The following is a 576,716-nucleotide window of genomic DNA, read 5'->3' as shown; positions in this document are numbered from 1 at the left end:
AAAAAAAGACATTGCAGTGCTGGCGAAAGTCTAGAGAAGAGCGCCTAGGCTAAGAAGGTAGGTGATGTGAGGCGAGACTGAAGCCTTTCTGGGTCCACAGTGTGTGTCACACATACAGGTGCTGATCATAAAATTAGAATATCATGACAAAGTTGATTTATTTCAGTAATTCCATTCAAAAAGTGAAACTTGTAAATTAGATTCATTCATTACACACAGACTGATGTATTTCAAATGTTTATTTCTTTTAATGTTGATGATTATAACTGACAACTAATGAAAGTCCCAAATTCAGTATCTCGGAAAATTTGAATATTGTGAAAAGGTTCAATATTGAAGACCCCTGGTGCCACACTCTAATCAGCTAATTAACTCAAAACACCAGCAAAAGCCTTTAAATGGTCTCTCAGTCAAGTTCTGTAGGCTACGCAATCATGGGGAGGACTGCTGAATTGACAGTTGTCCAAAAGACGACCATTGACACCTTGCACAAGGAGGGCAAGACACAAAAGGTCATTGCTAAAGAGGCTGGCTGTTCACAGAGCTCTGTGTCCAAGCACATTAATAGAGAGGCGAAGGGAAGGACAAGATGTGGTAGAAAAAAGTGGACAAGCAACAGGGATAACCGCACCCTGGAGAGGATTGTGAAACTAAACCCATTCAAAAATGTGGGGGAGATTCACAAGGAGTGGACTGCAGCTGGAGTCAGTGCTTCAAGAACCACCACACACAGACGTATGCAAGACATGGGTTTCAGCTGTCGCATTCCTTGTGTCAAGCCACTCTTGAACAAGAGACAGCATCAGAAGCGTCTCGCCTGCTGAGTGGTCCAAAGTTATGTTCTCTTATGAAAGTAAATTTTGCATTTCCTTTGGAAATCAAGGTCCCAGAGTCTGGTGGAAGAGAGGAGAGGCACAGAATCCACGTTGCTTGAGGTCCAGTGTAAAGTTTCCACAGTCAGTAATGGTTTGGGTGCCATGTCATCTGCTGGTGTTGGTCCATTGTGTTTTCTGAGGTCCAAGGTCAACGCAGCCATCTACCAGGAAGTTTTAGAGCACTTCATCCTTCCTGCTGCTGACGAACTTTATGGAGATGCAGATTTCATTTTCCAACAGGACCTGGCACCTGCACACAGTGCCAAAGCTACCAGTACCTGGTTTAAGGACCATGGTATCCCTGTTCTTGATTGGCCAGCAAACTCGCCTGACCTTAACCCCATAGAAAATCTATGGGGTACTGTGAAGAGGAAGATGCAATACGCCAGACCCAACAATTCAGAAGAGCTGAAGGCCACTATCAGAGCAACATGGGCTCTCATAACACCTGAGCAGTGCCACAGACTGATGGACTCCATGCCACGCCGCATTGCTGCAGTAATCCAGGCCAAAGGAGCCCCAGCTAAATATTGAGTGCTCTACATGCTCATACTTTTCATGTTCATACCTTTCAGTTGGCCAACATTTCTAAAAATCCTTTTTTTTTCATTGGTGTAAATTGATATTCTAATTTTCCGAGATACTGAATTTGGGACTTTCATTAGTTGTCAGTTATAATCATCAACATTAAAAGAAATAAACATTTGAAATACATCAGTCTGTGTGTAATGAATGAATCTAATATACAAGTTTCACTTTTTGAATGGAATTACTGAAATAAATCAGCTTTGTCATGATATTCTAATTTTATGACCAGCACCTATAGTAGTGGAATTGTTGCTTATGTATCAATTGTGAATTTGTTACATATTTTGCATTCGTTTCATGTATCCTGTATATTTATAGTGTGCCATTTGTTGTACTCATTACCTGTTTTTGCTATTGTGCAAATGTCACTATCTGGTGGATTACATGCCATTAATACTTCACTGTACTGTAGACAGATGACACTAAGCTTGAGCCCAAAGCTGACATCAGATTAGCTAACAACTCTCCAATGGCACACTGTCATGGACTGGCAGCCCCGGGGGTCTTTGCTTGTTCCTGCCTTTATATCTGGTGCTTTTTTAAACAGGGTGCAGCTACCTGCAAAGCTACAACAGAAAATGTAAGCCGTGATAATGAATGGATGTCTTTCAAGTATCTTCATGTGTAAAGTATTCCGGATTTTAACTACAGGCCCTTTATGCATCATTACTGAGGGATCTAATTGCTGCAGACCCTTCTTGTGTGGACTCTGTCGAAGCAGGCTCTCCCTAAGAGGCGGTGATGTCATTTACTGCGGATGCCTTGGTGTTTTTCTATGCTTTGTTTTTAGCATTTCCTTCATTCCAAATTGCCAAATTCCCGACAAATTGAATATTTATGAAAACAGTTTCTCACAGAAAATGCAAATGAGTGATTGAACGAATCCCCTCATAAAATAGGTGCAGCTATTTGTGTAAAATATACACTTCATTATAATGTGGCTGTCTTCCGTTTTGTATTTCAATCTTGATATCTGGTGTGAAAAATAAATAAACAAGTCAGATTTTTCACCACCCAAGGCGGAGGAAAGGGCACATTTCTTGATATATTTGAGAATGAATCATATAAACCAAAGATGCAACATCTCATGCTTAAATCATATCACAGAATAAAAGAGATGCAAAATTACTTAAATTGGGCTTCTTGATGTCTTGCTTTGTGAATTCTGAGGATTTAACGTTCACGGCTTATTGAAGATGTTCCACTTGCCTGTTGATTTCTCCAGATGATACTATTTTGTTGGTGTGTGTGCTCATAAAAACGATTTTCTAACATCTGCGTACATCCTACACATCTTAATAAAGGAACTAAAGTCTGATATACAGTGGGATTCATTTAATTCAACACTTTTTATATTTCACTCTCTTCTTGTTACAATATACAGTGGCTTCAGAAGGTACTCGGACCCCTTCTCTTTCTGTACACTTTGTTGCGTTGCAGATTTAATTTTAAATGAGTACATTTGACATTCTTGCCCATCAGTCTACACTCGATAACCCATAATGATAAAGTGAGAACATGTTTTCAGAAAGGTCTGCAATTATTACAAATCAAGAACAGAAATCTTTCATTCATAGAGGAATTCAGACCCTTTGGTGTGGCCTTCCAAATTGAGACTCAGCTGTCTCGTGTTTGCTTTAATTCTCCATCAGATGTGTCCAGAACTTGACTGGCAAATTTAACTGATTGGACGTCAGACTAAAAGAAGCGGAAGTTCAGGGTGTGGTGTGTAGTTGGGTGCAGAATTGGCTCAGATACGGAAGTAGAGGTTGGTGGTGTGAGGAACCTGGCTGATGGTAAGAGTGTTGTCTAGCAGGGGTCAGTGCTGGGGCCGCTGCTATTTTTAAAATATATATATATATAAACGACTAGCTGTCCCCTGTGGTTCCACCCACATGGTACTGAAACAGGACAAACTTTAAAAATAAGCTAAAAAATTAAAAAAATATATAATACTAGCAAAATACCCGCGCTTCGCAGCGGCGAAATACTGCCTTAAAATTGTTATTAAGAAGAAAAGTAAACATTTTTAAACTGAGGGAAAATATACAAATAATTATTTGTTAAGGATCTCTTTGTATACCACGTTGTCAGTTCAGTCCTCCGGTTGTAATATGACCAAGCTGTGCTCTGAGCTTACTCTTGAGCATGCAACGTATAGTTGGCCATGTGAAAAGCAATCTTGCCTCAAATCAATCCCAACCTTTTGTAGGGTTTGTCCCTGAGACTTATTAATTGTCATTGTGAAGCAGAGCCTTACTGGAAATTGGAGGCGTTTGAATTGAAATGGGAGATCAGAGGGTATAACGGGGATGCGAGGAATAAAAACTCTCTCCCCTGAGCCACTGCCAGTAAAAATAGTTGCCTCAATTAGGTTCTTTTGCAGACACGTGACCTGAAGTCTCAAGTCCGTTACAAAGTTTTGGTGGCTGTACGCAAATCCACAATCGGCTTTTTTGAGCCAAACCTGTTGTTTTCATATGAGCCGCTTTTTATTATTGGGATTGTACCTAGAAACAGCTTTATTAACTTGTAGATTTGCGTGCGAATATTTAGCGGCAGCATCTCTATTAACTTGTGGATTTGCCTGAGAGTATTTAGCGACAGCGTGTCTATGAACTTGTTTCCGTCTAGCTGCATCAGAAAATGTACCACGACGTCTGACATGCCTCCTTTTTACTGTTTTCTCACAGCTTGGATTGCTGCTGTCATAATCGGTTTGAGTTTCATGGTTTGTTTCAATTATGTTAGTATTTGCAGGACTTGTTGTGTTGAAGTGACATTCAGCATCTGTCAAGTGTTGTAAGCATACAACCAGCTTCATTGATAACTTCGCATCCAGCTTTTGAGAGTTGAAACATTCACAAACATCAAAGTGTTCACTACTCAAATCGTCACCTGTGAATCTAAGATGTTTAAGAGGCATTGGCTGTTCTCCAAACGTGTAAAATAGACAGGCAGCCAAATACGTGGGAGGCCGGGGTACGCAGGACGCAACCCCGCCTCACACGGTGACCAAGCTGCAGGCTATGGACGTCTATATGTACGTAAGTAGGATTCAGTTATGACCGTTACGTGTAGAATTTCGAAATGAAACCAGCTTAATTTTTGTAAGTAAGCTGTAAGGAATGAGCCTGCCAAATTTCAGCCTTCTACCTACACGGGAAGTTGGAGAATTAGTGATGAGTGAGTCAGTGAGTGAGGGCTTTGCCTTTTATTAGTATAGATTTTGTGTTGGGAAGAATTTATATTGATAACTTTGTATCCGAGGGCCTCTTGATATAAAATATTTTTGATTTTGTTATCAGGGATGTGAATGTAGCTGTGATTTCTTTGCCAAAAATGTAAAAAGTTGGCAAGGTATCTCTGGCCAAGTAGAAGGTCGGTACGCTCCAATGTCAAATGCTGTCACTGTATCTGATCATGTTCAGCTCTGACAGGAGAGCGCCCCCGCGTGGGGCACGTGGCCGTGATATCTCTGCCAATGAGCAGCTACCCTCCAAAACACACATACTGTAGATCTGATCTCTCTCTCAAAAAAGTCAAATATTACTCTTTAAAAATCTCTAGATTATAATGTCTGCTGAACAAACAGGTATCGCTAGCTAAGCGGAGGCAAGGTACGCTCGAACATGTGGCGAGAGGTAGAACGACTCGAATGGAGGCTGACGCGTGAGTGAGGAGGGCCCTGCCTGGCTTCCTACTCCTGAGGTCCTGCCTCTTCCTCCCCTCGGCCCGCAGCCTGTCTCTCGGATTCACGTGAATACATCAAACTGTAATACTTAGAGCGACGAGAGAAGTCGCAAAATCAACCAGAATGTTCAAGCAAATTATATAAAAAAATCTAAATCCGTTAAGTAGTTCTCTTGTGAAAAGCGGGCAGACATACATACAGACAGACCGACAGACAGACAATGGATTTTATATAGAGAGAGATTTAATATACATGTTCTGGCCAAAACCCGAAGTTCAGCCAATTCCCGAATTGGCCGGCCGTTTCGCATGTTGGCTGCGAGGTGTGGCCAAAGTCCGAATTACTAGAAATGACCAGCATATATGCTACTTTGGTCGGCCATTTCGCGAAGTGGCGAGAACTCCATGGCCAAAATTCCATGTGCTAATATAAGACTGTCCGCTCAAGGTGTGCAGATGCTTAACAACTTTCAGATGCAGATTCAGAAGTGAGTTTTCCATTCTGCATAAGAAACTGCTCAAGGCGAGTCTTGTTCAGAAAGCGGACGCCACTTTAGATGGCCTTCCCCTCACCCAAACACTAACCTTAAGGTCAATAAAATAGGTCCCTGATATTAAGTCACTATTTTAGGGCTATAATGATAACAGAAATGTGAAACCTGCTTATATACCTAATTTTAATTATTGTGCAACAACCAAGTGGCGTCTGCTTTCTGAACAAGAGCCACCAAGGCTACACTCGATGCGATTGCACTACTAAGTGTGCAACAAATCGCAGCTTATGCCTTTTTTCTTCCGACTTTGGCCGATCGCCCCATGCCATTTCACAAACTGGCTGGCCAAATCCTGAAATTGAAGAAAAGATCGGACATTGGCCGGTCAATTTACAGCGACATTGGCCATTTCCCGATTTGGCCGGCCACTTCCTGCTTTGGCCAATTTCGGGTTTTGTCCGTAACATATACAAATGATTGGGGATTGTGGAAGAGAGGTGGAAAAAGAGAGTGCAGGCAGGGTGGAATGGGTAGAGAAGAGTGTCAGGAGTAATTTGTGACAAACGGGTATCAGCAAGAGTGAAAGGGAAGGTCTACAGGATGGTAGTGAGACCAGCTTTATTATACGAGTTGGAGACAGTGGCACTGAGGTGAGATTGCATTGGTTTGGACATGTGCAGAGGAGAGATGCTGGGTATTTTGAGAGAAGGGTGCTAAGGATAGAGCTGCCAGGCAAGAGGAAAAGAGGAAGGCCTAAGAGGAGGTTTATGAATGTGGTGAGAGAGGACATGCAGGTGATGGGAGTAATAGAGGAAGATGAAGAGGAAAGGAAGATATGGAAAAAGATGATCCGCTGTGGCAACCCCTAATGGGAGCAGTCGAAAGAAGAAGAAGAGTTAAATGATTTGGGTAGGAGGAGAAGTAACAAGCTGGTTAATTTTACAGATGATACCAAGCTCAGTGGATTGTCAGATAATCTGGAATCCGTTGAATTGTTGCAGGGGAACATGGACAGATCTGTGTCAGATTAAATTTACTGTCAGTTACACGTGGGAAGTGAAAATATAAGGTCTGAATACACAATGGAAGGTCTGAAAATTGAAAGTCCACCTTATGAGAAGGATTTAGGAGTCGTAGTGAACTCATCTCTATCAGCTGCCAGACAGTGTTCACAAGCCATTAAGAAGGCTAACAAAATGTCAGGTTATATAGCGCCTTGATGTGTGAAGTACAAGTCCAAGGAGGTTCTGCTCAAGTTTTATAACACACTGGTGAGGCCTTATCTGGAGGCCTGTGTGCAGTTGTGGTCGACAAAAAGGACATAGCAGCACTAGAAAAAGTCCAGAGAAGAGCGATGAAGCTGATTTCAGTTATGAGGAAAGAATAAAGAGCCGAACCAAAAGAAGATTAAGAGGAGACACGATTAGTAAATCAGAAATATCCAGAGATGTTGGTGTCAACACCTTTTTTGTGTTCTTCTGTTTTAATTTAAGAAACTCGTCCTCTGAAACTTTTTATCTCAAACAGGAAGAAACACACAGACCCTGCTATGGTCTTTCAGCTTCAGCAGGGGCTTCTGAAGTCACTCCATATTCCAGACAACACCTTCTTCTCATTTATCCTACCTTTCTCCCAAGTGAGTGACCAGTAAATTTCATACGAAATTGCTCAAAAAAAAAAAGAAGGAAAGAAAATGTGGCCCCACATTTGGACAAACATTGATTTTTCACATTTCAGCTTTGTCTTTGCCCACCACAGGAGTATGAGAAGAGAGCCCAGGAGCAGCTTTGTAGCACAAGCTGTAAAACACACAATGTCAGTTGAAAATATCGATTTATAAAAATGTTTATTTTGCTTCTGTTTGCTCCTGCTCTCTGGGAATACCGCTGTTCAAACAACATCTGAACTTTATTAAAGGTGTTCCAATAAGACGTTTCTTCTCTTTCATGGCGCCCTCCCCATTTCTTCTTCTTGCTCGTTGCTCTGTCTGTGCCCTCCTGTGACCTGTTGTCAGCCTGGCACCATCTTTCACTGACCTTGTATAAACAACAATGACATCCTGGTGAGATGAATTTTGATAACACTGGACAGCTGCTCTTCTTGTTTTGTTTCCTTGTTGGGTCCTCCAGGGGATTACATCTGGAATTGATCACGGCTTCCGGGAAAAATGCATTCATGTGAAAAAGTAAGTAAACCCATGAAACGTTTTTCATTTTTAACATATGTGGACATATCTTTATCAGATTTGATCTTCATTTAAACAGTATGTATAGATAAACATGATATATTATATAGCAAACATCATGCCACATTTACATTTTGCAGTCCATTGAATAAGTTAAATAAAGTAAAGATAAATGCAAATTTCACAAATGAAAAATGCAAGTCCAATCTTAGATTTTAGAACATTAGAACAATCGAGATGAGAACAGGCCATTCAGCCCAACAAAGCTCGCCAGTTCTATCCACTTATTTCTTCCAAAAAAACATCAAGTCAAGTTTTGAAAGTCCCTAAAGTCTTACTGTCCACCATGCTACTTGGTCACTTATTCCAAGTGTCTATCGTTCTTTGTGTAAAGAAAAACTTCCTAATGTTTGTGTGAAATTTACCCTTCACAAGTTTCCTACCGTGTCCCCGTGTTCTTGATGAACTCATTTTAAAATAACCGTCTCGATCCACTAGACTAATTCCCTTCATAATTTTAAACACTTCAATCATGTCACCTCTTAATCCTCTTTTGCTTCAATTCTAAAGGCTCAGCTCTTTTATTCATTGCTCATAACTCATCCCCTGTAGCCCTGGAATCAGCCTCGTTGCACTTCTCTGGACCTTCTCTAGTGCTGCTATGTCCTTTTTGTAGACCCAAACTGCCCCCAGTACTCCAGATGAGGCCTCACCAGTGAGTTATAAAGATTGAGCAGAACCCCCTTGAACTTGTACTCCACACTTCAAGGCACTATATAACCTGACATTATGTTAGCCTTCTTAGTGGACACTGTTTGGAAGTCGATAACTCAGAGTCCACTACAACTCCTAAATCCTTCTCATAAGGTGGACTCTCGATTTATCGCTACCTCAAATACTTGGCGTTAAGTTGATTTTCTTCACTGTGGGTTATGGACTCCATCAAGGTTGTGTGTTGCCACCGCTCCCTTTTTTGAGGGTTCCATGGACATGATATCAAGGTACAGGTAAGGTTGTGAGGGTGTCCAGGTGAGGAGGCCAAGGGTAACTCCATTGCTTTATACAGATGATATTGTCTTCTTTGTCTCCTCTCATTGTGACCTTTGGCAAACACTTCAGCAATTCACTGCTGAGTGGGGGGAAGCGACTTGAGGGTCAGCACTTCTAACTCTGTGGTCGTGGTCCTCTATGGGAAAGGGTGATAGTGGAACAGCTGCCCTTAAGGAAGGAGTTCAAGTATCTTGGGATTTTGTTCATGAGTGACGTGAAAAGGAAATGTGAGTATGACAAGTGGATGGGAGTGTCTGCAGCTGTTCTGTTGGCTTTGTACCAGTGTGTTGTAGTGAAGCAGTAGCCGAGTCTAAAGACAAAACCCTACCTCCCTGACCTCACCTACGGCCATAAGTTGTGGGTAATGCTTAAAAGAATGAGATTGTGAATGCAAATGGCAGAAATAAGGTTTCTTTGCATGGTGGCTGGGTTGACACTCTTTGACAGAGTGAGAAACTCAGTGATTCAGGAGAGCCTCAGAGTAGCGTCGCTGCTCTTCCAGATCGAGAGGAGCCAGCTAAGGAGGTTTGTGTCTGTTTCAAAGATTCCCCCCTGATGGTTTTCCCCTAGAGCTGCACTGGGCACATCCCACTGAGGGAAGACCCTGTGGAAAACTCAGGATATGCTGGAGGGATTAAATTTCTCATTTGGCTTGGGAATATCTGTGAATTCCCCAGGCAGAGCTGGAATCTATAGTTGGGGACAGGAAAGTATGGGCTGACCTGCTTGGTTTGCTGCCACCATGACCCTCACATGGAAAAGCAGTTTTAGAAAATGAGATGAGATAGGATAGAAACAGGTGCACTAGATCAGGTATGAATGGTTAGAGGATCATGAGAGAGGATCTTGTGTGAACCTGCCTAATTTAACATAAAATAAGATAACGTAGACATTTAGTTTCTATTTGCTCTTTGTTGTTTTATCATCATATCTTGATCGAAGAGGTCTCAGAGGCCTTCACAAAGAAGCTTAGAGATGCCTATGAGGCTGGGAATTTTGGATTTTAAAAGATCTCCAAACTGGAAATTAACCATTTTACTGATCATCTAGAAGTAGAGAAGATTTCAAATAACTCCCAACTTGTGCAGGTCAGACCAACCCAGTAAATGAGAAGAAGACAAGATGCTTTGAAGCAATCGTGACATCAAGCGAGAGATTACTTCGTCGATGAGGTGCATGGTGCTTAAAGTGTGATGCAGTGTGATGTACGACACTCCATCTTTAATGATAACTCTCCAAAGTCTAAACTACTAACAGATTTGTAAATTGGCGCCAGTGCTTGTGGTCAACCAGTCAGTATAATTCATTGGCTAAGCTCCACGCATGATGGTTTCTGGTTGAACGAAAAGCATTCACCCCAGAGATGGAGCTAAAAAAAAGTACTGGGAATCTACAAATGGCACAAGTTCCTGTAGTGGGAATTATATGGGGCAGAGTAGTAGCTCTGAGGCTAAGTATCTGTGCTGGCATCTGGAAGGTTGCCGGTTCAAATCCTGTTACTGCAAGCAGGCATCTTACTCCATTGGGCCTTTTAGGAAAGTCTCTTAGTGTTTCACAATTTCTCTATGAGCTGCCTTTGCCTGCACATTTTTACCAGCAACCCTAATTCTCATAGCTCACTTGGAGTCAGTGGCAACTGAATCTTCCACACTTTTCTCCCACTCCATGAACCCAAAATTCTACCATCCACATACTCAGGCCAATAAGCCTTAGTAGATGGAGAAGCGGTGGTGGAGCTGTCTTCCCCCCAAAAACACCACTCCATATTATGGATATGAGACTTGAGACTCTCCAGCAACTCCTCTGAAGAGCCAAGTAGGTCCGTGTTAGGTCTCCGAGACACTAGGTGCTCTGCTAAGTCAGACTGCAGGTCTTCTCATCCCATTTCTGACACCAACATAGCATCGCAATGGGTGGATTCTCTGCTCTTTATATGGCTCTTTCAGGTGGCTCACTATCCTTAAAAGGACTGCTCACCTTTTGCCATGCTAGTTGGAAAAACATGTCTTTGCCGGCTGCTTTATATAGGCACCCCTATTACTTTTGAAAACCCTTTGAAATGATAGCGTGGTCTTCTCTCTCTCACTTCAGTCATACATCTGTGCTTTAATTTACTGTAATTTAAATTATTGAAAACATTATAGAAGATGGTATGTGTAGAAGATGCCAGTGTCCAGTTTGGGATAGACAGGTTATGTGTTTTCACTGGTGAGGTGTGCAAAATTCTTCATTCCACGTGGGAGATGCTCGGCCTCAACACTGTTAGGACAGGCTTGTGCAGATGAAGTGGTTATATGGCGCCTTGACAGAGGTAACCTTTTCTCTTTTTATTTGAGCTCACATGAGTGAAGAGGCCCTTTGTTTGTTTGTTTTCCGGCCACAGTGTTCATAAGCTTCATGTACAGGCCTGCAACGGGTGTGTGGGGCTGTGTGAGTGCTTGTGGGCCCATACACTGCTTAATTATTCATTTTGTTCAAGGCTGTGACTCACTGCTGAATTTGCAAATGTTACAAACGTTTTGGATTAATGTATATGATATACCACTGAAATCGTTAACTTTGAAAAAATTTGTAATCAATAATTGTTAACTACCAGTAATGGCGTATTGCACGATAACGTGCAATGAATACACTTGACTTTCTTCCTCTGTACGTTTATCATTCGTTTGCTCAGAGGTTGATGCGCTTGCCGCTTCCTGAGCAACTCTTCTTTTCTCCACCCTAGTGTCCCGCATCTTCTCTTCTTCTGTCAGCATCTTTTCGCATTAAAACTGATTAAGTCAGTGTTTGTGTTGCAATTTCTTAGTACGTTTTCCTTAATTTTTCACGTAAGCTGGCACTCAAGTCTTCAATCTGCCTCAAGAATGATTTTAGAGGTAGAGGAAGTGACAGTGAAGGTGGTAGGGAATGAAAATGTTGCCCGTGCAGCGCATGGCTGCTACCAAGAGTTGATTCTGCAAAAAAATGAAATAAAAATAAAAAAGAGTAATAATTCCAAAACTCTTGCAGAGTTTCAGCGTAGCATATCTGTACCAAATTTCAGGCTACAGGTTATTTGATTTTTGACCTTGACCTTCCTGGGTTGACCTTTGACGTTGGAGGTCAATCATCACCCCCAAAAGCAGACAGTAGACGTCACGTAGTATATGTGTACCAAATTTCAGGTCAACAGGTCATACGGTTTGTGAGCTACAGGTGATTTAAAACCCTGGACAGACAAATGGACAGCCATGGTAGCGTATTATTATAAGAAGACTAGGTAGTTGTGCCCGTCAAGGACGGGCTGCAGGCGACTTTTATCAGTGTTGCAGGGTAAAAGTCATTAAGTGCAAAATTATTTGTACCATGATTAAATTTAGTAATAAAATGTTTTTTGTTATTTGTGCCACACGACGAATCGGGATTCGAACCGAGGTGAACAGTAGGTGGTGTTAGGTCCTAACTTTGTTCCGGCATCCGCGTTCTTGTTCTCTTCTCTCAACAATTTCAACTTGAGTTGCGTTTAACCGACTTTCTTGTTGTCATTGCCGTTCATGTTCACGTGTTTCAGCAACTTCAATTTCAGTGGCAGTAGAACGTTTTTGTTGTAATCGCAGACGCTCAATTTCGTGAACCAATTGTGGTTGTTCTTCCGTGCGGTTGCTTCTGTAAGCTGCAACTGGTTGGCGTTCATTTTGTCTGTGCTGCGAGATTTAAACACTCTTTGCTGCTTGTCGTACTGCACGTCGCTGTTTATTCCACAGTTTTTGTTCGTGAGTAAAAATTCTTTTTGGTTTCTTCGTTTTTGGCAATTCTTGAGGTGTAGTTTGAGCACTTGAAATATCCAAAATCTTATTTCTTTTTGCATTTTCGTCTTCTTCAGTCGAGTGACTTCCTTCAGCTTTTCTTTTAATCTGATTGGTCACTAGCTTCCCAGTGCTTCGTTCAGCCAATCAAAACACTGATGTAAACGTACCAACCAACCAACAGACAGACATGCTGAAATATATATATAGATATTTAAGTTCTTATACAGTATGTTGGTACTGTATAGTAGTGGTTTCCCATTATGTAGATAAGTGAATTTAGTTTGAATAGTTTTGTAAGTTTTAAGAAGGGATAAAATCAACACAAACCTTTATTGTTATCATCATTATTGTTGTTGTTATTGTTCTTTCTAATTTAAGTTCATTTGTATTCTCTGCCTTGTCATCAGTGTGTCTGGTTTAAAATGTACAAATGTAGATAAATGTGAAAGTAACTACATAGTTATTCACTAAGAAAATTAACGACAGGAGAGGATCATTTTAGATTTGAAATAAATCAGCTAAATGCAGGAGAAGAAACCCAGGGCCCTTTCCCAGAATACCCTGAGGCATCAATAACAAGGCGCTTAGGAGGGAAGTGGTGTTCTAAAGCAAAATCAGAAAATGGATGGGGCGCTTATGTGTATCTCTTCATTTCTGTGAAAAGTTCTTGAGTTGATGATAAATAATAATAATACTTCTTTACATTTACACCGTGCTTACCCCACTACCCACAAGCACTTTACATACCACCAGTAATGTGTAGCACTCACCTGGATGATGCCATGGGAGCCATTTTTGTGCCAGTACACTCACCACACATTAGGTGTAGGGTGGTGAAGTGGTGAGAGATATTAGAGACAGGAGATGATTAGGGGGCCAGAATGACCAAGCCATGGTGGGCAAGTTAGCCAGGACCCCCTACTCCTTACGAAGGATGCCAAGGGACCTTTAATGACCACAGAGAGTCAGGACCTCAATTTTACGTCTCATCCGAAGTACGCCGCCATTATGACAGCACAGTGTCTCCATCACTTCACAGGGGCTTTGGGATAAACATTCAATCCACAGGGTAAGCACCCCCTGTTGGCCTCACCGACACCTCTTCCAGCACCAACCTAAGCTTTTTCCTGGTTGGTCTCCCATCGAAGTCCTGGCTGGGCTTGCACATGCTTAGCTTCAGGCGGATGACCTCTTCGGAAGTACGTGTGCTTTGGCTGATGAAAACGCTCTAAAGAGACCGTCAACAACCATTGTGACCCTTCACAAATTATCGTTAGCACGTTCAAATATGAACCAAAAACCTTTGCATTGATAACCGTTTCATATTCTTGCGACATTAATGACACTGTAAAGCAGCACCTGAAAAAACAATATATCATAGCAATCTCTTTTCTGCATTGATTAGTTCTCGGCACAGAAACGTTCATTGTAGGCAGAAGAACTGGGACCTGAAGTCTTATTATTATTAATTTTTTTTTATCCCATCCATCTCTTTTTCCAAAAGTGCCCAAATTGGATGTTTTCACTGAGTAAAATGTGAACGCATCTATTGAAAGGGAAAGAAGACTAAGGTCATTAGGCTTCCAACCTTGATGTGTGATTTATTCTATTTCACTTTAACCCTTGTTTTTTTCCACTCCTTCAATGAACAGCATATTAACTTTTTCTTAAACTTAAAAAGCTTACAGTTTTCCACTACTATCAAAGAGTTTCCTCTAATTGTTGTAATTTCACAAATGTGTCCTATATAAGTCATTTCCATTACCGTACGGCATATTTATCGTTCTATAATTCTCCATGTGACTTCATCTCATCGCTTCAAACTTCTAAACTTTTGGAAATTGTAACTTTATACTCTTTTCAGCACCTCGCTCTGGCACATTTTTTTTACCAATTAAATATTAGCTCTTTAGTCTCAAGACTCAAAAACCAAATGAATGACCTTAGGAGGCTGGAAAAAAAAAAACTCAACGAGAAACACTGAAAACGTCCACGAGAAGGCACGTCAAACTTGGCTCGGCGATGTGAGTGATCCCCCTGCAAATCAACTGCGAGATGGATGTGCTTTTGTTACACCGCCGCCGTAACTTGTGTTTCAGAGCAGAGCAGCCCAAGCTTCCTCTCATAATACCTGAAATGATCCTTCAAGTCATGGCGTTCCGAAAATAACAATTATATTTTTGACAATTCCACTTACATTGATTGATATTTTTGTGAGATCCTTGTTACACGTATTGATATTTTTTTGGATGTCCTGAGGCATCTTGTCAACAGCCTAAGAGAGAAATCCGAGGGATCAGAATCCAGCAATAGAACACATTTTGATGCCTGTATTTCACGTGACATAACTTAGATTAAAAGTGAATTTACACAAGCTTTTGAGGCCACACAGCTTTCTCCATCAGGCGTGAAATGACAAGTGGAGCAAGGTTAGTTGCCACTTTTGCAGAAGCCTGTCAAGCGTGAGAAATTTGACATTCTGTCCTTTTAAACTATTTTTGTTTAAGAGAGGAGGATTATTGAAGTAAGCATTCCATCTATCTTGGATGTAACTGCTTGCTTAAAAAACACTTCTCTTATTTAAACAGATAGAGTAAAAAAGTGTTATTCATAACCTTTAAACAATACACTGCTATTTTGTATATAATATATTCAATATACTTACTGTATGTTAAAATATGTAAGTGGTTTCGAGAATGTTGTACAATGACATCGACCAATACAGATCAGCATAAGTGTTTACAGAACCTTTTAAAAGTATTTATCTACAGAAGTTGCACATTTTTTTGTTATACAGCATTGAATTGCAGTCGATTTAATTTGGCTTTTTGGACACTGAACAACAGAAAAAGACTTTAATGCCAAAGTGGAAATGGATCTCTGCAATGTGGTCTAAATTAGGTCAGAGTAGATAAGCTTTATTAATCTCAAAGGGAAATTGAGATGCATAAAGCAGCAAAAGCATGTAAAACAAGGATACAGACTCAAAGGACAAATAATACAGGCAATCGGTTAATTTAATCAATCAATCAGTCAATCAATACAGCAGCAGAAACACAACAACAAAGACACGGACTCGCATAACAAATAATACAATCGATCAATCAATACAGAAACAAAACAACAAAGATACAGGCACACAGGACAAATAATACAATCAATTAATGTAACCAATTAATCAATTAATCAATCAATCAATACAACAGCAGAAACACAATAACAAAGGTACAGGCTAACATAACAAATGATACAATCAATCAACCTGCCTATCAATCAATACAGCAGCAGAAACACAACAATAAAGACATGGACTCACATAACAAATAATATAATCAATCAATCAATCAATCATTCAATACAGAAGCAGAAACAAAAGAACAAAGATACAGACTCACAGGACAAATAATACAGGCAATCGGTTAATTTAATCAATCAATCAGTCAATCAATACAGCAGCAGAAACATAAAGTCACAGGTACAGGCTAACATAAGAAATAATACAATCAATTAATTTAATCAAATAATCAAGCAATTAATCCATCAGTACAGTGGTAGAAACACAAAAACAAAGATACAGGCAAACATAACAAATAATACTATCAATCGATCAATACAGAAGCAGAAACAAAAGAACATACACCCTCACAGGACAAATAATACAATCGATTAATTTAACCAATCAATGATAGATAGATAGATAGATAGATAGATAGATAGATAGATAGATAGATAGATAGATAGATAGATAGATCTGAAAGGCACTATATAATAGATAGATAGAAGGCATTGTATAAGAGATAGATAGATAGATCTGAAAGGCACTATATAATAGATAGATAGATAGATAGATAGATAGATAGATAGATAGATAGATAGATAGATAGATAGATAGATAGATAGATAGATAGATCTGAAAGGCACTATATAATAGATAGATAGATCTGAAAGGCACTATATAATAGATAGATAGAAATACATTGATCCCAGAAGCTAATCCACTGTAACTAAGCTGGCACCTTTCCAGCTAACGTTTGTGCTGCCAGTCCCACCTTGTTATTTTGTGCAGTGGGTGGGCTCTTGTCAGGCACCAGACACCTCTGTGGTCCCACATATGTTAAACAGTGACTCTCGCCCAGTGATCAGAGATAATTTCGACCTCATGTTTAAAGTGATGCCTCATTCTGGGTAATTTTCCATGGCAGCGTCCTCTAAGAGATCCAAGCCTTTACCTTTCATCTCCATGTACCTTGTTGTCTTTCTGAGTAGGGTGTGCAGGTTTATGCTGAGCCATTTCAAAATAGATATATAGTGCCTTTCATATCTATCTATCTATCTATCTATCTATCTATCTATCTATCTATCTATCTATCTATCTATCTATCTATCTATCTATCTATCTATCTATCTATCTATCTATCTATCTATCTATCTATCTATCTAATAGATAGATAGATAGATAGATAATTTATTAATCCCAAGGGGAAATTCACATACTCTAGCAGCAGCATACTGTTAAAGAAACAATATTAAATTAAAGAGTGATAAAAAATGCAGGTAAAAACAGACAATAACTTTGAATAATGTTAACGTTTAAACCCCCAAACCGAGTGGAATTGAAGAGTCACGTAGTGTGGTGGAGGAACGATCTCCTCAGTCTGTCAGTGGAGCAGGACGGTGACAGCAGTCTGTCGCTGAAGCTGCTCCTCTGTCTGGAGATGATCCTGTTTAGTGGATGCAGTGGAGTCTCCATGATTGACAGGAGTCTGCTCAGCGCCCGTCGCTCCGCCACGGATGTCAAACTGTCCAGCTCCGTGCCTACAATAGAGCCTGCCTTCCTCACCAGTTTGTCCAGGCGTGAGGCGTCCTTCTTCTTTATGTTAAATGAAATACTTAACTGGCCCCAATCTTAAGAAAATCTTTTATTTAAATTGTGCCAGGATTGAAATATTTATTTTGAACAACTGAATTAATTATAAACATTTTTTCACGGTTTATGTCACATTTTAAATAAATGGCTCATTGAAACAGAGTAGAGTACATTGCACAAATAGGAAAGTTTTCTTTACTTCAATAAAGAACAAAAGGTAGCCTGAGGAGGCGGCACGGTGGCACAGTGGGTAGCGCTGGTGCCTCGCAGTTGGGAGATCTGGGGACCTGGGTTCGATTCCCGGGTCCTCCCTGCGTGGAGTTTGCATGTTCTCCCCATGTCTGCGTGGGTTTCCTCCGGGCGCTCCGGTTTCCTCCCACATTCCAAAGACATGCAGGTTAGGTGGATTGGCGATTCTAAATTGACCCTAGTGTGTGCTTGGTGTGTGGGTGTGTTTGTGTGTGTCCTGCGGTGGGTTGGCACCCTGCCCAGGATTGTTTCCTGCCTTGTGCCCTGTGTTGGCTGGGATTGGCTCCAGCAGACCCCCGTGACCCTGTGTTTGGATTCAGCGGGTTGGAAGATGGATGGATGGATGGAGGTAGCCTGAGGTCAGTATCACAATTTAATAATACAAAAAAAAAAACAATGTTGTGAGCCAGCTGCATTTGTTTCACATGATGCACTTCGGGCGGCTTTGTTCTATGAGAAGCACTATATAAAGTCATTGTCTTTATGAGGAGAATATTATAAATAGCTTTGTCAGCTGGCTCCAGAATTCATTTAGAATGGTTGCCCCAGCATCAAACAAAAATCTCTCCTTGCTCTTGGACAATTAATGCCCTTTCATATAAATTCATAGTGAGTATTCCTGCTAAATTCGAGACAGGCAGCATAATGCTGTCTCTGGAATAGCCAGGGGCTAAAGTCTGAACCTCGCTGCACACTGGAGCCTTGCAGGCAGACTAACAACTCGGGCTCATTATGTGGTTGGCTGACAAGATTTGGGTCATTATCTTTTCAGTTGAAACCAATCCCTTTATTTAGTGTGGATAACATGACAGAGATGGCCATTAATTCTCCCATTAAGGAAGACTTAAAAGTGCTACCTTTCCAAGTGTTAACAGAAAAAACCCACCGTGTCTACTTACCACCTCTGAGCCAGTCAGTCTGTTTCTTAGGAAGCGTTTCATTTACATGCACTCACCTGATGCTACACAACATCTGCTGGTTTGTGGCACCCCGATGGACATTTTCATACCTTCTAGTAAGAGTTTAATGATATTCTCAAACCCAGTTAATCCAAATCAGCTGGTCATGGATGAGGGGGGTCTATCCTAGCAGCACTTGGCACAAGGCAGGGCATCAGTCCATCTTAAGGTCATCCACAGCCACGCTCACTGTGACCAATTTGAAGCCAACTTAACATGCCTTAACAGTCTTTTGGAACCTAGGAGGAAAACTACAGAACCTGAGGGGAAATCCACATACGCACGGGGAGAATGTGCAAGCTCTAAAAAGACATCCACCCAGTGAAGATTTCATAATTTATTATTGTCAGCTTTTCTGAGGAGGCATGCAGTAAGAAATGACAATCAATGTGACTTGATTTGAGAGAGTGAGTGTCACAAGGATCACAAGGATTAAGAGCACGGCCATGGGATTATTTTAAGCCAAATTCAATTTACAGATATCTCAAAGAGATTTCCTGATATCTTGAAATGACGCCCTGTACATTCTGAGATATCTCAAATGCAATTCAAGATATCCTGATGTACATTCCTGCGCATTTTGAGATATTGCAAAAAAATTATGAGAGATCTCCAAATCGCTTCCTGTAAAATGTCCTATTCTTTCAATGGAACTGCTTGCCTATTTTAGGATATTTCAAAATTAATTTCAGATGTCTTGTAATGCATAGGAAGGTAATTCGAGATATCTTGATATGCATTTCAGATAACTAAAAATGGACAGGAAGTTGTATTAAGACATCCGGAAAGGCATTGGAGATGTCATAAAATGCATAGGAACACGGCAAGCCAAATTAACATCTCAAAAGGCTTTTAAAGATATCTGGAAATGCTTAAGAGCTCTCAAAAAGAATTACAGATATTTGAAGATACATCTATTTCAAGATGTCTGAAATGCATTTTAAAAAATTTCGAGATCTCTTGAAATGTTACGCTGTACGTTTTAAAAATATCCATCCATCCATTTTCCAACCCGCTGAATCCGAACACAGGGTCACGGGGGTCTGCTGGAGCCAATCCAAGCCAACACAGGGCACAAGGCAGGAACCAATCCCGGGCAGGGTGCCAACCCACCGCAGGACACACACAAACACACACCAAGGCCAATTTAGAATCGTCAATCCACCTAACCTGCATGTCTTTGGAATGTGGGAGGAAACCCGAGCGCCCGGAGGAAACCCACGCAGACACGAGGAGAACATGCAAACTCCACGCAGGGAGGACCCGGGAATCGAACCCAGGTCCCCAGGTCTCCCAACTGCGAGGCAGCAGCGCTACCCACTGCGCCACCCTTTTAAAAATATATAAAATGCATTTGAAGATGCAATTCAAGGTAATTTGAAATGTGTTCTACATTTTCTGTTCTCTTAAAGTAGCTTCCCATGCATATCTTGAAATGACTTCCTGTAAAATTTGTATTTTTCCAATGGGACTTCTTGACAATTTTAAGATATCTTGAAATGAATTTGAAAAAATTAAAAATGTGAAACTAGTTATTTCGGAATATCTGAAAATGAATTCAAGATTAACAACAACAACATTTATTTATGTAGCAAATGGTGTAGCTCCTAGTGCTCTACAAGATGAAAAAAGAACAGTTTAAATGAAAAAAAAATAAGATTAGGCAATACTAAATAACAAAGAATACAGTAATCGGGAGGACAGAAAAAACAAACACAAGAAAAACTCCAGATGGGCTGCAGAAAAAAAAAAAAACAAAATCTGCACGGGTCCCAATGCCACGAGACCACCCAGACCCCACTGGGCATTCTACCTTACATCAATGATCTCAATCAGTCCTCATGGTTTTCAGGCTTCATGTGAAAGAATTTGAAGTTGATGGTCATGTGGACTTCTGGCCTTCGATTGATTAATGTAGCGACTGCATGGTGCCCTGATCAGGAGGTGGTGGCACAGACTACCACCACAGAAAATACAGAAAAAAGAACAGCAGAGGAAAGTAGGGGTTAGAATGGATTGCGGCGCCATGAATAAAAAAAGAAAAGTCTATGCATATACAGAAAATCAGGGTTACACTAACATGTAGCTATGAGAAAGCCATGTTAAGATAACGTGTTTTTAGCGATAGATAGATAGATAGATAGATAGATAGATAGATAGATAGATAGATAGATAGATAGATAGATAGATAGAGATAGATAGATAGATAGATAGATAGATAGATAGATAGATAGACTAGATAGATAGATAGATAGAAAGATAGATAGATAGATAGATAGATAGATAGATAGATAGATAGATAGATAGATAGATAGATAGATAGATAGATAGATAGATAGATAGATAGATGAAAGGCACTATATAATAGATAAATAGATAAATTTGAAAGGCACTATATAATAGATAGATAGATGGATAGATAGATAGATGAAAGGCACTATATACTAGATAGATAGCAGTGGGTATAGAAAAGAATCAGCCCCTTCAAAATATTCCCAATTTTTTGCTTTACAGCTTTAAATGGAAACACACAAACCAATATTTCTTCTCAGCTTTACTTACTCTTATTTAAGATATCTAACACACATATTTATCTATCTCAACTTCACCTCAAGATATCTCAAAATGGGTGTCTGCTCCATTTCAGATATCTCCAAATGCCTTTTAAAGATATCTTTAATTCTATTTCAAGTTACCGCAAATACTTTTCAATATTTCTTTAAAAAGACAGGAAAATGATTTCAAGATGTCAAAATATTATTTTACAATATCTACAGTGCGATTTAATATATCTGAAATGCCCTTCCTGTTATCTCCAAACAGCTTCCTGTCCATTTTTAGATATCTGAAACACATTTCAAGATTTTTCTAAGTAACTTCCTGCTCATTTCAAGATATCTCAAAGATATTTCAATATAAGACAGGAGGTCCCATTGAAAGAATTTTACAGTAAGGTCAATCTGAAATATCTCAATGTGTATTTAAGATATTTTGAAATGGACACACAATTATTTTGAGATATCTTGGATATAAATGAACATTGTTTGGAAAACATACAGGATTAAGTCACTTAGAGATTTGTACATAGATAACATCTTTACATCCTATGAACAATTGCACTCCAAATTTAGTTTCCCATCAACACAATTTTTCCACTTACAAATACTTTGCACAAGGGTGCCACATACCCACTGCGCGGCACTGCATAAGTACAGGCTGCTGTGAATAAAACATTTTTTGACAAACACTTATTTATTCAGAAAATATTACGCACATCTTAGTTATTAAATTTAAGTTAAAATTTTAATGGGATGGATGCATCTGCCTTGCCTTAACCATTTGCATTGAGTGGGCAATTTCACCACTTAAAAACACAAAAAATGTAAAATATGTTGTTTGTTGATTATCTGTATCCACCTTTAGCTCTCTTATTTGCTTCTAAAATATACAAAAACTGTTCACGAGTGTTTTGATTCCACGAAATAATCGATTATTTTTGATTATGATAAAAATAATAAGGGCTGGTTTGTGCCGAGTGATAACGGTGTGAAAACAATGCGGTGGCAGCAAATAACAGAACTGCAGATTAGTGGTTGGGTCTAGGTGGTGGGGGTAACGACGGAGCTCAGTCACTTACTTCCCCTCAGATGGTAAAGGTTAATAATTATAAAAGTATAAATATGTAATCATTTTCTCACATAGTTTGAGAACCGCTGCTTTAGAGGTTTAGTTTGTTTGCCACATCAACGCATATCATAATAACGGCTCAGTGATATGAATTATTGTAGCTGGTTTGGCTGCATTTCCCGTCTTGACCAAAGGTGTCACCATTCCCCAGTTTCCCCAAAATGTTGCGTATGGATGGGTCAGAGTGACTATAATTATACTCAAGTTCTTTTGTCAAGTTTTCTTTTATAAATCCCAACTTTTGCGTGGAAAGTTGCGTATGCACATTTTGGGACTCTTTTTGTGTGGACGCAAGTTTTATAAGATCTGAAACCAGAACTGCATGTAGTATTCCAGAAGCGGCCTCACTAGTGCATTATATATTCAGAGCATAACATCTCTTGATTTACATCCAATAGTTTATATGACAGAACCTAACATTTTATGTGCTTTTTTAATTGCTTTGCACATGGCTTAGATAATGAAAATGATGTGTCAACATCAACCCCTAAATCCTTTTCAGAGATTGTATGCTGTAGGTCAGTGTCTCCCATCTGGTATTTATAACTGATGTTCCTTCAGTCCATAACAATAGTGTACATACATATAACCTTTTATTTTTTGGCCACAGCTACATGTAACATTTTGTTTCGTATCAGCGCCTTAAATACTACTGTAACATAATGAATGCACAATAAACTACCTGCTTATGTCAAGACCAAAGATGTTATGCCTAATATGAATCTGAAATTAGCACCACACCTGTAAAAAGTCACCGTTGAATTAAATAACCATCCACATCTATAAGGTCTCATTTTAAAAAAACTTTTCACCACCTTTGAGACATTGGTCTTGTTAAAAAAAAAAAAAAAAGCATTTTGATACAAAGTGGAAAATATAATTGGTGATTTTTTAAAAACAAATTTGAAATCAATTTTTAAGATGCTTTTTAGGAGACAAAAGATGGGTTTAGTGCCGCTATAACAACCTCGAAGCATACAACACTTCAAAGCCTGATTAAAAAAAAAAAGAAAAAAAAAAATCAATGTCATCTATGGTCCGCCAAAAGCCTGACATGAAGTCAATTGAAAATCTTCAGGACTCTTTGGGAAGAGCCGAAGAAATTAATTTCCCAAGTGTAGAATGACATCCCATCTGATTTCATTAAAAACCTTGTAGAGTCAATGTCATGCCATCATTTTAGGGGGGAAAAGACCTATGGGTGGCCTTTTGAAAGTCTTGAAAATTGCACAAACATTGCATTATAGCTGTTTTTTAACAAGTCTCTGAAAAGTAGCTGTAGCTGTTCATTTCACGATGGAACATTTGATCCGCTTAAGTTAGGCATAATTTTTCTTTAAAAATAACAAAGCACTGCCCACATTCACTAATAACGTGACTTGCTTTTCTTTTCTTTTTTTTTCGTATGATGTCATTGTGATTTCGGCCCACCTGGCTAGCATTATAACCTGAAACAGAACTACAGTAGTAGTAGACTGGTATCAGTGGCAGGGACAGCTCTCAGGACTAATACCCGCCAGGTCTGCCTAAGTACCCGAGTGCCTCGCCTCTGCCTACATTTTGTCTGGTGAGTTCTCTTTATCCCTAATCCTGTACCTGCCTAGTTAGTTCTTTTCACAAAATTTGGTTGTGACGCATCAACGGGTAAATCTACTTCTTGTTAGTTAGCTAGCACTGGATCGTGTCTATTCCACTTCCCTACTTTCACTCCCAATGCTCAATTTATTCGTAGTAATTTCTGGGTATTCTGTTTCATAACATTGACAATTTCTCCCAGAAAAAAGAAACATTAAGAAGTTTAAAAAGGGATAATTGTCTGTTGGTGTGGACATAGTATGGTGAAACTCCATGTTAACTCAAGCTTCTCAGGTGCTGTGGTTATTAGAGCTGCAAGGTCCATAAAAGACACCTATCTGCATATTCTCCTTGTTATGCTATTAGTAAGCTGTCGCTTTTTGCTGTTTTTAGACTTTGGAATTATTCCGAAATTTCTCATCTCTCTTGAGGTATTTAGTTTGTAATATTGGTGCTCATCCTCAATGAGACATTCAATTATATTGTCTCTTAGAGACATTTATGTTCCGTTATGATTGGCATTTTATTTCATTTTTTCTGGGTTTTCCTGTTGCTCAAAAAAAATCGTCTCTTCATATTTTCTGTAAATTTTTTTTGTTATTAGAAAATCCATTTCTAATTTTTGTGGTTTTTTTTTTCAAATCTTCTTAAACATCCTTTTGTTTAGTGATACATTTCAAATTTTTATTCTGTTACCATTGACAATATGTAGGTTACCTAATATCGCACTCTGTTGAAATTCCTATAAACTAAAGTTCAGCTTCTCTGCCGGTTCTCTTTAATTTAGTGATAATAGACACCCTGATGAAGAGACCGAGTCTCAAATCACATTGGTGGCCATTTTTTCATTCAGTCTCCTACCATAACACAGCAGTAGCTACTCCAAGTTCTACCTTCTACTACAGTCTGAACAACTTTGATCAAAGTTTTCTACTTTGATTTTGAGACTACCTCGGTGCTACATACTTTTTTTCTCCCCATTTGTGCTATAAATCTGGACTGAAACTCTGCTTTTTGGTTACTTTTTTTTTGTACTTACTAGTTTTTAGTGAGTCAAAATACCTAATGAAGCAGGGGCACAAATCCATTGTAATTATTACACATTCTGTTAAATTACAGAGAATTCAGAATGTATTCTGACCGCTTTACTTTCTGCAAACTTTATTGTGTTGGCCTGAATGGGATGGTCTCATTTGGACTACTTAAAACAAATACGGGACCAAGCTTACTACTATTACTTTCATTTGATTGGAACGCATTAGTTTTGTACCAGGTGTCACCCACGTGTACATGGGAGGCAGCTGAGGGGCTTCAATAATTGTAATTGCAGTCCAGACCAGGGGGTGGCACTGTCCACTAATACCTTCTTTCTTTCCTCTGCAGACCAACAGAAGGAAGTCCCGCCTGACTGTTCTGACCTCACTTCCTGTTCCTGTTCCCATAATCTCACTTCTGGTCAACCCACTATATTAACGGCATCTTAACTCAATGTATTCAGTTCTGTTCTGAACTCCAATTGTAAAGACTGTTTTTTTTGCTTCAATTCATCACTTATTTTAACTATACAAGGTGGCTTCCCCAAACCTTTACCTCTGTTTCTTGTGTTTATTCCTCATGGGGTAAAGTGAAGACAAACAAGATTTCAGAAAGTAGCCAGGCTCTTTCACTTACTGCTGTCACAAGAATGAGTCGGAGACATCATAAAGAGTTGGGGCAGCCACCCGTATAATATGCTCGGCTGCAAAATTGCTTCGTTAGATACAAATTGTTGATAGGTTGGAGTCCAGAACAGAACTGCCTGTACTGAGGCAAGATGGCCATTTTAAAGGCCTAGAAAGGAAATGACATCAATGGGCAGGAACTGGGAGTGTCTTCCTCAGGCTCGGAAGTGACGTCATCCTTGGGGCTGGCAAGAGGCGGGATTTCCTGGGAAAGGTCTGCAAGGGACTGAGAGAGATACTCAGTACACTCCGCCGCCCCCTGGCCTGGTGTAGAATTACTAGTGAGTAAGCCCTTCAGCTGTTTCCCATGCGCACGTGTGTGACACTGCACATTTTATTGCATTGTAGATTTAATTTTAAATGGATAAAGTTGTCATATTTGCCCATACATCTTCTCTCAATAACCCATAATGACAACATGAAAATGTTTTCAGAAAAGGTTTTCAGATTTATTAAAAGACAAAACTTGAAATCTCTCATTCATGTAATCTTAATTCAGTACTTTGTAGAAGCTCCTTTGACAGCAGTTCCAGCTGTGTAGGTCTACAGTGAGCTCCTTGGACTTCATGGCTTGGTTTTTGTAGTATGAATGGTGAGACCTCACGTAAACCTGTGTGTGCGCCTTTAAATGAGATGTCCAATCAATTCAGTTTGTCACAGGTGCACTCCAATCATCTTCTAGAAACATCTCAAGGAGAATTCAAGTAAACAGGATGAACCCGACCACAGTTTGGAATGCCGCAGCAAAGGGTCTGAATACTTACAGAAGTGAGCCATTTCAGTTTTGGATTTTTAATAAATTTTCAAATCTTTCTGAACACATGTTTTTGCTTTGTTATTATGGCTTATAGAATGTTGATTGAGAGGCACAAATGGTAAAGGTATCCTTTTAAAATTAAATCAACAACACAACAATAAAGTGTGCAGAAAGTGTTGGTAAGGCTCTCCTGGTGGCAGTTTAGAACACGGCTTTACACATGTAGCTACTTATGATGTTGTAACACAAAGAACCTTTACTAAAGACTTGCTACACAGTAGTAACTGACTAACAGATGGATACAGGTAGACCCTCTTCGGTGTACTCATTGGTGCTTTGTCCGAAGCAAAATAAAGCTTTCATTAAGATGTGGTTACATAGCAATAACTAACAAATACCTTTACTACATCCAGGGGGGTCCAGAGTGTGCCCTATAAATGAGCCTGCCCTTTTAATTAGCTTGTTGGTTCAGTGGGCATCTCTTGAAGTGATGTTGCCATACATACTCTAGATAGATAGATAGATAGATAGATAGATAGATAGATAGATAGATAGATAGATAGATAGATAGATAGATAGATAGATAGATAGATAGATAGATAGATAGATAGATAGATAGATAGATAGATAGATAGATAGATAGTGTCACGATTGGGTCACAGATTTGCACAGAAACACAGGAGGTTGTAGAGACAGGAACTTTATTCAAACACTGCAAACAAACATTTGTCTCTTTTTCAAAAGTTTAAACGTGCTCCTTGACAAGACGGAGATGACAGTTCCGTCTCACAATTAAAAGAATGCAAACATATCTTCGTCTTCAAAGGAGTTCGTGACAGGAGCAGGGAAGGACAGAGAGAGAGAAAGACAAACAGTCAATCAAAAACTGACAGGAGCTATTCGGACTTTTAAGTCTGCGAAGTACCGCACGGATCGCATGATAGATCAGCTGTAAGTTAGCCCAGCAAGCAATGGAGCAATGTGAAGGTAGTCTTTCAGCGTCTTTTTTTTTTAACCTGTAGGGTTGTGATCAGCCCCCCAGCTTACAATAGATAGATAGATAGATAGATATGATAGGCACTATAAGAAAGATAGATAGATATGAAAGGCATTATACGATAGATAGATAGATAGGCTGGTTTTAAGAGCACTAAATGGGCTGGCCTGAGTTTGTTTGAAAGCTTGGTGGGCGTAGTAGTGATGGCGGACCCCTAGAGCAGAGTGGAGGTTAGGACTCAGCATCTGCATGGCTGACTTTTGGCATAATCTCTGGATGAATGAGTAATAAAATAATAAGTGGTTTCCATTCAGATAGATAGATAGATAGTGTCACACACATACACATGGGAGGCAGCTAAATGGCTCGATAATTTCTCACAGGACCAGGGGATGGCAGAGTGCACTGATCCTTTCTCTTTTTCCCCTCCAGACTGAACATGGGAAATTCCACCTGGGCTCGATGATGTCACTTCCGGTCCCTGCCCAGATGATATCATTTCACCTGCCCAGCATTAAAACCGCCATGTTTTGTCTGCCTACCAGTTCTGCTTATCAGACTAAAGTCTGTTAAGACCTTTGTTTTGAACAGCCCTTCTTTTGGCAGTCTACTTCAAATATACTGGTGGCTGCTTCCAAACCTTTTTTCCTGTATTGTTTGAATCATTTCACGATAGATAGATAGATAGATAGATAGATAGATAGATAGATAGATAGATAGATAGATAGATAGATAGATAGATAGATAGATAGATAGATAGATAGATAGGAAGATAGATAGATAGATAGATAGATAGATAGATAGATAGGAAAGGCACTATATAATAGATTGTTGTAACTTAATTTGTCGACAAGGGAAATTTAGCTTTTTATGTAAGCTCTTTAAATAAATAAACACATAAACAGATAAATAAATACACACACTAAGATGTGAACACACATCATAATGACTTAAAGGGAAGAACAATGTAAAGTGAAAGTAACGAAAATGTCTGACTTGACAGTCCCATTTCCAGTGAGGCACTATACAGACATGTTGTGGTTGTGCTTCTTCACAAACTTCTGCTGAATGATTCATTGGCTGAAAGTCCTCAGTGTTAGTGTGTCACAGAGACGATGTGCAGCGTTGTTCATAATGTAAAGGATGTCACTTCCCATATTAAAATAGCGCAATCTCTTAAGAAAAAAGAGCCTGCTTTGTACAGTTCCTCTGTGTTGCAAAAGCAGTCCAACCTGTCATTAATTTGGACCCCCAGACACTTGTAGGAGTGGACCACCTCTACATCCACTCCCTAAATAGCGAGGCTCTTTGATGTGGTGAAAGTCAATTAGCAGCTCCGTGGTTTTGCTGATGTTAAGTTGCAGACAATTCTCTCTGCACCAAGAAAGAAACTTCTCCACCTGACTCATCTGCTCTGTACCACCCCCATCATCGATACACCCCATAAGTGCAAAATCATCTGAGAATTTCTTCAAATGACATGGCCTGGTGTTGTATTTATAGTCAGAAGTGTACAGAGTGAAGAGAAAAGCAGACTGGACTGTTGCTTGTGTTGCTCATACACAGTTCTCGAGCATCACAAACTGCGGTCTACCAGACTGAGAGTCCATTACCCAGGACACCACAGCCTCATCCACCTGCAAATCTGGCTGGATGGTCCTGAAGGTGCTGGAGAAGTCAAAACACATCATCCTCACAGTGCAGCCGGCTTTGTCCAGCCTTGTGGAGCAGATAGATAACTGCATCCTTCACGCCAATCTTTGTTTGACGGGCAAACTGCAGTGGGTCCAGGTGGTCTACCACAGGAGGACTCATTTAGTCCAAAACCAGCCTCTCAAAGGTCTACATGATTTAAGACGTGAAGTGCCCCATATAATGGTATTGCTATAAAGCAGCCCTATTAAAGTACAGGTTAATATCCGCTGTAATGCAGATGGCGTTGTACATTTTCTTAAGATAAAATAAAGCACATGGTAAGGTTTGACTAAAAAGCAGTAGATGCCCATCTTTTGAAGGTTTGTATACTTTTTTTCCTTTTTAAAGAATTGTGACCCATATGGTTTATAATTACGTATATATAAAATGCTTTAAATAATATCTCAGTAGCACTCGAAAAGAAGTCCTTAGTCATTTTGGTTATTCTTTCATCCTCAAAGTCATAACTACACACATTTTTTAAAAAGAGTAATTACTCACTAAAAATTTGAAGAAAATCCATTATTTCCCATTACCTGAAAATGGCTAAATGGATTTGTGTGACATTTTCCTGAGTGACTATTCAATCGGTAATAGCGTGCCTGGTGAACAGAAAAGGTGATCAAATCAAAGTAAACTGACTGATTGTCATCCATGACTTTTATTTATTTTTCAGCCAAGTGCAAAGGTGATTTTTGTATGTTAATTCTGGGACTTGCTTGATTGTAGGCTTGGTGTGTGGTGAATTGTGGCTGCAGGCCAGCAGAGGGAGCTGTGAGTTTCTTATTTTTTTCCTGATAGTTGCGCTGCTTGTTTGAGAAGGTGATGGAGGTTACACATTCCACCGGTCAGACCTCACTTTGAATACTGGGATACTACTGGATTTGTATCGGGTCGTAAAGAGGGCAGCGAAGCTAATGCTCAGATTAGTATGGCTAGCTGGTACAAGTAAGTCTATTTAGCCTTAGAAGAAAGAAACTGAATACTCTCAACCTTAAAATTCCTAAAGGGTAGAAGTGAGATAAACAATGTCTTCTTTCAAGAAACAGGAGACACTCAACATGGAATCGGAGATGGGTGTTTTTTTTGGGGGGGGGGGGATTTGGGGGGGGGGGGTACGGAGGCTGCAAATGGGAGGGCAGCCCTGATTAACAAGCACAGGTCTCACAACGTTGGACTGAATAGACAAAGACTGCTATGAGATCCAAGTGCCGGTCTGAGGATCGCAGCCATACGCATCTCTGCACAATATGAGATATGGGGCGTCGGTGTAACAAGTTCTGAGGGTGAACACGTGCAACACTATCAGCCCCAAACCCACCAGGCTACCTAGTAACACCAACACAGGATCAACATCTGTCGATGGCTGTTCAAAAATATAAAACATAAATGATCACAAATATTGACTTTGCACTTTTCAGTAATATACCGTAGTTGAACTCAGGTATATGGAGAATGCTATATTTATTATACAGTATAGTGCTTACCTAGGGTGGCAAGGTGGTGCAGTGGTAATGCTGCTGCTTCAGAGTAAGGAGACCTGGGTTTGTATCCTGGTCCTCCCTGTATGTTTCCCCATGTCTGTGTGGCTTTCCTTCTTCAGTTTCCACCCACAGTCCAGACATGTAGAATTAGCAACGCTACATTGGCTGGAGTGTGTGGAACGGGTTTGATCCTGCCTTGAGCCCTGTGCTAGCTGGGATAGTATCTATCTATCTATCTATCTATCTATCTATCTATCTATCTATCTATCTATCTATCTATCTATCTATCTATCTATCTATCTATCTATCTATCTATCTATCTATCTATCTATCTATCTATCTATCTATCGTGAAATGATTCAAGCAATACAGGAAAAAAGGTTTGGAAGCAGCCACAAGTATATATGAAGTAGACTGCCAAAAGAAGGGCTGTTCAAAACAAAGGTCTTAACAGACTTTAGTCTGGTAAGCAGAACTGGTAGGCAGACAAAACATGGCGGTTTTAATGGTGGGCAGGTGAAATGATATCATCTGGGCAGGGACCGGAAGTGACATCATCGAGCCCAGGTGGAATTTCCCATGTTCAGTCTGGAGGGGAAAAAGAGAAAGGATCAGTGCGCTCTGCCATCCCCTGGTCCTGTGAGAAATTATCAAGCCATTTAGCTGCCTCCCATGTGTATGTGTGTGACACTATCTATCTATCTATCTATCTATCTATCTATCTATCTATCTATCTATCTATCTATCTATCTATCTATCTATCTATCTATCTATCTATCTATCTATCTATCTATCTATCTATCTATCTATCTATCTATCTATCTATCTATCTATCAGGAAGCTCTTAATTTGAGTAGGCTGATTGATCCAGCATGATCTCTAGATGGATGGAATGATAGAGAAATCCTGAGTTTCCCTTATAGCCTGAATTCATGCCAGTCTGATGCCTTTTTTGACACACATTTTGGGCCAGTGGGATGTTGTAATGTAAGGCCCAGTCCCCTCTCATGTTCAGGGATCTAACTATCTATTGTGAAGGAACACATGTATGGATGGGATTGGCACCATTCCTATAACTCAGTGTCAGAAATATAGGCCTCCCCTAACTGCTAGATGGCAGCATCCCTGGGCTTCAAGACCTATTCCCATAACTGCAAGGCATCATGGGATTTGCAGTGTAATGAAACAACCCTCCTGAGGTCCATTGGTGCCACCAGAGGGCAGGACATGGAGTTACGATCTTTGCTTTAGGGAACTTCTCAGTAACTGGGAAGTACTTCCATCAGGCAATATCCTGGCACCAGTGCTCCCGGGTGAAAGATAAAACTCACAGAGAGTATTAAGTGTTCATGATTCTTTCTTTCCCTATGAAAAGTTATTTGGAAAAATAAAAGATCTTTTATTTGAACCTATAACTGTGTTTGTATCAGTTGTGCCTGGGGTTTGGGGCTCTGTGGAGCCCCCTAGCTCCCACAATATCTATCTATCTATCTATCTATCTATCTATCTATCTATCTATCTATCTATCTATCTATCTATCTATCTATCTATCTATCTATCTATCTATCTATCTATCTATCTATCTATCTATCTATCTATCTGTATCATATAGCTCCTTCACTTTCTCTCTATCGACTGCAGGGTTGGCTTTGCTTCCTCTCATGCTGCTGTGAGTATGTAAATCACTCTCTTGTCTGTGAAGGGCGCAAGCATCTTAAAGCACTCAGGCGCTTGTGATTTATTTATTTACACAAGCTGCAGTTTTTGACTTTGAAGTATTTTATGATTTATGGCTATTTAGCTGGTAGCCCTGGGCTTAACGCTAATCTTTTTGCTTTATTTCTATTTAACTTTATTATTAAACTTTAAAGCCTATGCTTGTAGGTCACCACCGTCTCAGCTTAGAGTTGCGGCCGCTGCTATTTTACTGTCATTTCTTTTTAGGTGTTGTTCATTACATGGTGACCTGCTGGGCTGACCTTTAAAATGTATTTTTAACCCGGCGTCTGACAGATTTTAGACCCTCTTGTTAGTGTGGTAAATAGCAGATCACATTAGGTCAGACAAACACTGATGGAGAGCTTAGACATCTGAACAGATTTGTCAGAAAACCTTCTGAAGGCAGTACCTGCCACTCTGACAAATCTTCGATCATTACAGGATATGAACTAAGTTTCATTCCTTAGAAAACAAAGCATCCATAGTTAAGGTCAGCCTGAGGTATCCTTACGGGGACATCAGTCAGGTTCTTTAACATTAGGGATGGCGCTAGAATGGCACTGGTTAAGAGAAGAGTGAAAGGTGCTTGAGAATGTGTGCTTCAAATATAACTGGTCAAGACATGTCCTCTTATAGCTATATATGTTACATTTATATCTCTCTATTATAAAGAAAATCTTGGGACAAGACTATTGCCAATAGATTTTTTTCAAGTCCCGTCCTCCTCTCAACCATTTATGGTTAACGGCCCAATCCCACGGTCCTCTCACCTCTCATTCGTGTGAATGCTTTTGTCAGACACAGTTACTTGCACTCTTGGCTCTTATATAAATTTTATGTTTTCCTCACTTTAATTTCCCAATAAAAGAAGACTTATTATGTTCAAATCTTATTGAAGAATTTCATCCTGAAGGGTTATCAACAGAAGAAATGAGTAAACGGGCAATCCTAGCACCGAGAAACGATTAAGTCATATGAATTAATGCGAAAATTGTCAATTGGTTACACAGCAAATTGGTTAAATGCATATCGATAAACTCTGCTGAAATAGTTGGTGGTGATGGTGCAGAAAATAAAAACATCAACTTGCAATATCCCATAGAATATCTACAACCGTTAACACTGTCCGGTCTGTTGAAAGAAGGATGTATTGTAATGTTATTGCATAATTTATGTCTGAGTGATGGGCTATGCAATAGGACAACATTAGTTGTATTCAAAATTGGTCGAACAATTCTGACATGTAAAATTTTAACAGGCGACAAGAAAGGTACATCTTCCACGGATAATATTAGACACCAAAGGAGATCTTGATATGCCATTCGTTATAAAAAGTTTACAGTTTCCCGTTAGAATAGCTTTTGCTATGACAATTAACAAATCACAGGAACAAACAATCGAAAAAGTCGGTTTATTTATTAGAGAGTAAGAAATGATATTCACTCATGGGCAGTTATATGTTGCATTGTCACGATGTAAGTCCAAACATGGAATCAAAATTCAAAGCGATATTGATGAAAAGTTAATTCAAAAATTAATTTTTAATGAAGTTTTACAGTAAAGCGTAAGTTTAAAAAGTATTTGCGTGTTAACTTCAAAGTGAAACAGAACAAAAACATATAATGCAACGAATACCTCTAACGCAACATGAAACATAATTTTCTTTCAATTTATTACGTGTTACTATTTTTTACTATGGGTGATTAGTCACTGTAATGTAAAATAGTTAGTTCTGTTATGAATATGTAACAATTCCTATGAAAATAACAATCTGATTAAATTGTACATCTGCTTCCCCAAATGTGAGCAGAAGACCTGAGAAGTGGCTAGCGCATAGCACCCGTCCAGGGGTTTGCGAGCGAAGTGAGCAGGGGGCAGAGCCCCCTAGTATTACATTAAATAAATATGCAAATGTACATGTTGTCACACGTGTGCATCTGAGGGCATCACATTCCAGGCTCACTCATGGTATGAATTACCATCACGGGATGACAGATGGTGCTGCTGCTAATGGCATCATCTCTTTCTTTTCCCACAGCTTAAAGAGGACACCTAATGAGGGCAATTGACTCTGCCCCTATAATTTTGAGGGTATACCGAAAATAGCATGTCACTTGGACATAAGCCAGACCTGACCAATTGATGAAGAAGGCACTACAGCCTTGTGTTTAGTTTGTTTTGTGCCACCAAGCGCCTTTCATGTTCTAATTGGCACTTTTATCAAACGGGCCGATCCGGCTAGCATCCTAACATTTATTTTGGATCCTGTGTCGTACCTCATAATGAATTTGAAAATGATTTTATAAGATCTTATTGTGGTTATAAAAAGTATTCAGCCCCTTGCAAGTTCTCACATTTTCGTTGTTACACAGAATTGAATCTAATTTGGATTTTTCCACACTGATCAACACAAAATGATTCTTTAATGTCAAGGTATAAACAGATCTCTATAATTAATTTACAAATACAAAACACAAAATAAATGATTGCTCGAGTATTCAAGTCAGTATTTAGCCGATGGCAGCCTTGCCAGCCTTGAGTCGGCGTGCTCAGGTCTTTACACTGACGTTTTTCACTATTCTTCTTTGCACAAGTGCACAGCTCTGTTAGGTTGCATGGAGATTTTGATCATAATGTGGTAAATCTAAATCATCACTACTGCAATTTGTTCAATATTCATTCATTCATTAATCCTTTCAAACAACTGTTCTGCAGATTTTGATAAATCAGAGCCAATGTGATGAAGCAACTTATAGAGTCTCATGGCGGTATATTTATATCCATCCATCCATCCATTTTCCAACCCGCTGAATCCGAACACAGGGTCACGGGGGTCTGCTGGAGCCAATCCCAGCCAACACAGGGCACAAGGCAGGGAACCAATCCCAGGCAGGGTGCCAACCCACCGCAGGACACACACAAACACACCCACACACCAAGCACACACTAGGGCCAATTTAGAATCGCCAATCCACCTAACCTGCATGTCTTTGGAATGTGGGAGGAAACCGGAGCGCCCGGAGGAAACCCACGCAGACACGGGGAGAACATGCAAACTCCACGCAGGGAGGACCCGGGAATCGAACCCAGGTCCCCAGATCTCCCAACTGCGAGGCAGCAGTGCTACCCACTGTGCCACCGTGCCGCGGTATATTTATATGACACCCGTAAATCAACACTGGTGTCAATCATCATTGGTTCAATGCAGATCACCTGTCTGGGGTCTCACTTAATGGTAGCATAAATGCAACTGAATGCGTAAAGGGAGAGCTTGTGGCGAGTCAGTATGGTGGCCTGAAAGACTTGTTAATGTCACAGTGACAGCAGATCTCTGCAAAATGGTTGACATGAATTACAAATATATAACAGAAAAGAATTGATCACGTAAGTGTTCACCCGTGACCGGAAATAAGCGCACAGGAAAAAAAAGCACAGCAAATATCCGCATGGAAAAAAGCGCACAGTCATATAAGCGCACGGGAAATAACCGCGCATGGTAAAATGCACGGACGGAAAAAAACGCACGTGGATAAATGTGCACATGGAAAAATGCGCATACGGCAAAGGCGTATATGCAAAGAAGAAAAAAAAAGATTGAATAAGGGAGATGGAGTTTTCGACCAGTCAGAAAGGCAAGCAAATTCTCGGTTACAAGGGATTTGAATATCTGTGTTTTCGCACAACAAATGGAATAGATACTTGGAGGTGCTGTGAGAATCGATCAACAAAGTGCCATTCCTTAATGAAAACGAAGAACGGAGACATTGTAGAAGAGCCAACCAGTCATGAATAGCTAATTTACAATAATACTGTTAATTAGGGTGTGTTAATCTTTTATATTTTATTATAATAAAACATGTCTAGCAGTAGGGGAGAGTGGGGTAAGTTGAGCCAGTGGGTAAGTTGACCCACCCCCTGTATCTGGGCAATAGTGCAGATTTGTTGTCATGTGACCATAAATTTTGAAAGCACCCTCCATTTTGCTGCCCCTGTGATTGAAAGAAGCTTGTGGTAGTGTGGTAAGTATGCTCTATTCACAAAAACCTGTTTTTGCCTTGTCAAAGTAAATTTATTGCATTTCAGTTATTTTGACTGTAACATGAAAGCTAATTTATCCAGGCCTTAAAATTAATACCATACATGTTGATGATTTACTAGCATATTAAACCATGTGAACCATTTAGCTAAAGGTTAGCTTGAATTGCTAAGCTAGGTAACTTTTTCCAAAGTGGTGGTTGTGGGGTAAAGTGAGCCAGATGCCTTGGAGTAAGTTGAACCACTGGCTCAACTTACCCCACCTTGAAGCTCAAGTAATATCCATCCATCCATCCATTTTCCAACCCGCTGAATCCAAACACTGGGTCACGGGGGTCTGCTGGAGCCAATCCCAGCCAACACAGGGCACAAGGCAGGAAACAATCCTGGGCAGGGTGCCAACCCACCGCAGGACACACACAAACACACCCACACACCAAGCACACACTAGGGCCAATTTAGAATCGCCAATCCACCTAACCTGCATGTCTTTTGGAATGTGGGAGGAAACCGGAGCGCCCGGAGGAAACCCACGCAGACACGGGGAGAACATGCAAACTCCACGCAGGGAGGACCCAGGAATCGAACCCAGGTCCCCAGATCTCCCAACTGCGAGGCAGCAGCGCTACCCACTGCGCCACCATGCCGCCAGCTCAAGTAATATTATGTTTAAAATGTCAAAAAATATTTTATTGTGGTATTACATAGCTGTTTTCCCCCTAATGTTTTACTGCCGATGAGCCAACCACAGCAGATAATCCATCCACTACTTCAACCTCCATTACTTCTATGCTGCCTTCATCAATCTCCCCACAAGGATGTGCATTACCAGGTGACACAGATGTGTGTCTCAGCCACCAGGCCCGGTCTTAGGTATTATGGGGCCCTAGGTGAAAGGGGGGTCCAGGGCCCCCCTGGAAGCTCTGTGAAATGCTTGAAAATTAGACCAAGGAGTCGATCCGGGGCCCCCCGGACGCCGGGGCCCTAGGTGGTCGCCTACTTCACCTATGCCTAAGGCCGGGCCTGATTGGGACAAATAATGCTGTAGTATATTTAAGTATATATGACAATTGCTCACTCGGACAATTTGTTTTGGGGGCCCCCAAGAAGGTGGGGGCCCTAAGCTATAGCTTGTGTAGCTTATACGTAAATCCTGCACTGTCAGCCACACTGCATATGTGTCTGCAGATGAAATTCTGCCCTTACCCAAAAGTTCACATCCCAGAGCACAAACAAAGCGAAAGCGTGTAAAAACAAGGATCCTAACCAATACACCTGAAAAGCAGGCAATTGAAAGGGCTTACAACAACAACAACAACAACAACATTTATTTATATAGCACATTTTCATACAAAAAGTAGCTCAAAGTGCTTTACATAATGAAGAAAAGAAAAATAAAAGACAAAATACAAAATTAAAATAAGACAACATTAGTTAACATAGAAAAGGAGTAAGGTCCGATGGCCAGGGTAGACAGAAAAAACAAAAAAAAACTCCAGATGGCTGGAGAAAAAAAATAAAATCTGTAGGGGTTCCAGGCCACGAGACCACCCAGTCCCCTCTGGGCATTCTACCTAACATAAATGAAATAGTCCTCTTTGTAGTTAGGGTTCTCACAGAGTCACTTGATGCTGATGGTCATACAGACTTCTGGCTTTTAATCCATCCATCATTGTTGGAACATCATGGAGCTTTGGGTAGATGGTGGTGGCGCAAGCCACCACCAAAAGGACACCAGAAAAGGAAACAGAAAAGAGAGTAGGGGTTAGTACAGATTTTGAATGAATAGTTATTATAATGAATTGGATATACAGAGTATCAGGATGAAGGCCATGTTAAAATAATGTGTTTTCAGTAGTTTTTTAAAGTGCTCCACTGTATTAGCCTGGCGAATTCCTACTTGCAGGCTATTCCAGATTTTAGGTGCATAACAGCAGAAGGCCGCCTCACCACTTCTTTTAAGTTTTGCTCTTGGAATTCTAAGGAGACACTCAGTTGAGGATCTGAGGTTACGATTTGGAATATAAGGTGTCAGACATTCCGATATATAAGATGGAGTGAGATTATTTAAGGCTTTATAAACCATAAGCAGAATTTTAAAGTCAATTCTGAATGATATAGGTAACCAGTGTAGTGACATCAAAACTGGAGAAATGTGTTCGGATTTTCTTTTCCTGGTAAGGATTCTAGCAGCTGCATTCTGCACTAGTTGCAAACGATTGATGTCTTTTTTGGGTAGACCTGAGAGGAGTGCGTTACAGTAATCTAGCCGACTGAAAACAAATGCGTGAACTAATTTCTCTGCATCTTTCGATGATATAAGAGGTCTAACTTTTGCTATGTTTCTTAAGTGAAAAAATGCTGTCTTAGTGATCTGATTAATATGTGATTTAAAATTCAGATTACAGTCAATGGTTACCCCTAAGCTTTTTACCTCCGTTTTGACTTTTAATCCTAATGCATCCAGTTTATTTCTAATAGCCTCATTGTATCCATTATTGCCAATCACTAAGATTTCAGTTTTCTCTTTATTTAATTTGAGAAAGTTACTATTCATCCATTCTGAGATACAGGTTAGACATTGTGTTAGCGAATCAAGAGATTCGGGGTCATCGGGTGCTATTGATAAATACAGCTGTGTGCCATCAGCATAGCTGTGGTAGCTCACGTTATGTCCCGAGATAATCTGACTTAATGGAAGCATGTAGATTGAGAAGAGCAGCGGACCCAGGATAGAGCCTTGTGGAACACCATATAGGATATCATGTGTCTTTGAGTTATAATTACCACAACTAACAAAGAATTTTCTCCCTGCCAGGTAGGATTCAAACCAATTTAAGACGCTGCCAGAGAGGCCCACCATTGACTAAGGCGATTCTTAAGAATATTATGATCAATGGTGTCAAATGCGGCACTCAGATCTAAGAGGATGAGATCAGATAAATGGCCTCTGTCTTCATTTACCCGCAAGTCATTTACTACTTTAACGAGTGCAGTTTCTGTGCTGTGATTTGTTCTAAAACCTGACTGATATTTATCAAGAATAGCATGTTTATTGAGGTGCTCATTTAACTGCATAATGACTGCCTTCTCTAGAATTTTACTTAAGAAAGGCAGGTTAGAGATGGGTCTATAATTTTCAAGAGCAGAGGGGTCGAGATTATTTTTCTTAAGTAGGGGTTTAACTACCGCAGTCTTAAGACAGTCTGGGAAGACCCCCGTATCTAATGACGAATTTACTATGTCAAGAACATTATCACTAAGCACACCCAATACTTCTTTGAAAAAAATTGTTGGTATTGGGTCAAGGGGACAGGTGGAGGGTTTCATTTGAGAAATTATTTTATGTAAATCAGGTAAATCTATCCTAGTGAAAGAATTTAATTTGTTTATTACGGAATACTGGGAGAGAGCAAAGAAACTGCAGGGGAAAAAGCAAAGTAACATAAAAGAAAAAGGAAAGCTGAAGAAGAAACAAACCAGGAAGAAAATCATAGTGAGCAGTAGCTCTGAGAGTGATGTTCCCATCCCACTCGAAGACACATCTGAGGATGACGCAACAGAGGATGAGAGAAGTGAACTAGAAAGCACAGACCTGTTAGTTGGTGACTTTGTTATAGTTAACTTTGCAACCAAACACAGGAGCTACCATTACATTGGCTTGGTTGAGAATCTTGAGGGTAAAGAAGTAACTGCAAGATTTCTCCGAAGAATCCGAGGGAGCACAGCTACAGGGAAACCAACTTTTGTTTTCAAGGAGGATGACGTGGCACTTTTCCGGCAAAGTGAAGTGGTAAAGAAGCTGCCTTAACCTCAAAAGGCTGGAGGAACTGCACGGGGAGAGCAGCAATTCATATTTCCCTGCAACTTTGAGGGGTGGAATGTGGAGTAGATAGTTAAGGAAAACCACAGTATTCTTTCCTTTAGGATAATTCAAAATGACAATCAGGTTTAAACTGGAAAAAGTCTATTGGTCAGTTTACACACAGGTGGCTCAATTTACCCCCTGGCTTGGCTCAACGTACCCCTAAGCTGGGGCAAGTTGAGCCACAAGACCACTTTTTTTCAAGAGGTCACATTTTCTTTTTCATATGTTATGTATGCATTCTTAGCATTTCCACTGACGGGAAACATCCTGAAAAAGATGTAGACATTTTGGTTTTATTTACATATTACTTTCCCTTGTCTAGAGGACAGCCTAAGTAAAAAATGGCTGAGCTTACCCCACTCTCCCCTATAGGTGGTATATATTTTATATTTGTAATAGTTATATGTCGCCACCGTGTGCTTTTTTTCACATGTGTGCTTTACCGTATGCGTATTCTTCCACATGCGTTTTTTTTCCGTGCGCACATTTTTACCGTGTGCGGTTATTTCCCGTGCGCTTATATGACTGTGCGCTTTTTTCTATGCAGATATTTCCTGTGCTTTTTTTTTCCCTGTGCGCGTCTTTCCGGAATTCGTGTTCACCATCTACAACTCGGTGTTTAGTAGATGCACCTTTGGCAGCCATGATTATGTGTGCTCAGATCTCTATCAGCGTTGCACGCCTCCACCCCTTCTTCTTCTTCTTCTTTCCAAAACTGCTCAACTCTGTCAGGTTGCCTGTTGATGGTGAGTGAACAGCCTCTGTTAAGTCCTGACACGAATTCTCTGGACTCTGACTCGGCTGCTCCACAACCTTATGATAATGCCACCTGCATGCTTCACGGGGTGGTTGGTGGTATGTTTTTGATAAAGTCCATGGAATTCAGTCTGATGGCCAAAAAGCTCAATTTTGATCTCATCAGACCACATAACCTTTTCCCAGATAACTTCAGAGTCTCCCGTGTGTTTTCTGTCAAACTTTTTTCTCTTTGCAGGTCAGGTCTGGTTGGGGAGCATGCACTGGTACAGCGTGTTGTCGCACCCACCACACGACGAAACAGCTTGAGATCTCGGTTGGCAAACCCCCAGGCAGACATGTGGTCCAGTCCCACCCTCCATAAATGACCATCTATCTGCCACAGCCAGATGTTACGTGGGCATCCCCTTGGCCTGGTCCAGCCACTCAAGTCCTCAACTATGAGGATTCTGTGAGTCGGATCACCCTTGGGGAATCGTGCCACTTGGCTGTAGTGTCATAACTTATGCTCCCTCACAATACAGGACTCTTTTTGCCACTTGCCCATAAAGCTGTAACTGGTGAAGCACCTGAGTAACAGTTGTCATCTACACAGTCTCTCCAGTCTCAGCCTCTGTAGCCTGTGACTCCTTCACAGTTCTCTTGTTGGTCTCCCTCACTCGTCTTCTGTTGGATGATCAGCTCAGTTTTTGTGGATGGCCTTCCATACTTTTTCTTGTCTTCATGATGGATTTATCGGGATATTCAGTGACCTCGATATTTTCTTGTCTCCATCCCCTGACGTTTCTATCATTTTTTCATTGAGCTCCTTATAGTGTTCCTTTGTTTTCATTGTGGAAGCCAGGCCACTATACTGACTCAACACAAGTTGGACCTTCCACATTCAGGTGTATTTATACTGCATATGTATCCATGGCGTTAATTCTGATGTGAATGTCCTGGTGTGGCCAAGTCTGAGTTCAGATCTCAATCAAAATGAGAATTTGTGGCTGAACTTGGCAAAGATGGTTCAGTAACAATCAACATGTAACCTGACAGAGCTTGAGCAGAAGAATGGAGAATCAATAACAGTGTGGAGATGTGCAAAGCTGAAAGAGAAGGACCTTAGCATACAAACTCAAGGCTGGGATGGCTGCCATCTATGAAACACGGACTGTACAGTAAGTGGGTGAATACCTGTGCCATTAATTATGTTGTGTTTTATATTTACTGTATAATTAATTTAAACTACTTTGCTGAAACCTGACCTTAATCAAAGAGCAGTGTCAAAAATGTCAAACTTCCAAGGGGGGGTATTAATTTTTAAAGTCACCGTATGGAGGCACTTGTGAGGTCTTATGTTGCTTCTCACCCACTCTGGTCTGCCTCTGAACAGCATTGGGGGGTATCAAATCTCAATCGGGAACTCCTTTCATGTGTCACTTCTAGTTGGTGGAACAACCCACCTCCATCTCAACTGCTGACTACCTTAATGTGTTTGAAGACTATGTTGCTCTGTGAATATCTTTCTGATTGATAATGGCTTTGGTAGGTTCTTAGTAGTTGAGATAAGAGGAACTAGTCTTGTGTTGTTCTGTTCACTTGTGATATCACTTTTGTAACCTTGTCCTGTAAGCACTTGTTTCAAAAACAATCCGCAGAATGGTGTTTACTCAATTATGTTGACCTCCTACATAGTTGCTTTGGATTCAAGCATCTGTTAAATGAGAAAATGTAAATGTAAAGTTAGATAGATAGATAATGAAATGAACAATATAATAGATAGATATGAACAACAGTATATAAAAAATCATTACAAACAACACTACATAATCAATAGATAGTGCGGTTGAGTGAGGAATGACAAGTCTTTTGTAAATGTCTTTCATAAATGTTGCGGCACTATCTCGGTCATCCCTGTTTACTACAAACAAAAAAGCAATGACAGTACATGCACTCAGTGGTGCACAAGCAATGAAAGAGGTGAAAACAAAAGGAAGCCAAACAAATGCGGGTTTCATGACCAACATCTTTCAGGAAGGTCAGTTGCATAGGAACTCCATCCTGTGCCATGCTCTGTCCACAGAGTGATGCCTCCTTCCGTCAACACTGTGACTTATAGGTACAGTGGAAGGGGTGGAGTCAGGTGCCCTCCCTGGGTGTCTTCTCAGTCCTGTGGACTTGAGGACATGATTAGTGACAGTGCCCTCTTTCGCTTGAAGTGGTAATACATACTTTAGAGTAGTCCTGAAGGTGATCCACAGATGTACATGTGTGACAATAGATAGATAGATAGATAGATAGATAGATAGATAGATAGATAGATAGATAGATAGATAGATAGATAGATAGATAGATAGATAGATAGATAGATAGATAGATAGATAGATAGATAGATAGATAGATAGATATGAAAGGCACTATATGATAGATAGATAGATAGATAGATAGATAGATAGATAGATAGATAGATAGATAGATAGATAGATAGATAGATAGATAGATAGATAGATAGATAGATAGATATGAAAGGCATTATACGATAGATAGATAGATAGATAGATAGATAGATAGATAGATAGATAGATAGATAGATAGATAGATAGATAGATAGATAGATGTGAAAGGCACTATATGATTGATAGATATGAAAGGCACTATATGATAGATAGATAGAAGATATGAAAGGCATTATACGATAGATAGATAGATAGATGTGAAAGGCACTATATAACAGATAGATAGATAGATGTGAAAGGCACTATATAACAGATAGATAGATAGATAGATGTGAAAGGCACTATATAACAGATAGATAGATAGATAGATAGATAGATAGATAGATAGATAGATAGATAGATAGATAGATAGATAGATAGATAGATAGATAGATAGATAGATAGATAGATAGATAGATAGATAGATAGATAAGAAAGGCATTGTGTTACTTATCCACTGGGCTGCTGTCTTTGGGTACATGAGTGGGTCACTTTATATGTTTTTATCTACTTAGTTAGTGACCTGCCTTTCCGTAGGTAAGGCATGGAAAGCACACATTTTCAAACCATGCCTTAACGTGCTGAGTTGTATGTGCGGAGCCGTAAATTTAGAATGAACTGAATGTGAAGTAAAGCATAGTGAAATAATTCATCATTTAGTATAGAAACAATTGAAGTTTAACAAAAAGCAACATTTTTCTTTTTTTTTGCCTTTTATTCTATGTGTGTAACAACTCTTGTCTATTCTTGTGTGGACTGTTTGCTTGAGTTTTCACTAAACCTTTTTTAAAACAAACCTTTTTGGACTGAGAGATTTCTTTCGGCACACGTCAGACCCATGCTTGATCCTGCTTTACTTACCAGCAGCTACAGGCCCTGCTGGTTGTAATTCCACACCCATGCACAGGGTGGCGCCTCTTCTTTTCCTCTTTTTGCAGACAGGATGATTGACAACATTACCACCTCTGACATCACTTCCGGTGTCCGTCCACCTAGACCTGCCTCTTCCAGCCTGGCTTGTATTTCATCGGAAGTGTTGCCATCAGTTTTCTACAGAGACATTTCTTTGCTGAAAATCACTTTATTTTTTTTTTGTATTTACAATATATGGGGTCCAGTGGTGTAGCTAAGAGTTTGTGCCGCTCGGGGTGGGGCGGTGCTTCAATTTGCCACCCTCCAACATATATGAATATGTTAGCCTATTTAAATACAAAATTAAAATGACATATAGAGAAAAATTAAAATAAATTTTGCATATATTTATTCATATATAGAGAAACAGCAATCGTTTTTCACATATAAGTATTTATAAGGATCAACTAGACAAGAATATAGTATAAGCCGTGTTCTAATTCTTAGTTTAATATAATTACATTACCAAAACCAGAACCAATGTAGTGCACAAGTGATAGGTGGGAATGTTTTCTGCGCAGAGCAAGAATGCATTCGGATTGATAACGAAACGAAATTATAGATTAGTAGATTATCCATCCATCCATCCATCCATTTTCCAACCCGCTGAATCTGAACACAGGGTCACGGGGGTCTGCTGGAGCCAATCCCAGCCAACACAGGGCACAAGGAAGGAACCAATCCCGGGCAGGGTGCCAACCTACCGCAGTAGTAGATTATCTTCCTAGAAATTATTATTGGTGTAATGTTTATTAGTTATTGCTATTGCCTCATACATTTCTGATTTCTGTATGATGCCGTCACAGCAGGACAATTTGAAAATTATTTTTGAAGCATTTGTGGATACAAATCAGGGAATTGTACTTTTTTCATCCATGAGTGATATTTTTCCGAACCCTGCTGCTTACAAACAAGTTGTACTGAGCCTTTTGGCCAATAATGCCACCCCCAAAAATGTGCCACCCGGGGCGGACCGCCCCCTCCGCCCGCCCCTAACTACCCCACTGACGGGAATCATGGTGTCACCCCAAACTTTTTTTTATCCATCTTTGTCCTCTTTTACAACAGATATTAATTGCTGTCTCTGACCAGTGCCTGGCAGATCATCTAAGGTTCCTTTCACTGCAGTTGGTCCATTGCTTGAGACTCAGAGTGCCGCATCTAAGATAATGAAATTGAAGTTGTGTAGAGTTTTACAGGACTGTGCAGAAGGATCCCGATGTCACTTAGAGTTTTAATAACACCAAATTTCAGTGGAAGGGCGCCTCAGAAACCTAATGAAAAGCGTGTTGTATTACACTCATCGCTGTCTTTGTGAGCTCCCTCTTTTTTTTTCTCTCTCCCTGTCGTAGCAGCACAAATCACACAGCCACACAGGTATCAATAAATCACTTGGTTTTGTCAGGAAAAAGCATTGCTGTTCACTCTATTGAAGAAGTAGAGGAGATTCGAGCCAATAAAACATCCTTGTTGTGACCTTGACACAATGCACTCTCGTGTCACCCGACGGTGACCCGTAACTGGTGACATTTATCACGCAGGCAAACTGTATTCGTGTTTGCCATAGACCTGTCAGCAGATAACTATGACGGATAGAAGTTTTGCACATCTTGCAGAACGAGAGCTTTTTCTTTAATACGCCGCAGCCAAGTCTGCTGAATGTGTTTACAGGGGCTTGAGTCCTGAGCACAGAATGAAAACCTGCTTCTATTATTTACACAAAAGCTCAATTACGGCGGCCGGCCTGTGTTACCGTTCAAATTAAAATTCAGAAGGAAGTCCGCTTTTTCTCGATCATTCAAACGCACATATTTCCTTCCAGTAACAAAACAAAAAAAGAGAAAGAAATAGGCCGGCTTACTGAGAGGTTGAAACAGAAACCTTTGTTTGCCCTTGACATTCAGTAATTAACTCACTGAGGCCATTACCTTATTTGCATAGAGAGCAATCCCGAAGATAAATTAATATTGTTTTGTAAGTCGCTGGGCTGTAACCGTGTTTTATTTAATAGATGAATGCTGTTTATTTTAAATATCTGAAAGCGCTTGTTTGTTTGCTCCTGTTACACATGCAAACAGGCCATGCCATAAATTTACAAAGCACTCCGAGAGGCAGGCGATGCGCATACAGACGGGCTCAAGGTGGCCAGGCGGATGTGCTCTTGGACTGTAAAGCACAAGGACCCGCGTTCACTGCCTACCACTGGCTTGCTGGGATGTAACACATCTGAGAATTATGAAAGTCTGACATGATAAAAGTTGAACACCTTTCTTTCATAAACGCACTGAAATGAGGTTAGATGAACACCATATTGAGAGTGTCTTGATTTTCACAAACACTGGGAATCTCTGTTGTGTAACGTCGGTGTTATGATATTGTGACGCATGGCAGGGCTGGGATAAGAACCCGTACCCTTACCTGGCAGGGAGACCAATGTAGTGGATGGACAGGTCCTGCGAGTACATGCTCCCTAGCAGGGCCAGATTTATATGAAAAGAGGCCCTAGGCTATTCCACTTATGAGGCCCTTTCACCTTCCATTTTTAAGTTTGTAAATTACATGAGAGATAATAAAATACATCATTACTGTGATATATGTTAAATGAAACATGTTGTGATTGGTACTAACCTGTGTGGAAAATTAACGCGTTGATCTTAACCAATGCATTTTTTTGTTTGTTTATTAGTCATATGCGTAGAATTTCTCCTTATTTTCGGTTCAGTGTTTTAGTGTTCACTGTTTTTAGAATAGGTGAGGGTAGGAACATAGATCGACTGGTAAATTGAGAGCTTCGCCTTGCGGCTCAGCTCCTTTTTCACCACGACAGACCGATGCAACAAGGCGAAGCTCTCAATTTACCAGTCGATCTATGTTCCTACCCTCACCTATGGTCATGAGCTATGGGTAGTGACCGAAAGAACGAGATCGCGAATACAAGCGGCTGAAATGAGTTTCCTCCGCAGGGTGTCTGGGCTCTCCCTTAAAGACAGGGTGAGAAGCTCAGTCATCCGGGAGGGGCTCAGAGTACAGCCGCTGCTCCTCCGCATCGAGAGGAGTCAGATGAGGTGGCTCGGGCATCTGATCAGGATGCCTCCTGGATGCCTCCCTGGTGAGGTGTTCCGGGCACGTCTAACCGGGAGGAGGCCCCGGGGAAGACCCAGGACACGTTGGAGGGACTATGTCTCTCGGCTGGCCTGGGAACCCCTTGGGATTCTCTCAGAAGAGCTAGAAGAAGTGGCCGGGGAGAGGGAAGTCTGGCATCTCTGCTCAAGCTGCTGCCCCCGCGACCCGACCTCGGATAAGCGGGAGACAATGGATGGATGGATGGATGTTTTTAGAATAGTGTAATTTTAATTTTGCTAACAATTTGAATGTAGGCCCCTCTTGATCTTGAGGCCCTAGGCTGAAGCCTAGTTAGCCTATAGGAAAATCCGGCCCTGCTCCCTAGACACGCTGGATGGTAGCATTCCCGGGCCAGTGTGCCCATTCATGTACTTGTAGGGCATGTTGGGAGTTGCGGTCCTGTTGTGGTGTGAAATTTTGTATATAAGTTGATAAATATTTTGTATGTCTTTATTTGTAACTTAGACAAAGCAATGCAATATTGTATTAGTGTTATATCCTTGATAAGAGCAGCAATGGTTTGATGCCCCCCCTCCTTAAGGACTGAGTCTTTGTAATTTTATGACAGGGACAGGGGATGTTCTTAAAACCAGTTTGGCAAGTGATTTTCTGCTGGACTCTCTCAATCAACCCCTACAGGGAAGACAGACTACCTTTAACAAATGGTTTTGGGGGGCAGGTGTGAAACCATTGGTGTCACCCCAGAATTCTATTGGTCTAAAGTTGCCTGTTTGGTTTTAAATCAGAAGCCATTAAGTACCACAACACCCTATAGGCTGTTGGGTTTGGACCGAGAGTCTGTAAATTTGCTTGCTTTACTCCTCCTTCTCTTTCTTACACCAGCATCATGAAGGAGCCTCTCACACACACCATGGACTGAAAAGGACAACTAATGAAGAGCTCTGCAGCCATATTGAGACAGGCACGTGGTCTCTCCTGAAGATAGTGGCTTAACTAGAGACATTTAAAGTAACAAACAAGTCTGTGTGCCGCCTGAACCTACACATCAGCATTTATCAGGTTGTATGGTTGCCAGTATTCACTTGTACTTTGCTTATTGCTATTATTTATGACTATTATTAATAATACATTATATACAGTGTAACTTAACTCCTGCTTGTCTTTTACTGCACCTAATTGCCTGAGTTTATAAATCTAGAAGGGAAGGTAGGGAGAAGTTATATACTACAATACCTTATAGACAGTGGTGCGTCTGTAAGATTTGAGGCATTCTGACAAAGGCTACACATTAGTAATACAAAAGGGGAAAGTCGAGTAATAGAGAACTCTACCAAGACAAAACAGGTCCTGTAGTCGGAGCTCTGATGGGTTCCCTGGGCACCGAAAGAGGGAAGCTGCTGGGGTGGGATTCTGCCTGATCCGGGAGTGTTTCATCCTTGACACCCTACATATTCCTGGGTCTGGCATAAAAGGGGCCAGAGTCAGGAGGTGGTGGATGGCACTGCATGGGAAGAGTAGAAGGTAGAAACTTACTGCTTGTTGTGCAGTCCAGAAAGAAGGAAACTGAAACCCGGTAGAGGAAATAAATGCCTTGTATTTGAACCCAGGACTATGTTGTGCAGTTATGTCCAGGGGTTTGGGGCTTGCAATGCCCCCTACAGGTCATAAAATGTTCAACTTGATTAATCTTTAAGTAACTTTTAATGGAGGTTTTGAAAAATGTATTTGTTATAACTTACATGTATTTAAATTTTTTTTGTGTCGTTCCGGAGGTGTTATCTGAAAAAAAAATATGCATATAGGTAGTTATTTTTTTTAACCTAAGGACTCTGAATTTGACACTCTGCCCCGCAAAGGTCATGCGAAAAGACATTTAATGAAGTGTACCAAATACCAAACTAAAAAAGCACTTCACATCGAGAAAGTGTTGTTAAAATGTGAATTATTTTGTCTGCTTTTACATGACACCATTTTATTGGTTATGGGCACCGGCATTTTATGGAGAAGTTATCGGCATGTTGCTAGGTAAATGACCCGGAAGTGAATGGCTGTGACATCACGGGGTTGGAGGATATAAAGATAATGATGAATGCTTCCTAATCATCTGAGTTTGTAGAGCAGAACAATGAGTTTAACGGGTGTGTATTTTTGTGAGAGTTTTCTTGTTTGACGATTCTAGCAAAATGGCTACAATTTATTGTTCTATTTTTAAAGATAAAGTATTTTTAAAATCAAAGTTATTTATTTGCTAACACATGAAACTGTGTTCTAAAGTTAAGTGTTTTCTTAAACTGTTTAAAAATCCATAACATGTCCTGGCATTTTATAATGGAAGCCATGGGGCATGGGGCACCACGGGGTAACGAAAGCTTAAACATTTACTAAATATATCCATTTTTCAAGCCAAGACAGTTATCAACATTGATACTTTTCTTTTGATAACACAAACATTGTAAAATAGCTTATACGTGTCATTTTCAAACAAGCACCAAAATTATGAGATTCAGCCATTTTTAAATGAAGACCTGCTGTAGTAGTGCACCTCAGTTCTTGCCTTCCTCCACAACAACCTTTCACACCCAGAATGCGGTTTCTTCTCAGAAGACTAAATATCACTGAACTGTTTCTATCATGTTGATTTAATTCCACATTTATGTGAGCAAAAAATACAAATTCCAGAAAAGCACAGGATTAACACTATAGAAACTCACCCCACCGCATGCGCATTCAATGAACCGCAAAGGACTGTAGGTTATCTTCAGCTTATATAAGGCTGATGGTAGTGCCTTGACAGTGATTGGCAGGTGGCTTCACCCATAAAACACATGGCACATAAAATAAGATACATGTATATATACAAAGATATACATATAGAAACAAAATTTTCATTAATGTTAACATGATAAAAGGAACAAATTAGGTATAAATGAAAAATTTGACCCTCAGCTTTTTATACTCAAATTGAAAACTAATGGACACTAATTTGTCAAGAATATTCAATTCAATTCAATTTTATTGACCCAATTATGAAAATTGGTTTGTCAGGAGACCTTTAATTGTCACTTCATGCAGTTTACTATCCACACTACTATAAATGCCCCATTTCTGAGATGGTCATCCATTTGACAGGTTCTCCCATCTCAGCAGAGGACTTTGGAGGCTCTGTTACAGTCACCACTGGGTTGTTGGTGACCTTTCTGACCAAGGCTCTTTTTGCCTGGTTATACAGGTTGGCCGGACGACCTACGCTAGGACGAATCCTAGTCATTGCAAACTTCTTCCATTTCACAATCATTTGAGGCCTCTCTGCTCCTGGGATCACATAAAGCTTTAGAAATTATTATATCCCCTTGCCCTGGTCTATGCCTCACATCAATCTGATCATGGAGGTCTACAGAGAGTTCCTTGGACTTGCACAGGACCTTATTTGCCAGCGGCGTCCAATTCCTAGAGGGCTACAGTGGCTGTTGGTTTTCCTTCCTGCCTCAGTCTTAATCAGTGACCAATTTCTGCTGCTATTTAACTTTTGCCTTATTTTTAATTGACTTGCTATTTCAGATTCCTTATTTTTTTTCCTTAATTCCAATTCCAATCTAATGGGGTTTGAGAGGATCTGCCAGGAAGACTGGCATAAACTGCCCAAATCCAAGTGTGTAAAGCTTATAGAAATCTTATCCATGAAGACTCAAAGCTGGAATTGTTGCCAAAGGGGGCTTCTACAAAGAATTGAATGAAGGGTCTGAATACTTCTATGAATAAGAAATGTTCAGCTCTTTGATTTTTAATACATTTGCACACCTTTCTGAAAACATGTTCTCACTTTGTCATTATGGGTAATTGAGTGTAGACTGATGGACAAAAATGTATCTATTTAAAGCAAAATCCATAGTACGGTAAAGTGTGTGGAAAGTAAAGAAGTCTGAATACATTCTGCATCCACTATAAATATCTGCATATACTGTATATTGTTTCTCTGTTTGTGTTTCTCATTACATTTACATTTATTTGCTAGGCAGACATTATTATCCAAAGCAATTTACAAAAGAGGTAAACATAATCGAGTAACATTAGGCTGGGGCCTGTTTGTTCAGCAAATGTAGTGGGCAGGTAACAAAAGTTGACTTTCACAAGTAAAAACTAACTAATACATTTACAATCAAAGATTAAAAATCGATAAAGCAATTAAAGTTAATAGATAGATAGATAGATAGATAGATAGATAGATAGATAGATAGATAGATAGATAGATAGATAGATAGATAGATAGATAGATAGATAGATAGATAGATACTTTATTAATCCCCAATGGGAAATTCACATTCTTCAGCAGCAGCATACTGATACAATAATAATATTAAATTAAAGAATGATAACAATGCAGGTGAAAAACAGAAAAACAGACAATAACTATGTATAATGTTGAATGTTAACGTTTACCCCTCTGGGTGGAATTAAAGAGTCGCATAGTTTGGAGGAGAAACGATCTCCTCAATCTGTCAGTGGAGCAGGACAAATCAACCAACAATATGAAAAATCACAAAGCACAGTGTTTTTTTCAATCAATTAGACAGATATTCAAAGAACAAATGGGTTTTCAGTAGGTTTTATGTCTGTACTTTTTTTTTCTGCAAATTTTTGTTTGCAGTGCTGACCTGAACTGAAGCAAATGCACTGGACTTGTGTTTCAGAAGACAGTCATAGTAGACTGAATACATTCTGCATCTACTGTGAATATCTGCATATATTGCATGCTGTTTCTCTGTTTGTGTTTCTCATTTGATTTTAAAGTCTGCATTACGCTTCTATTCTTTTTTGCCACATTTATAATTTTGTTTGGGGTGCTGACCTGAACTGAAATAGACGGAATGAACCAGCAGTCTTGTGTTTCAGAAGACAGTCACAGTAGTCTGAATATATTGTGCATCCACTGTATATAGTTGGATTTATTGTATGCTGTTTCTCTGTTTTGGTTTCTCATTTGGTTTTACACCTGTATTTCATTGCTGTACTTTTCATGTCACATTTACAATATTGTTTGGGGTGCTGACCTGAACTAAAGCAGATAAATTGAACCGCCAGTCTTGTGTTTCAGAAGACAATCATAGTAGTCTGAGTATGTTCTGTATCCACTGTATATATTTGTATATATTGCATGCTGTTTCTCTGTTTTGGTTTCTCATTTGGTTTTACACCTATATTTCATTGCTGTTCTTTTCATGCCACATTTACAATATTGTTTGGGGGTGCTGACCTGAACTAAAGCAGATGAATTGAACCGCCAGTCTTGTGTTTCAGAAGACAATCATATTAGTCTGAGTATGTTCTGTATCCACTGTATATATTTGTATATATTGCATGCTGTTCCTCTGTTTTACATCTGTATTATGCTTCTGTTCTTTTCAAGCCATCATTTATAATTTGTATTCGGGGTGCTGACCTGAACTGAAGCAGATGCAGTGGACTGCCAGTTTTGTGTTTCAGAAGACAGTCACAGTAGTCTGAATACATTCTGCATCCACTGTATATATTTACATATATTGCATGCTGTTTCTCTGTTTGTGTTTTTCAATTGGTTTAACATCTGTATTATGCTGCTGTTCTTTTCAAGACCACATTTATCATTTGTATTTGGGGTGCTGACCTGACCTGAAGCAGATGGACTTAACCACCAGTCTTGTGTTTCAGAAGACCATCAGTAGTCTGAATATGTTCTGCATTCACCATATATATTTCATGTTGTTTCTCTGTTTGTGTTTCTCATTTGGTTTTACATCTGTATTATGCTGCTGTTCATTTTTGCCACATTTGTATTTGGGGTGCTGACCTGACCTGAAGCAGATGGACTGAACCGCCAGTCTTGTGTTTCAGAAGACAATCATACTAGATGAGGTCGGAGTAAAGTACGTAGAGGAAAAGATGTGCCAATTTTAAAGACAACGTTAGATTGGTTGATTTTTACCTAATAAAATTAGAAAATCCCACAACACTGAACTAGACTAACCGGGTTTGAAAACAGATGGATGGCTTAAAGGATGAGTTAAAGGTTAACTGTCCAGCAAGGGAAACAAACTCGCTTTTGGAAGCATTAGCTGAATAGAAATGAACAAGCTGTGCTTGGGTCAAGGGCTTCTTAATCTCCATCTTATTAAACCTGGTTGGGCTTGATGAACATTTCTTAAATCCTAAAGGATAACTTTTGTTATAATCACTTGCCCTATAAATAGAAAGGCAATGATGGAATGGGAGGCAAAACATCTGAGTAAGTAAGAAGTAAAGCACACTGCTGTAGCCGCAGACAGAGATCGACTTGCTCGTGGGAAATTGGCTGATTTATAGCGACTCAAAGTGCAGGTTCAAGTTGCCGATCTGTCTCATTTCAGGCTCCAACAGAATGTGTTTTATTATTTTTTTTAATCTAATTTTTATTCACTTGAAAGTAATTGTGTCATCATACCTTTGCATTAGCCGATAAGCCCGTGCTGTGCGGGGGCCTTTCAGAGATTCAATCAGGCAAATGCACAAAGTGGCCTCCATCCAGTCTGGAGGCCTGGCCCTCCTGAACTCTTTGGCCACAAACTCCTGATAGAAGCCTCTTGGCAAGAACCCTGGCGCTTCTCGTCTTGTGAATCTCCGGCCAAGTTCAATATGCTGCTGTCGGCAGTTTCTGGCAATAGCTTTAACTGTTTTCAATTCCCTGACCTCAGAAGATGACACATGGAATGGGGATAAGCAGAGGGGATGGAGCAGAATGCTGTTCGTCAGCCATCACACACTTGACGTTAGGTAGGCACATTAGGGGGAAGAGGCCCATCCATTTTAGTTGCAGGACAGCAGTTTTCTACTTTTTTGACTCGTGGACTGGCAGAGAACTTAGAAAATCTTCATGGACAGTAGAAGTTTAAAATATTTATTGTTTGACTCTTTACTGCAATCTGTCAATCAGAGCCTAAAGTGGAAACACACTAATGCTTTCTTAATACAGCGGAGTCCAGATTTACTAAATTTGGTCGGTGAGCGGGGATCCCCACTGGAAGTTTCAAGAGTCCAGATTTACTAACATTAGATTAGACCCCCTCTGAGTTTCAAGCATCAAGATTTACTAATAAAATATCAGAGATGCGGACGCCCCTTAGGGTTTTAACCATCCAGATTTATAAAAAAATTGCATCGACCGGTGACAGCATTCGTGGAGTTTAGAACTTCCAGATTTCATACAATTCTAATGGAGAGTGGGTTTGATGTGTCCCCCTTTGCATAAGCCTCCATAATTTGGGGTGTTCGAAAGAAAAGTAACGATTTACTTTATGATGGTAAGAGTGCATAATAAACAAGAACAGTTGCATCATATGTTTGAAATATTTAAATTGTGCTTCAATTAAAATGTTTATATCTAAATATTTTCGATTGTAGTAGAAATTTGTAATTTTACCCTCGGATAGAGGTCCATAGAGGGCTAGATCCCTAATAAAAGATCGGACATCAAAAAATATCCAAGAACAAATCTCTACCTGAGAATCAGTCTAACGATTCTTATTCATTTGATTCACAAATGAGTCGCTACCAGAGAATCGACCTAACAATTCTCGTTCATCTGATTCAACAAACAAGTCACTACCAGAGAATGAGTCTAATGATTCGCATTCATTTGATTCAGGAATGAACCACTACCCGAGAATCAGTCAAGAGATTATAGTTCATTTAATTCACAAACAAATCACTACCCGAGAATCAGTGCAACGATTCCTGTTCGTTTGATTTTCAAACAAATCGCTACCCAGAGAATCAGTCTAAAGTACTCATTCATTTAATTCGCGAAAGAATAACTACCCAAAAATCAGTTTCAAACGAGTCACTACCAGAGAATCAGTCTAATGATTCTTGTTCATTTGACTTGTGAATCAATCATTACGAGCTGCACATTTTCATTCACTTGTGAATCTGCATGAAATGTATTTTAATTATGCATTTTAAATGTGTTATTATGCTTTGTATATAGAAACAGGAAAAGGGCATATGAATTAAAATTTTAAGTACAGAAACCATGGATTCTGGCACTTCAATCAATCAGTCTCATTGGTTGTGTATTAGTGGCTCCCTTGTCAATTTTGTTTGCCGACGTGCTTGCCTCCTTTGTCTATCAGCAGCTAAGCAAGTTTTTCTCTCCTCGGAGGTTTCATTTTGCCAATGTGCTCACCTCACTTGTGTATTAGTGCCTCTGGTTTCACTTTGGCATCAGAGTTGCTGTCTTTGAGCTTCATTCTGAGCCGGACAGACAGACACACACACTTCCACACGGTGAACATTTATATATAAGATATATAGTGTGTGTATATATATATATGGTTTGAAATAGTTTTACTGTCAAATAATGCAAAGAGTACGTGACACAGATGTTAGCCGACTTGCTGACCAACCACAAGCGTTACCTGGTAGGTAAACCACCCATACAATCAGATTGTGATTCAGACTACGAATGCCATGAATGTAATTACCCAATCTACATGCTGTCAAATGAACAAACCACACGCCGTAGCGCAGTGTTTAGGGGCTTCGCCTCTGGTGCTGACGTCCAAGGTTCGAGTCCCGAGAGGGGATGCAGTGAGTGTGTACGCCTGATGAGCCCAGAATGAGGGCGAAACACGTGGTCGCGTACTCTTTGCATTATTTGACAGTAAAACTATTTCAAACCATTCTATGATCTGCTTCTCGCAACTGAAAGAGGGCATCGTGGCGGATGTTAGCCGACTTGCTGACCAACCACAAGCGTTACCTGGTAGGTAACCACCCATACAATCAGATTGTGATTCAGACTACGAATGCCATGAATATATATAATATATATACAGTAAATATATATACATCCATCCATCCATTTTCCAACCCGCTGAATCCGAACACAGGGTCACGGGGGTCTGCTGGAGCCAATCCCAGCCAACACAGGGCACAAGGCAGGAACCAATCCTGGGCAGGGGTGCCAACCCACCGCAGGGACACACACAAACACACCCCACACACCAAGCACACACTAGGGGCCAATTTAGAATCACCAATCCACCTAACATGCATGTTTTTGGACTGTGGGAGGACATCCGGAGCACTCAGAGGAAACCCACACAGACACGGGGGAGAACATGCAAACTCCACACAGGGAGGAGCTGGGAAGCGAACCCAGGTCCCCAGGGTCTCCCAACTGCGATAATATATATATTGTCACACACATGTGAGTAGGAGGCAGCTAAAGGGCTTAAGTAATGGTTAATCTGACCAGGGGGTGGCAGAGTGCACTGACTGTCTTTCTCAGTTCCCTGCAGACCTTTCCCGAGATATCCTGCCAAGTTCCAATGCCTCAGAAGACCTCATTTCTGGCTCCGGGTCCTTCGATGTCATCACTTACAGTCCAGATGACGTCACTTCTGGTTCCGGCCCCTTCAATGACGTCACTTCCTATATGGGCCTTTAATGCCGCCATCTCACCACCAAGGAATCAGTTCTGTTTTGGACTCAGTCTTGTGAACATCTATGTTATTTTCAAAAGCCTTTTGCAGGCCAGAGATATTATACGGGTAGCAGCCCCAAACCTTTTCATAATGTCTGGTCTGTGTTTCTATCGCAATATATATCCATCCATCCATCCATTTTCCAACCCGCTGAATCCGAACACAGGGTCACGGGGGTCTGCTGGAGCCAATCCCAACCAACACAGGGCACAAGGCAGGGAACCAATCCCGGGTAGGGTGCCAACCCACCACAGGACACACACAAACACACCCACACCACCAAGCACACACTAGGGGCCAATTTAGAATCGCCAATCCACCTAACCTGCCATGTCTTTGGACTGTGGGAGGAAACCCACGCGGACACGGGGAGAACATGCAAACTCCACGCAGGGGAGGACCCGGGAAGCGAACCCGGGTCCCCTAACTGCGAGGCAGCAGCGCTACCACTGCGCCACCGTGCCGCCCGCAATATATATATATATATATATATATATATATAAAATATAAAATTAATAATTAAAGACATTATTTATATACACGGATACAAACAAAGTATTAAAAAAATGTTCAAAGTATTAAATTTTTGATGTGATCAGAGGGCAACTCACCATCTCCTCCAGACATCCCTTATATGCGAGAGTCGAAATGAATCAAATGAATCAAGAGAGTTGATTCACTTAAATGGGTAGATTGAAAGAATCAGATCAGTAAAGAATCGAAATGCTTATCACCATTACATTTTTATAATAGTAGAGAAGCGAATCCATGGGAAAGGAAATCTGCAGATAGCGCGGATTTAGTGTACTTAGACATAATGATTCTTGTGGCACCCAGGGGCATTGCACCTCTCCACAAGCATACCCTCACGCTACTCACAATGGGCCCGTCTGCTCCCAATCCAAATACTAGGATCCCACTTTCAGATTTGAAACATGCACAAGCACCCACTGCCAGGAGTTTCCTTTTTGTCTCTCTCAGGGTGCTGTCCCCTCTCTATTTTTTTTTTCTTGTTTCTGGATTTGTCCTGCGATGATGGTGCCCTGTACACCCTCAGACATGACCCCTTTAAATTTTGCACCATTCACCGACTGCCCCCTAAACTCTAACAGCACAGGGCAGTGAGGATCTGGCAGCAGGAGGCTGGCGCACTGCTCGGCTCCTTTGACTTTTCTGACCTGCATGCGAGGCTACAAGCTGCAGTCTGTGCTCTCTCACGTCAACAGCAGATGGCACATTCTTTACACCGTTTTAGCGGAGTGGACAGAGTGAAGCCGAGCTCTCCTATCAAGAATGTGAAGCCGTGCTCAGTGACAGGTTATTTTTCTGCCTTGCACTCCACCGGTTGTAACTGATGGAACAAAAATCAATAGAAAATAATGAGAAGACTTTGTATAATTCGGCGTAGATTGCAGCAAAGCACCAAGCTGATCTCGGTGATCCCTTTTACAGATTACATTTTCAAAACATTGCTTTTACAAATGAACTTTTTTTTTTTTTTTTTTTCTTTTTGGGAAGTTTTCTTTGCAGTTCCCTTTGTAGCTTCTCTTTTTATCGAAATGTTTGGCTCTGGTGAAGAATACCTGGAGGCATCAGGTTTGATCACTCATGTATTTTGAAGATAAAATAAGAGCACCCTGCCCCATGCTAACCACTGTTACAATGATCTTGTTATCTTGGATTGCTTTGTAAAGCACCTTAGAATACTGCCTGCTGCCAAAGACACTATATGAAATATAGACGGTGGCAGAAGGAAATGTTACGTGTGATACTAATCTATTTAATCCACAACCTTTACGCCTTTTGATTGTGGCTGGAGCAGACTTAGCATTTACACTTCCGGCTCTTTCCTCCAAAATAAAGTTTGTTGGGCTGTGAGGCATAAGTGGCTGGCTCTATCCTCACGTCTAGACCTCCTTTTATGAGCCTGAGCAGATCACTCGACCTGCCTGTGTTTGAGACGTGTGCCGACGTGAAAGCAACACGTGTGATAACATCACAAGCTTCCTACATTAATCCTCACTCCATTTGTGAGTCTGAGCACAGCACTTAACCTGTTTAGTTACAGAGTGCTGAAACATGGGAATGGCAGAAATGAGGCTTGGGATAGGGCTCACTTGGAAAGGCGCTATATAAAATCACAAGCTTCCTACTTTAATAATCACACCCCTTGTGAGGCTGAGCAATGCACTTAACCAGGAAAGGTACAGAGTGTTGAAGCAAGAGAGTAGTGGTAATGAGGCACACTTGGAAAGGCGCTATATAACATCACAAGCTTCCTACTTTAATAATCACTCTGCTTGTAGGTCTGAGCAATGCACTTAACCAGGTAAGGTACAGAGTGCTGAAACATGGGAATACTTGTTATAGGGCTCACTTGGAAAGGTGCTATATAAAATCACAAGTTCCTACTTTAATAATTACTCTGCTTGTAGGTCTGAGTATGGCACTTAACCTGTTAGGCTCAGAGTGTTGAGGCAAGAAAGAAGTGGTAACGAAGCTTAGGATAGGGCACACTTGGAAAGGCACTATATAACATCACAAGCTTCCTACTTTAATAATTACTCCCCTTGTGAAGCTGAGCATGGCATTTAATCTGTTAGGTACTGAGTGCTGAAAAGTGGGAATAGCAGAAATGTGGTTTGGGAAAGGGCCATGTAGAAAGGTGCTATATAACATCACAAGATTCCTATTTTAATAATCACTCCCCTTGTGAGGCTGAGCAAAGCACTTAATCTGTTAGGTACAGAATGTTGAAGCAAGAGAGAAGTGGTAATGAGTCTTGAGATAAGGCACACTTGGAAAGGCGTTATATAAAATCACAAGCTTCCTACTTTAATAATCACTCCCCTTGTGGGTCTGAGCAATGCAATTAGCCAGGTAAGGTACAGAGGTATTGAAACATGGGAATAGTAGAAATGTGGCTTGAGATAGGGCTCATTTAGAAAGGTGCTATATAACATCACAAGCTTCCTACTTTAATGATTACTCCCCTTGTGAGGCTGAGCAATGCACTTAGCCAGGTAAGGTACAGAGTGTTGAGGCAAAAGAGTAGTGGTAATGAGGCTTGGGATAGTGCACACTTGGAAAGGCGCTATATAACATCATAAGCTTCCTACTTTAATAATCACTCCACTTATAGGTCTGAGCATGGCACTTAACCTGTTAGGTACAGAGTGCTGAAACATGGGAATAGCACAAATGTGGCTTGGGATAGGGCTTAGTTGGAAGGCGCTATATATAAAATCACAAGTTCCTACTTTATTAATTACTCCGCTTGTAGGTCTGAGCATGGCACTTAACCTGTTAGGTACAGAGTGCTGAAACATGGGAATAGCACAAATGTGGCTTGGGATAGGGCTTAGTTGGAAGGCGCTATATATAAAATCACAAGTTCCTACTTTATTAATTACTCCGCTTGTAGGTCTGAGCATGGCACTTAACCTGTTAGGCTCAGAGTGTTGAGGCAAGAGAGAAGTGGTAATGAAGCTTGAGATAGGGCACACTTGGAACGGCACTATATAATATCACAAGTTTCCTACTTTAATAATTACTCCCCTTGTGAGGCTGAGCATGGCATTTAATCTGTTAGGTACTGAGTGCTGAAAAATGGGAATAGCAGAAATGTGGCTTGGGATAGGGCCATGTAGAAAGGTGCTATATACCATCACATGCTTCCAACTTTAATAATCACTCCCCTTGTGAGGCTGAGCATAGCACTTAATCTGTTAGGTACAGAATGTTGAAGCAAGAGAGTAGTGGTAATGAGGCTTGGGATAGTGCACACTTGGAATGGCGTTATATAACATCACAAGCTTCCTACTTTAATAATCACTCCGCTTGTAGGTCTGAGCACAGCACTTAACCTGTTAGGTACAGAGTGCTGAAACATGGAAATAGCACAAATGTGGCTTGGGATAGGGCTCACTTGGAAAGGCGCTATATATAAAATCACAAGCTTCCTAGTTTAGTCCTCTTGTAAGCCTGAGGAAATCTTTTAACCCGCTAATGTTAACACTGTCAAAACATGGCAATGGCCGTCATGTGCTTGTAAAGAAACTTGGGATGGGGGTCATCTAGAAAGACGCTATAATAAAATTGCAAGTTTGCTGCTTTAGTCCTCCCTCTCCTTGTGAACATGAGCAGATCACTTAACCTTCTAAGGTTCAGAGTGTTGAAAAATGTGAAAGGTTACAAAGCAGCTTGAAATAGGGCTCAATAGCCTGGAAAGGCACTCTATATCAAATCACAAGCTTGACGCTTTCATCTTCACTCTCCTTGTGATTTTCAGCAAATCAGTTAACCTGCCATTGTAGAAATGTAAGGATGGGGGATAGCCTGCTGATGAAGAAGCTTGGGATAGGCGCTATATAAAATCACAAGGTTACTGCTTTAACACTGACTCTGTCTGTGCATTTGGCCAAATCACTTAACCTGTTAAAGTTCTGAGTGTTAAAAAATGTTAATTGGTTGAAACCAAACTTGAGAAAGGGCTCAAATGGAAAGGCACTATGTAAAATCACAAAACTGCAGCTTGTGATAGCTAATGTGTGGGGAACATATAAGGGCAGTAACGGCTGCCATCGCGTCATCCAGGTGGGTGCTACACGCTGGCGGTGGTTGACGTGGCTCCCCTCTGTCTATCTAAAGAGAGAAAAGTGCTACGTAAATCATCCTCTGTCAAGGTTTTTATAAATCGGCTTAATATCTGCTCATTTTCTTCCACCTTTCACAGGTATGATGGGATTGTGGGGGATGTTTTAATTGGTTGTTTTACTAATCCGTTTCTTTATGATTGTATTGTATTTATTTTAATGCTTCCTTGTACAGCACTTTGGTGCAACTTCTGTTGTTTTAAATATCCATCCATCCATTTTCCAACCCGCTGATGCTTTTATAAAATAATCTAATCTAATTCATTAATTATTATTTTTGGTTTTGCTCACATTAAGGGTGGGTTGCTGCCCTGGCACCACTTTGTCAGCCGACAGACGTCTTCTCAGTAAGCTGTCTCATCATTGTTGGCGATCACTCGTGTGATGGTGTATAATGAAGTTTAATGATGGAAATGGAGCCGAGTCTGGTCGTATTGTCAGAGGTGAGAAAGGAGTACAGAAGAGGGCTCAGCACACTACCCTGTGGAGTGCCGGTGCAGAGGGTCAGCGCGGAAGATGTGAAGCTGCCATTTCGCACTTGTTGTGGTCTGTTGGTTCCGAAATCCATAATCCAATGGCAGAGTTTGGCCCTAAGCCCAGAATTGAGGAGTCTGGTGTACAGCTTTAATAGAACAACAGGGTTAACGCTGAACCATAGTGTACTGTACAAACTGGACTCTGGAGTAACTGGTCTGTGGGTATACCAGGATGGATGAACGGCTTCTAATTAACTGAACAGTGTGCATTGACAAAATACAATACAATACAATTTATTTTTGTATAACCCAAAATTACACAAGGAGTGCCACAATTGGCTTTAACAGGCCCTGTTTTTTGACAGCACCCCAGCCTTGGCTCTCTAAGAAGACAAGGTAAAAAATTCCCCAAAAAAACCTAGTAGGGAAAAAATGGAAGAATCCTTAGGAATGGCAGTTCAAAGAGAGACCCCTTTCCAGGTAGGTTGGGCGTGCAATGGCTGTCAAAAAAGGGGCAAATACAATACAATACAATACACAGAACAGAACACAAGTAAATCCTCAATACAATATAATAGTGCAACAGAAAAATTACAAGGACAGAGCAGAATTCAACAGTAGATGATATCACATAATACAATTTGGATTTGTTCAGAGTCCCGGAGACCTCAGCCATCAAGCTGCCTCCCCCTATTGGCCGTTCCACAGCTGAGTCAGCGCTGGGCCAGCCAATCCGATGAAAGGTCCCCTCTGCCCAACGATTCCTGCAAAAAACAGGTGTTCATATTGTTTGAAAGAAAAACACGCACTCAAATGTTTATCAACGGGGTAAAAGAAGGGACTCTGGATTAATTGTAGTTTCAAACTGAAGTGAGGAGAAAACACCAGTAAACAGAACAGCAGCACAAAAGCCAAAAGTGAGACGTCAGCAGGGGGGGGACTGCTTAAAACAGATAACATCAAAGGTGCCATTTGTTGACATATTAAAGACTTTCCTAACTGTAGACTGACAGCTTCATTAAATATTTTAATAATGGGGGGGGCGACTTATTTTAAAGATTGTGCACGGCCACTAATGGCTGTCACCAATTAGTCAAATCCTGAAGAAAAAAATAAAAAGCACGTCAGTGGTCACAGCAGTGGGAACGTTTTGAGCAGCAAAGGATAAATTGTCATTTTAAGGGTATAGAGGGCGGACTGACGACACAAATATTGATTTTTTTTTTTAAGACGGACTGCATGTCATCATTTACAAAAGTTGTGTGTGTCTATATATCTCTATATATAAAAAAAAAATCAAACGTCTGTCTGTATGTCTGTCCACTTTCTCATGAGAGAACTACTTCACGGATTTAGATCGGGTTTTTTTCTATAATTTGCTTGCACATTCTGGTTGACTTTGCGACTTCTCTCATCGTGCTAAGTATCATAGTTCACTTGCTGTACTGATTTATACACGCAAATCCGAGAGAGAGGCTGCAGCCTCCATTCGTGTCACTCTACCTCTCGCCACGTGTTGGAGTGCACCTTGCCTCCACTTAGCTAGCGATGCCTGTTTGTTCAGCAGACATTATCGTCTAGAGATTGTTAAGGAGTAACGTTTGACGTTTTTGAGAGCGAGAGATCACAGGTATGTGTGTTTTAAAGGGTAGCTGCTGATTGCCAGAGATATCACGGCTACGTGCTTTTCTCCCCACATGGGGGACGCTCTCCCATCAGAGCTGAACACAATCAGATATAGTGCCAATATTTGGCGTTAGAGCGTACCTACCTTCCACTTGGCCAGGGATACCTTCCTAACTTTTTACATTTTTGGCAAAGAGATCACAAATACGTTCTCACCCCTGATAGCAAAACCAAAAATATCGTATATCAAGAGGCCCTCGGATACGAAAGCTATCAATATAAATTCAATACAAATTATTACACTTATTCGTTTCCCGGGTCACACATTTTTAAAACCAACATTATACAAAATTTGTAAATCTGGTCCTTGTCAGTTAGGATTCAAGAAGGAACGTTCCACAGAGACGGCTCTACTTACTGTTGTCAACACTTTACGGCAGGCCAGAGCTACTGACATGTCCTCTTGTAGCTCATCCTGCCACAACCCCAATTCCAGAACGAGTGATGATGTTCCACAGTGGCGAATACTTGACAGTCCCAGCTTTTTTAGAGTGTGTTGCAGTCATCAGATGGGACGTGAGTTTATATATTCAAAACAAAACAATTACTATTCACAAGGTTAAACATCAAATAGCGTGTTGTTGGAGTATTTTCAGTGTAATGCAGGGTGAAGAGAATTCATAAATCCCTACTTTGTGTTTTGAAGAAATTTAGGGGAACAAATGTTAAAAACCATGTCAATTGAAATGAAAGGAAAAGGAGTTAATTAGTAGTAAAAACGGGTCACTAATTAAGATAAGGGTTAGGATGAAAACCTGCAGCCACTGCGGCCCTTCAGGATTGGAGTTGGGGACCCCTGCCCTAGTTGGTCATTATATAGTCAAGGCTCACTGTCTGCAGAAGCCATGAGTGATTAGAACAGAGGAAGGTAATATTTGGGCACAGTCCAGAAACAATGTAGACGGCTCAGATGGCAGTTGCCCATACCTGGCAAGATTCATAACAAATTCTATGAGTACACAAATATTTAGGTATTTATACTGATGAGGGTCATTCACGAAGCAAGAAGCAGACCAATACTGCCCCCCACCCTGCCAGGCTGGACTCATATACAGTGATCCCCTGCTGTATTGTGGTTCGGCTATCGCGCCCCCGCTATATCGCGGAAAAATTCAATAAGTACATCATACCTGTAGTGTACTTTGCATCCAATTCATAACAAAGCATATGCTTTCCAGCAGTCACTACGGCAGACAAAGAGTTTTGCGTTACAGTACTCAGATGATTTCTTACAAGGCCCGTTATTGGCTGAAAGAGGAGACTCAACCAATCAGAAAGGGATTTTCATTCTCTTGAGCTCTGATTGGCTGCTGCCAACGTGGTGTAATCTCGCAATGACAGCGAGAGTGGGTCCCGACACATGTCAGTTCTCTGTGTATCACGTACCTTGCTTGTGGTCCGACTGTTGTGAGTGAACTTTTTGTTTTGTTTAAAGCCCTACGATGTCTCCTAAGCATCCTGCATCTTCTAAGAAGGGAAGGAAAGTGTTACACAGACATCGCTCACCATTACGGCTTGAATGAATCGATGGTACGCTACATTATTATTATTATTATTATTATTATTATTATTAGATAGATAGATAGATAGATAGATAGATAGATAGATAGATAGATAGATAGATAGATAGATAGATAGATAGATAGATAGATAGATAGATAGATAGATAGATAGATAGATAGATAGGGGCGGCACGGTGGGGCAGTGGGTAGCGCTGTTGCCTCGCAGTTGGGAGACCTGGGGACCCGGGCTCCTCCCACAGTCCAAAGACATGCAGGTTAGGTGCATTGGTGATTCTAAATTGGCCCTAGTGTGTGCTTGGTGTGTGGGTGTGTTTGTGTGTGTCCTGCGGTGGGTTGGCACCCTACCCGGGATCGGTTCCTGCCTTGTGCCCTGTGTTTGGCTGGGATTGGCTCAGCGGACCCCCGTGACCCTGTGTTCGGATTCAGCGGGTTGGAAAAATGGATGGATAGATAGATAGATAGATAGATAGATAGAGAGATAGATAGATAGATAGATAGATAGATAGATAGATAGATAGATAGATAGAGTAGATAGATAGATTGATACTTTATTAATGCCCAAGGGGAAAATCACATACTCCAGCAGCAGCATACTGATACAAAAAACAATATTAAATTAAAGAGTGATAACAATGCAGGTATACAGACAGACAATAACTTTGAATAATTTTAACGCTTACCCCCCCGGGTGGAATTGAAGAGTCGCATAGTGAGGGGGGAGGAACGATCTCCTCAGTCTGTCAGTGGAGCAGGACATTGATATATAATATAATAATAAAATTATAATATTATTATCCATCCATCCATCCATTATCCAACCCCGCTATATCCTAACTACTGGGTCACGGGAGTCTGCTGGAGCCAATCCCAGCCAACACAGGGCGCAAGGCAGGAAACAAATCCCGGGCAGGGCGCCAGCCCACCGCAGGGCAATTATATTCTTATTCTTATTATTATTATTATTATTATTATTATTATTATTATGTTACTCATATCCTTAGCCCGACATCCACATATCATATATGTTTACAAAGTGTGTTTTAATGTTTACATGTGTTTAAAGCATGTGAGAGGGTATTTTAAGGCTTACACTATAAAAAAATGTTTATTTATATGGTCTTTCTATATCGTGGATTTTCACCCATCGCTGATGGGTCTGGAACGTAACTTCCGCGATAGGCGGGGGATCACTGTAGCTGTCAGCGTTCCCCATTGAAGAACTGAATGACGACTGTATGTTCCATTGGCTTCTCTCCGGCCTGGATATGTAAGTATAAATGATTATACAATATATATGGGGCGGGTGAAGCTACACTTTAAAGCAAGTTAAATACATATATCTCTTTATGTACCATATTGCTTACTAAAGGGAAGTGTATGGCTCGAGTCTGTTCTGCATCAATAAAGAGCAAGCACCCCTGCTGGTGACAGTGGGCCACTTCTAACAATATGAGAGCATTTCTTTTACATTCTTTCATCTATGTCTCTATGAAGACCACCACTTAGCCAAGTTACCTCAGTAATATGATTAATGTCAAGTTCCATTTTTTAATTTTAAAAAACAAAAGAATGTGTTGCCAAAATAGACAAATTCTGCTGGTTTAAGACTCCACTTAGGTGATGAGCCCAGTTCAAGTGCTTCTAAAAGGGGAAAGTGGGAATGTGGTCAGAAGCAGAATGGAATCTGGGAGGAAGTGGGTGGGAATTTTATTGGGATAATACTGTGATGGGAGTGGGACTGAAAAATCTTGACTCTGTTATAAAGTGCCAAAGTTGAAATTTCTAACATACGTACAATCATTTGAATATGCAGCACCCTTGTGTGTGTGTGTATGCGTTATTTATGTTTGCATTGTCTTAGGTGAAAGAAAATATTCTCCAAAGATGGATGGATTCTTCTTCTTTTTAGTTCTACTTATTTATTCAATTTCTCTGTAATCTATGTCCACCAAATACGCTGATAGAAAGAAAAAAAAATCCACTACCATCCAGCAGGAGCTGGCCTCTGATAGACTTTCCCTTTAATCCGATTATCTGCTACCGTCCTCGTTTCCACCAATTTCTGTAAGCAGTTACTGTATTACACTAGAAGCTGTTGATTTTATCCACAGCGGCATTACTCAGTGACCAAAGAAAAAGAATATAATGCTGAGCTCCGAGAGGCTGAGGCAACCAGAACACCCAGGAAGTCTGCCGTTCACCTCATAAAGCCGCCATTCAGGGGATTAGGAATTCTTGATACTTTAACTGCTTTACAGACAAACATCAGTCATTTTGTTCCACTCTTCAATGAATTTATTGGGAGCAATGACTACACAACCTTGAGCATAAGCATAGGCAGTGGCGGGAGATGTTCAGGTTTGAACTCCCCATGAAATATATGTGAAGAGAGTTGCAACTGATCGATCACAGATGGAATATGATTCACATGCTTTCTAAACTCCCTCTGACCTTGAGCACATCTTATGCTGTTTGTGATTCTTTTGGGGCTTCCTTCATTAGGTTTTTTTTTTAGTCCATAATGTTAGGCAGCGGAGTTAAAAAGGGAAGTTTGACAAAAGTAATCTCTAGTGCAGGGGTGTCGAACTCCAGGCCTGGAGGGCCGCTGTGGCTGCAGGTTTTCATTCTGACCCTTTTCCTAATCAGTGACCAGTTTTCACTGCTAATTAACTCCTTTCCCTTCATTTTAATTGCCCTGTTTTGAAGGATTCACTCCTCTGAATTGATTTCTTTCTTCATTAAATGGCAGCCAAACAGAAATGAGACATGAAACAAGCCAACAGAAGAGCAGCTGAACTGGGATTTCAAACTCCAACCAATTTCACTCCAACCAATCTCTTAACGAGAAAACAAATCTTGCTGTTAGCTAAACCCGTTATTTAATTCCATGGCTCTCATTCTGCCACAGCAGACATTTACAACACTGCTGATTTTTCTGTTCTTTCTAAGAACACCGTCAAGATGTTTCGGTGGCCTGAGAGATCAGCCTTACTGAGACCATGTGTGATGAGCACAGATGAGCTGGTCATGTGGCGGCTTGTTTTGTATCTCATTATTGTTTGGCTGCTAATTAAGAAAAAAGAAACAACTAAGAGGTCTGAGTCAAGTTAATTAAAAATAAGGCAAAAAAAGTTAATTAGCAGCAAAAACTGGTCACTAATGAAGAAGATGGTTAGAATGAAAACCTGCAGCCACTGTGGCCCACCAGCACCAAAGTTCAACACCTGTGATCTAGTGACTTTGAATTTTGGGGATTTCTACCCAACATTCACTATGCTCCTTAACTAACTGTAGCTCTCTCCATCCCACCAGCCCAGCCCATGATGGATACAGTACTCCCCTAACAAAAATAGAAAGACAAGACGCTACAGATAAATAAGACACTATAAGACAGATAGATAGATAGATAGATAGATAGATAGATAGATAGATAGATAGATAGATAGATAGATAGATAGATAGATAGATAGATAGATAGATAGATAGATAGATAGATAGATAGATATGAAAGGCATTATATGATAGCCTTATGTATCGTTGTGAATGTATTTTATGTTTTATTGTCCTTTTCATAATTTTGAGTTATTATTTTTCATGTTATTGTGTTATTTCTGCAGGTTTCGATTCGGTTCCTTTAAATGTGCTAATGTTCCTTGCGCTTTGCGGGGCCTCTTGACATCACACAAACAATCACATAGGCAAATACAGAGACTAACATCTAAGAGTGACCTGCATACACCAACAAGTTTTGTCCAGTACACACGTTTTATTTCACGTGGGACAGCATTTTTTATTCACTCCCCACTACAGAGCACAGTACACAAAGCACCAAAACCAAAACACAGTTTTTTCTTCCTTCTCTCTTTCTCTGCTGCCTCCACTCCTGTTCCATCAAGGCTTCGTCCACCTCCTCCCAACTCTGGCTCCTCGAATGGAGTGAGGCGGCCCCCCTTTTCAGTGCTCCAGGTGCTCCCAGATCTTCTTCCTACAGCACTTCCGGGTGTGGTGGAAGTGCTGCAACCCAGGGTTCAGAAACTGTCCAGGCACCCCATGGCACTGGGCGAAAGGCCCCAGCAGGGTTGAGCTTCTAAGCTGTCCTCTCATGTTCTGGGAGAGGAGAAGTATTGCCCTGAATATGCCCTCTACCCCGGCCCTTCCATTACAGGGCCATACAGGCCAGGCGAGGGCCGTCCACCACACACAGCAACTGAGTATGTGGCCTACTGCAATTTGATATTGACAACAAGTGTTGTTTGCAATTTGCTGGGCTCACCAGTGATCGTTTTGCTTAGGTATCATTTCTAGCCACAAAAATCAGTCCATCATAGTTGGCAGATGCATCTGTAGCCCTTGGGGACACTTATAAGACCACTGCACTATTTTTATCCATTCAAAACAAGCTCAGTTTCTCCTTCCCGAATGGCTTCAATGCATTTCGCTGTGTTCACTGAAATTCCCAAACATTTCCACAGTTATAACAAATTCAAAGTGAATCAAATTAAGTGGCATTCACTCCTCAGAGCTGATAAGGTGAAGAAGAACTGATGGACTGGAAAGGAAAAACAACCAATCAGAATCCTCTATTGGCATCATAGCATAAAAGCAGAGTAGCATCATTACATACCAGACTTGCAAAAATGGCTTACTAGAGTTTGTCGAACAAACACGGTTATCCATACTGTAGTTGGGACAACTATTTTTAAGAACATATCAACCAAATGAATCTTTGGTTTTCACTACTGCACACAATTTTCGTGTCAGCTTAACATGCAATACAGAAGCTTATTGAATTTTAATTAATGTCCTTAGATTGTGCGTCATAAGTAGAATAAAATCAAGCGTATTCCATTTCGGTAAGAGGCTGCTCCGAGTTTGCTGCATTTTAATACAAGACCACACATTAATTATGGTGAAACTGAACATAATCAAAAAATGGGGCAAAGGGTTTCAAATGTTGGGGTTTTAATTACGACTGTGTTCACCCTAAAGATGGGGAATAGGGAGTTGATAAGGCAAGGGATTCACCGTTTCATTGAACAGGTGCAAAAACGTGATGAAATTTTTGAAATGGTTGCTAGTAATAGAAACAGTAACAGAGGAAGAACTTCCAACTGCTACAGTAACATCCTTAGAATGTATGTAAGAGCTAATGTCCCGAAGAGCTGCAGCATACAATTATGGAGATCATTAACTGGGGTGTTTGTATACCAAAATTCCACTAAATATGGTTTGGAATTACCTACAGGTGGGGATGATAGTACCGGCAATTGCTTAAATTTTGACGTAGGCCAAGACTATCAGAAGAAAAATGGAACAATGTGATATAAGGCAGTCACACCACATGATTTAAACAACAAAAGGGTCAATGTTTTAGTGAGACCTAAAACATACTTTTTACAATTTCGGTTAATCACTCTACATCGACGAAATTTATACATGCCACTACCAAACATAAATGGTTAAGTAGAACGTCTCTCACCCCAGCCGTTGACACCCCTTGTCCTTCCTTTTTGATGCTGACTGATCATTTGATTACATTCAGTTTTGTTGTGATTAATTTGTGGGGTTGAATCAAAATGCAATGCAAGCATCCCCGGGTTATGAACAAGATCCATTCCAAAGTCTTTTTTGAGTCGATTTTGTAGGTGTCGAAACAGGCACATACAGCTCTTATTTAGCGTCAGTTACTATATACTGTCCTGCCAAGAAATGGACAGGTGATTTATTTACTAAGCTAAACTGGGAGAAGCCTGTAGAAGATAAAACCAAAACAAATAAAAATAAACCTAGCTACTAAATCTTAACGAGAAACAAGAATCAAAGTCGAAAAAACAGGCAAAGAGGTCAAACCAAACAAAACTCGCAAGAAGCGCAATAACATTTTTATTTATTTAGGAGGTTTGTATCTGCAGAGTGGATAACGAAAGGAACTCCCAACTGACCTTGTATCCGGTCACACCAATTATATGCGGGTCATGACCTTACAGGCCACACCCCTTGCAATACAGGAAGTGGCGCCAACGACAACTCTCAAAACAGCGATGATAGAAGGACCTAAAAAAATAGAGTTGAAGGTGTAGAAAATATCACATGAAACCTAATCATAACATATATATTTTACCCTTTTATGCATATAAAACACTTAAGAAGCACTTAAATATCTTAAACATAATATGGGAATACATAATAATATTAATAATAATACAGTAATAATAAAAGTAACTACCGGGAGAGAATCTTTATCCTTTAAAAATGTTCCGAGCGTTGATCGACTATAGGCTAATGCTTTTCCAATGACCGATGCCATTTCACCTCTTTCCGATCGCTTTATTATTACCAATTTTTATTTTTTTTACAATTGTAATTGTTTTACATCACCGGTTTTTGAAGCATAGTTACGAGGGTAAATAAGAGAAATTTGAAGCCAAATGCAAAGTTACACGCTCAACTCAGCGTTAACAACAACGTGATCTGACTTCCTTCCTCAAGCCAACGAGTCGCCGAAGCCGTAAGCCATACAATGTTTTGAGGAGCGTTGTAAAGAACGATAGTGCAAATGTTCATTATTACAAACCATTGTATTTAATTTAAAATTTGAATATATTGCAGTCCGTTGTTAAGTGTGTGTTGGACGTTCTTAACCCGGAGATTACCTGTACAATCAGAGCAGCTACTAAGTGAAATGCAACACGTTTGCTTTGCTTTTAGTATACGATCTATGGACATGGATTAAAATGTAATACGCTTTCAGATTGCATTGTCAGCTGAATTGTGAAAATTGTGCGTCGTAGTGAAAACCAATCGATCATGTGGTTGATACGTTCTTAATTATGACCAAATAAAACCAAAATGAAATGCCGAAATGAAATGCACCACATGCATATGCAGAGTCATTGCAGTGTAGTTAACACATTGGATTGCATTTCATTTTGGCACGAATGATCATCCGTAGTGGTCCACCTCAGGGCACGCTCTCCAAATCAGGTCTAAATGAATGGAAAACGAACGTAAAAAGGAAAGTCATTGCACAGCAGAAAAAGCCCTTGGCCCTTCACTAAAATGTCTGACATTCAGAGGTGCTAATCAAATTCTGGTCTATTAAAAATACACTGAATAAATTTGTTTTTCCAATGATAATCAACCAAGGCATTATTGATTTTTAATAGACCCAGTTTAGCTGACTCCACTTTACCCTGGGACACCAAATTACCCATCAAGTGAATATTTATAAGAAAAGCAGTGGGGAAGCGAAAAAAAAAAAAATAATCAAAGTTCAATCAATAAATGGGTGGACTTCAAAATGACAAGAGTAATAGCCAGTTAAATTCAGTCGTATGTATTGTAATTAATGGAGCAGTGATTGAGCACTTTTATATAGCAGCATTCCAATTAGTGCTCAGTTAGCTTAGTCTGGAGACCTAACAATAATGGGCGAAAAATGAGCTGATTGAACATCAGAGGAAAGAAAAGAGGAACAGAGGCAGATCTTTTGGAATTTTAATCTCAGCCATAAATTACAAAGCTAAAATAGAAAACAAACGTGAAGGATGTCTGGAATGGTCTGGGCCTAATTACTGGACTCGAGCAATTGAGGGCCCATGTGCTTGAAGGCGATGTGGACAAAGCTGAAGGCAATGTTTTAATAGACCAAGCCCCACCCCCGGGAACCAATGACCAGTCTCCCTGTACCATTCCCACTACTTCAACAACTCCTACTATGTCCACAATTATTGGTGTCAATCAACCCAGGGTTCAGGTGCTTGAAGGGATTGTGGACAAAGCTGAAGGCAATGTTTTAATAGACCAAGCCCCACCCCCCACCCCCGGGAACCAATGACCAGTCTCCCTGTACCATTCCCACTACTTCAACAACTCCTACTATGTCCACAATTATTGGTGTCAATCAACCCAGGGTTCAGGTGCTTGGAGGGATTGTGGACAAAGCTAATGCCCTGAGCTAATGTTTTAATAGATCTTCTATCCCAGTGCCACCTTCTTCCAATGACCGGTCTCCCTATAGCCATCCCTACTACATCAACAACTCCTACTGCATCAACTGGAATGGCCAGTGACAAGTCACCCTCTCACCATCATTGGGGACTGTCCATAACTGAAGACCAAATAAGAAGACAACTGAGGAGGCTACATACAGGAAAAGCTGCAGGACCAGATGGAGTCAGTCCTCGAGTTCTTAAAGCCTGTGGTGACCAACATTGTGGTGTCCTCTGTCACCTGTTAGTCTGTCCCTAAGGCTTCAGAAAGTGCTGCTTTTGTGGAAAAAATATCCTTTATTGTTGGTGTTCCAAAGAAAATGGGCACCTCTTCACCTAATGACTACACACCAGTGGCACTTACATCACATATCATGAGGACCTTTGAGATACTGGTCCTGGACTACATGAGTCCTCTTGTGGTAGACCACCTGGACCCACTACAGTCTGCCTATCGGACAAAGATTGGAGTGAAGAATGCAATCATATGTCTGCTTAGGAAGGGTTACTATCATGTGGACAAAGCTGGCAGCACTGTGAGGATGATGTGTTTTGATTTCTCCGGTGCCTTCAATACAAACCAGCCAGCTCTGTTAAGGGGTAAACTCAGGTATATGCAGGTGTCCTGGATAATGGACTATCTGTTCAGATTGTGAAGGTCAAGGACTGTGTCTCTGATAGGGATGTGAGCAGCAATGGAGCACCACAAGGGACAGTCCTGTCTCCTGTTATCTTCACGCTGTACACCGATGACTATAAATACAACAGCAGGTTATGTCACTTGCAGATATTCTCAGATGATTCTGAACTTATGGGGTGTATTAATAAAAGGGACGAGACACTGAGGAATGGAGTTATGGGGAGAACTTTGTTCTTTGGTGCAAAGAAAATTGTCTGCAACTTAACATCAGCAAAACCAAGCAACTAGTTATTCATTTTGACCACACCAAATAGTCTCCATATCCAGTCACTATTCAGGGAGTAGAAGCAGACGTGGTCTACTCCTAGAAATACTTGAGGGCTCACATTAAAGACAGGTTGGACTGGAAGTATATACGAAAGGACAGAGCAGACTCTTCTTCCTTAGGAGACACAGTTTCTTTAATCTGGGAAGTGACATCTTTACATTTTTGACATCTCTGTGATGGCCAGTGTGATTTTCTACTATGTGGTGTTCTGGGCTGGTAACATCATTTCAAGAGAGGCCCATCAAATCAATAAGCTAATTAAAAGGGCAGGCTCAGTTATTGCAGACACTCTGGACCCGCTGGAGGTCACAACAAAGGAGGGGATGAAAACAAAACTCAGTGCCATTATGAACAAAGCTGCACATCATCTCCTTGACATGCTAATACTGAGGATGAAACATTAAGAAGAAGAGTGTCAGGAAACACTATGGAGATCCTTTACATGAACAGCAATATGCCTGCATAATCCCTCACTGGGAATGGGACTGCCAAGTCCATCTATCTATCTATCTATCTATCTATCTATCTATCTATCTATCTATCTATCTATCTATCTATCTATCTATCTATCTATCTATCTATCTATCTATCTATCTATCTATCTATCTATCTATCTATCTATCTATCTATCTATCTATCTATCTATGAACCATCAGCTTCTTCATTTTAATCTCATTTCATCAAACTCCATCCTCAAGTACATATCTAAGCACAGCAGATGTTTACTTACAGGTTTTCCTTAGGTGTATTGTCACTATATTGTGGTGGAGCCATGTCAAGAAGAGCCTACAGGATGTAGGCAAAACATGTGATACAGAGACCAGTGTTGTATAGTAACAAAGTACAAATACTGGGGGTCCCGAGGTGTCATTTATGGCTTCACCTAGGGCATCAAAAATGTTAAAATGGGCCTGGCATATAGGACTGCCCCAAGGATAACTTGCAGGGTCAAGCAGTCCATATAACATAACATGGCATAATTTGTTCAGTCCTATTCAGATTCGCAGGGGGCCACATCAAGCATAATGTTTAAAATGGCCATAGAAGCAGTGTGAGTCCATCATAAGGCATAAACACAGACTTACAGACCCACATTGTTAACCTAACCAGGAGAAAAAACACCCACACAGACACAAGGAGAACATGGACATTTCACCCAGTCAAGGACTGGGATTCATCTTACCAGCACAGCATTGCAGTGTACCAGGCAGAAGCTGGGGGGCTGACTTGTGCCATATGCTGATGACTGAAATTATTCAGATTGTTCCTTTTCTAGTTCACTGCAGAATTGAGGAACAATTCATGAAGAGCACTTACCATGTATGTTTCTAAAATTTTTTATCAGTCATCTTCAAGTTAATTATGGCTGTAAATAAAACCTTTCTCTATCAGCACCCTTCGCCTCATACTTTAAACAGTTCCTTCATATTGATTTCAAAAGACTTTTAATAACAGCTCAAGGTGACTCCAAATTTCACTGTCTTTTACCTCCTTTTGATGAATGATGATCTTTTGATCAGCCATCTGAAAAAAAAGCATGTTTTATTACTATCCACCTCTTGTGATGGCCCAGCCTTCATTAAGGTGGTGTTTGCTGCAAGAGAAAAAAAATATACATGTGTGTATATATACATAATAAATGGCCTACACCTTAAGGCCGATAAAGGAGAAATTGGAAATTTACATGAAAATGAAGAACAAGACTGGCAGCTCTTTGTGTAACTAAACTTTTATTCATTTCTCACTGAGGTGTTTCATTTTATGCTGCTCAAGGTCCAATACCGTGCCTCAATTTATTAAGAAGAATACAATTTCTTTCCCAAAAATACATTTATAATACACCAGAAATTTAAGATGAGTAATCACATCCTTTCACGTACATGGAAATGCACCTTTATTTTCACTATCAAAAATGTATGGCGATTTCTACAGCTATGTGTGTAGTCCACTTACTGTTGTAACTCTTCATTAAATACTTCACCATCTTTCATTTTTTCTTCTTCATGCATCCCACGTTCACTGTTAGTCAACCAAATAAGCACAAGCATTCAAACAGGACAAGAAGCAAAATTAGTTTTGAAGTTGCATGCCCGATCTACCAAACTATATTGAAACTGCTGGAGCCATGAATGTTTGTTCCCAGCCGGTGAAGCAGGAACAAAATGCATTTATTTTAAATAATAACATAGCTCTGGACGGCTGCATCTGATTTATTTGGGGCTGTGTAAAAGGCAAAAGACAAATAATAGCCTAAAATGGTGTGTAGACGTCGGGGCCGGCATCAAAGTGAAGACATTCAGCAGCAAGTCTCTATCTATCTATCTATCTATCTATCTATCTATCTATCTATCTATCTATCTATCTATCTATCTATCTATCTATCTATCTATCTATCTATCTATCTAGTTAGTGTTTTTATATACTGTATGCATCTTGCTTAAGATTTATACATTATCTTTCATCTATCTTTCAGCCTTATATATTTAGAAATTGCTTTTGATATTTGAATACTTTATTATAAAAAGCATTTCACAATCTATCTGTTAATATTTATATATCACCTTTCATAGGTCCATCCTTCCAAATCATTGTGTAGCACTTTTCATATCTATCTATCTATCTATCTATCTATCTATCTATCTATCTATCTATCTATCTATCTATCTATCTATCTATCTATCTATCTATCTACACTGTACAAAATGTAGCACTAATTTTAAAATAAATTTGCTTCCATTGTTTAAAGCAAAACATTGTTGTGGTTTGTTTTATTAAAAACAATTTCACCCTAACAAACAGTGAATTCAACACCATATAAAGAACATATTTAGTTGAGTCCAATTAAGAATTTAAGTTGGCATTACAGTGAATACAATAATGGACAAAATTTTAATTTGAGTTCATCCATCCATTATCCAACCCGCTATATCCTAACTACAGGGTCACGGGGGGTCTGCTGGAGCCAATCCCAGCCAACACAGGGCACAAGGCAGGAACCAATCCTGGGCAGGGTGCCAACCCACCGCAGGACATCTATCTATCTATTCATATTTATATACTGCCTTTCATATAACCATCTTTCTAAATCTTTATATGCTACCTTTCATCCAACTATCTATTTTATACATTTATAAATTGTATTTTTTATATTGGTATTATTTATTACTGTCTTTCACATCTATCTATCTATTATATAGTGCCTTTCAATCTATCTATCTATCTATCTATCTATCTATCTATCTATCTATCTATCTATCTATCTATCTATCTATCTATCTATCTATCTATCTATCCCATTCTACCTTATGTTTTATGTTATGCTATGGTTAAGTTACATTATTTGTGGTTGCCTTTTATTAGGTTATATTGTAACATGGTGTGTTAGGTCGATTGGTGATTCTAAATTGGCCCTAGTGTGTGTTTGGTGTGTGTGTGTGTGTGTGTCCTGCGGTGGGTTGGCGCCCTACCCGGGATTGGTTCCTGCCTTGTGCCCTGTGTTGCCTGGGATTGGCTCCAGCAGACCCCCGTGACCCTGTGTTCGGATTCAGCGGGTTGGAAAATGGATGGATGGATGGTGTGTTATGTTACACTATGATGATCATGTGTTGTGTTATGCTACATTATGGAACAATTCATATGATGCTATGTTACGTAATGTTATTTTGTATTGTGTTGTGTTATATTATGTTATTTTATTCGGTGGAATATTATAGTATGTTGATATATTTTTGGTTATGTTGCTTTATGTCATGTCATGTCCTGTTGTTGAGTTAGGTCAGTAGAACAATTTGGACAAGAACAGGCCATTCAGCCCAACAAAGCTCGCCAGTCCTGTCCACTTAATTCTTCCAAAAAAACATCAAGTTGAGTTTTGAAAGTCCCTAAAGTTCTACTGTCTACCACACTACTTGGCAGTAGGATTTGATATGTTACAGTATGGTATGTTTAGTGTTATGTTACGTTGTGTTGTGTATTGTCATGTTATAGTATGGTGTGGTATGTTACATGATTATGTTTTCAGTTAGTGCCACGTCACGTCCTGTTGTGTTGTCATGTGTCCAGCCATGTCATGTTGTGTTACACTGTAACAGAGACGGAGGCGAAAGATGAGGCCAAATGAACCCGCTGAACACATTAGTGTGTCTGTTTGTTTTGTAATAAACACAAGAAGGTGATTAACGCGATGACCCCGCGCAGGCGCACATCTGAGGCAGCGCGGTCTTTGTGATGTGCGGCGTGTAAAACCAGGCGGCCGCAGCTCAAGCGGATATCCCCGCACGTCCAACGCGACCGTAGCCTCCGCTCTCCCAATCCACGTCATTCGTACGAACAGCAGCTGCCGATAATGCAGATGAGACGGCGCTGCTTCAATCCCACAGCCCACCGTACGTCCCCCATGCCACTGGCTTCATTTTTCTCCCGTTTGGAACTTCAAAGAGTGCGAGGCGCTTATGCCGCTCCTTTGAATCCCCCCGCCGCCTCCATCCGCACGCACTCGCTCGCTGATTTGTTTCCCAACAACGTGGCTTCTTATTTACTTTAAAGTCGGCAAAGTTCACTAATGCGCGGAAGCGCTGACTTCATACATATTCCTCCTTTAAAAAAATGATAATAATACAATTTCTTTTTGCAGTGCTTTGGTCAAATCTAAATAACGTCGGAAACGGGCGGATGAATGACTTTGTGTTTGTAGTTGGAGGATGAAGAACGAATGGACCTTCGAAAGTGAGCCGAAAATGTAAAGCAAACCAAAACTCAATCAAAGATGGGGGTTCATGAAGGCGGGGTGGACGTACTTCTCACAGGCTGAAGTGATGAAATTTTTCATTGACCCCGAACAGGAGCTAAAAGAATTCCATCGCTCTTCTCAACGGCATAACCCTGGACAAGGCTGGAGGGGCCACAGGATGTTGTGTATGGGTTGCAGAGCCCACTTGTACACACTCACATGGCCAAATAGCATCCATTTTAGGGACACTTTAAAACCCGGAACAAATACTCTACACATGGTCACAGGGAGAATGTGCAGATTCCACACGTGGAATTTGAACCCGAGCCGCTGATCTATGATGCAATATACACTTAACCAGATAGGCCTATCAAAGCAGCATTGAGAGGCAGGCAGGGACTATCCGTAGATTGGTGTGTGACATTCTGCACCAGTGGTGGTTACGGGGACGGCAGATGCTTAAGCCCCTGAACTTTTCAATCATTTTTTATGTAATAATTTGTAATTATCCAACCAATTCTATGTTTTATATGCATATCTGCTCCAAATGTCTGCCCTGAATAATAATAAAAACAGTAATAATAATTCTTTACATTTATATAGCGCTTTTCTCCCTACTCAAAGTGCTTTAGTAAGTAGGGAGCCACTTCAACAACAACAACAACAACATTTATTTATATAGCACATTTTCATACAAAAAGTAGCTCAAAGTGCTTTACATAATGAAGAGAAGAAAAATAAGAAATTAAAATAAGACAACATTAGTTAACATAGAAAGGAGTAAGGTCCGATGGCCAGGGTGGACAGAAAAAACAAAAAAAAAACTCCAGAAGGCTGAAGAAAAAAATAAAATCTGTAGGGGTTCCAGGCCACGAGACCGCCCAGTCCCCTTTGGGCATTCTACCTAACATAAATGAAATAGTCCTCTTTGTAGTTCGGGTTTTTCACGGAGTCACTTGATGCTGATGGTCATACAGACTTCTGGCTTTTAATCCATCCATCATTGTTGGAACATCATGGTGCTTTGGGTAGATGGTGGTGGCGCACGCCACCACCAACAGGACACCGGAAAAGGAAACAGAAGAGAGAGTAGGGGTTAGTACAGTTTTTGAATGAATAGTTATTATAATGAATTGGATATACAGAGTATCAGGATTAAATTACAGTGAAGTTATGAGAAGGCCATGTTAAAGTAATGTGTTTTCAGCAGTTTTTTAAAGTGCTCCACTGTATCAGCCTGGCGAATTCCTACTGGCAGGCTATTCCAGATTTTAGGTGCATAACGGCAGAAGGCCCCCCGCCTCACCACTTCTTTTAAGTTTTGCTCTTGGAATTCTAAGGAGACACTCAGTTGAGGATCTGAGGTTACGATTTGGAATATAAGGTGTCAGACATTCCGATATATAAGCCGGGACGAGATTATTTAAAACTTTATAAACCATAAGCAGAATTTTAAAGTCAATTCTGAATGACACAGGTAACCAGTGTAGTGACATCAAAACTGGAGAAATGTGTTTGGATTTTCTTTTCCTGGTAAGGATTCTAGCAGCTGCATTCTGCACTAACTGCAAACGATTGATGTCTTTTTTGGGTAGACCTGAGAGGAGTGCGTTACAGTAATCTAGCCGACTGAAAAGAAACGCATGAACTAATTTCTCTGCATCTTTTGATGATATAAGAGGTCTAACTTTTGCTATGTTTCTTAGGTGAAAAAATGCTGTCCTAGTGATCTGATTAATATGCGATTTAAAATTCAGATTACAATCAACGGTTACCCCTAAGCTTTTTACCTCCGATTTGACTTTTAATCCTAATGCATCCAGTTTATTTCTAATAGCCTCATTGTATCCATTATTGCCAATCACTAAGATTTCGTTTTTTTTTATTTAATTTGAGAAAGTTACTATTCATCCATTCTGAGATACAAGGTAGACATTGTGTTAGCGAATCAAGAGATTTAGGGGTCATCAGGTGCTATTGATACATACAGCTGTGTGTCATCAGCATAGCTGTGGTAGCTCACGTTGTGCCCTGAGATAATCTGACCTAATGGAAGCATGTAGATTGAGAAGAGCAGTGGACCCAGGATAGAGACTTCAACCACCACTAATGTGCTGCACCCACCTGGATGATGTGACGTCAGCCATTTTTGTGCCAGTGAACTCACCCCACATTAGCTGTTAGATGGTGAAGTGGTGAGATAGTTAGCCAATTAGAGACAGGGGATGATTAGGAGGCCAGAATGACTAGGCCGTGGTGGGCAATTTAGCCTGGACATCGGGATACATGTTACTCATTATGAGGAATGTCCAGGGATTTTTAATGACCACAGAGAGTCAGGACCTCAGTTTTATGTCTCATCAGAATGACAGCGCCATCTTTTACGGCACAGTGTTACCATCACTGCACTGGGGCGTTGGTAACCCACATTCAGACCACAGGATAAGCGCTCCCTGCAGGCCTCACCAACATCTCTTCCAGCAGCAACCCAAGCTTTTCCAAGATGGTCTCCCATCCAAGTACTGGCCAGGCCTGAACATGCTAAGCTTGATGGATGGTAGATGACCTCTTCTGATGTGCATGAAGTGCACCCCTGCACTCTCTGATTTTATATTACTATATGAACATGCTCGAAACTCCTTACTTTTATTCTATGTTAATTAGTGTTTCATAATTTTAATTATTTATTTTGTCTTTTTTCTCTGTCTTCATCATGTAAAGCACTTTGAGCTACATTATCCATCCATCCCTCCATTATCCAACCCGCTATATCCTAACTACAGGGTCACGGGGGTCTGCTGGAGCCAATCCCAGCCAGCACAGGGGCGCAAGGCAGGAAACAATGCCCGGGCAGTGCGCCAGCCCACCGCAGGGCACACACACACCAAGCACAATTTAGAATCGCCAATGCACCTAACCAGCATGTCTCTGGACTGTGGGAGGAAACTGGAGTACCTGGAGGAAACCCACACAGACATGGGGAGAACATGCAAAATACACGCAGGGAGGACCTGGGAAGTGAACCCGGGTCTCCTAACTGCGAGGCAGCAGCGCTACCCACTGCACCACCATGCCACCCCCTGAGCTACATTATTTGTAGGAAAATGTGCTATATAAATAAATGTTGTTGTTGTTAAGGGGGGACCCCCTTGCTCTTAGATGTTTAATATGTATATATCAACATGCTCAACACCCATAAAGGAGGCTAAGACCCTTACACCTTCCCACTTCCATCCATCTCTTTGTCCAGGGCAGTGGCACGGGGCAGCTCAAGCCTATCCTAGCAATCATAATAGGGCGCAAGGAAGGAAGAATCCTTCCCATATGGACAACTTAAAACTGCCAGTTCATTTATCAAACATGTCTTACGGAGAAAGACTGCTGTAACTGGAGAAAAATGCACAATGACAAAGGGAGAACGTGCAAACTCAACTTGGACAACATCCACATTTGAACCCAGGCCTCTGGAGCTGGCTATAATGCACCATATATACATTGTATTGATCACATGACATGGCATTCTCAGACACGGTCCAGTTTTGGGCTGTTTGGGGCTCTCCTAGCAGCATAAGATGCAAAGCAGGAAACAACTCTGGGTGGGATGTGTAAAGGATACATGATACTTCAGCAGGGCTTGAATCGCAGCGTTTGCGTGACTTTTATTTTGATAAGTTATTGAGTGTCCTGGTTTGCATAATTAATTGCGCAGTTTGCCGGGAATAGGAAAGGAAAATGGCGACATATGGAGTTAACAAACAAGCACCTCGCTGAAAAGTGAACAAGGTATTAATTTCTCTGTTATATGTAAAACAAATGTTACGAATGTTTATGTTAAGTTATTTATATGCCTTTTATTTGTACTTTGCCTTTTATAGCTCTTACGGTGTGTTTATGAAACAAGGTTACGGAAACAATAATAAACATTCATAAACCATCAATCTGAGAGATGACCATCATTCAGCCGGGGTCGCTACAGGATGTACTCATGTATGCATTCACAAGGGACTATTTAGGAATAGTAATTAAACTAACACACTTGTCTGGGAAGAAAACTGGGGTACCTGGAGAAAAACCCATACAGACATGTGGAAGACATGCAAACTCCGCAAAGACAGCAGCCATGGGCGGCATTTGAACCAGGAACTCTGGAAAATGCAGCAGCAATGCTGCCATATCTTCAGGATATTCACCTCTTATCTTAAAGTTGGCAGACCAATCTACTCCTGTTTAAGGTGATGTGGGGTTAGAGCCAATCCCAGTAACATGGGCTGCAAGGCATGAACTGATGCAGTGGATAAAGTGCCGGTCCATCACAGGACCCCTCAATGCACACACTCACAGAGGGCCACTTTGTAATCACCATTTGACCCAACACCGCTGTCTTATAGATTGTCAGGTTTGAGGGGAAAATGACCGTACTTAAAAAAAAAAAAAAAACCCACATGGACATGCGGAGAACATGCTAAGTCCATACAGACTGTCTGGGCACTCAATATGACCCAAAGACTCTGAAGCTTGGAGATAGCAGTGCTAACTAATGTGTCACTATGCTACAAAATATTCAGTATACAGTGTATAGTGAATTCAGAATGTTTTCAGAACCCTTTCGTTTCTCCACATTGTAGATTAAATTTTAAATGAATAAATTAGCAATTTTTGACCATCAATCTACACTCCAAAACCCACAATGACAAAATGTGCAGAATTGTCTGCAAATGTATTAAAAATCAAAAACTGAAATCTCGCATTCATAGAAGTATTCAGACTCTTAACTCATCACTCTGTTTAAGCCCCTTTAGGCAGCAAATACAGTTTTGAGGTTTCATGATTAAGTCTCTACAAGCTTTGCACACCTGGATTTGGGCAGTGTATCCCCTTTTCCCTAGCAGATCCTCTCAAGCTCCTCTAAATTGGATGCGCAGTGTCAGTAAACTTCCATCTTCCAGACCCTCCACAGATGTTCTAGAGGGTTTAAGTCGGGGCTTTGCTGGGACACTCAAGGATACTCAGAGACTTGTCCTAAAGCCACTCCAGAGGTGTCTTGACTGTATATTTTGGGTCATTGTAGTCGCCACAGTCTGAGGTTGTGTGCACTCCAAAGCAGAGTTTCTTCAAACAGTTATCTGTATTTGGCTGCATTCATCCTTCCCTCATTTCTGAATAGTTTCCCTGTCTCTGCTACTGAGAAGCATCCCCATGCCTCACTGGAGGGATGGTATTAGGTAGGCGATGAGCAGTGCCTTGTAGGTTTTATTCAAGGGACCTCTCTGTATTTGGCTGCAATTTTTTTTGTTCTTTATTTCGCCTTATACAATTTCTTGTATTAGGAATTTTTAAGTTTCCGAATACCCCTTGGGGTCAGAGCGCAGGGTCAGCCATTGTACAGCGCCCTTGGAGCAATTACAGGCTAAGGGCCTTGCTCAAAGGCCCAGCAGAGTAGGATCTCTTTTGGCAGTGACAGGGATCCGAACCGGCAACCTTTGGGATACCAGCGCAGATCCTTAGCCTCAGAGCCACCACTCCCCCCGACCTCCAATTCTGACCTGTCTGCTTATCCCTGCACTCCCAGAGCATGATGCTGCCACCATCCTGCTTCACCGCAGGGATGGTATTTGCCAGGTGAAGAGCAGTGCCTGGTCTTCACTAGACATAGTGCTTGGAGTTCCACCCAACGTGTTGAATGTGTCCCATCAGACTAGAAAATCTTTTTCTTCCTCATGCTCTCAGAGTCCTTTAAGCTCTTAAGAGTGGCTTCTGTCTAGACACTCTACCATATAAACATCTGGTTGATGGAGTGCTCCTGAGATGGTCATCCTTCCTGTGGGTTCTCCCATCTCAGAAGAGAAGCTCTGTTAGAGTGACCTCCCTGACCAAAGCAGTTCTTGCTCAGTTACTCAGTTTGGCCAACTCTAGGAAGAGTCCTGGTGGTTCCAAACATTTTCTATTTCACAATTATTGTGGCAACAGTGCTTCTGGGAACACTCATAATTTTAGAAATGGTTGTATCCCCATTTCTTGGTCTTTGAATCACCACAGTTTGTTCATGGAAGTCTACAGAAAGTTCCTTGGACTTCATGGCTTGATTTTTGTCTTGACATGTGGTGTGAATTGTAGGACCTTCTATACACAGGTACACATGTGCCCTTCTAGATCATGTCTAGTCAGTTTAATTTGCCACAGGTTAGGGTTAGGGTGTGCTAACCCAAACCCTAAACCAAACCAGTTCAAAGCCAACCAGAAAAAGGCAGAAAACATTGTCACACACGTGAGTATGGCTGGCAGCAGGAGGGTTTAATTAAAGCTGAAACTCCAGTCATGTTTAGAACCTTAGAACAATCTAGATGTACACTAATGCCTCTTCTTCGTCCTTACAGGAACAAGTAAGGCCTAGTCCACTTCCTCTTCCGGCTCCAGACCACACCCTCCAATGACATCACTTCCGCCTTTTACCTCCAGATGACCCGCCTCTTCCTTCCCCTCAAGTACAAAAACCCACCAGCTCTGCTCTGCAGTTCAATCCTGTTTTGAGACTCAGTCTTTCATGAATACTCGGCAGAATATTACATGTCTTTTCCCTTGCAGCGACTCTGCAATATACGGGGTGGACCCCCAAAACTTTTTCAGTGTTCTTTGCTTTCTTTATAACATCCACAGTCTGTATCAAAGGCCCTACTACCCCATTTCTGTAGACATCTCAGTGCTACATCCATTTTAATTTTGACATTTTGACTCTCGAAACGCAATTTCAATTTTAATCTTGACATTTAAAATTTATTCAGAAAATTACCTACAAGATTAAAATCAAAATGACAAAATTAAAGGAGAAACTTCATGTTTAATCTCCAATGCACTTTTTAATACACTATTTAGGTGCCTTAATGCGTTTCAATATGGAAAACCAGAACCGCACAATTAACAAAATATGATCTCAGATAAATCGTTAAATTTGTATATAGATATTGTCACAAAATCAATAAAATAGCCACTGAATGGTTTGGGGCAGCCACCAGTATATTATTTCCCGGCTGCAAATGGAGTAAATAGTAGTATAGCTCAGAGTCCAGAACAGAACTGACTTGCAGCTACCAAGATGGCTCTTTTAAGGCAGAGTGGAGGAAGTGAAGTCATCTCTGGGGGCCGGAACCAGAACCGGAAGCAATGTCATTAAGGTTGGAACCGGAAGTGACATCATCAGGGCCATGTGGAACTTCCTGTAACTGGTCTGCAGAGAAGTGAGAGAAAGAGTTAGCGCACTCTGCCTTCCCCTGGCTTGGCATGGAATTACTCTCATTCAGGCCCTTTAGCTGCCTCCCATGCGCACGTGTGTGTGGCACTATGTAACTACAGTTCTATGTAGTCTAACGAAGCTGGAGAGGATCTGCCAGGAATAATGGAATAAATTGGCCAAATCCAGTTGTGCAAAGCTTGTAGAGACTCACCCAAGAAGTTGGAATTGCTGACCAACTTTGTGGCACAATTATTGGTGTCAATCAACCCAGGGTTCAGGTGCTTGAAGGGATTGTGGACAAGCTAATGCCCTGAGCCAATGTTTTAATAGATCTTCTATCTCAGTGCCACCTTCTTCCAATGACCGGTCTCCCTATAGCCATCCCTACTACATTGACAACTCCTACTGCATCAACTGGAATGGCCAGTGATGAGTCCACCTCTGACCGTCAGTATGGGTTGTCCATAATTGAAGACCAAGTAAGGAGACAACTGTGGAGGCTACGTGCATGAAAAGCTGCAGGACCAGATGGAGTCAGTCCTTGAGTTCTTAAGGCCTGTTATGACCAACTTTATGGTGTCCTCTGTCATCTGTTCAGTTTGTCCCTAAGGCTCCAGAAAGTGCAACAGCTGTGGAAAACATCCTGTGTTGTCTGTTCCAAAGAAGCCAGGTGCCTCTTCACCTCATGACTACAGGCAAGTGGCACTTACATGTCACATCATGAAGACCTTTGAGAGGCTGGTCCTGGACTACATGAGTCCTCTTGTAATAGAACACCTGGACCCACTGCACTATGCCTACAGGACAAAGATTGGAGTGGAGGATGCAATCATCAGTCTGCTGTACAAGGCTGGACAAACCTGGCAGCAGCACTGTGAGGGTGATGATTTTCAATTTCTCCAGTGCCTTCAGTACCAGCCATCCTTGTTAAGGAGTCACCTCAGAGATATGCAGGTGGGTGAGCCTGAGGTGTCCTGGGTAATGGACTATCTGTCAGGCAGACCGCAGTTTGTGAGACTCAAGGATTGTGTTTCTGATATGGATGTGAGCAGCACTGGAGCACCATAAGAAACAGTCCTGTCTCCTTTTCTCTTCACCGTGTACACCTCTGACTATAAATACACCAGCAGATCATGTCACTTGCAGAAATTCTGAGATGATTCTGCACTTACTGTATGGTGTTTATTGATTGGGGGATAAGACAGAGACGAGTCAAGGGGAGACTGCAAAAAGAATGATCTCCATCTTAATTAAGGCAAAACCAAGGAACTAATTGTTGACTATCGCTGGGCCAATATGTCCGGTCGCTATTCAGTGGCTGTAGATGTGATCCACTCCTATGAGTACTTAGGGGTCCACATCAATGACTGGTTGTACTGCTCTCGCAACAGAGATGAACTATAGAAGAAAGGACAGAGAAAACTCTTTTCCTTAGAAAACTGCGTTCCTTTAATGTGGAGGGTTCCCCCTTCGTAATTTTGCTGTTTGCATGAGGGGAGGAATTGTGCAGTGGTTGGTGTCACTCACCCAGAATGCCCTGACGGTTGATCCATCCATGTGATTAACCAGTGGTGCTATAACTGAGTCCCATTGACAAAACACAACTAGATACAATATTACCCACATCCCTTTTCTAGGCATCGAATTAATGATATGGGTCATTGTACTACTTTGTGGGATCCCCTCAAAGTTGCTGTATATCATGGCCGGCCTGTACTCTGGTCCTGTGAAATGGAGGCAGAACCTCAGTGTTTTTTCCAGTTGTTTCTGATTTTCGTCAGCGGTGTGTTCTGCTCCTACTCTGTTCAATGCTTGCATGGACTGGGTGTTGGGCAGAGTTGTGGGGTCCAGCGGCTGTGTGGCATCTGTTGGTGAAAAGAGATTCTCTAATCTTGACTTTGCTGAAGATGCTGTGATCTTCGTGGAGTCAATGGAGGCTCTGAATGGGGCTCTCGAGAAACTGAGTGAGGGGTCGGAGTGTCTGGGCTTGCGAGTGTTCTGATAGAAACCAAAGATCCAGGTCTTCAGTGACCTCCTGGGCACAGCCATCTGCAGTGTGTCTGTGTGCGGAGAGAGTGTCGACCTTGTCAAGAGGTTTACTTACCTTGGCAGTGACATTCATGTTAGTAGATGGATTGGGAGTAGATGAGGGGTCATGAGGTCGCTGGAAAGGGGTGTGTGGCGCTCCTGATATCTTTGCAAAAGGGTGAAAGTACAAGTCTTTAGAGTCCTGGTGCTTCCTGTCTTGCTATATGGTTGTGAGACATGGACGCTATCCAGTGACCTGAGATGAAGACTGGACTCCTTCAGTGCTGTGTCTCTTTGGAGAATACTTGATTTGGCTCTGTGTTGCTCATTGAGTCCCGAATGAGGCACGTTACCTGCATTGTAAGGTTGCGCCAGTTACAGCACTACGGCAAAGTGGCATGATTACCCAAGTGTGATCACAGGATCCTCATTGTTGAGGACCTAAAAGTGGCTGGACAAGAGGACACCCATGTAACACCTGACTGTGGCAGATAGAGGGTCATTTCTGAAGGGTGGGACTGGACCGCGTATCTGACTGGAGGGTTGCTAACTTGGATCCTGAGCTGTTTTGTTGTGTGATGGGTGCGGCAATGCGCCGTTCCAGTTTATGCTCTCCAACCTGACCTGACCTGACCTGTTACGATGTTTGTATGCCCTGAGCCGGAGATGAAATGACAAGTGACCACCTGTTGGTGCCCTGCTCAATGTGGAAATGTGTGAAATGCATTGGAGAGCCAACAAAATGCAAAGGGACAGACTCTGATGCATGGCATCATTCCATCCAGAAGCTGCAACTCAAGATGGGTAAACAATAAATATGAAGATCTCAATTCTTGTTGCTCACTCGAGTTCAGCGAAAAAAATAAACCCGTTGCACTAAAGAAATCATTTCTCCTACCTCGTCAGTGAAGTGACGACATACACCGAATCTTTAGTGGTCGGCCGCTTTGGAGTTTAAATTCTGATCAGTGTTGCATAAATGGAAAGCTTTCAGACTGAAAAAAAAATATTGCTCACTCTGTCAAGGAAGAAAAATGGGAGTCTTTTAATCAGCATATTATAATTTAGTGAGGGTAAGTAATGACTAATACCATTATGCCTTTAGTCAGAGGCTGGGCTGGCTACCGAGGTTCTAAGTAACCGGTGGAGGTTTTGATCAAGCTGATAAAATTCATCAAAGACAATAAATTATTTTCACAGAGATAATAATATTAAAAGCCCAGATGTAAAATGCAGGCCATCGGAGAGTTTGTAAATGAAGAATGCAATAAAAATTTGGAAACAAATTAATATCGAACATTCAAGCTCAAGTAGGCCATGCGTTTCTCATTCGGTTGGATGTTGATCAATTGTGTGTTTTTTTTTTTTTTTAAATGATGGAATAAACTGATCTATGGTCCCATGGGAAGGGCCCACAGCCGCTTTCTGATCAAACTGCCCTAAATCTTTCTAGCTCCGTCTAATTAATATTCTGGGAAAATCAATATGAACATGACCTGAAAGATTTTCAGCTCTCTTGTCTAGGAAACTATTACGGCTTCGCAATAAACTAGGTCTCAGCAGAACATAGCTCATGCTTAGGCTAATACATTAGGCCAGGTTTACAGAAAATGTGCTTAACCCTTTAACAACAAGGAAGTCACTTCTTCAGACAATTCACACGAAGGCTTGGACACGGCTCACTTCAAGGACAAAGCAATGGCAAATGTTAGAGTAGTGAAGGCCATTTGCCCTTCGTTCTAAAGACCAAATTTGTGGATCAAGCGACTTGTCTGAGACCACCACCTGTTGTAAAGGACAGCGCAGTAATTACTGCTGCTTTACCGTTCACAGTCCTGGACTTAAATCCCACATCTGGTCAATGGCTGAACTGATATGCATGTTCTCCTACTGCAGACAGCATACTGGCATTACCCATTTTACTTTACTTTGTCATACACTCCTTAACCTACGAAGCAGCTGCCAGACCCTCTTTAAATGGCATTTAACTTCCACCTCAAGTGCTGGTTCTCCTCACAGATCCTCCCTTTTCCATGCAGCTTCTGGTTCTCATCTGATAAGACGAATCATTCACAGGCAAAATGAAATCCAGAGATGTGGAAGAAGGGTTAGAAACAAATCATTGCCATCTTGCACTGAAAAAATGAGAAACATCTGACTTTTAATTGAAACAAGTCCATTCAAAGAAAAACTAAACCCTCATCAAGATATAAATATTTTTAACAAAAATACATGTGCCACAATTGTTGGCACACCTGCATTTAACCTGCTGCGAAATCACTTCAAACCGCTTCCAGCCTGAATGCAGCTGAGGTGGCGTATGTATCCCGCCAATGCCAGTTGATGCGTATTCGATACGTACCAAGGATCGTATTGGAAGCACTGGTCATGCCATCTGGCAGTTGTGGTGGAAACTACATCTTCCTGATGGCATGGCCGTGCACGTGGATTTTGGCTACTAATTTGTCCAAATTTGAGGTCAGTTGTGGTAAGATAAAAATACGTACCAGCTTATTGTTTGCTTGTGTACTATATTCAAATTAACAATCTCCACTTAATTTTAACAGAGTGTAATTGCAGACCGCAGTACCTATGAGGTCAGTCATGTAATTCCCCAACATCACGAAACACCCATCTCATTAGACTATGGTTAACTTTAGGGCCCCGTTACACTGTGGTTAAGATTAGGGTCGTAGGAGGGTTATCTGAGTCAAAGGGCGTTTTGTGACTGACGTTGTGGGCATTACCTGATCTATGTCATAGGTATTGCAGCCTGCGGCTAGACCCTTCTCCTTAATTTAGCATCTGTGTGACAGAGAAACACAAATAATTTCTTTTTTTATATAATTGTAAATAAATTTAGGCAACACAGGGTTAAAACTTTGTACAACCTCCCTTTGCCAATATAACAGCACAGAGTCTTCTCTTGTAACCTTTTATAAGGTTGGATAATACAGAGCATGGCATCTGAGACCACCATTCTTTACATAATCTCTCCAGATCATTCAGGGTCCTGGGTCTTCTCCTCTTCAGCTCACTCCACAGGTTTTCAATAGAGTTCAGGTCAGGGGACTGAGATGGTCATGGCAAAACTTTGATTTTGTGGTCAGTTAACCATTGCAGGGTTGATTTGGACATGTGTTTCGGATCATTATCCTACTAGAAGATCCAATGATGAACCAGTTTTAGTTTCCTGGCAGAGGCAGTCAGGTTTTGATTTAAAATCTCCTGATATGTCATGGGATCCATGATGCCACCATGTTTCCAGGGCCTTTGGAGCATAAACAGCCCCACAACATCACAGAACCTCTACCATAATTCACATGTGGGAGAAGTTTCTTTTTTTAATTATAGCCATCCTTCTTTATACAGCAAGTCCACTTTGCATGTTTATTGCTACAAAGGTTCATTTTTGTTTCATCAGACCATAGAACACGGTGCAAGATAAAGTTGTAGTAACGCTTTACAAACTCCAGGTGCTCACGTTTGTGAATAACTGACAGAAAAGGCTTCTTTCTGACATACCTTCCAAGTAATCTGTTGGCATGGAGATGCCGTCTGAGGGTGGCATTGGAGACTCGATAACCCCAGGATTTTACTTTTTCTTGCAACAGTGATCCTTGGAGATATTATTGCCTCTCTTACAATCCTTTTCACTGTATGTCTGGATAAAATAAGCTTGGGTCCTCTTCCAGGCAAGTTTGTCACAGTTCCATATGATGACCACTTATTTATTATTGCCCTAACTGTAGAAATGGGCATTTTCAGGCGAATAGCTATTTTATTATAACCATTCCCTGAGTTATGAAAATCAACACACTTCTCCCTCATTTGAATTGAATGTTCTCTTTTCTTTGCCATGATGATGGTTAGCTAAGGAAATCTGGTTCTGTGTCTTGTCACATTTGAATCCCAGATAATCAGGAAGTCATTGATTTCAGCTGGAAAGTTCCCATACACTCCAATCAACTTAACAATGTCAAATCTAAATGGGAAACATGCTTCAGTTACATTGTTTAACATTCATTTCCAAAGGTGCCAACAATTATGGCACATGTGTTTTTGTTAAAAGTATTTAATTCTTGATGAGGGCATTGTTTTTCTTTGAATGGACTTGTTTCAATTTAAAGTCAGATGTTTCTAATTTTTTCAGTGCAAGATGACGGTTCTTCAGCAAACAGGGATTTGTTTCTAACCCTTCTTACTAGATTTACAAGGGGTGCCAATAATAGTGGAGGGCACTCTATCTATCTATCTATCTATCTATCTATCTATCTATCTATCTATCTATCTATCTATCTATCTATCTATCTATCTATCTATCTATCTATCTATCTATCTATCTATCTATCTATCTATCTATCTATCTATCTATCTATCTATCTATCTATCTATCTATCTATCTATCTATCTATCTATTATACAGTGCCTTCCATATCTATTTACCTACGTGGATTCAATGTTGCATTCTGAACCTTTTGCTATGCAGACGACATGCTCGTAAGCAACAAAAGAATAACAGACATTCTAATAAATTAAAGCAACGTCAGGTTTTCAACTTTGTTGTGCCTTTTTAAACATCACAGCAGATTGCTTTAGGTGCCTTTTTCAATTCACAGTGCATAGTTGGCCTCCTCCTGCCTCACTCCACTGCTCAATTAAATGGAAGGTGTTAGACTGCTGACTTTTCATTGGCAGATCTATCTGTTCACAACGGTATAAATGGTGCTTATTTATTTATTTATTATTTTGTTTCTGATTGAACAAGCACAGATACAAATTCCAATATACTGAACTTGAAATGTCATGTAATTGGCCTCAGAACACACTAAAGCCAAATAATATGCCGCTTTTGGAGAAGAGTTCTATCCATCATCAAACAATTAAATTCAATCAATTGGCTCGCAGACCCTATGAGGCACTGGTTAAAAACACCCCAGATGGGACACCAGTCCATCCCAGGGCTTATTCATGCAGGGCTGGTGGGCAGTCCTGTTGGGGTCCTTGAATGCTACTAGGGGGAACTGCTGGAGGTACTGCCGGACCCAGAAGTGCTTCCTGGATGTAACGTGATAGCACCAGAAGTGTGGCCATGTCCGGTATAATAGAGGTTGCCTTACTTCACCTTGGGAGTCAGAGTTGGGAGTTGACCTGGGAGGAGTTGTAGAGTGTGTATAAGGTATTTGTGACAATAAATCAATTTATAGGCATACTAGGGGGCTTACGTCGTGCGTGCTTGCTTCGCTGGCCAAGCCACTCCCCCCCCCCCCCCCCCCATCTCTGCTGCTCATGTTGTGAAGAGGAGACTGAACACACCCAAAGGAGACACAGTCGCTCCTCCAAAACCCCCTCTTAAATGGTGATACAATGGGAAACAAATACAGTTATTTTTTTTACCTCCTCTTTGCTCGATCAGCTGCTGGCTTGCTGCTGCTGCAGCCGTTCCACGTGATCTGCATCTCATGCGGCGCTTCAAACATTTAAAAGCCTGTACAGCAGCTGTCCTACTCTTGTCTTTTATTTCCGACCCCGGGTGTGGTTACATCTCTTGGCACAAAGTCTTGTCTCGCAGGACGTGAGTGTTTGATATTTTTTAGTTTATAATTTAAAAACGGAATAAAAATCTGAAAATCTAACATCATATTAAAGTTCGATAAATTCTAAAAAGAATGATACCAAACATATATATGTATGGTTTTACAATAAGCCTGATTTAAAGCATGACAAAAAACATGACATTAAAACGTCACATAAACTTGTTGCACTTTTAGGCTTAGGATTTTATATATCGAGTGTAGATATATATATATATATATATATATATATATATATATATATATATATATATATATATATATACATTTTATATATTGACCGTAGATATATATATACATTTTATATATCGAGCGTAGATATATATATATACATTTTATATATCGAGCATAGATATATATATATATATATATATATACAGTATATATATATATATATATATATACATAGTCATGCATGCATGTCAGATATTCGTCCCAGGTATGTAGTTTCACCCTGGAGCGAGAGGGGGCGTTGCTGCTAACCGTCTTGTCTTCCTTTTCCTCCACAATACTGAGAAACCACCCAGTGAGGGGATCTGCCTTCACTCCTTCTGGTCCCTGGGCCATAAAAGCACAACTGCCTGGAAGGAGGCCTCATTTTATGACCAAGCAACCAGAGAGAAGGAGCTCCTCTATATCCAGAAATAACATTCAGAATTGGTCAGCTCATATTATTGGGTGGCTATTGTTTTGTTCTGTTTTGACGCCATTAAAGCATTTATTTTTGTTTTCCTTTAAACAGGGACGGCTGGGTTGCAGCCCCCTAAATGTACTTTAGTCAAGCCTGTCATTCCCTCAGATGACCACAATATATACAAACAGATGTTTTGAGGTAACTCAGTTATGCTCACAAATCATGGCACCAGAGAGTCGCATATAAAGCAACATAGAACCCGGTCAAGACTGAGGCACGTCGTATAAGAAAGCAGTCAGGCCCTAAGAGGTCCATGTAGACTGGCTACACACCAGCAAGCTCAACTTTTACCGTAGATTTCGAAAAGAGAACGTAAAGGAATGATGGCATGTGATTCTCACTTCCATTCTTACAAATCCATTCTTTTAACTGTTGGGGAGTCGATGTGAATGTCCTTGAAAATTCTTTTGAATTGTTAGTCCTGCTTCTGTACTTACTGCTAATCTGCCTCAGTAAGTAAGTGAGAATGATCACAAGCAGAAAAGAAAAGGACCTTCAGCAGACCTCACTGTAATTCATGAGGCTTTGGCCACAGTAACGTGGAATCCTAATGTTTTTTCCATGAAGTTCCACAAATGAAGCTGTGATGACTCATGAAACTTAAGACAAAATCACACATCGCTATAATGTCTTTCCCATCACTTTTTCTTACAAAGAACACGGTAATGACTCTTGAAGCTTTGAGCAGATTTACGTGGCATTCTAATGTCTTTTCCATAAAATCTTACAAATGATACCATAATTATTAACGACACTTTGGAAACATTTACACGCTGTTAGCACGATTTTTCTTAAAAGCCTAACAAGGATAACTAATGCAACGTTGGGCAACATTTCACGGTTTTAATGTGCAATTTTCTGTAAAACTCAATGAAGAAAACATCATAATAATAAAACTTTGTCAAACCGAAATTGGATTAAACAGGTTTGAGAGTGTTAAGCAATAGCATCCTAAAACCTGTTTAAACCAGTTCAGGGTCAGAAGGGGCCAGAGTCTGTCATAGCAGGGGGGGATATGGCCTTGGGTGGGACCACTTAACGCACACTCGCAAGGGGCCAGTTTGGAATTGTTAGTTAACCCACAATGCACGGCTTTGGCAGGACAATTTCTTAATGAGTTGTCGAAAGGAAGTACACGGCACTGATGGTGTGGTTTTCAGTAGGAGTCTTAATACATTTTGTGTGATTGTGAGTCTCTTTGGAAAGATAAATAGGTGAGAATTGTCGTGGTAGGAAAGAAAAACGTTTGGTGAAGTGAAGGCTTCATACTATTGTTTTTTATAGAATTTTAACTTGCATTTAGCAATATAGTGTACAGTAGATTAATGAGGAAGGAATAAATGTTCATTTTTTGATGATTATCAAAGAAGATGCACAGCTGTATTCATAGGAATAATTGGATGATGTAACAAATCCGTAACAGAACACAACATAGTATGGCGTGCAAACATCACACAGACTGCGGCAGAGTGTGGGATCGAACCCACGACACTGAATCTATGTGGCAATTCCTATCTTACACAGGAAACATATATTTTATTATAAGTCATTTTATACCAATGTAAGTAAATTTTATATATCACTAGCTGTATTCTGTGGCTGCACCCACATAGTAATGAAACAGTACAAACTTTAAAAATCAATAGACGTTGGCACTGTATCTGATCGTGTTCAGCTCTGACGGGAGAGCGTTCACCGCGTGGGGAGAAAATCTCTGGCAATCAGCAGCTACCCTCTAAAACGCACATAACTCTGATCTCTCTCTCAAAAACGTCAAACGTTACTCCTTAACAATCTCTACATGATAATGTCTGTTGAACAAACAGGTATCACTAGCTAAGTGGAGGCAAGGTGCACTCCAACACTTGGTGAGACGTAGACCAACACGAAACAGAGGCTGGCATGTGAATGAGGAAGGCCCCGCCCCCCCTGCTCTCGGCCCACAGCCACTCTCTTGGATTTGCATAAATACACCGCTACCACAAGCGGACTACGGTACTTAGAGCGATGAGAGAAGTCACAAAATCAACCGGAAAGTTCAAGCAAATTATAGAAAACAAGCAGATCTAAATCTGTTAAGTAATTCTCTTGTGAAAAAGCGGACAGGCAGACAGAACACGCTTGGACCATGAAATTTTTCAAACCGTTTCTTAGCGAGCACCTATGGGCCAAGGGTAACCTACATTCCAAATTTCAAGTCCCAAGTCCTCATGTTTCAGGAGATTTCGTGATGAGTGAGTCAGTGGTATTTGGCTTTTATATCTACATGCTGTCAAATAAACGAACCACACGCCGTGGCGCAACGTTAGGGGCATCGCCGCTGACGTCCGAGGTTCGATTCCCGAGAGGGAGTGCAGTGGAGTGTGTACACCTGATGAGCCCAGAATGAGGGCGAAACACGTGTCGTGTACTCTTTGCATTTATTTGACAATAAACTATTTCAACCATATATATATATATATATATATATATATATATATATATATATAAAGAAATAAATAAGCAAACGTTAGGCTTGCAGATCATACTGATACATAAATTAATAACTACTACAAAGGCAAAAGATTCAGAATATGGAACCTCTATTACAAAAATCACCACGGGGTGTACCATACTAAAGTGTTTTACAATCCAATGGATTCTCTACTGTTTAAATCACTCTTTTACAATTTCTCACTCTCCTTTGAAGGACCTCTCACTGGAGTTGGAATTCATATGCGACTCTGGCAGGCTTGCCATATTTTTTGCTGGGCTCCCCTTCAGCTGGCTCTGAAGCTGCTTGTTAAATTATAACATTATATAACATGACATTACATAACACAACCTAACAAGACATAACATTACACAACACGACATAAAATTACGTTCAGTCTCATGGTCGGCCCAGTTCTCATCCGGATAATAACACGTTTTAAATTTGGCCGTCACAGAATACACTCATGAAAAACCCACAAGGAGCAACTTTAGCATCACCAATTAATCAAAAACTAACCTGTCTGGGTATGGTAGAAGAACTAGAGTACTCAGAGGGAACAAAACACACTGACACAGACAGGACATGTAAATGTCACAACAGCTTGGATGGAGGATTGAACTTATAACACTGGATCTGTGTGACAACAACTCTCCTAGTAAGGAATCAGATATTTTAATGTTTTATTAATTTGTTCGCCGCTGCAATTTTTTTGAGAGTTTAACTACTTCTAAAAAAATAATAACATGAGGAACAAGTTTGCCCGAGCATAAATCTCTCAAATATGAACAGCTTTACTGTTGCATTAGATGAATTACTGCCCTGTGAGGATGCAGCATGTTCAAACTGTTAACAATTTTTAGTATTAGACACAAAACATCTGCCTCGTGCACGCATGTGATAAGGTAAGTCCTCTCGCTGGCTGATTCCCACATGTTAGGCTTGCAGGGAGATTTAAATTTGACGAGGGCACCTCTAGCTCTGTTTTGATTTCTAATGTGGCCCTTATGAAGATCACTTCTAAGGATGTATAGTGCAGTATATATCAGTTTATAGAAGCTCTTCATATAAATCATCAATATTAAAAATCTATATCTATTCAGTGTCCCTAAATCCATTCAAAGTGACACTTGAGATAAAGGCATCTATATTAAAAACGCTCTGAAATGATTTATTATTGCCCATTAATAATGCATTAGTAAGATATCCGTTTTACTTATTGATGGTTTATTGAATTCCATATAAAGGTGTTATGGAGCTTCTATTTATAACATTGTTATCACAAAGAAGGGCATTCTCTCTGTTTGCTGAATGCACCGTGACTACCTTTTATCCAATCTTTAAGTCTTTTGCTGATAGTAAATCATTTATATCTGTTATGTTCTTCATATCGCAGATGGCCAGGTTGGGATTTGAACTCAGATGAGTTGTGTATGTATATATATATATATATATATATATATATATATATATATATATATATATATATATATATATATATATATATATAGTTTATCTCAACTGCATTTGGAAGGAGAGTCATTCTTGTCAGAGATAAAGACTGTTTGCCTCTGTATGTAGGGGAGCAAGAAATGAAAATAATCACTGATCCTCCACTGTCAGTCACACTGATGACTAGTGAGTGCGAATGTCTGTGTAGCATAAGAGCATCTCAAGGCGTCACTGGAGACTGCCAGGAAACAAAACAGCAAAGATGATGAAGGAGATGAATTCTTCAAGAAATATTAGCTTAGCACAAATAGTGGAAAAATAGTAAAGAGTAGAATTCAGAGCGGAGAGATGAGACCAGTGAAGGCCTGGCCTAAATTCAAGTTTTCAGCTATTTATTCACGTAATTGATGATTGTTACACAGTTTTATCAGTGTGTGTTTTTAGGTGTGAAGGTTATGAATGATTCACGTTTTTAATGCTGGGCAAAAACTGCATTGATAATTTAAACATCAATGAAATCAGAGGGGGCGGCACGGTGGCGCAGTGGTAGCGCTGCTGCCTCGCAGTAAGATGACCTGGGTTTGCTTCCTGGGTCCTCCCTGCGTGGAGTTTTCATGTTCTCCCCATGTCTGCGTGGGTTTCCTCCGGGTGCTCCGGTTTCCTCCCACAGTTCAAAGATATGCAGGTTAGGTGCATTGGGAATCCTAAATTGTCCCTAGTGTGTGCTTGGTGTATGGGTGTGGGTGCACTGCGGTGGGCTGGCGCCCTGCCCGGGATTGGTTTCCTGCTTTGCACCCTGTGTTGGCTGGGATTGGCTCCAGCAGACCCCTGTGACCCTGTAGTCAGGTTATAGCTGGTTGGGTAATGGATGGATGAAATCACAGGTGTCTTTCCAAAGCATGCTGGACTTTTTTTTTTTCTTCTTCTCCTTCACTGACTGATAGTTTTCTGTCTGCAAACTGGTAGGTAAATGTTTTGAGCAAAAATGGGGAGATATGTGTAAAAAAAAATTACACCGAAGCCCAATACGAGAAACAATAATCGTGGCAGAGAGAACAAGAGGATCAAAAAGCTGAAAGTGAATGCAAGAAAAGAGCACAAACTTTGAATATCTCAGGGTTGTGGTATCTGCAGGTCGGATAAGAATTTGCACTCATAGCCGTCCTTAAATCCCATCAGATCGGTTACAAATGGGTCTCAACCACAGAAGCCACACACCCCCACACCCCACACACCCCCGTTCCACCCCCCAGCAATGCTAACGACTGAAATAAACACTGGCGGCATTTGTGGACCCAAAATTGCATGTTTTGAAATATAATTTTTTTTTATTCTTGTCAGCAAGAAAAGCAAAATTGAGCAGATTGCAGGACACACAATATGTGAGCGCTCCCTCAGCAGAGACAGAATGACAAAGCAAATGTAATACTAGATTTTGCATCAGGAGGCATGTTTTACTTTATTGATAAAAACAGTGGTGCTTTTTATGTTTACTTACCAACTCCCCCAAGTCTTTAGGACTGACTTAGGATGTAAAAATTATGGCAGGAAGGGATGGAGAATCCGACCAGCTTGACAAGGGTGACTGTGCTTGGACTTACAGTATATGAGCCTATAAGCCATCACAAACTGCCTAGCCTGCAGGAACTGAACTAAACAACTGGGGGATGAGTTGTACTTGAGCACTTTCATTGCTGAATGGCCCAGAAAAGGACAGGTAGACTAATTCTTTTGGTCTAAGTTATGGCCCTTTATGATTGGTTTTGAACCAGAGGCCATTTTATACCACAATGCCCCAATGGTTCATGGTTTGGATGGGAATGGTGTAAGTTGATCCTCCCGCCTTTACCTCTATCTCTCTCACCATCTGGCCATGTAGAGACAACCACCACCTTCTCTCTCGCAATGTCTCCATGATGAAGACAACTCTGTCTTGGCTGCCATATCGAGACATGTGACTAGCCTGTTTCAATACTCCATTCAAAGGCCAAAGCTAGAGTGAAGATAAGCCGAGAGTGCCTACGGCCGAAAGATGCAATGCTGCCCCGGCTGTAATGTTACATTTGTTAACTTTGTTTTAATTTTGCTTATTATTTTGGCCATTTTATTTATAATAAATTAATTAATTTAACGTGTAACTCCCTCCTGCTTGTTTTTTCACTCCATCTAATTTCCTGAGGTTATAGATAAAGAAGGGAAGGATGGAGGAAGTGGTAAAGTAGCTGACCTCAGAGTGTTAAGTGAATGGGACATTTTATTAAGGTCTATGTAATAAAGAGTATAAAGGGGGAAAATAGGGTCACCACAGGACCCTACAAGACAAAACAACACCAAATTCATCAGGTAAGCTTAGATAGGGATGCTTGGGGGGCTTTTGCAGTGAATGTCTCACCAGTTGGACTTAATATGTTGGGTTATGTTGTACAAATCCCTGAATGATTTAGTTATATATACTAGCTGTCCCTTGTGGCTCTGCCCCCATAGCAGTGAAACTGGACAGTGCGGAGGGCCCTCCTGACATCACGCTTCCCCCTCCCCTCTGCCCGCAACCTCTGTCTCGGATTAGCACGAATATATCGTTCCTTTAAGCAAACTATGATACTCAGCGTGATGAGAGAAGTCGCAAAATCATCCGGAATGTTCAAGCAAATTATAGAAAAAAAAAAAAAAAACCCGATCTGAATCCATTAAGTAGTTCTCTTGTTCGCTAGCTAAGTGAATGTAAGGTATGCCCTGAGGCTGGCGCATGAGTGAGGAGGGCCCCACCACCTCCCCACTGCGTGTCTCTCGGATTTGCGCAAATAAATCCGTACCACAAGCGAACTATGATACATAGCACAATGAGAGAAGACACATAAAATCAACCGGAATGTTCAGGCAAATTATAGTGTCACACACATACACATGGGATGTAGCTAAAGGACCTGAATAATGATAGTTCCACGCCAGACCAGGGGGTGATGAGGTGCAGTGACTTTCTCTCTCGGTCCTCTGCAGACCATTCACAGGAAATCCCACATGGTTCTGGAGCCCATGATGATGCCACTTCCGGTTTCCTGTGCCCATGATGACATCACTTCCAGTTCCCGGCACAAACCACAATGTCACTCCTGGTTTCCGGCACCCACGACGATGGCACTTCTGGTTCCGGCATCCACAATGATTTCACTTCCGGTTCTGGCACAAAACAGCGCCACCACTTCCGGTTCCGGCGCCCATGATGACATCACTTCCAGTCCTGATGATGTCACTTCCTGTCTTGACCTTTAAAGCCACCATCTTTACACACCTAAATCAGTTCTGTTTTGCACGTGAACCTGAGCACAACTCAGGAAATAATACCCATTTTGCAGCCAGGGTATAATATACGGGTGGCTACCCCAAACCTTTTTTGATGTCTTGTATCAATCCTTGTCCCAATAGAAAAAAACCCAATCTAAATCCGTTAAGTAGTTCTCTTGTGAAAAGCAAACAGACATACAGACAGACATTGGATATTATATATGTAGAGATAATAATAAAGAGAATGGGTGACCAAGACTACTTCCTTACTGACCTCAGACAGTACAGATTATACCACACAGACTGTAAGTACAAAATAAAAGTTAGATGTGTATACAGTGCCCTCCATAATGTTTGGGACACGGACGCATTTCTTTATGATTACCCCCTCTGCTCTACAGTTTATAATTACAAATCAAACAATTCTGACGTGATTAAAGTGCACATTGCAGACTTTCATTTGAGGAGATTTGCATACATTTTGATCACACCATGTAGAAACGACAACACTTTTTTTCCAGATGGGCTCCTCATTTCAGGGCACCATGACATTTGGGACAATTGGTGTAATAGTGCCTGTGATTCCTCAGGTGGGTTTAACAAGATACTTCGGTGTGCTTCTGCCTTTTAGAGTCTGTAGTCGCCGTTGTTCAACATAAGGACAAGAGCTGTGCCAATGAAAGTACAAGAAGGCATAATGAGGCTGAACCCCAAGACTAGAACCATTCCACACATCAGTAAAACCTTTTAGGATGACCTAAATCAACTGTCTGGAATATCATGAAGAAGAAAAAAACACACTGGTGAGCTCAGTAATCGCAAAGAGTCTGGTAGGCCAAGGAAGGCCTCCATGGCTGATGACAGAAGTATCCTCACTATGGTAAAGAAAAAGCCCCAACCATCAGTCTTCAGGAGGCAGATGTGGATGTGTCAGAGATGGTGGTGAGCAGATGACTTCATGAACAGAAATACAGAGGCCACACTGCAAGATGCAAACGTTAGTTAGCCGCAAAAAAAAGGATGGCCAGATTACAATTTGGGAAAAAGGAGTTAAAAGGAAAAAGGTCTTGTGGACAGACGAGACAAAGAGGAATCTGCATCAGAGTGATGGCAAGAGCAAAGTGTGAAGAACAATAGGAACTGCCCGAGATCCAAAGCAGACCACCTCATCTCTTAAACGTGGAGGTGGGATTGTTATGACTTGGGCATGTATGGCTGACACGGTCCTGCGGTGGGTTGGCACCCTGCCCGGGATTGGTTCCTGCCTTGTGCCCTGTGTTGGCTGGGATTTGCTCCAGCAGACCCCCGGGACCCTGTGTTCGTATTCAGCGGGTTGGAAAATGGATGGATGGATAATGATCCTAAACATACTGCTAAGGCAACAAAGGAGCATTTCAGAGCTAAAAAACTGAAAATTCATCAATGGCCAAGCCAGTCACCTGATTTAAATCCAATTGAGCAGGCCTTCTATAAGCTGAAGAGAAAACGTAATGGAATAAGCCCCTGAAACAAGCAGCAGCTCAAGATGGCTGCATTAAAGGCTTGGCAGAGCATCACCAGAGACGATCCTCTCATGGAGGATCACCTGATGATGTCTGTCCCTGTCATTACATGCAAGGGATATGTGACAAAGTCCTAAATATCACTGCTTTAATAGACCCTGTGTCCCAGACAGTATGGTGCACTGAAATGGGGCAAGTGGCCGAAATGCATGCAAATCCCCTTAAGTAAAAGTCTTCAATGTGAACTTTAATCACGTCTGATTTGTTGATTTGTAATTTTAAAGTGGAGCAGAGTGCTAAATTAAAGAAAAAAGGGTCTTTGTCCCAAACATTATGGAGGGCACTGTATTTGAACTGAAAGAATGAAAATTAAGTCGCACACATTATAACAAACGCACGTCAAGCAATGCTCTCTCCCAACGCCTACCAACCACAAAAGTATAAAACAAGTCCTCAGAAAACCAAAATGACTGAAAATCCAATTATATGGAATAGCTGAGGAGTCTCTACTGATGGATGGTATTTGCATACTCCACAGGTGTCGAACTCTGGTCCTGGAGGGCCGCAGTGACTGCAGGTTTTCATTCTGACCATCTTCTTCATTAGTGACCAGTTTTGGCTGCTAATTAACTTCTTTTGCTTTAGTTTTAATTGACGTGACTCAGGCCCCTTAGTTGTCTCTTTTTCCTTAATTAGCAGCCAAACAATAATGAGACCCAAAACAAGCTGCCACATGACCAGCTCACCTGTGCCTGTCACACAATATCTAAAAATAAAGAAAGGTGAAGGTCTCAGTAAAGTTGATCTCACGGGTCACTAAAACATTTTGACGGTGTTCTTAGAAAAAAACAGAAAAATCAACATTTTTGGAAATGTCTGCTGTGGCAGAATGAGAACAACAACAGGCCATGGAATTAAATAACGGGTTTAATTAACAGCAAGAATCGGCTTCACATTAAGAGACTGGTTGGAGTGAAACTGGAGTTTGAAATCCCAGTTCAGCTGCTTATCTGTTGGCTCATTTATCATCTCATTTCTGTTTGGCTGCCATTTAATGAAGAACAGAGGACTCAGAGGACTGAATCCTTAAAAACAGGTTTATTAAAATGAAGGGAAAAGGAGTTAATTAGCAGTGAAAACTGGTCACTGATTAGGAAAAGGGTCAGAATGAAAACCTGCAGCCCTCCAGACCCGGAGTTTGACACCGCTGGTCTAGACAACAAAAAATTGAAAAACAGTTTGCCCTTTCGGTAGGGTTTACCAAGGCCTACAAGTTTTTTGTCATCAGAAGAACTTGCAAACTCCAGCTAAACAATAACTAGACATGGGTTTCAAATTTCGTACTATTAATCCATAGACCCTAAAGAGTGGTGGCTTGAAAGCTAGGGATCTGCACCCACAATTGGAAGGTTGCCGGTACAAATCTTGTAAACACTAGAAGTGATTCCACTCTGTTGGGCCCTTGAGCAAGGCCCTTAACCTGTGATTGCTCCATCCTGGGTATGATGTTAATCCGCATCCAGCCCTGCAAGCAGGTCCTCCAATTTATAGGAAAAACTTGGAGGTTGGTGGCAGGATTGGCACTCCAGCCACCGTACAAAACCTCACACTATTCATTGTGGTGCTGAGGTGTCACCCACTGCACTTGGGTCCCACTCCAGGTGGTTCGGCGTATGGTAGGAGCGGCAATGTTCTATTAGTGCATGGTTCCCAACCTCTCTCTGAAGAGTCTGAACACTTGTGTCATTTGGATATACTGTAATAGGTTTTTTTTTATTATTTTTAATAAATTTGAAAAAAAAAATGTAAAATCTTGATTTGCTTCGTCATTCTGGGAAACTGCGTGTCACATCATGAGGAGAAAAAATGAATTTAGCAGCAACAGAGCAAAATGACTAAAAAAGTGATGGGGTCTGAACACTTTCAGAAGGCCCCGCACAGAACAAATCAGAGGATTTCATTAAATTATCGCCTTCCTCAGACAATTGCAGGGCTTTTTTGGAAATGAGGCTTAAATCACAGTGTTTGCCTGACACAGGGCATCCTGAGAAGCTCCGGGCCCCAACAGTTGAATGGAGGATTTGTTTTCTTTTTCTTCTTCAAGCAGAGGAAAACAAACCACCAATTTAACAGAGAGGCCTGGGAGCTCCACTGAGGAATCGAGAAAGTGAATAAAATACGACATTCGAGTGTGTGAAGTGCACTTCAAGTTAAAATTTAAAAAGCCGAGCAATTTAAGGCAAAGCACTTTAAGAGCACTTCACAGCTGGCTAGTTTCTCCTGGCAGATTACCAACAAAGCATGCAATATTCATTGTGTGCCTTGACTTAACATAATTCAGCACAATATTTGATTTAATAGTACAAAGATGACCGCTGAAATGGCACTTTAAAGAGGAGTGAAGAGCCCTCCTGAAGAATTCTTAGGCCATTTTTCAAAGCGGGGCTGACAGGCACCTTCTGGTGGGCTGAACTGGTCTGCATGCCACCTCTAATGCCTCAAATCATTCGACGCCGTCGCATTTCGAAGGTTACCGCTGCTTAGGAGATGAAGTCGATCCTCTTTAGTAAACAACTCCTCGGGGATCACTTGAGCTGCTTCTCGGTAGCCGGGGCTTGTATTACGGAGGTCTTCAGCGCTTCTTGATTGAAATATGAACAGGCCTTCCTCTGAAGCACTCCATCGAGTTCCTATCAACAAGGTATTAATAGTATCCGTTAGTATAAACAGAGATTTAATTGTAAAGCGATTACTTGGTAAACAGGTGCTTAGTGCTATTAATCTGTTCTTTTAATCCTCTGACCTTCCGAGTCCCTCAAGATTAAGTCATCAATCCGGAGCATCTGACTTCAGGAGAGTAATACATACCTACCATAATGGCTGCTTTATGGACTTTTATTCTTAGGCTTTGGCCATCAGCATTTTCTCTAATAATCATTTTGTCAATAGTGTCAGGTCATATAAATACAACGGTAACGGTTGCTGCTGGCTCTGTAATGGCTTATCCAATAGCAATGGCGTAGATGCACTTCATAATTCTGAGTGCGAGACCAAGGAGTAGGAACACAGACAGGTGGTTCAAGAACAAAAAGAAAGCCGGTGAAGGCAACCATGAGTCTGTTCATCAAGAAGAAAAGTCGAGAACTGCACGATAGATAGATAGATAGATAGATAGATAGATAGATAGATAGATAGATAGATAGATAGATAGATAGATAGATAGATAGATAGATAGATAGATAGATAGATAGATAGATAGATAGATAGATAGATAGATAGATAGATAGATAGATACTTTATTAATCCCAAGGGGAAATTCACATACAATGACCATCACATCTGTATGAGCAGGTTGGACATTCCATTCCAAAAGTAAAGGTAAAGGTTAAAGGTAGTACTATGGAGAGTCTCTACTCTTTTGGGAAGGCTTTCCACAAGATTTTGGTGAATATTTCTGGGAATTTGTGCCCATTCAACCAAAAAGAGCATTTGTGAGGTCAGGAAGTGTGGTGTTCTAGTTCATCATAAAAGTGTCCCATAGGGTTGAGTTCAGAGCTTTGTGAAGGCCACTCAGGTTTCTCCATGTCTTTATGGACCTAGCTTTATACACAGGGACATAGAGGCCACTTATCTGTTCTCATCCTCTTAGATCTGAGTGCCGCATTTGATACCATTGATCACAATATTCTTAGAAATCGCCTTAGTCAATGGGTGGGCCTCTCTAGCAGGGTTTTAAATTGTTTTGAATCCTACCTGGCAGGTAGAAAATTCTTTGTTAGTTGTAATAATTATACTTCAAAGACACATGATATTCTATATGGTGTTCCACACGGCTCTATCCTGGGTCCGCTGCTGTTTTCGATTTACATGCTTCCGTTAGGTCAGATTATCTCAGGGCATAACGTGAGCTACCACAGCTATGCTGACGACACACGATTGTATTTATCAATAGCACCTGATGATCCCGACTCTCTTGATTCACTGACACAATGTCTTACTTGTGTTTCTGAATGGATGAGTAGTAATTTTCTCAAACTAAATAAAGAGAAAACAGAAATTTTAGTGATTGGCAAAAACAGATATAATGAAGTTATTAGAAATAAACTTGGTGCATTAGGATTAAAAATCAAGACGGAGGTAAAGAATTTAGGGTTAACGTTTGACTTTGACCTGAATTTTAAATCACATATTAATCAGATTACTAGGACAGCATTTTTTCACTTAAGAAATATAGCAAAAGTTAGACCTCTTATAACATTGTAAGATGCTGAAAAATGAGTTCACGCTTTTGTTTTCAGTCGACTAGATTACTGTAATGCACTCCTCTCAGGACTACCCAAAAAAGATATACATCGATTGCAACGAGTGCAGAATGCAGCTACTAGAATCTTAACTAGGAAAAGAAAACCCAAGCAAATTTCTCCAGTTTTGATGTCACTACACTGGTTACCTGTGCCATTTAGAATTGACTTTAAAATCCTGCTTATGGTCTACAAAGCCTTAAATAATCTCGCTCCATCTTAAATTTCGGAATGTCTTACACCTTACACTCCAAATCGTAACCTTAGATCCTCAAATGAGTATCTGCTTAGAATTTCAAGAGCTAAATTTAAAAGAAGTGGTGAGGCGGCCTTCTGCTGTTATGCACCTAAAATCTGGAATAGCTTGGTAATAGGAATTTGCCAGGCTGATACAGTGGAGCACTTTAAAACACTGCTGAAAACACATTACTTTAACATGGCTTTCTCATAGCTTTATTTTAGTTTAATCCTGATGCGCTGTATATTCAATCAATTATCATTATTATTCATGATAGCTTCAAAATCCATACTAACCCCTACTTTCTCTTCTGTTCTTTTTCTGGTTTTCTGCGGTGGTGATCTGCGCAGCCACCACCACCTAATCAAAGCACCTTGATGTTCCTACATTGATGGATTGAAGGCCAGAAGTCCACATGACCGTCATCATCAAGTTCTTCCATGAGAACCCTGAATATAATGAGGACTGATTGAGGTCATTGATGTTAGGTAGAATACCTAGAGGGGGCTGGGTGGTCTCATGGCTTGGAACCCCTGCAGATTTTATTTTTTTTCTCCAGCCGTCTGGAGTTTTTTTGTTTTTTCTGTCCTCCCTGGCCATTGGACCTTACTTTTATTCTATGTTAATTAGTGTTCCCTTATTTTAATTCTTACTTATTTTGTCTTTTTTTCTCTTTCTTCATCATGTAAAGCACTTTGAGCTGCATCATTTGAATGAAAATGTGCTATAGAAATAAATGTTGTTGTTGTTGTAAAACAGAAATGGGCCTTCCACAAAAACGTTGGAAGCTCACAACTGTCTAAAATGTCCATGAATGCTGCGGCATTAAAGGTACCCTTCACTGGATCCTAGCATCCCAGCGCAAACCCTGAAACACAGCACCAGAACATTACTTTTCTGCTTTAACACTCAGGAGTATGTGATGCGTGACATCATAGGGCACACTACATTTTGTAGCATCTGATATTAGGATTCCTGTGTGGTGTGCTTTGCTTTATTCTGATCTTTCATTTTGCTAGTTTTCAAAACTTAGATTTTTGGTTTATGTTTAAAACATGACATTTGATCAACTGTTTTTCCTGGTTACAACCCTTGCCCATTTTTTTTTTGACTACAAAATTCCACATATTTATCAAAACATGGAGGACAGCCATCAACCCCCAACTTGTGCATAAAACGGGAAACAAAGTATCGCTACAAATTGCCTTTTGACAAAAGGCAAAAAATGCTCAACAGAACATAAAAAAGGCAAAAGCGGTGGCCTAAAAGGCAATTCATAGCGAAAACTGTATGTCCAAACACACTATCCAGGATCCAAGAAAAACTGGCATGAATTTCCCAGAAAATAAAACAGTATATCCAAATCCAATCCCAAAGCTCCACAATGAACAAAATAGTTTGCTGTTTCTGAGCCTTTTCTGCAGACTTAAGTAGCCAGGGGGAGGGGCCAGGAGTGGTGATGTAGGTCTGGCCCCGCCTCTTGTGGCTCCACCTACAAGGAACAAGTTACAGAGGAACATTTGACGGAAAATATGTAAAAATATGATACATAATAAATCAAAAACAATAAATAATAAAAAGTAAAACACATAAACACAAATTAATACATAACACCTAGCAGTAAATAGAAAACAATATTGTGGAAGAGGCTCTGCCATTAATCCTGAGATGCTAAAAAGATTTTCATATGCTGAGATCAGAAAAGCATTCCTCACCTCTCAGGCCCTATTAAGATTAGAGAAAGCTTCTAGCATTAACATTCTCCTTTGAGCCCTGTTGCAAAAACATGCAGACAACATAAAAAAGCTTGATTTAAAACAACTTCACAAAAGCTTAGAATGAGCATCTCTAAGATGGCTTGTACCAATCCATAAATGTCAGCAAATCACATGGGCAATATCTTTGGCTTTTGCAATGTCACATGCCAGACAATGTATCCAGATCACAACCTAGGTTTTGTGTTACACCCATTTTCTGTTGTTTCTGTTATTCTTGAATTATTATTTGTCATATTTTAATCTTATTTCTGTTAAGTTTGTTTAAGATTTAGCCCATGTATACATGGGGTTTTCAGGAAACACTATTACATAGCTCGGGTCTTTAGTGACCCAATATATATATAGCATAGTAAGGAGATGATACAAGGTGAGACCAAAAATAATTGAGGAGCCAGCTGGGCAAAACCCTGTTTAATTCATTGCCACAAAAAATACAGTAAATCTTTATCATGTAAATATACTCTCGGTGGCGTTGTAAAGACTGGTAAGTTGCTGTCATTTGTAAACATGTGAGGTATCTGTGAGACCTTCCTCGTGGCTTGTCAGGGTCAATTTGAGGTGCCACTTCATGGGAGTGTCTCTCCCATATACTGGCTGGAGTGGAAGGGGTGGGACTTCTTTGGCTACGTTGTACTCAAGGGGCGGTTTTTCGATTATAAAATTTTCACAGAGAAACTAAACAGGTCACAAAACACCAGTTGATTTCAATGCTCCTTCAACTGAGTTGACTTTTCCGTACATAGGAGGGCAGCCTGGCAATAGGGCAATGACTGAGATGAAAAACAGAATAGAACAGTAGTAAGGACTTAAATAGGATTTAAATATATTTCTGTACAAATGATTAACAAACAAAATTGCAGTATGCACAGCTAACCAGAAGCTCTAGTCAGGGTATGCCAGGCTAAAGTGGTGAGTCTTCAGCCTGCATTTTAAAGTTGAGACTGAAGGGGCATCTCTTATATTAGAAGGCAAATCATACCATAGCTTCAGGGTCGTGAAACTAAAAGCTTGGACTCCTGTTATTTTATGAATCCTTGGAATTTTAAGTAGGCCAGCATCTTGAGAGCTCAGTGTACATTCTGGATATAATAATATTATTTTGTAATTACCTTGTATGCACCATACACGTGTTTAGTTTTCCATAACATTTGTACATTGTTTTAAACAAATCCATCTGTATTTTTACATCTATTATTTGTGAATTCATTTTGGTGTGGTGTTTTTCATTTATGGGGTGCAGGGTGCCAGGGTGAACCCTGCCTAGAGCTCCATCTGGACTTTGCCCAGCACTGATGATTCATGTAACTGACTGGACAAATCAAGGAACACTTGCTATGTGCATTTGTGCAAATTAAGAATCTTAAACCCGTGAATGCACACTCTGATGAACGAGAGGTCTTCAGAACAGGTCCTCCACCTGAACTTGGATGGGAGATTAACTAGGAAAATCTTGGGTTGCTGCTAGAAGAGGGGTTGGCAGGGCCAGCAGGGGGCACTTACACTGAGGTCTGAACGTGGATTCCAAATCCCCCAGTGCAGTGACTGGGACCCTGTGCTGTTAAAATGATCCTGAGATATACTGTAAAATTGAAGTTCTGACTCTCTGTGGTCATAAAAGATTCTTGGGTGTCCTTCGTAAAGAGTAGGGTGTATCCCAAAGTCCTGGCTAAATTGCCCATCACAGCCCTACCCATTCTGACCCCCTAATCATCCCCTGTCTCTAATTGGCTATTCCTCTCATTCCTTCACCACCTAACAGCTAATGTGTGATGAGTGTACTGGCACAGAAAATGGCTGCTGTTGCATCATCTAAGTCAGTGGTTCCCAACCTTTTTTTTGGCCATGCCCCATCTAGGCCTTTTTAAAATCATGATGTCCCCCACTGTAACATATACCTTATTCTTATTATTACCTATTCAAAAAGTGAACTCCTACTCACGTGGAGGAAGCCCATAATGTCATTAATTTGGTCTAAACAAGCTTCCAAAGAACATGGAAACAAAAGAGGGAAAGGATAGTTGAAGTACTGACAAAGAAATCACTAAGAAATTGTTAAAAAAATAATATAATATGAAGTAATATGAAAATACAGCAAATACAGTTTTGAAAACATATAAGAGATGTGATATTCATAAATATAAAATAACTTTAATGACAGCTTTTTCTGTAATATTTTAATCATTTTATATTTTTGTTATATTGCAAAATTTTATAATCATTGTACATCCATCCATCCATTTTCCAACCCGCTGAATCCGAACACAGGGTCACGGGGGTCAGCTGGAGCCAATCCCAGCCAACACAGGGCACAAGGCAGGAACCAATCCCGGGTAGGGTGCCAACCCACCGCAGGGCACACACACACACACACACACACCCACACACCAAGCACACACTAGGGCCAATTTAGAATTGCCAATCCACCTAACCTGCATGTCTTTGGACTGTGGGAGGAAACCCACCCAGACACGGGGAGAACATGCAAACTCCACGCAAGGAGGACCCGGGAAGCGAACCCGGGTCTCTTAACTGCGAGGCATAATCATTGTTACAATTCATATTATTTTAATGGTAAAAACGATTTCTAAGTAGAATAACCCAAGCCAGTTTTAAAATAATAAATTAAAGGGTTCTTCACCATCCCTTTTATGTTTATATAAATTTTGTAGCGAGCGGCTGGGGATAGTACCCAGCCGGGACGCCCAGAAGGACTGGTGGAGGGATTACGCCTCCTCCAGACCACGAGGGGGCGACTGCCCTGATGGCTATGGGGACCACGGGAAAGGAGCATGGAAGCTCAACCCTATAGGGGCCCGTGGTCACCACCAGGGGGCGCCCCGATGCCTGAAGAGCCCTGACCACACCCGGAAGTGCTGGAGGAAAGAACACCAGGGACACCCGGAGTGCTTCCGGGTGCACAGCTGGCACTTCCGCCACACCAGGGAGTGCCGGCAGGAGCTTGTTGGGAGGCACCTGGAGCACATCCGGGTGGGTATAAAAGGGGCAGCCTCCCTCTGTTCGATGGCTGGAGTCGGGAGGAAGAAAGACGGAGCTTGGGAGGAGAGGAGTGGAGGCGGACCTGAAGAGAGGCATTGGTAAGAAGCCTGGACTTTGGGGGTGAAAGTGGGTTGTGTGCTGTGTTTCACTGTAAAATGTATAATAAACGTATGTTGGGTGTTCAACCCTGCGGTGGGTTGGCACCCTGCCCGGGATTGGTTCCTGCCTTATGGCCTGTGTTGGCTGGGATTGGCTCCTGCAGACCCCCGTGACCCTGTGTTCGGATTCAGCTGGTTGGAAAATGGATGGATGGGTGTTCAACCTATGGTGTCCATCTGTCTGTGTCAGGGCCGTATCCCACAATATATAAATGTCTCTGTAAAAAATAAAAATTATATCATTTTTAACAGTGAATTTCTGTTTTTTCATTTTATAAATTGTTTAACGTACCTAAATTCTCAAATTGCCCCCCTAAAAAATCAAATTGCCCCACGTTGGGAATCACCGATCTAGGTGGATGCTGCATGTTGGTGGTGGTTGAAGTAGCTCTCCACTCTAGTGCCTTGAATAGTGGGAAAAGTGCTATATAAATATAAAGAATTGTTATTATTATGTCTTTCCTGTCTTTGTGGGAGAAACATGGAGAGAAGGTGCAATCTGACATGACATCTCAAGGCAGCATCCCGGATCTGTGAGGCAGAAACGCTAACCTCTGCACTGCCACCCACAAGTTGGTTAGCTGCTATTCCATACCACACATACACTTTATAATTATTTCATATTTCTGAAACAGACATTGAGCAAAAATAAGTAAATATTTAAAGGCCGGTGTCATATTTATGAAGGATATCATGAAGCACTCGCTTAGGTGGTTTCATGAGGCTGCCAAGTGACTGATTTCAGGGCTCACTTATGGCCATCAAGTATCACATGGATATGGAGGTGTAGGAGACCTGATAATTGGTTGAATACCAATAATGAAAAAGAAGGACAACCAGGATAGAAAATGGATAAATGGTAGAAAGAAAGAAAGAAAGAAAGAAAGAAAGAAAGAAAGAAAGAAAGAAAGAAAGAAAGAAAGAAAGAAAGAACCTTACTCTGCCAAATCACAGTCCAGAATTGATGCCCTCCAGTGTTTCTTTTCTACTGCACTCCCCCTACAAACCTATTTGGTACGATTTGTCCCCAAAAATCTGTGATAACCTGATTTCATTTTCATCTCTGGATTTTTATTTCGAAGCAGGTACATTCAGCCTGTCCTTTTTTCTTTGTCTTCTGCCTTCCATCATCTCACAAAGCCCATAAATATTCTTCTTATATTCTTTTTTTTTTACAGTTCATGTGTTGAGGCGTAGTGTTTGATTAAAAGCATTGCAAACTAAAGCAAAGGGAAGAAAAAAAAATTAAGTCCTGGGAATAAGTTTGTCTTATTAAAATGCACAGCGAGTCCATTCTTACTAGGCAACTGACAGATAAAAAATCTAAACCCCTTTAAATATAAAATATAGCATTCCTCGCAATTCTCTTCATTCTTGGTTGCAGGCTTCATATTCCCTAACCAGTAATAAGAAACAAATTTGCAATGTTTTTACTACAAGAAAGATGGCATTCATAAACATGGGAGGTAGTATATCAATCATGATGGAATATACATTAAAAGAGGATACCAAAAGCACAAGTGTCTGACTTTATGAAAATATGAACCTAAAGCATATTAAACGCACTGAGCGAGATCCAGAATTTGTGATTGCTGTAGAAACAAACTCTGCTTCAGCGGCGCACCCGACACTCAGGCCTAGTGTTCAGGCCTCAGATTTCAATTTGCTTTCAAGAGGAATAAAATAAGCAAGCAAATCATGTAAAGGAAAAATGGAAGACAACTGTAAATTAACCAGCAAAGTCGAGCGAAGTGTTGTCCAAATGTGAACAATTTTTTGTTTCCCATTCTGATCTTTCTCATTATTTTAGAAAGAAAGAGAGAATTTATTTTAAATTAAATTAAGGTCCCCGACCAGGGATGCCAGTACGAACATGGTGGTTACCTACTGTATGTACATGCATTCTGACACTCGCTTACTCCAGGAGGATGGAGACAAATCTGGCAGCACTAGGCGGGAAGCAGGAAACAGCCGTCAACAGAAAGCCAGTCTATCAAAGGCCCACTCGAGCAAGTGGGCACCTTGGAATCACCAATCGATCTCTGTGTGCATCTCCGGGATGTAGAAGAAAATGTAAACTAGCTGGAGGAAAGCTCCCATATGTGTAATTCTACATGGACAACAGCCAGGTTTGGCTCTGGCCAAACTAAAGTAAGTTTTGAAATATCACCTTATGTTATATCACCTTTCTTTAGTACGGTAGCGTTTATCCAATTACAGTACAGTACAATACAGAATTTTAGATAGGATAGTATAGCATAGTATGGCATAGCATAGCATAGCATAGTATAGTATAGTGTAGTGTAGTGTAGTGTCATGTAGAGTAATGTGATATAATATAGAGTGGTGAAGTATAGTAAAGTACAGTGTGATATAGTGATATAGGAACGGTGATATAACACAGTGGTAAACATGCCCCTGTCCCAGCTTTTTTGGAACGTGTCGCATGCATCAAATTCAAAATGAGTGAAGATTTGCAAAACAACAATAAAGTTTATCAGTTTGAACATTCGATATCTTGTCTTTGTAGTGTATTCAATTGAATATACTGTAGGTTGAAAAGGATTTGCAAATCATTGTATTCTGTTTTTATTTACATTTTACACAACATCCCAACTTCATTGGAATTGGGGTTGTAATATAGTATTGGCAAGTGTGTTGAAGTGTAGTATGGTATATAGGGTTGTGTGGTATACGCATGCTATAGAACAGTATAGTATAGTACATGTATGGTATAGTATAGTGTAGTGCAGTGCAGAGTAATGTGATATAATATAGAGTGGTGAAGTATAGTATAGTACAGTACAGTGTGGTATAGTGTGTGTAGTATGAGCATGTTGTGCTACAAAGTAGTATAGTGTGGTGTGGTATAATTCAAGGCTGCATAGTATAGGATAGAATAGTATAGTATACTTTAGTATAGTATAAGTATGTAAGCATGCTGCAGTGTGTGTGTATATATATATATATATATATATATATATATATATATATATATATATATATATATATATATATAATGTACTGTGGTATAATATAGGTTAGTGTAGTATAAGCTTGCTGTACAATATATCATGGTATGGTATAGAGTAGTGTAATATAGTATAGGGAAGTGCTTTGAAGTGTATTATGGTATAATATAGGGTTGTGTAGTAAATGCATAGTATAGTATAGTATAGTATAGTATAGTATAGTATAGTATAGTATAGTATAGTGTACTGTGGTATAATATAGGTTAGTGATAGTATAAGCATACTGCACTGTATTATATCATGGTATGGTATGGAGTAGTGTAATATAGTATAGGGAAGTGTGTTGAAGTGTAGTATGGTATAATATAGGGTTGTGTAGTAAACACACACTATAGTATAGTATAGTATATGTATGGTATAGTATAGTATTGTATAGTAAAGTATAGTATAGTGTACAGTATAAGCATGCTGCACTATAATATATCATAGTATAGTATAGAGCAGTGTAATATAGTATAGGGAAGTGTGTGGAAGTGTTGTATAGTATAATATAAGATTGTGAAGTATACCCACGCTATAGTATAGTATAGTATAGTATAGTATAGTATAGTATAGTATAGTATAGTATAGTATAGTATAGTATAGTATAGTGTACTGCGGTATAATATAGGTTAGTGTAGTATAAGCATGCTGCACTATAATATATCATAATATAATATAGAGCAGTGTAATACAGTATAGGGATGTGTGTTGAAGTGTGGTATAGTATAGTATATAGGGTTTTGTAATATAAACATACTGTTAATTTTCACACATTCGGGTTTGATTAGAGCCCACCTGTGTTTCCCTTAAATTGGCCACTGCAGGCTTAACACAATGATCACATCTGTCACATGCTATACCAATTGATTTTTTGTAATTACATTTTTTAAAATTGAACAAATGCAACAAATGGGCTTTTAAAAGTGACTTTGAGAAAAGGTACATAAAGCAAAGTAACATTCACCCACCCCTAAGAGAATGATGTTGAGAAAAGGATAAATATGTGCAAGAATCTTGAGACCCCCCCCCACCCCCCCACCCCCCCAACCCAAACTGGCCACTGGCCACTCAGCTTTAAATCACCCAAGGTGGCAAATGTCCATTCATTAATGCAAAAGCCAAACAAATCATTAAGAGTGCTCAAGATGTACCATGTTGTAAAAAGAAGACTTCCAAAAACTGGCAGAAAAAAAGTCAGAAACATTCAAGCATAAAACCAGTGCCAATTCACCAGCAATGGTGCCAAAGGGAAAGATCCTCCACTGTGTACAATTAAGAGCGATCGGTGTAGAGAACACATCCAATTACTGGTATTTCTTACAGTGTGGGGCACTAATTGGTTCAACCAGCCTGGTCGCAGTGGGCCAGTAAATGACCGTGGGGAAATGAGCCAGCCACCTTGTGGTATAAAATAAAATGACACGATAGCTTTGACAAAGAACATTTTATTGTTTACCAAGCAGGCACAACACAATGTATTTGGAGGTTAGTTTGAGTTTTCCTTATTCACACTAAAAGTTAATGTTGTTTGAAAAGCAAACTTTGTCTCATCTGCTTCAATGTTATTTCAGCTGTGATGCATGTGTCAGAATTGTGCCATTCATTCAGGACTTTGAATGCTAAGACTCATTCACCACCTGCTTACTGAATATAAGAAGTTTAACAAATGAGCAGAGACCACCTGAAGATAACTTTTTAAATTTTCTAAGACTTCTGGTTTAGCTACACAATTTATTAGTTTGTACAGATTTGCACAATTTTTTGTGTGAAGCTCCAGTAATGTAGTCATAGGACTGTGTGGAGACGGAGCCCATCTGAGCATCATCGGGTACAAAGCGAGAACCAGACCTAGCCCATCATAAGGCACACACAGGGTTACCAGACGTCTGGCAAAAGGAGGACATGTCCTCCTTTTCAGCGTTGTGTCCTCTGTCTGGCAGGCTTTGTCAAAAAAGGTGACAGTGTCCAGCTTTTGTCAATCACTGACTTGAGTGTGTTATTGGCTGAAATCGCACGCTGTCATCTCTGTTTTATCGAAAACCAAACACGGCTACACACCTACGTCCACTTCACCATAAAAATGTCATCCAAAAGTAACACTAACAAGAGGAAATGCAAATTCTCTGAACACATGAGAACAAAGAGTGCGTGCTTAGGTGAAGGATGCACTAATTTTTCTCATTTTTCATATCTGTTTGCTTTTTATCATTATAAATATCTATACAAATTTGAATCATATATCTGTAATTATAATCATAGTTTACTTTACTAAGGTACCGAAGTTGATAGGATTCCTTATTTTTGATATAAAGCCGGTGTACAAAATCTCATTCACCTACGTCAAAGCGTTTTCGAGTTATCATGTTTACACACAGGAACACAGACATACATAATTTCAAAAATAGTATTTTCGGACGCAGGAAGGTCTGAAATGTCAACATTCATCAAAATCTTGAGGTCGAATTTTTTCACGATTCCTATACTTTCTCTAAACTATGTAAATGAGAAAGTGAAAAAAGGTATGGACAATCTGGTACTGTAGAAGAAGAAATTGCATAAGATAGAGAAGAGTTTTTCTGACTGAATGAGAATTGGCAGTTTGAAGATTACTTTTGGTTACAGAGCAGAGAGTTATGGAAGAACATGGCCACCAATGTCCTGTTTGGATATGGTACCTAGAATAGAATAGGATAGAATCTTTTATAGAGGAAAGCTATGACGAAATGAGGATCCACACCCTCACACGCAAAATAAGCTGTTATGGGAAATGATTCCACAATAATGCACAATAATGATGTTACTGACTGAATCTGTCATAATTACAGACAATTAACCAAAACAAAATGGCAGCTGTCATATAATCAAAAGTGGAATCGGTAGTGATGATTTAATGTGTGAAATTTGTTTTGTTCTACTGAGATTTGTAGCATCCACACAAAAAGAAAGGCATTTTGTTCCTGTCTGGAAGTGTTTATATGCAATAATTCTGCATGTGCCTGTCTTGTCATTTCCTACTTAAATAACATCTCTTGTCAAAAAATAGAAATCATTATGCTAGGGAACGACAGGGTGGAGTTTGGTAGTCACAGCTTTCGATGCACTGGGTTTTATTGCAGAGAAAACTCGGCAATGTGCACGATGGTGAGTTTTTGTTGTGCCATCCCTGTGGAAAACATGTAACATGTCGTATTTTTTTCTAATAAAATGATCTGCATAAATAGAATTGATTTTACTGGTGTGGTATGGATTACATGTGTTACTCAGTTATAGAGGAATACACAGGTAAACACAGGAGTGTGAACGAGGCTTTAGGAAGCAGTACTTCTTATCTCTTGTAAAAAACCTCCAAACAACGTTTTTTAGTGAATTTCAGATTTGAGATGGCTGAATTGCCTGCAAAACCAATTTTAGGGTCCGTTTTTCAAAGCTGTATATGCGAATTGTCACTGTTTTGATCATCACTACAAAGCAACATTTCATAATTTGGCACAAAGTCTGTTTGTGCCCATTGACTCGGCAGCCTTCATTTCAGTTTTGGGATTAAAAGGCATTCTGTTTACTATGGCTCTCTGCTTATGATTTTATTGATTTAAAGTTATGTTCAACTAAGGTAAATCGCAATTGCATCTTTTCCTAACTATTGACACTTGTTAGAGCTTCTTCCTCTTTTTCTTCCTCTTCATAATTTTTCCTACTTCTGCATGGAGTTGACGTGCTCGATCAGCCTTCTCCAAACAGCTTGATCCTCCACCTCCTCCTCAGTAAGACCCCTTTCCTTCAGATCTTCATTTACTTTATCCATCCGCTTTAGCCTTCCTTGCTTTCTCTTCTCCTGTACTCCCACCTACCCCTTGTCTGTCCTCATCACATGTTCATACTACATCAAGCTACTTTCTTGCACTTTCACACCTTTGCTTTACCTCTCATGGTCTCATTTCTTATTCTGAATAGTTTTGTAACTTCACACATCCAACTCAACCTTCTCATTTCTGCCACATCTAACTTCTTCTCTAACCCTAACCCATCCATCTACTATCCAACCCGCTATATCGTAACACAGGGTCACAGGGGTCTGCTGGAGCCAGTCCTTTACTGCCAAAGTCTCAGCTCCATACATCGTTTATAGTCTTATCATGGTCTTAAAAACCTTACCTCAAACCTTCATCTTAATTCTTTGATCACACAATACTTCTCATTGCTTCTTTTAATTGTTCCATCCCCACTGCCCTCCGTGGGTTATCTCTGCATCCTGTTCTTCATCTTGGGCTACCACTGAACCTCGATATCTAAACTCATCAATTCTTTTCAAAACCTCTTCTTGTAGGCTAAGTTTTTGACATTTGCTAGACCACCATCCTCTAAAGAGCTAAAGACCACCACCTTTGCCTTGGATAAATGTGTCTGCTTAACTAAATAATAAAGAAGAAATGAATTATTCAGTTACTGAGGCAAACAACCATTCGTCACTCCTTGTTCAGAGTAACACGGGAGCTGCTTGGCTTTGGGGCTCTTTACATTGCATACAAGTTTCAAACTGGCTTAATCCAGCTCACACAAGGGCACAAGATAGGAACCAACCCCAGATGTGAGGCTGGTCTTCTGCAGAAGCTACTTACACACACACATCCACACACACACTGGGCCGATTTTCGAGATATTACAAATGTCATGGCTCTTCAATTGCCATCAATATTTAAATACTTCATGCCATCTTTACAATGCACATTTCACTGATTGCATTCCTCAAGAAGGAAAGGCCACCCAAAAAGAAGAAAAAGAAAAAAGAAACAAAACAACCTACGCTGTGTGGAAAATTTGTGGCAGCTGCAATTTCTATCTTTGAAATGAAAAATTAAACTGAATCAGGCATAGATTTCTTTTTAATGATTCAGTGAGATGTGAACCTGCTATCACAATAAGCGAAAAGGTGAAATTAGATGCCTGACAAGCTGAACGATTTTTCAGTCAATAATTAGGCTGGCACCAGAGACAAGAAGGGAGCGGGGGTGTGGTTACAAATAACCAAATGGCCACTGTTAACTTCTTAAGGGGCTGTTGTGAGGGTCTTCAGACTGCTACATGACTTGAAATAAAACATACAGTCACTTTAAAAAGTCCTCATACCCTGGGATGTTCTCGCATTTTATTGTTATACAACATTGAATCACTGTGGACTTTTTTGTCACAGAAAAAGACTCTTTAATAACGGTGTGAAAATCTCTGCAGAGTGGTCTAAATTCATTCCAAATATAAAACACAAAATCTTTGACTGCTTAAGTATTCATTGCCTCTCAAGTAAGTATGTTGAAGATACAAATTTTGCAGCCATGACAGCTTTGAGTCTGTCTGTACAGGTCTCATTAGCTTTACACATCTCCACATTGCCATTTTGTCCCATTCTTCTTTTACAAAACTGCTCAGGCTCTGAGTGAACAGCCTTTTCCAAGTCCAGCCACAAATTCTCAATTCTGTTGGGAGCGGGACTGTACCCATGGAAAAATCATCTGAAATACTTGGGAGGTTTGGAACCATCAGATGGAAAGATTTTGTCTTCAGTTGGACGGCCGAACACAGACTCTACCATACCACCTGCACAGAAGAGGTCGTCCATCTGAAGCTAAACATATTTAGGCCCGGCCAATACTTGGATGGGAGACCACCTAGGAAAAGCCTGGGTTGCTACTGTAAGAACTGATGGTGAGGCCAGAAGGGGCACTTATGCTGTGGTCTGAATGGGGATCCCAATACCACAGTTCAGCGATGGGGACACTGAGCTGTTAAAATGGCACCACCCTTCAAATGATACATAAAATCAAGTTCCTGACTCTCTGTGCTCATTAAAGATCACTTGTAAAGAATAGGGTGTATCCTGATGTCCAAGCTAAATTGCTCACCACAGCCTAGTCATTCTGGGCCTCTAATCATCCCCTGTCACACCACTTCACCATCTAACTGCTACTAATGTGTGATGACAGAACTGCACAAAAATGGCTGCCATCACATCATCCAGGAGGATGGCATACATTAGTGGTAGCTGAAGCGGCTCCCCACTCAATATGAAAAGTGCTTTGAGTAGTGAGAAAAGTGCTATATAAATGAAAATTATTATTATTATTACTATCTATATATATAATTCACTAAGCCGACAGAACAAGCAAGACAACCATGGGATACGCACGGCATAGCCACACCCGCCAACTCACCAATGCTAAGACCATGGGATACGATGACAACTCACAGAGCCATGCCAGCCGACAACACAGAGCCCCACCCACCAACAATTCACTAAGCAGCCAACCATGGCACATGCACGACAGAGCCACGCCCGACAACAATTTACTAAGCAGCCGACGATGGCACACGCACGACAGAGCCACGCCCGACAACAATTCGAGCAAGAGCGAAAGCATTTGCCAAGAATGTTTTCATTAATCAGATAGATAGATAGATAGATACTTTATTATCTATCTATCTATCTGATTAATGAAAACATTCTTGGCAAGAACGAAAGTCGGAGGTTCGAATACGATCAGATACCATCGTATTTCCGCCCATAAACGATGCCGACAGGTGATCCAGCGGCGTCATTCCCATGACCCGCCGGGCGGCCAACTGGGTAACCAAAGTCTTTGGGTTCTGGGGGGGAGTATGATTGTAAAGCTGAAATTTAAAGGAATTGACAGAAGGGTAAGCCTTTCGCTTAATTTGACTCAACACGGGAAACCTCACCCGGCCCAGACACGGAGAGGATTGACAGATTGATAGCTCTTTCTCGATTCTGTGGGTGGTGGTGCATGGCCATTCTTAGTTGGTAGAGCGATTTGTCTGGTTAATTCAGAAAACGAACGAGACTCCCGCCTGCTAAATAGTTACGCAACCCAAGAGCAGTCAGCGTCCAACTTCTTAGAGGGCCACGTGAGATTGAGCATTAACAGGTCTGTGATGCCCTGGATGTCTGGTACTGCACGCATGAATGGATCAACGTGTGTCTACCCGGCGCCGAGAGACGTGGGTAAGCTGTTGAACCCCATTTGTGATGGAGACCGGGGCTTGCAATTGTTCCCCACGAATTCTCAGTAAGTGCGGGTCATACGCTCGCAATGATTATGTCCCTGCCCTTTGTACACAACACACCCCCCCGCCCCACTACTATCATGGTTGGGTGACTTGGTGGATTATATATAGAAAAGCAGCCGGAACCGCAAAGAACAATGAAAAGTCAACGTGGCTCAGAGGTGCATGTAGACTGTAGCAGAGACAAAAGCGACTGAGGCGGTGTTTGGAAAATGAACAGTCAACGTGACTCACAGGTGCATGTGGACTGTACACAGACGAAAACGACTCAGGTGAGGAGTTGGGGGCGGGCACATGAGCAGGCAGTGCATACTGAACGATGACTAAGAAATGACTAAGAAATCAGCAGACTAGAATGGCGGAGGGGGCGGAATAGGCGTCCTTCCCCTCTCCCCTCTTCTGCCCTCCACGCCCGAGTGCCGTCCAGCCCCGTCCCTCGCTCTGGGAGGTGGAGGCGCGACGGCGATCCTCCTGTTTTCAGTCACGGACAATTGTATGTTGGTTCGTAGCGTGCATTGTTGCAATGTTACTTTTCTTGGTGGATTATTAAATTACGGATTTTTCAAATGTTAATTTTTTTCCCTGTGCTTAAAAATCATTAAAAAAGCGGAGTGATTATGCGGCGTATGCTACGCCGCAGGTTGGCTAGTTATTATTATTATTGTAGAATACCCAGAAGGAGGTGGGTGACTAGTTAGTGTTCTGATTTGAGGCCCCCAAAGCAAAGAGTGAACAGCCTTTTTCACGTCCAGCCACACATTCTCAATTGATTATTATTATTATTATTATTATTATTGTAGAATGCCCGGGAAGAGGTGGGTGACTAGTTTGTGTGTTCTGAATTAAGGGTCCCAAAGCAGAGAGTGAACAGCTTTTTTCAAGTCCAGCCAAAAATCCTCAATTGATTATTATTATTATTATTATTATTATTGTGGAATGCCCAAGAGGAGGTAGGTGGCTAGTTGGTATGTTCTGACTTGAAGGTCCCAAAGCAGAGAGTGAACAATCTTTTTCAAGTCCAGCCACAAATTCTCAATTGGACTCTGGTATCTTGTTGTGTCTCTATTGCCAAGCTGTTCTCCTACCCATGGAAAAACCATCTGAGATACTGGAAGCCCTAGAATCTTCGGATGAGAGGATTCTGTCATCAGATCGGACAGCCCAATGCAGACTCTACCATAGAATACCCAGGAGGTGGATGGTTTTCTAGTTGGTGTTCTGACTTGAGGGTCCCAAAGCACAAGGGAGTCTGAAAAATTTGCTTTAAAAAGAAAAAACACTTCACATAAAGCCTACTTGGGAGTATTTGCCCTCAAACCCTGGATAGATGTACTGTAAGTGGTCCTGTATAAAATAAATGATTTAATAATAAATAATTGCAAAAGGCAACCAAAGAATGGTTAGACAACAAAGCAAGAAAAGGTCAAGAATCCAGAAAAATCACCAAAATCACCAAAGCACAGTAGATATATAAATAAGAACACTCACCAACTCCCTAACGCAGTGTTCCCCAACCTTTTTTTCTGTGGTGGTACACTATTTGTAACCAAAAACATCCCAATGCACTCCACTCTTCTACTAACCTCAAACACATTATATCTCACACACGGGCTCAACTGTCCGAAGGGGTGGAGTCCATTCAGTCCATCAAGCTTGTTTGTTTAGCTAACAGCTAAGCTGTTTCAATATCTCATCCCAATCCTTCTCAAAGGTTCTTGAGGTTTCTGCTTCAACTCCATGTCTTGGTAGTTTGTTCCAGATTCCCATGACTCTTTGCATGAAGAAGTGCTTCCTGGTTTCAGTCCTCAATGCACTTCCCCTTAATTTTCACCGGTGTCCTTGAGTATGGGAGTCACCAATAAGTAGAAAGAATTCTGCTGGATCTACTTGATCAATACCTCTGCATTTTGAAGGCCTGGATTACGTCCCCACCAACAGGTATAATTCTGAGATAATTGGACATTTAATGGGGTTTCCCTTTGGAGCACAACCCCATTATCTGTTTTGTTGTGCTTCATTTACAGATGCCACATATGTGGGTACCCATCTTCCATTCAATAGAATCTGCCTTTTGTATCCAGACCAGAGTCTCTGAAAACTGCGTCCTCACACACATCTTCACAAAGATCAAACCTAAAAATAAACCTAACCCGACCCCCTAAATGTTGTGAATCTAAAAACACAGAAGACAACTTAGAGGAGAATAACAAAGCTGATTAGAAATGACTTTTTTCTATTTCCGGCCATTCCAGATGCCCTAAACCATTCATGGTGATCATTGTCTCTTATCCTTTTTTTTCTCCCATCTAAGTCATTTGTCAAAGTTGCTCTTTTAAGTTTCTCTATTGTCTCGGTGTGATTGTTAACAAAGATCATCATGAAAAGCCTCTCTGTCTTTGGCGTCAGTTTCCGCCTTTTGATCTGAAGGCACATGCACTCTTTTTTTTTTTTCCTTGCTGATGTGGGGAGGGGAGGCTGTGATTTATGAATTTGGATGGAATTAACTGTGACCTCGCTCTCTAGCACAAAGCTAGACCACTTTTTGCCAAATAACTTCATCCTACACTTCAAAAGAATTAAACGAATAAGTAAAAGTGACTTGGAACATCATTGAACTTTGACGAAGCTGGGAGGAAACAAATTGAATAATTCATCCTTGGGTAAGGAAATAATGATCATCCTGCAGATTTGGTTAGCGAAATGGTTCATCAGGCCATCCCGGTGCGCCAGGGTGAAAAACACATGCCTCGCTGAGAGAGCTGATGGATTGCTGCGTTTATTGCCAATGAAGGAGATTTAGAATTATCTCTCTGCTATTGGATTAAGGTTCTGTGCTGGGACCTCGGATGCATTTTGATAAATCCTTCAGAGCACAGCCCATTTCCCTTTAGGGTACAGCGCTGCACAAAGAAAAGCCCCCCAACATGCTGCTTGAAATGACAAAGCTGGCAACCACATGTTTCATGCTGACAGTTGATGAAGGACACGTGGGGTTGGCATTGCATCTTAAAATCCACCATGATATGTTAGTAATGGGAAAGAAACACAGGTGGGATGGCTTCACGTGCTGGATACCCAAATAAAGTTTCCCACTACATTCTTATAATGGGGGCTTCTTTGAAGACAGATTGACAACATTATACAGCAAGCACCAGAGGGTCCAGGGCAGAAGGCCACACTGCACCTTATACGGGGTCGGACTCAGATAGATAGATAGATAGATAGATAGATAGATAGATAGATAGATAGATAGATAGATAGATAGATAGATAGATAGATAGATAGATAGATAGATAGATAGATAGATAGATAGATCTTTATTTATAATAATAATAATATTTTATTTATTTAGCACCTTTTAGATAGATGAGAAAGGCACTTTAAGATAGATAGATAGATAGATAGATAGATAGATAGATAGATAGATAGATAGATAGATAGATAGATAGATAGATAGATAGATAGATAGATAGATAGATCTTTATTTATAATAATAATAATATTTTATTTATTTAGCACCTTTTAGATAGATGAGAAAGGCACTTTAAGATAGATAGATAGATAGATAGATAGATAGATAGATAGATAGATAGATAGATAGATAGATAGATAGATAGATAGATAGATAGATAGACAGATCTTTATTTATAATAATAATAATATTTTATTTATTTAGCACCTTTTAGATAGATGAGAAAGGCACTTTAAGATAGATAGATAGATAGATAGATAGATAGATAGATAGATAGATAGATAGATAGATAGATAGAATGTTATTTATTATAATAATAATAATAATAATAATGGTACATTTTATTTATATAGCACCTTATAGATAGATGGGAAAGGTGCTCTAAGATAGATAGATAGATAGATAGATAGATAGATAGATAGATAGATAGATAGATAGATAGATAGATAGAATGTTATTTATTATAATAATAATAATAATAATAATAATAATAATAATAATGGTACATTTTATTTATATAGCACCTTATAGATAGATAGATAGATAGATAGATAGATAGATAGATAGATAGATAGATAGATAGATAGAACTTTATTTATAATAATAATAATATTTTATTTATTTAGCACCTTTTAGATAGATGAGAAAGGCACTTTAAGATAGATAGATAGATAGATAGATAGATAGATAGATAGATAGATAGATAGATAGATAGATAGATAGATAGATAGATAGATAGATAGATAGATCTTTATTTATAATAATAATAATATTTTATTTATTTAGCACCTTTTAGATAGATGAGAAAGGCACTTTAAGATAGATAGATAGATAGATAGATAGATAGATAGATAGATAGATAGATAGATAGATAGATAGATAGATAGATAGAATGTTATTTATTATAATAATAATAATAATAATGGTACATTTTATTTATATAGCACCTTATAGATAGATGGGAAAGGTGCTCTAAGATAGATAGATAGATAGATAGATAGATAGATAGATAGATAGATAGATAGATAGATAGATAGATAGATAGATAGATAGATAGATAGATAGATAGAATGTTATTTATAATAATAATAATAATAATAATAATAATGGTACATTTTATTTATATAGCACCTTATAGATAGATAGATAGATAGATAGATAGATAGATAGATAGATAGATAGATAGATAGATAGATAGATAGATAGATAGAACTTTATTTATAATAATAATAATATTTTATTTATTTAGCACCTTATAGATAGATGAGAAAGGCACTTTAAGATAGATAGATAGATAGATAGATAGATAGATAGATAGATAGATAGATAGATAGATAGATAGATAGATAGATAGATAGATAGATAGATAGATAGATAGATAGATAGATCTGCAATGCACTATATGATACACAGATACTCCTATTGTGTTTGAGCAATCCTTGCTCACAAATGCTGACCCCAAATTATATTGCATTGTTAGATTCCTCCTACCTAAGTAGCCAGCCCATCTGTACTGACCTGCTCAAACCTTCCCCTCTATCTAGGGACGTATCCAGCTTTATTCCAAATGTTGCCGGCATCTGCTCGCTATATCCATCCATTTAGTTAACTTCTTTTACACTTATGAGGGTCTTGGTGCAAAAAAGCAAATTCAGGAAGGGGATGGATGAATCCCGTGGTGTTCCTTAATCTTTTACCATATTCCTCATGGTATATATCTGAGACATCTACATTGCATTTGTCTTTCCAACAGATGGCACATCACGAACATTTGTAGTTATGCATTTTATTGCTACAAATGTTTGTAATGTGCCATCTGTTTGAATGACAAATGCAATGCATTTTATTACAACATGCATTACAAAATACTTTCCGTTAGATAGTCTTGATTGATTACTTAGATTTAAACCCACCCCAGATGGGTAGCACAGCTAATAATATTTATAAAGGCCCACAACCTTCTTATAATGTGTTCTATGGTGCTATCAAGGTTGATTATTAACTTTCTGGAAGAAGTGTTACTGAACCCACCCTGGGTTTTACCCTGTGGTCTGTGTGTGGACTCCAAAGTCCCAGTGCTGTGATGGGGACACTGTGCTGTTACAACTTTGTAAATTGATGAGACGTAAAACCGAGGTGTTGACTCTCTGGGTATCCTTTGAAAAGACTAGGGTGTACCCTCATCTCCTGACTAAACTGCCCATCATGCTTTTGTCCATTCTGTTCTCCTAATCATCCCCTATATTTAACTGACTAACTATCTCTCTCATCCTATCACCACCTAATAGCTAATATGTGGTATCCACAAAAATGGCTGTTGTTGCATCAACCAGATGGACGCTGTATGTTGGTGGTTGTTGAGTGGCTTCCATCTATCTAAGCAAAGTGCTTTGAGTCTCTAGAAAAGCACTGTATAAATGTATCTCGCTGACTATCTATTATAACATTTTCTGATGTGTTATGAATTTGGCTAATTTTGTCTTTCTTCTTAACATGACATCAAAATGAAGGGGGTGCACATAAAGAAGACGGGAGAATCCAGAGGCCTTTTGGGGTCAGCTGGTTCAGTTTCAAAAAGATGAAGTCCAGTATGGCACGTGGTTGCCCACAGCTCACAAGGGTCCTAGAAAGGCAAAATTAACCCAAAGAAACTGACCTTGGGGTTAAAGTACTTGGTTAGCTTCCACAACTCATTTGGTTTAATTTTCATGAGGGGTACCCTCTGATTTTTGGACCCCAGCAGGGATCCATGTAAGTAAATAATGCAGATCAGATCAGAATAATGGCTGCAAAGAACTGCAATGTGCAAACAAGTTTATTCAACTTTTCTTGGCTCCATCTTGCAGCAGGTTCTCACAAATCTCTTGCCAATGGGACTTTTTTCCTGAAGGTACCCCCTGAACGTTGGGCTTGGGGTCCTCAGTCCAACAGGCACTCTCAGGGAACCAAGTATGCAAATAGCGCAGCCGGTCAGGCCACAAAAAGCAGCCACACTGTGCACTTTAAATTTGTAACAGTGTTAGGAAAATAAAGAACTTCATTGTGGAGGCGAGTCTGTTCAACTTTTCTTGGCTCCATCTTACAGCAGATTGCCACAAGTCTCATCTCAATGGGATTTTCCTTCATTATTTTTCCCATTGTCTCTCTTCTTCAGTCCAGCACCACATCAGCCATCTTTCACTGGTTTTAAGCCCTGTGACCTTCCCAGGGAATGAATTGCATCTCCTCAGTTTGGAGTGAACTCTGGAGATCATTTTCTTTGTCTCAGAGTTGGTTATTCTGCTGCTGTTCATCTTGCTTGCCCTGAAGCACTGTCCGTAACTTTTAAGCTCCAAAGATCCATAAGCTTGTGCGAGGATGTCATACTCACTTATCATTGCAGTGTCATCTGCGGAATATTAATATGGGATGCTGCACAACTTTCAAACAATACCTTTACGTTCTCTCACAGGCTCTACAGTGGATTCAGAAATAGAACATAAAGCTTCTGCTTAGGATATCATTCAACAATTCAGCAGTTATGGAGACAAGGGATGAGCCGAGGAGACCCCGTTCATGTTCATCTGCCTGGTCCCAAAGCAATTCCTAAAGACATCAGAAAAGGCAACGGAGTTTGTGCTGTATTTGAAATTAATTACAACTTAATTTTTATTTGATAGCTTTTCCAGTGGTGGGCAGTGGTTCTGTGGATTATTGAGCAGTATGTGTAGATAGATAGATAGATAGATAGATAGATAGATAGATAGATAGATAGATAGATAGATAGATAGATAGATAGATAGATAGATAGATAGATAGATAGATAGTGTCACAAAAACGACCATACAACGTTGAGAAGGTTTGGCGCAGCCACCCGTATAATTGTTCCTGGCTGCAAAACTGATTTTTAAACAAAGACATGTTCATTCAACTGAGTCCAAAACAGAACTGATTCTCTTGAGAGAAGATGGCGGCTTTTAAGGCCAGCGAAGGAAGTGATGTCATCCATAGCGGAACCGGAAGTGACGTCATTGGCTGCCCCAGAGCCAGGCGGGATTTCCCTAGAATGGTCTGCAAAAGAGCGAGAGGGAAAATTAGTGCACTTCACCACCCCCTGGTCTGGCATGGAATCACATGTATTTAAGCCCTTTAGTTGTCTCCTAAACACACGTGTGTGACAATAGATAGATAGATAGATAGATAGATAGATAGATAGATAGATAGATAGATAGATAGATAGATAGATAGATAGATAGATAGATAGATAGATAGATAGATAGATAGATAGATAGATAGATAGATAGATAGATAGAAATGAAAGGCACTATATGATAGATAGATAGATAGATAGATAGATAGATAGATAGATAGATAGATAGATAGATAGATAGATAGATAGATAGATAGATAGATAGATAGATAGATAGATAGATAGATAGATAAGAAAGGCACTATATGATAGATAGATAGATAGATAGATAGATAGATAGATAGATAGATAGATAGATAGATAGATAGATAGATAAGAAAGGCACTATATGATAGATAGATAGATAGATAGATAGATAGATAGATAGATAGATAGATAGATAGATAGATAGATAGATAGATAGATAGACATGAAAGGTATTATATGATAGATAGATAGATAGATAGATAGATAGATAGATAGATAGATAGATAGATAGATAGATAGATAGATAGATAGATAGATAGATAGATAGATAGATAGATAGATAGATAGATAGATATGCAAGGCACTATACAGGAACTTGCCAGGAAGGGATGCTGAAGTGGAAGGACAGCAATGGACTGGCGTCCTGACAAAGTTGGGAATTGATGTAAGGATTGGGGGAATTAGCCTGTTTGGAGCATATACTCCTCTGACACACTAGAGGGCAGCATCTATGTGTCACTGCTTCCATTTTCCAGGCTGAGAATTGCAGTCCTTTGGAACAGCACTGCTGGGTGTTGTTAATGACGCTGGGGAAGCTACAGGGAGCAACCATCCCTGCTTTATGACACTTCTGCCTAATCTGGAAGTGCCTCCTCTGACTTTAAAGGAGCCCTAACATCTCACCTCAGTGAGTTAGAGTCAGGAGGCAGAGGACAACACTTGCATGGAGGAAGATGGGTTGGGAGGAAAATAACAAAGACAAAGGATTCACCATCCTGTTATCCAGTATACAGTGCCATGTAAGGTGTTTGAATGAAATAAAAACTGTTATAATTAAATCTGTGATTTGTTCAGGGGTTAGGGCTCAGTGACGCCCCCTGTCTTTCATGATAGACATCTATCTATTGCAAAGCACTATATAATAAATAGATAGTGTGAAGAACAAAAGAGAGATGAACACAAAAAGAAGAGTTGGGGGAATTCCCCGTATAATGTTGGTGGTCCAATTCAGAAAAAGGATTGTTGCTATGGTGAAAACGGAAAATACACATTTGACAATGAGCAGATACATCATTCGAAAGTGTTTCTTTAGACAAAGGACCAACACCGATAATTTTGCACACAATAATTACTTTCATTTCTTGTTTCTGTTCATTCTCTTTCTCTCTCCTTCTCCCTCTCCCTCTGTCCCGCTCAGGCAGCCTCCACCAACCTCCTTATTACAAAAAAAGATATAGCAGCACTAGAGAAAGTGTAATCCAGTGTATTCTCTTTTTTTTTTTTTTTGTTTTCTTTTGTATGGTGCAAATCTGGGAATGACATTGTGCATATGTGTACACACCATAAATTATTAACGCAGACACAAAGCAGACCGAGCAACAGCGTAAAGTGTGAGGTGGAGTGTGCTTGCTGTACTCATACACGAAAAGTTCTGCGCATCAGTGATGCACATCGAGCAGGTAGCGCAGATTGGGTAGTGACGTGACGTCCCCAGCCAACATTTCCATGATCTGAATTTTGCCAATCAATGCTATCATTAGTGTATCAGATAATCTAAGTGCTGCGTCTGCCAATGAGTCCATGAGGTGTGACTCAAGATGCCCGGTCAAAATGTTAACTTATTTGACGTAGTGTGGCCATGCCTAAACCTTGACTGCTCTTTTAGGGCTGGTGTAAGGACAAGAGGACACAATAAGAAGATTTGGGGCACCTGTGGGCAAACCCTGATTAACTGATTTCTCAAGAAATAAACAAAATATAAGAATTTGGGAGTCGGACAACAAATTAATTCAAAGAGGGCAGAGTCTCTGGCTTATGTTGCGTCCAGAAGGCGTCATTACGCAGTGCTAACCCCTGGAGTGGCGTAGAAAACCCCATTACTAGAGCCCTTAAACTGTCCCCTAGGTGCACACATGTGACACTGGACAAGCAGAACAGTTCCAAGAAAACGAGGCAGTCCTGTTATTCCAGGATTGAAGTTACTCCATTGTGTTGAATAATTTGAGGTGAGATTGCTTGATTAAAGGAAAATTAATGATGTCTGGCTTTCATATAAACTCCGGGCCTCAGTTTCTGAAGAGATTTGTCACAGGTGTGCCAGCTGAGACCACTGCATGTGAATTGGCTGGCAGGCAGACTTAGCAGTGGGCATTAAAATAAAAGCCACCTAAACTTTTTTGTTCCCCTTTGATCATGAGCACCTTTAAGGAAGTTGATCCAAGATGTTTTAAACATAACCTGTTCAATTATTCAAAAGCTGTAAGAGCCAAATATCTTGGCGTAACGTGACGGTCACTCATAAACAATAAACCCTCAATAAAAAAAAAAGGTTAGTCTCGTTAGAGCTCCACATTATATAAGATTTTCATTATCCAAAAATATCCATTGTTTGTACTTTGGTTGCTTTTCTGCAAAAGTGTAAATGTCAAGATTTTTTTTAGAGGGGCATTTTTAAACATTTTTGATCTAAGCACCCACCAATCTAAATGAATGTTTTTTTATGTATCAGAGCTCTTCACATGAATGTAATAAAACTCAATAAATGTCACAAATGTGTTTATTTTGCTTTTTTAATATTGAGTGCTATTTTGAGAGTGATTCCCAGTCTTGTGTCAACACAATGCTTCAAAAACATCACCTCGAGAAATTTGTTTCGCCGCTTTTGTCTTCTCTAATATAACAGCACCATAGCTGTGGGCAGCACAGTGGCACAGCGGTTAGTGCTGCTGCCTGGGCTCAAATACTGGTGTTGGCACTGCCAGCACACAGCACGATCATTCTCTCCGTATCTCTAAATGTGTGTGTTCACACAGGTGTCTGTGTATTTTTGAATGTGTGTTATTCACATGGTTGACCAGCGTGCTTACTCACATCTCCAAGGAATTACCTCCAGGCGTAGTCTTATTGTGGGTGGATTACACGTGTGTTAACTGCTATGTTGCAAGGACCTTTGCGTTAAAATAATTAATGTCTTTAAACATTTGAACCTGGCAGACTGGTTTTTGGGTCCCTTTGCATAGCAGTATATACCTAAAAGGCCAGTATAATGGCCCACCTATAATAATAATAATAATAATAATAATAATAATTGATATGTCTTTAAATTTATAATGCTTTTTTTCATCCATCCATCCATTTTCCAACCTGCTGAATCCGAACACAGGTTCATGGGGGTCTGCTGGCCCCAGCCAACTCAGGGCACAAGGCAGGAACCAATCCCGGGCAGGGTGCCAACCCACCACAGGACACACACAAACACACCCACACACCAAGCACACACTAGGGCCAATTTAGAATCGCCAGTCCACCTAACCTGCATGTCTTTGGACTGTGGGAGGAAACCGGAGCGCCCGGAGGAAACCCACGCTTTTTCACTAATCAAACTGCTTTCCTTAGTAAGTGGGGAGCCACTTCCACCAACAGTAATGTGTAGTACCCTCCTGGATGAACCAGCTGTAGCCATTTTTTGTCCCAGTATGCTCACCACACATTAGCAATTAGGTGGTGAAGGGGTGAGCAAGATTGCCAGTTAAGGACAAGGGATGATTAGGGGGCCAGAATGATTAGGCCATGGTGGACAATTTATTCAGGACATCAGGATACACTCTACTCTTTACAAAGGATGCCCAGAGATCTTTTATGGCCGCAGAGAGTCAGGACCTTTGTTTTACGTCTAATCTGAAGGACAGCACTATTTTTACAGCTCAGTGTCCCCATCACTGCACTGGGGCATTGGGATCCACATTCAGACCACAGGGTATGCACCCTCTGCTGACCTCACCAACATCTCTTCCAGCAGCAACCCAAGGTTGGTCTCCAATTCAAGTACTGGCCGGGCCCAGACAGGCTTAGCTTCAGGTGATGAAGGGCAGAAGGAATGGCCGCTGGCCTGTTACCTATAGTCATAACACTGAATAATGGCTTGTGTATATCTGTTACACCTCTCTATTCTGTAACTTTTGCTGCCATAGACACATATAAAGTATCTATCTATCTATCTATCTATCTATCTATCTATCTATCTATCTATCTATCTATCTATCTATCTATCTATCTATCTATCTATCTATCTATCTATCTATCTATCTATCTATCTATCTATTTCCGAAAGACCACGACACCTCTCTGCCATCATAACCGGCCTTTGCTATATTAGACTACGCACATAATAGCCCACCGTCTAATTATGCTGTTATGCTACTTACACAAGTTACACTTCAGGTAAATTTAATTTTTCTAGTTGTAAATTTCAAGGACAGAACGGAAAGAATTTCAGTTGTACTTTAGCATGGAAACATCTCAAAACAATTGACACATTGTGTTCACAGAGAGGAACAAGCAAGCAAAGAGAGCTTTTGCCCTTCTGCTCCACGGGAGATTTCTTTCCTCTCCGAGTTCGCCTTAGGACATCTGCATTACAGTGTGACAGGTGTACCACCCCAGTCAAACTCCCCACCTGCCACTGTCCCCAGAGCAGGTTGCACAACAGGTGCTTGATGCCAGAAGTGAGAACCCTGTAGAGAACAGTAAGTGCAGTGCGATTGATCGGAAGATTGAATGAAAATCACACAACGTGTTCTTGTTCACTGCTTCCGGCACTAAAAATTCTTTTGAAGAAAATCACTCCAAAGTGCAGCTTTGGCAGTAGGTTCTTACAATGGATGGTAGAAAATGATGCAAACTGTAAGACTGGAAGTGATGTGGCTTGTTCTGTAGTATCAATTTATCAACATATAATACAATTTTACTTTTATACAACAAAATTTTTGGTTTTCCAAAGAGATGAAAATTGCCTGGGGAGGCTAGGGTTATAGCGGCGAAACGCCAGGGAGGGTGGTGTTCAAAGGGTTAAGCCGGCCAAAGGTTAGTGTGTACCTAAGTAGATCCTGTGATATTACAGGCATAGGTTGACATGTAACCCTAAACTTATTATTTTTTTTTCTAAAACATTACAACAGTTTAGACGAGAAGCCATTCAACCCAACGTAGCGTGTCAGTCCTGTCCACTTAATTCTTCCAAAATAACATCAAGTCGAGTTTTGGAAGTTCCTAAAGTCCTGCTGTCCACCACATTACTTGGTCACTTATTCCAGGGGTCTGTGGTTCTCTGTGTGAAGAAAAAACTTGAGAATGTTAATGCAAAATTTACCTTTAAAAAGTTTCCAACTGTGTCCCCGTGTTCTCATTTTAAAGTGACAGTCTTGATCCACTGGACTAATTCTCTTCATAATTTTAAACACTTCAGCCAGGTCTCCTTCTTAATCTCCCTTTGCTTAAACTGAAGGCTCAACTCTTTTAACCCCTTAACCGCCCTCTGCCGGATATATCCGGCACCGTTGTTTTATTGCTAACGCCATACTGCCAGAATTATCCGGCACATTTGCCCGTGGTTATATGAATGCCTGGCAAGTAGTATAACTGACAGTTTGGCGTGGGTATTATTACTACGTTGTATTTCGACAAGTCTGTGGTTGTTTTGGCAGGTCATGTGACGTGATTCGCATGTAACAGCTGTGAATATGGCGAAACGTAAACTGACTTCAAGTGAGGCTTTGCAGGCGATTTTGGACAGTTCTGATCATGATTGTAGCAGTTCTGAAGAAGATTTTAGCGACAGTGATGAGCAGCAACGTGCGCTGCATGATACTGTGAATGAAGACGCATCGGATGACGGCGCTGAGTGGGTGTATCCCCAGCATCTCAGCTGGGCTGCTGCCCGTGGTGAACTACCTTTTCTGCATTCGTTTGAGGGAACGTGTGGCTTTATTGTTGATGTAAACAATTACACTGCTGAGCAGTTTTATGAGCTGTTTGTGTCACCTGATTTGATCAGACATTTTGTTCATCAGACAAATCTGTATGCAGCACAGTTTATTGAGAAAAATCCCAATTTACCTCCACATTCCCGTGTTCGTGCTTGGTTTGACACTGATGAAAACGAAATGAAAAAATTCATTGGGATTTTGATGTTGATGGGAATAATCAGAAAACCAGATATTGAGATGTACTGGTCTACAGATCCTATGTATGCAACACCTATTTTTGCAGCTGTCATGACACGTAACCGATTCTCTTTGCTGCTGAAATTCTTTCATTTGAATGACAACAGAAACGAGCCAGATAAGAAAGATCCAAACCGCGACCGCTTGTTCAAGCTACGTCCTTTGATTGATCATTTATTTGAAGCATTTCAGTTGCCCTACATGCCAGGACCGTCAGTTGCAGTTGATGAAAGTTTATTGTCGTGGAAGGGCCGCTTACAGTTTCGACAGTATCTACCATTGAAAAGGGCACGGTTTGGTATCAAGATGTTTTGCTTAGCTGAGAATTCAGGTTACATTTATAGATTTCGTGTATACACTGGCAACTTGCACAACATTTAGTGGTCAATACTGCTTGAATAAATGTAAAAAATGTAAAAAAAATGTAAAAAAGTAAAAAAACGAAAATTGTTCAGATTTCGCCTGGCGTGGGGAATATTTAGGGAGTTGGCGTTTAAAGGGTTAATGTTTCCTCATAACTCATCCCCTATAGCCCTCTAATCAGCCTCGTCGCTCTTCTCTGGGCTTTTTCCAGCACTGCTATGTCCTTTTTGTAACCTGGAGACCAAACCATCAGCTTAATAATACATAAAATGAAATTGGAAGAGAGAAACAAACATTGTAGGTAGCCAAACATTTAGATGTAGGGACCCTCAGCTTGGGGATTATGTGGATGGCATGGCTGCCACAAATGAGCCATGATAGGCCAAAAGCCTGCACCTTGTAGAAACTGGACCCTGATATGAATATAACAGCAGGGCATGTCACCTGAAGAAATTCTCAGATGATTCACTGATCTATGGTCAGAACTTCCCGAGGGTAGTCCTGTCTTAGGGGAAGACACAGAGTTAACTCTCTGTTTAAGTCGGCAAGCAATTTATGGATGTACATTGTCTTGTCTGTTCTCAACATTGACTTTATCCTGTTCGAATAACAAATATGCAAATTAGACCTTCCGAAACTATGACAATTTACAGGCTTTCTAATGACACGAAAACTATGACTGACAGAATCATGCCAAAGGAGAGGAGACCATTCAGTCCATCAATTCAGTTTGTTGGCCGAATATCTCAGCTGTTCCAATATCTCATTCAGATTCTTCTTAAAGCTTCTCAAGGTTTCTGCTTCAACTCCATGTCTCAGGAGTTTGTTCCAGAGTCCCACAACTCTTTACATAAAGAAGTGCTTCCTAGCTTCAGTCCTAAATGCTCTTCCCCTTCATTTCCAGTGTTTTTTTTTTTTTTTGGCTTGTAGCTTAGAGATGATGGGTATTTCTTCAGTCGGAGGTGTGGGCAGGTTAGTTTTTTCAGAAAAAGACCATGTTCCTGATGGTTCTCTGGAATGTATGGGGGACCTGGAGGGAAGTGGGAGGCACTGGCCTTCCAACATCAGAGTCACTGTCCATTTACTTGCTTGAAAGAAAAAAACTTACTGTTTTTGAAGGGGAGTAGAAGGAGTTGCCAGCACTGCATTTGGTTTCCTAGTAGCTACTGAAAAGAGCATCTCTTGGTTATTTAGGCCTGAACATTCGACCCCCACCATGGGATGGTGGATGCTGTGGCAAGGTAAAACGTTCTGGCTTATTAGATCAATTTGTACCTTAGATGGACTGATCAAGGTGCATCATCTTCATGAGGGTTTCTCACAAGGTCTTATATTTTATTTGACGTAAGATCCACAAATGACCTTAACGGTTTTATATGCCAAAAAATCCCACAGAAGAATGTAGCATTTAAATCTCTGTCTTGTTAGTCCTTCTGGATATGATATAGCCAGGGCCGTCTTAATGTATAAGCTCAATGGGCACTGGTCAGGGGCCCCAGGAGCATGGGGGGTCCACTGTGTTCCTGATACCTATATATGTTTCTGTTTTGCTATCAAATCAGAGGCCCCAGCACACAACTTTGCACTGGGGGCCTATGATGCTGGTAAGACGGCCCTGCCGAATGGTGTAATTATAGGGGCAAGGGGGTGATTATGGCAAACAAGCAGAGCCATCTTATTAAATGGGAACAATGGGCACTGGCTGGGGGCCCTAGGAGCATAGGGGGCCCACAATGCTTCTGATGCCTATGTATGTTTCTGTTTTGCTATCAAATCAGGGTCCCCAGCACACAACTTTGCACCGGGGGCCATCTTTTCAAATGAGAACAATGGGCACTGGCCGGGGGCCCCAGGAGCATAGGGGGCCCACAATGCTTCTGATGCCTATGTATGTTTCTGTTTTGCCATCAAAAAAGGGGCCCCAGTGCACTACTTTGTCCGGGGGCCTATGATGCTGGTAAGACGGCCCTGCCGAATGATGTAATTATAGGGGCAAGGGGGTGATTATGGCAAACAATCAGAGCCATCTTATCAAATGGGAACAATGGGCACTGGCCGGGGGCCCCAGGAGCATAGGGGGCCCACAATGCTTCTGATGCCTATGTATGTTTCTGTTTTTCTATCAAAACAGGGTCCCTGGTGTACCGGGGCTTATGATGCTGGTAAGACGGCCCTGATATAGCACCTTATACAATGGTATTGGTGAAATAAATCGATACTTTGCAAAAATACTTTCAGCAGGATAGAAAGTACATGAGAGAAGAGCGTAAAAAGCCAGATGTCTACAAGAACAAACCCTGTTCCCCTTTATAAATCATCGCCGCTTCTGTAAGCATTTTTATTGGTTTCTTAAAAATTAACAGAACAGAAATTAAAAAACACCCCATAAGAATCTCTCAAATTTACGAGTAAGTTCATTTTCCCGTTTCGCTCAACCAAACGTCATTAGCCACTGAAGGCGGCCATAAACATAAAACGAAAACTGGTCAATTGTTGTTCTTTCTTGCCATATGTTGAGTATTTAGTTTCAGAAATAAAGTTTATAACTGTGTTAGGCTGCATAGTAAATGTGGCTAATAGCTGGAACAATGACATTTCCTTGTGAATAAACTACTAGAATTTGTGACGGTAACTGCATTTTGTGCAAGGGACTGCGGCAAACGCGGCACTAATTGGATTTGTTAAATAGAGTTTTGAGTTATTGAGAAGAAAATAATTGATTATCGACGTGGAGCATGTGCTCCACATCAATTATGGAGTTTAATTTTCACATTCAAATGCCAAGTTTCTTGTTATACAGTGTCTGCCTAAAAAAACGCGCCGTAATTAAGGAACGCCATTCTAAAACCTTTCAACTTGTGCCATGTTTATGCCTTCAATTTGCAAAAAAAAAAAAGCTTGAGATCAGAACAAACGGACTGTAACGCTGTTATGAACTGAGCATAAAAGATAAAATTATGAGGGTGAAAGAAGCAGAGCGGTTTCCTCAGTTGAAACTGTTCATCTGTATTTATGAATTCATTGTATACATTTGCATGATCGATATTAAATTGGATCAATGTGCAATACTGGAGATTTACTTTCCAATATGATCTCTTTTGTCACTTGAATGACAGTGATGCCCGCCAAGGTTATCCGTGTGACTTTTTTTTTTGATGGCTGAGGAGTTCCAATCTGGGATAAATGACCTATGTGACCCCTTGACTGCTCTAGAAGCCCCAGACTACCCGAAGAAGTCAGTATTTCAGAACTTCAGTCCAGAAATGCTTTGAACAGCCCTGTCCTCATGTCACATATCCTGGGACAGTGGAGGCAGGAGATTCCATTTACAAGTGGTTTCCTCAAATCTGGTTTCTCCTGCCACAAGAAGGGTGGTGAAATACTAATTAATGACTCACGCAGCACAATCGAGGAGTGTCCCACCTAATGATCTTACACGTGGGCGAAAGGAACCTCAATGATAAATACAAGATGGAAGGCACAGTCATAGAGGGAGCGACCTCTGAAATGGATTTAGCGTTTTCTGTTGACACTTTAATCAACTAATTATTGAGCGGAAGCAATTAAAAAGGCAAATAAAATGTTAGGTTATATCATAAAAACTAGATTTTAAGTCAAGGGACGTTATACTCCAACTATATGATGCACTCGTAAAGCCACATCTGGAGTATTGTGTGCAGTTCTGGTCACCACGCTACAAAAAAGACATAGCAGCACTTGAAGCTGTACAGAGGAGAGCCACCAAGTGCATCATGGGACTTGAGGACGAGTCCTACTGTGGCAGACTCAGAGAATTAAACCTGTTTAGTCTCCAGCAGAGGAGAGCATCCAAGTGCATCATGGGACTTGAGGAGATGTCCTACTGTGACAGACTCAGAGAATTAAACCTGTTTAGTCTCCAGCAGAGGAGAGCATCCAAGTGCATCATGGGACTTGAGGATATGTCCTACTGCAACAGACTAAGAGAATTAAACCTGTTTAGTCTCCAGCAGAGGAGAGCATCCCAAGTGCATCATGGGACTTGAGGATGAGTCCTACTGTGACAGACTCAGAGAATTAAACCTGTTTAGTCTCGAGCAGAGGAGAGCATCGAAGTGCATCATGGGACTTGAGGATATGTCCTACTGCGACAGACTAAGAGAATTAAACCTGTTTAGTCTCCAGCAGAGGAGAGCATCCCAAGTGCATCATGGGACTTGAGGATGAGTCCTACTGTGACAGACTCAGAGAATTAAACCTGTTTAGTCTCCAGCAGAGGAGAGCATCCAAGTGCATCATGGGACTTGAGGATATGTCCTACTGCGACAGACTAAGAGAATTAAACCTGTTTAGTCTCGAGCAGAGGAGAGCATCCCAAGTGCATCATGGGACTTGAGGATGAGTCCTACTGTGACAGACTCAGAGAATTAAACCTGTTTAGTCTCCAGCAGAGGAGAGCATCCAAGTGCATCATGGGACGTGAGGATATGTCCTACTGCGACAGACTAAGAGAATTAAACCTGTTTAGTCTCCAGCAGAGGAGAGCATCCCAAGTGCATCATGGGACTTGAGGACGAGTCCTACTGTGACAGACTAAGAGAATTAAACCTGTTTAGTCTCGAGCAGAGGAGAGCATCCAAGTGCATCATGGGACTTGAGGAGATGTCCTACTGTGACAGACTCAGAGAATTAAACCTGTTTAGTCTCCAGCAGAGGAGAGCATCCAAGTGCATCATGGGACTTGAGGATGTGTCCTACTGCAACAGACTAAGAGAATTAAACCTGTTTAGTCTCCAGCAGAGGACAGCATCCCAAGTGCATCATGGGACTTGAGGATGAGTCCTACTGTGACAGACTCAGAGAATTAAACCTGTTTAGTCTCCAGCAGAGGAGAGCATCCAAGTGCATCATGGGACTTGAGGATATGTCCTACTGCAACAGACTAAGAGAATTAAACCTGTTTAGTCTCGAGCAGAGGAGAGCATCCCAAGTGCATCATGGGACTTGAGGATGAGTCCTACTGCGACAGACTCAGAGAATTAAACCTGTTTAGTCTCGAGCAGAGGAAAGCATCCAAGTGCATCATGGGACTTGAGGATATGTCCTACTGCGACAGACTAAGAGAATTAAACCTGTTTAGTCTCCAGCAGAGGAGAGCATCCCAAGTGCATCATGGGACTTGAGGACGAGTCCTACTGTGACAGACTAAGAGAATTAAACCTGTTTAGTCTCCAGCAGAGGAGAGCATCCCAAGTGCATCATGGGACTTGAGGACGAGTCCTACTGTGACAGACTAAGAGAATTAAACCTGTTTAGTCTCGAGCAGAGGAGAGCATCCAAGTGCATCATGGGACTTGAGGATATGTCCTACTGCGACAGACTAAGAGAATTAAACCTGTTTAGTCTCGAGCAGAGGAAAGCATCCAAGTGCATCATGGGACTTGAGGATATGTCCTACTGCGACAGACTAAGAGAATTAAACCTGTTTAGTCTCGAGCAGAGGAAAGCATCCAAGTGCATCATGGGACTTGAGGATATGTCCTACTGCGACAGACTAAGAGAATTAAACCTGTTTAGTCTCCAGCAGAGGAGAGCATCCCAAGTGCATCATGGGACTTGAGGACGAGTCCTACTGCGACAGACTAAGAGAATTAAACCTGTTTAGTCTTCAGCAGAGTAGAGCATCCAAGTGCATCATGGGACTTGAGGATGTGTCCTACTGCAACAGACTCAGAGAATTAAACTTGTTTAGTCTCGAGCAGAGGAGAGCATCCCAAGTGCATCATGGGACTTGAGGACGAGTCCTACTGTGACAGACTCAGAGAATTAAACCTGTTTAGTCTCAAGCGGAGGAGAGCATCCAAGTGCATCATGGGACTTGAGGATATGTCCTACTGCGACAGACTAAGAGAATTAAACCTGTTTAGTCTCCCGCAGAGGAGAGCATCCCAAGAGCATAATGGGACTTGAGGATATGTCCTACTGCGACAGACTAAGAGAATTAAACCTGTTTAGTCTCCAGCAGAGCAGAGCATCCCAAGAGCATCATGGGACTTGAGGATGAGTCGTACTGTGACAGACTAAGAGAATTAAACTTGTTTAGTCTCGAGCAGAGGAGAGCATCCCAAGTGCATCATGGGACTTCAGGACGAGTCCTACTGTGACAGACTCAGAGAATTAAACCTGTTTAGTCTCGAGCAGAGGAGAGCATCGAAGTGCATCATGGGACTTGAGGATATGTCCTACTGCGACAGACTAAGAGAATTAAACCTGTTTAGTCTCCAGCAGAGGAGAGCATCCCAAGTGCATCATGGGACTTGAGGATATGTCCTACTGTGACAGACTAAGAGAGTCTGTCACAGTAAAAAGTATCATTAAAGGCCCCAAACATACCTTTTCATTGACTCATATGCAATTTGCTGATTAAGTGGATTCACTCCGAAGAGTTGCAAAGTTCACTGAAACAAAACTGACGGTTTTGGAAAATGGGTCCCTCTGAATCTGTGCTAAGGAGCTATATAACTTCTGAGGATTTTTCTTTCTATACATTTATTTATTTTTTTGTGTCACACATCGGATTTGACATTCAGCGTTGCTCTGTTTCCAATCCAAGCTTGTCGTGCCCACAAACATCCCGCTTTCTTCCCGCGGCTGACAGCGAGGTGCTGCGCTAACCAGGCGTGTGCGACAAAAGCCTGGCGGAGACGGCCGAGTCTGACGGCTAAAACGGCTCTCCCCGGAGCGTCTGCGTACCGTTTTATTTTGACTTGATGTGCAGCACGTTAGTTATCAGCATGTCTCGTGACGAAAAAAATAATAATAATAATACCCTTTTCAGAATATATTGAAACATATGACAGCTGGTAATAATGCCTGTTTGGAGTTCTGACAGCTTTTTCTTGCCTTTGCTTGCCAGTGACTAACCCAGGAAGACGGTGTCAGGTCTCATTCCACTCGCCGTCTCACTTTCTGCCGGTAAAGAGACTGCTGGTCTGTGGATGTGTGCGCGTGTGTATGTGTGTGTGTGTGAGCTATGGCTTTAGGAAGGTTAACTACACGCTTCGGGATCTCGATTGCTGTCAGCAATGACTTGGCCCCTCAATGAGCCCCGCACCTTTTTCTTATTTTTGGCTGGCAGAGCCCGACGGCAGTTATGATTGGCACCCGCGACTCTATTATCCTAAGTGTATCTCGAGAACGAAATAAGAAACACGCATTTAACATTTAGCAGTGCAGCCCCATAAACACATGCTCGTACCGAACATCCATTCATTTCTTTCAAAATGTCATTTAAGCCATACACTGACATTTTCAAAGAAGGCAAGAAACATTCTCTTTATTTTAATATATGAAGGGGGATTTAACCATTTCTTAATGTGACCGCGCAGATTAATAACGAGCCTATTTTCTGCATTGATTTGGCATAGCAGCGGGGCTGTTTTTAAATGCTCTTTGATTCTTCTTTGGAAATAGTCAATAATTTCCATATAGTTTTATTTTTAAAGTAAAAGATTGTAATGAATTTTATGAGTTATGCCGTCCATTAAACAGCGCCCGTTTAAATTTAATGGCAGGCTTTCTCCATTTTATGTAATATTTGAGTGTGTGTATCCATTAAAATATTAGCACTTTAATGACAATAAATAGGACTCGTCTATTAAAAGTACCATAATGATCCACACTTTTAGAAATAAATGTGCCAAAGTGGTTCATATTAGAGCAATGCCATAGCAGAATCATTTTTGGTTATCAAAACAACCATCCACATGGAGGAACCAGCAAGAACCGTTATTTATTTAAATCCATGCCAGGTTCTATTAAAAAAAAAGGCTAAAAGTGTAAGATGGACGCATAATTGTCTAAAACACAGAGAGTTATAGAGCAAAGTGGGGGGAGCCTGAAAACAATAGGGTGGGCAAGCCATAAGCCGTTTTTAAACTCCAAAACTTTTTGTGGTCTGGACGCAAATTCTACTAAAGTCTCGAGTGGCTCAATTCCTTGGCGATCGATCAATCGATGTTGAAGATTTGCACTGCTCGATTTATTCAAGGGGCGGCACGGTGAAAGGTGAAAACATTTTATAGATAGATAGATAGATAGATAGATAGATAGATAGATAGATAGATAGATAGATAGATAGATAGATAGATAGATAGATAGATAGATAGATAGATACTTTATTAATCCCAATGGGAAATTATAAGCACTGTTAACATATTGAATGATATGATATACAGAGGGCGGCACGGTGGCGCAGTGGGTAGCGCTGCTGCCTCGCAGTTGGGAAACCTGGGGTCGCTTCCCGGGTCCTCCCTGCGTGGAGTTTGCATGTTCTCCCCGTGTCTGCGTGGGTTTCCTCCGGGCGCTCCGGTTTCCTCCCACAGTCCAAAGACATGCCGGTTAGGTGGATTGGTGATTCTAAATTGGCCGTAGTGTATGCTTGGTGTTTGTGTGTGTCCTGCGGTGGGTTGGCACCCTGCCCAAGACTGGTTCCTGTGTTGGCTGGGATTGGCTCCAGCATACCCCGTGACCCTGTGTTCGGATTCAGCGAGTTGGAAAATGGATGGATGGATGGATGGATTTATTCAAGTGTGGCTGGGAGAAGGAAGTGCAAGTCGCTACTGGAAACGGTAGTCCCCGTTTAATTCCAACCAAAATATTTTCTTTAGAACAAACAAAAATTAGGGATGGTATGCGCGCCAACAGAAAGCTACTACAAAAGATTGTCCGTGAAGACTATGTAATAACAAAGTTCCTCAGGAAGGAACTCTGTCCTGTCTCGGGTTCGATGCAAAACTGAACTCCTTCTGCCGTCATATAGCTTGGGAACCAGAAGGGGCGGACTCAGTTGCTCTCACTTGACGTCTTCTCTGCGCTACTGTGGAAACAAAAGAGGAAACTGTTAGCAGCAGCGCCCCCTCCCGACCCGAAGCTGTACTACATACCTGTGATGAGCCCAGAGAGTGGTCCACAGACACACAGATTAATGTAAGATTCGGATGGGCTTTCCCCTTAGTAGTGAGTGGTTCAAATGATTGACAATTGATGATCAATATTAATCAAATAGAAGCATTTGGAGAGGGACTGGCTTCTGAATACAGGGGTTCTTCAGCTGGAACCCCAACCCCTTTTTTGGGTTGAGGGAGAACATTTTTGTTCACCCAAAGAACCACAGAAACATGGAATAAATTACCAAGTAGTGTGGTGGAGCATGGGATTTTAGGGACCTTCAAAGGTGACTTGATGTTACTCTGGACAATCCAGGTGAACAGGATGGATGAGCTTGTTGGGCTTATCAGCCTGCTCTGATATTCTAAATACCCAAAGGGAAACCCAGCCAAGCCCAGGAAGAGGCTCCAAAGTGCATACAAACGACAGCTGGGCTCTGTGTCTGTGGAGTAGCACTGCAAAGATCACCGTTCCACCCAGGTGGTCTTCCATATTTATACTGACCTTTACTTATTTGGTCGACGCCTTTATCCCAGGTGACTTACAACATTTGAGACACAATTGGTTACATTCATTTGTGTTTCTAATTGGTGCACAGGCAGATGAAGTGACTTGCACAAGGTCACAGAGTGTGTCAGAACCCACAAACGCAGCCTTAACCCCTGCACCACATAACGTACACCACGTATGACGCCTATATTGGCAAGTCTAACCAGCAGTACAAATTGACTTTGAGACACCACATACAGCCTGACCATCGAGGCGTAGTGTAGAGTAGTGGTCAGTCAGTGCCAGTGTCTAACACACTCCATGAGATCCAAGGATTCACAGTGCACAGATCTACCACCACATTGCCCACTTCTTTATTTAGGATTTTTGAGTATTGATCAGCACTAACATCTTGACAAGTAAAATGGTTTAGGTCTTTCTAAAAAAATTGATTCATTTTTATTGACACTATAAACCCTGAAGGAGTCTGCAGAAGTTTTATAGAATAAAACAAATTCAATTCAGAATGCTAATTTGCCAAAAGCTGATGAAGGCCTCACCTGCTGGATTATCATGAAGGCGCTCTGCATGGCCGGGGCCCGAGGGGGCAGAAGAGCAACCAGCCGTGCGAGAGCAAAAAACTGAAGAAAGGTCACCCGGCTGAGTAAGTGATGGCTGCCGGGGTTAGTGGGAGGAAGAAAAACAAGTGTCAGTGGAGAGCTGATTGATATTCTTTTCCTATTGCTTTTTATTGAAATGCCTCGTAATTACAACAATTTATTTCAGTGACACACTGCTATTCCATCTTTCACTGCTTCACTGTTTACACATGATGCCATTTTATCAGAGCAATAAAGCATTCAGTGGACACGAGATTCTACATAAATGAATTAGCTTTGTAAGGTTTAAGTGGCGTCTGTTGCTCAGACACATCATATACACCCCCCCCCGGCCCAAGTTGGGGCAGCTTCTCCTCAAACTGCTTGTTTTAGTCAGGGATCATGAAGAACCCAACGTGGATGAGAGGCCAAAGACTCATGCACATGGCCATTAATTCACATGATGGGTTAAGCAGGGGGTGACCTTGGTATGGGGGACTGGCTGGGGGGTCTCAGAAGGCAGAAGAAGAGAGACGGGTGTTAGTTAAGCAGCTGAGCTGCAGTCTCTCCAGTTTGTATCCGTGTGTCATACAGCACCTTTCATGCATGTTTATCTACTATATAGTGCCTTTTGTATTCATCTATCTATACAGTGTCTTTCTTGTCTCTCTCTATCTACCCATCTGTTATATAGTGCTTGTCACGTCTGTTTATCCATTACATTGTGTCATTCATAGCTATCTATAATATAGTGCATTTTCCATCCACATATCAATATATTATATAGTGCCTTTCATATTTATCTCTTATATAGTGCCTTTCATGTTTGTCTATTAATCTGTTATATAGTGTAATTCATAGCTATCTATCTACAATATAGTGCTATTCCGATCTACATATCTATTTATTTTGTGTGTGTGTGTCTCGCGCGCGCACCTGTGTGCTGTAAGTGAATGAAAAGATGGAACTCTGGAGAGAGCAACATACAATTGTCCGTGACTGAAAACTGGTTTTGGCAGATACAGGCATATCTTTTTGAAAGTTTGTCCCTGCGCCTTATTAATTGTCATTGCAAAGGCCAATCTAACAGGAAACTGTCTGCGTATAAAAGTAAAAGGCAAATTTGAATCTGATGGGGTCAGGGAAATCCGGGGAATAAGGACAGTTTGTGAGGTAGGAGCTGCGATTGTTTTACACCCCAGTACATTGCGGTGAATGCTGAGAACAGTCCGTCTAGTGCCTTTACAGAGACTTCTTGCTGGCATGAGGTTTCTGAGAAACATAACGACTGAACCAATTTTAAGTTTGACTTTATGCGGAGGCATGCCAGTGAGAGTAATGGCTGCCCGGCAGATCATGGGAATAACGCCGCCGGATCGCCAGTCGGCATCATTTATGGTCGGAACTACAACGGTATGTGATCTTCTTCGAACCTCCGACTTTCGTTCTTGATTAATGAAAACATTCTTGGCGAATGCTTTCGCTCTCGCGCGAATTGTTGTCTCTGTAGTGCGTATGCCATGATTGGCTGCTTAGTGAATTGTTGGTGGGCGGGGCTCGGTCTTGCGTGCGTCTTGCTTGCCATGGACTTAGTGAATTATATATATAGATTGCCTTTCATATCTATCTAGTATATAGTTTCTTTCTGATCTACCTATTATATACTATCTATCTATCTATCTTATAGTGCTTTTCATGTTTATAATCTATGCATGTCTATCTGTGTATTATACATGTCCTTTCAATCTTTCTGAAAATGAGCGCATTTTATATCTGTTTACTAGTTGATTACCCAGTGGCTTCGCTCACTGAGTGCAAGGGAAAAAAAATAAAATGTAGTCTATAAGTTATTAAACAGTAAAACATTAACATTTAAGAAGTAAAGATACATTGAGCACTACTGGAGTGGTTTCGGGTAAACTACATTTTAAAGGCGCTATAACACAATAGGTGAGTAGTAGATCCCTTGTGAAAGGCGCTACACGACTGCTGTGGTATAGAAATTACATTTTCTATGTGATCATCCAAATATTTGCCTGACAACCTTGCACTACGTGCCTGTGATTTACTTGTTAAAATAATTAATCACAAAAGCAACCTTGAATGTTTTGGGGTTTTAGTGACCCAAACTCATCTTAAGGGACAGTAAGTAGTCGTGCAGGGTAATTTACAAACAGAGTCCTGCTTCGATGGCGCCGATTACACTCATTCGCAAAGATTTCCACTCTCCCAGGAGCCGACAGGGCACTTGAAGTGTCACAAACAGTGTGAGAAGAGAGGACGCTGCCCGAAACTGCGAAGCTCTCGACTCGGCAGAGCAGCCCGACATTCCGCGCTTCCCAGCGTCCACTTTGTTCTCACGACCCCTCGCCACTGAAGGCGGTCTCGTCTTCACATTGTTTACAGCTCAGCGCAGTTAAAAAGTAGAAAGATGCAAAGCTGTTTTCCTAATCTCTTCTACTATCAACTACTGCCAACTAAAAAAAGTTACAATGTGGCAGTTTCAGTGACAGTCACTTGGATGAATAAATAAAACTTCTCTGTCAGAATACGCCTGGCTAGTTCCTTTATTATAGTATGTTCTGTGGTCATAGGTAATTTCCATATCACGTGGTCATACGTAATTTCCGTTTCAAACGCAAAAATAATTATATATATATATATAGATTACATAGTACCCTTATTGTCCATACCAATTATATACTACTTTTCAGATCTATCTGTCTATTATATAGAACCTTTCATATTTATCTAGTATATAGTGCCTTTCATGTTTATCTATCTTTGCATTATATAGTACCATTCGTATCTACTGTATCTGTCTATTGTCACAAGAATGGACAGGAGACATAAAAAGATTTGGGGCAGCCACCCGAGTATTATGTCCTGGCTGCAATAGGGTTAATTTTTGTGGCGTCATGTCTGGTTCAATGTCCAAAACAGAACTGATGACTTGTGGCAAAGATTGGAGCTTTAAAGGTCTGACATGGAAGTGATGTCATCATGGGCACTGGAAGCGGACGTCATCTGGGCAGGGAGTGACATCATCACGGGTGCCGGAACCCTGTGGAATTGCTGAGGATGGAGAGAAAAAGTCAGTGCACCTCACCACCCCCTGGTCAGACATGGAATTGTCACTATTCAAGTCCTTTTGCTGCTTCCCATGCACACATATGTGACACTATCTATCTATCTATCTATCTATCTATCTATCTATCTATCTATCTATCTATCTATCTATCTATCTATCTATCTATCTATCTATCTATCTAATCCTGCCAACTGCACTATCTATCTATCTATCTATCTATCTATCTATCTATCTATCTATCTATCTATCTATCTATCTATCTATCTATCTATCTATCTATCTATCTATCTATCTAATCCTGCCAACTACGCTATCTATCTATCTATCTATCTATCTATCTATCTATCTATCTATCTATCTATCTATCTATCTATCTATCTATCTATCACATAGTGCCTTTAACGTCTATCGATCTATCTATTATATAGTGCCATTCATATGTAACTGTTATATAGTGCCTTTCATGTCCATCAGGCAATATATTATATAGCATCTTTTATATCTATCCATTTTTTATGTAGTACCTTTCATACCTATCTCTGTGTCTGTTGTACAGTGCCTTTCATATTCATCTATCATCCTATTGATGTTCCCGTCATCTTTATGACAGACTCTTATGACTCTTATGACTCTGCCCAAAGTAAAGGTCAGTAGCAAATGGCTGTGTAGAAATTCTCACTGTAATTTGACCTGAAGTTTGAGAGGGGGGCCGTGTCCCCTCGGCTGTAATTACTCAAGGCTTATGTCATCTATGGTGTGTTTTTTTCTTTATCAAACTTTGCCTGCATTCTCATGAAAATGTGTGTGTCTCCCTATAACCAAACCCCCCCCCCACACACACACCACCCAAACAATCATCTGTTACCTGAGCGTCTGCACTTTGCTTGATCTCTGCAGTAATTCTCTTTTCTCTATTCAAATCCACTCCCGCTAATTTCGGTATACTTCATACTCGAGGGTGCCCAATGGCAGATTAATTTTTTCCTTTGAAATGGTTTTCTCTCCAAGTGCTTCATTGCAGGTAATTTGTGGTCACCAAGCTGATTTCGAGAAATTGAGTGCTCCTGATATCAGGGAGTCTGTCGCCTGGTGGCTAACACATTGTCTCTGTGCTGGGAGGTGCGCGGACCTCACTGACGAGAACAGCTCACTCACTTAATCGTTTTCTTTGTGGTGCCACCAGCAGTAATGATTTGTGAATTCTTGTACACTCCACCAAGTCTACAGCTAATTAGCAGGCCGGGAAACTCGGATTGTTTTCCTTAAGTAACACCAGCCAGATATTTCACTTGATTTGGAGAAAATTAAACCTCACACTGCCATGAATTAGCGGGTCTGGCTGGCACGGCTAATTTCATTCTGAGCACAAATGGTTCATCGTACTGCTTTAAGTGTGCCATTCCTGTCCCTTATAGAGAGGAAGCTGGCAGCTTGTGAAACGTGTATATACAGCAGAAATTGTAATTAACTAGAAGTGACGATGCTACATTGTATTTTTTTTTTCTAGTGACAAAGCTGTGTGACTGCAACCTAACATTTAGAAGGAGTGAATGCATAAATCTATAAATTCATTTCCTAACATACCTCCGGGTTATATGAGGCATTAAAGGAAAACTCCAGCCAAAAATACTTTTTTTATATATTACTTAGCCCGGGTGGCATGGTGGCGCAGTGGTAGCGCTGCTGCCTCATAGTAAGGAGACCCAAGTTCGCTTCCCGGGTCCTCCCTGCATGGAGTTTGCATGTTCTCCCCGTGTCTACATGGGTTTCCTCCCACAGTCCAAAGACATGCAGGTTAGGTGCATTGGCGATCCTAAATTGTCCCTAGTGTGTGTGTGTGTGTGTGTGTGTGCCCTGCGGTGGGCTGGCGCCCTGCCCGGGGTTTGTTCCTGCCTTGTGCCCTGTGCTGGTTGGGATTGGCTCCAGCAGACCCCCATGACCCTGTGTTAGGATATAGCGGGTTGGATGATGACTGGCTGATTACACTGGTTTATAAAAAAACATTTTTTGTTTGCTACTGGGAACATCAGAGCATCTCTTTATTAAGTTTTTTCCACTGATTTCATATATGAAATCGGAATTAAGCTAGCACGTCAGGTTTTTAAAATACACATCATTGACGTTTTGAATATCAATATTATATATCAACACAATATCTGGAGTTTTGGACTATGTCCCACCAAAATTATTTTGATGTGTTTATTCTGAAAACAAACCAGAAGATGATACCAGAGACACGTTAAAGCATATTTATGTCAATTTACCTCAATATAAAAGCAAGGTCAGTGTGCTCAGAATGGTCTGAGGCACTCGCTTTTGCACTTGTACTGCACATCCGTCTCTCCTTCCTTAATTTTGGCTTCACTTTTCTCGAGACCAAACTTATTTCTTAAATGCTGAAATGCATCGCCTTTACTGTCCAGTAACTGTAATTGTTCAAGACCTGGAACATTATAACTAAAAAATGGGACGTGCTGGACAAAAACGGTTTTCAGATTAGGAGTCAGCAAGTGAAATTTGTTAACGTACAGATGAAAGAATCCCAGCAGCAAAATGTTTGTTGACCAGTGTTACTTAACCCATGTGGTTTGTAGTGATGACCGAGAAAAAAAATTTAATCTTATGTTTTCATGGAGAAGACATAAAAAGGTTTATAACAGAAGCAAATGATGCTGTACAACAGCAAATGATGTGAAAACCATGGATAAAAGAATAAAAATCTTGCGTTGCTAGTGTCGTATAGTGTAATCCACACAGCGGTTATCCAGTCATTTGCCCACAATGTGTGAGACATATGCATTTTTTGCTAAAATATTGATAAACTAGCTGTTGAAATCTAAGTAATCAACACACACCGCAGTGTAAACCTTTGCACTGCACTGTCAATTGGAATGTATCTTGTAATGCATGTAGTAATAAACTGCATTGCATTTAGATAGATAGATAGATAGATAGATAGATAGATAGATAGATAGATAGATAGATAGATAGATAGATAGATAGATAGATAGATAGATAGATAGATAGATATGAAAGGCACTATATAATAGATAGATAGATAGATAGATAGATAGATAGATAGATAGATAGATAGATAGATAGATAGATAGATAGATAGATAGATAGATAGAGTGCATCTGGAAAGTATTCACAGCACATCACTTTTTCCACATTTTGTTATGTTACAGCCTTATTCCAAAATGGATTAAATTCATTTTTTTCCTCAGAATTCTACACACAACACCCCATAATGACAATGTGAAAAAAGTTTACTTGTGATTTTTGCAGATTTATTACAAATAAAAAAAACTGAGAAAGCACATGTACATAAGTATTCACAGCCTTTGCCATGAAGCTCAAAATTGAGCTCAGGTGCATCCTGTTTCCCCTGATCATCCTTGAGATGTTTCTGCAGCTTCATTGGAGTCCACCTGTGGTAAATTCAGTTGGTTGGACATGATTTGGAAAGGCACACACCTGTCTATATAAGGTCTCACAGTTGACAGTTCATATCAGAGCACAAACCAAGCATGAAGTCAAAGGAATTGTCTGTAGACCTCCGAGACAGGATTGTCTTGAGGCACAAATCTGGGGAAGGTTACAGAAAAATTTCTGCTGCTTTGAAGGTCCCAATGAGCACAGTGACCTCCATCATCCGTAAGTGGAAGAAGTTCGAAACCACCAGGACTCTTCCTAGAGCTGGCCGGCCATCTAAACTGAGCGATCGGAGGAGAAGGGCCTTAGTCAGGGAGGTGACCAAGAACCCGATGGTCACTCTGTCAGAGCTCCAGAGGTCCTCTGTGGAGAGAGGAGAATCTTCCAGAAGGACAACCATCTCTGCAGCAATTCATCAATCAGGCCTGTATGGTAGAGTGGCCAGACGGAAGCCACTCCTTAGTAAAAGGCACATGGCAGCCCGCCTGGAGTTTGCCAAAAGGCACCTGAAGGACTCTCAGACTATGAGAAAGAAAATTCTCTGGTTTGATGAGACAAAGATTGAACACTTTGGTGTGAATGCCAGGCGTCACGTTTGGAGGAAACCAGGCACCGCTCATCACCAGGCCAATACCATCCCTACAGTGAAGCATGGTGGTGGCAGCATCATGCTGTGGGGATGTTTTTCAGTGGCAGGGACTGGGAGACTAGTCAGGATAAAGAGAAAGATGACTGCAGCAATGTACAGAGACATCCTGGATGAAAACCTGCTCCAGAGCGCTCTTGACCTCAGACTGGGGAGACGGTTCATCTTTCAGCAGGACAACGACCCTAAGCACACAGCCAAGATATCAAAGGAGTGGCTTCAGGACAACTCTGTGAATGTCCTTGAGTGGCCCAGCCAGAGCCCAGACTTGAATCCGATTGAATATCTCTGGCGAGATCTTAAAATGGCTGTGCACCGACGCTTCCCATCCAACCTGATGGAGCTTGAGAGGTGCTGCAAAGAGGAATGGGCGAAACTGGCCAAGGATAGGTGTGCCAAGCTTGTGGCATCATATTCAACAAGACTTGAGGCTGGAATTGCTACCAAAGGTGCATCGACAAAGAATTGAGCAAAGGCTGTGAATACTTATGTACATGGGATTTCTCAGTTTTTTATTTTTAATAAATTTGCAAAAACCTCAAGTAAACTTTTTTCACGTTGTCATTATGGGGTGTTGTGTGTAGAATTCTGAGGAAAAAAATGAATTTAATCAATTTTGGAATAAGGCTGTAACATAACAAAATGTGGGAAAAGTGATGTGCTGTGAATACTTTCCGGATGCACTGTATATAGATAGATAGATAGATAGATAGATAGATAGATAGATAGATAGATAGATAGATAGATAGATAGATAGATAGATAGATAGATAGATAGATAGATAGATAGATAGATAGATACTTTATTAATCCCAAGGGGAAATTCACATACTCCAGACGGCAGCATACTGATAAAGGCAATATTAAATTAAAGAGTGATAACAATGCAGGTATACAGACAGACAATATCTTTGTATAATGTTAACGTTTACCCCCCCGGGTGGAATTGAAGAGTCCCATAGTGTGGGGGAGGAACAATCTCCTCAGTCTGTCAGTGGAGCAGGAAAGTGACAGCAGTCTGTCGCTGAAGCTGCTCCTCTGTCTGGAGATGACACTGTCATTCCAATTTGTCATTCCAACAGATGGCGCATCACAAACATTGATCGTAATAAAACACGTTACTTCCGTGTCATTTTTGCCACGCTGACTATGGATACAAGGCACTGTGTCTGCTTCACTGCAACAAAAGCATATGCCTCTGTGTCTGATGTCATTTTCATGGCGTTGACTTTAGATACAAGGCGCCATGTCTGTTTCGTCTCATTCTGTATGCAGCACGTAGGGACGAGCCTCTGTGTCATTTTCACCGATGACACATCAAGTGTACACCTGACCTGACATAACCTACTCAAAGCTAACCTAACCTAATATTATCATAATTATCATGTCATGTCATTATCATATCATCACATAAATTAATACTAATTATTACAATACGGTAATAGTAAGACATTAATCCAAATATTATAATAGAACCGTTTACAACAGTGTATCAATACTTTGTTGTTAAAGTGCAACGTCACTAGTTGGGACTTTGTTAACCAAGTCACACCTGTAAGTTAGTCCTCCGTAATTTGGGGAGAAAATGAGGGGACAACTGTGTCTTTATTTATTGAGTGACGCACAACCCATGTGTCCTTTCCGAATGTGGGGAACGATTGTTTGTCGATCTTCAGATGTTTGGGAGGGTTGTAGTAAATGGCAAACCTTTCAAAAGTGTGCAAACTCCTATCAGTGATTGCAAGGGTTTCATTTTCATTCCAGTAACACACTTACAGTCAAGGTTTCCATTAAAAACTAATAAGACTATGAAGGCCCTTGGAAGCAACAAATATGCATTCCCAATGTGGCTCCTCCAGTAAGACAAGCCATAATTTTCATCAGATTCCAAAGTGGTGCGGATTAGCCACTTTACTTTGACATGACTCCCTTATCAGCACCAGAAATGTTTGCAGACAGATTCAGAATGGGAAGTGGCAGAAATGCTGCCAGAGGTCGAGAAGGCCTGTTCTTGTTCTTGGTAAAAAGAAAAAAAAAATACAGGTCAGTCGGTTAATGCGACTTCCAGAAGACAAGCGTAACGCCCCTGGAGCGCGTCTCCTTGAGGCACTGGTGTCTTAGACTGTGACGGGGGCAGTGGAGATATGAACAGAGCTGCGGTCACCTTATAATTGTTTTTGTAACGCTGGCCGCCTCGTCCTTCCCAAGGCTGAGCAGAGATAGGCATAGGCATCCTATGGAAAAACACACAAGCTCAGCTCAGCTCAGTGTGCCAGCTCTGACGGGAAGCCGGAGGGATGCCAGTTCAATATTCTCAAGATACAGAGGATTCAGAACGTAGTCAGAAGCAACCACACTCTCTGCACACTTTATTGGGTTGTAGTTTTCATTTTAAATGGATACAATTTGCTATTCTTGCCCATCAATCTGCACTCAGTAATTCTTGAAGACCAAGTGATAACATGCTTAATTTATTCCAATTGAAAGCTCTCCTTTAAGGTGACTTTTCATAGGCCAGCACTGACTGCAGTGTGGTGTCCAAGTATGTGGATATTTGAAAAACGAATTAAACAGTCTGTTGCCCTGGCTTACGTTTACATTGCTTTGTTGTGTCATCTTCATTCATTTTCATAATGTTCATTATTTTCCATTAGTTCCTATAATATTGTTCTGTTCATTTATTATTGGTCTAATTATGTATTATCTGTTTGTTTTATTTTGTTTAGCTGTTATGTAGCATCTACTGTACGTGTGAATGCAGTTGCTTTGTAGCACTCTTAGGTTCCTTATATTTTGTGGGTGGAGCTCAAGGAGGTGTGGCCACCCATCCATCACCATTAAGGGACTGCCCTCATTTCTAAAAAGACAGGATGAGAATAAAAGTCCAGGACAGTTCATTTTAAATGCGCTCTGTTGGATACTGGTAGACTTTGTGAGCATCATATATTGTTTTTAATATTAGTTTCTGCCTCTCATTTATTTTTTACTTCTGTTACTTGGATTTTAAATGGATATTTTGCAGTTCTTGCCCATCAATCCACGCTCAATAATTCATGAAAACCAAGTGATAACATGCTTAATTTATTCAAATTTAAAGCTCACTTTTCATAAGCCAGCACTGACTGCAGTGTGGTGTCCAAGTATGTGGATATTTGAAGAAACGAATTAAACAGTCTGCTGCCCTGGCTTACGTTTAAATTGCTTTTTTGTGTCTTCTTCATTCATTTTCATAATGTTCATTATTTTCCATTAGTTCCTATAATATTGTTCTGTTCATTTATTATTGGTCTAATTATGTATTATCTGTTTGTTTTATTTTGTTTAGCTGTTATGTAGCATCTACTGTACGTGTGAATGCAGTTGCTTTGTAGCACTCTTAGGTTCCTTATATTTTGTGGGTGGAGCTCAAGGAGGTGTGGCCACCCATCCATCACCATTAAGGGACCGCCCTCATTTCTAAAAAGACAGGATGAGAATAAAAGTCCAGGACAGTTCATTTTAAATGCGCTCTGTTGGATATTGGTGGACTTTGTGAGCGTCATATATTGTTTTTAATATTAGTTTCTGCTTCTCATTTATGTTTTCCTTCTGTTAATTAGATTTTCTTGCTGATTTCGTATGGGACTCATTTACTTTGGATTGCCTACCAGGCAAGTCCTTTTTGCTTATATTTGCTCCTGTACAACAACTATTTTGTTGTATTTTTTTCTATTTTTGTAATAAATGCTTTTTTTATATAAAGTTTCTTTATTGGCTTGTTCTGTTCAAGCCTGGGGTTTATTGTGATGCCATCCCTAGCAGGCGTTTTGAGTGTTTTTTGGGAGTTTTTTTTTTTTTTTTGTATATTTTGTTATATTTGATTTTGAAGCACATTTTGGCCTGGTGTAGGCCAGCACCAGCCACTCTAATTGTAGTAATAATATTTTTTCCATTTAAATAACCCTTTTCTTATTATTCAAAATGCATTTCATATTGATTGGGGAGTCTTCAACCACCACCAAAGTGAAGCATCCACATGGATGAAGCGATGGCAGCCATTTTCCACCAGTATACTTACCATAAGTCAGTGGTTCTCAGACTGTGGGGCGGGTCCCCCTAAGTGGGCGTGAAGTAACAAAAAGGAGGGCGCGAAGATGTGAAAAAAAGAAAACAAGAATCGAAAATATGAAAAATACATCTACTGAAACCAAAACAAATTAACTTAAACTACATTCTGATACTAGAAAAATAAATATAGAGTTAGATAAATGGCAATAAAAGTTAAGTAGGTATAATAAAATATGCATCTATGATATATCATTAATTAAAAAAGAAGAAATTGGTATTAGTGGGCTCCTTTCAAAAAAAACGTTAGGGAGGCTCGATTAAAACTGTTATGAAAACTCGGGTCGCAAATACTTAAAGGTTGAGAAACGCTGCCATAGGTGGTGAAGGGGTGAGGCATAGTTATGCCAATTAGAGACAGTGGGATGATTAAGGGGTCATGATGGGCAATTTAGCCAGAATATCAGGATACTCTTTACGAAGGATACCCATTGATCTTTTATGATCACAGACTACGTCGCAAAAAGACGGAATGATTTTGTCACTTGGTTGTTTTACTTTTTGCCTTTCTATTTTTTGAAACCCATCCTACCTGCTTCTTTCTTGCTCGACTACTTTGGGTCCCAAAATGTTGACCCTGGGGGTCACCGTGTTTTTTTTTTTTTTTTTTTTTTCCCCTTGTGTGCTACAGTTTAAACACCAGTGCCACCTGCTGGCTTAAAGCAAGGCAGCATCCAAGCAGACCGACGCCAGACTAGCAGACAAAATGAGCAGAGCTTAACATTACTTACCAGGGCAACGCCGCCTGCTGCTTCTGTTTACTGTAATATACAAAGAGAGTGCCCGGTGCTTCTGCAGTGGGTGTTGGGTGAAGCCTGAAAGAGGGTGGAAGTGCAGCGTAACACAAAGAAGAATCAAAAGGTTGTCATTTAACTGCTGCTTTGTCTGCTTTTCCTCCCAACTTAAGCATAACGAACTGCAAACCTTGAACTACTGTAAGAGGACTAGTCAGACATGGCAGCATTCATGTCTCCAGTACGGTAACTCCAGCAATCTGGGAATCGAATCGAACCCCAAAAGGAACAAACTCTCATCTTAGAAGGGCAGAGACACTGACAGAGCGGCAGTGTGGATGACAGATGGGACAGCTAGCAATAACAATAGGGTTACCATTTAAAAAACACTTTCTGCCCTTAACCCATTTTACAAATATATGTCGGGGTTCAATGGCTAGTATTCATATAAAAGGCAGGAGAACGACATTTGAAAAACATATAATAGTAATGCGCCCTAATTCAACCATTTTCAGGTTTATCTAGAATTTCTCATATCAACTTCTTTAGTTTATTTGTAAGCATGCAATATCTGTAATATTGATTTAATGTTTATTATTATTTTACAAATTAAAAAATAAATGAAATCATAGTAGTATTTCTCTTTTTTGCTGCTACACAGTCTGTTACACTTTTACATTAATGATACACGTAAAGGATCCAGATGTTTTTTAATTGTTTTATTATGTAAATTATTTTCATCCTTTTAAACCACAAACGTTGTCATTTGTTATCAGGTCAGCAGCATGGCTACAGCTTAGAGACTGAAACGAGTCACTCAGATGTGTCTGTTTGGGTGCGTACTGTACATGCGGCACATCTTCATTAAAAGCTGTTATTAAGAATAGCAAATATTTATTCACTTGATTACCGTCATAGGCGGGTGACTTCCAAGAATTCTTTCAGATCAGCTTTTGAGTGGCTGTAGATTAATTAGCTGTGAAATTGGGAAGCTTACAATAAAATACCAGTAAGTATTGCTTTACCTTGATTACGTGTAGAATTAATATAAAAGGATTCTTTCTTAAATGCCATCTTTTTGCGTTTCTCTTGTGTATTCTTTTCTTCATATGTTTCAATAAAGTTTGATTCTCACTTCTACACAAATGTTCATTCTTTTTTAAATTAATGCAAATTTCTAACAGTGCCACTCTTTCTCTGGAGTTCTTTTAGCCCTAGTGGTCACGCCACTGACCCCACAATCGCCACTCCATTAGTCGTTGTACTTGGTCGAGCTTTTCAATTGAAGACTCGACTCTCCCTTCATTTGTTAATCATGACAGTTATGTTCATATTGAGATTTTTCAATAGCAGTTGAAATGAACCTTCTGCTTGTGGAAACACCTCAGATACCGAACGCACAAATACGAGGCATACTGAAAATGTTTTCACTCACTTTCCTTCAAGTTTCAGTCTCTAATTGTACACCCCTCTCAGAACACATACGAAGGGTCTAAGGGTTCCTCTTTCCCTTTGGTGCCTTTGAGACTTTTTGAGAGCTTGAGAAGATTCGCTAGATGGAGCCCTCCCTGTAGCATGGGAGTGCCCTGAAGAACAGCAGGGAATCATAGACAATGGAGTTTTTATTCCCGACCCTGCTGGACACCGTGGGGCCCACCAGAGGACGCTGCAGGGAGGCTCAAGGACTTATACGTGCCCTATAACCCGGAAGTGCGTCTTGATCACATGACCAGAAGGAACGACGTGCTTCCGGGATGAAGAAAAGGACTTTTAATCTGACCCGGAAGTGATAGCGAATCATGGACTGCAGAGTTGGAATCACTTCCGGGTCAGGGGATATAAAAAGACTGTGGGATAGCCCAGACACTGAGCTGAGCTGGGAGGAAGGGTGGCTAAGTGTCTGGGAGTGGAGGAATTGTGATTATTGATTGTTTATTGAGGGTGGAGGGTGCTTTGTGCACTTTGTTATTATAAAAATAAAAAGTCTTGGACTTTTACCTGGTGTTTGGCGTGGTACCTGAGGGTTCAAGGGAGCACTAGCGCCCCCTACTGTTACAATAGATAGATAGATAGATAGATTGATAGATTAAAGAAGAAAATGACAGGTGTATTGCTAACCCTAATTCATTGGCTGAAAGTCTTCAGTGTTTGTGTGTCACAGAGGGGATGTGCAGCATTGTTCACAATGACACTCAGTTTTGTCTTCATTCTCTACTCCTCTACTACTTCCACGGTGGTCCAGAGTGCATCATATAACTAAGCTTGCCCTTTTAATCAGTTTGTTGATTCGGTGGGCCTCTCTTGAAGTGACCAGCCCAGAACACCACAGCATAGAAAATCACATTGGCCATCATAGAGTTGTAGAAGATGTGATGGATGTCACTACCCATATTAGAAGAGCCTGCTCTGGCCTTTCTTCTATAGTTTCTCTGTGCTCCAAGGCCAGTTCAGCCTGTCATTGAAGTGGACCCCCAAGTACTTGTAGGAGTGGACAACCTTTACCTCCACCCCCCTGAATGGTGACCAGATATGAAGGTTCTTTGGTGTGGTGAATGTTAATAAGTATTTCCTGAGTTTTGCTGATGTTAGGCTGCACACAATTCTCTTCACATCAAGAAACAGGACTCCTCTCCCCTGTCTCACCCCCTTTATTAGTACACTCCATAAGTGCAGAATCATCTGAGAATTTCTTCAAGTGACATGACCTGCTGTTATATTCTTATTTAGGTTCAGTTTCATTTTAAGATTCACACCATCAGCTCTACAAGGCGCAGGCTTTTGGCCTATCATGGCTCACTTGTGGCAGCCATGCCACCCACATCACTCCCAAGTTGAGGGTCCCTAAATGCTCAGCTGCCTGCAGTATTTCTTCCTCTCCTCCAACATCATTTTCCATATTCAGCTGATGGTTTGGTCTCCAGGCTACAAAAAGGACATAACAGCACTGGAGAAGGTCCAGAGAAGAGTGACAAGGCTGATTAGAGGGCTACAGGGGATGACTTATGAGGAAAGATTAAAAGAGCTGAGTCTTCAGTTTAAGCAAAGGGAGATTAAGAGGAGACCTGACTGAAGTGTTCAAAATTATGAAGGGAATGAGTCCAGTGGAGCGAGACTGTGACTATAAAACGAGTTTATCAAGAACACGGGGACGCAGTAGGAAACTTGTTAAGGGTACATTTCACACAAACATTAGGAAGTTTTTCATCACACAGAGAACCACAGACCCCTGGAATAAGTGACCAAGTACTGAGGTGGACAATAGGACTTTAGTGACTTGCAAAACTCGACTTGATGTTTTTTTTAGAAGAATTAGGTGGACAGGACTGGCAAGCTTTGTTGAACTGAATGGCCTGTTCTCATCCAGATTGTTCTAATCGTCTAATGTCTGTTGGAATCATTCGAGTACAAGCTGGCCTCATACTCTACATACAGTACATCACAGAGAAGATATTGTTAAAGTTTAATCCAGAACGGAGTATTTAGTACAGCCCTGGCATTAACCTGCGACAGTCCAGCTGCAAAAAAATAAAATAAATAAGAAAGCTTGTAAATCCAAATGCTCTGATATTTTAAAGGGGGAAGAAAAAATGCATAAAGGATGCACCTAGAGATTCTCCAGTGCCAAGCTACAAGTAGACTTCCATTGCCTCGCATGCCTTGGTAATTTTAAATTACAATTAATAATAAATGAAGACATTACCTGAGCACCCAGAACTATTCAAATGATTTACTAATCCGCATCAGCTAGCTTTAATTTGGGATAAAGTCATTCTAAGGCTGATCTGATAGCAACGCCATTATTTCACACAGTTTAGTTCATTTACACTGGCTGATTATTGTTGGTGCATTCAACATCATTATCTGCACAACCAGCCGATCGGCCTTGACAGAAGCAATATACTATTTAATACAGTGTCTTAATTCAGCAGCAAGCTGTCTGTGATAAAGGTTTTGTTTATAAGCAATAATGGGGGGAGGAAAGTAATTTGGAGGCTAGGCTGATAACACTGATGAGAATGCTTTTAAAGCGCCCTCTCTACCCACCCATTTATTTGTCTGTTTTAACAGCATTATTATCCCCTACAGGCACCGTGCTCTACCTCTTGCCATTTTCTCATTACCGTCGCACCCCATGGTATTGATGTTTACTGTCCATTTTTTTTTCTTTCCTTCTGCCGGTAGAAGCAGCCCCTTTCTCATATTCATGTTCAAGAAAATTGCCTTTCTGAGAGGCTTACTGTGTAATTTCCTCTAGATTAGTGACCCACCGAATAAGCCATTATTTTATTTTAGAACAGGAGCACTTGGCACTCAGTTCCTGCTGTGCAACACAAGCATAGAGTTACACACACACACACACACACACACACACATTCTGGGTTAAATCACAGTAGAAATGTATTAAAAATGATTAGCCTATTACCGCACACAGACTTACAATCTTATAATCACTGTAGTCCTATTTGCTGCCCACATCTGTTTACACCTAAAATACGCTGCAGTATCATGGAGCTAGCAGCTGCCTGTCGTACTTGTGCGAATGACGGAATTATTTATTTAAAAGTGGCGAGAGGCTTTAAATGGGAAATCCAAAGGAACATTTATAAAATAATGAAAATTCACAGAGGCGGCATCTAACCGAGAGGGTACACAGGGATCATGAAGACGAGCAGTAAACAAAAACGGATTTAAAGCAACTGAGGAAATCTTGAAAGGGCATGTGGTTTGTCAGCAGCCATACCACATGATCTTCTCGTAGCCAAATTTTATTCCTCTACTCTTTGCAGTTCCTGGCATTCATTGGGGTGAGATGTCTTCTTTTCATATCATCTCACGCTATGCCTTCCTTATCTTGAGCCAGCAGCCATAACACATGCACTTCAGAAGAGGTCATCCACCTGAAGCTAAGCCTGTTCAGGCCCAGCCAGTACTTGGAAGGGAGACCATCTCCCTTGGGATTAATAATCTATCTATCTATCTATCTATCTATCTATCTATCTATCTATCTATCTATCTATCTATCTATCTATCTATCTAGGAAAAGGCTTGGGTTGCTGCTGGATGACGTGTTGGTGAGGCCAGCATGGGGCACCCACCCTGTGGTCTGAATGTGAATCCCAATGCCCCAGTGCAGCGATGGGGACACACTGAGCTGTAAAAGTTGCGCCGTCCTTCAGATGAGACGTAAAGTCATTGTGGCCCCCTAATCATCCCCCTTTTACTAACTGGCTAACTATCTCTCTCTCTCTCTCCTTCACCACCTAACAGCTCACGTGTGGTGAGCATACTGACGTAAAAATGGCTGCCGTTGCAATCATCCAGTTGGGTGGTGGTCACTATGTAAAGTGCTTTGAATAGTGGGAAAAAGCTCAATTTAAATGTAAAGAATTATTATTAAGACGCAACTCTTCTTGGGCCAATGCGCCAAAAGAAGAAAATTACAGGTGTATCGCTAACCCTAATAATTCATTGTCTGAAAGTCCTCAGTGTTGGTGTGTCATGGAGAGGATGTGCAGCATTGTTCATAATGACACTCTGTTTTGTCTTCACTTTCTCCTCCTCTACTACCTCCAAGGTGGTCCGGAGTGTGTCCTATAACTGAGCTTGCCCTTTAAGTCAGTTTGTCGATTCGGTGGGCCTATCTTGAAGTGAGGCTACCAGCTCAGCACACCATTAGGGTAGAAAATCACACTGGCCACACAGAGTTGCAGAAGATGGGACAGATGTCACTACCCGTACTAAAAGAGCACAGTCTCCTAAGTAAGAAGAGCCTACTCTGGCCTTTCTTCTGTAGTTCCTCTGTGCTCCAAGACCAGTCCAACCCGTCACTGATGTGGACCCCCAAGTACTTATAAGAGTGCACCACCTCTACCTCCATTCTCTGAAGAGTGACTGGACATGGAGGCTCTTTCGTGTGGTGAAAGTCGATAAGCAGTTCCTTGGTTTTGCTGATGTTAAGCTGCAGACAATTCTCTTTGCACCAAGAAGCAAACTTCTCCACCTGACTCCTCTCCTCTGTCTCATCCCCTTTATCGATAGACCCCATAAGTGCAGAATAGTCTGAGAATTTCTTCAAGTGACATGACCTGCTGTTATGTTCTTATTAGGGTTCAGTTTCATTTTAAGATTCATGCCACCAGCTCCACAAGGCAGGCTTTTGGCCTATCATGGCTCACTTGTGGCAGCCATGCCACCCACATCACCCCCAAGTTGAGGGTCCCTATATGTAAATGCTCAGCTGCCTGCAGTATTTGTTTGTCTCCTCCAAGTTCATTTTCCATACATTCAGCTGATGGTTTGTTCTCCAGGTTACAAAATGGACATTAAAAGCACTAAAAAATGTCCAGAGAAGAGCGATGAGGCTGATTAGAGGGCTACAGGGGATGAGTTAGGAGGAAAGATTAAAAGAGCTGAGCTTTCAGTTTAAGACAGCGTTTCTCAACCTTTAAGTATTTGTGACCCGAGTTTTCATAAAAGTTTTAATCGCGCCCCCCTAATGTGTTTTTGAAAGGAGCCCACTAATACCAATTTGTTCTTTTTTAATTAATGATATATCATAGATGCATATTTTATTATACCTACTTAACTTTTATCGACATTTATCTAACTCTATATTTATTTTTCTAGTATCAGAATGTAGTTTAAGTTAATTTGTTTTGGTTTCAATAGATGTATTTTTCATATTTTTGATTCTTGTTTTCTTTCTATCACATCTTCGCGCCCCCCTTTTTGTTACTTCGCGCCCCCCTAGGGGGCCCCGCCCCGCGGTTTGAGAACCACTGGTTTAAGCAAAGGGAGATTAAAAAGTAGACATGATTGACTAACTATCTCTTTCCCCTTCACCACATAAGAGCTCATGTGTGGTTAGCATACTGCCACAAAAATGGCTGTCATTGCATCATCCAATTGGGTGCTGTGTATGGATAGTGATTGAAGTGGCTCGCTACTCACTATGTAAAGTGCTTTGAATAGTGGGAAAAAGTGCTATTTAAATGTAAAGAATTATTATTAAGAAGCAACTCTTCTATACTCGGCTCCTGGGTGCTAGCAAATTGCACTGGGAAACGACTACAGCCGGTTGCGCCGTTCAATGAATGTACATTGCCTAATATACTCAGTTCCGGCGTGCTGGAAAATTGCACTGGAAATCTGACTGTAGCCGGTTGTGGCGGTTTAAGGGTTAATGTTTAAAGATTTATTGAACAATTTCAAAAAGGCAAAAAAAGAGCAAAAGGGCAAACCCTTTAGCAAAAAAAGAAAAAAATTACAAATCAGAAGAAAGTACCTTTTAAGTGACACAGGGGTCCAACGCGTAAATCCAAAACTCATAAGCCCCAAAATGAGAAAAAGGAATCGGACACAAAAACAGAGTGTCAGCGGGGCTTTGAGAAGAATCAGGTGGTCCCGCCTCCTGGGGCTCCACATACAGGGGACAGGACAGAAAATAAAAAAACTCTATACATCATATGCTTTACATAACATAAAATAGCAGAATATGTAATAAATATAACATCTACAGAAATTGGTTAATTTTGACTGTGAAAATGTATTGTTACAGCATAAGAGTTCAAATTAAAAATAGTTAATGGATAAATATGTGTACAAATCTTTTATCATGTAGAAAATTGTGATGACTTTCCAGGGGACTGAAACATTTTGCACACTGCTGTATTAAGTTCCATATTTTCCTATTGGAAATATACAGTGCATCCAGAAAGTATTCACAGCGCATCACTTTTTCCACATTTTGTTATTTTACAGCCATATTCCAAAATGGATTAAATTCATTTTTTTCCTCAGAATTCTACACACAACACCCCATAATGACAACGTGAAAAAAGTTTACTTGAGGTTTTTGCAAATTTATTAAAAATCAAAAAACTGAGAAATCCCATGTACATAAGTATTCACAGCCTTTGCTCAATACTTTGTCGATGCACCTTTGGCAGCAATTACAGCCTCAAGTCTTTTTGAATATGATGCCACAAGCTTGGCACACCTATCCTTGGCCAGTTTCGCCCATTCCTCTTTGCAGCACCTCTCAAGCTCCATCAGGTTGGATGGGAAGCGTCGATGCACAGCCATTTTAAGATCTCTCCAGAGATGTTCAATCCGATTCAAGTCTGGGCTCTGGCTGGGCCACTCAAGGACATTCACAGAGTTGTCCTGAAGCCACTCCTTTGATATCTTGGCTGTGTGCTTAGGGTCTTTGTCCTGCTGAAAGATGAACCGTCACCCCAGTCTGAGGTCAAGAGTGCTCTGGAGCAGGTTTTCATCCAGGATGTCTCTGTACATTACTGCAGTCATCTTTCCCTTTATCCTGACTAGTCTCCCAGTTCCTGCCGCTGAACAACATCCCCACAGCATAATGCTGCCACCACCATGCTTCACTGTAGGGATGGTATTGGCCTGGTGATAAGCGGTGCCTGGTTTCCTCCAAACGTGACGCCTGGCATTCACACCAAAGAGTTCAATCTTTGTCTCATCAGACCAGAGAATTTTCTCTCATGGTCTGAGAGTCCTTCAGGTGCCTTTTGGCAAACTCCAGGCGGGCTGTCATGTGCCTTTTACTAAGGAGTGGCTTCCGTCTGGCCACTTTACCATACAGGCCTGATTGGTGGATTGCTGCAGAGATGGTTGTCCTTCTGGAAGGTTCTCCTCTCTCCACAGAGGACCTCTGGAGCTCTGACAGAGTGACCATCAGGTTCTTGGTTACCTCCCTAACTAAGGCCCTTCTCCCCCGATCGCTCAGTTTAGATAACCGGCTAGCTCTAGGAAGAGTCCTGGTGGTTTCGAACTTCTTCCACTTACGGATGATGGAGGCCACTGTGCTCATTGGGACCTTCAAAGCAGCAGAAATGTTTCTGTAACCTTCCCCAGATTTGTGCCTCGAGACAATCCTGTCTCGGAGGTCTACAGACAATTCCTTTGACTTCATGCTTGGTTTGTGCTCTGACATGAACTGTCAACTGTGGGACCTTCTATAGACAGGTGTGTGCCTTTCCAAATCATGTCCAACCAACTGAATTTACCACAGGTGGACTCCAATTAAGCTGCAGAAACATCTCAAGGATGATCAGGGGAAACAGGATGCACCTGAGCTCAATTTTGAGCTTCATGGCAAAGGCTGCGAATACTTATGTACATGTGCTTTCTCAATTTTTTTATTTTTAATAAATTGCAAAAATCTCAAGTAAACTTTTTTCACGTTGTCATTATGGGGTGTTGTGTGTAGAATTCTGAGGAAAAAATTAATTTAATCCATTTTGGAATAAGGCTGTAACATAACAAAATGTGGAAAAAGTGATGCGCTGTGAATACTTTCCGGATTCACTGTATTCTAGGGTGTTATGGTTTGAATATTATTATTTATTAAGCCTGTGTTTATACTGCCTGAGAACAAGACAGAGTATTTTTTTTAAACAACAGGATCACAAGATCGGAACATAGCTGGGAGTTCATGCGAGGATTTTTGCCAAAGGATATAATTCAATCGATCATCAAGTTCAAAATGCAAGACAAAAATCAACATGTCAAGTGTAATAAAGAGACACAAAGTCGCATAAAGGTTTGGGGTTTTCCGGCCCCGTATAATGTACAATTTTGCAAAAACAAATACAGTAATGCGGTCAGTGATATGACTTGTCACCATTACAACAGACAGAGTGCATATGTTGGAGGGACCATTTATGGGGTGGGACCGGAAACTGGTGAATGGAATGTTGGGAAGGAACCGAGGTGCTGTATGGGAGCCATGACTTGATCAGGAGGGGACCAGAGGAAGGGATGGAATGCGGAAGTGGTACCGCGTGGTTTAGGGAATCCGGGTAAATGTAATGGTGGCGTTGTTTCTGTCTTTCTGTGAAAATAAAGGAAAGAAAGGTTAGTACCCCACCTTTGTCCCCTGGCACGATATTTTACGTTGCTCGTCGGGCTCCCTATGCACACATGCGTGACACAAGGAAACAAAATAATTTGAATACCGGGAAGATCTTTTAAAAATAATTGTTCACGCAATAATACTATTTTTATTCAAAATTCAAATATGAAAGGGAAGTGTGTGAATCTCTTTGTATGTTCTTTCTGGTGACGACATGCATTGTGCATTCCCAGGTAGTTCTGGGATAGATCTCAATGGCAATATTCATCCTAATCGCTCCAAAACTGATAGCACCCATAATAAAACAAACATGGAGCCGCAGCAAAATGGTAAATATTTTCTACATTATTTATTACACCATAACATTTTTAAAAAGCGGATGTTATAATTAGATTCTTTGAAGCTCACAACACCTAACTGGACGCATACTTACTGAACATCTGTCCAGGATAAGCTACAAAAAATATATAAAGACTACTGATCACAGCAGAATTATGATTGAGTTAGTGTATTCCTTATTTAGTTGTGTGCCCTGTCACCTCAAGATAGAGTATGAAGGGGCAGGGCCACCATGACAATCAGCTGGAGGACCACCCTCTGCCTATTTGTTCGAGTCAGAAAGTCAGACCCGCCGGAATGACGTTGTGAGTCGTGGACTTCACATTATTTGTGAGTATTGTTGGATTTTCTGGTTTCTGATTTGTATTTTGCTTTTCGTGTGTCAAGAGTTGGATTACAGACTGGAATTTGCTTGGTTTGGGTTTTCTTTTTAGACCAACCATTCTTGAATAGTTGTTATTGTTTGACTAACCTTTGAAAGATGAAGGAATTGAGTGTCATTTTTGTCCTAAAGGTTAGGGCTTTACGACCATTTTCTCCTTTACAGGGTATTTTTAGATGGATTGTGAGATTTTTTAACTTTAAAAGGCTAGCCCTATTTTGGGCTTGTGCAGGCCAAAGCCTGGTATTTGAGTTGGGTGCTATGCTGCCTGCGGTGATTCCTGAACTTTTGGGTTCCAGATCAGGGGAGTTCTGGTTTGGTTTTAGATATTTTGAGGATTTCACCCTTTTAATTGAGGTTTGTGAAGAACTTCATTACTCTAAAGTGAATTACTGGCCAAAATACTACTTCTGGGGGCATTTAGTAGGTTGTAGACCACTGGTATAAGAGTATTGAGGGACAGGGAGAATATATTAAGAAATGTAAGCTACTCAAAGTCACTTGCAACCTTTGTAATTGCAGGGCGGCAGAAGTGTTTTTCAGTAACAAATAGTCCCTTGGATGTTGCTGTGTGAGGATATCAAATTTTTCCCATTTAATTGAGATTTTTCCTTTACTTTTGCTATTGATTAAAACCAAAAAGCTGTAATGTCAAATCATATTTCCACAGATAATGTAAATTGTTTTAAGCATGAAAATATCTGACCTTTCTTTCCTTGAGGCTAAACACATCATCTCCACTGTGAAGCATGGTGGTGACATTATGAAGTTAGGGGTTCAATTGTCTGGAAGTGTGGAGACCAAATGGATGTGGAAAAGCACAGAGAAACCCATCAAGAAAACCTGCTGAAGTCAACATGAAACCCAGGACTTTGGAGACAATTCATCATCCAGCTGAACAATGGCCGGACACAGACAGCCAAAGGCACATCAGAGTCGCTTCAAAACAAAAACGTCAAAGGAAACACACGAAAAGAGAAGGTCTCTGTCATTTAATCAACCTGTCTTTATGTATTATTTGGATTACATTTAGATCAATTAATACAGAAACACAAATCATTTGAAAAGGTTCAGTATGTGTTTATTTCACACCTGTCATATTCCAGTCTGGGTTCCTCTACTGGTTAGGGTTCAAATGCTTGTTTCTTTATTGTACATTTTTGCTGTTTCATTTGTCTGTAATTGTTAGCATTATTTATGTTTTATGTATCTAAGCCCACATTGTGTTCCATGTGTTTTGTGGTTGGTTCCCCCGAGACCTTCAATTGCTCCATCCTCGGTATGATGTTAATCCGCATCCAGCCCTGCAAGCAGGGAAAACCTGGGGGCTGGTGGCAGGTTTGGCACTCCAGCCACTGTAAAAAGCCTCGCACTATTAAGTGTGGTGCTGAGGTGTCACCCGTTGCACGGCTGCACTCAGATCTCAATCCGGGTGGCTCGTCGTGTCGTGGGTGCGGCAACGCGCTGTAATCAGCACATGCTCCCAACTTCCTCCTCCTCCTCCTCCCCCAAGAGGCGGAACCATCTGCCAATCACGCCTGGAACCTGCCTGAGGGCCTTCCATAATTCCAGGGGGTTTCATTGTGAATGCATTCTGGAGTTGGTGGGTTCTTGTGCCTTCTTCTGCGCTTTTTGTGAACTATTACATTTTCTACCTGTTTGCTCTGTTTTTGACTTTGCCTTGGATTTCTGTACTGGAACTCACTCAGTGTTTGACTTTTTCTTCAGGAACATCCATGTGTCTATTGTGCTCTATGGAATTCACTTCTCTAAACTGAGCACAGTGTTAAGAATACATCTTTTATTTTATAAAGATACTGCATTTGCTGTTATTACTAGCCTGGGGTTAGAATGTGATATCCCCCTCTAGTGGGCATTTTTGAAAGTGCTTATTGACACTTACTGTATGTGCTGTGGGACTTCCAGTTCATGACAGCACCAGGACATATAAAGGAACATCAACATGCAGACAAAGAGGCAAGCTTTGGAAATGAGAGATGTGGTAACTGTTGACCTCAGTCAGAAAAGGGTAGAACATTTCACTGGCATTAAAAATTGCAGTCAATCACGGTCATGTGAGAAAGTATTTGTCCCCTACCTGATTTCCTCTGTTAGTACAAACTATCTGTCAGAGACAGTGTCATGCATGCGCATCTGTGGATCACGTTGCCGACTCTGATCAGGTATGCAGTACCATCCCAGGGTTCGAAGGAGCACTATCACTAAATCACTCGTTTCTTCACTTCACAGCACAGAGAAGGCAACCCAGGAAGCCAACTGACCACTCCCCCATCACTTCCTCAAGCACTGCCCCTTTCTGATCTGAAACATATCAGAAGAACCCTTTCCCAGGAGGTGACATGTCATTTCGACCTGACCTTGCAGCATAATGGAGCCCTCATTTAGACAAAGCAGACCAATGTTTTGTGTTCTAGTGACCCCCGCATCCCCCCAAACACCCCATCCACCTGTTTATTTAACTGCAGCTTTTTGATTTGCAGAAAATATTAAACGAGGTTGGCACCCTTACCTATTTTTGGTCTCTGCAATTTCATTCATTCACCACAAAAGGTAATAGAATAAATCAGAATATCAGAATCAGAATATCTTTATTGTCATTGTAACAAAAGCAACGAAATTAGGTGCAGTCCCTGTGGTGTCAAAATATAAATAAATATAATTACAAAAGGATAAGTAAGTAAGTTTGTAAATGTAAAAATATTTGATATCTTTTGCCTTATGTGCACTCTCAACATTCATCCTGCGCCTTTTTTTGGTATTCTCATGTGCCTCAACTTATTTTCGCCTGCACTTTCTATCTCAATCAAGACAGGAAGCGCTGGGTAAGTGAGGTAGACATACATGAGGATACCAAGGAAAGGGGTAGGAGGAGCCCTGAGAGTCACCTTCACACAGGAGAAATATTTGCAAGAATGTGAATGGTAAATGGGGGCGCATTTACCATTTCTGGGAGTCAAAAAGTGCAAGGGGCAAAGTGCCTTGAAATGACAGAGTCTGAGAATCAGGCTGTAGAGGAAATGAGACAAGAAGACATGGAGTCAGTCGCCCTTAGTGGGTGTCTTCTTAGAGCTGTGGAGGCAGAAACAGGTGACAAGATTACCACTTTGAGGTGGTACTACATATACTGTATATATATATATATATATATATATATATATATATATATATATATATATATATATATATGGTTGAAATAGTTTACTGTCAAATAAATGCAAAGAGTACGCGACACGTGTTTCGCCCTCATTCTGGGCTCATCAGGTGTACACACTCCACTGCACTCCCTTTCAGGAATCGAACCTCGGACGTCAGCGCCAGAGGCGATGCCCCTAACGTTGCGCCACGGCGTGTGGTTCGTTTATTTGACAGCATGTAGATAGAGATAATTACATTCACGGCATTCGTAGTCTGTGTCACAATCTGATTGTATGGGTGGTTACCTACCAGGTAACGCTTGTGGTTGGCCAGCAATCTGCTAACATCCGCCACGGTGCCCTCAGTTTGTGAGGAGCAGATCATAGAATGGTTGAAATAGTTTACTGTCAAATAAATGCAAAGAGTACACGACACGTGTTTCGCCCTCATTCTGGGCTCATCAGGTGTACACACTCCACTGCACTCCCTTTCGGGAATCGAACCTCTATATATATGGTTGAAAATAGTTTTACTGTCAAATAATGCAAAGAGTACGCGACACGTGTTTCGCCCTAATTCTGGGCTCATCAGGCGTACACACTCACTGCACTCCCTCTCGGGAATCGAACCTCGGACGTCAACGCTAGAGGCATAGCCCCTAACGTTGCACCACGGCGTGTGGTTCGTTCATTTGACAGCATGTAGATCGGGGTAATTACATTCATGGCATTCGTAGTCTGAATCACAATCTGACTGTATGGGTGGTTACCTACCAGGTAATGCTTGTGGTTGGTCAGCAAGTTGGCTAACATCCGCCAAGGTGCCCTCTTTCAGTTGCGAGAAGCAGATCATAGAATGGTTGAAAATAGTTTAGAGGGAGTGCAGTGAGTGTGTACGCCTGATGAGCCCAGAATTAGGGCGAAACACGTGTCGCATACTCTTTTCATTATTTGACAGTAAAACTATTTTCAACCATTCTATGATCTGCTTCTCGCAACTGAAAGAGGGCACCGTTAGCCGACTTGCTGACCAACCACAAGCGTTACCTGGTAGGTAACCACCCATACAATCAGATTGTGATTCAGACTACGAATGCCATGAATATATATATATATATATACTGTATATATATACAGTCATATGAAAAAGTTTGGGAACCCCTCTCAGCCTGCATAATACTTTACTTCCAACAAAAAAGATAACAGTGGTGTGTCTTTCATTTCCTAGGAACATCTGAGTACTGCGGTGTTTTCCGAACAAAGATTTTTAGTGACGCAGTATTTAGTTGCATGAATTAAATCAAATGTGAAAAACTGGCTGTGCACAAATGTGGGTCCCCTTGTAATTATGCTGATTTGAATGCCTGTCACTGCTCAATGCTGATTACTTGTAACACCAAATTGGTTAGATGAGCTCATTAAGCCTTGAACTTCATAGACAGGTGTGTCCAATCATGAGATATAAAGGTATTTAAGGTGGTCAATTACAAGTTGTGCTTCCCTTTGACTCTCCTCTGAAGAGTGACAGCATGGGATCCTCAAAGCAACTCTCAAAAGATCTGAAAACAAAGATTGTTGAGTCTCCTGGTTTAGGTGAAGGCTACAAAAAGCCATCTCAGAGGTTTAAACTGTCAGTTTCAACTGTAAGGAATGGAATCAGGAAATGGAAGGCCACAGGCACAGTTGCTGTTAAACCCAGCAGGTCTGACAGGCCAAGAAAAATACAGGAGCGGCATATGAGCAGGATTGTGAGAATGGTTACAGACAACCCACAGATCACCTCCAAAGACCTACAAGAACATCTGGCTGCAGATGGTGTATCTGTGCATCGTTCTACAATTCAGCTCAATTTGCACAAAGAACATCTGTATGGCAGGGTGATGAGAAAGAAGCCCTTTCTGCACTCACGTCACAAAAAGAGTTGCTTGTTGTATGCAAATGCTCATTTAGACAAGCCAGATTCATTTTGGAACAAAGTGCTTTGGACTGATGAGACAAAAATTGAGTTATTTGGTCAAACAAAAAGTGCTTTGCATGGTGGAAGAAGAACACCACATTCCACGAAAAATACCTGCTACCTACTGTCAAATTTGGTGGAGGTTCCATCATGCTGTGGGGCTGTGTGGCTAGTTCAGGGGCCTTGTTAAAGTCGAGGGTCGGATGAATTCAACCCAATATCAACAAATTCTTCAGGATAATGTTCAAGCATCAGTCACAAAGTTGAAGTTACGCAGGCAGGGGTTGGACTTTCCAACAAGACAATGACCCAAAACACAGTTGGAAATCTACAAAGGCATTCATGCAGAGGGAGAAGTACAATGTTCTGGAATGGCCATCACAGTTCCCTGACTTGAATATCATCTATGGGATGATAAAATCTATGGGATGATTTGAAGCAGGCTGTCCATGCTTGGCAGCCATCAAATTTAACTGAACTGGAGAGATTTTGTATGGAAGAATGGTCACAAATACCTCCATCCAGAATCCAGACACTCATCAAAGGCTATAGGAGGACAGCGTCTAGAGACCAAAAGGAGGCTCAACTAAGTATTGATGTCATATCTCTGTTTGGGTGCCCACATTTATGCACCTGTCTAATTTTGTTATGATGCATATTGCATATTTTCTGTTAATCCAATAAACTTAATGTCACTGCTGTAATCCTACTGTTTCCATAAGGCATGTCATATATTAAAAGGAAGTTCAGCCAATGAGAAACAAAAATCTAAAGAATTAAGAGGGGTTCCTAAACTTTTTCATATGACTGTATGATACAGTACCTGCAAAATAATGCAAAGTGTACACGACACATGTTTCAGCCTATCTGGGGCTCATCAGGTGTGTGCACTTTTTGCTTCCACTGGTGGGAATCGAACCTCAGATGTTGCTCCACAGCAGCTGGGTGTAGATCAGAGTACTAAATGCATAGGTCTGATCACAGTCTGATATTTGGGTGGTTACCTACCAGGTAACACTTATGGTTGGCCATATACAGTTGTATATACACACTTATAGAGAAATTGTTAGGACCACCTGTACACATGCTTATTTATCCAAGTATGTAATCGGCCGATCGCGTGGTCACAGGGAGACCATGCAAACTCCACATTGACAATGCCAGGGCATGCAATTTAAACCCAGCATGGTGCATCCATTAGCCACCACCACCCTTGAGATTAAAATGGCATATACCATGAAGCCTAAAATGTCATCTACTGTTAAGTAACACATTTCACCTTTGTGTTCTTGCTGTTGATTCACACAAATTCACGCAATCAGCAGTCACATTAACTTGGGATTGTGGGACGAAAGACCACCAGGTCACAGGGAGACCATGCCAACTCCACACTGACAATGCCAGGACATGCAATTCAAACTGAGGACAGTGATTCCATTAGACACCACCAGTACCACTACCACCCATGACATGAAGGCATCTACCATGAGGATGAAAATGGCCTCAACAATTAAGTAACAGGCTTCACCTTTGTATTCTTGATGATGATTAAGAAGCTCATGAAGTAAGCGCTGAATAATTACCACCAATTCGCGGTTTTCCTGTCAAAAAATTCAAACAAAAAGAACAAACGAGAAAAGATCACAACGTATTGCGTCCAATTAAGAAAGAAATCAAGCCCATTTCTATTTAATGACGATGAAAGGGAAAAACAAAGCATGACGGGTCCGCTTTTAGGTTTCTGCAGGAGACCTCATCTGATAAACATGTTATCGGCCGTCTCTCTCTCTCTCTCATTATATAAGCAAGTCATATTTCGGCGGCTGGTCACATCAGCTGTGTCCAGATATCTTCTAATACTATCTCCAAGGACTTTGGAGGACAGCATGCAATTCCACGAAGGCCCTTTCATCCCTCCTTTAAATTCCATGTGTGTGTGCCCTACAAGCAAAGGAAGAAAAAAATTAAACAATAGTCAAAGTGTGTTTTATAGACTTTAATTACTGCCGACATCCCCTTCTGTATCATTGAAAGACGAGAGGTACTTTCTCCTTTTTTTATTTTTTACAAAGTCAAATTAAGGTTTTTTGTGCATTATTTATACTATGTAAAGGCGTAGCAGATTACATGGGAAATATTACACTCCCATGCAAATGATTTCTTTGAATAGAAATTGCTGATTGAGATGCCACTAGGGGTTTGTTTTGTCAAAATTCATGTAGTATTTACCAAGGTAATCATTGCTCAATTGTTAAGCACAGCAAGTGTAAAATTACCATAATGGGGAAGCAAAAAAAAAGGAACAATAGGCCTAACACCATTTGTTAGATTATTAATGACCGCCCCCCCGCCAAAAAAAAATAACGAGTCCTAACCTTGTTCAATGCAAATGTGGGGCAGAACCACACTTCGCTTTTAATCTCCCACTTTGTTAATTTCACATGTACTTTCCTACGTTGTTATTAATTTCTGCAGGATAAGCTCCTAACTTGGCACAAAACAAGCCTCATGCTTGCTGATGCATGTTGTAAATGACAGCCGTTAGACAGGTGAAAGCCAGAGGAAGCTTAATACTGGGCAAAATGTTAACTGTTATGGCTCTTGTTCCCGTTCCCCTGGCAGAAGTGAGCACACACGCCCGTGTGCGTAGGGTGATTAAATGTCAAATTGGCTGGCTTCGTTTCGTCGGCATCCGAGTAATAAATGCGACTCCCCTGGCTTGACGCAAGTCACCCGCACCTTTTTTTTCTGCATAGTAAGCTCATCCTGGAAGTGGTGGGTGCTATATATTTATGCAAATCACAAGCAATTAATTTTCCAAGAGAGATCATTTCCCCCCGGTGTGTGTTAGATCCTTGAGCTCATTATATGGAATGCCACTAGAATGGGATGGAGGGGGGAAAAGGATGGCAAACATGCTACACCTTGCATGCTAGTTATAAATCATTATGCTGACATTGATTAGAAAATCTATTATATTAAGTTTACACAGCAGGTTTTTTTTTTCTGCATATTTTGCATATTTTGTGAACTTAATATTTAATGTATGAGTATACCGCTGGGGCAGGGTCCAAATTATGAGATGGCATTTAGAGGGGCTGACCCCTAACCAATTTGTGTGTGGTGGCATGAAATTAAAAAAAAAAAATGAAGAAGGCTATTGAGGAGTATGTGCCCCCTGTTTGTCAAAGCTTGATCTATGTTTACTTGTTATTATACCGTCGTGTGATAAAAGTTAGCACACCCCCTGGAAACTGTCGACGTTTTCAGCATATTAGAATTGCAGGCAAACTGAGCCTACAGCTAAAGGTGACGTACTTGAACAAATGACACATTAAAAATGGCACCACGTATTCATTCACATAATCGACGTGAACAAAAATGTCACACAGAAAAAGCAAGTCCACCCTTTGACGGTGCGGGTTGGCTCCTTGTTCCCTCTTGAAGCCGAGACTGTCGATGGTCATGACCGGAATAAGCGTGGCCTATGAGGACAAAACACACCAAGCAAGGGGATGGTGATTATTAAAATAAATCCACAAAACAAGTGTCCCAAATACAGTGCTCCAAAATGTCAATATATAAATAATCCATAAAAAAAAAAGTGTTGACGTTGGAGTTTAAAAATCAATAAATGAAGAAATCTTTCAAAACGAGGTTAAAACAGCACAGTGCAGGAAACTACAAGCCCTGATGCCTTGCTTTAAAATGGACATCTCTCCGGGTTATCCAATTCAGACCTCACAGCCTGGAGAGACGTCAACCAGCAGGTGCAGACACTCATCTCTTTCAGCCCGTGTCCCCATCATCAATCCCATGATGTCTGTGGGGGCAACCACCTAGTCCTGCTCCGCCCGAGCCGCCTCCAATCCAGGCTCCACCCTGCACAGGAAGTCTGCACTTCCACCACTGCCATTGGCTCCACCCGGCGAAAGCATGATGGTCGCTCCTGATCCTAAAATGCTCAACAGGAGCGACCCACAGCCCCCTCCTGAGCGAGGGCCACTCGCTCCTCCTTGGTGCTCTATTCCCGTCCACCTGCTTCCATTCTGTTCACCAGCTTGTTTCCTCTCTCTTACTCCTTCCTGCTTCTTCTCCCGTCTTTTAACCTCTGCTCTTTTCTTGACTCTCTTTTCTTTTCTTATATTTGTGCCCCCCTTTATAGGTTGGGGAGCTATTGCAGGTGCGGTCCCCTGATTGGCTGATAATAAGGCAAATCAGACTGCCTACATGTGCCGGCTAGGCAACACACGGACAGCTGACCGCTTCGCACCAACCCGGAGACGGGGCGTCTTCCCAGCAGATCGATTGCACCTGCTCCCAGTCCCCAGCACGAGTGTGTTCATTATTTATTTATTTATTTAAATGCCCACCCTTTGAGCCGCAGACCCGCTATACAACACACCCCTCCATTTATTACCACTTTAAATTCAACAAATTAGAATCAGGTGCTCCAGATGAGGTAGGTGCCAATGACTAGAACCTCCTTATTTATTCCATAAGCATTGAGTGTTTCTGGTGTCCTCTTTCGCCATTGATTTGTGTGGGGATCATCATGTCAAGAACAAAAGAGCCCTCTAAGACCCTCAGAAATACAGTTGTGGATACCCATCAGTCTGGTAAGGAATTTCAAAAGATCTGCAAATTATTTGAAATCAAGCATTTCACCGTACAGGATGTCACCTACAAGTGGCACAGATTTTCATTGTCTGCTAATTTGTCCAGCAAATGCAGTCTAAGAGCTGACTGTTTGATATAAAAGGACATCTCCAAGAGCACCAAAGTTTCATCGTGGGATCTGTAGGTAACTCTTGCTAATACTCAGCTCAAAGTCCATGCATCTACAATCTACAATGTGACCTATATGTGAGATGTTCCAGGAAAAAGACTTGGCTGTCCAACAGGAGCAGAGCAAGAATACACTCTGCTATTGAACATCTGGGCACAGACCAGGCCTTCTGGAACAATGTGCTCTGGATGGATGAATCAAAATGCTTTTTGGCCATTGTCACAGTATACATGTTTGGCACAAGCAAAGAATCTCATACCACCTGTGAAGAATGGTGGTGGTGGAAATGTTCTGGTTTGGGATTGCTTTGCTGGCTCAGGGCCTGGGCAGCTTGCAGTCATTGCTATGAATTCTGCATCGTATCAAAGTGTGCTTGAGAAGAATGCGAGGCCATCTGTCCAAAAGCAGAACTGGAAATGGACCCTTGAACACAATAATGATATAAAGTACACTAACAAATCCACCAAGGCATAGTTCAAAAAGAAGAAATGGAGAGTTATGGACTGGCCTAGTCAAAGCCCTGATCAGAATGCCCTTTGAAATGTTATGGGGGGATTTGAAACGTGTAGCACATGCATGAATACCCATGAACATCTTGCAACTGAAGGATATTGCATGGAGGAATGGTCAAAAATGTCATTGAGTCGATGTCAGAAACTGGTGGGAAGTTATATAAAATGCCTACAAGAAGTCATTTCTGTGCTTTATAACTTAATAGCTAAGGTGTGTTGAGCATGCTGGCACAAAAATGGCTGCCATCGCATCATCCTGGTGGATGCTGCCCACATTACTTAATTTGTTCATTTCATTCAATTTCCTGTTTACTTTACTCTGCATTTATTTGTGCTGTCATGAACATGAGCACCAGGTGTCTCTCATGAGTTTGGGTCTAACTGAAAATATGGGGAAGGGTTTGGATGTGACACAGCCATTAATGTAATTTCTATATTCTTTAGAATGGAGGAGAACTTCTAGAAGATAACTGACATCACATTCTGCTAGAAGATGGACATCTCCACCTCTTCCACTTCCTGCACTTTTTATATTTTAGCCACAGGAAGTCCATTGTCATTCAGCTTGGCTTCCGACCGAGACAGAGGTCAAAAAATTAAAATGACCTAAAGATGCCAAAACCAAAATGGGGTATAGGTCAAAACTGGGAATCGGAAGGAACCTTTCATCAGAGCCCAAAAGACAATCAAAATTCAGAATCAAGAAACGAGCGGAGATTCAAGACCAGGAATTCAGAAGAAAAGATTTAGTTGGTCACCAACTAAAGGCTTACTATCCATCAAGCTTGAATACCACAAAATTAATGGGATTGAACTTTATACCAGCGCTCGTTTGATATCACTAACGAGTGCATCCTGGGGGAATTCCAAGATGGAGTTCCATGGAATTGGCCAGCAGAATGCTTGGCACCTGTGGTGAAAACAAAAATGGAATCATGGTAGAACGTAAGCAAAAATTCAGTTTTTTTATGACACAAAAACAGACCTCAGAACACGTATAAATATCAGAGATCATAAAAATTATAAACTCAATTCAGAATTGCTTTAAATTTTTGTTTCTGGGAATTTAAAGGGGTAACCTGCAGTGTCCCAAACCTTTTCTGTTTTGTTCTCTGTCTTTGACAACATACATGATGAATATTATACAAATTAATGTACTTGATTCTATAAGATTGTACAGTAAAGTGTAATTTACAGAACAAAGGAGTTCTGCGTGGACCACTCCACACTGATGCTTTGCTCTATTTAATCACTAGCCTAGTGAAATGCCCATTTATTAAAATAGGCTTAATGGTACAATGGTAAGTCCATCCATTTTGATTGTCTCATGCATTTACAAGCGTCTGTTTACCGGATATGCCTTACATCCCTCTTTCTTTATACGTCTTGCTGCCTTTTTGTCACAGGACTTTCTAGCTTACATAATTTTCTCTTTGGACTTTGTGTTGCCTTTCTTCATCACACATTCAATCCCTGTAGTCGACGCCGGACAACGTCACACACGGACATATATCACATGGTTTAATATCTTACATCAACCCTTTTCTCTTTGTTTATCATACATTCCCACTCTCTTGTGAATCCCAGATGAAATTACACCAAGGCGAGGGCAGAAACACCAGATGGACAGACATACATCATATAGTTTTATATATTGTGAAGAAATCACAAACAAAACAAAGAAGGTTTGGGATTGTTACCCCGTATGCTTGCAAAACTATCGAGAGATGAAGTAAAAATAATGTCTTTTCAGACTGAGCTCAATACAGAACTGACCTGAAGTATACAAAATGGTGTTTATATAGGGTCAGAGGAAGAAGTGAGGTCAGTAGAACTGGGACAGGAACTGAGGTCAGGATAGCCGGGACAGGAAGTGAAGTCATCAGGTGGGACTTCCTTCTGATGGTCTGCAGAGGAGGAAAGAGAGAAAGAGTTATCTGACAACGTCAACCCCTGGTCTGGTGGATAATCACACTTTTCGGGCCCGTAAACTGTCTCCTAATTGCAACTGTGTGACTATATATACACTAGCCATCCCCCACGGCTCCGCCTGTGTAGTAGTGAAACAGGACAGCCCTAAAAAATCAATAAACAAACAGGTATCACTAGCTAAGTGGAGGCAAGGCACACTCCAAAATGCAAAGGTACACTGACTCAAACAGAGGCTGGCATGTGAATAAGGAGGGCACTGCCCAGCACCCCACTCCTGACGTCACGCTTCCCATCCCCTCGGGCTGCAGCCTCTGTTTCGGATTACCATGAATATATCTCTCCTGCAAACGAACTATGATACATAGGGCGATGAGAGAAGTCACAAAATCAACTGGAAAGTTCAAGCAAATTATAGAAAAAAATCCAGATCTATAAATAAAATGGCAGCCAGCCTAGGCTCCTACCCAGCCGGGACTCCTGTTTAATAGAAGGACCAGTGGAGAGAACACATACAGGGCATTCTCTCCCCTGGAGCTGCAGGGACTGTGGAGCCCATCTTTGTAACTATGCTGCATTTGGTGGGAAATATTTGGTAAGCGTTTCTCACAGGAAAATAAAAAACATGTGTTTCTGAACTTGTGTCCTGTCTGTGTTGGGTTTGGGTAGCTGAGGGCCGCCTGCAGGTCACAATGTATATATGAATCTATATATATATATATATATATATATATATATATATATATATATATATATATATATATATATATATAGTGCATCTGGTACGTATTCACAGCGCATCACTTTTTCCACATTTTGTTATGTTACAGCCTTATTCCAAAATGGATTAAATTAATTTTTTCCTCAGAATTCTACACACAACACCCCATAATGACAACGTGAAAAAAGTTTACTTGGGGTTTTTGCAAATTTATTAAAAATAAAAAAACTGAGAAATCCCATGTACATAAGTATTCACAGCCTTTGCTCAATACTTTGTCGATGCACCTTTGGCAGCAATTACAGCCTCAAGTCTTTTTGAATATGATGCTACAAGCTTGGCACACCTATCCTTGGCCAGTTTCGCCCATTCCTCTTTGCAGCACCTCTCAAGCTCCATCAGGTTGGATGGGGAGCGTCGGTGCACAGCCATTTTAAGATCTCTCCAGAGTTGTTCAATCAGATTAAAGTCTGGGCTCTGGTTGGGCCACTCAAGGACATTCACAGAGTTGTCCTGAAGCCACTCCTTTGATATCTTGGCTGTGTGCTTAGGGTCGTTGTCCTGCTGAAAGATGAACCGTCGCCCCAGTCTGAGGTCAAGAGCGCTCTGGAGCAGGTTTTCATCCAGGATGTCTCTGTACATTGCTGCAGTCATCTTTCCCTTTATCCTGACTAGTCTCCCAGTTCCTGCCACTGAAAAACATCCCCACAGCATGATGCTGCCGCCACCATGCTTCACTGTAGGGATGGTGCCAGGTTTCCTCCAAATGTGATGCCTGGCATTCACACCAAAGAGTTCAATCTTTGTCTCGTCAGACCAGAGAATTTTTTTTCTCATAGTCTGAGAGTCCTTCAGGTGCCTTTTGGCAAACTCCAGGTGGGCTGCCATGTGCCTTTTACTAAGGAGTGGCTTCCGTCTGGTCACTCTACCATACAGGCCTGATTGGTGGATTGCTGCAGAGATGGTTGTCCTTCTGGAAGGTTCTCCTCTCTCCACAGAGGACCTTTGGAGCTCCAACAGAGTGACCATCAGGTTCTTGGTCACCTCCCTGACTAAGGCCCTTCTCCTCCGATCGCTCAGTTTAGATGGCCGGCCAGCTCTAGGAAGAGTCCTAGTGGTTTCAAACTTCTTCCACTTACGGATGATGGAGGCCACTGTGCTCATTGGGACTTTCAAAGCAGCAGAAATTTTTCTGTTACCTTCCCCAGATTTGTGCCTCGATACAATCCTGTCTCGGAGGCCTACAGACAATTCCTTTGACTTCATGCTTGGTTTGTGCTCTGACATGAACTGTCAACTGTGGGACCTTATATAGACAGGTGTGTGCCTTTCCAAATCATGTCCAGTCAACTGAATTTACCACAGGTGGACTCCAATGAAGCTGCAGAAACATCTCAAGGATGATCAGGGGAAACAGGATGCACCTGAGCTCAATTTTGAGCTTCACAGCAAAGGCTGTGAATACTTATGTACATGTGCTTTCTCAATTTTTGTATTTTTGATAAATTTGCAAAAACCTCAAGTAAACTTTTTTCACGTTGTCTTTATGGGGTGTTGTGTGTAGAATTCTGAGGAAAAAAATGAATTTAATCCATTTTGGAATAAGGCTGTAACATAACAAAATGTGGAAAAAGTGATGTGCTGTGAATACCGGTACTTTCCGGATGCACTATATATATATATATATATATATATATATATATATATATATATATATATATATATATATATATAATAATAAATAATAATTCATTACATTTATATAGCGCTTTTCTCAGTACTCAAAGCGCTATCCACACAGGGAGGAACCAGGAAGCGAACCCACAATCTTCCGCAGTCTCCTTACTGCACAGCAGCAGCACTACCACTGCACCACCTGTGAATAACAGCTGTCCCCTGTGGCTGCGCCCATATAGTAGTGAGTCAGGACAAACTTTAAAAATCAATAGACATTGGCACTGTACCTGATCGTGTTCAGCTCTGACGGGATAGCGTCCCCCACTTGGGTAGAAAAGCATGTGGCCGTGATATCTCTGGCAATCAGCAGTTACCCTCTAAAACACATGTAGCTCTGATCTCTCACTCTCAAAGATCAAACATTACTCCTTAACAATCTGTAGATGATAATGTTTGTTGAACAAATAGGTATTGCTAGCTAAGCAGAGGCAAGGTATGCTGCAACACGTGGCAAGAGGTAGAGTGACGCAAACAGAGGCTGGTGCTTGAGTGTGGAGGGCTCTGCCCCCCTCCCCTTGGCCCGCAGCCACTTTCTTGGATTTTCGCAAATAAATTGGTACCACAAGCGAACTATGCTTGGTGCGATGAGAGTAGTCGCAAAATCAACCGAAATGTTCATGCAAATTATAGGAAAAAAACCCGTTCTAAATCCGTTAAGTCGTTCTCTCATGAAAAGCGGACAGACAGACAGACAGACAGACAGACAGACATTGGATTTTTTATATATATTTATAAACAAATAGATTTTTGAATATCCTGTCGTGATGTCATTGGCAAACATTAAAGGCATACCATAACATTCTCAAAGCCATTTAACCCTATTCAGGGTCATTTTGAAGCCAAAGTCTACCCTAGCAGCATCAGGTATAATGCAGGATCCCATCATGCTGATCCTGCCCACCCAAGTTCTGCTGGTCCGGAATCATTAATTAGCCCAATGCACACAATTTTAGAGTAACAACCTTGAAGAAAACTAAGACAGACAATGGGAGAACATACAGACTCCACATTGGCAATGACATCCATGAGGTAACAGTGCTAACCACTAGACCACCAATAAAAAAGCATTACAACTTTTAAATAAAATTAAAAGCAAAAGTGCTGCCATTTCCCATGTTGATATCTCAAATGTTCCGTGTTAGGTTTTTATTGCTTGATTGCTAACAGAAAAATCAGAGGTAATAGGCTCGCCAGAGCAACTGGGTGATTAGATTTTGCTCTTTCTGAACAAAGGTCAGTTCGTTAAGTGGGAATGTGAGTCACAATGACCAAAAAAAAAAAAAAACGGAGCCTTAATTAGATGTATTAGACGCCCTTAGCAAAGCTCACCACCACCTAAAAACAAGTTAGGCGGAGAAGAAATTAAACCCCGAGCCACAAGAATTGGCCAGGAGCTCCGGGAGTCACCTTGCGCTCTAAGAACTAGCAAATATAGAGAATGTAAAGTAAGTCATTATCTTGCTTTGTGTTTAATAGCAGCAGAATGTAAAAGAATTCAAATTAATTTGCTCCCTGGAGACCTCCAGCAGTGTGTCTTCGACAAAACATTTCTGCAATTATACATCACGCGTACTGTATACACTTTTCAAGTTTTTTTTTTGTTCATGTCTTTAATTAACTCAGTAGATCCTTTCGCTTCTTTTCTGTTTACAATTTCTTTCGCTACACGGCAGTCAGTGTCTTCCATTGATCAGGAATTTGTTTTGCATAAATGCTGAAATGATTTCACGCCACTGTGACATTTTCATTGGTGGGCCGACTCGCTCTGCTCCTCGCTGTGTTCTGTTGCTTCTCATGCCAGCTTTAAATGAACCATTTGGCCAAGCAGAGCCACATGCCCTTCTGGACACAGGACTATGTCCCTGTTCTGTTGCCACCCTGTATGTGGACACTTCACTTGCCAGTGCTCTGAAATAAGGAACCACTTAGCATGGTGGTTACTACGAGCGGTGCTGCCCCCTAGTGGTTAAGCCACTGGAGTGTAAACAATGATGTTGCTAACCAAGTCTACATGGCTAATCCTTCAAGTCACCATAAGGGATTCAGTACTGCTGCTGTTATGAATGGCTCAGTGTTTTTGTGAATTTAATATTTTATTATCATTTTTGCACTATTATTTTTTTAATATTTTAGTGTTATTTTTGCTTGTCATGTAATTTTCTAACCCGTTTAGTCCTAAACAGGGATGCCTGCAAGTGTAGGGCACAGGGCAGGAACAAACCTTAGACAGCGCGCCAGTCCATCGCAGGGCAAACACACTCATAAACCAGGGCCAATTTACTGACACCAATCCACCTAAACTGCATATATTTGGACTGAGAGAGGAAACCACAGTACCCGGAGGACACCCACTCAGACACGTGGAGAACATGCAAACTCCAGGCAGAGAACCCGGGACATGAACCATGGTCTCCCTACTGTGAGGCAATAGCATTACCACTGTGCCACCGTGCCACCCTATTTGTGCATATGTTGTTTATAATCTGATAATTATATCCTTTGACTTTAGATACACCTTCTTTTTCACACTTTCTGGGTGAATCCCTAGGGTGCGGGGCCACCCCGTCATCACCATTCCTGAGCTAATTAGGCGAGAGCAGAGAAGGCTCAGAATCACTCCTAGGAATTGCACTCAAAGTCTGACAAGGATAATGTTGTGATGTGAGATTTTACATATAACTTGATAAATATTTTGTATGTCTTTATTTGTAATTTAGGCAAAGCAATGTAATTTAGTGTTTACCCCCCCCCCCCCCCCCCCTTAGGAATGGGTCTGTTTGAATTTTATGACAGGATTTGGGGGATGTGTCTTAAACCAGTTTGCTGAGTGTTTCTTTGCTAAAGTCATTTCTACCCCAACCCGCAAGTAGGCTAAGGTGTACTTTAACATATGGTTTGGGGGCAGGTGTTAAGATGTTCTATTCCCCCATTGGTCTGAGGTATGGCTATTTGGAAATGGCTTGTCTCAGAGGCCTTTAAGCACCATAATGTCCTATTGGCTCTAGAGGTTGGACAGAACATCTATAAATGTTTGTGTTTAACCTCACAATCTCTCTCTTACTAACCTGTGATGATGTAGAAGTATCTGTCTCTTACTAACCAACATCTGAAAGAAGCATCTCTCTTGCTAACCTGTGATGATGAAGACAACACAATGAAGTGCACAGCTCAGCAGCCATTTTGAACAGACATGTGGCTGAAAGCTGAGCACCAATGATGCCTTAACTAGAGACATTTAAGTAACTACAAGTCTGTGTGCCGCCTGAACTACATATCACCATTTAATCAGGTTGTATGGTTGCCAATGTTCAAATATACTTTGCATTTTGTTATTATTTATGAATATTATCAATAATACATTATCTTACGTGTAACTTAACTTCTGCTTGTCTTTTTACTACATCTAATTACCTGAGGTTATAGATATAGAAGGGAAGGTGGGGATAAGTTATATACAATAATATAACTTGTATATAAACAGTGATAAGTCTGTGAGATTAGTCATTCTAAGGCTACATATTAATAATACAATAGGGGAAAGTAGAGCAATATATATTACTCTACCAAGACAAAACAGATAAGAATTTGAATGGTTTTTGTTAATGCTAATTTAAATCTACTTAGAAATGATGAAGATAAATTGATTCCCTACCTTTTGACGATACGTAAGGCATACCAGTTTCGGGCACTTCTGTTTGTTTCCTTTCATAAATAAGACCTAAAACAGCTGTTTGTTAAGACATTGTTCACGTTTTCCTCCAACAAGACCAAGCCCAACAGTAAGCTCTTGTGATGTCAATTTGAAAACTGGTTTGTTCTTTTTTGAGCAACTCTTTCCAGTGAATCATACAAATCAATTCAGTGGAGCTCACCTGGATAGCAAACCTAACCTAACCTAACCTTCATGTCTTTGGAGGGTGGGAGGAAACCCTCACTGCCAATATCAGATTTGGGCACTTCAGTTTGTTTCTTTTTGCAAATAAGACCTAAAACAGCTGTTTCTTGATACATTGTTCATGTTTTTTCTCCAAGACCAAGCCCAACAGTAAGTTCTAGTGATGGGCAGTTTGCAAACTATTGGAACTGACACGGAGAGAACTTGCAAACTCTAAGAAGGGAGGAGCTGGGACTGGGAACCCTGGCCTAATTACTGCAAGGTAGCCGGGCTACCACTGGGCCATCACACCGCCTCCACTTTTCCATATATGAGCTTTCCAAATACTTTTTAAAGAGTTAAATCAACTCTTCTAATGGTAAAGTTGGCACTGGTGATTTGCTGTGTAGGTTTTTAGTCAGTCAGTCATTTTCTAACCCACTTTGTACAGAATAGGGTTGCTGGGGGTGCTGGAGCCTATTACAGCTAGCATTGGGAGCAAGGCAGGAACAAACCTTGGACAGAGCGCCAGTCCATTGCAGTGTGAACTCACACACACACACACACACACACATATAACCCCAACCACACAAGTGATATTATAATCAACAGAGATGTGTATTAAAATACATGAATGAATGAAGTGTAGGCTAATTTCCATTTGAAGAAAAAGAAATTTAAAAACATAAGCCAGAGCAGTGGTTCTCAATCCGTGGGGCAGGACACCTAGGGGGGGGGGGGGGGGGGGCAAAGTAACAAAAAGGGGGTGCAAAGATGTGAAAAAAAGAAAACAAGAATCAAAAATATGAAAATTACTTCTATTGAAACCAAAACAAATTAACTTAAACTACATTCTGATACTACAAAAATAAATATAGAGTTAGATAAATGTCGATAAAAGTTAAGTAAGTGTAATAAAATATGCATCTATGATATATCATTAATTAAAAAAGAACAAATTGGTATTAGTGGGCTCCTTTCAAAAAAACGTTAGGGGGGGCACGATTAAAACTGTTATGAAAACTCGGGTCGCAAATACTTGAAGGTTGAGAAACGCTGAGCTAGAGGGTGGGCCAATGAGGACAGTGGGCGGACCCAATACTAGCCCCGCCCCTGTGTGTGACCATAAGCGAGTCACTTCACCTGCATGTGCTCCAACTGAAAAAACAAAAAGAAATATTTGGATAAAGGCATCAGCCAAATAAGTAACTGTCTATGTTAGATCCAGCACTCCCATAACCCAAAATGGTGGAAAGGTCTGTCTGCAAACATGCAAGGGCCTGGCATGGTGGTTAAGTGGCTGGACTCACAACTGCAGTGTTGCCCGTTTAACTCTTTTAGGGCTAATTATTTTTTCTTCCTTTTGTCCCAGGGCTGAATATTTTTCCAAAAATCTGTTTTCTAAAAAGCACATAAAGCAATGGTTTCACACATAAATCAACATAAAATACTTACTTATGACAAATGTCACTCTGTTTTATGTTCCAGGAGCCCCTAAAGTAGGCATATTCACATACTTATTACATACGTTATATGTCGACTCTTCAATTCCATCCGGGGGGGGGTAAACGTTAACATTTAACATTATACAAAGTTATTGTCTGTTTTTTACCTGCATTATTATCAATCTTTAATTTAATATTGTTTATTGTATCAGTATGCTGCTGCTGGAGAATGTGAATTTCCCCTTGGGATTAATAAAGTATCTATCTATCTATCTATCTATCTATCTATCTATCTATCTATCTATCTATCTATCTATCTATCTATCTATCTATCTATCTATCTATCTATCTACATGCTTGTCCCATCACTCATAAGCTGAAAGGCACTTTCTGGTAAAAGACGGCTTGAAGTAGTCGAGGGGATGCTAATCCATTGTGTCCACCAGCAGGCCGTGTTGTTTGGTGAAGTCCAGTTGCCAGCTTGTCTCTCAAAGATCGATGTCTGTGTAGTATTCCCAGGGTGAATGTTTTCATTGGCGCGTCAGCTGCATGAGCGTGTCCAGCACTACGATCAGCTGGCAACCGGTCAGCTGATGCAGGCATCTGACTTTCATTTTCGATCTCCAAATCACTTGTATCAAACTTGGAGTTGGATAAGTCAGAGTCCGATTCACCAACAATACACAAAAAATAAAGAAACAAATAATATGCACAGAGTATTTTTGCTTTGTGCATTTGCTTTGCTCTCTCACCCAGTGTCGATGCTATTCTAGATGTTGCTTACTCTACGCTACTCACACACACGCAGGGTTTCAACATCAAGTCAATGAATCTAACAGTCCTCCGAGCAAAGAGGGTCTACCTATAATGTAATGGTGAGTTTTATCAGCATGTACAGCTTTCTTTTGCACTCTGCCCCTGATATCCATCCTCAGCCTCTTGTGTCAACGAAAGTCGACATCCGCCCTAAAAGAGTTAATTCTTACTTTCAACTCATTGGAGCAAGTCATTTGAGCTACGACTATAAAATATATATATATATATATATATATATATATATATATATATATATATATATATATATATATAATAAATATGCAAGTAATTGTGACAAATTTAGGTAACTGCCTGAAGAAGGGGCCTTGGTTGCCTCGAAAATGTACATACTATAATTGATTCAGTTAGCCAATAAAAGGTGTCATTTTGCTTGACTTCTCATTGTAAAGGAAGTTGAAATATATTATAATATATTTATAGTATAGTATAGTATAGTATAGTATAGTATAGTATAGTATAGTATAGTATAGTATAGTAATAGTAATAATAATAAAAATAATAATACTTAAATTGTGTATTTTTGTATACCTGTGCAGAGGCCACATAGAGCGTCCTGTGTGACTGACTCCTGCACCTTTGTGCTTTACAAGTTTCAATTGTTGATACAAAAGAAATCTAACAGCAAAGAATTCAAATCTATAATCCTTGACTCGAGATTCTCCAAATGAGATTTTATTTATACACAATGGCTCTTTGCCGCACAGCACAGCTATTAGCTTGCTGGAGCAGAATTAATCGATTTAAGAGAATTGTTTGTATGAGCAACCTTAGTGTATGCATTTTAAATAAAAACCCAACCCCTTAATTAACTGCCTGCATTAATCACTGTCAGGAGTTTCAGCCGTTTTTTTTTTTTTTCTTTGTAGCTCTAAAAATAAATTGTTTGAAAATATTGCCAACGCTACAAAACCGAAGCATCACACAGAGCAGAGATGGAGTGGCTTCGTTTTTAACTTTAGTAGTGCGGGTAATACAAGCATTGTTTATGTGTCACTGCGTCAGTTCATCAAAGCTGGAATTGAGCTAGAAGATGAGTCACCTTTGAGGAGTCAGATGTCTGTATTATCAGTTGAAGAAGAAGAAAACGTTCTGTGTTTCTTTGGACAGCCCTCAATTGTGGTGTCCAGCCATAAGATGGACCTTCCAGATACAGTGCATTGACACTACAATCAGCTGAAACCCCCAGATAGGTGAGCTCCATTGAACTAACATGGAGTTACTTGCCACATTCTTTTCTCTTCATTGTGTTGGGTAGGCCACATTACTAACTCACCACAAGTTGGACCATCCATCCATCCATCCATTATCCATCCCGCTATATCCTAACTACAGGGTCACTGGACCTTCAGGTGCATTTAGACTACAACGAATTGAAACCCCTGACAGGTGATCTCCATAGAGCTAACATGGAATTGCTTAGTGTGCTCTGTTGTCTTCATTGTGTAGGGTGGGTCACCATTATGACTTACTACAAGTCGGACCTTCCAGATACAGTGCATTGACACTACAATCAGCTGAAACTCCCAGATAGGTGAGCTCCATTGAACTAACATGTAGTTACTTGCCACATTCTTTTCTCTTCATTGTGTTGGGTAGGCCACATTACTAACTCAGCACAAGTTGGACCATCCATCCATTCATTATCCATCCCAATATATCCTAACTACAAGGTCACTGGACCTTCAGGTGCATTTAGACTACAACGAATTGAAACCCCTGACAGGTGATCTCCATAGAGCTAACATGGAATTGCTTAGTGTGCTCTGTTGTCTTCATTGTGTAGGGTGGGCCACCATACTGACTTACCACAAGTCAGACCTTCCAGATATGGTGCATTGACACTACAATCACCTGAAACTCCCAGATAGGTGATCTCCATTGAACTAACATGGAGTTACTTGCCACATTCTTTTCTCTTCATTGTGCTGGGTAGGCCACATTACTAACTCACCACAAATTGGACCTTCAGGTGCATTTAGACTACAACGAATTGAAATAGAAATAGAGCTAACATGGAATTGCTTAGTGTGCTCTGTTGTCTTCATTGTGTAGGGTGGGTCACCATACTGACTTTCTACAAGTCGGACCTTCCAGATATGGTGCATTGACACTACAATCAATTGAAACCCCAAACACGTGATCTCCAGGTAATAATTTAGGGATGTCAAATTCAAGGAAGGAAGCCAGCATTGTGGTGCCGTGGTAGCGATGCTGCCTTGCATTAAGGAGACCCGAGTTCACGTCCTGGGTCCTCCCTGTGTTAGTTTGCATGTTCTCTCCACATCTGCATGGGTTTCCTCTAGGTGCTCAGGTTTCCTCCCACTGTCTGAAGACATGAAGGTTAGGTGGATTGGCGATGATAAATTGGCAGCTGTGTGTTTGTTCTCCCTGCAGTGGGCTGGTGCTCTGTCCAAAGTTTGTTCATGCCTTGCACTCTGTGTTAACTCAGATAGCCTCCAGCGGACCCCCACAATTATGGTCTTCATTAAGCAGGTTACAAAATAACATAATATATTCAAGGAGGCAAATTCTTATGCAATCAGTTGTTTAGTGTTTTATATTTGTAATTAATTTAGACCACTTTGCAGAGGTCTGTTTTCACTTTGACATTAAAGAGTCATTTTCAGGTGATCAATGTCAAAAAGCCAAATTCAACCTGTTGCGACTCAATGTTGTATAAAAATAAAATACGAAAACTACCAAGGGGGTGAATAGTTTTACAGGCACAGCGTGTCAATACCCGCCGGCCACACATCTTACTTCTTCAGTGTTCCTGACTTGTGAAGGAGCAAATCAAATGGAAAATGGGGTCCTCAGCCAGCAGTAAGGAGCCCAGCACCTCTAGCTTTGTGAAAATAAAAAAACAGATACAATTAAACTGTAGTACTGAATGCTATTGGTTATTATCAGTGATGAGCGAAACAGCGGAGTTTCTCAACACATATAGTTTTGGAAAACTCATGCTAAAGTTCAGTTTGATTGTTTATCATTGGAACACTCACTAAAAAAGTGCCTTTTGGGTTTTTTAAAGTTCTTTTTTGGATGGGAAACAATCAATATTGCTCCCTGAAGCCTCAGCGTTTTTTCTGCTGCTGAATAATGTGGGTAATCGGCACCATGCCAGTTAAATCACCCTCTCCTGCTTCTTGATCCCTGCAGAATAGGATATGCATGCTGTCAGCTCCATGGAGCAATCCGCTGATTACAGTAGTCTTTCTGTCTCCAATGCATCTTTAGGATTGGGATCACCAAAGTTGTTATATTAATTGGCAAAGCAAGCATTGTACTACCAGAACAACCTAAATCTAAATCTAAACACAAATCGAAAGGCAGATTCGTGCAGAATTAGTACAGGAAAGCACTTCCAAACAGGGACTGAATGTTCTTCTTAATGTATCAGTGGCATGAATTTAACTGGTTGCAGAACACCACTTAATTGTGAAATTCACCTTGGCTAAAAATTCAATTTTACGGATCATCACTAATTATCCATCCATCCATCCTCTTCCGCTTATCTGAGATTGGGTCGCGGGGGCAGCAGCTTGAGCAAAGATGTCCAGACTTCCCTCTCCCCGGCCACTTCTTCTAGCTCTTCCGGGAGAATCCCGAGGCATTCCCAGGCCAGCCGTGAGACATAGTCCCTCCAGTGTGTCCTGGGTCTTCCCCGGGGCCTCCTCGCGGTTAGACATGCCCAGAACACCTCACCAGGGAGGCGTCCAGGAGGCATCCTGATCAGATGCCCGAGCCACCTCATCTGACTCCTCTCGATGCGGAGGAGCAGCGGCACTACTCTGAGCCCCTCCAGGATGACTGAGCTTCTCACCCTATCTTTAAGGGAGAGCCCAGACACCCTGCGGAGGAAACTCATTTCAGCCGCTTGTATTCGCGATCTCGTTCTTTCGCTCACTACCCATAGCTAATGACCATAGGTGAGGGTAGGAACATATATTGACTGGTAAATTGAGAGCTTTGCCTTACGGCTCAGCTCCATTTTCACCACGACAGACCGATGCAGAGCCCGCATCACTGTGGACGCCGCACCGATCCGCCTGTCGATCTCACGCTCCATTCTTCCCTCACAATTGTGAACAAGACCGCGAGATACTTGAACTCCTCCACTTGGGGCAGGATCTCGCTCCCAACCCTGAGAGGGCACTCCACCCTTTTCCGGCTGAGGACCATGGTCTCGGATTTGGAGGTGCTGATTCCCATCCCAGCCGCTTCACACTCAGCTGCGAACCAATCCAGAGAGAGCTGAAGATCATGGCCTGATGAAGCAAACAGGACAACATCATCTGCAAAAAGCAGTGACCTGAGCCCACCAAACTGGACCTCCTCAACGCCTTGGCTGCGCCTAGAAATTCTGTCCATAAAAGTTATGAACAGAATCGGTGACAAAGGGCAGCCCTGGCGGAGTCCAACTCTCACTGGAAACGGGTTCGACTTACTGCCGGTAATGCGGACCAAGCTCTGACACCGGTTGTACAGGGATCACTAATTATTATTATTATTATTATTGTGGAGATTAATAATAACAAAGACACACTTACAAGTAAGTATGGATAGGTAGATAAGGAGACTGAAGGTAAGGGATAGATAGATAGATAGATAGATAGATAGATAGATAGATAGATAGATAGATAGATAGATAGATAGATAGATAGATAGATAGATAGATAGATAGATAGATAGATAGATGTTCTAGACAAGAAGGTGATGGCTGAGTGAGAGATGGAGGAATTGCTCCTCTTGCAGTGCTTACAGGCAATCCCTGCAGGCACAAGTAGATGAGTTCCCCTAGTGCTCATTGCAAAAAGGAGCTGCCTCTGAAAGTCCTTGTAAACCAGATGTTGCAGACCACAGGCAGTTGCCAAAGTGCAAATGTCTAGATTGTGGCGGACTGTGGTGTGATTCCACAACAAAATATTTGGCATAGTCTGAACGATTTGCACTGTAGATGAGTGGTGTCTATTTTCTGAGTCCACACAAGCACACATCCAAATGCCACTCAGTGCTTACCTCCCAAAGATGTGATGGTCTGTTTTTTGGATTGGACTAAGCAAAATGGGATCAACAGGATAAAGAGGTGCAGCCTGTCACAGACTGAGATAAGACAAAATAAATTCGCTTTATTCATGCATCCATCCTTTCTGTAAATTTTTTTTATAGTTCATGGTCTGAAAGAGCTGGTGCCTAATCTCAGTATCGCTGGGTGTAAACCCAGATGTCACAGGCCACAGGCAGTTACAATGGTGCAAATTTCTACTTATGAACAGATTGTGGTGTGATTCCACACTTGGTGTAGTCAGCAGGATTTGCACTGTGGACAGCATAGATAGATATTTATTTAGCACCTTATAGATAGATGAGAAAGGCACTTTAAGATAGATAGATAGATAGATAGATAGATAGATAGATAGATAGATAGATAGATAGATAGATAGATAGATAGATAGATAGATAGATAGATAGATAGATAGATAGATAGATATGTTTTTTCCCCTATTTCTTCTTTGTAACGCTGAGAGACTCTATGCTGATCACTAAGTGAGATGGTGGTGGCCACTTTGGCTTTTACAGTACAGCCTCTTGGCCCTGGGGGTCCACAGCAAACACTTTCACACAGCATTTACAGGTAGAGTTCAGATCAGGTGTATTCCTATTTTTGCATATTATGGCATTTGCAGATTAAATGATATGCTTTAGGTGACACAGTCACCTTGCTCTTACATTTCCAACACCTATGATGAGCCATCCTCCTGTTTAGAGTGCCATATTCATTGAGAAGATTTCGGAGCTAGGCTGATAGATAAGTGAAGATGGTGCACTGTACTGTACATCTACATTCTGCACACTATGCCAATCCAGACACAGCCAGAAAAAAGGGAGTAAAAATAAACTTTCCAGATTGAAGTTTTTCTTTTCCGTTAGATAGTTCCCAAAGGTGTGGTTTGATCTACATAGATTGCATGTTTCTGATTTAATGAAATGGGACTCGTTAATATGTAATAAAGAATTCCACCATGCTCTGGATTAGTAGAATGTGAATTGCTGTTGCTATTAATGCTGATCATAAAAAGTACATGGGAATGGAAGCCGCGTGACTGGGCGATATGTCTTTCCTGAAATAACACGGCAAACACAGAGCCACAGAGCATGTCAATGAGAGCGTATCTTGCTGGATTTCCAAGTGCAGATTGAGCCGATAACATCTGCCTCTGGTGGCAGGAAAACCTTAACAGTATTTATCATTATTGCAAGGTAGAAATATAAATGTAAAAAAAGAGAGAGAGAGAGAAACCATCTTCAGGAAGTCTATGAAATTGTGATTCCCATTAATGCAGCACATTGTGCCATATTCCTCTCAGATAACTTTTTAATATACTGTTAAAAAAAAAGGCTAGCCAAGGCTTAACATACATCCGGCAGCTTTCCTGGAATTCATATCTTGATTTTGACAGTAAGCCAGCAAGGGTCCCTTTCTTTAAAAATAGTAGACAACGCAAATAACGGGATGTCTAGAAGAAATATTAAAGATTAGAGAAGGTACAGTCAAGGCTGGGGATGACAAGAAAACCATTAGCTATGCCGGCATATGGCATACTTATGAGTCTATGGGACATTGCAACTATATGTGGAGTTTATGGAGAATATAAAAGGTTAATATATTCTGCATTATGTGGTTTACCTTTACTGACACATCTGTTACAATATCAACTATTAAAATAGCGGATTTAGAAAAACGCCTGTTGTTTTCTTGTAACGATTTGATAAAAGAGAAGCTTTCCAATGTCATTTTTGAGAAGCTATCACCCTTGTGCAGCCTTGCGTCTTCATATACTGTATGTGTGAACATAACATGGAGTCATATTCTCCATCCTGCTTAATCCAATTCAGACACATGGAGGGGCCGGAGTATTTCTGGGCAGCATTCCTAGATGGGACATCCATCTATTGGAGAGCCCACACATCCATACCCTATTCATTCATCTTCTCTATAGAATAAACGCTGGCCGACACTTTCTAGTTTGGCCAAGCAAAGTGAAGCCACGCTGTAAAGAAGGAGGGCCTGTCAAGAACACAGAACAGATGAAACGACAGTGTTCGCTCCATGCGGAGTGACCAACTTATACCACTTCAATTGCAAATACAAGACCAATGGGTTCATCCAGTCCTGTTTCAGACACAATCCAATTGCAGTGACCAATAGAATAAATCTGCTTGTCCCTTCCCGGGCCATTCAACTCCCATTCCCAGTTCAGCTACTGTGCAGTAAGTTTGTACAATACAATACAGTTTTTGGTTTTGTATAGCTCAAAATCACACAAGAAGCAGGCCCTGCTTCTTGACAGCCCCCCCAACTTTGACTCTCTAAGAAGACAAGGAAAATCTCCCAAAAAAATCCCTTGTAGGGTGAAAAAATGGAAGAAACCTTGGGAAAGGCAGTTCAAAGAGAGACCCCTTTCCAGGTAGGCTGGGTGTGCAGTGGGAGTCAAAAAAAGGGGGTCAATACAATACAATACATAGAACAGAACACAAGTAATCCTCAATACAATATAATAGTACAATAGAAATATTACAAGGACAGAACAGAATTCAACAGTAGATAATATTATATAACATGATGTGAATTTGTTCAGAGTCCTGGATACCTCGGCCATCAAGCTGCCTCCCCCTATTGGCCATTCCACAGCTGAGTCAGTGCTGGGCCAGCCAATCCGATGAAAGGACCCCTCTACCCAATGATTCCTGTAATCCTCCATCAGAGATGACTTTACCTTAGGCAGGCAAAACAACTTGGCAGGTGGGCCGTGGCACCATGTGCCATATTTGAGTACTGAGAAGGGAAACAGAATAGGTGAGGGTTAGTAACAAATTATAACTAACTTATTACCTATGTTTTAGTGCTAATAACTAACAACAGATACAGTCAGCAGCTCTAGTCAGGGTATGCTAAACTGAAGTAGTGAAATTTGAAAGCTGAGACCAAAGGGGTATCTCTTATAGTAGCAGACAGACCACTCCACAGTTTAGGGGTCCTGTAACTAAAAGCTCGACCTCCTACTGTTATTTTATTAATCCTTGGAATCATAAGCAGACCGCCATCTTGAGATCTTAATGTATGTTCTGGTTTGTAAGTCATGATAAGTTCAGACAAGTAAGCCGGACCTTAAGGCTTTATATGTTAAAAGGAGGATTTTGAAATCTGCCCTAAACTTAACCGGGAGCCAGTGTAAAGATTTAAGAATTCACATTCACTAATGAAGACGCTATCACAAACTCACCCCCCTTAGTCTGGCATTTCCTGTACTTCCAAGCAAACAGAAAAGAAAGAAAACAATTAAACCATAAACCTGGCCCAGATGGCGCTTCATCAGTGAAACTCTGGGGGTAAAAAACTGGTTCTTCTGGGTTCCTGACATATTATAAATAAAGAGACGCAAAGCAGTTACTAACTTACATGCTAGATATCACTCATTTTACAGTCCATTAGACCGACTAACTTTGGACTCCTTCCCTTTATCTTCCCTAATGGCATCTTTTCCTCACCTCCTCTCAGCTTTTCTCATTGGATTTGCTCCCTCCTATCTATGTTACCAGCTCTTTAAAATTAAATTGCAACAAATCTGACCTCCTGCAAATTGTGACTAAAGTGTAACTTAATAAAATAAAGCTCTTTCCCAGTCCATCTTGGCGGTGATCTCATCAGACCTGCCTCTACTGGAAAGAATCTTGGTGTCATTTTTGATTCCTCCCTTTCTTATTCCGCCCACATAAATCACATTAAGAAACTTTCTTACTTTCACCTCCGTAACTTATCCCGTGTTCGCTCCTTCCTCTCATTTTCTAACGTTGAGAAACTTGTTCATGCTTTTATCACATCCCACATCGATTATTGTAATTCCCTACTGGCAGGTGCCCCTTCTAATCTTATATCTCAGCTCCAGTTGACTCAAAACTCTGCTGCAAGAGTCCTTACTTGAACCAGCAGCAGCGAGCACATCACACCCATCCTGTTCCGTCTTCACTGGCTCCCTGTGTCTTACAGAATCGAATGTAAAATCCTACTAATAACCTACAAATCCTTAAACAACCCTGCGCCAAACTACATCAGTGACCTTCTCCCTCACTATGTGCCTGTCCACCCACTAAGGTCCTCTGATTCTGGAAATCTTGTTGTGCCCCACACTAATCTACACTCCATGGGTGACAGGGCCTTCAGCGCCCAGACTCTGCAATGACCTACCGAATTTAATTAGATCAGCTGACTCCATGAATTCTGCAAGGCTTTTAGCTCTACTTGACTTTATTACCTTTCTCTCAGTTTACTTCTCTGTCAAGATGCTAATGTAACCTGTATGTGTGTGCTAGACCATCAATTATGTTGTCTGTTTTTTTTTTCAGAATTTACTGTCTTAATCGTCTTTATTTATTTATCTGGTTTGTACAATGTTATATACTGTATATTCTGCTGTTCTCTATTATATTCTGTAAGTGCCTTGAGCATGGGAAAGGCGCTATATAAATAAAATGTATTATTATTATTACATGTAATAAGTACTGTACGTAAATAATTAATTATGGTTACTCACCAACAATGACACGACGACTTGTCTGATAACGATGAGTTTAATTTTACTGCACAACAAAGGAGAGCGTTACAGCTCTTCTAAAGGAGCCTCTTCAGGCGACTGTTTAGCACCGCCGTTGTTCTTCTTCCATCACTCTTCAATCCAAATCCCTAGAGCAGATTCCATCCAGACTACTGCCTTATCACGTCCACTTGCAACTCATTTTGCGCCCTGGTTAAAAGACACTGTGGCCGTAGATCTTATATGCTTTTCCTCCTTGTTAAATAAAAAGAATCGTGGACTCATCGTGTAGCTGTTTCCTTCCTTCAACACATCCAAAACTTTTACCTTTTCTGCAATCATTTGCATCTTCTGTTGGCGCTTGTGCACGTTAATGTTGAATGAGTGAGATTACACTTCCTGGTTAATGCAACACTCCGTCGCTGAGCCAATCAGGAACTTAACCGCGTGCTCTGATTGGGTAGCTTCTCAGCCATCCGTCAATAGCGTCCCTTGTTTCAATTCAAATGGGCAAATCAACTGAGGAAGCACACGTACTGTAGACCGCAGACATCCGCGAAGCAGTGAAAAATCCGCGATATATATTCACATATGCTTACATTTAAAATCCGCGATGGAGTGAAGCCGCGAAAGACGAAGCACGATATAGCGAGGGATCACTGTATTTCATTTATGTCAGATAGAATGCCCAGAGGGGACTGGGTGGTCTCGTGGCCTGGAACCCCTACAGATTTAATTTTTTTCTCCAGCTTTCTGGAGTTTTTTTTTGTTTTTTCTGTCCACCCTGGCCATCGGACCTTACTCCTTTTCTATGTTAACTATTCATCCATCCATCCATTTTCCAACCCGCTGAATCCGAACACAGGGTCACGGGGGTGTGCTGGAGCCAATCCCAGCCAACACAGGGCACAAGACAGGAACCAATCCCAGGCAGGGTGCCAACCCACCGCAGTATGTTAACTAATGTTGTCTTATTTTAATTTCTTATTTTGTCTTTTATTTTTCTTTTCTTCATTATGTAAAGCACTTTGAGCTACTTTTTGTATGAAAATGTGCTATATAAATAATCGTTGTTGTTGTTGTTGTATGTCAAGATGCTCATATAACCTGTATGTGTGTGTGCTATGCCATCAATTATGGTGTCTGTTACGCTTTTTCTATGAGTTTACTGTCTTAATCTTTTTTATTTATTTTATTTATTTTTTTTATGCTATATACTGTATACCATGCCGTTCTTTCTTAATTCTGTTGAAGTGCCTTGAGCATGGGAAAGGTGCTATATATATATAATGTATTATTATTATTTATTATTTTTCATTTTCATTAGCACACCTGATGACAGGCACAATATTACATCTTTAACCTTCTTTTCTTTTCAGTATAAATCTAAGCTTTAATCGTTAATCGTTTTTTTTTTCCCGTTAACTTAAAATGGCCATCTCTGGGAGGAGTACCCGGAAAAAAGCCAGTGCAGACACAGGGAGAAAAGCCAACTCCATGTAGACCGTGACTGGGCCGGCACGCTAACGAGCAGAGTTATTAACTAGGCCTTTCCATCTAGGATTTCTTCCAGTCGCCTTTTGCAGTCCCTTAATTTCATGCCATGCTGCCTTTGGGGGTCCGTTGCTTAACAAAGACATCACTGCCCTTGAGTGAAGCAAATGGCTGGCAGCAAGTAGAAGAGACATGAGGGTTCAAAAGATGACTGGACGCCACTATTTAAGAACACAGGGTCCTCACTTGAGGGCAGAGCCAGCGCAATCTCCGGAACGCTTGTCACATCCTGCAATGCAAAAAATCCCAGGAAGTCATTTACAGGCAAGTGCACAAACCACCCAGAAATCCTGCCATAAAAATTGAAATGGAAAACAGTGCTGAAATCTGCATTTTGCTTCCAACTGCAAACTTAACATATTTTACATAATCTATCCAATTCCGCCTCATTATGCAAACCCTGCACACTTTGCAGGCGGTAATAAATGGAGATGCCATCTGCTGATCAGAAGTCAGCTTTAAGCAGCTCTGGGCAGTAGGTCTCCTGCAGCTAATCCAGTCCAGCCATTCCCAGGAGAATCACAAGAAGGAAAATGATGATTGTGGGGGAAAAAGAAAAAAAAAATCTTCAATTAGTCTGCCGTCCGGGGCCTGAGCGTGCAGAATGTGATCAAATCTCACCTTTGGTCCTGTCGCACGCGCTGCCTGTTTCTTTAATTCTCTCATAATTCTGTTCCATGATTTACAAGGCTGTCTGAGGCGCCACAATCAGATGCCTGTAACTAAAGCTCGTGCTTAACAGCATTAAATTACACACTTGTTTCTTTATGTTCAAATTAAATATGGCCAGGTCTGTAATGGGACAAATTGAATATTCATACAATGGGGAAGCAAATTTAATGAGCTCTCCCCCAGCCTTTTAAAAGCAGACAAATCTGTTTTGTAAAAAAAAAAATGAATGGAATTTGATTAGACACGCATAGCTGACCCCACCTTTACAATAAAACGAGGAGACGCCATGGCTGACATCACTGACAACAAGAACTGGGGGAAGACTTGGGTCCTCAACTGAGGACGTGTGTGTATATCGGGGACAGAAACCAACCCTGATGAAGATATGGTGCCTGCGGAGAAATTAGGCATCTTTAATTGCATCTCGTGCCTTCTGCACATGAAAAATGGCTTCATTTTATATAATCTGGTCCAAAAGAGAAATAATCCTCATTTATTGTATTAAGTGACTTCTGAGAAAGAAGCAGCAAATCACATATTATTTCATGGACATTTTCAAAAGCGAAACCAAAAACATCATTGATTATGTGCAATGATTTCCGAAAGAGAAACAAACCTCCTTTATTGTATATAGTGCCTTTCTGAGGAAGGAGGAACAAATCCCATGATTTGTATAGTGCCTTTCCAGAGGGAAACAAAAAAACTCCTTTTTTTGTTTAGAGTTCCTTCTGGAAGAGAAAATAGCCATTCTTCATCATATATAGCGCTTTTCAAGATTGAAGCACAGATCCTTTATTATATAAAGTGCCTTCTGAGAACGAAGCAACAAATCCCGCATTTTATATGGCACCTTCCAAAAGACAAACAGAATATCCTTTATCATTTATAGTGACTTTTTAAAGAGAGAAAACAACCATTCTTTATTTCATATAGTGCCTTTGAAAAGAGAGACAGACCTCATTTATTGTATAAAGTGCCTCCTGAGAAAGAAGTAATAATTCCCATATCTTATATATAGTACCTTCCAAAAGACAAACAGAAGATCCTTTATTATTTATAGTGACTTCTTCAAAACAAAATAGCCATTCTTTATTTTATATAGTGCCTTTCAAGAGAGAGAGAGAGAGAGAGACAAACCTCCTTTTTGTATTCAGTAAGTTCTGAGATACAAGCAACAAATCCCTTATTTTACAGAGTGTCTTCCAAGAACAAAACAAAACAGCTTTTATTATTTAAAGTGCCTTCTGCAAGAAAAAGCCATATGTAGTGCCTTCCAGAAGGGAAACAAACCTCATTTATTGTACAAAGTGACTTCTGAGAAAGAAGCAACAAACCCCTTTTCTTAAACAAAATCTATATATATAATTCACTAAGTTCATGGCAAGCATGACGCACGCAAGACAGCCACGCCTGCCAACTCACAGAGCCCCGCCCACCAACAATTCACTAAGCAGCCGACCACGGCACACGCACGTCAGAGCCCCGCCCACCAACAATTTGCGCGAGAGTGAAAGCATTTGCCAACAATATTTTCATTAATCAAGAACAAAAGTCGGAGGTTCGAAGACGATCACATACCGCCGTAGTTCCGACCATAAACGATGCCGACTGGTGATCTGGCAGCATTATTCTCATGATCCGCTGGGCAACCAAAGTCTTTGGGTTCCGGGGGGAGTATGGTTGCAAAGCTGAAACTTAAAGGAATTGACGGAAGGGCACCACCAGGTGTGGAGCCTTTGGTTTAATTACATTCAACACGGGAAACTTCACCCGGCTCGGACAAACAGAACAATGAAAAGTCAACGTGGCTCAGGGGTGCATGTGGACTGTAGCAGATGCGAAACGGACTGAGACGGTGTTTGGAAAATGAACAGTCAACGTGACTCACAAGTGCATGTGGACTGTACACAGACGAAAGTAATTCAGGTGAGGAGTTGGGGGCGAGAACATGAGCAGGCAGTGCGTACTGAACGATGACTAAGATATGACTGTTCACCCATCAATACAGCGTCCTCACTGGGCGTCCTTCCCCTCACACCCCGCTCCGCCCTCCGCACGCGACTGCCGTTCAGCCCCGTCCCTCGCTCTGGGAGGTGGGGGCAGGGCGGCGGTCCTCCAGTTTTCAGTCACGGACAATTGTATGTTGCTCTCTCCAGAGTTCCCTTACAGTCGTATCCTCAAACCCACCGCATAAGAAGAAGCATGTTTGTCGCGGATGTGAATCGCTGTATGCAGCATGTAAAACAGTTTGTTTGTCGTGGATGTGAATCGCTGTATGCGGCGTGTAAAACAGTTTGCGAGGGGTATACCACGGTCTTACAGTTGGTGGGCGGGTCTCTGTTAATTTCTCTTGCGAGCGGGCACATGACCAGGCAGTGTGTATGCTTCGAGAGCGAGGGTGGACGCGACAGGACCATCTAAGATGAATCATATTTGTCGCGGATGTGAACCGCTGTATGCAGCATGTAAAACAATTTGTTTGTCGCGGATGTGAATCGCTGTATGCAGCGTGTAAAACAGTTTGAGAGGGGTATCCCATGGTCTTAGCAGTGTCTATGCTTCGATGTGAATCGCTGTATGCAGCGTGTAAAACGCTGTATTGTATGTTGCCCTCCCCAGAGTTCCATCTTTTCATTCACCAACAGTCGTATCCTCACAACCAACCCCATTTGTACAACTGTGTCTTTCAGGAAGTGTTCACCCATCAATACATAATTATGCGGCATATGATACACCGCGGGTTGACTAGCAAAATAAAATAAAGTAAAATCCCTTCTTAAATGAATTTTAAAATTCTTAAATAAAAATACGGTGCCTCCCAAAAAAGAAACTAAATGTTATGTATTATTTACAGTGCAATCTGAAAGAGAAAAGAACGACATTCTTTGCAGTATATAGAGCCTTCCAAGAGAGAAACAAAACCTCCTTTAGTGTATATAGTGCCTTCTGAGAAAGGCACAACAAATCCATGATTTTATATTCAGTAGCACCTTCCCAGAAAGAAACAAAAAAACAATTTTATTATTACAGTACCTTCTGAAAATGGAAACAACCATTCTTTACCAAATATAGTGCCTTTTACGAGAGAAACAAACCTGCTTTATTGTATACCGTGCAAGTAGCAACAATCGATTTATTTTGTATCGTGTGTCACACATGCGCATCCGAGGGTGTCCTTGCTGGCTCACTCAAGGTGTATGTGACAACCCACCGGCGCTAAAGGGGGTGCTGCCGCTAACCGTGTCTTCTTCTTTTCTGCCCACAGCTCTGAGAAACCACCCAATGAGGGCACTTAGCTCTGCTTCTTCCGGTCCTCACAAGATAAGAAGCCCAGGCTTCTGGAATGATGAGCTACCTTTCGAGACTGAGACCTGACCGGTCGAGAGCTCCTTGGGAAACCAATTCTCTTGTTTTTATTGTTTCTCTTCATTTTAGTGTAACCCTGATATTCTGTATATGCATTTAATTATCATTATTATCATGACTCTGCAATCTGTCCTAACCCCTACTTACTCTGATGTTTTCTTTTCCTGTTTTCTGTGGTGGTGATCAGCACTACACCACCTCCTGATCAGGGCACCATGTAGTCCCTACATTGATGGATGGAAGGCCAGATGTCCCCATGACCATCATCATCTTCAAATTCTTCCACGTGAAGCCTGAAAACCATGAGGACTGATTGAGATCATTGATGTTAGGTAGAATATCCAGTGGGGTCTGGGTGGTCTCCGGGCCTCAGAACCCCTACAGATTTTGTGGGGTTTTTTTCCAGCCTTCTGGGAGTATTTTTTTTTTTTGTTTTGTTTTTTCTGTCCTCTTGATCATTGGGCCTTACTTTATTCTTTGTTGTTTTGTTTTACCTCATCTTATTTTTATATTTTTCTTTTTTCTTTCTTCATCTTGTAAAGCACTTTGAGCTACATCATTTGTATGAAAACATGCTATAGAAATTAATGTTGTTGTTGTTGTTAAACGTTTGGCAGAAGGGAGCCTCGTGTTTGTGTTTATTGTTCTGCCATTGGGGTTTTAATTGTTATGTCGCCAGAAGGTGTTGATTTTGAGTTAGAAGAAAAAAAAAAGAAAGAACATTTAACAGGACAACCCGGTTGGCGTCCCAACTGTTGTTCTGTTGTCACATTCCATCCTTCCTACCAAGCCCGACCACAAGTGCCTTTCGAGAGAGAACCACAATTTCTTGCATTGAATATGGCTCCTTAAAAGGGAGAAACAAAATCTATTAAATTGTATACAAGGCCTTGAGTGAGAGATGTAAAACATTCCTATTTTTATGAGGTCTCCTCAGACAAAACAAAGTACCCTTTATTGCATAAAGCCCCTTCTACGGGAAACAATGTGTTTAATTTAATACAGTAAGAGAAAGAGAGAAACAGCGAGCCTCTTAATTTATAGAATGTCTTCAGAGATAGAAACCAAACCTCCTTGATTGTATATGGTGCTGTCTGAGAGCGGAGCACACTACGCTTTATTGTATGAGGTTCAATTCTTAGTAGATGCCGAGTGTTACAGAACCATTCTATGCCACACTGAGGTGTAACTTTATATGGGGGGAGTCCTGGGGGTCCAAGTGCCGGGCACTTGGCTCCCACCTTTGTTAGCTGTGTTGTATTGTGTTCTATATGACGTCTCACTATTGTAACACCCCACTCTCCCACTTCTTCTAGCATACAACTTATACGGCTGCCCCATGTATCCACATCTTGGGCTAATGTGGAGTTTTCATGTTCTCCCCAGGTCTGTTGGAGTCTCTCACTGGGGACTCCAGCTTTCCTCCCACATTGCTTTGGTGAGATGTTGATTCCGCATCGGCCCTGTGTGTGAGTGGGACTGTCTAGGCCTGGTTCCTTGCCTTGTAGCCAATTCTGCTAGTATAAGCTGTTTCATCTCATGCCCCTGAATTAGATTAGAACAATGAAATCCGTTTTATTATATGAAACATCTGGTGTTCCAGACATGGCCTAGTGAGAGGGTTCGTTGTAAATATGGAATGACGGTGATAAAATGTAATCCACTCTGCTGATCTCATAGTCATTTAAGATAAGCCCAGGTGGGGTACGTGACTTAGTCAGAGTGCCATAGTGACCAGTGCTAATGACTTTGTGTGACAATAAAGTGTGGGACGCAAAATGATACCAGGATTACTCGATTTCTTTTCATGGTGAATAGCATCTCAGGGTAGCTCACCAAAGAAACAAGGCTGAAAAACAAAACGATGGAGGAGATTAGAGATGTGGAAATGGTAAGAAAATAGACAAAAAAGAAAAGAACAGAAACTAAAAGAGCAATGAAAAGAAAACTGGATTATGGGTTAGAAGATGGATGGATGGATGAATATGTGAAAGATGGATGGATGGAGGATACATTAATAAACAAATTTATGAATTAATATGGAAGTGGATGGATGGATGGATGAATGGGGGAATAAATTAAATGATGAATGGACGGCAAATTATTCAAATGCCATGAAATGTTCAGTGGAAATATCAAGTGAGCTTCTGCTTGTACCCAAGACCGGCCTTCCACTAAAAGCTCCACTCAAGCACCATGATCTGAGAAGAGTCGGCCTCCAGAGTCAACCGAAGAGGTGAGCTGCTGTGTAAGCGTTCAATCCTACATACAGCTATGCCACTTCCCTTCACTGTTCATCAAGCGCACTCACTGAGTAGAGCAACGTGCCAGGATGTTCATGCCAGGATTATGGTCACCAGCCGGTCGCTGTCATGTCTGGTCAGAATCCTGTAAAATTAACAGGCAGGCTTCGTGGTCCACAGCTGTAGGAGCTGGCATGGTAGCCACAAAGTCACACATTGACTTGTTGGGTGATCTGGCTGGCCAAAGTTCAAGGCTGCCCATGTTTCTCCTTGCCATCAACAATGGAGAGCATGTCTGTGCATTTCTGTATTCTTTTCAGGTATTTTATGGAGAAAATAAGGACCCCGTTTTGGAGTTTGGTATCTTTATAGGCAAAAGAAAAATGGTGACATTGGGCCTTTTCTTGATCAGCTCTAATCCCTGTACCCATTCATGCCTAATTACAGTGGCACCTGCCCACAGTTAACTGCACACCTTGTTTCTTCTCTCACCTTCAATTCAAACTTGAAAATTAGCATCTCCTCAAGGAGCTTTGTGGAGGGGCTGCAGATGAAATTAAAACCGAAAATAGAAACAGCAAAATGGAGGATGAAGTGGATTTTGATAAAACGTAACCTAACATTCTCAAAACCTCACTGTCTAATTTATGGTGATCCTTGTAGCATCAAAGATGCAAGGCAGGAACCACACCTGGCAAGGACACAAATCCATCCCAGAGATAATCAGATTATTTATGGACCAGTGTTACACCCAGTTCTTGAACCCAACCATCCCGTCATTTGTTTTCCAAACTGCTTTGGGTCCAATTCTGCATCGACAATTTCAACGAATACCTGCCTGTCTTGGGGGATATGAGAGGAAAACCACCACTGACACAGGGAGAAGGGGCCAACTCCTCACAGTCGGACATCTCAGTAGCGTAACGTACCGTACAGTACATATGAAGTAGCACACATGCACTGTTTAGGCCCTCCAAAACCTACAAGCTCATTTTAATGAACAGCACATTGTAATGACGTACTGGCCTAACACATTGTGCCAGGTTGTGCTGGGCATCAGACCTCTTCACTTTTTTCCCAGTTTGTTATGTTGCCACCTTATGCTAAAATCATATAAATTCTTTCATCAAACAACTCTCAATACCCCAGAATGACAGAGAAAACAGACTTTAGAAATTTTTGCAAATGTATTGAAAACAAAAAACTGAAATATTACACTGACAAAAGAACTTAGACTCTTTGTTATGACCCTTGACATTTGGTTCAGGTGCCTCCCATTCTATTGATCATCGTTGAGATGTTTCTACACCTTGTTTGAAGTCCAACTATGGTCATTTCAATTGATTGGACTGATTAAGAAAGGCACACTCCTGTTTATAGTTGAGGAAAAAAATCAAACCATGAAGTTGAAGGAAATGTCTGCAGAGCTTGGAGAGCAGTATTGTGTTGAGGCACAGATCTGAGGAAGGCTACAAAAAAACCTGCAGTGTTGAAGATCCCCAAGAGCACAGTGGCCTCCATAATTCTTAAATGAAATAAGTTTAGAACAACGACGACTCTTCCTTCCCAAACTGAGCATTCGGTGGAGAACAGGGCCTTTGTGAAAGAGATGATCAAGAACCCAATGGTCTCTCCGGCAGACCTGTTTGGACATAAGGGATACATTTCCAGAAGGATAACACTTCACTGATCTGGGCTTTATGGAAGAGTTGCCAGGTGACATGCAAAAAGTCAATCTGGAGTTAGCAAAAAGGCAACCAAAGGACTTTTAGACTTTGCGTAATAAGATTCCCTGGTTTAATGAAACCAGGATTTGGCCTCAGTTCTAAGCATTACTTACATCTGCAGGAAATCAGGTCCTGTTCATCACCTGTGCTATACCATTCCAATTGTGAAGTGTAGTGGTCTGCAGTGGGCTGGCGCCCTGCCCGGGGTTTGTTTCCTGCCTTGTGCCCTGTGTTGGCTAGGATTGGCTCCAGCAGACCCCCGTGACCCTGTAGTTAGGATATAGTGGGCTGGGTAATGGATGGATGAAGTGTAGTGGTGGTAGCATAATGGTGTGGGGTTTGTTTTCAGTAGCAGGGACTGAAAGACTAGTCAGAGTTGAGAGAAAAATGACCAGAGGCAAATACAGAGATATCCTGTACTAGAGATTCTACTGCAGAGCACTCTGGACCTCAGACTGGGCCAGAGGTTCACCTTCCAACAGGATTTTGACTTAGGGTGAACTACTGTATGTGAATGTTCTGGAGTTGCCTTACCTGAACCCAGACTTGAAGTCATTTGAACATCTCTGATCAGGTCAGGTAAGATTGGTGAGCACGCGCTGACACTGCGCGTTGCCGCACCCACCACACAATGAAACAACTTGGGATCCCAGCTGGTAATCCAAACAGGCAGACACGCGGTCCAGTCCCACCCTCCGGAAATGACCATCTATCTGCCACAGCCAGGTGTTACGTGGGCATCCCCTTGGCCTGGTCCATCCACTTGTGTCCTCAACAATGAGGATACTGCAAGCCAGATAACCCTCTGGGAATCGCACCACATGGCCGTAGTGTCATAACTGACGCTCCCTCACAATGCAGGCAATGTGCCTCATTCAGGAAGATCCAAGGGCAACTGCTCATTTAACACAAAGTCAAACCAGCGGTACCCAAGGATTATCCTAAGAGACATAACACAGAAGGATTCCAGTCTTCGTCTCAGGTCACTGGATAGCGTCCATGTCTCACAACCATATAGCAAGTCAGGAAGCACCAGGACTCTAAAGAATTGGACCTTCATCCTTTTGCATTGATGTCAGGAGCACCACACATCCCTTTTCAATGACCTCATGACCCCCCCATGCTCTCCCAATCCGTCAACTGAAGAGTCACCAGATACATGAATGTCGCTACCGACACTCTCTCTGCAGACAGATACACTGCTGATGGCTGTGCCCAAGAGGCCATTAAAGGCCTGGACATTGGTTTTTATCAGGACACTCGCAAGCCCAGATACTCAGACTCCTTGCTCGAGACCCCAGATCAGAGCCTCCATTGACTCCGCGAAGATCACTGCATCTTCAGCAAAGTCAAGATCAGTGAATCTCTCTTCACCAACAGATGCCTCACAGCTGCTGTACCCCATGACCCTGCCCAACACCCAGTCCATGAAAGCATTGATCAGAGACCTGGATATAGCTGTCCACTGATGGTCTCCATACAACCTGACTGACCGTGAGAGGATCTGCAGAGAAGAAGCTAATAGACTCAAGGCTATAATCACTGCCAAAGGGGTTTCGATGAAGTACCAGGCAAAGGGTCTGAATACTTTTGTTAATGGGAAATTTCATTTTTTTAATAAATTTGTAAAAATTTCTAAAATCTTGTTTTCACTTTCTCATTCTAGGCTATTCAGTGTTGCTTGACATGGGAAAATAAACATTTAAAATATTTGAGTGTAAAGCTGCAACATAACAAAAGGTGAAGAAAGTGAAGGCATCTTAATATTTTCTGAAGGCACTGTATAAGTACAAAGCAGGTGGAGAATTATCGACAAAAGGAGAATCCATTGTGGAAGACAGCCCGGACACAGACAGGCAGACATTGTTTTAAGCACCACCACACATTTATTTACAAGTCAACTATATACAAATGTGCACACAAACCCCCAAAACTCCCCCAAAGTCCAGGCCTCACAATGCCTCTTTCACTCTTCAGGCCGCCTCCACTCCTCTCCACCAAGACCTTGTCCTCTGTGCTCCCGACTCCAGCCCTCAAACGGAGGAGGCGGCCCCCTTAATCCCCACCCGGATGTGCTCCAGGTGCCTCCCGACTATCTTCTGCCAGCACTCCCCAGTGTGGCGGAAGTACCGGATGCACACCCGGAAGCACTCTGGGTGTCCCTGGTCTTCTTCCCCCCTGCACTTCCGGGTGTGGCGGAAGTGCTGAGGGCCAGGGCTCCAAAGGCATTGGAGCGCCCCCTGGCTGTGACCACGGGCACCTATAGGGTTGATCTTCCAAGCTCAGTTCCCGTGGTCCCGAAAGCCACCAGGGTGGTCGTTCTCACGTGGTCTGGGGGAGGCGTAAGCCCTCCTCCGGTTCTCCGGGACGTCCCGGCTGAGTACCACCCCCAGCCACCTGTGACACCATCTTTAATGTGATTAGATGGGTCCTGTCTCGAGGCAACAACCACGTAACACATACCTTGTGCTGAAAAAGTGTAAGCAAGTTAGCCAGGGACCATTGAGAGTCTGGTTCAGATGGTCAATTTGTGGCTCATGGTCTCTAAACAAATCCAAATCATATTATGTGATATCATCTACTGTTAAATTCTGCTCCGTACTTCTAAAATTTGTATTTTTATACTATAGTGAGGATCTGTTCTGTTCTGTGTATTGTATTGTATTGACCCCCTTCTTTTTGACACCCACTGCACGCCCAATCTACCTGGAAAGGGGTCTCTTTTTGAACTGCATTTTCCAAGGTTTCTTCCATTTTTTCCCTATAAGGTGTTTTTCCTTGTCTTCTTAGAGAGTTAAGGCTGGGGGGCTGTCAAGAGGCAGGGCCTGTTAAAGCCCATTGCGGCACTTCTTGTGTGATTTTGGGCTATACAAAAATAAATTGTATTGTATTGTATTGTAAGTCACTTAGATGGAAGATGAGGCTGATCAAATCCTGGATGTCTTACATATTAACTGGGTAGTGCAATGTGACAGTGGAGGATGGCTGAGTTAATACCCTACATGAGTCCATAAGGGTGGGTTATATTCACAATCAGAAGATGACAGCAATGAGTGTGAAGTGAAATGGAAATGAGGATCAATAGAGGGAACAGGGGTTTCAGGGCTGCTTAATTCTTATTGAAGTTGCTACATGAATCATGCATCTTTACACTGTCCATCCATCCATCCATTTTTAGACACTTCATTAATCCAAATTCACTTGCATAGTGAGCCCCTTTTTGATACCCCTGGGATCCTTGTAGCAGGGTGTGTGTGAACTCAAGACTGCCAGAGGTGAAACAACAGCCATCCTGTGATATTTTTAGCAATTTTGGTGCCTTCTGTTCCACGGGATGGCATCAGCAGTGTTTCGTTATGCAGTTCAGTTCAGCGGTGCTGGGTAAAAATCAAGAGGAGTCACATGGTGTATGCTGCATCAAAATCCTCATCAGTGCGGCAAAGTCTCATTATCACAATTTTTTTGTAGAGCCAAATCAAAAAGGCTCGCTGAAATTGTTTTTCCTTTCGACTTTGGATTACAGTGCCTGACAATGCAGTCTAATTACCCAGGGCTCTCGCGTCTCTTTATTCATCCACTAATAATTTAGGCCTTTCCGTTTGATTCTTTGGAAATTAGCAGGGGTAAAACACACTCAATCTAATATCTCCTTTTTCTTGACTCTTCTATTAAACACTTTCATTTTCCATTGTTATCTGTAGCTGTTTCAATCGCAAATATTGAATTTATAATAATAATTAAGCCACCTTTCCACTGGGGAGACAACTCTACCTTGATGGTGCAACAGCAATTTCAGAACACAGACCTTTGGTGTTTTGGAGTTGGTTTAATGATCGAAAAATAAACAGAGCTTTGAGAAAATCAAACAAGTCATATCTGTTGGCAGAGGCATGCCAGGGGGCCAGAGACTGGGGCCATATGTAAAGAAATCTTATATCTTTGGGAGAAAAGCTGGGCAGGAGTCAGGACTTGACTAACACCAGGGGGCAGTATTTGTTATGAATTCCAGAAAACAGTGGCAAATATGGCTTAACAGGGGTATAAAGATAGATAGATAGATAGATAGATAGATAGATAGATAGATAGATAGATAGATAGATAGATAGATAGATAGATAGATAGATAGATAGATAGATAGATAGATAGATAGATAGATAGATAGATAGATAGTGTGGCACCCGGCTGGGGTTCATGCCCGGACGGGATGCCCAGGAGGACCGGAGGAGGGCTTGTGCCTGGTTGTCCCTGGTTGCTGTGGGGGCCATGGGTACAGAGCTTGGAAGCTCTACCCTGTAGGGGCCCGTGGTCACCGCCAGGGGGCGCCCCGATGCCTTGGGAGCCCTGGACCTCAGTACTTCCGCCACATCCGGAAGTGCTGGGGGGGAAGAGGATTGTGGACATCCGGAGGACTTCTGGATGTACCGCCAGAGCTTCCGCCACACAGGGGTGTGGCTACGGAAACCCTCAGGATGCACCTGGAGTCCTTCCGAGGTGAATAAAAGGGGCCGCCTCCCTCCAGTCATTGGCAAGAGTCGGGAGGAGTAGGACGAAGCTTGGTGGAGAGGAGTGGAGGCGGACCTGAGAGACTGAAGGCATTGTGTTGTGTGGCCAAGGACTAAGGGGTGATTGGTGCTGTGGCACCGGGTTGTGCTCACGAGAAGTATAAATAATAGTGTACAATAAACGTGTGGTGGACTTTAAAATGCTCTCCGTCTGTCTGTGTCCGGGTCATCTTCCACAATTGATAGATAGATAGATAGATAGATAGATAGATAGATAGATAGATAGATAGATAGATAGATAGATAGATAGATAGATAGATAGATAGATAGATAGATAGATAGATACTTTATTAATATATAAAAAAGCTCCAGAAACTGGTCTCACCCCAGGCAGCCTGACCCAAAACTCAACAGACACGATTCAAAGACCTCTCATGCCCAAAATGCGGCACCTGATTTACGTTAAAAAATTTTCAGAAATACACAAAAAGCCTCTTCAAGGGAGAAAGTAAACTGTAAAACCACTGGCTTGACAAGACAAGACAAAAGACGGATCTTTGAAAAGGAAGAAGTTACTCGTAAAAAGTCTGAATTAACGTAAACTACCCTAATTTGAGTTGTTTATAAGAAATGTAATGATTTACTTCATTAGGTAGAAGTACATGACAAAAATAGTTGTGTGAAATGTTTGAAATATTAAAATAAGTGATTCAATTTGCCTCCTTATGGCCTAAATTTTCTCCCTTATTAGAGGTCCATAGTGGGCCAGATCCCTAATAAAAAGGATGAAAAGTTACAAATAGCCTCATATTCATTTTCACAGACCTTGAAATAGTCTAAAGCGATACTCCACATGCTTATGTTTTGAAATTTGTCATTTTTACCCTTCTGTGAGTGGTTCTTAGAGGGCTAAATATTATTGTTTTTATGATCAGCAACCTTGAAATACCATAAAACGCCACTCCACATGCCTATATTGCTGTTCACCATTCTTTTGAAGTTATGATAAAATGAGTAACCTTGACCCCTTGTATCCCACAAAGAGGTGAAGCTCTGGGGTGAGTTGATGTGGCCTGCACAACTTCAAGTCCTTCTAATCGTTTTGCTGAGGACACCTATTGGCTGAAGGGTGTAACTACCCTGCACAAAATATGATCCAAAAACTACATACAAATGAGTGTTTTTCAGGTGAAGAGAGTGAAAAATTGGGGAGGACCCCCAAAAAGACTAAATGTTATTCATAACTAGGCATCGAGACGTATCAAATGATATATCACATGTCGAGGTTTTCACATACAGGTAAGTCAGGAGGTGCCGAGCAATAAAACTGAAGTGATTCAAAGTGTTCATAAGCAATTCTTAAAAACACAACAAACAAAAGCACAAAATAGCAAAACAGGAAAAAAACAACAGAAAAGGCAAACCAAGGACAACAACTCCAGTCTATCATCAAGAAATCAGAAGCCAGAAATCAAGTAAAAATCCACAATGAACCATAAAATCAAATACAATACTCACAGACAAGTTCGCACCAACAAGTCTCACTGAATCTCTGCCGAACTTAGCCCTTCTGCCAGCCGTTTGCTAAAAAGTCTGGCTCAGGTACATCACATTTTTATTGATCACTATTGAGATGTTTCTGCCTCATCTGTGGTCAATTCAATGACTGGACATGATTAGAAAAGCCACACACACCTGTCTATAAAAGGTCAAAAACCAAGTCATGAGGTCAAAGAAACTGTCTGCAGAGATTAGAGACGGGATTGTGTAAAGACACAGATCTGGGGATGGACAGAAAAAAATTCTTCAACACTGAAGGTTCCCAAGAGCACCGTGGCCTTCATAAGCCTTGAATGGAATAAGTTTGGAACAGCCATAACTCTTCATAGAACTGGCTTCTTGACCAAACTGTGCAATCAGGAGAGAAGAGTCTCGGTTAGAGAGGTGACTAAGAATCAGGTGGTCACTATGGCTGAGCTCCAGAGAACCTGAGTGGAGACAGGAGAAATTTCCAGAAAGTGAGCAACCCCTGAAATACTCTACTAATCTGGGCTTTAAGGTAGAGTGGCCAGACAACCAGTGCTGTGCATGAACAAATTCAAAAGAGCGCATTCATTAAACAAGCTCATTTATCTAAGAAAGGTGAACTTAATGTAACGTATTTGCAAGTGAAGAACTTGAACGTGAGCTTGTTCAGTTTTATGTGACATTCTGGATCTGGTTTAGGTCCAGATTAAATGTTTTGCCTCACCCTGTAATGTAGGGGTGGATCCAAATCTGAATACGGTATTCAGATAAGCACAAATAGTGGATTTTTAGGAATATTTATTTCGTACGAATGTTTAGCCATTTACAGTCATATGAAAAAGTTTGGGAACCTCAGCTGGCATAATAATTGACTCTCCTTTCAACAAAAAAGATAACAGTGGTATGTCTTTCATTTCCTAGAATATCTGATTACTGCGGTGTTTTCTGAACAAAGATTTTTAGTGACGCAGTATTTAGTTGTATGAAATTCAATCAAATGTGAAAAACTGGCTGTACACAAATGTGGGTCCCCTTGTCATTGTGTTGATTTCAATGCCTGTCACTGCTCAATGCTGATTACTTACAACACCAAATTGGTTGGATGAGCTCGTTAAGCCTTGAACTTCCTAGACAGGTGTGTCCCATCATGAGATATAAAGGTATTTAAGTTGGTCAATTACAAGTTGTGCTTCCTTCCCTTTGACTCTCCTCTGAAGAGCGACAGCATGGGATCCTCAAAGCAACTCTCAAAAGATCTGAAAACAAAGATTGTTGAGTCTCCTGGTTTAGGGGAAGGCTACACAAAGCCATCTCAGAGGTTTAAACTGTCAGTTTCAACGTTAAGGAATGGAATCAGGAAATGGAAGGCCACAGGCACAGTTGCTGTTAAACCCAGCAGGTCTGGCAGGCCAAGAAAAATACAGGAGCGGCATATGAGCAGGATTGTGAGAATGGTTACAGACAACCCACAGATCACCTCCAAAGACCTGCAAGAACATCTTGCTGCAGATGGTGTATCTGTACATCGTTCTACAATTCAACTCAATATGCACAAAGAACATCTGTATGGCAGGGTGATGAGAAAGAAGCCCTTTCTGCACTCACGCCACAAACAGAGTCGCTTGTTGTATGCCAATGCTCATTTAGACAAGCCAGATTCATTTTGAAACAAAGTGCTTTGGACTGATGAGACAAAAAATTGAGTTATTTGGTCAGAACAAAAAGTGCTTTGTATGGCAGAAGAAGAACACCGCATTCCAAGAAAAACACCTGCTACCTACTGTCACATTTGGTGGAGGTTCCATCATGCTGTGGGGCTGTGTGGCTAGTTCAGGGACTGGGGCCCTTGTTAAAGTCGAGGGTCGGATGAATTCAACCCAATATCAACAAATTATTCAGGATAATGTTCAGGCATCAGTCACAGAGCTGAAGTTACGCAGGCAGGGGTTGAATATTCCAACAAGGCAATGACCCAAAACACAGTTGGAAATCTACAAAGGCATTCATGCAGAGGGAGAAGTACAATGTTCTGGAATGGCCGTCACAGTCCGCTGACTTGAATATCATCGAAAATCTATGGGATGATTTGAAACAGGCTGTCCATCAAATGTAACTGAACTGGAGAGATTTTGTGTGAAGAATGGCCAACAATACCTCCATCCAGAATCCAGACACTCATCAGAGGCTATATGAGGACAGCGTCTAGAGGCCAAAAGGAGGCTCAACTTAAGTATTGATGTCATATCTCTGTTGGGGTGCCCACATTTATGCACCTGTCTAATTTTGTTATGGTGCATATTGCATATTTTCTGTTAATCCAATAAACTTAATGTCACTGCTGAAATACTACTGTTTTCATAAGGCATGTCATATATTAAAAGGAAGTTGCTACTTTGAAAGCTCAGCCAATGAGAAACAAACATATAAAGAATTAAGTGAGGTTCCCAAACTTTTTCATATGACTGTATTTGTATTTGGAAAAAATAATGTTAAATCAAATCGGCACTGTCTGTGTCTGCCTGCTTGTGCTTAAGCTGCACCCCCGCTAACACGAGCACTTGGTGAAGCTCCACTTTTGCTTTTAGGAAAACGTTGTGCTTCGCAAGTCCACTTTATATTTTTCCCCGTTGCACATGCAATATGTAACCCGAATTTTGTCCAGCAGCGTAATAAGTTAGTTCATCTACACGCTGGCTCCACAGTCACCATTTGTGTCACACGGTTGGAAATAGAGCGGTAATTTATATGTATACATATATCTATTTAATTTCTTTTTTGACTGGGAGGATATTAACATATATGGTTATACGTGTTTGTTTCTGGGTATAACTCAATAAAGTGTATTTAAATAAAAAAAGTCTTCATATTTATTGTATTTTATTCAAGAACACTGTAATAGCCTAATATAAGGCATGCAAATTTATGGTTCATTTATTTTGAAATGGTGAACTATGAACATGACTGCATTAATTTTAATCTGTGTGAACTGAACTTTGAGCTAGTTCTTATGAGGTGTGAACTGCACTGTAGACAACACATGAAGATCCTGCTTGGAGTTTGAAAAAGTCCACCTAAAGGACTCTCAGACTACAAGAAAAAAGATTCTCTGGTTTGATGAAACCAAGATTGAACTGTTTGGTCTCAAATGTGGGCATCACGTTTGAAGAAAGGCAGGCACCACTCATCACCTGTTAAATACGATTCAAGCTCTGGGGATGTTTCTCAGTGGCAGGGATTGGGAGACTAGTCAGGGTTTAGGGAAAGCTGAACAGAGAAATGTACAGGGATATTCTTAATGAAAACCTGTGCCAGAGCATGCTGGACCTGCTCCAGACTGGGCCAGAAATTCACCTTCCAACAGGACAATGACCATGAGCAAACAACAAAGAAAACATGGGAGTAACTCCGTGAAAGTTCTTGAGTGGCCCGGCCAGAGCCCTGGCTGAGCTTTAATTGAACATCGCCGGAGAGACCTGACAATAGCTTTCCAATGATGGTCTCCATCCAACCTGACAGAGCCTGAGAGGAAAAATGGCAGAAAATATTCAAATTCAGGTGTGTTGTGTTAGAAACTAGGAAGACTACAGGACATAATCATAGTCAAAGGCATTTATATGAAGTAGTGAGTAAAGGGTCTTAATACTTGTGTCAAAGAGATATTTTTGTTTGTTTTTTTTTTAATAAATTTGCAAAAATGTCTAAAATCCTGTTCTGTTTGTCATTATGGAATATTGAGTGTTACTTGATAAGAAAAAAAAATTTAGCATGAGGCCACAACATAACAAAATGTTTAAAAGTTGATATAAAATATATATGTAAAAATAATGGAAGGTGGCTTAAGATAATAAAAATTGTGGTGGATTGCCGGCATTTTACTCCGGCCCTCACCCCCAGGCCGCCAGGAGGAGCTCTCCGGACAGCATAAACGTGTCCCAAGTTCCAGCAGGGCCTCATGGACTTTGTAGTTTCTACACATAGCCCTGCTGGATACCTTGGGGGCCACCAGGCGTCGCTGTAGGAGGACTCGTGGGCTCTTATGTGCCCTATAACCCGGGAGTACGTCATGGTCACGTGACAGGAAGAAACGACGTGCTCCCGGGTTGAAGATAAGGACTGTTTACCCTGACCCGGAAGGAATAAGGAACTGTGGACTGTTGGACAGGAACACCTCCGGGTCAGGGTGTATAAAAGGACTCTGGGAAGCCCAGTACATTGAGCTGAGCTGGGAGGTAGGAGGGCGAAGTGTCTGGGCGAGGAGGATTGTATTGTTGAGAGTTTGATTAAGTAGTGTAGAGTGGAGGGTGCTTTGTGCACGTGATAACTGTAAAATAAATAGTTATTGTACTTTCATCTGGTGTCTGGAGTGGTACCTGAGGGTCCAAGAGGTGGATCAAGGGCATATCTGCTACAAAATATACACAAGCTTGGCTAGCTATGGATAAGAAATCCTGCTCAGTCTCTTCTCTAAATGCACCCGTCACTACTAATTATCGTCAATTAGCCAGTAATCTAGGGTTCATCGCTCTCCCAAAATATGGTACCAGTGTAGGAGACACCTTAAGACCAAGAGGTTACTGTTGATTGCTCCCGTGCGCGATAATCATCTATTACAGCATCCTTAACCTATCTAGTATTTAACTCATGGACGGAAGCTGATATCAAGAAATCCAAAATTCATCTCTTTGTTTCAAAGTGTCTATCGCTAGAAAACCTAAAGCTGTGCTACAAATGGGAAATTTTAATTAGAATTCCAGATAATGAGTGGAAGGTAACTATTGACAAGATACATTCTTCATCAATTTATGAAAACCTCTGACATTATTGCTTTTAACTGATACATTGCTTATGTTCATTTGTAATTGTTTTGATTTTTTGAATTATTCTTCTGTGCCAGCAAGACTGCACAAAAGAATTTTAGGTAAAGAAATTCAGGTTTGACTCATTTTATTTCTTTTGTGACTTTGATTCTGCTTTAGTCCTTTAACATTCCATGTACTGACTGTGCTAATTCCCCTGACACTTCTCCTGCTCGCTCTCTAGTGCTTGTAAATATGTATTCCCAAGGACTTCCAGCCTGTTCCACTGAACATGTTAAATGCATTATGCCTCCTGTTTCAACTAAGACCATCAAAATGTGTCTGGGATGAGGCCCAAAGTCTGAACTTATCTTCAAGTGTCTCTGTCACTAGATCATACATTCAGGGATTGTACCACACTCAGATCATATTGAGAAAAATAATTATGAAAACACCACGTGGATTCTTGTAGCTGCAAAGGAGATGCCTTGTAACTCAAAAACATAGTATTAAATGAAACCTTTTGTAAACTGTCAGTCAGTCAGTCAGTCAGTCATTATCCAACCTGCTATATCCTAACACTGGGTCATGGGGGTCTGCTGGAGCCAATCCCAGCCAACACAGGTTGCAAGGCAGGTACAAATCACCGGGCAGGGTGCTAGCCCACCGCAGCCTTTGTAAACATGAAACCCTGAAATGCGTAACTTGTCTCGACGAACACGGGTACTTTGAATAGCTGTTAACTGCATACACAGTTATGATTGTACTCTTCTTTCATTTCTAGTCAACTTTTCTATAGGAATTATGGTGTTCTGAGGGTCCTTTCTGGGGTTTTCAAACCCAAAGAATCCATTTCTACAGTCTGTTTTTTACACCAAGGCTTTACTAAGAAGTTCAAAATTATGTTATCTTTTAACAACATTTTTTGTTTAAATTTTAGACATGTGCCACTACTTTATGGATTTTGCAAATAATTGCAAAATTTACAGGTCTGACATTGTGGTCAGCAACACAGGAGCGCCGCAGGGGACTGTACTTTCTCCAATCCTGTTCAGCCTATATACATCGGACTTCCAATACAACTCGGAGTCCTGCCACGTGCAAACGTTCGCTGATGACACTGCTATTGTGGGCTGCATCAGGAGTGGGCAGGAGGAGGAGTATAGGAACCTCATCAAGGACTTTGTTAAATGGTGCGACTCAAACTACCTACACCTGAACACCAGCAAAACCAAGGAGCTGGTGGTGGATTTTAGGAGGCCCAGGCCCCTCCTGGACCCCGTGATCATCAGAGGTTACTGTGTGTAGAGGGTACAGACCTATAAATACCTGGGAGTGCAGCTGGAAGATAAATTGGACTGGATTGCCAATACTGATTCTCTGTGCAAGAGAGGACAGAGCCGGCTATACTTCCTTAGAAGACTGGCGTCCTTCAACATCTGCAATAAGATGCTGCAGATGTTCAATCAGACAGTTGTGGCGAGCGCCCTCTTCTACGCGGTGGTGTACTGGGAAGGCAGCATAAAGAAGAAGGACGCCTCACGCCTGGACAAACTGGTGAGGAAGGCAGGATCTATTGTAAGCATGGAGCTGGACAGTTTGACATCCATGGCAGAGCGACGGGCGCTGAGCAGGCTCCTATCAATTATGGAGAATCCACTGCATACACTAAACAGGATCATCTCCAGACAGAGGAGCAGCTTCAGCGACAGACTGCTGTCACCGTCCTGCTCCACTGACAGACTGAGGAGATCGTTCCTCCCCCACAATATGCAACTCTTCAGTTCCACCCGGGGGGGTAAACGTTAAATTTATACAAAGTTATTGAATGTTATACCTGCTTTTTTATCACTCTTTAATGTATTGTTTTTATCAATTTGCTGCTGCTGGAGTATGTGAATTTCCCCATGGGATTAATAAAGTATCTATCTATCTATCTATCTATCTATCTATCTATCTATCTATCTATCTATCTATCTATCTATCTATCTATCTATCTATCTATCTATCTATCTATCTATCTATCTATCTATCTATCTATCTATCTATCTATCTATCTATCTATCTATCTAATTCATTACTTAAGTAATGTTTCCCACAATTTTCCGGGACAGAGCAACAATGACGTCATTAACGCCTCTTTTAAAGGATTTCATTTATCTGAGACCTAGAAACCCATGAAATATTTGTTGATCGTTCCTTTGAATTTTCTGGCTTTAAAAGACCACTTTCTCTCTAACTTTTGACTACAATTTTTGTTTTGTCCTTTTTCTTTTGGATCACCTTCTGATTAACAAACGTTTCATATCTATAACTACATTTTCTCTTCCGTTCCTTATCATAAATTCTTGTGTCTAACTTAGGCAGAACAGTGTCATCCACCAGAGGGCTTATCTGTTTATCCTACCCAGACCCAAGTACCATCGCTAAAGCCGGAGAAGGACACCTTGAGCAAGTCTGTTGGTGGAGCCAATGCAGAGAGTATTTTAGCTCTGTACGTAAACTGACGTGGATGTGGTGTTCACAATGGGAAGGTGTCTTTTTTATTGAATATATTAAAAAACAGGTAACATTCCATAAAAACAAGTCAAACTTAAATCTAAATTCAGTTCAACCCCTACCACATAGATAGAGAGGAAGGCCAACAGAGTAAAACTTTAAGAGTAGAAAAGAGGGAACAGAATCCTTTTCCCCAATATAAAAGTTCATTCTATAATGTTGTTGATTAGATCCTGCCAGATTTTTAGAAAGTTTTGTACAGATCCTCTAAGTGAGAGTTTGATTTGTTCCAATTTCAAATAGTATATAACATCAGTTACCTATTGACTTAAAAGAGGAGAGTTAGGATTCTCCCAATTTAGCAAGACAAGTCTTTTTGCTAATAGTGAAGTAAAGGCTATTCCAGTTTGTTTAGCCTTCTCCACTTTAAGCCCATCTGGGGGTCCACCAAACACAGCTGTTAAAGGGTTAGGAGTCACTGATAAGAGAAAGAATGAATGTAAAAGATTTTAGCATAAGGCCACAGCATAACAAAATGTATAAAAAAATGATATAAAATATGTACGTAAGAATTATGGAAGGTGATATAAGATAATAAAGCAACACTAGCTTGGCTAGCTATGGAAAAGAAATCCTGCTCAGTATCTTCTGCAAATTCAGCTGTCACTACTAATTATTGTCAATTAGCCAGTAATCTAGGGTTCATCGCTCTCCCAGAATATGGTACCAGTGTTGGAGACACTTTAAGACCTAGAGGTTACTGTCAATTGCTCCCGTGCGTGATAATCATCTATTACAGCATCCTTAATCTATCCACTATTTAACTCATGGAAGGAAGTTGATATCAAGAAATCCAGAAGTCATCTGTTTGTTTCAAAGTGTTTACCACTATAAACCTAAGGCTGTTGCTACAAATGGGAGAGAGAATCCTTCTCCCCAATATAAATGTTTATTCAAAAATCTTATTGATTAGATCCTGCCAGGTTTTTAAAAAGTTTTGACCAGATCCTCTAAGTGAGAATTTGATTTTTTTCCAATTTCAAATAGTATAGACAATCAGTTACCCACTGACTTAATTGAGGTGGGCTGTCTGATATGCATTTAAAGATTTTGGTCCAAAATGATGTTAACTTGGTGCACGTGGCCCAGTGAGGCTGGAGCTTGATTACAACGTTTGTAGATTGGAGCGTGCCCTGGAAACATTTTGGACAATTTTAAATGAGATTTTTTGCTCCCAATGCTGCAAAGATTGTGTGCATAATGTGAACCAATAGAATAAGGAGCCAAGTGATACGTCATCTGGGGAACGATCATGGACGTAAGCCACAAAAGTAATAATGATAAAATATCATCTTGCATATTCAACAGCAGTTTCGATGTCACTGATAACCCCGTTTGCATTTTGCTCATTTCATTTTGACCATCTTTATACCTCACAACTCGGCTCATCTCTGAATATTTTGAAGCCTGTTTACCCAGACGTGAGCATTTCTGTTCATGGCCAAGTCTTAGTGGAGTTTGCCGCACATCACTAATGAGACGCAGCTCTATTATTTTATGTTTTTTAAATAAATCACATGTACGACCATGAGAGCCTGAAGTGGGACACAATCTCTGAATTCCTGTTCTGATGGTGCACGTTTGAAAAATTCATTTGTGTGGCTTCTTTGGGGCTGATCAGCTGCCTGAAACTTTTGAGCTCTTAATTGCAAGAGCAATCAAATGAAGGCTTGGATATTTTCAAGAAAACAGTATTGTAGCGCCAAAGATGAATGAGTGCCTGTAATGACGAGTGATCATAATGGGAAATAACCTCACCATTAACACACAATTAAACACACAATTAAGAAGTATTTTATTTTCCCAGGAGCACGGATGGGGATTTGATTATCCATTAACTATTATTATAAGGAGACTGCAGGGTCCAGTGGTTTGAAATATAAACGAATGCCAGGAGAAATCAAAAAAAAAAAATTATAATTAAAACTTCCTCCCTGACTTCAATCTTTCAGTTGAAAAAAATTCAAAAGCACACATGTGCAAGCACACAAAGAAAAGCATGGCGGGCATGACTGAGAGGAAAAGTTAAAGAGGACAATTGCATTAGAAAAAAACGTGAAGGGTGGTGTAGAGGGAGACAGTGCTGCCTCCTGGACCCAGCCTCCTGCTCTTGGTTACTGCCAATGGATGGTGTGCGTATAATTCAGGTGGGGGTCATTTCTTGTGGCTTTTGTTTCACCCGCTTGGTTGAGATATTTTGTCCTCAGGTTTATGAGAACAATTCACACAGTAACTCCTCATAAATTCCATTAGTTTTGATGCAGTTGTCCTCACAGGTCAAGCATCCTGGTTTTCAATCCCTTCAGGTGGAGTTTCCATGTTCTACTCATGTCTGTGTTTATTCAAATTTTACTGTCTGTGAGAGGACGCATTACAGAGAGAGCCATTTCCCATATAGTCTGTGACAGTTAACTGTTGTGGCCATGTGTAACAATTAGAGGAGGACATATAATGATTTGGGGCGCCAACTGGGTTGTCCCGTTTAATCTCAATGCAAAATAAGTAAAAATGACTCCTGTCAATGTGGGAAAAAACTAGCCCCGGCAAAAAAATTTAGGCAGTTGCTAACAGAGGTCCGTCTAGTGGTAGCTTCCTTCAATCAGTGATGCTTCCTGGCTTTATTCTCATGGGCCTGGAAGGGGCAGAGTCAGGTACCCTAAATTGAGTGGTTTCTCAATGCTGCGTAGAGAGAGATGGAGAAAACAGTATTAACTGTGGTGCCATCTCCTGGTTTGGTGTGTCATTACATACAATATAATACAATACAATACAATTTATTTTTGTATAGTCCAAAATCACACAAGAAGTGCCACAATGCGCTTTAACAGGCCCTGCCGCTTGACAGCCCCCCAGCCTTGACTCTCTAAGATGACAAGGAAAAACTCCCAAAAAACCCTTGTAGTTAAAGATGCTAAGATTTGCACTGGGTGTGACAAGGATGGACAGGATTAGAAATGAGGACATTAGAGGGGCAGCTCAAGTTGGACGCTTTGGAGACAAAGTCAGAGAGGCAAGATTGTGTTGGTTTGAACATGTGCAGAGGAGAGATGCTGAGTATAATGAGAGAAGGGTGCTAAGGATAGAGCTGATTGGCAAGGGGAGGAGAAGAAGTCCTAAGAGGAGGTTTATGGATGTGGTGAGTGAGGACATGCAGGTGATGGGGGTGACAGAGCAAGATGCAGAGGACAGGAAGATATGGAACAAGATGATGTGCTGTGGTAACCCCTAACAGGCCAAAAGAAGAAGAAGTTCCTCATCAACTTCATTGTTGTTGCTCCTCTCCTGAATTTTACAGATTTTCTAAATTCATTTCTTTTAGGTTGTAATCCTCCTTGCTCTTTGAAACACCTTGTGATGTTAATTATTGTGAAAGGTGCTGTGTAAATTAAACACAGTTTTTTCAAATACGTTCTGTCCAGATATTCTCAGGGTAAATTCTTTCTGTCACAATGTAATATTTTTTACTCTTTAAAGCATGCCATATTAGTTCCAGTTGTGAAAGGTGCTCTATAATCTTTCAGTTGCATAGCCTTTATGTAGCTCCCCACATCCAGATGTTCCTAGATCTGTTCATTTAATTTACTTTCAATTGTAACCTTCTGCTCATTTCGTGAAGATGCGTGTGATGGTGCCTAATAAGATTGGTACTATATAAAGACTCCTTATTGTTCCCAGATGTCCCCGGGCATGTTTGTTTCAATTATTTTCAATTTACAATTGTAACCTTATGCATATTCTGAGAAGAACTTTGTGACGGTGTCTAATAGGAATGGCAATATATAAAGACTGCTTAATGTTCCCAGATGTTCCCAGTCATGTTCATTTCAATTATTTACAATTGGAACCTTACGCTTATTCTGTGAAGAACTTTGTGATGGTGCCTAATAAGACTGTCGATATATAAAGACTGCTTAATGTTCCCAGATGTTCCCAGGCATGTTCATTTCAATTATTAACAATTGTAACCACATGCCTATCCTCTGAGGAATTTTGTGATGGTGTTTAATAAGAACGAATCACCACTGTGACCCTCCATGAATCACCATCTTTTCATGGTGGAGGGATTTGTGCATCCCAATGATTCTAGGAGCTCTGTTGTCTGGGGCAGTTAGACCTGATAGGGTCACCCAAAGTAAATTGGTCCTTAGAGAGGAATCAGACTCCATGGAATTTACATGACCTTTATGAGAAGAATTTTTAAGGACCCAGCAACCTTACCCAGAAAAAGGAAACCACAGCCCCCACCCTGGAGCTAGCACTGCAGTGCTGGCACATCAACGATCAACTGGTGGTCAGAACTGTGGTGCCCAGACAGGCACGGCCCAAATTAACAATATGGGACCATCCTACAGTGGGTCCACCACCTTCAAAAGGCACCTCAAGTGTCTGATGTGTAGTGATTTGGGTGGCAGCTAAAGGCAGGTGCCTTGGTGAACTGATCCCCGGATACTGGCACTGACTCTGAGGAGACCTTGGGGAAAACCTAGGACAAACTGGATGGATTATATCTTCTAGCTGGTTTGGTATCCCACCCCACGCACTCCCAGAGTTGTTGCTGAAGGTGACAAGGGAAATGTATGTCTGGGCATCTTTGCTTAGACCGCTGTCCCCAAAATCTAGACTAGATAATCAATAAAAAATCTCTGGATTAATAGCTCTATATAAAGACTACTTGATCGAGTGCCCCTGTTCAGATGAACCCCCCTAACATGTCATTTCTGGTCTCTGAGGGGTCCTCTTAGTTGAAACTCAAGTCTGCCTGTAGCAGAACAGTTCAGCAGTCAGAAGGGAGCAAACAGGAGATCTCCTTTAACATGACTGACTTTCCACACACCTCCTGGGATGTTGACATCAGTTGACATCCCAAGAGGCCCCTGGAGGTAACTTGTGACGTGAGTGCCGCCTGTGCATTTCCACGTGGCTGTGCTGCGAGATCTGTTAATTAACACATTTTTAAAAGCTCCTTGGGCTGCTTGGATGGACCTAAAGAGAACTACGGCTGATCCCAGCCACAGAATTCAGTGATCCAGTGTCAGAAGTGCTGAAGCTTGGTGGCTTTTCCTTCGGGAGGGTAACGGAGGACTTTGAAGGCTCTCAGCTTGTTTGCTTGATTTCAGCATAAAGAAACAATGAGCTTTATAAATAAGCCCACAAGCAGCACCATAATGAGCTCCTAAGTGGATATTCATCAGGAGGTTTGAAGCTCATTAACAAATTATCATGTGCTTTATGCTAAAATGAGTTTTCGACACTCAGACCCTAATGTGTGTGCGGGTGCTCGTAATTGGTTTTGTCAAATATTTCTAATTTAGAGCCAGACCTCAGAACATCATGTCAATGGACTTACCCATGAAATCCCAGCGCAGTCCAATTGGCTCATGATGGCTGCTGCCACCATTTCATTATACCTCCTACAGGTACTACAGAGCTTTTTCTTTGTAGGACGGGTTTGTTAATATGACCCCAGGATTCAGACACAAATACTCATTTGGTTCTCATTAGCCCCTTCATTATATCCATTAAAGTGAAGAAAGTGCTTTTGGAAGGTGTCTGCTGCAAATGAATGGCATACGGGTGCATCACTTTGGCAAGTGGAATACAGTGGAACCTCAGTTTGCAAGCATAATTCGTTCCAGAAATGTGCTCGTAGTCCAAAGCACTCGTATATCAAAGTGAATTTCCCCATAAGAAATAATGGAAACTCAGATGATTTGTTCCACAACCCAAAACTATTCAAATAAAAATGATTAGTACAAAATATAAAGTAAAAATACATAAAACAAATTAACCTGCACTTTACCTTTGAAAAGAATCATGGCTGGTGTGAGTGAGTTTCTAAACTCTTGTTTGATTCCACCCAACGGGACGAGACGTGGAAGAGCGTCCCAAAGCAATCGCAGTCTCCCATCTCTGTAACAGTTCGCTGTAAAAGCAAATCTGAAAAGATCGCGGACATGCTATAAGCGCCTGCCGTCGATGGGTGATACAAGGAACAAGGAACATTATAAATGCGCAGGGCCCTGCCTGGCTGCTGTGTCTGTGTATAGGAGAGCGGCAGATCCCGCTACAATAAATAACCATGCTGTTGCTGTTTCAAGCTGAATAAAGCTGGTGTTGCTAAAGTACTGAGACTCAGCTTTGTGTTTTAGGGTGCAAGACAGGGACTCGCACGTCAAAGCACACACACGCTCTCGAGCACACACCACATACACACGCGCGTGCGAGCACACACAGTCACAATGCTAATGCTGTAGTAAACAGTATTGTACGGATGTTGACTATATGAGTGAGGCATGCCGACTCAGACGGAGAATAGGAGATGATTGCCCACAATCCCGCAGCAAGAGAGAGGGAAGAACCATCAGCTCAATTGTGATCACATGACGCTCAGCAGACAAAGCGTATACATACTACTCGTACTGCAAGACCTCACTCGTTTATCAAGTCAAAATTTATTAAAAATTTTTGCTTGTCTTGCAAAACACTCGTAAACCAAGTTACTCACAAACCGAGGTTCCACTGTATACTGCTTCTTTTATTTTATTTTCCATTAATTCAGTTGTATGTGTTGTCACACACGTGCGCGTGGGAGGCAGCTAAAGGGCTTGAATGAGGGCAATTCCAAGTCAGACCGGGATGTGGCAGAGTGCACTGATTCTTTTTCTTGCTTTCCTGCGGACCATCCACGGGAGATTCCATCAGGCCCTGTTGATATCACTTCCAGGTCCGAGCCTATGGAGGAAGACCTTATCAGCTCCGGCCCCTTTGATGTCATGTCTGGGCTCGAGCCTATGGCTGAAGACCCTTATGAACCCAACCCCTCTGACCTCACTTCCTGTCTTGCCCTTTAAAAGCCTCCATCTTTTCCTTATTCCCTCAGTTCTGTTTTGGACTCGGTTTTGTGCACATCAGTGCTGTATAACATTTTGTGACTTTGCAGGCAGGATACCAAATATACGGGTGGCTACCCCAAACCTTGCTATGACTCTGTGTGGAGTTTCTGGCAGTGTGCATATTGATTCAGCCAAAGTCATAAGGATAAAACGTGAGATCTGGGCATAGTGGCAAGGAAGGAGAGTTATGGGCTAGAGTTTCATCCTGGTTGCGTTGCTTTCCTTATCTGGAAATTTTTTACTGTTTTGTTGAGTGACAAAAATAGAAAATAGAGCAGGTTGATAAGCATTTTGCTTCACTTTACTGAATTGATTCTATTGAATTACCCGTTTAGTAAATCGATGCATTTGATTTGTGTGATTCACTTTTAGGATTCGATGCTGGTGCATACATAAAATCCCGATCGCATCACAAATATACAATTTATTAATTCACAGATATATGTAAATACAGTGGTGTGAAAAACTATTTGCCCCCTTCCTGATTTCTTATTCTTTTGCATGTTTGTCACACAAAATGTTTCTGATCATAAAACACATTTAACCATTAGTCAAATATAACACAAGTAAACACAAAATGCAGTTTTTAAATGATGGTTTTTATTATTTAGGGAGAAAAAATCCAAACCTACATGGCCCTGTGTGAAAAAAGTAATTGCCCCCTTGTTAAAAAATAACCTAACTGTGGTGTATCACACCTGAGTTCAATTTCCGTAGCCACCCCCAGGCCTGATTACTGCCACACCTGTTTCAATCAAGAAATCACTTAAATAGGAGCTGCCTGACACAGAGAAGTAGACCAAAAGCACCTCAAAAGCTAGACATCATGCCAAGATCCAAAGAAATTCAGGAACAAATGAGAACAGAAGTAATTGAGATCTATCAGTCTGGTAAAGGTTATAAAGCCATTTCTAAAGCTTTGGGACTCCAGTGAACCACAGTGAGAGCCATTATCCACAAATGGCAAAAACATGGAACAGTGGTGAACCTTCCCAGGAGTGGCCGGCCGACCAAAATTACCCCAAGAGCGCAGAGACGACTCATCCGAGAGGTCACAAAAGACCCCAGGACAACGTCTAAAGAACTGCAGGCCTCACTTGCCTCAATTAAGGTCAGTGTTCACGACTCCACCATAAGAAAGAGACTGGGCAAAAACGGCCTGCATGGCAGATTTCCAAGACGCAAACCACTGTTAAGCAAAAAGAACATTAGGGCTCGTCTCAATTTTGCTAAGAAACATCTCAATGATTGCCAAGACTTTTGGGAAAATACCTTGTGGACTGATGAGACAAAAGTTGAACTTTTTGGAAGGCAAATGTCCCGTTACATCTGGCGTAAAAGGAACACAGCATTTCAGAAAAAGAACATCATACCAACAGTAAAATATGGTGGTGGTAGTTTGATGGTCTGGGGTTGTTTTGCTGCTTCAGGACCTGGAAGGCTTGCTGTGATAGATGGAACCATGAATTCTACTGTCTACCAAAAAATCCTGAAGGAGAATGTCCGGCCATCTGTTCGTCAACTCAAGCTGAAGCGATCTTGAGTGCTGCAACAGGACAATGACCCAAAACACACCAGCAAATCCACCTCTGAATGGCTGAAGAAAAACAAAATGAAGACTTTGGAGTGGCCTAGTCAAAGTCCTGACCTGAATCCAATTGAGATGCTATGGCATGACCTTAAAAAGGCGGTTCATGCTAGAAAACCCTCAAATAAAGCTGAATTACAACAATTTTGCAAAGATGAGTGGGCCAAAATTCCTCCAGAGCGCTGTAAGACTCATTACAAGTTATCGCAAACGCTTGATTGTAGTTATTGCTGCTAAGGGTGGCCCAACCAGTTATTAGGTTCAGGGGGCAATTACTTTTTCACACAGGGCCATGTAGGTTTGGATTTTTTTTTCTCCCTAAATAATAAAAACCACCATTTACAAACTGCATTTTGTGTTTACTTGTGTTATATTTGACTAATGGTTAAATGTGTTTGATGATCAGAAACATTTTGTGTGACAAACATGCAAAAGAATAAGAAATCAGGAAGGGGGCAAATAGTTTTTCACACCACTGTATATATCTGTATACATATATTAACCCAGCCACAGGGGAAGCACAAACCAGTGTGTTTCTTGGCGCCGGTCCCAAGCTCGGATAAATGGGGAGGGTTACATCAGGAAGGGCATCCGGTGTAAAATTTTGCCAAATCAATATGCAGCCAACAATACAAATTTCCATGTCGGATCGGTCGATCCCCGGGTTAACAACGACCGCCACCAGTAATGTTAGCCAACAGGGTGCTGGTGGAAATTGGGCTACTGTTGGCCGAAGAAGGAGAAGGAGAAGAAGAGGGGGAGACGTGTCCGGAGGCAGGAGGAGAGGAGGAAAGTAAAAAGAGTGGAACTGAGGGTAGGAACTTTGAATGTTGGCAGTATGACTGGTAAGAGGAGAGAGTTAGCAGATATGATGGAGAGAAGGAAGGTTGATATATTGTGCGTGCAGAAGACTAAATGGAAGGGGAGTAAGGCCAGGTGGATTGGAGGTGGATTTAAATTGTTCTATCATGGTGTGGATGGGAGGAGAAATGGGGTAGGAGTTACTCTGAAGAAGCAGTATGTCAAGAGTGTTTTGGAGATGAAAAGAGTGTCAGACAGAGCAATGATTATGAAGCTGGAAATTGGAGGTGTGATGATGAATGTTGTTAGTGCACCGCAAGTTGGGTGTGCAATGGGTGAGAAAGAAGATTTTTGGAAAGAGTAGTGGAAGCTAGGTTAAGAAGTGAGGTGATGATTAGTGAACAGCAGTATGGTTTCATGCCAAGAAAGCCACCACAGATGCAAGGTTTGCTCTGAGGATGTTGATGGAGAAGTTTAGAGAAGGCCAGAAGGAGTTGCATTGCATCTTTGTGGACCTGGAGAAAGCATATGACAGGGTGCCTCAAAAGGAGCTGTGGTATTGTATGAGGAAGTCGGGAGTGGCAGAGAAGTATGTAAGAGTTGTACAGGATATGTACGAGGGAAGTGTGACAGTGCTGAGGTCTGTGCTAGGAGGGACAGAGGTGGAATTACATCAGGGATCGGCTCTGAGCCCCTTTCTTATTTTCAATGGTGATGGACAGGTTGACAGACGAGATTAGAAAGGAGTCCCCGTGGACTATGATGTTTGCTGATGACATTGTGATCTGTAGTGATAGTAGGGAGCAGGTTGAGGAGACCCTGGAGAGGTGGAGATATGCTCTAGAGGAGAGGAATGAAGGTCAGTAGGAACAAGACTGAATACATGTGTGTGAATGAAAGGGAGGTCAGTGGAATAGTGAGGATGAGGGAGTAGAGTTGGTGAAAATGGATGAGTTTAAATACTTGGGATCAACAGTACAGAGTAATGGGGATTGTGAAAGAGAGTTGAAAAAGAGAGTGCAGGCAGGGTGGAATGGGTGGAGAAGAGTGTCAGGAGTAATCTGTGTAAGACGGGTATCAGAAAGAGTGAAAGGGAAGGTCTACAGGATGGTAGTGAGACCAGCTATGTTATATGGGTTGGAGATGGTGGCACTGACCAGAAAGCAGGAGACAGAGCTGGAAGTGGCAGAGTTAAAGATACTAAGATTTGCACTGGGTGTGACAAGGATGGATAGGATTAGAAATGAGGACATTAGAGGGTCAGCTCAAGTTGGAAGGTTGGGAGACAAAGTCAGAGAGGCGAGATTGTGTTGGTTTGGACATGTGCAGAGGAGAGATGCTGAGTATAAATGAGAGAAGGATGCTAAGGATAGAGCTGCCAGGGAAGAGGAAAAGATGAAGGCCTAAGCGAAGGTTTGTGGATGTGGTTAGAGAGGACATGCAGGTGATGGGTGTAACAGAGCAAGATGTAGAAGACAGGAAAATATGGAAGAAGATGATCCACTGTGGCAACCCCTAACGGGAGCAGCCGAAAGAAGAAGAAGATATCTGTATACATATATTTATAAATTGTGGTAAATAAACAAGCCTTGACACAACAAAAAAGCTTTGGGGCAGCCTCCCGTATAATTTTTAGTGGCTACAAATGGAAAAGATGAGAAAAATGGAAAAACAGAACTGAACAGGTTAGGAAACATGGTGGACATAGAGTTGAAAAACAGGAAGAGGAGGGATCTTGGGACCGGAACTGGAAATGAAGTCATCATGCTGTGACTTCTTGGGATGTAGAAATGACGTCATTAGGAGGTAGGCTCTTCTGCTGGTCTGGAAGTGACGTCTTCTGGGTTGGATCCGGAAGTGATGTCTTGGGAGTCGGGTGGAATTTCATGTATTTGGTCTGCGGGGAGATAAGAGAACGGATTAGTGCACTCTGCCACCCCCTGGTCTGACCGGGAATTACCTTCTTTTGAGCTCTTTACCTGCCTCCCTTGTGCACGTGTGTGACATGGCAACCCCAACCCCCTCAGCCCAGGCCCATTGGGATGGGTGTTCCTGACTGAGAGGTCATGAACCCAAGGGAGAGTATCGGCATTGGCTTGGAGAGAACCCCAGAAATAAATGACTGAAAACTTGTACGGCTGTAGGTCTAAAATCCATCTTGTGACCTGTGGGTTTGACTCCTAGTGTAGGGCCATCCACTGTAAAGGTGCATGATCCGTAACCAGGGTGAACTCGCAACCCAAGAGGTAAGGTGCCAACAGACAAGATTCCAACCCTGCTGCCTTGTTTCTCCAGACTGAAGTGGGCTCTACTCAGCGAAAAGATGACAACATCGTCCACCTCTCTGTAGTCCTGAAACCGTCAAGTGGATGTTCTTACCAGGAGTTGCAAGTGAGTCAGTAATTCCTCTGGGAGGGTGATCTCGATCAGTGTTAAGTCAAAGGCGGCAGTAAAAAGTCGTTCCCCCCTCAATCTTAGTGTGTCTGCGCCGCTGCAGAATGGACTTCATTCCAATGAGTCAGGCATTACTCCCCAGTATTGACTTTTATGGTTTGTGTGTGTTGAATTGGAGACATGATTAAACTTTGCATGAGGAATACTCCAAGAGAAGCATCAGAAAGATTATGTAGATGACACACTGCAGTGATTCACCGAACAGCAGCAATGCAGAACAGAATGATGAAGATTATTAAAAAGATATATCACTAGTGCACTCAGATTTAATGGTAAAAGTGATTCATTGCGACATAAAAGTTTTGTTCAAAATTTTATTACTGCATATTATTGCCCACAAAAAAAAAAAAAATAAAAATCATCAGCCGGGTATAAGTTGGATAAGTTCAAGGGAGTGGATTGAGCAAACAGTGATTGCAAATTTTTTTTTTCCTTGTTTTTCTCTTTTCTTTCCCCCTCCTGCGCTTCAGGACAGAGAGGTAATCGTGTAAGAGAGCCTCCTTATCAAATTCCCCATCCTTGAGGCAGACAGACTTTCACATTGTGCTGGGAGTTTATAATGATAAAATTAACAATGTTGTATTTACCAATGAAGTCCGCAGTAGTACACAGGATCCTGCCATTAATCATCAGAGCCAGCTTTCATAATGGAGCCGCTTTCGGGCCCTCAGGCACCTGCTCTGTTCCCAAAGCAATTCCAATCTGCAGCTCTAACATATCACAGAAGCCAAGGATCAAGATTAAAAAAAAAAAAAAAAAAAAAAAAAAAGAGGAGAATAATGCGGAAGCTCTGTGTTCTCCCACTCCCCGAGAAGAGAAGGGCCAACAGCCTGCCTGCCTGCCTCATGGCGGGGACTAGCGGGGCTCCTCCACAGCCCTTTTTACTTGGTCTACGAGCAACACGACACGCTCAAAAAGCCCTTAACCCGAGCGAGCACATGCATCTAAATAGCTTCATTAAATGTTAAAAAGCTTTATGATAGGCGATCTGAAACTCATTAGGAGGGATGTCACCTCAATGGAGGACATCTGTCAGGCACAAGTGACAGGCCTCACCACAAACACACTTTCCACACAGTCTACTGCATTACATTCCAGCAACGCCATTCTGATGTGCCAAACTACCGTGGATGGCAAAAAGACTTCGGCTGATCGTTTATTATCTGAGCGAGGTGGGGATCACGAGCCTGACTTGACAGGCGGCACTTGTTCCTTTGATAAACATTGAAAGGTGCCGTGTAGCAGGCAAACTGTGGATTGCAGCAATCGACGCGCCGCTTCTTCATTTCAGCCAAAGCAAAATACGTACATCAGTCCGCCCATCCATCCATCTGTCCCAGCTGCATACGCATTCACCTGCACTTTACATGGGGACTTTTTCCACAAGTTGCTCCAGGGCACAGACTTGGGTTCTACGGTAATTCAAAGCTGTTGCCTTATTCAGTCGAAACAAAGGAGAACTCAGGGGCTTTGGACAGCAAGGGTCTCGTTTTACGGCAGGGAGGCTCTGTCAGTCTGTCTGTAGATTATGTAGGGTCTTTTGTATCTGTCTATCAGTCCATTATATAGTGCCCTTAATTTATATCTTTTATACAATGCCTTTAATAACTATGTAGTGCATCTATTTAAAGTACACAGTGTATCTATTACACTTTATGGAATCTATTTTCATATCTATCTATTATTTAGAACATTTAATTTTCTTGGGTGGGGGCTGAACTCTTGTTTGTTAAGTTTGACTTGATTGTATGTAATGTTGTTTTCTTTGTTGTATAAGTTAGACTGTTATTTTCTACAAATAAAATCAATAAAATAATAAGGAACAATTAATTACTATCCATCCATCCATCCATCCATCCATCCATCCATCCATCCATCCATTTTCCAACCCTCTGAATCCGAACACAGGGTCACGGGGGTCTGCAGGAGCCAATCCCAGCCAACACACGGCACAAGGCAGGAACCAATCCTGGGCAGGGTGCCAACCCACCGCAGAATTAATTACTATGTATCTCATAAAGTACTTTTTAGAGCTATTTATCTATCCATCTATCAATAAAATTGAGCCTTTCATTTCTTTGTATTATATAGTGACTTTGCTCTCTCTCTCTCTCTCCCTGCCTCTTTCTGTATCTGCCACTCAGTCTATCTATTAATCTATCAAACATATAGTGCCCTTAATTACTATTACACAGTGTAATTCAGATCTATAATATAGTGCCTTTCAGAGCCAGCTATCTATCTATCTGTCTATCTATTAATAAGGTAATGTCCTATCTATCTATCTATCTATCTATCTATCTATCTATCTATCTATCTATCTATCTATCTATCTATCTATCTATCTATCTATCTATCTATCTATCTATCTATCTATCTATCTATCTATTATAGAGTGCTTTTCAAAGCACTAATTCTGTCTATCCATTAAGTAATGCTTTTCATTCCTCTACATTATATAGTGCCATTCCTCTCTATCTCCTTCATGCTGTCTATGCTACGCAAATGAATGAAACAACCAAACGTGACTATTCAGTGTTGTATGGTTTCTCAGTACTCTCAAGCCCTGGCCCAGTCATCTTCTGTAATTCTGCCATTGTCCAAGCAGGTTTTCACTGACACTTTGACGTTTTGTCTGACACTGGAGTTTCCTCCCATACCCCAAAGCTTTGCATTTAATGGTTTTTGTGGTGTGTGTGGATGTCAGCCCTGAGATGGGCTGTCTCTAACTCCTAGTTTGCACTCAGTGCTCCAAGGATAGGCCCTGAACACCCCCTCTATCTATCTATTGTGACAGATTAAGGTCTCCATGACCCCTTGAACCCTCAGACTACACGTCAGACACCAGATAAAAGTCCAAATAATGGTTTATTATAATAATATATGTGCACAAAGCACCACTACTCCACACTACTCCAATAAACAATAATCAATACAATAAACAATACTCAATCCTCCACTCCCAGATGCTTAGCCACCCTTCCTCCCAACTCAGCTCAGCGTCTGGGCTTTCCCACAGTCCTTTTATATTCCCTGACCCGGAAGTGGTTCCAATCCTACAGTCCATGATTCCTTATCACTTCCGGGTCAGATTAAAAGTCCTTTTCTTCAACCCGAAAGCACGTCGTTCCTTCCGGTCATGTGATTATGACGCACTTCCGGGTTATAGGGCACATAGCACTCTGTAAGCCTCCCTACAGTGGCTCCTGGTGGCCCCCATGGTATCCAGCAGGGTTGTTTATAAAAACTACACCGTCCATAATGCCCTGCTGGAATTTGGGGACCTTCCATGCTGCTGGGAGGACTCCATCTAGCAGCCTGGAGGTGTGGACCGGAATATTCGGCCGGCCATCCCTCACACTATCTATCTATCTATCTATCTATCTATCTATCTATCTATCTATCTATCTATCTATCTATCTATCTATCTATCTATCTATCTATCTATCTATCTATCTATCTATCTATCTATTATATAGTGCCTTTCAAAGCACTAATTCTGTCTATCCATTAAGTAATGCTTTTCATTCCTCTCCATTATATAGTGTAATTCCTCGCTATTTCCTTCATTCTCTCTATGCTACACAAATGAATGAAACAACCAAACGTGACTATTCAGTGTTGTGTGGTTTCTCAGTGCCCTCAAGCCACAGCCCAGTCATCTTCTGTAATTCTGCCATTGTCCAAGCAGGTTTTCTCTGACACTTTGCATGTAATGGTTTTTGTGGTGTTTGTGGATGTCAGCCCTGAGATGGGCTGTCTCTGACTCCCACTTTGCACTCAGTTCTCCAAGGATAGGCCGTGAACACCCCCCTCCACTCCCCCCCCCCCCCCCCACCCCCCACCCCATATCAGACAGTTCACACAATGAATGAATATTTATCCAAAATGCCATAACCAAGTAGATTCCAGATGGTGTTCCTCCTTCCTTCTGGAATTGTATCCCCTCAACGGAGATGCCTAGGGCGTTGTCTTTAAACTAATTTTCTTTTTGATTAAGCTGTCATTTGCAGGATCTGCTTGTGAGGATCAGCACTACTCCTTAATGAATTAGAAAAAAAAGAAATAAAGTAAAATCTCAGTGAACAGTTAAATAAGGAGCAGCACGACTAACGTATGTGATGGAATGGTTTTTACAGTCAAGAGTTCACTTTATATTTTATGATTATTTACTTGGTTTTGGGGATTGAGGGAGACTTAAATTTACAGTATAGTGCCTGGTGGTGCCCCAACAAGACTAGCTAGTGTGTCCCCTTCCCAGCCGTCATTTGAGTCATTTCATCCCTTTTCCTTAGTAGTGTGGCCTTGAAATGTGGGCTGTAAGCCATACTGCTCCCAGTTCAGCACCATTACTGACTCACTGAGTGATCATTGAAATATGAAGCTAATCACACTCTGCTTTTGAAATCTGTAAGATGGGATGTAGAAGGAGACAGAAAAACAGATACAGGAAGAACATGCAAACCTCCAGACAGAAAACAATCAGGGTTGGGATTCGGAGTCAGAGTAGTGGAGCCGTGAGGCCACAGTAATAACCACCGTGCCACCAGCATACAAATGAGATATCCTCAAACGTAATACTTAGTATTTCCTAACTTATTATTCCCAAGCCAAACCCCAGCTACCTAAGAAGGATAACCAGACTTATTCTGAGGACCAATGCTGGGTAGGTGGGCACCAGCTGGCAAGGTTAGGGACTGTTGTTTATTTAAGTGGGTGGGCTCAGATGTTGCTGATCAGGCGGTTTGGTTCATAATGATTCCTACTCAGCCCAAGCAGCCTGTGACTCCCTCCAAACCTTTTTGTCTTTAGATGTAGGGGCGGAGTTTATGGGTGCGTGAGAGCTGTCAGCCAATGAGTGCTCATCTGGAAGTAGAAAGCATAGAAGGCATCCATCCATCCATCTATCCATTATCCAACCCACTATATCCTAACTACAGGGTCATGGGGGTCTGCTGGAGCCAATCCAAGCCAACACAGGGCACAAGGCAGGAAACAAACCCCGGGAAAGGCGCCAGCCCACCACAGGCATAGAAGGCAGCGACGAGGAATAAGGAACGCAGGTTTTTGGACCTCACAAACAGAAGAGAGGCTCATCTGTCTGATGTTGTATATTTTAAATACCACGAGAGCATGGAAAAAGAAATAAAAAAAGGGCAGAGATTGCAGCTGAAGTCGCCATACCTGGAAAGCATTCGTTCAACGCCAGCTCTGTCAGGCAGCATGTTATTGGCTATCAGAAAATTGGGCAAGTTTGCAAGAATCTGGAAAGTCTACTTTGTTATCCTGTATGTTTTCTCATTAAACAAATCTGATATCCTTAGGCCATAAGTTAAGGCTGAGTTGTCAAATTTGGCATCCCCTCTGACTAGACGTCGAGTAATGTGTCAGAAGCTTTTTCTGAAATGTACGTTCGTCGCCCAAGTCAGGGGTTCTTAACCTGAGGTCTGCGTACCCCTAGGCAGCGCTTCCTAATAGGGGTGCGAGCAACTGTTGCTGGGAGTGCCAGAATCCATCGAGGAAGAAAAATGAAAAACATTATTTGTACAAAATCTTAATTTATCTATCCATTCCTAAATAATTAAATGGGCAGGCCATTTCGCATCAGTGCAAGTGCTGCTTGTTAAAACGGATGACTTCCACTCTTACGCGCACTTAGTGCTGCGTGGGTATTATATAAATTTCCTTTATAAAGAACATCGTTTCGGGTGGCACGGTGGAGCAGTGGGTAGTGCTGCTGCCTCGCATTTAGGAGACCTGGGTTCACTTCCCAGGTCCACCCTGCGTGGAGTTTGCATGTTCTCCCCCGTGTCTGTGTGGATTTCCTCTGCGTACTCCGGTCTCCTCCCACAGTCCAAAGACATGCAGATTAGGTGCATTGCCATTTCTAAATTGTCCCGTGTGGTGTGTGCCCTGCGGTGGGCTGGCGCCCTGCCTGGGGTTTGTTTCCTGTGTTGGCTGGGATTGGTTCCAGCAGACCCCCGTGACCATGTAGTTAGGATATAGCAGGTTGGATAATGGAAAACATTGTTTCATACTTGTATTTTGTGTGGTTGAGGTGTAGAAAGCTGCTTTTTCCACCCTTTTGTTAGCTGTGAATAAAGTATCCATTATTCATCCATCCATCCATCCATTATCCAACCCGCTGAATCTGAACACAGGGTCACGGGGGTCTGCTGGAGACAATCCCAGCCAACACAGGGCACAAGGCAGGGAACCAATCCTGGGCAGGGTGCCAACCCACCGCAGATCCATTATTCATAAAGCTTCAATTGGTGATCTGTTTTTCTGCATTAACCTCATATTTTTTCATACTTCTTCTCAAACCAAGGGGGTGCGAAATTGGCCTCGTCCGTCACAGGGGGTGCGAGGGTAAAATGAATCGGGAAGTGCTGCCCTATTGGGTCCATGGATGGGTTTCAGGGGGTCCGTGAGGGTCAGGTAAAAATTTAAATTTATATTCACTATACAGCCCGGCACTGTTGATTTAGAGTAGCAGTAGTAGTAATGGTAGTAGAAAACATAGTAGTAGTACTGTTTAAATTTGCACGAAAGGATTGCATTTTATAATTAGAATGAGTGGCCATTGCTTTTTGCATAAAAAAGGAGTGTTTTTTATATTAATAATACTTTGTGTATGTTATATATGTATGAGACAATCAAATCTCAATAATTAAAGTACATTATATTCATTGCATGCAAAGTTGTTTTTATGTGAATATTTCTGGGGAATGAGGTCCATACGTTTCATCAGATTCTTAAAGGGGTCTGTGAATCACTGCCCTAGGAGATCTAGTCTATTTGGATTTCCTTTCACACAGTCGCAGATGGATCCATCAGGGAATGTTTCCTTTGTCACCATAAAAGACACGTTTTTGTGGATTACTGGTTAATTGTATTCTCGTATGGGTTGAGCCCTCAAATTGTCCCTTGGCTTAGGTGATAATTTTAGCATGCAGGCGCTCTCTGGTGCTTTCAGGCCATGTAAATAGTCCATAAGGCCTGATTCTGAAGTAAGATAACTTAAAGGAACATTCTGAAACCTGTTACCTGTGTCCTTAGCCTTTGTTTTAGGGGACTCACCAGAGCAGAAGCGTCGCCTCAAGCTTCAGTGTGACCACAGAGAGGAACAGTAGAACATTGATAGATGGATGGATAGACTAATGACCAATGAGATATACGTAAACGGCAATAACCATATTATAGACCATTAGAAAGCTTTTAAGGACCTTCTGCTTGCTTGGCAGTGGCGTCTGCAGCGTTTTATTATTTTTATTTATTTATTTTTTTATTCCAACATCAAGTCCCATTTTGTACCTCTTGGTTGTTATGTTCAAAATTTGCTCAGGATTTAATTTGGTTTCTAATCGCATTTGAATTCCTGCCACTGAAAGAGTTACTCGAATAAAGCAATCCCACGCTGCACCTCCTGAACAAACAGGCTGAACGACTGCCAGAGCTTTGATCCCGGTATCTATCACGGCGTCTTAACAGAGGAGTTCAGCTGTTAACAGTGTGGTGCTTTTCCACAGAGCCCGGTCCTCTTGGGCAGCCCGCCGGAGCCCTGCAAGCGAGGAGAACCAACAGAAACAGCTGCTGGCTTGTAGTAAATGAGCTCAGCAGAAAGGACATATGTTAAAAAGATAGCGCGGGCCTAGGAGTGGCACTTGGGGTTTCTAACGACATAACACCTTATTACCAGAAGCCAAGCAAATTTACAAAATCACAACAGCTTGACTTCTGACTGCGGGAATCACTAAGAGACCAGCAAAGTCAATTAAAGGTAGCGCTATGACAATGATCAGTTGTCCTCATTTTACGGCACACGTGAAAGCTTTACGAGAGCTTCAGCAACGGGCACTTGCTGGGAGGCATTGCAAGTAATCAGCATTCCAAATACTTGGCAGCCACCATCGGACATACAGTAGGGGACCAGCAGGATATAAATGACATGTTCATTCTTCCACATACACACGCACTTACGCTTTCTAGAGCCCTAAGCTTAAATAATGTTGCTTTGTGTGGATCGCACTGTTGAGAAGCCTTTAGTGGGTCACCATTGTGAAGATTCCATCCATCCATCCATTATCCAACCCGCTATATCCTAACTACAGGGTCATATTGTGAAGATTCTCCTGTCCTTAATAGCACACTTTGAGCTACTTATCATTACTATTTACAATAATTAGCTCAGTCCTTGTTCCTTTCGGCCGCCTCCACTCCTTTCTCGCAAGCTCTGTCCTCTTCCACCCGACTCCGGCTCCCCGAATGGAGTGAGGCGGCCCCTTTTATCTTGCCCCAGAGGTGCTCCAGGTGCACGATGACAAACTTCCGGCAGCACACCCCAGCGTGGTGGAAGTGCTGCCCTTGCACCCAGAAGCACTCCGGGCGTATAACATTCCTGGTCTGGCAGCACTTCCTGGTGTACCAGAAGCACTGTCCTCCAGGGTTCAAGGACCATCCAGGCACCCATGGAAGAATAGTGCTGCTCTCCCAGTCCATCCTTCCTCCAGGCATCCCAGCTGGGCAGGGTTCTTGGCCATCTATTACACTGTTTAATCTAAAGACATGTATCAATGCTTGGTAACTGTCTTGGCTTGAAAGATGGAGGTATTTAGTAAATGTTTAAGCTTTTGTTTCCCCGCGGTGCCCCATGTCCCATGGCTTCTGATATAAAACGCAAGGGCATACTATGTATTTTTAAAAAGTTTTAGAAAATGCTTAACTTTAGAAGACAGTTTCATGTGGTGAATGCATATGCTAGTGAAGAAATAACTTTGATTTGAAAAATACCTTAATCTTTAAAAATAGAACACTAAATTGTAGTCATAAGTAATTTTGCTGGAATTGTCAAACAAGAAAACTCTTGCAAAAATATACACTTGCTAAAATCTTTGTTCTGCTCCATAAACTCAGATGATTAGGAAATGTTCATCATTATCTTTATATCCCCCAACCCTGTGATGTCACAAGCGTTCACTTCCGGGTCATTTACCTTACAACATGGCAATCACTCCTCCATAAAATGCCGGCGCCCATAATCAATAAAATGGTGTCATGGAAAAGCAGGCAAAATAATTCAAATTTTTAACAACACTTTCTGGATGTGAATTATTTTTTTTGGTATTTGGTACACTATCTATCTATATATCTATTTTATCCTGCATACTAAAATCTATCAATCTATTGTCACAAACCCCACAAAGAGCCATAGCAAGGTTTGGGGCAGCCACCTGTATATCTATATTACTAAACCACAGTTTAATTTTTGCACGGACGGCGGACGCACCGCATGTGCACTGCGCCTCAGAGTCAAACCCATAGGCTTCCCAGAGTCAGTAGGTGGTGCCCAAACAACACAACCTGTGAACTAAACCTGCTCTAATCCACTGTGCCGGCGGTCTGTGTGGCATATTTGAATCACATAACGGAAAGAGCTCAACGTTTTGTAATACAAAACCGAGCCCGTAGTTCCCAGAGTCAGTGCGTGGCGCCCAAACACCACAACCTGTAAACTACACCTGCTGTAATCCATTGTGCCAGCAGTCAGTGTGTGTAAGTCGGAGTATGCTTCCTTACAGTAAACGAGTTCTACCTAACAACACAGCCACAGAACAACAAAGACGAGACCGCATGGATAAAAACAATACAAGGAGGCTCCTACGACGCACTTCAGACACACCAGAAGCAAAGACGTCACGGCTCCACAATGAAACAGCTCAACTAACGAAATCGGATGGAACAGAAAGTGATTGACATTCTTGGATTTGCGATTCTTTCAAGAATCGCAGGCTTGCTGGTTGGTTTCCTAGCTGCAAAGTTGCAAATAAATGACAGCACTGATGTGCACAAAATGGAGTCCAAAACAGAACTGAGGGAATAGGGGAAAGGTGGAGGCTTTTAAAGGTCAGGACAGGAAGTGACATCAAAGGGGCTGGGATCGGAAGGTTCTTCTTCCATAGGCTCGGACCCGGAAGTGACGTCAACAGGGTCCAGGTGGAATCTCCCGTGAATGGTCTGCAGGAAAGCGAGAAAAAGAATCAGTGCACTCCGCCACATCCCGGTCTGATTCAGAATTGCCCTTACTCAAGGTCTTTAGCTGACTCCCATGCGCATGTGTGTGACACTATCAACCAATGGAAATGAAGAGAAGCTGTAGGCGGAGTTTGCTGGGCTACTTGTAACCAATGGGGCATCTATCTATCTATCTATCTATCTATCTATCTATCTATCTATCTATCTATCTATCTATCTATCTATCTATCTATCTATCTATCTATCTATGCTCAAAAATTGTTTCATTTTATTCAATTTTATTTGCTTGACTATTTTATTTGCTATATTATGTTACTTTCTTGAGATAAAATTTATTTAAAAAAAAAAAAACGATTCCTTGGTGCTGTTAATCAGCTATCTGAAATCGTGTTACTTAACATGAGCAGGTTTAAGGCTTTGCGTATCCAGTTCTCGTACAACTGACCTAAATGTCTTGGGTGTCCCAATAAAGGGTATAATTTACTTTGAAACACTATGAATGGATTTCACTGCTTTGGTTAAACACACCACTCACAAAAATCAATTCTAGAGTATATTGTCATTACCCAATTACCTTAGTTTGCCTTATGAATTTGCATTAAGGGACCACCCTTTTTGAACAGACACAGAAGAAGATCTGTGTGGTGATGAAGGTGGCTTTGGGTGCGTTTGCCTCCATCTCATGAGCAGACTTGATTTCTCTTGGTGACGGCGGGAGGCTTTGTAATATGTTAATTACTTTGGTGTATTTGCTGACTTGGAAATGTTATTTAGTAATGATGAGGTTGTGGTTAGTGATCTGATGACTTGGCAGTTTAATTAAAATAGGAATATAAAATGACTACAATCAAACGTTTGCTGTTAAGATTTATTAATTGATAGAATGTTATCATGTAATGCCAGATTGAGCAATCAACATATTTAAACTTTGTTATGTTAACATTCAGTAATTTGTTTTTATCTGTTAAAATAAGTCTGGGTCCCTCTAATGGAGGTATGTTCACCTAATTCCTTTAATTGAGGTTAAAGTAACCCGTTTGAACGGAATTTGAATTACTCGATTCATTTATGCAGAGTTTTTGTACATGATTTAATGAAGTTCCTCCATGAGTCGTTTTTTTGTGTTGATCAATTGATCTCTCAATTTGTGTTAACTATAGGGCATATGAGACCAATGGTGAAAAAAGATATTAGGAAGGCCAAAAGACGGTTGGAGAGAAATATTACGGAAAAGGTGAAAGATGACCCAAAGATTTTCCTTCAATATTTTAGTAGTTAAAGAACAGTCAAAGAGGAGGTGAAGTGCATCAGGAAAAGTAAAGGGAAATTAAAACATACAGAGAGTGAAATAGCAAATGCTCCAATTTTGCACTTTGTTGAAGACATAAAAAGAACTACTAAGAAGGTACTTAGGAAATTGAAGAGGTAGAAGTGCAGCTTGGATCAAATACGCTGAAATCAAACAAATCACCAGGACCAGATAACATGTATCCTCGAGTTCTTACTGTAAGGAGTTTAGCAAGTACAGATTTAAGCAAGTGGAAAATACTTTTTTGCCAAATGTAGGGGACATTCCTAAAGACTGGAGGCTATCAAATATTATTCTCTTATATAAGAAGAGTGATTGGACTGATTTAAGCAACTATAAGCCAGTAAGCTTAACATCCACCACAGGTAAAGGAATGGAAGTAATGATGAAGGAGAAGATCGAGCAGCACACGTCTAGAACCTGGCTGTTAGCAAATACTCAGCATGGGTTTAGGACAAGGAAGGAAGGAAGGAAGGAAGGAAGGAAGGAAGGAAGGAAGGAAGGAAGGAAGGAAGGAAGGAAGGAAGGAAGGAAGGAAGGAAGGAAACCTGTAGCCACTGTGGCCCTCCAGGAATGACTTTGCCCACCCCGGTATAGTAAATTGCAGTTGTTACGTTGTACTTTAAGATAAATTCTGCAAGAAGAGCGTAGAGACACGGTTGAAACCTTGTAGATTTTGTGCAATTGTTAGAAGGTTTTTCCTCACACAGAGAACCTTAGACACGTGGAATAAATTACCAAGTAGTGTGGTGTAGGGAAGGACATTATGGACCTTCACATCTCAACTTGAGGTGAATAGGATGGACAAGCTTGTTGGGCTGTATGGCCATTTATCAAATTCTTCTAATGTTTTATCATATAGTGTCATTCATATTTATCTACAATATCTATGCTACATAAATGCATGAGATTATTATGCCGTGTTTCTGTAGTAGAGTGGCTTGATGCCCTCAAGCCCAGTCCCACTGTGTGAAATCTATTGTTCTACCATTGCCCATATCTTCTCAGACACTTTGGCATTTCTTCAGGCACTGCAGTTTCCTCCAGCATCCCTAAGATGTACATGTAAAGTTGATGACGTCACCGCAATGTTGGTGTGGGCAGGTGTTAGCCCCTGATAGTCCACACAGTGAATGAATATTTGTTTAAAATGCCATCACCATGAAGCAGTGTACCCTAGGGCATGGTCTTTTAACTAATTTCTTTGTGATTAAGCTGTCATTTGTAAGATCTGTTGGTGTGGATCCATCATTGACTCATCCAATTTTTTATCTCTATCTGTTATTTCATTTCAATATGAGCTACAATCTGGTATTCCTCCCTTCAGGTTTGTCATGCATGTGTGCATGGGAGGCAGCTAAAACAACAACAACAATATTTATTTCTGTAGCACATTTTCATACAAATAATGTAGCTCAAAGTGCTTTACATGATGAAGAAAGAGAAAAAAGACAAAGTAAGAATTAAAATAAGAGAACACTAATTAACATAGAATAAAAGTAAGATCCGATGGCCAGGGAGGACAGAAAAAAACAAAAAAACTCCAGACAGCTGGAGAAAATATAAAATCTGCAGGGGTTCCAGGCCATGAGACCGCCCAGCCCCTTCCAGGCATTCTACCTAACATAAATGATCAGTCATTGTATTCAGGGTTTTCATGGAAGGACTTGATGATGGGGCGGCACGGTGGCGCAGTGGGTAGCGCTGCTGCCTCGCAGTTGTGAGACCTGGAGACCTGGGTTGGCTTCCCGGGTCCTCCCTGCGTGGAGTTTGCATGTTCTCCCCGTGTCTGCGTGGGTTTCCTCCGGGCGCTACAGTTTCCTCCCACAGTCCAAAGACATGCAGGTTAGGTGGACTGGCAATTCTAAATTGGCCCTAATGTGCGCTTGGTTTGTGGGTGTGTTTGTGTGTGTCCTGCGGTGGGTTGGCACCCTGCCTGGGATTGGTTCCTGCCTTGTGCCCTGTGTTCGGATTCAGCGGGTTGGAAAATGGATGGATGGATGGACTTGATGATGACAGTCACATGGACCTCTGGCCTTTAATCCATCAATGTAGGGACATCACGGTGCTTTGCTTAGGTGGTGGTGGTGCAGGTAGCCACCACAGAAAACTGCAAAAAGAACAGAAGAGAAAGTAGGGGTTAGTACGGATTTTGGAGCCACCATGAATAGTAATGATAATTAATTGAATATGCAGAGCATCAGGATTAAATTAAAATGAAGTTATGAGAAAGCCATGTTAAAGTAATGTGTTTTCAGCAGTGTTTTAAAGTGATCCACCGTATCAGCCTGGCGAATTTCTATTGGCAGGCTATTCCAGATTTTAGGTGCATAACAGCAGAAGGTCGCCTCACCACTTCTTTTAAGTTTTGCTCTTGGAATTCTAAGCAGACCCTCATTTGAAGATCTAAGGTTACGATTTGGAATATAAGATGTCAGACATTCCGATATATAAGATGGAGCGAGATTAGTTAATGCTTTATAAACCATAAGCAGTATTTTAAAGTCAATTCTGAATGACACAGGTAACCAATGTAGAGACATCAAAACTGGAGAAATGTGCTCAGATTTTCTTTTCCGAGTTAAGATTCTAGCAGCTGCATTTTGCACTTGTTGCAATCGATTGATGTCTTTTTTGGGTGGCCCTGAGAGGAGTGCGTTACAGTAATCTAGTTGACTGAAAACAAAAGCGTGAACTAATTTCTCAGCATCTTTCAATGTTATAAGAGATCTAACTTTTGCTATATTTCTTAAGTGAAAAAATGCTGTCCTAGTGATCTGATAAATATGTGATTTAAAATTCATTCAGTCAACAGTTACCCCTAAATTCTTTACCTCCGTCTTGGCTTTTAATCCTAATGCATCAAGTATATTTCTAATAACCTCATTATATCCATTATTGCCTAGCACTAAAATTTCAGTTTTCTCTTTATTTAGCTTGAGAAAATTACTACTCATCCACTCAGAAACATAAGTAAGACATTATGTTAGTGAAACAACAGAGTCGGGGTCATCAGGCGCTATTGATAAATACAGCTGCGTATCATCAGCATAGCTGTGGTAATTCATGTTATGCCCCGAGATAATCTGACCTAACAGAAGCATGTAAATCGAAAAGAGTAGCGGACCCAGGATAGAGCCTTGTGGAACACCATATAGAATATCATGTGTCTCTGACGTATAATTACCACAACTAACAAAGAATTTTCTACCTGTCAGGTAGGATTCAAACCAATTTAAGACACTGCCGGAGAGGTCCACCCATTGACTAAGGCGATTTCTAAGAATATTGTGATCAATGGTATCAAATGCGGCACTCAGGTCTAAGAGGATGAGAACAGATAAATGGCCTCTGTCTGCATTTACCCTCAAGTCATTTACTACTTTAACGAGTGCAGTTTCTGTACTGTGATTTGTTCTAAAACCCGACTGAAACTTATCAAGAATAGCATGTTTATTGAGGTGGTCATTTACAGTTAGGTTCATAAATATTTGGACAGAGACAACTTTTTTCTCATTTTGGTTCTGTACATTACCACAATGAATTTTAAATGAAACAACTCAGATGCAGTTGAAGTTCAGACTTTCAGCTTTAATTCAGTGGGGTGAACAAAACGATTGCATAAAAATGTGAAGCAACTAAAGCATTTTTTTTAACACAATCCCTTCATTTCAGGGGCTCAAAAGTAATTGGACAAATTGACTCAAAGGCTATTTCATGGGCAGGTGTGGGCAAGTCCGTCGTTATGTCATTACCAATTAAGTAGATAAAAGGCCTGGAGTTGATTTGAGGTGTGGTGCTTGCATGTGGAAGATTTTGCTGTGAACAGACAACATGGGGTCAAAGGAGCTCTCCATGCAGGTGAAAGAAGTCTTCCTTAAGCTGCGAAAACAGAAAAAACCCATCTGAGAAATTGTTACAATATTACGAGTGGCAAAATCTACAGTTTGGTACATCCTGAGAAAGAAAGCAAGCACTGGTGAACTCAGCAACGCAAAAAGACCTGGACATCCACGGAAGACAACAGTGGTGGATGATCGCAGAATCATTTCCATGGTGAAGAGAAACCCCTTCACAACAGCCAACCAAGTGAACAACACTCTCCAGGGGGTAGGCGTATCGATATCCAAGTGTACCATAAAGAGAAGACTGCATGAAAGTAAATACAGAGGGTGCACTGCAAGGTGCAAGCCACTCAGAAGCCTCAAGAATAGAAAGGCTAGATTGGACTTTGCTAAAGAACATCTAAAAAAGCCAGCACCGTTCTGGAAAAACATTCTTTGGACAGATGAAACCAAGATCAAAGGAGGAGTCAAGATTATTTTTCTTGAGTAGGAGTTTAACTACAGCAGTCTTAAGACAGTCTGGGAAGACCCCCGTATCTAATGACGAGTTTACTATCTCAAGAATAGATAGATAGATAGATAGATAGATAGATAGATAGATAGATAGATAGATAGATAGATAGATAGATAGATAGATAGATAGATAGATAGATAGATAGATAGATAGATAGATAGATAGATAGATAGATAGATAGATACTTTATTAATCCCAAGGGGAAATTCACAAACTCCAGCAGCAGCATACTGATAGGAACGATCTCCTCAGTCTGTCAGTGGAGCAGGACGGTGACAGCAGTCTGTCACTGAAGCTGCTCCTCTGTCTGGAGACGACACTGTTTAGTGGATGCAGTGGATTCTCCATGATTGACAGAAGCCTGCTGAGCGCCCGTCGCTCCGCCACAGATGTTAAACTGTCCAGCTCTGTGCCTACAACAGAGCCTGCCTTCCTCACCAGTTTATCCAGGCGTGAGGCGTCCTTCTTCTTAATGCTGCCTCCCCAACACACCACCACGTAGAAGAGGGCGCTCGCCACAACCGTCTGATAGAACATCTGCAGCATCTTATTGCAGATGTTGAAGGACGCCAGCCTTCTAAGGAAGTATAGCCAGCTCTGTCCTCTCTTGCACAGAGAATCAGTATTGGCAGTCCAGTCCAATTTATCATCCAGCTGCACTCCCAGGTATTTATAGGTCTGCACCCTCTGTACACAGTCACCTCTGATGATCACGGGGTCCATGAGGGGCCTGGGCCCTTGGTTTTGCTGGTGTTCAGGTGTAGGTGGTTTGAGTCGCACCATTTAACAAAGTCCTTGATGAGGTTCCTATACTCCTCCTCCTGCCCACTCCTGATGCAGCCCACGAATACTATCAATTAGCACGCCGATACTTCTTTGAAAAAAAGGACCGAAAGACAGCAATTCCACGCCAAGCCAGGGGGTGGCGGGGTGCAGTAAACCTCTTTCTTTTATTCCTGCAGACCAAGCACAGCTCTGATGACGACACTTCATGTTCCAGCCCTGATGACATTGCTTCCTGTTCCAGCCCCGATGATGTCACTTCCTTTTCCCGCCCCAATGACATCACTTCCGCTAACCTGCCTTAAATACCAGTCATCTTCCTCTTGTGAATTCAGTTCTGTTTTGGACTCAATTGTACTACCAGTTTTCAATTCTTTACGCCCTTATTCATGTATATGGGTGGCTGCCCTGTGTCAAGGCGTTTCCTTTCACAAGGTATTGGGCAGCTTGGAGGTGAGGTGTTTAGCTCTTCTGTCTCCTGGATCCATCATCCTGTCTTTTTCCTTCAGGCCTTTATACTTTTCCTCCCAACTTCCCAGTGATGTGCAGATTTGGTTACCTGGACCTGTGCGTTTGCCAAGGTGTGTGTAGGTGGGGGGGTGGGGTGGTGGGGAGTGGGGGTTCTTCAATGTACTGATGCCCCATCCAGGGTTAGTCTCTGCCTTGTGCCCAGGGTGCTCGAAATGTCTCCTCCACCACTAAACCCTACCCTGGATAAAGCGTATTTGAAAATGTTATGCTAAGTAACTTTTCAGGCATCTTCTCACCTCTTTTCTAATTTATTTTAAATAAAAAAAAATGACAGCCACAGGGAAAAGACGGCACCAGGCACAACAATTTCCTAGGCGCGCTGCCATTGAATATTCATGTGAGTTTTCTGTTTTTTTTTTTTTTTTTCACATCCCGGAGAGAGAGACGTAATAAACACTGATCTCAAAAATGAAAGACTTATGTTGCAGGAGCCTTTGAGGCTCCTCAAGTTCAATTATGCTTTACCGTGAAGAATCAGTCCTCTAGACCTCTAATTGAAAAATGAGCCCATTTCTGCCTATATACTTTTCAACATATCTTGACAGATAAAACTTACAACCTACTTAAAGTTCTCTACCCTGTCTTTGAAATTGATTTGTAGGCTTTATGGCTGCTTTAAAGGGCAGAGCGAGTGTTTTTCCACCCCAAGGCCTGACCATTATAAGCAAGTTATCGACGGTTATTGTTGTTCTGTACCTTCAGTCGAGTTTAGTTATTTTAAAATTGAAATATTAAACGGACTTGAGCTGAGTGTGTCACCGACAAATAATGAAGCCTGACCGAAATCCAGATTTTCTCTTTATTCAGTTCCTCGCACATGATGGCCTGCTAGTATGAATCTTGCATTGTGTCTTACAATTCAGCAGAACTTGGGGGGTTAAGCCTGCTTTTCCCCCTTTTCAGTGTGTGCTTCACTGCTGTGTTTGAGCTCGGCCTGAGCACTTGCTGGAGGCAGAGCCATGAAATCAATGGAGGGATCTGCTGACAACACGACAAGGCATGCTGGGATAGCAAGTCTTCGCTTCGTGCATGTTGACAATGCTGGCGTGTGGTTATCAGTTTTTTCTGAACTCTAATCTAATTTTTATTTAACAGATTCGAGATTATCTGCCAATCCACCTATCTTGGTATCACCTGCAAACTTAACCAGCTTGTTCTTTATATTCCTATCTAAATCATTTATATTTATTAAAAATAGCAGCGGCCCCAGCACTGACCCCTGCTGGACGCCACTCTTAACGTCAGCCAATTCTGATAAGGATCCCTCTGCTTGCTGTGTCTGAGCCAATTCTGCACCCATCTACACGCCACACCCTGAACTCTCACCTCTCATGTGGCACCTTATCAAATGCTTTCTCAAAGTCTATCCATCCATCCATCCTCTTCCGCTTATCCAAGATCGGGTCATAGGGGCAGCAGCTTGAGCAGAGACGCCCAGACTTCCCTCTCCCTGGCCACTTCTACTAGCTCTTCCAGGGGAATTCTGAGGCGTTCCCAGACCAGCCGAGAGACATGGTCCCTCCAGCGTGTCCTGGGGCCTCCTCACGGTTAGATGTGCCCAGAACACCTCACCAGGGAGGCGTCCAGGAGGCATCCTGATCAGATGCCTGAGCCATCTCATCTGACTCCTCTCGATGTGGAGGAGCAGCGGCTCTACTCTGAGCTTCTCCAGGATGACCGAGCTTCTCACTCTATCTTTAATGAAAAGCCCAGACACCCTGCGGAGGAAACTCATTTCAGCCGCTTGTATACGCGATCTCGTTCTTTCGGTCACTACCCATAGCTCATGACCATAGGTGAGGGTAAGAACATAGATCGACTGATAAATTGAGAGCTTTGCCTTTCAGTTCAGCTCCTTTTACACAACAACGAGAGACCGATGCAGAGCCCGCATCACTGCAGATGCCACACCGATCCGCCTGTCGATCTCCCGTTCTATTCTTCCCTCACTTGTGAACAAGATATTTGAACTCCTCCACTTGGGGCAGGATCTCGCTCCCAATCCTGAGAGGGCACTCCACCCTTTTCCGGCTGAGGACCATGGTCTCGGATTTGGAGGTGCTGATTCCCATCCCAGCCATTTCATACTCAGCTGCGAACCGATCCAGAGAGACCTGAAGATCACGGCCTGATGAAGCAAACAGGACAACATTATCTGCAAAAAGAAGCGACCCAATCCTTTCTCAAAGACAAGATAAATAATATCATTTGCTCCATTTTGATTATATCCTTTTGTTGCTTCTTCATAGAATTCCAGCATGTTAGTGAAACACATAGAGCTTGAAGTCAAGACTTTGTTGGCGTATCATTCTGGGTGAGAAAGGGCATCCCATACTACCTTGCAGTTCCTTCCATCCAGACCTGGGCAGATCTACAATGAAACTAATGAAGCTTAAGTGTCAGGGACCCTAATCCTGGAAGGGCTCCCGAAATGACTTTAGTCCACATTGCTTAAACATTTCTAGTATCAAGGGAAGCTTATGGCAAGGAATGCTGGGATACAAGTCCTCTCGTCGTGCATGTTGAAAATGCTGCCGTGTGGTTATCATTTTTTTCTGAACTCATACAGAATTTTCAGCTGAAACCCAATGCAGGGACTCAGTCTGGAGGAGATGGCATTCTAGCGCAGTTCAATTTATCTAAAATTGCATTACATGCACAACAATCGACATTTGAAAACATACAATGGGGACGTTGGTGTTAAAATGCAGTCAGGGGGAGTACGATGGCATTAAACATCTGATAACTGATTAGACAGCCAGTCAGTCGGCCATTTTCTAACCTGTTGGGTCATGGTAACTTAAGGTGCAAGGCAGGAACAAACCCTGGACAGGGAGCCAGTCCATCACAGGACAAACACACACACACACACAAGGACCAATTTAGCATTCCAGGCAGTCAGTCAGTTAGTCAGTCATTGTCCAACCTGCTATATCCTAACACAGGGTCACAGGGGTCCGCTGGAGCCAATTCCAGCCAGCACAGGGCAAAAGGCAGGAACACACCCCGGGCAGGGCGCCAGCCCACCATAGGGCACACACACACACACACACTAGGGACAATTTAGGATTGCCAATGCACCTAACCCACATGTCTTTGGACTGTGGGAGGAAACCCATGCAGACACGGGGAGAACATGCAAACTCCACGCAGGGAGGGCCCAGGAAGCGAACCCAGGTCTCCTTACTGCGAGGCAGCGGCGCTACCAATGCACCACCGTGCCGCCCATTTAGCATTCCACAATCCCCCTAATCTGCATGTCTTTGGACTGTGGGAGGAAACTGGAGCACCCGGAGTAGACATGGGGAGAACATGTAAACTCCACACAGGGAGGACCTACGATGCAAACCCTGGTCTACTTACCTACCACTGTGCCACCATGCCAGCCCTGATTAGGCAGCTCTTTTCTAATATCTATGGTGAAAAAAAGGCACTTTAGAGTCATCCCAAAACCCTATGTATAGTTAGTTAGCCAGGCTTCCGTCATCTTTGATGTTGTGTCCCTGCCTGTTATAAAGCTTCCTCCATTTCTCTCTATCCTGTGCCACTTCCTCCAGGATTCTTCATCTTGCTCCTCTGTCTCCTGTTTCCTCTGTCATCATATCTTTCCGCCTCTTTCTTGGCCTTCCTGCTCTTCTCCTGTTACTGGAAACCATCTTTCCACTCTTCTTGCTATCCTTGAGTTCTCCATGCACCATACGTGTCCTGCCCATCTGATCATTCTCGATACATCTGTTTCACTCAGTTCCTTTTCACCAGTCTTGTCTCTTTCAAATCTTCATTACTAATTGTTTTTTGGCCATCTCATTCCCAAAATCCATCTCAAGCATCTTTAGTCAAACATGTCCAATCTTCTCTTAATTGCTTGGCTAAATGTCCAGTTTTCAGCTCCATACAAGGCTACAGGTACTACTAATGCATGGTAGACTCCTAATTTTGTCCACAGTTTAATGTCTCTGCTCCTCCAAAGTCCTCTTTCTAACTTAACAAATAAAGTTAAACCTAGTCTCTTCATCACGGCCATCTCACAGCCATACAGTAGCATGTTTTTCTAGTCTTACTAAGCTAAAGTGGTTCTTCCTAACTCCTGGCCTCCCTCTTCCTCAACAGATTGGCTTCCACTTCGTCCCCAGACTCACAGCCCATCTGGCTGACTTTATAAAGCACGTCCAGGTCACCCCTGCTGCCACACAGACTCTGCCAAATGGCACAGTTCTCAGAAGTCTCTGCTGCCCACTAGTGGCCTCTGCTTCCATAGAGCTTGAACCTTAGAACATTAGGACACTCTAGACCAGTGTTTCCCAAACTCGGTCCTGGGGACCCCCTGTGGCTGCAGGTTTTTGTTCCAACCAGATTCCTAATCAGTGACAACACCTGATAGCACTGATCTCATTAATAAGCTGCTATTATTTTTCTTTTATTCTTCATTCAGAAAAGCCCAGCAGCATGATTTTTACATTTATAAGACATTTAGAAATATTTCTGCTTTTGCTCTAGATTCAAATGCTTAACTCTCTTTTGTTGATTTCATTATATTTTGCCCTTTCTCTGTGCAGTTTTTCCCCCTTCGTTGTATCTTAATAATGACAATTTAAAACGAGCAGATCAGACACCCAGGCAAAAAACACTGAATGATCAAAGGCTGCAACTACTTTAGTGTCAGACCCACTAATTAGTAAATAATGGATTAATTAAACAATTAGAACACCTGGAAAAGTAGAATGAAAATCAAGATGAAAATACTGTTAAAAAGAAAAAAAAATACATTAGTCCTATATAACTGCTTGGTACATTTTAATATTATTTTTTAGCAAACTTAGTTTTCTAATTTCTATATTGTTCCCTAAACACAGAACTTGGGAAATATCAGTTCACTTAATTAGCCCAGGAGTTCAATTAAAAACAGAAACTGGTTGGAACAAAAACCTGCAGCCATAGGGGTTCCCCAGGATGAGAGCAGGCCATTCAGCCCAACAAAGCTCGCCAGTCCTCTCCGCATAATTCAATAAAAAACAACATCAAGTTGAGTTTTGAAAATCTCTAAAGTCCTACTGTCCACCACACTACTTGGCCATTTTTCCCAAGTGTGTGTGTTTCTCTGTGTATAGAAAAACTTCCTATTGTTTGTGTGAAATTTACCCTTAGCAAGTTTCCAACTCTGTCCCTGTGTTCTTGATGAACTCATTTTAAAATAACATTCTCGATCTAATGGACTAATTCCCTTCATAATTTTAAACACTTCAGTTATGTCACCTCTTAATCTTCTTTTGCTTAAACTCTAATGGCTCAGCTCTTTTATTCTTTCCTCATAACTCATCCCCTGTAGCCCTGAATCAGCCTCATTGCTCTTCTCCGGACCTTTTCTAGATAGATAGATAGATAGATAGATAGATAGATAGATAGATAGATAGATAGATAGATAGATAGATAGATAGATAGATAGATAGATAGATAGATAGATAGATAGATAGATAGATAGATAGATAGATAGATAGATACTTTATTAATCCCAAGGGGAAATTCACATACTCCAGCAGCAGCATACTGATACAAAAAATATTAAATTAGAGATTGATAACAATGCAGGAAAAAACAGACAATAACTTTGTATAATGTTAAATGTTTACATTTACCAAAGGGTGGAATTGAAGAGTCGCATAGTTTGGGGGAGGAACGATCTCCTCAGTCTGTCAGTGGAGCAGGACGGTGACAGCAGTCTGTCGCTGAAGCTGCTCCTCTGTCTGGAGATGACACTGTTTAGTGGATGCAGTGGATTCTCCATGATTGATAGGAGCCTGCTGAGCGCCCGTCGCTCTGCCACAGATGTCAAACTGTCCAGCTCCATGCCAACAATAGAGACTGCCTTCCTCACCAGTTTGTCCAGGCGTGAGGCGTCCTTCTTCTTAATGCTGCCTCCCCAGCACACCACCGCGTAGAAGAGGGCGCTCGCCACAACCGTCTGATAGAACATCTGCAGCATCTTATTGCAGATGTTGAAGGACGCCAGCCTTCTACATTTTCACACGTAGACATTTTTTCTAGTGCTGCTATGTCCTTTTTGGAGACCAAAACTGCCCCCAGTACTCCAGATGAGGCCTCACCAGTATGTTATAAGGCTTGAGCAGAACCTCCTTGGACTTGTACTCCACACATCAAGGCGCTATATAACCCGACATTCTGTCAGCCTTCTTAATGGCTTCTCAACACTATTTGGCAGTTGATAGTGTCAAGTCCACTACGACTCCTAAATCCTCATATGGTGGAATTTCGATTTTCCGACTGCCCATTGTGTATTCACACCTCACATTTTTACTTCCTATGTGTAACACTTTACATTTACTGACATTAAGTTTCATCTGCGACAGATCTGCCCAAGCCTGTACGCTGTCCAAGTTCTTCTATAATGATTTAACAAATTCCAGATTATCTGCCAATCCCCCTATTTTGGTATCATCTGCAAACTTAACCATCTTGTTACTTCTATTCTTATCCAAATCATTTATGCATATTAAAAAGAGAGGCGGCCCCAGTACTGACCCCCTGCTGGACGCCACTCTTGACATCAGCCAATTCTGATTGGGCTCCTCGCATCATCACCCTCTGCTTCCTGTATCTGAGCCAATTCTGCACCCATCTACACGTCACCCCCTGAACTCCCACTTCTTTTAGTTTGACGCCCAACCTCTCATATGGCACCTTATCAAACTCTTTCTCAAAGTCCAGGTAAATAATCTCATCTGCTCCACTTTGATCGTATCCTTTTATTGCTTCCTCATAGAATTCCAGCATGCTAGTAAAACACAGAGAGCTTGAAGTAAAGACTTTGTTGGCATATCATTCCGGGTGAGAAAGGACATCCCATACTACCTTGCAATTCCCTCCATCCAGAACTGGGCGGATCTACTAATGAAGCTTAAGTGTCAGGGACCCTAATCTCAGAGGAGCCCCAGAACTGACTTTAGTCCACATTGCTTAAATATTTCTGGTATCTACTGCATGAGAAGGGCTTTTCAGAAAATAAAAATATTAATAAATAGTTGTGTAAGCCATGCTGTAAAAAGCCCGGGGTCTTAGAAACTATTGAAATCATCAGAAAAAAAAACTGAAATGTAGAAATGTCAGGTAATTGAAAGGAACTACTCAGGGCGTCTCTCTCCTAGGAGGATTTGTTTTGTCGATGTGCTTGCTACACTTGTGTATTAGCGACGGGAGGAAAAGTAAAAGGGATACCGTTTTACCGATGTTAGCAGCTAAGCAACTTTGTGTTTCTTTGGAGGTTTCGTTTTGTGGACGTGTTGGCCTCGCTTGTGTTATTAGCGGATAAGCGAGTTTTCTGTTTCCTCTGAGGTGGAGCCTTCACCCCGATTCCACCTCTCACTTCCGGGCCGGACAAACAGACAGACACACTTCCACACGTAGATATTTATATATACATCCATCCATCCATTATCCAACCCGCTATATCCTAACTACAGGGTCACGGGGGTCTATTGGAGCCAATCTCAGCCAACACAGAGCGCAAGGCAGGAAACAAACCCCAGCCCACCGCAGGACATTTATATATAAGATATATATATATATATATATATATATATATATATATATATATATATATATATATATATATATATATATATATAAGTCTGTGCTGTAAAAAGCCTGGTGTCCTGGAAACTATTGAAATCGTCAGAAAAAAAATTCAAGTGTATGAGATTTCAGGTAATTGAAAGGAACTACTCTGGGCGTCTCTCTGTCCTAGGAGGTTTCATTTTGCTAACATACTCACATCACTTGTGTTATTAGCGGCTAAGCGACTTTGTCTTTCTTTGGAGGTTTTGTTTTGCTGACGTGTTGGCCTCGCCTGTGTTATTAGTGGCTAAGCGAGTTTTCTGTTTCCTCGGAGGCAAAGCCCTTACCCCAACTCCACCTCTCACTTCCGGGCCAGACAGACACACACACTTCCACACGTATCACTGAAACAAATGGCATGTCAGATTAAAATAAAAAGAATATGTACAGCGGTTGCACATACTGTAATAAAATTGTTTTTATCAAAAATAATTTAATTATGCTTAATACACTAAATTATTATATTCTGAAACAACATGATATTTTTATATAAAATGAATTAAACTTTTTCATTCTCTGTTAAATTCATAATGTTAAATAAACATGGCTCATGTCAACAAAACAACTCCAAACAGAAAGCGAACCCGGGTCTCCAGACTGCAGCGTTACCGCTGCGCCACTGTGCCGCACAATTCATACTCATTCAATACAAATGAAACTATAGAGAGGTGTACAAAAAAAAACAACGGATTTTAATTTAAATATTTAGTTGTTTTTAAAAAGCTTTTAATTCTGATGCTTTAATAAAACATTAAAAGAGAATGCAAAAAATGCAAAACGGAGTAACGTTAGTCTGTGTGATTAAGTATTTTAAATGAATATCTGAATATTTCTCTTTGGGTGTGTGTGTTTTTATTTTTTTTTACTTTTTTTTCACTAACCTTTTGCTCTTAACCAGCGACAATAACTCACACCCACAACCTGTTGCGTCTTTGAAAGTCACGTGACCTTGACGCCACTTTATCCTACCTCCGCTGACAGTGAATCCGCTTGGTGCGTATTAATTTCCGATGAGGACTATTTTGACTTCTACCTAAATGACTGAAATTAGTATACAGTAATCCCTCGCTACTTCGCGGTTCACTTTTCGCGGATTCACGACTTCGCGGATTTTATATGTAAGCATATCTAAATATATAACGCGGATTTTCCGCTGCTTCGCGGGTTTCTGCGGACAATGGGTCTTTTTACTTCTGGTATTTGCTTCCTCAGTTGGTTTGCCCAGTTGATTTCATACAAGAGATGCTATTGGCGGATGGCTGAGAAGCTGCCCAATTAGAGCACGCAGTTAAGTTCCTGTGTGCTGCTGATTGGCTCAGCAACGGAGTGCTGCATTAACCAGGAAGTCTCATCTCACTCATTCAGCATTAACGTGCTTTTGCTACTACATTCAGGGGATTATCACCTTCATCGTCATCATTTTTACTGCGCAGCATATTCATCACCATCATCACGTCATATATAGCTACGTGTACTTCGCTATGCAGTAAGTGTAAACTTATCTATATTTTCATATTGCTTAGCAGTTGTCCCTGTTATTAATAGAGTAAAGGGTGGGTTGTAAACAATACAGGAAGAGTTTAAAAACGTCCAAATACACGTTAAATAATTAAATAAATATGGTGTCCCTACTTCGCGGAAATTCAGTTATCGCGGTCGGCCTTGGAACCTATCTCCCGCGATAAGTTAGGGATTACTGTATTGCACATCCCACAAGATTCCATAAATTAAACATGATCGAGTTATGTTCAAAAGTGGAACATAAACAATGCATGCAATATAAAGTAAATACATTCTTGTAAATGTAACAACCTGCCATTTCTCTTTTTATCAGTGTAGACGTTTATATATAAAATATGTCATAATTCAGTAGAGCAACTTTAATCAAGGGTGGCACAATGCTGCCTCACAGTAAGGAGACCAGGAGTGTCACCCTGGGCCCTCCCTTTTGTGGAGTCTGCATGTTCTCCACGTGTCTGCGTGGCTTTCCTCCCACCAGGGGCGGCTCTAGGTTAGTGGCGGCCCTGGGCAGAGAAAGAATCGGTGGCCCCTTCGCCCGCCAATGTCAATATGGTATCTTATGCACGGCGGATGGCCACGTCCGTTGCGGACACTGCATAGTCGCCCCGTGCTCATGACACAAGCGTTTAACTTTTGCCGAAATTTGCTGCTGAGTTTTGCCAGCTTTCGTGTACTCTAAATTTCTTAACTTTGCTTAGAATGGGTATGCGAATGTCTTGTGTCCCCTATCTGACCAGATATTCACTATGACTATTGCGCTAACACTAATACTTTATTAAAACTAGGTGAAACATTAACTTGTAAGACGACTCGTCCATTTGCACTAGCTTTGCTTCTATATGCGCTTGTCCGTAACTTGAAAACCAAGTGGCGGCCCATGATATTCTCATTATGGCAGAACTTTATTCTACTATATATAGCTTACTGCTCCGACTCTAGCGACATTAGTAAATACAGCATACTAATTAACAAGCAACACAATGTTTTTCGGCCACGTTGCCATCAGCTGCATCGTTATTTTCTCTTTCTGTTTTATATTCAATATATATTGCCCTGGCGGCCCCTGGGATTTGGCGGCCCTGTGCAGGTGCACAGTTTGCACATGCCTAAGGCCGCCCCTGCTCCCACAGTCCAAAAACATGAAGGTTAAGTGGGTTGGTGATACTAAATTGTCCCTAGTGTGTGTGTCTGTGTGAGTGTGTGTGTGTGTGTGTGTGTGTTCACACTTAGATGGACTGGCACCCTGTCTGGAGTTTGTTCTTGCCTTGCGCCTCTTTTCAAGCTGGGATAGGCTCCAGCACCTCCTGTCACCCTGTTCAAGACTAATAGAGTTAGACAATGACAATTTTAATCGCCATCTGGGCAATCCTCCGAATACCGGTCCCAAATTATTTAACAACTCTTTTCCTATCGAGTGGACAATATTTAGGAGTGGGAGCAATAAGGTTAGTTATAACCAGCTTACTTATTTAAAAATATAGGTTGCATCATGACGTCATCACATACGTCATGACAGTGTGGCATAGTTTACACTGCAATTTTTAAAAGTAAATTATCAACGTCGAAATGGCCGGTAGACCTGCTGCACCGAGAGAAATAAGTCCCGTTGTGATGACGGCAGTGCAACTGACAGGTGTTGACGTTACACCGAGAGAGTTGTACGGAGTCATGCGAGACAAGTACGAGTGGCTTCAGTGGCTAGCCAGACACCGCTTGATCAAGAACAACGTCGATTGCGGTGTCTGTAGACGTCCAATGGCTTTGGTTAGTCGTGCTGAGTGCAGTGATGGCTATTCTTGGCGTTGTCGTCAGTGCTCCACTAGATGTAGCGTTCGCACAGGATCTTTCTTCGCCAACTGTGAACTGACATCTGACAAGATAATAATGATGATGTACTTCTGGCTGTATAACGTGAAGTCGAAGCATGTCATGTTGTTTGAGGGTCTTGCAATAAATGTTTTTTCGCGGCTTTCAGTGTAGTGTTGTCCACTCGATAGGAAAAGAGTTGTTAAATAATTTGGGACCGGTATTCGGAGGATTGCCAAAATCTGAGACACAGTGGTACAATTAAAAAAAAAAAAAACATTTGTGGTGGTCTGTCACGAAATAACCCCACTGAAGACGATTAACAGTGGCGACCCGGACTTCGTTGGTGATTGCAAAAGTGGCCCCATATAACAGTTCAGGGCCCTAAAAACGTTGGTCCACCACAGCATCCACCTGCTCCCCCTTACACACTCTTACATTTTTTGTCTAATTTAAACAATCTTGTTTAAAACTTTTTAACTCATAACTTCGTGCGTGTGGGATTTTTTTTTTTTCCCGAAGCAAAGGCAAGCTTTGTTTTTCTCTTCAACTTTGTCTCCTCAGGACGATTTTAGCAGCCACCTCCTTGGCTGCGAAGGCTGATCTATATCTTTTGTATTTTTAATTATTCATCCTCTACCAAATGACTCCTCTGCCAAAGCTCCGCTCTCTCTCTCTCGCTTTTCACTTCTTTCCTTGCCGCATTCTTTTTGAGAAAGATAAAGATTTCGTTTTCCTATATATATATTTTTTTTTAATACGATGTTGTTGCCGACGCACATTTCACTCAAAGCCTGGGCAGTGATTAAGTTAGAACGTGTGATCTCCTGACATTTATTAAGATGAAATTAATGCCAGCGAGCATGCAGAAATCCCCCAGTCTGAAAAGACCGAGCCCGAGCTGGAGCAGTTGTGTCTCTACGCTCCGCGAATCTCGGTCACATGCCGGAGAAGGCTGTTTGTTATGGATGTCATAACAGTTTCCACATTTGCCTATGGGTATGTCTGAGTGCCGCACATATGCAATCCATTGTGTAGTAACAGAAGTGATAAGCCGCCTTGGCTTTAAAGAAAAGGAGAGAGAGAGAAAAAAAAAACAAGATGATTCTTAATGTCACCGTCTAAAGGAAAGCATGGGAGAAAATCCTAGCGATCCGCTTTTGGCTACAAGAAAATGTTGTTGTCTTGGAAACTGGGGTATTTTTAAATACATCAGGTTCGCCCGTTCTTCTTATTTTATTTCAGAAGAAAAAAAAAATCCACAAAGTAATAAAAACTGTGCCCTGTTCATGTTATGCCTCGGAGTGTATAAAGATGTGTTATTTGATTTTGATGAATTTCAGCAACAAATAATTTTCATTTCGCTCACTGTTAGGATTTGAGGAGTTCTTGCGGAAAACTGCGCAACAAAAGCTTCATCTTTCTGGTTACAGTGCCTTGGCTATCTTTGCATCAGGTAATTATTAAACCTACGGTGCGTCTCTTGTAAATTTTATCTTCCTGTGCTGAAGCCAAAGAGGAAAAAATAAAATAAAATAAAAAAAAGTGTTTCCATCCCAGTCAGGCTCGCTTTTTCTCCATTTTCAGATGTTTTAACAGCACAAATGGACCGCGTTTCTTTGGGGATGATTACAAGTTGTCATGGAAAATGTAAAACATCCCCACATAATATTGAATTCAATATGTATATTTACAGCACATTTTAATGCCAAAGTGTTGTAAAAGAAAAATTACAGAAATGAATATTAAGGTGGTAAGGGAACAGAGATTGAGGTACAGTATGTGGAATCACACCTGAACTCAGGTAGTTTGTAGGTCTCTAATGGTTATAATTGGCAAAAGTGTCTGGTATTCCATAACATATTATGGTGAAGATGGACAATGAGGAGAGGAAAATAAAAAAACAGCCTTTGTGGAGGAATAAACCCCTCTGGGACCTTAAGGCCAAAAGACCACTCAGACCTACCTGGGCGTTCCATGGCATTGCTGTATGCTGAAAAGTCCTAGAAGATTCAGTGCTGCGGGTATCATGATTAGCAGCAGCAACCTTAATAATAATAATAAAATAATAATAATAATAAATTCTTTACATTTATATAGTGCCTTTTCTCACTACTTGTAGCACTTTACACAGTGATTGGAGAGTCACTTCAACCACCACTAATGTGGTGGTACCCACCTGGGTGATGTGATGGCAGCCATTTTTGCACCAGTGCGCTCACTGTTGGATTATTTAATCAGGCAGTTAAACAGGCAGACCAGACAGCAAGGAAGAAGGAAAGTTCGGGGCTGTTAAGTCAACTCAGGAGTTGTAGGAGTGACTTTATGTAACACCTGTTATTTACAATAAGTTTGATATAAATTCACAAATGAGAAATTATTCCGACTGGTTATTGGATCATTACACTCACCACACATGAGCTGTTAGGTGGTGAAGTGCTGAGATAGTTAGCTAATTAGAGGCAGGAGGGGCAGAATAACTAGGCTGTTGGGCAATTTAGCCTGGACATCAGGATACAGCCTACTCTACTATTAGACTGGACTGCCAATACTGATGCTCTGTGTAAGAAAGGACAGAGCCGGCAATACTTCCTTAGAAGGCTGGCGTCTTTCAACTTCTGCAGTAAGATGCTGTAGATGTGCTATCAGACGGTTGTGGCGAGCGCCCTCTTCTACGCGGTGGTGTGCTGGGGAGGCAGCATTAAGAAGAAGGACGCCTCACGCCTGGACAAACTGGTGAGGAAGGCAAGCTCTATTGTTGGCATGGAGCTGGACAGTTTGCCATCTGTGGCAGAGTGACGGGCGCTCAGCAGACTCCTATCAATTATGGAGAATCCACTGCATCCACTAAACAGGATCATCTCCAGACAGAGGAGCAGCTTCAGTGACAGACTGCTGTTACCATCCTGCTCCACTGACAGACTGAGGAGATCGTTCCTCCCCCAAATTATGTGACTCTTCAGTTCCACCTGGGGGGGTAAACGTTAACATTATAAAAAGTTATTGTCTGTTTTTACCTGCATTATTATCAATCTTTAATTTAATATTGTTTTTTTTTTTTGTATCAGTATGCTGCTGCTGGAGAATGTGAATTTCCCCTTGGGATTAATAAAGTATCTATCTATCTATCTATCTATCTATCTATCTATCTATCTATCTATCTATCTATCTATCTATCTATCTATCTATCTATCTATCTATCTATCTATCTATCTATCTATCTATGTGATTATATTAGGCGTCTTTAAAAAAAGTAGAGTTTTAAACAATTACTCATTAAACTTAATTTAGGGACAGGTGAATTTATATGTAAGTTCAAAACATAACAACACGAGTCTGCTGGATGTCTTATCCTGTAAAAAAGTGAATGTGTCTCTCTGAGTCAGCAAAACGGTGAATGCCATACCACTGCTTGATTGTAAGGGTTTCAATCTGTTTCCTCAATTAGAGGGTCTCCTCTCTGAGAGACATGTCTTCATCAAGTGCTGGGTCGACAACTACTATATCTGGAGCTGAAGCGTAGCCATGGTCCTTGAGAGTTTTATCCTCCTCCTTCTCACCTGGCATGTCATCCTCCATTGGTCGCTTTCTCCTCTCCCATATCCCCGTCTTGAAAGTGGATAAATTATTCCACTCTAACAACACAGGAACATCTCCCTTCTTCAACAGTCGCCACCCTGTCTGAAACCCTGGCTCGCAAAAATCCTCTTTTTTAAAATGCCAGCTACAAACTTGGGCATGGGGACTAACCGTAAAGTGCTCTCTCCGGATAGCGACGATCCATTTAGATTGGGGTTCTGCATCGGAGGGAAACATATGAAAACTAACTACCTTGTTGTACTTACTGGAAGCTCGATGTAAAGGTACACAACAATAGTCAGCTGTAGAGCTATCTGTACGCTGAAACATAAACTTCGTTTTCTTGGATATTCTCGCCACTAATCAAAACTCACAACTGCAGTTTGGATAACGGAAATAATTAAGCGTGCTGAGATTTCACCAGAAGTATGCCAGCAGTACCGTGTGTATTTAGCCTATTAAATGGTCACAACTCATGCAAAAATATAATTTTGGGGTGGGAATATTCCTTTAATGGTGGACAAATTTAAGGCTGAACAATTTTACAGTCGCCCTGAGCTGGGTCTCTATGTGATACTTTAGTAGTATTAAGATACAACTAAGCTATTTATAATTTAACTAAGCTATTTATAATTTTAAATGTTCATCTTTATCTATTGTTATTCCATTACTTACATTTAAGCAGTTTAAATCAGAAATATATTAATATGATTTATCACCTGCGCTGTGTCTTTGGGGATTTTTTAGTTGGCCTGTTGGTATTTAGCAGATGACACCTGATTTAATTTCTGCTCATAAAATAAATTAGCTAACTTTGGTCCATGAGCACTGCTCTATATATCTTATTTTCAGAATGCTTTATGAAACTGGGTTAAGCTGTGCAGTTCCTTTGAAGTTGCAGGAGTGTTGGCGGCAATTTCAAATCTTTTTCTTCTTTTTTCACCATAATCAAATCTAAACAATTTAAATTGCTGAAATATTAGGAAGACATGTCATGTTGCATGTCTATGTGACTCTGACAAGACCTTGAACCCTGGAACATCTAGTAGTTCAAGAACTGAGAGCAGTGGTGGAGAGGAACGAGACAAAAAAGATATAAGTGAAAAAAACAGTGAGTCTTAACTTACAGTGAATAAACAGAAATGAAATCAAAAATCGTAGATTTGTCAACTGAATTACACCGTCCAGATGGCACGCAAAATAGCATAAAAAATACCAAAAAGAAACACATTTACAAACAAACAAATACTGTCTTCCCCCAATTATCCAGATACTGTATATAATATAGTAATATGTCCATTATTTATGTATGTGTGTATATAAACATGAGGGCTGACTAAAAACTAATGAGGCTGTCCCTGTTTCTCTTTCATGGAGGCAGACATCAATGTGTGTAGACCTGCAATTGGTCCACCGTATAATTCAGCTTTTTGTCACAGCATGCGGAAAGCCTTTGCGTGTGTCGTCATAGTGGATAGAAATGACGTTCTTGTGAGAGTACAGCAGAGGTGTGCGATTGAATTCGGAGTTCGGAAAGGCGGTAATGAAACAACAAATGAAAAAAACACAGAGACACGGGAAGAAGTTCTCCTCAGTTGATGAAGTGAAAAACACCATGTTCGCAGAGCTAAAAGTGATGTTGCAAAACGGACACTACTTCGAAAATGAAAAATGCTTTGAGCCCATGGAGTCACCAATTCTGAATAAAAAAATCTAGGTCATCTGTGACATTGTATATAAATAATATCGTTGTTTAGTTAATAATAATAATAATAATAATAATGTCTCTCTCTCTTTCTCTCTCTCTCTTTCTCACCATATACTGTATATAAAATATCTTATATATAAACGTCTACGCGTGGCAGTGTGTGTGTCTGTCCAGCCCGGAAGTGAGAGGTGAAGTAAGGGTAAGGGCTCATCCTCCGAGGATATGCAAGCGAGGCCAGAACGTTGGCAAAACGAAATTTCTGAAAAAAGAGTCACTCGCTTAGTGGCTAATACAGAAGCAAGACAAGCACATCGGCAAAATGGTTATCTCTTTTACTTTCCCGCCACTAATACACAAGCAAGGTGAGCACGCGGGTAAAAGGAATCATCCGAAGAAAGACTGTTGCTTAGCCACTAATGCACAAACGAGGTGAGCGAGTTGTTCCTTTCAATTAACTGACATCACTACATTTCAGTTTTTTTTCTGATGATCTCAATAGTTTCTAGAACCCAGGGCTTACACAGCTAGTATATATACATATATATTGTAACAGATAAGCCCTTTGTCCACCTCTTGAACCCTCACGTACCACTCCAGACACGTTGTAAAATCACAAGACTTATTTATTTTCTTGTCTTCAGGTGCACAAAGCACTCTCCACACTACACTCATATAACAATACACTACTCAATAAACAAACCAAATCTTCCTTGCCCAGACACTTCGCCCTCCTACCTCCCAGCTCAGCTCAGTGTCTGGGCTTTCTCATAGTCCTTTTATATCCCCTGACCCGGAAGTGGTTCCTGGCCAAACCCACAAGTCCGTTTCCTTCCGGGTCAGGGTAAACAATCCTCTTCATCACCCCGGGAGCACGTCGTTTCTTCAGGACACGTGATATTGACGCATTCCCGGGTTATAGGGCACACAAGAGCCCACTAGCCCCCCTACAGCGACTCCCGGTGGACCCCAAGGTATCCAGCAGGGCTGTGTATAGAAACTACAAAGTCCATGCGGCCCTGCTGGAACTCGGGGCACCCTCATGCGGTCCGGAGGGCTCCTCCTAGCGGACTGGGGGTGGCGACCGGAGTCTGTAGCTGGTTGTCCATCACAATATATATATATATATATATATATATATATATATATATATATATATATATATATATATATATATAGTGGACCCTTGATATACAAACTCAATTTGTTCGCAAGGGCTGGGTGTAACTCAAGTTGGTTGTAAGTCAAGACTATTTTTCCCATAAGAAATAATGGAAATGTCCTTAATGCGTTCCGAACCTCCCACAGCAACACTTACTTAACTTTTTTTAATAGAAAAGGGTTGTATCATGTGCATAATTTACCAAAAACACCAATACTTTTTCTAATGTACTAACCAAAAAGTTATAAAAAGTGCCTAGCCTACCAGAAACAACAATTTCATACTGTACTCACCATTTGCAGTATATATATTTGCAGCTAGAGATCCACAAAGGGAGAAAATGAATCACATATCATAAAGTACTTTTTATTTCTGAGCTTTCAGCCCCTACCAGGGGCCTTCATCAGAGGATAACGCTTAGATTTACAAGAATCAAAGGCAATATATAGCAAAAATGATGTAGTGTGTGGGAGGGGTGCTAAGTCAGTGTGAACGGGTGGGGGGTTATTGGTTGTAAAGATTTTTATTTATTATGAACATGTTCTTTTTAAGTTTGCATATGCTGGATTTATGTTCAAATGTCTGTTGATGGCGTTCACATTTGACAGCCAAGATTCGGCCAGCTCTCTAGCACTTTTGGGACTGGCCTTAAATCCTACTTGTACATTGTCCCAGTTAAATGTATGTCCTGTTGATTTAGTATGTGTATAGATCAGTGATCATGAGTCCTTTCTTCTGACAGCGTTACGATGTTTATGTATTCGTGTTGCGATTCTTTTTGATGTTTGTCCTATGTATACCGCTGGGCAAGAACTGCATGGAATGCTATAAACTGTGTTTTGTGTTTCTGCTGTCGATTTCTTGTTTTTAGCATTAAAGAGGACCGTGCGCAGATTGTTCGTGGGTTTGTGTGCTATTCTGATGCCTGACTTGGCCAGGATGCGTGCTGCACCCCCAGACACCTTGTGGTGATAAGGAAGTGAGTAGCAGCTGGGGTGGGGTGGGGGTTCAAGTCTATTGTTTGCTGAGTTTTTTGGAGTCTTCTGTGTAAGCTTTGATTAATGAATATATATATATATATATATATATATATATATATATATATATATATATATATATATATATATATATATATATATATATATATATATATATATATATATAATATCCAACGTCTGTCTTTATATCTATCCGCTTTTCACGAGAGAACTACTTAATGGATTTAGATCTGTTTTTTTTCTATAATTTGCTTGAACATTCCGGTGGATTTTGCGACTTCTCTCATTTCGCTATGTATTATAGTTCATTTGTAGTATCGATTTATTGGCGCGAATCTGACAGAGACGGAGTGGGCCAAGGGGAGGGGGGAGACAGGACCTCAGGAGTGGGGAGCAGAGTGGAGCCCTCTTCACTTACTCACCAGTTTCCGTTCGAGTCACTCTTGCCACGTGTTGGTACAGATCTTGCCTCAACTTAGCTAGTGATACCTGTTTGTTCAGCAGACATTATCATCATCTACAGATTGTTAAAGAGTAACGTTTGACATTTTTGAGAGAGAGATTAGAGCTACGTGTGTTTTAAAGGGTAACTGCTCATTGGCAGAGATATCATGGTCACGTGCTTTTCTCCCCACGTAGGGGACGTTCTCCCGTCAGAGGTGAACACGATCAGATACAGTGGCAACGTTTGACGTTAGAGGGTACCTACTTTCCAGTTTGCCAGAATTTTTTTTTATTGATTTTTAAAGTTTGTCCTGTTTCACTACTACATGGGCAGAGCTGTGGGGGACAGCTGGTATAATGATATATACCATATGGGTAGGAGTCCCTTGGAGTTGTGAATGGACACATTGCTGTTATAAATAAGGATACACATGCATTAACTACCAGTACTGCTAAGGTAAGAACGGGGAAATACTGTTATGGAGTACTGGTGTGTACCTTTCCACTTCATATACTGACTTTACCCCAACTCCTGATGTAAACTAATCCCATCCTATTTGGGCTTAAGTGTAACATCCCCGGAGTTATACTTAACAGTTTTTACAATACAAGCAATCATTTTATTTGCCATTGTAATTCCGTAGAAGAGGACAATATTAAGTCATCATAAACCCATACATTTTTTTCAGAGATCACTACGTGTAAGACAGCGTCTCCAACCTTATATTTATAATTAATGTTCCTGCATGAAGCATTTTACACTTTTATACCATATGCTGTATTTTCAATTTTTGTGATAAAATTTTTATTAACTTGAAAACAAAAGAAAAGGCGGTATAAGAATAAACATCCAAAGAGTGAAACAATTCAGACCACCTAATCCCAGCCGGAGCCAGGAGGTAAATATATTGGGTTAACCCAATCTCCCGAAAAGAGAAGTGTAAAAGGATCAGGATGAGCCCACGCCAGCAAGGTGAAAAGGAGCATCCATTAACAGAAAACAGAGATGAACCGAAATTGGGGTGTGGGGTAATTCGGGTAGCACAAAGTTCAATTGAATTGTATGGAGGCACCATTAATCTGTGATGAAGATAGTTCAAGGTGGATTCACTTATAGATGGGAGACTGGCAGTTGTCCACAGTAAAAGGATGTGGTGCCTTCCACTGGGAGGCAAGAATGAATTTTGCTATTAGAGCACTAAGATGGAATATTTTATATTGAAAGGTTTAAGTGGCAGAATAGTGAAGTCCAAAAAAATGGAAGATTTGAGTCTAATAAAAAGACAATCATAAAGAGTTGGGGGCACCAGCCAGTGATCCCCATGAAACTGTTGACAAAGTAACAAAATGATTGTTATGATGTGATATTTTGCATACAAGTTGATAAATATTTTGTATGTCTTTATTTGTAACTTGGGCAAAACTAAGTCAGGAAAGTGAATTTTACGACAGAGTTGGAGCAAAGTGGCTTAAACAAGTTTGGCTAATGTTTCTCTGAAGTCTCTCAATCAACTCCCATAGGAAAGTCAGGCTGCCTAACTGGCAAACTTTAGCTCAACAAATGGTTTTGCGGGATGGCAGGTGTGAAGGTGTTCTATTCCCCCACTGGTCTGAAGTATGGCTGTTTGGAACTGGCTTGTATTAGAAGCCTTTAAGTACTATGACACCCTGTTGGCTCTAGGGGTTAGACAGAGAATCTATAAATTTGATCACTCCCTCACTCTCTCCCTCTTACCAAACTGATGCATGAACTGAAAAGGACAACACAATGAAGAGCACAGCTCGGCAGCCATATTGAGACAGGCATGCAGCTTGTTCTGAAGAAAGCTGACCACCAGTGAGGACTTAACTACAGACATTTTAAGTAACTAACAAGTCTGTGTGCCGCCTGAAACTACACATCACCATTTATCAGGTTGTATGATTGCCAATATTCAAATGTACAGTGGAACCTCGGTTCACAAACATCTCAGTACCCGTACAAATCAGTTTACGACCAAAAAGTTTTTCAAACTTTTGCCTCAGTTCACGACCACACACTCGGAATACAAACAAGCCAGTTTCCCTTTCGGTTTATGCGTGCCTATGATTTCCGCACATGTTGCATTGTTCTTGGTCAGACGTGCGTGCTTGCATGTGCGTGCGTGCTTTCACTGTGAACTCTTTGTGCTCTATTTCATTTCCATTACGGTTCGTACGCGTCGATTACTGTATTCAAGCACGTGTTCAGCCTCTCCCTGTTCATTGTTCTCAGTCAGACGTGCGTGCTTTACCTGTGAACTCTTTGTGCTCTACAGTATTTTGTGTGCTTTTGCAGTTAACCATGGCTTCTAAGCACTGTAACCTCCTCTCCACCCAGTTCCTCCTCACTTCATGCCAGAACTCGACTCATGCAAGGGTAGTTTTCTTGGTGGTTTATGGTTAGTTTTTGTATTACGGATTTTTCAAATGTTCATTTTTCGGTTCGTAGCGTGAATTGTTGCAATGTTACTTTTCTTGGTTGTTTATTAAGTTACGGATTTTTCAAATGTTCATTTTTTTTCCCTGCGATCAGGTTGTAAGACTATAGCGCAAACTGTTGCAATGTTACTTTCTTGGTTGCTTGTGGTTGGTTTTTAAATAAAGTTTGGATTTGTTCAAATGTTCTTTTTTTTCCGCTGTGCTTAAAACTCATTAAAAAAAATTGTTTATACAGCGATTGGGTCATAAGGCTATAGTGTGAACTCTTGCAATGTTAGCTTTCTCTGTTGTTCAAGGTTTTCTCAGTGTTATTCAATGTTTTTGCATTTAGTTTACTATTACGATGTGCATTCTATGGTGTAATTAACTATATTTGTGCTTAAAAATCTTTAAAAAAATATATTTACATACATTAATCCGTCTGGAACGGATTAATTGTATTTACATACATGACCAAATCGGGTTACGACCAGAGTTTTGGAACGAATTATGGTCGTGAACCGAGGTTCCACTGTACTTTGCATATTGTTATTATTTACGAATATTATCAATAATACATTATTTAAATTGTAACTTAACTCCTGATTGTCTTTTACTACACCTAATTGCCTGAGGTTATAGATGTAGAAGGGAAGGTGGGGAGAAGTTATAAAGTACAGTACCTTAGAAACAGTGGTACGTCTGGGAGATATGAGGCATTCTGACAAAGGCTACACATTAATAATACAAAAGAGGAAAGTAGAGCAATATATTTCTCTACCAAGACAAAACAATGATCAACAGCAAACACAATAACATCTTTTCCTTTGTGAGTCCAAGACTGGCCTGAAGTAAGCTGGGGGTGGTAATCAGCAGGATGACAGGAAGAGGTGGGCTCAGGAGACCACAAACAGGAAGTGACATCATCAGACATATCGGCACCATCCACCCTCAGGTCTGTCGATGGAGGAAGAGAATGTGTGTGACAAGAAGAATACTTAAAGTATATTCCATCCAATAATAATATCTTTTAATGTATTACTTACCCCACTACAGTTTGCAGTGATGGCTGAGAAGAAATATTTAATCTCATGTTTTGAACCAAACAAAGACTGTAAAGTCGATGATATATTTTGGGGTCTATAGTGACTAGTACAACATTAAAAAGTCCATGAAAAAAAATGTCACATTTTGAAAATGTTCTGTTTTCATTTGTGAGAGTTTCTACCAAAGGTGCTTATTTAACAATATTTTAGTAAATACTTGTTGTGATTGCATGAAAGGAAGCCAAAAGAAATATTTGTGGTACCTACATAATAAATAAGACAAAAATCTACTCTGGGTACCAAAATAAAGCCAGCTTCAAACAGCCTCACAACAGACAAATGTGTAGCACCAACAGGAGCTTTGTCCATGATGACTGCTTGGTCAAAATGTGATGCCACCTCCCAGGGACTGAACCTTTTTATGGCATCCAGGCCAGAAGGGGAGGAGCCATCTCAGGGCATTGTGGGCGGGGCTAGGCATCCTGCTTGGGTATCTCCTCAGAGCTACAGGAGAAAGAGAAGATTCAGTTAGTGTAAGCAGCCCCTTCTCATCCCAGAGTGGTATCGCTTACCTCATCCGTGCCCGGAGGGTGGTCATGACAAGATGTTTTTAAAATATTGTGAGCAAATGACTGGATGATCTGACTTGTGAATTATGTGAAATAAGTAACAACAAGTGCTTTTCATTGACATTTTTGTTACTGTTTGCTCTTGTCCAGCATTGGTCACCATAGATGCCTATCTTTTGACATTCCCATTGTACATGAAAACATGAGACTAAAAATTTTTCTTGGCAGGCCCTACAAAATATATAGCATAAGTAATGTAGAATCAATCTAATTTTTGCATGGAGTCTTGTTTTAAAGAAAGACAGGAAAAACTTTACTGTATTTCAACATAATTGTTGAATTCTGAACTATTTTGCCATCTCCTTAGTAGCTGCCATTCTTTCATTTGTGGTGATTTGGGAATTTGACACATTTGCAAAATGTAGCAGAATGTACTGTACAGCATCAAAGTAAAAGAAAAAGAGAAGTGGTTCAGATAGATAGATAGATAGATAGATAGATAGATAGATAGATAGATAGATAGATAGATAGATAGATAGATAGATAGATAGATAGATAGATAGATACTTTATTAATCCCAAGGGGAAGACCTTGGAAAGACATCACTGAGGACCTCACCTCATGTGGAGCGTTTACTGCATTCGTTGTCTTCAGCGTCTCAGATTAGATATTTCTGATGACATCGGCTTCTATCTTCAGATTTAATCAGCGTGGACCAGCATTTAAGGGGAAGCTTTATGAAAGTTTATGTAAATTAGGTTGTATGAAGGGGAAGGAGCCTGAGCTAGTGCGCGAAGATGAGAGGTTCCGGCTAGATATAGTCGGACTCACCTCGACGCACAGCTTGGACTCTGGAATCCAATCTCCTTGAGAGGGGCTGGACTCTGTACCACTCTGGAGTTGCCCCTGGTGAGAGGCGCCGAGCGGGTGTGGGTATACTTATTGCCCCCCGACTTGGAGCCTGTACATTGGGGTTTACCCCAGTGGACGAGAGGGTAGCCTCCCTTCGCCTTCGGGTGGGGGGACGGGTCCTAACTGTTGCTTGTGCGTTCGGAGTACCCACCCTTTTTGGAGTCCCTGGAGGGGGTGCTAGAGGGCATACCTTCTGGGGACTCCCTCGTTCTGCTGGGAGACTTCAATGCTCACATGAACAATGACAGTGAGACCTGGAAGGGCGTGATTGGAAGGAATGGCCCCCCCGATCTGAACCCGAGTGGTGTTTTGTTATTGGACTTCTGTGCTCATCACGGATTGTCCATAACGAACACCATGTTCAAGCATAGGGGTGTTCATATGTGCACTTGGCACCAGGACACCCTAGGCCTCAGTTCGATGATCGACTTTGTGGTCATGTCATCGGACTTGCGGCCACATGTCTTGGACACTCGGGTGAAGAGAGGGGCGGAGCTGTCAACTGATCACCACCTGGTGGTGAGTTGGCTTCGATGGTGGGGGAGGATGCCGGTCAGGTGTGGTAGGCCCAAACGTGTTGTGAGGGTCTGCTGGGAACGTCTGGCAGAGCCCCCTGTCAGAAGTAGCTTCAACTCCCACCTCCGGCAGAACTTCGACCACGTCCCGAGGGAGGTGGGGGACATTGAGTCCGAATGGGCCATGTTCCGTGCCTCTATTGTTGAGGCAACTGACCGGAGCTGTGGCCGTAAGGTGGTCGGTGCCTGTCGTGGCAGCAATCCCCGAACCCGTTGGTGGACACCGGCGGTGAAGGATGCCATCAAGCTGAAGAAGGAGTCCTACAGGACCCTTTTGTCCTGTGGGACCCTGAAGGCAGCTGATAGGTACCGGCAGGCCAAGCGGAATGCGGCTTTGGTGGTTGCTGAGGCAAAAACTCGGGCATGGGAGGAGTTTGGGGAGGCCATGGAGAACGACTTTCGGACGGCTTCAAGGAGATTCTGGTCCACCGTCCGGCGTCTCAGGAAGGGGAAGCAGTGCAGTGTCAACACTGTATATGGTGGTGATGGTGCGCTGCTGACCTCGACTCGGGACATTGTGGGTCGGTGGGGGGAGTACTTCGAAGACCTCCTCAATCCCATTAACATGCCTTCCAATGAGGAAGCAGAGCCTGGGGACTCAGAGGTGGGCTCCCCCATCTCTGAGACTGAGGTCACCGAGGTGGTCAAAAAACTCCTTGGTGGCAGGGCCCCGGGGGTGGATGAGATACGCCCAGAGTTCCTCAAGGCTCTGGATGTTGTAGGACTGTCTTGGTTGACACGCCTCTGCAACATCGCATGGACTTCAGGGACAGTGCCTCTGGATTGGCAGACCGGGGTGGTGGTCCCCCTCTTTAAGAAGGGGGATCGGAGGGTGTGTTCCAACTACAGAGGGATCACACTCCTCAGCCTCCCTGGAAAAGTCTATTCAGGGGTCCTGAAAAGGAGGGTCCGTCGGATAGTCAAGCCTCGGATTCAGGAGGAACAGTGTGGTTTTCGTCCTGGTCGCGGAACAGTGGACCAGCTCTACACCCTTAGCAGGGTCCTGGAGGGTGCATGGGAGTTTGCCCAACCAGTCTACATGTGTTTTATGGACTTGGAAAAGGCATTCGACCGTGTCCCTCGGGGAATCTTGTGGGGGGTACTCCGAGAGTATGGGGTACCGGCCCCCCTGATAAGGGCTGTTCGGTCCCTGTACGATCGGTGCCAGAGCTTGGTCCGCATTGCCGGCAGTAAGTCGAACTCGTTTTCCGCCAGGGCTGCCCTTTGTCACCGATTCTGTTCATAACTTTTATGGACAGAATTTCTAGGCGCAGCCAGGGCGTTGAGGAGGTCCGGTTTGGTGGGCTAAGGATTGGGTCACTGCTTTTTGCAGATGATGTTGTCCTGTTTGCTTCATCAGGCCGTGACCTTCAGCTCTCTCTGGATCGGTTCGCAGCCGAGTGTGAAGCGGCTGGGATGAGAATCAGCACCTCCAAATCCGAGACCATGGTCCTCAGCCGGAAAAGGGTGGAGTGCCCTCTCAGGGTTGGTAGCGAGATCCTGCCCCAAGTGGAGGAGTTCAAGTATCTCAGGGTCTTGTTCACGAGTGAGGGAAGAATGGAGCGTGAGATCGAGAGGCGGATCGGTGCGGCATCCGCAGTAATGCGGGCTCTGCATCGGTCTGTCGTGGTGAAAAAGGAGCTGAGCCGCAAGGCGAAGCTCTCAGTTTACCAGTCGATCTGTGTTCCTACCCTCACCTATGGTCATGAGCTATGGGTAGTGACCGAAAGAACGAGATTGCGAATACAAGCGGCTGAAATGAGTTTCCTCCACAGGGTGTCTGGGCTTTCCCTTAAAGATAGGGTCAGAAGCTCAGTCATCTGGGAGGGGCTCAGAGTAGAGCCGCTGCTCCTCCGCATCGAGAGGAGTCAGATGAGGTGGCTCGGGCATCTGATCAGGATGCCTCCTGGACGCCTCCCTGGTGAGGTGTTCCGGGCACGTCTAACCGGGAAGAGGCCCCGGGGAAGACCAAGGACACGTTGGAGGGACTATGTCTCTCAGCTGGCCTGGGAACGCCTTGGGATTCTCCCGGAAGAGCTAGAAGAAGTGGCCGGGGAGAGGGAAGTCTGGGCATGTCTGCTCAAGCTGCTGCCCCCGCGACCTGACCTCGGATAAGCGGGAGACAATGGATGGATGGATGAATGGATGGATGGATTATATGAAGTATTATTTTGAAATGCTCTCTGTGTGCGTGATCCAATGTGTTCTACTTTTTTATTTTTTAATTTTAATTTTTGGATATGCTTGTAGCGGTCCTACTAAATAAGAACTGCATCTCCCAGCAGTCCTTTCTGGGGCTGCTGGGGTCAAAGGTGGCCAAAGGTAGTTAAAAGGAGGACAGAGGGCAAAAGAGAAAAAAGTTTGTTTTGTTTGGTGCGTTGTGTGTTGCGTTTATCTGTCGTGCTGCCTGCTATTGTTGGAACTTTAATTAATCATTGTGTCCTGGACTGTATTCGTTTGTTGGAGTCTGGATCACTGTCTACCTGTGCACTGAGGACTGCGTTTGGATTCATTGGTTTTCCGGAAGAGTGGAGCGCTCCTGAATCATCCATCCGATTTCATCCTTTCAGTAACTACAGGTAGGACTGTGTTTTCTTTCATCCTTTCAACATACAGATCGCTGGACTTAACTTCGTCACTTCTCATTTCATCCGGTTTGGTTTCATGGACTTTGCTGTGTGGTGTTTGTGTGTATATATGTTAAATGTAATATCGCAGAAGGGGTCAGGGGTGGTATTACTGTTTTCATTTAGTTAATTGTGTGTCATTATACTCTTAATTGTTTGCCTTTCCCAGTGTGCTTTATTGGTCTCTGTCGTGAGTGTGTGTGGGTCGATCCAAGGCTGGGGACGTTCCTGGGATCTCTTGTATTAAAATAAATAAATCACCGTCTGCCTGGACGGTGTGAATCTTAGTGGCCCCTGACCGCTACATACTTTGTTAATCACCAATCTTTTTGCATGACCTTTGCAGGTCAGAGTTCAGGGTCAGCCATTGAACAGCATCCCTGGCACAATTGTCAGGTTAAGGGTCTTGCTCAAGGGCCCAACGGAGTAGGATCCTTTCTGGCAGTAATGGGGTCTGAACGGGCACCTTTCCAGAAAGCAAGCGCAGATCTGGCTGACATACAAAGATATGTGCATGTGCCAAAGGGGGAGGGGGAATCCATCAGAAAAACCCTGGACACAAACAAAACCTCTAACATCAAATCCAAAATACCACATTTAAAAAATATCCAAAATAGTATCACCAAAAGATAACCAAAGTTAAAAAGTGGATCCTAGCTCTTTCCTCAACAAGGAAACAGGAACATTTCGCACAAACATTATAACTTCACACTGTGGACCACCAGGTGGGCACCCCCACCCCAACCCGACACAGACGGGCGTGGGACACAAGTTCAAGGCACACAAGTGTTTTTATTTTTATTTTTTTTCCCTTGTGGGAAATGTCTTCCCCGTTCCCCACAAGCATAACACAGTCCCCAAGCACACAGGTACAACCCTAATTCTTTCCTTCTCTACTCCTCCCGACAAGCTTCATCCCCCTTCTACCAACTCTTGCCCACGGAGAAGAGTCAGCTGGCCCCTTTTATAAGGCACCTGGAAGTGCTGCAGGTGTATCAGAGGGTAGCTGCTGATGGCTGAGGTGAAAAATCACAGCAAGGAGAGAACGTACAGACCACCATCGGCATACAAGCGATCTCAGTGGAAGGAACGCACCTCCTTTCTTTTTGTGCTGCCATCCGTGGGACATAAAGAGTCTGGTATCCGCACCGCTAGACATTGTGGTGAGTGCATAAGAATGAGAGAATGAAGGGCACACGTCTTACTCTTTCTTATCCCATTGTTCATTGCAGTGAGCATGAGAGAATGAGAGTATGGAAGAGATGTGCCCCACCACATACGGCAGTGAGAAACAGCGCCATAACAGGAAGGTCGTTCTTGCGGTATTTCAATTTTTGCCCTCATCTTTCATGTCCCTGCGCATCTGCTGAGAGTTAAATTTGCTTAAGATGAAGCTCGATTGTGTGGCACTCATTTTGGGGAGGATCAGATTTGAATCTTTACAACAGCAGGAGAAGACTGAAGCTTGGTGTCACCAATTGTACCAAGGTCACTGGCTCAGTGACTAAGAAGCATGCCAGCCCTGTGGCAAATGAAGCACCCTTCATCGAGACAGACCCTTATGTTGTTTTTATTTCATTCTGCTTACTGCTGCTCTTGTCTACAACATATTGCGCTCAACGGCAGAAATAAATATTCAGCAGAATTAACTGAACAGGTGTCATTCTTAATAATGCTGTCATGCCTCAAGATGAAAAAAAGTTGAATAAATAAGATTTGTAAAAAGACTGTTTATTTTTTTTTACTTCTCATTTCAAAAAACTGAGCTGCTTCATTAAATTCATAAACATAAACCAAAAGAGATATCAAGTGTTATGTTCTTTTACACGGTTTGGTGAAGGATCCAGATGTTTAAATGCACATTGAGATGAGATCAAGAGTCCCAGTGATGTGCATAATGGCTAATTTACAATACACATGATGACTGTTATGGGATCGGTTTTATTTACTTATGATAAAGAAATACAACATACTGTAACAGCATCCTGTGATTAACAGGCTTGGAAATTTGGAGGAGAAGAAGGAAGCATTGTGTCGGGAGGCTGATTAACATGCAGTACACGGTCAGGGTTTGGACTTCGGTTTAGGGTGGCATCCACTGCTGGGTCACAGTGGACTGATGGCAATGGGACTCACATACACACCGGCCCAAGGCCACACGGGGTCATTGTCGTGAAGTCAGCTCAAGAAACAGTAAGGAATGGGGAAGAAGCTGATGGGGCATCCACAGAAACAGAAGGACGAGATTCAAATCACCGGCAAGCTGAGAGAAACATCAGAGTTGGAGGTGGTGATACTACCCACTGCACTGCCATGAATATTTGAGTTACCAATCAATAATTTAGTGGACCACTCTCCATTTTTTAGAGGACACACCATTGCTTTGCAAGGAAACAATACAAGATAAAGCAGATAAAGTGCAAGCAACTTTACAGGTCGGCGCAGAGTGTGAGAAAGCTCAAAGAAATGACGGTACAAGAGAGGAACCCAATCTGTATTATAAAAACTTACAACTATTCCTCTTTAATCTTCTTCAGAGTACTCGCCTTGAGATGCAACACCCTTGCCCCACAGCGCTTTTCTCATTCCTGTTAATTCAGTTCATCCCGTCATTAACATGTCTGTTTTTGTTTTCCTGCATTTCTTCCATGGAGATCAGATTTCCTCCCCGTCAATCTTAATTTTAATTTTGGGAGCAATAAGGGGACACAGGGAGTGAGAGCTGGCAAATATAAGGGGGATGCAAAGCTACAAGCACATTGTGTTTAATCAAAATCTCTTTGACTGACAATGCAGTGTGTGCTGTAGTGGTGCACCACTTCACCGGACATTTTTATACCTGGTGCATTCCCGTAAACGCCTCAGCAGTTCAATGTGATGTCCCTGGTTAAAAGTCTGTCCATTGGGAACAGACTGTTAATTAACAAGTCCATCAATGTTGAAACAAATGTGATCATCATTGGCTTTTGAAATTCTGACGTGTGTGAAACTTGACCCGGACACAGACAGGCAGACACGTTAGTATTACCCCACACACCTTTATTTCGGTACTCCATAATACAATCAATCACTCACAGACCCCAATACCCCTCAGTCCAGGCCAACACAATGCCTTCTCTCTCTCTGTCTTCAGACTGCCTCCTTCTCTCCTCCAGAAACCTTGTCCTTCTTCCACCCGACTCAAGTCCATCTCTGAAGGGAGGCGGCCCCTTTAAATAAGCACCCGGATGTGCTCCAGGTGTGTTCCCGGCAATCTCCCACTGAAACGCCCCAGTGTGGCGGAATTGCTGGCTGTCTCCCCAGAAGCACTCCGGGTGTCCCTGTTCCTCTTCCCCCCAGCACTTCCTGGTGTGACGGAAGTGCTGAGGTCTAGGGTCCTCCAGGTATTGGGGTCCCCCTGGCGGTGACCACGGGCCCCTTCAGGGTCGAGCTTCCCAGCTCTGTACCCGCGGCCTCGAGTGCGGTCGCCCCCTTGAGGTCTGGAGGAGGCACAAGCCCTCCTCCGCTCTTCTCGGGCGTCCCGGCTGGGTACCACCCCCATCCGGGAACCACACATGGTAGCTTGGAGAAAAAAATCACTGAAGTCACGTGCAGGATTTTAGAATAAACACCAGAAATATGCACTCAATCAAATCGGCACAATGACACTTGGAGGACTGATTAACCAGATTTGTGGGCACACGTATTCGGGAACTACACCCTACTCCTGTGCTATTGGTAAATTCTAGGAATTTCCAATAGAGTCCAACTGCAGAAGAAGAGACAGCCTGACACCTCGGACAGATTCAGTGACTTGGGACATTCTGAGGCCTGTAAGCTGACGCCCCTATCAGCATCATCTCTTTTGATCCCGCCCACTTCCCAGGAGTCTCTTCCCTGTTTCGCCAGAGCACTCATGAATGTATTATAAGAACCTATTAGCTCCTGCTCTCAAACCAGTTTACTCGATAGTTTTGAGGCCTGTTTATCTCCGCATCTATTACAGTTCTAAAATATCAAGGTCTCTCATCCAAAGCAAAACCACAGAATGTATGTGTCTTTTGTTATTGGTTTTATATATATATATATATCTATAATAATAAAAGGCAAAGCCCTCACTGACTGACTGACTCACTCACTCACTCACTGACTGACTCACTCATCACTAATTCTCCAACTTCCCGTGTAGGTGGAAGGCTGAAATTTGGCAGGCTCATTCCTTACAGCTTACTTACAAAAGTTAGGCAGGTTTCATTTCGAAATTCAAAGCGTAATGGTCATAACTGGAACATATTTTTTGTCCATACACTGTAATGGAGGAGGCGGAGTCACGTATCGCGTCATCACGCCTCCTACGTAATCACGTGAACTAAAAACAAGGAAGACATTTACAGCACGAGTCACACGCGGGAACGAAGGTAAATGACGTTAATTTTTGACTGTCTTTTAATACTGTGTAAGCATACATATTAACACATGTGCAATTAAACGTGTGCATTTACGGGGTGATTTCTCAGGCTTAAAAGCTCACCTTTTATCAAACGCGGGAAGAAAGGTAACTGACGTTGTTCACTGTCTTTTAATACTGTGTAACCATACATATTAACACATGTCCAATTAAACGTGTGCATTTACGGGGTGATTTCTCAGGCTTAAAAGCTCACCTTTTATCAAACGCGGGAAGAAAGGTAACTGACGTTGTTCACTGTCTTTTAATACTGTGTAACCATACATATTAACACATGTCCAATTAAACGTGTGCATTTACGGGGTGATTTCTCAGGCTTAAAAGCTCGCCTTTTACTAAAAAGGTAAATGCAAAACTATTTTCAATCAGTTTATTGAAACGCTCCCGTTAAGGATTGCAATAACATATTCGCGAGATAAAAGAACGAAGTAGGGGGAAATGGAGGAACAGCCGCAAACAGCGAAGAGCAAAAAATTAATTAAACAATTGAGAACGGAGCGAGTTAAGCATACAAGCATGTTCATAAGGGAAACAAAGCACGGTGTAAAACGTAAGTTTAAATTAAGTTTATAGAAACGCTCCCGCTGCAGATTGCAATAACATATTCGCGAGATAAAAGTTTAATGAGAAGACACGAGGTATAAACGAACCACACGCCGTGGCGCAACGTTAGGGGCAACAGTTTCAACCATTCTATGATCTGCTTCTCGCAACTGAAAGACGGCACATGGCGGATGTTAGCCGACTTGCTGACCGCAACGTTAGGGGCTTCAACTATGGCGCTGACGCCACATCTCAGTGCCAACACTTTGCAGACTCTACTTAAAAGACACGCCCTCCTCACTGGACAGTTAAAAACACCAATCAAACTAACGATGACATCAAGTATTACCCAATCAAAAGTAGGAAAGGAGGCATCTTCATAAAATGCATGTGGGATGATTTGCATGAGACGCTGCTTTAAAAAAAAAATGATAAAAAAAATACGGGATAAATCCCGTCCAGTATTGATTCAAAATGGGACGCGCAATTTCATTCTCAAACGCGGCACGATTCCGTATTTTAAAGGACGGGTGGCAACCCTACAGTGCCAGGTAACCACCCATACAATCAGATTGTGATTCACACTACGAATGCAATGAATGTAATTACCCCGATCTACATACAAGGCGAAAGTCTTGCAACATTCAAAGATGATGGTTTGGGATAAGTACACCATACAACATAAAAGAGCTTATGAAGCCTTGAACCGAAAAAAGCAAGATCTCAGAGATCGTAAAAAAAAAAATCGGAGGTAATGTCGTTTTACTCACTGTAGATTTTAGTCAAACATTACCAGTTATTCCACGAGGGAGACCAGCAGATGAACTCAACGCGTGTTTAAAATCCATGCTTCTCCTACGCTCGGTTATATGTCGCGTGTTCTCGGGTAGGTGCACCAAAAAATATATACATTTAAGCATGTAATGGGCAAACAAAAAATTAGGTATACCCGAAGGCACTGCAGTAGTACTTAATGTAACTTTACTTCTTAAATGTTAATGTTTTACTGTTTAATAATTTATACGCTTCTTATATGTTGTTCAAATTCTTTTATCAAAATACCACTGACAGCGCAATGCACGATAACATGGAGTGAATACACCATACGCATCCGCCCACGGCCGCCCTGGTGTGCGCAGATAGGAGTTGATTCTACAATAAAATAAAATAAAATAAAGATAAAAAGAGTAAAACAATCATCACCCATAAAGCGTGTGTGTGTGTATATATGTGTATATATATATGTTGATATGTGGATGTGTATATGTATATATATATATATATATATATATATATATATATATATATATATATATATATATATATATATATATATATGTAGATATGTGTATATATATGTGTATATGTATATGTATATATATGTTTATGTGTGTGTGTATTTTATATATATAAAACACAGCAACACTCATAACAATGACAACACAATTACATTGACAATCATGTTACGTTATTTTTAAAATGTTTCCTTTTTTTTTCATAACCTCTTTAACACACTACTTCTCCGCTGCGAAGCGCGGGTATTTTGCTAGTATATATATATATATATATATATATATATATATATATATATATATATATATATATATATATATTTATGTATATGATGTTTCACAGACTGTAGCATTTAATCTACTGTGCGAAAAGTATAGAAAATAGCACCACTATGTAGCCTGAGAATGCCCGTAATGATGACCGCACATTAATCATCTGTGGTGGAAGTAAGATAGGGCACCGCCACACTACACCGTACCAAACATTCACACAACACTGGATCGGCTGACGTGGGCCTGTGGAATGGTCAGCTCGGTCTTCTGATTTGACCCCGCCAGACTTTTTCCTGTGGGGTTACGTAAAAGACAAGGTGTATCAACATGTACCTATCACAGAAGAGCTTCAGAGGATACCAATACAGATGTACCAAGCCACCTGTGACAACGTTGCTCTTTGTCTTCAGGCGTGTATCGATATGGATGGCGCATTGGTGGACACGCCATGGAGAACAGGGGAAGAAGAAACATTTAAGGTTCTTAATATTCATGTTCCATGACATCATTTGATAATAACATTGGTACTTTCCTGACATTAATGCCTTTTTAATCATATACATAAATATGGGACACCCTGTATATGTATATGTGTGTGTGTGTTTTCAGAAGTCAGCTTTTTTGTGTGAAAAAATAAAATGATTCAGTTTTCTAGGTAAAGCACCACATAGCATAAATAGTGTCCACTGAATCCAGTTAGTAAATGATTTAATTTCACAGTTACACAAGAGGCAAAAAATAAACATCACCGTGTTTCTCACATGAATACAAAAAGGTTCTGGGCCTCATAGTTTCTGAAGTGCTTGGATCTGTCAGAGGCCTAAAACTGTCTTGACGGCAGCTGGATACTTCTCAGAATTGTTGGGATCATCTCATATACTTCATAAGGTTATAGGGGGTAAAACAGAAAAGAGCTTGTGACAGCATACTGTAAGGCTGTAATATTGCCTCACATCTTTTACATTTTTCTTAACATTGCTCATTTTTTTCCTGCTTTTGTTTTGTTTTACAATATATGTGTGGTTCCTCCCTAATCCCCTTACCCTAAATTGTATCTAGTTTTTGCAGCAGTCATGACACCAGTTTTAGGCCATGGTAGGCCTAGGCCCACCCATTTTACTCATTTTACTCATCCTGTTTTGTAGCTTTTTAGTTTGTAAATACATACTATATATATATATATATATATATATATATATATATATATATATATATATATATATATATATATATATTTCTTTTTTTGCATTTTAATATGATTTAATACGAACGTCTCGGTACACGTACAAATCGGTTTACGACCAAAAAGTTCGCCAAACTTTTGCCTCGGTTCTCGACCACACACTCGGTATACGAACAAGCCAGTTTCCCTTTCGGTTTGTACGCAATAAAGTCAGGCGCGCTTTGCAGCGGCGAAGTTCTGCTTTTAAATTTTTATTAAGAAGAAAAGAAAATCTTTTTAAACTGAGGGAAAATATCCATTCATCCATCCATTTTCCAACCCGCTGAATCCGAACACAGGGTCACGGAGGTCTGCTGGAGCCAATCCCAGCCAACACAGGGCACAAGGCATGGAACCAATCCTGGGCAGGGTGCCAACCCACCGCAGGACACACACAAACACACTCACACACCAAGCACACACTAGGGCCAATTTAGAATCACCAATCCACCTAACCTGCATGTCTTTGGACTGTGGGAGGAAACCGGAGCGCCCGGAGGAAACCCACGCAGACACGGGGAGAACATGCAAACTCCACGCAGGGTGGACCCGGGAAGCGAACCCGGGTCTCCTAACTGCGAGGCAGCAGTGCTACCACTGCGCCACCGTGCCGCCCGAGGGAAAATATACCAATAACAATTTGTTAAGAATCTGTTTTTTTGTGAAGCTGTCTTTACACAGCTTCTCCGCTGTTTGTCAATTGTGTAATGAATGTTGTGTAATGAATGAATGCTCTTTGTGGCTGTTCCTTGTTTTCAGTTCACGTGATTACGTAGGAGGCGTGATGATGCAATACGCGACTCCGCCTCCCACGGTCATCGACCTGCACTCCATTACAGTATATGGACTAAAAAGAGGTTCCAGTTATGACCATTACGTGTACAATTTCGAAATGAAACCTGCCTAACTTTTGTAAGTACGCTGTAAGGAATGAGCCTGCCAAATTTCAGCCTTCCACCTACACAACTGAAGTTGGAGAATTAGTGATGAGTGAGTGAGTCAGTGAGGGCTTTGCCTTTTATTAGTATATATATATATATATATATATATATATATATATATATATATATATATATATATATATATATATATATATATATATACATATATATATATATATATATATATATATATATATATATATATAGTTAACCACTAGGGGGCACAGGAGAGCCCCAAACTCCAGACAGAACTTCGCAAACACAACTCCCATTTAAATAAAACTGATTTATTTGCACAGTTACCTTACACTAAGGTTCAAAAGCACAGTCACCACAACTTTCCTCAGTTTCTCTCTTTCTTCTTTCTTCTACTCCTCGACATCCAACAGGTGAGCTTTGTCCACTTCCACCCGACTGGATGAGGGCAGCAAGTCCTTTTATATTGGCTATCCCGGAAGTGCTTCTGCTCTTCAGCCCACACGGTCTGCAAGCACTTCCGGGTTAGGTGGAAATCCCATGCCATATGACTCTTTCATTTTCACAACGGCGGCACCCATGGTTCTCCACAGGGCTGATACAAAGAACTCCAAGTCCCATAGTGTGCTGTGGGAACCCGAGACACCACTGCAATCAGAGGAAGCTGCAATGTTTCAAATCCATTGCTCTCCCTAGTCCTACCATTATACGGGCCTCCCGGCTTGGTATTGTTCCTGAATTTAACTAACCCACGTATTCCTCCTGGCACTGACATCTTCTGCCTCTATTCTGGGCAAGGAAGAGTTTTCTTTGTCCCGTTTCTCAGAGCGACATAGGGCTGACATCCTGTCCGGCTAAGGTACCACCCTCCTTCCAGGCCGGGACCCCTGCCTCTGCATATCATCCATCACAATATATATTTGTTAAGTTTATATATCACAATGTGGCCAAGTTCAAGTCATGGTTATCAATGTGATCAGAAGTGGGAAGGGCCCCTTTAAAAAACTCCAACCCTCCATTTAAACATATGGCAGGGATGCAGCGTCTCTGGGTCTCCGGCAGCCCTTGAGGAATGGCTGCATTGCAGAAATGCTCCGCATGCTGCGTACTTTATGTTTACTAGGATTGCTTAAAAGAATGATTTTCTCTGCACACCAGCAAATTGATGTCACACATTGAAACAGAGCACACATAACTAATTGAACATTTATACTGTGGCAATTCAAAAAGCCATAGAAAAAAAAAAGGATGCGTAAATTATTCAACAGAGCAATGAAGTGCGAAGAAAACACCTCATCAACAACGCAGCCATCTTCAATCAACACATTTCGGCTGGAAGAAGGGAAAAGCATCGCCGAGAAAGAGGCTACCAAAGCATTAGCGGTCTAAGGACAACGGCACTCCAGATCTCTGAAAGTTTTCCTGAACGTCCAGCTGCGGCTCTTCCCAGGTAATTTCAGAAAAGTGCTTGGAAATTTCCAGAGGGTAGTAAAAGAAAAAAAAAAAAAAGAACCGGTATGCATTAATGAAATCGTCACACAAAACACATCGTCATTGTCAACATCAATTGAGCCATAGCAAGTGGCAGGTCCCTGTTTGAAGGGTTCACACAACACCTGTCTGGGAACATAAATGAATTATAACCTATCATCCATATGTCAGCTAAGCAAGCAAACTCGGATCCCTGAGGTAAGCATCATATGGACAGATTTCTAACAGCGGCAGCAAACTTTGGCTCTGCAGATACTTCCCAAGGCAGGAAACAAAATCCCCAGGCTTTCAAGTTCTAGGATGGCAAATTCCCCTTATGTAACCTTCATGAATGAAAAACGCATCACACCTTCTGCTTGAAAATCAAAAACAAAAAAAATAAAAAAGTCATATAATTTCCTTCATGGTCGTGGTCGGCTCAAACGTATGTCCTTAAAGAGCAGTCTTTCTGAACGGGCAATCATTCTGCAGTGACTTCTGGCTGCCTAGTGCATGCTAATTAATTCAAACAACTGTTGATTATATTTACACAGTATAGCGCCTTTCAATATTGATCACCATCTCAAAGCACTTGACCAGCACATCACTATATATAATATACTAGCCATCTAAGACAAACTGACATCTAAGTAATCAACACAGACCTTAGTGTTAATGTTTGCATGGCACCATCTGTTGGAATGCATTTTGTAATGCATTGTAATGGACTGGCATCCCGACTGGGATTGTACAAGGATTCTTCACTGGCTGGGGGGCCACTACAATGGAAGGACTTGGGGGGAGATGCGCACTGATAAATATTTTCTTCCCCCATATACTAGTTGGTAGCCTCCTTGGGTGGGTTGCCTCCTTTGGCATGCTGGAATCTGTAGTCCTGTGAGGCAGCCCTGTTGGGTTTCTGTGGGGGCCACCAGGGGGAGCTAAAGGGATTCACAATCCCTACTTTTTGGGACTACCGATCGACCTGGAAGTGCTTCTATCGGGCTATGCCCTAACACCAGAAGTACTTCTTGGTCTGACATTAAAGAAGTTGCTTAACTTCATTCAGGCAAGTTGGGGTCGGGTGGAAGGAGGACAAAGCTTGCCTGAGAGGTGTGGTAGAGAAAGAAGAGAGATGAATTGTGTTGTGGTTGGTTGATGCCTTATTTAAAGCATTTGTGCAAAGTATTTTGTAAAAATAAGTCTTTTATTATAGTGGGACTTGTGTCTGTGAAGTTGTGTCTTGGGTTTGGGGTGCTACAACACCTCCCGGTGGTCACAGCAAGTACTACTAAAATGTGTTGTATTTTTCATTCCAATAGATGGCACATCACAAATCATTTGTAGTAATAAGATGCATAACTACAAATGTTTGTGATGGACCACTGTTTGGAATGACATATTCGATGCATATGACTCTATTGTATGCCATTTGGTATGAAATGTGCCATCTGTTGGAATGACAAATTCAGTGCATACGACTCTTTTATGCTCTTTGGCATGAAATTCATAAAAGCAGTTTTAAAGTTTGTGATGTGACATTTGTTGGAATGGCAGAGACATAACAACCAAACAAACCCACAGATACCCAGACACTTGTCTTTTAATTAACCTTTAATTTAATCGAAGGAGCCTACAGATACCCAGACACTTATCCTTTAATTAAGGTAGACTGTAAAAGGTGCAAAAGGAGGACATTTTAGTCTAGCTTAGGGCTGGGGTACAAGCCAGAATCCCCGTTTAATTGTGAGGAAGAAAAGGCAAAATAAATTACATTTGTGGGAGCAAAACTGTCTTCAAGCCAAAACCGAAAGTTTAAAAGGTAGGAGAAGCAGTCGATGGTCCTAGAATGAACCTCACCTTCCGGTAACTTCTCAGTTTATATATGACCCATCGAGAAGGGGGCGGGGTTACTTGGAGAAGACAGAACTGAGTCACACATTGTTCAGCGAGCGAGCCTCAGACCTACAGTATAATTATAATAATAATTATTATAATAATGATGGGTAACATTCCATGTCCCAAAAGCCAGTTTCGGCAACTGAGGGTCGGAACACCAGAGTTCCCGCCTTCGGCTACCACCCATATCACATTGCACTCGACCCCTATGGCCTCTCGTTCCTACCCTCACCTATGACCACAAACTTTGGTAAGTGACCGAAAGAGCAAGATCGCGGATACAAGTGGCCGAAATGAGTTTTCTCCGCAGGGTGGCTGGACTTTCCCTTAGAGATAGGGTGAGGAGTTACCCGGGAGAGACTCAGAGTAGAGTTGCTGCTCCTCCGCATTGAGAGGAGTCAGTTGAGGTGGTTAGGGGATCTGGTTAGGATGTCCCCTGGACGCCTCCCTGGGGCGGGGGGGGGGGGTGTTCCGGGCATGTCCCACTGGGAGAAGGCCACGGGGAAGACCCAGGACATGCTAAAGGGATAATATCTCCCGGCTGGCTCTGGAATGCCTCAGGGTCCTCCCAGAGGAGCTGGAGGAGGTGGCCGGGGAGAGGGAGGTCTGGGCTTCCCTGCTTAGATAGATAGATAGATAGATAGATAGATAGATAGATAGATAGATAGATAGATAGATAGATAGATAGATAGATAGATGTGAAAGGCACTATATAATAGATAGATAGATAGATAGATAGATAGATAGATAGATAGATAGATAGATAGATAGATAGATAGATAGATAGATAGGAGGCTGCTGCCCCCGCGACCCGACCTCGGATAAGCAGTGGATAATGGATGGATGGATGGATGGATGGATGGATGGATAATAATAATGGGCTCTGAGTTTATTTAAATTTGTTCAGATGTAAAGAATACCTGAGATCGTGCTTTGGTTTAACGTTTCTGGTTTTTATGATCCTGTTTTTTTTTAATTACTGTACCTTCTGATGTTTTTGCCCCATGCCAGTTCTCTGCCTCTGATTCTGTTTCCTCCTAAAATGCTTTTTCATCTCTTGCTGCTAGACTTCGCCTTTCTCCTTGGGCCCTCGATTGTCTCCTCGTGCCCGTTATACTGAATATGCACATGCGGCATAGATGAGGTGAATTTCTATGAATGGCACTGCACGCTGGTGATTTCTACTCTTTGCATTTTCACCGCTGCTGCGGTGAGGAGTTTGTTGCAGAATTACTGGACACCATGTTTATTAAAATATACCTATTGTGTGTGAAATATTAAAAAATACCTGCATATGTAAAATGATGACACCAATAAAGAAAAAAAATGAACCCCTTCAGATGTCTTAGTATGGTAAATTGGCTATACTGACCATCACAATAATTCAAACTTTATAAAGATGAGTGTCGCTAGGCGCGCCGTCTTTACACTAGCTCAGTAATTATTTAACTCGCAGACTAAAAGAAGGGCTGTTTGCAGTGCACACTATTAAAGGAAAAAAAAATGAAAGAAGGCTGGCAAAAGCTAATAAATCAGGGGCAATTATCAGGAAAAGCGCACAACTTTGTAGCCTCATCCGCAAAATGGCATGGCCGCCTATCACAGGCTGGTCCTGTGCTCTTGTTGTTATGTACCTTGGGACTTCTATCCTCCGACATGCCAATACACAAAGTTAGTAGCATATCAAAGACATTATATTTATCAAGCATTGCTACGGCACATTTAATAGTGCGATGATGGATGCTTCTGCACGGGGAAAAGAACATTTTGATGTACGTAGCCTTCTTTGATTAATGAGGGGCCCTGCTGAGAGGCTGCATGCAGAGTAAATTACTCTTTTCAAAATGGCTGATTTGCACTATTGTACTAATTATTTCACAAGCCCAGGGTCAGTGTAAACCAGAATAGTACCTCATAGCCACCTCTGGAATAATAAATTAAGAAGGGTATGATAAATCAGAGTTCTTTAATCATTAGCCATCTGCAATGAGCTGCAGGTTCTGTAGTAGAGAAGGTGTCCCGGGTAGAAAAATACATGAGTGTTACACTTTAAGCAGTGACATCTCGATTTAAGTTTAACTTCAGAGCTGGAATAGAGAGGGGAGGCTGAGTGCTATTGCTCCACAATGTGTGTGCGTGTGTGTGAACATACATATATATATTTTTTTAATTTGAAGTTCTGATCAAATGGCTTTATGGCCTGCAAGGAGCCGTGGAGCTCAGGTTGAAGAAGCAGCGGCATCGGGATGGAGAGTTTAGAAGATGTGGATGGCTTTCTTAATGGGAGTCATGGAGCAGCAAAACATGAAACGATCACACCCAAGTCAGGATGATTTCCTGGAGTCGATTCTGGCGACATTGGTTGTAGTGTAGGGTTATCAGGCATTGCAAACAAACCAGAAGGCACATTGAAATGTCAAGATGCCGGCCTACTTAATATTCCAGGGATTAAAAAAAATAACTGTGGGAGGTCGAGCTTTTAGTTTCAGGACTCCGAGGCTGTGAAACAATTTGCCTTCTGATATAAGAGATGCCCCTTCAGTATTAACTTTTAAATCCAAACTGAAGACTTACAACTTCAGTTTAGCATGCCCTGACTAGAGCTGGTGATTGGTCTCACTGCTAATATAAGAGATGCCCCTTCAATGTCAGCTTTGACTCATGTCTTCAGTCTGGCATACCCTGAGTAGAGCTGCTGGTTAGCTAAGCTGGTTATCTGTTTGTGAGTCATGTATACAAAAATATAAGCAATACAATAATTATAAACCATTACTAGGCCTCCTCTATTCTGATATTTCTTCTTAGTATCTGGACATGCTATAGTCTGGCATACCCTGACTAGAGGTGTTGGTTAGCTCCGTGTACTGTATTTGTGTTTGTGAGCCATTTGTACAAAAATATAAGCAGTACAATAAGTATAAATCATTATTATGTTCCTTATATTCTGTTATTTCTTCTCAGTATCTGGATGTGCCATAGTCTGGCATACCATGACTAGAGCTGCTGGTTAGTTGTGCGTACTGCATTTCTGCTTGTGAGTCATTTATACAAAAATAAAAGAAATACAATAATTATAATCCATTACTAAGCCCCATGTATTCTGCTATTTCTTCTCAGTATCTGGATGTGCCATAATCTGGTATACACTGACTAGGAATGCTGGTTAGCAGTGCATACTGTATTTCTGTTTATGAGTCATTTATACAAAAATATAAACAATATAATGATTATAAGCCATTACTAGGCCTCCTCTATTCTGTTATTTCTTCTCAGTATCAGTTCTCCGGTCCTATTCAGCCTATATACATCGGACTTCCAATATAACTCGGAGTCCTGCCACGTGCAAAAGTTTGCTGACGACACTGCTATCGTGGGCTGCATCAGGAGTGGGCAGGAGGAGGAGTATAGAAACCTCATCAAGGACTTCGTTAAATGGTGCGACTTAAACCACCTACAACTGAACACCAGCAAAACCAAGGAACTGGTGGTGGATTTTAGGAGACCCAGGCCTCTCATGGACCCCGTGATCATCAGAGGTGACTGTGTGCAGAGGGTGCAGACCTATAAATACCTGGGAGTGCAGATGGACGATAAATTGGACTGGACTGCCAATACTGATTCTCTGTGCAAGAAAGGACAGAGCCGCCTGTACTTCCTTAGAAGACTGGCATCCTTCAACATCTGCAGTAAGATGCTGCAGATGTTCTATCAGATGATTGTGGCGAGTGCCCTCTTCTACGCAGTGGTGTGCTGGGGAGGCAGCATTAAGAAGAAGGATGCCTCACGCCTGGACAAACTGGTGAGGAAGGCAGGCTCTATTGTTGGCATAGAGCTGGACGGTTTGACATCCGTAGCAGAGCAACGGGCACTCAGCAGGCTCCTATCAATTATGGAGAATCCACTACATCCATTAAACAGTGTCATCTCCAGACAGAGGAGCAGTTTCAGCGACAGACTGCTCTCACTGTCCTGCTCCACTGACAGACTGAGAAGATCATTCCTCCCCCAAAATATGCAACTCTTCAATTCCACCAGAGGGGGTAAACGTTGAACATTATTCAAGTTATTGTCTGTTTTTTACCTGCATTTTTTATTACTCTTTAATTTAATATTTTTTTGCTGCTGGAGTATGTGAATTTCCCCCTGGGATTAATAAAGTATCTATCTATCTATCTATCTATCTATCTATCTATCTATCTATCTATCTATCTATCTATCTATCTATCTATCTATCTATAGTCTGGCATACCCTAAATACAGCTGCTGGTTATCTGTACATACTGCATTTGTGTTTATGAGTCATTTATACAAAGATATAAGCAGTAGAATGATTATAAATCATTAGTAGGCCCCTTCTATTCTGCCATTTCTTCTCAGTATCTGGATGTACCATAGTCTGGCATACCCTGACTAGAGCTGCTGATTAGCTGTGCGTACTGCATTTCTGCTTGTCAGTCATTTATACAAAAATATAAGTAATACATTATTATAAACCATTACTAGGCCTCCTCTATTCTGTTATTTCGTCTCAGTATCAGGACGTGCCAGTTGGTACCACTGCTCTATTGCTCTCGTCATCTCGGATAAAGGAGATATGGAATCATCAGATGGGAAGATTCTCTCATCAAATTGGACAGCCAGCACAGACTCCCATATGGAAGGCCCAGGAGTGGATAGGTGGCCAGACAGGGACTTTCTCTTTTATGATTTAAATTTCCACTGCTGTCAACTGGCCCTAGTTCATCAGTTCATTAATGGACAGATATTTTTGTTTTCCGTTTATGTTTAATCAGTTTTTATCTTGTTCTCCTTGCGTTTTAACACATCTGTATTTATATGTGAGCCAGTTCTGGGTAACGTAATCAGTTTTAATCTGTTTTAACTGAGAGTTGTTCACAGCATCCTGTGCCTGCACTCAAAAATAAGTTTCATTGTATTGTATTGTAAAATAACAAACCTGCCCTGCCACTGTGCATCCATGCTCTGTTATCATGAGGGTTATGAAATATCATGGAATGAACAACTTGCAGCTTCATCAGGTTGCTTTACAAAGTAACCTCCTCCTGCCAATTCAGCTTGAGGCACTGAGCTTATAACCCTGAAAATGCCAGCTTTGTTCCCACCTGCTTCAGCCAAATAAATAATAATAAGTGCACCAAACTGAAAATTGTGAAAAATAAATGAAAGTTAGAAGGTGTGTGTGAAAAAGCAGACATGAAGGGCAATAACGTAAGGGAGCTAGTGCTGCCTGTGCAACTCAAACAAATATCAAAATGAACTGGCAACTTTAAAATGGCAGGAGGAAGACATTGGAACTCACTGAAATGTACTTCATGCTTATGAGTCTTTATGGTATTCTCTAGAGCACTACTGCTATAAATCAGCTTTTTACTAGGACAGAGGTTCTTAACCAAGTTGGTATGGTGGTCTGATGGTGACTGTTGCTCCCTAACTTCCACAGACACCTGGGTTCAAATCTGCCACTGCATCTATGGGATTTTCAGTAACATCTCAATGACATGCCAGGTGTCAGTGTGTCCTACAAATCCTACACGTTCTGTTCACGTCCTGGTGGGGTTTTCTCTTCGTACTGTTGTATACCACTGATAATATGGAGAGAGTCAAATATGTCAAACTTCTCGGAGTCACCATCTATGAAAACTTGAAATGAACACAGCACAGCTCGGCGAGTGTCCAATAGACTCAATGATTCCTTCACTTTGTAAAGTCCATTCAGAATACTCCTAGCACACAGCTCCTCGCAATCCAGGACGTACAGGGACTCTAACAATCATTCACCCCTTGGAGGTTCTCACAATTTCTCACTAATCAGCACTGAATCACTTTGAGCTGAATTTGGTATTTTTGACACTGATCAACACAAAATGTTTTTTTAATGACAACGTGAAGACAGATCTCTACAAGGTGGTCTAAATTAATTACAAGTATAAATCACCAAATCACTGATTGCATAAGAAATATTCACCTCCTTCAAGTCAGTATTTGATAGACGCACCTTTGGTAGGCTTCAGGCTGTGTACTATAAGCTTTGCACTGCCATGTCTCCCTCATTCTTATTCACAGAACTGCTCGAGCTCTGTTTAGTGTCATGGAGATCGTGAGTGAACAGCTGTTTTCAACTCCAGACACCATTTCTCACTCGGATTGAGATCTGAACTCAAACTCAGCCACTCCAAGATATTCACTTTGCTGTTTTCGAGCCATCCCTGTGTAGCTTTGGCTTTGTGGTTGGTGGAAACCAAATCTGGTTTCTTGCAGACTGTATTCTGCCACCACTACGCTTCATGGTAGGGATGGTGTGTTCTTGATGTAATGTAATATTCAAACATGGTGTCCAGTCTGATGGCCAAAAAAACTCAATTTTGGTCTCATTAGACCATTCAGTCTTCTTCCAGCTGACTTTGTTGTCTCTTATGTATTTATGTTCTGGCAAACTCTAGCCGAGATGTTCTCTGTTTTTTTATCTCTTTGCAATAATTCCATGAAGCTGTGACCAGTGAAGCACCCAGGCACAGTTGTTGTCTGTACAGTCTCTCCAATCTCAGGCACTGTTGCTGTTGCACCCCTCACTCATCTTCTTCTTGCATGATCACTCAGTTTTTATGCTCTAGCAGGTTTCCAGCTGTGCCTGCACTCTTTCCATGGCTTCATGATTGATTTAAATGGATCTTCAGTGACTGGGATATTTTGGTATCACTTTAGATTAGGTGTCCCTAATTACGCTGTACTTACCATGTAATTACCTGTATAATTACAGAGTAACTAGGTGTAATTATGTTGTATTTACTGTGTAACACAATGTAATGCTGTGGTTAAGCACTTAATTGTAATTGTTATTCCACAGTTTACAAACAATAAGTGTTTATAAAAATTGTGGAATAACAATTACAATTGTGTTACACTGTATTACACAGTAAGTACATAATTACTATGTAATTATACAGGTAATTACATGGTAAGCACAGTGTAATTAGGGACACCTAATCTAAAGTGATACTGATATTTTCTTGTCTCTATCTCCTAAATTGTGCTTTTCAGAGTTGCTTCGAGTGTTCTTTGGTCTTCATTGTCTAAGTTAGGCCACCAAGTTGAACCTTCCAGATAAATTTATGCTGTAATCAAATGAAATCCCAGACAGGTAATCTCCATTGTTTGGAGACTACAGGAAAGAAAACCTGAGGCACCATTTTGGACATTTATGCCTCACTTTTGCACTTTTTTGTATATTTTTTCTAGGTTGAGCCACAAAAACATAACAATAGAAATTGATTGCACTTTTTGTTCTGTTCAGACAAAAACGGTGGCTTCAGATCAGCAAGGCTCTTTGAACTGATCATTGACGCCATTTCAATATTTAGTTTGTACAGTGTGGCCTGCAGGGGGCACACCAACACCCAACCCGACACAGACAGATGCAGACACAATTTCTTACACAGCAACGGCTTTTATTTTTCTGTGGTAAACGTTTACCAAATTGTTTTCCACCTGCACAGCACAGTTACAAGCACAGTACTAAAACAGCACACAGTTCTACCTTTTGTTCTTCTTCTTCTTCCTTTGCCTCTGTCTCTTGTCTCTCCATCTGCCCCCCACTCCTCCTCCAGCAAGCTTTGTCCTCCACTTCCTGACTCTGGCTCTTGACATAAAGGCAGTGGACTTCTTTTATGCTGCACCCGGTGGCCCGTTAGCAAAGTAGGGTTTTGCAATCCCTGCAGCACCCCCTGGTGGCACACATGGAACTCCAGCAGGGCTGTGCCGAACTTCCAACTCCCATGGAGCCCTTTGGGAATTCCGAGGCACCACTGCCACCCTGGAGGGCGCCATCTAGCACTGCGGGGGAGGTAATGCCCTGTACATGTTCTCTCCCTCAGTCCTGCCAGCCGCCACAATGGGGAATTGACAACGCAGAGAGATGCTGTTCAGACACCTATGTTATGTTACAGTCAGGCTTTGTATTTATTTTCTATTTTATTGCTGTTTTGTTAATTTTGAATTATTATGTTTCATATTTTTATGTTATTTCTATTAGAGTTGTGTGTTAGTTGTTATTTGTACAGTTTCTTTAATCATGCTACCATTTCCCTGCCCAAGGTAAAGTCATCCCTGATGGAGGATCACAGGAATCATGGGAAGGAGAGTCCTTTCATCGGATTGGCTGGCCCAGCGCTGTTTCAGCCATGGAATGGCCAAATGGGGGTGGCAGCTTGATGGATGAGGTCTCCAGGACTCTAAATATATCCAAATCTTCTTATGTGATATCATCTACTGTTAAATTATGCTCCGTACTTCTAAAATTTTTATTGTTATACTGTATTGAGAATTTGTTCTGTTCTGCGTATTGTATTGTATTGTATTGACCCCCTTCTTTTGACATCCACTGTATGCCCAACCTACCTGGAAAGGGGTCTCTCTTTGAACTGCCTTTCCCAAGGTTTCTCCCATTTTTCCCTACAAGGTTTTTTTAAGGAGTTTTTCCCTGACTCCTTAGAGAGTCAAGGCTGGGGGGCTGTCAAGAGACAGGGCCTGTTAAAGCCCATTGCGGCACTTCTTGTGTGATTTTGGGCTATACAAAAATTAATTGTATTGTATTTCATGTGCTTTGGGGGTGGAACCCCAGGAGGCGGGGCCACCCTAAAGCCACGCCTACTGGGTTCTCCCTCTATCTTTGTACTCCCTGGAGCACGGAGCTTGAGTTAGGAGTGTGTGAGTATTGCCTGTCTTGTGGTCTTTTCTAGTTTTTGTGTTTCTTTTTCTATATAATTAATAAATATCTTCATTTAGAAAGATTTGACCTTACAAGCCAGAGTTTGACAGTTCCTCTCCCGTGTAAGACATTTTTGAGTAATATTTTGGGACTGACTAGGTTGAATTTTGAACTCTAAAAACCAGTTTCTTCATTTTTGGGCCTGAGCAGGCCAATGTCTGCAGGAAGCAGAACTTAAGAAATTTGATTAACAAGAGGACACCATTCATTCCATTGAGCTTGTATGTTTAGCTAATAGCTAAGCTGTTCCAATATATAATCCAGATGCGTTTTAAAGGTTGTCAGGGTTTTTGCTTCAGCTCCATGTCTTCGTAGTTTGTTCTAGAGTCCCACGACTCTTTGTGTAATGAAGTGCTTCCTGGCTTCAGTCCCAAATGCTCTTCCCTTTAATTTCCTCCTCCTCCATTCAGTTGACAGAATTCTACTGGATCGGCTTTATCGATGCCTTTGCGAATTTTGATGATCTGGTTTAGGACCTCACACAGGTAGTAGTTATGAACTGGCTGCCTTTAGGGTGAGACTCTTCAGGTAAGTCTAGTGAAGGTCTCTAGGGATGTCTCTATCCCTCCTTAATTTGTTTCCTGACTCCGTACCACAAACAGGTTAGAGCAAACAACAACAAGCCAAAGTGCAGTCAGATTATTTAACACCACTCCATACTTAAGTTAAACATGGTCCTGCGGCTATGTCAAAGATGTAATTTAAGGTTTAACCAGTAGGAGGCAGAGAATCCCTTTTGCCAGAGGTGTTACTGCTGTACAGTACGTGTATTACCACTGTTGTGGAGCGCATCCTCTCACCATGACAGCAAATCTCACGTAGAGAGCGGCTGACTGTTGTTTTTATGTATACACTTTTTTCTCAATTACTGACATTAAATTTCTAATAAAATGAAATGTCTTTATTAAGCATGTAATATTATTTATTATTATATTAATGCTGCCCTCCGGTAGCAAAGCAATCATGGAAATTTAATGAAGGTCTAATGCTTGCTTCACGCCTTAATTCCTTTCAGTCTGGGGATATATTTCAAACCCTGTACTGTCTCAAAGTGTTCCATAATTAAGGAACCAGTGGGAAACCCAGAGCCGGCTATGCACTCCGAGCACCCCACCCCCGTCCAGGAAAATTAAAAGTCACTTTTAGGCGTATAAGAAAAATGAATTGAATGATTTTATTTCGAACCGCAGCAATAACAGCGTATTGGATTCCTGCTCAGTACGGGGGTGGGTTTGGTGTTATAATAACGACATGAAATCAAAAGCATCCCCGACGCTCACAGTTCAGTGACCAGCTGCCTCCGTGACCCAGGGAAGGTCACTGAACCTCAATGATCTCTGTCATTGGAGAGCGAAATAAAAATGAAGAGTTGTTTCATAATTCACACTCTGGCCTACCTCAAGTGAAAATTGAGGGAAGGCCATTGAATGATATATGTGGGACGTGCCGACATGCGTTTAGAGATGTTGGAATAAAAGGTAAATAAAGTCTGAAAATAAAGAGACAGGAAAGCAACTGAGGGGAGCACTGCTGCTTCATTCTAGGATTGAATCCTCGGTGGTGTAGCTGTGCCTACTGCTGCGCTGTCTGTTAGTTATCTGTGCAAAAAAAAAATAATAATAAATTAAAATAATAATAATTGTTATTATAAACCATCACTATTAGAAGGGGGATATTGTTGTTATTGTTTGTTAAAATATTACTTGAGCTTCTGTTAAAAAAGCTAGATCTATCTATCTATCTATCTATCTATCTATCTATCTATCTATCTATCTATCTATCTATCTATCTATCTATCTATCTATAACATAATGCCTTTCTTATCTATCTATCTATCTATCTATCTATCTATCTATCTATCTATCTATCTATCTATCTATCTATCTATCTATCTATCTATCTATCTATCTATCTATCTATAACATAATGCCTTTCTTATCTATCTATCTATCTATCTATCTATCTATCTATCTATCTATCTATCTATCTATCTATCTATCTATCTATCTATCTATCTATAACATAATGCCTTTCTTATCTATCTATCTATCTATCTATCTATCTATCTATCTATCTATCTATCTATCTATCTATCTATCTATCTATAACATAATGCCTTTCTTATCTATCTATCTATCTATCTATCTATCTATCTATCTATCTATCTATCTATCTATCTATCTATCTATCAATTATATAGTACCATTCATCTACCTATCTATCAATTATATAGTACCATCTATCTATCTATCTATCTATCTATCTATCTATCTATCTATCTATCTATCTATCTATCTATCTATCTATCTATCTATCTATCTATAACATAATGCCTTTCTTATCTATCTATCTATCTATCTATCTATCTATCTATCTATCTATCTATCTATCTATCTATCTATCTATCTATCTATCAATTATATAGTACCATTCATCTACCTATCTATCAATTATATAGTACCATCTATCTATCTATCTATCTATCTATCTATCTATCTATCTATCTATCTATCTATCTATCTATAACATAATGCCTTTCTTATCTATCTATCTATCTATCTATCTATCTATCTATCTATCTATCTATCTATCTATCTATCTATCTATCTATCTATCTATAACATAATGCCTTTCTTATCTATCTATCTATCTATCTATCTATCTATCTATCTATCTATCTATCTATCTATCTATCTATCTATCTATCTATCTATCAGATAGCAAACATGAGACTGTCCAAACATGGCTGCCTCTTCCTTTATGTAATTACTAGCTGCCCCCCGCTGCTGTGCCCATGCAGTAGTAAAACAGGACAAATTTTAAAAATCAATTCAAAAAGAAAAAAAATAATTCTGGCCAAGCGGGCGGTAGGTACACTCCAATGTCAAATGTTGCCACTGTATCTGATCATGTTCAGCTCTGATGGGAGAGCGTTCCCCACGTGGGTAGAAAAGCATGTGGCCGTGATATCTCTGCCAATTAGCAGCTACCCTCTAAAACACACATAGCTGTGATGTCTCTCTCAAACGTTACTTCTTAACAATCTGTAGATGATAATGTCTGCTGAACAAACAGGTATCACTAGCTAAGTGGAGGCAAGGTATGTGAGAGGTAGAGCGACTTGAAGGGAGGTTGCCGCGTGAGTGAGGAGGGCCCCACTGCCTCTATCTCGGATTCGCGCAAATAGATCAGCACCACAAGCGACCTACGCTTAGTACAATGAGAGAAGTCACAAAAATCAACCGGAATGTTCAAGCAAATTATAGAAAAAAACCCCAATCTAAATCTGTTAAGTAGTTCTCTCGTGAAAAGCAGACAGACAGACAGATGTTGGATATTATATATAACTAGAGATGGCCGAGGTTTCCTCAAGGCTTGTTCAGCTCTCTCCACTGCTCCTGCTCAAATGGTAATTGATAGTAAATAGAATCATCACAGAAATGGCTACCCTCCTAATTGAATAGAGGTCCACGTGATCGAGACAAATCAATAGGATCGATCAAAAAGAGGTGAGACAAGATCAAGAAGCGTGGGGATTGATCCATTTAGTAACTTCTGGCTTATAAGATGTTCCCATCCTAGCAACATCACTAATTCTTTTAATACTCGGCACTGGTGCCATGTTCTGTGGAAGTCAGAAGCTGAAATTGAGTGTCCATGATTGGGAGTTTAATTGAAACAAGCAAGTCCTAGCACACAACTTCGGCAAACCTGAAATAACTGTAAGTAGTTCTGACATGACAGGCTTCATACACCTGGATTTGGGGGACTTCCTGCCATTCTTTTCTGCAGGTCCTCTCCAGCTCTATCAGGTTTGATGGAGACCATCATTGGACAGGCATCTCCTGAGATGTTGACTCATTCAGGTAGAGGATCTGGCTCTGGGGCTACTCAAGAACATTCACATAGTTGACCCTAAGCCACTCCTGTGTTGTCTTTTCTTGGTGCTTGAGGTTATTGTCCTGTTGGAAGGTGAACCTTTGGCCCAGTCTTAGGTCCAGGACACTCTTGTGCAGGTTTTCATTTAGAGTATCTGGATACTTTTCCTCCATTCAGTTTACCCTCAATCCTATCTAGTCTCCCAGTCGCTGCCATTGAAAAAAAATCTCACAGCAGGATGCTGCCACCACCATGCTTCACCACTGGAATGATATTGTACAGGTGATGAGAGGTCCCTGGTTACCTCCAGATGTGATGCTTAAAATATGATGCCAAGAGAATCTTGTTTCTCATAGGCTGAGAGTCCTTTAGGTGTCTTTTCGCAAACTCCAAGCCCGCTTTCATTTGTCGTCTGGCCAGTGTGCCATAAAGCCCAGTTTGGGGGGAGTGTTGCAGTGTTCTTCTGGAAGTTTCTCTCATTTCCATTCAGGTTCTTTTACCAAAGCCCTTTATCCTCTAATTGCTTGTTTTGGTTGTTCCAAACTTCTTCCATTTAAGAATTATGGAGACTTCTGTGGTCTTGGGAACCGTCAATGCTGTTGGAGTTTTTTTTTTATAGCCTTCCCCAAATCTTTGCCTCGACACAATCCCATCTAGAAGGTCTGCAGGCAATTCCTATGTCCCCATGGCTTTGCTTTTACGCTGATACACATTCTGAGCTGAGGGGCCTTCTATAGGCAGCAGCAATCAATCCAACTGATCACAGGTGAAGTCCAGAACGGAGTCCCGTCTCCATTTTAGTCAGTTGTAACTAGACAAAGAGTCAATTAGAAGGAATCTTCTGGGGGAATAAAAGTAGTCCATAGTTGCACCATACTTGAAAGCTATGAGATTAGAATGTGCCTACCATCATTTCATCTGTCCAATTCAAACCCTCTTAAGCTCCTTTCAGATGCCCAGATTGAAACGTCATGTAATTTTGTTTTCTTCTTTAACTTCTCATCATCTTTGTGCATTTTGTATTTCTGTTCATGTCAGGTCAGGTCAGGTTGGGGGGCATGCACTGGTACAGCGCATTGCCACACCACCCACACAACAAAACAACTCGGGATCCTAGTTGGCAAGACAGGCAGACAAGCGGTCCAGTCCCACTCTCTGGAAATGACCCTCTATCTGCAGTAGCCAGGTGTTACATGGGTATCCCCCTGGCCTGGTCCAGCCACTCGGGTTCTCAACATTGAAGATCCTGTGATCACCCTCAGGGAATCGCGCCACATGGTCATAGTGCCATAACTGACGCTCCCTCACAATGCGGGTAATGTGCCTCATTCGGGACTCCATGACCGCTCATTCGACACAAAGTCAAACCAGTGGTACCCAATGATTCTCCGAAGAGACACAGTACTGAAGGAGTCCAGTCTTCATCTCAGGTCACTGGATAGCGTCCATGTCTCACAACCATATAGCAAGACAGGAAGCACCAGGACTCTAAAGACTTGGACCTTCGTCCTTTTTCATAAATATAGGGAGTGCTACACACCCCTTTATCAGTGACCTCATGACCCCCCAATGTCCCAATCTGTCTACTGACTTCATAGGCAGAGTCACCAGAGACATGAGGTGAGTAAACCTCTTGACAAGGTCGACACTCTCAATTTTCTGTTCCCTAAAAGATATATTTTGAAATCATTTTTTGCCTTTCCTTCTGGTAATCACATCATTGTCTCACCTCCGCGGTAATGGCTGTGATGAGTCCCCCTCTTCTCCTTTAACTGTCATTTCTAATTCTTTTGGGCATTATTAAATTATCTAGACTAGTTTTGGTTTTCACAAAAATAAATAAAGAAAGGTGGATAATAAGATGGATGGGTAGCATTAAGGAAGATGCTGTGATGCAACTCCAAGCGCTTAAATATCATAAAAGCCTGACAAGCTACCATTTAAGATGGAAATGGATCAAAAAAAAAAAAAAAAAAAGACGCAACTTGTCACAAATACTAGCGGATGTAATTACTTCAAGAAAGGTTCACCCTTTTACTTTTGATATGCTCAGTTTCTTACAGATAGGTCCATCCATCTCTTTTCCTAATTCCTTGTACAGTAGGTAAGTCCGTCTGTCTCGTTTTGTATGCGCCAATCTCTTAAGGATAAATCTGTCCTTTTATTTCCCGTATTCTCAATTTCTTACTGATGCTTCATCTATACTTTATACTTCAAATTTCTTATAGATCAATCCAAACTCTTATTTTCTAAATTTATACATTTATACTTATTTTCTAAATTTATACATTTATAAAGCATTGTTCTCACGACTGAAAGCGTTTTACGCAGACAGAGGGGGGCCACTTCAACCACCACTAATGCGCAGCATCCACCTGAATGATGCAATGGCAGCCATTTTTGTGCCAGTGCACTCACCACACATGAGCTGTTAGGTGGTGAAGAGGTGAGAAATATAGACAGTTAGAGGCAGGGGATAATTAAGGGGGGGGGGGCAGAATGACTAGGTCATGGTGGGCTGTTTATCCAAGACTTCGGGATACACCCTACTTTTTATGAAGGATGCCCAGGGATCTTTTATGACTATAGAAAGTCAGGACCTCAGTTTTCACATCTCATTCAGAAGACGACACCATTTTTACAGTACCGTGTCCCAGTCACTGCGCTGGTGGGCATATGGAAGCCCATTCAAACCATAGGGTAAGCTCCCCTCTGCTGGCCTCACCAACGCCTCTTTCTTCAGCAACCCAAGCTTTTGTAGATGGTCTGCCATCTAAGTACTTTCAGGGCCTGAACAGGCTTAGCTTCAGGTGGGTGATCGCTTCAGCAGTGCAAGTGGCATGGCTCCTGGCCAGACCACTCTGGTTATACCCCCCCCCCCCCCCCTTTTCATACAGACATTCCATCTATCAATTTGTATAGTTCTAATACTTGTATATGGGTCTATACATCTGTTACATGTACCCCTGGTTTCTTATAGACTGGTCATCCATCTGTTTCCTGTACACCAAATTCCTCGTCCATCTATCCATTGTCTGCACCCCTATTGTTTTGTATGCAAGTCCATCAATCTACCATCTGGACCCCTTTATTCCTTACCAGTAACGGCGCACTGCACGATAACGTGCAGTGAATACACTTGACTTGAGCATTCCTAGTTTTCCTCCTCTTCCTCTGTACGTTTACCATTCATTTGCTCAGAGGTTGATGTGCTTGATGCTTCCTGAGCAGCTCCTCTTTTCTCCACCCTAGCAGCCCTCTTCTTCTCTTCTTTCGTCAGCATCTTTTCATGTTAAAACTGATTAAGTCAGTGTTAGTGTTGCAATTACTTAATACATTTTTCTTAATTTTTCACTTAAGCTGGCACATAATCTGCCTCAAAAATGATTTGAGATATGGAGAGGTAGGAGAAGTGACGGCGAAGGTGGTAGGGATGAGAATGGCGCCCGTACGTATGTGCTGCACAGCCGCCCTGCTACGCGCTGTTGAGAGTTGATTCTACAATAAAATAAAATAAAAGTAAAAAGAGGAATAACCTTGGAGGTCAATCATCCCCACTGAAAGTGGATAGTAGACGTCACGTAGTATATGTGTACCAAATTTCAGGTCAGTAGTCAACGGTTTGTGAGCTACAGGTGATTTAAAATCCTGGACAGACAAACAGACAGCCACGTTAGCGTATTATATAAGACGATAATTACAGGGTAAGTCAAAATGATGTTATCACTAATGGACTATTTTTTTCTCGACCCCACCTTTTCAGGTCGATGGATAGGTCATGGTGCACCATTGCCATGGCCTCCACACTCCACTGATTTGACACCCTGTGATTTCTGGTTATGGGGTATGGTGAAGGAGCGCGTGTATAGCAGGAAAGTGCGTGATCTCAATGACCTAAAGTACCGAACACGGACTGTGGTATCATCTGTTCCCTGCGAAATGTGTGTCTGGGCTTTAAATGGTGCTGTTACTCATTGTTTTTTGTGTGTTGAACATGATGGCGAACAGGCTGAGACATTCCTGTAAATTATCTTGCATATATGAAGTATGTTTTAAGAATAAATTGTTTCTGCCATTCAAATGTTAACATAATTTTGACTCACTCTGTATGTCTACTCAGTATGTCAATAAGATGCTTCAGATGTTCTATCAGACGGTTGTGGCGAGTGCCTTCTTCTACGCGGTGGTGTGCTGGGGAGGCAGCATTAAGAAGAAGGATGCCTCACGCCTGGACAAACTGGTGAGGAAGGTAGGCTCTATTGTTGGCATGGAGCTGGACAGCTTGACATCTGTGGCAGAACGATGGGCGCTCAGCAGGCTCCTGTCAATTATGGAGAATCCACTGCATCCACTTAATAGTATCATCTCCAAACAGAAGAGCAGCTTCAGCGACAGACTGCTGTCACCGTCCTGCTCCACTGACAGACTGAGGAGATCGTTCCTCCCCCCAAACTATGCGACTCTTCAATTCCACCTGGGGGGGTAAATGTTAACATTATACAAAGTTATTGTCTGTTTTTTACCTGCATTGTTATCAATCTTTAATTTAATATTGTTTTTTTGTATCAGTGTGCTGCTGCTGGAGTATGTGAATTTCCCCTTGGGATTAATAAAGTATCTATCTATCTACTCTAATTTCTTAATGATATCTTTAGTTTTATATAGATAATCCCACCTTTTTCTTTTCTTTACTTTTCTTTTCTTTTCTAAGAGAGTGTATCCAGCAGGGGGCGCTAGCTCCCTTGTTGGAATGAGTTCTTTTGTAATTGTGGCATGTTACATAACCCAAATCTATATAGTGCGAGATACAGTCTTGAAGAAAAAAACTTCAAATACAACAGATAAAGATTTGGGGACTGTCCCCGTATATTGTCGTCCAGACAATAATAAAGAAACTGATTCATAAGACTTTTAAGTACATCGAACATTTTACTGAACACAAAATGGCGTTTTCATAACACAAGGAATGATGGGACAGGAAATGGTTGGCAGGGTGTGACGATTGGAGACAGGAAGCGGAACCAATGTCATCAGGAGTCGACAGAAGTGAAGGATTGTGGGACCGGAAGTGACTTCATTGTGATTGGCAATAAGTGACGTCATCGTGGCCATTTTGAACCCGGAAATGGAGATCCTTATTTTTCTTTTGAAGGAAAGAGATTCAGGTAAGTACCGTGTGATGACCCTCTGTCTCGCGATAATTCACTCACCTTTAGGCTCTTTGACTGCCTCCAACGTCGCAACTGTTGCACGTGTGTCACAATAGATATAATATAAAAAGGCGATATCCTTCCCTTAGTGATACAGCAGTAAGAAATCACATAGGAGAAATCACTTATCTTACTTTAATGTCGGTTTACGCTGCATAACAGACGAAGGAAGCCATGACAAGAACCCAGTTCGGGAGTGGGGGCCCAATGTGCAGAGTCTGCCATTTTCTTCGCTGCATTGGAAGGATGTTCAGGATCGGATGACATTATCTCCCCTCCGTCTGTCGACCTCAAAGGTGTGCCGGACAATGTCCCAAGGCTTTATACTCTTTCTTCACGTGCAGGACCCCCACTTAGGTGAATCATGCCATTCCAAACAAGGCAAAAGAGGATAGAGTTTCATGCTGACTTTGACACACAGAAATAGTATACAATGGTCCTCAGTCTGACTGTCCATTTTGCAGTTGTGTCTTGTCTTATAATGCTTGCCTAGCAGTTCTAAATGATGAGCCTCTGTGCTAAATCTGTGTCCATTGTGCATGTGAGTAGAAAGAACAGTCTCTATATATAAAATCCTAAGCCTAAAAGTGCAATGATTTTGTGCAACGATTTTATGTAACGTTTTTTGTCACGCCTTAAATCGGGCTTATTTTAAAACCTACACATATATGTTTGGTATCATTCAGTTTATCAAATTTTAATGTGATGTTGTTAGATTTTCAGATTCTTATTCCGTTTTTAAATTATAAACTAAAATATCAAGAACTCACATCCCGTGAGACGAGACTTTGTGCCAAGAGATTTAATCACGCCTGGGGCTGGAAATAAAAAGACAAAGAGTAGGACAGCTGCTGTACAGGCTTTTAAATGTTCGATCATGTGGCACGGCAGCAGCAGCAGCAAGCCAGCAGCTGATTGAGCAAAGAGGAGGTAAAAAAACTGTATTTGTTTCCCATTGTATCACCGTTTAAGAGAGGGTTTCGGAGGAGCGACCGCATCTCCTTGGATTGTGTTCAGCCCCCCTCTTTGGCAAGCGAAGCAAGCAGGGGGTAAGCCCCTTAGTAAAATTATACAGTGGACCCTTGACTTACGAACTCAATTCGTTCGCGAGGGCTGGTTGTAACTCAAGTTGGTTGTAAGTCAAGACTATTTTTCCCATAAGAAATAATGGAAATACCCATAATGCATTCCGAACCTCCCACAGCAACACTTACTTAACCTTTTCATAATAAAAAAGGGTTGTATAATGTGCATAATTTACCAAAACACCAATAATTTTTCTAATGTACTAACCAAAAAGTTATAAAAAGTGCCTAGCTTACCAGAAGCAACAATTTCATACTGTACTCATTATTTAATTTGACATCTTTGGGCTGCAGGAAGGGAGGAGGAGGAGAATGAAATGGAAGGTGGTTATTGTTTGGAAGGAGCCTCCTTATACAAATCTTTTCTTTGTAAAATTGTCAAGATGGTGGATTTCGACATGCTGTACATATTAACGAGATAGGTCACACGAACGCCACTTTCATATTTCCGCACAATTTCCTTCTTCGTTTTGATTCTGATCACTTTCTTTACCTTTGTTACCTTCTCTTCCTTCCTTAGCAATTATTGAAATAAATCATATAAATCACTGCACTGACCAAAATTATGTCCACAAACACATGTATCTGGGCTCCGACTGACGCTTACAAACGCTCTCGGCTGTTTGTTTACAATCGCGCTAGCGGATACACGTGACCGCATTCAGGTCGTAACGCAAGATGTTGGTCGTAAATCAGAAAAAAATTTTGGTCGTAAATCAAGTTGTTCGCATGTCAAGGGTCGACTGTATTTGTACAGAGGACAGTGATATATTAAACTTATGTTACAGAGAGAAAGGGGTATCAGGTGAGAGAAGAGAGAGGGTGAGGCCAGTTCAATATAGCGACCACACATGAAAGTTGATAAAGCTTTAGTAGAAGAAGAAGAACTTTGGTGCAAGACTGCACAGAGTCAAAGCTATCTCACTGGGGGTGCTGCTTATCTGCTCTTACCTTTTTTCAGGAGTAAAATTTAGCAAATCAGCAGCAAAATTAAATTTAAAATACACAACAAGTGAAGTCAAGATATACATTGTAGATTCATGCCTGGAAAAGATTTGTTATTCTTCTTGTCTCAGATCTGATCGATGACATTGTTATTTTGCAGAGTACTTTCTGTGAGGCGAATTAGAAAACAAAATGTACAATTTGAGGGATTCAAAAGTACAAAAAGTAACAATCAGTAGAGAACACATTTTTAAGGAAGAGCACGAGAAGTAGTAATCCAATGCCTTTCACTCCTCCAGATCACTTCACGCTACGCGGGCGTCACCATTCTCTTACATCTGCAGAATTTCAATTTTGTTTTATATTCAGCTGGGCAGACCCAATAGCAAAGGGAGCCTGTGGCAAGTATTTGAGTAAAATACACCGTGAATTCAACCTGGAATTGTTGTGCCACCTCCTCTGGTGGCCACAACTCTCGAGGATATGGAAAAGGCAAGTCAGTCAGCACCACCATAACGAAAGCTACATTTGATGAAAGTCTCAGTCTGGCATTTAGTAATATACAAGTAAGCCCGCGATTCGCTAGCGAATCGGAAATCCAAGAATGGCAATCAGTTTCTGTTCCGTCCAATATTTGGATGGATGAAATATCATGGTGGGTGGGTGCGTCTGGGGAAATGTCATTTAATTAAATACGCATATCTGTACTAAAGCTGTTTCGTTTTGTGGAGACGTGATTCTGTTGCCTTTGCTGACACCGACTGCTGGCAGAGTGGAGCACAGCAAGTTTAGTTCACAGGTTGTGGTGTTCGTGTGCCAGCCACTGAGTCGGGGAAGCCGCTGGGTTTAAGTCTGTGACCGTTATGTGATCTATATTACTGGCATAGTGGATTAGAGCAAGTGTAGTGTACAGGGGTGTTGTTTGGGCGCCACCTACTGACTCTGGGAAGCCGCTGCGTTTGACTCTGGGGCGTGCGCCACAGCGCAATATGCGCCTCGGTGGGAAGCTGCTGCATGATGAAACATCATGGAGGGTATATGCGGTGGTGTGGGCGGTCGCGTCCGGGTGGTTGTACAACCTGGCGTGCACGCTTTACCTCAGGTTTAGTTCACAGGTCGTAGGGATGGTAAAGTTTCCATTTAATTCAATAACCCTATTTGAACTAAAGCAGTTTCTTTGTGTGGGCGCCTTTGTTGTTTGGGCGCCACCCACTGACTCTGGGAATCCACCGCGTTTTGGGAAGCCGCTGCGTTTGACCTTACAGGTTGTGTTGTTTGGGCGCTCACAGGTTGTGTTGTTTGGGCGCCATCTACTGACTCTGGGAAGCCGCCGCGTTTGACTCTGTGGCGGGCGCCACGGCACAGTACGCATGTGCCTTGGTGGCAGTACGCATGCGCCTCGGTGCGTCCGCCGTGCATAAATTAACTGTGGTTTAGTAAGATAGATATTCGTGAGGCCCAGACACTCAAACAAAAGAAGAAGAGAGACGCATCCAGGCTTTGGTGAGCAAATGCATATTGCTGAGAATCTCATGGATGAAGCTGATGACCCCTGAGCAAGTCTACTGTACAAGATGGCTAAATTGGAAAGTGAACAGCTGAGTCATATTAAAACCCACAATGTATGGGATGACACTACCACACGATGCCATTGAAGGCAGTGTGATGGCAGGTCTTGTGAAAGGGGGCACAGTGCATGGAAGACAACATCGTGGCATGGACTGGTATGTCAGAGGGTTAGTCTGTTATGTGCTAGTCGTGACAGAAGACGTCAGGTGGCAGTGTCCCAGCTGTGCATCCAACCATTATAAAGTGATGATGCCACAGTGACATGACGGAAATAACTTCAATGACATCCTACATTAGTTCCTTCCATTGTGAAATACATTGGCAATGAATGAATGAATGGGTGTTTCTTTAATGCCAAGCCCAAGGTGCCCCATGTCTCAAATACTAAAACTACAACACAAAGCAATTTTCTAGTGAGCAAGTCTTGGCTTTCAGTTCCCCTCTTTGATGCTATGAGCAATCATTCAGTCCATCAGGGGGGAAACCTTAAAATCAAACCTCAAAAAGCCTCTTGCAGCTTGTTAATAATGCCTTCACGGAGTAAGCGTGACCGCTTTTGCCATGTCAAATTTACATAGTACAGTCTAACAGGGTGGGCATGGGTCTAGTAGCCCAGCAGCTTTCTACGGCTTCCGAACCCAGCAGTGAGATGACTATCCTATCCGTCCAGCCGAAACTGGAAAGACAAAAGCAAATTAGAGTGTGATTTGAGACGCCGCTCGGTGCCTGCACTCCGACCAAGTTCATCGGTCCCAGATGCGATGCCAGGTGCAAAGTAATTAGAATGTCAGTGACACTCCTCTCCAGCCCAAACGGCGTTCCATGCCAGAGGTAAGTGAAGCAGACCAGGTGCCAATTCTCATTAAACCCATCGCCAAGAATTAGGCAATTATTTTAACAGGAAGTAAAAGAACACCTGTGTTTCCCATTAGGAGGTGACATCAGTGCTGGCAACTTTTGTCCTGACTTGGCAGCACTGAGTCATCTATTATTTCATGCTTTCTTTTTTTTTTTCCCTGAAAATGCACTCAAAGAGCTGGCAAAAGGAATAACTGATTGATTATCCTCAAGGGGGTATTGGTCAGATTTTAAAAATATGGTCGCCGCAACCTGCTTTAGTCATCTTTTATGGCACGTAAGTGGGACGGTTACCTAAGGCGAACCCCAAGTCACGGGGTGATGAAGATGGAACATGAAGCTAACCTGCAGATGAACAACCAATGCTGATTTAGAGAAAAGTGCTGAGGAGATGCACGATTGTAATAACCGGTTGTGTCGAGTTAAAGGCAGACGGAGGGTGAAGAAGGTGTGGCTGGAAGTGGCGTCACATGGCACGAAACGTATAACTTGACTTTTGTTTTGATGCTGCAATAAGTTTATATGTTTAATATGTCACTGTGCTCTGTACAAAAAATATTCTATAAATATGCTTCTTCTCACATGTACAGCTAACACAAGGCCAGATTTAGCACACAGGGGCTCATCATTTAGAACTGCTAGGCAAGCATTAGAAGACAAGAAAGGGACAACTACGAAAATGGGCATTGTAATATTTCTGTGTGACAGAGTCAGCATGACATTGGATCTTCTTTTCCTTGTTTGGAATGGCATGATCTACCTAAGTGGGGGCCTGCACATGGAGAAAGAGTATAAAGCCTTGGAACATTGCCCGGCACACCTTTGAAGCCGACGGACGAATGGGAGATAACGTCATCCAATCCTGATAATCCTTCCAGCACAACGGCAAAAATGGCAGACTCTATACATCGAGCTCCCACTTTGGTCAAAAGTCTTGTCATGGCTTCATCGTCTATTATGGCACGTAAATCATTATTAAAGAAAGCTAAGTTATTTCTCCTATGTGATTTCTTACTGCTGTATCACTAAGGGAGGGGTATCGCCTTTTAAATATCATTTCTATATAGTTTTGAGTTATGTAACATGCCGCAATTACAAAAGAACTCATTCCAACCAGGGAGCTAGCGCCCCCTGCTGGATAGAGATGTGTTTTGATAAACATTTCTTTTGAATTCTTTCTCTCATGACTCCATACGTCAGCGTTTCTCAACCTTTAAGTATTTGCGACCCGAGTTTTCATAATAGTTTTAATCGCGCCCCCCCTAACGTTTTTTTGAAAGGAGCCCACTAATTCCAATTTGTTCTTTTTTATTTAATGATATATCATAGATGCATATTTTATTATACCTACTTAACTTTTATCAACATTTATCTAACTCTATATTTTTTTTTCTAGTATCAGAAGTAGTTTAAGTTAATTTGTTTTGGTTTCAATAGATGTATTTTTCATATTTTCGATTCTTGTTTTCTTTTTTTACGTCTTCGCGTCCCCCTAGGATGTCCTGCCCCACTGTTTGAGAAACACTGCCATACTGTTTTGTATAAATGCCGCCATCGTTGCTATGTAGTTGTTTTGCTGTTGCAAGGTTTAACAATCGGAGGTGCGTGACGATTCAGCGTTATATATTTCCAAACCGTCTGAGTATTCAGATTACTTCTAAGAACTTGGCGTACAGTTTATTATATTAGTTTGATCTCCTGCCTTTAACTCATTTTGATTTCCTGACTTTTTTATTCTTGCCTGTTGTGTTGGTTAATAAATAGTACTCGACTTCTTGGCTCTTGATTTTCTTGTCATATTGTTTTTTAACCTTGATTTCTACTCTCTATACAGGGTGTCCATAAAGTCTGTGTGCAATTTAAAATAGTTGTAACTTTGTAAGTTGTGGCAGCTTATCCCGGCCGGGATGCCCCTGAGATAGAAGGATGGGGGACACTGCCTCCCTCAAAACACTAGATGGCAGCTTCCCTGGAGTGTTCCCGCAGGGCATCGTGGGACTTGGAATTTGGTTTCTCAGCCCTGGGTGCTGTGGGTGCCGCCAGGGGGAGCTGTGAAAGGACCTGGGAAGTTATGCTTCCCTTGCAGCCTGGAAGTGCTTGGAAGTCATGAGGATGGAAGCCCCATAGTACTTCCGGGCTGATTAAAGAGTTGGGATTCTCCATCTGACCCGGAAGTGCTGGAAAGTCACGTGGAAGGAAGAACAGAAGCACTTCTAGGTCAAGGACCATATAAAGGACTGGTAGAAACCCAGGAAGCGAGCCGGAGTCGGGAGGAGTAGGACAGAACTTGCTGGGAGGTGTAGAGGAGAAGAATATTGTGTATTATTGTGGATTTACTTGTGTTTATTGGTGGCTGTGGTGCTGGAGGAGCATGATTTAAAGAAGAAAAAGATTAAATATCTTCTTAGTGCTTTCACTCTGTGTTAGCGTGTCTATCTGTTGGGTTTAACGGGGCAGTAGCGACCCCTAGCGTTCTTACAAAGTATATGTAATAGAAAGAATCTGTAAAAAGAATTAGAAACAAGAAGCACTTACATCTTTTGTTGTTCTTGTTAATTTTCATCATGTCCACCATCATTACTAATACAAAGGGTAACACGATTCTGTAGTTCTCGGAAAACATTTTCAAGCTGATTTTCAGTAATACCAACAATCACATCAGTTATCCTAGCTTGCAAGTCTCTAAAGATCGAAGTTTGGTTGAATAAACATTCATTTTCACATGTCCCCATAAAAAAAATCTAATGGAGTCAAATCTGGCGAACGTGGAGGCCAAGAAAATGGTCCACCTCTTCCCATCCATCTGTGAGGGAATTTCTCATGTAGAAACTCTAACATGCAAAGCAAAGTGACAAGGAGCACAATCTTGTTGAAACACTCTATTCATTATCAGTCCTAATTGTTCAAGTTGAGGAATAAAGTAATTTTGCAGCATTTCTAAATAGCTATCACCATTAACAACACACCCTTCAAAAAAGAATGGCCCTATGACTCGATTTTTTCCCTAAGCACACCCCACATTAACTTTGGAGGAATCTCTTTCATGATCAACAGACTCATGTAGATTTTCAGTTCCCAAAATATGGCAAAAATAAAACTTCTAAAGACAAAAAAAGAACTAGATACATCAAGCTTTCTAATCCTTTTTACGAATTCTTTCTATCACATATACTTACAAAGTTGCAACTATTTTAAATTGCACACAGACTTTATGGACACCTTGTATATATATATATATATATATATATATATATATATATATATATATATATATATATATACGAGGGGGGACCCAAAAATAACCGGAAATATTTTTAAAACATGTTTAATTTAATTTTCTGTACAAACTACAATTAGTCTCCTTCAAAGTACTCTCCATTGGCGGAAATACACTTATCTAACCGTTTGTTCCATTGTTCGAAACATTTTTTAAATTCGTCTGAAGTAATGCCCATTAATGCTCTGGTCGTTTCTTGTTTTACCTCTTCGACGTCAGCAAAACGCCTTCCTTTCAAGTCTTTTTTTCATCCGAGGGAACAAAAAGAAATCACACGGAGCTAAATCCGGTGAGTAGGGTGGGTGGTTCTTTCCAAAAATTGGCGAATGCTGAGAGCAGTGTGAGATGGAGCGTTGTCATGATGAAAGAACCAATCGCCCGACTCAGGGCGTTTCCTTCTCACACTGTTGCGCAACCTACTTTTACAAAAAAATTCACTGAACACAAGCACAACCTTCCAGACTGATGGCACTTGACAGACTGACTTGTGAGGAGTGTAACTAGATCGCCCTAGCGGCCCAACCACGTACTACAAGTACCAACCTAACAACAACAAAATTCCGTTTATTTTTGGGTCCCCCCTCGTATATACTAGGGGGCCTCTTCTCCTGCTCGCTGGGCTCGCCAACCCCCAGCCTGCACTACACGCCAGCCACTTTGCGTCTCTGCCACTCGCGTAAGTGGATTTCACTTTCACCAAACAACAAATCTTTTAATTCTCGTGGATAAGCCTCTTCATTGGGAAGAAACGCAGCTTTTTCCTGATGGCAACATGAATTAGACGATCTACAAGTCTCCGACTTAAAGTTTAAAGCCAAACAATATCTACATACTTCTGTCATATCACCTATGTTCATATATTTGATCTCTTTTCACTGTTCCGTTATTTCACCGAGTAATAATTTCCGTTTGTTTGCGCTAACGTGATCTTTACTATCAGTTTTTTGACACTTTCATATTTTAGCATTTTCATAATCTCTGACCTGCTCTGCATGTGTATCGCGCCAACGTTTTTGAACCACTTTACAACATTCTACTTTGTCTTCTACTCTTTGTCTTTTATTTCCGACCCGGCTTGGAGCTGAGAGCACAGGAACTGTGTCTAACAATAGCATTCACATGAATGAGAAGTGAGTGGACCGTGGGCATGGTTGTAAATGTTTGTGAGGAGGGTGGGACTTGTCAAAATCTCTTGGCAAAAAGTCTTGCCTCACTGGACCTGAAATTAACTCTCACAGGAGTTGAAATTATCTCTGAGAAAGTCAAGTCTTAGGATTTATTTTATAATATATATTTATATTATATATATATATATATATATATATATATATATATATATATATATATATATATATATATATATATATATATATATATATAAATAAGTGTAAGAATACAAATGAAAGCTAACAGGTGCTCACTAAGCCGTTTCTGTTATGAACTGAGAATCCTGACAAACTGAAGCATTTTAAAAATGCCCACTAAGGGGCAATTTACTGTCAAATCCCACCTGGACATAAGGGAAAAAGTAGGATCTTTATCAAATCAAAAGATTTATTTCACAAAAAGGCTCTGTTACAAAGTGAAGCTCCAAAGACCACAAAAAGAAATACAAATCTTGCAAAAGGCAATTCTGAAAGCAACCAAGTCTAAATCTAGAAATCCAGAAACAGAAGGTCAAAAAAGTCGCTAAAGCACAAAAGTATAAGCACAAGGAAAGCACTTGTCAACTCCCCGACCCCCTAGCACATTCGAATTAACCATCAGGAACTGTGGGAAAACCTTACCTTTATAGAGCTGGGGGCAGTCCCTGGAGGTGACTTCGACGGCATTCCCACGTTTGGAACACTTTATTTCACTTCGTCATGCGGGTCTTTCATTGTGGCAGGCGCCTCCTTAATCTCCTCAAGTAAGCTACCCTGAAGTAAACTTTGCGGATTAAGTCAATACTTTTATATTCATAGCGTTCTTTGTCAAGGATCACGCTGTTTATTTGACAACACAAGGAAAAAAAAGTCAACATGACAACTTGCATTTACCTGAATATTCATTAGGGACCCATATGACGGTGTCTTCTGTAATAAAATTTCACACTTACAGCGATTAAATGAAGTGGCATATTATACTAATTATTTTAGTGATGCAACCATAACTTATTTTGAAATAACACCATAATATGAAATTAACAAAACCCTCATTTGCATTTATGCAAAACAAGTTTCAAGATAATTTGTGTATGCAAATGAGAACGAGGTGCCCCTATTGTCTTAACTAATGACCCTGATTATTCAAACGACCCCCTGGTTGATTATATTCAGTTGCCTCCCTTAAAGTTAAAGAGGGGGTCCTTGATACTAATAAATCCCTGCATATGCAAATGAATATTAATTAGTACAATTAATTGCTCCTCTGTCACATAAATTAAGGAGCAATCAGGAAAAGCTATTTGCATCCAAACAGTCATTTGAAAAGCAATACAATGGAGAGCCCACTACTTTCCGGAACAGAAGTGAATGTGATGTTATGAAGTATAAATATTCATGTATTTATGAACATCTTTAGCTTAAGTCATATTTTTGTAGAGAGGAAATGGCAATAAAAATTTATCAAGATAACCACATGTTTGTTGAAATTTATCAGGTTTTTTTTTTTTTTCGAAGAACAAGAAGGAAGAATGTTCTCATTAGCTCAAATGGCATTTCCTTAAACTTAATGTCTTTACGGGACTCGTGATATTTTATGTAAAGCTAACACTCATTATTTCTTTCCAACACATTTACATACATAAATGAGGGTCCAATTAGGTTAATTGTTCAGACAGAATGAATGAATATGCCGCCTGGTTAGGGTAGCAAGGATTTAAAGATTAGTGCCGTATGAAGAAATTAAAAAAAAGGATTCCTCGGTGGTACACAATGTGGGAAATATTTCAGTTGTGGGAGTGTGTGTTTTATCTGTTACGTCATTGTCATCATCACCTATTCGGGTGGCTTCAGTGTCCAGGATGTTCATTAGAGATGGTAAGTTTCTCTGTCCATTCCCATGCACGTCAGCATCATCTGGGAATCCCGGCCTACCACAACAGTCTTCAAACGACCAGGAAGTGCCTTATAGTCACAGACTGCAATCTTTCTCTCAGTCCATCAGTGTGTCTATTCCCTGAACCATGTGGTGTGGTTAAGGAAGATTATAGTGGAATTAAAAGAGGCACAAGTTAGGAATTCTCTCCTAAGGCAGTGTTTCTTAAGGACGGGTCGCCACATGAGAGAATTCTGGACACGTGATGCACCGCACTCTCTATAACATATTATGTAAGGAGAGATAAGATAAGGTGAGATAAGATAAAATAAAACTTTATCAATGTCAAGGGGAAATTGAAATGCATACAGCAGAAGAAACATACTGTAAAAAACAAGAATACAGACTTACAGGACAGATATCAATCAGCTGTTGACCTAACCCAGGGGTCACCAACTCCGGTCCTGGAGTACCCCCATGGCTGCAGGTTTTCATTCTAACCCTTTTTTGATAATGAGTGCACTGTTTTTGCTGCTAATTAACTCCTTTTCCATTCCTTCGAATTGACTTGTTTTTTAAGATTTGTTCCCCTGAATTGCTTCATAGTTCCTCTGAATCGCTTCATTTCTTTCCTTAAACGGCACCCAAACAGAAATGAAACGTGAAGTGAGTGAGCCAAAAGAAGACCGACTAAGTCAGGGCCTCAAACTCCAACCAGTTTCACTCCAACCAGCCGCTTAATGAAGCTCAGTTTCTTGTCGTTCATTAAACCAGCTCTTTAATTCCATGGCTTGATGCTGCTCTCATTGTGCAATAGCAGACATTTCCAAAATTGTGGATTTTCTCTTTTCTAAGAGCTCTGGTCAAATGTTTTTGGGACCTGAGCAGATCGACACTCCTGAGACCTTCACCTTTCTTGATTTTCAGATACAGTAATCCCTCCTCCATCGCGGGGGTTGCGTTCCAGAGCCACCCGCGAAATAAGAAAATCCGCGAAGTAGAAACCATATGTTTATATGGTTATTTTTATATTGTCATGCTTGGGTCACAGATTTGCGTAGAAACACAGGAGGTTGTAGAGAGACAGGAACGTTATTCAAACACTGCAAACAAACATTTGTCTCTTTTTCAAAAGTTTAAACTGTGCTCCATGACAAGACAGAGATGACAGTTCTGTCTCACAATTAAAAGAATGCAAACATATCTTCCTCTTCAAAGGAGTGCGCATCAGTAGCACAGGCTGTCAGAAACAGAGAGGAAAGCAAACAAATCAACAGGGCTGTTTGGCTTTTAAGTGTGCGAAGCACCGCCGGTACAAAGCTGTTGAAGGCGGCAACTCACACCCCCTCCGTCAGGAGCAGAGAGAGAGAGAGAAAGAGAGAGACAGAGAAAAGCAAAACAGTGAAAAATCAATACGTGCCTTTTGAGCTTTTAAGTATGTGAAGCACCATGCAGCATGTCGCTTCACGAAGCAGCTGCACACAGAAGGTAGCAACGTGAAGATAATCTTTCAGCATTTTTAGACGAGCGTCCGTATCGTCTAGGTGTGCAAACAGCCCCCCTGCTCACACCCCCTACGTCAGGATCAGAGAAAGTCAGCGCAAGAGAGACAGAGAAAAGTAAGTTGGGTAGCTTCTCAGCCATCTGCCAATAGTGTCCCTTGTATGAAATCAACTGGGCAAACCAACTGAGGAAGCATGTACCAGAAATTAAAAGACCCATTGTCCTCAGAAATCCGCGAACCATCAAAAAATCCGCGATATATATTTAAATATGCTTACATATAAAATCCGCGATAGAGTGAAGCCGCGAAAGGCGCGATATAGCGAGGGATCACTGTATTGTATGATGGACACCAGTTGTTTTGGCTCATTTTGTATCTCATTATTGTTTGGCTGCTAATTAAGGAAAAAGACACAATGCAGGGGTCTGAGTCTTCAAGAACAAGTCAATTAAAATTAGTTCAAAAGAAGTTAATTAGCAGCAAAAACAGGTCACTCATTAAGAAGAGGGTTAGAGTGAAAACCTGAAGCCACGGCAGTCCTCCAGGACCGGAGTTGGCAACCCCTGACCTAACCACAAGTTAGGTCAATCTGTCTGGCAGCCAGCTCCTGCCAAAAATAACACCTCCTATTATGGAGAGAGAACAGGAAGGGGCGGAGTCAGTTGACCTCATTGGGTGGTTTCTCTTCACTGTGGATAAAGAAGGAGATGAACAATGTTAGCGATAGCGCCCCATCTTGTCCCGGCGAGTTATTACATACCTTGACAGAGCTTGTAAGGAGATCCTCTGACTCACATGGGTGACACAATCTACTGATAGTGTGAAGGATCATTAAGAATTGTAAGAACACAGAAAATATCGAACGGATGAGACAAACTATAAAGTGGTGTGTTCGACCTTCAGAACGATGTGTCAGTTGGCAGCATTAAATATTTCAGACTGGACTGTTTGCCAAATTATTTGTGAAGATATATCCTAACACCCAGGGATGGATTTAGTGATTTAAGGGACCTAAGCGAACACAGGTATGGGGGCCCCTATCATCATCTATTGTTCAGCATAAATTATACTGTCAGACAACAAGATGAAAACATCTCTCATAATATGCAATAGGAGGAGAGCCTGATGGCTAAACATCAACTGAGTGGGTGAGTCGGCAAGACAATGAACAGAGTTGTGCTGGGCTGAAGGAGAGACGAAAAGACAAAGAGAGGAGGGATGTAAAACAGAATGAGAGATTCAGGAGTATGGTGGCTGCGACAGAGCAAAGAGAAAGAGGTGCAGCATGGATGCCTCGCATCTGGGGATTATAAAGAGGAAATCACGATTGGGTTTTACCTTCTGTTTTATTTATTTTTAGAACTTCACCTTGAATTAATTAATTATTAATAATAATAATTCATTACATTTATATAGCGCTTTTCTCAGTACTCAAAGCGCTATCCACACAGGGAGGAACTGGGAAGCGAACCCACAATCATCCACTGTCTCCTTACTGCAAAGCAGCAGCACTACCACTGCGCCACCTGTGAGGATTATCCATCCATCCAGCCATTTTCCAACCCGCTGAATCCAAACACAGGGTCACGGGGGTCTGCTGGAGCCAATCCCAGCCAACACAGGGCACAAGGCAGGAACCAATCCTGGGCAGGGTGCCAACCCACCTCAGGTGAGGATTATGTATTAGATATTTAATAATTTATTTATATTCAGAAGATGCACTGTTTTCCTGTTTTCTTTGGATTATCTTTTAAAAACATTCATGGAATAAAAGGACTTGTACTTTTACACCTCTCCATTGCAGTCGGTGTGTGCCCTCACTTGCCATGGCCCAATACTTGGTTACGACTATCGACGGATGCGGGTTCAAGAGGCTACCATTATGGTGTTGGGTGATTGGGGCTAACCTGCAAAAATCACACCACAGTAAACAAGATGGTGGTAGAAAGAATTCATAATAACATTACAAACTATATATTGTAGCAAAATTAGAACAGAGAAGGGTGGCAAAGGGTGACCTTTTAACCATGAGAACAGGTACACAAACTGGTGGTGCCCGTGTTAAACAGGATGGTGGAGGAAAGAATTCTTTTTTTTTTTTTTTATATTTTTATTTTATTAATTTTCATTGTAATCATTCCATACAAATAGATCAATTTATAACCCAACAAAATTGAAGACAAATCAAACCCCACCCCTGAGAAGGAGAGCTTAGCCGAAGGAGAATTGCTTAGGGCTTTTTAATAAGACAACAATATACAAAAGAAAGGGAGAAATAAATATATATGTAAATAAGAGATGGAGAAGGGGATTAAATGCGGTAATAGTTATTTCTCTTATTCTAAAATAATATTGATTAAATCCTGCCAGGTTTTGAAAAAATTTTGTACAGATCCTCTAACTGAGAATTTGATTTTTTCCAATTTCAAATAATATAAAACATCGGTTTCCCACTGACTTATCAGAGGAGAATTAGGATTCTTCCAATTTAACAGAATAAGTCTGTGTGCCAAAAGTGTAGTGAATGCAATCACCGTTTGCTTGTCCTTCTCCCCTTCAAGTCCGTCTGGAAGAACACCAAACACAGCTGTTAATGGGTTAGGAGGGATTGTGATACCAAGGCTGTCTGAAAGGCACTTAAAAATTTTTGTCCAAAATGATGTTAGTTTGGTGCAGGCCCAGAACATGTGACCCAGTGAGGCAGGAGCTTGGTTGCAGCGTTCGCAGGTTGGATCCTGCCCTGGAAACATTTTGGACAGTTTTAAGCAAAACAGATGAGCTCGATATATAATTTTTAGTTGAATAATTCTATGCTTTGCGCATATGGAACTCGAATGAATTCTCTGCTTTGCTACCTTCAACTCCTTTCCTGATATATTGATTAAGAGATCTTCTTCCCAATGTCCTCTTGGATCTTTGAAAGGTAGGGACTCTAATAAGATTTTATATAATGCGGAAATGATGTTTAATTTCTCGAAATTGAGCAGTATTTTTTCCAGCATTGTGGAGGGTGCGAGGTGGGGGAAATCGGGTAATTTCTGTTTAACAAAATTTCTAATTTGAAGATAGTGAAAGAAATGTGTAGCTGGGAGGTTGAATTTTGAACGCAATTGTTCAAAAGATGTAAATATGTTGTCTATATAAAGATCTCTGAGCATTTTAATCCCAAAACCTTTCCAGGTATTAAAAACTGGGTATACTTGCGAAGGTTGAAAGAGGTGGTTCTCTTGCAGAGGTGCCACCGATAAAAGATTTTCCATCTTATAATGCTTTCTAATTTGGTTCCATATTCTGAGTGTGTAAAGCACAATTTATTCTTGATAAAATTACAAAGTATAAATCTATACAATGTAGCAAGATTAGGATACAGAAGGGTGGCAAAGGGTGACCTTGTAATGTGTCAAGTCACAGTCTCGGTAACTCCGCCCCCAGTAACCACGACAACAGGTAAACAAAATGTTGACACCCACATTAAACAGGATGGTGGAGGAAAGAATTCATAATAAAATTACAAAGTATTAACTATACATTGAAGCGACATTAGAACAGAGAAGTGTGGCAAAGAGTGACCTTTTAACGCATCAAGTCACAGCCTCAGTAACTCTGCTCCCAGTAACTTTGAGAACAGGTACACAAAATGGTGGTGCCTGCGTTAAACAGGATGGTGGAGGAAAGAATTCTTGATAAAATTACAAAGTATAAATTAATGTAACAAGATTAGGATACAGAAGGGTGGCAAAGGGTGACCTTTTAACGGGTCAAGTCACTGTCTCAGTAACTCCACCCCCAGTAAACACGACAACAGGTAAACAAACTGTTGATACCCACATTAAACAGGATGGTGGAGGAACACATTCATAATAAAATTACAAAGTACAAACTATATATTGTAGCCAAATTAGAACAGAGAAGTGTGGCAAAGGATGACATTTTAATGTGTCAAGTGACACTCTTGGTAACTCTGCCCCCAGTAACCACGACAAAATGTTGACATCCGCGTTAAACAGGATGGTGGAGAGAAAGAATTCATAATAAAATTACAATGTACAAACTATACATTGCAGCGACAATAGAACAGAGAAGTGTGGCAAAGGGTGACGTTTTAACGCATCAAGGCACGGCCTCAGTAACCATGAGAACAGGTACACAAAATGGTGGTGCCCGCGTTAAACAGGATGGTGGTGGAAAGAATTCTCAATAAAAATTACAAAGTACAAATCTATACAATGTAGTGAGATTAGGATACAGAAGGGTGGCAAAGGGTGACCTTTTAGCGCTTCGAGTCACAGCCTCAGTAATTCCGCCCCCTAACCCTAACCCTAACCATGACAACAGGAAAACATAATGTTGACACCCACGTTGAACATGATGGTGGTAGAAACAGTTCATAATAACATGATAAACTACAAACTATACATTGTAGCGAGAAATTGATTTCTAGTTTCAGTTGACTTAATTCCATATAAAAAGAAGTGCAAAAAACGATTAAACAGCAACCTTATAACAGAAACTGACATTTTCTTTTACCATTTTTAGGACTGGAACATCACCAGTGCCAAAAACTGTGGGTTTTCTAGAGTCCATTCGTAAATGTGCAACACGTATGTACGAGACACCACAGCGACCCTCTTTATCGTTTAGTGGCTGCACTTTGCATTATAAAGAAGAAGACTCACCTGCTTCTAGTCTTTATGATGTCTGCTTACTCCTTTCATCTCGGTGAATTTAGTGTGTTCTTATCCAGCCTGTCTGATCATTCTTTTCCACACACTCATAAATCCCTTCATCCCTTCATATAAAATCCCAGTGTATAGTACTGATTGCGCGCTCTTGTCAGTCGTAAAGCGCATCGCGGCAACCATTGTGTTTTACAGCCCGACTCTTTAGCCGCTAGGAGGCCACATTAAATGACAGCTCCTACAGCCTAGCAGCACATCAAACCCCCTCATGGGCTACCCCCCACCCCCAATGCGATGGCCACCACTGGTAACAGCCTTTATATTGTCAATTCATGGCACGACTGTGAAAGGCCCTGGCAAAAACAGGTGGGCATGCTGTCTAGGCACAATCTGATGCCAATGACCGCTATGCTGATCTCTTTCATTGACATATCACTGACTTGCAGATCTCTTCGTACGACTTGTGACTCCTCATTCAAGTAATGTCTAAAAACTGCGGTGTTGTATTATAAACCTGTGGTGAGTATATAATCTGTTAAAAATAATTATCAGTAAAAAGAGCCAAGCAATCGCACTATATCAAGTTGAGATAGTTTATCTGTACTATTTAGGCCATTTATATACATTGTAGTGTCCTGCGGTGGGTTGGCACCCTGCCCAGGATTGTTTCCTGCCTTGTGCCCTGTGTTGGCTGGGATTGGCTCCAGCAGACCCCCGTGACCCTGTGTTCGGATTCAGCGGGTTGGAAAATGGATGGATGGATGGATATACATTGTAACCAGTAGGGGGCGTAGCAGCGCCACTAACCCACATACAGCACACAGTCCTGAGTTCAAACGGAAGATTTTTATTTTTATTTTACAGTACCTCCAAATTCTTTCCACAATAGTACAATATAAAATCTTCTTGTCTCCTTCCATACCTCCCACAGGGTCTCATCCACTCTCCTCCCAACTCTGGCCCCCCATGCAAAAAACTCATGTTCTTTTATGCCGGACTGGGGAATACATTTGCCTCTGTGGCAAAGCATTGCCCACGGGAGCTACCTCCAAGCCAGGTGGAAGTTCTTTAAAGTGGGGATGGTCTCTTTCTGCTACTCCCCCTGATGGCACCCATGGACCACAACAGGGCAGTCTCATGGCATTGCAATTTCCAGCCTGTCCTGCAGGTATCCATGCAGGCACCGTAGCCCAGGAAGACTGACACCGCCAACTTTGGAAGTCAGAGCCAGACTCCAGTCTGAAAAGACACTTCTTCAATGCTGTTGCTCACATTTTTCTTTTCTCTTTTAAGATTCAAATAATAGGGGTTTGCCAACAGGTACCCCACCACTCCTCACTGTCTCTGCTTGGGAGACAACTTCAAGGCTCATAGAAATGTAATTACATTCCCAACCAGGGGTTGGCGCTGTTGTCCCACTGTGCAGCTGTTCCTCCCTCTGAAGAAGCTCTGTTTGACTGTCACGTCCCTAATGATGTCACTTCCGGATCCCAATCACCTGAACCCGCCTCTTCCTACTCTCCTAAATGAAAACTGGCTTGGTCGCCATCTTGGAGCCAGTTGAAGATTGACTTATTTCTGCTAAGGATAAAACTTTATTTTCTTTGTGATTTACTCAAGGGCCGGTTATGTGGTGTTCACTACAATGTCGCAACTCTTTATCTGTGTTTCTTCTTGTTCTTACAATGTATCTCTTGTGACAGGTGGCTGGGTCCCCTTCAACACTGGATCTGGGGGAGCAGCCATGGGATGCACTCTATGTCCCCCGGAACACATGGTGGCAGCCCTCCTGGGTTACATCGGGGCCACAGGTGTGGGACTTCAGGACTTCCGTGGCCACCACCCAGATAAGCTGCACGGCTTAACAAGCCTCTGTGGGCTGGAATGCAGCCACACCCAGAAGTGCAGCCTAATTAGGCCAATTACCACCTGGAGCACATCTGGGAGGGCTACAAAAGGAGCCTGCAGCCTCTACTCAAGGGCCAGAATCGGGAGGAAGAGGACGACGTTGCCAGGGAGGAGTGGTGGTTTGAGATGAGAGTGCTTTTGTGTGTTTGGTGCTTATCTTTAAGTGCTTGTGGGACTGTGTATTGCCTGTAAGGTTCACAGGGAAGACGTGCCCCACAGGTGAAGAAAATAAACGGCCTTGTGCCATTTTACACATGCCTCTCGTGTGAGTCTGTGCCGGGTCGGGCGCTAGATAGCGCTAACTTCACACTCTATATATACAGTGCATCCGGAAAGTATTCACAGCGCATCACTTTTTCCACATTTTGTTATGTTACAGCCTTATTCCAAAATGGATTAAAATCATTTTTTTCCTCAGAATTCTACACACAACACCCCATAATGACAACGTGAAGAAAGTTTACTTGAGATTTTTGCAAATGTATTAAAAATAAAAAAATTGTGAAAGCACATGTACATAAGTATTCACAGCCTTTGCCATGAAGCTCAAAATTGAGCTCAGGTGCATCCTGTTTCCCCTGATCATCCTTGAGATGTTCCTGCAGCTTAATTGGAGTCCACCTGTGGTAAATTCAGTTGACTGGACATGATTTGGAAAGGCACACACCTGTCCATATAAGGTCCCACAGTTGACAGTTCATGTCAGAGCAGAAACCAAGCATGCAGTCAAAGGACTTGTCTGTAGACCTCTGAGACAGGATTGTCTCGAGGCACAAATCTGGGGAAGGTTACAGAACAATTTCTGCTACTTTGAAGGTCCCAATGAGCACAATGGCCTCCATCATCCGTAAGTGGAAGAAGTTCGAAACAACCAGGACTCTTCCTAGAGCTGGCCGGCCATCTAAACTGAGTGATCGGGGGAGAAGGGCCTTAGTCAGGGAGGTGACCAAGAACCCTATGGTCACTCTGTCAGAGCTCCAGAGGTCCTCAGTGGAGAGAGGAGAACCTTCCAGAAGGACAACTATCTCTGCAGCAATCCACCAATCAGGCCTGTATGGTAGAGTGGCCAGATGGAAGCCACTCCTTAGTAAAAGGCACATGGCAGCCCGCCTGGAGTTTGCCAAAAGGCACCTGAAGGACTCTCAGACCATGAGAAATAAAAGTCTCTGGTCTGATGAGACAAAGATTGAACTCTTTGGTGTGAATGCCAGGCGTCACGTTTGGAGGAAACCTGACACCATCCCTACAGTGAAGCATGGTGGTGGCAGCATCATGCTGTGGGGATGTTTTTCAGCAGCAGGGACTGGGAGACTAGTCAAGATAAAGGGAAAGATGACTGCAGCAATGTACAGAGACATCCTGGATGAAAACCTGCTCCAGAGTGCTCTTGACCTCAGACTGGGGCGACGGTTCATCTTTCACCAGGACAACGACCCTAAGCACACAGCCAAGATATCAAACGAGTGGCTTCAGGACAACTCTGTGAATGTCCTTGAGTGGCCCAGCCAGAGCCCAGACTTGAATCCGATTGAACATCTCTGGAGAGATCTTAAAATGGCTGTGCACCGACGCTTCCCATCCAACCTGATGGAGCTTGAGAGGTGCTGCAAAGAGGAATGGGCGAAACTGGCCAAGGATAGGTGTGCCAAGCTTGTGGCATCATATTCAAAAAGACTTGAGGCTGTAATTGCTGCCAAAGGTGCATTGACAAAGTATTGAGCAAAGGCTGTGAATACTTATGTACATGGGATTGCTCAGTTTTTTTATTTTTAATAAATTTGCAAAAACCTCAAGTAAACTTTTTTCACGTTGTCATTATGGGGTGTTGTGTGCAGAATTCTGAGGAAAAAAATTAATTTAATCCATTTTGGAATAAGGCTGTAACATAACAAAATGTGGAAAAAGTGATGCGCTGTGAATACTTTCCGGATGCACTATATATATAAAATCCAACATCTGTCTGTCTGTCTGTCTGTCTGTCCGCTTTTCATGAGAGAAACTACTTAATGGATTTAAATTGTTTTTTTTTCTATAATTTGCTTGAACATTCTGTGTTGATTTTGCAGCTTCTCTCATCACGCTAAGTATCATAGTTCACTTGCAGTACCAATTTATACAGGGGCCGAGGGGAGGGAGAGACAGGACCTCAGGTGTGGGGAGCCAGGCAGAGCCCTCCTCACTCACGTGCCAGCCTCTGTTCGAGGCGCTCTACCTCTCGCCATGTGTTGGAATGCACATTGCCTCTACTTAGCTAGCAATACCTGTTTGTTTAGCAGACATCATCATCTATAGATTGTTAAGGAGTCACGTTTGATGCCATAGTTATCATATCATATCATAGTTCGCTTGAGGTACCGATTTATTTGTGTGAATCCAAGAGACATGCAGCGGGTTGAGGCCCTCCTCACTCACTCGCCAGCTCTCGGGGGCATGTACCTTACCTCCGCATAGCTAGCGAATGAGAGAACTACTTAACGGATTTAGATCAGGTTTTTTTCTATAATTTGCTTGAACATTCTGGTTGATTTTGCGTCTTCTCTCATCACGCTAAGAATCATAGTTTGCATGCAGGAGTGATATATTCACGCTAATCTGAGACAGAGGGCCGAGGGGAGGAGGAAATGTGATGTCAGGAGTGGAGAGCCGGGCAGGGCCCACCTCACTGTGCTGTTTCACTACTATGTGGGCGGAGCCACGGAGGATGGCTAATATAAATATATATGTGAAAAATTGAAATTCTGATCTGGTTCCAATATGTTTGTTTATAATATTGGCCAGGGGCATTTGGAAAGAGTTCTCTTCTTCATATTGCACATTGTCATGTCAGGTCAGGTCAGGTTGGGGGACATGCACTGGTACAGCACCTTTCCACACCCACCACATGATGAAACAGCTTGGGATCCTGGTTGCTAACTCCACAGACATTCTCACTCTCCGGAAATGACCCTCTATCTGCAGCAGCCAGGTGTTACGTGAGCATCCCCTTGGTGTAGTCCAGTCACTCAGGTCCTCAACAATGAGGATCCTGTGATCACCCTCGGGTAATTGTGCCCCATAGCCATAGTGGCGTAACTGGCGCTCCCTCACAATGCAGGTAATGTGCCTCATTCGGGACTCCATGACACAAAGTCAATCCAGTGGTACCTAAGGATTTTCTGGAGAGACACAGCACCGAAGGGGTCCAGTCTTCGTCTCAGGTCACTGGATGGTGTCCATGTCTCACAACCATATAGCAAGACAGGAAGCACCAGGACTCTAAAGACTTGGACCTTCATCCTTTTGCATAGATATTGGGAGTGTCACACACACCTTTCCAGCGACCTCATGACCCCCCATGCTCTACCAATCCGTATACTGACTTCATAGGAAGAGTCACCATAGACATGAATGTCACTGCCGAGGTAAGTAAACCTCTCGACGAGGTTGACACTCTCTCCGCAAACAGACACACTGCTGATGGCCGTGCCCAAGAGGTCATTAAAGGCCTGGATCTTTGGTTTTTATCAGCACACTCGCAGGCCCAGACACTCAGACTCCTCACTCAGTCTCTTGAGACTCCCATTCAGAGCATCCATTGACTCCGTGAAGATCACAACATCTTCAGCAAAGTCAAGATCAGTGAATCTTTCTTCACCAACAGATGCCCCACAGCCGCTGGACCCCACAACCCTGCCCAACACACAGTCCATACAAGCATTGAACAGAATAGGAGCAGAACACACCGCTGACGAACCCCAGAATCAACTGGGAAACACGTAGAGGTTATTTCTCCACTCTGCACAGCACTGACAGTACCAGTGTACAGGCCGGCCATGATATCCAGCAACCTCGAGGGGATCCGCAAAGTCTCAGGATGTCCGACAGGGGAGTTGAACCAACTGAGTCAAACGCTGTACAAAAATCAGCAAAGGCTGCAAAGAAACTCTGCTGATATTCGTGTTTGCGCTCCATGAGAACCCTCAGCACATTGTCATGTTAGTTAATTTTCTATTAATATTTAACTTTTCAAAAGACTCAGTCCTGACTCATTATACTAACCTTAATTTGTCATGAACAAGAGCAGAGCAGGTCTAAATATACACAGGGCAGACAAAGCATGAATAAATATTGAATGCATATGAGTAATTGATGCATATTTGATATACGCACAGAAGACAATGGCTTGCCCTGAAAGGCCAGACAGGACAAGAACTCCCTGTAAAGTGTTATTTTAATATTAATATTATATTATTACATTCCTTTATTTGCACTGGATATGCTAATTGCAGGCTCTGATGAAGTCCATTTCCTTAGAATGATGTCCTTTCACATTTAATTTTTTTTTAACAATGCACACATACGTAATGATTAGAAATGAGCTTACCTTTCAGCACACTTTCAGACGTGGAGCTCCATTGGAACGAAAATGTCAAATGGTGGCGTGACAGCACGGTGTGGTAAACCAGAAGGGCATGGCAGGCTCACGTGATTCTACTAAAGGAGAGTGAGGGGTGTGTTTGTCCAACTATCAGGGTTTTCTACTGGGTACTCCAACTTGAATACCACAACAAGTAAAGTTTAGGTTAAATGTTGATTCTAAAATGGTCCAGCGAGGGTCTGTGCATGACTGAGCCCTGTAGTGGATCAGTGCCAGAGTTTGTTCGCTGACCAGGCACAATTTCAGAAAAACCAGTTCAGCTGTTTATGCTTGATGGGCGAAGAAACACAGAGATAAGATGTGACCTAAGAGTAGAAACAAGGTCTTTAATGTGCAAAATGATTAAATAATATCAGAGGAAGGCAAAAGTTTCAAAGGACATACAGAGAGAATTATGATGTTACTTAACTAGCTGTGCTACTCATTTAAGACACATTAAAATCTAAGCATCAACGTAGACGTCATTGTTAACGTATGCAGTGCACCAGTTATATACCATTTGGTTTGGTATTTGTAAAAGCAGTGTTAATGTTTGTGATGCACCATCTGTTGGAAAGATTAATACATTGCACATGTCTCTGTTAAATGCCATTTGGTATGGAATACATAAAAGCAGTGGTAATGTTTGTGATGTGTCATCTGTTGGAATGATAAATGCAATGCACATGCCTTTGTTATATTCCATTTTGTGTGGGATTGGTAAAAGCAGTGTTAATATTTGTGATGTGCCATCTGTTTGAATGACAAATGCAATGCATATGTTTCTACTCAATGCTTTTTTTATTGGGCTTGTAAGAGCAGTGTTAATGTTTATGATGCACCATCTGTTGGAATAATAAATGCAATGCGCATGCCTCTGTTATATTCCATTTTGTTTGGGATTGGTAATAGCAGTGTTAATGTTTGTGATGTGCCATGTGCTGGAATGACAAATGCAATGCTCATTTCTCTCTTATATGACATATGGTATGGGATTCATGAAAGCAGTGTTCATGTTTAAGATGTGCCATCTGTTGGAATGACAAATGCAAAGCATTTTAGTACTAGAAATGTTTGTAATGCATTTTATTACTAAAAATATTTGTGATGTGGCATCTTTTGGAATAACAGAGACGTAGCAACTGGACAGAAAGCCTGGCAGGCACACAGACACTTATCCTTCCATTATCGTTGACTGAAAGTATTTTAAAGTCAGTTCTAAAGCACACATCCAACCTTTTCCTTGACTCCTGCTGTAATTTTTCCATCTCCTGGTTAAGTTCTCTAACTAATTTCCACTAGGCACTTTTACACTATCTATCTATCTATCTATCTATCTATCTATCTATCTATCTATCTATCTATCTATCTATCTATCTATCTATCTATCTATCTATGCTGTTTGTGGTCTTCATGATTTCCAGCTAAACAATGAAATGCCTTCATGAGTGCATTTTGCCATTCGCAGTGCCATAATACCTATCCTAGTCAGACTTTGAGTGTAATTGACTCAATTATTCAAGAAGTAATTCTGAGACACTTGATATATTTATGGACACTGTTTTCATATTCAGCATTATAGCATTTTTTTTTCTATTGATCAGTGTTAAAAAAGCCAAATTGAGTCCAACATGATTGAGTGTTATATAACAATAACATGTGAAAACTTCTTTTTTTTATAGGCACTGTATATATGAAATGTAATAAGTAAAAGAAGTCAACAATTTGGCAAAAATAATTGTATGATTTACTTTGTATTTACTTTTCTGGTTTACTTTTGGTTAGTTACACTTTCTTCCTCTGAATTAGCTTTCAATATCTCCTTTCTAGACAAAGCTGCCACTTCAGATTTTAATGCTGCAGGGATCGGCTCAGGCTCCAGCTCCAGCTCCAGCTCCCCGTGACCCTAAAATTGGATTAGGTGGTTTCAGTAAATGGATGGAGGGATAATTCACCACCGGGCCTCCCCAGTTCAACTGACCTTCTTCTCATAATTCAGACCTGTCATATACTATGAAGAAAGTAAATGCACTTGGTGAAAGTGATTCTGTCATTTTTCCAATATCATACTTGATAATAAAGTCAACACTGACAACATTGAGGGATTTCCGAAGAAAAGAAAATATGCCAAGCACAACAAACAAAGCAGGTTATAGAAATACAGCATATTTCCAGGAAAAGAGAAAATATATTGCAGAACGGACTTGGTTGTCACTAATGATTTTGAAGATTTGAGGAGAAGTTTTTAGAGCCTACAGTGCATATTCATGAGCTTACATTTAAGACAAAAACTGGATTATACAAAAACACTCCGCGTGTTTAAAGGTTTAAAGGGCCATTCTTGTCACGTGCAACTATTACTTTCATGTGCTAATCAACATGTAATACGTTAGCACTCTTTGGTGCCATGATTAGCAAGTAGAACAACCTCACCTTGAAACTTGGGTCTTGTTTACTTGAAAAACCTCAGAGCACATTTTATAACACTTTTACATTTGGGGACATTAAGTTGTACTCAAGCGCCAGTGACGCTCAGCTCTATTTATCCACCTTAATAAAAGGATAAGTGTCTGTGTATCTGGTTGCTACAGTATGTCTCTGTCATTCCAATAAGATGACAGAAAAGGAATGGAAGGTAGCAAAGCAGAGAATTCACTCGAGCTCCATATGCGCAAAGCATAGAATTATTCAACTCAAAATTATATATCGAGCTCATCTGTCTCGCTTAAAACTGTCCAAAATGTTTCCAGGGCAGGATCCAACCTGCGAACGCTGCAACCAAGCTCCTGCCTCACTGGGTCACATGTTCTGGGCCTGCACCAAACTAACATCATTTTGGACCAAAATTTTTAAGTGCCTTTCAGACAGCCTTGGGGTCACAATCCCTCCTAACCCATTAACAGCTGTGTTCGGTGTTCTTCCAGACGGACATGAAGTGGAGAAGGACAAACAAACGGTGATTGCATTCACTACACGTTTGGCACACAGACTTATTTTGTTAAACTTGAAGAATCCTAACTCTCCTCTGATAAGTCAGTGGGAAACCGATGTTTTATATTATTTGAAATTAGAAAAAATCAAATTCTCAGTTAGAGGATCTGTACAGAATTTTTTTTTAACCTGGCAGGATCTAATCAATATTATTTTAGAATAAGAGAAATAACTATTACCACATTTAATTCCCTATTTCTATTTGTATGGAATGATTACAATAAAATTAATAAATAAAGTTAAAAAAAAAAAAAGATGACACATCAGAACCATTTTTTGTAATTAAATGCATTTCATTTTTCATTCCAGCTGATTGCGCATCACAAATATTAACACTGGTTTGACAAAATCCAATATCAAATAGCAAATAACAGAGATAGAAACATTACATTGTGCACTGCAAACAATAACGCAGAGGTCTATGTTGATTATTTCGATTTCAACCCATGTTAGACAGGTAGCACAGCCAGTCCACCTTAATACAAATATAAATGTCTGTGTATCTGTGCGTTTGTCCAGTTGCTATGTCTCTGTCATTCCAAAAGATGGAGCATCACAAACATTTGTAGTAATAAAATGCATTGCATTTGTCATTCCAAGAGAATGACAAATCACAAATATAAGCACTGTTTTTACGACTCCTATACCAAATGGAATATAACAGAGACAGAAGCATTTACATGGTGCACTACACACAATAACATAGAGGTCTATGTTGATTATTTCAATTTCAACCCATCTTAGATGGTTAGCACAGCTAGACCACCTTAATACAAGTATAAGTGTCTGTGTATCTGTGTGTTTGTCCAGTTGCTATGTCTTTGTCATTCCAGCAGATGGAGCATTACAAACATTAACACTGTTTTTATGACTTCCATACCAAATGACATATAAAGACACAAGGTTTGTATGGTACACTGCAGACATGAACTCTGAGCTCTGTGTTGTTTTACACCTTAGACAAGTATCACAGCTAGTAAATACATAAACACAATTCAGAGGGGGCAAATAGTCAGACAAGCTGAACCATGGATAACTATTTGGATTAATTATTTAAAATACTGCATGATGTTCCTCAGTTTATGTTAAGGATTATCTTTTGTGCATACCTTACACTTCTTTTTCATATTATATTTGTAATTATTGAATGACACACTGGGTTCATAATGGCAGTGCAATTAATTACAAAAAGTCTGAATTAGCGTAAGCCACCCAAATCGGGGTGTTCCTAAGAACTGTAACGATGAGGTAGAAGTGCATAGTAAACAAGAACTGTTGCATCAGATATTTGAAATATTAAAATGTGGATGTCAATATAAATGTTTAAAGTCTAAATATTCTCGATTGTAATAGAAATTTGTCATTTTCACCCTCTGCTGGAGGTCCATGGAGGGCTAGGCACTGCTCCACCAAGCTCAACATATGAGTCGTAACTGTATGCAGAGTCATTCTTAAAAACAATTTGTGGATGCCATTGATCTACTGTAATTACTGAAGCTATGGAGCAATTATAGGAGATTACAGATAAGGTTAATGCCAGCAACAAGAGATTTAATGTCAAGATAAGTGCACAGAAGACAAAGACTGGCACAGGCAGAAGACATCTTGAGGAAATGAAGCTAAACGTTGAACAGGTTAGGGAAAAAACTCATGGACTCACAATCAGGGGTGTCTGCGTTCTTAGTGAACTGCTTTGAAATGCAGATTTTTGTTTTGTTCACTTCGACAAAGATGTCAAAGATGACATATTTTGGTTTATTAAATATTTTAGTAATAACGAGTCTAATAAAAATAAGAAAATAGAACCTGATCCAACATGTATTAGTAGATAGATAGATAGATAGATAGATAGATAGATAGATAGATAGATAGATAGATAGATAGATAGATAGATAGATAGATAGATGTGAAAGGCACTATATAATAGATAGATAGATAGATAGATAGATAGATAGATAGATAGATAGATAGATAGATAGATAGATAGATAGATAGATAGATAGATAGATAGATAGATGTGAAAGGCACTATATAATAGATAGATAGCTTACACTCAGTGCTGCTGAGGTTGTGTCTGGGCTTCTTATGACCCTAAATTGTATGAAGAAGCTGGTGAAGGTTATACAGTATTGTGCTACTTTCAGGCATATTTATTTATACCTCTTTTCTAATTTATTTTGAATAAAAAGAAAATTACAGCCACAGGGTAAGACAACACCAGACACAACAATTTCCCAGCTATTGAATATTCATGAGATTTTTGGAGTTTTCAACATTATGGAGAGACATAATAACACTCATCTGAAAATGAGATTTTCTTTCTTTCTCTTTCTTTCTTTCTTTCTTTCTTTCTTTCTTTCTTTCTTTCTTTCTTTCTTTCTTTCTTTCTTTCTTTCTTTCTTTCACTCACTTAGAACATAAGTAAAAAGTATTTCATGCCTGCAGCACCCAGGGATCATTCCTGCTTTGTACCAGTTGCTACCCGGATAGGCTCTGGCCTCTATAACCCCAAGTTTCCTAGTGGACAGATAGATGGATTTATGTGTCAATCGATACTTCCAAGCAGAAACTTTTCAATCTTTCTCCAGTGCTGCCATGATTTCTCTCAGATGAACTGCCTGAATCTGCCAGCCTCGTGCTGCTTGCAGGTCCTCGATGATACCCCCGTGTCAATTCATATTGTAGAGATTGAATTACAAAGGACCTACAAAATATTCTTTTGCTTGGACGAACTACCTCAATATTATTAATAAAGAATGAAAGTGGCTCATGTCTGCTGTAGACCTTACCACTTACCTCAGTCGCTGGCACCATTCTAAAGCCTGAGGGTGCCCGGCATCCTTAATAATAATCTATATTATAGAATGCTCTTTGTTGCCCACGCCTGTGGACCAGATGGAAAATGATTCTGCAAAAAAAGATGTAGGGGCTGATGTCAAAATATCATAAAAATTATTAAAGCTTCAAACCGGAGCTGCACAAGCGACATAGTGAAAGGTGCCAGTATACTGGAGCCACAGACACAGACAGGAGGCTTTGAATTTTATACTGCAGTTCTGGGACCACCACAATGAATCTGATTAAGTCAAACAGCAATCAGGGTAAGATGGTATCACCAATTTAAAAAAATAAATAAATAAAAATAGTATATGGGCTGATCAGGAACCAACACAATAAATCTGATAAAGTCAAATGCTAATTGGGGAAGATGGCATCACCAATTAAAAACACAAATGAATAAAAATAGTATATGGGACGATCAGGGACCAGGACAATGAATCTGATAAAGTCAAATGGCAATTGGGTAAGATGGCATCACCATATTGTGGGCTGATTTAAAAAGCAAGTTCTTAACATGATGTTCTGGTGCAGACCCAGACAGGTCCATAACAAAAGTCGCCATAAACTGAGGAAGCAACCTGTAATGATAAGACCACAATAGTTTGGGGAGTCAGGTGACCCAAAAGGTAAAATTAATAGCTCACAAGGGTGAAAAAACTACAGCCACAGCTGTAGCAAATAAAGGTGAAGGGTCCCAGTGAGCAGGACGGCCTTCGGGCCCAGACAGAACAGGGACTTCCGGTGGCTTGGCTCCTTTTATGTTGACTGACAGGAAGAGGCGGGTTTTATATGAGAAAATACCAACAGGCTCCTCCAGTCTAAAAGCCTCTGGACGGTGGAAGAAGAAGGAGAAAGTATTAATGTTGGTGCCCCCTCCTGGTCTGGGGTGGCATTCCTTACCTTTTTAGAGCCCTGAAAATGGTACCCAGGTGGTCGAAGTGGGAGACAAACTCCTGCTGTGCCCTGTGTCCAGATGGACTAAGGTCACATTAGATCTGTTAAAATTGCATTTAATTTGACTTTTTGGACACTAATCAGCAGAAAAAATGACTCTTTAATGTCAAAGTGAAAACCTTTGGATACGTAAATAATACACAAATAAACTGAAATGTAAAGTGGTCTAAACTAATTGTAAATATAAGACACAAAATAGCTGATTGTATACAGTAAGTATTCAGCCCCATAAAGTCACTATCTGTGATTGTTGGGAAATTAAGGCACTTTCTAAATAAACAGGATTCTGAGATATTAATTCATGCATTTGTTTCTAGTAGGACTGACTGCTACAATGTGGTGTTCACTGGATGTTTAAACTGTTCTTTATACAGCCTTCAGTTAATCCAAAATGCTGCTCTAAGAATTATTACAAGAACAAGAAAGTACGAACACATAACTCCAGTTCTTAAATCCTTACACTGGCTCCTGGTTAAGTTTAGGGCAGATTTCAAAATCCTCCTTTTAACATATGCAGTAATCCCTCGCTATATCGCGCTTCGCCTTTTGCGGCTTCACTCCATCGCGGATTTTATATGTAAGCATATTTAAATATATATCGCGGATTTTTTGCTGGTTCGCGGATTTCTGAGGACAATGGGTCTTTTAATTTCTGGTACATGCTTCCTCAGTTGGTTTGCCCAGTTGATTTCATACAAGGGACGCTATTGGCAGATGGCTGAGAAGCTACCCAGCTTACTTTTCTCTTTCTCTTGCGCTGACTTTCTCTGATCCTGACGTAGGGCGATTGAGCAGGGGGGCTGTTCGCACACCTAGACGATACGGACGCTCGTCTAAAAATGCTGAAAGATTATCTTCACGTTGCTATCTTTTGTGCAGCTGCTTCCTGAAACGACATGCTGCACTGTGCTTCGCATACTTAAAAGCTCGAAGGGCACGTATTGATTTGTGCTTGAAAAACAAACTCTGTCTCTCTCTCTTTGTCTGCTCCTGACGGAGGGGGTGTGAGCTGCCGCCTTCAACAGCTTTGTGCCGCGGTGCTTCGCATACTTAAAAGGCAAACAGCCCTATTGATTTGTTTGCTTTTGTCTCTCTCTATCTCTGTGACATGATCTGCTCCTGACACGCACTCCTTTGAAGAGGAAGATATGTTTGCATTCTTTTAATTGTGAGACGGAACTGTGATCTCTGTCTTGTCATGGAGCACAGTTTAAACTTTTGAAAAAGAGACAAATGTTTGTTTGCAGTGTTTGAATAACGTTCCTGTCTCTCTACAACCTCCTGTGTTTCTGCGCAAATCTGTGACCCAAGCATGACAATATAAAAATAACCATATAAACATATGGTTTCTACTTCGTGGATTTTCTTATTTCGCGGGTGGCTCTGGAACGCAACCCCCGCGATGGAGGAGGGATTACTGTAAAGCCTTAAATGGCCGAGGTCCGGCTTACTTGTCTGAACTCATCATGACTTACAAACCAGAACGTACATTAAGATCTCAAGGTGGTGGTCTGCTTATGATTCCAAGGATTAATAAAATAACAGTGGGAGGTCGAGCTTTTAGTTACAGGGCCCCTAAACTGTGGAGTGGTCTGCCTGTTACTATAAGAGATGCCCCTTCGGTCTCAGCTTTCAAATCTCACAACTTCAGTTTAGCACACCCTGACTAGAGCTGCTGATTAACTGTACAGACTACATCTCTGTTGTTAGTCATTAGCACTGAAACATAAGTCATATAACAGTTATAATTTGTTACTAACCCTCACCTATTCTGTTTTTCTTCTCGGTACTCAAATGTGGCACTTGGTGCCACAGCCCACATGCCAAGTTGTTTTGCCTGCCTAAGGTAAAGTCATCCCTGATGGAGGATCGCAGGAATCGTGGGGCAAAGGAGTCCTTTCATTTGATTGGCTGGCCCAGCGCTGTTTCAGCCATGGAATGGCCAAATGGGGGAGGCAGCTTGATGGATGAGGTCTCCAGGACTCTGAACAAATCTAAATCATATTATGTGATATCATCTACTGTTAAATTCTGGTCTGTACTTGTAAAATATTTATTTTTATACTGTATTGAGGATTTGTTCTGTTCTATGTATTATATTGTATTTACCCCCTTTTTTTTTGACACCCACTGCACGCCCAACCTACCTGGAAAGGGGTCTCTTTTTGAACTGCCTTTCCCAAGGTTTCTTCCATTTTTTCCATACAAGAGTTTTTTGGGAGTTTTTCCTTGTCTCCTAAGAGAGTCAAGACTGGGGGGCTGTCAAGAGGCAGGGCCTGTTAAAGCCCGTTGCGGCACTTCTTGTGTGATTTTGGGCTATACAAAAATAAATTGTATTGTATTGTATTTAGCAGATGCACTTTAGCAGCCATGTCAGCCTTGAATCTGTGTGTTCACGTCTCACACGTGGATGCTGACATTTGTCTCAGTCCTTCTTTGCAAAACTGCCCAAGCTCTGTCAGGCTGCATGGAGATCGGGAGTGAACAGCCTTGTATAAGTCCATTTGGATTGAGATCTGGACTCTGAGTCGGCCACTCCAGGACATTCACCTTGTTGTTTTGAAACAATTTAGCTTTCTGCGTGGGGGTCATTGTCTTGCTGGACAACAAATCTTCCACCACGGTGCAGGTATCTTGCAGGCTCCGTTCAATTTTCGTCAATGTTATAAGGATTTCCCTTTATTATGCTGCATTCATTTTCCCCTCGACCCTCACAAGCCTCTCAGGACCTGCTACACAGAAGCATCCTCACAGCCTGATGGTGCTTCTACCATGTCTGTTAGTAGGGATGATGTCTTTTAAGTAAAGGGCACTGTTCAAACACGGCCCTTCGTCTGATGGTTAAAACACTCAATTTTGGTCTCATTAGACCTCAGAACCTTCTTCCAACTGACTTAAGAGTCTCCCATATTCCTTATGAAAAACTGTAGCTGACGTGTCATGTGTGTTTTTCTCTTGGCCAGTCTCCCATAAAGCTGTGATTGGTGAAGCCCAATTGTTGTTTGCACAGTCGTTCCAAATCTCAGCCACTGTACTGTAGGTCTTCAAGATCTCTTGGTAGCCTCCCTCACTTTTCGTCTTCTTGCACGATCACCAAGTTATTGTGGATGGACTGCACTAGCAGTGCCCTACTGTTTCCCTTTTCTAATGATTCCTTTGACTGGACTCCACAGGATATTCTATGAGATAGATATTATCTTGTCTCCATCCGCTGGTATGGCAAGTTCTTTTTCCTTCACTGTGTATTTCATGCCAATATTCTGACTTACCATAAGTTGGACCCTCCATATTGAAGACTGCATCAGGTTTTCCGCCAGGCTTTCCCAGCGTTTTCCTCCATTTATTTTACCCTCATAAGCCTTCCAGAGCATGCTGCAGAAAAGCAGCCCCACGGCCTGACGTGACCATCACCTTGCTTCATGGTAGGGATGGTGTGTTTTTAAAAATGGGTATGGTGCTGAGTCTGATGGCCAAAAAAGCTCAAAGACCACAGAACTTTCTTCCAGCTGACTTCAGAGTTTCCCAGTTGCCTTCTTCTGAGATGTCATGTGAGTTTTTTCTCTTTGTCATTCTCCCAAAAAGCTGTGAACAGAAACAGGAGAAGCGAGGTTCCTTTGCAAGGTGGTTGGGCAGACACTCCATGGTAGGGTGAGAAGGTCTCATTTGGGAAAGCCTCAGAGTAGAGTGGTGGCTCCTCTAATTAAGGAGGTGTGGGCATCTCATAAGGATGCACCCCGGGCAGCTCCCCTGAGTGATCCACCAGACACGTCCCACCTGGTGCAGACCCTTCAGCATATTTGGGACACGCTTGAGGACTTTTGATCTCTCAGCTGGTGTAACTTTTTTCTTCCTCCTTTCTTCTTTCCGTGGCAGACAGTAAAAGACCATGTGCCCATTGCTTTTAAGAATCTCTGCCACTTTATTTACTCCCACAAGCCAAACACACACTGAAAGAGCAAAGGGGAAAAAAAGAAAGAAATTGTGCCATTAAACGAGGGTCTTGCAAAATTTTTTATGGTGTGCTTCCATTCAAACCTTTCACTCTAGCAAGCCAAATACGTGCCAGCTGAAATAAGGACCTGAGTACCCATAAATGCACCCCAGCTGAGAGCCTGCAACACATGCTCTCCCAATGATTGGTTCCTACCTAACATTATGTACATATTACATAAACGTAGTGTAATGACATCTTACCTGAAGAAGGGGCCTGAGTTGCCTTGAAAGCTTGCATATTGTCATCTTTTTAGTTAGCCAATAAAAGGTTTTGCTTGACTTCTCATTACATCCATAATGGCGAACACGGTACAACACCCTAGTACTGGGGAAATACAAAAAAAATAAACCCCTTAATACAAATATAATATGGGAAGCCAGATTAACCCTGTTACACTGGCTAAAGAAGGACTGGGAAATCCACCGAAAGAGCTGGAATCTGTAGCTGAGCACAGGGAAGACTGGACCGACATGCTTGGCCTGCTGCCACCATGACCATCACCAGGAAAAGTGGTCTCAGATGAGGTGAGGTTATTTTGTTTCTTTTCACCAAGCATTAACTTCATTAGGCCCGGCCAGCCCGGCTTTTGTAACGTCATCACAGAAAGAATTCCACCACTCCTAACAGAAAATGAGCCAGCCCAGTGTTATGGACAGTGGGGTTTGTTCATTGTGGGATTCTGGGTGTCCTCCTAGGGACCCCTGATGGAAATGACACAGTATTCACAGGCCAAAATGATCAAGGGGGACTCTGTGGCTTCATGAGATGATTGAGTGTTCACGGGCTGATATAATTAAGAGGGTTAGGTTTAGGGAAGGGGATAGAAGCCCAAAGGCAATTTACAGTGGTACACAGATGGCACAAAATAACGTTTTACTTAAAGGTACATGGCACCCTCTATATTTAAATAAATAAAAACACTCTAAAACCCCCTTCCCACTGTTTAAATATTGTTCACTTATTAATATCTATGTAAATTTCTAAAAGTTAATCATTTTTGCAGTAAAATTTTAAATTAAAATAGAGGGTTCAAATAGAATGCCCCCTTACTAGTCAAACTAAAAAAACTGCCTAAAAAGTGAAATAAATACAGTATATCGTTAAAATTATACTAAAAGTGAACTTTAAAAAAACATTAAAAATAGTGTTATCGAGTGTATAAAACTATAAAAACATTTTAAAAGCAAATTAAGATTAGGGCTTTATCTCTATTGACTTTAAGATTAGGATTTGGAAAAGGGTAAGACATAAAAAGACAAGGGTTCAAAACAGTGTTTTTAACATTAGGGACCTGGTAGGTGAGACTTATTTTCACCCCACAGGTCCTCACAGGTGGCACAGTGGTAGTGCTGCTGCTTTGCAGTAAGGAGACTGTGGAAGATTGTGGGTTCGCTTCCCGGTTCGTCCCTGTGTGGATAGCGCTTTGAGTACTGAGAAAAGTTCTATATAAATGTAATGAATTATTATTATTATTTTAACCTCAGGTCCCAGTTTCACTGATTTTGAAGGTAAGGGATGGGGTTAGGGAAAGATGACATCAAAACTATTTTACTTTTTCCAGCCAGTATTCCACCAAAGCCATTGTGGAGTCATGATCCAAATGCTGAGGATCATCTAAATCCCTCTCAGCTGTAAATCTCGGAGCCATTAGCACCAAGATATTACATACCCTCAGCATATGCGCATGATATTTGACAATGGTTTCATTAACCTTTGGATCCGGTGTATACGGAGTGAAGTAAAGAGTTGCCATAGGAAAGACTTTTTTCAAAATTGCTACCAATGTGTGAAAATTTATGTTTGAAAATTTTGGCTTTGCAATATCCCTATACCCAATTAATAAAATTATTTTTCTGGGTAAAGGGTTAGGTGATAATTTCTCTAAAAATGAGATCAAGTGCTGCACCCTCATATTCTCTACCACCTCAACTTGGACACCTTCATGTTCACAAATTGAAAGGTCCCTTAAATTGTTATACACCAAGATAATACAAAGTTCAGTAAATTCTGGACACCATTTGTTTATTTCTAAACAAGTCTTAATTTTATCCAAAGGTGTAAGAGGAGGAGGATCAGACTTGGCAACATCTACTAAAGTAGTTTTAAATGATGTACCAATCACCATTTTCATCCCCTTTTGAGGTGTATTCATCTCTTAATTTTGTTTTTTAGGTATGGCGTCCACCACTTTCAACTCTGTAAGAGAGGGAAAATGTTCACTATCATTACCCTGATCATCCTGGACGAGTAGATGAACAATGAGGCAATGAACCACTGACAGGTAAGTATAAAGGCTGGAAAAACATTTGTGTATTTACCTGTTCGGGATTGGGAGGCAAGAGTCCCGAGGAAGATGACACCATGGGTTGCTGCACTATCATTGTCGAAGCAACATTGTCTCCCGACCCCGAAGAGTACAAATTTTCCTCAACTTTAGACTGGGAAAAAATATAATGTCTAAAAGAAGCCAAAGAGGTTGGTGTTAGTTTGTTTATATATTTTTTTTTTTGCATAAGGTCGAGGAAGTGATCGCGTATCCGTGTGATGGTGGAATGACCAAGGGGGACTTCCCCACCACCCCACGGCCGATGAACCAATCGAGCATCAGTGTTACACGGAAACGAGCGAGACTGACTCTCCCCACTTGATGAAGCGATCGACTCTCACGCCATAATCAACAGTGGTGCATTAAACAACCCCATGTCTGTTCCCTGCATTGTTAAAATCAGTTTGATCTGCTCTCTGTTAAGGAGCTAAGTCACCCAGGGGCCTGTTTGGGGGGTGGCGGGGGGTCTTAATCCAGCCTTGCCTTTAATCATAGACCACGCTGTTTAAAATGACAGGGAGGCAGGGACTTGTGACCCAACATGCCTAATTAGATCTTCATTTATTCCTTATTAAAAGGCATTTCACAACTGCCGTTCTGACAAGTGACCAGTCATTGCTCTAACCTCTAACACAGCTCTAAATGTCTTTTTCTTGCTGGGACGTGACGAGTCCCATCACCAGCTCGCGAACAGAATGGGGAGCGGAGTGTGAGGCTGATAGAGCGTCGCAATGGAGTAGATTGAGGTGGCTCTTAAGTACGTGTAAAACAACTGAAGGGCAGTTAGACTGTAGCGCGTTCCTCTTACTATGGATAAGGAGCCCGCCACACACAAAAAACTCCTATTCTTAGGAAAAATAATTATATTATGTATGGGACTCAACAGAACCTTAGCACCTATTTGATGTCCCCAGATGGAGTTGTTTTTATGAATTTATACAAAAAAGAACAATAATCACCCCAACAAGAATTTAAAAAACAAAAGAATATTTATAAGTCAAATAAATCCTAATTAATAGGTTCCCCTTTTACCCTTCTATAATATACAAAAAGAAATCAAGAAAGAAAGAAAGAAAGAAAGAAAACGCAGAAAAAGAAAAACCTAGGAAGAGAAACAGAAATATAACCTACTTATCAATACCCCCAATGAATTCACAGAACATAACCGACTAAATACACATATATACACATGTATACAAATATAAATTAGACACCCGCTCACACAATCCACCTGTGATCCCCAGTCCCTTTTATATTATCGTTGATAAAGATTTAATCCACCCGGCCTGGGAAGTCTGTGACAAATCCAGCAATCCAGTCAGTTAAACTTCGCTGACTCGTACACTGTATTAATTGGTAATAAGAAGCAATCTCACCGGCCTGGCGAACGATTCCTTGTCACAAGCTGAAATTCGTCGCACCCGGTTGTCTAGGTGTTAGCGTCCTTTGATGGCCGCCGCCCGCAGCTCAAATGTAAGGTGAAGCCGTGATCTCCAAGATCCTTACCGATTAGCAAGAGCTCCTTTTCGTTGAGTCCAACCGGTATTACAATGGAGCCTAACAAGCTTTTACCATTAACTTCTTTACCAAGTCACTTTCCCAGGTCCTTCCTTAAATCGACTTTCTTAACGCTCCTCTCCTCTTCCTTTAACTCTCTCGACCTCCCTCCTCAACCCTTTTCAATACGTGCCTCCTCGCCTTTTAAAGAGGGTTCTTCCTCTTACGTCACACCCCAGTTCATTTTGGCAAGGACCCCCAGGCATTGTTTGGACCCCTACTCCCCTTAAAGAGATATCCCACAGACATTAATTGCATTGGACATCAACTCTAAAGGGCAAACGGCAGAAACAGTTAAAAGCACACAAAAAATACAATATGTGACAACCGTTACAAGACAATCTTGGCCGCATTATGTGTGTTGTGTTTCGATTTGCTTCCCCCCCCATTACTTTACCTGATTGAGCTCTTTTACCATCTGCTGCCCTCACTGTGTGTTGTTCTTCCTTATGTGGGAGCCGTTTTTCGCACATCCCCTGGGCAGGCAGTTCTTTCATTTTATTGTGTGTAGCTCTCTGCAGGGTGGTGCTCATGTGGAGATGAGGAAGGATTATGGTAGGGGAGATGATCTATTGCTAGCAGGTGGAACTATCCATGACTTTTAGGTTGTGGATGGTTTATTGTGTATTTTTTTAACACTAGTTATTATGGGGATCCCCAAGATGAAAAGTTATGAAAAGAATTTTTTTGATGGCCCCAATTGTTTTGGTGAACCCTGCTCTAACATGGCATAGTCCTTGTGGTTTGACTGGCTGAGGAATCGTAAAGAATTTGTGAATTTGTGAATTTTCCCCTGAGATTAATAAAGTATCTATCTATCTATCTATCTATCTATCTATCTATCTATCTATCTATCTATCTATCTATCTATCTATCTAAGAAAATATAAGGAGTGTCTTAGCATAGAGGTGAGGGGGACAGAACAGTCAATAGACTCTAGCTGCGGACTTCTGGAGCTCCACTCCATTGAGGAGACTGTCATTTAATATCAGGGTTAGGCAATGTCAGTCCTGGAGGGCCACAGTGGCTGCAGGTTTTCGTTCCAACCCTTCTTCTTTCGACTGCTCCCATTAGGGGTTGCCACAGCGGATCATCTTCTTCCATAGGTTGTCATTCCAACCCAATGTTTTTTAACTAGAAGCCAATCTAAGATCCAACCTACAAACGTTGCAATCGAGCTCCAGCCTCACTGGGCCACATGTTCTGGACATGTACCAAATCACAATCACTCCTAATCCATTAATAGCTGTGTTTGGTGGACCCCCAGATGGCCTTATATTGGAGAAGAACAAACAAACTGTAATTGCCTTTAGTTCACTATTAGAACTATGAAGAAATAAATGCGAGAGAGACAGATTAAGGTTTGGGGAGCCTTCCCCATATATTGTCGTTCATCGAGAAATAAATCAGTATATACTGATACCACGGTCAATAACAGCTGACAACCAAGCAAGGACAAACGGAGCAATTTATTTAATCTGGACTGGAAAAAGACGGAAGGAATGGGGTGACGTGAACAGAAGGTGATGGAAGTGATGTCATCGGAGGGCGACCGGAAGTGAAGTCATCAGCGATGGACGGATAAAAACACAGAAGTTCTTCATGTATCAGGACGGTGTTTTTCTTCTTCCTTTTTTCTGGTGAGGAAAAGAGAAAAGCATTAATACACTGCCTTAAACTCCCCTCCGGTGTATTTTCGTGTTCCGCCAGGCCCTTTGGCTGCCCCCTAATCGCGTGTGTGTGACAATATGTAGACTTATTGTGCACAACTGGAAGAATCCTAACTCTCCTCTTTTAAGTTAGTAGGTAACTGATGTTATATACTGTTTGAAACTGGAAAAAATCAAATTCGCACTTACAGGATCTGTGCAAAACGTTTTTTTAAAACCTGGCAGGATCGAATCAATGACATTTTAGAATAAGAAGTTTATATTGGGAAGAAGGACTCCTTTTCTCTCTTTACTACTCTTAAAAGTTTTACTCTGGCTGTTGGCCTTCCTCTCTTTGTCATGGGTGGCGGTTGAATTGAATTTAGTTTTGTTAAGTGTGACTTGATTGTATGGAATGTTACATGCTTTTAATAAATTCAATACAAGACAAAAAAAGAAGCCAATCCTTGACAATTTTTAGGCTCGTTAGTTTGAAATGTTACATTCTTATATTGTAGATTTTCTTCATTTCCAAGGATATCACCCAAATGATTTGAAGCCTAATGTGGATAATTTTCAGTTTGTCATATTCTTCACTAAAGTGTTTTATTAAACCAAATAGTGCATGATGAGTCCACACAGGTGTAAATGGAAACAAGTCAGATGGAGAACTGCTGGCTCCTTGGTCATTTGCATCTTATTGCTAACTAGTTGAAAAGCCTGCTGAAGCAGGCGAATGTATATTTTATGGTCTTTTATTATATGGTCCTGGTTTCTACCATGAATGATCGCCAATGACACTATTGGTGCTTGCAGATTCCGTGATGTTGCTTCCGCGAGACATTGCTGCTCCACCTCATAAAGCATTTTACATTGTTCAGCAAAAGGATTATTGTCGCTCATGAATGAACTCAGCAGGGTCATGAGGTTGGGGTTGCATTTAGAGTTCTCTTTGATTTGCATTCTTTGTGCAGACACCTCATCAAGATCAAGGATATAAAGTTGAGCAAATCGACGATGATCATCATTTTCAGGATGTAGAGCCCCAGATCTGTGATAAATCTGTCCATGAATACGAAAGCAGTAGGGCCCGTATCCGGGAGGAGGAGCAATTTTAGCACCCATTGAAGCAAAGGCTAATGCGCTGTTAAATGACCTTATGTTGTCCATGAAGTTTTTTGAGTGTTCGTGTTGTCCCATCATGAGGCTCTTCGGTAAAGCAGATACCCGTATCGGAGGTAAACTCACTTTTCCTTTGTGGCAACAGATGTTAAACACTTTATCTGCTGGTTGTTCAGCAGGGAAATGTTTCGCACCACAGAATGTGCACCGTAATTGTACATTTCCTCAAAAATGTTGGTCAATGTTGTCCTCAATAACATATGTTCCGGTGGCTGCATGAAGATGCTGAGGTGTAGGTAATTGCGTGAGTGTTGCTCTATGATTGCGGTCTTGTTGGTTTCGTCTTTCGCGTCGACGGGATGCTTCCTCATGTGTTGCGTTTGGTCGTCAAGTGCAGTCTTTTTCATTTCGTTGACGTTTCTGTTCGGAAAAGACCGCTTCATATAGCGGTCTTTTGTGAGGCATAATCGTCTAAGGTTTAGGATAACTCGTTCACTATTGGGAGGAAATGATGTACTTTACCTGGAATGTGTGGCACTAAACTCTTGACATGTGTACAGGTATTCCGGAGGGCCATTAGAATACGATACGATTCCGTAGTCCAATGTTAACCAAAATTAACCAAACGTTCTCAACGATGTTAACATTATTTTCTAAACAAATATTAATCACCTGGCAACGCAAAACAGTCCCACGTTTAAACAAATTGTTATCATCACCTAGCCACGAAAGGTTTAAACAAATCGTTATCATTACCTAGCAACAAAAGGGAGACGTACGTACGTACGCATAGGCATTTTATATATATGATAAGGAGTCATTAACAAGAGGGAATCCATCTGTTTAAGACTGAAATAAGCAACTAGGGGTGGGGAACCTTGACAAGCAAGGCCACTGAAATGAAGCATCAAAATGGCGCTTGAGCAATTAGCGCTTCATCAGCAATAATTGATGTCTCATTTACAAAAAATTGAAGTCACTGCGGCCCTCCAAGACCCCCTGCTTTATATTATACTGTATGTCAGTAATGATGCCTGGTTAACACTACACTTAAGATTAGGGTTGGGGAGGGTCATCTGACTCAAATCAAGTAAATCACGTGACAAAAACTTGCAATTCAATGGGCTGTCCAGTGGAGCTACTGAATTGGGGAGCTGCGGTGGTCTGCAGCTGGACTCATCTCAGGGCAGATGGTGAGTAATTGCGTTTTCATCGGATTGGCTGGCCCAGCACTGTTTCAGCCGTGGAATGGCCAAATGGGGGAGGCAGCTTGAAGGATGAGGTCTCTAGGACTCTATACAAATACAAATCTTATTATGGGATATATCATCTACTGTTAAATTCTGCTCTGTACTTCTAAAATTTATATTTTTTATTTCTTACTATATTGAGAAACTGTTCTGTGTACTGTACTGTATTGTATTGTATTGACCCCCTTCTTTTGACACCCACTGCACGCCCAATCTACCTGGAAAGGGGTCTCTCTTTGAACTGCCTTTCCCAAGGTTTCTTCCATTTTTCCCTACTAGGTTTTTTTGGGAGTTTTTCCTTGTCTTCTTAGAGAGTCAAGGCTGGGGGGCTGTCAAGAGGCAGGGCCTGTTAAAGCCCATTGCGGCACTTCCTTTGTGATTTTGGGCTATACAAAAATAAACTGTATTGTATTGTAAACTGTGATGCTCAGTTTGTATTTGGCTGATTAAAAAGGGGTTTCTTGATATGCCATTACTGAACCTTTGCGTTCAAAGAGGTCTTGTATTATTGAGCGTTTCAGCCACTGGTTGTGCAGAGTCTGATTATTTTATTTTTGCCTTTCTTTGTAGTTGTATGGATTAGAGCAACGTTTCCTAAATGGTGTGAATCACAGGATTGTGTGAAACCATATAGCTACTCCATGAGCCATCAGTCTTCAGTCATAATGCCTTCTATCAACTGTAGCTACTGGAAAAATTAGAGGTGCCACCAGGCAGACAGACCACAAATTGTGAGCAAGGAGAATTTAATTTTGACCTTGGAAACAAAGTTTACAACATAAATATCAGCTACAGCAAACCAAAAATAAAAAATTCAACAATCCACAGTAAAGGACGCTGTCACTCTGTGACCACACACACCACCTTCTGGGGTTCATCTGGTTTTATGGCATTCGACTGGAAGGAGCGGTGCCTGCTGTGGGCACTGTGGGCGTGGTTAGATGTCCTCCCAGGAGGATGTCTATGAATTGCAGCTAAAACAGAAGATACAGTAAGTGACAGCGCCCCCTCTGTTTTCGGAGTGGTACCATCTACATTAGCAGAGCCAGGAAGAAGATCCCCACGTGTGACAACAGTGATCAACGGTCAGGCAGTATCTGATGCAACACTGATCTGAGTTCACCCGAGGTTATGCCCCCAGGGTAGGCTGCCACAGACGCTGGGTGATGTCGGTGAGTGTAGGAGCAGGCCTCGCGGGGTTCCCATGTAAGGAACTTCAGCAAGGGATATGTGCCAAGGTTTGATAGAAGACTGTACCTGTCAGCGGGCATCTCCTCTTACTGCAAGGCCCATCTATATCTCTATATATATAAAATCTAAAGTCTGTCTGTCTGTATGTCTGTCCGCTTTTCACGAGAGAACTACTTAACAGATTTAGATTGGGTTTTTCTCTATAATTTATTTGAACATAACAACTGATTTTGTGACTTCTCTCATCGCGCTAAGTATCATAATTTGCATGTGACACCGATTTATACACGCAAATCCGAGACAGAGGCTGAGGGGAGGGGGAAGCGGGCGGGGCCCTCCTCACTCACCCACCAGCATGCGTTCGAGTCAGTCTGATGCTGCATTGGCGATAGGGTTTTAATCCCTCACATTCCTCTAATCGCGACAGACATGCCCTTTCAATTCAAGAGATTACAGTTTCCGGTGAAGCTTTGCTTTGCAACATCAATTAACGAGACCCAGAGACAGACGCTCAAGTTGATCTTAGCTCACCGTGCTTCTCGCATGGTCAGCTTTACGTCGCTTTCTCCTGAGTTAGTTCCCCAAGAAACCTATAGGTCCTCGCCCCTAATAGCAAAACCAATCCTAAAACTTTCAGATACGAAAGCTATCAATATAAATTCTTCTCAATGCAAATGACGTTTTTTTTTTTTTATTGATTTTTTAAAGTTTGTCCTGTTTCACGACTACATGGGCGGAGCCACAGGGGACAGCTAGTGCAGGACAAGCAGAGGAGATGTCATTTTAGAGTGATGCACCCAGGCTCAGGGTTTTAATGGAAGGAGACTTGCCTGGGTTTTAACCTCATTTTTATGGATATATCTATTGTTATATTTTGGTTTTATGAATTATTTCTCTTTATTATAATAAAAAAAAATCCCGGGACAAGACTAGACTTTTTAGCCTGGGACGAGACGTGACTTTTTCAGAGAGATACTTTTATGTCCCGTGAGACGAGACTTTGTGCCAAAAGATTTAACAATGCCCAGGGTCGAAAATAAAAGACAAAGAGTAGATGACAAAGTAGAACATTGTAAAGAGGTTTAAAAACGCTGGAGCGATACACATGCAGAGCAGGTTAGAGGTAATGAAAGCACTAAAATTTGAAAGTCTCAAAAAAATGATAGTAAAGATCGCATTAGCGCAAACAAACAGAAATTATTACTCGGTGAAATAGCAGAACAGCGAAAAAAGATTGAATATATTGTCCGGACTGTGGTGGGTTGGCACCCTGCCCAGGATTGGTTCCCTGCCTTGTGCCCTGTGTTGGCTGGGATTGGCTCCAGCAGACCCCTGTGACCCTGTGTTCGGATTCAGAGGGTTGGAAAATGGATGGATGGATGGATATTGTTCGGATTTAAACTTTAATTCTGAGACTTGTAGATCGTCTAATTCGTGTTGCCAACAGGGAAAAGGAGTGTGTCTTCCCAATGAAGAGGCCTATCCACGATAATTAAAAGATTTCTTGTTTGGTGAAAGCTAAATCCACATACACGAGCGACAGAGACACAAAGCGGCTGGCACGTAGGGCAGGTCAGGGGGGTTGGCGAGCAAAGCAAGCAGGGGGCAAGGAAGATTAGCATTGCATTATTTGGTACCTTGTTGGTTTTAATAAAAACACTCAATCACCTTGACACCTATATTTGCTGACTGTGTGTTTCCTCATCTGCCCATCTCATTATCAGCGGTTCTGGGTTCAAGCAGCCAGGGGCCATCTACTGTACCTGAACCGTCACATGGGTCTGCACTTATATATTGTCACTGTGCAGACTCTGACCAGGTATGCAGTGTCACCTCATGAAGAGACGTAGCACTGTCACTAAATGTCTGGTCTCTTCCCTCAGCAGCTTGGAGAAGAGGCCCCAGGAGGCTGACTGACCACACCCCCTCACTCCAAAAAGCTCCGCCCCTTCTGGTCCAGAAGGATATAAAAACATCTGTCCCTGGAAGGAGGCGTCTTACTTGTAACAGGAAGTAGTTAATTTTGTCAATATGTGTTACTGCGCCCCCAAGTGCCTGTTTATTTCATTTAAAAGTTTATTACTTTTGTGTTGCCTCACAATTAAATGGGGTGCCCAAGTTGGCACCCCAACTATTTTTGGAACTCTGTTCCACAGTATATGGAGACACTTGAGAGGTCCTATGCTCCTTTTCCACCAGTCTGGTCTGCTGATGAACGGTGTCTGGCGATGCCACCTCTGCCTGGCATCAAATTTCCATCCAGACTCTTTCCGTGTGTACCTCCTGGCTTGAAGGAATGAGCTGCCCACCTCCACTTGCAACTCTGACTCCCTCAGTGTGTTCAAGGAGCATTTCAAGACCCTTTCGTTGGGTGAAGTTCTGTAAATCTGGGAATTGTTAAGTTGATTGTATTTTGTTTTGAGCAGTTATGGAAATTAATTTTGCCCCCTTTGTCCTGTGACACTTGTTCCCAAACAGTCCCCGGACTCATGTTACTCAATAATGTTGACCTCTTTTGAATGTCACTTTGGATAAATGTGTCTGCTAAGCAAATAAATGTAATTTTTACTTTGATCTTCTGGATTAATTTTTAAAAAAATTTCGAACTGTCACCTCAATAAACTGCTATATTTATTTTGTAACATTTGACTGGTGCCTCTGGTTTCTTTGGGTACCCCTGATCCATTCAGATATGAACTACTAGAAGTGCACAGAGATGAAAGGCTTTAACTCCGTGGTCTATGACACTTCCTTCTTCTTTATCGTCCCTTGAACCGATCCAAGGCAATCCCAACACGCAGTTATTTATGTCATTGCAGAGGACACATCATGATGGCTGTTCCCTGCCATGAATTTTTAATTAAAACGCAAAAAAGATGAAAATGAACTCTTAGGCCACACAGACCCCACAAAAGTAAAACCGTGAGCCACCAAGCAGATGGCCTCATGTAGCACAGCAGACAGGGTTCAGCATTTTTTTATTTTTTTTTCCTCGTGGTGGCGGGGGCATCGAGCTGCTCCATGGTATTTTGCACAGCGTTCTCCCAATTCACAAGACAATCAGGAATGGAACAACATGAATGCAATGTTCTGGCACAATCTGCTGAGACAGCAGCTCGATACTGGTGACTGTGATTCTTTCAGACACCTGACATGTTACTTTTATATGTGCGCTGGAGCAGCAGGAGCAGGCAGTCTGGGCTCCCGGCTCAGGACGTGGACACGGAAATTCCACCGCTGACTCCCCGAGTGACCCTGGGCGAGTCACTTAAACTGCCTGTGCTCTGTTGGTAAGAAGATGTATTTCATGCCTCATGTTTAATGCATCGGGCCGGGGCTAAATAAGGATTAATTGGAAGGAGGGATAGTTCTTGTTTAATTTACTTCCTCCCTCCAGCAGCTGCCCTCGCTGTAGAAGGGCACTCACTCCCCTTGAGGTATTGTAGATGCACAGAATTACCTCATAGTCAGGGTCCATTCCACAGCTTCCTTTATTTTGTTTCATTACCAGTTTTTATTTTATTGCTCAACTTATTTTCATTACTGGTAGACGCAACACATCATTTTCTTCTAAGTTTCATGGTAATCATTTTGAATAGCTAATCCCTTTGGTATAAAGAGACCTTGAGATCATCTCTATATATGTAAAATTCAACGTCTGTCTGTTCGCTTTTCACAAGATAACTACTTAACGGATTTAGATGGGGTTTTTTTTAGAAACTGCTTGAACAATCTGGTTGATTTTGCGACTTCTGTCATCGTGTTAAATATCATAGTTTGCTTGCGGTACGGATTTATTTGCACTAGCGAATGAGAGAACTACTTAACGTATTTAGATCTTGTTTTTTTCTAGAATTTGCTTGAACATTCCGGTTGATTTTGCAACTTCTGTCATCATGCTAAGTATCATAGTTTACTTGCAGTACTGATTTATTTGCACGAATCTGAGAGACATGCAGCGGACTGAGGGGAGGGGATCAGGGCCATCCTCACTGACGTGCCAGCCTCTGGGTGTATCTTATGTCCCCTTAGCTAGTGAATGAGAAAACTACTTAATGGATTTAGATTGTGTTTTTTCTAGAATTTGCTTGAACATTCCGGTTGATTTTACGACTTCTGTCATCGTGCTAAGTATCATAGTTCACCTGCGGTACTGATTTATTTGCACTAGCGAATGAGAGAACTACTTAACATATTTAGAGTCTGTTTTTTTTCTAGAATTTGCTTAAACATTCCGGCTGATTTTGCAACTTCTCTCATCATGCTAAGTATCATAGTTCACTTGTGGTACTGATTTATTTCTGCGAATCCTAGAGACATGCAGCGGGGTGAGGTCCTCCTCACTTATGTGCCAGCCTCCGGGCGTATCTTACATCCACTTAGCTAGCGAACGAGAGAACTACTTAACAGATTTAGATTGGGTTTTTTTCGAAAATTAGCTTGAACATTCCAGTTGATTTTGCGACTTCTGTCATCGTGCTAAGTATCATAGTTCACTTGCGGTACTGATTTATTTGCACTAGCGAATGAGAGAACTACTTAACGTATTTAGATTCTGTTTTTTTCTAGAATTTGCTTGAACATTCCAGTTGATTTTGCGACTTCTGTCATCGTGCTAAGTATCACAGTTCACTTGCGGTACTCATTTATTCAAGCTAATCTGAGAGAGACGCAGCGGGCCGAGGGGAGAGGGGCAGGGCCATTCTCAATCACGCACCAGCCTCAGGGTGTGTACCTTACATCCACTTAGCTAGCGAACAAGAGAACTACTTAACGGATTTAGATCGGGTTTTTTTCTAGAATTTGCTTGAACATTCTAGTTGATTTTGCAACTTCTCTCATCGTGCTAAGTATCATAGTTCGCTTGCGGTACCGAATTATTTCTGTGAATCTGAGAGACATGCAGTGGGTCGAGACCCTCCTCACTTATGCACCAGCCTCGAGGCATATCTTACATCCACTTAGCTAGCGAACGAGGGAACTACTTCATGGATTTAGATCAGGTTTTTTCTAGAGTTAGCTTGAACATCCTGGTTGATTTTGCAACTTCTTTCATCAAGCTAAGTATCACAGTTCACTTGCAGGAGCGAAATATTCATGCTAATCCGAGACAGCGGCTGCGGGCCGAGGGGAGGGGGAAGCGTGACGTCAGGGGTGGGGAGCCGGGCAGGGCCCTCCTCGCTGTCCTGTTTCAGTGCGGGGGACGGCTATTAGAGTATAAAAGGATGGCACACAAGACTTTATCTCACCATATTGTCAATGCTGTTGGGGTCAGAGGAGGCCAGAGGCCACCAGGCATCAAACAGCCCTGGACAGGATGCAAGGCCCCCTGATGCACAAGGAGACGTAGGAGGAACATCACACAGACACACCGAGGGCCTACAGTCTCCACAGATAGCACCATTTCAGAGCCTAGGATACTGGATCCTTGAGGCAGCAGCACTAACTACTGGGCCACCTAAAGCATAGATTTATACTTGAGATCATCTCATGAAATGTACTTCCTTTAGAAATAAATTTCCACCAGCTGGTATCTGATTATTAGCTGCATGAAATGAAACCCAACCAAACAATGTAACAGGTGTAAAATGACACAAAGAGCACACCTTGGTAACCCCATATACAGTAATTTGATTGTTTTAGTGTCTATTAACACACAATTAGTTGCAGGCATGACTTTACAGACATGTGTCCATATAGAATCAAAGTAGGTAACAGATTGGCTCTACTCTCCAAGGCTTCTTGAATCCAAAACCATTGCTGATGTACCCGAGACTGAGCCAGGGAAATGAGGACAAACACACAAAGGAAGCAAGGGGTTGGTGCAAAGTATCTAGTGCTTTTACTTAAAACCAAACAATTAAGTTTCCATAATTCTAGTGTGAGTCCTTCCATAAATAATCCAGGATAAAATGAAGTGAGTGGTGGAGGTTAAAGCATCAAATAAATAAAAACGTAAAATCGAGGTTAAAGTCCCAGGCAAGATTCTTCCTTAAAAACATGAGCCCCTGTACCTCTTTGTAAAACCTGCTGGTGGGCGCCTCCTCATCCTGTTTGACCCTGATGGGATAAGCAGAGGAGACGCCCACCAACATGTGCAATCATCCTTTTTTTTCCAGGTTTGGGTTACCACCGCCAGTCTCTCGATATCTGTAGGTCACCCGGTAAGCCCCACTCAGCAGACACTGCATGACAAGGCCTCTCCTACACCTCTGTGTAGCCTAATAAGTGCTCCCCTACTTCAGCCCCACTCTCGAGTACAGGCCTGTCGCTCGCTTCCCCTGATCACCTGCCTCCTTTCCTCCCAGACATCCTGCCTCTTTCCCTCGCTCTTCCTTAACCTCTGTTCCTTTTTTTTCTTGTTCTCTTTCTTATCCTCCCCTTTTGCTGTGCAGGCTCCCTTTATAGCCCCGACTGAGTGCAGGTGCCGTCTTTCGCCCGCTCCAAGGTGTGAATAAAACACTTGACTTACCCACTTGGATTTGCACATGAATGCGTGATTAACCAGTCACCATACCCGCTAAAGAACCTGCACACTCTGGGACTCCTCATTATTTATTAAAATGCCGCTTCTTAACGGACCTCTTATTACAGCCCTCGATAGACGTTGGCAAGTTATGGATCTGCGCCGGTATCCAGAAGGTAATCCCCATTACTACCACAAGAGATTCTACTCTGCTGGGCCCCTGAGCAAGGCCCTGAACCTGCAGTTGCTCCAGGGGTGCCTGACAATGCACTCTGACCCCATGGGGTATGTGAAAACTAACAAATTCCTAATACAAGAAATTGTATAAGATGAAAGAAAAGCTACTCTGGTACACAATATTTTGTTTACCGCTGTTTGTAACAAGGCGATCAACATCATTGCCATCTAGCCTCTCAGACCTCAAGCCATGATGTCCTGGGCTGACCCAGACCCCTCCATCCATTGAATTTCCCCTGTATAACTAACTTCAATAACCTGTACTTTGTGGTTGAGTGATGGAACAGCAAGTCACTATGGAAACTGTTGGGGCGTCCCGTTTAATTCCAACAAAATATTCTGTATAAAACAAACTAGATTTAGGGCCGCGATGCATGCCAACAGAAAGGCCTCAAAAGAAGATTGATGTAAGGCTAGGTAACCATATAGTTATCAGGAAGGAACTCCAACCTGTGTTGGGTTTGGTGCAAGACTGAGGACCGCCTCCTGGTCAGAAGTGGGATTTATAGCTCAGGGACCAGAAGGGTCAGAGTCGGTTGCCCTGACTGGGTGTCTTCTCTATGCTACGGTGGGAACAAGAGAAGAGAATGATAGCATCAGCGCCCTATCTCAACCCAAAGTGGTATTACACACTGTACCTGTGATGGGCGTGGAGAGTGGTCTGCAGACGTACATGCATGACAACTTCTTGATGCAAGGGACAAGATGATTAACTGCTCTCTGGCTGTCGTGATGTATATTTCTTTTCCATATCTTTATAAGCTTAGGAATTTCTTTGTTAGGTTAGTATAGCCAAAGCAGAACTATCTGTAATACAAGAAGCTGAATTGGAGTCATTACAGTGGGACTTGACTGATTGTTTAAAGAGAAATCCACACAATCAGCTGATTATGTCCCATACTGGCCATCAGCAGATTTGTGACCTTCTTTATTTTCACACTTTGTTTTCAACTTGACCGATTTTGAATATTTGTTAATGATTTACATCAGGTCAGGTCGGTCAGGTCAGGCTAGGTAGCATGTGCTTGTACAGCACGTTGCTGCACCCACCACACGATGAAACAGCTTGGGATTCCTGTTGGCAACCTCCCCTGCAGACACATGGTCCAGTCCCACCCTCCGGAAATGACCATCTTTCTGCCCCGGCCAGGTGTTACATGGGCATCCACTTGGCCTGTTCCTCAACAATGAAGGTCCTGTGATCACCCTCGAGGAATCGCGCCACATGGCCGTAGTGCCGTAACTGACGCCACCTTACAATGCAGGTAATGTGCCTCATTCTGGACTCCGTAAGCAACCACTCATTCGACACAAAGTCAGATCAGGATTCTCCAAAGAGACACAGTACTAAAGGAGTCCAGTCTTCATCTCAGGTCACTAGACTGCGTCTATGTCTCGCAACCATATAGCGAAACAGGAAGCACCAGGACTCTAAAGACTTGGACCTTCGTCCTTTTGCATAGATATCAGGAGAGCCACACACCCATTTCTAGCGACCTCATGACCCCTCATGCTCTCCCAATCCGTCAACCGACTTCATAGGAAGAGTCACCAGAGACATGAATGTCACTGCCAAGGTAAGTAAACCTCTCGACGAGGTCGACACTCTCTCTGCAAACAGACACACTGCTGATGGCCGTGCCCAAGAGGTCATTAAAGGCCTGGATCTTTGGTTTTTGTCAGGACACTCGCAAGCCCAGACACTCAGACCCCTCACTCAGTCTCTCGAGACCCCCGATCAGAGCCTCCTTTGACTCCATGAAGATCACAGCATCTTCAGCAATGTCAAGATTCGTGAATCTTTCTTCACCAACAGACGCCCAACAGCTGCTGGTCCCCACGACTCTGCCCAACACCCAGTCCATACAAGCATTGAACAGAATAGGAACAGAACACACCCCTGACAAACCCCAGAATCAACTGGGAAAAACACAGAGCCTCTGTCTCCACTCTGCATAGCATTCACAGTACCAGTGTACAGACCAGCCATGATATCCAGCAACCTTGAGGAGGATCCGCAAAGTCTCAGGATGTCCCACAGAGGAGTTGAACCAACTTTACGAAAATCGACAAAGGCTTCAAAGAAACTCTGCCGAAATTCACGTTTGCGCTCCATGACAGCCTTCAGTGCCAGAATGCGGTCAATGGTAGACTTCATAGGCGTCAAACCAGACTGATCCTTTCGCTGGTAGGTGAGCAAGTGATCATGGATCCTATTGAGGACAACCCTAGCAAGGACCTTACCCGGCACCAAGAACAGTGTTATACTATAGGGATGTGTGGTGCTCCCGATATTCATGCAAAAGGATGAAAGTCCAAGTCTTTAGAGTCCTGGTGCTTCCTGTCTTGCTATATGGTTGCAAGACATGGACGATATCCAGTGACCTGAGACGAAGACTGAAACCCTTCAGTGCTGTGTCTCTTCGGAAAATCCTTGGGTACCACTGGTTTAGCTTTGAGTTGCTCATGGAGTCCCGAATGAGGCACATTACCTGCATTGTAAGGGATCATCACTTACGGCACTACGGCCATGTCTCGCGATTACTCGATGGGGACGCCCATGTAACACCTGACTGCGGCAGATAGAGGGTCATTTCTGAAGAGTGGGACTGGACCGCGTGTCTGCCTGAGAGGTTGCTAACCAGGATCCTGAGCTATTTCTTCGTGTGGTGGATGCGGCAACGTGCTGTACAAGTGCATGCTCCCCAACCTGACCTGACCTGACCTTTTTAATTGTAGTAGGACTTCTGATCCATTAATAATTTGTTCATATTCTCTGCCATTACTGTTCTCAGATTCTCTCAGATTTGCTGCCATGGAGGATTTCTGCCCAGGTAGGGGGCTTCCTTTTATCCTCTTGACAGGTCAGCCTGAGGTGAAAGTGCCATGCATCTCATCTTCAGTGTTTAGCTGTTCATCTGGCTGATCTCAAGCGAATGCGGCAGGCGTCTCGTCTTCAGTGTCACTGTCGGGCTGATCTCAGGTGAAAGTGGCAGACGTCTCATCTCCGGTGTCCTCCTTCTGCTGAGCTGGCCTCTCTAGGTCGATGTGCACTGGCGAGAGACCCTGCTGTCTTAGTTTTCCCTCAACATGATGAGCTGGCTATTCTGATGGCGCTATCCTCATATAAAAGTCTTCATCTTTTCATTCAAATGTGCTTGCATTGCAGCGAGCGACCGCCCGAGTGAGCTCAGACACTTGGCGGTTAGGGTCTAAGATAATGATTACACCTCAGAAAAAACATAAAGCACTTCAGAGTGACAGTTCTGATTCCAGCCCTGCTGTGAAAGTATTTACAGGCAATCTGAATGCAAATAAATAACAATCAAACTTTGTTTACTACAATTAAAAAGAATTCTTTCTTATGATTATTTTGTTTTTACATTTTGTCACCGACTGGACTTGTTTTTGTCTTCTTCACTTTGCCTTAATTAAATTGCCTCTTACCCTAACATATTCCTATTGACTGGCTGGGTGATGCAAGGCCCAATAGATTAACCCATAAATTTTATGCAGCGCATTTATTTGACCTATCAAAACTTTAGACTCCTATCTATGTAATCATTATTCATGTGTTATTGCATTGATGGTGTACAAGCTGTTTTTTAAAGCATAAATAAATCAACAAAGCCTTTTTAGGCTGAATGAAAGATCGCCACTCCTAATCATCAAGCCAGGCCTGCCATCGACTTTAGTGGTAGCAGTCGAATTTTCATTTCAATCTCACTTTTCCGTCTTTTTTGAACACCCTTGCATGGTGTAAACTGACACATGCCTTCCAATAAAAGGTGCATGAAAAATAGGTGACCTGCTGGGGCAGCAGAGTGGTGCGGCCATTAGTGTCACCATCTCACTGCTCCAGAAGGTGGGGTTCAAATCTTCAGGCAAGTCTGTACGCCATTTTCTGTATCTCTGTCACGTTTTCTCGTTGTACTCCAGTTTTGATTACAGTGTTACACTGCTCCCATATGGTGACACCTCTAATATACCCCCAAATGAATGATTTTAGGTGTGTGCTCGACTGTGTACTGTAGTGGTCCAGTGCCCCATCTACAGTTTTGAGAATGACACAAGTGTTTACTGCTTCAGTGTTTTTAGATCTTTTTGTCAGATGTTTCTATGGTATACTGAAGTAGAATGACAAGCATCTCATAAGTTTCAAAGGCTTTTATTGACAATTACATTAAGTTTACATTTGCAGTATTGGCCCTTCTTTTTCAAGACCTCTGCAATTCTCCCTGGCATCATCAATCAACTTCTGGGTCAAATCCTAACTTCATGGCAGCTGCCCATTCTTGCATAATCAATGCTTGGAGTTTGTCAGAATTGGTGGGTTTTTGTTTGTCCACTCGCCTCTTGAGGATTGACCACAAGTTCTCAATAGGAAAAAGGTCTGGGGAGTTTCCTGGCCATGGACCCAAAATGATGATGTTTTGTTCCCCGAGCCACTCAGTTCTCACTTCTGCCTTATGGCCCGGTGCTCCATCATGCTGGATTGTTCATTGTGGGTCACCAAACTGTTCTTGGATGGTTGGGAGAAGTTGCTCTCGGAGGATCTTTTGATCCCATTATTTATTCAGGGCTGTGGGAGTGAGCACTGCACTCCCTTGGCTGAGAAGCAACCCCACACATGAGTGGTCTCGGGATGCTGTGCTGTTGGCTTGTATGTTTGTTGGACTTCCTCTAATTAAATGGGATGACCCGGTTGGTGTCCCATCTATATATCTGCAATGTGACCTGTAATTCCTACAGCTGGCCACAATAGATAGATAGATAGATAGATAGATAGATAGATAGATAGATAGATAGATAGATAGATAGATAGATAGATAGATAGATAGATAGATAGATAGATAGATAGACATGAAAGGCACTATATGATAGATAGATAGACAGGTAGATAGACAGACAGGTATTATATGACAGATAGATACATAGATAGATAGATATGAAAGGCATTATATGATAGATAGATAGATACATAGATAGATATGAAAGGCATTATATGATAGATAGATAGATAGATAGATAGATAGATAGATAGATAGATAGATAGATAGATAGATAGATAGATAGATAGATAGATAGATAGATAGATAGACATGAAAGGCACTATATGATAGATAGATAGATAGATAGATAGATAGATAGATAGATAGATAGATAGATAGATAGATAGATAGATAGATAGATAGATAGATAGATAGATAGATAGATAGACATGAAAGGCATTATATGATAGATAGATAGATAGATAGATAGATAGATAGATAGATAGATAGATAGATAGATAGATAGATAGATAGATAGATAGATAGATAGATAGATAGATAGATAGATATGAAAGGCATTATATGATTGATAGATAGATAGACAGATAGATATGAAAGGCACTATATGATAGATAGATAGATAGATAGATAGATAGATAGATAGATAGATAGATAGATAGATAGATAGATAGATAGATAGATAGATAGATAGATATGAAAGGCATTATATGATTGATAGATAGATAGACAGATAGATATGAAAGGCACTATATGATAGATAGATAGATAGATAGATAGATAGATAGATAGATAGATAGATAGATAGATAGATAGATAGATAGATAGATAGATAGATAGACATGAAAGGCACTATATGATAGATAGATAGATAGATAGATAGATAGATAGATAGATAGATAGATAGATAGATAGATAGATAGATAGATAGATAGATAGATAGATAGATATGAAAGGCATTATATGATTGATAGATAGATAGACAGATAGATATGAAAGGCACTATATGATAGATAGATAAATAGACATGAAAGGCACTATATGATAGATAGATAGATAGATAGATAGATAGATAGATAGATAGATAGATAGATAGATAGATAGATAGATAGATAGATAGATAGATAGATAGATAGATAGACATGAAAGGCACTATATGATAGATAGATAGACAGGTAGATAGACAGACAGGTATTATATGACAGATAGATACATAGATAGATAGATATGAAAGGCATTATATGATAGATAGATACATAGATAGATATGAAAGGCATTATATGATAGATAGATAGATAGATAGATAGATAGATAGATAGATAGATAGATAGATAGATAGATAGATAGATAGATAGATAGACATGAAAGGCACTATATGATAGATAGATAAATAGACATGAAAGGCACTATATGATAGATAGATAGATAGATAGATAGATAGATAGATAGATAGATAGATAGATAGATAGATAGATAGATAGATAGATAGATAGATAGATAGATAGATAGATAGACATGAAAGGCACTATATGATAGATAGATAGACAGGTAGATAGACAGACAGGTATTATATGACAGATAGATACATAGATAGATAGATATGAAAGGCATTATATGATAGATAGATACATAGATAGATATGAAAGGCATTATATGATAGATAGATAGATAGATAGATAGATAGATAGATAGATAGATAGATAGATAGATAGATAGATAGATAGATAGATAGATAGATAGATAGATAGATAGATAGATAGATAGATAGACATGAAAGGCATTATATGATAGATAGATAGATAGATAGATAGATAGATAGATAGATAGATAGATAGATAGATAGATAGATAGATAGATAGATAGATAGACATGAAAGGCATTATATGATAGATAGATAGATAGATAGATAGATAGATAGATAGATAGATAGATAGATAGATAGATAGATAGATAGATAGATAGATAGATATGAAAGGCATTATATGATTGATAGATAGATAGACAGATAGATAGATAGATAGATAGATAGATAGATAGATAGATAGATAGATAGATAGATAGATAGATAGACATGAAAGGCACTATATGATAGATAGATAGATAGATAGATAGATATGAAAGGCATTATATGATTGATAGATAGATAGACAGATAGATATGAAAGGCACTATATGATAGATAGATAGATAGATAGATAGATAGATAGATAGATAGATAGATAGATAGATAGATAGATAGATAGATAGACATGAAAGGCACTATATAATAGATAGATACATATGAAAGGCACTATAGATAGATAGATAGATAGATAGATAGATAGATAGATAGATAGATAGATAGATAGATAGATAGATAGACATGAAAGGTACTATATAATAGATAGATCGATAGATAGACATGAAAGGCACTATATAATAGATAGATAGATAGATAGATAGATAGATAGATAGATAGATAGATAGATAGATAGATAGATAGATAGATAGACATGAAAGGCACTATATGATAGATAGATAGATAGATAGATAGATAGATAGATAGATAGATAGATAGATAGATAGATAGATAGATAGATAGATAGATAGATAGATAGATATGAAAGGCATTATATGATTGATAGATAGATAGACAGATAGATATGAAAGGCACTATATGATAGATAGATAGATAGATAGATAGATAGATAGATAGATAGATAGATAGATAGATAGATAGATAGATAGATAGATAGATAGATAGATATGAAAGGCACTATATGATAGATAGATAGATAGATAGATAGATAGATAGATAGATAGATAGATAGATAGATAGATAGATAGATAGATATGAAAGGCATTATATGATTGATAGATAGATAGACAGATAGATATGAAAGGCACTATATGATAGATAGATAAATAGACATGAAAGGCACTATATGATAGATAGATAGATAGATAGATAGATAGATAGATAGATAGATAGATAGATAGATAGATAGATAGATAGATAGATAGATAGACATGAAAGGCATTATATGATAGATAGATAGATATGAAAGGCACTATATGATAGATAGATAGATAGATAGATAGATAGATAGATAGATAGATAGATAGATAGATAGATAGATAGATAGATAGATAGATAGACCTGAAAGGTATTATATGATAGATAGATAGATAGATAGATAGATAGATAGATAGATAGATAGATAGATAGATAGATAGATAGACATGAAAGGAATTATATGATAAACAGATATATATAGAAAGAAAGAAAGAAAGAAAGAAAGAAAGAAAGAAAGAAAGAAAGAAAGAAAGAAAAAGATTGAAGGGACTGACTTATTGTTGGTAATTTGAGCACTGTGTGTTGTGCTGAGAAAGTCAACAAGAAAATAAAAGCGTGTGCCTCTTTTGTCTGTCTGTGTCGGGATGGGTGGCTGGCACACCCCCTATAGATGTCCCAATGTATTGTGAAGAAAATACTGAATAAAATGAACATTCATGCTTGCTTAGATATTAAAAAATGCATTTTACGCTGTAGCAACTATTCCATTTAGAAAAACAAGTAAAATTCCCCCATCCATCCATCCATCCATCCATCCATCCACTCTCCTTCTAGCCTGCCTCTCCAGTTGAGTGTTGCAGGAGCCGCGGACATTCAAGTATGAAATTCTCAAGCCGGCTTTGCACCATCAAAATAGTCAAACACTGCCGGCTTCATCTGGATCATGTCGCTCAGCAATTACATGGGCTTGTACGGCTACTGCTGGGAGATTTTGTGTTGAAGGAAACCAAACAGAAATTAATAAGTATTCCATAAATGTAAATGCTGTGTGTAACAACTGGGCAGCGATTTACGAACAAAAGCTTTCCTGTGATATGAAACGGCCCTTAAGCATTCCTTCTGGCATCCTTGCACATGACAAAGCCTTTGCTTTAATTCCGTGTGCTTGTAGTACTTGTATGCGGCGGTCCCATTGAAAAGAGCCCCCTTTCAAAGGTTAATTAACTAGACATGCTTTCCAGAGCACAAAATACTGCAGGAGACTTTATATCACACACAACATTAGAGCCGCAGTAAATAAATCTGCAGTCCAGCAAGCAAAAAAAAAAAAAAGAAAAGGGAAACAAAGAACAACAATTTAGGGCTTCAATTCTCAAACTTTCATCTCTTTGGACGGCACCTCCATCTTGTCTTTTCTGTGACAGGCCAGTGCAGCTCACTCAGACAGGAGGAATGAGCTTAGACAAGCTGCCTGTACTGCCGATGTCTCGTTCAAATCTCCCACTCCCACTCGGTGTCTATCTGTGTGCAGCCGGCAGGCTCTCCCTTTGTCCACATGGCTTTTTCCCACTGGATACTTTGGAGTTTCTCAAACATCCCATAGAAGTGTGTGTTAGCTTAGTGGATCCAGTTTGTGACTTATATGGTGGCATGCTGTCTGGGGGCTGCTGCCTTCCTTGTGCCCCGATGCTGTTGGCATTTAACCCCCAATTCAATTAAACATGTTGTGTTATGCCATATTACGTTAGCTCATGGTGTGCTGTGTTCGGATGATTTTATATTACATTATTTCATGTTATGTCTTATCATATCACGTTTCTGGGAAAGGCGTCAGAAAACCCTCAATTCTAAAATGGATTAATTTGCATTCTGTGCATGTTCTACTTTGTTATGTAATATTTTGTTATTATGTTATGTTGCTCTGTGCTTTCTTATGTTACTTCAAGTCATGTTACACGGTTACAACTAACTAACCTGCCAAGAGCGAGGTGGGAGATTCTCAGTCACTTAAAATTTCTAACTTATTGTCTTATTTTAGTTTTGTATTTATGTGGACAACAATACAAATTTCCATACCAGATTGGTCGAGCCCCAGGTTAACAATGACCGCCATCAGTACTGTTAGCCAACAGGGTGCTATTTTATGCAACTCTTATTTTATAAAATTGGGCTACTGTTGGCCGGAGAAGAAGAAGGAGAAGAAGAGGGAGGAGACGCGTCCAGAGGCAGGAGGAAAGGAGGAAAGAAAAGAGAGTGGAACTGAGGGTAGGAACTTTGAATGTTGGCAGTATGACTGGTAAGGGGAGAGAGTTAGCAGATATGATGGAGAGAAGGAAGGTAGATATATTGTGCGTGCAGAAGACTAAATGTAAGGGGAGTAAGGCCAGGTGGATCGGAGATGGATTCAAATTGTTCTATCATGGTGTGGATGGGAGGAGAAATGGGGTAGGAGTTATTCTGAAGGAACAGAATGTCAAGAGTGTTCTGGAGGTGAAAAGAGTGTCAGACAGAGTAATGATTATGAAGCTGGAAATTGGAGGTGTGATGATGAATGTTGTTAGTGCATATGCACCGCAAGTTGGGTGTGCAATGGATGAGAAAGAAGATTTTTGGAGTGAGTTGGATGAAGTGATGAACAATGTACCCAAGGGACAGAAAGTGGTGATTGAAGCAGATTTCAATGGAGGAGACGAGGAGGTGGTGGGTAGGTATGGTGTCAAGGAAGCACTTCCAGGTCACACAGAAACCAGGGAGGTCCTCCCCCGACAGTCACCCAAGGACCCTTATAGGGCTGTGTTTCTGAACTCCAATTCCTATGCATCCCCGTGGGTGTCCAAACTGGGACTACTTGCGAGGGACACTGCTATGTGTTAATTTTGAGATGTACTGCTCTTGGCCTGCTGCTCTCACCAGCCAGTTCATCCTACCAGTATCCTGGCCAGGATGGGAATCATAAGGTGTCCCAGCCAGGTTCTTTCTCCTGGGCACTTACAAAAGATAGATAGATAGATAGACAGACATGAAAGGTACTATATAATATATAGATAGATAGATAGATAGATAGATAGATAGATAGATAGATAGATAGATAGATAGATAGATAGATAGATAGATAGATAGATAGATAGATAGACATGAAAGGTACTATATAATATATAGATAGATAGATAGATAGATAGATAGATAGATAGATAGATAGATAGATAGATAGATAGATAGATAGATAGATAGATAGATAGATAGATAGACATGAAAGGCACTATATAATAGATAGATATATATGAAAGGCACTATAGATAGATAGATAGATAGATAGATAGATAGATAGATAGATAGATAGATAGATAGATAGATAGATAGATAGATAGACATGAAAGGTACTATATAATAGATAGATCGATAGATAGACATGAAAGGCACTATATAATAGATAGATAGATAGATAGATAGATAGATAGATAGATAGATAGATAGATAGATAGATAGATAGATAGATAGATAGATAGATAGATATGAAAGGCACTATATAATAGATAGATAGATATATATGAAAGGCACTATATGATAGATAGATAGATAGATAGATAGATAGATAGATAGATAGATAGATAGATATGAAAGGCACTATATAATAGATAGATATGAAAAGCACTATATAATAGATAGATAGATATGAAAGGCACTATATTATAGATAGATAGATAGATAGATAGATAGATAGATAGATAGATAGATAGATAGATAGATAGACATGAAAGGCACTATATAATAGATAGATATATATGAAAGGCACTATAGATAGATAGATAGATAGATAGATAGATAGATAGATAGATAGATAGATAGATAGATAGACATGAAAGGTACTATATAATAGATAGATCGATAGATAGACATGAAAGGCACTATATAATAGATAGATAGATAGATAGATAGATAGATAGATAGATAGATAGATAGATAGATAGATAGATAGATAGATAGATAGATATGAAAGGCACTATATAATAGATAGATAGATATATATGAAAGGCACTATATGATAGATAGATAGATAGATAGATAGATAGATAGATAGATAGATAGATAGATAGATAGATAGATAGATAGATATGAAAGGCACTATATAATAGATAGATAGATATGAAAGGCACTATATAATAGATAGATATGAAAAGCACTATATAATAGATAGATAGATATGAAAGGCACTATATTATAGATAGATAGATAGATAGATAGATAGATAGATAGATAGATAGATAGATAGATAGATAGATAGATAGATAGATAGATAGATAGATAGATAGATAGATAGATAGATAGATAGATAGTATTCGCCTCTCTTATGCTGTACTCCACTGTTAGCCTGACTCCAGGGGCTAAGACCCCTTTATTCCATTCTTACCTTCATTCTATTAAACCAGACCCATCTCTTCTGCCTTATCCCAAATGTCTCAATTAAGTTTTAAAAGTCCACATGTCTATATCTCAGAGGAGGTGACCCCCCCCCACCCCCTTATCTAAAGCCTGCCCCCACCCACCCATAAGTTAACACTCACCTGCCGTCAGAGTCCTCCGAGGCCCCTTTCACTAGGTTTTAATAATAAATGTGCCCCCAGTGTTTCCTCCCACTAGCTCTTTTTTACTCTTTCACAGCTCTTGCTCTTTTTCTTACACTCACACCATTCAGGAATCAAGCACTTCAGGGCAGCCCCCCGAGTTGCCTTCTTTTGATCAGAGCAACAGACAATTAATTTCTGTCAGGCCGCCATTGTAATTTAGTCCATTTAACCTGCATATTAACCTTGTTGGTCAGCACTGCATGAGCACCTACAGACGCACTTTATTCTTCAAGCAGACCTACAGGTAGATGTTTAATTGGCACATGGCTGAAAAAGTAAAGAAACGAGAGTTCCTGGAGGTCTACCTAATAAGGACCAAGCTGAGCCATGAAAGCTGCTCCATTAGCCACTTTGCGCCGCCTTATGAAGAGCACAGCATCACTGACGCTTCTAAATGATCATTAAAAAAAATCAAAGTGTGTCGGTGTGATCCACACAGCGTACTCCTAGAACCGGGCAACCACATACTGAATGGCTGGCACCACAGGGATGAAGGTGCCAAATCAAAATTTAGAATTTTAGGCCCTAAAGCTATATGTAAAAAAAAGTTAAAAACAGCACACACACACACACACGCACACAGAGAGTTTGACACTGACTGTTTTCTGCTATGCCAAAAACCAGGACAGCGTTGCGGTTCCAATAGACAGGCACTTGAAACAGAATGTCAGCACACTACCCACTTTCAGGGAGACCTGTGCTTTAAGAAAAATAAACTCAAAAAGACACTGGAGCAGCAAAGCTAATGATGCTTGCTAAGCATCTTTTAGGCAGATGTTACCAATTCCTTACAGACGGAATGAAAAATGAGTTTACTCGCCTTCCTGTCAATTTTTGTTGAAGGATTGAAAGCCTTAGCCTCTGATGCATGCCTGCAGAACAGCAGAGAAAAGTTTACTTGTGAACATTCGGAGGATGTTCTTTCTCTGAACTTGCTCGGCAAACCAGTGCAAACGTTCAGCCCTCATTAGCAGCTGCTTTCCTGTTTAGTTCCTTGACGGCCAGGTAATTATTGTGGGCTTTTGCCACTTCAGTTTTGCCGTATGCCAAAATGAAAAATGAAAAATGGAACAAGATGCTTACATTTCTTTTTGGGAGGATACAAAAAGTAAGACAGTCTGCCCTTTTTTTTTGAAACGGAGGAAATTCTCCCGTTGTATCCTTCTAATGTCCAACCCAATGACCCTTGAGATTCGAACGTTAGAGAGAGACGGAAAAGCCGTGCATTCAATTAATTCAAGTAGCTGACATCGTAATTTTACGTTGGAGTGATAATTATGGTGGAAATCTGACATGAGGAGTTTGGTAAGATGATTACATTATGTCAGGAGTGATAGATAAAATCACGCGTTACTTTTAGAAATCAGACAATTTCTGCTTCGAGTTTCATGAAAGTAAATGTAAACATTGAGACTGAAAAACGAACAATGGAATAAGACGCTTACAATTATTTTTTTTACTTTGGGAGGACTCAAAAAATAAAGCAGTCGGCCTTTTTTCAAAACGGAGGAAATTCTCACTTTGTTTTCTTCGAATGTCCGACCCAATGACCCGCATTCAATTTCTTCAAGTATCTGACATCATAATTTAAGGTTCATTATTGTGGAGATTTGACATGAAAAGTTTGGTAAGATGATTACATTACGTCAAGAGTGATAGATAAAATCACGCGTTACTTTTAGAAATCAGATGATTTCTGCTTCGTGTTTCACGAAAGTGAATGTAAACATTGAGATTGAAAAACGAAAAATGGAACAAGACGCTTACAATTTTCTTTTTTTACTTCGGGAGGATACAAGACAGTCGGCCCTTTTTCAAAATGGAGGAAATTCTCACGTTGTTTTCTTCTAATGTCCAACCCAATGACCCTTTGAGAATCGAACGTTAGAGAGAGACGGAAAAGCCGTGCATTCAATTTCTTCAAGTATCTGACATCGTAATTTAAGGTTAATTATTGTGGAGATCTGACATGAAAAGTTTGGTAAGATGATTACATTACGTCAAGAGTGATAGATAAAATCACGCGTTACTTTTAGAAATCAGATGATTTCTGCTTCGAGTTTCACGAAAGTGAATGTAAACATTGAGACTGAAAAACGAAAAATGGAACAAGATGCTTACGATTTTTATTTTTACTTAAGGAGGATACACAGTCGGCCCTTTTTAAACATGGAGAAAATTCTCACGTTGTTTTCTTCTAATTTCCAACCCAATGACCCTTTGAGAATCAAACATTAGAGAGAGATGGAAAAGCCGTGCATTCATCGTAATTTAAGGTTAATTATTGAGGAGATCTGACAGGAGAAGTTTGGTAAGATGATCACATTATGTCAGGAGTGAAAAACAAAACCTCTCATTATTTTTAGAATTCAGATGATTTCTGCTTGGAGTTTCACAAAAGTGAATGTAAACATTGAGATTGAAAAATGAAAAATGGAACAAGATGCTTACAATTTTTTTTTATTATTACTTCAGGACGATACAAAATATAAGACAGTCGGCCCTTTTTCAAAATGGAGGAAATTCTCACGTTGTTTTCTTCTAATGTCCAACCCAATGACCCTTTGAGAATCGACCATTAGAGAGAGACGGAAAAGCCGTGCATTCGGTTTATTCAAGTAGCTGATATCGTAATTTAAGGTTAATTATCGTGGAGATCTGACATGAAAAGTTTGGTAAGATGATTACATTATGTCATCTATAGATATATAAAGTCAATGTGTGTATGTATGTATGTTCCAGCATCACTTCCGAACGGCTGGAGCGATTTTCATGAAACTTGATACACATGTTTCTCATTGGTCGACTAAAAATACCGTAGGGTGAAATCAAACCTAATCCACCCCCTTCTGGGTACGGTCGGGGTGATCTTGCAATCTTGTATGCATGTTATCATTCAGTTGACACTTGGAACGACCACCAGAGGGCGAACTGGAGGTGACTGCCAGCATTCTTTATGTTTGAGCGCCACTGCGCCCCTGTTGCTTTTGTAATTAAATGGAGTTGGCCAGTTACAAGTGTCAACTGGATGATAACATACATACAAGACCGCAAGACAAGCACATTAGTGAGTCTTCATTGTTTGTTAATTTATTTTTATTTTTAAAGTTGTGGGGTTCTTTAATTATATTTTTCTCAAACAATTAAAAAAAAAACACTTTATTTTCCTCCCGGGCAACGCTGGGTATTTCAGCTAGTGAGTGATAAAAAAACAATCACGTGTTACTTTTAAAAATCAGGCAATTTTTGCTTTGAGTTTCACAAAAGTACATTTTCACATTAACATTCACATTAAACGTTTTATACATAATTACAAAATACACTGCCTGGCCAAAAAAACAGTCGCCACCTGGATTTAACTAAGCAGATAGGTACGAGCCTCCTATTGGATAATTACTGCATGGGCGATTATCTTTCAGCTGGCAACAAGTTATTTAACCCCAACTGGTGCAATGAGTTGCTTCTCATTTCTGAAACAACCATGTCGAAAGACACATCTCGTGGTCGTGGAAAAGATGTTAGTCTGTTTGAGAAGGGTCAAATCATTGGCATGCATCAAGCAGAGAAAACATCTAAGGAGATTGCAGAAACTACTAAAATTGGGTTAAGAACTGTCCAACGCATTATTAAAAACTGGAAGGATAGTGGGGACCCATCGTCTTTGAGGAAGAAATGTGGCCGGAAAAAAATCCTGAATGATCATGATCGCCGATCACTTAAACGTTTGGTGAAATCAAATCGAAGAAAAACAACAGTAGAACTCAGGTCTATGTTTAATAGTGAAAGTAAGAGCATTTCCACACGCACAATGCGAAGGGAACTCAAGGGATTGGGACTGAACAGCTGTGTTCCCTGATGGAACGGGCATATTCCAAGATGACAAGGCCAGGATTCATCGGGCTCAAATTGTGAAAGAGTGGTTCAGGGAACATGAGACATCATTTTCACACATGGATTGGCCACCACACAGTCCAGACCTTAACCCCATTGAGAATCTTTGGGATGTGCTGGAGAAGGCTTTGCGCAGCGGTCAGACTCTACCATCATCAATGCAAGATCTTGGTGAAAAATTAATGCAACACTGGATGGAACTAAATCTTGTGACATTGCAGAAGCTTATCGAAACAATGCCACAGCGAATGCGTGCTGTAATCAAAGCTAAAGGCGGTCCAACGAAATATTAGAGTGTGTGACCTTTTTTTTTGGTGGCGACTTTTTTTTTGGCCAGGCAGTGTTGATTGGCATAATTCCCAAAGTATTTTTCACCGCAAATTTACTGGGTTCACCGGTGACCGAAATTTAAGATTTTACACGTTACAATTAAGAGGTTTAGATACAATTACAAAGTAGGTGCCAGTGAGCAGTAGTGTTGATAAGTGAAATTCTCCAAAGCATTTATCGCAGAAAATTTGTTGGGTTCGCCGGTGACCTTGTTCACCAAAATGAAAATTAGCGATTTGACCAGTTTAGAAATATTTTTTATCTCCAGTGCCCCATGAGGCTTTGTAAAGCCAGAGTGACATCACAGAACTGTAATAATAATAATAATAATAATAATAATTCTCTCCATTTATATAGTGTTTTTGGCACTACTCAGTGTGCTTTACATTGTTAGTGGAGAGCCACTTCAGCCACCACCAATGTGCAGCACCCACCTGGTACTGTAATATTTTTGAAATGTGATATTTTTGATAATTATTGTAATATTTTTTATATTTGATTCATCACTGGTGGCCCAGAAGATTAAAAATAGCCAATCTCAAACATAAGCATGTGGAGTATCATTTGAGCTTATTTCATGGCCAGGCAGTCTAATGGTCAAGGCTTTGGACTTCAAACCCTGAGGTTGTGGGTTCAAATCCCACTACTGACACCTGTGTGATTATGAGGTGACTAAGTCACCTGACCTGCCTGTTCTCCAATTGAAAAGCAGAAGCAAATGTAATCAATTGTATCCTAAGTGAAGTAAGTCGCCTTGGATAAAGGTGTTAGCCAAATAAGTAGACGTACATAATTTCTAATATGTTTTGTTTTTTATATATTTGTGGTCCTTTACTAGAAATATAGACCTCCATGACCTCAATCAGTGGGTGAAAAATGACAGATTTCTGTTTCAATCAAGAATATTTAAACTTTAAACTTTTAAAATGAAGCACACATTTTAATATTTGAAATGTCTGATGCAGCTGTTCTTGTTTATTATATACTTCTACCTCATAAAGTAAATCTTTTTTTTATGTGTTTTATGTTTCTGCTGCTGTATGCATCTGAATGTCCCCATTTGATAATAATAACGTTTATCTAATCTAATAATCTAATCATTTCTTATGAACGCCCTGAAATAGGGCAGTTTATGCTAATTCATATTTTTTAAGAGTTTAAACAAATCAATCTGATGAATTGTGTGATTACCTTGAAATTTGTCTTGCAAAATCGAATTGCCTCGCTTCATTGCAACACGTGATCTAGACTTATTTTCAGACATGGCCCGTCACGGTCCGACTGATAAATTTAATTTTTTCCCACTCCTCCTTGCAGTGTAATTTTCCAAAGAACAAAGTTGCAAATGTGACTCCAGTCTTCAAGATGGGAGAAAAAATGGATCCTGGTAATTATATACTGTTGCACACGTGCAATTGGGAGACGGTTTACGGGCTCAAATAACTGTATGTTTCCCGACCAGACCAGGAGTTGGTGCTGTACTCTAACTCTTTCTCCTCTTTCACCCACAGAACAACTGAAGAACCAGCCCAATAATCACTTCTGGCTAAAGAACACCTTGTGATGTTACTTCGGGTTCCACTCATCAAGGTCCCACCTCCAAATGATGTCACTTTGATCCCAGAAGGGCACTTTCTTGTTACATCACTTCCTGCTGTTTCATTTTATATATGTCCGCCATTTTTGCATTAATCAGTTCTATTCTGTACTCAAGTCTGTAAAGGCCTTATTATTGCATCAGTCCACTCTACTTCCCTAACCCTTTGACTTTGTGTATTTTGTTACAACACCAATAACTCGAAGCTGTTGGCATCAGGGGTAACCTCACTTTATGACAAGAGCTGTGGGAATCTGGAACAAACTACCGAGACATGGAGTTGAAGTGGAAACCTTGGCAACCTTGAAGAAATACAAAATCTGGAAAAAATGCTGGGACAGCTTAGCTATTAACTAAAGAAACGAGCTTGAATGACTGAATGGTCTCCTCTAATTTTTTCAGCCTCTTATCTTCTTATATTCCCATGTTCTTAAATCCAGGCAATGAATTTCATGGATTACCAGCCCTCTCCCACTTTCTACCATCTTGAATCAGCTTGTTCTCAGTTTCCTCTCCATTTCTTTCTGTCTGGTTTCCAGTTGACTGTTCCAGTTGGTTTTCTAGCCTTTAACCTCCTTGTCTACAACCATTTGGTTATAATATTGTTCCGTTATTTCAGGGAATGCCCATCATTGCAAGAATATCAATAATTTTTTCAGATATGTGACCAAATCGGCCTAAACCAGTGTGCCCATTTAACTTCAATTGGATGACATGGCAGCTCACAGATCAAGCATGCTGGGTTTGAATCCTCCGCCTGGCCCTTGTTTGTCTAAGTGAGTTTTCATCTGTGTACTCCAATTTCCAGCTTATATCCCCAAAGAGGTGAGGGCCAGGTTGAATGGCATCTCTAAGTTGGTCGTGTGTGGGCGGAAATGACAGTGGGCCCTACTATGAACTGGAATCCATCCAGGATTGGTTCTTGCTTTCTAACAGATGCTGTTGGGATAGTCACCTCTCAATGGCCTTGAGCAGGTTTGGATAATGTTATGTCATTCTCATCTTCCATAAGTCTACATAGCCTTCACAACAATCATCTCTCATTTTCTGAAACTGCTTTTCCTGGTGAGGGCTGCAGTGGTGGCAGGCCAAGAAGCAGGTTACCCCAGACCTCCCTGTCCACAGCTACAGATTCCAACTTTTCCTAGATAGATAGATACAGTAATCCCTCCTCCATCGCGGGGGTTGCGTTCCAGAGCCACCCGCGAAATAAGAAAATCCGCGAAGTAGAAACCATATGTTTATATGGTTATTTTTATATTGTCATGCTTGGGTCACAGATTTGCGCAGAAACACAGGAGGTTGTAGAGAGACAGGAACGTTATTCAAACACTGCAAACAAACATTTGTCTCTTTTTCAAAAGTTTAAACTGTGCTCCATGACAAGACAGAGATGACAGTTCCGTCTCACAATTAAAAGAATGCAAACATATCTTCCTCTTCAACGGAATGCGCGTCAGAGAGAGAAAAGCAAACAAATCAATAGGGCTGTTTTAAGTATGCGAAGCACCGCTGGTACAAAGCTGTTGAAGGCGGCAGCTCACACCCCCTCCGTCAGGAGCAGAGAGAGAGAGAGAGCCAGAGAAAAACAAAGTCAAAAATCAATACGTGCCCTTTGAGCTTTTAAGTATGCGAAGCACCGTGCAGCATGTCCTTCAGGAAGCAGCTGCACACAGAAGGTAGCAACGTCCCTATCGTCCTGCTCACACCCCCCTACGTCAGCGCAAGAGAGAGAGAGAGAAAGTAAGCTGGGTAGCTTCTCAGCCATCTGCCAATAGCGTCCCTTGTATGAAATCAACTGGGCAAACCACCTGAGGAAGCATGTACCAGAAATTAAAAGACCCATTGTCCGCAGAAACCCGCGAAGCAGCGAAAAATCAGCGATATATATTTAAATATGCTTACATATAAAATCCGCGATGGAGTGAAGCCGCGAAAGGCGAAGCGCGATATAGCGAGGGATCACTGTAGATAGATACTTTATTAATCCCAAGGGGAAATTCACATACTCCAGCAGCAGCATACTGATAAAGAAAATATTAAATTAAAGAGTGATAACAATGCAGATATACAGACAGACAATAACTTTGTATAAGGTTAACGTTTACCCCCTATCCCCGGGTGGAATTGAAGTGTTGCATAGTTTGGGGTAGGAACGATCTCCTCAGTCTGTCAGTGGAGCAGGACATTGACATCAGTCTGTCGCTGAAGCTGCTCCTCTGTCTGGAGATGACACTGTTTAGTGGATGCAGTGGATTCTCCATGATTGACAGTAGCCTGCTCAGCGCCCATCGCTCTGCCACGGATGTCAGACTGTCCAGCTCCATGCCTACAATAGAGCCTGCCTTCCTCACCAGTTTGTCCAGGCGTGAGGCGTCCTTCTTCTTTATGCTGCCTCCCCAGCACACCACTGCGTAGAAGAGGGCACTCTCCACAACAGTCTGATGAAACATCTGCAGCATCTTATTGCAGATGTTGAAAGACGCCAGCCTTCTAAGGAAGTATAGTCGGCTCTGTCCTCTCTTGCACAGAGCATCAATTCCTGGGGAATTCCTGGACATTTCCAAGCCAGCCAGAAGATATGATCCCTCTAGTGTATCCTTGGTCTGCCATAGGGTCTCCACCCAGTTGGATGTGCCCACAGCAGCTCTAGGTACCCAGAAGGCATCGTTTCAAAATGCACAAACCACCACAACTGGATCCTCTTGGTTTGGAGGAGCAGTGACTCTACTCTGGGGTTGTTCCAAATCTCTACACTTCTTACCCTGTCACAGAGAGTCAGCCCAGCCACTCTATGAAGAAACCTCATTTTGCCACTTCTGTCATAACTTTGGAGAGGCCACACCTAAGAATACATAAGATATTTGACAAACAAGACGAGTCCATTCAGCCCACCAGGCCTGTTTGTTTAGCTAATAGAGCTATGCTGTTCCAACATCTCATCCAGATGCTTCTTAAAGGTCCTCAAGGTTTCTGCTTCGACTGTTTTTACAGTTTTAGCAGGCAGTGTGGTTTGGTGGTTAAGGATTTGGAATTCAAACCCTGAGGTTGTGGGTTCAAGTCCTGCTACTGACACCTGTGTGACCTTGAGCAAGTCACCTGACCAGCCTGTTTTCTTATTGGAAAGCTAAAACAGATGTAAGCAATTGTAAGTAAGTCGCCTTTGATAAAGGTGTCAGACAAATAAGTAAACGTACATGATTTCTTTGAATGTTTTTTATATTTTTGATCCTTTACTAGTGCTACATTTGGAAAACCAGAATAAATGGAACCATTTGTATCATAAATGTTGTAAGGATAAAGGCATCAGCCAAATTGTAAACTCCATGTCTCGGTAGTTTTCTCCAGAGTCCCACAACTCTTTACGTAAAGAAGTCCTTCCTGGCTTCAGTCTTAAAAGCACTTGTCCCATGCAGTATGACTATTGGATGGTCTCCAGGATGTTCTGGCAAAAGGTTTGACACCTCAAGAAGGGAAAGTATGACCCTGTCCGGACTGTGTTAAGCAGAGATAGAGTATCAAACAGTGGAAAGGACGCAATCACTGCTTTTATACACCAGGACTAATGTCCTTTTTCTCTGCTCCTAGCCCCGAAGTGACACCTACTTGCTCTTTCATTTGGAGTTTTATGCTAGAGGAGTTGGAAAAGGGAGAGCCAAGAGGAGAAGTCACTTTGGCAGCGTTGGAGATGTGCAAAGGGGGGAATCCCATTAGTATTACCAGTTATCTGAGGAATCTGTGCTGATAAGGCTGCAAGTGCTGGACATTATTGAGATAACATGGTTAACGCATCAATGTCATGTCACATGGAATGCAGGTAAAGCACCCTTGGAATGGCAGACCGGTGTGGTGGTCCCCCATATTGAAGAAGGGTTGGGTTCCAAGTGCAGAGATCACACTCCTCAGCCTCCCAGGTAAGGTATAAGCAAACGTGCTGGAGCAGCCCTGCTGCCAGAAAATCCTGGGCCCCTGACAATTATTGCTGAGCACCTGGGCCCCCTGGCTCCGTACCTACGATAATTTTGGCTCCCCAAGCTGATTCGAGTCACATGCCTATGCTACACTCAAGCTTAACGTCAATCACATTGAAATTTCACAAAACCATAATTAAGTTTATATAATATTGTATCGCATGATGCGTGGAGGGTCTGGTAGCTCTGAATTAAAATTACAAACAGAGCCATCATATCTTTTTGCAACATTTTTATTTCTGTATGTGTATCCCATGATATGATATCATCAATCACAGCCCCCCCTTTCGGACCTTAATATTTGCGTCATACACGTTTCTTGATGTGAATCCACCTCATCTTTCAAATGAATATTTTGCATCTAAATTTGCACGGGGGTGGCATGGTGGCGCTGCTGCCTCACAGTAAGGAGGCCTGGGTTCACTTCCCAGGTAACTCCCTGTGCGGAGTTTGCATGTTCTCCCCATGGGTTTCCTCCGGGTGCTCCGGTTTCCTCCCACATTCCAAGGACATGCAGGTTAGGTGCATTGGCGATCCTAAATTGTCCGTAGTGTGTGCTTGGTGTGTGTGTGTATGTACCCTGTGGTTGCCTGGCACCCTGCCCAGGGATTTGTTCCTGCCTTGCACCCTGTGTTGGCTGGGATTGGCTCCAGCAGACCCCCCGTGAACCTGTATTAGGATATAGGTTGGACAATGACTGACTAAATTTGCACAAGAGGCTGAGATCTCCTCCGTGCTCACGCTCCTAAAGTTTAAAATCGGACAGAAAAGGCGACATATGTTATTTAGGCTTTGAAAACGCCTGGACAATTCTGAAATTAAGGAATCTATCATAATGTGAAACGGGCCTCTTCTGAATTTTACTTCTGGATCTTGGGATTCCTGATCATCTGCTTCTGCGTCAGATCCATCAGACTCAATAAGGCGTCTTGATCTTTTGCGATGCCAACCTGATTTGAACACTGCAGGGATGTCCATTTCATTTGCCGCAGCTTTAGCCTCGTGCAAGAGAGCCTCCTACTGGTCAGGGCTCCTGACGGTTGTCATGGTTGCCTCCCCCTGGTGGTGGCTCTGGCTGGAGGGAAGACTCTGAACCAACAATAGAATGTGAATTCCATCCTGGCCATGGAACAGTAGACCACCTCTTCTGTCTGCTGCAGTTGCTGGAGGATGATAGCCCATTCTACGTGTGTTTCTTGCAGTTATAGAAAAAGTGTATGTCCCTTGGCAGACTTTGTGAGAGGTGACTTACAGCCCCCAGATCTTTCCAAGTGCCATACAGTACTGCCTGCTGCACCTTCATTATAACTTCATTATATTTCTATCTTAGGAATTCAGTCTTATTCAATAAAGCATTTAAATAAATCGTGAACAGCCGGGCCAATGCAGCCATAAACAGTAAGGTGCCCCCTTGAATACGTCACCTACTGCTTTTTGTTTTTAACTCATAATATTCTGGGCATATTTGTACTTTTGTTGTCTTCTGTCGATTAGAGGGTCCTGCATGGAATGGTGCACCTTAAAAAGAAGAAGTACCTCATCCTCCAATGTGTTTTCTTTTTATCAGTTGTAGTGACAACATTTATTACTGGGCAAATATTACAACCCAAGCTGGCTGGCAGCCACTGAACAAGAAACAAAGAAAAGCATTTGTAGATGAGAATGATTTGATTTGTTGATACAGTTGCTGATCTGCTGTCACCAAATTGGACCACATCGGTAAAACTGGTACAGTCGATCCTAATGGTGGTCAGTAAAAAGAAAATGTTCATTTTTATGAATAAGCAGAAACAAAAAAAAAAATCTAAGGCTTGTAATATTTGATTGCAGATCGCATGGCTCCGAGAGCCTGACTAATTACTCCTTGCCTTCCTGCTCATGTATCATCGGCAAAGTTTTCCAAAGGCCTATTTATAATTAATCAAAAATTGAAGTGATTATGGGCAGCTTTGAAATATGAGCATCATTACTCTGCATCTTAACAAATGAACATGCGCTGACATCACCACGAGGGTGAAAATCAGGAAAACAAAAATGAACAATGGGCCTTTTTCTCAATTAATTAAAAAAGGCCCGATCGTTGACATGCCAACTATTTTATTTTTAAATGACCTTGTTTTTAGTAAACAGAAGTAATGCCGTTTTAGTGAACAGGCTTTTATTTAAGATTTTTAGCAGTATTTGATTCTGTCTGCAGTTCTCAAAGGTGATGGGATGCAGCACATCCGGAACAATTTATATGACGCTCCCATTTCTACTCAAGTTTACTTGACTCTGAGCTGCTGCTGCTCAGTGCTGTGGTTGCACCAAATGAAAGAGCCCCCCCATCTTCGATAGCAGGCACCACTACGAGTGTGCAGATGTCCCAATCCAGATACGAGGGGGTACCTTTTTTTCAATAATTTTTACTTACTGAAACTTGAGTCTCCTTCAAAGTCCTCTCCATGTGAATGAATCCACTCGTCCCAATGGTTTTCCCACTGGTGGAAACATTTTTGAAATCGCTGAAGAGGAACGTTGTCCAAGGCCTACAGCGATTTTTCTTTGACTTCCTCCATGGTACAAATACGCTTTCCTTTAAAGTTCTTTTTTTGTATCTGGGAACAAGAAAAGTCACATGGAGCAAAGACCAGGCAAGAAACGTACAAGTCAATTCAGAAACCTCTTCAATAGTCCGACGACGATCTTCGTAAATTACATTGCGAACTTTTTCAAGATTTTTGTCAGTCCTACCCGACTACTTATTCCATGTGTCTGTGGTTCTCTGTATGCAGAAAAACTTCCTAAGGTTTGTGTGAAATTTATTCTTAACAAGTTTCCAACTGTGTCCCCATGTTCTTGATGAACTCATTTTAAAGTGGATGCACTGCACCAGTTCCTTCTGTAATTTTAGATAGATAGATAGATAGATAGATAGATAGATAGATAGATAGATAGATAGATAGATAGATAGATAGATAGATAGATAGATAGATAGATAGATAGATAGATAGATAGATAGATAGATAGATAGATAGATAGATAGATAGATAGATAGATAGATAGATAGATAGATAGATAGATAAACACTTCAGTCAGGTCTCCTCTTCATCTTCTTTTACTTAAACTGTAAAGGCTCAGCTCTTTTAATGTTTCATCATAACTCATCCCCTGTAGCCCCTGGATCATCCTCGTTGCTCTTCTCTGGACCTTCCCTAGTGCTGTTATGTTCTTTTTGTAGCCTGGTGACCAAACCTGCCCCAAGTACTCCAGATGAGACCTCATCAGTGTGTTATAAAGCTTGAGCAGAACCTCCTTGGCCTTGTACTCCACACTTCAAGGTGCTATATAACCTGACATTCTATTAACCTTCTTAATGGCTTCTGAACAGTTGGGAAGTCGAGTGTTGAGTCCACTATGACTCCTAAATCCTTCTCATAAGGTGTTCTTTTGGTTTACAGACCACTCATTGTGTATTCAAACCTACCATTTTCACTTCCTACATGTAACACTTCACATTTACTTACAATAAACTTCATCTACTACAAATATTCCCAAACCTGTATGCTGTCCAAGTAATGACTCATCAGATTTAAGATTATCTGCCAATCCACCTATCTTGGTATCATCTGCAAACTTAAACAGCTTGTTACTTATATTCCTGTCCAAATCATTTCTATTTATTATAAATAAGCAGCGGCCCCAGCACTGACCCCCTGCTGGATATCACTCTTAGCGTCAGCCATTTCTGATGAGGTTCCTCACACCATCACCCTCTGCTTCCAATGTCTGAGCTAATTCTGCACCCATCCACAAACAAACATCACCCAGAACTCCCACTTCTTTTAGTCTGATGCCCAACTTCTCACGTGGCACCTTATTAAATGCCTTCTGAAAGTCCAGATAATAATAATTTCACATGCACCAATTTTACGAATTCTAACATGTTAGTAAAACATGTCATCCCTCGTGTGAACCCATGCTGACTGTTCAGTAAAACTCCTTCACTTGTGCTGCTCAATCTTCTCCTTAAATATTCCATTAATTTCCTTGTGATGCACATTAACATTACTGGCCATTCATTACTTGGATCTGCCTGGTCACTCCTTTTATATAACAGGATTATTATTATCAGTAGCGGCCTTCAGCTCGATCCTGAGCCATGGCCACTTGATGGATGAACGATCTGTAGGAAGATTGATCATATGCAAGTCTAGATAGGTCCACCAGGGTCTTCTCCGACATTATTGTGGTTGTGTCGAGCCATCGAGTTGCTGGTCTTCCTCTTCGCCTTGTTCCTTGTGTTCTTTCGACCATGATATCCTTCTCCAGTGATCGCTCTCTTTGTATAATGTGTCCAAAGTAGGCAAGTCGTAGTTTGGTGATCCTTGATACGAGTGACATGTCTGGCTTGATTTGTTCCAAAATTGATTTGTTCGTTCTTCTGACCGTCCGTGGTATTGATAACATCCTTCTCCAGCACCACATTTCAAATCCGTCGATTCTTCTTCTATCGTGTTTCTTTATCGTCCAGGTTTTGCATCCGTATGTTACCAAACCAAACTGTGTACGAGCCGTGTCTTCGTCAATTGTTCCTTGATCTGAAGACCTTACCCAGTGACTTCATTGTTGATTTGCCCATAGCTATTCTCCGATATAACAGGATAGTCATTTTCCAGTCTTTCAGAATTTCCCCACTGTGCTGTGACTTCCTACTAATATGCGTCAAAATGTGTCAATATGCATAGTAGCAGTGAAATGACCAATCTTTATTTTATTGTTGTTTTATTAAATTAATCTGAAACTTAAGTGGCGCAGTCGATAGTAGAGCAAGGACTCCTGCCGTACATAATAATAAGAATGATAATCACTGCAAATTGTGCACATTCATATCAGTCCAAACTGGCATCTATACGTTGGTGTGGGTGGGTGGGCATCACACAATCACAAAATAAAGGAATCCTCACTTTTGGATGGTTTGGAAAGCCAGGAACTCGACAGGAAACACTATTCTTTCCTTCTCAGTCCTCTCAGAATATTATAAAGTACAACCTTTGGTACCTGATTCTCTTTACTTTGTCAAGAAATTTAAAACAAAAACAACACAAATAAACAAGACTGTGTTAAAATGCCAGTCAGTTTTTTTTTATTGCTAGCAGCTGGGTAGCCTACCCAGGACTTTGAAGAAATGATTTTTTCTTCCCATTATTTGGTTTTTTGTTTTTTTTTTTCATTCCTCATTTGATTCTCAAATATTTCTCCATGAGCACTAAGGGAATCGCCTTTATGTTTCACTCTCTCTTTAGATTTACAAAGCTGACTCTTTTGTTTGTCTTCAGTGCTTTTTTTTTTGCTTCTTCTGAAGGCCACCAGAGGAAAAAAGGAGAGGGTTAGATAATCAATACGCATTTGCATCCAAAGAGAAATCTTTACAGCTGTAGAGGGCACTGGTTCATTATTTCCCCCTAGAGAAGGGAATATATATATAAAAAAATAAGAAAAACACACGCTCAAGTTCTAGAAATTCATGTGGACCCCCACTGAGAACTAAGAATAGGATTTGATTTTTACGTTTTACATCTATCTCGCTATCGTTTTTACTTTCATCAGGAATGCCAAGTAATATTCCACTAGACTCAGATTACTTCATGCAAAGCATTGAGCACGCAAGATAAGGTAAAATTATACTTTAATGATATCCAGGGATGTTGGTGTCTGGAACACGTCTTCAGAAAACAGAAGGTATTAGAAAGCAAAGATAACCAAAACTGCCGTGCTATCGAATAGTAAATTGAATCCATTGTACTTGTGTGAGTCTGAATGTATAAAAGAATAATTCATTTTATAAACTGCAAAACGCTGTCTGTTCCCGGAAAATATGCACATAGACATTTGCTCTGACAATTTTCTCCGTAATTTCCCTGAGGGTGATTGAGGGTGTAGGTGTGTTATTTACAGGCAGCAGGTCACCCTAAAAGGGTGCATCGTTCAGTCGAGCTTTCAGCCTATGGAATGTGCCTTAGTGTCTGGATAGTAAAGTGAAGAGGTAGAAGGGTTTGTGTACCAGGGTTGTAAGGCTATGGCAAATGTGGCACCACAGCGAGCCAGAAATTAACAACTGAATTAGCAGAGCAAGTCAAGCCTTAGCCGTGCTGAAGAACATCTCAAGATCCAACAACTGGAATATCCGCACCAAGATATGGATATTTAAGAGTGCCGTTCTCACCGTCCTTCTGCTTGGCTCAAATGCCGGAAGACCGTCATCTCTATTGAATGAAAACTTGAGGCATTCCAGTGCCAAATACTGGAGATCGTCTGGTCAAACGCCATCTCAAAATGAGAACCTCAGGAGAAGGATTGGAACTAAATTGATTATTTCTGTGTTATAATTAGTTTGCTAAATTATACGTCAACAAGGCTGGCCTGTTGTGTTGTCTTTTTCCTTTTCACTTCAATAAAAGTGTGTGTGTTTTATTTCTTTTTTCTTGTCCCTGGCCCACATCACTTCTTTTGCTAGCTCACTGTCATACACAGAACTCACACTCATACACTGTTTTGGTTTTTCCATCCACTTGGCTAGATATCTGATGGCCGTATTGCCAGCTTTGCCACACTTCATCCTGTTACAGTCCCAGAGTCTGGAGTGAGAGTCGCACCAGAAGCTTCCTGATTTCAACCTAATTATCTTCTGATTATTTTTAAATAGAGTTGGTGCGGCAAAGTTATGCACATCACAAGCAATGTTACCATGATTCAAAATGATGACTCTCATATTATGGGTGCCAGATGGATTTAGGAAGGGTGATTGCATCTGAAAATGAAAAACTATTAAAATGGAATTGGGCAAAACGGGATGTTGAAGGAGTAGTAAATCCACAATATGGGCACTGTGGCTCCCATTTTAATCCTCTTTTAAGGCAAGCATTTGTAACCATTGAATAACCCAATTTCCTGCCAGGCTTCAGGAAAATAATTCCCATAGGTGCCCTGATGGAGATGCTCTGGGATTGTGTCTGTAAAGTTATTTCCAGCAGGTGTGGAGAAACTAGTTCAACCACAATTCCAAACGACAGAAGGAAATAAATCATAACTGACCCAAACAGTACAACTAGGCTAAACTAAAAAAATTAAAAAGAATGTGAAGGCGAGCCATTACCATTGCAATGGTGGGTCCTCCTAGATGGTAGGATTTCTCCTATAAACACACACCTCTGCTGAGTGGCGCTGTGGCCAGCAGTGCTGTGTGACACTCAGAGGCCACCATCAGAAGTCCATAGCTGAAAATAGAGTAGGGCGAGGGAGGAGACAACAGCAGATAGATAGATAGATAGATAGATAGATAGATAGATAGATAGATAGATAGATAGATAGATAGATAGATAGATAGATAGATAGATAGATAGATAGATAGATAGATAGATAGATAGATAGATAGATAGATAGATAGATAGATAGATGTGAAAGGCACTATATAAGATAGATAGATAGATAGATAGATAGATAGATAGATAGATAGATAGATAGATAGATAGATAGATAGATAGATAGATAGATAGATAGATAGATAGAATATACATACAGAGTTAAATCATAAAAATAACAGAAATTAGATAGAAAAATGAAAAATAATAATGAAAATGTAGCAAAAACTGGCTGAAACATAACACTTACAAAGATTGAAGTCTTAAGCTGGGCATTTGAATATAGCTCCTTCAGCCCTGTGCCCCAATACATGAACGAGTTGTGATATGCCCACCTATCCATCATAAATGCCTGCACTTTTAAAGTGATAACTTTCCCCTCAGTTCAGTAAAAACTCTCCTGTGCTGTAAATAAAGGCCTCCTTTTCCACACTTCAAGCCTGGGAGCACTTGGCACACTAATCGCCATACCACGGGGGCTCATTTACAGTTCATCATTGAGTTAATACCAGAATGGCAGGCTGAGAAAGTGAGGGTCAGAGAAGTTCAAGGAGAAAAGGTGGGCGCTCAGCTTAATTTTGACCAGAGAGACTGATGAAGCCTCACAGACAATTGCTGGAAAAAGAGTTTATAGGAACCACAAAGCACTTGCCGAGAATAGCGAGCCTGCGGCGGGGAATGAGCAGAAGACCAATCGCTGGAGCTCGGCTCCATCTGGGTCAGCAGGCTGAAAAGACTTTCACAGATTATGGCCTTTAGTAAGTGACTACAATTTAAAATTAACCAAAAAAAAATTAATAACACCAGCATGATGAAGTACTCTTTCAACTCTTGCAGCGTGCCATCGGGGAGAATTGCTATACTAGCATGGTGGCATGGCACATACTTGGCCTCAGGCATGGAAGGGCTCTTAATGTGAGAGGAAAAGAGAAAACAAGACATTCCCTTGCTGTATTTGCTTTAGGAAACTCATCATGTTATAGAAAATAAAGAAGAGTGACGTTTTTAAGTAGTAAGATATCCAGTTTATAGATACATGACATCTGCCCAAGTAAACAGAGGGTGAGGTGGGTGGGCAGGACAAAGAACACAAATGACAAAAGCAGACTATTGAGAAGTAATTGTGCCTGCTGAATTTGTACAAATTTTTGCTTGGTCTTAAGTGATAGGTTAATGAAAATAAAGCTCGGTTTTCTTTTATATGTTGATATTTTTATTCTGCGGTGGGTTGGCACCCTGCCCAGGATTGGTTCCTGCCTTGTGCCCTGCGTTGGCTGGGATTGGCTCCAGCAGACCCCCGTGACCCTGTGTTCAGATTCAGCGGGTTGGAAAATGGATGGATGGATGGATATTTTTATTGTTTCTTAGGTGACCTTATTTTATTGTCTTTTTCTGTATTTGTGTTCATGTGACCAATTTTATGTTTCGGGATTTTATAGGAGTTTGACGAGCGAATAGTTTGGCTGATTATCATTGTGATTACAGCTTTCTCGGGGTGTGACCTAAAATTAACTCAGAGTGGCATCACTGACATTTTTTCATCGCAGCACTAAGTTAAAATTGGCTGTGCTACTCGTCTATGGCAGTTTGAACTCTAAGTAATCAATGTAAACCTCACAGTTAACATTTGCAGTGTACCATGCAATGCATATGCCTCTGTTATATGGTATTTGGTAGTAATGTTAATGTTAGTTATGCGCCATCTGTTGGAATGGAAAATGAAATGCATATTTCTCTGTTATATGTCATTTGGTATGGGATTCGTAAAAGCAGCATTAATGTTTGGAATGTGCCTTCTGTTGCAATGACAAATGCAATCCATATGTCTCTGTTATATGCCATTTGGTATGGGATTTGTAAAGGCAGCATTAATGTGTGTGATGCACTCTCTCATGGAATGAGAAATCAAATGCACATGTTTCTGTTATATGACTTTTTTTTAGTATTGGTAAAAGTGTTAATGTTTGTTATATGCAATTCAGTATGGTTTCATAAAAGCAGTGCTATTGTTTGTGATGCACCATCTGTTGGAATGACAGAGGCAATGCATATGTCTTTGTTATATGTCATCTGTTGGAATGAGAAATTAACTCCATATATCTCTGTTATATGCCATTTGGTATAGGGTTCGTAAAGATGGTGTTAATGTTTGTGATGTGCAATTTGGCAGAATGATAAATGGAATCCATATGTCTCTGCTTTATGTCATTTGATATGAGATTTGTAAAAGCAGTGTTAATGTTTGTGATGCACCATTTGTTGGAATGACAAAGGCAATGCATATGTCTCTGTTATATGCCATCTGTTGGAATGAGATATCAAATGCACGTGTCTCTGTTATATGCCATTTGTTTTAGGATTGGCAAAAGTGTTAATGGTTGTCATGTGCCATCTGTTGGAATGACAAATGCAATGTATTTTATTACTAAAAATGTTTCTGATGTACGATATTTTTGACAGAGACATAGTTACGTGGATGGACATACAGACAGACACACAGACACTTATCTTTTTCTTAAGGTGGATGAGCTAACAAAAAAAAAAATCTTGCACAGGTAACAGGACCAAACTCAAGAGGGCTGTTGGCCCGGAAGGAATGGAAAGCCTCTGATTTTTTTCAGATTTTATATTATAGTAGGACATGGTGCAGGTGTAATGTCCAGTAATTTGTAATCATGATGTTGTCTCACATTTGTTAGCTTATGATTCAGTTCATTCATGAGTATATGTCCAGATTTTTTAAACTTAGATATTGTTTTTTGTTTCACTGCTACTTTTTCCCCTTTTTGCACCATTAAACAAGTTAACAACAACAATAACAACATTTTTTTCTATAGCACATTTTCATACAAATAATGTAGCTCAAAGTGCTTTACATGATGAAGAAAGAGAAAAAAAAAAGACAAAGTAAGAATTAAAATAAGAGAACACTAATTAACATAGAATAAAAGTAAGGTCCGATGGCCAGGGAGGGCAGAAAGAACAAAAAAGAACTCCAGACGGCTGGAGAAAAAATAAAATCTGCAGGGGTCCCAAGGCCACGAGACCACCCAGCCCCCTCTAGGCAGTCTACCTAACTTAAATGATCAGTTAAGTAAACTTCTCAGATGAGGTGAAAGGGGACCGAGTTTAAGTCGCCTGTCAAGCTACGCACTGGCTATAATAAGGACAGTCAGTACACAGTCTCTGATTCATCTCCATCTTCTCCTGATTTTGAAACTCCTCCATCCAATCTAAATGACATTTATTCCTTGTTTATTAGGATTGGAGGAGAGAGCAATTCTACATTACTATATTATTTTACATTTTTACATTTTGTGCAATACATTTTCTCTACTTCTGCACATAATGGAGTGTATTGTGCTGTTTATTTGTTGTTGACCTTGTTACAGATGTGGACAAATGTGTTGACACCCCTCCACAAATAAAGAAGACCCTACAATTGTTTCTGAAATAACTTGAAACAGTCATCATTATTGATTCTGTATTTAACCAAAAAAAATCAGACTTTGCTTTCCAGTTTTGATTTGACAGAATATTTCAAATAATAACGCAAATGAAAATGGCATGGACAAAAATGAATCAGATCTTTGGTTGCACGACCTTGAGAGTTTACACTCACTGCACACAAGTGATTCCTGGAGCTCTCCGTCAGGTCATCTGAACCAGTCGTCCTGATCAAACTGCTCCAGCCTGTGTCAGGTTTCAAGGCGGTCTTCCTTCTCCAGACTGGATATTCCAGCTCTTATCATAGATCAGGGTTGTCCAACTCCAGGCCTGGTGGTCCGCAGTGACTGCAGGTTTTCATTCAGAACCCTTTTTCTAATCAGTGCCCAGTTTTCACTGCTAATTAACTCCTTTTCCCTTCATTTTAATGGCACTGATTTTAAGGATTCAGTCCTCTACATTGATTCGTTTCTTCATTAAATGGCAGCCAAACAGAAATGAGACGTGAAACGAGCCAACAGATGACCAGCTAAACGTCAAACTCCAGCCAATTTCACTCCAACCAGTTTCTTAATGAGAAGCCAGTTCTTGCTGTTAATTAAAGCCGTTATTGAATACCACGACTTGTTGCTGCTCTCATTCTGCCACAGCAGACTGTCGATTTTCTGTTCTTTCCAAGATGTTTTGGTGACCTGAGCAGACCAACATGACCGACACCTTCACCTTTCTTTATTTTCAGGTTAGCTGGTCATGTGGCGGCTTGTTTTGTGTCTCATTATTGTTTGGCTGTTCATTAAAGAAAAAGAAACAACTAAGGAGTCTGAGTCAAGTCAATTAAAACTAAGGCAAAACAAGTTCATCAGTAGCAAAAACGGCTCACTAATTAAGAAGATGGTTAGAATGAAAACCCGCAGCCACTGCAGCCCATCAGGACCAGAGTTTGACACCCTGGTCCTGATGGGCCGCAGTGGCTGCAGGTTTTCATTCTAACCCTTTTCTTAATTAGTGAGCCGTTTTTCCTGCTGATTAACTTCTATTGAACTAATTTGACTTGCTCTTCAAGACTTAGACTCCTTTATTGTTTCTTTTCCCTTAGTTAGCAGCCAAACAATAATGAGATACAAAATGAACCAAAACAACTGGTGTCCATCACACAATATCTGAAAATTGTGGCGCGCGGCTGGGGGTGGTACTCAGCCGGGATGCCCAAGAGGACCGGAGGAGGGCTCACGCCTCACTCTATACCACGAGTGGGGGCGACCGACCTGGATGCTTTGGGGGCCATGGGTGCAGAGATTTGAAGCTCAACCCTGTAGGTGCCCGTGGTCACCTTGGCAGCCCTGGACCTCAGCACTTCCGGCACACCAGGAAGTGCTGGGGGAGAAGAGGAGCAGGGACACCCGGAGTGCTTCCAGAGATACAGCCAGCACTTCTGCTACACTGGGGCGTGTCGGTGGAAGATTACCGGAGCACATCTGGAGCACATCTGGGGGATAATAAAAGGGGCCGCCTCCCTTCATTCAAGGCTGGAGTCGGGTGAGGAGAAAGACGAGGTCTGGAAGGAGAGAGAAGAAGGCGGTCTGAAGGAAAGGCATTCTGTGGTTTTGGCCTGGACTGTTGTGGTGCTTGGTGCTGCGGCACTGGGTTTGTGCACTTTAAATATTATAATAAACGTGTGTTGGACTTTTAAACAATGTCCGTCTGTCTGTGTCCGGGCTGCTTCCCACAAAATAAAGAAAGGTCTCGGGAATGTTGATCTGCTCAGGTCCCCAAAACATTTTAACAGTTGCTCTTAGAAAAGTAAAGGAAAAACCAATAATTTCAGAAATGTCTGCTAATGCACCACGAGAGCAGCAACAAGCCACAAAATTAAAGAACAAGTTTAATTAACAAAAAGAATCAGCACCTCATTAAGCAGCCGGTTGGAGTTAGACACGGGTCAACGAGTGGTTTTTGCATTTCAAACGAGGGGAAATGTCACTTGAAGACCAACCAAGATCTGTCCGACTTTCCACAATTTGAAATGACGAAAATCTTGAAAAAGCTCGCAATGCTATTTACGACGATCATCGTCAGACTATTGAGGAGATGTGTGTCTTGGAGTTCTTGCCTGATCTCTGCTCCATGCAACTTTTTGGAGGAAGTCAAAGAAAAATCGCTGCAGGTCTTGGACAACGTTCCTCTTGAGCAATTCCAAAACTGTTTCCACCAGTGGGAAAACCATTGGGACGAGTGCATCAATTCACATGGAGAGGACTTTGAAGGAGACTCAAGTTTCAGTAAGTAAATTTTTTTTTTCAATTCCGGTTATTTTTGGGTACCCCCTCATATCTGGATTGGGAAATCTGCACACTCGTACTGGTGCCTGCTATCGAAGACTGGGGGGGGGGGGGCTCTTTCATTTGCTGCAACCACAATGGGAGCAGCCGCTCCGAGTCAAGTAAACTAGAGTAGGAATGGGAGCGCCGTATACAGTGGAACCTCGGTTCACGACCATAATCTGAACGAGAGCATCATGGGGCAGCTGTACACATTGGTATGTTTGGCGGTGACCATTCCCGTGTCCACTGCTTCTGTCGAGCGGACATTTTCAGCCCTAAAGCGAATTAAAACTTATGCCAGAAATATGACAGGGCAGGTTCAACTTTCAGCATTAGCTTCGATGGCGATAGAAAGGGACTTCGTGATGGAACTGAAGCGCACGGATGATCTGTACGACAGAGTAATTGAACTGTTTTTGAGGAAAGAGAGGAGGATGGATTTTGTTTACAAATAATCCCAATTTTTGGTGAGTAAAATGTTGTCCATCCATCCATTTTCCAACCCGCTGAATCCGAACACAGGGTCACGGGGGTCTGCTGGAGCCAATCCCAGCCAACACAGGGCACAAGGCAGGAAACAATCCTGGGCAGGGTGCCAACCCACCGCAGGACACACACAAACACACCCACACACCAAGCACACACTAGGGCCAATTTAGAATCGCCAATCCACCTAACCTGCATGTCTTTGGAATGTGGGAGGAAACCGGAGCACCCGGAGGAAACCCACACAGACACGGGGAGAACATGCAAACTCCACACAGGGAGGACCCGGGAATCGAACCCAGGTCCCCAGATCTCCCAACTGCGAGGCAGCAGCGCTACCCACTGCGCCACCGTGCCGCCCAGTAAAATGTTGTGATTTTCCTAAATAATATTGCAAGTTTATGAGTTATTATTGATGTTTTTTATGTGTGTTGCGGGCTGTAGCTGCAGTAGAAAGGAACTTGTTCACCCCTGGTTTGTCTATTCAATAAAGGCCTTTATTGTTGTTACAGGAGTTATCTATCTGCGATGCAACGGCTCTTTATACTGTATTTCTGCATATGAAGATGGTTTTTATAACCATAAATTAGTTTTTGAGGGGCGGGTTGATTCAGACGGAGCACTACTGAAGGCCTAGGTGTGAAATGCACGGTCCGCCACTGGGTTTTGGGTGTTTAACGTTTGGGCCGTTTTGGTCGAGAAAATCTTAACGGTGCGATTCCAAGATTTGGTTGACCAAAGAGACCCCCCGGAGCCCTGGCAAACATAAGCATTCAATGGCAGTGTGGTAAAGTGAGCACTGTTTTCATTTTCAACGTGTTCACTTTTCAGCAGAACCTGTCCTGCTCTGCTCATAATGAGAAACTAAAGAATTTATGGTTTCAGAATGAATCCATACTTTCTATCGTTTTCTTATCTGAGCAATTTTAGCATTTGAGGGTGTTATTTATGGCCGCCTGCACCCTTGCTTCTCGAGCATTTATCACTGAATGATGCAAACCCCATTTAAAGGCACTTTCTGTAAGGATATGCAAGTTAAAAAAAAATACATAACTTTGCAAAAAGCCCTGACTTATAAATTATTCATTATTCAGACTCATGAAATACTCAGAAGCTGCTTTGGTATTTTTTTTTTTTTTTTAATCATTACACAGAATTTCTTGCAAAATTCCATCAGTTGTACATTTTGGTGAAGACTACTGTCTTAAATAAAAATTATGGCAGAAATAACAATTATTCATCAATGACAGGCTGTTTAATAAGAGCAGCGGCTGGAAGGCACTCAACTTGCATCACACGCCCCCAGTCAAGTGGCAAGCCATGTTTCGTAGAGCCGTCTGAAGTGTTTTATTTATCTTGCAAAATTCCCAGCACACTTTTCATACGATGAATAATTGGTATCAGTGTATTATTTTAGTTTTTCGTCAAACAGAAATTTCTGCCAAGTCCGACATAAGAGCTGCGGTTTTTATTACCAAATTATTCAGCATCCAAAACACTGACTTTGGTGGACACTCTTCTTGGACAGCAATGCATCTGTGCGCTATCAGTTTAATAATAGTAATAACAATAATAATTCTTTACAGTGCTTTTCTCAGTATTCATAGTGCTTCAGTAAGAGGGGATCAGCTTCACCCACCACTAATGTGGAGCACCCACCTGGATGATGCCATGGCAGCCATTTTTGCGCTAGTGTGTTTACCACAGGTGAGCTGTTAGGTGGTGAAGTTGTGGGAGAAGGGATGGTCAATTAGAGACAGGGGATGATTAGGGGGGCAGAATGACTAGGCCGAGGTGGGCAATTTAGCCAGGACAGCTCTTTACGAAGGATGCCCATGGATCTTTGATAACCACAGAAAGTCAGGACCTCAGGTTTTACATCTCCTCTGAAGGATGGCACCATTTTTTACAGCTCAGTGGCCCCATCACTGCACTGGGGCATTGGAATCCACACACAGACCAAAGGTTAAGCACCCCCTGCTGGCCTCATCAACACTTCTTCCAGCAGCAACCCAAGCTTTTCCTAGATGGTCTCCCATCCAAGTCCTGGCCGTGCCCAAACAGGCTTAGCGTGAGGTGGATGACCTCTTCTGAAGTGTAAGTGGTATGGCTTCTGGTCAGAAGAATAATCAGAGGATTCATTTGGAAGCAACCTTGAGAAAATCTTGTAGAACCAGCTTTAGAACTTTAGAACAATCAGCCCAACAGGTCTTTCCATCATAATCACCTTGATTGTCCAAAATAACATCAAGTCAAAATCCGAAGGCCCCTAAAGTCCTGCTCTGTACCACACTACTTGGTAATTTACGTCATGTGTCTATGGTTATTTGTGCGAAGATAAAATGTTCTAACATTTGTGCAGAATCTGCCCTTAAGAAGTTTCCAGCTATGTTCTTGTGTTGTGTCCCTGTGTTGTTGATGCAGAATGTATTTTAAAGTAAACCTCTGGGATCTACTCTACTAATTCTTTTAAACACAGTCTTGCCACCTCTTACTCTCATTTTGCTTAAACTGAAAAGGTTCAACTCCTTCAGTCTCTCCTCATCACTCATATCTCTCAGTCCTGGAATCAGCCTAGTCACTCTTCATTGGACATCTCCTAGAGCTAATTTGCCTTTTTATGTAATATGGAGGCCAAAACCACACCCAGGTGAGACCTGTCATGGAATTGAGTCTTCAAAAAGACAAAACGTGTGAGAGGCCTAGAAAAATATGGTTTTAAAAAAGCAAGCCAGGACCCAAGCTTAGTCAGGCCCCAAATATGACCTGCTGGCTTCAGTCAGATCATATCCCAAACATAGAGGGCCAGCAAAACAACATGAAACATTAACAAATATGTCAAAAAAACCCACAAGACAGAGGATAACCATTAATCCCTTTCTTGTGAACAAAATAGGAAACCAGGAATCTATATAAATTAAAAATGTATTTAACAAAAAATAGCAACATCCAGAGCATAAAGAGGCAAAAAAGGATTTGTCTTAAAAGGCAATCCACAGCAAACACATTCCAATGCACAATCCAAAATCGGAATCTTAAGCCAAAAGCAGGAAAGACATGAAAACAACTGTAAATCTAAATAAAAATAACAATATGTATAGAAACTTCTACAAGCAAATGATTCCCAACTCCTGAGTTTTCTCAGGTGGTTTAAATTGCCAAAATGGGAGCTCAGCACTGGTGATGTCATAGTGGCCCTGCCTCCTGGGGCTCCAACTGTAAACAACGCGGAACAGACATATATTTAAAAAGACAATTTGTTATAACGGATGTAATAAATACACATAATAACTCAAAAAGAACAATAAAATACATAAAGACACATTACTACATAAGAAGACCTCACTGGACCTCCCATGACTTGTAGTCCACACATTGTGAAATATAACCAAACATCCAATTAGCCTTCTTCATTGATATTACCTTCTGTTTGGCTGTGCAGTAGATAGTGATGAGCCCACTATGACTCCCATGTCCTTCACAAGAGGCGTGCATTTAAGTATCAGACCATCCATTGTGTATTCCAACCTAACATTTCTACCTTTTAAGTTCAGAACTTTATATTTGTGTACATTCAATTTCAGCCTGTATGGCTGTCCATGTCCGTCTGTAGCAATTTTGCTGATTCTACGTTATCTGCCCTTCCACCTAAAATAGCAGTAATACCTTGAAATAATTATGTTTCTGTTCTTTGAAATTTGCATCAGTTTGAATTTTGTATTTTGAAATTAAATCATTTGGATTTTGAGTTTTTGTTTGCTTCTTGAATTCATTAAATTCTTCTTCTTTCACTTCTATGTGAAGTCAATGTGTCTTATCAACCGTCTATAAGCAGCTCGGTCCTGCACCTCCTCTCCAGTCAAGCCCTTTTCCTTCAGATCTTCTTTTGCTTTACCCATCCACCTCCACTTTGGTTTCCCACACTTTCTCTTCCCTTCTACTTCCATTCCCATTACTGTTTTGCCCACATATTCATTGTCTCTCCTCATGACATGCCCATACCGCTTCAACGTACTTTCCTGTACTTTCTAAGATTTTTCTCCCACTTTTGTTGCACCTTCTTATTCTGTCCTTTCTTCCAGCTCCACACATCCATCTCAACATTCTCATTTCTGCCACTTCCAACTTCTTCTCCCTTTACTGCCCCTGTCTCAGCTTACACATCATGGCTGGTCTTACCACTTTGTTATAAACCTTGCCTTTAAACTTCACCGTAATTCTCCTGATACTTTCTTCCAATTGTTTGATCCACACTGCACTCTCTGGGTTATCTCTGCATCTAATTCTCCAGCTTGGACTATCATTGATCCTAGATATTGAAATGTATCTACAGTGAACCCTCGTTTATCACGGTTAATCCGTTCCAGACTCTACCGCGATAAATGAATTTTCGAGAAGTAGGATTCTTTATTTATAAATCAAATATTTTCTCAGTTAGAGTATAGAAAACCTGTTTACGACCTTCTAAATATGTTTTTTTAACATTATTAGAGCCCTCTAAACATGACCCTTTAGTCACCATTACACTCGTATTACCCAAAATATTAGACAAAATAAGAGAAAATAAGACATATTAGACGTTACAAATATCATATTATTATTAGTGTACTGTACATTTAATTACACACACACACACACACAGTTTTTACACACAACCACTAACCTATGAAGGCACGAGCTCAGTAGGAGAGTCTTCAGGTTGTAAGCTGGAGCGCTGATCGCACCCTCAGAGGACACAGATGCCCCTGGGAAAACAGCTGACAGTCTACCTTCACATTGCTCCTTACCCTTCTTACTTGCGCTATAACGCGCAATAAACCTCTCACGCGGTACTCCGCTTACTTAAAAGTATTGTGCAGTGCCTCTCAGCTTTGGAATTGGTTGTTTTCTTTCTCTGTTTCTCTCTCAGACATTCTCTGCTCCTGGCAGAACTGTCATCTCTGACTTGTCATGGAGCACGTTTAAACTTTTGAAAAGAGACAAATGTTTGTTTGCAGTGCTTTGAATAAAGTTCTTTTTTTTCTACAACCTCCTGTGTCTCTGTGCAAATCTGTGACCCAAGCGTGACAAGGTGGTGCAGTATCTTCAGCAGGTGCGTCGTTGTCTTCTTCCGCTGAAGGAGTACTAGGAGTAGGCAGTGGGTGTCTGGTGCACGGCTGAAGAACATCTTGATAAGCAGTTGCTGGTGCTGTCTTTTCATATGCGTGAGGAGGCTTTTGTAGGGTATTGCCATCTTTGATCATATCCAAGAGTTTCACCTTCTCCTGGATGGTAAGCATCTTCCTCCGGCGCTTAGTTTCATTGTCAGAAGGCTTAGAAAAAGCAGCACATTTAAAAGCCATCGTGAGGCTTAGATAAAAGTTCTCAGAAAGCGCATGCATAGTGACGTAAGCGTGTATGAGAAAAAATCACGATAGAGTGAAGCCGTGAAAGTCGAAGCGTGATATAGCGAGGGATCACTGTACTCTTATCAATAGCTCCCCTACAGGCTGACATCTGAATCCTGATGATCATTAAACCTCAGATATTCTGTATTCCTCTCAGGAAAAAACCTGGGGGTTGATGGCAGAACTGGCACTCCAGCCACCATAAAAAAAAAAAAAAAACCTCACACTGTTCCACTCCATCTGAACTAGTGTGGTGCTGAGGTGTCACCCATTGCATGGCTGCACTAGAGTCGTAATTTGGGATCCTGAGTTGGTTTATCATGTGGTGGGTGCGCGATGCACCATATCAGCGTGTGCTCCTAACCTCTCTCTCTCTCCCCCACGCAATCCTTTATTATTTATTCATTTCAACAAATTTACTTATCCTCAAGATTCATTTGTGTGGCCAGGGTTTTTTGAAGGTTTCCCCCATTTTTTTGGGATCAAACTCGTAACACCATCCAGAGTCGAGGCTCTCCTATAGGCAACTACTGTAGTAGTGTGTATTTTTAACTTTTTGTCTCATTCGGCCTGCCTTCAGAAGAGTGAGTGCGCCTCCATGCATCGTCTTCCCAGCAGGATACATCAGCTCTGTTGCACCAGTTGTAAAGCGAATACGGAAACAAGAATTGCCCATTCTACTTGGCATATCCACAGCAGCAAAACACATCTCTGTCATCTACCTTACACGCAAATAGAGTCATTTCATTTCTGCTGTGACATCAACTTTATGATTTTTTTCTTCCCATTTTGCTTCATTTTCTTGCATTAATATGTCTAAAGCTTTTGACACGGTTCCTCAATATCCCTGTCTGAATGAGCTACTTTTTACTCCTCACTAGTAGATGAGCTGCTTTTCTTTATGTTCCTTATAAACGGTTGGGATATTACCTCTCCTCTTGAGAACAAAGCCCCATTATGCAGGCTATTACATCAGAAGGCCTGCTATTTTCTTCTGGAGTTCCCTGAGGATATATTCTTGGACCCTTTCCCTCTTTATGCACATTAATGCTGTTCATTTTCTAAATCTCTCTTCTTTTGACACTAAACTTGCACATTGTGAAGATATTACATTGTGCCAGTCAATTTCCTCACAAGACAGCTTTATTGATCTCCAAAACTGCTAAAGAGAGATGTCTTCTTCTGAGTAAAGACTGTAGACTTCGATGAACTCCTCTGACTTATACAAGACTATTATAAAGGAATTGCTCATTCCATTGACTAACTGGTACATCTCTCCAAATTGGGCGCAGGTTAAATGCAGATGAAATAGATGGAGATTGATTATTCGGAGTAGGCATTTCCCTAGACAACGGGTCTGCGAATGCAACTCGGTGCCTTTTAACTGCTTGATCTTATTGGATTTGTATTCACAAGCTGGTTTTCTCAAACTTTCTCCATGAATACGTCCATCGTAGCTATATAATACTTTGCAGTTTATAGCACAGAGTGTGACGGGTTGAGTCATGTAGCCTGAATGGGTTATATTCATGTCTATCCAAATAAAACTATGCCTACAACTGTAGCCAGACTCATGCATGGATAATCTGGGCATTAGCCCAGGATCCCAGAATTAATCAAAATATATCAAAAAACATTCTTGCTGCTAGACTGGCCAATTAATTATTCCTTATCTTTTTTACCATTTTCAACTGTCGCACGTACACCGTCATCCCGTACTCGTCTCCTGTAAACAGCTAGTCTCGCAGGGCCAGACGTCATTCTCAAATGAGAATACACGTCTGCAGGCAACCTGTTAAAAAGTGTGTAGTGAAACCCTGTGCTGCAAAGGCTCCTTCTTTCTAAATCACTCGCCTCTGATTCCTCAAGTCCGTGTGTTTTTAACCGCTGCTGGGGTTTCAGGGAGAGAACAGAAGATACTGAACAAAAGAACTGACGTGGAGAGAAAATCAAAAGCTAAAATTGGTAATGACAATAAAGCTACTAGACTTGACCTGACTTGACTGTAGACAACACCTTAGAGAATTTCAGCCATTTTATAAGTGACAGCATGTTAGCTGAGCCCCAAAGACGCACACAGCAACTGATCCAGCAGCACACACTGAAACCCAATTCCAGGGGGCACCTGTGCCCTGCTGGCTTTCTTTGTTCCTCACTTACTCAGTAGTTCATGCCAATGTTTCTTTTGCTTTAAATGTGGCTTGGCTGGTCATTGCTGCTTTTCTGAATTCTCTGGAGCCAAAGTGAAGTGAAGTGGATCTTTGTGTTTCAAGTCTGGAAGAAGGTGTGTGGCATACGACAAAAGGAATATTCTCCCTGATTGTAGACACAAACAATTCATGTCAGCTCCTATAATTAAGAAGGCCCTTTTATCAACACTCTGATGTGAACGAGTGGGACACCACGGCATTGTGTGGGTGGCTCCCACTGAGTCCAGATGCGACATGAACTTTTCATTTTATTTTTAAGAGGTGTTGTCAGGAGATGCGTAAACAGAACGAGAAAATAAAAGCCCAAAAGAAAGCTGCCATGTGTTAACAGCGTATTGTGATGACATGTGAGAACAATGTATTATATATAAACCCATGACACATATTATTAGGAAGTCTGTGTGAAATGGGGAAATTGCAAAGGACAGGAAAATGGCAAATGGTGTCCCATTATTTACAAAGAGTGCCCGGACATATCCAAGCAACTATAAGTCAGTAAGCTTAACTTGCAAATTAATGGAAGGAATTATTATGGAGAAAATTCAGCAGCACATAGCAAATGCAGAAGTTTTTCTGAACAGTCTGCACAGTTTCAGATGAGGGGGGGAAATGTTTTACTAACATGCTGGAATTCTATGATCAGAGTGGAGCATGTGATATTATTTATCTGGACTTTTACAAAGCATTTGATAAGGTGCCACATGAGAGGTTGGGCATCAAACTAAAAGAGTGGGAGTTCAGGGTGAGGTGTGTAGATGGGGGCAGAATTGGCTCACACACTGGAAGCAGAGGGTGATGGTGAGAGGAGTCCAATCAGAATTGGCTGATGTTAAGAGTGGCGACCAGCAGGGGTCAGTGCTGGGGCCACTGATAATTTTAATAAATATAATTGATTAGAGGCCTGGGTTCGCTTCCCGGGTCCTCCCTGCATGGAAATTGCATGTTCTCCCCGTGTCTGCGTGGGTTTCCTCCGGGTGCTCCGGCTTTCTCCCACAGTCCAAAGGTGCATTGGCGAGCCTAAATTGTCCCTAGTGTGTGCTTGGTGTGTGGGTGTGTGTGCGCCCTGCTCAGTTATTGTTTCTGCATTGCGCCCTGTGCTGGATGGGATTGGCTCCAGCAGACCCCCGTGACCCTGTGTTAGGATATAGCGGGTTGGACAATGATGGACTGACTGACTGACTGACTGACTAATTGATTTGGATAGGAAGCAAGAGACAGAGCTGGAGGTGACAGAGTTAAAGATGCTAAGATTTGCATTGAGTGTGACGAGGATGGGCAGGATTAGAAATGAGGACATTAGAGGGTCAGCTCAGGTTGGACTGTTGGGAGACAAAGTCAGAGAAGCGAGATTGCGTTGGTTTGGACATGTGCAGAGGAGAAATGCTGGGTATAATGAGAGAAGGGTACTAAGGATAGAGCTGCCAGGCAAGGGGAACAGAGGAAGGTCTAAGAGAAGGTTTATGGATGTGGTGAGTTCAGGTGATGGGTGTGACAGAACAAGATGACGAAGACAGGAAGATATGGAAAAAGATGATCGCTGTGGCGACCACTAATGGGAGCAGCCTAAAGAAGAAGAAGATAATTGATTTGCATAGGAATGTACTGTAAATAACAATCTGGTTAAGTTTTCAGATGATAGGAGGATTGGCAGGTAATCTCGAATCTATAGAATCATTGCAGCCATACTGGCTTTGGCAGATTTGTGGCAGACGAGGTTTAATTTAAGTAAATGTGAAGTGTTACATGTAGGAAGTAAAAATGTTTGGTTAGAATACACAGTGGGCTGTCTGAAAATTAAAAGTCCAGCTTATGAGATGGATTTAGGGGTCACTGTGGACTCATTGCTTTCAACTTTTAGATAGTGTTCAGAAGCCATTAAGAAGGCTAACAGAATGTCAGGTTATATAGCGCCCCGATGTATGCAGTACAAATCACAGGAGGTTCTGCTCAACTTTATAACACACTGGTGAGGCCTCATCTGGAGTACTGGGGGCAGTTTTGGTCTCCAGGCTACAAAAAAGACATAGTAGCACTAGAAAAGGTCCAGAAAAGGGCAACGAGGCTGATTCCAGGGCTACAGGGAATGAGTTATGAGGAAATATTAATAGAGCTGAGCCTTCAGTTTAAGCAAAAGAAGACTAAGAGGTCACAAGACTCAAGACTTTAAAATTATGGAAGGAACTGGTGCAGCGGATTGACTTTAAAATGAGTTCATCAAGAACACGGGACACAGTTGGAAAATTGTTAAGGGTAAATTTTGCTGAAACATTAGGACATTTTTCTGCAGACAGGCAGACAGTAAGACCTTAGGGACCTTCAAAACTTGACTTGATATTATAATGGAGGATTTAAGTGAATAGGACTGTTGAGCTTTGTTGGGCTGAATGGCCTGTTCTCGTCCAGATTGTTCTGATGTTCTAAAAAAAATATGTAATATGTCAGACTGGCAATAAGGTGGCATATGAAGGGTGCACAATATGAGGTCACCTAGCCATACCCCTCAGAGAAAAGGACCCACACTGGCAAACAGCTGATAGGGGGCAGTATACTCTGTAGATGTGTGGCGTGTCCTGGAAGTTTTTAAATAGGGGCACCAGAATAAAGAAGACAGTTGTGCACAAGTATGTACCAATGAAGAACTGAAGAAATAATCTCCCCAAATGACAAGATGGTATTCTCTGAGTAGGCATTGGAGCTGAGGGGTGCACTAAGAGCTTGGAATTTTATATAGGGGGTCTTGAACTCGGGTGTCGTTTCAGGAATTGTTGCACAAACAGGCTCTGGCCAGGGCATAAAGGACCCTCAGCCGTATTACTTGGGCGAATGTGGAGGGTAATGCGGCCAGAGTGAGCTGAGAAAAGGACAAAATGTGTGCTTGGACCACTGAGATTTAGATAGCAGGCCGGTGGATGAGTCAGCATGCCTTACAGACAGGGTCCAAAACCTGTAGAGTAGGCCCAGGAGGGCGCTAGGGTTTTCTTTTTTTATCATTTTGTTGATGATTCCCTTTCTTTTCTGTTTATTACAGTCAATAAAACTGTTATTTTTGTTCTGGGTTAGTGTGGCACACAGAGGAGGCTCATCCCAGTAAATATAAATAAAAGCATTGCATCTATTTAATTATAGATTGCGGCTTCAATTATTACATCCTGGGTGATAAACAACAGAAAAGAGCAAAACACCATTTTGGTAAGCAATGTGGGAGTCGGGTTACTGAAGTTAAAACTAAAGGCTGGTTTTAAGAGCACCAAATGGGCTGGCCTGAGTTTGTTTGATAGCTTGGTGGGCGTAGTAGTGATGGCGGACCCCTAGAGCAGAGTGGAGGTTAGGACTCAGCATCTGCATGGCTGACTTTTGGCATAATCTCTGGATGAATGAGTACTAAAATAATAAGTGATTTCCATTCAGATAGATAGATAGATAGATAGATAGATAGATAGATAGATAGATAGATAGATAGATAGATAGATAGATAGATAGATAGATAGATAGATAGATAGATAGATAGATAGATAGATAGATAGATAGATAGATAGATAGATAGATAGATAGATAGATAGATAGATAGATAAATAACTTTATTAATCCTAAGGGGAAATTCACAATTTTCACATTCATTAGACCTATCAAGAGTGTGACAATTGATTATTTGTAAATATTTTTAGGAGAAATCTTCATTGCAAGTAGGGCATATTTAAAAGAAAAAAATTATTGAAATGTAATTGTATGCTTGAAATTAAAAAGAGTCATTGGTGATTTAAAATGGGAGCCCTGTAAGTGGCCCGACTAGGGTTGTTTCCTGCCTTACATACGAGCCTGGCCTCCATCACACAAAACTTAAGCAGACTTAGAAAATGTATGGATGGTGTACTGGTGTCCCATACCCTTAACTGGAGAGATCAGGGTGTATGCTTCCCCAATCCGTTAGTTTGCAGTATCCCTGGGCTTCAGTACCTATTTGGACACCCGCAGGGAATGCAGGGAACTGTAGTCTAGTGGGGCAGCCCTGCTGGGATTCCAAGTGATGCTGCAGGGAGTTACACTCTCTACTTTATATATATTATATATATATAGTGAAGTGGAGACAAAATGTCAAAAGGTTGAAGCACCACCATGGTGACCCCATATAATTGAAAGAATATTGTATTGAAGAACATACAACAGGTTACGGATATTGTCTCTTCAGACAGTAGCCCAGAATTGAACTGCCTCAAAATAGCCAAACTTCCAGTCATATGGGTTCTAGGCAGGAAGGGGCAGGTCTAAGAGGGCAGATAAGGGAAGTGACGTGGCAGAGCGGCTGTCAATCTTCCATTCTGCAGACTGAGGAAGAGAGAAGGCATTAGAGCACAGTGCCAACTCCTGGTTCCTTAGGTAATCACCAGAGCTGTCTGACCTTGCACATGCATGTGAATATCTTAATACATAATTCGCCTGCCTCCTCACTCACTCACTCACTCACGTCAGTCCGAAGCCGAATGCGCAGTTGCCTTCTGCGCAGCTGCCCGAAAAACCTTACAAGACCGACATCCAACCCCAACATCATGGCAGGCGGCGGATTTACGGCCGCAAAAATTCAAAGAGAAAGGCGACTTCGATTAAAGCTCTAGAGGCCTGAAAGGCGATTTCGACTATAGCTTGAGGCCTAATTACACTTTCTGATTCAATTACGCATTCATTCAATACACCTATATCAGGTTTATGATGTTTATACTTATTACTATTCCATATTGTACTGGAACATTCATAATTCAATAATAATAAATAATAATTCATTACATTTATATAGCGCTTTTCTCAGTACTCAAAGCGCTATCCACACAGGGAGGAACTGGGAAGCGAACCCACAGTCTTCCACAGTCTCCCCACTGCAAAGCAGCACCACTACCACTGTGCCAGCTATTATACTATAGGCCTGGAAAATTCATCAACTAACAGTACAAGTCTGTACAGTAATGAGTAAAGTGGACTACAATCATTACAAAACAACTTCTTTGTTACTTATCATTTGTTCTTCATACACTGCTGACATAAACTCGTGCTCATTTCATCTTACGTTGTCGAAACGGGCTTTTTGTCTAGTATACATATAAACTGCTCAAAAAAATTAAAGGAACACTTTTCAATCAGAGTATAGCATCAAGTCAATGAAACTTCTGGGCTATTGATCTGGTCAGTTAAGTAGCAGAGGGGGTTGTTAATCAGTTTCAGCTGCTTTGGTGTTAATGAAATTAACAACAGTGGCACTAGAGGGGCAACAATGAGATGATCCCCAAAACAGGAATGGTTTAATAGGTGGAGGCCAGTGCAGGATTTACGTATAAGCTACACAAGCTATAGCTTAGGGCCCCCACCTTCTTGGGGGCCCCCAAAACAAATTGTCCGAGTGAGCAATTGTCATATATACTTAAATATACTACAGCATTATTTGTCCCAATCAGGCCCGGCCTTAGGCATAGGCGAAGTAGGCGACCGCCTAGGGCCCCAGCATCCGGGGGGCCCCAGATCGACTCCTTGGTCTAATTTTCACACATTTCACAGAGCTTCCAGGGGGGCCCTGGACCCCCCTTTCACCTAGGGCCCCATAATACCCAAGACCGGGCCTGGTGGAGGCCGCTGACATTTATTCCTCCTCATCTTTTCTGACTGTTTTTTCACTAGTTTTGCATTTGGCTATGGTCAGTGTCACAACTGGTAGTATGAGGTGATACCTGGACCCTACAGAGGTGGCACAGGTAGTCCAATTTCTCAAGGATGGCATATCAATACGAGCCATTGCCAGAAGGTTTGCTGCATCTCCCAGCACAGTCTCAAGGGCATGGAGGAGATTCCATGAGACAGGCAGTTACTCTAGGAGAGGTGGACAGGGCCCCTTGTAGAAGGTCCGTAACCCATTAGCAGGACCAATATCTGCTCCTTTGGGCAAGGAGTAACAGGATGAGCACTGCCAGAGGCCTACAAAATGACCTCCAGCATTCTACTGATGTGAATGTCTCTGACCAAACAATCAGAAACAGACTTCATGAGGGTGGCCTAAGGCCTGACGTCCTCTAGTGGGCCCTGTGCTCACTGCCCGGTACCATGGAGCTTGATTGGAATTTGCCATAGAATACCAGAATTGGCTGGTCCACCACTGGCGCCCTGTGCTTCTCACAGATGAGAGCAGGTTGACCCAGAGCACATGTGACAGCAATGAAAGGGTCTGGAGAAGCCATAGAGAACATTATGCTGCCTGTAACATCGTTCAGCATGACTGGTTTGGTGGTGGGTCAGTGATGGTCTGGGGAAGCATATCCATGGAGGGATGCAGAGATGTCTACAGGCTAGACAACACCATCTTGACTGCCATTAGGTATCAGGATGAAATCCTTGGACCCACTGTCAGAGCCTATGTTGGTGCAGTGGGTCCCTGGTTCCTCCTGGTGCACGACAACGCCCGGCCTCATGTGGCGAGAGTATGCAGGCAGTTACTGGAAGATAAAGGAATTGATACCATTTACTATCCCCCATGCTCACCTGACCGAAACCAAATAGAACACCTCTGGGTGTGACATTATGTTTCAGTCCATCTGACGCCTCCAGGTTGTACCTCAGACTCTCCAGGAGCTCCGTGATGCCCTGGTCCAGATTTGGGAGGAGATCCCCCAGGACACCATCCGTCGCCTCATGTTGTCAGGCATGCATACAAGCAGGTGAGGGCCATACAAACTACTGAGTACGATTTGGAGCTGCTGCAGTGCAAATTTCGTCAAAATGGACTCGCCTGCCACATCATTTTTTCCCTTTAATTTTCAGGGTGTCTTTGAATTCAGCCCTCTGTAGGTTGATCATTTTCATTTCCATCAAACAATGTGGCATCCTTTCATTCCTAACACATATCAGTAGAGATATCTAGCAAGATTTTTTTTCCCATTGAGATCTAATGTGTTTTCAAAGTGTTCCTTTAATTTTTTTGAGCAGTTTTTATATATATATGACATGAAATTAGGTAATCCACTTAGGCTTTAGTTTTTGGTACTGTCTGACGACGTATAACTAACCATTTTAGGGAACATGATAGACATTTTACTTAAAATAAGGCTATTTTTATTGGATTCCCTCAGCTTGGCTGGTTGCCCCTCAAATCTTGAGGGTGTTGGGTCATATCCTATTACTATCAATCGTCTGCACGATTATTGGGACCATGCGGCATAAATATTCCGAATGCTAATTTTTCATCCTGATGTCTATTGCACTTGTTGAGATGTTCTCCTGATACAATATTAACATTATAAATTTGCAACCGTTGCTGATTTGTGTAACAATATAATTTGTCTCCCTTATCAAATTTGCTATTGTGCATACAGTAGTAGTTCATTTTATTTTAAGAAGAAATAGGAGCTCTAAAATTGTGATATTCCCCCGTTCCCTTACTAATCTTGTAGTGTGCCACAGCTTAGCTCTGCTGGGATTTCTCTCTAATGGAATGAGTGGGTAATTAATTCTCCATGTTCTCTTTTTTATATATATTTTTTTTTTTCCACATGCAGGACCTTTTCTGAACAGGAAGTGGTATACTTTTACTGCTGCTCGACTTCTTGTCTAATCTTTTTAGTCAAATGTATAGTACTAATGTACATTAAGGACAATTATGATTATTTATATATTCAGGGAAAAAATGTGAAACCTGCAGCTACCCAGACACAGGAAGTCAGTACTTTAGATGTGCGTGAAATTCAAGCTCTGACTGCTTTGCCATACGCTCCCTCTTTTTTTTTTTTTTTCCATGACTAAACTTCTCAGGCATTCTGCGTTCAAGAGTCGGAAAGTCTGGAAAGCTCACATACTTTATTTAAAAAACAAAAAAAAAAAAAAGTAATAGAAAGCCTTGAAAAAAAATATTCCAAGGTGCACTTGTACAGATTTATGGAGTGGTGTGACTGTTAGTCTCCAGCGCCCCGTGTTCAATTCTGGGCCGTCGGGTCTCGTCGTGTTTGTCTTACTCTGGTTTCCTTTCCTAATTACTAACACTATTTAAGCTATTCATCCATCAGCTTTCTAACCTGTGCATCCAGCGTGTTCATCAGGAGGTGCAAAGTGGAGAAGGCCAGAGTGGCACTGCCAAATTGAACTCTTTTAGAGTGAATGTCAACATATCTTGACACAAGGGGTTGAGTACAGGTGTCGATTAAAGTTAACATCCAGGGGCAGAGGACATAAAAGGTTGTAAATTTCGATAAAACTCACTGTTATGTTAAAGGTAGAACGGTTAGACTCATTGGCTTGACATTGAATCCCTGAGTATGTGTGAGTAGAGTAGAGTAAACAATGTCTAGAATGGCATTGACGTCGGGCGAGAGAGGGAAGCAAATGTGCAAAGCAAAATACCCTGTGCATTTTATTTATCTATTTATCTATTTATTTATTTATTGTGTATTATAGCTGCATTTGGGTTATTTCCACTTCCACTGGAGTTACATCTGGGTCAGGTATAGGTTTTCATTTGGAACAAGGACACCAGGCTACAATTTTACCTATTGACTTCTGGTATCTCTGCCACCCTAGACCTACCATTGGTCTTAAAGGGGCTAAAGGACACCATTGGCAGCAGCATATAGTGGCATGCAAAAGTTTGGGGTTTCCATAACGATGACTGTGAACAAGCTATAGTCCTAATGTGTGTGGCACTGCCAACTGAACCCGAAACAGACAAGTGTGGGACACAAGTTCAAGACACACACGGATATTTTATTTTCTCTTTACCTTGTGGGAAATGCTTTCCCCTGTTTCCCACAAGCACAAGCACAGCACACAAACAATTCTCTTTCTCTTTTCTCCTCCACTCCACGGGTCAAGCTTCATCTTTCTCCTCCCGACTCTTTGAGTAGTGGCTGCTGGATCCTTTTATAAGACACCTGGAAGTGCCCCAGGTGCTTGAAGAGTCATTTCCAGCAGCATTTCCTGGTGTGGCAGAAGAACTGCCCATAAGGGCTCAGCAGCTCCTTCTGCAGCAACCCCTGGTGGCTCCTGCAGATCCCAACAGGGCTGCACCAAACTCCATCTCCCATGAAGCCCTGCAGGAGTCTGAGGCACCGGTGCAACCCAGGGGCATTGCCATCTAGCGTCCTGGGGGAGGTAACGCTCTGGCCACGCTTGCTCCCCTAGTCCTCCCAGCGTGGAGGCTTCCAGGCCGTATGCTACACGAGCTAATGAAGGTCTGAAACCACCTTGGGAAATGTTATTTGAGACCTCCAATATCTTGGAGCACCCAGACTTTTGCATGGTGCTCCTTTCCTTTTTACAATTGTACAAAACAAAAACAATACACTAGTCTTGTATAAAATGCTGAAAATAAATAGTGTCATCTTTAACTTTATGCCTTTTGGTGATCAGTTCATCTTCTGCTCACTTAACTATTCACAGCAACAGATATTTTAAGTAAGGGGGCCCAAACTTTTGCACGCTACTGGAGGTTCACCACTGTCTGATAATGAATATAACTAGGAACAAGTGCCACTAATGTAGCAGGGAAATATTCCATGGTAGTGCCTTCCACTATCATTTCAATTACTCGTTGTGGCGGACGGCCAGGGCCCTTACCCAGCTGGGACAATGCAATGGAAGGACTGGGGAAGAGAGCTTATCCAGGATGCTATCTCCCCCGGGACACTAGAGGGCAGCCCCCCAGAGGGTGCCCGAAAGTCTGCTGAGCCCTTGTTTACAGCACTTCCGCCACACCTGAAAGTACTGCCAGAAGAAGGTTGATGAGCACCTGGAGGACTTCTGGGTGCCTTATAAAAGTCAGATTTGGGAGGAGGTGGACAAGGAGGAGGAGTGGAGACAAAGAAAGAGAGAGAGAGAGAGAGAGAGAGAGAGAGAGAGAGTGGGAAAGGAAGAAGAAGTAAAGTGTGTTTTGTGCTTGTAACTGTGCTGTGAATGTGGGAAACAGGTAGAAAGAGTTTCCCACGTGGAAAAGATGAAAAATAAAAATGTGTGTACTGAACTTGTGTCCCACATCTGTTTGTGTCAGGGTTGGGGTGGCTGGTGCGCCTCCCCCTGGTGGTCCACAATGTCCAAGGCACCCTGAACCCAATTTTGCACCCAGTTGTGCATCAGGCGAGACAACATCAATGGCCCTCACCAGTACACACAGACTTGGGTTTGCCAGTCCAGTCTCAGCTCTACAGCCCCCCCATCAATGCATGCAGTTCCTGGTCTGAACTGTCATTGTCACTCCAGCCACCATTGCTACGGATGACTCAGGAGGTGAAGGTCACAGCATATGACATTGTACTCCTTTACAGTTTGGCTTATTTTATTCTCTAATTTCCCACAAAGAGGTTTGCGCCTATTGGACTGAAGATACAAATGCTAATTATGTTGAGTTTGGCAAACGCAGGTGGTGTTTAGTTCAGCTTCATTTTTCATGTAGTCACTGATGATAAAAGTTGTCTCTCTCTCCCCCCTCTCTTTCTGTGGCTCTCTTTCCAAATATAATTTATTACACATTTTATACTTAAAGGAGAACCTTTGCAATGTGCGCTTTTTTTTTTTCTGGAGGAAGTGAGTTAATTTATTACATTTTTATCTTACTTCTGTTCACTCATTTCAACCTCTTCTAGCTGGGCTAGATAATAAAATATTTGCCAGCAGGGAGATGCAGTAACCCAACGCAAAGCAATTTGGCTCTTTCTGTCTCGGCCCATCCTCATTTCATAGGAGCCACTTAATGCTCTCTATGGCGGCAGGTTCAAGAACGCGGGCTGAAATGATTTAGAAATGACTCAAATGGACTGGCGACTTGTGTGGGGTTGGTTCTAACCCTGAATTGGATTTTGTGGGTTATCTCCATATATTGGAACTGCCTTCCAGGTTTGTGCCAAATTGTGCCAGCACTCTAAAAAAAAAAAAAAAAAAGTGCCAAAGGGGTCCTTTAGAGCAACTCCATTAGAGGAACTAGTTTTGATTTCCAAAAGGAACCATCCATAATGAAAGTTTCAGAAAGAGTACGTATTGCATAGCCATCACTCAGAAATAAATTATGCAATAACATTACGATACATCCTTCTTTCAACAGTAATTTGGCCGGCGGAAGACGGTGTGAACAGTTGTAGATATTCTTCGGGAAATTGTAAGCTGATGTTTTCATCTTCCACACCATTACCACCAACTGTTTCAGCACAGTCTATTGATACGCATTTAACCAATTTGCCGTGTAACCGATCGACAATTTACGCGTTAATTCGTTTGACATCATCGTTTCTCGGTGCTAGGATTGCCTGTGTACTCTTCTGTTGATAACCCTTCGGGATGAAATTCTTCAATACGATTTGGACATACAGTAATGTGTCTTCTTTTTTTGGGAACTTAAATTGAGGAAAACATAAAAAATTTTAAGGAATGAAAGCGCAGGAACTGTGTCTGACAAAAGCTTTCACACGAATGAGAGGTGAGAGGACTGTGGGTGTGGGCCGTTAACCGTAAATGGTTGTAGAGGAGGGCGGAACTTGAAAAATAGCAATAGTCTCATCTCAAGATTTTCATTTTATAATAGAGAGATGTTTTTGCAGAGATCAGTCATCACAACGTTTCTGATGGAATGGGATCCAATGGCAACCAACGTGGGACCACGACAAAACGTATCAAAATGTCCATGAGAAAATCTTCACATTGCTCGTGTTGAGAAACCACGCATCAAATCATCTAGTTGTATGCTCAGAATTGGAAAAACTCATCTGTTTTCTGCAAAAATATTGACAGATAAATAACTCTAGAAAATGAAAAGAGTTCAAAACATTCAGACTTGAGCATCGGGTGCCAAGTTACCCAAACTATTCTCTAACATTTCAGTAATTATTTACAGCTCTGATATTTCTGACCATAAAATAGGTCATTACAACAGCAATTGACGAGAAGACTTCATCATTAATGGTAGCATTACGGTATTTGAGGACTCCTCTAGAGTGCCTCTTTCTATCGCACAATTTGGCTCACACAATAATCAGCACATTGTCATCTCATAACAGGCTTATATTTTGAGTTTGGTATTTATACATCCAGCCATTTCAGCTCTAGACCATCCTCAAGAAAGTGTGATACACAGACAGGCACACACACAGGCAGACACCCCTCGTCAAGAAATTGATTTTTTTGGTATCAGGAGACACTAAAAACGTTGAGATCCATCGAAAACCAGAGATCGAACATTTTGACGAATCTTAAGCTTTCGCTTCTTCCCTATAGATGGTTATAGTGGGGGAGGGGGTGCAAAGCAAAAACAGGAAGCCTCTTCACTTTGAATTGAAGACCAATGAAGGAAGGAGGAAATGTGCCACATTAGTGATTTGTTTCTTTCCTTGCACCCAGTGCTGCCATGATAGGCTCTGGCTTCCATTAATCTTTGAGTCAAGCAACTCTGAGAATGTTCTGTTATAGCAGAGCTATTTGATATAAAACCAAAAACACATCAGTAACACTAGAAGGAAAAAATGAGTCGGAACAACCAGCAGTCGTGACCCAAAACCTCACACTATTATGGAAATTAATGAACCATCATCTGCTTTTGGATGGGCTTCAATAAGTGGGCCAAACTGGTGCTTCTAATTTGTTAGAAAATAATTTTTCATTAAACTGAAGTCCAAAAGAATAAAGAATTTATAGATACAGATGGGCTAGCATGGTGGTCCGGCGGAAAGTGTCCTGGGATTGAATTTGTGTGAAGTGTGTGTACTTTTATCTGTGTCTGCAGTGCTTTTATGATAAAAAAAACTGTATATTGTTTGTTAAAATAAATGATGAAGAGAAGCTATATGATTAAAAAATAAATATAATCATCAAAATATAAATAATAACCAAAGAATGAAAAACATAACAATATAATTGAAATTCAGAGGTTTAAATCCAGATAGATAGATAGATAGATAGATAGATAGATAGATAGATAGATAGATAGATAGATAGATAGATAGATAGATAGATAGATAGATAGATAGGCAAGGCACTATATAATAGATAGATAGATAGATAGATAGATAGATAGATAGATAGATAGATAGATAGATAGATAGATAGATAGATAGATAGATAGATAGATAGATAGATAGATAGATAGATAGATAGCAAGGCACTATATAATAGATAGATAGGAGGGTGTGTGTGTATAAATGGCCCTGTGATGGACTGACGCTCCCCTTCCAGGGTTGGTTCCTGGCTTACACTCAGTGCTTCTGAGGTTGTATCTGGGCTTCTTATGCTGGCGAAGGTTATATTGTGTTACTTTCAGGCAGATTTATACCTCTTCTGTAATTTATTTTGAATAAAAAGAAAATTACAGCCACAGGGAAAGACAACACCAGACACAACAATTTCCCAGCCATTGAATATTCATGAGATTTTTGGATTTTTTCACATTATGGAGAGACATAATAACACTCATCTGAAAATGAGATTGAAATTACTGTACACGATAGATAGATAGATAGATAGATAGATAGATAGATAGATAGATAGATAGATAGATAGATAGATAGATAGATAGATAGATAGATAGATAGATAGATAGATAGAAAAGAAAATAGGTGGTGTAATGGTGTGAGGCCCGTTAATACCAATTAATCATCACCTGAATGTCACGGCCTAAATGAGTTTTCTTCCTGACCACATACGTCCATTCATGGGCACAATTTTCCATCCTCCAATGGCTACTTTTAGAATGATTAGTCATCACGTCACAAAAGTCATGTCAAACAGGTTTCATGGACATGACAATGAGTTCATTGTCCTTCAGTGGTCTTCCCACTCACCAGATCTGATTTCAGTGGCACACTGTGATCGAACAGGAGATTTGCAGCATGAATATGCAAATGAAAATCTGCAGAATTTACAGTATATGATACAATAATGTCAACGTGGAGCAGAATCACAAAGGAATGTTTCCAACATCTTGTGGAATCCACGCCGCAAAGAACTAAAGCTGTTTTGAGAGCAAAAGGAGGCCCTGTTCAATAATAGTATAGTGGAACTAAGAATTTACTCAATGAGTGTAAACATATGTATAAATATATATCTAATCCTTGGATATGTATTTTTGTAAACATATAGATATGTTATACAGTACCTGCCAAACAATACAAAGAGTACATGACACGTGTTTCACCCTATTCTGTAAGTGCCTTGAGCATGGGAAAGGCGCTATATAAATAAAATGTATTATTATTATTATTATTTGGGGCCGATGAGGTGTACGCACTTTTTGCTTCCCTTTGTGGGGATCGAACATTGGACGTCAGTGTCTGAGGCTTTTCACCATGGCAGCTAGTTTGCTTATGTGAGAGGGTGAAGATCAGAGAATTACATGCATAGGTTTGAATCGTAATCTGATATTTGTGTGGTTACCTACCTTGTTTTTCTTTTTAGTGATGTGACCTCTAGGGACACCACAAAGTTCCAAATCTCTGACACAACCTCACAGACATAAATCCTGGTTCAGATAAGTGTATATATTTAACAAACTAGAGTCAGTTCTCTTCTCTCTCTTCCTCCACTCCTCCCAGATGAGTTTTGTCCTTCCTCAACACCCAACTTCAACTTGCCCGAGTAAGGCAGAGTGGCTCCTTTAATGCAGGACCCTGGAGTTCTTCTGATGCCAGGATATTCCATGTAGGAAACACTTCCAGGTCAGGTGGAGTCCCCACAAATTAATGACAGCCAATCCCAAGGAACCCAGCAGGACTGCCCCATGGGACTACAGCTCCCATCATGCCCTGCATGTATACATATGAGTAAGCCAGGCCGGCAATGTTGCCATTTTAAGTGTTAGGGGGCACATAAAGTTTTGGAAGGCAGTCCTTCCATTATACTAGGTAGGGGTCTTCACTCTTTGAGACACTACTTCTGTTTTCATGTTGGCATCTAATGCCCGTCTCCAGGCTGAGGCAGGGAATACCTTGACACCTCTTTCTGGAAACTCATTACCATAGCCCCCTGGCCAGATAAAGAAATGGGGACCATCCCATCAGAGATGCCAGCCCATGCCTCCTGTTCATTACAGTGTATATACTTCTATTTCTAGACAGGTGCTGCAGTCTTTATGGTGGTCTTCCAGGGATGCTTTAAGACATTTATTTTGGGATAACTGGAGATTCTAAATTGGCTTTGTGAATTGAAGTGAGTCAAGTGATAGTCTGGCATCCTGTACATGGCTGGTTCCCGCTTTGCACCCAATGCTGCCAGGCCAGTCCCCAGCCCCTCGTTCCCCCATGCTCATCTTCCTTTTACTTGATGTTTTACAAAAATTTCAGGTGTCAGATAATCCCACGTCTACTGCACACCGCGTCTGGTAATGGGGCTTCTCTCACTACGTTTCATTATAAATGGTGGCATGTCCTCAATCCAGATTGGAAACTCTGAAGTGGACATGACCCCAAGTCTTCTTGACCCCCAAGACGTGAGCAATGGCCTGGTGATGAGGGTCTTATTCATCTTGGCAGATAACAGTCCCAGCCAGTGTTCAAAATAAATAAATAAAACAAGCCAGAGAGAGAGAGACGGGGAGACTCCATTATTCTGTCTTTTGGCACCTGTTTTTATTAATGAGTGAGAAAAAGACCCTTGGCACTGACAGCAGTTCCACCAGATGTTAAAAGAATCCCTGTAGAAAAATGAGTGAGAGGGGGACGGACCTGTCAGGCTGGATGAGAAATATTAATAAAACAAAATCCAAATCAGCTGCTGTTCACATCAGCTGCCGAACGGACGGACGAATCCACTGCAGGCGTTTTCCCCGTATGTTCAACACTCTTCACGTCCCAGTTTGGAGATCCCGGCGCTGCCTCCTTCCTGAGCCACCTTTTTAAAACGAAACTGATTAGTCCCATTTTAGTTTTTAAAATGTGTTTAAATTATTGAGGACTGATAAATAGCATTGAATCTGGATGTCGGGAAGCTGTTGGATAATTTATGGGTGACACACATGAGGCAGAAAGGCAAAGGCTTTCTATTAGTTTTCCAGCTGGTTTTATTTATTCTGTTTTCAAACTTATTGATCTTTGAATATCCAGTTTTTTTTTTTTTCATTTTTATTTCCCAGACTTTAATTAAGAAAAAAATGACACGACTGAATAACGTATTCAAGAGTTTAATGACTGGTGAGTCGGAAGGCAAAAGGTTTATGAATGGTAATGGAATCCATTAAAACTTTTTTTTTTATATTCGGTAATTTAATTTATGAATAATAAAGAGCCGTAAAAAGGTACAAACTCTTGTAACGTGCGGCCAGTTGAGAGTCATTTAAATCTCCCACAGCTAGAACACGTTTCTTTATGAGGCTCATTACGGCTTTCATTCGGCCTTTTTATACAACTTTTCTCGACAATGAAACCATTTTACACAGACACGTGATTGTTTCTCTTTATTTTTTCTCCATTTACAGAACCCGCCGTCATCAGTTCCCTCCACCACCCCTCAGTCTGAGGGGATACCAATTAGCCGAGTGGGCCAACTCCACACATCCCTTTAGATGTACAGCTGTGGCGAAAAGTTTTGAGAATGTTTTTCCCGGTTCCAAAGAAAACCTCCATTGCAGGGTTAAATGACTACAGGCCAGTCGCCCTGATGTCTGTGGTCATGAAATCCTTTGAAAGACTTGTGTTGACCTACCTGAAGGACATTACAGACCCCCTACTTGACCCCCTACAGTTTGCTTACCGAGCAAACAGGTCAGTGGATGATGCAATCAACATGGGACTGCACTACATCCTGCAACATCTCGACTCTCCAGGGACATATGCTAGGATCCTGTTTGTGGACTTCAGCTCGGCGTTCAACACTATCATTCCAGTAGTCCTCCACACCAAACTCACTTGGCTCACTGTACCAGCTCCCATCTCCCAGTGGATCAAAAACTTCCTGACAGATAGGAAGCAGCAAGTGAGACTGGGAAAAATCACATCCAGCACACGAACAGTCAGCACTGGCGCCCCCCAGGGATGTGTCCTCTCTCCTCTGCTCTTCTCCCTCTACACAAATGACTGCACCTCAAGAGAACGGTCTGTTAAAATCCTGAAGTTCGCAGATGATATGACAGTCATTGGCCTCATCAAGGACAGTGACGAGTCTGTATACAGACGAGAGGTCGAACAGCTGGCCCTCTGGTGCGGTCAAAACAACCTGGAGCTGAACAAGCTTAAAACTGTGGAGATGACAGTGGACTTCAGGAGGAGCCCCCCAGTACTGCCCCCTCTCACACTACTCAACAGCATTGTGTCTGCTGTGGAAAACTTTAGGTTTCTGGGATCCACAATTTCCCAGGACCTAAAGTGGGAACTAAACATAAACACAATTGTTAAAAAGGCCCAGCAGAGGTTGTACTTCCTGCGCCAGCTTAGGAAGTTCAACCTGCCTCAGGAGCTGCTCATCCAATTTTACTCTGCAGTAATCCAGTCTGTTCTCTGTTCATCTATCACAGTCTGGTTTGGCTCAGCCACAAAACAGGACAGGAACAGACTTCAACGGACAGTCAGGATTGCAGAAAAAATCATTGGTGTTGATCTGCCCTCCATTCAAGACTTATACAGATCTCGAGTCAGGAAACGGGCAGAAAATATCATTGCAGACCCATCACACCCTGGTTACAACCTTTTTCAACTTCTTCCCTCTGGTAGGAGCTACAGAGCACTGTACGCCAAAACTACCAGACATGTGAACAGTTTCTTTCCTCAGGCCATCACTCTCATGAACACTTAAGTCAATCTCACAGCATCAGGGACAATACTAGGAGAAACCGGAGTCCAATTCCTTGTATGTGTACATATACTTGGCCAATAAAGCTGATTCTGATTCTGATTCTGATTCTGATGACACAAATATTAATTTTCACAAAGTTTGCTGACTCGGTTTTTATGATGGCAATTTGCATCGACTCCAGAATGTTACGAAGAGTGATCAGATGAATTGCAATTAATTGCAAAGTCCCTCTTTGCCATGAAAATGAACTTAATCCCAAAAAAAAAAACATTTCCACTGCATGTCAGCCCTGCCACAAAAGGACCTCCTGACGTCATTTCGGTGGTCCTCTCGTTAACACAGGGGGGAGTGTCGAGGAGGACGAGGCTGGAGACCACACTGTCATGCTGATTGAATTAGAATAGCAGACTGGGTGCTTTAAAAGGAGGGTTGTCCTTGAAATTATCGTTCTTCCTCTGTTAACCACAATTACCTGCAAGGAAATGTGAGCAGTCGTCATTGCTTTGTACAAAATGGGCTTCACAGGCAAGGATATTGCTGCTTGTTAGGTTGCACCTACCGTATATACTCACGGGTAAGTTCTCCTGTGGATTTTACAGTATAATTTCTAGTATTTTATAATGCCGGTCGTATAAGTCGAATGCGTAAAACTCGCGCTATTGGTCCATGGGATTATCATATGCTAACGCCCACCTGAGAGAGTAACCACCAAGCACATGGTCTTTTTATTCTATGTGGGTGCGGCAATGCACTGTATTATATTTTTTATCAATAGTTTTATATACAATGTGTTTATTGTGCAAATAAAAGGCTAGATGCACGGTGGACGGTTGGAGAAGAAAACAAAAGCTTCTGTTTTGACCCTACGTGCCTCTGATTTGACGGCCATTTACACGACGTAGAGGAAGGCCCATTACAGTCGGTTACACTTGCAGTTTCAAATCCTGTGATACACTAGAATTCAATTGACGAATGATGGGGGTCTCGCTTGGGCTTTTGAGCACCACTATATAGTAAAATTCGATTGATGAATTGGGGTGGGGTTCTCCTTGCAGTTTCAAATGCATTAATTTAATTGATGAATGATGGGGGTCTTGCTTGGAGTTTAGAGCACCATGATACACTTACATTAAAATCACCGAGTTGGGGGTTTTGGCCAGTACACTCATAAACAATGCTGGTACGCACCCAACACTGGTGGTACACAACTGCTAAATACTGAGATGTGCCAGTACTCTGTACCAATGCGTTCCTGCCCACTTTGGTATTCCGTTAATGGCAGGTGTAAATGTGAATTATATTTGGTGTGAAGCGACACAAGATGTAGTGATCCTTGTAAAATGTATACCCAAAAAGAACAGAAGAAGAACGTTTGAAAAATAGACGATTTGCCTTGTTCAGAGGCGAGCCCCCTTCAGACTGCCCCAAGATGGCGCTGGAGCCGGTTATGACGTCTGTAAGCTGGAAGGGGCAGGTTCAGGAGGTCCAAAACAGGAAGTGACATCAGAGACAGAAGAGAGGGAAATCGCCCAGACTCACTTACGTGACAATAGATACAATCTACCATATATACTCACATTTAAGTTCTCGCACAGGCTTGATTTGACCGTATAATTCCCAGTATTTTATAATGTTGGTCGTATAAGTTTCCGAATGCAGAAAACTCATGCTAATGGTCCAAGAGATTATGATATGCTAACGCCCACCTGAGAGAGTAACCATGGAGCATACGGCCTTTTTTTTCTATGTATTGTGTCTATGTGACCACACAGTAATACCCAAACTATTCTGAAGTGACGTCATCTGTCACAAACTCTTGTAACGTGCGGCCAGTTGAGAGTCATTTAAATGAAGCTGGCTTTAAATTAAAACATCATTGAAATAGCAAAAGAAATTGGAAACTGCGCTGCTGCAACAAAATTTGATGTGTCTGAGAAACTGATGCGATATTGGAGGAGGCAAGAAGATGTTAAAAAAAATTAAGTGTCGCATTTTTGGATGGTCGTGTAAGTTGGGGTCTGATTTTATGATCGACTTTTCAGGTTTCAAGACCCGACTCATACGTGAGTGTATACGGTAAATCAGCCTTTCATCGGATCATCAAGAACTTTGAGGAGAGAGGTTCAATTGTTGTGAAGAAGGCTTCAGGGCGCCCAACCAAGTCCAGCAGAGCTCCAGGACTGTCTCCTAAAGTTCATTCAGCTGCAGTGCCCTGCTGCATTAACCGTATCATGTCAGTCATTTCATATATGGCATTCAATTCAGAGTCATCAAGTCCAAAAAGAGTGCACCACAGAAACACGACAGCTTATATAAAATGAAGAATTTATCTCTTGTTGGTAGACTGTATAATAAATCACCTTTAAGACAAGGCTGTCGATTGAAGTTAAATTTTTAAATTCCCATTGACTATAAGCTACAATTTAACTAACATTATTGAGTGTGGCCAGGTGTAGGAATGACAGGACAGGCAACAGTGAAATGTTGGGACACCAACTGGGTTGTCCCTTTTAATGCAGTGAGTCCAATGCAAATTGTGCCTTAAGGGGATAAAGAAAATGACCACTTGGTCAAAAAACAAACAAAAAGTGACAAATAAAAGGGGGTTGTTCTTGGGCGCTCCGTCCAGCGATTCGTTCTCCTTTTTCCGGGCAGCCAGGCTTCTTTATAGTGTGTACACCAGAAGGGGCGAGGCTAAGTGCCCTCACTGGGTGGTTCTCTGAGCTGCGGGGAGAGAAGGAGAAGAGAATGTTAGCGACACAGTGCCCCCTCTCGCTCCAGCAGGTTATCACATCACTCGATCGAGACCGTGAGGAGGTCCTCCGACACACATGCATGACACGAGTTGACGTGGGCAGTGAGGGGTTAGCGCTGCTTCCCTGCAGATCTTCAGTTCAACTCCCATGGCCCTGTTGTTGTCATCATTGTCGCCTGTGTGAAGTTTCCATGTGTCCCCTGCAGTTGTAGCTTCCTTTCTTATCCGAGTGACACGCATGTGGGGTTAACTGGTGCTTCTTAATTGGCCCTGAGTGCTGGTGAATGAGCCCTGCAAGATACTGGTGTCAGGGGTCAAAGTTTATAGTGCAGAAAGGCAAGTCAATAAACAGTTCAAAGGAATAAAACAAGTAAAATTCTGAAAAATTCACAAAGCAGCTTGGTGAAAATAGATCAATTGTTGAAGCAATTGTCAGAAAATGGAAGAGGCTAAAGACGACTGTCAGTCTCCCTCGAACTGGGGCTCCATGCAAGATCTCACCTCGTGGGGTATCACAGATGATAAGAAAGGTGAGGAATGAGCCCAGAACTGCTGGTCAATGACATGAAGAGAGCTGGGACCACAGTTTCAAAGATCACTGTCGGTAGAACACTATGCCGTCATGGTTTCAAATCACGCATTGCACGGAAGGTTGCTCTGCTAAAGTCATCACATGTCCAGGCCCGTCTGAACTTTGCCAATGACCATCTGGATGATCCAGAGGAGGCAAGGGAGAAAGTCATGTGGTTAGATGAGACCAAAATAGAACTTTCTGGTCTAAACTTCACTCGCCGTGTTTGGAGGAAAAAGAAGGAGGAGTTGCATCCCAAGAACACCATCCCTACTGTGAAGCATGGGGGTGGAAACATCATGCTTTGGGGGTGCTTTTCTGCGAAGGGGACAGGACGACTGCACTGTATTAAGGAGAGAATGAATGGGGCCACGTATTGTGAGATTTTGAGCAACAACCTCCTTCCCTCAGTCAGAGCACTGAAGATGGGTCGTGGCTGGGTCTTCCAACATGACAATCACCCGAAGCACACAGCCAAGATAACCAAGGAGTGGCTCCGTAAGAAGCATATCAAGGTTCTGGAGTGGCCCAGCCAGTCTCCAGACCTAAATCCAATCGAAAATCTTTGGAGGGAGCTGAAACTCCGTGTTGCTCAGCGCCAGCCCCAGAACCTGACAGATCTAGAGGAGATCTGTGTGGAGGAGTGGGCCAAAATCCCTGTTGCAGTGTGTGCAAACCTGGTCAAGAACTACGGGAAACATTTGACCTCTGTAATTGCAAACAAAGGCTTCTGTACCAAATATTAACACTGATTTTCTCAGGTGTTCAAATACTTATGTGCAGCAGTGCAGTACAAATAAATTCTGTACAAATCATACAATGAGATTTCCTGAATTTTTTTTTTACATTCTGTCTCTCACAGTGGGAATGCACCTGCAATGTGAATTTCAGACCCCTCCATGATTTCTAAGTGGGAGAACTTGCAAAATCGCAGGGTGTTGAAATACTTATGTTCCTCACTGTAAGTCCAGATGGACACCAGAAGTGGCACCAGAAGTGATCTACCTGTCAGTCAACTGGTCTACACAGAGAGGAAGAGAAAGAGAGAGAGGCATTAGGACACGGCGCCAGCCCTTGGCATGGAGGCATAATTGCAGTCACAGGGGCCCTTCAGCTGTTCCCTATACACACGTGTGTAACAGGATCCATTATAAAAGAATGGAAATCCCCCAGAGTGCAGGTTTAAGAACTCTTTTATTCCTAGAGCTGTAAGCATTTTAAATTCTGTTACTTGTAGGGATGCTGCTAAACGTTAAATGATTATTTTGTGTATTGCGGATAGTAATTATGCTTCTTTGTATTGATCTTAAGTGTGTGTGTGTGTATGCAGTAACATTGGTTGTCAAATGTTGTGTCTTTGTTTAGTTTCCTGCTGCAAACAAATTTCTCTCTGGGATAATAAAGTGGGCAGCAGCGATGGCATCTCAACTTCTCCAGAGACTCTTGTAAAGTGTAGCCTGTGCATGAGCCTCTGTGGGAAGACCCAGAAGTGCTTCAGTAGGTGGTCTCATAAGGGCCTCTGCCTCCTCAGTTAAGTAAGGTTGGATTCAGGGAGGAGCAGAGACAAGAGCTCACCTGACAAGGAAGAGGAAGCGGAGGAGGAGATGGAGGAGTTGGGGAGGTAGGGAGGAATACACAGCTTAGGGTAGTCCACTTGTTAGACTGACCCAACAAGGGCATAGTCTGCTGTTTTGTCCTCTTTAATGGTTTTGTTTTTCCTTCCATATTTGCACCCCCTTGTATCTTTGAGTAATAAATTATCCTTTGCCCCCACACAAGACTAAACTTGTGTCTTTCTGAGCTTGGGTCCTGCTCACCCATTGCAGTTGTGACCAAAACAAGAAAAGAGAGAGTTGTGGTGAGCAGGCATTTGGTAGCTATAACTAGTTTATAACAGCATGTTCTGCCCAAGAGAAGATATAATAGATGAAATTAAATGAAAAATAAGGATTGTTATCAGCAAGGTAGACATGATGTGGTTAAAGTGAAGAGCCTGGAAATGCATCCCTAAACACAGCAGCACAGGGAAGTGAGGGAGACATCATTAATATCTCAGATAGTAGCAGCACAGGATGGGGATTTGTCTCCAGAAACCACGCCTCCCCCTCAATCATTCGGCCAATGGCATGTTGTCCTGATTGATCTGCGTCTGTTTGCTGTTTTTCTTTCAGGAGGAACAAAGATAAGGCCTTGGACAGGACAGGACATAACACCTCAAACGGCTGATAAGACTTCAATTTGTTGTTCCTCTGATTGATGTGGTTTGAGTCCTTTTACCAGTTTTACGGAAGCGGCTCCTGTTCAAGGTGCCTGGGCTGAAATAATCCGAGTTCAGTGGATTTTTGATAATTCCTCTGTTTCTGTTCATTTCTCCTGACTTGAGGTGACTTTTCCGTAACCTCCAAAATAAGTGAGGGTTTAACTATACTGAGACATGTTATGTGGCTGAGGGTTATTGTGAGAATTACAGGACAACCAGGAGACGGTCAGCAAAGAAGGAGACGTAGTCAGGCCAGGCAATCAAAAACAGAATCAGGCAACCTGAACGAAAAAGATGAGATCTTCATCAGCAGTGAAAAGTAAAACGAGGTCAATATACTGTGGAAGTACATATCTAGCACTAAGGCCTACTTAGAAAAGAAGCTAAATACACCAAGAGAACTTTTTGCACGTTGTATGTGTATCCAGCAATGGATATGCCATGCGGTGACTATCACCTACTTACAGTGGATTCAGAAAGGATTCAGCCCCCTTCACTTTCTGGACACTTTATTGTAGATTTAATTTTAATTGGATGCATTTGCCTTTTTTTTTTTTTTGCCCATCAATCTAAACTCAATAAAACATAATGATAGTGTGAGAACGTGTCATCAGAAAGGTTTACAAATGTATTAAAAAACAAAACCCTGAAATCTCTCATTCATACAAGTATTCAGGCCCTTAATTCAGTACTTTGTAGAAACCCCTTTGGCTGCCATTCCAGCTTGAGGGCTTCTTGTTAAGTCTCTACAAGCTTTCCACACCTGAATTTGGCCAGTTTATCTCATTCTTCCAGGCAGATTCTCTCAAGCTCTGTTAGATTGAATGGGAAGAGACTGTAAACTGCTATCTTCAGCTCTCTCCACAGATGTTTTACGAGGTTTACAGCCTGGGCTTTGGCTGGGCCTCCCAAGGACACTCAGAGACTTGTCCCAAAGCCACTCCAGCGTTGTCTTGGCTGTGCTCTTCAGGTCATTTTTGAGCTAAAAGTTGACCCTTCACCCCCATCTGAGGTCACATGAACACTGGAACAGAGTATCTTCAAGGACTTTTCTGTATCTGGATGCCTTCATCCATCCCTCAATTCTGATAAGTCTCCTTGTCCCTGCCATTGAGAAGCTCCCCCATAGCATGATGCTGTCACCGCCATACTTTACTGTCAGGTTGGTATTAAGTAGATGATAAAGGGAATGGTGCTGATCGCAACTATATTTTGTCATCATTTAGCTCAGTTGGAATCACCATTAATTTTACTGAATCAGCCCACAATCTAGGTGCTATCTTTGACTCTAGCATGTCATTTAAAGAGCACATTACAAAATGGTGCAAAACGTGTTTCTTCCATCTTAAAAATGTTGGGAAATGAAGGTGTTTTTATAAATAAGAGGGATGCTGAGAAGTTAATTCACTCATTTATTTCTAGTAGGACTGACTACTGCAATGCAGTGTTCACTGGATGTTCAAATTGTTCTTTTTACAGTTAATCCATAATGATGCTGCAAGAACTATTACAAGAACAAGTAGTACTAGGGTGTTGTACCGTGTTAGCCATTGTGAATGTAGTGAGAAGTCGAGCAAAAGGACACCTTTTATTGGCTAACTAAAAAGATTACAATATGCAAGCTTTTGAGGCAAAGGCAAGAAGGGGCCTGAGTTGCCTTGAAAGCTTGCATATTGTAACCTTTTTAGTTAGCCAATAAAATATGTCATTTTGTTGGACTTCTCACAACAAGAACAAGAAAATACAAACACATACAGTAACTGTAATTCTTAAATCCTTACAGTGGCTCCCAGTTAACTTTAGGGCAGATTTCAAAATCCTCCTTTTAACATATAAAGCCTTAAATGGCTGAGGTCTGGCTTACTTGTCTGAACTTATCATGACTTACAAACCTGAGCGCATATTAAGATCTCAAGATGGTGGTCTGCTTATGATTCCAAGGATTAATAAAATAACAGTGGGAGGTCAAGCTTTTAGTTACAGGACCCCTAAACTGTGGAATGGTCTGCCTGCTACTATAAGAGGTGCCCCTTCGGTCTCAGCTTTTAAATCCCAGCTGAAGACTCACTACTTCAGTTTAGCACACCCTGACTAGAGCTGCTGATTAACTGTACAGACTGCATTTCCGTTGTTAGTTAGTCATTAGCACTAAAACATAAGTAACATGATAGGCAGAATTTGTTACTAAACCTCACCTATTCTGTTTCTCTTCTACGCACTCAAATGTGGCACCGGTATCCTACATACCGGACTGAGTCCCCACAAAGCCACGGGTTCAAGTTCCATTTCCACAACTAAAACTGCTGCCTCAAAGGCGTTTCTTCATCACAAGGTCTGACTGTCAGGACACAACCACACAGACATTCTGCTGCCCACGGGGCTCTAACAGTCACCAACTACTAGATGTGTTGTGTGAAACAAGTGTGGAGAGCACAAAGAAAGGCTTTATATTTATAGCACATGTGCTTCAAGCCTGCACTCTGCAAGGTGCCATCCTTCAAGGACTCTCCTTTAACAACTTTTAGTCATTTTGCTGGTGAAAATAAAGCAATTTACAGTTTCATTATATTTTTGAGAAAGGTGCTGTTGATAATAAAACTGTTGCTAATGCATTTCTTTATGTTTTTGTGATTTTTGATTGCATTTATTATTATCACATATGCATAGACTGAAGCATACTGGTAAAAAAAAATGTTACCAGCAGTCAGTGTGTTAAGAGGCGATGTGATCGAAGTTTTTAAAACTATGAAGGGAAATAGTAGAACGGATCCCAGCTTTTACTCTCATTTTTCAGTAAGAACATGGCGACAGATTTGGACAAATTTCACGCAAATGTTTGAAGGATGTTCTTCATACAAAGAACCAGAGACACATAGAATGGATTACCCGAGTAGTGTGGTGAAGAGCAGAACATACAGTAAGGGATCTTCAGATTGTGACTTGATGTTATTTTGGACAAGCTACGTCACGAGTGTCGAACACCGGTCCTGAAGGGCTTGACTCAGACCTCTTAGTTGTTTCTTTTTCTTTAATTAGCAGCCAAACAATAATGAGATGCAAAACAAGCCGCTACATGACCAGCTTACCTGAAAATAAAGAAAAGTGAAGGTCTCAGTATGGCTGATCTCTCAGGCCACCAAAACATCTTGATGGTGTTCTTAGCAAAAACAGAAAAACCAACAGTTTTGGAAATGTCTGTTGTGGCAGAATGAGAACAGCAACAGGCCAGGGAATTAAATAACGGGTTTAATTCACAGTAAGAATCAGCTTCTAATTAAGAGATTGGTTGGAATGAAATTGGCCAGAGTTTGACGTTCCAGTTTATCTGCTCATCTGTTGGCTCGTTTCACGTCTCATTTCTGTTTGATTGCCATTTAATGAAGAAAGGGATCGATTCACAGGACTGAATCCTTAAAAACAGGGCTATTAAAATGTAGGGTAAAGGAGTTAATTAGCAGTGAAAACTGGTCACTGATTAGGAAAAGGGTCGGAATGAAAACCTGCAGCCCTCCAGACCCAGAGTTCGACACCCCTGTGCTATGTAAACAGGATGGTCGATCATTTGGGTTGAATGGCCTGTTCTCATCACAATTGTTCGAATGTTCTAACGACATCACACTTTGTCAATAGTTGTCCACCATTCAGGTCTGCAGCTGGCCTAGTGTCACTACACTAGATGACCAGAAGACTGAGAAATGAGTGGCTACGTCAAGCCATCTGCATGTGGCAAGAAATTATGTGGATGGTAGTAGTGGGCTTGCCCAGAGATTACTGCCAGCTTACTTAGTAGTAATAATTATGATAATGAATATCTCTATATATAATCTTCATTTGGATCTTGATGTTTGTTTGTCCGCGAATGAATTAGAAGAAGAAGCACTAGATATCAGTAGAGAGACAGCTAAAACATAGACATTGCATTAAGAATCTCCTCCAGGCTTATACTACTGAAGACTGTAGTACTCCAGTCACACCTCAAAACACAGACATTCAAACTAAACAAATTGTTGTGATTTAAATTAACTAATCTTTATATATAATCTTCATTTGGATCTTCATCTTTGTTTGTCCGCGAAGTCATGTTCCCCTGACACTGCCTTGGTTGTTACTTTTCTTTACAAACACTGTTGATACCACTCTTTGTGTTTAGATCTGGTGTCGACACCTGCTTCGTTGTCGAGACTGTGGTTTTTTGTGTTTCTATCGACCGTCGTTGGCAGCACTTCATCCAAATTGAATGTTCACCCGCTTCTTGGAGTCGGCAGTCAGAGTATATTCGTCGGACACTCTTCTGTGATTTTCCATCAGTCGGCGTTTGGCCTTCAAGAAAGAAGCATTGGTTCTTCCTTACTCTTTGGATTGCCACAAAGCAACCTGCGAGATTGGAGAAAGGTTGAGAAGAGATCGTGAGAGGAAACGACAGCGTCATGAAAACGAGACGGACTGTGAACAGAGAGAAGCAGAAATGCTCCTCCACCACCACATAATTACTATTCGGACAGTGATTCCGAGTAGGCCGTTCCTATCGAATCAATGTCCAAGGGTTTTGTTTTGTAATTTTGTTTCCCTTATAAAAAATCATAATGCTGTGCGACGAAGGGCCCAGTTCACGACTGGCAGCCGCGTTTAAACAGGGAGCCCTTCACAGACAACTTTAACACACGTAACGTAGTTGTGCACACATGGCTAGTTATTATTATGATTTACATTTATATAGTGCTTTTTCTCACTCCTCAAAGCACTTTTCATAGTGAGTGGTGAGCCGCTTTAACCACCACCAATGTGCAGCATCCACCTGAATGAAGCAACGGCGGCCATTTTTGCACCTGTACGCTCACCACACATGAGCTGTTAGGTGGTGAAGGGGTGAGAGTTAGAGACAGTCAGAGACAGGGGATGATTAAAGGGCCAGAATGGAGAGGGCCAAGATGGATGATTTAGCCAGGACATCGGGATAAACCCTACTCTCTACAAAGAATGCCCAGGGATGTTTGATGACTGCAGAGAGTCAGGACTTCATTTTTACATTTTCATCTGAAGGACGGCGCCATTTTTACAACACAGTGCCCCCCTCATGGCACTGGGGCATTGGGATCCACATTCATACCACAGGGTAAGCACCCCCTACTGGTCTCACTAATACCTCTTCCAGCAGGAGAGCAAGCTTTCCCTAGATTTTCTCCTGTCCAATTACTGGCCGGGCCCGAACAGGCTTAGCTTCAGGCGGATGAGCTCTTCCTCAATCTGCCACCATCATCTACTCAGGCTCAGTTTTACATTTCATTTCAACAGGTTGGCATCATTTACATGGAATGACATTATGAATCATTTTACGGCTTCTACGGCAATTTTTCTAGTAAACACCTGATGACACTCGTCCTTAAATTGACAGGTTGTCAGCCATGGCCAAAAAAAGAGAGAATAATTTAATAAGACTAATAAGACGCCGTGCCGCGTGGATGGCTTCTTTTCCCTAATTATGTACACTTTTTCCTATTTTTGTTTGTTTTACTGTTGATAAACTGCTATTTTTAGCGTGATAGATTTTTTTTTTTTTATTTTAGTTTTGCTACATCAGCTGTTCCCAGAAATCTCAAGGACATGAAAAGATACCAGTGGAAAGTGATTTATGTCACTGTAATGGGCACAGAGAGTTTTTTTTTTTCCTAAAATGTATTCACACAATATGGAAGTAAATATACATACATACAGTCCATACATTCTTGAACCGCCATCATTCTGTTAGGGATCAAGGGGGGCACGGGGAGCAACGTTGGAAGCTATACTAGAAGGAACTCCAGCTAAAGAATAAATAAAAAGCATTGATTCCGTCAATCCAGTTCAGAATTGGGGGTGACTGAAGCCCATCACAGCAACACTGGGCACAAGGAAAGGGACCACCCTGAAAGGTGCCAGTCCATCGTAGAGCCCACTCACACACTCGCTAACACTCCACTTAGAGTCGCGGTTTAGTTCTTCCCATGGAGAAAACATCTGAAATGCTTGTGGCCTTGGAGTCATTGGAGGTTAAGATTCTGTGGTCATGTTAGACATCTCAGCACAGGACGGGTGGGCAGCCAGTTGGCCGAGGTCTCCAGGACTATCGCTGTGTCTGACTGTGTCTGTTATAACTGACTGGGGACTCCCCAGAGGTTTATTTTCTCTAGTGATGCAACTGCCTGGAGATTTCTGGTTTCCTCTTCTCCATAGCTCAGTGATTATATTAACAAACATTTATGTTACTGTGTGTTTAAACTTACTGCGTCTTTAGGTGTGTGTGTGTGTGTGTGTGTGTGTTACACAATTAGCCATTTCTAAAATGGTAACTGCATTTTACCTGTGACCTTTCAGCACTTTGATCAACACCAACCACCACATCACTATGTGCCACCTATGACAGGGAGACGTTTAATGTCATTTAAAAATGTTCCAACAGCGCAGCCGCCTTTGACATACATAAAGTTATTTTAGATGCTATCTTCATAAAAAGGGGAACAACCTGCAGGGAGATCCAAACTGCTTTTTCCAGCAATGACAATCTGATGGTGCCATCTTGAAAACGTGCACAGGTGATATTTTAACCTTTTCAGCTGACAGATCTCAGGCTGAGCTAGTCTTCTCAAGCTGAGCTGGAGCAGGATTTATAAAGCCTTGCAGCAGCCTTACTTAATTGGACTACAATTCCCAGAAACCCCAGGAATACGACACCAATGGGCAGTTTTGCGTTTACCACAGGGGTTGCTGGGTGGAATGAGAGGACGTGCTACTTTTACAAAAGAAGCCATAAGACACCACAAAAAGCACTGCGATCACCTGATGTCTATTTTCTGGATTATCAATTCTATCTCCCGTTGGATGACATACAATCTTTACTGGATTGATGTTCTTGTCCCTTGCCTGATTGTTTGTCTGATTTCACTTTGGTTGGACTACATCTTTGTCTGGGGAGCACTCCCAATCACTACAAATCTTCACGTAACAATTGGAAAAAACTAACGACCCCAAGATGATGGGCTGGTTTAACACTAATGCTGGTGGTCCCTTTGATCACAGTCAAGAGGGCTCGCTTCAGGCTGGGCAGAGGAGATCAATCCACACCCCTAGAAGATCTGTTATGCTTGAGGATGAGGGGTTCTGAGAGGAGGGCAGTGTAGTGCTGCAGGGTCCAGACCTTAAAGAGACCCGTTCCTCAGGTGGCCGAAGTACATGTCCGAGGGTAATGGGATACCTGGAGAAGCTAACTATGAAAGTAACTCTGTAAGTAGCATGGGGAGTGTGCACAGACACAGCTCTTAGACAGCACTTTCAGCCATGTGGCCATGCTGCTGAAGCCCATCAACGAATGAGCTTCAGATGTGGACCCTGGCCTTATGATGGCTTATGGAGCCAGGCGGTAGTGTGACATATGGGTGGCCTTTGACCTGGGGTGCGCGGAGTAAGGTGGGGCTGGGTGGCATTTGGTAGTTTATGAAGACCTGAGCGGTTTGTTGGAAGCAGCAACTGAAGAAGCCAGTGGTCCTTTTTCAGGTCTGGTGTAAAGTGGCTAATTGCACTTGTCTGTGTCTCATATCCACAGCTTGTTACAATATCCGTGTAAGAGCTGGAGTCCACCCTACTAATTTCGAACACTTTGAAGTTCCCTCATGGCTGTCTGCAGTTGCTATTCCTTTGTTCCATCTCATCTCATCTCATCTCATCTCATCTCATCTGATCCTCTTTACCTGGTGAGGGTTTGTAGTTCCTTTGTTCCTTTCATGTATAATCTTTGCAGTGCCTACATGCTGGTTTGGTGTTTTGTGTGTTATGTTTACCCCATTTTTTAACACCCATTGCACACCCAACTTACCTGGAAATGGGGTGTCTCTCTGAAATTTCCTTTCCCAAGATTTCTTCCATTTTTTGTCTCCATAGGGAGTCAAGGCTGTCATAAAACAAGTCCTGTTAAAGCCCATTGACGCATTCCTTTGGTGATTTTGGGCTGTAGAAGAAATCAATTGTCGTCGATGTTGTTGTGCTAACACGTTTGAATCTGAATGCCCAATCCCATAAGTCTCAGTAACTGGTGTCGAGGCTGTGACTATTCGCACAAAGCAAAAGCCGTCTGCTCCCAATGGTTCTGAAGTCAAGCCAAGAGAAGCTGGGGGGCTGTCAAGATGCAGGGCCTGTTAAAGCCCATTGCAGCACTTCTTGTGTGATTTTGGGCTATACAAAAATAAATTGTATTGTAAATTGTATCTGGGATATCCATGTTAACATCCACCCGTCCATCTTTGCCTAACTTTTATAAAGAACCCCAGAGAAATTGGACTCCATCTTCAGACCACAAGAAGACGTGAAGATTTGTTTTACTTGTTATTCATATCTTGACAATGCCGGTGGGGTCTTTAAACACCCCAAGCTAGAGTGCGTATGTCAGTTGTAGATGCCACCTCATTTTCTCTGAATGTGTACTTCCTTTTAGATGGATTGCACTGAATATTAGAACAATGTAGACGAGAGAAGTTCAACCAAGTTCACCAGTCTTATCTACATAATTCTTCGAAAATAACATCAAGTCGAATTTTGAAGGTCCTGCTGTCTACCAATACTACATGGTCACTATTTCCACTGGTTGGCTCAAATCCCCCCAAGAGAAATACAAGACCCTTGAATGTCAATAAAGAGTGAAACAGCATTGGGTGAGGAAAGGACCAGCAGTGGGGTCCTGGCATCATTTCATTCATTTCAGTGTCTCTGATTAGAATGGCTCTCATCATGGAAAGATTGAATGGACTCACGGGTGGATTTATGGCAAGTATATGATATTCATACTCCCATCATTTTCTCTGCCTTACTGTCTAATTTCTCCAGATGGAAAAATATTTTCATTGTTGTAGGAGTTTCCTCCACCATCTCAAACTTAATAACAAATCCTGGAAAATTAAATTCTGCAGGATGACCAATCCTTACGGGAGATCACGTCTAACAGTCCAAGTGCCAGTTATGAAACTCTTGTCTGTCACAGCGCCTTTCTAGAGGGCTTGTGCAATACGACAGGAAAAAACATGTCAAGTCCCGGCAAGTACCTAAAGCCATATCCAAAAAGACGACAGCATTGAAAGGGATGCCATTTGCACTCACCTTGACCCTCTGCTTTTAAAATCTCACATGATTTGTGGTTTCGCCCTCGCTTTTCAGGTCTGCAGTATGTAAATGACGGCTGCCACCCAACGACTGAATTTTAAGAACCAGAGAAAAAGAATCTCGTGTTCGGAGCGGCTCCCAAAATGGAACTACAGGGAGTTGAGTACCTTTAAGTAATTTAATAACTGTTGCTTCTTTCAGAAAGAAAAAACCTTTCGGCAAAAGTGCTCGATGTAACTGCGACAAAGGCAATTTAATTTAGTAATGTGGCTGGATGAAAAATGGGAGCCTCAGGTTTAATAAGAGGAAAAAGACAAGCATATATCATCTAAAGGGATAATTATGAGAAACTATTTTGTGTGATCCAGCTAAATCACGGCTTTTAATGCTTTCTTACTCCTGTCAGTAGAGGGAGATTTAGTGCTTTAAAAATGGGGATTTTGCAGACTTCACTGCCAAGAAAAAATGAATTGTCTCTTGATAAATTGCTATTGGGCTTTCTACTTGAAATAAATACACTTACACTGAAATAAATGCCAAAATACAGCTAGAGAATTTATATTCTTCACTTTTGTATGTCGGCTGATTGGCCAAAAGTGACAGTGTTATTAAAAATGTCTTTCAGCTTCAACACATAATGTCACTGCCGAGTCAAGAGAGCATCCCTTATGGAGGCTTGATACATGGATCAAATAATAGCAATCATAATAACAACATTAATGAATACTGTACATGCATGTGCCACACTCAGCCGGGCTTCCAGGCTCAGAATAAAGGAGGCTTCATTTCCAGGGATATTAGCAAAAGACGGCAAGAGCGTAGTAACATCACTTATTAGGACAGCCAGGAAAAATACTTCATACAAAAGAGCTCTGACGCTTGGACTAGTGTGCTCTCATTTTCTAATTTTAGAGTTTTGATAAAAAAATAAAATAAAAAAAAAAACGCTCATTTGTTTTGTGTGTGTGTAGCGGGTCAGCTAACTCTTGTGGGAAAAAACAGGTGGATGAAACATCAGGAACAGTTTAACCGAGGGTCTCTGTCAAGCTGGGGATTGCTTGTACTTTTCAGTTAGTTTATAAAACTTAAACAAAGTGATAGACATTGTTCTGAACAAAATTAAATGTATCTACTAAAAATCTACAATATAGTGCCTTTCCTATCTATCTATCTATCTATCTATCTATCTATCTATCTATCTATCTATCTATCTATCTATCTATCTATCTATCTATCTATCTATCTATCTATCTATCTATCATATAGTACCTTTTCTATCTATCTATCTATCTATCTATCTATCTATCTATCTATCTATCTATCTATCTATCTATCTATCTATCTATCTATCTATCTATCTTATAGTGCCTTTCCTATCTATCTATCTATCTATCTATCTATCTATCTATCTATCTATCTATCTATCTATCTATCTATCTATCTATCTATCTAATAGTGCCTTTCCTATCTATCTATCTATCTATCTATCTATCTATCTATCTATCTATCTATCTATCTATCTATCTAATAGTGCCTTTCCTATCTATCTATCTATCTATCTATCTATCTATCTATCTATCTATCTATCTATCTATCTATCATATAGTACCTTTTCTATCTATCTATCTATCTATCTATCTATCTATCTATCTATCTATCTATCTATCTATCTATCTATCTATCTTATAGTGCCTTTCCTATCTATCTATCTATCTATCTATCTATCTATCTATCTATCTATCTATCTATCTATCTATCTATCTATCTATCTAATAGTGCCTTTCCTATCTATCTATCTATCTATCTATCTATCTATCTATCTATCTATCTATCTATCTATCTATCTATCTATCTATCTATCTATCTATCTATCTATCTAATAGTGCCTTTCCTATCTATCTATCTATCTATCTATCTATCTATCTATCTATCTATCTATCTATCTATCTATCTATCTATCTAATAGTGCCTTTCCTATCTATCTATCTATCTATCTATCTATCTATCTATCTATCTATCTATCTATCTATCTATCTATCTATCTATTATATAGTGCCTTTCACATCTATCTATCTATCTATCTATCTATCTATCTATCTATCTATCTATCTATCTATCTATCTATCATTTATTTAGTGTCTTTAATATGTATCCATCTAGATATTTTATAGTACCTCATATTAATCTCCGTACATATCTGTCTTTTATTTAGTGTCTTTCATACCTATCTGTCTATCTAGAAATTTGGAGTGTAAATGATGTTTTATGTTCTTGTGTAATGGTAATATTTAGAAAAGCCTGAATGTTGAAAATGGCGACTGTTAGTATGACTGTAATTATAATATAACTGTTTTTTAATCTATTTCATGGTATCTTTTTATATCTATGTATCTGTCATACAGATCCTTTCATAAGTACTCATCTACATTTTATACCTGACATATCTAGCTATCTATTATATAGTGCCTTTCCTATCTATCTATCTATCTATCTATCTATCTATCTATCTATCTATCTATCTATCTATCTATCTATCTATCTATCTATCTATCTATCTATCTATCTATCTATCTATCTATCTGTGTCTGATCCAGTATAAAGTGCAGTGCAGCCTTCTGCCCTGGACCTCCTGGTACTTGTTGTGAAGGATACTCACATGTCGCCAGTCTCTCTTCAAAGAAGCCCCCATTATTAACTGAATGTAGATTGTTAGGCCAAAATGGCAAATTTATCCGTTTAAAATTAAATCTATGACACACTAAAGCGTGCATAAACTGAAGGGCTCTGAATACTTTCCGAATGCACTACAAACCTTATTTTAGTACATGACATTCTGACCTGGCACCCACCCTGGTAACATCTGGAACAAGTTAGGCACTCTTAACTTTTTACAAGCCCCCACAAGGGCTGGTTAAGAATTACACCTCTGTAGACTATGGGAGGAAAATCAAAGCACTCAGGTAGACGTGATTTGAACTCATAACTCTGGATCCGTGAAGCTGCAGTGATAACCAGGGCGCCACCAATATTATGATCGGTAAACTCAGAAAAAGACCCTAAACAAAGTAAAATGATTGCACTTCTATCTGATTTATGGCTGATTCTCGCGTTTCCCTCTGTTGTTTAGCAGTGAGCCTTGCATGGCTGCAGTCCTCCTCTAATAAGCTTCTTCACAAGGAAAACCTTTTGATGGTTTACATTTAGACAAGTCAGATTTTTTTTTCCTGCAGAATGAATATGATAATATTACTTCTTAACACTCAGCGGAGATATTCAAACAAAGAAAACAAGCAATTCGCTTACGCTAAGCCACCCTGTTCATGGAACATCCACATGCCGCTAAAGAACCTGACTACCAATTAAGCACAAAAATCACCAGAACAAATTGATGTAGTGACTTATCCACAATTTTTCTTTTAATTTTACTTCGGGGAGTTCAGTTGCCAGAGCCGACTTGATGCAGATGCGCGCTTTCCTCTTCTCTTTAATTGAAATCCTCTGTCTTGAGATTTAGTAAAAATTCATCCTGCATAAGACCTTAGCATTAAAGCCAAACTGCGGGAGGAGAGTGGTGTGTCAATCGAGCAGGATTTGGAAACGAGGCCGTGTGCTTATGCACTTATGCTTTTATTTAAATGTGCGGGATATCTGTTAGGCAAATGTCACCTTAAACTACACATCCATTTTTTGATAAAATGCTGTTGGATGTCAGCGACTGCTGACCGCTGTTTAAAGTTGAGTAGCCATAAAATAATCAAATAATAAAATCAGTGTGTTTCTGCTGCTGCTGATTGGTGTGTAACAGTAATGTCAATGTGCAGTGAAGTGCATTCCTATGGTTTAGCCAGGGTTTTTTTCCTGACTCAAGTAAAGCTTTCAATAATTGAATATGTTTGCTGTTTATTATCTACTAGCTGTCCCCCATGGCTCCACCCGTGTAGTAATGAAACAGGACAAATTTTAAACATCAATAAACAAACAGGTATTGCTAGCTAAGCGGAGGCAAGGTAAGCTCCAAAATGTGGACAGAGGTAGACCGATTCGAACAGAGCCTGGTGCATGAGTGAGTTGGGCCCTGCCTGGCTCCCCACTCCAGAGGCGTAGCTAGGGTTTTCAGCGCCCGGGGACAACTTAAGATTTTGCACCCCCTCCTGTTTGCCAAAATGCGATGGGGAACATTAATTCAGCGCCCCCTAGATGCTGCGCCCGGGGACAGATGTCCCCCCTTGCCCTCCCAAGCTACACCACTGCCCCACTCCTAACGTTACGCTTCCCCTTCCCCTTGTCTCGCAGCCTCTGTTTTAGATTAGCGTGAATATATCACTTCCTGCAAGTGAACAATGATACTTAGTGCTATGAGAGAAGTCACAAAATCAACCAGAATGTTCAAGCAAATTCTAGAAAAAAACCCGAACTAAATCTGTTAAGTAGTTCTCTCTTTCGCTAGCTAAGCAGAGGTAAGGTATGCCCCAAGGCTGCCACGTGAGTGAGGAGGGTCTTACCCGGCTCCCCACTCCTGATGCCACACTTCCTCCTCCCCTCGGCTCACAGCCTGTGTCTCAGATTAGTGCAGTAATATGCTACTCGATTTGTGCGAATAAATCGTTATTAATCAGATCACTAGGACAGCATTTTTTCACTTAAGAAACATAGCAAAAGTTAGACCTCTTATATCATCGAAAGATGCAGAGAAATTAGTTCACGCGTTTGTTTTCAGTCGGCTAGATTACTGTAACGCGCTCTTCTCAGGACTACCCAAAAAAGACATCAATCGTTTGCAACGAGTGCAGAATGCAGCTGCTAGAATCCTAACCAGGAAAAGAAAATCCGAGCACATCTCTCCAGTTTTGATGTCACTACACTGGTTACCTGTGTCTTTCAGAATTGACTTTAAAATTCTGCTTATGGTTTATAAAGCCTTAAATAATCTCGCTCCATCTTATATATCGGAATGTCTGACGTCTTATATTCCAAATCGCAACCTCAGATCCTCAACTGAGTGTCTCCTTAGAATTCCAAGAGCAAAACTTAAAAGAAGTGGTGAGGCGACCTTCTGCTGTTATGCACCTAAAATCTGGAATAGCCTGCCAGTAGGAATTTGCCAGGCTGATACAGTGGAGCACTTTAAAAAACTGCTGAAAACACATTATTTTAACATGGCCTTCTCATAATTTCACTGTAATTTAATCCTGATACTCTGTATATCCAATTCATTATAATAACTATTAATTCAGAATCTGTACTAACCCCTACTCTCTCTTCTGTTTCCTTTTCCGGTGTCCTTTTGGTGGTGGCTTGCGCCACCACCATCTACCCAAAGCACCATGATGTTCCAACAATGATGGATGGATTAAAAGCCAGAAGTCTGTATGACCATCATCATCAAGTGACTCCGTGAAAAACCCGAACTACAAAGAGGACTATTTCATTTATGTTAGGTAGAATACCCAGAGGGGACTGGGTGGTCTCGTGGCCTGGAACCCCTACAGATTTTATTTTTTTCTCCAGCCGTCTGAAGTTTTTTTTTGTTTTTTCTGTCCACCCTGGCCATTGGACCTTACTCCTTTCTATGTTAACTAATGTTGTCTTATTTTAATTTTGTATTTTGTCTTTTATTTTTCTTTTCTTCATTATGTAAAGCACTTTGAGCTACTTTTTGTATGAAAATGTGCTATATAAATAAATGTTGTTGTTGTTGTTCCTGCAAGTGAATGATGATTCTCACCGCGATGACAGAAGTCGCAAAATCAACCGGAATCTTCAAGCAAATTATAGAAAAAAAACCTGATCTAAATCCATTAAGTAGTTCTCTCGTGACAAGCGGACAGACATACAGATGTCGGATTTTACATGTATAGAGATAATTGTGCGTGTTTATCATAATGTGTTTGGTCCTCTGGTGCAGGGGTCCCCAACCAGTGGGCCGCGGCCCACTACTCACTCAGTGAAGGGTTACAGCAAAAAGGCTGCCCCCTTCACTGAGGACACTTTTCTGAATGCTAGGCGGGCAAGGCTTTGCAGTGGCGCAGAGAGAGAGGAGAGAGGCCGAGGTGAGAGAGTATTACAACAAAGTATTTTCATGTTTCTGACAGTTTCCCCATATGACACGCGTCTATAGAAATCTCGTTACTACAAAGTAGATTCAGCAGCTGATACTTTCATTACAACGAAGTGACCTTGAAATGCTTGAATGAATCATCCACAGAGCAGTTAGTTCTGTGGTCGCAGCTCAGTTGTGTACATTTGCACAATGATCCCCAAAAAGAAACATTGTAAAAAAATGTTCCTTCTTTGAACTTTCCTCGTACTGTTTATTTTTTTGCTGTTTTTGTTTTTGGTGGTTTTCAGTGATACCTTTTGCTTATTGCTCATCAACATTTGAAAAACATCCATTGGAATTTAACTCATTGTCACCCTTCTATAGAAACGGCAGACACGAAAAAACGATAACAATGTTAATGTTTGTGATGTGCAATCTGCATATGTCTTTATTATATGCAAAAAAGAAGAAAAATCTCGGGTTGCAAACGTATGTGAACTGCTGCATTTGAAGACGCTGAAAAAGCCATTTTTATGTGGTTCAGTGATGCTCGTTCAAGAAACATTCCTATTAATGCGGCACTCATTCAAGCAAATGTGGGGTTTTTAAACTCTCTTGGGACCTCTGTCAACGGGACAACATGCTGTGAGCCTGCTGTTTCCCTGCCCCGGCAACGGACAAACAGTCTTACACAGACGTTGCAATCGCGCTTCGGGATGCACTTCAGTGTGTCATTCCCGTTGGGTGAGGGGGGATCCCAAAAGAGTTTAAAAGAGTTTAGAAACCTCACAATATGAAGAAGAAGAAGAGGATTATTCGGCTACTGATTGATAACTGTGCTGCCCACAGCATGCGTCCACATTTAGATAATGTTAGCGTTGAATTCCTCCCACCCAATTGCACAGCAGTGCTTCAGCCATTGGGTTTGGGCATCATTCGCACCCTGAAAGTGTATTATCGCAAGGAAATGCTGAGAAAAATTCTCGTCAGCATAACTTGTAGACAGGAGAAGACTAAAATAATGCGAAAGAAACTATTGAAGCCGCTTCCATTTCCAACATCCTATCTTTGTAAGGCAGCGTTTTCTGCCGTGACAGCAACCAAAACGAGATTACGGAGTAGACTGAACATAAGCAACACACTTTGCGTGTCACTGTCTTCCATCGTCCCCAGATGGGATCGTCTGGTTGCAGAAAAACAAGCTCAGGGCTCCCACTGATTCTGCATTATGGTAAGCTGTATAATTTCTATTACAAAATTATAACTTAACTAGTCATTTAGCTAGTTACAATAATGGGCGCTAGAACAGTAGTGCATAAACATTAGTAGGTACAGTCTATATTAAATGGCAAGGGACCTTGACCTCATTCTGTTTGTTGGTCGTATTTTTCTTTGTTTTTCAGCCTTTCTTTTGTTGATGTTTGGCTGCTGAGCTGAGCGTTCTTCGTAGGCTGCTGCCGTGTATTGTGTGTCTTTATTTTTCTGTGACATTAATACTGTCTTGTACGTCCACTGGCTTGTACGTCCGTAATATACCTTTAATTTTCTCTGGCAGTAATACAGGCGTGTGCGTCGGTAATATGCCTGTAATTTTCTCTGACAGTAATACTGGCTTGTATGTGGCTGTAATATGCGTCACTGTATTGTGTACCTTTAATTTCCTCACGCAGTAATACTGGTTTGTATTTCCGTAAAACGCCTATAATTTTCTCTGACAGTAATATCATGCATCGCACCGTGCCCTGCGCATGCGCACGTCACCAGAAGACACACACACACGGACACCTGGACGCACACAGGGATTTTATTAAAGAGGATAATAATAGAAATGTAAATTGTGTATAAAACTGCCCTACAAACCCACCCCTAAAAATCCCCCCCCCATAACCCCCCCTCACCAGTCCCTGAAAAAATTTGCTTCTAGTAAAGGGGTCCTTGGTGTCAAAAAGGTTGGGGACCACTGCTCTGGTGTATTATATTGTTATTTATTAAGTATGTTGTGATAAAAAATTAGGCAACAGACAGAAAAAGGTTTGGGGATGGCCACCCCATATACTGAAAAATCAGAAAAAGTAAAGGAAACACAAGTGACATAAACGAAGTTCACAATTGAAATGACTAACAGGCTGTATACTGGTCTTAAATATCCTGGGAAAAAAGGAAGAGGTGGAGTTAGGGTTGTCAGAACAGGAACTGATGTGGCAGTGAGATGGATTCTGGGTAATGGAAATGACATCATCAGAGGTTTCCGGAAGTGACGTCAGCAGTGGGTGGACCGGTGGTGATGTCATCAAAAAACAGGGGCTTTGGCTGAACTGCAGAGACATAAGAGGATAGAGGATCAGGTGAGAGCGCCAACCGCCGATCCAGCTGATGACTAACACTATTTGAACCTGTAAACTGTCCCCCATGTGTATGTGTGTGACAATGTATTGTACTTATTTTTGTATTCATATTTAGTTATACAATACAATTTATTTTTGTATAGCCCAAATCACACAAGGAGTGCTGCAATGGGCTTTAACAGGCCCTGCTTTTTGACAGCCCCCCAGCCTTGACTCTCTAAGAAGACAAAAAAAAAAAAACTCCCAAAAAAACCCATGTAGGGAACAAAATGGAAGAAACCTTGGGAAAGGCAGTTCAAAAAGAGAGACCCCTTATCAGGTAGGTTGGGCTTGTGGTGGGTGTCAAAAAAATGGAAGTAAATACCATACAATACGCAGAACAGAACAGAACACAAGTAATCCTTAACACAATATAATAGTGCAATAAGAAATATTACAAGGACAGAGCAGAATTCAACAGTAGATGATATTTACATAATACAATTTGGATAGTTATGTGGCCTATCCCCTTAAATAGAGCATCTGGGGACGAGGCCATTATTAAGATCCTCTGAAGGACCACCTATTATTTATTCAAGGCAGAGAATTGGGTCATCCAGAACGGCACTGACTTAGTAGAGTGAAGATCTCTGGAGGACTTTAAATACAAATTGTGGACTGGATTTGCTTGCTTTGGCTTGCCTTTCTGGGCACATTTTTTGCATTTGATTGCCTGGTACTGTGATGCTTTAAATACATTTTTTTTCTAATGTTTGTTACTAAACTTAAAAGTTTTGAAAATCAGAGTATATTCTGGCATCATTTTTTTGCCTTATTAAGTTTCTGGAATTATGCAATTATTATTTTTAATAATCGCAACACCATTTTGTTTTTTACATTGATGCCAACATTTTGCTAGGGCACATTGCTCAGTTGCTAGGGGCATGGTTCCAGAAATCGATTAGTGTGACTTCATTGGCACAAACCTATTTAGGAGTCATAGTGGACTCTAAGCTATCAACTTCCCGACAGTGTTCAGAAGCCATTAAGAAGGCTAACAGAATGTTAGGTTATATTGCGCCTTGTTGTGTGGAGTACAAGTCACAGGAGGTTCTGCTCAACCTTTATAATGCACTGGTGAGTCCTCATCTGGAGTCATGTGTGCAGTCATGGTCTCCAGGCTACATAAAGGACATAACAGTACTAGAAAAGGTCTGGAGAAGAACGACAAGGCTGATTCAGGGCTCCAGGGGTTGAATTATGAGGAAAGATTAAGTAAAAGAAGATTAAGAGGTGACATGATTGAAGAGTTTAAAATTATGAAGGGAATTAGTGCAGTGGATCGAGACAGTGATTTTAAAATGACCTCATCGAGAACTCAGGGACACAGTTGCAAACTGGTGAAGGGTAAATTTCACACAAACATTAGGAAGTTTTTCTTTACACAAAGAATGATAGACACTTGGAATAAGCTACCAAGTAGTGTGGTAGACAGTAAGACGTTAGGGACTTTCAAAACTCGACTTGATGTTTTTTTGGAAGAAATAAGTGAATGGGACTGGCGAGCTTTGTTGGGCTGAATGGCCTGTTCTCGTGTAGAATGTTCTAAACTATGTGAAAACATCCATGGAATAAAGCTTTAAACATCCGGCACTGCGTCACTGACGCATTTGACATTGCTGAAAGTAAATTTAGTGCATCTGAGGGGCTGACAGGTTAAGAATCCTTTGCCTACTCATTATGACTGTAAGTCTGGCTTTGGTGTATCAACGTAGGTTCTCTTGGTTTTGACTTTCACTACATCTGTAGTTACGGTCCATCTCCTGACCCTTTCTTGCAAATTCTTTTTGTAGCAGAAACGTTTGGGTTTAGAGAAGCAAGTTGCTGGGCCCAAGTTGCAAATCAGCTGGAATGGAATGTTAATTATAAATACGAGATGGGAGATGCCATCCTGCAGGAAGCCACCTCTGAAAAGGAACATACAGAAGACAAATTCAACTTCGAGAAAACCCTAAGCCTAAAGTAAAATGACTACACAATGTTGTAAAGTAACAAATAAATTAGGCAGCGTAGTAAAACTCAATGTATTTTACACCTACATGGAAACAGTGCACATGTGCGATGCAAATCAGCCAGGGGACACAAATTGGTAGCCATACTCACCTCCTAAAACTTCATATGAAATGGAATATCTGCACTTCAAGACATTAATGACATTTATGTATTTACATATATATTTTGTTATGCATGAGCTCCTGGGGACCAAGCAAGATAAGCAGTACCAACCCGAAGCAAGAGGAGGCGCTGTCACTAACCATTCTTTCTCTTTGACCTGCAGCTCCAAGAACAACCCCAGCGAGGCCGTGTGACCTTGCTTACAGAAACTGGAGAAGGCCCCGCTCCTATAAGAGTAGACGTGCCAAGAGAGAAGTGTCTCACTTCCAACGTGAAACTCTTAGTGGACAGAGCTCCGGTGTTACCTGAAGCTGTCTTAAACGCTGGATTGGCCTAATTTTGTCTAACTTGCCTATAGGCTGACGTTTTTGTTTTATTTCAATTAAACTGAGTTGTCTGGCTGGCTCCCCAACTGTTACTGTGGACTCCTTCAACTTTCAGGAGATTAGAATGTGTAACGTCAATTAACAAAATTTAAGTTAAGTTAGTAAATATAATGTGACTACAAGAATTTTAATGCATTATACTGCTTTGTTTCTAGGAAATACTATTAGCCTACCATACCTCGTTATTTTGTACCGTGTTACTCACAACTCTATTAACTGGTAATAAGGACCTGACTCTCAGTCAAGAAATCCATTGCTGAAGATGCTCAGCCTGCGGATGATGAAGCCTTCCTAGCAGCACTGAGTGGACAGACAGGGCACCAGCCCATCATACGGCACATTGGCATCCTCACACTTATTATGGACAAACACTGGGCTGTCAGTCAACCAACTGTGTACAGTTTGTGTTTGCAATGTTTGAGGAAGCTGGAATAACACCAAGACATGGAGGAGATGTGCAAGCCCTACACAGATGGCCTATGAGCTGAGGCTGAAATGAACATTTTGTAGTCGGGCAGCATCTGCAGTAACCATCAAGAAACTGAGGACAATTTATTATGAATAAAATGAAAAAAAAAAAAAACAAACAAATTAGCCATCATGCTAGTGCTAAGATTGTCCAATTAGATAGATCGATAAAGAGATAATGCAGTAGTAGGGTATTGTACCATGCTAGCCATTAAGGATAAAATGAGAAGTCAAGCAAAATGACACCTTTATTGGCTAATTGAACCGATTACAATGCCCTAACCCTAAGCCTAACCCTAACGCCTAACCCCCTAACCCTAGCTAATAGCTCAGCTGTCCCAATATCTCACCCAGATACTTTTTGTCAATGAGTTTGTCAATGTTTCTGCTTCACCTCAATGTCTGTCCCCGATTACTTTGCATGAGAAGTGCTTTCTGGGTTCAGTCTGAAATGCACTACTCCACTGGTGTTATTCAAAGTTTAGTTGAAAGAGTGCAGCTGCATCTCCTTCATCAATGACTTTGAGGATTCTAAAGACCTGGATGAGGTCCCTACATAGTCTCCTCTGCTTGAGACTAAACAGGTTTAATTCTCCGAGTCTGTCACAGTGTTACATGTCCTCAAGTCCCACGATGTACTTGGATGCTCTCTGCTGCTTGAGACTAAATTTAATTCTCAGAGTCTGTCACAGTAGGGTATGTCCTTCAGTCCCATGATGCTCTCTTCTGCACAGCTTCAAGTGCTGCTATGTCTTTTTTGTATCACAGTGAACAGAACTGCACCCAATACTCCAGATGTGGTCTCACTAGTGCATTCTATACTCCAAACATCCATCCATCCATCCATTTTCTAACCCGCTGAATCCGAACACAGGGTCACGGGGGTCTGCTGGAGCCAATCCCAGCCAACACAGGGCACAAAGCAGGAAACAATCCTGGGCAGGGTGCCAACCCACCGCAGGACACACACAAACACACCCACACACCAAGCACACGCTAGGGCCAATTTAGAATCACCAATCCACCTAACCGCATGTCTTTGGACTGTGGGAGGAAACCGGAGCGCTCGGAGGAAACCCACGCAGACACGGGGAGAACATGCAAACTCCACGCAGGGAGGACCCGGGAAGCGAACCCAGGTCCCCAGATCACCCAACTGCGAGGCAGCAGTGCTACCCACTGCGCCACCGTGCCGCCCTACCATCCATCCATCCATCCATTGTCTCCCGCTTATCCGAGGTCAGGTCGCGGGGGCAGCAGCTTGAGCAGAGATGCCCAGACTTCCCTCTCCCCGGCCACTTCTTCTAGCTCTTCCGGGAGAATCCCAAGGCGTTCCCAGGCCAGTCGAGAGACATAGTCCCTCCAGCGTGTCCTGGGTCTTCCCCGGGGCCTCCTCCCGGTTGGACGTGCCTGGAACACCTCACCAGGGAGGCGTCCAGGAGGCATCCTGATCAGATGCCCGAGCCACCTCATCTGACTCCTCTCGATGCGGAGGAGCAGCGGCTCTACTCTGAGCCCCTCCCGGATGACTGAGCTTCTCACCCTATCTTTAAGGGAAAGCCCAGACACCCTGCGGAGGAAACTCATTTCAGCCGCTTGTATTCGCGATCTCGTTCTTTCGGTCACTACCCATAGCTCATGACCATAGGTGAGGGTAGGAACATAGATCGACTGGTAAATTGAGAGCTTCGCCTTGCGGCTCAGCTCCTTTTTCACCACGACAGACCGATGCAACGCCCGCATCACTGCGGATGCCGCACCGCTCCGCCTGTCGATCTCACGCTCCATTCTTCCCTCACTCGTGAACAAGACCCCGAGATACTTGAACTCCTCCACTTGGGGCAGGATCTCGCTACCAACCCTAAGAGGGCACTCCACCCTTTTCCGGTTGAGGACCATGGTCTCGGATTTGGAGGTGCTGATTCTCATCCCAGCCGCTTCACACTCGGCTGCGAACCGATCCAGAGAGAGCTGAAGATCACGGCCTGATGAAGCAAACAGGACAACATCATCTGCAAAAAGCAGTGACCCAATCCTGAGCCCACCAAACCGGACCCCCTCAACACCCTGGCTGCGCCTAGAAATTCTGTCCATAAAAGTTATGAACAGAATCGGTGACAAAGGGCAGCCCTGGCGGAGTCCAACTCTCACTGGAAACGGGTTCGACTTACTGCCGGCAATGCGGACCAAGCTCTGGCACTGATCGTACAGGGACTGAACAGCCCTTATCAGGGGGGCCGGTACCCCATACTCTCGGAGTACCCCCCACAGGATTCCCCGAGGGACACGGTCGAATGCCTTTTCTAAGTCCACAAAACACATGTAGACTGGTTGGGCAAACTCCCATGCACCCTCCAGGACCCTGCTAAGGGTATAGAGCTGGTCCACTGTTCCGCGACCAGGACGAAAACCACACTGTTCCTCCTGAATCCGAGGCTCGACTATCCGACGGACCCTCCTCTCCAGGACCCCTGAATAGACTTTTCCAGGGAGGCTGAGGAGTGTGATCCCTCTGTAGTTGGAACACACCCTCCGATCCCCCTTCTTAAAGAGGGGGACCACCACCCCGGTCTGCCAATCCAGAGGCATTGTCCCTGATGTCCATGCGATGTTGCAGAGGCGTGTCAGCCAAGACAGTCCTACAACATCCAGAGCCTTGAGGAACTCCGGGCGTATCTCATCCACCCCCGGGGCCCTGCCACCAAGGAGTTTTTTGACCACCTCGGTGACCTCAGTCCCAGAGATGGGGGAGCCCACCTCTGAGTCCCCAGGCTCTGCTTCCTCATTGGAAGGCATGTTAATGGGATTGAGGAGGTCTTCGAAGTATTCCCCCCACCGACCCACAACATCCCGAGTCGAGGTCAGCAGCGCACCATCCCCACCATATACAGTGTTGACACTGCACTGCTTCCCCTTCCTGAGACGCCGGATGGTGGACCAGAATCTCCTCGAAGCCGTCCGAAAGTCATTCTCCATGGCCTCCCCAAACTCCTCCCACGCCCGAGTTTTTGCCTCAGCAACCACCAAAGCCGCATTCCGCTTGGCCTGCCGGTACCTATCAGCTGCCTCCGGGGTCCCACAGGACAAAAGGGTCCTGTAGGACTCCTTCTTCAGCTTGACGGCATCCCTCACCGCCGGTGTCCACCAGCGGGTTCGGAGATTGCCGCCACGACAGGCACCGACCACCTTACGGCCACAGCTCCGGTCAGCTGCCTCAACAATAGAGGCACGGAACATGGCCCATTCGGACTCAATGTCCCCCACCTCCCTCGGGATGTGGTCGAAGTTCTGCCGGAGGTGGGAGTTGAAGCTACTTCTGACAGGGGGCTCTGCCAGACGTTCCCAGCAGACCCTCACAACACGTTTGGGCCTACCACGCCTGACCGGCATCCTCCCCCACCATTGAAGCCAACTCACCACCAGGTGGTGATCAGTTGACAGCTCCGCCCCTCTCTTCACCCGAGTGTCCAAGACATGTGGCCGCAAGTCCGACGACACGACCACAAAGTCGATCATCGAACTGAGGCCTAGGGTGTCCTGGTGCCAAGTGCACATATGAACACCCCTATGCTTGAACATGGTGTTCGTTATGGACAATCCGTGACGAGCACAGAAGTCCAATAACAAAACACCGCTCGGGTTCAGATCAGGGGGGCCATTCCTCCCAATCACGCCCTTCCAGGTCTCACTGTCATTGCCCACGTGAGCATTGAAGTCTCCCAGCAGAACGAGGGAGTCCCCAGAAGGTATGCCCTCTAGCACCCCCTCCAGGGACTCCAAAAAGGGTGGGTACTCCGAACTGCTGTTCGGTGCATACGCACAAACAACAGTTAGGACCCGTCCCCCCACCCGAAGGCGAAGGGAGGCTACCCTCTCGTCCACCGGGGTAAACCCCAATGTACAGGCTCCAAGTTGGGGGGCAATAAGTATACCCACACCTGCTCAGCGCCTCTCACCGGGGGCAACTCCAGAGTGGTAGAGAGTCCAGCCCCTCTCAAGGAGATTGGTTCCAGAGTCCAAGCTGTGTGTCGAGGTGAGTCCGACTATATCTAGCCAGAACCTCTCAACTTCGCGCACTAGCTCAGGCTCCTTCCCCTTCAGAGAGGTGACATTCCACGTCCCAAGAGCCAGTTTCTGTAGCCGAGGAGCGGACCGCCAAGGTCCCCGCCTTCGGCCACCACCCAACTCACACTGCACCCGACCTCCTTGGCCCCTCCCATAGGTGGTGAGCCCATGGGAAGGGGGACCCACGTTGCCTCTTCGGGCTGTGCCCGGCCGAGCCCCATGGGTGCAGGCCCGGCCACCAGGCGCTCGCCATCGAGCCCCACCTCCAGGCCTGGCTCCAGAGTGGGGCCCCGGTGACCTGCGTCCGGGCAAGGGAAAACGCCGTCCAAAATGGTTTTTCTTCATAGGAGGTTTGTTTAACCGCTCTTTGTCTCATCCCTCACCTAGGACCAGTTTGCCTTGGGTGGCCCTACCAGGGGCATAAAGCCCCGGACAACAGAGCTCCTAGGATCATTGGGACACGCAAACCCCTCCACCACAATAAGGTGACGGTTAAAGGAGGGGACGTGCCGCCCTACTCCAAACATAATGTCCCTTAATTTATATTCAACAGTTTTTATGATATAACGTAACATTTTATTTGCCTTTTTAATCACTTGTGCACATTGCTCAGATGATGAAAATGTTTTCACAACATAAACCCCCAAATCCTTTTTGGAGGTCCCTTCCTGCAGCTCAGTGTCTCCCATCTTATACTTATAGCTGATGTTCCTTTTGCCCACGTGTAGCACTTTGCATTTTTACTTTCTCGTATACATAGTATACAGAAATTATAGGAATCGCGAAAAAATTCAACCTCAAGGTTTTGATAAATCTCGACATTTTAGACCTTCCCGAGTCTGAAAATACCATCTGTGTGCCTGTGTGTAAACACGATAACTCAAAAACGCTTTGGCGTAGGTTAGTGAGATATTGTACACCTGCTTTATATCAAAAATAAGGAATCCTATCAAATTTTGGGCCACTTCCAGCAACCGGAAGTGGTACTTTAACTGGATACTTTTGTGAGTTTTCAATGATTCAAATTTTGTACAGATATTTATAATGATAAAAAAGAAATTTGAGAAAAATTGCTCAACTGGAAGTAGTATTTTATTTAAACAACCATCCAAATTTTTTCTATCATAGAAATATAAATGTGTACATAATATTAACAACTGTACTCAATATAATGTGTATTCTTTCAACAACTATTATTAATTTAAATTTAATTTATACCTGATCAGTTTAACAATAACGTGTAAACATTGAACATGCCATGTAAATATAAAGATGTAATGGAAACAATAAGCTGCTACATCCCCGTCGTGTTTTTGGTAATACATTAAATTTTATGATTTTTTTTTTTTTATTTCCACCATCATTATCATAATTAAATGCAGTTAAATGCATTTTTACCTATATCAATTTATTGCAGCACATATATAATACTAACACTTTTTCTATGTTTTTAGGTAACTATAACTCTTTTTACTTTGCACATAATTGAGGTAATACATATGTAATTATGAAAAAATTCTACCACCATTTTCGACCTCCCTGAGTGCAAACATATCATTTACTCTTTCTATATATAAAATCCTAAGCATAAAAGTGCAACGATTTTGTGCAATGATTTTATGTGACGTTTTTGTCACTCTTTAAATCAGGCTTATTTTAAAACCTACAGATACAGTTTATGTTTCATATGATTTTTTTCAGAACTTTAATGTGATGTTGTTAGATTTTCAGATTCTTATTCCGTTTTTGAATTATAAGCTAAAATATCCATCCATCCAACCATCCATTTTCCAACCCGCTGAATCCTAACACAGGGTCACGAGGGGTCTGCTGGAGCCAATCCCAGCCAACACAGGGCACAAGGCAGGAACCAATCCTGGGCAGGGAGCCAACCCACTGCAGGACACACACAAAGACATCCACACACCAGGGCCAATTTAGAATCCCCAATCCACCTAACCTGCATGTCTTTGGACTGTGGGAGGAAACCCACGCAGACACGGGGAGAACATGCAAACTCCACGCAGGGAGGACCCGGGAAGCAAACCCAGGCCTCCTAACTGAGAGGCAGCAGCGCTACCACTGCGCCACCGTGCCGCCCAACTAAAATATCAAGAAAGTCATTTGTATTTCGGTGATTTTGTTAGCTGAAGGTCGAGTTACGATGACCCGTTGCATACCACTTTAGTTTTCATGTGATTTTTCCTTTTATTTAAATAAGTCATTTTTTAAAAAATGTTTTTTTATCTATTAAGACTGTCAGTTAAAATGAATGGATCATTTATTAAGTCTCTTATAAATCCTCATCGAGCATAGTGGACCACAGTTTAACGGGAATACTCCAACCGGTAAAAGAGTAAATATTTTATTCTCAGTTTATGATTTTTACTCTGTTAAATAATAATTCATTTTTCTTTTACATATTTATAGAATTTTGTGATTTTGGCCACAAGTGGGGCAGCCTGCCAGGCTGCAACTGGGGGTTGTGCACCAAAGCTTTAATATAAAGTTTAATTATAAATAGAGATAAATGATTGTGTATCGATATTATCAATTAGTTATGATGAGAAACAGAGATATGATATTTGAGAAATATTGCACAACTGGAAGTGGTTCTGAGGGCCTTTTCTTCTGTCTCAGTATACAAGAAAGTCGAGGGGAGCACACTCCCGATTTTTCGACATCAAACTGCATTTTCCAAGTGTTTGCCCAGTGCTGAAGCTTGTCCAGGTCTTTCTGATTTGTCTGCCATTGCTCCAGTTTTAGTATGATCTGCAAATTTCACAAGCTTGAAATCGGTGACATTAATGTAAAACAGAAAAAGTTACGGTCCAAGGACAGACCCCTGACCCCTGAGGGACACCACTGATGACCTCCCTCCATGTGAATCATTTTCCTCCCATCTCTGCTCTGCCGGCTAACCAACTCTGAGATCCAGTTTTGCAGGCTCCCTCTGATGCCTACAGCTTCTACTTTCAGAATTCATCTTCAGTGTGGGAAGACTGAAGCTCTTTGAAAGTCAATTCTGCTTTTGTCAAACTATTGCAGTTGCCTGTTCAAAAAAATCTAAAAGATTGGTTTGCCAAGATGTCCCGCTCATACAAACGTACAGATTCAGCAGCCAAGCATGGGGTTGCCATTAAGCACTGTGCCACTGCTCCACCCTGCATGGTTTCATATAGTTAGTTATTTATTTGCTTATTCTTTTTCTGGCCAACCTGGACACCAAAGCTCAGACGTTATCCATTCACATACAAGTGGACCCCCATGCGCTTCCACCTTTTCACCTTGCTGTAGTCTTTCTAGAAAGGACCCACATTTCAAAGCAATTATCTGCAGAGCAGGTTAAAAGTCAAGATTTCATTCGGCTCCAAACAGCAACGCAGAGAGAATCTGCACTTTAGGATATCCTACCTTCTCTCTCCCTCGCGTCTGACAGGGATATAAAAGGGAAAGACTTGATATATATCTTGACAGTAATCTGTGGGTAGTAACACATCTGTTTCAGCGAGGTGTCATGCTCAGTTGGATTAATTGTGAAGGGAACACTTGAGTTTGTGTTATGCCACCGCCTTCAAGCTGCAAACCCTGTGCCTGCTTCAATTAGTCATTGTTGACAAGTTGACTGCATGACAAGTGATAGGCTGCATTTTAAAAACAAAAACTGCAAAGAACACACTGACACGACGGAAATGCCAGGGTCAGCAAAGCAGACTTTATTTTTTTTTTTTTCTTTTTCTGTACCTTAGAAATTTTGAAATTGCGAATAATAAAATCCATTGGATTGCTTTTTTAATGAAGTTGCTTCATTTCAAGACGGGATTGATTTTAAATATTTGTATTATTATTATTTTATTTCCTTTCCAAATACAAGAAGCTCCAGAAAATAAATATTCGTAGAGAACATTTGCTTGAGTATTAGAAAACAGAGAAGAATTAGAATGGGGGCAACTCTGTGAAGGTGCCATATTTTGTGCTGCTGTCTCAGACCCTCCCAGTCACTCAGGTTCAAATCCTGACCCGGTCAGTATGTGGAGTTTGTAAGTTGTCCAATTTGGGTTTCCAATCGCCTCATGAAGACGAGCAAATTTGGCTTATTGGTGTGACTGGCAACCCCGGACTGCAGAATAATGCCCTTCAACGAGCTAGCAGTAATCCAGCTCTGATTCAAGACATGGGCCCATATATAGGGAAGAACATTTGTGCCAAAATTAAAAGTAAACTGTGGAAGAAATGGTACTGGACACCCCTGTTGGGTGTCCTGTTCTCTCTTTTACGTTGAGGGAAATAAGCAGAGGCAGGAGGAAGCGTCATTCAATCTTCTTTATTTTCTAAATCCGGCAGGGGTGACACTCATTAAACATACTAGCAAATTGTGCATGCAAAAATTTCAGAAGAATAAAAGCATTAATGAAATGATGATAAGGGAGAGAAGAACATTACACGTTACAGTAAGAAAAGAGGTTATTTTAATAAGTAGTGACTTGTGAGGGTGATCACTATTACAATAGTCACATGATTAGTATGGGATGTTATTATCGATATTTACAAGAGAAAGTTTAACATGAACGGGTTAACAGAACGTATTGGAAAGAAGGGAATTGCAGGGCACACTGTCACACACGTGTGAGTAGGAGGCAGCTAAAGGGCCTGAGTAACTGTAATACCACATCAGACCAGGGGGCGGCGGGGTGCAATGACTGTCTTTCTCAGTTCCTTGCAGACCCTTTCCGGGAAATCCCACCAGGTTCCAGCGCCTTGGATGACGTCACTTCTGGTCCCAATGACGTCACTTCTGGTTCCGGAACCTTGGATGAAGTCACTTCCAGTTCCGATGACATCACGTCCTGTTCCAGCCCCTTTGATGATGTCACCTCAGGTCCCGACAACATCATTTCCTGTTCCGGCCCCTTTGATGACGTCCTCTACTGGCCTTTAAAGCCACCATTTTTCCTCTAGTTAATCAGTTCTGTTTTGGACTCAGACTTGTGATCAACTCTGTTCTCATCTAAACCTTTTGCAGCCAGGGATATTATACGGGTGGCTGCCCCAAACCTTTATGATGTCTGGTGTCAATCATTATCACAACACGTAAGTCAGTATGTGTGAAGTGTGGCTGTCAGGTAATGTAGTATACCGACGTCTATAATAATTGTCAGAAAACACAATTTGTTGCATAAATGTTGTTATCAGCGAAAATATTCCCCTGTGTGTAACCTGCAAGTACCTGAACGCTTAACCTGGCTTTCAGTGTAACCCTGGAAAATGTAGTTATGGGTATAAACAGGGCCTGGCAAATAAACTCCGACGTTATTAAACGTTTGTCCTTGTGACTTGGTGATAGACATACAATATGCTAAACGAACAGGGAATTACCTACGCCGTAATAGATAGATAGATAGATAGATAGATAGATAGATAGATAGATAGATAGATAGATAGATAGATAGATAGATAGATAGATAGATAGATACTTTATTAATCCCAAGGGGAAATTCACATTCTCCAGCAGCAGCATACTGATACAAAAAACAATATTAAATTAAAGATTGATAACAATGCAGGTAAAAACAGACAATAACTTTTTATAATGTTAACGTTTACCCCCCAGGGTGGAATTGAAGAGTCGCACAGTGTGGGGTAGTAACGATCTCCTCAGTCTGTCAGTGGAGCAGGACGGTGACAGCAGTCTGTCGCTGAAGCTGCTTCTCTGTCTGGAGATGATCCTGTTTAGTGGATGCAGTGGATTCTCCATGATTGATAGGAGCCGGCTCAGCGCCCGTCGCTCTGCCACAGATGTCAAACTGTCCAGCTCCATGCCAACAATAGAGCCTGCCTTCCTCACCAGTTTGTCCAGGCGTGAGGCGTCTTTCTTCTTAATGCTGCCTCCCCAGCTCACCACCGCGTAGAAGAGGGCACTCGCCACAACCGTCTGATAGAACATCAGAAGCATCTTACTGCAGATGTTGAAGGACGCCGGCCTTCTAAGGAAGTATAACCGGCTCAGTCCTTTCTTACACAGCGCATCAGTATTGGCAGTCCAGTCCAATTTATCATCCAGCTGCACTCCCAGGTATTTATAGGTCTGCACCCTCTGCACACAGTCACCTCTGATGATCACGGGAAATAGGTTATGACATTTTTCACCAGCGCAGCTAGTTCGTTGATCTTATTTGAGATTGAGTTCATATTTCCCAGAATCACAGAAGGCACCGAGGGCTTAAAACACCACTTTCTCACAAGCCGCTTCATTTTTAGCTTAGTGCCAGCTCTGCTGCCACGATAATGCCTTCTTACCTCGTTGGGTAAATAGGGAACCACACCGGCACTGGCATTTGTTCTCAGCGCTGAGTACTTGAATAGACGAGTCTCGGCGTGTAAAAATCCATGCCCACGTTGTAAAAGTAAGTGTGTCCAGGGAACGAATTCACGTAAAATAAAGTGATAGGAGTGATCAATAAAAAAGAGAAAAATAAAAGTAGAAAAATAAAGTCGTACACGGAGCTGCTGAAAAGGCCGCCACTCTCGGCGGCGCCTGAGTCATAAGCTCATATCTTGTTTGGAGCTGTCAGTGTTATCGAATCCCTATAGTTTTTCTGTCGTAATGTTTTTTGTTGTCTGGCGGTTTGCCGCTGCTCTTCAGAAAGGTTGTGTGTGTGATTCGTTTTTCGTTCACTGTTTAGGTGCAAGACCTTCTGCTGCTGATCTTGGGATAATGTCGCTCTGTGGTTTGTCATACGTTCTCTATTTTGTTCTTAGGCACCTTGCCTGTGCTGGTTGGTCTGGCGTGATGTTAATGTTTCTGGTTCTGTGTGTTGGTGTGAGTATGTAGGCTGGTGAGACCGTTTCTTCCTCACTCCGCGCTGTCTATGCAACACGACCACAGAGAGCTTAAACAACTCGGCACATCCACATAAAAATGACAAGGGGTGAGCTTTCATGAAGGCTTTTACTGGACATACCTCGTTGTAAACTGAAATATATACAAAAGAAACATACAGGTATATACAGGTGTACAACCAAAGACAATAAAGAATGATTTACAAAGCAATACATAGCAGACAGGATACATTAAAAAATAAAGCTTTAAAAGACACTTACAAGGCGAGTGATTTCCACGGTTGGATCAAGACAAAGAGAAGCGTAGACAGAGGTTCAGATTGCTGCGTACCACAACTAACCAGACCCAGGGGTTTATTTACCTTAAAGATACAATTCGGACATGACAGCAACAAGAGATAAAGGGGTGTATTGTATTCAAATATTTATTATGGGACCCACATGCTTTACATGAGTTTCATGGACATTTATGGCACCACTGTGTGTGTGGGACGTGAGTGACAGGTGTGTTAATAAATAACAAGATGAAGAGGGAGCACAGCTCAACAAATAACAGCTAACAAGATGTGGGGCAGAACAGTTTCCATTGGTCATAGCTAGGCTGTATGTGCCTTTTCATTTTATTTTGAGGTGAAGGAAAAAGGAGGTGTAAAATGGTAGAGTCGTAATGCAGTTTCGATCAGTAACAAAGTATGCACTGAATAAACAGTTGATAATTGGTCACATTGAAGAACTGAAGACTTGAAGATAAGCCTAAGACCAAAACTCTGTCAAGAGCACAGATTCCTTGCTATTGTTGTGGAGGGATATAGTAGTTGTGGAAAGTGTTGTTTATATCGAGCATGGATAGACACAAGCAAAATAATATAAGGATATCATCAAAGCAATGAATGGAAGTGTGTTACAAAGAGGAGTTCATGCTGCGTCCTTTTATACATTCCAAATTCAGACCTTAATCACCATTCATAACATAAACTCTAATACCATTCGTTACACCTGGTTGATAACAGGACATGGCAGAACAGAGATACCTTAAAAGGTCTCTATCATCCTGGTCCACTTGGCCAGATGGCCGCTTGTCAGTTTCGTTAAGCAAAGAATTGTTTCTGACCTTAAGGTGTTAAAGTACGCTGGCCTCTTAAACTTCCGTGTGCCCATACGGTTTTGAGCTTATCCTTAACCGACCAGTCGACCGCAAGTTCCCCGTTCCACTCTTATCATGACTTGTCAGCCACAGACAAGCCAAGCAGCCTACGAATCAAAGCAAGCACGCCTTGAAAGAAAAGCATATTTAACTTTATTTTCCTTTAATTGTTGAAGCCTTGCCTGTTAACTGCAATAATAAAACACGCTTAATCCCTTTTCTTACTTAGTTCAAACTTCTTTGTTATAGCTTTTAAGCATAAGCTCAGAAGAGTAGAGTCTCAGCGTAAACCCAGTAGGCAATGTAGCTGTTTTTTCTTGTCTTGTCAGCACACCTACCTTACATGTCAGGGGCACACTGAGCCAGGGTTCAAATTCAACTTCTACAAATCCCAACTGACATGCAATACGTGCACAAGTGATGCATTTCATTTGGGCACGTGTTGTAAATAAAAACCTATCAATCAAATGATCGATTGCTTTTCACTAAATTACACAATTTTATTGTCAGTTTAAAATGCAATACAAATACATATTGCATTTTAAATCTTGTCCATAGATTGCGTGTGATAACTTAATGTAAAGAAGGTGTATTGCATTTCGCTTAGCAGCAGCTCTGTGTGTATCGCATTTCGATTTGAGACCACACTTCAAAACTAAGTGTAATCAAATCAGTGACAAGAGAGGCAAGGGGCGTCAAGAGTTGAGGAAAGACTTGAAGCTGGAATGCCAAAGAAGATTCCAGAAAGTGTTGAATGAAGAGTCCAAATAGCATTAGTTTTACTGAATTAGCACATCATTTAGGCCTTATCTCTGATAGTAGTGTCTCATTTAAAACACACATTACAAAAAAAGTTGGGAGGTTAAGATGTTTTCTAAATATGCAAGATACTGAGAAATTAATTCATGCATGAATTTCTAGTAGGATTGACTACTGCAATGCGTTATTCATGGATTGTTCGAATCGTTCTTTATGCAGCTTCTCAGTTAATTCAAAATGCTGCTGTAAGAATTATTACAAAAGCCGTAAAGTATGAAATCTTAACCCCAGTTCTCAAGTTCTTACACTGGCTTCCAGTGAAGTTTAGGGCTGATTTCAAAATCGACCTTTTAATTTATAAATCCTTAGTTAGCTGAGGCCCTGCTTAGTTACCTGAACTTATCATTACTGACAAACCAGAACACACATTGAGATCTCAAGATGCCAGCCTACTTATAATTCCAAGGATTAATAAAATAGCAGTGGAAGGTCGAGTTTATTAGTTACAGGGCCCCAAAACTGAAGAAGGATCTGCTTGCTAATATAAGAGATGCCCCTTCAGTGTTAGCTTTGAACTCCAGGCTGAAGGCTCACAACTTTAGTTTGGCATACCCTGACTAGAGCTGCTGATTAGCTGTGCATACTGCATCTATGTTTGATGAGTCTTTTGAAAAGAAATATTTTGTACACAATATTTTGAAACCGTTACTAACCCTCCTCTATTCTCTTTCTCTTCTCTGCCTGTGGATGGGGCACTTGGTGCAACTGGTCTACTGCCAGGCTGCTCTCCTGCGTATGGAAAACTCATCTTGGATAAAGGAGCATTCATCGGAGAGAAAGATTCTCTTATCAGATTCAACGGCCAGCACAGACTCCACTAAAGAAAACCCAGGCCTGGGTGAACATATCTCCAGGACGGGGACTTTTTATTTTTGACTTTCTATTTTACAGTTTTTATCTCCACTGTTGTCAACTGGCCATAGAAAATAAATTAATTAATGGACAGATACTGATGTTTTCCATTTTTGCTTAATCAGTTTATACTTTGTTCTCCTTGTGTTTTAACACATCTGCATTTATATGCGTACCAATTTGGTATGCACCAATTAGTTTAATCTGCACTGGCATTCTATCTGAGAAATGTTCACAGCGCCCTGTGTCTGCGCTCAATGAAGAACATATGTCTTCTTCTTCTTTCACTGCTCGCGTTAGGGGTCGCCACAGTGGATCATCTTTTTCCATATCTTCCTGTCCTCTACATCTTGCTTTGTGATACCCGGCACCTGCATGTCCTCTCTCACCACATCCATAAACCTTCTTTTAGGCCTTTCTCTGTTCCCCTTGTCTGGCAGCTCTATCCTTAGCACCCTTCTCTCATTATACTCAGCATCTCTCCTCTGCACATGTCCAGACCAACGCAATCTCACCTCTCTGACTTTGTCTCCCAACCGTCCAACTTGAGCTGATCCTCTAATGTCCTCATTTCTAATCCTGTCCATCCTCGTCACACCCAGTGCAAATCTTAGCATCTTTAACTTAATGACAAATTCAGTTTTTGATTTTTAATAAATTTGTTAACTGTCCTGAAAACAGGCTTTCATTTTGTCATTGTGGGTTATTGAGTGTAGATGCCAAAGTTATCCATTTAAAAATAAATCTATGCAGTAAAGCATGCAGAAAGTGAAGGGATCTGAATACTTTCTGCATACTCTCTGGTCGAGTAAGGAAACACAACTATTTTCAAAAAATTTTGGGGCATCGACCCAGTTGTCCCCTTCTACTTCAAATTGAAAATCCAATATAAAGTGCAAACCCTCAATACCGAGGAGGCATTGAAAACAAACAGAAAGCAGTAGGGAGCTAAATGCGGGCTTCAAGTTTTAGTTCCTTTGGGAAGGTCAATCACTGTGGACCTCCATCCTATGCCGTGCTCTGCTCACAGTTTGATGCTATCAGTCCGCCGACCCCGTGATTTATAAGTGGGAGACCGGAATGGGAGGAGGAGTCAAATGCCCACACTGGGTGTCTTCTCAGTGCTCTGGAGAGAACAGGAGAGGACATGATTAGCAACAGCGCCCCCCTGAGGGTGATCCTCAGACACACATGCCTGACAATGCCTAGTTGAGGACATCATGCGATGTCACTTCCTGCATATAATGGCTCAGCAAGAGAAAGTAAAATATGAAATGGTAAGGACCACACGTTGAAATTCAGTCAGAACAAAGAGCAACATCGATTCTGAAAAGTTAGCCCGGTCTTTTAACAAGGCCCTAACAGTCACCAGAATTGCCAGCAAGAAATCGTAGCAAAAAGGTTCTTAAACCATAAGACGAAAGGGAGAAGCAAAGAAGAAGGAATTGTTTTATATCTGCAAAGCACGGATAAGGAGGACTTGCATGAACATAGTGCCATCACACAACTGACACCACACGTTTGCGGACCCTCGGCTATCCTGGCAGAGCAACAGCCTGAGAACCAGAGACTCCAGGAGTCACCAAATAGCTATAAAGGTAGATAAACTTTAACGACGATGTGGAAAGACATTGAGGACTTTGTGTAAAGCATTCTGAATCTACAAATAGATGCGAGATTTGTGTCCTCCAATGTACACAAACCCAAAATAACAGGAAAAGTTCACAGGAGACGTCTGAAACACTGTGGGGGGTTGATTTGTTTCGAACCTAGTTTTGTTAAGCTTGACTTGCTTGTTTTTGGAATGTTATGTGATTTAAATAAAATCAATTAAAATGCTTAAAAAAATCATCACACTGTAGTCACATGACCAAACATGGCTGCAAATATGAAAAAAACAAAATGGCAGGTGAAAATTAATAAAAACTAATGATAAAAAAATAATGACAGAGCAATTCAATTACAAAGTTCTGCACACCTCAAACCCCCTGAATCCTGGCAGAATTTAAATGTTCTTTGCTTTTTCCACATTTGGAGGCTGCCGCCAACAAACGTAAGTCCTCTCATTTACAACAATCACGTCGTATTCCTCTGAACAATGGAGTGATGCCATAAATGTGCTTTCCAGCAGGTCTCTTACCCCGAGTTGGCCATAACACCACGACGCCGACGGACAAATAAGCCTCGGTTGGCCAGCATTGCTTTTATTGTCCATCTATTCATCTACAATGTGGGATCTGCTCTGCCCAATTTAGAGTCTCAAGGGTCCGAGCCCATCCCGGCTGTGCCTTTATTGGCTCCTTCAGTACCTGCTGCTTGTTTTAATACACACAAAAAGGTACATTTGCTGCTTAAATAATAAATTGAATTTATTTTATTCCTCAGTAGTGTTGTTTTAGATCTGAAAGCAGTAGTGAAAAAGAACAAAAATAATGAGGAGGCAATGCCCACTCCATTTTTTTGTTTAAGTAGGCCACATGGTAATACACTCACCGTCGCGGCATCAACAATGATTAATAGCAAAGCAGCCTTAGAGTAACAGCAAATCAGTTATTTGTTTTAATATTTGCCCAAAGACCAACCCTGGAGAGAAATGTGTTCTTTGTTATGACTGCTGGAAATGTTTTGGAAGGACAAATGAAAAAATATGCCACATGTGGGTACATAATAAAGCCCAGTGAAGATTATTTGTAGTTGGACCGGGGGCGGGCCTCGTCAGAATTGTGAACCGGCAAATATGTCCGCTTTAAAAAAGCCTGAACCTCACCAAGCCCACCCTATGCTTTCCAGTTTCATGGCAGTTTCGCGGTGCCAGGTGGGCAGCTTGGTGAAATGTCTTTAAACTTCTGTTCCACTGTGTGACCCTCAGCCAGTAGTGCCATGAAAGTGGACCTAATATTATTTGTTTAACTATTAAATACACATATATTTTAAAAAGAAGTCAAGTTGTACCAATGTTAAAGGCGTCATCGAATTTTATTTTTTGTTTTCTGCATGTCTAGTGTGAATGGTTTTTGTTAACACTAATTTAAATCAACTTAGGTCAGGTCAGGTCAGGTCATGTTGGGGAGCATGCACTGGTATAGCATGTTGCCGTACCTACCACACGACAAAACAGCTCAGGATCCCAATTGGTAACTCCCCCCAGGCAGACATGCTGTCCAGTCAGGAAATGAATGACTATCTGTCACAGCCACGTGTTACATGGGCATCCCCTTGGCCTGGTCCAGCCACTAGGGTCCTCAATAATGAGATTCCTATGATCCCCTCGGAGAAATGCGCCACATGGCCATAGTGCCGTAACTGATGCTCCCTCACAATGCAGGTAATGTGCCTCATTCTGGACTCCGTGAGCAACACAAAGACATACCAGCAGTACCCAAGGATTATCCGAAGAGACACAGCACTGAAGGAGTCCAGTCTTCATCTCAGGTCACTGGATAGCGTCCATGTCTCATGACCATATAGCAATACAGGAAGCATCAAGACTCTAAAGACTTGGACCTTCATCCTTTTGCAGAGATATGGGGAGTGCCACACACCCCTTTATTAGAGACCTCATGACCCCCCAATCTCTGAATCCATCTACTGACTTCATATGAAGAGTCACCAGAGACATGAATGTCACTGCCAAGGTAAGTAAACCTCTCAAGACAAGGTCGACACTCTCTCCGCAAGCAGACAGACACACTCCTGATGGATGTGCCCATGAGGTCATTAAAGGTCTGGATTTTGATTTTTATAAGGACACTCACAAGCCCAGACACTCAGAGTCTTCCTTCTAAATCCACTTATAAAAATGTGATAAAAAACTGACTGCCTGCCTTTTGAAAATACGCACAACATACCAGCCCATCACAAAGCACACACGCCCAGGAAATATCCATATTACTAACCGAGAATGGTAAACCAGATATGGACGCAGAGACCTGCCCGTGGACGCAGGAGACATAGTGCGCAGGTGCCACACAAAGCCCCACTCCCCAGAGTGAAACGGGAGAGACTACGAACCGTCTGACATGCCGCAAACCAGGCAGGCACGGCTCCAAAAAGAAACCGCTCGACTGACCGAGCTACAAAGTGAAATGGGAAACACCACGGAGTCCGCAGTGGTCCACAATGCACCGCATAATAGTACGGAAGAAGCTCCATATTAACAGTGGGGGGCCCCAGAGTGACACGGGCGGATGTTCCGTATTAAACGTACGTCATCCTCACACGTCCAAACTATACAGCATAGGTGGATCACATTACAGTGATGCATTATTGACAGTACAGTAAAGATCACAGTATCGCAAACAAATGGAAATTAGTACTCGAAAAAGGGAGAATATAATCACCACGGCCCAGGTGTCATTGAAACAAAAGCAGGATAAAGCGAGGTCAGAAATAAAAGACAGAGTAGAAAACAAAGTAAAACGTCATAAAGAGGTTAAAGAACGGGGCCAAATACATGAAGAGCAGGTTACAGATAATGAAAACTGGAATTCAACAGCTTCAAAAAAACCTAGGCACGAAACACATGCACAGCGAGATACAGAATATAAAAGCAGAAAAAACGACAGTTAAACGTCCACACCACACAGCGGAGGCAGACCCGGAAGGTGCAGGCGCCTACATCGCGCGTCGCAAGGAGCGGGAAAGTACGAAAGGCAAAGGCGCCTACACAGCATGGTGAAACCCGACATAATACGGAAGACGCAGGCGTCGCTGCCATATTGTGAGTGGCACTACTGCGTAGTGAAGGCGCAGGCGTCACCGCCATATTGTGTGTGGCACTACTGCGGAGTGAAGTTAGGAATAATGTGCTGCTTGGGATCGTTCAAAACGCTGAACGCAACCCACCTGGATACGATCAATGTACGTAGGCGCCTACAACGTGCGTCTGAAACTGCGGAGGCAAAGCAGGCACGGGTTCAAACCGAACGAGCTCGACTGACGGATATATGGCTACAATGCACGTCTCAAACCGCAGAAGCAGGGCAAGCAAGGGTTGAAAACAAAGAAGGCTCCTACAACGCGGGTCTGAAACTACGGCTACCCAGCGGGCACGGGTTCAAAACGCCGGGGGTAGGCGAGCGAAGTGAGCCCCCTTGTTTGTCATAATTCTGACCTGTGACATTATATAACAGCAAACAGATAGATTACCATTAATGCCATTCCTTGTCATTTCTGTATGCGTACCTGATGTGTGTGTTTCTACTTCATGAATCTTCGAGCAAATCTGTTATCAGTTAGGTGATAAAATCATGTATAACAGCCACAAACTCATATCTGTTGTACCAATGAGCCACAAAGCTGCAACAAAAATTGGAAACTTTAACAGATAGATAGATAGATAGATAGATAGATAGATAGATAGATAGATAGATAGATAGATAGATAGATAGATAGATAGATAGATAGATAGATAGATAGATAGATAGATAGATAAGAAAGGCACTATATAATAGATAGATAGATAGATAGATAGATAGATAGATAGATAGATAGATAGATAGATAGATAGATAGATAGATAGATAGATAGATAGGAAAGGCACTATATAATAGATAGATAGATAGATAGATAGATAGATAGATAGATAGATAGATAGATAGATAGATAGATAGATAGATAGATAGATAGATAAGAAAGGCACTATATAATAGATAGATAGATAGATAGATAGATAGATAGATAGATAGATAGATAGATAGATAGATAGATAGATAGATAGATAGATAGATAGATAGATAGATAGGAAAGGCACTATATAATAGATAGATAGATAGATAGATAGATAGATAGATAGATAGATAGATAGATAGATAGATAGATAGATAGATAGATAGATAGATAGATAGATAGATAGATAGATAGGAAAGGCACTATATAATAGATAGATAGATAGATAGATAGATAGATAGATAGATAGATAGATAGATAGATAGATAGATAGATAGATAGATAGATAGATAGATAGGAAAGGCACTATATAATAGATAGATAGATAGATAGATAGATAGATAGATAGATAGATAGATAGATAGATAGATAGATAGATAGATAGATAGATAGGAAAGGCACTATATAATAGATAGATAGATAGATAGATAGATAGATAGATAGATAGATAGATAGATAGATAGATAGATAGATAGATAGATAGATAGATAGATAGATAGATAAGAAAGGCACTATATAATAGATAGATAGATAGATAGATAGATAGATAGATAGATAGATAGATAGATAGATAGATAGATAGATAGATAGATAGATAGATAGATAGATAGATAGATAGATAGATAGATCGACGTTCCCTCCCACAGTGGTATTAAAGGTGACAAGTGTATTGATGTATGGGGACATGTTTTTGATGGTTAAACAGGAACTGATTTTTCAAATTGCTTTCTTCCCATATAATGTGGTTGAGTCCTGACGCCATGCTAATCAACAGTGAGGAGTTCTGTATAATTCTTCCATTTTTTATTCTCCCTACAATGTTTTTGTTTTGGGGGGACTCTTCTTAGGGTGTGAAGGCTGGGAGGATGTCGGGCTGTCAAAAACAGCCCCTGTTAAAGCCCACTGAAGCATTTCTTGTGTGATTTTGGGCTATAAAAGACATAATTTGTTTTTGTAGTATAATGACTGAGAAGCTGAAATTGTATTTGCACACTGCAGAGAAGGTTGAGATTCTTGGGCTTCTTTCTTCTTTGAAGGTGTGAGGAGACTGAGCATCTGAAGAAACTGGAAGTGAAGCTGCTGATGTCCAGGGCCAGAGGAGTCAGCTGAGTCTGGTAGTGGATGAGAAGCAAAGGCATGCAGCAGGACACAAATGATATTTCTCTGATCTGGGAATCTGATGTTGAGGAGAAGGAATCAGCTGTGTGGTTCAAGCCTGTTAAAGTTGTGCCAATATGGTGGCACTTGAGCTTATTGTGTAGTTTTTCAATTGCCATGTGTTTTACTAACTCCATCATGGTAGCTCTCTATTGAGTCAACGGTGCCAAAAGAGGTAGGGAGGCTTGCCAGCCTGGTCATTTATTACAGGAGCAGCACGTCTCAAATTGAATTAAACCATTCAGGAAATGTCAATAGCATAAGAAAAGCATTCATTCAGATAAACCAGTTCTGCATTGGCCGGCTGTAAGTGTTGCAGTCCGCAAGTCAGTGGATGGTTTTGCTAAGCCTGGACTTAAATATAACAGAAATAAGACCTCATGTTGGGTATTTTAGTTTGTGATCGTTTCTGAACTTACTCCTTGTTAGATTAAATTAGTTACTGAATTTTCCTAAATTGTATTCTCCTTTTACATTTATTTGTACATGATCTGTACAGTTAGTAGAAAAATGAAAGTTTTCTAGGGAGTGAGCGAAAGCCTTTTTAAGAAGCACGTGGCGGTCTCAGTGTGCTGTTAAACTTCAGCGCAGCTGCTACATTTGCATACCCAGATGTGTGTTAGACAAACAGCTGTGGCTTTCCATTCATTTGGCATCAGGACTGTTTCAGTACCGTCGCTCAGTGGGATTTTGATTAACATCTTTTCATTAAAAAAATAGCAAACTTTCCACCAAAACTGCATATGTAATGGTGTTGTAGCTGCACAGTAAATTGTTACATTTATGGGTATTTAGGTCTTACAGTTGTCTAGTAATGCACATCAGACCAAAACAACAACTGGGAGGCGGTCCAGCAGACAAGCAACATGTCAGAATCAAAATAAAGCGTCAAGCAATGAACATTAGTCATTTTGTAACAGACTTAGTCTTGAACTGTGTCATGGGGGGTGCTGGAGCCTATCCCAGCTAGCATAGGGTGCAAGGCAGGAACAAATCCTGGGCAGTGTGCCAGTCCGTCACAGGGCAAACACACACCAATTAATAATAATAATACATTTTATTTATATAGCTCCTTTCAAATGTGGTAGCACTGCTGCCTCGCAGTAAGGAGACCTGGGTTCGCTTCCCGGGTCCTCCCTGCGTGGAGTTTGCATGTTCTCTCCATGTCTGCGTGGGTTTCCTCCCACAGTTCAAAGACATACAAGTTAGGTGCATTGGCGATTCTAAATTGTCCCTAGTGTGTGCTTGGTGTGTGCCCTGCAGTGGGCTGGCGCCCTGCCCAGGCATTTGTTCCTGCCTTGTGCCTTCTGCTGGCTGGGATTGGCTCCAGCAGACCCCCGTAACCCTGTGTTAGGATATAGCGTGTTGGAAGATGACTGACTGACTTTTCAGATGCTCGGTTCAGTATCGCCAATCCACATAACCTGCATGTCTTTGGACTGTGGGAGGAATTCTACACAGACACGGGGAGAACATGCAGACTCCACACATGGACGACCTGAGACGTGAACCCTGGTCTCCTTAGTGCCACCGTGCTGCATGCAGTGAAAATGATCTGTTTTAAAATATAACTGAGAAATACGGTGATTTAATTTGTAGATTACAGCAGCAAAAGAAAATTTATAGACATAAGTAGGCAGATAGTGGCAGCTAAAGACATAAGTGAGCATTTATCAAGAAATGCAAAGTGACCATGGCAGAAGGCCACGGACGTCCACTTATTCGTTTGAGCCTATGAAGTAGGATTGCAAAACTGAGCGGCAATGGTGCACGCCTTGGATATCCTAAACCAGACCAGTATTCCCCATAGCAGGCCTCACCCCCACATTCCTTTTGGTAAGGTCCTTGGGTGGGTACTCTCCCATTTATAGTCTTTATCACATAAACCTGAACAAAACACTGCTATAGGCCTCATGTGTTACACTATGTTGAACATCTATGACCTCAGGCAAAAAGACAGATGCCAGACCAGGCCAGAGAAAACGTTACACATTTATTTGGGTGTTATATACAATAATGACTGAAATAGCACAATGAGTGTTGGTAAAATTAAACACCCTGATAATAAGCTACCAGGAGGCTCTCTGTCTTATTATGTTGACTCAGTCTCTGGTCTGGATTGGTCTTTGCTACTGCTTGGCCTTTGAATGGACAGAGTGGATCGGGCTGTTTCAGAGGGTGTGTGATCCCCAGTGAAACAGCTCTGGCATGACCTGGCCGCCATTTCAGCCCAGTCCAGCTACAGCCTGATCATGTTCTCCAGTCCAGGACAAAGTAGGCCCACACACACCCCCACCCACCCCCAACTTTCCAGACAGCATTGTCTCCAGTTCTCAAAGGATGCACAAGTGTAGTTTTAGACAAACAAGAAACAACAGGCACAGTGGTGCAGCTTACTTCAAACTTAATTTGTTTCAGGAGGCCATTTGAACTCTGAATTCAAACCGATTTTACCCATCTCTCTATATATAAAATCCAACGTCTGCATGTTTGTATGTCTGTCTGCTTTTCACGAGAGAAATTTAGATCAATTTGTTCACCTGCAGTACTGCATGTAGTTTAAAAATGAGAAATTTGACTTCATCATTCAAATGTAATATTACTTTTGTCTAGCAGTGTGCGACATTGAAAGGGTTGGGGACCACTGACAACGATAGAGAGAAATGAAAGGTACTATGTAATAGATAGATAGTGTAATGAGAGACAACACGCACATAAAGGGTCTGGGGTACACATATGTAAACTACGTATATACTGTATATATATATACACACATATGCATACAGTATACACCTACATACATACATACATCTATATACATATACACATACATACACACACACATATATATATATATATATATATATATATATATATATATATATATATATATACTAGCTGATTACCCAGTGGCTTCACTCACTGAGTGCAAGGGAAAAAAATAAAATGTAGTTTTTCTAAAATAGAAATCAATATATACAACATTAACATCATTATCATATGAGAATATGAAGTAATATATAAGAAGCACATTGCATATAAATATAAATTATTAAACAGTAAAATATTTTGATAAAAGAATTTGAACAACATATAAGAAGCATATAAATTATTAAGCAGTAATACATTAACATTTAAGAAGTAAAGATACATTGAGTACTACTGCAGTGCTTTCAGGTATACTACATTTTTTGTTTGCCCATTACATGCATAAATGTATACATTTTTTGGTGTACCTACCCGAGAATACGCAACATATAACAGACCGCGGGAGAATCATGGATTTTAAACACACGTTGAGTTCATCTGCTGGTGTCCCTCGTGGAATAACTGGTAATGTTTGACGAAAATCTCCTGCGAGTAAAACGATAGTACCTCCCATTATTTTGCTAGGATCTCTGAGATCTTGCATTGTTCGGTTCAAGGCTTCATAAGCTCTTTTATGTGCCATGGTGCACTCATCCCAAACTATTATGTTTGAATGTTGCAAGACTTTTGCCTTTCCAGAGCCTTTGCATATGTTGCAAATTGGATTCGCTTTTACGGCGAACTGCTACAGCGCTGGGAGACTGCAATTGCTTTGCAACGCTCTTCTACGTGTCGTCCCGTTGGGCGGAATCAAACAAAAGTTTAGAAACTCACTCACACCAGCCATGATTCTTTTCAAAGGTAAAGTGCAGGTTTAATTTGTTTTATGTATTTTTACTTTATATTTTGTATTAATCATTTTTATATGAATAGTTTTGGGTTGTAGAACGAATCATCTGAGTTTTCATTATTTCTTATGGGGAAATTCACTTTGATATACGAATGCTTTGGACTGCGAGCACATTTCTGGAACAAATTATATTTGCAAACCGAGGTTCCACTGTAGTGCCATACCACCTTCTGCAGATACTTGTAAAGTCGCCCTTTGGATGTGAGGATGTTTAGCATTACAAATAAATGAAGTTGATTGAGTCTAATTTCTTAAAATGTTGATTCTCCCTGCTAATGTAAGGTGAAGGGTAGACCATCTAGTCACATCTTGTTTAATTTTTTCCTTTGCAAACAGCAAACTTTTATTGAAAAAGAGCTTTATGTTTATTTGTAATATTTACCCCTAGATATTTAAACTGATCTGCTAAGATAAATGGAATGGTGTCCAGTCCGATATTAATGTGCTAGAGAATTCACTGGAAAAAGTATGCTTCAATTCCAATTGATTTTAAGCCCAGATATCTTTTGAAAATCTGCTAATGTTTTTAGGACTGCTGGAAAAAGAATTTTGTGGGTCCGATATATACAGTACCATATCATCTGCATATGGTGCTTCATCCGGAGAACTAAAAATGTTAAACTGATCTTCAATGACCACTTTCAGTTTCGCAGGGTACAAGAGGCTGTATTTGATTTCAGCTCTACATAGGTGCTGTTTAATGCTGTAGAATGCGCCGTGTTTAGTAACTGTAGCAGGTGAGAGATCTGGGAAAAAACGAATGTGAGTGTTTTCAAAAGTAATCTCGCCTTTCAGTCTGAGAAGGGACATGAGATTTTGTTTGTTCCATAGTTTCTTGAAACAAACAGTTAGGCTTCTTTGTTTGAAGGCATTTGATTCACGTATACAGTAAGCTGCAGAGATCTCGATGTTCGATTTAAAATCCTCTCCAATTATTTTAGAGAATAGTTCAGTTATGAATTTCACTGGCTTGGACTTTCCCATTTTTCAGGAAAACGTTTACTTCTGATGTTGTTCCTTCTATATCTATCTTCCAGTGTTGTGAGTTTGTCGGTGAGCACTTTGCATTCTGATTCCATAGCCGTTGTTTTTTCATCCGCGACGGAAGACGATTGTTCAACTATTTCAATACGAGTCGTGAATGTTTGCTTAACATCTTCCAGCTGACTCTCTACCTTACTTGTATTTTCCTGTATTTTTTCATCAATTTTTTGTAGCATTTCTGTAAATGTTATTGTAAACTTAGTACTTAAATATTGTTCCAGGTCTTTCGTATCCTGATGCAGTTTCTCATTTTTTTCGTTTAGGACCTTTATTTCATTCTTTACTTCATTTATTTTATTCATTATTTCTCTATTGTTCTTCCTTGTGTCTCACCTTAAATCCTTTATTGTTGCCCCCGAGCGCTGCGATCATCACTTTCAGCTCAGCTCAGAGAGAGTGTTTTCGATCTTCCCCGATCTCTGTAGGCGGAGTTGCGAGTTCAACAACAACAACAACATTTATTTATATAGCACATTTTCATACAATAAAGTAGCTCAAAGTGCTTTACATACTGAAGAAAAAAAAAAATAAAAGACAAAATAAGAAATTAAAATAAGACAACATTAGTTAACATAGAATAAGAGTAAGGTCCAATGGCCAGGGAGGACAGAAAAAACAAAAAAAAACTCCAGACAGCTGGAGAAAAAAATAAAATCTGCAGGGGTTCCAGGCCACGAGACCACCCAGTCCCCTCTGGGCATTCTACCTAACATAAATGAAATAGTCCTCTTTGTATTTAGGGTTCTCACGGAAGGACTTGATGATGATGGTCATGCAGACTTCTGGCTTTTAATCCATCCATCATTGTTGGAACATCACGGTACTTTGAGTAGTTGCACCACCACCAAAAGGACACCAGAAAAAGAAACAGAAGAGAAAGTAGGAGTTAGTACAGTTTTTAGAGCCACTATGAATAGTTATTATAATGAAATGGATATACAGTAATCCCTCACTTATCGCGGGAGATAGGTTCCAAGGCCGACCGCGATAACTGAATTTCCGCGAAGTAGGGACACCATATTTATTTAATTATTTAATGTGTATTTGGACGTTTTTAAACCCTCCCTGTATTGTTTACAACCCACCCTTTACTCTATTAATAACAGGGACAACTGCTAAGCAATATGAAATCGGTAGATAAGTTTACACTTACTGTATAGCGAAGTACACGTAGCTATATATGACGCGATGATGGTGATGAATATGCTGCGCAGTAAAAATGATGACGATGAAGGTGATGATGACTTTTACTGCACAGCCGATGACTGTATTTTACGTCTCTTCAGACGGAAAAGCCATTTCCTGGGGCACCTCCTCCTCGGTTTCCGAAGGTGTATCCGTAGTAGTAGTAGTAGTAGTAGGAACTGGCTCTTTTTTGCGAGGCTGCAAAAACATTGTGATCAGCAGTTGCTGCCGCTGCTTCTTTTTCAGGTCTTGAAAGAAGGAGCACGTTTGGGAGCCATTGCAGGGGGTGAAAATTGAAGCGAAGTTCAACACAAAGAATCCACAAAAAAATCACACACAGCACAGTGTAAAGTAAACCGCTCGGCGAGAAAGCTTGAAGCGAAATGACAAGGGGAGATACTGTGGGATCTAGGCATCAGTCAAAGCACCAATCACAGGCCCGATTACAAAGCGGGAAGCTGTGATTTGTCGTCTCCGTCCCATGTAACAAATCACAGCCCGTGTTACAACGCACTTAGTCACCGAACTTGTTTTGTTGTTCTTAGACTAGGAAATACTACTACTATATTTAAAAACCCGCGAAGTCGTGAATCCGCGAAAAGTGAACCGCGGAGTAGCGAGGGATTACTGTATAGAGATATCAGTAGGAGATGATGTTGCAGACTCGCAGGGGGAATTAGCTGAAGTTGACAGTGGGGATGAAAAGGCCATGCTTGGCTCCAATGATCCTCATGAGTTGACAAATGCCCCTTGCCCACCTCACTTGTAGTTTCGCTCCCACTAATGCTCTTGGCTGGAGCCGAAGATGCCCTATCAGGTCCTGGCAAGTCTGTACTTTGCCCATCTGTTCCAGATCAGTCCCTGGGTGGCTGTATCGTGAAATTGAGGCCAGTTTAGACTTTGATTGGACTTTTGCTGCCTTATCCTTTTCCTTCTGAGACCTTTGTTTTCTACTCAAGTTTATTTGTATTTGCATGTAGTATTATTAAATCCCCTCAGGATGAATAAATACAGGATATTGCAAAATGATATATAAAATGAGGTTAGAATAACACCGCTGCTAATGGAGGTCCCCTTTACATGTTCATCTCCAACAACTGAAGAGACCAATTTCGATAAACTTAAAGCAAAGAGCAAATACACATAATTTAAGGTAAAAATAACACAATTAAATGCCCTAAATAATAAATGTATATAATGTATAATATGTTGCTGCATTTGTTTCACTGCGTGTACAGTTCAAACGTTGAAGCAGCATTCGAACTCTGAATAATATTTTTCTCAAATTTAGCATTCGAACTCTGGAACGTTCAAAGTCAGAATCGCTTGATGTACAAGGCACCACTGTAACTAAGTCTGATTTACCTTGTTCATCAGGATAAGTAGTCTAAAAAATCGGTGGCAAGCTTGTCTGTTAAAGCATAAAGTAAATGGAAGTGTCCTCAACCTAATAATAATCTAGTCTGGGTAAATCCCTTTTGTGTAAGTACTTCTTGTAATGGCAGGGTCTCTGGGACTGGCACTTGTCCCAGGAGCATCGGCCACAAGGCACAGACAACCATAGTGGGTTAATCAAACCCCTAAGGCCTGAGGGATGTTGGAAGAAAACAAAATATCTTGAGAAAACTCCATACAGACAGTACCCTGGCCCAAGATTTGAACCCAGTCTCCTTGAGTGGTGAGGCAGGAGCATAACCAGGGTGCCACCCTGAGAAAAATAATCCATAACACATAAAAATGAATCTTAAAAACTGTTATTATTTGATTGGGCTAACTTTGGAAATACCCACACAGACCAATTTGATATTCCTCTGCATCAGAATTTCCTTTTAATTTTCATATTCCATAAATACATTTTTATAATTTTACTTCTTTTTTAGGTAATGTCTCACCGCCTGAAGCAAAAGTCTGTAATGTTTGGATAATCGCACATCTGTTTTTCACGAGGTGTCAGGCTTAGCTGGATTAATTGTGACTACAACCCTGGAGTTTGGGTGTTGCCTTCCCCACTCATGCTGGGTGTCCCGTGCCCACTTCAATTAGTCTCCACTGACTCGGAAAGGGATGACAAGTAACGGGCATGCATTGAAAATGAAGAATGAGCTGAGACGATGTGAGACAGAAGGGGCTGAGCTACCAGCGGACCCCCGTGTTGTACTGTTGAAAAGCAAGAGAGGGAAGTGTGGAAAGCCATTGTCACCAGCGTGTAAGGGGATTCTGTGGAGTTTGAGCCATTAAAGCAACTGCACCTCTTCATGATAAAAATAAGAAATGCTTCATTACCGTGCTACGCAAATTCAGGTTTAACTGAAGTAAGTCAAAGTGAGGACGTGGAGAGAAAAAAAATGCTGTGTCTGTGATCAAGTGAAATGAAATGTGCCATGGAGGACTATTTTTGATTCTTAAGAGTTTTTGTGATTAAACCAATGTAAGCCTCTGGGGTCTTTGTGTAAGAAGCATAGGAGGACTGCATGTGAAGCTAGGATTCTGGTGGAAATGGAAGACCTCTTTTAAGTGGCATTACACTACAGGACTCAACAAGACTTCTCTTCGGAGAGTATGGAACCTAAGCTAAACACTAAATAAACCAAAAAAACCAAAGTAATGTCCAAGATGGGGACCAAAAACAAAAGTAAAAGTCACAAGCCAAAAAACAGTTTCAACAAAAGTCAAAAGCCCAACAAAATCTCACAATGAAAGGACAGCACAAATGGGAGCCAGGAAAGTTGCTAATGCCTCAGTAGAGAAATGATTCCAACAGATGGTACATACACACCTGGGTGGCACAGTTGTAGCGCTGCTGCCTTGCACTAAGGAGAAATGGCTTCACATCCCTGATCCTCCTCGGTGTGGAGTTTGTATGTTCTCCCCGTGTCCATTTTCCTTCCTTCTTCTGCTTCTTCCCAAAGACATGCAGGTCTGGTGGATTGGCAATACTAAATTGGCTCTGGAGTGAGTGTGTGTGTGTTTGCCCTTGCGATGGACTGGCGGTCTGTCCAAGGTTTATTCCTGCTGTGGGTTTCCTTCAGGTGCTTCTTCCCACGGTCCAAAGACATGCAGGTCTGGTGGATTGGTGATGCTAAATTGGCTCTGGTGTGAGTGTGTGTGTGTACGGGTGTGAATGTTTTTTCCTTGAGATGGACTGGCACTCTGTCCAGAGTTTATTCCTACCTTGTACCCCGTGTCTGTGTGGGTTTCCTCCAGGTGCTCCAGTGTCTTCCCCCAGTCCAAAGAGATGCAAGTCTGGGGGACTGGCGATACTAAAGTGTCCTGGGTGTGCGTGTGTGTGCGTGTGTGTGGGTGTGTGTGAGTGAGTGAGTTTGTTGTTACCTTGTACCTTGAGTTTGTTCCTACCTTGCGCCCTATGCTAGCTGAGGTTGGCTCCAGCAGACCCCCATGACCCTCTGCAGGACTAAGCGGGTTAGAAAGTGACTGACTGACTGATTTACATTTACATTGGTTTTTTTTTTTTAATTTATTTTCATTTATTTATTTTTTCCTAAATTTTTTGCCCACGCTCTTGGCTCTCCTCTCTTTCTCTCAGTTGGGGGTAGAGTTCTGTTCTGTTAGGTTTTGTCTCTTTTTGATCCTCTTTTCTTTCTTTTTTATAACTTTCTGATGTTAGGTGGGCAGTCAGAGAACAAAACAACAGGATCGAAAAGAGACAAAACCTAACAAAGGAGAACTCTACCCCCTCAACTCTTGGTTTGTAACGCCTTGTCTTTCTCTTTCTGCGGCACGATTCTTTAGCTCAGTTTTTGTCTTTGCTGTCAACTGGATTCTCTCAAAATGATTCTTTTTTAATTATTTTGCCCCTTGGCCCATGGCATTGGGAGGGTCGCATTTCTTGTTTTGTATATTTTGCCTTTGTTTATGTCCTGCCATTTCGACTTTAATTCATAAAAAGTTGAACACAAAAAGAACTTTCTATTTTTTTTCTTCTACTTTGGCTATGTGTGACAATGCGGGTTCAGCTCCATGCTCCTCTTCTATTAGGGTGCCCTTGAACCCATCACCATCGGTAATGTCACCGATGAGCTAGACAGTGAGGCAATAAACAATTGAGTAAAGGGGATGATGTTTAAAGTGCAAAAGTGCTTTTATTAAAAGAACAAATCAAAAGTGCAATACAGTAATCCCTCCTCCATCGCGGGGGTTGCGTTCCAGAGCCACCCGCGAAATAAGAAAATCCGCGAAGTAGAAACCATATGTTTATATGGTTATTTTTATATTGTCATGCTTGGGTCACAGATTTTCACAGAAACACAGGAGGTTGTAGAGAGACAGGAGCTTTATTCAAACACTGCAAACAAACATTTGTCTCTTTTTCAAAAGTTTAAACTGTGCTCCATGACAAGACAGAGATGACAGTTCTGTCTCACAATTAAAAGAATGCAAACATATCTTCCTCTTCAAAGGAGTGTGCATCAGGAGCACAGAATGTCACATAGATTGAGAAAACAATCTCTAGCAAACAAATCAATAGGGCTGTTTGGCTTTTAAGTATGCGAAGCACCGCGGCACAAAGCTGTTGAAGGCGGCAGCTCACACCCCCTCCGTCAGGAGCAGGGGGAGAAAGAGAGAGATAGACAGAGTTTGTTTTTCAGTCAAAAATCATGTCGTTTCAGGAAGCAGCTGCACAAAAGATAGCAACGTGAAGATAATCTTTCAGCATTTTTAGACGAGCGTCCGTATCGTCTAGGTGTGCGAACAGCCCCCCTGCTCACACCCCCTACATCAGGATCAGAGAAAGTCAGCGCAAGAGAGAGAGAAAAGTAAGCAATCTAGCTTCTCAGCCATCTGCCAATAGCGTCCCTTGTATGAAATCAACTGGGCAAACCAACTGAGGAAGCATGTACCAGAAATTAAAAGACCCATTGTCCGCAGAAATCCGCGAACCAGCAAAAAATTTGCGATATATATTTAAATATGCTTACATATAAAATCCGCGATGGAGTGAAGCCGCGAAAGGCGAAGCGCGATATAGCGAGGGATCACTGTAGTGTAGTTTTCAAAGTTCAATAAATAAATAATCCATTAAAGAAACGTGGAGGTTAAAAGACACAAAAACAACAATCCTTTAAAACGAGGTTCAAACATCTACAGGAAGCAGTCTTTAAAAACAAATGACAATCCCAGTGCTTCTTAGTTACTCTGGCGGTCCCCCTGCTACTCCCGTTTGGGCTGCTCTACAGGCGAGACGCTCTTTCTGCAGCTGGCCTTCTACCTGCTCCTACTGCAACTGTCAGCAGCCTTTCCGATCCTCGGCTCCGGTCGGCTTACCCTGACAGTGACCTGGGAAATCCACCAACGGCCAAGGCTCTCACGTGGTGGACACCACGTTCCCAAGTCCCGATTCCCCGCGGTCTTCCGTGGAGAATCATCCACTTTCTCGTCACTCCCGTCCTTCATAAAGCTCTGCGGGAGCGACAACAACTACGCCTGGGGTGTCGGCCTCACACCCAGGTTGTCTGTTCAGCTGCTGTGAGCTTGTTCACTCACTCACTCACTCGCACTGGCGCACTCGCTCTCTCTCCCTTCCATTCTTCCTTCCTGCAACCTCCGTTTCCTTCTCTTTTTACTTCTTTTCTTTCTACCTGTTCTTCTTCCTCAACCGGCTCGTGCTTCGTTATATATGCGGGGAGGACATGGCAGCTGCAGCCCATTAGCCACAGGAACAATCATGGATGTGGGCAGTCTCTCACCTGTGCACTTATGTGAAAAACGCCCACACCGTAGATCACCCTGCGGCTCGCTACAGTTGCCACGCCCCCTCGCTAAGCCACGAGCGCGGCAATTATTTATTTAATTAAAAATAGCCTTGTAGAAATTCGATTTCCATCCATCCATTTTCCAACCCACTGAATCCGAACACAGGGTCACGGGGGTCTGCTGGAGCCAATCCCAGCCAACACAGGGTGCAAGGCAGGGAACCAATCCCGGGCAGGGCGCCAACCCACGGCGGGACACACACAAACACCAAACACACACTAGGGCCAATTTAGAAACGGCAATCGACCTAACCTGCATGTCTTTGGACTGTGGGAGGAAACCGGAGCGTCCGGAGGAAACCCACGCAGACACGGGGAGAACATGCAAACTCCACGCAGGGAGGACCCGGGAAGCAAACCCGGGTCTCCTTACTGCGAGGCAGCAGCGCTACCACTGCGCCACCGTGCCGCCCCGAAGTTCAATTTGATTGTATAAAATGTTATTTTTTTCAAATAAAATAATAAACAAAAAAAAGAATAACTTCAAGTTCAGGTGTTCTTGTAGAGTCGTTCCAGCTTGTACTTGGTGAAGAGCGCACTATACAAAAATAAAGTGAGTCAAGGAATACACACTGTAATGAAAAGACAGGAGAAAGAGAAAGGTTTGGGGAATCCACTCCCGTATAATGACAGGCAATACAAAACAGCAACGTCGAGTCTCAAATAGACTGACTGAGGGAAAAGGGGCGGGCTTTTACATTTGCTGTGCAGGAAGAGGCGGGGCCATGAGGGGGATGGCGGAAGTGAGGTCAGTAGGAGGGCGTGGTCTGGAGAGGAGGGCAGAACTTGATGCTGATTTACCCGGGTTTCCCTTCTGTGGATGCGTAGAAGAGGAAGAAGAGAGGTCAGTGCGCTGTATGAACCCCCGAGCTGACGTCTTACCCTCAGTTCAGCCCTTTGACTGGTGTGACAACACCAAGCTCCAAATGAATGAAAGATGAGCACAACCATCCTTGATTTATTATTCTCCAGTATTTACAATTCCGTGTAACATTTTAATAGTCTTTTTTAACAGCTTCTGCATATTTTCCAGAGAAAGAGATTGATGTGTCAACATAAACCCCTCAATCCTTCTTAGAATTTGTTTCTTGTAGCTTAATAATATTTCTGCTGCATTGTACAGTTTGTTTTCTATTTCTGTTCATGCATTTCATTACCTGCTTTGCACAGTTTATATTTCGAAAGTCTTATCTGAAACCCCACTTCGCACCCAAGATAAAACCACATGAGTTTTATCATAATATTAGAAAAGAAAAAAATAAAAGAAAAGAAAAGCCAGCGAGCAAAGCAGTCAATTGATGAGCGTAATCTGAAGATACACCTGGGATCATCAGCTCTGCCCTGCGTGTCTTCGGTTGCACAGATGTTTCTCGGGGTGGGCTCGAGGATTACTTTTCAATGTCTCAGCACGAGCTCTTCTTGCTAATGTGAGCTATTTAACTTCTGGAATGCTGTGAGAAGGATGACAGACTGGAGGATTTGTTTTGCTTTAAATACTAAGCACAATTAGAGCACCTGAAATATATGAAAAATACATTTTTCACCGAACGCTTGGCCTTGTCCTCTGTGTTCATCCATCCCGTGAATATTACCATAACAGACACATTGATTTGAGACGTGATTCAGTATACCAGTTAACTTTACATTAAGATGCAATTAAATGAACGGATTTTCAAAACTGGCAGGGCAGAGGAGGTTAGTAATTAAGGAGCTCCAGTTAAGAGCTGGGGATCTCACTTCAGCTTGTCTGCCTGACCGGAAGTCCCTTTTCTTCAGGAATTCTTTTAATGAGAATAACTGAAGTAAAGTTTTTGGGTGAACACATTTACAGTGGTGTGAAAAACTATTTGCCCCCTTCCTGATTTCTTATTCTTTTGCATGTTTGTCACACAAAATGTTTCTGATCATCAAACACATTTAACCATTAGTCAAATATAACACAAGTAAACACAAAATGCAGTTTTTAAATGATGGTGTTTATTATTTAGGGAGAAAAAAAATCCAAACCTACATGGCCCTGTGTGAAAAAGTAATTGCCCCCTTGTTAAAAAATAACCTAACTGTGGTGTATGACACCTGAGTTCAATTTCCGTAGCCACCCCCAGGCCTGATTACTGCCACACCTGTTTCAATCAAGAAATCACTTAAATAGGAGCTGCCTGACACAAAGAGGTAGACCAAAAACATCTCAAAAGCTAGACATCATGCCAAGATCCAAAGAAATTCAGGAACAAATGAGAACAGAAGTAATTGAGATCTATCAGTCTGGTAAAGGTTATAAAGCCATTTCTAAAGCTTTGGGACTCCAGCGAACCACAGTGAGAGCCATTATCCACAAATGGCAAAAACATGGAACAGTGGTGAACCTTCCCAGGAGTGGCCGGCCGACCAAAATTACCCCAAGAGCGCAGAGACGACTCATCCGAGAGGTCACAAAAGACCCCAGGACAACGTCTAAAGAACTGCAGGCCTCACTTGTCTCAATTAAGGTCAGTGTTCACGACTCCACCATAAGAAAGAGACTGGGCAAAAACGGCCTGCATGGCAGATTTCCAAGACGCAAACCACTGTTAAGCAAAAAGAACATTAGGGCTCGTCTCAATTTTGCTAAGAAACATCTCAATGATTGCCAAGACTTTTGGGAAAATACCTTGTGGACTGATGAGTCAAAAGTTGAACTTTTTGGAAGGCAAATGTCCCGTTACATCTGGCGTAAAAGGAACACAGCATTTCAGAAAAAGAACATCATACCAAAAGTAAAATATGGTGGTGGTAGTGTGATGGTCTGGGGTTGTTTTGCTGCTTCAGGACCTGGAAGGCTTGCTGTGATAGATGGAACCATGAATTCTACTGTCTACCAAAAAATCCTGAAGGAGAATGTCCGGCCATCTGTTCGTCAACTCAAGCTGAAGCGATCTTGGGTGCTGCAACAGGACAATGACCCAAAACACACCAGCAAATCCACCTCTGAATGGCTGAAGAAAAACAAAATGAAGACTTTGGAGTGGCCTAGTCAAAGTCCTGACCTGAATCCAATTGAGATGCTATGGCATGACCTTAAAAAGGCGGTTCATGCTAGAAAACCCTCAAATAAAGCTGAATTACAACAATTTTGCAAAGATGAGTGGGCCAAAATTCCTCCAGAGCGCTGTAAAAGACTCATTGCAAGTTATCGCAAACGCTTGATTGCAGTTATTGCTGCTAAGAGTGGCCCAACCAGTTATTAGGTTCAGGGGGCAATTACTTTTTCACACAGGGCCATGTAGGTTTGGATTTTTTTTTCTCCCTAAATAATAAAAACCACCATTTACAAACTGCATTTTGTGTTTACTTGTGTTATATTTGACTAATGGTTAAATGTGTTTGATGATCAGAAACATTTTGTGTGACAAACATGCAAAAGAATAAGAAATCAGGAAGGGGGCAAATAGTTTTTCACACCACTGTATATTAAATAGGTAAAATACAAGAAGAAACAGGATGTAAGAGACAGCTGGGATACCCAACCCGAGAAAGGGAAGGATGGAGGAAGTCAGCTTCTTTAGGGCACTGTGTAGCAGGGCCACATAGGGGCATTTTGTTTGTATGTGAGAATGTTAAATGTGAATGACATCACTGGGTGCACCGATTTCTGTTTGTAAATTGGGGTCGTTGTCTTTAAACAGGTTTGCACTGATGTGGAGGGGCTTGTGGGATTTGTAGTTTGTGGTTTGTATGCACTGTACCCATAAAACTGGAAGAGATGGACGTGGCAGGACTTTTTAATAGGACCATTTTCTAATCAACACCATCTTCAGCAGCTCCTAAACTTTTCAGTTACTGGACATTCGTAGTGGAGAAGGATGGTGCTCAGCCACCAGATGTAAGGACGGCGGTGGGATCTTTTCCTCCCAATCCAATCCTTCGATGCTCTTGGAGAAGAGGCGCGCCTCCAAAGACTATTCTTCTGGACTCCAGTGGTAGGACAGAATTTCACTATCCATGTTCCGGAAAGTGTTCCGCACTTCTTTCCATCATTTAACCCTAGTTTCCATTTCCAGAATTACTTCCATCATTTGCAGTAAGGGACTTTTTTCCCAGGACTGTAAACATCGTAGTGTGGGGGTTTGTTTGTGGTGTGTGTTTAGTACTTTTTGTGTTTCTAAGTAGTTATTCTAGCAAATAAGGATCATTTTATATATTTGTGTGTTTGGTGTGTTCCTGGGTGTTATTGATATTCGGGTGGCAGGGCAGAAATTCGGTAGGGCTTAGGTGTTGGCGTGACAGTCCCAAAGGTATCACGTCCTAGTGAGCTGAATGACTTTCGGCCTGTTGCTCTGACATCACATGTGATGAAGACCATGGAGAGGCTGCTGCTTCACCACCTTAGGCCACAGGTTCAACACGCCCTTGACCCTCTGCAGTTTGCATATCAGGAGAAGGTGGGAGCGGAGGATGCCATCATCTACATGCTACACCGATCCCTCTCTCACTTGGACAGAGGCAGTCGTGCTGTAAGAATTATGTTTCTAGACTTCTCTAGCGCCTTTAACACAATCCAACCTCTGCTCCTTAGGGACAAGCTGACAGAGATATTATTAGATTAATTCCTAGTGGCATGGATCGTGGACTATCTTAAAGACAGACCTCAGTATGTGCGTCTTGGGAACTGCAGGTCTGACATTGTGGTCAGCAACACAGGAGCGCCACAGGGGACTGTACTTTCTCCGGTCCTGTTCAGCCTATATACATCGGACTTCCAATACAACTCGAAGTCCTGCCACGTGCAAAAGTTCGCTGATGACACTGCTATCATGGGCTGCATCAGGAATGGGCTGGAGGAGGAGTATAGGGACCTAATCAATGACTTTGTTAAATGGTGCGACTCAAACCACCTACACCTGAACACCAGCAAAACCAAGGAGCTGGTGGTGGATTTTAGGAGGCCCAGACCCCTCATTGACCCCGTGATCATCAAAGGTGACTGTGTGCAGATGGTGCAGACCTATAAATATCTGGGAGTGCAGCTGGATGATAAATTAGACAGGACTGCCAATACTGATGCGCTGTGCAAGAAAGGACAGAGCCGGTTATACTACCTTAGAAGGCTGGCGTCCTTCAACATCTGCAATAAGATGCTGCAGATGTTCTATCAGACAGTTGTGGCGAGCGCCCTCTTCTACGCGGTGGTGTGCTGGGGAGGCAGCATTAAGAGGAAAGACGCCTCACGTCTGGACAAACTGGTGAGGAAGGCAAGCTCTATTGTTGGCATGGAGCTAGACAGTTTGACATCTGTGGCAGAGCGAAGGGCGCTCAGTAGGCTCCTATCAATCATGGAGAATCCACTGCATCCACTTAATAGTATCATCTCCAAACAGAAGAGCAGCTTCAGCGACAGACTGCTGTCACTGTCCTGCTCCACAGACAGATTGAGGAGGTCGTTCCTCCCCCAAACTATGCGACTCTTTAATTCCACCCGGGGGGGTAAACGTTAACATTTAACATTATACATAGTTATTGTCTGTTTTTCACCTGCATTATTATCATTCTTTAATTTAATATTATTTATTGTATCAGTATGCTGCTGCTGAAGAATGTGAATTTCCCATTGGGATTAATAAAGTATCTATCTATCTATCTATCTATCTATCTATCTATCTATCTATCTATCTATCTATCTATCTATCTATCTATCTATCTATCTATCTATCTATCTATCTATCTATCTATCTATCTATCTATCTATTTTATCCGTCCCTCATTTTAAAAGTGTAGCAGATTCCTTGCTACGTATAAGCGGGGGTGTGCTACGACTGCCTCCCTCAGGACACTAGATGGAATCTCACCTCGATTTCAGCGGTTCCCCAGATTCCCACAAAGCACCATGGGAGCTTGAGTTCTTTATCTCATCCCTGTTGGGTGCCGCCAGGGGGTGCTGTGAAAATGGAGGAGCCGTAAGACACAAGTTTTCCATCTATCCCAGAAGTGCTTGCAGATCACGTGGGTGGAGATCTGCAAGCACTTCCGGGTTGGCCATTGTAATAGGATGTTCCGGCCTCCCTGGGATGAGCCAGAGCCAGGAGGTGAAGTGGAGGTGGACAAGAGACAGAAGAGAGAGAAAAGAAGAAGAAAGAGACTGTATATTGGTGTTTATTGTACTGTGCTGTAAAAGGTGGGAACCAAGGGTAAAACGTTTCCCACGCTTAATAAAGGTGCGTTGTGTGCTGGACTTGGGCTCTGTGTCTCTTGTGTCTGGGTTTTGGAGAGCTGTATGCTTCCTACTGTCCATACGCACCATCCCTCCACCACCACCATCAAAGCCCAGACACACCAATCCTGTGAGGAACAAAATAAACCAATCTAGAGGAAGTGATTACACAACTATTTCAGGACTAACGGCATTGGTCCATGACTAGACTGAAAATAATAAACAAGAAAGTAGTTAAGATGTCATCATCACTAGCCACCAGAGCCACCATTCGCCCACAAGATTTGTGGCCAAGAGCCACTCCCTGATGTAGAAACCAGATGTTCCATTAAAGCCAATGAGACGAAGAAGAGTTACAGAAGGAAGATGTCCAAAAATCAACAGACACAGAACCGGGGGCTTTCACTGAGGGGCCAAAGGAAGTTTGAAAGTGATGGCAACCGGGAAGAACAACTTCTGCTGGATTGGGCTGAAGGAAAGTGTGGAAAAGTCCAGAAGGAGGAAAATATGAGGTCAGAAAGGAATTTGGGCAGAAAGGATTCAAAACATCAAGCCAATAGGGAGTGATAGTGGCAGAGTTCCAAAACATGGGGAGGAAGGTTCCAGGGGCATTTAAGGAACAGAAGTGACAAAGAGGGGTCAGTGGATAATGCCATAGCAAAATGTGAAGGACTGACCTCAGTTGGATATAAAATAAAAAGGAGAGGAGGATATGGACAACTTGGAACTTAGTGCCTAGAAATAACATCTCCAAGAATCAACAGAGACAGACAACAACAACAACAATATTTACTTATACAGCACATTTTCATACAAGCAGTGTAGCTCAACCCACTTTACAAGAAGAAATAAAAAGGAAGTTAATATAAAACATAAACAAATGAGAGGGGCAAAAACACAAACAAAAAAAACCTCCAGTTAGACTGGAGAAAAAAAAAACAAAATCTGCAGGGGTTCCAATGCCAAAAGACTACCTAGTCCCCCACTGGGTATCCCACCTAACATAGATGGCCTAAATCAATCCTTATGTTTTACAGGTTTCACATGGAAGAATTTGATAATGGTGGTCATGTGAACATCTGGGACACCCGCCATTCAATCCATACACGCAGTGGGCTATGTGATACCTTGATCAACTCAGAAGAACCAGAAAAGACAGCAGAGAACAGTTCAGGTTAGTAGGGAGTTGCAGATCCCTGAGGAAAATGATAATTCAATGCCCATAAAGACTAATTGGGATACAACTAAATCAGGCATAACAGGGGGACTTCCATCAAGAGGCCAAAGGACTCTTGACTGTGCTGAGGCAGAGTGTGGAAAAGTCCAGGAGAAGGAAAATATGAGGTGAGAAGGGAATCTGGACAGAGATGATTGAAGAAAGAGAATTTGGAAAAAGCACGCCAATATGGAGTGACATTGGGAGAGTTCCAAAACATGTGGAAGAAGGTTCTAAAGACATTTAAGGACGAGAAGTGACACAGGGGAGGTCAGTGGATAATCCCATAGCAAAATGTTTACATGGGGTAAGATACAAGCAATGGACAAACTTAAGCTGAGTTTTCTGGTGACTGGGGTCACTGGAAGACAGAGTGATATTCTGTTCCATGACAATCAAATGGAGGACAGACAAATAAAATGGCAGCTGTGTTTGGGAGGTGAGAAAGAATGAGCAAAGACAAAATGATACGGTACATCACACATCTTAAGGACTGATCACAGTGGGATATAAAAGAAGAAAGAAGAGGAATGCATGGAGAACCTGGATCTTAGCGCCTGGAAAGAAGATCTCCAAGAATCAAAAGAGACAGAACAGGGGGGTATCTATCGAGAGGTGAGAGCAAGTTTGGCAGTGATGGTATCCAGAGAGAATAACTTCTGCTGGACTGGGTTGTGGAAAAGCCGAGGATAAGGAAAACATGAGGTGAGATTGGAATCAGGGCAGAGATGATTGAAGAAAGGCAATTGGAAACAGCAGGCTGATAGGGAGTGACTGTGGGACAGTTCCAAAGCACATGGAGGAAGGTTCCAGGGACTTTTAAGGAATACAAGTGACAAAGAAGGTCATTGAATATTCCTGTAGCAAATTGTTAATGACTGACCTAAGTTGGATATAAAAGAAAAAAGAAGAAGAGGGTGTGGAGAACCTGGACCTTAGTACCGAGAAAGAAGCTCTCCAAGAATCAACAGAGAGAGAACAGGGGGGGTTTCCATTGAGAGGTCAGAACAAGTTTGACAGTAATGGTATCCAGAGTGAACAATCTCTGCTGGGATGGGGCTGAAAGATAGTGTGGAAAATTTCAGGAGAAGGAAAACATGAGGTGAGATAGGAATTAGGACAGAGATGACTGAAAAAAGGGAATTTGAGACAGTGACAGTGGGGCAGTTCTAAAACATATGGAGGAAGGTTCCAGGGACATTTAAGGATCAAAAATGACAAGGGGGGTCAGTGGATAATCCCACGGAAAAATGTTAAGAACTTAGTTGGATATAAATGAAAAAAAAAGATGAGGAGGGCATGGAGATCCTGGACCTTATTGCCAGAAATGTCATGAAAGACATCTCTCAGAGTATCAATACTTAAGAGACACTAATAAGGAAAAGAAATGGGCTGTCCACCAATATGGAATAATATCCTAGAAACAGGAGCAGGAGTATCCTATAAAAAAAATACTGAGGAAGATTGATAAGGGAACCGAAAAGCATTAATAAAGTAAGATATATTATAATTTTGGAGGTAGACAATACTGATGGACTAAGCATTTATCAATAAAATATTTTTTCTTACTGATTATCTAAGCCTTAATTGATAAAATGATTTTTATTTTATTTTAAGAAAAATAAAATCACATTAAGTTAATAAAATGATTTTTATTTTATTTTAAGAAAAAAAATATTCTCATTAAGCTTTTTACATAACAATACAGAATATAAAGAAAACTTTCCAAAAAATTGAATAAATTACAATTACAGAAAAATTAAATGGCTGTTGCACAATAAATTGTTTTTACTACATTTTTTGTTCATCACTGTGTGATTGACTGTCAGTGTTTTTAAACAATAAATTTCTTAGACATTTGCTTTTTTACTTTATTTAATCAAATATAAATATTTATTTTTTAACTATTTATTTATGGATATAAAAATGTAAAGACATAATTATGAATGTTAATAAGAAAAATAACCCTGTTCTTAATTTAAAGGAATTTCATTTATGTAACCTAGTGACCTCAGGAAGTCATTTTAAAGTTATCAGTTGGAGTTTAAAAATAAACAATCATTTTGATTGGTTTAGCTTAATGACTAGACTCCGCCTCCACCACAGTATATAAGCACCCAAACACTGCTGCCTGCTCAGATGTTTTTTTTGGCTTGTGGGGGTGGGGAAAAGAAGAGGATTATTTTTCTAGTGAAAATGCAATAAATAAATAAATAAATAAATAAAATCAACTTTAACTTATATGATGAAGAAGATAACATTCTGCACAATCAAATCAAAATGAACAAAACAGAATTCAACCCCAACACGAGAGAAAGAGAAGTGAGATAACAGTAAGAGCAAATCTACAAATGAAGGGAGAATGTTCTTTTCCCTAATATCAATGCTTATTCTAAAATGTTATTGATTAGATCCTGCCATATTTTTAAAAAGGTTTGAACAGATCAACTAAGCGTGAGTCTGATTGTTTCCAATTTCAAATAGTATAGAACATCAGTTACCCCCTGGCATATAACATCATGGAATCGGAGAGTTCAGATCATTACAGAATCCAAGGTGACTGGTTTGCACGCAGAAGTCTTTATTTTTCCTAACTGAGAAGTCAAGCAAAATTACATCTTTAGTTGGTTTAAAATGTGGGCTGGGATTCTTCCAGTTAAGCAAGATAAGTCTACATGCTAGTAGTGTGGTGTCCGCAAATACAATCAATTTGTCCTTCCCCACTTTAAGCCCACCTGGGAGTCCACCAAACACAGCTATTAATGGGTTAGGATGGATTGTGACACCAAGGCTGTCTGATAGGCAGTCAGATTTTTGTCCAAAATGATGCTAATTGGTGCAGGCCCAAAATGAGGCCTATTGTGTCTAGGAAGAGACTGAAACATTCACAGGTTGAATTTTGCCCCGGAAACATTTTGGACAATTTCGAATGAGATAAATGTGATCGGGCACGGTGGCGCAGTGGGTAGCGCTGCTGCCTCACAGTTGGGTGATCTGGGGACCTGGGTTCGCTTTCCCGGGTCCTCCCTGCGTGGAGTTTGCATGTTCTCCCCGTGTCTGCATGGGTTTCCTCCCACAGTCCAAAGACATGCAGGTTAGGTGGATTGGCGATTCTAAATTGGCCCTAGTGTGTGCTTGGTGTGTGGGTGTGTTTGTGTGTGTCCTGCGGTGGGTGGGTTGGCACCCTGCCCAGGATTGTTTCCTGCCTTGTGCCCTGTGTTAGCTGGGATTGGCTCCAGTGGACCCCAGGGACCCTGTGTTCGGATTCAGCGGGTTGGAAAATGGATAGATGGATGGATAAATGTGATCGATTAAAAGATTTTAAGTTGAATGATTGAATGCTTTGCACATATGGAGCTACAGTGTATTCTATGAATGGCTGCCTTCCACTCCTTTTCTGAGATATTAAGTGAATGATCCTTTCCCCCCACTGTGTCCTGGGATCTTTGAAAGGATGAAACTTTAATACATTTTTATGTATTATTGAGATGTGGTCTGAGTCTTCAAGATCGATCCGTATTTCTTCTGAAATAGAACAGGGTGATGGGTGGGAGGTGTCGAAAATTGGGAAAGTTCCTTTTCTGATTTGAAAGTAGTAGAAAAAATCTGTTGATGGGAAGTTAAATTTGAAGAGTCATTGTTCATATGATACAAAGAGATTATCTATATATAAATCTCCTACGTGTTTTAATTCTGGACGTTTTCCAAGTATTAAATACTGTGGGCATTTGAGAGGGGAGAAAAAGGTGATTATCCTGTAGAGGTGCAACAGATAAAAGCTTCACTGCCTTGAAAGGGCTTCCAGCATTGGTTCCACATTCTGTGTGATTTATGGGCAATTGGGCTATTGGTATATTGATGATGATTTGTATTTACTGGGGCACAAGGCAGGGCATATAAAGAATTAGAGCAAATTTTTATTTCTATTACAGACTAGGCTTATGCATGTTCATCAGTTTGTGTCAATGGCCGGGTCTTTAAGGAAGCATATATTCCTAAACTTTAAAACCTAATATATAGATTAACAGCAGCCCAAGAAGAGAGAAAGACAGGCAGACAGAACAGGCACTCCATTATGGAAAGGTAAATACAAAAGGCACTAAATAATAGATGGATGGATGGATGGATACAGGGCAGGATTAAGACCATCAATTGTGTCCCCCTCAGTTCTTCCATTGCTTAACTGACAAAAACCTTAAGATTCAGTAAGTGCTAAAGGTGAAATAAGGGATTAAACTTGCCTCGTGTATATGAAAAATCAGTTAAAGAAACAATAAAATAACAGTTTTTAGGGTCCATTACTCAAATCAGACAATGTGTTGAATACTAGCCAGACCAGCCAGCTTTCTTTAAGCTCTTACACAGATTTTTGGAGCATAACCGCAAAAGGTCGCCTCACCACTTCTTATAGGCTTGATTCTTGGAGTAATAAGCAGCCTGCTATTAGAAGATCTAATCTTATGACGTGTTACAATACTAGCTGTGTAAGCCCGTGCTGTAAAAAGCCCAGGGTTCTAGAAATTATTGAAATCCTCAGAAAAAAAATTGAAATGTAGAGATGTCAGGTAATTGAAAGGAGCTACTCAGGGAGTCTCTCTCATAGGAGGATTTGTTTTGCCGACGTGCTCACTTCACTTGTATATTAGCGGCTAAGCAACTTTGTCTTTCTTCGGAGGTTTCATTTTGCTGATGTGCTCATCTCGCTTGTGTATTAGCAACTAAGTGGGTTTCTCTCTTTTCTTGGCGGTTTCAATTTGGTGACGGTCGTTTCTTTGAGCTTCATGTTGTAGCCTCGCACTTCCGGGCCAGAAAGACAGACAGACACACACAGACTTCCACACATAAACGTTCATAAATAAGAAATGTAGGTCTGTCTTTTTTTTAATATTGTGGTTACACATTATGCAAACCTCCATTAATAGTCGAGTTCCTTGGGTGGTATGCTTTTCCCCTGTAGAGGTGGCATTGGCATCACAGTGAATATGCTTTGTGTATTTTCTCCTTGTTCAAGTGGGCTTAATCACTTATGGCAATAGGTTCTTGAATTCTCCTGCTGTGGGTTCAGGGTGCCCATCCAGGGTTGGTTACTATGTTGTGAGCTTCAGCTCATCACAACCCGTTTGAATGAATGAGTGCATGGCATCTCATTTAGAGCTCACTACCCAATGAGTTGGCCTCTAGTGGGATTGGATTGGGCATCTGAAGGCCTTACTCTGAAATGGTGTCCAATCTAGGAAGGATTCCTGCCTTGGACCCACAGCTGTTATTGTTAGGCTCCATCTCCCCCCAGCCATGTCTGCACAAAGGTACCTCTCAATGGGGCTGATTGCTGCCTTGCCTCTGTTTTAGCCAGGATAGGCTCCAGCTCCCCACAGCCCTGGTTAGGCGAGAGTGTCTTACAATTGGGGATGCATTTTAAAGCAATCCATCTGCATGCATTATGTGAGGGTATACCACCCAAAATCAAATATGAAACAAAAAATTAATGTGAAAACATATGGGGGCTCTTTTATAAAGTCTGACATGCCCTGCAAATTCCTCTCCAAAAAGTTAAGTTTTGGTCTCCTCAGACTGTAGAACCTTCTAGTAGCTGACTCTGGAGTTTCCCCTGTGCCTCTTTTTTTGTTTTTGCCACTCTTCCTTAAGGCTGTGACTGGTGAAGCCCATGGCCACAGCTGTCGTCGGCACAGTCTGTCCAATCTCAGCTACTGTACTCCCTCAGACGTCTCTTTGTGGTCCATCTCACTTGCCACCTTCTTGATGAACATTCAGTTTTAGTCGATATCTTGCTGTAGCAGATTGACAGCTGTGCCGCTCTCCTTCCACGTTGTCATCATTGATTTTACTGGATAATCAGTGTTTCAGATATGTTCTTAGATAGTTAGAACTTTATTTGTCCCCATGGGGAAATTTAGGCTTTTTACAGAAGCTCTTTGAATAAATAAATATTACACAGATAAATATACACACGGGTTATAGTCTGAACAGACACCAAAATGACTAAAAGGAAAGAAAACATCTGACTTGGCAGTCCCAATGAGGCACTGTGCAGGCTTATTACCTTTGGTATAAAAAGACCCCTGCAGCGTTTCATGGCGCTTTTCTGCTGAATGATTCATTGGCTGAAAGTCCTCAGTGTTGGTGAGTCAGTGAGAGGATGTGCAGCATTGTTCATAATGGAAGTCGGTTTGTCTTCATCCTCTCCTCCTCTACAACCTCCAGGGGGTCCAGAGTGTGTCCCATAACTGAGTCTCCCCTTTTAATCATCTTTTTGCTTCGGTGGGCCTCTTTTGAAGTGATGCTACAAGCCCAGCACACCACAGCATAAAAGAATGCATTGACTTACTATGTTCATTTTCACATTTTCCCCTCTGTGTCCACAGGGGTTTGAATCACGGCCCGGTCGCTAACTGTGTAAAGTGTGCATGTTCTCACCGTGTCTGTCTCCTGGTATGGTGTGCACTTTTGGTAAAGCTAAAATGGCCCTGGTTCTCTTGAAGTGATGTTACCAGGCCCAGCACACCACAGCCTAGAAAATGCACTGGCCATCCCTGACTTGTGCTCTTCATGGATTTACTTGGCATGTTCTTTTGTCTTCATCGTGTAGGTTAGCTCACCCTACTGACTCCACACAAGTTGGTCCTTCCACATTGAGGCATTTAGACAACAATCAACTGAAACCCCTAACAGGTGACCTCCATTGAACTTTATGATGTTGGCTGCCCCAGTGTCGATTTTAGGGTGTCGTATTAAAGGGGGTGAATACTTATACCCATCCATTATTTTTTTTTTTACATTTGTAATTCATTTTGGGCCACTTTGCTGAGATCTGATTTCACTTCAGCATTCAAGAATCTCTTTCTATTGTTTAGTGTCAAAAAATTTTTAATTAATTTGAAATGTCCTGACACTGCACGCTATGTGTGAGAAAATGGACAAACACTCCACCAGAGAATGAATTCACACAGGTACCACACTAAGCATGGCAACAGATGTTCCTGTAGCAGCCCACTTCAACAGCCATGGACACTGTGAGAGGGACTTTAAAGTCACAGGGCTTATGGACAACTTCAGAACACAGCAAGAGAGAAAAGAATGGAAAGTTAAACTCATGCTATCATTGAACACATTACAACATGGTGTAAATAGAGACATGAGTCTTCTGGCCAGATATACTCAGACTGACGCAGACAACTTGTCTACAGTCCCACATTGTGTTGAAAAACTAATCAGAAACGTCAAAAGACATTGTCAGACAGTTATCTTATCCAAAGATCTTGACCATACATTTCTATTAATTTTTTTACATGTAAGATGTCTCACTTAAAGGTTTTCCAATGTTGTTTCTGTCCTGGTGTGTATATAAACACAGGGAACTCCAGACTCTATATTACATCTCACCTGAAGAAGGGGCTTGAGTTGCCTCGAAAGCTTGCATATTGTAATCTTTTTAAAAAGCCAACTAAACGTGTCATTTTGCTTGACTTCTCAGTTAGGAATAATAAAGACTTCTATGTGCAAACCAGTCACCTTGGATTCTGTAATGATCTGAACTCTCCGATTCCATGATGCTATCATATGTTGCTGATACTCTCAATGGATTTCGAGTGTCCTCCGGTTGATAATTCACGTCAGGTCTCTTTTTAATTCTAGGATGGAGTCCTAGGTTGCTGTTAAACTCCATAGTTCATTGTCAAGATTAACAAGTTGCAGAGATCCCTGTGAATATTCAGCAAGCATGTTGCTTCTAATTAAGTTTTCTCTCCTGTCGGTGCTCTTTGATTCCAGGGTGCCGTCACTAATCTGTACAGCTTTAGCATCAGGATTAGTAGGCAAAATCTAAGGATCCCAACAGAGATATCCATTGGTGGGTGCACCTCATGTTGAGCATTATTTCTCTCATCGTGGAAAGAAACTGCAAAAGGAGGGTTGGCACAGCACCCCCAGAGTGGTAATAAGTGGGTATCTGATATACCGAGATTACAGAGAACTCCCCATGACATAACTGTTGTTAGATTTCATACTGACACGGACAACCTGTTTGCAGACCCACATTGTATTGAAAAACTCATCAGAAACGTCAAAAGACTTTGTTGGACAGTAATCTTATCGAAAGATCTTGACCATACATTGTTCTCCTCTCTTGCTTAATGAATCTTAACCTGAAGAGGTCTATTAATTTTTTCCAATGTTGTATCTGTCCTGGTGTCTATATTAACACAGAGAACTCCAGTTTCTGTATTACATCTCTCCTAAAGAAGGGCCCTGAGTTGCCTTGAAAGCTTGCATATCGTAATCTTTTTAGTTAGCCAATAAAAGGTGTCATTTTGCTTGACTTCTCACTAAATTACTTTAAGAATAAATTGTGAAAAACCCCCAAGAGTACTTTTTATACGCCCTGTATCCAATATGTGTGCCAACAGCTACAAAGAGAGAGACAAAAAAAGACCCCCTGATTTTTACTTATTAATTCATTTATTTAATGACCTTGACGTTCATCGCTCCCCGCATCAGGAAATGTAAAAGCATCCCAAGGGTAAGTGGTGCCATTTTTGTTGGATTTCCTTGAGACGCCTTCTTACTGTGACAGAATGCCAGTTAAAACAATTCCTTGTGCAGGAGCACAAACCACTCTTACCCGTCGCCTAGCGTGGCAGCATTTTATGGCGAACATCTTGTTTGTGCCCACTTTTTGGGGCAGCCCTTGATTTGAGTCAAGGAAGTTCAAGTGCTCCACACATTTTATCAGTGACCCAGTGTCAGCTTTCCTGTCCACAATGAAGACACGATGAGGAATACAAATTAAAGTGAAATTCTTCCTTTTCATAAAGCAAAGTCGTGCTTCATTAGTTGGCTTGATTGTTCTTCTTTTTTTTCACAAATGTTTGTTTTTTTTTTGCTTTGAGGTGGACAACACAAACATCTCACTTCTGGGTTGAATCCTCTCAATCCGCGTGTTTTGCATAACCTCTTCTCTGCGGCTTTGATTCTTAAAGATGATCGGCAAACATAAAAGCAATCGATCACAGCTCCTGACCTTTATCCATCTGTAACTGGCAGTTCAGAAAAATGAAAAGGCTAATGACAAACTTGTTTCCATCGGCTCAGAGCAATTTTCAGTACTGAGCAGCCATTATAATGAACAATCAACAGGGGCATATTAATAACTCGCATTTTCAATATTCCACAGGCTGTTTACTCTTTTGGCATCCTACCTATTTTAATATAATTTGACATTAGAAAAGACAAACCGTGGCGCTGCACCTTTGCTGTTTAACTACTAGGTAGTCATTAATTTTATAAATGGGCAACATATGCGGCATTTCATTAACATACCGTAGAAACAAATATCAAATATGAATATAAACGTGGTGAATAAAGCCTTGGGAGTGCATGTAGGGAATGAAAAATATATGCAAAATATGTATCAAAGATATTTCTTTCAGGAGTATGGAGGAGAGACTGAAGAGCTAAGGCTGCTGCCACAGCACGAGGCCCTACAGGACTCATTCTGTGTTCTGTTGCATGACCTCCCTGTTCTCCTCCTGTTACCTCACTCGGAGGACTCCAGTCCAAAGACATGCTTTAGGTTAGAAACATTAGAAAAACTTTGGATGAGAACAGGCCGCTCAGCACAAGCAACCCTGTCCATCCTATCAACCTAATTCATCCAAAATAACATCAAGTCAAGTTATGAAGGTCTGTAAAGTCCTACTGTCTACCATACTACTTGGTCTCTTATTCCAGGGGCCTGTTCTCTGTGTAAATGATGTTTATTTGAAATTTACCCTTAACAACTGTGTCCCCGTGTTCTTGATGAACTCATTTTAACGTCAGTCTCGATCCACTGGATTAATTCCCTTTATACTTTTAAACACTTCAGTTGTGTCTCCTCTTAATCTCCTTTTCCTTAAACTGAAGGCTCAGCTCTTTTATTCTTTCCTCATAACTCATCCCCTGTAGCCCTGGAATAAACCTTGTTGCTCTTCACTGAACTTTCTCTGGTGCTGCTATGTCCTTTTTGGAGACCAAAACTGTACCCAGTACTCCAGATGAGGCCTCACCAGTGTGTTATAAAACTTGAGCAGAACCTCCTTGGACTTGTACTCCACACATCATGGTGCTATATGACCTGACATTCTGAATCTATATAACTTAAAATTTTAAATTAATGTCCTTGATCCATTGGACTAATTCCCTTCATAATTGTAAACACTTCAATCGGGTCTCCTCTTAATCTTCTTTCACTTAAACTTTAAAGGCTCAGCTCTTTTATTCTTTCTTCATAAATCATCCCCTGTAGCCCTAAATCAGCTTTGTCACTCTTCTCTGAACTTTCTCTAGTGCTGCTATGTCCTTTTTGGACACCAAACCTGCACACAGGACTCCAGAGTGTGTTATAAAGCTTGAGCAGAACCTCTATGAACTTGTACTGCACACATCAGGGCACTGTACAACCTGCCTAAGCCAGTAGGGGGCATATTGCCAACCTAATCCCGACACAGGCAGGTCACAGGTTCAACTCAACACCCCTGTTTATTTACAGCTTTGTGCACAAAATACCAGCACCACACCAATATGCAGTCCCTTCTTGCCACCAGTCCATCCGCCTCCACTCCTCTTCAGGCTTTGTCTCCTTCCTCCCGACTCTGGCCCCCAATGGAGTGAGGCGGCTCATTTTAGATAGAAAGATAAATGAAAGGCACTATATAATAGATAGAACTTTATTTGTCCCTAGGGGGAAATTTGGCTTTTTCCAGAAACTCTTTAAATACAGTAAATACTTAAATAAGTAAGTAATTAAATAAATATGTACACACACTTTAATCTGAACAAACTTACAAGAAAGAGAAGTTCTGACCTGGCAGTCCCAGTCCCAATGAGGCATTATACAGTACGAGTCCTGTTTCTTGACACACTTCTTCTGAACGATTTGTTGTCTGAAAGTCCTCGGTGTTAGTGTGTCCGAGGGAGGGGATGTGCACAATTTTTCATAATGGCAGTCAGTTTTGTCTTCATTGTCATCTTCAGTATTTCCTCCAGGGGGTCCAGAGTGTGTTCGATAGCTGAGCCTGCCCTTTTAATTAGCTTGCTGATTCGGTCAGAAACTCTTGCAGTGATGTTACCAGCCCAGCACACCTCCCTAGCCATCAGAGTTGTAGAAGATTTGATGGATGTCACTACCCACATTAAAGGAACACAGTCTCCTAAGGAAGAAGGGCCTGCTCTGCACTTACTTCTTTGTGCTCCTCTGTGTTCTGAGACCAGTCCAACGTGTCATTAATCTGGACTCTCCAATCCCTGTAGGAGTGGACCACCTATACATCCACTTCCTGAACAGCAGCCGGACATGGAGGCTCTTTGGTGCAGTGAAAGTCAATAAGTAGTTCCATGGTTTTGAAGATGTTAATTTTGCACCATAAACAAAGTCCTCCCCCTTACTCCTCACCTCTTTCTCATCCCCCTTATCAATACACCCCATAACTGCAGGATCTTCTGAGAATTTCTTCAAGTGACATGGTCTGGTGTTGTATTTGTAGTCCGAAGTATACATAGTGTAGAAATATGGTGACAGAACTGTTCCTTGTGGTGCTCCAGTTTTGCTCACATCAGTGTCATAGACACAGTCTGCCCTATAGATGGTCGTCACAGGCTCATCCACCTGCATATCCCTGAGTTGACCCCTTAACAGTGATGGCTGGATGATATTGAAGGCACTAGAGAAATCAAAAAACCTCATCTTCACAGGGATTCCAGCTTTGTTCAGGTGAGAATAAGCCTTGTGGAGCAGTTAGATGATTGCATACTCAACTCCAGTTTACCTTTTGAACAAAAACTAAAGTTGGTCCAGGTGGTCTACCACAAGAGGACACATATTGTCCAGGACTAGGCTCTCAAAAAGTTCCTCTGTGATGTAGAACCAGTCCAGCCTGTCATTGGTGTGGATCCCTCAAGTACGTGTAGGAGAGGATCACCTCTACATCCACCCCTTAAATAGTGACCTGATACAGAGGCTCTTTGGTTTGGTGAAATTCAACCAGTAGTTCCTTAGTTTTGCTGATGTTGAGTTGCTGCCGGTTCTCAAAGTTCTCCCCGTCACTCCTCTCCTCTGTTTCATCCGACTTATCAGTACACCCCATATATGCAGAATCACCTGAGAATTTCCGCAAGTGATGTGACCATTTATAGGTGGAGGTGTGCAGAGTGAAGAGAAAAGGTGACAGGACTGCTCCTTGTGGCGAGTAGGGGACGTGTCATTCACTGTCACGGGATGTCACTTTGGATCAAAGCTTCACATCTAAATATAAATGAAGGTGGCCTCTTTCTTTCTTTTTTTTTTCTATTTAAATATTACTATTTGCTAAAAATAAAACCTTACTCCTGCATCATTAATCAAGGACATGGGAAAAAAAGCAAATCAACTTCTACTTTTGTACTTTTTAATCTTTTTTTTTTTAATCCTCATTGTTCAGCACATCTTTTTACATACATACGGTGGCTTCAGGCCGGAAAAGAAATGCAGGACAAAAAATCAACGTAACGCCATCCAGCAGGTTTCCAAATATGGAAGAGAAATAATGGGGCTGAGAAGGAGAAACCTGACCCTGCTCCCTTAAGACCGTAAGATTTATCACCTACACAAAAAGGATCCTGGAGAAAAGAGGTCCATTGACCACGGTAATAACTCACAGCTTGTGAAGGCATGCTAGATGCTAGTCTGGTATTCGCTGATAGTGCCTTTATTATGTGACGGCGAGGACATCAAAAGCCACTCCAATATGAAGGACACATTCAGTTTTATGCATTCCTTTGTTTCGCCCCCTTTTCCGTTGTTACCGCAGCGCCTCGCACCAAAGGACCGACCCACCATTTCATTTGAATACTTTTTTTTTTTTTTTTTTTGGTCCCCCGCATTTGATTAATTCTGCTTTTGCAGCTGACAAATGGTACTTATCACTGAAATTATACATCAATAATATTTAAAATATTTAAAAGTAGCATCCATCATGTCAATCTACCTATTTTTATAGGGAAATTGTAAAAATAATGGGAAAGTGTGACAAGCAATGGAGAGAGATATTTCATGCATACATACAGATAATCCATTCTGAAATAACAAGGGGCTCCGAGCCATCATTTATCATGTGCACTACATTCATCTTGTGCCATATATGTGCTATACGGCGCTCTGTGTATGTGTTATATGAGTATGACCTTGTGCCCTGAGGTTAGCAGGACTTGGCACCTGCTATGTGCCGCCTGTGTTTTATTATTCTCACCTTGCTGGTCATTTATACTTTCACTGTGCAGAAGACTGTCTGGTGCTTATTATTATTATTATTATTATTTTTTCATTTCTCACCATTCTTATTGATGTAACTGTGTCATTTGCATTCTGTATAATGAAATGAGAAGCACTGTCCTGTTGCAACAATTCATAGAAATAAACAAATTAAAAGTAAACTGCTAAATTTGGTGCAATTAATTCATTTATTTTTTTCTTTGGAACTTTATGCTTGCTTTTAAAAGAGGCCTAGTCACCCCCACACTCTTCAAAATCCTACTTCTTCAACCCTTTCATCCCTGGATTTTCCATTTTTATGGGACAAAATGTATTTTGTGAGATATTCTACCCTTGGGGTGTCAAGGAAGCTCAAAAATGAAAAAAAGAACAAAAAGAAATTATCACTATTATTATACAATAAGCTGCCAAATACCTGAATCCTCTTGAGGAAATAAAATTGAAAGTGGAGTTATTTACTATGTGGTGCACACAGTCCGGAAATGTCCATTTTCACTTCCGTGTTTCGTGAACTGTATGCCAGTCTCTCCAGTCTGCGCTAATAGTAGCACATCCATTTCCAACGGCTACAAAATATACCTGTGCTTTAAAAAAACAGCTGCATATATTGTGAGCAGGGGGGCTGAACGTACCCCTAGAAGACACGGATGCTCCTCCAAAACCCCCTCTTAAATGCTACTTAAGAAAATGAGCTCCTTTTCAGTCATTCTTGATGGTGATCTCACCAGACTTTCATCTGATGCAAGGAATCTTGGTGTAATTTTTGATTCGTCCCTTTCTTATTCTGCCCACATAAACCACATTAAGAAACTTTCTTGCTTTTCTAATGCTGAGAAACTTGTCCATGCTTTTATCACATCCCGCATCGATTATTGTAACGCGCTGCTGACAGGTGCCCCTTCTAATCTTATATCACAGCTCCAGTTGACTCAAAACTCTGTTGCAAGAGTCCTTAGACGAACCAGCAACAGTGAGTACATCACACCCATCCTGCTTCGCCTTCACTGGCTCCCTGTGTCTTACAGGATTGAATATAAAATTCTATTAATAACCTACAAAGCTTTAAATGGCCTAACACCAGACTACATCAGTGACCTTCTCCATCACTATGTGCCTGTCCGCCCACTAAGGTCCTCTGATTCTGGTACTCTTGTTGTGCCTCACACTAACCTGCACTCTATGGGTGACAGGGCCTTCAGCTCCATAGCACCCAGACTTTGGAATGACATCCCGAAATTAATTGGATCAGCTGACTACATTCATTCTTTTAAAAAAATAATTTAAAACTCATCTATTCAGGAAGACTTTTAACTTAACATTCTGCCCTTTCTTTCAGTTTACTTCTCTGTCCAGGTGCTCAGGATACTTTGTGTGTCTGTTATATCACAAATGAGGTTATTTGTTAGGTTTTTCTTTTAGTATTTAATTTAGTATTTTACTCTGGTTTATTGTCCTTTATTCTGTTTAATGCTTTGTTATCTGCTTCATAGTTCTATTCAGGAAAACATTTGTATCCAATGTTATATATACCCTGCTGTTTTTTTCTAAGTCTCTGTGAAGCACCTTGAGCATGGGAAAGGCACTATATAAATAAAATGTATTATTATTATTATATAACTAGCCATGTGCGGCCAACTACGTTGCACGTGTTAAAGTTGTCTATGAAGGGCTCCCTGTTTAAACGCGGCTGCCAGTCGTGAACTGGGCCCTTCGTCGCACAGCATTATGATTTTTTATAAGGGAAACAAAATTACAAAACAAAACCCTTGGACATTGATTCGATAGGAACAGCCTACTCGGAAACACTGTCCGAATAGTAATTATGTGGTGGTGGAGGAGCATTTCTGCTTCTCTCCGTTCACAGTCCGTCTCGTTTTCACGACGCTGTCGTTTTCCTCTCACGATCTCTTCTCAACCTTTCTCCAATCTCGCAGGTTGCTTTGTGGCAATCCAAAGAGTAAGGAAGAACCAATGCTTCTTTCTTGAACTCCAAATGCCGACTGATGGAAAATCACAGAAGTGTTCCCGACTTATATACTCTGACTGCTGACTCCAAGAAGTGGGTGAACATTCGATTCAGAAGAAGTGCTGCCAACGACGGTTGATAGAAACACAAAAACCACAGTCTCGACGCCAGATCTAAACACAAAGAGTGGTATCGACAGTGTTTGTAAACAAAAGTAACAACCAAGGTGTTGTGTATTCAGCCAGTACAAACAGCACGTAGTCTCCTTTAGTTCAATCCTCTTTAATCACCACACTCCAACCTCATCCAACGATCCTCCCCCTCACTTCCTCTCCTCCTCCATCACTACTGCCCTCTACTGAACACAGCAGGAACACCACACAAGGCAGTGAATTCGTGGACAAACAAAGATCAAGATCCAAATGAAGATTATATATAAAGATGGGAATAAAAAGTCTACCTCCTCTTTGCTCCCTTACTTGCTGGACTGGTGCGGCTGCTCTGTCGCATGATATGCTTTTTGCACGGCACTTCGCATACTTAAAAGCCTGAACAGCACCTGTCCTTTTTGGCTGATTGCTTGTCTCTCTCTCTCTCCTCCTCCTCCAGGCATCCAATGCTCCTGTTGGGAGTCCCGCTCCTGACGCACACCCCTATGAAGAGGAAGATATTTTTTGCATTCTTTTAATTGAGAGACAGAACTGTCACCTCTGTCTTGACAAGGAGCATGTTTTAACTTTTGAAAGAGACATTTGTTCGTTTTGAAGTGTTTGAATAATGTTCCTGTCTCTACAATCTCCTGTATTTCTGTGTAAATCTGTAATCTCAAGTGTGACTATATATATATATATATATATATATATATATATATATATATACAGTATATAATATACTGTGTATATATATATATATATATATATATATATATATATATATATACAGTATATAATATACTGTGTATATATATATATATATATATATATATATATATATATATACAGTATATAATATACTGTGTATATATATATATATATATATATATATATATATATATATATATATATATTGTCCGTCTATAATATATATATTACTGTATATACTAATAATAGGGTGTCAGGGCTGAAAGTATTAATGGCACTTTATTGGTTTGTGTGGTTCCTCGTCGTCCCGTTGCTCATCCAAGCACTGTTTCATTCTAGGATGGGTCCTTGGCATGTGAAGTTGGGCCTTTGTGCTTTGAAAAACTTGAGAACATTCGAACAATGTAGATTTGAACAGGCCATTCAGTCCAACAAAGCTTGTGCAGAACAAACCTGAAATCTTGGATGTATGGTGGGAGACCTAGCAGGACACTGACAGATGATGAAAAACCTGTATTGTTATATACAGTACAGTGAGAGTTCTTTTAAAATCATGAGCCATTGACTAATCTGTGGCCATCTGTTCTGTTCATGGTGATATTGTTATAAATCTCAATAAATAAAAGTTCTTTCTGGAACCTTCATGTGGAGGGGTCATTTTGGGAATCAGAAATGGTTCTTCTATGGCAGAGGCAGGCACTGTTGGTCCTGGAGGGCCGCAGTGCCTGCAGGTTTTTGTTCCAACCCAACTGCTTCATGAGAGGTCAGTCATTGCTGGTGAAGCATTAATTGCTCAAGTGCCATTCTGATGCTTCATTTTAGTGGTCTCACTTGATAAGGTTCCCCACCTTTACTTGCTTATTAAACAGCTGCATTCACTGTTTTAATGGCTCGATATTTATATATATTTTTTTTCTTCACAGGATGCCCATAAATCCACATATAGTCCTCAAGTAACGAGCAAACAGCAGACAATCCAGACCCTGACCAAAATACAATCCAGGCCAAAAATGAGAAGGCACAGCTATCAGACAAGAACTTCAGACACACACCCTTTCTCTTGCTCTCACCGGCCTCCTTTTAAATGCCACGCTGGCCTCCTTGAACCCAACAGTCCCTGCACCCTCAGCAGAAGACCATTTGGAGCCATTGCAGGGACTGCTGGGAGTTGCAGTTTCCAGCCCTAGTAGCAGTGCTACAGGTCACTTTTTTTTTTTTTTTTTAAATGTCCCCTTAGTGCCAAAAAGTGATAAAAAATGACAAAGGAGCCAGAGGTTCTCTGTCTAACTTGTTTCCACACACACCTTATGTACTGTATGTGTGCTCACTGTGAACTATTTGACTTAATAAAATATTTAAAAGACAACTGAAGACAAACAAATGAGAAGAGCTGAGAATTACTGATCAGTTTCAGGCTAAAAGTCATCTTAGATGATATCTTTGGAAGAGAAAAAACATACAACCCAAGAATGATCTGCCATGGCAGAGTGAAAACATTAACAAGCCGTACAATCTCTGGAAACATTTGGGTGGCATGGAGAAATCCTCACTTCAGTTCAGACCTGCCCATCAAACCATTGGGTGACTACCCTCACCAGGTGTTACAGGAAAATCATCATCATGAAAGACCCTCCCAACATGGAGAACATCTGGTTTACATGCCCACCCATCCATTACTCTTCATCTGCATTTAAATATGGTTGAAACTGCAGTAGACACGGCTCCTCTGAAAAGCCAGCCTCGTGTTTCCTTTTGCAGGGTCAGCACAAATTCTTAATAATAAGGTTATTGTATATATTGTTAGAATGGCTATGGGGGCAGTTGGTTTGGGTCTGCTAGAAATCTGCTGTATGTGAAGACTGATGTAGGAATCTAAACACAACACCATGAAATACAGAATAAAAAATACTGCAGTGCAAGTGTGCATCGGGTTCCTTTTAAATTCATCCTTTCTTGTAATCCCCCCCCCCCCCCCCCCCCCCCCCCCCCCCCACACACACACACACACAGAAGGTTACAAAGCTTTTTGCCAAGAAAATAAAAAGCTGCAAGAGACTATGAATCCATAAAAGGTCAGCGTAGTCATTTCTGAACAGACTGCTGACTTTGCTCCTGACCTCAGCTGTGTTTTAATGAACTGTCCTTTGTTGTTTGCGACCTTTTATCTAACTGGATTGGAGCTGCAGGTCCACATGTTATCAAAAAAAATTGAATGCTAAGCTAATTAGGAGTAAAGTATTCAGTCTCGAAAAATATCTGTCTATTATATAGTGCCTTTCATCTATCTGTCTATTATATAGTGCCTTTCATCTATCTATTTGTATATTATATAGTGCCTTTCATCTGTCTATTATATAGTACCTTTCATCTATCTATTTGTCAATTATATAGTGCCTTTCATCTGTCTATTATATAGTGCCTTTCATCTATCTGTCTATTATATAGTGCCTTTCATCTGTCTATTATATAGTGCCTTTCATCTATCTGTCTATTATATAGTGCCTTTCATCTATCTATTTGTCAATTATATAGTGCCTTTCATCTGTCTATTATATAGTGCCTTTCATCTGTCTATTATATAGTGCCTTTCATCTATCTGTCTATTATATAGTGCCTTTCATCTGTCTATTATATAGTACCTTTCATCTATCTATTTGTCAATTATATAGTGCCTTTCATCTGTCTATTATATAGTGCCTTTCATCTGTCTATTATATAGTGCCTTTCATCTATCTGTCTATTATATAGTGCCTTTCATCTGTCTATTATATAGTGCCTTTCATCTGTCTATTATATAGTGCCTTTCATCTATCTGTCTATTATATAGTGCCTTTCATCTATCTCTTTGTCTGTCTATCTGTCTATCTATCATCATATGTGTGTGCTTGGGGAACAACTTAAGGGCTTAGATAAGAACAATACTACCCCAGGCCAGCCAAGGGCATTAAGTAGTAACGGTATCTCTTCTTCTTTCCCCTCTGCAGACAGAATGATTGACGTGCCTACTCCCATGATGTCACCTCCATCACCAGTGCCCATCTTTTCTTCCCAGAATTCAACTTAACTGGAGTATCACCATACTGAATCAGACTTGACTGGTTTCAACAGGACTAGTCTCCTTGCACCTACCACACATTATTTTTTATTTTTTATTTTTTTTAAGCCTATTCCGCCAACTTGTAATATACTAGCCATCCCCCACGTAGTAGAGAAATGGGTCAAACTTTAAAAATCAATAAATAAAAAAATATCGCTAGCTAATCGAGGTAGACCGGCTCCCCACTCCTGACGTCATGCTTCCCCCTCCCCTCTGCCCGCAGCCTCTGTCTCGGATAAGTCAAACTGTGATTCTTAGCACAATAAGAGAAGTCGCAAAATCAACCGGAATGTTCAAGCAAATTCTAGAAAAAAAACCCCAATCTAAATCCGTTAAGTAGTTCTCTCGTTTGCTAGTTAAGTGGATGTAAGATGCACCCCGTGGGTGGCACGTGAGTGAGGTGGGCCACGTCCCCCTCCCCTCGGCCCACTGCGTCTCTCTCGGATTCACACAAATAAATCAGTACCACAAGCGACCTGCGATACACAGCGTGATGAGAGAAGTCACAAAATCAACCGGAATGTTGAATTGAGTTTCTCTCCTTTTTGGAACAATAGGAAGGACACATGGTCTAATCCCGAGTTCATTCCTTGAAATTTTTTTTTTTTTTTTTTAAAGGTTTGATGATCTGTATTACTGTATCGAGGTCAGGTTAAGCCAAGAGTTTTGTATATCATTTGCAACAATACAAACAGTTTTACCATTGATTATCTCGAGCTTGTACTGTGCAAACAGTCACAAAGGGCCCAATACATAATAATCATAATAATTCTGCACATTTATATAGGCCGTTTTCTCACTATTCAAATGGCTTTGTCACAGTGAGCAGGGTGATGCTTTGAGCAACATTAATGTGCAGCACCACCTGGATGATGTGACGTCAGCCATTTTTGCTTCTGTACGCTCACCACACGTGAGCTGTTTGGATGTGAAGAGGTGAGAGAGCCAGTTAGAGACGGGGGATGTGTAAGGGGGGCTAGACTGACCAGGCCATGGAAGGTCATTTAGCTTGGACATCAGTATACAACCCTGCCCTTTACACAGGATACCCAGGGATCTTTAATGACCACAGGGAGTCGGGACCTCGGTCCCCGTCACTGCACTGAGGCATTGGGATCCACAGTCAGATCACAAGGCAAGCACCCCCCGCTGGTCTCACCAACATCTCTTCCAGTAGCAACCCAAGCCTTTTCCTAGATGGTCTCCCATCCAAGTACTGGCCAGGCCTGTACAGGCTTAGCTTCAGGTGGATGGCATAGTCCTGAGCTGCTTGTGGTAAGGCAGCTAGCATACAATACCAAAGCAAATGGTTTCTAATAATGTTTGGAGGAAAATAAGAGAAACTTCATAATATTGATTAACTGGGAGGCTTTAGACATTGTAGTGCAATATGAAAGGTGCTATATATGATTATGATAAGAGTGGTAGGAACTAAGACAGATGATCTGTGTGTTGTGAAAGGCACATGACATCCGCTATATAATACTGAGTAGCTGTGACTCGAGCTGTGTGGCCCAATATGAAGGGTACGCTACAGAACGTGATCAATTGATTTTCATAATGTGTGCCGCAATATTAAGCAAGCCATACGTTATTGATTAGCTGAGACTTGCACAGTGTAGAAAATAATGAAAAGTGCTAAATTATGCTGAATCAGTTGATTTTAATAATGCAGTTTTAAGAGAGCTGTACAACTGTAATAAATGAGAAATTTGTGTACCCTGAAAAGCAATATGAAGTGAACAACATGTTAGAGTCAAGTGATTTTATATTGCACATAGCAATATGATTTGAGGTATACTCATTAATTGAATATTTTTGCTGACTAGAGCGATATAAAGGCCACTATACGAGACTAAGTCAGGGGATTTGTTATAACCTGTGCGTGAGGCAGTAGAGAGGGTCTCGCTTATTATTCATTAACTGAAAACTGTTATGATGTGTAGAGAATTATGAAGCTGGCTTTTTTGGGCTGAATTAGTTGACGTTAGTTATGTCAATCAGTCATGGTAGTATACCTTTCCAGCAACGATGCTGTCCATCTATTAGTAATGTGCGCACTAATAATAAAGGAGTTATACATACAGAATAATAATAATAATTCTTTGCATTTACTGTATATAGTACTTTTCTCACTACTCAAAGCGCTTAGCAATTGCAGGTTAAGGGCCTTGCTCAAGGGCCCAACAGAGCAGAGTCCCTATTGGCATTTTACGGGATTCGAACCGGCAACCTTCCAATTGCCAGTGCAGATCCTCAGAGCCACCACTCCGCCTAATAGCATACCGTACCACTTTCCAAGCCTGCTTAATAAAAAAAATTAACATATTTTATAATATGACATGTCATTTTCTAACCCGCTTAAACCAAACCAGGGTTGTGTAGGGTGCCAAGGAAATATAATAAAATATAATGATGTTTCTGTGTTAAAATAAGTTACTTTATAATGTTTTGTCAAGGGATTTCTTATCACCTGTTTGTATATCAATGTGAAGGGTCTTGTTTGTTATTCATTAACTAAAAAATATGATTTGTAGAGTTATGAAGCTTGCTCTGAGGGTGTTGATGGAGAAGTAGAGAGTAGGCCAGAAGGAGTTGCATTGTGTCTTTGTGGACCTGGAGAATGCAAATGACAGGGTGGCTAGAGAGGAGCTGTGGTATTGTATGAGGAAGTCGGGAGTGGCAGAGAAGTATGTAAGAGTTGTACAGGATATGTACGAGGGAAGTGTGACAGTGGTGAGGTCTGTGGTAGGAGTGACAGATGTGGGATTACATCTGGAATCTGCTCTGAGCCCTTTCTTACTTGCAGTGGTGATAGATATGTTGACAGACGAGATTAGACAGGAGTCCCCGTGGACTATGATGTTTGCTGATGACATTGTGATCTGTAGCGATAGTAGGGAGCAGATCGAGGAGACCATGGAGAGGTGGAGATATGCTCTGGAGAGGAGAGGAATGAAGGTCAGTAGGAACAAGACAGAATACATGTCTTGGGGGGTCAGTGGAATGATGAGGATGCAGGGAGTAGAGTTGGCGAAGGTGGAGGAGTTAAAATACTTGGGATCAACAGTACAGAGTAATGGGGATTGTGGAAAAGAAGTGAAGAAGAGAGTGCAGGCAGGGTGGAGAAGAGTGTCAGGAGTGATTTGTGACAGACGGGTATCAGCAAGAGTGAAAGGGAAGGTCTACAGGTAGGTAGTGAGACCAGCTATGGTATATGGGCTGGAGACGGTGGCACTGACCAGAAAGCAGGAGACAGAGCTGGAGGTGGCAGAGTTAAAGATTTAGGTAAGATTTAAATTGGGTGCAACGAGGATGGACAGGATTAGAAATGAGGACATTAGAGGGTCAGCTCAAGTTGGATGGTTGGGAGACAAAGTCAGAGAGGCGAGATTACGTTGGTTTGGAAATGTGCAGAGGAGAGATGATGGGTATAATGAGAGAAGGGTGCTAAGGATAGAGCTGCCAGGGAAGAGGAAAAGAGGAAAACCTAAGAAGGTTTATGGATGTGGTAATAGAGGACAAGCAGGTGATGTGCGTAACAGAGTATGATGTTGAGGACAGGGAGATATGGAAGAAGATGATCCACTGTGCGAGTGGCGCAGTGGTAGCGCTGCTGCCTCACAGTTAGGGGACCTGGGTTCGCTTCCCGGGTCCTCCCTGCTTGGAGTTTGCATGTTCTCCCCGTGTCTGCGTGGGTTTCCTCCCACAGTCCAAAGACATGCAGGTTAGGTGGATTGGCAATTCTAACTAGGCCCTAGTGTGTGCTTGGTGTGTGGGTGTGTTTGTGTGTGTCTTGCGGTGGGTTGGCATCCTGCCCGGGATTGGTTCCTGCCTTGTGCCCTGTGTTGGCTGGGATTGGCTCCAGCAGACCCCTGTGACCCTGTGTTCAGATTCAGCGGGTTGGAAAATGGATGGATGGATGGATGGATGGATGATCCACTGTGACAACCCCTAAGGGGAGCACCGAAAGAAGAAGAAGAGTGATTTATGAAGGTTGTTTTATTAGACTGAAATAGTTCAATTTAGTAATGTGTGTACTAATACTAAAGAAGCTATGAATACAATATGCCATGCCATACCATACCATACCATTTTCCAAGCCAGCTCAATCCTATGCCAGGTTGAAGGGTTATAATATAATATGTCCATGTCAACTTTATTTATACAGCACAATTAAAACAACATGGGAATGCTGTGGCCAAAGTGCTTTAAAATAATATAATTTGTGATCCTAAATTGTCCCAAGTGTGTGCTTGATGTGTGTGTGTGTGTGTGTGTGTGTGTGTGTGTGTGCGTGCGCGCCCTGCGGTGGGCTGCCCAGGGTTTGTTCCTGCCTTGCGCCCTGCGTTGGCTGGGATTGGCTCCAACAGACCCCCGTGACCCTGTAGTCAGGATATAGCGGGTTGGATGATGGATGGATGGATAGATAATATAATACAACATGTGTAGCCATCTGTGAGAATGACAAGTTGTGGCAAAAATAAATGTTGAGGCGCCAACATGGTCGTCCCCTTTTACTTCCAAATAATAATCAAAATAAAGAAGCACATGATGTCAAAATTATAACCAAGGCTTGCCTCCCTAGGTTTCGGGCAATGTGTTTCTATCAGGTTGCAGAGGAGCTCCATCTTGCTGGCTGTTTGCTCATGAAGTAACTCCTCCTTCACGGCAGTCGCGCTTTTATTGCCCAGAGACTGGAAAGGGCGGAGTCAGTTGCCTTGACTGGGTGGTTTCTTGGTACTTTGGTGGGAAAAGGAAGACAACATAGTTTAGCAGCAGCACCCCCTCTCGGCCAGTGGTGGAACTTCATACCCAGGAGGAACTTGGATGATGACGTTCTGATGCACAAGGCTGACAGTTAGAAAAACCATATACATATATTAATATATGTGTATGTACGTATAATTTATTAAATTATATATTTGCCATTGGTTTGAGTAGCAACTGACGTACTTTTGTTGTAAAAACACAATGACAATAAACCTTGATTTGATGTGATTAAAGGTGCCTATATAATGCTGAGCCAAGGGAATTATAACCCATTTGTATCACAATGTAAAGGGTGCCATTTATTTTTCATGAACTGAGAACTGTGCTGTTTAGAGAATTTTCTAAAAATTGCTATATGAAACTGAATTGTGTCATGTGCATACTAATGTTAAAGAGGCTATATAACAGTCATTACTTGCATGCTTGGATTTTATTAATGTGTATAGCAGTTCAAGGGGTGGTCTGTCGGTGGGGTCATATGTGCTGTTACCTCATGGATGCAGCATCCTGCCAGGCTCTTGTCTGTGTGGAGTCTCCCCGTGTCTGTCTTGGCTTTCTTCCGGATTCTCAATTTTCCTGCCACATTCCCAGAGATGCAGCATTTGTGTTGTTTCATTTGGTTCTCTGTGTTGTGTCGGTTGTTCCCATCCAGAACTGACTGCTGCCTTGCACCCAACAAGTTGCTGGCATGGACTCCACACCCTGAAACCCTAAAATAGTATAAATTAAGCAGGCTTCAGAATATACAGTATGGATGTCTGTTAGTATCAGTATGCTGCTGCTGGAGTATGTGAATTTCCCCTTGGGATTAATAAAGTATCAATCTATCTAATAATAAGGTAAATTTTCTTCAGTTAGGAGCTTTGTTTCCATTGTTGAGCAAACTGAATGGCGGAGTGTTTCAAACAGAGTGAAATATTTTGTATTTGCTCCCAATGATACGAATGAAGCTGTTTATAATCATGAACTGGACACTTTTATAGTGTGTAAAGTAATACGAAGTGCACTATATAAGACAGAGTTAAAGATTTCCATCATCAGTGTAGCAATATAAAGGGTGCTTCATATTCTTGATTAATTGGGTGGATGCTCTGCAGAGACTTATGAAGTGCGCTACATTAACCAGAACGGCTGATTTTTAATGATGTGTGGAAATATGAAGGGAACTTTATAATAGTCATTAATTGGATGATATAAAAGGGAGTTTTGATGATTTGAGTAATTAAGTCTTGTGGTGTGTACAGAATTATGAAGGGAGCTATATGACTCTATCGGCTGAATTTGACAATGTGCATTGCAATATTTAGGGAACTGTATAAGAAGTAGGTGATATTAAGAGTTTTTAAATTATTGGTTAATTGAGTATTTTGATGTATAAAGAATTGGGTAAGGCAATGAATCAGATGATTTTCATAACACGCAGAACCATGAAGGGAACTTTTTACTATTCATTTTAGTGCGTGATATAAAGAGCTTTTTAAATTATTGATTGAGTATTGTGAGAAATCTGAAAGGCTGTTTATGACATGGAATCTGTTGATTTTAATAACATGTATATTAACATAAAGAGAACTACTGTATATGATATTCTTTAAAGGTAAAATAAAAGGTTCTTGTGATGACCGGGACTAGCTGTGCTGCCCATCTAAGATGCATTGAAATCCAAATAATAAACATAGACCTCGGCGTTGACGTTTACAAAGCACCATGCAATGTGTATGTCTCTGTTATATGCCATTTGGTATGGGATTTGTAAAAACAGTGTTGATGTTTGTGATGCACCATCTGTTGGAATGACAAATGCATATGTCTCTATTATATGCCATTGTGCATGGGCAACCAGAACAGCAGTGTTAATACTTGTGATGTGCCATCTGTTGGAATGGCAAATGCAATACACATGTCTCTGTTATATGCCATTTTGTATGGGGAACCAGAACAGCAGTGTTAATACTTGTGACGTACCATCTGTTGGAATGGCAAATGCAATACACATGTCTCTGTTATATGCCATTTTGTAATGGACACATAAAAGCAGTGTTAATACTTATGATGTGCCATTTTTGGAATGACAAATGCAACTCATTGTCTGTTATATGCCATTTGGCATGAATTCGTAAAAGCATTGTTGTCTTTTGTGATGTGCCATCTGTTGGATTGATAAATGTAATGCATTTTATAAAAAATGTTTGTGATGTGCGTACTTTTGGAATAAAAGAGACATAGCAACTTGATGGACACAGAGACAGTCTTGATCCTGATGCTCCCCTGGGAAAAGCTGAAGCTTCCCCAACGAAACCTGCTCTGGATAAGCAAATTTAGAAAATGGACAGCTGGAATAAAAGGCGCTATATGACACTGAATCCGTTGATGTTAATAATGTATATAGCAATATGTAGGGGACCACATCATGTTCTTTAAGATGGAGATATAAACCATTTTTACAATTATTGATCGAGTCCTGTGATGCTTGGAGGATTATGAACAGTGCTATATGACACTGAGTCAGCTTCTTTTGAAATTTTGTATGTGCCATTATAGATAGACAGCTATACTTTATTTGTCCCCAAGGGAAAAAATTGAAAGGGTGCTATATAATAGTCATTAAGTGAATGCCATATATGAATAATAAATTGGCAGTTTTGCTGTACATTACTAATTTCAGTGCACTAAACTATAAAGAGAATCTTTTCCAGCAGTGCAGTCTGTGTTTTTACTTTAAATTCTTTTATAATCTATGTAATTATAAATAGTTTAAAAAGCAGTCATTCAAAACAGGGGTTTATAAAGCAAGTTGCTGAAAAAAATGAACACCCCAAGCTCAATAAAAAATATTCTTGTTGGTGATCCAAAAATAAAGTAAAGAAAAAAAAATGTCTGGAAATGATTTTTCTTGGTCACCTCTGCAGCTTGTCTGACTTGAGGAGTCTGCATAGTTAGCAGCTTGTAGAGACCCAGCCGAAAAGAATGTCCATCATTGAAAAATTAATTTATTTATTGTTCTTCCAGAAGTGACATTTTGCAAACACAATGCCCATACACTTCACCTCGGCAGATGACATTTTCCATTCTTTCCCCAACTAATACCAAACAAAAGATGTTGAGCTTAAATTTAATCCCTGGTGAATATATCACATTGCATCCCCATTCCCTGCCTGTGCCGCTTGGAATCTGAAGAGCTAATTTACCTGGGAGAGGAGATAGCTGGAGACGGGATGTGTATAACCCTAACATGTGTCACTTGTTAGCACTAACAGTTTTGCTCTCCTGAGACTCCAGTGTAACCATCCCTATCCTTCAATGCAGGGCCCTAGAGGTCCTGACTAATGAGAGAATAAAAATGGCAACAACCTGGTGTTCAAGATTGATATCAGCTATCTGTCTTGCCTTGAATCCCCTGCCTTTTCGTAGTAGCCATTTGGTTAATGGCAATAGGTTAAAGGGGCTGATGCTTCAGCACTCCGCCTTGGAAAAGGGAAAAGACTAAAATACACACACATATATATATGTATTATACAATATATATATTGTGTCTCCGGCCGCTAACACAGTCCTGTTAGCCTTGTTTGTGTTTTGGGAAATATTGAGGCTGCATTCCCAGAATTCCTCGTGTTCACGATTGTGAAAGCAGTTGCACTTTATTTTTATATAGCGACTTTCTCGGTTTACTGCCTCAGAGAGCTGAAACTGGCTCATGTTAGGAAAGTCCTGGACATGAGGGTGTGATGGCATTTCCTTCATGTTGCATTTTATGGTGTATCTGCCACTGGGTGGTTCGTCCTTTTGGTATCCATGTGGTATTCCCAGCCTTTGCCATTTCTAATGTGTCGCTATCCACTCATGTTACAAATCCGTATTTTACAAACACAAGCCTATTCAAAGCCTTGGGTGCAAAGCGAGGGCCACTCACCATACACTGCCATGTTGACGGTCACTAGGCCAGTTCAGGCTATGTCCACACTACTCCATTTTCATTCCATTTTTGCCTCTCGCCCACACTATCCCCATATTTTAACCACCAAAAATTGAGACTTTTTAAAAAAACGCCCTCTAGAGATGTCCATATACGTCTGAAAACACCGGCTGGGTGTTGCAATGTGGACAGATGAGAATTTAGACTTTTGAAAACACTCAGATTTATTTATACTTCCCCGAATTAGATCCTGCTCATTACCTTATTGCCAAGCCCGAGGAGAAAGGGGTGCATCTGGTACATCGCTCCGGGGCCTATGAAGCATCCCATAATTTTTATTATAATTTGAACATTTATTTATTTAATTCATTTAATTTGTATTGTATTTTTCAAAATTTTGCAAGTCTGTTTAGTTTCAAAATTAGTAGAACTGGTAAGACTCAGTATTGAGTCTGATCTAGCAAAACTGATTAATTTTGATTATGTAATTCAGAGTTTCGCCAGGAAAGCCCCTTTGTTCAGCAATCAATAAATGCTATTATAAACATCTTTTACTATTATAAATATATTATTTTATTATTACATTTATACCTATACATACTTATCTAAATGTATCAATGTAATCTACAATTGTTAGAAATAAATAATAATATACACCCATATATGTGTGTAGAATTTTGTATTAGGGCCCACACACCTTCTTTTCTCTTGGCGGCCCTGCTTATCGCATTCCCTGACTGGTGGTCCTTCAAAGGAGATAACCATATTCCAAAAGAGCAGATGTACAGTTTGAATGCTGCATACATGTGCAAATGGCAAAGATTTCCTGGCGTCTACAGGCTTGTGAGAACTCCCAGTGGCTGATGATGAACATTTTTACCCCTATACATACATGCACAGTGTAGGTGAACGTCAAAGTCATATGAGAATTTTTGTTCATTTTAGCGTGGACAAAGATCATTGACATTTATTTAATTTTTAACTATTGTGTTTCCATGTTTTATGTTTTGTTCTACAATGTTACTTGTACATTGTGGGTGGAGCCCCCAAGAGGCGGGGCCACCCTGATGTCACTGCTGAAGGACCGCCCTCAGCCTTTATCTACCAAAGCTGAAAGAAGGTCCTCCATTAAAGTTTTTTTGAGTGTGCTTACTGTGAGTATTGGATTTTTTGGTTTATTGAAATTGTTGGTTTTTGGTATCTGTATTGTTTATCAGGACTTTGGGCCGGTGGTGTAGCTAGGGGTGGATGGAGGTGGCGGTCCACATTATTGGCCAAAAGACTCGGTACAATTCATGTGTAAGCAGCATGGTTCAGAGAAATATCACTCATGAATGAAAAAAGTACAATTCTCTGATTTGTATCCACAAATGTGTAGCACGGTGCCACATAGGTGTTGTTGTTTATTGTGTTTGCACCCAGTCTCGTCTCAACACCCCGTTTAATCTAATGTGAGTCTATTTAAATGTTGTCCTCGTAAGAAGTAACGGGGAAGGGTGTTACGGGGAGGCAGTGACCCCCTAGACACGTCAGGACCGGGATTTTACCAATTACACTTGGTTCATCATTATTTAAACATCAGGAGAGAAAAAAGAGGAGGAAGGAGAGAGACGGAGATTTCATTACCGACAACAGATCATCATTTTCTGCCATTATTCACATTGTGCCTTGTTCCCAGTTTGCTTCTTATTCCGCCGGATTCACGACAGCTCAATCATCACCAGAAACCCCGGGGTTGGACATTGTTATCCAAAATATACCAAGGAAGCACAGTGAGATTGTTCCATTTTTATTCGGGAGATTGAAATGCAACCATTTATTTTCTGATCAGTCATCCATAACCTGGACAGTGATTTTAACCGGACTCAATTTCGCATTCATTGACATTTCAGCATTCATCCATTGTTATTATTTGTGTTTGTTATACGTTGCAGGGGCAAGGGAGGGTTTGTTATTGTATATGACAGTGGTTCTCAAACTGTGGGGCGAGCCCCCCTAGTGGGGCGCGAAGTAACAAACGGGGGGCGTGAAGATGTGAAAAAAAAAAACAAGAATTGAAAATATGAAAAATAAATCTATTGAAACCAAAATAAATTAACTTAAACTACATTGTGATACTAGAAAAATAAATATAGAGTTAGATAAATGTCGATAAAAGTTAAGTAGGTATAATAAAAATATGCATCTATGATATATCATTAATTAAAAAAGAACAAATTGGTATTAGTGGGCTCCTTTCAAAAAAAACGTTTAGGGGGCGCGATTAAAACTGTTATGAAAACTCGGGTCGCAAATACTTAAAGGTCGAGAAACGCTGATATATGTGGTGTTTTCACTTTGCTGCTTTGGTGGAGGGATATACATATATAGATATATTGTGTGTTGGGGATTTGTATTATTATTTTGTCATTGTGTTTTATTTAATATATTTATACACTTATTTTACATGTCTTTTGTTTGCTTGTGTTTAACCGTCGATTGAGGGGAAAATATTATTTGTCAGAGGTACGGCTTGGTATAGGTAAGTTTCTCAGCAATTCATCCAGGCCACAGGTCCTGGTAGTGTGGCTGCTGGCTGGGTAAGGAGTCGGCCGTTACAATTGATTCAAAAATCATTTTCAGATTGTCCTTCTGTGACGGAATCAGGCACAACAGTTGAAATTTATGAGACAATAATAAAAATAAACATAAATATTACACCGATAATAATTTCTAGGAAGATAAACAACTAATTTCCATCCATCCATCCATCCATCCATTTTCCAACCCGCTGAATCCGAACACAGGGTCACGGGGGTCTGCTGGAGCCAATCCCAGCCAACACAGGGCACAAGGCAGGAAACAATCCTGGGCATGGTGCCAACCCACCACAGGACACACACAAACACACCCACACACCAAGCACACATTAGGGCCAATTTAGAATCGCCAATCCACCTAACAACTAATTTACAATTTATAATTTCGGTTCGTTGTCAATTCGAATGCATTCTTACTCTGCGCAGAAAACATCCCCACCTATCACTTGTACACTACACTGGTTCTGGTTTCGGTAATGTAATTATATTAAACTAATAATTAGAACACGGCTTATCAGTGCGTCTATACTATATTCTTGTCAAGTTGATGTTTATAAATAATTATGTGAAAAATTATTGCTGTTTCTCTATATATGAATAAATCTATGCAAAATTTATCTTAATTTTTCTCTATACGTCATTTTATTTTTCTATTTAAATAAGTTAACATATTCAGATATGTTGGAGGGCGACAAATTGAAGCACCGCCCCACCCCGAGTGGCACGAACTCCAGCTACACCACTGCTTTGGGCAAATCCTTTTTGCCACTTTTTTTTTTTTTTTTTTTTTTTTTTTTTTTTTTTTTTTTATATTTTCTAAATAAACAATAAACCGTTTATTTTCCTAGAAGGGCAATTTTGGTATCTTTTATAGATTTGTGGAAATTCTAAGAGTTTGTTTGGAATTTTGAAATTCTGATCCTTATTAAATGTTATTATCAAGTGTCCTCCCCGGAGATTTCTGTACATCAAGTGAGTCGAGCATCATGGCCAGCTTAGCAGAAGAGGACCATGAGCCCAGGCAACCTGACAGCCACAGACCCATGTGGTATTTGAATGGAAATAAGGAAAAAAAACCCAAAATGGTTCAATTGGTAACTCCAAATCAGCTTCTTTATATATAACTAGGAATGCTCAAGTCAAGTGTATTCACTGCACGTTATCATGCAGTGCGCCGTTACTGGTATTTTGATAAAAGAATTTGAACAACATATGAAAAGTGTATAAATTATTAAACAGTAATACATTAACATTTAAGAAGTAACGATACATTGAGTACCACTGCAGTGCTTTCGGGTATACTACATTTTTTGTTCGCTCCATTACGTGCATAAATCTATACATTTTTTGGTGTATCTACCCGAGAACACGCGACATATAACTGACCGTGGGAGAAGCATGGATTTTAAACATGCGTTGAGTTCATCCGCTGGTGTCCCTCTTGGAATAACTGGTAATGTTTGACGAAAATCTCCTGCGAGTAAAACAACATTACCTCCTATTATTTTGGTAGGATCTCTGAGATCTTGCACTGTTCGGTTCAAGGCTTCATAAGCTCTTTTATGTGCCATGGTGCATTCATCCCAAACTATTATCTTTGAATGTTGCAAGACTTTTGCCTTTCCAGAGCCCTTGCGTATGTTGCAAATTGGATTTTCGTCGTGAGCGAGGTTTAATGGTAATTGCAATGCCGAATGTGCTGTACGGCCTCCATCTAATAATGTAGAAGCGATTCAAGAAGTAAAGATACATTGAGTACTACTGCAGTGCTTTCGGTAAACTACATTTTTTGTTTGCCCATTACGTGCATAAATGTATAAATTTTTGGTATACCTACCCAAGAACACGTGACATAACTGACCATGGGAGAAGCATGGAGTTTAAACACGCGTTGAGTTCATCCGCTGGTGTCCCTCGTGGAATAACTGGTAATGTTTGACGAAAATCTCCTGCGAGTAAAACAACAGTACCTCCCATTATTTTGGTAGGATCTCTGAGATCTTGCATTGTTCGGTTCAAGGCTTCATAAGCTCTTTTATGTGCCATGGTGCACTCATCCCAAACTATTATCTTTGAATGTTGCAAGACTTTTGCCTTTCCAGAGCCCCTGCATATGTTGCAAATTGGATTTTCATCGTGAGCGAGGTTTAATGGTAATTGCAATGCCGAATGTGCTGTACGGCCTCCATCTAATAATGTAGAAGCGATTCCCCATGACGCTACAGCCAGAGCTATGTCACCTTTCGCTCTCTTGGCAAGAATCAGGTTTATTAAGAATGTTTTTCCTGTTCCTCTGTAGTCATACGTAATTTCCGTTTCAAACGCTCATACGTAATTTCCGTTTCAAACGCGAAAAGAATTTTATATATATAGATGGCTGTTTTATGTTCAACAGCATCTAAAAGTGTTAATATGGGAACATTAAATTGGGGTTACATTGTAAATGCTTTTTTTTAGGGAGGGCCCCTAACTCCACTGCTACGGGGGCCCATGGAATTTGCGCTACACCAATTGTAATATCCTTACTTCAAAACCTTTGTCTTTCTTATTTTCAGTTAATGGTTGTTAGCATCGATTATAACAAGCAGTCTCTTGACTTTGATGGGATCAGCATCTCTCACTATTATTATTCTACCCGAAAGATGAGAGGAGGACCAGGAGATGAAACAGTCAAAAACTAAAAATGAGTCAAAACTTTAAAGATACAACTTATTCGTACCAAAGAATAATTACTAATTACGCATAGCAATCAAATTTAGAGAGAAAACAGAAAGATAAGGAGCCATTCATTCAAGAAGGTAATACACGCAGTAGTCTTTTTATGATTCCAAGAATTAATAAAATAACAGTGTGGGGGGTCGAGCTTTTAGTTACAGGGCCCCTAAATTGTGGAATTGTCTGCCTCCTACTATAAGAAATGCCCCTTCGGTCTCAGCTTTCAAATCCCTTTCTTAAATTCTTAAAGATGCAACTTTTTTCGTACCAAAGCATAATCACTAATTACTCATAGAAACCAAATTTAGAGAGAAAACAGAAAGATAAGAAACCATTCTTTCAAGAAGGTAATACGCACGGTAGAGTTTTTATACAAATCAAGGATACGGACAAATCTTTGAGTCAGATGTAAAATGTCACGTTGACGGCGTCTAAAACAGTGTCCCATGGAAATGGTGAGCAATATGCCGGCAACGGGAATTGCAAAATGGTGGCACACAAATGCGAAACAATATAATGTGCACTGTGAATTAATTAATCATCATATTCCTGAAGCAAATAGAATAAGCAAAGTAAAAAAAGGGTAAGCATAAGGAGATTAATACTAGACCTGATTGAAGTGTTTAAAATTATGAAGGGAATTAGTCCAGTGGATTGAGATGGTGACTTTAAAATTAGTTCATCAAGAACATGGGGACACAGCTGGACAACTTGGTAATTGTAAATTCTGCACACACATTAGGAGGTTTTTCCTCACACGTAGAACTACAGACACATGGAGCAAGTAGTGTGATAGGCAGTAGGACTTTAGGGACTTTCAAAACTCGTCTGGATTTTATTTTAGCAGAATTAAGTGGATAGGACTGGCCAGCTTTGTTGGGCTGAATGGCCTGTTCTCATCCAGATTGTTCTAATGTTCCAAAGGGTACCAATCCATCACCCACGTTCACCATCACACAGGGACCCATGTGATATTATCAGTTAACCAAACCAGCACCACTTTAGGGATGTGGGAGGAAAATTGGAGTACCTGGAGAAAAATACACACAGAAACAAGAAGCATGTCCAAACTGCACATATCTGACATTAAGATCGGTGTCCAGCAGGGGTCAGTGTTGAGTTTGAATCTACATAAACAATCTGGATAGGAATATAAAGGACAGAGCTAAGTTAAGTTTGCAGATGATACTAAAATAGGTTGATTAGCAGATAATCTCAAATTCATTGAATCATTACAGAGAGACTTGGACAGCACTCAGGCTTGGGCAGATCAGTGGCAGATGAAATTTGATGTAAGTCAATGTAAAGTGTTACACATAGGAAAGTAAAAATGTGAGGTTTCAATGCACAATGGGAGGTCTGAAAATCAAAAAATCCACCTTATGAGTAGGATTTAGGAGTCATAGTGGACTGTCAACTGGCAGACAGTGTTCAGATGCCATTAAGTAGGCTAACAGAATGTCAGGTTGTATAGCGACTTGATGTGTGGAGTACAAGTCACAGGAGGACCTGCTGAAGCTTTATAACGCACTGGTGAGGCCTCATCTGGAGTACTATGTGCAGGTTTGGTCTCCAAAAACAACATAGCAGCACCAGAGAAAGTCCAGAGAAGAGTGACGAGGCTGATTCCAGTGCTACAGGGGATGAGTTATGAGGAAAGAATGAAAGAGCTGAGCCTTTACAGTTTAAGTGAAAGAAGATTAAGAGGAGACGTGAAGTGTTTAAAATTATGAAGGGAATTAGTCCAGTGGATCAAGGCCATTAATTTATAATGTTAAGTTATATAGATTCAGAATGTTAGGTTGTATAGCGCCTTGATGTGTGGAATGCAAGTCACAGGAGGTTCTTCTCAAGCTTTATAACGCACTGGTGAGGCCTCATCTGGAGTACTATGTGCAGGTTTGGTCTCCAAAAACGACACAGCAGCACTAGAAAAAGTACTGAGAAGAGTGACGAGGCTGATTCCAGTGCTACAGGGGATGAGTTATGAAAAAAGATCAAACGAGCTGAGCCTTTTTAGTTTAATCATACAAAAGGTCAAGAGGAGACCTGATTGAAGTGTTTAAAATTATGAAGGGAATTAGTGCAGTGGAGCGAGACTGTGACTTTAAAATGAGTTTATCAAGAACACAGGGACACAGATGGAAACTTCAGGGTACATTTCACACAAGCATTAGGTTGGTTTTTCTTTACACAGAGAACCACAGACACCTGGAATAAGCAACTGAATAGTGTGGTAGACAATAGGACTTGATTATTTTGTTAGAAGAACTAAGTGGAAAGGACTGGCGAGCTTTGATGGGCTGAATGGCCTGTTCTCGTCCAGATTGTTCTAATGTTCTAATGAAATATTGTATTGCAAGGAAACCACACAGAAAACGTCTATAGAAAATGCAACCCATATTCCCACGCACATTTCCGTTCAAAAAATGTATTTCAAGAGGGGAAAATAAATCTCAAAGGTAACAAATCACAACAATCATGAGTTCAGTCCTTGCTGGCAGCACCTTCACTTCTGCATCACCAAAGCTAAGGATCAAGAAATGCGGATTTTTCCCCATCTGGGATCCCAGCTCTCTATCTTATCTGTTGCTTCTCAGCATGTGAACTTGTCAGGCGTCCGTCTTAAACACCCTTTGTCTCCACATGCATTGCACTACCTGTGTCTGCACATTTATCTCACAGGCGACACGACACATTAACACTTTCAAGGAACCTGATGGAAGGCGAGGTGGGGCCTCTCATGCATGTAACCGGCACAAAAAGCCGCAGTGCCTGCTCTCCGAATGGCATCCCAGAGAAACGTCGGGGAGTCCAGGGCGATAATGAAATTCAATTTATCCTCAACACAAGCCTTATCTAGCCGGCGTTAAAAAAGTGAGCTTCAGTGTTGTTATAAAATTTCATCGAAAATGTAATTTTAGCCTTATTCTGGGTCTCTCTGTGTCAGAGTACTCTGATGAAATTTCATCTGAGGCTGCCTTCATAACTATCTTTTGGTCTTTGTGATTTATGGCAGCCTGTTAGAATTCCATCTGAGTTCAGCCTTTAGCCTACTGCAGGTCTGAATGACTTGAAGCCGTACAATGATGAAAGTCCATCTGCCTTCAGCCTTTACACTTGCCTGGGGCGTCGGTGAGTTATAGTTTTCATCTAAACCCTGCCTTATGCTCGTTACGCACCCTTGTTGGTATAAAAGCACAGACGGCTCTCCGCCCAGCCTTTACCGTTTCGGCAAAGAGCTCAAATCATTCCTTCCTGAGAGATACTCTATTAAAGATCGCTAAACGGATGGAAGCCGCTCTCTGTAAGTGAAATGCACTCTTAGAGTTATAAACAAAAGGCAGCAGATCACAGAGCTCTTGAAATCGTGGCACAGAGTGATCACGCGGGGTCTTTGGGCTTGGCGGGCCTGCTTCTCCGGGTCCTTTGTGCTCTATTGCACACTAGGTTAGAAAGACGGAGCATCAAAAGTCAGTCTCGGGAGATGCTACAAGTGCAGTTTGTACAGGGGAAAAAAAAGAAACTTCGGCTGCAGGCAGAGGCTTAAGTTAAGAAACAAACACTTTCTAGAACATTCCTCTAGATTTGCGTACAATCGTTTTAAGCAAAAGTGCAACCAAAAATCCGCCTACAAAGCAAGAGGGGGCAGGTTAGGCTCTCAAATCCCCGTACCCACCACATACCTCACAGCAGTCTAACTTCAAGACATCTAGTAGTCGTACCGAGAATAAACCAGGATGAGTGAGAGGGACACAGACAGGATGGTTCAAAGCTAGACAAGGTGATGTCAAAAAAAATATACATCCAAAGTGACATAAGTTGAAGCAAAACCTCACAAGTGAGTCCATCAATTCACTGTTCTAAAGTGTATGAATAAAACTGATCGAATAAAGAAATTTAAAAAAACGCCTCCATGATTTCAATCCCTTCTTCCTTTTCCAGGCTACTCAAAGCGAACCAAGGACTTCCTCCAAAGTAAACGGATAAACTTAATTAAACTAAAGCTGGATAATTAAAAGTAACATACCTCCTTCTATCCTTACTTTGAGAGGATGGTCCTTGGACCAAAACTGGAATGGAGAATGCAATGATCTGTCTGCTCCACAAGGCTCATCCTCACCTGGACAAAGCTGGCAGCACTGCGAGGATTTTCTTTTTTGATTTCTCCAGTGCCTTCAATACCACCCCTGTTAAGGGGGTCAATTCAGAAATATCTGTGGGGCAGACCACAGTTTGTGTGACTCAAGGGCTGTGTCTGTGATACGAATGTGAGCAACACTGGAGCACCACAAGGAACAGACCTGTCTCCTTATTTCATCCCTCTGTACACTTCTGACTACTGTCACACACGTGCGCATGGGAGACAGCTAAAGGGCTTGAGTGACGGCAGTTCTGAGATATGCCAGGAGGTGGCAGAGTACACTGACTCTTTTTCTCTCTTGCCTGCAGACCATTCCCGGGAGATTCCACCTGGCTCTCGTGACATCATTTCCAGGACCGAGCCAATGGAAGGAGACCTTACTGGCTCCGGCCCCTCTGACGTCACGTCCGGGCCCGAACCAATGGAGAACGAACACGTCCCTGATCCTTATGACCTCACTTCCTGTCTTCCCCTTTAAAACCCTGCCCTTTGTCCTAATTCCTCAGTCTTGTTTTGGACTCAGTTGTGTGCACATCAGTGCTATCGGTGAATAAGAAAACGACTTTGCAGCCAGGATACCAGAATATACGGGTGGCTGCCCCAAACCTTTTTCTGTGTATGTCTCAGTTTTGTGACACTACAACTATAACACCAGGCCACATTACTTGAAGAAATTCTCTGATGATTCTGCACTTATGGGGTGTATTGATAAGAGGGATAAGACAGAGGAGAGGAGTCTGGTGGAGAACTTGGTGCAAAGAGAATTGTCTGCAATTTAACATCAGCAACACCAAGGAAATGCTTATTGACTTTCACCGCACTAAATAGCCTCTGTGTCTGATGACTGTTCAGGGAGTGGATGTAGAGGTGGTCCACTCCTACTAGTACTTGAGGGTCCACATCAATGACAGGCTGGACTGGTCTTGTGTCATAGAGAAACTATAGAGGAAAGGGCAGAGTAGGCTCTTTAATCATAGGAGACCATATGCCTTTAATGTAGAAAGTGACATCCTTCACATCTTCTAGAACTCTGTGATGACCAGTGCTATTTTTCAATGCTGTGGTATGCTGTGCTGGTAACTTCACTTCAAGAGAGGCCCACCAAATCAATAAGCTAATTAAAAGGGCAGGCCTAGTTATGGGAAACACACTGGACCCCCAAATGTGGTAGTGTGGAAGGTGAGAATGTAAGCAAAACTAAGTGCCATTATGAACAATGACGCGCATCTTCTCTGTGACACACCAACACTGAGGACATTCAGCCGATGAATTATTCAGCAGAAGTGTGACAAGAAACGTGACTGGAGGTTCTTTATACCAACAGCAATATGTCTGCTTAAGGCCTTACTGGAAATGGGACTGCCAAGTCAGAGGTTTTCTTTCTTTTTAATTTTCTTACTTTTTAGTAATTGTGGTGTGTGTTCAGACCTCTCTATCTCTATCTCTCTCAAGGACTTTAGAGCTCAATCCACTACTGACAGACCTCCTAACATCCAGGTATCCATCATCCCGTTTAATTCACCTTTATATGATTAGGTCCTCCAGTCCCAGCAAATGCCTCATTAAGCCCCTCCACATTACCTTGCACACCTTCACATACCTGCTGTAATCTAGAAGAATTTCTTCAGATCCATGACCCATGCTCATGCGTGTGTGTGTGTGTGTGTGTAGTCTCAGCCACAGCCACTTTAACTTCCATTATTCTCCAATAAGTAAGGTCACTCCTCTATTTCAGGACACATTCTAACAGCTTTGATAACTTTGATTGCCTTTCTCGCAGCTCTCTTCCTTTTGCCAGGATGCCTCCTCCACATCCAGGCTTGGCTGAGTTATGTAACACTCCTCCACTTGCCCCTACACAGCCACAGACTCATGCACACACCCACGCAGATTCCCTGTTGTTACTTTGACCGGAGCTTTCATCTACACCACCTTCCAGTGCTCAAGGTATAGTAAGTGCTTCCCTTAAACAAAGTGAAAAGGCTGTGAATAGTTACACTCACACAAAATAAACCTGATGCACCATCCCAAGGTGCTTTAGAGTCTTCAAATAGATTACATTAGTCAAGCTCGCAGCATGAATAAAGCATGTTCATTCTGGAGTCATAAATTGCAAAGGTTCCAGCTAACTCCAAAAGATTACCCAAGGTGTGGGATGTGAACCCGGAGCATTGGAGGTGTCAGTTTTTCCAAAATATTGCTTCCTCTAGGCAAATGAAAAATCGAAAGTTCACCTTATGAGAATGATTTAGAAGTCATGGTTGACTCGACACTCCCAACTGTCAGACAGTGTTCAGAAGCTATTAAGAAGGCTAACGGAATGTCTGGTTATATAGCGCCTTGATGTGAGGAGTGCAAGTTAGCAGTGAAAACTGGTCACTGATTAGGAAAAGGTTAGAATGAAAACTGGCAGCCCTCCAGGCTCGGTGTTCAAAACCCCTGCTCTACACGGATAATTCAACCCCGGGTGCCTTTAACCATGAGGCTTTTATCCGTTGAAATACACATCTTTGTAAATATCTTAGATTTGTTATATCTGAGGTACATAATGATTGCAAGAAGCAGCTAATGGAATAAGCAGCTCAGTTCAAGGCTGCTGTCCAGGCGGCTATAAAGGCAGGTGTGAGATACATCTAAGGCAGTGATGGGATCCTCAAAAACATTTGGACAAGAGAAGGTCAAGAGAAGGGCCCATAAACTGTGGAATGGTCTGCCTGCTACTATAAGAGGTGCCCCTTCGGTCTCGGCTTTTAAATCCCGGCTGAAGACTCACTACTTCAGTTTAGAATACCCTGACTAGAGCTGCTGATTAATTGTACAGACTGCATCCTTGTTAGTTATTAGCACTAAAACATAAGTAACATGATAGTTAGAATTGGATACTAACCCTCACCTATTCTGTTTCTCTTCCTGGTACTCAAATATGGCACTTGGTGCCACGGCCGACCTGTCAAGTTGTTTTGCCTGCCTAAGGTAAAGTCATCCCTGATGGAGGATCGCAGGAATCATGGGAAGGAGGGGTCCTTTCATCGGATTGGCTGGCCCAGCGCTGTTTCAGCCATGGAATGGCCAAATGGGGGAGGCAAGTTGATGGATGAGGTCTTCAGGACTCTAAATATATCCAAATCTTCTTATGTGATATCATCTACTGTTAAATTCTGCACCGTACTTCTAAAATTTTTATTTTTATACTGTATGGAGGATTTGTTCTGTTCTGTGTATCGTATTGTACTGTATTGTATTGACCCCCTTCTTTTGACACCCACTGCACGCCCAACCTACCTGGAAAGGGGTCTCTCTTTGAACTGCCTTTCCCAAGATTTCTTCCATTTTTCCCTACAAGGTTTTTTTTGGGGAGTTTTTCCCCTTGTCTTCTTAGAGAGTCAAGGCTGGGGGGCTGTCAAGAGGCAGGGCCTGTTAAAGCCCATGGCGGCACTTCTTGTGTGATTTTGGGTTATACAAAAATAAATTGTATTGTAAGGTGTGAAAGTTCCATGCGTTATATCGTAGACACCATTTATTTAGCATTTAGGGATTGTGAAGACGCTAAAGCACTGAAGTCGCTGCACAGCCACTGTGTTTTCTGGTCCACTCTGGGCATGTGAGTGATACAAGAAGGCAAGAAATGTAACGTGAAGACCTTCAGAGCTGCACGGACTACCTGAAGAGGACGCGAATCCCAAAGGAGTTTGTTAATAAGTCGGCCCAGAGCGTGGCGTACAGCCCCGGGGAGCCCTGCGGCCATTTTTTATGCGCACTCTCAGCCCATAAGGGGCCTGCACTGTTGGCCCTGTGGAAACACCTCATTAGCAGTTTCATCATGCAGCCCCTCTGTGGTATGATGCTTTATTATCAATTTTATTATCAGCATTTAGAAATAATAAAAAGAAAAAAGAAAAACAAATAAATTTGCCGAGCCGTGGAATACCACCGATGGTTATTGACACATATAAACTGACTTTTATATTATTTTATTATTAGTAATGAAACCTGTCTTTGCAAGATGGTATGCTTCATTGCTTCATTTATCTCTTTTTCAGAAAGTTTTCTTCAGGCTTGAATAAAAAGCTTTGGGCAATCACAATGAAAACTGACAGTGGCTGGCTTTAGATGTCATAGCCTGTGAATGTGATATAGTAAGCTCTTCCTGAAGGACCTCAGGCATTATACACACACCCCTAAAAAAGTCCCATTGCTGATTATAGACAAGATTGTGAATACGCACCATAATACAATAAACATGTTGGTCTTTGTGGGGAGCACATCCCAATTAGTTTTGACAAAGTCTGAATATCTTCCTGGAAATTCCAATTGCAGCCAGTTTAGACAATTCTTTTGTTTTTTTCCCAGCTCCCCATGATGCTTTGCAAGGTCAGTGAGACATCACAGCCATACAAGATGGGGATGTCCCAACCTGATCGTGTCTCTGTACTGTGAGCGCACTCCATGTCACGTTTAGTGCTGCTGCTCAGCCTGCTTCATGCATACGTGATGCCACTACCCGAGGGCTATTCTGACCGGATTTTCACCCTGTATGTGTGGCCCTCTCTCTGTTTATCTCACTTTCTCTTTCTCAGATCCCTAAAATACATATTGTATTGTCTTTTACAGTCAGACAACAATTTCCTTTACATCTCTGCAGTCCTGCATGTGACCGTCCTGAGGCCTGGGCTGACGATGACACGTTTCTGATGTCTGTTTGATCCGTGGAAGTCTGAATATAAGAAAACATGAACAGCATCAAGTGTGTGGAAATAGCAGTTCTATGATCTGAAGGACTTGTGTTATAGTTAGGTGGATCTGATATCTGTGGAATAACGGAAACCCACCATTATCAGGTCCGTCATTATGGTTATTAGGTTTATCCCCAGATTGGCTCATTTTTTCCATTTTTCTTTCTTGAGTCCCCAGCTAATGAGATCGACTTGTCTGCTCTGATCCGTCAGATTGAATCCTTTGAGTCGTTTCCAGGCTTCTGTATGGACTGTGCAATGGCATCGGTTACCTCTTCTCAGAAACACTTTTTAGACTTGCTATTTATATTTTATTAAAGCTGCTCTCAATGTATCTGTTTTTATAATTATATACATGTGAAATTACAAACTTGATACAGAGGTTTACTTCAATGGTAAATTTTATGGTACTTTGCAAAAGTACTCATACATGTGGAAAGTTTTCAAATCCTACTATTTTACAATTACAGTTCAGTTCGATTCCATTTACACTGGTGCAGTGCTCTTTACTGAGGACAGACGTGGCGCACATACTCATCTGTACAGCTATAATGCATTAACAGTATCATTTTAAACATTAGGACATGAAGGTAACATCACACAAATTCTGTTAAACAAACAGTAATGGTGAGTATCAGCGATCCAACGGTGCTAATTTAAGCACCGTTAACATAATTAGACATTGATAACACCAGTTAGCAGCACCTCGGGATCACAAAACACAGCACAGTTCCGATGGCTAGTAATGAGCGAAAGAGGAACTTTTGATTCGCTTGCATTTTCAACAAACTGATCCAAAAATTTATTTTGTGGCCGCAAAATGTGGAACACATTTTTTGGGATTTCAGATTTTGTGTTGGGGGTTAGAAAACAAGGAGTGCTGCTCTCCGAGGCCTTGTTCACACTTTCCTGTTTACCTGCATTCCTTTATGCCTCTTGTCTGCACAGTGCTACACCTTATAAAAGTATCATCTACAGCATATTTTCTACATGAAAACACACTGTCATCAACATAATAAAGTGTACCAAATACCAAAAAAACCTCTGTATTTTCTTCACAGGAAAACGCATGACACAGATCGGCGTCCACCGCTACCTACCAACCACCTTATCCTAGTTGAGGATATGTACATTTGCAGTGAGATACTGTATATTTTTTATCTTCTTCACTAGAGAACTTTATTTAAACACTAAAGGAAAGGCAGGTGGTGGCATGGTGGTGCAGTGGGTAGCACTGCTACCTCGCAGTTAGGAGACCTGGGTTCGCTTCCCGGGTCCTCCTTGCGTGGAGTTTGCATGTTCTTCCCGTGTCTGCGTGGGTTTCCTTCGGGTGCTCCGGTTTCCTCCCACAGTCCAAAGACTTGCAGGTTAGGTGCATTGGCGATCCTAAAATTGTATGCTTGGTGTGTGTGAGTGTGGGCATCCTGCAGTGGGCTGGTGCCCTGCCCAGAGTTTGTTTCCTGCCTTGCGCCCTGTGGTGGCTGGGATTGGCTCCAGTAGACCCCCGTGACCCTGTAGTTAAGATATAGCGGGTTGGATAATGGAGTGAGGGATGGAAAGGCAGGTTCATGCAAAAATGATTGCATGAAAACACTTGTAGATAACAAATCAACATCTGAAATGAAGCCTAATTTATTCTGCAAAGCAAAACATTGATTTTCACGTTTACCGCAAAACGTTTCACTCATCACTACCAATGGCCATCTTCCCAGGCTGGGCATTCCACAGCATTACAGGTACTGTATGTGTTATGAGCCACACCTGAAGCACAATGTGAGACGGGCCATCGGTCTGGCACCCCATATAAGCCATCTGTTATGTTTCAGCCAGAATTTTTTCCCTGAGTTATGTTTGCTTTTTGCTTTTTGGTTTTTTCTATTGTTTTGTTTTTCTGACATTTTTGTTAATATTGTTATGTTTAATTTTATCACACTGCCGAGAGTGTTTATATTTAAGGCTGCAGAGAGAGAGAGAGAGGTAAGGAGCAGGCGCTGATACAGCACATTACCGCACCCATTGCATGACAAACCACCTCAGGATCACAGATTAGGACCCAAGTGCAGCCATGCGACAGGTGAGTTCAGGTGGAGTGGAACAGTGTTAGGTTTGTTATGGTGGCTGGAGTGCCAGTTCTGCCACCAACCCCCAGGTTTTTTCCTGCAGGTTGGAGGGCCTACATGCAGGGCTGGATGCAGATTAACGTCATAACCAGGATGGAGCAATTGCAGGTGAAGGGCCCAACGAAGTAGAGTCACTTTACAGGATTCAAACTGTCAACCTTCTGATTACCAGTGCAGATCCCTAGCCTCAGAGCCACCACTCCACCCAAGGCTGCATGCAGAGTAAGAGTTTTATTAAGAGTTGTTCTGAGGATGTTCTTTTTTGGTGTTTGTTGTTGTGGATTTTTGGTTTGTTTTTTGAATCTCTCATTTCTGGGTTAAGGGCTTACCTTGGGTAGCCTTTACAGGTAAAACCCCTTTTGCTTAATTTTTGCTTTGCCATTTTTGTTCTTTTTTGTTGTTGTTTATTTAATACATTATTTAAACTCCAAGAGCAAATTTAAATTGACTAACACATTGTATAACAAGATACTTCTCCTTTTTATCTTGTTGACCCGTGTAAACTCTCTGAGAAACAGGCCCGTGTTCACTTGTTCCTTGTGGTCTACTTGCTGGTCTCTGGATTTTCTCTAGTGTTGTTTGTGATATGGAGGACAAGCCTTCACACAATGTGTTACAGATGAGGCCTGATAAGTCTGTTTGAAATGTAGACCTCCTAGAAGCAGGGTAGCCATTATCTCAGGGCTGAAGGCCTTCAAGCTGGGCAGTAAGTGCCTCAGAGTTTCATTCAGTGTTGTTCTGTACGTGTTTTGGGTTTTTGTTTTGTTTTGCTTTGTTTTGGTTTTTTTTCTTGTTATTGCTAATTTTTGGATTTCTCATTTCTGGATTATATACTTGTCTTATTAGCTTTGAGTAGCCTTTTTAAGCAAACCACCTTTGTATAATTTTTGCTTTGTTTTTGCCTCGCCTGGCCATTTTTGTTTGTTCTTTTATTTATGTAGGACTAGGATGCTTCGCCCCCTGCTCACTTCGCTCACCAAACCCCCTGCCTGTGCTACGTGCCAGCCACTTCGCGTCTCTGTCGCTCGCATATGTGGATTTCACTTTCACCAAACAACAAATCTTTTAATTCTCGCGGATAGGCCTCTTCACTGGGAAGAAACACTACTTTACCCTGATGACAACATGAATTAGACGATCTACAAGTCTCCGACTTAAAGTTTAAAGCAAAACAATATCTACATACTTCTGTCACATCACCTGTGTCCATATATTCAATCTCTTTTCGCTTTTACCTTTTTGTCAATATCGCACTGAATTTTGATTCCGTGTTTGGAATTACATCGTGACAATGCAACGTATAACTGCCCGTGAGTGAATATCATTTCTTTCTCTCTACACAAACTGTGTCTGACAATAGCATTCGCACAACTGAGAAAGGATTGAACCGTGTGCGTGGTTGTAAATGTTTTAGATATGGGCAGGACTTTTCCAAATCTCTTTGCATGAAGTCTTGTCTCGCAGCGCTTGTAATTTTCTCTCATGGGATTTCACTTTCACCAAACAACAAATCTTTAATTCTCGCGGATGGGCTTCTTCATTGGGAAGAAACACTACTTTTCCCTGATGGCAACACAAATTAGACGATCTACAAGTCTCCGACTTAAAGTTTAAATCCGAACAATATATTCGATCTCTTTTCACTGTTGCTATTTCACCGAGTAATAATTTCCATTTGTTTGTGCTAATGTGATCTTTACTATCATTTTTTGAGACTTTCGAATTTTCGTACTTTCATTATCTCTAACCTGCTCTGTATGTGTATCGTGCCAATGTTTTTGAATTCTTTACAATGTTCTACTCTTTATACATTAATTACCTACAGTAAATCTTCAAGACTGTGGAAACTATAGAAGGATAAAACTGCTGTTACAAATATTGAAAATTTGGGAAAGGGGTTAAAGAGAGAAGGCTTAGGAAAGAGACCACCATAGGAGCAGTTTGGTTTTATGTCAAGGAAATTGATGACTGACTGACGCGGTCGTTGCATTGAGACATCTCATAGAGAAGCATTGAGAAAACCAGAAAGGTCTGCACATGGTGTTCATTGATTTAGAGAAGGTCTGTAATAGATTGTCACGTCAAGTGATCTTGAGGTGCACGAAAGAGAGAATTACCATAGAAGTAGGTGTTGAATTCCCAGGATACGCAACTGGGAGTGAGGACTTGGATTAGAAACTGTATTGGGTAGCAGACAAGGTCCCAGTTAGGGGAGGTCTGCATTCTTATCTCTTTGATCTGGATATGGATGAGAGTCATGGGATTAAAGACCTGCCACCTGGTGGAAGCTTTTTCCTGATGACATTGTGTTGTGTAGCACCAGAAAAGAGAAAGTAAGAATGAAGTTAGAAGAATGAAGAATGGGGTTGGAAGATGGAGGATAAATAGGAAGAAGACGGAATATGTAAGGATTCCGCCGTTAGCCTGCAGGGACTGCTTTTGGAAAGAGTAGATAAGTTTAAATATCTAGGATCAGTGGTTGCCCAAGATGGAGAATTAGGTGCAGAGATAACCCCATAGGGACCAGTGTGGATGGAACAATTGGAAGAAGGAATCAGGGGTGTGGTGTGATCAAAGAATTAAGGTGAAGGTTATAAGACAGTTGTAAGAGCAGCCATGATGAATGGAGATGAGACGTGGACAGTGGAGGGAGTGCAGGAGAAGAGAAGTTAGATTTGGCAGAAATGAAATTTGCTGAGATGGACATGGGGAGTTACAAAAACGGACAGAATAAGAAATGAAACAATCAGAGGTACAACCAAATTGTGAAAATAGGTTGAAGTGGTATGGACATATGATGAGGAGAGACAATGAATGTGAGGGACAAAAGAGCGATGGGAATAGAAGTTCAGGGGAAGAGAAAGTGAGGGAGACCAAAGCTGAGGTGGATGGATAAAGTAAAAGAAGATCTGAAGGAAAGGGTGACTGGGGAGGAAGAGTAGGACTGAGCTATATGGAGAAGGTTGATCAACCCCTCCAGATAGAAGTGAGAAAAGATAAAGAGAACAAAGAAGAAGACACATTAAAGAACTAAACAAAAATATTTCTACCTCAAAATGCTAGAATTCACTTTTATAGCTTCAGTGGAGAAATGAGATGATTTCTTTTTTCAAAGCGAGGTGATCAAACATATGCAAGCTAAAAGGATGGTGTGGCTTGGCAAGGGTTAAACGTTAAGGCGATGCCACCGTGATGCCTCAGTTCCCTGCAACCCCCACCCCCGTAATGGCTGTCCATTTGTCTATGGAGCTCACATTTTGGGACGTTTTTATTTTCTAAATGAGTTTTCCATTTGTCTCGTACGTCTTGGTCGTCCTCATCTAATGCAGAAATGAAAAAAGGAAAATTAATATAAAAAAAGTGTGTCTCTTTTTATGGCTGTGTGTAAAGTCTAAACGTAAACCCCTTATCACAGAACCACAGCTGCAGCCTGAATCCCCTAATCAGGGCATTCCTTCGAAATTAGGAGGTCGACTTATGACCAAACCTTGGCTACCCAGGAAAAGAAAAAAAAAAATGCCAGGACTATAAACCTTCTCTTTAAAAAAAAATAAATAAAATAAAATAAAAAAGTAGAAAGGATGAGGGACGCATCAGTTTTATGCCTTCTCAGTCTCCTTTATCCAGACATATTTAACCAATTTCAAGACCCGACGCAACAGAATGATTATGCAGTGGCCTCTAATTAAGGAAAACATAAAACATGTAATTTCATGCAGAGGATCGACTTTCACTGTCTAATTATCTGCTCCCAGCTCATTTCCTTTTTTTCCCCCCAATCTTAAACACTGGTAACCAGGCCCTGCAACACGGGAATTAACAATAAAAGTGCTGTCATGACATCACAAATGCACAGTGGGTTCATTGTTTAGAATCATTTTTGTGCCTTCTGAACAGTAAAGTATAAAGCAGATGTGGGCAGAAGTGGACTCATTTTATTATTGTGCTGATGTGTTCAGGCCATATTGTAAGTGTGTGTGTATATATACATTATATTTATTTACTAGGGGGCTTTACCCCCTGCTCGCTTTGCTCGCCAACCCCCCTGCCTGTGCTACATGCCAGCCACTTTGCGTCTCTGCCGCTCGCGTATGTGGATTTCACTTTCACCAAACAACAAAACTTTTAATTCTCGCGGATAGGCCTCTTCATTGGGAAGAAACACTACTTTTCCCTGATGGCAACACAAATTAGTTGATCTACAAGTCTCCGACTAAAAGTTTGAATCCAAACGATATCTACATACTTCTGTCCTATCACCTATGTCCATATATTCGATCTCTTTTCGTTTTTACCTTTTCGTCAATATCACATTAAATTTTGATTCCGTGTTTGGACTTACATCATGACAAAGCAACGTATAACTGCCCGTGAGTGAATATCGTTTCTTTCTTTCTTTCCTGTGTCTGACAATAACATTCACACAACTGAGAAATGATTGAACAGTGTGCATGTCCAAATCTCTTTGCATAAAGTCTTGTCTTGCGGGGCGTGAAATTTTTTTCTCATAGGATTTGACTTTTACCAAACAACAAATTTGTTAATTCTCACGAATTCGCCTCTTCATTGGGAAGAAACACTACTTTTCCCAGATGGCAACACAAATTAGACGATCTACAAGTCTCCGACTTAAAGTTTAAATCCAACCAATATATTTGATCTGTTTTCGCTGTTCCGTTATTTCACCGAGTAATAATTTCTGTTTGTTTGCACTAATGCGATCTTTATTATCAGTTTTTTGAGACTTTCAAATTTTTGTACATCCATTATCTCTAACCTGCTGTGCATGTGTATCGAGAAAACGTTTTTGAATTCTTTACAACGTTCTACTTTGTCTTTGTGTTTTTATTTCCAGCGTGGTTAAATCCCTTGGCACAAAGACTTGTCTCACGGGACATGAAAGTATCTCTCTGAAAAAGTCAAGTCTCGTCTCTTTTCCCAAGATTTTTTTATTATAATAAAGAGATTTATGTATGTGTGTATGTATGTATGTAGAGGGTGGTGGTGTAATAGGATACAGAATGTCTTGACACACTTTGGGCCCTTGAATACCAATCAGTCATCTCTTGATTGCCATGACCTATTTGACTTTCGTTGCTGACCATGTAACAAGAACAGGAGTTTTACAGAAACAAGCCAGCATGGGTTCAGAAGAGGGAGGTTGTGTTTTACCACCATGCTGGAATTTCTATGAGGAAGCAACAAAAGGATACGATCAAAGTGGAGCATATGATATGATTTATCTCGACTTTGAGAAAGCATTTGATAAGGTGCCACATGAGAGGTTGGGTGTCAAACTAAAAGAAGTGGGAGTTCAGGGGGTGGCGTGTAGATGGGCGTAGAATTGGCTCAGATACAGGAAGAGGAGGGTGATGGTGGGAGGAACCTTATTAAGAGCGGTGTCCAGCAGGGGTCAGTGTTGAGGCTACTGCTGTTTTGAATCTACATAAACAAACTGGATAGGAATATAAAGAACAAGTTAAGTTTGCAGATGATACCAAGCTAGGTGGATTAGCAGAGAATCTCAAATTCATTGAATCATTACAGAGAGAGCAGAGGGTGATGGTGCGAGGAACCTCATCAGAACTGGGTGACGTTAAGAGTGGTGTTCCACAGGGGTCAGTGCTAGGGCCGCTGCTATTTTTAATATATATACATGATTTAGATAGGAATACAGTAATCCCTCCTGCATCGCGGGGGTTGCGTTCCAGAGCCACCCGCGAAATAAGAAAATCTGCGAAGTAGAAACCATATGTTTATATGGTTATTTTTATATTGTCATGCTTGGGTCACAGATTTGCGCAGAAACACAGGAGGTTGTAGAGAGACAGGAACGTTATTCAAACACTGCAAACAAACATTTGTCTCTTTTTCAAAAGTTTAAACTGTGCTCCATGACAAGACAGAGATGACAGTTCAGTCTCACAATTAAAAGAATGCAAACATATCTTCCTCTTCAAAGGAGCAAACAAATCAATGGTGCTGTTTGGCTTTAAGTATGCGAAGCACCGCGGCACAAAGCTGTTGAAGGCAGCAGCTCACACCCCCTCCGTCAGGAGCAGACAGACAGACAGACAGACAGACAGACAGACAGACAGACAGAGACAGACAGAGACAGACAGACAGACAGACAGACAGACAGACAGACAGACAGAGAGTTTGTTTTTCAGTCAAAAATCAATACGTGCCCTTCGAGCTTTTAAGTATGTGAAGCACTGTGCAGCATGTCGTTTCAGGAAGCAGCTGCACAAAAGATAGAAATGTGAAGATAATCTTTCAGCATTTTTAGACGAGTGTCCGTATCGTCTAGGTGTGCGAACAGCCCCCCTGCTCAATCGCCATACGTCAGGATCACAGATAGTCAGCGCAAGAGAGAGAGAAAAGTAAGCCGGGTAGCTTCTCAGCCATCTGCCAATAGCGTCCCTTGTATGAAATCAACTGGGAAAACCAACTGAGGAAGCATGTACCAGAAATTAAAAGACCCATTGTCCGCAGAAACCCGCGAAGCAGCGAAAAATCCGCGATATATATTTAAATATGCTTACATATAAAATCCGCGATGGAGTGAAGCCGCGAAAGGCGAAGCGCGATATAGCGAGGGATTACTGTATAAGTAACAAGCTGGTTAAGTTTGCAGATGATACCAAGATAGGTGGATTAGCAGATAATTTGGAATCCGTTATATCATCACAGAAGGACTTGGATAGAATACAGGCTTGGGCAGATTTGTGGCTGATAAAATTTAATGTAAGTAAATGTAAGGAATTACGCATAGGAAGTAAAAATGTTAGGTCTGAATACAAAATGGGGAATTTTGAAAATTGAAGGTCCACCTTATGAGAAGGATTTAGGAGTCATAGTGGGCTTTCAACTGGCAGACAGTGTTCAGAAGCCATTAAGAAGGCTAACAGAATGTCAGGTTATATAGCGCCTTGATGTGTGGAGTACAAGTCCAAGGAGGTTCTGCTCAACCTTTATACTGTAACACACTGGTGAGGCCTCATCTGGAGTACTGGGTGCAGTTTTGCTCTAAAGAAAAGACATAGCAGCATTAGAAAAAGTCCAGAGAAGAGTAATGAGGCTGATTCAGGGCTGCAGGGGAGGAGTTATAAAAATAGATCAAATGAGCTGAGCCTTTTTAGTTTAATCATAGAAAGGTCAAGAGGAGACCTGAGTGGAAGTGTTTAAAATTATGAAGGGAATTAGTGCAGTGGAGCGAGACTGTGAGTTTAAAACGAGTTCAGCAAGAACATGGGGACACAGTTGGAAACTTAAGGGTACATTTCACACAAGCATTAGGTTGATTTTTCTTTACACAGAGAACCAGAGACATCTGGAATAAGCAACTGAATAGCGTGGTAGACAGTAGGACTTGAAGGACTTTCAAAACTCGACTTGATGTTTTTTTAGGTGCAACTTAGTGGATAGGACTGGCCAGTGTTGTTGGGCTGAATGGCCTGTTCTTGTCTTGACTGTTCTAATGTTCTAAAGGGCACCAATCCATCTAAGGGTTCACTTAGGCTTGCAGCCACATTCACGGTCATAAAAAGATTAAGAGGAGACATGAGTGGACATGTTTAAAATTATGAAGGGATTTAGCGCAGTGGAGTGAGACTGCGAGTTTAAAATGAGTTCATCGAGAATATGGGGACACATATGCACCATGTCACAAGGCAGACTGGTTTCATGAACATGACAAGGAGTTCAGTATTCTTCAGTGGCCTTCCCAATCACCAGATCTGAAGACCTTTGGGATGTAGTAGAATGGGAGATTTGCAGCAGGAACGTACAGATGACAAATCATCACAAACCGCGTGACTCCATCAAGTCGACACAGACCAGAATCTCAAAGATATGTTTCCAACATCTTGTGGAATCTGAGACTGTTTTAAGAGCAAGAGGAGACACTCGACTCAATATTAGCATACAGTGGTCCTAAGAATTTGCTAGGTAAGAACATCAACATTAGTTTGGGGAGAAATCTAAGACGGACTTTGAAGTCTTAATGATAAAGGCACATTCTTGAGACTGAACACACTAAAACTAAAGGTCACTTGTCATTCTGGGGAACTTTAAAGCCATCCAAATGTTTTAACAACGTAGTTCTCTGTTGTAGGTTCCCAGAGTTCATTTACATTTTCTCCGGAGAAGCCAATTATACCGGAAACTGTAATGTGCCTCTAAAAATGACCTTCCATTCTGTGCACATACAGAGTCTAAGAGACCTTGTGGTACACGCAGACCAAAAAGACAAGCTAGACTGGCTGCCTCAGAGGCCGTTAAATATTTATGTGGGTACTAAATGGCCGTCACAATACAGCACCTCTGCTCTGGTACGGCAGACGAGATTTAATATTAGTGTCAAAGAGGATTACAGTAACAGGAATACAGCGGTTTACATATTTAAAGTAGTATTCATTTGGGTAAATATTACAACTGCAGTATTAAAGACCCCCTTTTATTGACCCACAAAGCTTAGTAATAATAATTAGAAAGGCAAACTGCATACAACAAAGCTCTTCAGGGCTGGCGTGCCGTGAGCTGCCACGCTGATCACGGTGCTGGGCACATGAGACTTCTTGCTTTTTTTTAATTATCTCATTGAGTAATCTTTTCTGTTTCATGGAATCTAAATGTCAACAATATCTCAGCTGGTGCTGGCTATGTCCCAGAGGTGAGTTTGTGGAAATGTCAAAAACATGCAGATTTCCCTTTTTTTTTATTTTTCCAAGTCGGAGGAAAAAAGATGGCACAAGCTACCTTGTTGGATCACATTTTCAGCTAACTAGTGTGATGTTTTAAGCTGGATTTTAGAGCAATGTGGCGTGGGTGTGCTTTAGTTGTGGACTTGTTATCCTTCTGCATGGAGCTTTCAAGTTCTCTGCTTGTGCGCGTGATTTTCCAGCTCGACGATTTGGTTGACTCAGAATTGGGCTCATGGGTGTGCATCTCATGGCTGACTCAGGCGGCTCAATGCAGGGAAAAATGTCTGGAATGGCTGTGCCACCTTTATCACAATACAGTAATCCCTCGCTATATCGCGCTTCGTCTTTCGCGGCTTCACTCTATCGCGGATTTTATATGTAAGCATATTTAAATATATATCGTGGATTTTTTGCTGGTTCGCGGATTTCTGCGGACAATGGGTCTTTTAATTTCTGGTACATGCTTCCTCAGTTGGTTTGCCCAGTTGATTTCATACAAGGGACGCTATTGGCAGATGGCTGAGAAGCTATCCAATCAGAGCGCGTATTACGTATTAAACAAAACTCCTCAAATATATTGTGAGCACAGGGGCTGTTCGCACCCCTAGAAGATACGGCCACTCCTCAAAAAACACTGAAAGATTACCTTCACATTGCTTTCTTCCTTGCTGGGCTTAAATGTGCCTGTTTTGTCAAGCGATATGCTTCCTGCATTGTGCTTTGCATACTTAAAAGCTCGAACGGCACGTATTGATTTTTAATTGTTTGTTTTTCTCCCTCTCTCTCTCTCTGACATTCTGTGCTCCTGACGGGAGGGGGTGTGAGCAGTGGGGGGGCTGTTTGCACCACTAGACGATATGGACGCTCCTCTAAAAAAATGCTGAAAGGCTACCTTAACATTGCTCCCTTCCTCGCAGCTGCGTTGTCCGGTGGTGCTTCGCATACTTAAAAGCCAAACAGCCCTATTGATTTCTGATTGTTTGCTCTTTTCTGTCTATCTCTCTGACATTATCTGCTCCTGATGCGCACTCCTTTGAAGAGGAAGATATGTTTGCATTCTTTTAATTGTGAGACGGAACTGTCATCTCTGTCTTGTCATGGTGCACAGTTTAAACTTTTGAAAAAGAGACAAATGTTTGTTTGCAGTGTTTGAATAACGTTCCTGTCTCTCTACAACCTCCTGTGTTTCTGTGCAAATCTGTGACCCAAGCATGACAATATAAAAATAACCATATAAACATATGGTTTCTACTTCGCGGATTTTCACCTTTCGCAGGGGGGTCTGGAACGCAACCCCCGCGATAGAGGAGGGATTACTGTAATCTACTGTATAAAAACACCTGAACTAATGTATTGATGAACTGGGACTAAGCAGGGTCTTTTGTCCACTTTTCAAATTTTGGTCTTGAAATTTGCCCCAGGGTTCAACTTAAACCTCTGCCGGGAGGTGGAAATGTTTGAGGATTTCTGAGAGTTGTGACGTCTTTAGATCTACATGCGTGGCCTCCACTTTTAAAGTTTGTTAAGACATTATCACACATGTATGTCATCCCTTGTACCAGTTAAAATGACTCTTAGATAAAATATGAATGGCACTATAGGTGATAGATAGATAAATAATTAAAGGCACTGAAGGGAGCATGCGCTGATTACAGCACGTTGCCACACCCACCACACGATGAACCACAGTTAGATAATTATTATTACTTTGCTGACACCTTTCTCCAACGTGACTTACAACATTTGAGAAGTAACTGGTTACATTTCTTTTGTTTTTATTCAATTCAAGAACATGGTGTCAGTAGTGGGATCACAAATCTCAGGTTTTGAAATCTAAAGCCTTACCCACAATACCACAATGCCTGTCTTATGATTGGTACTATGTGGAAGAGAATAAAAACAAAACTGAGTGCCATTATGAAGAATATTGCACAACCTCTCTCAGACACAACAACACTGAGGACTTTCAGCCAATGAATCATTCGGCCGAAGAGTGTAATGACATCTTGGAAGTAGACGAGATGTGATTGTCTCAGAGACACTTTCACGTCCCGCGAGACGAGTCTTTGTGCCAAGTGATGTAACCACTCCCGGGGCCGGGAGCCCTGGGAGACAAGAGCTTACGCAAAGAGATTTGAAAAAGTCCTGTGTGGTTATTTCAGACGCATTTTCGATGGATCTCAACTTTTTAGGGTCTTCTGATACTGAAAACATTGATTTCTCAATGAGGTGTGTGTCAGTTTCTTGAGGACAGTTGAGAGCTAAAACGGCTGGATAGAAAAATCCGAAACTCAAAACTTGAGGCTGTTATGAGATGACGATGTGCTGATTAGTTTTTCAGCGAGATGAAGACGCCCTCTAGAGGAACCCTCAAATAATAATAATAATTAATAATTCTTTGCATTTATATAGCGCTTTTCTCACTACTCAAAGCGCTCAGCAATTGCAGGTTAAGGGCCTTGCCAGAGTCCCTTTTGGCATTTTTACGGGATTCGAACCGGCAACCTTTCCGATTGCCAGTGCAGATCCCTAGCCTCAGAGTCACCACTCTGCCTGTAATTCTGCAATTAATTATGAATTCTTCTCATCAATTGCTATCGTAATGACCTATTTTATGATCTGAAAGATCAGCAACAGAGCAGTAAATAATTACTGAAATATTAGAGGAGAGTTCAGGTAACTTGGCTTCTCTGGCGCAAAGCTCACATCCAAATTTTTCTATCTATTTTTTGTATTTATTTATTTAAAGAGCTATCGATTATTATATTGTGTCTTTTGTATGTATCTGGCTAAATTAGCAAGCCAGATTATTAAAGGCACTATACAGTTAGACTATGAAATGCAGAGTGGCACAGTAGTAAGGCTGCTGCCTCTCAACAAGGAGATTGGGATTTGTGCCCCCAGTCCTCTGAGTTTGAATGTTCTCCACGTATCCATGTGGGACTCCTCCAGGTCCTCCCACAGTCCAAAGACATGCAGGTTAGGTGAATTGGCCTTAAGGTGTGTGTGTGTGTGTGTGTTCACTCTGCCCTGGGTTTGGCCCTACATGTTTGTTCCTAACCCACATCTTCCTGCTTTGGGTATGCTGGTTAGGAAAATGAATAGATGGAGGGATAATGGCCTGAACTGTATCATTATGGAGATAGATAATGAAAGGCACTGTGTCATAGCTAAATTGTGAAGACAGTCCAGGTTGGCGCCATACTCCTTGGTGGCTTGAACCTGAATCTCTTGATAACGTAACCAAGGAGGTAAATTGAGGACACAAACAAGCCAGAGATAAGCACAATGTGCATTTGTGCTTTTACTCTCAAAACAATATTGTGTTACAAACAAAAGTGCTATGCAGATCTTCATAATAAATAAAGTCAATAAATACTCCAGGATGAAATCCGGTGCTCTTTAGTGAAAAGTAAAAGGCACAGAATATAATCCAAACAGTTAAAATCAACACATTTCTTCCTGTTCTTTCCCAGTCCTCATCAGGACCCACTGGCATCCCCAAACACAGCCCGCCATACCCTTCCAATCTGCCACCACCATCGGTACCCACAGACCAGGAGCTTCCATTTGCTAAAGTATAATCTGGATTTGCAGAAAGTTTTTTCCCCTTGTAGCAGGAGTAAGAGTTGCTGGATAAGCAGAAGACTCGAGGAGTCAAAGAAAGGTTGGGGTACCTGTGGAAGATGAATGTTCTCTTCGTTCCCTTGTACTAATCCATGTCTGAGAAGTTAAGCAGAAGTAAGCTTTACAAAACCATACATTATGTAAAAGCATGCTTTGATGAGCAAACAGAAAAATATTTGTCCAAGGGACTCAAGGTCTAAGCATTCCTCACATGAGTCTGCCTTATCCCGTTTCCTCTTATCATGAAAAGCCTGTGCCTGCCTGCTTTATTATTTTTCTCTTTGCAGCTGCAAGCCACCAATATCTTTCTGCAAAGCTTAGAAACTTCAGTCAAGGACACGGTGTACTTTGAGAGGGCTAAGCAGATCATTGTTTTAGAAATGAAGCTGCTTAAAACTTCAACCTTGAGAGATGACTGTTGCCTTCCATAATGATATTAAATCACGAGTTCTAGGGGTATAAAACTTTGCCCCACCCGACAGACGGGGTTCAGAAGAGCCCTGACGCTGTCAAGTAATATTGATTGCCTGCTTTTCTGAAACTCTGCTCACTGTGACGATGAGAAAATAAAGCTGCTATATGACCACACCTGCTGTCTTGTCTAAGTCTTCGTCCACATACCACCCTGGTAACCCCATTTAATTGTAACAAAAGGCAGAGACCAAAAGCAATACTTCACAGCTTCAGCACTCGATTAAGGGTGTGCAGGAGCTCTGGCCTTGGCTGGAGTCAGTTGGGTATCTACCACTACCTTCTGGGAATGAGCGGGCTGTGACTGGAAGGGGTGGGGTTTTCTTTGGTTGGAGTCAGTCATTCTTTTTGGGCATTTTGTCTTTGCTGCAGAGGAGGAGGAGGAAGAAAAAGAAGAAGACCATATTAGTGTTGGTGCCACCTCTCATCTCGGGGGGATTAACTGTTTAACTCACCAGAGCCAGGAAGGTGGTCCGCAGATGTGCGTGCAAGACATAGATTAAGTTTGCTTCTAACAATGTAATGTGTTCTCTGCACATGTGATACACACATTTATTTGTATTTATGAGAGGTGTCATAACTCTAGGCTTAATATTGAACGGGTGACGCCAACCAGAGCGCCAGTGCTCATTGCTGTTTAAAATCCCTGCCCCTACTTTGAGCACCACCTTTTTTGACACGTCAAATTGGTTTAGGAATGTGGCACTCGGTGAGCTGCCTAATTGTTCCCACCCACATTTCGGCACAATTCTCTCATGGTTGTCTCCACATGTGCATATTGTATGAGACTAGCATAAACATGGAAAGAAAAGTATTAAAAAATAACAAAGGCTCAGCTTCTTGCACATGACCAGGAGGAACTTGAAATTATACCGAATCAGTCAAGGCCATCATGTTGGATAGGACTGTGGACATCTAACTGTGGTGTAGCGGGTCCGCGGCTACGAAAGATTGGCGTCTTTTAAATAATCCATTCACCGTGTCAGTCTCCGTGGGTGCGATTGGGAAGCCGCAGGCAGTTGATGTAGTAATTGGGGCGAGTCGCACCTGCACGTGAGGGTGCCATTGTTCTCAATTGCTTAATCGGCCTCCTGAGGTGCGCGATTGAGGTGCTGTACCCACGGAGCCATATAAGAATGTGCCGGGACAGAAAGGAAGGAGGAAAAAAGAAAATGATAGATAGATAGATAGATAGATAGATAGATAGATAGATAGATAGATAGATAGATAGATAGATAGATAGATAGATAGATAGATAGATAGATAGATAGATAGATAGATAGATAGATAGATAGATAGATACTTTATTAATCCCAAAGGGAAATTCACATACTCCAGCAGCACCTTACTGATACAGAAAACAATATTAAATTAAAGATTGATAATAATGCTGGTAAAAACAGACAATAACTTTATATAATGTTAATGTTTACCCCCCCGGGTGGAATTGAAGAGTCACATAGTTTGGGGGAGGAACGATCTCCTCAGTCTGTCAGTGGAGCAGGACGGTGACAGCAGTCTGTCGCTGAAGCTGCTCTTCTGTCTGGAGATGATACTGTTTAGTGGATGCAGTGGATTCTCCATAATTGATAGGAGCCTGCTCAGCGCCCGTCGCTCTGCCACAGATGTCAAACTGTCCAGCTCCATGCCAACAATAGAGCCTGCTTTCCTCACCAGTTTGTCCAGGCGTGAGGCGTCTTTCCTCTTAATGCTGCCTCCCCAGCACATCACCGTGTAGAAGAGGGCGCTCACCACAACCGTCTGATAGAACATCTGCAGCATCTTATTGCAGATGTTGAAAGACGCCAGCCTTCTAAGGAAGTATAACCGGCTCTGTCCTTTCTTACACAGAGCATCAGTATTGGCAGTCCAGTCTAATTTATCATCAAGTTGCACTCCCAGGTATTTATAGGTCTGCACCATCTGCACACAGTCACCTCTGATGATCATGGGGTTCATGAGGGGTCTGGGCCTCCTAAAATCCACCACCAGCTTTTCCAAAAGGAATGAGCGAGAGTGCAGCATTGGTGGGGGAAAGAAAGCGGACAAGCCAGCCAGCCAGCTGTAACAGAGGATTGGCATTCAAGGGATGCAACATGCCCACTGAATGGGAGAGTGGGTACAATCGTGGAGGAGTCCACCCTAGGGATCTGAGGGATGACTACAAGTGCAAGAAAGAAGATGGGAAGTCAACCAACCCCACGTGGTCTGGCAGATGCCAACAGAGGCTGCCAAGACAGGGGACGATAGTGTGAGAACCGCAGTGGCCGATGTCTCTCCCTCCGCTGAGCATGCCTTGGGTGAGCTGGAGAGACTGGGAAGGAGCTGTGCTTGGCTGGTGTGATCCCAATGTCTGCGACAGGATTTTAGTCTCGTTTTAGCCTTGTTTTAAATGTCTGGATTTTACCTTTTTATGGATTATGTATTTATTGACTTTGGGAAAACTGCACTATTTATTTGGGCACTTTGCTTTGTTTTAATAAAAGCACTTCTGCACTTTTGCACCTTTCCCTTTGCTTTGCTTGTTGTCCTCATTGTCCAGCTCATCTGGTTACATTATCAAACGGTTTTGGGTTCGAGAGGCCCCCTGAAAAGTAAGAAGGGAGCATGGAGCTGAACCCACATCGTCACATCTAAACCCCCACAAGACTGCCCAGACCGCAAATGGTCAGACCCTTGTAGAAGAATCGAAAGGGAAAAAGTTAAATACTGAGGCTCTCTGGGAAGTTGCAGAGAGCCTGAAGGGCTTGTTTCTCATTATCTACTTTATTAGTGTATACAGATTTCTTAATTAGAAATGAATATTACATTTTTTTTTTAATTTAACCAAACCATGTCTGAAAAAGCAAGTACGATGAAAGGGATTTTTCTTTTTTTACTGGCTACATGTTCATTCACCTTCAGTCATGAAGAGAAAAAGTGAAATTCATAACTGTTTACGTAAGTACTGGGTTTGGAGTCGGGTAACTCTTTTTTTTTTCCTGTTTTTGCTTACTCTGTAAGATATATTTTGATTGCAATCTAAAAGTAAATTATAGAAATCATATTTTTATATGTATAAATGATGACTTGACATAGAGTTCCTTGGAAGAGTGACCTCGTTTTAACACCAGTTATTTTGTCCAATTTCAAAAGTGCAGCTATGAGCTCCCCCATTGCCCAAGAGTAAAAATCTTATATGGATTTTAAAAAAGTGGTTTTACATGTATGAAGTATCTATAACCTTTAACAATTTAGGTTTAAAAAAAATATATTTTTAACCCTAAATTCACTCTATTGTGTGGGCAGCATGGTGGGGCATTGGTTAGCATTGCTGCCTTGCAGATCCAGGATTTGTGCCAGTTCGTTGTTCGGCTGACATTTACGCCTTCTAATATGTCTGCCTGGGTTCTCCCCACATCCCCTAAAGACTTGCTGTTCTGTCAGAGAACTGGCAGGTAAACATTTGAGCAAAAACTGGGAAATGCGAGTTAAAAGAAAAAACAAAAAAAGATTTAAAGCCAAAAGACATCGAAGCCCAATAACAAGAGACAATAATCGTGGTCGAGAGAAAAAGAGGCTCAAAACCGAAAGTGCACGCCACAAAAGGGCACAAAGATAAACTTTGAATTCGTCAGATCTGCAGATTGGAAAAGGATTGGCACAGATGGCCCTCCTTTTATCCTGTTCTGCCAATGACATATGGGTCCTGACCTCAGAGGCCACACCCCTAGCAACGCTGGCAGCGGACCTAATAGTGGAAATAAACACTGGCGGACTTCCATCCATCCATTGTCCAACCCGCTGAATCCGAACACAGGGTCACAGGGGTCTGCTGGAGCCAATCCCAGCCAACACAGGGCACAAGGCAGGAACCAATCCCAGGCAGGGTGTCAACCCACCGCGCACTGGTGGACTTTGAGGACCCAAATTATACCAAATCATGACATATGCATGTTAGGTTAATTGGTCCCATGTGGGTTTGAGTGTGAGGGACCCACAGCCCTTTCATGGTTAGTGCTGAGGAATGGGAATCCTGATAAATCCCCAAAGCATGTCCAAAAAAAGCCCACTAGAGGGGGAAATACCTCCAAACCCCTGCTAGATACAGTATTTGGGCAACACAGAATTATCACAATAATAAAAAGGTTCATTTCTACATAAATGCTCTGTCTCAGTATGCTCCAAAGAGCACAAAAGGCATAAAGGAGCAGCCAGTAAGGCAAACCAAGGAAAAGAAAGCCAAAATTCAATTATCCAAGACAAAGTAAAAAAAAAAAAAAATGGAGCACAGGTTTGAAAATCCAGTAAACACTTGACTTGAGCACAGCAAAAAAATAAAAATAACTCTCCATCTTAGCGCAATAAAAAAGATCTGCCAGGAACTTTGGGAGGCCCTCTGGATTGATAAGGTGGAGGGCATTTCCTGCCAGTGACTGGGGGGACTACCTACAATACACATGGTACATAACACAGGCAGCTCGTATACACAGACAAAAACAAAAATGAAGTAAAAAAAGAATGTGAACCCCAGCCAAGACGAGGAACCCTGGATGAGACATGACAGTTGGATCTTGCTTTGTTGCAGGATAGACACCCCCATGAATTGTATTAATTGAGTGTGTGAATGTTGTGTTAGTAGTTGCATTTGTTATGGGTTGGGCAGAACCTTGGCAGATCAGGTGGTACTGTTGCCTTTCGTTCAGATTTGAGTGTACTCAAAATAATGCATTGGTGTGAGACCCCTTAAAGACCCCTAAACCAGGCTAGGACCTTCCCTAGCCTGCCCAGAGACCTCATCCTAGGCAGCCTGACTCAAAACAACACAGGCGGGCTTTGGCTTACACAGAATCCAAACAAGAGAATTTGGCTTTAAAAGTTCAAAATACAGTGGAACCTCGGTTTGCGAGTAACTTGGTTTACGAGTGTTTTGCAAGACGAGCAAAAATTTTTAATATATTTTCACTTGATAAACGAGCGAGGTCTTGCAGTACGAGTAGTATGTACTGTATACGCTTTGTCTGCTGAGCGTCATGTGATCACAGCTGAGCTGATGGTTCTTCTCTCTCTCTCACTGCGGGATTGTGGGCAATCGTCTCCTATTCTCCGTCTGAGTCGGCATGCCTCACTCATATAGTCAACGAATGTATAGTGTTTACTACAGCATTAGCATTGTGACTGTGTGTGCGTGCGTGTGTATGTATGTATGTGTGCTCGCTGTGACGTGCGAGTCCCCATCTTGCACCCTAAAACATGAAGCTGAGTCTCAGTACTTTAGCAACACCAGCTTTATTCAGCTTGAAACAGCAACAGCGTGGTTATTTATACACAGACACAGCGGTCAGGCAGGGCCCTGCACATTTATATTGTTCCTTGTATCACCCATTGACGGCAGGTGCTTATAGCATGTCCGCGATCTTTTCGGATTCACTTTTACGGCGAACTGCTACAGCGCTGGGAGACTGCGATTGCTTTGGGACGCTCTTCCGCGTGTCGTCCCGTTGGGTGGAATCCCACAAGAGTTTAGAAACTCGCTCACACCAGCCATGATTCTTTTCAAAGGTAAAGTGCAGGTTCATTTGTTTTATGTATTTTTACTTTATATTTTGTATTAATCATTTTTATATGAATAGTTTTGGGTTGTGGAACAAATCATCTGAGTTTCCATTATTTCTTATGGGGAAATTCACTTTGATATACGAGTGCTTTGGACTACGAGGCACATTTCCGGAACAAATTATGCTCGCAAACTGAGGTTCCACTGTATACCTTTTGGAATATTCCAAAATACAGTAAACAAAAATATCCAAAATTCCCCCACAAGGGAGAGGAATCTTAAAAACCCCTGGCTTGTGAGACAAGTTGAAACACAAGATCCTTATCAATGAAGAAATTCATTTAAATAAGCTAAAAGAAAATAAAAACTTGGAAAAAGGATATCCATAAATGCAAATTTAGTCAATCTATTTGGTGACACAGGCGGCTTTATAGAGCACTGGGACATGGGAGTACAACTAGACTGGCACTAGGAAGCACTTCTGGGCCAGCTAGAACCTTTCCCTGACAGGGGTGACTGCCCCCAATAGTTCCACCTAGTAGCATCTAAGGACTCCAACAAGACATCCCAGCAGGACTACAACTCCCATGAAGCCTTGCATGTATCCAAATGGGAGTCATACCAGAGGGATGCTGCCCCCCAGCATAGTGGGGAAACACATGACTGCTACTCTCCATCTTTATGTCATTATGGCTTCCCAGATGGGAAAAGTACCAGCAACCAACCTGGCTAGGATGCCCGTCCATCTGTGTTCCTTTTTTATAAAGGTTTCCTGGCCAGGACAAGGAACTGTCCATCCCAGCCGGAAGAACTGTGTTGTGTGTATAACAAAAGGCCTGAATGGAGGATGTGAAGCTACTAAATGGAAAGAGCAGAGTTAAAAGTTGGAAGTACTCGGCACCAATAATAAGCACTGTGCTGAAATCAGAGAGCAGGCAGGGGTCATAGTTGAGGGGATTTATTAAGGGGTGGGTGGAAGGGTAAGATTGCCATAAGGCTACTAAGCACTCGTGCTAATGCAGCTTTGCCCGAAGGCTGACATCCAGTGCCATGCAAGCTCCGTGCTTCTTGTTCTCATGAAATTACCTGTCCACTTTCAATCCCAAACAGCGCTATGTCATTTTGGTCAGGAACACTTGTCTGCATTTACTGCCCATTACCTCATTTATCAAAAAGGTTGGCTCTGCTCTTTGCTCGGCTGTTTTCTCAGACATTTCATCGTCTTTTATAATAGCAGTCCTGCAATATTGGTGTCTCCTAGCCAGTCAGGGTTAATTCCTGTCCTTTTGTGGCTGCTATAATATTGGAAGTTAACATCTCATTCAAGCCTTATATTTTGTTATTTACAAATTCAGTCATTTAAAGCCTGGTAAATAAAATAAGCAGGTACTGGAAAAGGGTGTATGTGGGACAGAAGAAAAACTGGCAGTGGAAAGCAGAGAGATTCCTTTTGGATGAGTGTGGCTGACCCCTGCCTGGCACCCAAAGCTTCCAGGGTACACTCTGGCCCCTGTGACCCTGAACTGAACTAAACAAGGACAGTATGGATGAACGGGTGGGTTATTGTGTTGTGAACATGGCAAGATAACATTAGAGACTTACATAATCAATATTTTCCTCATTTAGAAATGCTACTTGACTGATTTAAGAAGCCAGCATCTTAGCTACACCCTATTGACCATTCTGAGGTGCCTGCCTCGTCACATAGCTGAATAGACCGTGATGTTTCCCTTCTGAGGTTCTCTTTAGTTCTGCGGTGGGCTGGCGCCCTGTGTTGGCTGGGATTGGCTACAGCAGACCCCTGTGACCCTGTAGTTAGGACATAGCGGGTTGGATGATGGATGGATGGATGGATGGGTTCTCTTTAGTTGGCCTTGGCATTTGTGCCTCTCCTCAGGGGATGAAATGGTCCATAATGGGGGCGTCTTGTATAATTATTAACTTCTTTGGAAAGCTGAGCCCCATCACTTGAAGATCTTGATCCAGTTTGTTTTACCAAGTCCCTCCAACATGTTCTGCTGGTTGCAGTGGTTCTCAATCTGTGGGACGGGTCCCCCTAGGGGGGCATGAGGTAACAAAAAGGTGGGCGCGAAGATGTGAAAAAAAGAAAACAAGAATCGAAAATATGAAAAATACATCTGTTGAAACCAAAACAAATTAACTTAAACTACATTCTGATACTAGAAAAATAAATACAGAGTCAGATAAATGTCGATAAAAGTTAAGTAGGTATAATAAAATATGCATCTATGATATATCATTGATTAAAAAAGAACAAATTGGTATTAGTGGGCTCCTTTTTCAAAAAAACGTTGGGGGGGGATTAAAACTGTTATGAAAACTCGGGTTGCAAATACTTAAAGGTTGAGAAACGCTGTGCTGGGGAATGGTGGACACATTAGTGTGCCCGCTGTCCCTAAAGAAAGGAACCCAGGGGCACATTTTAAAGTTGCTGCAAAATGGCTTTGAGGAAATCTGTTTGTTTAAATTGGGTTACCGGAATGATACCTCACCATTTCTTCCTGATTCCTTGCCAACGGGCACAAAACCTACTCAGGACTCTTGTTTGATCTGAAAAGTGGTCTGTTACTTATTAAGAATAAGGTCAGGTCAGTCAGGTCAGGTTGGGGGAGTATGCACTGGTACAGCATGTTGCCGCACCCACCTCACAACAAAACAGCTCAGGATCCTGGTTGGCAACCCCACCAGGCAGACACACGTTCCAGTCCCACCCTCCGGAAATGACCCTCTATCTGCCGCACCCAGGTGTTACGTGGGCTTCCCGTTGGCCTGGGCCAGCCGCTCGGATCCTCAACAATGAGGATCTTGTGATCGCCACATGGCTGTAGTGCCATTACTGACGCTCCCTCAATGCAGGTAATGTGCCTCATTGGGGACTCTGTGACCAATCGCTCATTGGACACAAAGTCAAAGACACAGCACCTAAGGAGTCCAGTCTTCATCTCAGGTCACTGGATAGCGTCCATGTCTCACAACCATGTAGCAAAACATTAAACACCAGGACTCTAAAGACTTGGACCTTCGTCCTGTTGCATAGATATCGGGAGTGCCACACACCCCTTTCCAGCGACCTCACGACCGTCCCCATTCTCTCCCAGTCCGTCAACTGACTTCATAGGGGGAGTCACCAGAGGCATGAAAGTCACTCCGAAGGTAAGCAAACCTCTCGATGAGGTTGACACTCTCTCTGCAGACAGACACACTGCTGATGGCTGTGCCCAAGAGGTCATTAAAGGCCTGGATCTTGGTTTTTATCAGGACACTTGCAAGCCCAGACACTCAGACCCCTCACTCAGTCTCTCAAGAGCCCCGATCAGAGCCTCCATTGACTTATAAGAATAATTTACATTTCTATGGCGATTTTCTCACTATTCAAGCATTTTACATAGTGAGTGGGGAGCCAGTTCAGCCACCATTAATGCGCATCATCCACCTCCATTTTGCGCCATTATGCTCTGCACACCCTAGCTGTAGGGTGGTGAAGGGGTGAGAGATAGCCAGTCAGAGACAGGAGATGATTAGGGGGCCAGAATGACTAAGCTGTGGAGGGCAATTTAGCCAGGACATCGGGATACACCCTACTCTTTACAAGGTATGCCCAAGGATCTTTTATGAGCACTGAGAGTCAGGGCCTCGGTTTTACGTCTTATCCGAAGGACAGCGCCATGTTTACAGTACATCAGTGTTCCCATCACTGCACTGGGACCCACATATAGCACCACCCTCCTGGCCACACCAACACCTCTTCCAGTAGCAACTCAAGCTTTCCCTGGTTGGTCTCCCATCCAAGCACTGGCTAGGCCCCAAAATGCATAGCTTCTAATGGATAACCTGGTCTGCATGTGGTATGGTTGCTTAATATGTTACAGCAGCCATTTTTGGAGATCTTCAACTCTGAATTCGAACAGGCCATTTTAGTTCAATAAAGCTTGCCAATCCTGTCCACCTAATTCCTTCCAAATAACATCAATGCAAGTTTTGATGGTCCCTAAAGTCCTACTGTCCACCACACCACTTGGTAACGTATGCCATGCATCTGCAGTTCTCTGTGTGTGCTTAGTCATAAATTGTTCTTTTCTGCGTCCCTGGCTGAGCCCCACGATGTTAAATTGTACTCCACAATGTTTTTTTTGTTTGTTCGTTTACAACATACCGAGAAGAGGCTGGGGATTATAACCAAACAAATTGGGGCACAGGCCCTGGCAGGGACTTCAAAGTCAAATCAGTAAGCCACTCAGAAATACAAAGACCATACCTGTAGGCGTTAATCTGGATGTGAAATGGAATTAGGACACGTAGGCATAACAAGAAGTGTACCTACTAATTTAGGTTACAGATTTTTAAGTGACGTATATATATTGTGCTAATTGTCATTTTTGGAATGCGCTGTTTTCCATTGGCATACGCAACCTGCTATTTCTTTCATGAGAATTTTCCGCTGCTTTCGTTAATAGCGCCGCAAGAACAAACTGCCATGAGGCGTTGCCCCCCAACCGTGCAGGCCTCTAGGCATGTGCCAAGGGGGTCATCAGGTGCTGAACATGTGCAGGCCACCTTAGTATTTACATCTGCGACTGCTCCTTTTAATTGGAGGCAATCAAAAACATTTATGAAGCAAAATCATAGCAAGCAAGATAATTAAAACGTAAATGGAAGGAGTAAATGGCTGAGGATTTACAACAGTTACAACAATAAATATACTTTAAAACACCTGGAGCAGAAACAAACCATCTCATTAAAGGAGGTGTTCAAGCAGAAAGTGGCCTCAGATTAGCTGAAATGCAAGCCAACAGCCCCAGCATTCCCTCCACATCCGGCGAACTTGGAGACCCTTTGGTGAAACAGAGGAGGCAAAGTGGCAGCCAGGCATGCCAGTTCTTGGTGTGATTTGATAAGATTCTGGGTGTTACAAAAATTTCAGAAGGCCCGTGTCCCTTTTTGCCACTTGCTATTAACCTTTTGGGTTTTCTGCAATGTTGCATCATATTTTGTCCTCACACGAGGGACGGTCAAAAAGTTTCCACACTTTTTTTTAACTCTATCTATTAAGAGTTTCAACAACAAATGACATCCCTTTTCTACATTGTCACCTTCCTTTGCAATGCAATTTTCCCAGTATCATGCCAACTTTTTAATGCCATCAGCAAAAAATGTTTTTGGTTGAGCGCGATGCCACTGATGCACCACTGCTTTCATATCATCATCATCATCATCACATGAAAATCTTCTTCCCGTCCAGAGCACTCTGCGTTCGTCACACTAGTACGGCCATTTTCGAACATTTCAATCCCCTCATAGACGACTCTACGAGAGAGAACTTGATCCTCATACTGAGCACACATGCGGAGATGAATTTCTGCTCCCAGCACATCTTCTACCCACAAAAAGCATAGGATAGACCGCTGTTCCTCTTTGGTGCAGTTTATAAGATTCACAGCCATCTTCACCACAGGGTGACAACTCTTATACTAAACTGCAAGGGAAGCCAGCGGCCGGCCAGACAGAACTAGTCATATGACCCTCTCAGACACGACCAATCACTGCTCCTCTCGCCGTCACTTTCAAAGAAAGTATAAAAATGTGGAAACTTTTTAAACGTCCCTGGTATTTATTATAATTATGTTATCCATATTACTAACCGAGAATGGTAAACCGGATATGGACGCAGGGACCTGCCCGTGGACGCAGGAGACATAGTGCGCAGGCGCCACACAAAGCCCCCCTCCCCAGAGTGAAACGGGAGAGATTACGAACGTGCGCAGGCGCCACACAAAGCCCCCCCGCCCCAGAGTGAAACGGGAGAGACTACGAACCGTCTGACATGCCGCAAGCAGGATAAAGCAAGGTCAGAAATAAAAAACAGAGTAGGAAACAAAGTAAAACGTCATAAAGAGGTTAAAGAACGGAGTCAAACACATAGAGAGCAGGTTACAGATGATGAAAACATCGAATGCAACAGCTTCAAAAAAACCTAGGCACGAAACACATGCACAGCGAGATACAGAATAAAAAAGCAGAAAAAACGACAGTTAAACGTCCACACCACACAGCGGAGGCAGACCCGGAAGGTGCAGGCGCCTACATCGCGCGTCGGAAGGCGTGGGAAAGTACGAAAGGCAAAGGCGCCTACACAGCATGGTAAAACCCGACATAATACGGAAGGCGCAGGCGTTGCCGCCATATTGTGAGTGGCACTACTGCGTAGTGAAGGCGCAGGCGTCACCGCCATATTGTGTGTGGCACTACTGCGGAGTGAAGTTAGGAATAATGTGCTGCTTGGGATCATACAAAACGGCGAACGCGACTCACCGTCTGAAACTGCGGAGGCAAAGCAGGCACGGGTTCAAACCGAACGAGCTCGACTGACGGATATACGGCTACAACGCGCGTCTCAAACCGCAGAAGCAGGGCAAGCACGGATTCAAAACAATGCAAGCTCCTACAACGCGCGTCTGAAACTATGGCTGCCCAGCGGGCACGGGTTCAAAACGCCGGGGGTAGGCGAGCGAAGCCCCCTTGTTTACAGCTATTAATGGTTTAGAAAGGTCTACATATGATGTTTATTGATTTGGAGAAGATCTATGAGAGAGGGTCAAGATGTCTAAAGGTGCTTGAGAGAGAAAGGTGAACTTTAGAAATATGTGAAGATTGTCCAGAATTTGTATGTGGGACTCGGGTTAAGAGCACTTTTGGGGTAGCTGACAGGATCCCAGTTTGAGTAGGTCTGTACCAGGGGTCTTCTATAAATCCTTACCTCTTTGATCTGGTTATGGACGTGTTGAGTCATGGGATTAAAGATCAATCCCCCAGGTGCAGGCTTATTTGCTGATGACATTGTGTTGCACAGCACCAGAAAAGAAGAAATGGTGGAGAAGGGAGAAGGGCTTTGGAAGAAAGTGGTTTGAAAATAAATAGAAAGAAGACAGAACATATGAGGTTTAATGAAGATCAGAATTCAGAAGTTAGCCTGCAGGGAGAGCTATTGAGAAGAGTGAATAAGTTTAAATATCTAGGGTCAATGGTAGCCCAAGATGGAGAATTAGCGTGGTACAGCAGGCCCACGGCTCAGAAAAATGTGACCAATTTTTAAATAAATAAATAGTTCATTGGTCAGCTCGATCTCCGTGGGTGTATGTGCTCACGCAGCATTGGGGGGGTGGGGGTGGTCTGTCTCAATTGCTTCATCAACGTCCTGCGGTGCGCGATTGAATCACTGTGGCCATGCAGACATATATAAGGAAGAGCTGGCACAAGAAAAAGGAAAAACGAGGATAAAAAAAACGGAGGGTAAAGGAAAGAGAGAGAAAGGCAGGAGTGACAAAGAGTTGGTGCAAGATGGAAGGAAGCAGGCAGATAGGAATGGACTGCCAGGAAGGAGCATGTGGCCTCCAGTATTTAGGAGGGGGCTGAGGGATTGCTCCTGTTGAGCGACTAGAGAGCAGGAGTGACCGTTCTGCTCAGATGCCAGGAGAAGCCAGCGATTGGCAACGGTGTGAGCAGAGCAGGGCTTGGCAGCTCATAGTGGAACACCATGAGATTGGCGTCAGGGTCAAGGGCCGGAATAACAGGATGTCTGTGCCTGTTGGATGGACGTCTTTCCAGGCTGCGGGGCCCAATCAGGGCCAGAAGGAGGAGAGACGTCAGTTTTAAAGGATTGCACCAGGGCTCGTGTTATTATGGAAAACTTCCTACATTGTTGTTTTTTTTTTAACCTCGCTTTTAATGAATTTATTTATTGAAACTTTTAACCTCCACCAGCACCTTTTATTTTAAGAATTATTTATTTATTATGGATTTTTGGACTGCTGCACTATTTATTGGGGTCACTTGTCCTTTCCACTATCTGTGAACAAGGCCTCTGCCTGAAAGTGATGGGTCAGGCCTGCTTTAATTACTTAAGGCCCCTACTTAAAAGAGCTTCACTTGCTTCACAAATCACGATATCATCATGCGCTCGCTTGGGAAGCACCTTAAGGGCTCTGGTGATAACAGTAACCTGCTGACCCAGGGATTGGCGCTGCGTTCTAACACCTTATCTCTTCCTCCCTCCACAGAACGGAAGCCTGACAGCCAATCCACCGCTGACATCACTTTTGTTGTCCTCCCTCCTGGACCTGCCCAGAATCCATATGACCGGACCTTCAGCCATACTTACTCAGTTCTGTATTGGACTCGTGTCTGAAAAGACGCTCTCAGCATCTTTGTAAATAAGTTATGCGGGGTCACAGACGTGCCCCAAACCTTTTAATCTGTTGTATTTTTTTCTTAAACTGATTATGCCCTGATTTGGGAAAAGGATTTCAGAAACCGAATGGGTGGACGACTTATTCTTGTGGGCCTCATACGTCATGTTGTGTTGTGTATTTAATGTTGTGTATCAAACGTGACAGAACTGCAGACCTAACAAAAGGCAACTGCACAGAAATTGATAACAAACATGCCTAAACCTTAGACATGATGGGGTTGACTGCTTTTTCTTCTGATTCCATTCATAACACCATTGTCAGTAGTCTCCAGAGGTCGTGACGCAGTCCCTTAGCTTAGCGGGCAGAGGAGACCTAAGACGGACGCCATGCTAAGCGTTGCACCAATGAAAGGTGACTCCCGTTTGGACTCGCAGCAGCAACAACAACGTGGGTCGCTTGTGTTACAAGAATACTGCGACTTTGCTTTATGAGTTATCAGCAGAGCCAGAGTGGCAGTGCATGACTGAGACTGTGAGAGTGGCGCGGGAGAACAAAGACGCAGGCAACCAATTACAACAAATTTACATTTTCATTTGGCAAGCCCCTAAAAACAATGCAGCTTTGATTTAGAAGTGTAATCGAAAGAAACGAACCATGAAACACAATTAATGAAATTAGCTGCACCGTACCATCCAAACGAACGGCTCCGCACAGATGCCATTCTCTTCTCCCAACATGTCCCCGTGCTTACGGCCACCGGGGGAGTTGTTTGCCAACATTTATAGTGCCTGGGCTTTCTAAGTACTTTGGATTTGATGAGACGAAATCGACCAGTGGTAAGTCAGGGTGCTAAGGTGTTTGTGTGCGTGTGTATTAAAAATAACCTGGAGAGAGGAGCGCAGAACATTATTGCCGTGGAAAAGTGGTAGCCAACCGAGGATTAAATTGACCATTATACAGAAAATACACAGAATGCTTTCAGCAGCTCGCTTAAGGCCAAGAGATGAAGTGCCAGCTTGCTGCTGCTATTTAATCTAAAATGAAGTAAAATGAAATCTCCAGCAGGTAATTTATACTGGTACTTTACTCCCCTCATTCTTCTATGGCAGAGCCGGCAAAGGAAAGGCGGTTTGGAGCAACACTTGGGCGACTGTAACAATTCTTCTAAGGTTAATAGGTCACTTTCATCAAAATGATGGAATGCCACTGGCCCCGCTAATACTATATGTGTGATGGAAATCTTTGTAGTTCCCACTGTAATAAGTGTAACGCGGGGGTGTGGGGCCGACTGGGGCGGAGATGGCAGTTTAGGAGGATTGTACGAGATGCAAGGGCAGGCAGCGCGCGGAACATGATTTGCTGCGGCAGACAGAATTGTAGCGCTTTTGTGCCATGTACACAATGTCCTCTCTCAGAGAGGCTTTATCAAGATAAATGTAGTGTCCAACAGCAGGATATTAATAAATTATCAAGTAATGAAAAATGCGAGGGGAGCTATACTCCCTGCATTAAAGCTTCAATGACTGTATTGATAGATGTGGCTGCAAGGCCCTCTTGACAAGGTAGCAATGAAAAAACATGACACTCGGGGCCTGGAAGGGTGACCTCAGGGAAGAGAGTACAAGCTGCTGAGACAGAACAGTAAACAGAAGCTTCAAGGCGAGGCATGTCAGCGCTCAGACAGATGGGAGACGCTCCGCTGGTCAGCTACCAATCATCTGTGTCAGAGGAACAACCACAACGGGGGTGCGGACATGAAGTATTTGTCATGGCATCTGATCCCGAAACTCGGAGATAATGCTAGCATGCTCAATCATATCAATCCACTCCGTCACCTGCCAGCCCTGCCATCTCGGCAGCAGGCACGTAGGCAAAGGGGAACAATTCACGCTCTTCTTATTACCTCGTGCTGCGGGGCGGGGGGCAGGCAGTGTGTAATATAAGGGGGACGCACAGCTGCTGTTTTTTTGTTTTTACCTGTAGGCCTGATCTTAACATTGAAACGACCACGTCTTTATTTATTTTTTTTTTCTTTTCTTTTTTTGAGTGATGAATAGAGGAGCTTTTTATGCTGCAGGTCTGCTATGAATTTTGAAGTTTTTTGACACAAAGTAATTAGTATATTAGAGGCTTTTGACACAAACTAATTGCTGTATTAATGTTTTCATCTTAGGTTTACTTTCAAAACATCTTTTTTTTTTTTTTTTTTTCTTTTTTAACAATTATCAACCTGCATGATAGCTTCTGGGAGAAAAGGGAACATTAGGAATCATGCAGCATTCACGTGGAACTAATTTCCTTAATCCTCTTTTTAAAGGCATGTTATAATCAGCGTTTTTTTTTTTTCTTTTCTTTTACACCTAAAGTACCAAGCGTGTTTGGTTAATTATTCATAGGACCAACAAACACAAGCAACGGTTGAAGTGTTCTGCCAGTGCAGGGGTCACAGCTATCATTTAAAACAATAAAGGTGGGTGACCTAAGAAAGCAGGGCCTGAGCTGGTATACGTGCAAGGGTGCAGAGATGAAGGGGTTTTAGTGAGTGGGAAAAAATTCAGCAATTTTCTGTTCTCACCCTTTCCAACTCAGGTCTGCGGACTTGAAGTAGCAGCGCCGTACAGAGACGTAGGGTCTGAGTGAGAGGGACGTCACAGGTTCACAGCTGACCACCCGTAATTAACACAGTAGAAAATGTGCAACCTGGGATGAATCATGGTGTGATTCCATGACACTTGGCGTAGTGGGCAGGATTTGCACTGCGATGTGAGCCCTTTAAGGGCTTGGCTCCTGCCTTTGCCCCAAAGCTGTATCGACTGGCCTCACTCCTCAAGACCCAATAATTCCCTTGAGGAAACCGGACCTTGACTAGGCCGTGTTCGTTTTGAATTTTGAAGTCTCAAAAAACCAACTGAAGATGGAAATTTTCACGCCAAGTTGACCAAAGCCTACGCAGTTTTAATTGAATCTGAAGAATTTCTATCCATCCATCCATTTTCCAACCCGCTGAATCTGAACACAGGGTCACAGGGGGTCTGCTGGAGCCAATCCCAACCAACACAGGGCACAAGGCAGGAACCAATCCTGGGCAGGGTGCCAACCCACCGCAGGATACACACAAACATACCAAGCACACACTAGGGCCAGCTAGGACCTCCTGTTAAAATTGTTTGGTTGCTAAAGCCATTGTGACCCTCCCAGTCAGGGATTGCCCTCCCTGGTTGTAAAATTTGAAGCCCCTTTCACGTGATCGAGGAATTGTTAATGCAATCATTATTTCCGTATTTTGAAGCACTTATCGCTGGATCTTATTAATTTGTAAATGGATTGAGGTGACTGCGGTGGGTTGGCACCCTGCCCAGGTTTGGTTCCCTGCCTTGTGCCCTGTGTTGGCTGGGATTGGCTCCAGCAGACCCCCGTGACCCTGTGTTCGGATTCAGCGGGTTGGAAAATGGATGGATGGATGCATGGATGGATGGATTGAGGTGAATGGTTCATTTTCAAGGGAAGAAGATCAAAACGTTTGGCCAGTCAGACTATAAGACTGTGGTCTTAATCTTGAGACTTCACAAAGATTATTGCTTAATTTAATACTGTGTGGAACATGACCCAGACACAGACAGGCGGACACCAATGGTTCACCAACCAACACATGTTTAATTATAATTTACTATGTACAATGCACACGCACAACCCAATACTCCCCCAAAGTCCAGGCCTCACAATGCTGCCTCCTTTCCTCTCCTCCAGAGCTCCGTCTTTCTCCGCTCCCGATTCAAGCCATCGAATGGAGGAAGGCGGCCCCTTTTATATCCACCCAGATGTGCTCCAGGTCCCTCCCAATGAGTGACTGCCGGCACTCCACGGTGTGGCGGAAGTGCCGGCTGTGCACCCGGAAGCACTCTGGGTGTCCCTGGTTGTCTTGTCCCCAGCACTTCTGGGTGTGGCAGAAGTGCTGAGGACCAGGGCTCTTCAGGCCATCTGGGTGCCCCCTGGTGGTGAGCACAGGCCTATAGGGTTGAGCTTCTAAGCTCTGTTCCTGTGGTCCCCAAAGCCACCAGGGCAGTCGCCCCCTCGTGGTCTGGGCGTCCCGGCTGGGTAGCACTCCCAGCCACTTGCCACAGCTGTTAATTGAACTTTTCTTTTAATCAAATGACTTTCTTTCTCAAGTTCTCTGTCTGCTGTCTCAGCAATTAAAAATAATATGACTTTTTGAGATGCAGTAACTTTTAATGCACAGAAATCTATTCATTTTTATTCTTCCTTGGTTCATTTTAATTTTCATTCTTGCCAAGACGTTTAAGCTATTTATTGTTTCTTTTAATAACCAAAAATCAATTAATCATGAGTTGCAAATAACAAGGGAGACCACTGATTTTCTGCTATGTTGAAGATATTTTGGTTCCATTAAAAAAAATGAAAACGATTGAGAGGTTCTAATCCACCCCAGTCTTTTTCATTGATCTTTCCATGGAAAGTAAAGTACAGTCATGGAGCTGAATGTTAAATTTAGTGGCAAGTTTTATAAATCAGGAGAATTTCCATCTACAGTTCTAATGAAAAATATTCACCTCCTTGGTGTTTTTCTCATTTTATTGTCCCAGTGGATTGAATTTGGCTTTTTCAGCACTGATCAGCAGAAAAAGTCTTTTTAATGTTAAAGTGAAAACATTGGACAAAATAATTACAAATGGGGAAAAGCTTTGTGAATTAAAGGCAGAACTCTTGACCAATGAATGAGGGGGAGAGGCGGGTCTTAAATTCAGACGCATGCCTTTGTGTGAAGGGGCTTCCTGTCTGTGGACTTCTATTATTCTCTGGAGTTATTTATTTAACCACCTGCCAATAATTCAAAAATATTTCCTATCTCCTGTCCAACGTGTCCCTCAGCACCTTTCCTCTGGAATCTGTGTGTGTGAATGACTCTTAACCGGCACTCCCTCTCTCGAGCTCGTTCTCATGAAGCCTGCTTCTCAGACTCTGTTATTATTTTTGATGCACTTTTCTCGCCTCTTGTCTGGCTTTATACTTGTCGTCTTTGAAGGTGACTGTCAGCGTGCCTCATACACCTTTACTCGTCCTTGTGCATCTCACACCTGCACTTTCTCTTTCGTCGCATCACCAAAGCCAAACTGACCAATCAGATTGCTTAGAGGAACTGGACACAAAAACCTTAGTGTTTTATTATATACTGTAGTAGATATTTTAGCAAGAATTATGTGTAGATGACTTGACGTGTGGAATGTGGTCCAGCGTTGTTCACCTTTGGGTCCCATCCTATCAGAAACAATGTTACAGCATGTTATTTCTCAATGAAAACATGAGATTAAAAATGTTTCATGGTCACCTCTTCTGTCATGGAGTGAGTAATGTTGTTTTTGGGTAGAGCATTCAGTTAAGGAGGAGGAGTTTAGGATCATGCACTGATACAGCACACGACAAACCGCCTCAAGATCCCAAATTAGGACCCAAGTGCAGCCATGTGACATATCAGCACCACGTTAGTTCAAATGGTATGGAACAGTGTGAGTTTTTTTTTATAGTGGCTGGAGTGCCAATCCTGAAACCAACCCCAAGTTTTTCCTTGTAAGTTGGAGGACCTGCTTGCAGAGCTGGATGCAGGTTAACATCATACCCAGGATGGAGCAATCACAGGTTAAGGGCCTTCTCAAGGGCCCAACAGAGTGGAATCACTTCTGGTGTTTACCGGATTTGAACGGCAAGCTTCTGATTGCCAGTGCTGTACCCTCGCCTAAGAGCCACCACTCAGTTAAGAAAGCTCTAAAAATAATAAATAATCAGAGTTAAGTATGAACCTTAAGAATTACACAATAGTCTACTGCCTATAAAAATTGTAAGAGATATTTCCATTTTAAAAGTTTCAAATTTTGCAGAATGCAGTTAATCCTTAAATCAAAATGGAGTATTTCGAATCGACACATCATATTAGTGTTCATGTTTCTGATTTTCCTGTACAGGGTGAGGCAGAAAGGACGGACGTTTTTTTACAAAATCACAAAATTGTTAATTTTTTCTTACAAAGAAATTTATTGAAAGATTTGACTTCATATTGAAATAGCATTTGACAAAATCAAGTGCGGAAAACAACATCTCCCATGTGGTTGTCTGTTATCACTGATGCATTTCTGAAGGCGTTCATGGAAGTTGGCCTCCACTCTTTTCAACATCGCTCTGTCAATTTGGGCGACTTCCACGCGAATGGCTTCCTTCAGTTCCTCCAATGTACAGGGCTTATGCTCGTATACATATGCCTTGAGGTGACCCCACAAGAAATAATCGCACATAGATAAGTCAGGGGACCAAGGAGGGCAATGAATGTCACCAAACCTGGAAATGAGGTGACCAGGGAAAAAAGGGCGAATAACAACCATTGATGCTCTAGCTGTGTGGGCTGTCGCCCCATCCTGTTGAAACCACACAGGCTGGATGGGAATACGTCCATCCATCCATCCATTTTCCAACCCACTGAATCCGAACACAGGGTCACGGGGGTCCACTGGAGCCAATCCCAGCCAACACAGGGCACAAGGCAGGAACCAATCTCGGGCAGGGTGCCAACCCACCGCAGATGGGAATACGTTTTCGTCGTAATTCAGGTAAAAAGAAGTTCATCTCGATATAGCGCTCTGAACGATTACTGAGGCCAAGTTCAGAAGAATGCTTCTGAGCAGATCGACTTGGACTGCGCAGCAGGGCTAGTCGTACGCTTTCCACATTTTCAGGGGTACGTGCCGTTCGTGTAGCCCCCGGCGGTCTTTAGTTCATTAGTGTACCTTGTGTACAAAGTGCTTTAACCCAACGTAGGACAGTGTTACGAGCAGCTTTATTTCTGTGGATATTGAAATGGCAACGAAACTCACGCTGAACTGTGGTAATAGATTGGTTGTTCTTGACAAAACAGTCATATGCAAAAACGCAGTGTTCTATCATCCACGGCTCCATGGCTTCAACTAAAAAGAAAATAAAAAATGCTAAGACTTCACGAACCTAACGCCACCTACCGCACATCTGTCACTCCACCTAGTGGTGAGTTCTAGCCGTTTCAAAGAAGTCTGTCCTTTCTGCCTCACCCTGTATTTAACAGTCTTTATAATAATACGCCATTTTGTAAAATTTTGTGAATTTCTGGAAAGCTGTTAACATATCAATCACTGTTTGTTAAATGTCTTGTGGTCAAGCAGGACAGAATAAACCTGGTCATCCCTGTTTAATTCTCAGAGGGTTTGTCTTTAAAGTCAAAAAAAACATGTAGCGTTCTGGTGCCACTCAGATTCACACCATTGATAGGACGGTGATTTATTTGTTTTTTTAGTGGGGATTCAAGAAATGCACCCAGCTTTGGCCTGAGCCACACACGCTCATAGACAGAGACATGAATCAAAACAAATGAGTGAAATATATTAAGTGGAAAAGTGGATATATAAACAGTGATACAAATATTACACACAACAATCAACCCTGACAATAAACACTCATGACAATGTCCTTACCACAGTTCCAATGTGGCAGAAACAGATGAAATGATATGGAGTAAAGATGACGATGGCGATCCCGGGAACAGCTTCTGTAATAAATTAATTAAACAGTCGTACCGGTAGTCCTGTGCAGCGAGGGGTGAGATTTGTGGGAGCGCTTCCTCCAAAGACGCACGACAACTAATCCTCCACTATTCACATGAGACACGTCCACTCATCCTTTCAAGAAAAGATCCAGGGTATAAATGACTCCACAGAGGTTACATTGGAGGGGACACCGGGATACACCGAAACACTGACCTTCTTGCTGCTTTGCCAGCCCCTTTCCAAGTTTCCTGCTGGCCCTTCTTGTCCCCAGCAGCCCCTGCGCCACATTATAGACATCCAATGAGGGCAATATCCTTCGGGGCTGCTGGGAAATGGAGTCCATCCAGTGGTAGCACTGCTACAAAGAGTCCATGGCGCAGATATGATCAATTCAAAAGCAGATTGGCTCTTAGGGCTTAAGTGAAGGGCTTTCCCAAAGGTGAGTCATCCTGTGGGGTGCTCTGATCATAGAGTGACACCTCCTTCCGGTAGCCTTGGAACTTATAGGCTGTGGACTGGAGGGGGCGGAGTCAGTTGCCTTCATTTGAAATCTTCTCAGCAACTGTGGGGTTGGGGGAAGGAGGAGGACAGGATTAGCTCCAACACCCCCTCTAATCTCAGGGTGGTATTACGTACCTTAGATGACATGATTATGTTATGAAGTGTGGATTATGGTATGCCTTACATATAAATTGACTGCATCATCTCATACTTAGGAAGAATATGGGAGACTGGAGCAGCAAAAATTTGCCTTTCTTCAGAAACATGCCTGGTTTAAGCAAACAAAATGGGACAGTATTGCTCAAGATAATATAAGACTCTGGATTACGGTTATGGTTTGCTTATTAAATTGAGTTTTTTTTGTCATGGGGATGTTACAGAGGGACCCCTCTTCATCTGTAATATCCAAAACTTAACTTCTTTCTATTTGATTGTTAATCAGGTGTCCGGCTGCTACATCTGTCAGTCACACTGACCACAGAGAGACCAAACCAGGATTGACTACACACGTCAATTATCATAAACTTACTTACAGACAGTAAAGAGAACAGTGTACAGCAATGAAGCAGCAGAGTTGATACAACTTTTTCTTCATTCATGATAAGAGTTAACCATAAATGTCCTTACGTCCTAACTTGTGCTTAAAGCTGAAGCAAAGCAGTCAGATATGCATGTGACATTTACTTCAAATACAACCTGGATGGACAGCAGCACATCTCTTTAAAGGCCAGACAACCAGTGTGCCTTGTGTTCAGGTGGAAGGTCTTCTTTCATTACGCAGCGAGCTGGGTCTGACGCTTCACAAATATTTATTTCCTAGTCTGTGGGAGGTCAAATTCTTATCCTAGAGTGACTTCTAGTGCAATAAAGAGGAGTAATTCAGAGATGCTTGATAAATACGGGTCTTTCTGGTTGAGTCTCCGGCTTCAAAATCGTCAATTTGCCCCAGTGTTGGTCTTTCTTCATTCTCCCCTGTGACATCTTGGGGCTAGTAGAGTATCAAAAAATTAGGGGGCTGACACCTTTGCCATGGTCGTTCTCTCTGGACCCTGCGCCCCAATCCCGTCCAGGTCCTACCTTTCTTCTCAAATCTTCAATGAGTCAATGTTTTAGCCATGACAACTGCCTCACAGGACGTACCTCCTTGCTTTTACACTTTCGGCCCACACTGACCTCAAACCCCCCACCCCTTTAACCAGGTCTAGCCAGTCATGCAGCAAGCCAAGCAGCTCAGCAAATCTTACAGCAGAGTAATTGCTACATGAAGTACAGTTAACCCTAAACTGTCCTGTGGTTTTCTAGCACTTGCTTTTATCACTATTGCATTATGTGTCTGATCAATACATGCATAAGATTTAGGGAACAAACAGCCCATCCTTATTCCGAGTACATCCCCAAACCATCAGGCTATACTCCATTGGTGTATCTTCTCAAAGACCCCGAGACAAGCAATACAAATCCATATACCTGTATCATTAGTCCTTGGCATTGTCTAAAATTAAGCCTTATGCTTAGGACTCCTTGACCAATCACCTTCTTCCATTTCTACTGAGAAATCCATCCATCCATCCATCCATCCATCCATTGTCTCCCGCTTATCCGAGGTCGGGTCGCGGGGGCAGCAGCTTGAGCAGAGATGCCCAGACTTCCCTCTCCCCAGCCACTTCTTCTACCTCTTCCGGGAGAATCCCAAGGCGTTCCCAGGCCAGTCGAGAGACATAGTCCCTCCAACGTGTCCTGGGTCTTCCCCGGGGCCTCCTCCCAGTTAGACGTGCCCGGAACACCTCACCAGGGAGGCGTCCAGGAGGCATCCTGATCAGATGCCCGAGCCACCTCATCTGACTCCTCTCGATGTGGAGGAGCAGCGGCTCTACTCTGAGCCCCTCCCGGATGACTAAGCTTCTCACCCTATCTTTAAGGAAAGCCCAGACACCCTGCGGAGGAAACTCATTTCAGCCGCTTGTATTCGCGATCTCGTTCTTTTGGTCACTACCCATAGCTCATGACCATAGGTGAGGGTAGGAACATAGATCGACTGGTAAATTGAGAGCTTCGCCTTGCGGCTCAGCTCCTTTTTCACCACGACAGACTGATGCAGAGCCCGCATTACTGCGGATGCCGCACCGATCCGCCTGTCGATCTCACGCTCCATTCTTCCCTCACTCGTGAACAAGACCCCGAGATACTTGAACTCCTCCACTTGGGGCAGGATCTCGCTACCAACCCTGAGAGGGCACTCCACCCTTTTCCGGCTGAGGACCATGGTCTCGGATTTGGAGGTGCTGATTCTCATCCCAGCCGCTTCACACTCGGCTGCGAACTGATCCAGAGAGAGCTGAAGATCACGGCCTGATGAAGGAAACGGGACAACATCATCTGCAAAAAAAATCTACTTAGAAAGCTTTCTTAAAAATAGGACAGCCCCCTTAAACCCACCCAATGTCATTGATTAGTCTGCTGGTCTATCCGGGTGCAACTGCCCAAGGGCAACAAGCGGAGAACCTCTTTACAGCATGAACAGCCTCTGTAGATGAGAGCCTCTCCACGGCCAGGTAGTGTTTATTATCAGTGCCAGTCAGTTTCACTAAACCAGCGGTTACATTGCCTTCCACCATCCTGACACCAATTTAAACATTCCCTCTTACTTTTCTGCACATCATTCACTTTCATTTATTTGTTTTTAACAGCAAAAGTTGAAAATGAACAGAGCAGGACTGCCTGATGTGGTACGTCTTCACAAAAAAGACAGCCAATTTGAAAGTCGCTGCCATTCATGTGCGCTCTGTCAATGGTAAGTTACAGAATATTGCAGAAACATTTTTATGCTCTGCTAGGCATGATTTTAATTTGGTGTGGCTCTTTGCTGCGAGTCAGCTTCTTTTTGATTCTCCTCTTTAATGACATTGCTGACAAGCATATTCATGACATAAGTGTTCAACATTATAAGGGATCATGAAAGTAAAAAAAAAAAAGGCTTCTGTCGGTCTTTCATTCTGTCTCACTCTTCAGATCCTTTAGGTGTCAGGAAACCATCTGATACCAAATGCATTTGTTCTTTGTCGAGTTTTTATTGCCCCCCGAGGAAATTTTGTTTCAGCATTTCGTCAATGCAAACATTAACGCAGTAGCATAATAATAATAAAAAAAAAGACAAGAGAGACCTGGGTAGGTAAAGAAGAACAAACAATTTAAGGAAAAAGAAGACATCAGGCCTGGAGAAAAAGTTAAAGGAAAGTGACAATAGCACAGCTCTCTAGCCTACCATCACAATTAACCATCCATCCATCCATCCATCCATCCATTCTCCAACCCACTATATCCTAACTACAGGGTCACGGGGGTCTGCTGGAGCCAATCCCAGCCAACACAGAGTGTAAGGCAGGGTGCCAGCCCACCACAGGGCACACATACACACACCAAGCACACAATAGGGACAATTTAGGATCGCCAATCCACCTAACCTGCATGTCTTTGGACTGTGGGAGGAAACCCACGCAGACACCATGCAAACTCCACGCAGGGAGGACCCGGGAAGCGAACCCAGGTCTCCTAACTGCGAGGCAGCAGCACTACCATTGCGCCACCTTGCCGCCCATTACAATTAACCATTGCTGCTTAATACAGAAATCGCCTAGGGGTCCAGGAGAAACGTAATTTCTTGACATAAAGGATGGCAGGACTTTTGAGACCATCTTAAGCGCTTTGACTAGAACTTTACTTTCGTTTGCTTCTGGACTCATTTGTTTGACCCCCAGCATCTTATGAGTGGCCCTCACTGTTTTAAATCCTATGTAATTTGATTTATACAACTACTTACTCACCGCAGTAATAATTCATAATGCTAAGCTGCATTTGATTAAAGACTTCTATAAAGTAATTTAACCACTGTGAGCATTAACAGAAACAGGCTTTCTCCACAGGAGAATCTTTGCATTCCCCTACTCTGTTTATACCTTAACTGAATTTCCTTCTTCTTCCTCTTTTGGCTCTTTCCATTTAGGGGTCACCACAGTTCCATCTGTCCCTGTCTTTTACGTCATTTTCCTGCCACACTCACTGCCTTCATATCCTTCCTGACCACATCCATAAACCTTCTCTTTAGCCTTCCTCTTTTTCTCTTGCCCAGCAGTTCCATCCTCATCATTCATTTTCCTGATGTACCCCTCATCTCTCCTCAGCACGTGTCCAAACCATCTCAATCAAGCCTCTCTCACTTGGTTACCAGACTGTCGTATCTGTGCCGTCCCACTAATATACTCATTCCTAATCACGTCTGCCCTCGTTGCTCGTTAATCGTCTCCTCTTCAACTCCACCACTTTGATCTCTACCTCCTGTCATTTCGTCAGTGCCACCGTCTCCTAACCATACAACATGGCTGGTCTCACTACCATTTTATAGACTTCCCCTTTCACTATTCTACCTGTTACTCTTCTCCACCTGGCCTGCACCATCTTGTTCACCTCTCTGACGCACTCTCTGTTGCTTTCGACTGTTGAACCCAAGTATTTAAATATGTCTACCTTCACCACCTCTGCTTCTTGCATTGGCACCCTTCCATCACCTCTCATTCATACACATGTACTCCATCTTAGGGCCGAGTTATACTTCACACTCAGAATGCTTACCGCGCTCACATCATGGCTGCCACACGTTCCCAGCATTTTTTTGAATGCACGTTGTCAGAAATTAACGTGATACGTGCGCGAGTTGCAGTACCAGCAAAAATTTGAGTGGCATGTATGTTTAAGTTTTGGCACATGACGTCAGCATCGTTGTTTACTATCAATGTGTGACAGCAAGCCACATCATGGCTCCAACGTGTTGACGTGTTGAAGCAAATCCTCAAGCTCAAATGCTAGAATGTGAAAGTATTCAGCCATTTCTCACATAGGCAATACAAGCGTTGCATATTCCCCATCGTAAAAGTCTCACATACCATCTTCTGTGTCGCTGTTGCCATCTTTTTTTTTTGCACCTTCATAACAGCATTAGTATGCAAAGAATTTTCATCTTTAACATCTTTCTTCCCTCAGCTCACAACACAGAGAAACCAGATGTTGTTTTCTCACCGTGATGATTTCTCACACTGCCACCTGCTTGAATCCTCCAGATTTACTTCACATACACGCACAAGTGCAATCTGTACACTGCTTGAATCGCTGAAGCTTACACAAGCGCACGCGTCAAGTATATCTCCAGCCTTACTCCTTCTGACTTTCATTCTCCTACTCTCTAGTGTGTACCCCCACCTCTCTCCAGGTTTGCCTCAACCTGCTGTCTGCTCTCACTACAGATCACAATGTCATCCGCAAACATCATAGTTCACGGAGACTCTTATCTGACCTCATCTGTCAACCTGTCCATCACTATTGCAGACAGGAAAGGGCTCAGAGCCGATCCCGGATGTAATTCCATTCTTACCTTGAACCAGGCTGTCATTCGTACTGCAGTCACACTGTCCTCATACATGTCCTGCACCACCCTCACATACTTTTCTGCTACTCACAACTTCCTCATACAGTACCATAACTCCTCTCTTGGCACCCTGTCATACAGTGCATCCGGAAAGTATTCACAGCGCATCACTTATTCCACATTTTGTTATGTTACAGCCTTATTCCAAAATGGATTAAATTCATTTTTTTCCTCAGAATTCTACACACAACACCCCATAATGACAACGTGAAAAAAGTTTACTTGAGGTTTTTGCAAATTTATTAAAAATAAAAAAACTGAGAAAACACATGTACATAAGTATTCACAGCCTTTGCCATGAAGCTCGAAATTGAGCTGAAGTGCATCCTCTTTCCCCTGATCATCCTTGAGATGTTTCTGCAGCTTCATTGGAGTCCACCTGTGGTAAATTCAGTTGACTGGACATGATTTGGAAAGGCACACACCTGTCTATAGAAGGTCCCACAGTTGACAGTTCATGTCAGAGCACAAACCAAGCATGAAGTCAAAGAAATTGTCTGTAGACCTCCAAGACAGGATTGTCTCGAGGCACAAATCTGGGGAAGGTTACAGAAAATTTTCTGCTGCTTTGAAGGTCCCAATGAGCACAGTGGCCTCCATCATCCGTAAGTGGAAGAAGTTCGAAGCCACCAGGACTCTTCCTAGAGCTGGCCAGCCATCTAAACTGAGTGATTGGGGGAGAAGGGCCTTAGTCAGGGAGGTGACCAAGAACCCGATGGTCACTCTGTCAGAGCTCCAGAGGTCCTCTGTGGAGAGAGAAGAACCTTCCAGAAAGACAACCATCTCTGCAGCAATCCACCAATCAAGCCTGTATGGTAGAGTGGCCAGACGGAAGCCACTCCTTAGTAAAAGGCACATGGCAGCCTGCCTGGAGTTTGCCAAAAGGCACCTGAAGGACTCTCAGACCATGAGAAAGAAAATTCTCTGGTCTGATGAGACAAAGATTGAACTTTTTGGTGTGAATGCCAGGTATCACGTTTGGAGGAAACCTGGCACCATCCCTACAGTGAAGCATGGTGGTGGCAGCATCATGCTGTGGGAATGTTTTTCAGCGGCAGAAAATGGGAGACTAGTCAGGATAAAGGGAAAGATGACTGCAGCAATGTACAGAGACATCCTGGATGAAAACCTGCTCCAGAGCGCTCCTGACCTCAGACTGGGGCAACGGTTCATCTTTCAGCAGGACAACGACCCTAAGCACACAGCCAAGATATCAAAGGAGTGGCTTCAGGACAACTCTGTGAATGTCCTTGAGTGGCCCAGCCAGAGCCCAGACTTGAATCGGATTGAACATCTCTGGAGAGATCTTAAAATGGCTGTGCACCGACGCTTCCCATCCAACCTGATGGAGCTTGAGAGGTGCTGCAAAGAGGAATGGGTGAAACTGGCCAAGGATAGGTGTGCCAAGCTTGTGGCATCATATTCAACAAGACTTGAGGCTGGAATTGCTGCCAAAGGTGCATCGACAAAGTATTGAGCAAAGGCTGTGAATACTTATGTACATGGGATTTCTCAGTTTTTTTATTTTTAATAAATTTGCAAAAACCTCAAGTAAACTTTTTTCACGTTGTCATTATGGGGTGTTGTGTGTAGAATTCTGAGGAAAAAAATGAATTTAATCCATTTTGGAATAAGGCTGTAACATAACAAAAGGTGGAAAAAGTGATGCGCTGTGAATACTTTCTGGATGCACTGTATGCTTTCTGTAAGTCCACAAATACTCAATGCAATTCCTTCTGACCTTCAGCAATCTTATAGCAAATATCGCATCTGCAGTACTCATTCCTGGTATGAATGAGTATTCCTGGTATGAAACTATATTACGAATATAAGAGATGGCCCACAGCCCATCCTGGCCAGGATGCCCAATAGATGGAAGGATGATGGAACGCAGCTTCTTTAGGGCACTGCCTCCCCCAGAATGCTAGATGGCAGCTCCCCTGGATAGCAGGGATGCCCGGTTTCCCACAGGGAACCATGGGACTTGAAGTTCTATATCTCAGCCCTGTTGGGTATCGTGGGTGCCACTAGGGGTGCTGTGAAAGTCGAGGAGCCATATGGCATGAGGTTTCCACCTAACCCTGATTCTACTGTTCCGCCAATGTGGTCTGCAAGCACATCCAGGTTGGCCAATATAAGAGGACTTGCTCAACCTCACAGAGACATGCCAGAGCCGGGTGGAAGGTGGACAATGCATGCTGGGAGAAACAGAGGAGAAAGAAACAGAGAAAGAAGAATAGTCATGTGCTGAGCTTGTTGTTTACTTGCGGCTGTGATGGTGGGAAACACTTGCTGAAGAGTTTTTCTAAAAATAAATAAGCTCTTGGTGCTTTTAAATTGTGCCCTGTGTCTGCTGTGTTGGGTTTGAGGAGTAACAGTGCCCTCTAGTGTCCACACTGCTCACAGATCTCCACCTCTCCTCTCAGCCTAACATCCATCACTCTTTCCCACATCTTCATGGTGTGGTTTATCGACTTTATACCCCCGTAGTTACTGCGGCTCTGCACATCTCCCTTATTGTGGTCACAAATTCACCCAAACATATACTGTGTGTGCCTATCATGGCCTACTTATCTTGTCCATTATTAACTGTAGGTGAAAGAGATCCTATTTGTTTCCTAGAGTCAAAGCACATCTATGTTTTGTTTTTTTGCATTCTTGCCCATGGCTCTCCTTGTCATGCTGTAGCAGCTAAGCTCCGCTCTATCATGTGCACATTTAATCTTCTGAGTAACAACTACTAGAGTGTAGTATAGTATAAAGACTAATGCAAAGGACTTCTAGGCCCCTTCTATATTCCTTCACCTCCGACTGTGTGGCTGGACACAAGTCCAACTCAGAGTTTCTCAAACTACGGGTCGCAAACCAAAATGGGTCATGGGTTGCCACCATTGGGTTGCAAGTTACTGTTGTATTCAATGGTAATGGGTCCAGCATTGTTTGCAAAGTGGGTTGCTGCGGGTTGATTATGCAATTGACATTGCTCCAACGATCATTCATAGTTCTTCAAGGGAGACCCACACCAGTACTGACGATCATCTGGTCACTCAACAAGAAATTGGTTTCAAAGACCCTGAAAAGTCCATGATTGAGAAAAAAACTAAAAGTTTAAGAAACCCTGCTCCAGCGCCATTGTTAAACTGGCCTGATGATACCACCATCATAGTCCTGATCACCAACAGCTTGCAGGAGACAAGGTCAACAGTTGCACCCTTAATGTCAGATAAACCGAGGAACTGGTCAGAGACTGCAGAAGTAGATTCAGAAAGTATTCAGACCCCTTCACTTTCGGCACTCTTTACTGAGTTGTATATTTAATTTTACATGGATACATTTGCCATTTTTGCACAATCAATCTACACTCAATAAGCCATGATGACAAACTTGAAAACAGGCTTTCAGAAAGATCTGTAAATGTAATAAAAAATCAAAACCTCAAATCTCTCATTCTTGTAAGTGTGGTGACACCCCAGGTTGTTGTCGGTGCTTCCTGTTTGCTTTAATTCTCCTTGAGATGTGCTGAGAACTTGACTGGAGCCCAACTGTGGCAAACTGAATTGATTGGACATCATTGAGAAAAGCACACGTGTACCTGTGCATAGAAGATTCCAGACACAAAGTTCAGGGAACTACACTGAAAAAAGTATAACCTCCATTCAACTTAAAATAATTAAGGTAATGATTCACACTTAATTTTTTCAGTCTGAACCAATATAATTCTTTTTATTTTATTGAACCCACAATTTTTAAGTTGACGCAAATCATTGAGTGATTGGGTGCAATTCACTTGTTTTATACTGAAGTAAATCTATTTTTTAAGTTGTTACAATTTAAAATGGTTTATTGGCCGGAACCTGTTTTTATGCTAGTAGAAATATTATGAACATAACACATTCCAGTGCTGTACTTTTTTATTTAAAAATCTAGTGCAAATACACAAGCATTTTGCAGGGTAAATCTTAAATATACAACAAAAAATTATTAAATGTTCCTACAGCTTTCTTGAAAGTATTTTTTATTATGAGTTCTTATACCTAAAATTAACAGTTGAGAAACAGGGTTACTTACCAGAAATCCTCCGTTATAAAAGAACTGCTGCTGAAAATGACCAGACCTGTATAGACACGTCCACTCCACTCGGGAAAGTGTTCTTCTTTTTTGGCAGCTGGAAAGCCATCACGCTGGAAAATTCGACTGGAAGAAAATACAAACGGCCCTCCCACACAGCACGCGAACAACCTAAAATATTAAGTTAACTGAAATAGGACTTTAATGTTTATTCCCTCCACCATAACTTACTTTGGTACAAACACATTTTTTTTACTTTGACTGAGATCTGAAACCAAATATTTTAAGCTACAACACTAAACGACTAATCTTAAGTTGCTTGAAAGAGAAAATTTATGTTAAATGAACAACGTCAATGTTATACTTTTTTCAGTGTATCTGTAGACCTCTACGATAAAATTGTGGAGAGGAATTGATCAGGACAAGGGGATAAAGCCATTTCTAAAACTGTAAGTGTGAGCACTGAGTTTGATCTGCATTATTTAATTATTTCTGCACTGCACTTTATTATTGTGAGTTTGTTTGAATAAACTTGCTCTTTGCACTTTGATTTTTAAGTACTGATAGATAGATAGATAGATAGATAGATAGATAGATAGATAGATAGATAGATAGATAGATAGATAGATAGATAGATAGATAGATAGATAGATAGATAGATAGATAGATAAATAGATAGATAGATAGATAGATAGATAGATAGATAGATAGATAGATAGATAGATACTTTATTAATCCCAATGGGAAATTCACATTCTTCAGCAGCAGCATACTGATACAATAAATAATATTAAATTAAAGAATGATAATAATGCAGGTGAAAAACAGACAATAACTTTGTATAATGTTAAATGTTAACGTTTACCCCCCCGGGTGGAATTGAAGAGTCGCATAGTTTGGGGGAGAAACGATCTCCTCAATCTGTCTGTGGAGCAGGACAGTGACAGCAGTCTGTCGCTGAAGCTGCTCTTCTGTCTGGAGATGATACTATTAAGTGGATGCAGTGGATTCTCCATAATTGATAGGAGCCTGCTGAGCGCCCTTCGCTCTGCCACAGATGTTAAACTGTCCAGCTCCATGCCAACAATAGAGCCTGCCTTCCTCACCAGTTTGTCCAGGCGTGAGGCGTCTTTCCTCTTAATGCTGCCTCCCCAGCACACCACTGCGTAGAAGAGGGCGCTCGCCACAACTGTTTGATAGAACATCTGCAGCATCTTATTGCAGATGTTGAAGGAAGCCAGCCTTCTAAGGAAGTAGCTCTGTCCTTTCTTACACAGCACATCAGTATTGGCAGTCCAGTCTAATTTATCATCCAGCTGCACTCCCAGATATTTATAGGTCTGCACCATCTGCACACAGTCACCTTTGATGATCACTGGGTCTATGAGGGGTCTGGTTGTTACTGGTTGTTGTCTCTCACCCGCTGCTGTTCCCATCTCAGGTTATGAACTAATAAAGGTCCATGTGGATGGCTTAATGATGGATATAATACCCAGACATTGATTCCACGACATCATGGTGGTGGCAGCGGTGGGATCTACCTGCTGACTCAGTTGCTTCAGGACAAAAGTAATGTCAGCGAAACCAGAGAGCAGGTCATAGACCTCAGAAGGATGAACGCTGAGAGAGGATGTTTTGCTCCCTGATAAGGTGAGCAGCTTTAAATTTATTGGCATAACCATTACTGATGAACTGAAGCGGGCATGACACATTTTGTCTCTTGTTAGAAAGACTACCAGCACCTTTCCTTCTGTAGATGTCTGAAGGCATCTCGCATTTCTCCATCTGTTCTTGAGAACTTCTACAGGTGCACCGTCCTCACTGGCTGCACCACATACTGAAATGGCACCTAAAGCATGACAGAGGGTGGTGAACGTGTCACAGAGCATTGCTGGCATCCAGCTTCCTTCTATTCAGGATGTTTGCAATACTCGCTGCCTTAGAAATGAAAACTGAAAAATGAAGGACCGCAGTTATTCTGTCTAACCCCTTCTCCAATGTTTTCCCCTGATCCATTTCTTTAAACCTGCAGGGCACCCTTTCTTAAAGTGTGCCCCAAAAAACAACCACATTCACTGACACGTGTTGGGTTTACAATCCCACAAGGATTGCAATGATCTTTTCACAACTCTTCCTCACTTCGGAGTGCATTCCAGTAGCCCTTAAATCATTCCGCACAGTTCACCGTAACACAAATATACTGCTGAAGAGCTGAAGGATGGAAGGAAAACCAAATCTAATGAGCTGCTCGGGAGCTTCACGCCTCGCCCTTCCTTCGGTCTGCTATTTGCTCCTGGCCATACTTTCTGTGTCAGTTGACAAATCCCATCAGCCACAAGATGGAATGGTAAATGGAAATAAAAAGGGAGGTTTGGACGACGGCATTGACCCCTAGTGCCTTTACAAAAGCCCCCATTTGAGCTCTCCTAGTGATCCTTGTGTATTTTGACCCGCCGAGTCCCGTCTAGCATATTAATTCTTGATTTTAATACTCACTGTGCCTGTCATTTCACGGACTTGTTAATGAACAACCCCGTTTTACCTTTTTATCGTATCCACACACACCTGATTTGCATGGCCGGCTGCACTTTATAGGGTGGCACAGTGTGCAGCAATCTTGTCACTCGGCTTTTTTTCCACAGAGAAGCTGGCGCTAAAGCACTCCTTTGTGACCATGGCAGGACGGCATGCGCTTGACAGTATTTTAAATCAAGGCACTTAATATTACCTTGACCTGGACTTTTCTTAAACATTATGACCGACTTTACGCTGGTTAATGCCAGTCTTTTTAGTAGAATTCAATACAATGCTTGACTTGTCGTAAACCTTCAAAAACACCTTTATTTTATTTGCTAAGGAGCGGCCATCAGCACCTGCCGACTGGAGTTTCCTTTTGCTTTTATTAGGTGCATTAATCT

This window comes from Erpetoichthys calabaricus, chromosome 11 (assembly GCF_900747795.2).
Source record: "Erpetoichthys calabaricus chromosome 11, fErpCal1.3, whole genome shotgun sequence".
In the NCBI taxonomy this organism is placed as follows: domain Eukaryota; kingdom Metazoa; phylum Chordata; class Cladistia; order Polypteriformes; family Polypteridae; genus Erpetoichthys; species Erpetoichthys calabaricus.
This window is presented reverse-complemented; position numbering follows the sequence as displayed.